We start from the raw sequence: 448,381 nt of genomic DNA, 5'->3' as shown, positions 1-448,381 counted from the left end.
TAATTAAACTTCAACAATCTGCCACGACAGTTGCATGCTCCAAGGGAAAGCCACATAGATTTGTTTCTGTGTTGCTACTGAACGATGGCTATCAGTGCAAGACAGCTCCAATATCACATGTGAATGAAATCAAACATTCAGCAGGGCATACTATCTTGTATCACAGCACTGTAAAGGACTCTTCAGTCCAGCTGGAAATTTAAAATTGTCTTCTGCTCAGAGAAAGCTGAAATATGTTTCTAAAGCCATATCAATAGATGGGATGGCTTACTCTGCTGGCTGCTCACCAACACTGAAGACTTTTCTCTCTCCAAGGTTAGTTTTCCATAAGTACAAAAACCAGGGACCAAGTAAGATACACCAGCCACTTCTATTCGCCTTGTAGAAAACACTTCTGGGGACTCCTTTTCTCCAGGTAATACTGATAATGCAGCAATTTCTTCCACTGTAACCTTCCTAAATGGTCCATGCAATGCAGAAATGGCTATCAAAGCTAAACTGGCCATTTTCCTGTAGCAATCTTCACTACCAGAATTTAAAAAAGAAAAAGCGCATAATTCTTAAGAGACCCATCCAAGAAATGTGATTAACAAACACTGAAAAAGTTCACCAGAATAAATAGTTTGTTTACAGGTGGCTATAATACCATACTTTACAATGAAAAGGTTAAATGTACAGGATGAGCTTTAAACTGTTATGAATTAGGTGTTGGAGGGTGGGTCAATCAAGGAGTTATTTTCTGACACATTGCTGTCTGCTCATTCACCACAGAGTTTACACTAAACCAGCTTTGCAGCCACAGATTTTAAAAAGAAGTTATTATTTGTACAGAATGGACCAAAATAATCAGTTCTGTAATCTTCCCTTACGGCATTTTTGAAGGAAGATGGAGTTAGTTTAACCACAAAGACATTTAAATGGCACCAAGCACTGTAAGTTTGTGCAGACAACCTAATATAATCATCAACCCAATGCTTTCAGTGAGCTCATACACTCAAAAGATTCCTCCTGCAGGTATTCTGAATACCACTTGCTCCCCTTAAACAGACTTTTTTTACCCCAAACTGCTACAATATTCCAAGTAGGAGTGCACTGAACTTCACACAGTTTTTCCACCAGCCTCTAATAATGGTGCATGTCTATCCAGAAGTCTTTTAACCATTTTATTCCCACCAGCACAAGGGACACAAGAAACATCTGTAGCAAACAAAATCTTAACATTCAGCTTTACTTAGCACGTAAAGAACTACTGCATGACCAAAAGCTGATATATCCAAAAACAAATCTAAAAGGATATATACAGATAACTCTTAATAAAAGGGGTTATTTGTAATTCACTTAAAGGAGCGTATTTGACTTTCCCTATAAGAATCGATTGGGCCTTTAAGAAATCCTGCAGCAAGAAGCCACCGAAGTGTTACGATGGCAGGTGATCACTATAGATGTTTTTTCTTCAGAAGGCTATCTAGCATGAGCCAGCATATCTCCAGAACCTCAAGACAGGAGCACAGTTCATTCACATACCTTTTGAATTTAAACTGACATTAAAAGAACATGAACTAACACAAACAAATGGCAAGATCTCCTCAGGAAACTTTAATTAGCTCAGGAAGAAACTGACCTTACATGGAACCAACACAAAGAAGTAAAAATTATCTCCCCAAGGTTCAACATCAGCTTAGAGCACCTTGACAAAAGCTATTTAAACTTAAACCTCACCTTACGTGGTATCTAAACAGAGGGACAGAAAGGAAGCTGTGGACAATTACGCCACCTCACTTTCAAGAGGACACCTGATTACAGCTTCTTCACACTAGACATTTAGCAACCCTTTTTAAAGCTGATAGGAAACAAAACCAACATTAATTATAAACCATGCAAGATGGAATAAGCTGAATACAATTTACACAAGTAATCTCAAAAAACCTCCTACATCTTAGTGAGAAATAAAACAAATTCATTTCAGAGTATATAAGGTCTTTCATGTTGCTAGCCAGATTTATATCGCTCTGGATTCTCCAAGGGAAAGAAAGAATAAATGATGAATTAAACCATCTTTTTTTAAACTGCTCATGGGAGCTCTGCAGAACAACCAGAGACTGAGCACCAGGGCTTTATGTGGAAACAGTGGCAGAAAAATGACCACTACTTTGACTTCTAGATAACAGGCAGTAAAACAAAATTTGATATCAAGGAAAGCATACTGAATTTCCATTTGGTTTACTTCAGGGTAAGAAGAAAAACATTCTTCTGATAAGAGGAACCTAATTATAAGCTTTCAGGAGAAATGTTAACTGACATACAGTGAGTTCTCCAAAGACAATAGCACATTTGTTTGTTTATAGTTTATCAGAGGACAGTAACTCATACATAAGTTTCCAGCACTAGTGGTTGAAATATTATCTAAACATGCCCATCTGTTCTGCAGTATTTAGAAGGTGGAAAGAACATTAGATTTGTCAGCTGGTCCAAGCTGTAAGACAGACACCTTGTATGTGACTTTCACAGGCAGCCTTTATACCTTAGCAAGTGCACGACATGTAGATCCACTTCAAGGCACTTTCCACTCTGCTTGAAATACCTTTGATACAAGAGGTCATTTTATCACATCTAAGAACGTTTGTCCATCAAAGTGCAAAGACTCATTACTGTTATTCAGAGGCTAATACATTAAATATTTTACTTAATAAAATCTTCCATTTGCTGTTCAAAAAGTTGAATTTTTGTCAAGTATTTCAGTGTTCTTGTACAAAGAAACTCTTGTACAAAGACTTGGAAGACTTCATTTAATCTTTTTTCAAAGTGTAAAATTGGTCAGTGATCTCTCTAGTCATTGCACGCACAGTGTAAGGTACTGTCCATATTTGCTGAAAACCTTAATTTAAGCAAGGCTACTAACTGGGTTATTTTTTTTCCGTCTTGCTTAAATTGCTGGATGAAGTGATACAGGAGCCTCAAGTATCAATTGAAAGCCCAAGACAAAAAAAAACCCAGACCTCTCAATTCCCACTTTATCAGAAATTATTTGTTATGTTCACAAATGTCTGTCTGAGAGAGAGGGTGGGGAACAGACACATAGAGGTAACATGAAGCAGATGTCCAGAAGCAAGCTATACATACCTGTGAGCAGAACACAAGTCACATTGGTAATACCAGCACAAAACAAACAGCATTTGACTGGTCTCAAGATTTCCATTTTGTCTTAAGTAATCAGTACTTGCACTCGATCTCTGTCTCTGCCAAAGCAAGAGTAAATACAGACTGTTCAAGTTATGATGTGCTGTAAGGTATGCGGCAGCTAAGCTGCTTTCTTCTCCTAGTTTCTTTTGCCATACAAAAAGTTGCATAGATAATAAAAGACAACTGAGACACTCAGTTCACTGGTTAAAGCTGAAAGTATGGAATAAACTGCCATTAAACTCCAGAGATTTAATGTTGATGATGCCCAAAGCAGATATTTTGTATTTCTAACCCTGCAGAGAGTACAAGAGTAGAGAGAGTAATACTTTGAAACCACAACAAATTAGGGGTTCTAACATGACCTATCAATCAAGAAAAAATGAACTTTAAACTAAACTGAAAAATTAATTTGAATTTTATTACGGTTGACACATTTTCTTTATTAAGGAGCTGAAAGAATGATAACTACTACAGAGAAATCTAAATATATTGTTCCCTAGGTAGAATTGTTACTGTCAGAAGATGGAACTTCTGCCAAAATGAATCCTTTAAAAATCTTTATGTATTAGAGGTCATTACCAGAAAAGCAGAGTACACATACAGCAGAGTATTTATTCGCTATAAGTTTATGTTAAAAACTGAAACCATTCTGTTTGTAAAAGCAGGCATTGAGAAAAATCTGAATGATAAGTTTAACACTGTGGCAACTTACTATTTTATAGCAAGGCATTTCACAAGCTGATTTGTATGTTCTGATGTTCTCTCTTCATTTGTCCAAAAAGGGAACAAGCCAAAGCTCCACAGTCCAAGCCATGTGCTTTAGCCATGAAACAACATGACACAAGGTTAGATCATCAGCTGACATAAATCACCATAATTTCATTAATTTCACTGACCATTAAAGACAAAAATGAAATATGGACTAGCAGTCTAACCCTACTCAAACGATCACCTATTTATTTTAGCTATGTATTTGAAAAAGAACAAACGTATTACCATGGAGTTGTAGTAGTTATCTGGAAGCAGTAATGTGGCTATTTTACGGAGTGTTCCTAATATGAATATATGTTTCTCCTCTGGGAAGAAAAGGACAGAAAACATTAAAAACAAATAGAAAATCACTACCCAAAAAAATCTGTGAACTAAACAAAATCACCCAGATTCCTTCGCAAATATACTTAGTTCTTCAACCATAAAAGGCTAACACATTAATTTTAAATATTTGTAGAAAACTTTAAATAAAACATGATCATTTGCTCTGACTCACTTTCTTTATAATATTCCCGTTCACTTTTACCTATCATACATATATGACTTGATCAATATATTCATATCATTTGCCTCCAGTGAGCTACAAAATGTCAGCCATACCAGTACTAACTGCTTTCAGGCAAGACTGATTGAACAAGAATGTATAACTTTTTATTAAAAGAGAGACAATCTTCTTTATTCAGCTCCTCTGTCTTCCAGGCTTTTGTTTCCATAACACAATGATTGATATATCAGTTTAAAAACTTGCTATTTACTTACAAAAATGAAGATTTAAGCTGGAAATACTGATTTTATACAGTAGAAAGTGAAAAGATGCAGTATTATGCTTATTTCTACCAGAGTTTAACCTGAACATCTAGATCTTGCAGTCAAGTCATACTGACGGAACTCTGAAGTTTCTTCAGATTTTTTTTTTTTCCCAGTTTGCTCATATGTGACACTACGAAATGGGGTTATGTTGGGGGTGGAAGGATCTCAACCTGTCAATTATCTCACCTTTCCTCCTTAGCTGATGTTCCTCCAGAAGCCTCTGATGCACACAACCATAGTATCTTTTGGCTGTAACTTTTCCATTTTTCCAGAGTCTTCTGCACTGACTAAACACTTCTGAGACTGCTGTGTTTATTTTTTAGAAGCTTCTTCTATGTAGATTTTTACCTGATCTTTGTGGGATGATCCAAGTGACTACCACTCAGGCATTAAACAACATGACTGGGGTCCGGCACATGTTTATTCTCTTACTCTTCCTTTAAGGGAAAAGGCCTATGCTGTTAAGTTTGGGATTAAAAAAAAATAAATAAACATAATGTCCTGGTTTTGTTAAAAACGAGTTTCTCTTTCAGTGAATTTTGCCTGTCAGCTAAAGCCTTCATATTAACTGCATTTTCCTGGAGAACCAGACACATGTTTTGGTAAACCTAGCAATGGAATGCAAACTTATTGATAAGCATGGATGGACATCTCGCGAGAGGGGCGACAAGAAACAAGTGACCAAGAAACTGACCAACTGTGTATAACATTCCATTCATGTGAATACTTCACATAAAAGTGGGAGATCACGAGGATCTCGTCCCTTTTTCCTTATGGCCGACATTAGGAGAGGACCTTGCTAGTCGTCCCTGCAAACTGAGGCCTAGTGAGAGACTGAATCCAGCTCCAATTGGCTGCAGAGTCCAGTCCAGGACTTTGGTTGCCAGCTCTGCAGTTGCTGAGACTTTCAAGATTGGTTTTGTATATTTTGTATTATTTTCTCTATTCTTATTAGTAGCATTAGTAAAACATTGTTAATTTTTCCAACTCTCTTCTCTCTGTCCTTCTTTCCCTCCTGATCACCTGTGGGAATGGGGGAGAGGGAGGGGCAAAAAGGGGGAAGTGGAGGGGAGAGGGGGTTAACAATACATCTGCCAGGGTTTTATTGTCGCCCCGCAATCTTAACCCTCGACACATAAAAATCACATATCAACACACAAATATCAGTATTTGTAATGGAGGAAGAATAGTCAAAGCAACACTCCTTACAATTCAGGCAGAGGCTGTTAAGACAACAATGGTCCTCAATTTTGGGCCAAGTTAATTGCAGCCCTTTAAGACTATGACAGTCTCTTTTTTCCACATGTACAACTAGTAATAGAACTGTTTAATAAATAGTTTGCCTAGGTAAACCTAGACTTTGAGGCTATATTTCTTTTCCCTGTACCACGAGACCTGATAAGAAACAGTTCTGGATCCAGCCAAGTAAATCAGACAGGATTCCTCCAATCTGTATGATTTTATCTGTAGCTCTAAAATCCCTTTTGCCTGGTCCCTCTACCAGATGTCTGGAAGGAAGTACAGGAACTGTTACAGTAGCATATAACCAAAAACATCATATAGGTGGAAGGGACATCTGAAGCACTTCTAGATCAAACAACCTGCTCAAACACATACAGATAGAGGAAGCTACATAGATGAATTTTTAATACCTGCTACTCTGGGCAACCTGCTGCAGTGTTGCAACACTCCTATGGTGTTTTTTTTTTTTTTCCCTTGTAGAGTCAGCATTTTCCATCTTCTAACTTGTGTCTGTTGCCCCTCATCCTTCCACTGTACAACTCAGAGATTCTAGCTTCATCCCTCTACATGTGGCCACCAGAGCGTTACAGAGAGCAGCACCACAGCCACCTACTCTTCTAAAGGCTGAATAAACACAGCTGGTTCTCTCAGACCCTCTGCATACACCACGTTGTCCACCCCTACAAGCTGTCTGCTGGACTCATTCCAATGTCTCTCTGGTACTGGGGAGCCCAAACTGGGTACAATGCTCCAGCAGCAGCCTCCGACGTGCCAGACACAGGGGAAAAATCACTTCCCTCAACCTGCTGGCTACATTCTTGTTCTTATTCTCAGCCCAGTATGACATCCTTCACCAAATAACTTCACCTTATGAAGGGAATACAGAACTTGATGACTATGCTGATTTTAAACCACTTTTGTTCTGCCAAAAAGAAAGAAAACCTGAATCAGAGCCAAGTGGTATCTCAGTATTAATCTCCTCTTGGTTATTAACTAAGTTTAGCATCATTCTACGGCTAACAGAAGTGTTAAAGGTCAGCAGCAGTATAATGCTGCTCTGAGACAAAAAGCTCACTAGATGCAGGATATAAATGTGCTTGCCGGTGACAGCACACTGATTTATGGGTGCTGAAAAATCAGTAATTTGAATAAAAGTTAGGTTCAGAACAGCAAACATTTATGCCCCCCCATGAAGGCTGTGTAGCAATAAGTGCAGTAAGGCAGCCATGGGAATGGATGATTGGGAATTTCCTGTGGAAGTAGCATTTTTATTTTCCACAGTAAGAACTCCCACTCAGCCACTATGACATTGTTTGGAATCTATAAAGTTTCCTGTACAGATGTTCCATGAACGCTGGAAGGAACTGCAGAAATGTTTGTGTGGCTAAACAGCACACAAACGCATTCTGTCAACAACATGAAATCACAATTAAAAAAATGTTTCAATATACTGATGAAGACACATGGCTTACCGGCCAGGAAGCAGTAAACTAACAACTGAATCTGGAGTCTACCACTAAATTGTTGTGGAAGCACCATTATGTCATTCCACTACGTGGACCTCTAGGTTCTTACCAGCTATTAGCTCCATTCACACATTTGACTACCACTGACCTCAAATCAATACAGGCTTTTTTTTTTTGGACAGCTGTTATGTTTTCATAGGCCTTCATAACTCTCACTTCCTTGGTCTCATAATGTGAAAAATATCTGGTGTTTTTACCATAAAGTACCTCCCACTGAAAAGAGACACAAATTTGCTGCTGTTGTAAATTGGAAGTATCAGTGAAGGACAAACAGTTAGTTCTCTTATCCTAGGAGGAATTTCACCACAGGAGGTTAAACAGTAACACCCATGCAAATCAGCGCAAATTGTAACAGCTGATAGGCTTTCCCACCTCGGACAACAGAATTTATTCTGTTAGAGTAATAGTGTTGCCTCAATATTTATAATTTCCATTATTTTTCAAATTATGGCAATAGGTAACATTTTATTTTTACTTTACGAAGGAGTTTATATACAACGGTAGCTCAGCAGTATGCTCGACTGTCCCAGTGAGTTACCACAGATTTGCTCACCCCATGGTAGTGCTGTTGGCTTCCCTGTCAGAGAGCAGCACACAGCTCTGGTACCTAACTCCATGAATGCTTAATAACACTGGGTGCAGGCTTTGGACTTCCCACAAGCACTGGTGAACTAAAGTGTATCCAGCAAATGACAAGAATGATTGCAGAGTTTGATTTGAGGAGCTGAGCAGCATAGTTATATTGAAAAATCTTTCTGAGATTCTGAGTAATAAGCCCTGGATAGTCCTGTTGCACGTAAGACAAAGAAATTGAGCCACTTTCAATGTACAGCTTCAAAACCTAAGGCTTGCACTCCCCTTGGTAGAAAACACTGTTTTTATTTTGTCAGTCTTTGATAAACCATGACACATTCAGTAACATAAGAACTTTATCTGGTATCATTACTATATATATCTGGGACTGTTTAGCATAGACTGGAACTTGGGAGCCTGGAGAAGGCTCAAGTTAGAAGGAGGGGCAGATCTTGTCAATGTATACACATACCTGAAGGGAGGCTGTAAAGAAGAGGGAGCCAGGCTCTTTTCAGTGGTGCCCAGTGCCAGGACCAGAGGCAACAGGTACAAACTGAAACACAGGAGGTTCCCTCTGAACATCAGGAAAACAAGTTTTCACTGTGAGGGTGACCAAGCACTAGCACAGGTTGCCCACAGAGATTGTGGACACTCCATCCTTGGACATGAATTCAAGAGCTGTCCTGGGCAACCAGCTGTACACAGCCCTGTAGGCACAGGGGGGTTGGACCAGATGATCTCCAGAGGTCCCTTCCCACCTCAGATGTTCTGTGATTCTCAAAACTGCCAGGTTCAGAGTGTTTTGATTACTGGCACAAAGTCCAGGTGGAAGTGAGTTACTAGGGGTATACCTGGGGGCTAATACTGGGTCTAATACTATTCAACCACCTCATTAGTGATCTGGATGATAGGACAGAGTGCATCCTTAGCAAGTTCACATATGACATAAAACCAGGAGTGGCGGCACCTCAACAGGCTCAAGAAAAAGGCAGAGAAGAAACCATGAAGTTCAATGAAGTCCTGCACCAAGGAAGAATAACTCCATGCATCATTATGCACTGGCAGCCAACCAGCTAGAACACAGCTTTGCAGAGAAGGACCTGGGATGGATGAGATAACAAGAGCCAACAAGATGCTGCAGCTCTATGGATAAGACCAGCACAGAGCAGAGGAAAAATGTAAGAAGAAAGAAGCAGCAAAAGAAAAGAAATAAGGAGCAGCAGAAAGAAACCCCTATACACCGACGCCAGCTGCCTGTGTCACCTATCACCTCACAAAATGGACTGGGAGTAACCCACAGCAGTAACAAGGGGAGTGAAGTCTTTAAATGTTTGTCTTCTTTCTCAATACCCACATCAGTAATTGTTTACGTTAATTGGCAATAAATTCTTCAACCTCAGTCTGTCTTGCCCATGACTGCTTTTTGACTTCTGCACAGCCATACACTACCAGCTCTCAAGCCTCCCCTTGACCATTCTCCTCATGTGCACACACACAGCACCTGCCCTCAGAGTCTCAGGAGTCTTACCCCACTGTTTCCTACAGACCATCAAAACTTGCCTTGAGCTGCTCACAAACAGCACCTGCATTCCAACAACTAACAAACCCACCAGAATTCTATTCTGCCAGCAGTGCCCCTGATACCAGAGACTAACCAAGTATACTAGACTCTCTAGTTGGAAAACCTTTTCTGCATGTTAAGTCCTTCTGTGTGGAATTCAATCTCAGGTTGTTACTCAAGTATGTAAAAGTTGCTTTCCTATCTGAGTCTTGTTTCACATGTGTGTTGCCACATCATCTGTTGCAGCCCATCTGGCATTTAGCTCTGCAGAGCTGGAGCAGAGCTATTGCTCCAGATTCTCTCTGCTACACTGTCCTGATCCTTCCTGTTCTCTCAGTCACCCACAAGCAAAAACAGAATCAGTAAGACAACATCAGCAAGCCACCAAAACCTAAATATACTTGCTCTGATTTTTACCTAGAATTTAGCTGTATTAACTGCAGCACTTCCACAACCCAAACCCTGCAGTTTCTGCTCAGTAAACTCAAACTAAATAAAACACAGCTGCTGTGTGATCTACCAGTATGTCACCTAACTGAACAATTCCCCTATCTAAAACAACTAGAGGAAAAAAAATTATGAAGCAACTTTACTATGAAAGCAATCATCAGCCTTCAGAATAAAGTACAAGGAATATATATATACATCAGGAAATCAATAATCTGATCTGTATCCATTAGAGACTATATAGGGGATAATGACAGAAATTCAGTCAAAGTGCTGTCTCAATGCTCAAAAACAGACTGGTTAGTTACAGTAGTAAGCTCAGGATAACCAAGGCAAGACAAAACCCCACCCAATTTCCTTTCTCATTTGGAGGTAAGAAGAGAGGTATAGTATCCTCTGTCTGGGTTTAGACATCTGGATGTCATCCCGGACAGCTGGCTCTGGATGGCCCTGTCTAGGCAGAGGGGATGGACCTGAGGTCCTCCAGAGGTCCCTTCCCACCTCAGCCATTCTGTGATTCTGTGTTCTTGCCTTTGTATAAACTCATAGTGATGACCCTGCTTTGCCATTTAAATCTTCAAAAATTCACAGACAGCAAGTTCAGGTTAAAAGTATTGGAACAGATACATTTTCTGTCGAGTACAGACACAGATTACTTTCTTGAAGAGACCAGCCCTCCTGGACTCCTTTGCCCTTTAGGACTGCCTCCCAAGAGACTCTGCCAACCAGCCTCCTGAACAGATCAAAGTCTGCCCTTCACAAGTCCAAAGTAGCAGTTCTGCTAACCACCCTTCTAACTTCTCCAAGAATAGAAAACTCAATCATTTCATGGTTACTGTGCCCAAGGCGACCTCAAACTGACACATTGCCCATGAGTCCTTCTCTATTTACAAACAACAGATCGAGCAGGGCATCTTCCCTAGTAGGCTCACTAAACAGCTCTATCAGGAGCTTGTCTTCCATGCACTGCAGGAGCCTCCTAGACTGCTTCCTCTCTAGAGGAGACTCACTCTCTAGTGAGTGCAGAGGAGGGTGACAAAGCTGGTGAGGGGTCTGGATCACAAGTCTGATGAGGAACAGCTGAGGGAACTGGGGCTGTTCAGCCTGGAGAAAAGGAGGCTGAGGGGAGACCTTATCGCTGTCTACAACTACCTGAAAGGAGGTTGTAGCATGGAGGGTGTTGGTCTCTTCTCCCAAGCAGCAAACAATAGGACAAGAGGAAATAGGCTAAAATTGTGGCAGGGTAGGTTTAGATTGGATATTAGGAAAAAATTATTCATGGAAAGGGTTGTCAGGCATTGGAACAGGCTGCCCAGGGAAGTGCTGGAGTCACCAAGCTTGTAGGTGTTTCAAAGGTGTTTAGATGAGGTTCTTAGGGACATGGCTTAGTGCTAGAGTTAGGTTATGGTTGGACTCGGTCCTGAGAGTCTCTTCCAAGCACAATGATTCTGTGAGTCTACATATACTTTTTCAGGGTCCTGAGGGCACCTACCAGCCTTGCCCCATCTCCCTGGGTCTTCCGCACCCTGCCCATGGTACAGGAGGCATTTCAGCTCCCTGGGGCTCCCTCCACCCCACCCGAAGGCCAGGATTCCTTGTGAGCCCCCTGGGCCCAGCAGCCCCTGCTCCAGCAATGCCACAGCCAGGCTGGCGTCCAGTTCCCCACAGCCCTGCCCAGCCATGAGCCCTGCTGAGCCAGGCCTCACTGATGTCCCAGCCCAGCCTTTGCCCAGTCCCATCATCACAGCACTGCCCAGCCATGTCTGACCCCTGTTCTCCTCCTCACCATGCCTGATGCTGACTCCCAGCTGCAGGCCCATGTCCCAGCCTGGCCTCATCACCATGGGCCTGCCTGGTGGCCACTGGACCCAACTGTAAACTCTCCCTCCATCACCTTCTGTATTTTTATTCCTATGCTATCAAAACACTAGTGATGCTGCCACTGAACTGTGTTTTTCACATGCGAGTCCATGTTTTCTTGAAAAGCAATCACTTCTTTTTATTCTGCCCTAAGTGATCTGCCTGTGCTTAACAGCACTTGTCCCCATCACAGCAATGAATGTAGAAACTGTTTAGGAGCCTGAAATAATGAACAACATGGAAAGACTCTTGAGTTAAAAGGTTAGTTACGTGATTGCTTTTCTCCCAGAGCTTTTTGCTTTGGAAGTAAGAATTCTTTTTCTTTGACACTTTTCTCCCAGCCTATTATTACATGAAGACTCTACTTTGCTGTTAACAATATTTCAACTCCTAGAAAACATGCTTTTTTTCCTTCATAATCATTGCTTTCTTCGCTACTCATGCATCTGCTAAAAACTGCAAGTTTCCCACTATAAAGATATAATTGTACCTTGTATTTATAAACAAAGGAAAATGTATTTGTCAAAAATACACTGTGCTACAGCTACCCTGTGTACTACTCAGCTCATCCTCTAGTTCTCGATTTTCAAGTACTTAATAAAAAAAGATAAAAATAAATCATACTAAAGAAAGAAACATACAACTTCTAAATCAGTACTTGTGTAATCTACCCAAACATAATTCTCTGAAGTCAGTAGGGACCAGTCACACAACCTGTCTTCCACTCACAGTGAGGTCAACAAGAGTGCTTTAAGTTAGATGTCTGTCATTCATACACCCATCACCATACATGTAAGTAATTTCCCAAGTAAATTAAATATTAAATATATTCTTAGTTAGCATCACTGAATTTTACACATTTAAGTGCTTAGAGTCACTGCCTTCAAGGCAGAAGAAATGACAATATATACCTTGTTAGAGGGTAATTGCAGAGTATTTATCACAGAATCACAGAATAAATAATTGGGTTTTTTTTTTAAGGCATTATCATGATAAATTTTTGCAGTCATCTTAGGGTTGCAGAGACAGGCAAATTCACTAAAAGAGAAACTTGGTTTTTTAACAAAACCAGGACAGATAGATACTCTTCAACCTCTCTGGGCAACCTGTGCCAGTCCTCAGTACAGAAGTTTTAATATGGTGGATAGCAGAATAATTATTCTGAGTATTTTTCCATCACTATACAGCCTTTTTTTTTTTTTCTTCTATTCTATCAACTGACTGCCAAACAGCACTTCTGATAATGGGGTTTTTTTTATGCTTATTGAATGATTTAAATATAACTTCCTTGTGTGCAAAAATGTCTGGAAAAAAAAAAAAAAAAGGCAAAAATTCAGAGATTCTAATGTGGCAGCAGAGAGTGAGAAAAAAGTAGCTCTGAAGCAGAAACAGTTGTCATGTTCACCAGCACAGTTCACAAAACTAAAAATATATGAGAACTATAAAAAAATGTTCATGAGGAACATTTGAGTAAAGCACAGAACAAGCTGAGTCATTTTGTGGAACTCAACTGAAGGAACAAGAGCTCATTGATATGCCACTGGAAAATATGTTTTAAATGTAGTCAATCCACTGCCAATATTGTAATATTGTTGTAGCAACTGTAATTAGGAGAGAATAACATTTAAGAGCATCTTAAGTACTAAAAACAAGTGAAGTGGTGATGATGCCTCTCTCTGGTCATTAGCTATCTATCAGATGCTGTTTGATCATATTTTTCATAGCTTGCAGACTGATTTACACTGTGTAGGAACTTAACCCACAACATTTTAGATATCAATCATTACAGCTCTCCAAAATGTATTTTAACATGATTTGATTTCCCAGTAGAGTTACAGACACATCCAGCGTATTTATAGATCTTCCAGTGCTGTCTAGTCTGGGAAATGAACTGTCTATTTTTAAAATGTGTTTGTTTTGGTTATATTTCTAAACTGATGACTGAAACATTTTAAATACCTAAATAACAAATAAGCATTTTTTGACATTTTCTCACAAAAAAAAACAACCGTTCTCTGAGTTGTGTATGAACACAAATTGATAGCACCAACAGCTGAAGAGCAAGTAAGAATAGATGTGCAGATAAGAGAACTGCCCAAATATCATTTGCCATATTCACTAGGGAACACTGATTTTTATCTGCAATCTTGATTAAGTCTCTAAGTCCACATTCTTTGTTACAGATAACAGTCAAATTTTCAACATAAATGCAAAATAAAAGCGTGAACGTACATCTTCTCTCATTTATTTTCTTTTTAACTAGCTAGGCCATAGAGTCCTTATCACATAAAGGAATGTAGGTGAGCCACAGTGTTCACAGCTCTGCCAGCTTTTACAGGTGTAATGGCTCTGGCCGGGATAGGGTTAATTTTCATCACAGCAGCCCGTATGGCTCAGTGTTTTACATTGGTGACCAAAATAGTGTTCAAATCAAACTGATGCTTTAGCGATTGCTGAGAAGTGCCTGCCCAGCATCAAGGCTTTCTCCATTCTCCCTGTCCCTCAGTGATTGGGCTGGTGGTGAGCAAAAGGCTGGGAGGGGACACAGCTGGAACAGCTGACCCCAGCTGAGCAAAGAGATATTCTATACCAGATAATATCACACTTGGCAATAAAACTGAGGGGGAGTTTTTCCAAAGTAGCCTTTGCTCAGGGACAGGCTGGGCATCAGTTCGTGTGGTGAGTGACTGCTTTGCATCACTTGTTTTCTTCTTTTTTCCACTCTTCACTTATTAAACTCTTTATCTCAACACAAGTCTTCATCTTGCCTTTGCCATTCAGATCTTCTCTCCCACCTAGCTGAGGATAAAAGTATGCAAACAACTGGAGGCAGAAGCTTGCCTGCCAACCAGGGTCAATCCACCACAGCAAGTTTCACAATATCTCATTTTATTTATTTTTTAATTGTCCAGTGTCATCTACTGATGGAAAAAATCCCAAATTGTACTTATATAGTTCAAGGCCATTCTTAAGTTTCAAAAACCCTGGAGATTTAGTTTCATATTGAGTTTCTTTCCCCAGCATTTCCATTTGCAGAGACCATTTCGCTAGTTCTTGATTGTTTAGATGTTATAGTATGTCATGCAACATTGACTTTTTAAGTCTGCTTTCAGTCTGAGCTGGAGAAATGAACTTCTTTTTCTATGATTTTTCAACTGCCCTGTGTTGCCTTGGGTTCAGAGAACATCTGGAGACTGATGCTCTGATCTGGGGCATTTATACAGTTTTATCTCTAACAGCAGCACCATTGATCTTAAAACCAATAAAGTCAATCAATCAGATACATAATTGGCAAACATTCAATCTTCAAGAAGGGCAACAGAGATGACCCCAGCAACTACAGGCCCATGAGTCTCACTTCTGTGCCTTGCAAAATTACGGAGAAGATTATTTGGGGAGTTATTTAAAAACACCATAAAGACAACACAGTCATTGGTCCCAGTCAGCATGGGTTTATGAGGGGAAAGTCTTGCTTAACAATCTTATTTCGTTCTACAACAAGGTCACCCACCCAGTTGACCAAGGGAAGCCAGACGATATGATCTTTTTGGATTTCAGTAAAGCCTTTGATACTGCCTCTCACAGTGTCCTCCTGGACAAGATGTCCAGCATACAGTTGCATACACACACAATGCAGTGGGTGGGCAATTGGCTGATGGGCTGGGTTCAAAAGGTTCTAGTAAATGGGGTTATGTTGGGCTGGTGACCAGTCACTAGTGGGGTTTCACAGGGATCAATCTTAGGGCCAGTGCTCTTCAATGTCTTCACAAATGAAGTGGATTCAGGACTTGAGGGAGCACTAAGTTTGCTGATAACGCAAAACTGGGAGGAGCTGTCAACACTCTGGAGGGAGAGAGAATTTGCAGAGATATCTGGATGAACGGGAGAACTGGGCAGTCACCAACTGCGCGAAGTTCAACAAGGGCAAGTGCCCAATTTTGGACCTGGGACACAGCAACCCTGGCTGTACATACACACTGGGGGACAAGATGCTGGAGAGCAGCTCTGTGGAGAGGGATCTGGGGGTTCTGGTCAACAGCAAGTTGAGCATGAGCCAACAGTGTGCCCTGGCAGCCAAGAGGGCAACCGCGTACTGGGGTGCATCCAGCACAGCATTGCTGGCCAGGCAAGGGAGGTGATTGTCCTGCTCTGCACTGGTGCGGCCTCACCTGGAGCACTGAGTGCAGTTCTGGGAGCCGCAGGATAAAAAAAGACAAAGCTACTGAAGTGTGTCCAGAAGAGGGCTATGAAGCTGGTAAAGGGTTTGGAGAGGAAGCCGTATGAGGAACAGCTAAAGTCACTTGGTTTGTTCAGCATGGAGGAGACTGAGCTACAGAGGAGGAGGGGCAGGCACTGATCTCTTCTCTGTGCCGGCCAATGAAAGAACCCAAGGGAACATCAGGAAGATGTGCCAGGGGAGGTTCAGGTTGGACATCAGGAAAAGGTTCTTCCCCCAGAGGGTGGTGGAGCACTGGAACAGGCTCCCTAGGGAGGTGTCACGGCCCCAAGCCTGACAGTGTTCAAAAAGAGAGTGGACAACATTCCCAGACACATGGTGTGAACTGTGGGATTGTCCTGTGCAGGGACAGGACTCGGACTTGATGATCCTTATGGGTCCCTTCCAACTCAGGGCATTCTATGAACCTATATGTTCAAAACAGTTAATTTACAGTAAGATATTTTTCTGTCTGTATATATCTTAGCCAGCTAATTGTGCTCTTATGCAAAGACACACCACAAATTCTGAAAGCATTCAAAAACATTTCAATGTACATTTTCCAGTACAGCATCTCAAGGAAAAAAAAAAAGTATTTACCTTGCAGAAAATCTAAAAAGTTTGAGGGCAAAGGGCTGGCAAGTATTGGACTCTCCATCACTAATAAAAAAGAAAATTGTATTCTCCAGTAGTTTTGGTTTTCCTATATTTCTATATTTTGTAAGCCTTTGATTAGTAAGGTTTGGGTCTTCCTGCTTAAACATTCAAGTAAGAGAAAAAAAGATGACTTATAAACACATGCTTTCTGAAAGTAATCTTTTGGTAAAGTAACTCATCAAGAAAGATAAAACCCTAAAGAAGGAAAACAAACTAATGAAAACAAGTAAGGCCAAACAGCCTATAACAAAACTCAGTTTTAGTAACTGTAGATGTTCACTATTGTCATGGAGGCACTCCAAAAAAACAATTTAGGCACGCAAGAAACTCCCAACAGACTTTTTTCTAACCAAGGCTGTTTAGCAGAAAAACAACTACAAACAGAGTTTATCCAAAATTACTCAGCACTCCAACATCATAAACCACAAGGTTCAGATACTGGTTTGGAATAAAATTACTACACAGGTGATTCAAATTCAGGGGGATCAGACCCCAAAACTCCTGAGGGATTACTCAAAATGCACATCTTCCCACTCTGTGTCAAAGTGAGGGCTTTCAAGGGCCCCCAGATCACTTACCAAGCCAGTAAGGTGCCTCAGTCACCCATGAATGCCCTCAAAATGGCCACTGTGAGGGCAACACACCTTCCCCACACAGCCCCTCCTGCCAAAACAACCAATTGTCCCAGCAGGCTCTATTTATACCCTGAGCGGTGGTCATTTATGGGCGTGGTCTATAAACAATCTCTCAACCAGGGCATCTCATTGGTCAAGGGCCCTGTCTGTCAACCAAGGGGTGTGTGCATGACCATAGTGGTCCTTCAGCCTAGAAGTTCCTGTTGCTGTTAGAGGAGGGTGTGGGGAGCTGTCTCTGGCACACCGATGTCTAATATGTTTTAATGATCTTTTTCAGCTTATACCCTTTAATTATTTCAAAGGCACCATCGAAAGAGAAAGAACATGGCAGACTAGCTCATTTTTGCATTCTTTTAAGTCAGTCTCCTCACTCTTGTTTACAAGAATAATAAAATTCACATTTCTTGGCCAAGGATGGCATTCTACTGTCTGTTTGAGCCTAAGTTTTTAACTTCTTTTTTTTTAACTACTTTTCTTAGTATTCTAAAATGAAGTCCTAGAAAATTATGAAACAATGCAGATTCATGTCTGACCAAATAGCCTATTCTTCTATGTGCTGAATTTCTAGCCACTAGCAGTAAAAGGAGAACGCAGGAGGTTTTATGCTTTTGGGAAAGGATGCTAACCAACTACTATGCTTATCTGTAAACACGGGGAACACAACGTATTCACAAAGTTCTTTGCTGACCACATTAAGAATTTTTTATTACCTTCACATCTTTATTCTGAGGCAAGGATTCATTCATCCCTTCACTAGTATTCACCCATTACATCAACAAAATAATCAGAGCTTATCCAGTAAGACAAAGCTCCAGGCTGTGCACCTACCAGCACTCGCGGACTCAGCTACTTCATAGCCATTACATGCATCTGTGACCACGATATGGTGTCACCTGAGGTCCTTATATAGATTTATCACTTCAGTACTACTTTCAATCCAACATCTCTTACCTCAAGTGAAAAGGGTTCAACTTTACATCACAAACCACAAAAATAACAGGCAGGCCTTGATTTGTCATGCAGTTTTAAGACACTGCTGACTTTCAGAACCAGCAACAGAAACCTACACTCCAGATGTCCAGAAAGGCATATACAGATGTATCTGTATAACTGGAAAGACAACTCCATCCAGGAGATAAAAATCATTCTTTCACACATAGCTGGTGTAGGAATGATTTGTGTTATAAATCCAATGGGAAGGGTCTCCCTCCTTGGAGGGGAAAAAAAAAAAAAAAAGCAAGCAGCTTCTGTGTATCATTTAGTACAAGGGCCCCCAAGTAAAATTCCTCACTTACCTCACTCTGAACCCGGAAGGGAATGGACTTAATAGTTCACTGCTGTAATTAAGGTTTTACATTTTTAGCTAGAGATGCTGTTTCATTGACCACAGAACAAAACAGATGAAAAAAGATCTGTGTGCCTAAAGAGAGAAGATGATTTACTTTTTTCCAGCCATATCAGTTATTCTAACCAAATACATTCTCTTTCTTTTGAGTCATTGCTTCATGATAACCTTGATAGTCATGGATGCAACGGTTACTAAGATTATGGCATCATGAGACTATGGCCTCACTCCTCTCCTGTCCTTGCTCCCAGCTCTACAAACATAGGATCTGCTTTGGTTTCATCTTGTTATTTTTCTGTTCTTTTGTTTTGCTCAATGTATCTCTTCCATATACAGAAACGATGATAAAAACAACACTGCCACCTCAACACATCCACCCCTAGATACTAATTTCTTTACTCACTTCAAATAGGAATGACTCAGAAAAAACTGTTTTTCTTCTGGAACATGTTCCATCCGTTCTACTTGTCCCGCCAATAATGATTAGGAGAATTATTTCCATCAATAGTCTGTAGCTTAAACTACGTGTATCAAACAATACATGTCCTACTTTCATATCTATTTTTATCTGATTTTCATTAGGACTTACATTAACTTATTTCTCCTTTAAAGATACAAATGCCACTTATTTCATGTCACTTGCGTAGTTACTGAGGAAAAGGAAAAAGAACTGAGTGTCGTACATAATTTACAATTTCTTTTGATTAATTATCTCATGTTGTCAGAACTGCTCATCTTTCATGTAAAAAGCTTGGGTACGTTGCGTGGTTCTGCTGGACTGACACTATATAAAAGCTACTGATCAATTATTCATACACAGATTAAAGTTAATTAAAACTGTAATCTTGGAACATCAGGAAAATATAAAATGACCAAGAATTATTAATATAAAAACCTTCAAAGAAGTTATAAAAGTCAAATTCTCAGCTACAAGCCTACTGTTACCTTTTTGTTCAAAAAAATCAAAGGGAAACTTATTTTCTGGGGTTTTTTATAAGGTCATTCATTCTTTTGCACTTTCAATTAATTCTGCCAAAGATTTCAGAGAATCTTGTTCCTATTAAAGGAGACTATTTCAGGGGAAAAATTGCAAATGTAGTTCACAGGATCGATTCACAGTTTTATGCTGACCTCAAGCCCTATGCAGTCCTCTCATGACTAAACAAGGCAGTCTGGAGCTAAACATTTCCTTCTCTGTTCATGGTGTTTAGGATCTGTAACATTTATCTCTTCAGTTCTGTCACCAACTTGGGAGGCGGGGGGAGAGGGAGAAAAAGCCTAGCATTGTGGAGCAACATCATTCTGTAATAAGAGCTCCAAAGAGTTGTCAGAGACTCCAGTCATGCCTTTCTCTATAAGTTTTGGCACTCACTTTGGTAAGGCTGAGGGTATAATTCAGGAAATCCAGGTAACGTGCAGCCAGTCTCTCACATGGCACCTTGTTTTCCACCAAGAGTCGATGGTCTGTTATGATCCCAGTAAGAAAGGCACTCAGACTCTGAAAGGTATAATTTAAAATTCTGTTTATTAGAGATAACACTATAATGAGAGAAAAGCAAAAGTAATCTTACGTCCCATTAGGTGCTGGGAACTCCGAGTGGTGTAGCATCAAATGAGCCTCTGATCCATGCGTGGCACGTCATGCAGACACCACCCGTAGAAGTTTGGCCATTTGAGCTATTATATGATTTTATTGCAAGAAAACAATTTCTATTTGTCATTTCTACTGTCAGATAGGAAGGATGTTGGCATGAGAACTTCTTGCTGTATTTTTAGATAACGGCAAGGCCACGCAGGTAGCTTGATCGCTGGTCCGCAGTGGTTGCTGCCTGCAGGTTCCCTGTTCACAGTGAGCTGGTGAAGTCCATCCCAAAGCCAAGGGACATGGGCAGCACAGCACCAGCCTGCAGGCAGAGCTCCAGGTGCAGCACAGTGCAGGTGAGCCCTGGGCCTGCTCAAGTTGACACTTTGTAGATCACTAACTCCCCAACGTACAATGGTCTTCTGGTCAGGATCACTACACACGTCCTTCAGTCTGTTTCCCCTAAAACGTTTGTGTGGCTGATGCTGTATTTTTTCCAAAGGGACAACGTAATTCTGAAAGGCATTTACTTTTTTCTCCAAAAGCCATCCTGAGGGCTCCCTCTCTCATGGCTACTGTACTTCTGCAAAAAGAGCACAGCTCTCTTCATGGAGCTCACACACAGCTACCAAAAATTCTGCTTCCACCATCCCTTCGCCTTTCATGTAACTGTAAACCATTAAATACATCATGCATGAATAAGCATTAAGTCAATTTAATTGCACAAACACACAGGTTGTTTTTTTCCACACCTTCTTGTTCAGTTGTATTCAGCGCTTATGCACCCTGTGGCTTTTTACTCATTTTCAGCCTTTCCATTCACTCCTTTCGCAAACATACTCCTTATTTCTTCCAGTCAGTTCTACTTGTATTCACCTCTGCTCATCCCAGCTGTGCAGAAAGAGGGGTTTGCATGCATGCACACTTCACGTGCTCACATCCCCTCTGTCTGAACACCCATCCTTCTTTACTTCTATGAGTATAGGCAAGACAAAATATAGAGAGTGAATATGACGTTGTATGAACATGTGTGTATCTATGTGCACGTGTGTGCTTTGGTGCATTATAATCCACAGGCACACACACATATACACATGCACTTGCCTGGGTCCTGGAGCAGAAGAGGCCACAAGCTCAGCGTGATGCAAAACCGCATCCCCATAGGGAGAGAAGGAAACAGAATTATTGTTCCACCTGCAAGCTGTGACATGTAGGATCTTTATCACTGCTGTTCTCAGGGCTGAACAGAGCTTAAATTCAAGGATACATTAAACCTTCTAACAGCATAATCAAAGTCTGAAAATAAGGAAGGCTGAAGTACTGTACCCAGAACTCCCTGTACTTGACCCCCAGGGAGGGTGAATTTGATGTCCTGCCCACACAAGTCGCTGTTTTCTCTACTAATATTCAAATTGTGGTGCACCAGAAGTAGCCATAGAGAATAAACACTGTTTACCTCTAAGCAGAGCACATATAAGCAACCAGGGCCATATTCCAGCTTTCCTTAAGCTGGACACTTAGTGCTGTCATGGTGCCTACTGTGGCATTTGCAGGCAGGAGACCAGCACCCAGGTTACACTGGCCACAGCACAAGGCAGCCACGTGTTGGTCAGTGCATGGACAGAAGTTGTCAGAAAGCCTAGGGTTAGGAACCTCTGGTAGGTATCTGTAGAAATGTTTCCATACCTGTTCTCACTGAAAGTAAACTTCAAGCCTAAGGTGTGGCAAATGAGGTATGGCATCTTCTGCCATGGGAGAGAAAAGTGAGAGGGGCACACAAAGATACCTGTCGTGTCTGTGACATGCCATTTTGGCTTAAAACTTTGTTTAGTTTCATTAGCTCATTAACTAAGTAATATTCAGAAAGTCAGTCTCTGTTAGGGAAGACAAATTTCACTCAATTAATACTCAGAATTAAAATAATTCAGTCACACAGGTATGCTGATTTTTTGGTGCATCTAGTGGATCCTTTTCATCACCACCACACTTCAAAGCCAATGTACTAGTGTCATAAGCGCTGGTAATTTAATCACTAATTAATGAAATACTGCAATCAGAAACCTAGCATACCAAGCCTTTGAGTCTAAATGAGAAATTATAATCAGATTTAAATAGTTCAGTTATTCAAGTTACTGCAACAGCCTTTGAATTCATACATTTTTTAATAGGATGAGAAAATCTGACTGTCAGAAATGCCACTGCCCAAGCACAAACCTATGCATACTGTAGGCACTTCTCAGTTGCCTAGTTCCATTTCAAGCCTTCAAACAGCTGTTGGGTTTGTTGTGATAATTCATCATCACTAATTTTCACAGTTTTTATTTCACTTTTTCCCCTCCCCCCCATATTACGGTAACAACACCTTTAGTATCATGGTTAATTTCTAAATCCAGCTTGCCTCCTCTTTTCCATAAATATACAGAACTTGTAGATGTGAAAACAGGAACCAAGTATAACAATAGATTCTGATGTTCAAAGACAAAGTTCACCTAAAATGACACTAAATATCATTAATTTCGCAGACTTGGTTCAGCAGGTTTTATTAATACCGTGAGAGATGCTGGGGACCAACCTCCTTATTCTTTCAGCCTGTCTGGGTGCTGTTTGAAGAAATCGGCAGGAAAATGCATCTGCCATTACTCTTGCTATGTAGTGCCCTCTTGTGGTTTTGTGTCAGAAAAGAAACCCGAAAAGAAATCCTTTGGAGTAAGAATATGCAGCCACTAGGTTGTTTTTCTAAGCCCTGTGAAGGCTCTGTACATGCTTGAAGTCGGTCACAGAAGTGGGTCCACAGGAATTCACACTTAGGCATATATGTAAGCGTTTACAGAACTGATCTCCAATTAAGCAGGAATAAATATATTAACACTTTGCACTGTGTTTACTTTAAATTCAAATTATAGCTCTTTATAACTTCAGGGAATACCTACTCATGTTTTTTACATCAAAATATCTCATAGATTGGAATTTGATAATTTCAGCTACAAAACTGTATCTTTGTATCCATTATAATTGAAAACCACTTTAATTAATGAAAGCCTTAAGCTACTTCAGAATCAAGACACATATTTTAAAAAGAAGCCAAAGTCTACAGAGGTCTTTAATAGGCATTTATAAGTAATGTAAATAATTCAGAACTCATGTAAATTTATGATACACATCTTTTTAGGACAAGAATGGTAAAACATGCAAATTTGACTAACAGAAGGAACGTTTTATACAAGCTGCAGAAAAGAGTCACTTCAATACAGCTGACACATTGAGCAAGACAGATCTGCAAATATTCTCAAAAAAGATTCCTTTTAGCATAAACACTGTTGTTCATCCCATTTGAAAATATGAGTTTCTCTACAATTCAGGGTGCTCCTGAAATTCACAAACTCTTGGCTTTTTTTTTAATCATTCAAGCTGGGTAACTAATTTATCTCTAGTTCGGAGATTTCATAGTTGACTGATTTTTTTTTAAAGGCAAAATCCAAAATCAGATGTAGTCAAAGGCATGCCACAGGAAGGGTCCTTCAGTCTATAAAGCATATGGCTAAAAGTCAGTGTCAATAACCACATTCAGCCCAGTCCAAAAAAATCCCACATTCCCTTCCAACTCCTTCCCCAATTAATTGATTTGCAACCAATTCTGAGAATCTCAAGGAAAAAGATCAGAAGTTCTTAATTAGCATGGTTCACTACAGAATGATGAAACAAGCCCTGCCACTGATCAAGTAACACAATACATATGTTGTTTCCACCATATTTTAAATCAAGGCTTCAGAATAGGGTAAATTCTTCTTTATTTGTCCCCTACCAAAAAAGTCTGCATCCCACAATGCTCTCACGAGGAGCAGATGGACATTTGACAGGAAAATCAAATGCTGACGGATGGATTTTAATGCATGTAGTCATCTCTGTTATCACTCAAATCAAGTGATCTCAACCAACAACTTCGACGAGAATAAAATCAGGCCTGTATGGAGACGAACAGTTCCACTGCAGACAGGACAAGGGATAAGACAGTTCAGAGTTCAGTGCTGTACTGAAACTGAAGATCCAGCCCACAGTCTGAGTTTGTTGCCAACATCTAGGGGCAGATTAAGGGTATGGATTGCTCCATGCCAGCAGCATATTCTTCCTACGTGCTGGAAAAAGCTCTACCAGAGCTTTTCTGCTACCCAGTTGAGTCTGTGCTCCTGTCCTCCGACTCCCAGGAACCAGAATTTGCAGGGCTTTTCCATGGCTTCATTTAGGATTTAGCTTTTGTGGGATTGCCTGTTTTTAAAAACACAATGGGGAACAGACGGATAGGATGACAATTTTGCATATCTGTGCAATATAATTCTTTATGGATCAAGCTGACAGACTTAAGTATTTCTAATTCACAAAAGTGCTTTTATACTTTTTATCAGCATCAGACACTGAAGCTAACTTTCAGAAGCAGCTAGAAGTAAATAGCTATAGATTTTAGAATGAGTAGAAGACAAATGCACTTCAGGGAATTTCAAATTCAACAGAAGTCTATTTGAGCTTTCAGTTCTTTTATCCAGGCATCCTTTAGAGCCAACTAGAAACACTACCGAATAAGTGCAGGAAAGTTTTCCCTCTCTGGTGATCCAATCAAACTGAGTAGGTCAGCTTTAGAAAGAAAAGTGTTCTTCTGTTTCCCTTTGAGACTCATACTTGTGCATTGATGTGATATTCTGGTTTGTGCCTACTCTTTTCTATTAGCACAAGAGGTCCCAGGCTCAAGAATACTGGTGTTTTTGTTTGATCTCCCTCACAGTAGTAAAATCAGAGCAAAACCAGGATTCAGCAAAAGAAAGAGTCCATAAAGAGCTTTACAGACTTGTGAATTCCAATGATTTCCATGGCAGTAGCAGAAAACAAAATCAGCCTCATTCAATGTCCTTCTATGGTGCATTGCTTCCTTCCTATGGTAGATGGCACTAGCAGCATCTATTATCAAGATTACCACTTTCCACCTAAAATGCTTGGTTTAGTTGTTTATAGCTTTGCCAATTATCAGTAGTTTGGCCTTAAATTTTGTTTCCAGGACAAGTATCATCTCAGCTTGAAATCTGAGGAGCAGAGGAGAGGGAATGAAAGGAACAGACTTCGATAAAAATAGTTCAGCTGGGTAGTCAGAATTGGCTGAGGCTGGTTTTGCCTGTGTTAGGGGGAAAACCAAAAAAGTTATCTTGTTTTGTTAAAAAATCTAATAATTTGTTCTTTGAAGTAGGGACTTGAACTTCAGGTAGAAAAAGGATGGGAAGAGGGGGAATGCCAGCCACTGTATCGAGAATGAGGCTTTTCATCCTTTTGAAAAATCCACACAAATTTGTAGATTTTAAGTTCACAAAGAACTTTGTGTATTAAGATCCTGCGCAGAAGCTGAGATCCTAGCAATATATTTTACCCTCCAGCCCATCTGTACCCAAGCATGCTTTAACCCCATCTGAGCAAAAGCATTTTGGGCATGGCGGTGGTTGGCTGCTGCAGGCTGGGTCTGGTCTTGGTTCAGGTGTGTGCACAGAGGCTGGGATACCTATGGCCTGTGTGCTTTCGGGAGCACCCATCCTGCAATCATGTTCTGCAGGCCAGGAACACACACATGTACACACACAGAGCAGGATCAGCATCCAGACATGCCCTCAGGGAGGGCTTTGAAGGAGGTATCTGAGAAAGGGGGGAAACCCAGAGGCAAAGGGAAGTGCAAAAAGAATACGAGATTATGGGATGACCTATCTGTGGGCAAGAGAAGAAACACGAATTCTGAGACCCAGAAGAGTCTGAAAGTGGGATTTAAACAAGCACATGTGCTGAGTGCAGAAGTATGTACACAAATCTCAGGAGATGCAGACAGTTGTCACTCAGCATTAGAGAGATAAAAAAAGACCATTTAGTCATCCAAATGTTTGCTGCTATAGTAGAGCACTGAACAAATAAAGGGCCTTATAACCCTTTTTTGATACATGGACAATGTCATCTTCATTCTTTCTCCAGTAGTACCCTGTTACTGACTAGCTAACATTTAATGTCAGGAAACTTTTCCTCTGCAGGAGAGGAGGGATTAGCAAGGTGCACTCACCTAAAGCCTGTGGGCAAAAATCAGAACAGAGTGCTATCAAGAAGAAAACCAGCATTTGCCATACTATTTGAGATGGGTGAGCTACCTAGGACAACTTAGTAACTTCTCTTAAGTTTAACACGGCACAAAGGTGAAGTGCCATGGTCAGAAACAATAGCTCTTTTCATTTAAATCACACAGCTGAAAAACTTTAACCCTTCTTTCCAAGTACATGCTACTTATCAATACTGCTCACACCAATTTTAAGAAAGTTCCCCTGCTTAGAAGCTGCTTTTCAAACACTGTAGTCACTAGTACTAATGAACTAATATTTCATTTTTTACAAGGAAAACTAGAGCATCTTCAGGAGAGGTTATATTAGTCACAGCGATCATGTAAATCTAACACATTCTTTATTTAATTTAAAAATGTTTATCATATTATGTCCTGCTGGCACATAAAAATGAATGGGGCTCCCCTTTTTAAAAAGCTGTTAATCATCTGTTTTAAAAGTAAGCAAGCCCTACATATTTGTCTGACAATGCTGCTCGGAGCAATGAGATATGCAGCCTTGCACCTTCCACTGAGGTGAAAATGTGGCAGGGTAAAAATTATTGTTCAAGTGGGTCAATGGCTCAATGTCTGGATGGACACTGCTAACAAGTGGTGTCCTTCAGGGGTTGTGCTGGGACCAGTACTGTTTAATATCTTCATCAATGACACAGACAGTGGGATCAAGTGCACCTTCAGCAAGTTTGTGGATGACACCAAACTGAGTGGTGCAGTTGACACACCTGAGGGATGGGATGCCATTCAGAGGGACCTGGACAAGCTCAAAAAGTGGGCCCATGTGAATCACATGAGGTTCAACAAGGCCAAATGCAAGGTCCTTCACCTGGGTTGGGGCAAGCCTCAGTGTCAATACAGGCTGGGGCATGAAGGATTGAGAACAGTCGTGCAGAGAAGGACTTCAGGGTACTGGTGGATGAAAGATTGGATGTGAGCCAGCAATGTGTGCTTGCAGCTCAGAAGGCCAACTGTATCTTGGACTGCATCAAGAACAGTGTGACCAGCAAGTCAAGAGGTGATTCTGCCCCTCTACTCTGCTCTGGTGAGAACCCACCTGGAGTCCTGCATCCAGCTCTGGGGTCCTCAGCACAGGAAAGACATGGACCTGTTGGAGAGGATCCAGAGGAGGCCACCAAGATGATCAGACGGCTGGAACACCTCTCCTATGAGGAAAGGCTGAGAGAGTGGAGGTTGTTCAGCCTGGAGAAGGCTCTGGGGAGACCTTGTTGCAGCCTTTCAGTACTTAAAAGGGGCCTATGAGAAAGATGGGGACAGACTTTTTAGCACAGCCTGTTGCACTAGGACAGGGGGTAATAATTTTAAACTCGAGGAGGGGACATTCAAACTAGACATGAAGAAGAAATTTTTTACAATGAGGGTGGTGAAACACTGGCCCAGGTTGCCCAGAGAGGTGGTAGATGCCTCATCCCTGGAGACGTTCAAGGCCAGGCTGGACAGGGCTCTGAGCAACCTGATCTAGTTGAAGATGTCCCTGCTCAGTGCAGGGGGTTTGGACTAGATGAGCTTTGAAGGTCCCTTCCAACCCAAACTACCCTATGATTCTATGAAGTGCCAGTAAATCAGCACCTATAAATTATAATCTGATAAGTGAACTGTATTCAAAGGGGATATTTCACAAAAGTGATGGAATGGTGATCAGAAGAGAGTGTGATGTTCCCAGGAGTTTTGAGAAAAGCAGGCTGTGACAAAAATCTTGAGAGTGCTTTGCATAGGTGAGAGCTCCAAGCAATTTGGAAAGTGACAACTAAAATATGGAAAACAGTGACTAAGCTGTTTTTTATGAAGAGAAACAAACAGGTGCATCAGAGAAATGAGGTCTGCAGATTTGCTGAGATTTTCTGTGTTGCTGATCCTCTATTTCATGCCAGAAGACAGCTCTGCTCTGCTCTGAAATGCTAACTGGGAAGTTCTTTAGCAGCATTGTTAAAGCAGATAAAAAAAAAAAAAAAAAAAAGGGTTCATACTGATGGCTTTTGAAAGTCAGGTAAAACCATCTAGGAAAGCTGCTGTCAGTTTCACAGAATCACACAATGATTGAGGTTGGAAGTGACCTCTGAAGGTCATCGGTTCCAGCCCCTCCACTAAAGAGCTGGTTACCCAGACATCTTTTAATATCTCCAAGGATGGAGACTCCACAGCCTCTCTGGGTAACCTGTGTCAGTGTTTGGTCACCCTCACAGTGAAAGAGCGTTTCCTGATGTTCAGAGGGAACCTCTTGTGTTTCAGTGTGTACCCATTGCCTCTGCTCCTGTCACTGGGCAGTCACTGAGAAGAGCTTGGCTCCATCCTCTTTGCACCTTCCTTTCCGGTATTTATATACATTGATAAGATCTTCTCTGAGCTTTCTCTGCTCCAGGCTGAACAGTCCCAGCTCTCTCAGCCTTTCCTCATAGGAGATACGATCCAGTCTCATTGTTGGATGTCTCTGTTGTGCTGGGGAGCCCAGACCTGGACACAGCACTTCAGTTGTGTGCTCACCAGTGTTGAGCAGAGGGGCAGGATCATCTCCCTTGACCTGCTGGCAACAGCACTGTAACATAGCCCAGGACACTAGCAGACTTCTCCGCTACAAGAACATATTGCTGGCTCACGGTCAACTTGGCATCCACCAGGAACCCAAGTCCTTTTCCTGCAGGTTATCTTTGGTTTCTCCCAGTAACACTTTTGCTATGCTCTCTATCTTTCACCAGCTCCTTTCCTTTTTCCTTTCCTTTCCTTTCCCCTTTCCTTTCCCCTTTCCTTTCCCCTTTCCTTTCCCCTTTCCTTTCCTGAGAGGCTTCTAAGAACTCCACGAATCTTCAGACAGAAAATTAACCATAGCTTGTCTGAGGAGACACGAGTTTTCAAAAGCTGATTTTTCAAATAACAGAATATTTAGATGAGTTTGGTTAACCTGAAGTTTAAGTTGTAAATGTAAATACAGTGGGAGAAATTTAAATGTGACCCAGCTCATAATTAAACAGCTGAAGATGTGAGTGATTTGAATTGGTAAGTTTAGTAGTGATCATAGTGGTAAAAACAGATGCTAGATCATTTAAAGACTGTTGTTTAATTATGCACACTTAAATTTTCCACACCCTGCTGTTCTTTTTTCTGTGCATCTGACATAAATCCTACTCAAAAGTACCATGCCAAATGTGCAGCTTTAGCTTTAGACAGGGTTTCCCGAGGGAGGAGAAAGCAGAGAAGCAGTAAGACAGGGTCCTGACTAGCTCCCCCTTGCTGATGCTGGGGCAGGGAAGTGGGGTACGCTCCCCAACACAGAGTCTGTCCCACTGGCCTGGATGCCCCTCTGTTGTTCTCCCCATCAGGGCCCAGAACAAGAGCAGAGTGTGAGGGCAGTGAGACCTGGAGCTAGTCCCAGGCCAACACCTCCATTACCTCTTGGCCCAAGAGAGCCCTCTGTCCCCCTGACTGCTGCTACAGCTTTGCTGTGAAGCAGCCTTCACCTCCAGCTTTGCCCAGCCATGTTCCATGTTATTCCTCTAAACCTATCTCAGCCATGCTGATCTGCACCCCTCAAGGACTGGGCGAATGGCAGCTACCCCATATGAGTATCACCAAATCACAGAGTGGTTGAGGTTGCTGAGTACAATAAGGCAGCCAATACTGTGTATTTTTTCCTAATGCTGATATTTTGTCTATAAATGTTGTCGATACTGGGGGGAAAAAAAGAAACAATATAAAATTTTAACTTTGTTGTTCAGCTTCAGCTGAGAGTTAGAAAAAAACATAAATATAATATTTATGTTCTTTTAACATTTGGAGCAGGGTGCTCAGGCAGAACCTAGTGAGATGGGGAAATTAAAATTAAAGAAGAGCGTGATGTACATTTGCACATATTCTGTGGGGATTTAGATACCAGTGATTCAGCACAGAGTGTGAATTTAAAAAGAGAACATTGCCCAAAACGTATAAATAAGTTTTTCTTACAAGGAGCATTGCAGTTTAGTACATACCCCAGCTTATATTGTATGCTCCAGGCGTTGAAGTCTACAAGGTCAATGATTCAGCTACACTGCCAGAAGTCTCCCTTGTGACAATCACCTTGTTCCCACATGGTTATGAAACAAGAGCATTGGCGGTCTGTCAGAAACCTGTTATGTTTTTTTCTCTCAATGTTTAGTTAAGTTACAGCTACAGGCAAGTGTGTGAATATCAGCCCTGGTGTGAATTCACAAAGAGGTTCAGCTGGAGCAGAACTGGCATGAACCTCCCAACAGTGTCTTACCAACATCCATCAGCCCAGGCCTGCAGTGACCTCTTCCAGTGCTGAGCTTCCTTTAAACCCAGTTTAGGCAGTGGTTTCAGTGATAGCCAAGGCTTGCAATGCTGACAGCTCTGTTGATGTGGCCAACTGAATCAAGATCACCAGCACATTTCACATAGTTCTCCAAACAGTAGGTAGATGCTTAAGTGTTGGTCATTATCTATCCAACCTGAAATGTGTTATTAACTGATGTTTATGTCCATAATGACTATTATTTGCATCTATATTATTACCTTATTAAGGACAGCTCAGGGAACTATTCCTAGCAAGATGTTCAGGCCTTGATATTTGTGGTTAAATTACTCCATAAACCAATTAAAACTCTGCAAACAGCAGGAAGAAATCCAAAGGGATTGCCTAAAAGCTAAAATTATTCTGTGAAGACTACTGTCTCCATGCTCCCTCAGTGTTCAGCAGTGAAAAATAAGTTTTCTTGGACACGGTTCAACACAAGACCAAATTTAGTCACCCTTCATCTCCCTCCAGAAGTGTCCCAGGGGAATTGTATTGTATTGGATAACTCTCTGATTTTGTTATTTCGCCAGGCCTCTCTGACAACTGCCATTTCAGTCTGACAGCCCAACATATCTGCACGGAAATGCAACAGCAAGAGTTAGAGAAGAAGATAACACCTATTTTGACATGACTGCCATATAAAAATAAATGAATAAATAAAAGATCTGATGTCTGGTTATGGTCGTATGATGTATATAACTATGTAAACCTAAGGTTTGGGTGGGGAACAAAGGAAAGGAGGAAGGAAAAGCACTGCCTGCCTGCACTCACTAATTCCACAATTACACTGCAGGCACTGTTGGGATCCCCTGTTGCAGAGACACACACCCACCCGCCTTAACTTTGTCACAGCTTACTGGTCTCAACTATTCCACTCTTTTCACTTATTCACAATAAACCTCTTATTAAACTTCAATAGCTTAGACATTACAATATGTTGACTCAAATAGTATAACAATATTCTACCAATAGAACTACTATTCTTAGACTATCATAGTTAATAGCATAGAAATTCCCATACATTTTGAGGAAAAAAAATTAGAAATTACCAATTTGAGATGTATGTAAAGAAATTGATCCATAAAAGGTTATTAATAAAATGCTTTACACTACTAAAGTGAAATGTGCTAATTAAACCTCTCAGTAGCTATTTCATAATTAGACTGTCTATTATTCATAGTATTGTGATTATGGTAAATATCTGAGACATATTCCCCAAGCCTTACAATATTTTAAAAAATATTATAAAACTCTATCTTTTTTTGTGCAAGTGCTTGTAGGTAAAGAAAATAAGCAACTTATAGAAAACAAAACGGATATACGGATTGCAAAACACAAGCGCTTCCTACATATAAGTGACAAAACTGTATGGAAACATCTATAAGAATGTGGTTAAACATTGGTTAAAACATAGGAGACCAGATCCTCATCCCACACACATCCACAGAAGTTGACCTGGATGGTATGCTAGCATGTCCTGATGATCCAGATCCAAGCCACACACACACATCCTAAGGCACTTTAAATGCTTCCCATGAAGGAACCTGAAGTGACATAGAATGAAAATAGGTCTTGCTGCAAACTAAACAGTGCAAGATATGTACATACACATCATACATTAGTCCTCCATGGAATGGAAGAATTTTTAGCTGTGGTCTGAGTGATTTTATTATAATGGCAGAGGTATTTACAGGAATATAAAATTGTTACATTCAGAGTATTGTCTTAAAATATTTCCATGATGCTTAGAATTCTTCCCATATATATCAGAGTTACGATATCCTGCACTTGTCTAACAACTGGAATGATAGTTTAATTGGTTCCTTATAGAGAAGGTTGCCTTCATATATAATTTGGGTTATAATTCACTGGAAGCAGCCTAAAGGAAATTTATCTGTTATTCTAATCACCATGAATACGTTCAGACAAAGCTTTCTTTCAGATCAAATTAATGATCCTATCTGGTAATATTCCATGCATTTCATCTAAACTTTCTAGACTACAGGGACTGCAAATTTGTAATGCCATTGCAAAGTTCTCCATGGCCATACCAGAATGGTACACTTTAGGCAACTTTTCCTTATTTGAGTACCTGCTTATCTTATTTACACAAGTGGATTCCTAGTATCTCTTATACACTGACTGCTTAATTTTTTCTTTCTGACAAGCATTCAGCAGATGACAAGATCTAGCTGTTTGTTAGCTTGTTCTCTTTGTCAGATCTGTTGAAATGATTAAACATCTTAGCAAACTATTTTTCGTCACTTTCAAAGCTGAATCCTGCTCCATGACTTTACATCAAAGACGATAAGGTTACAAAGGTGCCAATACATTAGTGACATCTGAAAAATCTCTTCTATTTCTACCTTTATCTGCTATTGTATTTCACATCTTCTCTGCAGATCTCTTACCTTCAGTGATAGTGCCATTTCTTCCGAATAAAAAGATTACATGCAACCAATTATAGAGAATAAACTGATGCTAAGAAACACTGTGGTGTTTCACCGTGGCAAAACAGTTGTTTCAAACAACTGATAGGCCCCGTTCCAGCATCGCTGATATTTCTTAAGTTAGAATTTCAAGACCCACGGTTTCTGTAAAATTCCTATTCAAGTAACCTGAATATCCTGTTTAGAGACTATATAATTATATTAAACGGTGTTTCCCATAAAAAGATAACACAAATGAATAGAGATTAACGCAACCACTCTTTGGCAAAGCTTTTTAAGAAGCTAGCAAAAATTAATTTGACAGATGAAAGATTAGACATAAGCTGGCAATGTACACTTGGAGCTCAGAAGGACAGTTCTATCTTGGGCTGAATCAGAAGGACTGTGACCAGCAGGTCAAGAGGTGATTCTGTCCTTCTGTTTCACTCTGGTGAGACCCCACCTGCAGTCCCACATCCAACTCTGGAGCCCTCAGCACAAGAAAGACATGGACCTGTTGGAGAGGGTCTAGAGGAGGCCACCAAGATGATCAGAGGGCTGAAGCACTTCTCCTGTGAGAACAGGCTGAGTGGGTTGGGGTTGTTCAGCCAGCAGAAGAGAAGGCTCTGGGGAGACGCTGTTGAGGCCTTTCAGTATTTAAATGGGGCCTATAAGAAAGATGGGGACAGACTTTTTAGCAGGGCCTATTGTGATAAGACAAGGGGTAATAGTTTTAAACTCAAGGAGGGGAGATTCAGGCTAGATGTGAGGAGGAAACTTTTTACAATGAGGGTGGTGAAACACTGGCCCAGGTTGCCCAGAGAGGTTGTAGATGCCCCATCCCTGGAGACATTCAAGGCCAGACTGGACAGGTCTCTGAGCAACCTGATCTAGTTGAAGATGTCCCTGCTCAGTGCAGGGGGTTTGGACTAGATGAGCTTTGAAGGTCCCTTTCAACCCAAACTATTCTATGATATCCATGCTCTATAAAAGCACCATGATGCTGCTCCCTCCTCAGCACACCCTCTTAGACTACTACAGCAGTTGACAATGTAGAAAAATTCCTTTTCCATGGAATTTGTCCAAGAGACTTATCCTGTTTCTAAATGCCAGACTCTATCTACATAACTAGTAGGTCACTGTGAATTTTAGTTTATGTAAACAAGTTGGCCAGAACATGCAGAACGTATCAGCATTCAGTCTGCCTGTTGCTAGACCAAGGGAATATACCAAGGGAGAGCTCATCCTGCTTTCATTTTCAATAGCCATCGTGATTTTCAAGTTTCATTTGAATACACGTGTTTATCCATTTGTGGCTCAGTTGAAAGAATAGCTATGTGGTAAGTAGAGAATAAAAAGCACCTAAAAGAGTCGCAGGCTAGAAGTATCAGTCAGTGGTGATCTTGTTTTTCCTACAGTGTTGCTCCTGGTCTGTCGTTAGACAGTCTTGAGAAAGAAGATGAACATGAAGTATATTGTCCAGCAGCAGCCTGAAGAGACTGTGGCTTAACTGACATAAACCTCTCCAATTTCCCCTTGCTAAAGAGGAGGGAATAATTTGTAGTTGATCTTTGCCTGTTATATATCCTTTCTACCACAAGTGTCAGGAAGATCTGGGGCTCTATTAATTCTCTAATTTCCTTCCCACACGGCTTCCTTGACACAAAAGCGCATTGACATCTGCCTACTCATCACAAGAGTCTTACTGACTGGCGTAAGTGTTAAAATGTAGTCTTAATCTAGGTAAACTTTTTAAGGGAAGTAAATGACATGGTATTTGCCAAATAGCTAGGATTAGAAGAGCTCATCAGTGCAGTAATACTGTATTTGTGGGAGTCTGTCACGACTTTGTCTCGCCACTATGCCAGGCTACCTTGCAACAAAACTAAAATGTATTCTTCAGGTCAATGCTACATCATGTTTTCACCTTGGAGCCTTTGAGCTCAAAGAAGAGTGAAACGATGACAGCAAATTTGAAAGGACTGCCAATCCGAAGGCTAGCAAGTACACAAGAAGGAGAAATCTGGGCTGCCTTAATAGCAGTGTAGCCAGTAGATTATTCCAGTCTGCTTGGCACTTGCTAGATGGCATCTAGAATACTGTGTCTCTTGTGAGGGCCCCAATCCAGGAGAGACATCAGTTAAACCAGTGAACATCCAATGAAGGGCCATCAAGATGCTTGGGGGCCAGAGCACTCCTGGGAGAAGAGGCTAAGAGATCAGGGCCTTTGGCCTGGAGAAGAGACATCTTTGGGGGAGACTGAATAATCCCCTGCCCATACCTATGAGATCACTGAAAAGACAGAGCCAGGCTAACACAGCAGTGCATGGTGGGAGCACAAGAAACAACAGGCACATTGAAGCAAGAGAAGTTCAGATGACACATAAAGAAAAACTTTTCACTTTGAGGACAGTGACAGTGAAAGAGGTTGCCCAGAGGGGAAGCACAGGATTTGTTCTTAGAGGTTTTCAAGATCTGACTGGATAAAACCATATATATGGCCCTTTTGAGCAGGAGGTTGGGTTAGAGAACTACTGAAATCTTCCCCAACCTATATTTTCCCATGATCCTATGCAATACTCTTTAGAGAAGGGAGATTAATCTAGTTGACTGTCCTGTGTGCACACTTACTCAGGATATTAATTTTTTGCTGCTAAACTCAATGTCATTTATCAGTTCCATTAGTGAGAGGTTTGGACACATTATCACAGCTACGACTACCATGATCACACTATTGAGATTTTAGTGTTCCTTAGACATACCACCACTAACCTAAATTAACTGTTTCAGCTAATAGTTCCATCCTGGCTCAAGTCTGTAACTCCCAGAGATGTCAGTGGGAAAAAAGTATTCTGAAAACATAAGGTTTGACATTCAAGATTGACACCAGACAGTAACTTTACATACAGTTATAGTGGGAATAGTTCAGATGACTCCACAGACAACTTTTTGCCCAACAAGTTTCTTAATTTATCCTGTAAATCCTTGCACAATTTATTGCTGTTTCATCTCACCCTCTTTGCTGTACTTGCTGTGTTATTTGCACAACAGGTCCCAGAAAACATCAATACCCATTGCACTAGCAACTGTATCAACAAATATTAAAATAAAGAAGTTTGAGGGAGGAAAAGAGTGGAAAATATTATCATTCATATATTGTTTCTTCACATTGTTTTCCATTACAAAGTATTATGTTGAAACCCACCCACCGTAAATAACTTCCTTGCATAAATGTTTATGGATCTGGATGAAGCCTGCAATTGAACAACCCCTCCTCCCCAATAAAACAGATTTAAGGCAGTTGAATTGCCAGTAATCACTGAGACGGGACAATAAAAGGTGACATTTTAAAAGCAGTAAGTCCTAACCTTTACTTGCTAAGATCAAAGGGTAATTTGAGTCACCGTACTTTCCAGTATACCTATTTCCCGAGTACATCGACAAAATTTTTTTAAACCTCAGATCTTCCCACTTGTTAAGTTTATAACAAAAAGCAAGGTGTGCATACCTGCAAAAAATCTGCATTTAACAATGCGTATCAATGCTATGATATTAAATTATGTTGGTATTACTTAATGACAGTGTACATTATTATATTAAATGTTAATTAAAATGCAGCCAGATAATTAAGAAAAGGTAATCTTCATCTCTGCTAATGATTAATCTTCCCTCAGCCTTAGGTAAGGATAGAAAAGAAAAATTATCCTGTCCTACTTATTTTGTGTTTAAATTACCACTCAGGTTGCCAGAGGATACTCTGAAAACAATTTGTTGCTTATTTCCTGCACTAAGTAATCCATCCTTCACAAGAATTTTGGACCACCAGCTAGAATGTGGCAAATTGACATGAGGAAAATTCAGGTGATTTTGTTTTTCAAGAGACTTTTGCTGAACAAAAAGATCTTTCGAGGAACAGGTAAGAACATGAAAAGAACTTAAGATGTAATATTATGGCCAAAAAGGCCAACAGCACCCTGGCTTGTATGAGGAATAGTGTGGCCAGCAGGACTATAGAAGTGATCGCCCCCCTGTACCCAGCACTGGCGAAGCCACACCTTGAATCCTGTGTTCAGTGTTGGGCCCCTCACTACAGGAAAGACATTGAGGTGCTGGAGAGAGTTCAGAGAAGGGCAACAAAGCTGGTGAGGGGCCTGGAGCACAAGTCTGATGAGGAGCAGCTGAGGGAACTGGGGCTGTTTAGCCTGGAGAAAAGGAGGCTGAGGGGAGACCTTATCGCTGTCTACAGCTACATGAAAGGAGGTTGTAGCATGGAGGGTGTTGGTCTCCCAAGTAGTAAGTGACAGAATAAGAGGAAATGGCCTCAAGTTGCACCAGGGGAGGTTCAGATTGGATATTACGATAAATTTCTTCACAGAAAGGGTTGTCAGGCATTGGAACAGGCTGCCCAGGGAAGTGGTGGAGTCAACATCCCTGGAGGTGTTTAAAAGACATATAGAAAAGGTTTTTAGGGATATGGTTTAGTTCTAGAGTTAGGTTATAGTTGGACTAAATGATCTTGAGGGTCTTTTCCAACCAAAACAATTCTATGATTCTATGAATATGAGGGAACTAAATGGGAGGGGAGATGAAAGAAAGTGAGAAACTGTTGTGTTGAGAGAACATAATCACCTGAGGGTGAGAGTTCAGGATGCAATTCGAAAAGGCAGTTAGGGTAACAGACGAACTCGAAATTAATCTGGAAAAACAAACAAACAAAACAAAACAAAACACCAAACTGAAAAACATACACACAAACACAAAAAAACCTGCAAAAACACCACTGCAAAGAGTGAGGAAGAAACAGAAGAAGATACAGATAACTAGAAAACTAGAAGACCTGGAAACTGATGGACAAGTAGAATGAATGAATAGACTCAGGGATGGGAAATTCTAACAGGATTCACCTCACTCTAAAAGGAGCATTGGCCATACCAAAGTGCCTCGGGAAGGTCCTACTTGCCTCCCTTTCTTTCTGGCAGCCCAATCTTTCAGTGAGGGAGCCAGTCTACTATGAGCTGATGCAGAAGTCTTCCAAAACTTTCACCCAGGCTGCTACAACAGCAGACTGCCTCAAGATACCACAAAGTCAGTGAAGAAGTTGGCAACTGGTTAATATATTTCATATTACCCCTACAAATAAATACAAAAGTATACATGCTTACTTGATCAATCATATAGGATATCATATATCATACCCACACCTTGTTTTAATGCCAAACAGATCCCAAAGACTGAAAGCAAGATGTGAGTGCATACATCAGATTCCATAAATACTTGTTTTATATACAAATACATATATGTACACCTATTTTTATCATGCCACGGTGCTGAACACTGACAAAAAATTAACTCCCCGATATTTTATAGCTTTTGTCATGCACAGTTTAAAGTTGCAAGAGCCTGGGTCAGCTGTAGGAGGTGCGAATGTGTTATTTCTGACACTAGATGGCAGGAGATTGAAGTAAATTCTTTCCAGTGGGTCAGAGTAGCCTTCTCAATAAATCAGTTTGAAAAACAAATGCCTGCTGCTTTGTAAATTGGGTAATAGAATCAAATTGAAAGATAAAGTAAAGATTCTGAAATTAAGCACAGCAGACTTTTATGTTTTTAAAGCTCAAATGTTTATTGGTGAATGACTGTTCAAATGCACACATATGATCTCAATAATTAGATGTAGTTCAGCATGGGTTAAAAAAATGGTGAAACTGATTCTACAAATTTGAAACCCCAGTGGAGTTTTCCCAGATGTGATTAGAAGCCGAAGGTGCATGTAGAAACTAAATTACATGTAAGAAAGTTGTGAGACCTCAAACCTCAGCGTCCATGTTTGTTAGAAAGAGATTGGGATGAAATCTAATGGGAAAGACTGACTATTCCACACCAAGTAAAGTCTTTTTGTATGTTCTACTAAAGTGCTACTTGGCACAGCTAAAGGAAGGAAGCTGAACTAGAGGGACTCAGGTTCCCATAGGCACTTTAGATATGTTCAGACCCACCCTTTTCTCCTCTCTGAAAGTTTATTCTTCACAGCGTCTGGCTTAAACTTTCACTAGTTTTGGACAGAAATCTTTGGTGTCATCAGTGCAAAGAGGGTCCTTAATGCGATTCTTACAAGTATCCCTTGTGATGTGTCACACACTGTCATGTTGTCTGAGGGTGACAGAAGTGCTACAAGAGCCTTCCTGCAGCACTAACAGGCCCTTTGGGCTGCAGGGAAATGCTCGCCCCTTACAGCAGCTCTTGCTTTAGCACTGGCCTTGCAAATAGTGCCCCCTCCAGCCCTTCAAGCCCATGAGGCTGATGTGCTGCAGGAAAGCTGGAGAATGAGAAATACCAGGTATGCCTTATGCATGGGGGATCTTTTTTTTTTTTTTAATTGGCTTATTTAAAAAAATTAATAATTCTTGATAGGATTTGCTCTGTCCATTTTTATGACTTCTCCAGAGATGTTGCTGTTGATGGCAATTGAACCTCAGGACAATCAGGAGAGGTGCCTCCTCACACATGTTTAATATAAACGAGATTGTAAGGAAGGCAATGTGACATTTTTACTGAGAATTTTTTATGGTCAGAGTAAGTAGTTCCTTGTCAGATGGCCAAAAAAGGCCCTGAAGCTTGGTCTGCATTTACCTATCTCATGCCACAAGTGATCTGCACTAGCTAGAAAGACAGAGTATGTCTCCCCAGCTATATGGTGCTACTCTGCAAAAACATCACAGTGAGCTGTGATGATACACAATCACACTGATTACTTGGGTTTAACAACTTTGATTGTAATTGAATTCTTGGAAGGACACAGGACCCCAAAAGACAGCCTCACTTTTGCATTCTTTATTTTGTCAGTATGAAACATGTTTTAGAGCAGTTACTAGCTGCATCCACCACACAACGCTATAGTTAAGATAATACAGAGCCAGTAAGACTAGCTGACACTTTTCATTTTTCAATAAGTGCTCTCTAAAAATGGTACAATTACACCTCTTTTCTAGACAGGGAAACTTAAGCTGAGGAATATGATGTAATTTATGCAGGATCATCAGAAGACTAGCAGCAAGGTCTAGTCAAAAAGTTAAGTCCCTCTGACTCCTGGCCCCAGATTCTAGCCACTGTCTCCCAACAGCATGGTAAATACCCATAAATAGGTTTTGGTTTCTTTTGACATCTAATAACTTTTGCTTTTGTATTGATATTTTATATGTACTGGGTGAGTGGGAGGTCAACTACCCCCTGGCAATGGTAACTGGAATAGTCCCAATTTCCTACTAAACCACCTCAGCTTATGATGATCCCTTCCACATTTAATGTGTGTCCTATCAAATACAAGGTATTTGTCTCAGATATTATGAAACATCCATCTACAAACAGGAAAAAATGGGTCATACTGAACTTAAATCACCCAAATGATTCTCTGTAACTCATTGCTCCTCTGCTTATTGCACTGGTTGAATTTGATTGTAAGTAAATGCTCTCCAGTAGTGACTTTACATTTACTTCTAAATTGCAAATGAAGTCCTATATCAAACTTACTTACATCTATGGAAACCCTGCTTGGATGGTTCCTATTAATTACCTTTTCCTAATAACCACCACTTTCTGTATTTATCTGTCAGCTAGTTCTTAAACGGTGAATTTGCACTTCATTGATATTGCATAGAGCTATTTTTTATTTGTGCTATTCAGAACACCAGGCAATATGGAATCATGTACTGTACTTCTCAGACGTCTAAATAAATTGCACCCATACAGCAATCAACCCAACTGCCAGAGGGTAGCTTATACTTTGTGAACAAATGCCAAGCATACTTGATTTAAATCTTATGATGCAGGTTTTTTTCACAAACCATACTGACTTCCACTCCAGCCCTCAGAATTTTTTTCTAAATGCACCCTGTATAAACCACTCCTCTGTCTTCTTTAGAATTTGTGTCAGACCAACAAGCTTATGCTTACCTGGATCAACCATTTTAGCTTTGTAATATGTAATGTGGAACAGCATTTGACTTTTCCAGAAACTTTTCATTTATAAAATCATCAGAGGCCAGGATACAGCTTCTCTCACCATCAGTAATTTTTTTGGCCCCTGTTAGCTGTTGTTCATGTTCCTCCTTGATTACTGCTGAAATTACTTCATGATTCTTGTGTGGTATAAGGATACCAGGTTGCTTCTTGCTTCTTTCCACGTACAGATTTTCCCGTTGACCACTTCTGCTATGTCTGCATTATTGTTAACAATTTTTCCATCAAGTAGTGGCTCTTTGCCACTGCTAAAATTTACACTGTGCACAATAGTTTTAAATCCTTTTGTTCTTAGTCTTCCCAAACACCAATGTCTTTCTGATGGCTTTAGGTCCTCTTATAATGCAAAATTTATGAAGTGTAGAAAATGTATATCCTTTGCTATGTATTTCTCATTTTTCTTATTGTGTATTGCTTTGTTGTTGTTGTTTAATTGCTACACCTATTTCAGTACTGAACCAGGATGGGCTTTTTGACAGTACTGTCCTGTTTCCTGGGAAATTTAATCGTGTCTTCAGGCCACAAAATAACTTATTCTCAAAGAACACTCAGTTCAATACAGTTTTTATTTCCATATATTAGAGTGGTATCTAGGAAATAACCCACCTTTTTCATTGAGCCTTTAACAAATCCCAACCAGTACACTTCCTGGGCTTTGTTAACATGTTGATCTGTAAGTATTTAAGATGCACAGTTCCTTCTTAATCAACTTTCAAACAGGTAACAGTGTATTTAATGTGAAAGATCTCACCCTTATATGCTTTTTACTCTCTCCGCCCTTGCTACCTGAGTTCAAAGCAGTTTGTCTGCAGCAGGCAAACTGGCCTTTTTGAAGTGTTACAGGCGAAGACTGTATTACAGCTGTTGTAGAGAGGGTTGTCGTCATTTATCTGTATTTCTGGCAGGTAACTGAGAATATTGACAGAATGTGCAACTGCTTCTAAACCACCCGATGGCATTTTGAACATCAAAGATGTGTGGAATGGAAGGAAACATCATGGCACTTCTCTTGCTCAGGAGGTTAAGAATATAGTCCAGTAGTGGAATAGCAAAACCTTCAGATAGCTGTGTGGCAATTTGCTCTTAAGTACTCACCTTCCCAGCTGTTAGAGAAAGCTCTAGATTGTCAGTCTGAATCCTTGGATTTAATCCAGAGAGAACTGTCTCTGAGCTAAGAGATTTTTGCTGTGGAAACAGTTTCCATGGTGAATAGATTGTCTAATTCTGACTATCAGATAGATCAACCAATATGACAAAATTTGATCAAAGTACATACCGATTTGTTTTCCATTTTCATGGAAACAACAGTATTCTCCACTGTAGTCACTTGTTTACCCCCAGTGATCACTGCACCACAGGAAGCAAAATGGGATTCTGCCCAATTACTTCCATATTAATGAAGACATTACTTGGATAGACTATCCCTGACAATTCACATGGATCTTCACAAATAAGCTTTGCACTAATAGAGGGCAGCAAAGTGTAATTCATTCCCAATGAAAAAGTCCCACAGTTCTTCTTAGTTGGTGTCTTAGAATAAGGAGAATTTTCACTTTATGGAACCCTGTTTCAAAAATGTTCATTGCTTACCTGGTATGTCAGGTCCATGTTGTGGGCAGGAAAGCAGGACAACAGCTGGGCTGGGAAAACAAACAAACAAATAAAAAATGACTAACTTTTAAAGTTTAGCAAGATAGTTGAACTGATAATTGAATAATCAAATTGTTAATCAAATCTGACTTGAGTTTTTTCACCTGGAGAACTTATCTACTGTACTTACTTAAGCTTCATGTATACCTGGTTTAAGTGCTATCATAAAGGATTTTCCCACTTCTTCAGTCACACAGAGATTGAAGAATGCTATGTGAAACACTTTTAACGGTATTGAGGAACAGCAGAGAAGGGCATCACTTACTGAGGTAGCAAGTTGCCATCCACTAACTGACTACTTAGAGGAGTGAAAGATGGTTTATCAGGCTCCTAAGGGGTAAAGGTATCTTCAACTCCGCTTGGCTGTCACTGCTCAGTGTCTTCATGTGTTTATGTTTGTGGACAGTAACACGGCAGCTGACCTTTATTTTTATTTTAAATACATTTCTTTCAGGTGTTTTTTTTCTTGCTCCTCCAGCAGTGAAGCAGCCTATCAAAAGACAAGTACATTTTTACATTTGCAGGGGGTGAGGAGGAGGCTGCCATTTGCTTATGCAGGAAAGTTTAATCAGTCCAAGTGAAAATAAAGTGGAAAAAACTCACACTCTTGTGTCCAGGCACTTGCTGTGATGCCTAAAATCACCATGTTTAAGAGAGCAATGAGTGATGAAGAATGCCTGCTACTCATTACCAAAGCTTAAGTACTTTATCTAATGAAGAAAAAAAGATACTGCTTCAGATCACATATTATAAGGTCTAGCTTAGACGTCACACTCAGATAACTCTCTGCATCAACAGCAAAGAGGAAAAGCTAAAATGTAATCTAAAATGTTCTTTAACTATATCCTGTGTCCTTCCTGCACTGTAACTCTGCCTGAAAGAGCATTAACAATGAGGGTGTCAGGTGAAAACAACTCTTGGTCTGCCCTAGAGGAAAATATTAACGAGCATCTTTAGCAATTTTTTCTTTCTTTCTATAAATTGTTTTAAATCCTTTCTCTTAGTAAAGAGTTAGAAACAGTTTTATAGGTTGTCCTTTAAAATTTTTGAAGGGATGGGCCACAACAGCAGATTCCTACAGATAACTTTTTAGGCATGTTCTAATCTTTCAGTTCACATTTCTGGATCCCACAACTTCCACCAGATGACTAAATGATGAAATTCTTATGATGAAATTCCTTCCTGCACCAAAATTACATAAAGTCAGCTCTTGTCAAGTCAGTGCAATATTTGTTAAATTAATTCAATGACTGTAAATTCAAGTTAATCAGAAATGCGAGGGTTTTGGTTCAGATTATTTTTTTGGCATGGTATTTTCATATTTATGATTATGCTGCAACTTCTGACACCCGAAAGCTTCTGCCACGTTGTCTCTTCTGCTTGTGTAACCACTCGCCTCTGATTTGAACTGCAAAGCTGTGCCTGTGTTCACTGCTTCAGTTACCAAGAGGGAGAAAACAAATATCAATTTAATGTCAGAGAGCAGCAAAAGCCGGCAGCTCCCGGGGCTGGGAGCATCAGGGGCTCCCTGGGGTGACAGGGCACTGCAGTGCAGCCCCGGCATCAGACAGCTCCCTGGGCATGAAGACAGGCCTAGGCCACGACATTGCCCCATGGGTGGGCCTGGCTTGGTAGGGCCCATGACTGGGCAGGGCTGTGGAGAACTGGAGACGGGCCCTGCTGTGGTGTCACTGGGGCAGGGGCTGGCATGGGGCCCTGGGCTGTGCGCAGTGTGGGGGAGCCAGGGGCAGGCAGGGCTGGTGGTGCCGGTGGGTCACTGACTCTTCTCTGTTTCACAATGGAAACCATTTCCTCTCATGGCAGAGCTTGTGCATCCAGAGTTTTTTTTAACAAGTTGATGACAAGACAGGTGGTGTTGTCTCCTTGTAATGCTGTCTGTTTGTAAGACACAAGGACGTTTGCTTTAACTATGCTTTTGGGGGCCTTCTTGTTTTCCTCCTTTGTTCTCTTTTCCAGCATATTTCACAGGATCTAGTCTTATTCCCTGTCTTTTTAACATTTCAGAACTGGAATGACAGAATCCTGTAATACCAGTATTTTTTACTATTCATGTTTTCCAGTCTTTTCAACATTTTTCAGTATTCAAGTTGCATTACATGCTATGTAATTATATACAGTTTCAAGCTATTGAGGCATCCAAATTTGAAGGAGGTCAATCAAACTATCATTCCAGGCACAGATGGTAAAATGACCTGATAATTATCAGGCTATGTTAAGGGCGAGAAAGGGAGGAGGAGGAAAGACACTTTCCGTGCCAGTGCAGCTGACAGATAAATTAACAACTCATTAGTTTCTGCTTCACCTCCAGTACCACATTCTGTGTAATGTTCCCTTTCCTCCCAGAAGATATAATGATAGTCCACTGCAGAATGTCTGCAGCTGGGAGTTGTTTGGGGAGTCACACATCACACCATTGCACTGAACTTACTCTTTCCAAAGCACCTTTTCCTTCTAAATATTTTCATATATGCACATATGGTAAATGCTAGATGATATAAATAAAACCTTAGCACCTGTCATCTTTTGTGTGCAGTAGCTGCTATAGAGCAGTTATAAAAATAGTTCACTGGTTCAGAAGTCACTTAGATTTCTCACAGTGTTTCAACATAAACATTGTTATCATTTTTCCTTTCTTCTCAACATTATAAAAAATCATTACTGGGTATCAAAAGATTGCAAGTAAAGTGTATTTTAAAACTAGATACTAAACATAATCTTTCATTGTTAATGTGCTGCTCACCTTAGAATGAAAGAAGTGAAACTGTATCTAAGCACGACTATGCTCAGACAAGTTTGGGAGTCTGGGAACTAGTATGTTTGCCTCTTAAATTAAAAATACAATCTAATCAAATTCACTAATGGTCTGTGCTCCAGTGGTTATTGTCAGGAGACTCAGATGCTAGATTTACAGCTACCAATGACTTGCTGTTTCACCTGGGGCAAATCATTCAGCCTTCCCATATCTTAGAGTCTCCATCTGCAAAACAGCTCAAAAATACCGGTTACGTGAAGTTGGAGGAAGGCTGACATCTTTAATGACTGCAGAGTACAGAAGTTCAGAGAGGGCTGGAGGAATGTGCAGTACAAGTTCAATGTATTACTAGACACAGATCTTTTGTACAGAAAATAAATACACATGATAGGAGGTGCAAGAAAATTTTAAATTGCCATCCTTATATTTCCCAGTGTGAAATTTGCACCAGGACAGAAAAGATGATAGACAAACTGCTTGCCTAATGGAAGGCTGATTTTTCACTCAAATTAAAATCCTTTAGGTTGAGATGTAGGAAATCTTTTTAATGTTGTTTCTCTAGGAGTGCTAGCAAGGGTAAAGAGACATCTGAGACAAGGTCTACATACAGTCACACTGCAATTTGTTTATGCAGTTATATACATCTCTCACTTAAGAAAAAAAAAGTTTGAGCAATGTCATGAGCAATCCCTTTTTTCAGAATTCTTGGACAAAAGTTTAAAACCAAGTGGCCACATGTGTCTTAAGGCAGAATCTGAAGACAGAACAAGCTTTTCTTCACAATGTTCCCTGCTGTGGATCCTTCAAAGAATTTTTTTCTCCTATGAGTAGTTTTAAGCAGAAATTCCATATGTATAAAGAAAACTATGAACACAAGTTTAGCAGCCTTTCTGAGACTAAAACCATGCTAAGAAACAGAATTAATCAGGTGCTGTAATACTGTCATCTGACGGTGTCTGTCAGCATGGTTTCTAAAGACTCCTGTGGGAGGTTGATGTGTTCATGGTTTGTCTGTTACACATCTAATTTCCTTTAGCTGCTTCTAAAGCACATCCATATTTAAATGTCTCTAATTCCTACAAAACAGAAAAAAAAAAAAAAAAACAAACAACTAACCTGTGTTCCTGCCCTTCCAATCCCTAACGTTCTGTGATTCTGTGATTCTATGAATAGTAGCAGAAGATGGAAATACTTTAAGTGAGAGAGTTTAATTCTTTCACTCTTTCACTCAATCAAATAATTTTTTAGCAGTTCAGTTCCATTGACACAAGTCCAAATAAAATGACTCAGTTAAAGTAATGCAGCATCCCCAAGTAGGCTGAAGACAGAGTGCCAAGCTTCTTAATTGCAAAACTCATCCCTTTTAAAGACACTTGTAACTCATTATATAATAGAAAGCTAATTACATCTGAATACCCTCAAAGGCAATGCTCACCCATGGTTTGTTGTTACAAAACTAGCTGATCATTCATTCTTTCCTGTGCTGCTATGTCTTTGGCCACAATGAAAGCAGCGTGATGGTGACACCCTCCTGAGCTTCAAGTTGCCAGCAGAGCCAGGAAGGACCACAGGGCTGTGTTAGCTGGCTGAGCAGGAGGAGGCTGAAGCAGCTTAAAGGAGATGGGAGTGGGGATGGAGAAGAATGTGCTCCTGTATGCAGGCAGCAATCCTACATTCAGGAGCACAGACACCTTAAGTGTCCTGCCTCTGCAGTGGTCTAGTATCCCAGCTAACTTCAGACTAACTCAGGTATTAACAGCAGCTTGTCCCTGACAATACAAAGCTCAGCACAACCAGAACAATCAGCTGTAGGAGTGGATAAATCCTCAGGCTATCAGCTCTTTGTTGCTACAGTAACACTCCTGACTTCTCAAAGTGGTTAAAGTTGACTCAGTCATGGCACTCATGCATGGATTGTATCGCTTTCCTGTTCTTTTAGACCCCAAATCTAATCTAGCACAGAATCAGCAGAATCACTTTTGCTGTCCTTTATCCCTCAAGGTCTCTGTGTCTGTTAAAAGAAATAAGGCCGGATCTTGAAAAGGACATTGCAGTCAAGTAATCACAATGTTGTTTAGCTAGTTATAGCACTATAAATGCCAGCATGAAAATGCTTCTTGCAATTTATTATTAGCTGATATGATTTAAACCAGAACAACATAAACCTTGTTTCAACTCCTGTTTCTGAACTGTTATGGCGCTAACAAATGTGCAGCAAAGATTGTTTATTCAGGCTAATGCAACCTTCTCATGAAGGTGAAAGTTGGGACCACTCAAAGGTGTAAGATGTGCTTATAAGAAACTATTTCTCTTTTTCCGCTCTTCCGTACAATTACAGGCTTCTCAATAAATGACATGTTCTCAAGTTCAGGTACCAAATGTAGGCTGCCTGCCCACTCAAGTGAAGTGTTTCATGTTTTCAAGCCATGTCGAATTGCCTGTTTCAGCAGCCTGTGCTCCTTGTAAAGTTTGGAATGCTGTGATAAATCCCCCATCTTGACTAATTAAGAGGGAAATCATTTCCCATTCTTGTCTGTCCTGTTCCTTCACAGAGTTTCATCATCTCCAAGACAAAGCCGCATACCAAAAACCTGGTATTGGGAATTCCTCTTTTCAACTCCAAGAAGTGGAGGAAAAGAAACTCCTACTTTATTCCTCCAAAATCCTTTGCTTATCTGGGTGCAATTTGTAGCCCCAGATTGTCTGGAAAGTAGGCTTAATACATATGTAACTCCCAGGCTTGACTACAGTGTTTTAATCCTTTCCTAGCTGCTAGCATGACAGAGTTCCAGCCCTCCCTCCAGTCTGCCCCATTGCCTACTATGATTTAAACACGGCTGCCCACTCACTCCCCTGCAGTGGGATGCAGGTGAGAATCAGAAGGGTAAAAGTGAGAAAACCCATGGGTTGAGATAAAGACAGTTTAATAAGTAGAGGAAAAAACACACACGCAAGCAAAGCAAGGGATTCATTCACTACTTCCCATCGGCAGGTGGGTGTTCAGCCATCTCCAGGGCAGCAGGACTCCATCATGTGTAGTGGTTGCTTGAGAAGACAAACACCAACACTCCAAACATCCCACCCTTCTTCTTTCCCCAATTTTATATGCTGAGCATGTCATCATATGATATGGAATATCCCTTTTGTCACTTGGGGTCAGCTGTCCCAGCTGTGTCCCCTCCCATCTTGTGCACCCCCAGCCTGCTCGCTGGTGGGGTGGTGTGAGAAACAGAAAAGGCTTTGATGCTATGTGAGCGCTGCTCAGTGGTAACTAAAACGTCCTTGTGTTATCAACACTGTTTCCAGGACAAATTCAAACCAGAGCCCCACACTAGCTATTGTGAAGAAAATTAATCCTACTCCAGCCCCAATCAGCACTACGTATTAACAAAGATAGCAATACCTTTCTTTGAGTGTTCCACATTGTTATTTTTCTTTACTATTTGGTTTCGGTGCTTGACCTCCATTTCTTTCTCATATCTTCTTGCATTTTACTTTGAAGGAACGTTGCAAAAAGGTGGGATTTTAGACTGAAATCTGGAGCCAAAGAAGCCCATAATAAAATTCTCCCTAACTCCAATGGAGCCAAGTTTTCCTCTTGAAAGCAAAAATTTTAGAATAGTAGCCAAACTATTTTGCAAACAGAAGCCAATAGTAAAATTCTCCCTAATTCCAATGGAGCCAGGTTTTCAACCTGAAAGCAAGTATTTTAGAATAATAGGCAAACTATATTTTGCAAACATTTCAATAAATTGGTGTATTACCTGATGCACTTCAAATGTAGCAAGGATACCTAGTAAGACCAGTGACCACAAATAGCATACGAAATAAAGCAGTGGGTTTTGTTCCAATATCATACTCATGCCCTCCAAAAGTCAGTTACTCAACATTGTGACAGCTGACTTTTAACCTTTGAAGTCACCTCTGAACATACAGTAGAGCTTCTATTAAATAGGTGTATGTAAACTTAAAGTGGCACTTATTACAAGACTGAAAACTTGAAGAAAAGGTTTTGAGTTTTGCCTGCAGAACATGGAAAGTGTTTTCAATATGAGATGTACAACATCTTATGCTGAATACACATCTGTGTATAGGCACACACACAAATTCAGCTCTGTGTAGCCTGACCAGAAATGAATTTGCGTTTTTAAGCAGGATATGTTATGGGGGAATGGGCAGCTCAAGGGAGAGAGCACCAGTAACCAAACAGAAGGGAATAATCCTGCCCTGGACCAAGTCTTTTCCATCCCCAGACTCTATCACACAACTACTATCAGATTTGGTGCCAGCACAGAAGAGACAAAGGAAAATGTTCACTTGCCTTTCAGCCACAGAATATGAAGTGTATGTGGTTTAATACAGTCCTTTTTCAAAAAATTCCCTCTGTCTCTGATACATTAGCAGGGATTTACAGTAGTTCTCACACATGGTCAAATGTCAGCTGGTTTTATTTGTCTACAGCCCACTCTTTGCTCTCAGAGAGGCTAAGAAACAGTCATTTTTTAAGCACTTTTTGCTCTTTTGTAATGAAAGTCAACATAGAAGTATCAAAGGGGCTACCAGTTTTTTTCAATATTGTCATTATTTTTTTACCTTCAACAAGTACTCCGTATGTTTTCTATAAACTACAATTATTTGCAACAAAATTCACTCCATTTTCTTTATGTTGGTCTTTCACCCTCACCAGTGTGGAAAAGAGACAGAAAATCCCCGGGTTAAAAAAAAAAAAAAAAAAAAACACTGAGATTTTATTTTATTTTATTTATTTCAATAGTAGCCTGTCTTCCCCTTTTGATTACTCAGGCCTGAGACTTTTGGCCAACCCTGGTAACTTGAAATCCCACTTTCTCCTTCTTTCGTGGTTCCTAACAGACCCGCCACCGCTGATGTTCTATGGCGGTGTATCTCTGCCCTCCCATCAGACTCTTTTGCCCAACCGGGAAAATCACGGCGCTAATCCCCGCTGATGCCCCTTACCGCGTGTTAACCGGCCCCTGGCCGGCTGCCTTCCCGCAGCACCTGCAGTCGAAGCCCACCCGCGGCACGCCAGTTCCCCACAGCCCCGACGGAGCCGCCGTGCCCGCGGGGGGCTGCTCGCTGCCGCCCGGCTCTTGCCAGCCCCCGCACCCCCCTCCCAGGGCCGGGCGGCGGCGGAGCCGCGCACCCCCCAGCCCTCCCCGGCGGGCGGGCGTCTCCCCGCCCCGTCCCATCCCCGTGCCCAGGAGCGGCGGGGCTTGCGGGCGACGTCCTTCCCAGACTTTCTCCCCTCGCCGCTGGCGACCGGCGACACCTCCGACCGCCCCGCTCCTCCCGGCCCCCGCCTCCGCGCCGGCTTTGTGTGCGCGGCAGCCGCCACCTGGGGCGGCGGTGGCTGCAGGGTCCCCACCATGCCTCTCCGCGGGCGCCCCGCCGGGCTCCTGCCCCTTTGTCTGCTCTGCCTCCAGGCTGCGCTGCCGCTCCGCGGCCACCGCGGCCGCTACGCCGGGTAAGTCCGCCCGCCGCCCCGCTCTGCCCGCAGCCGCGCTCCCTCCGCTCGTTTCCCCAGCGCCGCCAGCGAGAACCGCTCGTCTGTGCGTGTTCAGGCTTTTCTTCCCGCTCCTGAGCTGTTTGTTTGCTTCTTTCCATTCGCGCTCCGGCGCTTTCTTGCCATAGATGCTCTGAGTCTCTGATAGCAATAGGAGGGATGCTACACTGAGATAAAAAAAAAAAACAAAAACAAAAACAAAAACACAGCAAACTTTTAGTGTCCTTGTAGAAAGAGAAACTGCGACTATACAGGGGGGGAAAAAGTTTTAGAGGCTTCACCGTGCTCTGAAATGAATGAAGATTTGTATTTTCCTTTGTGAAACGTATTTAGTAGAACTTGATAGTGTTGGGTTTTTTTTAAAAAAGCTAGGCAATGTGCAATCTTACTGAATGCAAAAAAACCCAAACAGTAAGGGGACCTAATTAACCTTAACAGTAAGCAAACGAAAACTTTTACATGTATTTCAAACTAGGTGCTTTTTTCTTTCCTTTTTTTTTTTTTTCTGTTTGTTTCCCATTTAAAGTTAAAATGTGTGTTAGAAAGGGAGAGACTGAACTAGTAAAAGGTAAACTGTAGTATCGTTACTAGGCTTTGCCACTGAAGTGTGTGTTATTCTTGCCTAGTTTAGAGACTTCGTTTTTAGCAAGTATTTAACAATACAGTATCTGCAAAAGATTTATGGTGTAAATGAGAAATCAGCCAAAGGCAGGAGCATTAGAGATACCAGTAGCATCTTTTCACATGTAGTACAAAATTCATTTAAACTGACCAGCAAATTCTTCAGGATAAGCACACCTCCCTGTGGAAGGAGGAGCTCTATTATTCTTTTATTTTTTTAAAGTAGCCAAGCCAGGCATGTAAATTCTGCTACTAAAGTGAAGTTTAAAAAAACATTCCCTGAGCTTCAAGGATTTGGTAATGTGATATGAAGCTGTTCACCCCTTGGGTCACTATTACTGATAGAAAGTAGTTAAACAATTGACATCTGCTTCTCTGTCTCTGTTCAGGTCCTCGGGTCCCAGTATTGATCTGCAGTGTGAAACCAAACCATCCACCCCAGTCAGGAGCCCTCCTCGCAGTGCTAGAAAGAAACAGGACAGAAAACTAAACTGTCCTCCAAAACCAGGGTCCCGTCATAAGTTTTGTGCGGGAGCACTGTTCTCTCTGTCTGGAGCCCATTGCACAGTCGTGGTCTCAGTAAGACCCAATTTTTTAAAAATCAAGATTGTATTCAATTTGCTTCCAGATGACATTGAGATTAATAACAAATTCCCAGTATTGGTACATAACTTTTTCTGAATATTATTTACATAAGCTATCTAATAATCGGTGTATGAGATGTCAAAATACACATTTTAATATCCTCTAGGTTTAAGTAAGCTTGTCAATCTATAATCAAGTCCATTAAAATAGAAGAAAATGCATGCAGATTCAAGTATCATACCTCTGCTCGTTAATACAATTCACTGATTTTGTTAAAGTTTTAAAATAATTTTGTTGTTTGAGAATTTTTTGTGCCCTGGGTTGTGTGTGACCACATGACCTCTCCCTGTCGATCCTTGTCCTAGAAGCTCTTGTGTACAGTCTAGCCCAGAAAAATTAGTCTTCTCATCAGCTTCCAGAGTTTGGGCAAGCACAACAAAAATCACTAATCAGAAAAGGGGCTAGAGTTCATTTTAAAAACTCTTGGTCCATAGGCAATTGTGGTAGGGGGCCAAGATAGCTTTACAAGCCTTGCTGAAAATGTGGTCACATTTGTAACACAAACCAGAATGTGTACCACATGTGTAATGCAAACTGGAAAAATAACCTGATATTTTTCCCACTCTACTAATATTTTCCATTTCTGCTATTCTGGCATTATTTGTGTCAATAAAAGATGATGAAAAATGAGTTTGAAGCAGGATGAAGATTTCTTGAGAATTTCAAATATGTCTTGTCCCTTCTGAGGCATCTGTCATTAGCCCAGTGACCTGGGCAGGATCATTTAATTTCCTCTGTGTGTGCAATTGATTGGAAATTGTTGAGCAGGTATAGCTGTCACTATTGAACCCGGTCTTCACCCAGGGGGAAAATTTGTTTGTTAGGGACTTTTTTCAAGAAAGTCAGGAGGTGAATATAGTTTTCTGATGTTCATCATTGAAAGAGGTGTCCCAACCATCTGACTTCATTTTGTGCTAAAAAATGTGTCTCAGTCCTAGTTGTTTCTATCATGTCAGAAGCTGTATCATATAGGTGAAAGACATAAATATTGTTAGGGCAAAAGGATGAGAGGAAAAAAAAAAAAAGAACAAATAAAGCAATGTAAAACACTTCTTATAAACCCAGGCCAGCACTAGAAAGTACACAGCAATTGTAGCTCTTTAGCTGAGAACTCGGACCTAAGACAATTAATTGGCATTGCACATGTTTCTCAAAACTAACTTCTCCAAACTGCATTCAGAGCAGGGCAGGTATGCCGTATGGACACATCTTTAAGCATATCTGTTTCAGATATCTTTGGGAAGTCAACAGACAGTTGGGAAGCCTGAGCAAAGAGGCAGCAGCTCTCATGCCCACTGAGTTCTTGCAAAGACTGAGGCACAGGTATATTTGTCCTCTGCTGCCTCACACAACATGCAGGAGTTCAACCCACCTCTGTGCTCTTGTGCCTCCAGGAGCTCCAAAGGAGCTCAGAGCTACTGCCTTTGCCTCTAAAAGACACTGCTAATCAGCCACCTCACAGCAAACTCAAAACTATAGTCTCATACACACGTGTTTCCTTCTCCCATTTGTGTGCTCTGTCCAAAGGCTTGGGAGTTTGACAAGGGAAGAACACATGAGGGTCTGGAGAGAGTAGATATGATATATTCAGGAATATTTTCCAGGAAGCCATTACCAGAGGTTCAAACAGGGTCAACAAGGATAACCAAATATGTGGAACAAGTCAAGTGCCTGAAATGACCAAGTAAGCTAGGATTCTGGTCTCTAATAGAACCAATTTAGGGTGTACCATGTCTGCAAGCTTTGAGTGACATGGAGGTGGTGGGCAGAGATCAACTGCTCACTGTTTCTTCCAGTTACAATAAGTAGGAGGCATAAACTGAATCTAGTAGGAGCCAAGTTGGAAAGAAACTTCTTCACCCCACAGGTCTGAGAGATGTGGAAATCCTTGCTGAAGGATGTGAAATTTTTACAAGGATTCAGGGGGTCTTGACAGGTCCATTGGAGAGAGAGTTACTAAGGATGCTACTGAAATGACATCCAGCCCAAGAGGATCACTGAGTTGAAAGTAACTGTGGGTTGGGACAGTGCTTAGTGGTAATACCATATACTTTTGCCTTGTTACTCTTCCTCGGGTAGTTGTCTTTTGACAGATTGCCATTGTAGGGAGCTGGAGCAGATGGACTTTTTTGTGGGGTTTTTTTTGACCAAATGCAGCAGTCTTCCTGTTTTTAGGAATCCTTTGAAGAATGAGATGGCTTCCCATTAGCAGGTCAAGATTTCTTAGGACAAAAAGCATCTCTCTCATTTGTTCTTTAAAAATCACTACTAAGATCTTTTTACTCTAGCTCATCGACCTCCACCTGCACATTTTCTGTCCCACTCCCTGTTCTTCCAAAGCCTTTTCAGAAATGTGCTTCACCTCACTTCTGCTCTCACCTCAAATAATCAAATGCAGGCAAAGCCTGAAAAATCTTGGCCAGTTCTTCCCTAAGGTTTTTGCTGGAGGTTTTAGAGTTTTTGTAAAATATTTGATCAAGATGTTAACTCCTCCAAAATGTTATTCTTCTGTGGGTTGCAGTCCTGCAGATAATTGTCATTTGTCTTGGTCAGGTGAAGGCTAAAGTGCATTCTTACATTATCATGTAACAACCTTATAAAATGATCTGGGAGTGATGTTGAGGTGGATAACAAGGAAACTGAAAACAGTAAATAAATCTTCTGTAATCCTAGATATAATATGCTGCAACCACTGGGACATCACATCCTGAAAACTGCATAAACCAACTGTTCATGTAGATAAGCACAGATATCAAATCTGAGAGCATTCAGCGAATTTCAGGTATTTTAATGCCCATTAATATCCCTACATACCACAGCTAAGTGCCTGTGATCCCACAATACCTTACACACAATAGCTGAGAATTGTTCTGTGGCATGGAAAAAACACATGGGAGTGTGATGAAAAATAGTTGCTGAGGGAATTGAGAAGTGGAAAAGAACTCCTTCTGTGCTGTTCCTCTCTGCAGATTTTTTCCAAATGTTTTAATCAGGGACTACAAGATCTGCTTTGCTGTCTAAAAAATGTTCTTTCTCTCTGCTGCTTGGCTTTCCTTCCCCACCCCCAAGTCAAAGTAAAATGTCATACAACTGGCAAAAAAAAGCATTTGGAAGGCACACCACCAGTATTAGATCAAAGTCAATAATATTAATTCAGATGAAAACCATACTTAGTGCTTCTCTGGGTGGTGTCAGGAAGCTTCTAAAAGGTAAAGGGCTGTGAGCTCTCTAGCACAAACAATTTTAAGTATCCTCTTTTCGAATGTAATCAAAGCACTACTTGTTCCTGAAAAAAGCACAGATCAGTGAAATGGCACCACTATACCCTTTCTCATCCCAACACCGCAACTCTTAATTTTGTGTTTTCTCATCACCTGATACTCCCCCTGCACAATATGCTTTATGTTCTGCAAGAGGAAAAAACTATAACTGCCAAGTTTTTGTTCTTTTTCTCCTCTAAGTCCAGACATGTTAAATTTACCTTTTAAAATGTCTCTGCCCTCTTCATTATAAATGAGAAATAGTAAGTGTTTCAGTTGCTCTTTCTTTCCCTTTTTTAATTTAAAAGAAAAAAAAAACCACAACAAATTAGAACAAGAGTGCACATCCACATGGCACAGGCGAAGTGAATGGCAGGCGAGGATGTTCCCTGTTCATTATGGCTGTGTCTAAACGGATCTCCGGGTTCACGTCACCATGAGAACCTGGTCCCGCACGTGTCCACCTTGGGACCCCACTGGATGGTGTTGTGGTTCCTGTCTGGACTCTGCAGGTGGAAGAGAGGGGCAGAGAGCAGGGGGAGTAAGGAAAGACTTCAAAAAGCAGGACATGGGCAAAATCTGCACCCATAAATGGGAGCTCTGAGCTTTTCCTAGGTTTCCTATATTAGGTGCAATCTATGGTCTTCCAATAAGAATAATTCTTTGGGAAGTGCAAAACCAATTCCAGTACACATTTATGCTTTCTTTGTTTTTAAAAGTAGATATGTTACGAATGGGAAGGTAGCATGTTATTAAAGAAAATTCATGTTCAGGCTTGGTTTTGACTCCAACAGTTATGCTCTGAAAAAAAACCCAGGATACATTTAAGGTGTACTAAGACAAAGATACTTTAAAAAAAAATTATTCATATATCATATCCATCTAGACCCTCAGTCTAAAGCTTCCACTTCGAATCCACCGACTTTCACTGTTTCATGGAAATAAGTGGTCAAAGAAATACACTTTTCCCAGAGTATCTGGTACTAGTTGCAGTGAACTCCAAAGCTCCCACTTCCACACTACATCCACTTCTAGCTGCTGCTGCTGTTTCTTAAAATGATGTTCTCAACTCTGAATATTTTGTACAGGAGCTTAACAAGCACTTAACAGGGGACAAGATACTAGAGTAATTACATACGTACTTTCTCATATTAAAAACAATGGGAATCTAAACTATGTAATTCACACAAAAGACAGTAGAACTCACTTGTAGTTCAGAAGGAAAATCACAGTTCTGGAAGGAGCAAATTTGCAAAAGGGAAGCTAAAAATCTGTTTTTCTTGAATACATTGCTTATAATATGTAGAGATCTCTTAATTTCATACACTGCATGGGACTGTATCCCACACTGCGTAATACACAGAATCGCAAGGCCTCCTGAAATTCTATATCTGTAAAAATGTCATCCTTATGTCTGAAATGGCCTTACATGGTCAAAATGCCGTAGGAAACGTTCATTGCTTTATCCAGTTGAAGGTGAATGGCCGCCATTAATCATTTCTCTCTATCTCCAGGAGGTAAACTCTGTCATCTCTGTTTTGCAGAACTGTCCTTCACTTATATTTTCTCCTTGATTGTACCTCTGATTACATAACAGAAATTGTACTCCCTCTGCTATTGTAGGATGTCGTATTTAATGGGTGCACCATGTTCATGCAAAAAGTCGAGAAAGAGACAGATATTTTTATCATATATTTGGCATCTGTTCATTAGTCTCGCAAGCAAAACCTGCTGTGAGTGTGCATATAGCAGTATAAACTGAAAACAGGCAGTGTAGTTCACCATTGAGTATTTTTACTCTTCAAGCAGTATGATTTATTTTGTGGACAGGCAGGAGATAAGTAGAATTTTCCTGCAGTTTGACCCTCTACACAGAAAAAAAGTTAAAATAAACAGTATTGTTACTGTCCTCTGCCCAACTAGTTTACATATTCATGCTATAAATATTATTTTTCATGCAGAAAACAACCTTCAGTCGATCCTGTACTCTCCATTCTATTTACAATGATAAGCAGGTTTATTTGCAAAATGAGAACCAATAATTATAATTGTACATTAGACTGCTCTCTAAAAACCCGGCTGCAGGCAAGACTCCTTACAGAACTTAACAAGACTTTTGCTGGTCTCAGATTTGCAGGAACAGACCTACAGTCAGCAAACTTCTGGAGACAATTAAGCCCAATCCTATTCTCTTTCAGTAAATTTTGATTCTGATTTAAAGGCTTTGTTCTTATGGTTGAGTAGAAAGATGTGGTTCTGATTTGATACTGGTGTTACGGCAAAAGTGCATAGATTTTAAGGGTGCTACTTATTTATACCTCGATACATCAGATCAGAATCAGATGTTTAACAGACATAGATTGTAAGGAAGCTATCTGCAAAGAAAACCATAAAACTGCTTTTTGTGCAAGGCACCAAATAGTAGGTGGGCCAGAGTACTCTGAACTGAAAAGATATTTGGACCCACAAATGGATGGGGACAGTACATTCCGTTCTTTCTGATACTTTGCACCTTTTGAGCTAACCAAATGAGGAGGAAGGCCAAGGACCTCACTGCTTTGTTATGGAACTAGAAGCCAGGCATTGCACATCACCCAGGAGGACAAGGACACCTGTATCTTCTCAAATCAAAGCATTTTTTATTTTCTTTATGTTCTGCAGCTTAGTTAAGACCTCTGTGCAGGGGAGGCTATCAAAGCAGGTCTTTGAAAGTCCTGTTTGTAGATGGTTTATTACAGTAAGATTGTTCTAAGAAAAACTTACTGTTTGCTATACCACATATCGGGTACCTCAGGAGAGTAATGATACAGTTTGCAGCACCTCATGGTCAGCTCAGAGAAAAAGAGGCTTTTTAAATTTTAAATTTAGGTTTTTGTCTTGCATTTGTATAATGACTCATGATTACAGTATCCTATAGGTTCAGGAACCTCAGGTAAGCAGTATAAAGGGCAGCACAACTTAAATACAAAATAACATAACAACATAACAGCTGCTTAGGCCAGAAGACTAGAAACCTTTTTTTTTTTTTTTTTTTTTTTTTACGGACATGTATCGTATATGATAAAACTACATCCTGTAGATGGATTTTAAATGTGAATGTTTTGACAATTTTCATTTGTTTTCTCCCAAAGCACTGAAGGTATTAACTTAGTTGAAATAAATGAACAGGTTAATGCATTTAAGTCAGGCACTGGGTTATATGAGTATGGGATAGGACCTTGAAAGAAAGTCAAGCCTCAAGGACAGATGTGAGAAATGACTTTAGCAGGCCTGATGAAAAACTGGTGCACTCTTTGATTTACTCTGCCGTACACCTACCAAGATTACCACCAGATGCTACTCTAAGGCTGCAGGGCAGCGATGCAGCCAAACCCTGCTCACAGCCAGCTGCTGCCAGGGCAAGCAGTCGTGCTCCTGCTGCTCCAGATGTGCAGCCCCTGCTCAGGGACTGGCACTCCTCTGCCTACAGCGAGCCAATTTCAGGAGGAAAAAAAAGCACTTTTCTTTTTTCTAAACTAACTTTCAGCTTGCCAGCCTGTGATCAGGCTGCTGCAGCGCCTCTGCAGTGTTAGGGTTGGCACAGGGAAGGGGCAGGAATGGCTGTTTTATTGGTACCTGCCTGCGTACCTCAAGCCTCTCAGTCTCCCTGTGCCCATATGCACTGGAGATAGTTGTCTGAAACCAGTTAATTCCAGGTGTGAACTCCAAGGAGCACACTGTGGTTCTACCTCGGCAGAATTTGGCTTCGTGATCAATCATGACTGCCAGATTCCTCTCCAGACCAATGGCAATGAAGCAATCTCGAAAGAATGTTTCAGGCTCACAGAGAGAATAGTGGGATGCTTATTTTCCAAGAAGGACCTTCCTAAAAGTGCAAAAAAAGTTAACCTTGATACTAACCATCATCACATGTGGGCTTTTGAAACAAGGGGACTTCGTCCTTCCTAATGCCTGAAGAAGCTGTAAGTCCTTTGTGTAACAAACAAGTCTAACGTGATAGTCTCTACAGAACAATAATCTCTATATTTATTAAACAGGTTGATGTTAAGCAAACAATAACTTTATTTGTCAAGGAAGCAGGGAAGACATTTAAATAAGGATGTTATATTAAGAGCTGTGCCTTTTTTGTCACAGTGCGGTTTTAACAGGGAAATAAACCTTGGCTTCACTTGAACTGAATAGGACAAGAAGTCAAGAACATACTCTGCCTGACATTTGTACCAAATAACAAGACTCACCATTTAAGCACACTGCCAAGTCTGGGCTAATAAGCTGAGTGTCTCAGACGAATGTGCTCGTGTCTTTGCCAGCAGTACACAGTGTGAACATACCCTGTGGCACAAAGAGCTTGTCGTGTCTTTATCTTACTCCATTATCAACAGGCTGAATCCCAAATCCATCTGCCTATGGTAGTGACAATGCTTAAAAATATATATGGGGATTGTTAATAGAACATAACAGTGAAGTAATTTGCCTTCTTTGTGAAAAATGAAGTTGTTTCACCTTCAGTCTTCTTGGCATGGGCTATGCAATGTTTGAGCACATTTGGTGTATCATATATCTTAGGCGTCCCAGGCAAAGAAACGTCACCTGGTTGACATCATCAACCTCTGTCAGACACACACATGACAAAGGCACTGATCTACCCTTGGCGGATGGTTCTGAGCAGACATGGAGACAGAAACATGAGTATCATAGGCTCAGATTTGGTGAGGACGGAATGAGGGGCTTCAGCCTTTCCTCCCCTCTATGGTGTATGCTGTTTGTTGCATGTGGTAGTTACCTCTTTGAAGGGCTTACATCTATCCTCACCTGCCAAAAATGTGTATCAAATTAGGAAATAGGTGTCCAGTGAGTTCAAGTGCTTTTGCAGTTCAGAAGTATGTAAGCAGGTGTCACAGACCTGGAGTCTTCAGGACCATCCATCTCCGTTGCACCCAGGCCCCTCTCTTTCCTGTATGCTTAGTCCATAGCCAGTGGGTGGCATGCAGCCCACCAGCCTGTCTTTTTTCCTATGTTCATCGCTCTTTCCTTTGACCTACCATCTCTTCTTCATAAGATAACTGGCACGTTTTGGCCCAATGTTGAGTGATGGACAAAAAGGCACCCAAGAAATATAGAATCAGCACGTGCTGCCACAGCCTGACCAAAGCAGAGAATGATTTGCAATGATCAACACACATCACACACAAACAGATAGGGAAACAGCACAAAACAACAGAAAAATTAATTAGCTTAAGTGTCTGGGAGGTGATGGAAAAGCTAAGTAAAGCCAGTCTCCTACACAGTAAAGAGTCAGTATAGACTAGTGTTGTGGGTGAATTAAGCCTTATGTCTCCTTTTTATGAGGGGCAACCTCTCCAAATAGTATAAAAGCTCCACTGAGGAAAGGTGGGTGAAGGGGTCCAGGGACCAGAAAAACTTGATCTTTTGCTTCTGCTGAATTAAACTGTAAGAGAGAGAAGACCTGAAGATTTACCTTGTCAGGCCAGATCAGGCCTACCAATTTGCAGACAGTGAGACAGTGCCATGAATCAGTTCAGGCTTACAGAATTGTAGAGAACAAGGGATCCACACTATGCTCTGTGAAATCTGATCTTTCTGCATTGTTTTTCTTTAGTCCAGTGTCCATTATCTCTGCTGAAAAAATAGGCGTGAGCTTTTATGTATGGCAACTGCACTGGGGGTGGTCTTTGAATTAGAATGTATTTAGTCGCGGAGCCTGCAGCAAGTCACGCCGGCTGCAGGCTGCACAGTTATAATGGAAAAAACAAATAAGAAGCAAATAGGAGACAAGATGCATTCCCCAGCGTGGTTAGAAGACAAGAGTGTGAAAACTGGGAGGTCTTAAGAAACAGGTTTCTAATATTCAGGTGTATTTACTTTGAAGTGCCATAATTAACTGAGGGAAGCACCATACAACACTTCAAAAGTTTATTCTGCAGGTAGTGGGTCTATATCAGATTTCAGTTCTCATGTTAGAGCTAATGAAATACAGTCTTAATGATGGAGTAGCTGGCCAATTAAAATGCTAAATAATAATTCTGTTAAAACGTATCAAATGAACAGAACAAAAAAATGACTTTATGCAGGAGGAAAGTGGTGTGTTTAGCAACTAACAGTCCCTCTGCCCCACTGGAAAATGTTACTTTTTTCATGATAAAAAATAACACAAACTTCAAGCAAAACAAAGAAGGAATTCTTAAATCAGCTCTTGTATAGAGAATTTTGTTGCTTACAAGAATAAATAAATGGGCGGATTTAAGGTAATATTTTTTAAGTTATCAAATTGCATGTGGAGTATTTATTTTTAAACTGCATGGCTATAAAACACCAGATGCTGTACAATGAAGTAATGTCAGAAGAAGACCGGGATCTGTTGTCTATGAGGAACAGGCGGATGCTCGCTTTTAGCAGGGGCAACTTGCTCATAAAACAAGGAAGTTTGCTCTCAGTGCAAGGACACCAAACACTCTTCAGTGCATTCAAGACTTGTGTCCCCATTGCCTGTGGGGTTTCGTTGTTTTAAACTTAATTATTACTCATGTGAAACAGGGATGGAGGAGTTCAAAATTCAAGTTTATGATGGAAGAAGTAAGAGTTGTTTTAATGATAGGGATTAAGCGAAGGAAACGTTGCCTGTGGGGTGAGCATGGCAGCCAAAGCCAAGAGGCCTTTGCTGTTTTGGCTGCACGTTGTCTTGATGTATGGCTTAGGTCACTCCACTCTCTGTTTTACAAAATAAAAATGGAAGTACAATGAAAAGATAAATTTTTCATTTGAGATGGAAAAAAAACAAACCAAACCAAAACAAATTCTGATGTAAATGCAAAGTATCACATCATATATTACGTTGCCTCTTGCATAATTGAAGTTTTTGGCAGTTTATTCCTAGCCATGTAATATGCCAGCTTTATTTTCCATTAAACTTTATGTAAGGATAGCTGGGCACAAAAGAAATATAACAAGAAAGAAGCTACAGAAATATGGAGCTGACAGTTTAATCGTTTTGTACAGCTCTAAATTTGCAATTGCAAATGAAAATTAATTCACTTTATCAATTTATCTCTGTGTACAATGTAAAAAATACAATTTAAATTGTAAGTGCATAATTGCATAAAAGGCGATAAAGTGATTCTAGCTGGATTTTTTAAAAATTAACCACAAAAGTGAACACAGCTGTGTATGTAGGTTCTGATTTTCGTATTTAGTGGACATGTATTGGTGCTGACAATTTCCAAAAAAAACCTCTTCCATTTATAATTTTGCTAAAACCCATTCCTTCAGGTATATCAAAGTAGCTGTCCTCTTCTAGGACAAAATATAGAGCAAGGCCAAGGTTCAATATTGATCGCAGGTTTCAAAATTTGTTCACTCAAGATAAAAGAAGACAATACAAACATTCTGTATTTCTTCATGTGAAATTTAATCTTGCTCTGCTGGTCCATTTATCTACCAAAAACTCGGCAAAATTAAACAGACCAAACACATCTTTCTTTTCCCTCGCTCCGGCATTTTACCTTTAGGTGGGAAGCGAGTACATGAGAGGCTCTATCTGATAAAATCAATGTGTGCTACAGCAGCAGAAGCAGATTTTTAGTGAAAACGATGCTTGGGGGACATATCTTGGCAAGCAACAGCTCCCTGATGGAAATAGCATTTGGCATCAAAAGTTCTTTCACAGAAGGCCTCTGTAGATAGTTTCTCAGTTGTCGTTTTCAAAGGACTTTTCCTTTTGCTGGCTGTGCAGGTGCTGAGCTGAGATTACAGCCTGCTGTGTAAAAACCTGCCTCTCTGTTCTCACCCCCTGCGTCTGCTTCGTTGTCCTCATGTCTCGTTGTGATCGGCCTGCAGAAGCGTTCTGGGGAGGGACCGGCATTTTACCACTTGCTGGATCAGCAGATAACTCCAGTTCTTTGTTGTCATGTGTCTGCAGTATAACCAAGTAACAGTAGTTTCAGGTCTAATACAGTTCTTTTGGACAGTGGACCCAGCCAGTATGATAAATAGCAGTCTTATACTGGTGAAAATGAGCTTAACAATTTTTTATTAGTATGAACACATTCAATTTAGGGATTTGTTTTCAGTTGGACAGAAGGCAATAAATGCTGTATGAAATTGTTTATAACTATGGATGGAGATTATTTGTTTAAGGAGACAACAGCTCTCTGGCATTTCGTTTGTTTTTGTGAATTATGGTAGCAGGAAATGACCTAAATTGCATTCATGAAAAAAACTGATCGTTTTCATCAGTTATTAAGAGACAAAGCTCCATTTTTCAACGTGCCGAGTTGTTACGAGCAAGGCTGAGAAACAGCTGATACCCAAGTGCAAGACTCTACTGACAGACTATGAACTCAGTATCTTGTTCTTCTGTATCGCTTTGGACTTTCTTGGTTTATTTGCTTGCTGTTGGTAGTTTTCTGGATGTGAGAGTTGGAAAACGTAAAGAGTAAGTAAATTAAGAGACAAGCAAGCAGGAGGTTGTAAAAGATAGCTCCAGGAGACATTACCTACCCCATTCATTTGAGCCCAAGGTAACACATCCTGGATGAAGTTGATAGCAGTGTCCCTTTTCACTAAAAATTATATCTATGTTTTTATACATTCACAGAAATGTATGCATTGATGTTTCTGAAATGGGAAAGGCATCCATTATACCTCCAAACCTGTTAAGTCAAGGCAAAACACACAAAGGTAACTGCCTTCATAAAGAAAGTACAGATAGCATGATGTCATTCAGTAAGGTAGACTAAACAATCTGTCTTTTTAAGATAAAAACTATAAAACCTTTAGAAACATTTACTGTATCAGGTATCTGATGAAAATTACAGTAATAAATCTGAGATGTTTTAGAAACCATATTCCCAGGACAATTACAGAATGCCCCAGGCATTTGCTGTCTGCCTGCTGTTAGGCAGAACATGTTTGCACCATGTTTCCTAAATCCAGATTTTGCAGCAAGGAGTGTTTTCTTCTAACAGCACAGCAGTGAATTGTCTAAACATAATGAATGACAAAAAAAATCTCAAATTGAGATCTTGGTATTTCAGTGGCAAAGACATAATAGTTAAAGAAGATGTCTGCATTTGCGCTTTTTCTTGGTTTAGCAAGAAAGATTCCAGATTGATGTTTAACAAATAACCAGTGTGGTACATGCTTTTTAGCAACCAATAAAAAATGTAGGCATGTCTGAGGAAATCAGCTGTAGGTTGTTAGAACAGAGGCTATAACATCTGCTTGCTCCCAGAGATGCCACAGGGCTCCAGCTCTGAGCGTGGTACGTGGCGGATTAACGGGCTTTGCTGTGTCAGTGGCCGAGCTTTTCCAACAGCCCCTTCACCATCTTCTGCTCTTTCTCCCAGTAGAAGAGCCAAACTCATCACGTCACATTCAGCATGAATAGTCCAAGCCATAACTCAGCTATAAGCACATCTTGAACTTTAAAAACGCAGAGTTGCTGCTTTGCCAGTTAGAGTTTTGGGAGGGCAGCCAAGGTACTGCAGGGCAGTTTAGATGGAGTTACTGCAATTAAATCAGAATTCAGCCAGAAATGAATGCTTCTTAATTCAAGGGAAGAGTGATTACCAGGGAGTAAGTGAGGTTTTCACTAGTAGCAGTTCAGACCATTAAGCCTTCTTTTTTACCTGCGTGGAAACAAAAAGCTTAGCATCTAATAAGAGCTCTGCCTTTTTTCCTTAGCCGAGCTCCTCAAAATTATATTTTTTTTTTCTTGGTAAAATAAGGGGCTCCCAAACCCTAGTGTATTAATTGTCTGCTCAAATAATGTTTTTCAGGTCACACTTTTTCTTCAATCATAAAACTTAATTGTTCCTTTAAATTAAATGAATAACACTGCCACCTTATTATTGGACTTTTTAGTTACCTATTCAATTGCTGGAGAAAAATGCCAAGATCTCTTATGTATGCCAGTGACCATGGTACCTCACATCAGATTGTAAATTATGTTCTATGTTGTCCTTGTGGGATATCAATCACAGGACCCACAAGCAAAAAGTCAGTACAGTCTTCCAGGCGTGGGACATCTGGTTCTTTGGCAGCCTACACAGACTTTATATTGCCAGCTTTAAATTGGGCCTTTGAGTTTGCCACGTGCTTTAGCTAACGATGGGCTGTCTGGACTCCCATGTGTTCCTGGTCGCAGGACCTTTAACATTTAATGCTTTGGCTTATTCCCCTCCCTACTCTCTTCTGAGAGGATCTCCACACAGGTAGAACATCACACTCAGCCCTTGTTTTTAGGGCTTACAGCATTTCTCCTCTAAGCCTCTAAATATGCGTTTCTGGTTGGTTTTCTAAGGACTGGGACAAATTTACTGAACGACAAGAATTACAATCCCAAATATTCTTGTGCATCACCCAAACTTCTACACTTGCAGACATTCAAAAGAAGCGATTAGAAGATTTCCCAACCACAAGACCATGAATACATCCATTGATTTCTCAGAAACTTCGCAATTGCTTAATTTACTAAACTGAGTCTGAAGTTTAAATAATAGTTTCTATCTTGATGTTGGTCTTGATTCTCATAAATCTATTACTAGAGGAGGTCACCTGGAGGAATTGTGTTTGTCAGTTGGGAAAATGAGGTCTAGGATCAAACTGGGCATGTCATCTGAAACACAGATTGTAAATAGTCTCATTTATGTGTATCTTGATCTAAAGTATTCTGCAAAGAAACCCCCTACTGCTTTTAGAAGTAGATGGAAGCTGCTGTTAGGGAGAAAAAGAATATTTCTTGGATATTAAACCCGAATAAAAACATTAAATTGCTTAAAAGGAGGATCAGTTTCCAAATTTAGTGAGCTAGTAAACAGAGGAATTGAGATAGTGCATTCTTAATCCATTCCATTTGTGTATTGATTACAGCTTCCTAGAACTCTTGCTCCTACAGATGACACTTCAATGTGGATACAACATATCTGCTCTCCTGAATGGTCCAGGGCCATTGCATCGTCAGGCCTTGTGGAGCCATGGAGCCAGTTATATTCATACTGGTGTTAAGAATTACCTTTTTTTTTTTTCATTCACCTCAGATGATGCCATCAGGAATGTCTGGTAATCTGAAATGTCATGGAAAATGGGTCTCCACTGTGAACCTATATACTCAACACCAGCAGATGATGCCTTTGTTTTTCTGTAAGCATAATTCTTTACACTTCTCTGCACAAACTGTTTGAATACTCGAACTCAGCACTGACTGGGAAAGCAGAGAAGCGTGAGCCCCAGGGACTGCGGTTGGCACTTTGCTCTGGCTCTGTGCGCTATTTATCACAGGCAGCACTGACTTCTCCTGCACCCCAGAAAACCATTAAACACCAGTATGTTCTGCTGAGTGACAGTCAAGTATTTTCATACAAATGCCTTCTAACCTCTATAAACAGATGTTGTTCCCCTGTTGTATTCGCTATAAAGATGTTAAAACTCCTGTCTTTATGCCAGTGCCTCTGAATGCCCACCTCTTCATGTGCAGATTCCCATTTTCTACTTCTTCACGGCTCTTCCTGCTAAGCCCCATCACCAGCCTTTCCCCTCACAGCCTCTGTCTTCTTCAATACCTCCCTGCTCTTGGGATAATGACGCTCCCACTTCTCTTCCAATTTAGTGCTCCTTTAGAAATCACTACTGCCCTCTAACCTTAGACCAGTGATGGGCCACACAGCAAGTTCTAAATCTTTAAAAATCTGATAGTAAAATATATTTCCATATTACAAAGTATGCCATTAAACTGACTTAAAAACCATTAAAATAGTTTCACTTATAATATTGCTACCAAAGGGAGCATAAATAAAAGAGCTTGTGCTTCTTCCAGTGTTTTCACTGTGAGCAGCAGTGGGACAAGAGGAGTCAGCAGCTACTCTGCTCTTTAGAAGATGCCCAAAGGCAAGTTTTAAGTGTTGCTCGTTAAGTGTGAGCATTAAGGAGACTTAAAGCATCAGGAATCTCTTCACTTTCACATCCAAAGTGACAGCAAATGAGAAGCCGTGGATCGGGAGCATTTCTGTATTATACTGTATTTATCTGGTCATGCGTGAGAGCGCAGTCATTTACAACGGTCATAACACAGCACCAGGATACCACTTACTCCTGCGGCAAACTCTATCAAGCTCTAGCAGATTACCAGGCTTCCTGCGGACAAAGAGCACCCAAATATTCATCTACCCGGGGAATTAGGCATCTGCTCACTTTATCTACAGAACTGATCCTCTAAGATCTATCAAGTCACTTAGTAAAATCCATCACTTTTGGCTCAGACAAAGTACTTCCTAATTTAAGGCTGACATTTATGTTACTTGAAAATGGCTAAACATGAATACTGAGAAGAAGAAATAAGCTAAACGCGTCAGAATTAGTAGTTAAACTTTTACAGCACTTAATTTTCAAAGTTAGACTAGTGGCATGATATTCTAAAATCTATAAGAACAGAGAATTTATAGTTTTGCAGAAGACCTTTAGAAAACTATGTTCATATATAGCTGGATCATTAAAATATTTTATGGAGAAGTTTTGAAGAGGAGTGCTTCAGCTTCATTGGCACTTGCTTAAAACTGTAATATTTCACATGAGTATCTCGTGTAGGACTGAGAAAGCTTATTTTACACATTTAAGCATGTGCTGACTTTGATAGCATTCAGATCTCAAAACTTGTGTAACATAGTGCCCCTGTAGGCAGAAAACATCTGTCAAGCAGAGCTGGTAAAAACAAAAGTTACTCTGGGTGTTTCTTGATGAAATTGGCCTTCAACAGAACAGAAATGTCTGGGGGAGTTTTTCCAGGCTTTCACTGACCCCAAAAAAGAGACAGCATGGATGTTTAATATATTAAACAAAAAATCTTCTGAAAGGTAAATAGGTTAACTTCTTTCTTATTATTTCTCTGGAAATAACTAAATGTTCTGAGTAGTTATTGGCAAAACAGGATTTACCTCAATTATGATGGAAGTCTGAAGGTGTAACTTTGCTCACCAGAAAACAGGATGAGTTGTAGCTCATGTGTTAATGTCATGGGTTTTAGTGGGAAAAAAGTTTTCTGTAAGCAGTAGTGTAGAATATAGACCCTCAAAGACAGTAGTCTTCTGTGGGAAAAAATGCCCTCCAGTAGTTATAGTACTTTTGGTAAATTTAAAGTATGACTTGAGATGCTCTGATAAAAAAGATGATGACCTTCTGACCCATGCTATCATTGAAAGAATCTCCAAGCAAATTTATATTGCATATGTCTTCCAGAAGCACCTCAAGAAGTATTTAAGGAAACTAAAGTACTCGAGGTATTAAGGAAAGAGAAGGGAAAGTGTGCTGGACACCTCATAAGATCAGTACTGTGGTAGTTATTAATTTAGTACTTCTTTATACATTCAGTCATTCACTATGTGTTTCTTAATGTTCAAGGTTGTAGCTCTTGAACTAAGGTTGTACCTCAGAGCTTTATATTTACAAAAAGCAAATAGAAAAATTCACTGCCTTTCTCCTTTTTCTTTCACGTTTTTCAGCAGTTCCTTATTGTTGTGCGCTAAGTGCCTTACCCAGCTTCTGCTTGACATCATTTTGGTGTGAACGTTTCGATCTGCTTCTTCCTTGTATTGTCCGCTTTCACTGTGTCCTGTTGTGCAATTAAGTGGTACTAAAAACCTTGGAAACTTACTACTATAAACAGTCTAAATATTTTAAAATTTAATATTTATTAATTTTAATATTGATATTATATTGGTGCTATTTAGGATACTAATAAGATTTAATAACATCACCTTTGCTGTTCCTATAAAAAGATAATAAAAATCACGTGATGTGGAATTTATTTTCCTGTACAGCTTGCAAAGGTTTATCCTTACCAGAAAAGGATTTAGAAAAGACTAGCTTGACTTTTCACCGTTTTCACAAAATCAAAATGCTAAATGTGCTAGATGAGAGAAATGTGAACAATGAACATTTGCTTGGGCAAATGGGCAGATCTGAATAGCTTTACTGCAGCACTCACTACAAGCAGATTATGCCTGTATTAACAGACCGTGTAAAATACTTAATTGCCATGTTACGCACAGCTATATGGATCTGCTAGAACAGGCTAAAAGTAATTTGCATTAGTCCAACATTCATAGTATAACCTAATCATCACTACTTATCACTAATCTTGCTATAGCCTCTTTTATGAGGTTAGAAGGCTGTTACTCCATATTTCTTGCAGAGTGCGTTAGTGCGGATCATTCCCAATCCAGAGCCCCTTTCTGCCACAGAGGCACAGTCGGTGATAAGTTTCAAACTAAAACTGAACAGTGAAAACAAACAAACAAAAGTCTTTGAAATACACTTTGAAATACAGACTTTGAAAAGTCTGATGAAATTTAACAAGGGAAAGTGTAGAGTCCTGCATCTGGGCAGAAACAACCCCAGGTTCCAGTATAGGTTGGGAAATTACATATTAGAGAGCAGTGTAGGGGAAAGGGACCTGTGGGTCCTGGTGGACAACAGGATGACCATGAGCCAGCACTGTGCCCTTGTGGCCAGGAAGGCCAATGGCATCCTGGGGTGTATTACAAAGGGGGTGGTTAGTAGATCGAGAGAGGTTCTCCTTCCCCTCTACTCCGCCCTGGTGAGACCACATCTGGAATATTGTGTCCAGTTCTGGGCCCCTCAGTTCAAGAAGGACAGGGAACTGCTGGAGAGAGTCCAGCACAGGGCAACAATGATGATTAAGGGAGTGGAGCATCTCCCTTATGAAGAAAGGCTGGGGGAGCTGGGTCTCTTTAGTTTGGAGGAGACTGAGGGGTGACCTTATTAATGTTTATAAATATATAAAGAGTGAGTGCCACGAGAATGGAGCCAGGCTCTTGTCGGTGGCAAACAATGATAGGAAAAGGGGTAATGGGATCAAGCTGGAACACAAGAGGTTCCACTTAAATTTGAGAGAAAACTTCTCAGTGAGGGTAACAGAGCACTGGAACAGGCTGCCCAGGGAGGTTGTGGAGTCTCCTTCTCTGGAGACATTCAAAACCCGCCTGGACATGTTCCTGTGTGACCTCACCTAGGCATTCCTGCTCTGGCAGGGGGGTTGGACTAAATGGTCATTTGAGGTCCCTTCCAATCCCGAACATACTGTGATACTGTGATACACTGTACTGAGGATATTCCTGTGACATGGTGAACTCCCTTCACTACATCATTGAGACCAGGCACCTGAACAGGAGTTTTCACACACTGCCTGGCTCATATCCATGGTCTGGGCTGCTGAGTCCTTCTGTTGGATTTAAAATAGAAAAGTTTTAATTTTCTCTCCATGCAGAATGGGGAAGTTTCTAGAATCTCCCATCATTTCCTGCTCACCTGAAATTATCATTGTTGTTGAATGGTGTTTCAGGTGTACACTGTTATTCCAATGTGCTTCATCTCAGTGGACCTTGTGGTATCACGGGGAGGACCTTGGGGTTAGTGGCTTTATTGAATATTACATTCTAACTGGACAATCAACATTAAAAAAAAGGGTTAAAATGTTGCTGCAAGAGCTTCTGTTGTAGGGAGATTTATTTGCCCGTCTAGGGTAGGTATCTTTTAAATGACTACCAATAATGGACTTATGAATTTCAGGGCAATAAATGTCCTGCAATAAATATTTTGCCCTAACAACTGCACATCACAGATGTCAGCAGATGTGAAAACTCAAGACCAGATTCTGAGTTTATGCAAGCAGGTGTCACTCCATTGACTTGAACAGAACAATGTACTATATAGGAACGCCAACGAAAAAGAAAAGGACACCAAGTTCTTCTGGAATATAAATTAAGAAACAGTTTTCTTATTTAAATATGAAATATAAATCTTGCTTCTTACAGTCATAAACACAGATTGCCAAGAAATTATGTATCAGCCTCAAAATTCAGCTGTAATATTCAGGTGGCATTTATTCCTTGGTGAAGTATTTTACCTCACTTTGATTGGGTAAATGACCTCACCAAACACTGTTAATTGATTCATTGCCTATTAATCCTTATTTGTCATCCATATTTTAAAAATATACATTTATCTTTTGCTAATGAGGAACAGGAATAAAAGCCATTCTCAGCTGATTCAAGGCAGCACGTCAGAATGTGCAGAGTGCTTGGGTCAATATGCAAAGCTCAAAATAAAATGCTCAAAGCAATCATGTCCCTGGAATCAGAGAACAATCAAGTTTGGGTTCCTTAAATGGAGGAAAAGGGCAATAAAACAGCCCTAAGGTAAAGCCGCTAGAGGAAGAGAAGATAAAGTAGCTTAACTATATTGCCCTTGAGACTGTATTGGTTCTTCTGCAAGTATTACACTGTGTAGATGATGGAGAGAGGACTTCCAGAGGGTGATTCATATCTTTGTTGGTCTGAACAGTCTTGAGATAACCACCTCTCGTTATGGACTTTATAGTGTTGAGCGGCCTAGCACGATGTGGAATGGACCTGGGCCTGTAACACAGCTTAAGACAGCTATTCAAGAGGTGCTTTGTAGAGATACCGGCCGAAGGTCATTCTTTTTACAAAGTACCTCCTCTTAGCAGTTCAGATTCGGTTTTGTGGCTGGCCTGTTCATGAGACTGTCACGATACAACAAAATTGTTATGTCTATTCTCAGCACTCTGCTAGAAGCTGAGGGAGTGTTACCGTGCTGCTCAGGGAGGACCTAAGGAGTCAGTCTCATTTTCAATTTTACTGAAATTATGATAAGCTAGGTAGGTGCAGTTAAGCTAAACATTATCATTGTAACCACAGCCAGACTTACAATTTTTTTGCTTATAGAAATCTTAGTATGGCATCCTCTAAGGTCAGGATATTTGTAAACTAAGGGGTACAGAAATTTATGTAGGATTCCACACCATCTGGCCCAAACAACTATTAATACAATAAAGAAGTAAATCCCGCGATTTTACCTCCATAATTATGCAACATGTATCTTCAATATTCCCTTAAGTCAGAAGTGATTTTTTACGTAACTGACACAGCATTAATCTAGTGGAGAAAAAATATTTCTCAAGCAGCTTATGAAAATGGCAAAATATAATTGCCTTAATGGCTGGTGCAGCTGCCTTACAGGAGCTGTCTTCAGAGAATAAAAAATTTCATTTCGACTGAAATATTTATTTCAGTTTGATTTTGTTTTTTCAATTTGTATTCTGTATTTGGTGTGCTTTGGTTCTCTTCAGCACTGTACGTTGGATTTTTCAATGATATTACAGGAAGGCATGTCAGTTTTGTGTGAGATACTCAGGACCAGTTTGTGCCATGAAGAAAAAAAATAAAAGAATTAGCTTTAGAAAATCAAAGGAGAGTCAGATTGCGTATATGCATATCAACACTAAATTCAAAGATTTAGACGCATCAAATTATGCATAGCTATCTTGTTCGTATGTGTGACGGTGTTGTATGCTTCCTTCTCATTCCTTGCCTGCTGTTAAGTGAGACTGCAAACTCGTGAACCACTATAAACATGTTTAAATTTAGCTCCCTGAAGTCTTTTTTATCCAGACACGTTATTTAGGTATGTGCGGGAACCGTGACGTGTATTACAACATCTTTAGAACTTAAGACTGTCTTACAGAATCAGAGAACAGTTTGGGTTGGAAGGGACCTTCAAAGCTCATCTAGTCCAACCCCCTGCAATGAGCAGGGACATCTTCAATGAGATCAGGTTGCTAAGAACCCTGTCCAGCCTGGCCTTGAATGTCTCCTGGGATGGGGCATCTACCACCTCTCTTGGCAACCTGTGCCAGTGTTTATGTGCCTACACGGGACCTCTCACAAGAAAATACTGAATATGACTCGTAGGAATGCACAGCCCTGAGGAGTGTCTGCATTCATATCCTGAGCAGAGCTCTCTTGGGTCACTTTTCATTTTCTGAAAGGAGCCTGGCCAGGAAGCCCCGCTGTGCTAATTCTTCCCCACTGCTCACTCTGTGTTACTTATCATTTCGTTTGGGGTGCGTTTTTTAAGCTTTTACTTTTGCTACTGAAAAACAAAACATGCTGGATCCAGCTGAATGAACAATAAAATCTATGTCAGCCCATCTTAACAAGTTAACTGGCCAGCACACACATCAGTCCTACTCATTGCAATGTTGTGTGGGTAGTCTGCCCCCAAGAAACGTTGTGCCAGGCTGCAACTTAAATTTATGGCTATAAAAATGCACGAGAAGGGTTAATTGTAGTATCCCAGTGGGCTAGAGTAATGCAAATGCGCTGAGTCTTGCACAGCCATTATGAAGGGAGCGCCATGTCCACCAGTGTGAGCCTGGGTGGCCTCCACACCCCAGCTCCTACGTACAGCTGACCTTAGGCTTTCCATGGGTGCATCTGAATGGCCCTTACTGATACTTAAAACTGTTTTACTTTAAAAAACAAACAAACAAACAAGAACAACAAAAAACTCACTTTCCCCCTCCCCTAAAAAAAACCAATCAAACAAAATCCATTATGTTCAAAATGGAGGTTTTCAAGACAAAGGCACTTCTGCATGGCTATTGTGTGGATTTTCACAGCCTGTAAAATGAATAATGAAGAAGAAAACTTTCATGATGATGACATTAAACACACTTTTTGGCTGTTGTTTATTTAATCCACTGATACATACAAATACCTCTTAATGTTCAGACTCTACACACAAGTGTACTGTTAATTTTACTGGTGTGTAAGGTGACATATATATTTACATGCAGGCCCTAGATTTGGTTCCACTGGAACACCAACAAACGTTTCTTATCTTTATTCTTATCTAATCTTATTTATGCTTTTGACAAAATATGGCTAGCAGTTCTGCAGGCAGTGACCCCTCCAGCCGCCGCTGTGAACGGTGAGTGTGGCAGGGAGGACTCCCTGCCCACACCCAGGCCGGATGGCTGGTTCCTCCCTTTGGACAGATCATCACATAGCTCCTATGGTACGAGAAACAAATGACATGAGGTATAAAAGGATGTAAAACTCATATTTCCAAACAAAAAGGCTCAGGCAATGGGTTGCAGAGCCTGAAATTAGATCAAATGGATGCATAAACAAAAAGACTATATGCATCCATAAAGCTATGTGGAGCAGCTGGACAGGTGTTTTCTTGTTCGTGTGATAAAAGTGTTCCACCGTGGAAGGTTTCTAAACCTCATCTCTAAATTCATCGCCAGGGACAAGTGGTCTTCAAGAGGGGACATGCTGTGAGTCACAAAGTTTCTCTTTGTTGTACTACATCTAGCTCCAAAATGTTAAATGTTCACATTAAAAAAAAAAATCTGATTTTATCCAAAAATTATAAAAATGTTAACATTAAAATCTGTTATAGTTAGTAAAACAACATATCATGCTGCAGGCACATGTACACCTAATTTGCCATCCCAGGTAATTGGATTGATTTCAGGAAGGAAAGATGGTTCAGTAAATACACTGCAAATTGAAGTATATATGGTGCAGAATTGGAGCTGCACTTTTTAGTGTGCAATTCTTCAAAGCTCTAGATTTCTGTGACACAACTAATTAGAAACTGAAAATTTTTCATGAAAATTACTTCTCTCTCCTCCTGCATCACACATGTGACTTCCGTGTTCATAGAAAGTCTAAGTAAACATTTTTATTTTAATGTTTATTTCAAAATTAGTTTTGAAAGTTGAGTTAAAGAAAACCCATTACATAATGAAATGTCCAAAAACATTTCCAAATTTTTCAAATAATTTTATTGCACAAAACCTGACAATGCTAAATGGAAAGTGTATTTGGCGGGATTTGTGTATATTGGTTCCCCAACAACATAGGTTGCTCCTGGTGCACACACAGGCTCCCATTGGTGACGTGCACCTTGCGTCCTTTTGCAGGGAAACGATGGTTGAACACGTTGAGGTGCAGGCACTCGGGATTCAGCCTTAAGCCAAAACACATCCAGGTTGTGCCTTAAACTGGGAAATACTCCCAGGTATAGCTGTAGCTTTTGCAGGCAGTTCAACTCACTGCTTGGTCTGTTTGTCTCATCAGTCTCTTTATTCAAGGCAGTTGCTAAAGAGCAAAAATGACACTGTGTACCAGGGGTCACAGAGACCAACCATCTGGTGTTTTTACTTCAAAGACCCTTATCTTACATCTCTGTTTTATATATATTTAATTCACTCCTTTCCTGCAGTATCATTTTCAGCTGATGTGAAGATATTCTGCCACAGCGACTGTTTGGGGACAAATTTGCAAAGACTGTTTCACCTTGCTGTACGTGTGCAGGGTTTCGCCGTGCTGAGAGACTCCTCTCATTTGTTTTACTCAGAGGCATTCTACCTGGGCACAAAGTTTTACTGTGCCAGGTCAGCATTGTCACCTTGTTGGTGTCCCTGTGGGAAAAACAAGAGGGCTCCCTGTGAGGCTCAGTCATCTGTTGTTGTACAGTTTAGCAGTTTACATCATGTTCCTGGGCTTAGTGCTTGCAAATTTATGATTTCTTCTTTGAAATAACATACTGAGATAATGAACAGTTCAGCACCCAAGTCTCTATTACACTTATCTCAAACACAGGAGTAACTGATCATCCTGTCATGAAAAGGAAGAAACAGACAAACAAACAAAAGAAATGAAGAGGTAACTCCCTTGAAATCAATGCAATTACACGAGCATACTGCAGTAACACTGGCAAAAAGAGAAGCAGACTGAGGGTTTTCCTTACTACACTCAGTAAATTTGGTATTTTTCCCAGCTTTGTAATCTATGGATCCTGTCTTCCTGCAGAACTGTGGAGAGGCATGTCCTGTTTTTCCTTTATATGTATGGTGGCACTGAATGTGTGCTTTTGATGAATTAAAATACAAAATCACTCTGTGGAAGCAAATCGGGTAATAAGGCATTGCAGAATAGTTGGGGGAAATTTAGCGTGCTGCAGACATCTCAATGCAACAGTATGTCATGCCATCACCTTTTTTTTTTACTCCATAAATATTTTCATCCTTCTTGCTGTAACTTGCATAAATGAATAAATACATAGAAAACACTAATGATAAGTCCTAAATTAAAACTAAGCTCACCATCTTGACTTTTATTTTTAAAATATGTATGAGACGATTCCTCTGATCTTTTTTTTATATGCTTACAAACTCACACACTACCAGTTATTTGTGTTTCTTTGGCAAGTACAGTAATGAGTATAGAAATCCTCCTGCTAACGCTGAAAGCCTTTATACATTCATGAGAGCTTGAGGATCAAGATCTTAGATCGAGCTCAAGAGATTGCCTATCAGGAATATCCAAATACTTCCAGACCTTGTCCCATTCAGCAACAGGAATTGCTTTATGCTTTTATCCCTCATTCTATATGCCTGGAGTTATTATTACCCACAAAAATACAAATACAGTCTATCCCCAAATTATTTCTCAATTTATTTATTCCAGGAAGCTTCTAGGAATGTATTAGAAAAACTTGATGGCCTTAATAACTGAATTAAAAGAACTAGGATGAAATTCAATAGTTCAAATTTAGAGATCATACATAGAAGAATTTCTCCTACAATTGCAAATCCTTGGGTTGGATTAAGGAGGAAAAAAAAATAGCAATGTAGCATTCAGCCATAGCATGACTGTGGTCTCCAGTGTGTTAGGACCATAAAACTAAGATGGTAGGAGGGGAGACTTTTCAAAGGAGTGACAAAGTTTACACAGCACTTTTGATCTGTGTTCGAAAGCGGAAAAGCAGGAACAGGTACAGAGAAGTGTGTCTGTAAGAGAAAACAGCTTGAAGAAACCTGCTCCATTTCTTGGCGTGGTGCGTGTCTGAGTGTATATGGTTGTCTCTGTAAGATCAAGGGAACTGAGAACTGAATGGCAAATAAGACGTATGGACCTCTGGAGGTTTCATATCTTTCGAGGCTTAGAGATGATCTCTGACAGTGCTTGTGACACCATTGAATTCTATTGGGTAAAAGCACAATATTTCAAGACTTAAAAGAAGTTGTAGAATTTTGTTCTTTACCTTCTGTAGAATGTGTATTTACTGCTTTCCATCTGTGGTCCCTGTATTGCTCCCATTACTGTAGCCATCTGGAAGCTTAAAAGTCGTAAATGTATTTGTTGTCTCACTACTCCCACAGCTGGAACAGGCTGTCCAGGGCAGTGGTTCAGGCACCATCCTTGGAGGTATTTAAAAGACGTGGTTGTGGCACTTAGGGACATGGTTTAGTGGTGGAGTTGGCAGTGCTAGGTTAATGGTTGGACTTGATCTTAAGGGTCTTTTCCAACCTAAATTACTCTATTTTAAGTTTGAAAGATGCTATCAGCCCCATTTATAGGAGTGGGGAGCTGAGCCATGTTTACACTCCCAGCTAAGCACAGCTCTAAGCCTAAGCTTGTCCATCATGCTCTACAGGGAAGTATGGACTCAGCTACAGAGTCAGGCTGAATGCTTTGCTTTTACAAGCACCCACGCCTCAAGCACATCCACCAGGACAGAGCCCAGACTTAGGCTCTTGCTCAGGCTGTCGGAATGGATGGGGCAGAGAGGGACCAAACAAACCAGTCCACCACCAGATATCTCTAGCCAAATACAGTGTGTAGATTTTACAACTAAATGGCAGCCACCAATGAGGATATAAAGCCCATGGAGCTCAGTATAAGAAACCTTCTGCCAAGCCTGCACTTAACCTCGTTTGTAGATACCTGTGACGTTTTGCTCACAGTCTTAAAGGAAGTTGGAGCATAAAAAGTCTCATGTAGAACTCTATCACCAAAGCATACACACCTTCAGCCTTTTGTTCTTGATGCCTGAATTCTGTAACAACCCTCTTTCAGACTTGGTGTTTCTTTGATTTCACTGAGGTCAAGGGCAAATCTCCTGGACAGAATCCCGAGATACGTAACTTGGAAACTGTTGCTGCAATTGTCTGAAAACATACATGAATTTAGGATGAACTGAAGCAATTTTGAAGTTCAAAAAAGCTTCTGTGTGAACTTTTAGCATGGAGGAAGGTTGGGGCTGCCGGCAAATGCAGATTGTGGACTAGACCCTGGCCTAAGGTGAAGCTAACTGATCAGGACATGGATAAACTATGGGACGTGACATGAGAAATTGCTGGATATGATAATGTGAGAAGCTGGCAAAAATTTCAGATAGCACAGTGAAGGATGGCTGGATCCTGCGAAGGTGGAGGAGTTGTGTAAGAAATGGCTGAATTTTCCAGGTAATTGAAGGGGTGCAGTGGGGGCATTCTGCGGACAACAGTACCTAGGTAACCATATCAGTAATACCATGTGAGGCTGAGATTACCTATACATATTGAATTTGAGTACAGATGTAGCAGATCTGGGATCAATGAGGAAAGAATAATTAGTGGTGAATTGTTTATTTGAGAGGAGATGGGTGGAGGAAGCAAGGTACAAGCATAGTGAAAGGGATAGTCAAGAATGGGACAAGAGATAAAAATACATACAGCTGATGTAGTCAGGTCTGGCCAGGGGCACTGGCTGGGCAGCTCCGTGCTTGATCACCACAACTTAGTCAGAGCAGTAAGCCAAATTCCTTGGGTCAAAATGGGCACATCCCACATTTTTGCATACTTTAATCCTGCACAGGTAGCTCCAGGCCTCCTTTTCAACTGCTTTCCTTCTTTGGCCAGTTTGTTTCTCTTACACATGTGTTTGTCTTGTTACATCTTATTTTATTTTCTGCCTGGAGTAACTGCCTTCTTTCCCTGTTCTGTTGCATACAACTGGATGATGTTTGGTGACACAAGATGGTATCATTATCACACACACACTTTTTTTTTTCCTGAGACAGTGACATACACTGAAGCAACTGGTTCCCACATTCTGTGTGTGATCTAGATGACCATATAGGTAATGTTCGTGAGTCACTGGGGGCCAGCTTTGCTTGGAAAAGCGTTGTTCCTTAGTTGGAACTTAAACTGGAATTTCGGTAGACGTTGGTTGACCTTTCTGGACCATCTGTCTCCAGAATGGAGCTGTTTAAAGGATGAGTTCTAGTAATCTAGTATCAGTTTAGTCCCTAAAGTTTCCTGCATGGGTAAAGTAGGAAATCTTTTTTGTACTTAAAAAACATCTATCCAACTCAGATGTACTATGCCCGGAAATTAGTGGGCACCTTGCATATAAATTCACTTTTCAGATAAGTCATCTGTGCTATACTGATGAAAATCATGCAATAACATATTTTGCTTCCTCAGCATTTTTGCCTGCGTTACCAAGGCAAATCTTTTTCATTCACAATTATCAATAAGCTAGCTCTTCCTTATACCAGGAATAACATCAGTTTTCCTGTCTTAATAACTAAAAGGCAGAAACTATATATAATGCTATCTAGAAAATACAAGTGCTGTACTCTTCTGTTTGAGTCAGCATAAAACACCAAACCAAAAAAATAACCAAAACACCACATTTGAATATTTCCTGACATTTGAACTAGAAGAAGAATTTAGCAGAGAAAAGGGAATGAAGCAATCAATCTTTCATCACAAGTGATATCTGATGGCACACTGGGAATTGACAAGAGGCTTTCATGCTGCAGCATTTTTCAGATGTGTCTTTCAGTGTGTAACTAGTTCCCAAGACCTAATGAACCACTCAAGTGCAGCAGCTATGGCTGTTCTCAAGAACTATAATCCCTCCTCTACCATTAGGAATGGATGCTTCTAAGTGGGGATTTAGTTTCTTTCAGATTTTTCCTATAGGTATTTGATTTATAACATATCATTCCTCAAACTGTGTTTAAAATACTTATAAAGCCTTTGTAAACATACTTTCATTGAATTCCATGGAAGAGGAGAGAGCTGATTAAGGTTCACATTAGTCAGGAAAATAAAACAATAAGAAGGATTTTCCTGAAGGAAATGAGGAATTTACATAAATGCAGTTCGTGCATGTGACTTCAGCAGGGATGTTTCATGAGAGAGAACTACTGATTCCATCAGGAAAGAAGTTGTATATGTGCTGCAGAATGGTTTCATTGAATCCATCTGGTCTGTTCAGAGATGAGCTAAAATTATGAAGTAAATAGAAAAAAAGTAAATGAAAAGAGCCAAAGAAGTAAGCCCACTGGTTTTATTCCGCAGTGGAGGTAGGAATATCACCCTTCACAAGCCCAAGTAGCATATTCTGTGTTTCAAAAGCATCTGTGTAATTTTTCATGCTGTTCTTGAAAATATAAGGCAATAATGGAGGAAACAAAGATCATTGCATGCCAGTGCCAGCCAGCAGCTGGTCATCCACGTTGCTCAGAGACAAGGCTTTCCCTGGGGACACCAGTGGTCTGGCTTCTACTCTTTGCTCATCTGGTCAGTTCATTTCGTATAGCTTGTGTATTGCTCTTTGCAAAGGCTTTCAACTGTGTTTACACAAAATTCAAATAATCTCGCTAAATCCTAGCTTTAAATTCCATTAGCCAAGTTGCTAGTGGTAATTTGAAAGCTTGTCCTGGTTGATGTAAAGTTCTATATTCATTTCTACAAAATAGATCTCACCTTGCTGTTTGTTTAGAAATATATATATTTTTTTAAAAGGTTTAGAGCCATTATGGTTAGAAAAATAATCCTGCTTGTATAAACCAGCAGGGTGCTGACATATGTCTGCAGGCAAGACAATATGAATCAACTTTCCCTAGACATATACATGATGACTTGATTCTTCCTCCTCAAGAGCTAGACATGAGGGACAGCAGGGACCTCACTGGGGTGGTTCTAAGTGTTTGGGGTACAGTTGCCATTTATCAGCCACAGTAGTCTGTGACCTGGTAGATTTTGTTGTTGGCTCTTAACTACTGGATAGGCTGTTGGATTTCCACCCTAAATTCAATGGGTATGCATAGTGTTTAAGGTAATCGTTTGATTTCTTCAATGTGAAATGTAACTAGGAAAGCTGAAAAGCTAAACAATAACTTTAGGACTATGTTCTTTGACTGGTAGGTATCAGGAGTAAAGGCAGATTTGGTATCTGTGCTTTTCTGAAGAATATATAATGATTATCCACTGACTGGCTAGCCTACAGAAATATGTTAGCAGATAGTTCTCAAGAATTCAGTGTATTCCTGCATCTTGCATGCACAAAAAATAAAATTGCCTTGTCATAATGGCTTAACCGTCTTTTATAAAATAGTAACAGCACTAGGTATGCTAAACTGCTTGCTATGAGCTCTCTAGCAGCAGACCCAGCCACAGCTTGAGGCATTTCCCAACAATGTGTCAAGTGATCAATCTGTCACAGCACCCATATTTTCTTCTTCGAGGCAGGTCTTTTCATCACATTGGAAATGACAGAAGTGCTGAGCTAAGCCAAGGCAGTTTAGAGTGATGTGTATTAATTCAAGATTGTACCTAAGTGATGTCTGTTCCTTCATAATTCCATTTTAGCCACGTAACACATGCTTAGCTATTTATTTCATTACAGTCTGGTTTTCATATGTTGGTTGTCCTGATCCTTCCAGAAATGTCCAATGAATCTTTATTAGTTACTTCACCTTCACATGTCCTGGGCAATTGTCAGTTCTGTTTACTCGTTTTCTTCTTAATAGCAATTTAATATTCTGAAAGAAATGAGTAATGGAAAATAATGTCATTGTTGTATGTATGGTCAATTAAAAGCATTTATTTTCCGTTAAAAGATGCAGTAGTTGTAGTATTCTAGTACTCTAAGGGACTTACTCCTTTCTGTATAAGTTCCTATACAGGAGGTTAAACTTGGCTCAGAAGCATAGCAGTTTCCCCTAAAATTTTAGAGCTGCCAAATTATAACAAGAGTGGTTCAGAAATCTTTCTTGTGCATCGACCGTTTGTCAAGTAAGATCAACAGCAGCCGAGCAGAATGGACTGAGGTCCACATCTCTGGGTACATCAGTGTTACTGCAGCCATAACCTAGAGTCTAACTGGACCAAAAACTTTAAGGCCCTGAAGTTGTCGAAAGACTTAGGAGTTTTAAGGCTTAGAACCTGTCTGCAAGGAAAGCTCAGCAGGGGTGAGAACCAGAAGTGAAGAGCTTAGACAGAAGGATCAGAGGCTAACCAGAGGGAGCAGATGTTGACTGGAGAAAAAAGACTGAAGAATCAGGGAAGGGAAACTGGCTGCTAGAAAGAGGCAGAGTAAGCTATTTCAGAATTCAGTGTTTTTTAGTAGTACTGAACCCAACAACCAGTGTATTCTTCCGAACCACTTACTGACAATATTTAGTGCTTACCTATATATGCGTTAAGGATTCTTGCAACAAAGGCGAGTCCTACCAGAGCTGTAGCTGCAGTATACCAAAGGCTAGACTTGGTGCCTGCTTGCTGAGTATAAAAGCAGCTTTGAAGCCTTTCTGAAACAGTGAGGCCAGCAAATGCACCCTCAGCAGTGTTGCTTTTAGGTAGCCCAGTATCTTCTGAGTAGACTCAGAAGCTTCAGGAAAATAGGAGAGTTTTAAGGGACAGACTGCCCTCAATGCCAAGGGAAATTCTACTGCATAAAACTCCCAGATAATGAGGAAACTGGAGATAAAGAAATTTTTTTAAAGGAGATTCTGGCTAATGGGTGGAACTGTAGAAATAAAGATACGCATGATCTCCAAGGGCTCTTGGAAGAGAAGTAGTGATTATCAACACTAGCAATCCAAAAACTCATAATGTAGGAAAATGATGGAATTAGCCTTGGCCACACAAATTTATTTCAGCCCTCTTGCTTATGGACTGTGATGGTGATGTCTTAGTTATGCTATCACCCCCTATATTTTCTATGGTCTCCAACCTCCCATAGTTGGCTGGTGGTCACTGAATGGACAGCTCTTCAGTTTTTTGTTTTCCATTTCAAAGTTATGTCTGTTGAGATCTGCTAAAGGAAGTGCATAAAATGAGCTGCTATTAACTACTACCTTGTGAGCATGTGTGAACAGCGATTTACTTCACAAAATTTGTTAAAGCTTTAATAGGTAAAGTATAAGGCATATCCCTGATGTGAAGGTCATTTCTATTCTAAATTCAAGTCCTCTCTTTGATGCATGAAAACACTGGACTCTTCAAAGCCCATTAAATGGCTAAGCATGCAAAACCAGTGTATCTTACCTAATCTTGTCCTCAGAAACAGATTAGTTGTTCTGGGAAGAAAAAAAACCTGTTTTGATCTGAGGCAGATATTCAATATGGAAGATGTCAGCCTGAATGGCTTAAATTAGAAGGAATGAACAAAAGCATTTACATAGAAATGGAGGGTAAGGTGACACCCTAATCTGGAAAGGGCAAATCATTTCTATGAAAGTGTGTATTACAGGGACCAGGTTTAAAAGCAGAGCTCTAGTTTGCCCAACATTCTGCAGATGCTGAAAAAAGAGCACGAGTACAGTAGCTATCTGAACGTTGTTTATTGTTGCATTTTGCTGCTGCAAAGAGCCTTAAAGTGTCAATTCAATGTTCTGTTATTGGCAGTGATAAAGTCATACGAATTGTTCCTGAGAGTGAGAGGGAAACACACATCCTGAGGGCTGCATTTAACAGGCTTAAGGTGAGTTTGATTATTTTAATCTTCTTTTTCTGATCTTTGTTGAAGACTGTAGTGGGTTAACTGACATGCCTTTCATTTGGCACTTCAAGCTATTTTATACTCTGGAAAGCAGCCTTTGCCTATTAAATTCCTAATTTCCCAATAAAATAGTGCAGGATTTATATTCATTATGCCTGACAATTTTAACAAGAAACACTTATTGCCTTAAAATAATATACGTGCCATACTTGCAATTTGCTTTTTTTGCTCTTCTATTTCTTGCTAGCATACATAGTTGCATGCTTCATTATCTAGCCAATGGTTTTATTTAAAAGGTTGAGTTAATTTAAGATGTGGACACACACAGGAATCAGATAAAGGAGGTGGCTTCAGTTTGAGAATCTCCCTGTCAAAATAATTCTCCAGAGGCAGTTGAGAGAGCGTCTGCAAGACTCAATAGCAAGACAAATGGCCTTTTCCTGCAGATATAAGGGAAAAGCAGTGGTGCCACTGTAGCAGCACAGCCCTCTGCAGCATGCTGCTTTGCCAGCAGGGATGGTCTTTTCTCAGCAGGGTGGCCCATGACCTCAGAGGAGAATGGGGAGCACCCATAAGCCAGGCCTCTGGCATGGGAAGGACTGCACTACACACATGTGCTGGCCTCAGTCCCTGGGATGGAGACAGATGTCATTAGTAGTCTCCAAAACACGGCCTAACCAAAGCAGAACCAGGGAGGTACCAACTTCATCACCATGTTGAGTTTGTTCCAGGAGCTGAACGCAAGTCCCAGGCTGTGCTTCTTCACCTGTGTTAGCTCATACTCCACTTCAGCCTGGCGGGCAATGGTTGATTTCTCCCTGTACTTGCGGAGTTTGATGGGCAGCCTTGCAGGCAGCAGGAACAGAGGCTGAAGTTGTTTGGCCCAGTGAACTCAAGCCTTCGTTTGTGTGTGGCTGGAAAGAGCTGTATGGACATATACAAAGGAACATGGTGGTAACTTTGGCAGTCCCGTGTTATGACTCAGTTTTGGGTCACAGCAGAACACCAGTGGTACCACAGTGTTGGGAGCGTATGCAAAACCTCTGGGCTGCTCACTGCCCTCAGGTCCAGCAAATTCTTGGGCAGTCTGTGTGTTCCTCTGTCTTCCATGTTGAAACCTCATGTAAATTATTTTGGTCTCACTGATGCAAATAATGAAGATGCATCTAATTTTCTTATCCAATAGTTAACATCTGGATGCAAGTAAATAAAACTTCAGTCCCCATACCAGATCAAATGAAATAAAGATCTTAGAAGAGCTCTTACACCCTCCCGAAAAGCATTCCCTCTTTTAGTTATGATCAAGCTTTTTTGCTACCATTTTTTAAGAAAGTGGACAGAGCTACCTTAGATTCCTCAGCCCAGGAGAAGGCTCAATGCTGCAAATACTCCAGCAGTCAAGACGTTGGTGCCTTCCTAGCTTTAAGTAGGAAGGCTGAGGCTCTCTTCATCACCTCTTAACGATGTGTTCAGTTAGTTCTCCACTCAAGATCCTACCTGTTGTAAATCCCATTCTCAAGACATCCAACCTATGTACATGTTGCATGAGGAATTTCAGTGTTCAACAGAGGCTGTGTCTCAGTGCTATGTATTATAGAATTTTGTACTGTAATGCCCAGCTCTCCTAAAGAATATTGTGATATATTTGTTTCTGCAGTGCTTACTAAGGGCCTGACCCTCAACTGTGAATGTTACTGTAATACACCAAAAAGGATAATTGGTTTACTCCTAATTAGGAAAAAAATCTTACCATAAACCCAAGAAATACATGTGGAAGCTGGTTTTTGCATTAATTTCTTCCCCCTGGATGCAGGAACATAAAGAGAGAGCACATGTGTTTTTTCCTTTCTCCTCATATTGCAAACCCTGCAAAGCAAAAGGGTTACTCACCTTCCCGCAACTGTTTCTCATTACAGAGCTCCCTTAGGCTCCCAGAAAGAGATTCCTTCACCCAATTCCATCAAAGTGGGAGCAGCAGAAACTTAAATAAATAATTGCATGCTGTAGCTCTGAGAGTAGGATAATAAAATTTTGGCAAACTACATCGGAATCTGAGTAGTTAATTAGAAAGCGATTGATTTTGATGAGGTAGTAAGCAGAGAAGATTGAAGGAAAGGCTAAAAAAGAGAGGGAGTATTGACACCCAGTTTCATGAAAACAGGCTGGATTTGGCTGCGTTTCAGGTCATTTGGCTGCGTTTCAGGTCTTGGGGCTCTTCCATGTGCAGCTGCTTCAGTGCCCATCTACATGGGGTCAGACAGAAAGAGACACCTGGGGAGCTAACAAGTAATGGGTATGTTTAACATTAATTTCTCATTGTCTTCCCCCCGGCTCCTGCCCCCTACCTTCCCCCAAAAATCTCGAGTTATTCACTCATGACGAGGTGGATTGACAGCAGCACTTCTCAGAAGTGCCAGGTACTCACAATACCAACCACAGGCAGTAGCAGCTGCAAGTCACCAGCCCTTCCGAAGAACCATGTATTTAGAGTTGTGCAACGTTTTCAGTCTCTGTGTCAGTCTCTCCTGTCCTTCCCCTGAGCTCAGACTTCCAGAGTTGGAAACAAAGCCGACACTGGACTTAGATTTAATTTTTTAAATATGAGTCTCTAAGAAAAATGCTGATAATGTGCTTGGGAGAAAACTGAAGACAGTACTCCAAAAAAAACCCCACCAATAATGGAAAAAAATGCTGTGAACAAAGCCCAGCTATAGTCCTGCTGTTGTCTGAACACAGTATGCCTGACGAACAACAGAGGTATGAACAGCAAGGTCAACGGAGATACACAAATTGCTATAATTACAAGTAATGGGCTTTGGACTTTTACATTTTAGAGACAGAAAACCCAGAACTGGTTTAAGACGCATCTCCTTTGAATCCATTTTGGTTTGAGCAGTAAATTAATACCAACCTGTTATATTGCTCACATGTTCTGTTCCTGAAGGGAAAAATAGAGCCAGAACCAGGATCCTTTGAAGACACAACAGTTTTGTATCTACGTAACTGTCAAATAGCACCAGGTTTTTTGTTTGGGTTTTTTTTTTCCAATAAAGTATTTTTGGATTAACTTCAAGTAGTTGGTCTATTGAAGAATATTAGTGTTTTATTTACAGCCATTTCAGGAGTTCCACTGAACCTGAGTTATGACATGGCCTGGTAGTATTCTCCAGCATTGTCAGGTTTAGAAGAGCAAGAAAAGCCAGTGAAAATAAAAGTTACATTACTTTTTTGTTCTCAGAGTGAGAAGGATATGTGCACTTGGGTGTAAATTCAGACATATGTTTCTCTACCCTCTCAAGCTGGTCTATTATAGATGAGTTATATTTCAAAGGTACCAAACATTATCCTCCATAGTGATGTCAGGATTAGTCCCCCATTAGTCAACCTGAAGGATCACAGAAATTGGAGTGGAAAAGTCAAGTTTGGGGAGCACAGTTTGCCCCCAGCGTGATCCATGTTCAATGTTTTGAATAAATTCCCAGGAGAGTGCAAACACAGAGTAGATTCTGCACAAATGGATCATATTCTTGTTGCAGGATTTCCTCGCCTACCACAGACCATCTATTCTGGTGAGAGAAAGAGGAGACAATACCAGGCTCCCTCTTCACTGTGTCTGGTGCAGGGAGCTTTACTATAAACTCTTGGTGTTCTGTGTTTTTCCAGCCACTTCCTTCTGCCTTTAAGATCTAATCTCGTAATGCAGAGGCAATTAGCCTTTGCCTCTGGCGTATCTTTCATAATCCAAAGAATTAAAAGGAAAACTCATCTCTCTCCAGTTCAAATGAGCATATCCTTCTGAGGGCCTTTATCACAGAGAGGTCTGAGAAAATTATTCTGGTTGTCCTAATATAATACAAAGCAGCGTATTTCAGTGTCAAACAGAGAATAAAGCAAATGCAAAGATACCTCTTCTTATCTTCCACTGGTTTGGACAAAGGGAAAACAATCAGGAAGAAAATAAACAAGCACTAGAAAGAGTGGCAATGTGTCTTTTCACTCATTTTGTTTTATATACCTATTTCTTAATGACTGCCCTCATCACTGATTTTTCCTGAGTAGACTTCGTCATTTACAGTCTAGTGTAGGTGCTTTATTTCTGTGGCCTGCTCGACATTTAGGCGCATTATATTTCATGGGAATAATATAAAGTGATCCCACTGCTGACAGATTTGCTTAAGGAAAACCCATGCCAGATTACAATTTTTAAATGCCCCATGTAGGAAAGTGGTGGGAAGGTACCAATCTGTTACATCCTTCTGGAATTAAGCGAGCTGTTGTTTGCCTCACCTGATTTGGCAAAAAGAAAGAAGCTCCAGGGTAATGGGGAAAGAAGTGGGGAGAGCTTTGTCTTCTGCTGTGCTGAAGTCAGTGCCATAGAGATCAGCAGGTTGCAAGGTCCGTCCCTTTTGGGAAGGGGATGAGACACAAAAGGAGTCCTTTCTTGAAGGATCATCTTGGAATTGACTGTATGGCTTGATGTATTTGAAGTATCTTAGCATATGCCCCCAGTGATTACCATGGGCAGCAGTGGCAGCCTTGCCACAGAGTAAGTGCAAAACTCACAGAAGCTGGATGAATACCCAGGGGCTTTAGTCCACATGGAAACCTTTTGATCTCAAACAGGACTGCTCTGGTACCAATACCTGAGCTGTAAGGCTAACTCATACACATTTACAGAAGATGTAGTCCCTTCGGACTGCTTTAAACTTAGCATCTGGAGCTCCTTAGGAGGGATATTTGCTCCTTTTTTTTTTAAGAAAAAAAAAGCCCATATAATTCTTAGTGTAATAAACCCCTGAAACATGCATGAAGTGTATAGGCTCTGCTTCGATACAAATGCCATTGCCTATACTGAGTGAATAATGGATAATGAATGTTTCATTCCACACATTTAACTTTTGGTTCGTGAATTGCCCAAAGGCAAATCACATTAGTCATAATCACTTGCTGAGTAATTTCCACAAATTAGTTTTGGTCTGTAGCTCCATTGCCCAGAGTTCTTTGTTATTAATCATTGTTATAAATTGATTCCTTCATTGACTGGTTCAGTTAACTTGCAGGTGACAAAACATTGCTTTTTTCCCTGATGGTGTGAACATAGCATGTAGACCTGCACCGCCAGTAAAAATAGCCTTACAGATGACAATTTGTCTGCTGTGAGTTCTGTAAAGTTGCTTAAACTTGCATGTGTTCAACCAATAAACTCATGCACAGTAACCAAGCAAAAAGAAAGTTGATCGACCACCATCGCAGCCTGCAGAGCCACTGCCTCTGGCCACTGTTGTCCCTGCCAGGCAAAGCAGTGTTGATCACATTCCCTGACCCACCAGCCCCCACTCTAGGGCCATAGTGACACCATCTCTCCAGAGCGAGTTCTCAGAAAGCTCTTAGACTCCTGCACTGCCATGTCTGCAACTCTTTCTTAGGGCAATACATATCTGAGGTCGTAAGAAATGAGGCAGGCGGGGAACAGAGAGTCATGCTCTCTTTTGAGGCAGGAGGTGCCAGTTTCTGGTTTTCACTAAGTGACAAAGGCAGTGGCAGCTGGGAGGTGCCATCAGTATGTATACAGTCATATGGATCTCATCTCCAGCGTGTTTCTACATCACATTGCTTCCAGTTTTTCTGGAGAAGAACGATAAGAGCCTGGTAACTCTGCTTCCCACCAGCTGCCCCAGACCTTTGAACACCTTTTGCACAGTCCCTGTGCCAAAAACAACTGAAGCAGGTATGATGGTGAGTGTGACAGGGGTAAATGATGATGGAGCTCTTCCTCCAGCTTTCATGTAAGATGACAAATATGTTGCATAGCAATGCTAAGGAACATTTTCATATGGTTGTGATAGACGAAAATGCAGTAAACTCTTTAGCAGTTGAAGTACAAACTCGTGGAGTTCTTTATTTTTCTAGCTGTAAATCACTGTCACAGTTTCTGGATTGGCTGCTGCTCTAACACAATCGCAGGCACCGATCTTGTCTCAAATGTTCTGCTGCAGCCTTTTGCTCTTAAATATACTATCGCTTTTTATAGATACAGTACAAATCTATATTCCTGACCTAGTGTTTAAGACCAGAAATACCTTTTTGCAGGGTAACTGTTTTCACACTAATAATTTGCAAATGGTTACAGTAGTCAATACACAAAAGAGAATTATTTAGAAGGATAGCATCACAGTGACCCAAGTATTACAGAGCTGCCCACTCTTTGTACCCCAGCACTTCTCTTGTCCATCCATTGTACTTCTGCTTCATACGCCTCTCCAATGATTTTTTATTGTCTCCTGCTCTTTCTTGTTCAGGAGACAATTTGAGGAGCCTGTTGTTGATTTATGAGTCTTTTCAAGTTTTTAATTCTGTTGGACCTGACTGACACAAACAAATGTCGCATTCCCAAGCGCTTTGCAAAGAAACCAGGATTTGCTCAGGCCCTCATACCCAGCAGATGCTGTTTATCTGCCCTGGAATTTTCTTTTGTAAGCATTAGTTTTGAAGCACTACTTGATTTGAGCCTTGACTGATAATTTCTACTCCATCGGTGGTCTACAAGCCCTTTTATCATACACGGCTGACTGGTATCAGGCTGTTTGTATAGGCAGCAAAGAAGCTACTGCTCTGTGAGCATTCCTGGCATAATGGAGTTAGACCACTCATTCTTCAGTAGCTTTTTTTAAAAGAAATTCCTGGGCACAGCCAGGCACTTCTTTAACTTTGGGAGAAGCCAGACTTGGAGGCCTTGAAGCCACAATGCCAGTTGCCTTTTGTGTGTTTTCTAGCCTCTACAGCAGCTGCTTATCCGTTGTAATCCCTGAATTGATCCTGTCATTGCAGTTCAGGGAATCAGAAAAATATCTCATGGGGAAAAGGATCACTTGGCTATAAATCTGATAGTTTACAGCTCCATAGGCAAATGCTGAAAAGGGCTTCAGAGAACAAAAGCCCATCTGAAAAAGCAGTAAAAAAGCCTGTCGGCCCAAATGGAGCCATTCCTGCTTTGCAGAAGGAAATAATTAGTTCAGTGTCCAGGGCTGTGTACATTTTACTTTGCACACACAGCAAATATGTCTAAATAGCCAGATGCTTTAGTCATCGGTCCAGATTTCACCCTAACTCATAGTTAGGGTACCAGTCAGATGTGCATACAATATTTCAGATGCAGAGGGAACTTCAGGTGACAACAGAGGTTATTCATCAGTCTATCAGAATACATGTCTGTAAATCTCATGTCAGGCTCAGAAGAAAAATATTGTTCCAGGAAAATGTTAGTAGGAAGGTGCAAGATGAAACAGGAGAGCCCAGGTAATGAGTGTATCACTCTCATGAGACGCCGAAAGCCTGGACTTTCTGAGATGGAAGGAATCTGCTTCCTCTTTTTCTGGTGAGCAAGCCTGGATCCAGGCTCAGCAAAGCCATCAGCACAGCCCTATTGCTTCAGTGAAAGCAGGATCAGACCCAGGGCTTATTGTCCCGTTTCTCATGCAGTGCAGCAACAACTACAAAATGAACCAAGCCGTATTTAGTTTAATAAGAAACAAAATAGGGTTTTGGTTGAGTTTTTTTAATGAGTCGGTTAAAGACTGTTTCACATCTTTCACATATACTTAGCCCAGTGGCATCTGTACTTGTAAGAACGGATATTCAATTACCGTATAATTGTGTATGAGTTTTTCCTCAGTGACTCTCTTGAGGAATAGCCTATGAGTTCTTTTCTGCAGTGTAAAATTATACTAGTGGAAGTAGAGTGGCAAGACCATTACTGTGTTACAGTTCCACAAAGACCCGCAAAACTCAAAACTTCAAGCTGTGCATTGTTCACATTCTGTTCCTGCCAGTGTTATGGCTACTGCAATCCCATGAATCAATCCCAATTTATTGGCACAATTATTCTTACCATTCTCACTGAAAAGCAAATAAATACTGAAAAGATAGAGCCAATAAAATGTCTAGTGTGCTCAATCAGAAACTTAAATTACTTTGCACCAGCAACTAGGGCTACCTTGTTAGTCGTTTTAGAATGCACAGGGAGTCCCACATTTAATTTGCAGTCATGCTGTCAATTAAGTTCCTTCATTGACAGGAGCAAGTGAGGATGAAATCAGTCCTAATCCTGAAAATATTTGCAAGGGTGAGGACATTAGAGGTGAACAGCTATAATCATCCACCAGTGTCAGTGCCAACAGGAGTCTGTCTTCATTCATTCTTTGTGAATGTACCAAAAGAAGCCTAAAATGTCATCTTGTTGCACCTTATAGGTGTACATGTGAGGGCTGTTTGTGTATATACATATATGTAACTATGTTTCTCGCGTTTTATGTGATGAAGCCCTTGACAGTCAGACCGCTGACAACGTTATTGAGACTAGAGTGGTTTCCACATCTATTCCCTGTGTTCTCCTATCAGATTTCTAATTGAAAACATATCTAATGAGTTTCAACACTGCTTAGCTTGTTCACGTGTCTATACACACGCATGTGAATGTAAATGGAAAACCCATACAACCTGAGAGAGCCCATGACATGCTTCTAGAGCCCATGAGCAAAGAGCATGATGGCATGTATTACTGACTGTACATTCCCTTTTACAAGAGGCTCAAAAATGCCAAGCCAATTCAACTGATGGCATCATAAAATAATTATAGTTGGAACTTTACAGCTGACAACATTTCTCAAAGAAATCTTTTTGTAGTGATGTGAATGGCAAGGCTAGTTTTGGCACATGTATTGCTGTGTACAACTCACTAAGTATAAAAACAGAAATTGCAAGGTAAATAAAGCATATCAAAATTGCTGTCTTCATGGGGTATAACACAGATAAATCATAGAAGCAATTTTGTCCAGATACTAAGTGTAAAGTATGGCAGAATTATTCTAGCTGTTTTCAGTGACAAGCACGAGTCATGTCTTTTGATTGATACACGATCGCGGACTTGATGAAAGTGCTAAGCATCTTCCTTTCAGGCTAAATAGAAGAGGAAATTAAATACCCATTTATGAAAGGGTAGTGAGGAACAACTGGAGGCTACTGCTGAGCAAATGGCTTTTAATTACAAAGCATGAGCTGGGCTAAGCCTTATGGTCTGAAGAAGCTGAGGATTTCTTTCAGTGCCCTGAAGAAAGGAGTGTGGGATTTATGTAGCCATGAGTCTATTCCTGGGGAAAAGCAAGGAGACTTGTGTCCTCTTGGTCTCCCTTTCCACAGGCACAAAACAAGCTGGAGGAAAACCTGGAACTAGTGAAGAAAAAAACTCCCTGCTCTGGTTTCTGTCTTGGCAGGGCAACAGAGCTTTATGTACACCATTTGTGATATGTGGGATTACACCAAGGAAATGTTTGTCTTTTTGGAAAATTACTTGCATCATTTTTAATTTCAGAAGAAATTCTGAATTATCTTAGCTCAGCACCCAAATCTTTTAAAATTAATTGTCCCCTTGCCTTGTGTTTACTTTTCATCACCACGCTGACCAAAATCCAGAGACATGACTGATGAGTTCAGGGTTGGTGTAGTTTGGAAGGTGTCCAGGTAAGAGCTGATACATTTGTACTCTTCAGCTGACTTTAACACCTCAGTTTAAAAAGAAACTGCCTACAAGAAACAAAGAGTGTTGGCTTTCCTAAGCACAAGTGGAATCCCAGGGACTTCTATAGGATGAGTAAGGTTGAAAAAAAGAATGTGCGGTTAAAAAAGCATATTTACTGTGGAGTCATGATCAATTATGTCTTATATTTGCCTTGTTAAATAAAGCAATAATGTGTTTAAATCCTCTGGGAAAAGGGAGGTGTCTCTATACCATTTATTCTCATAGAAAGTGGGCCTGGATGTTCATGTTTCCAGTGAGATTCTGGGAAGGAGCATTTGCTGCGCAACTGCAGAGCCACCACTGTCCCCAAGAACAGGTACCTGGAGTCCCACCTGGGTGCAGTAGCCAGTGCCAAGTAATTGGTGTCCAGGTCCCAAGTCTGAGCCTGCTGAAAAATCCTTCCTAGGCTCTGCTTATTTTCCAGAGATTTAAAACATCCCAAGACACTTTAAAGGTAACCTGCGCCTGACAGGTAGGAAAGGATGTCAAAAGGAGACAGTTCTGCAAGGCCCAGTCAAAGGAAATGAGAATATTTACATTTGCAGACATACACTAAAACATATCTCCTTTCCTCTAGCCTCAAGATTGCAGGTGCGTTTTGAAGTTCAAATATTTGGCTGTGTGCTCAGGATGTTCTGTAAGATTTCTGCATCTGTTGGTTTTGGTAGCTAAATAATCCTCCCCCACCTAGCACATCCCACCACCCACACAGCAAATAAATGTCTTTTGGCACTGACAGGTACACTGTCCATAGAATACCTTATGTGTAATATGTGAGGATAACAACATCCCATCACAGATAGGAAGGAGAATAGGAGAACAATTGATATCACTACCACTCACTATCCAGCAGAGCCCAGCATGGAAATCCAGGGCATGCTTGCCATAGGAACGATGCTGAAAGAAGAGTGATGACTCCGACAGAGCCCTCAGTATCCATGAGAAATGCAATGATGAAGTCTCCTAAAGTTGACAGTGAGTAAAGGAAAGCTGGACTTGCTCAGTCCAAACATGCCTGCTCTGAAATCCATCTTCTGTTTGTCAGTTATCGTGCGCTGTCTCTGTGTCACGCCAAGGACAAACTGAAAGCTGCAATATAAATAAGATGTCTGTTGGATAAATGTGCTGCTTCTTATATGCTTTATAAAGTAAAATCAAGTCAGCAATTGAAGTGGTGCTTTGGAAAGCACAGGTAACATCTCCCAGATGAGTACCGAATGCTTTGTTTACATTGCAAAGGATAAGAAGCGGGAGTCAAATGAAACCAAACTACCCAAATAGGGAACTGAATTGAAGAGGAGTGATTCATACTCTAAAAATGGGATTTTTTTGTCTCACTTCCAGGACAATGCCAGCAGTGAAATATTGCATTTTTGCCAGAAGAGGATAGCAGTGTGCAATATACAGCTGATTTCATTAGTTAAAAGAAGATTACTTCTGCTTTTGATATTCCATTGAACCAGTATTGTGAGTGACAATTACAATACCTCCAAAATTAAAAAGCTCTGTTGATGTTGTAACCAATAGTGTGAATATTGGTTGGTTTATCCCCTCCACAATGATGGAGAAATTCAGCCAAAATAAATTATTATCAAGAATGAAGGCAATTATCAGATGTATCTCGGCTGTGATTTTTTTCATTTTTGTAGCTTTTATTTCCAGTTTTTCCTGCTTAGATAATGCAGTTGGCTAGGAGACACTTCATTTCTGTTGCCCTTAACTGGTGTATAGCAATTTGTTGTTATTTTTATAAAAATGTCTTAGGCTGAGTTGATTGATATGCTGTTAAACCAAGAGCAACAAATATACCCTCTGTGATGTGTACTTTTAGGGGTAAATCTTAAAAAGTCAAATACACATTTCTAATTGACCATATGTGAAATCAACTGTGTTGAATTAGAGGGGAATTTCAGTGGATGCCTGTAATTAATCAAAATATGAAAGACAGATAAACTAACAAACATAAGGTGTTAGTGCAGTGAGAGGATCTTTATTTATAAGCTGCATTTAGCACCATTTAATTCATGAGTTTGGTTTCTGCTGACCATCTGTCATAGCTGCTCTCGGCCTCACGAGCCTCCTGAACTTTGCCAGTCCTTGTGTTAGACTTCAAAAGATGCTGTGCCCACCCACCACCCTCACATGGAGCCACAGACAATATTTTGGCTGCATGAAACAAAGAGTGGTTTTGACAGGAGGAGAAGAGGCTGCCCCCGTGTTTTGGTTTTTCTCCATCCAAAGTAGCAGGCATTTAATTGGATTAACTGGACTAAAGTCACTGCTGCTTGAAGAGGTAGCATCAGGTTCAGCGTCAGATGCCGTCTTGGTAATCTGAATGTTCTTTCTCAAGGCCTCTCAAATGAGGTTCATAGCAAGACCAGGTGAAATGCATTAGATATTTCCAAAACAGTTTGTATGGCGTAGAAGAAGTCAGGAGCTTTTAAAATACAGATTATAAAAGCCTTCTTAGAAACCTGGACAGCAAGTAAGGCAAGGGACGCTCGTGAGCTGGATCCATGACTTTCATAGGTGCGGCCTGGCACAGCTGTTTCAAATAAACCTCAGAAGATGATTATAAATTATTAATTCTTTTAAAATTCTCTTTAAGAAATGTGGGGACATGGTAGTCCCCACCAATTCACCTCTTCGTATTCATCTCACAAACATATTTTTAAGGCCTGTACATTTTGACATGCATATTTGTCACATTGACACAGAGCTTGTTGCTGAGACTCCTTTCCATAGTCTCCTGTGACTATTCAGCAGCTCTGGGAAGAGGTTTCTTTGACTTGAGTTCTTGCCACTGTCCTCGCACTGTGTGAGGAAGAACTGTTCTTACCTCTGATGAACAGTATCTGCATCGGTTGTTGGTGTGGCTGAGGGGTACACCACCATTTTGCTACAGTGTGCAGGACACTGACCACCAAAACCTCGTTTGCAGAATTTCTTGCTTTCTTAAAAATTCATATTCTGGGCTAAAATTTCCAAGTGTATTTCGGTGGGCAAGAAGCATCCCTTAGGTGTGCTCAGATAGAGATAGCACATTAATAATTGTGCTATCATGTAGTAGCTGTTGTTTTTTACAAGACTGTAATCATTTTATCATCTTAATCCTGCTATTTTTTCATTTCATATAAAATTATTGGGTAGATCACAGCTTTCTTCAGAATATTGGTGACCTTCTCTTACCGAGCTCTGATCTCTTTATTATTAAGAATAAAACTTGAGTACACTTTGCAAACAACACTGGTGTATGCCACGCTTTCTACCTCTCTTTAGTGTTCAAAATACCTTTTGAAATAAAAAAGAGTCATGAACTCTGTTGGAGCTAATACACAGGGATGCATAGTAGTGTGGGGAGGTGCATGAAGGTGGAGGTAGCTTTTGTTCCAGGCTGTTTGAGACTGTCTAAGCATTCTTGAGACTGTGCTCTCTTCCTGTTGGCAGGTCTCCCATGAGAGCTGTGGTAAGCTGGACACAATCATTCCTCAAAATCTGCTCCATTAGCATAGATGTTGAGCTGGACCAGACAATACAGTTTTGTTGTCTGTACCATGCCTAGAGTGTTTGCCTACATAGCTTGAAGCGTGCCGTCTCCTGGATTTCCCCACCTACACTGAATGCATATGAATTACAGGTTGGTTCCTGCACTACAGGTGGACCTGTGGCAGCCCAGCAGCCCCTTCCACATCGTTGAAGGTATGGTCACCGACGTGCGAGTACCATGGAACGCGTCCCGAAGTCTGCTGCCCTACCTCCAGCAAGCAAACATCCCGTACACGTAAGCCTGTGCTTCCCTTTCTGTGCCTCGCTCCAGAGACTGGGCCTCCAAGGCAGGGCTGTGGCTACCACACCAAGTGCACTTGAAAATACGTTCCACATCATAGCAATTAGACTGGCAGACAGCGAGACATTGCCAGGAAAACAACCGTTTTAATGGGAGAACAGAAAATCTCCCACAGGCAGGCAGTTTTAATTAAATGTCCTCCTTTGGAGTCAAGCTGAAGTGTTTTCAATGTATATGAAATCACATCTGTTAAGAGAGGGATGGTAATTACTAATTCTACCGCCTGGTTTGCCTCTCTCTGTATTTAACAGGAGCTGGGTTTGTTTACAAGTGTGCTGCACACACAGAGACAAGCCTTCTGCGGGAATTATACAGGAATGTACAAGTTCTGTTTTATAACTCTCCGTTGTGACCCAGCACAAGTCATACAGAACAAATACATGCTCAGGATCACATATCATTTATAGCATTTCTTAAAAGCATTCAAGACAGTTTTGGAATATACTTCGTATTTATTGCTATGATCATACTAGACAGAGTAATGACCTTGTCATTAAAGCCTTTTCAGTGAGATGCTGACACATCTGAGTAATCAGCTGAGGAGTTATTTGAATTCTCAAACATTTGCTGAATAAAGCCCTATATGAAGCTATTTATACTTATTTCTCAGTGAGAAAAGAATGGCGCAACGCACATTTTATATTATATGTACTATTATCAGAATTCCATTTTTATAATAGCAATGGTCTCTTTGTAATTTGTCATTCTAAAAATACAAAACCAAACATTAGAAAATTAATTAAGCAGGCCTGGTAGCCAAATTTCAGAGCAACTTTCATGTCAGCTCTACACTGCTTCATTTTTTTTTGCATTTAGAAATTAGATGGGGATTTCTCTAATTGTTTTCCTGTGCTTATACAAAATAAAGTCCCCCTAATTACTATGCCCTGACAGTTGTACTCATGTCTGCTGCTGTTCCTGCTCACAGTAATCACCTTTAATGGAATGACAGAAGGTCACTTTATATGTGTTATAAATGCTCCCTGTAGCTGAAGACGTTTGCTTAGGTTGCAAGGCAGAGCATGCGAGGGCAAGAACTGCGAGAGCGAAGGGTCTCTGCAGTTTGCCTGAAACAGCGCGCTACAAATAGATGGACAACTCTTCATTCATTTTCCAAGGGAAAACGTCCTTTGGCACACAAGTCGTGTGTACCTAGAAGGAAACAGGGCAGCATTTTGTCAGCTCCAGAGCTCTTTTGCTCTCCTCTTCGCCTCCCTGCTGCATGTTTCGGACTTCTTGCCTGCTGGGTCCCAGCCATCAGAAGCAAAACCCTGCAAAGCTTCAGATGAGCGTGTGCTTGTTCTGACAAGGCCTGAGATCTGTGATTCCGCAAGAGCTGGCAGGATTCACAATTTTTCTTTTTTTTTTTTTAATTTTATATTTTGACACACTGTTTGCAAAGGGGTTACGTTGCTACATCCCTTTTGGAACCAGAAAATCTGAGGCAAACACCATGTGAAGCTTCAGCCTGAGGCAGTGACACTTACCTAAATTATGAAAAATTTCTAAAGACAGGAAGCATTAAGCGGGTCTAATAATGAACAGGGTGACCAGCCCTTGCCTGTAAGACAGGCTTATCTGTCCCAGTGTTTGACTTTATGACAAGAAGACAGTCATTAAAACAAGCCAGGCATCAGATAAACTCTTACCGCACCAAATTGCCTCAGTTTTATTAATAAGTTCTCTGGCAACAAAGCCACTTAGGTTGGATTCAGACCTGAGGCATTTAAGAGCCTTTGTATTATAAACACACAAAGTACACAGTCATTTAAGAGTAAAGAAAGATTATCAAATCTCATTTGGAGTACAGATGCATAAACAATCTGGAATTGTGAAATTAAATCTATTATTGTAGAAGTGAATAAACAGAGCTTGATCCTGGTAGGTACTTAGACTAATCAGAATTCAGCAAAGCAGGCAATTATTTTTTTAACATATTAGATGTCCTAATGACTTCAATAAAACCACTGGTTTAATCTAACTACAGGCTTAAATGCTTTATAGTGCTGGTCTTAGAGTGTATAGCACTTTGCAAGTCAAGACTATACGCCCTTAGTTTGCTTAATGAAAGTTGCTGATGTAGAACAATGTAATTCCTAATTATACAATTACTTCACTAATACATTTGGAGATGGGAATAACATTTACTTCGATATTAGATGTGGGTAGACCTAATATCTTTGAGGTATCTGTTGCACAGTTGAGCTGAGATCACAGTGAATGCAGTTTCTTTCCATCTTTTTCCAATCATTGCAGCTAAGGCTTATAAAACTTTAAAAGGTTGAATGTGACCATTGTTTTACAGGAATGATGAATTAGTGCTATGGTGATTACACATTGCCATGCTTTAGGAAAAGGTGGTGCACAAGGTTTACTCTCAGTTTTACAGTGGTGTTGTTACTGATGTCAGTGACGATATTCCCAGCTCCTGCCACTGTGTGATGGAAAGGATGGATGCTCCAGCTTCTTCAATATAGTTCTTTTTAGTTGTTTTCTATATTACATTTTTATAGTTGTGTCACTATTAGGTTTTGTCATAAAGGAGTAAAGTTTTCAGCTTACACCACTCTCTCTGCATTTTGCTCTTAATGTGGAGAAGCTCTTTCTTTTTATGCAAGCATATTTAGTTTTCACTTAGTATCATTTAATGTTTTTCCTGAGTTATTTTAAAATATCTGGCACAAAACTGTTACAGAATAGATAATGCAAACAACAAACCACACTTAAGATTTTTTCTTTGTTTGTTGTGTTTCAGATAAAAAGATAATGCCACCAAGTTCTTAATATTTTTGTTTTGCCTCTACAGCCTGTAGGTATACATAATGTCCCATGCCAGTAAAATAACTGGTGAGAGAAAGTATGTACATGTTCTTCTAAGCCTAAAAAGATTCTTATTTATGGTTTTGAAATCAATTTTTGAAGATTCTTAATTATGTAGTATAACAGGGTTATAAGACGAGCAAATGCTGCTCCATAAACAGATTTCTTCTTCACATTGGCTATGTTATTTACATAATTCTTTTTTATTTGCTTAATAAGCTCTTTGTGTTTTTTGAAGGCAGTGTTACATGTCAAAGCAGCTGGAGTATTTATTTGGCAGCATATATTCAAGTAAGCCTGAAGCACTCTATTGTCAAAATATAACAGATGAAGTAATGTCAGGATAGTTTAAATTCTGCTGTATTTCCTCTAACAGTGATTATTGTTCTGCTTATCCTCTGTGTTCTACTAGTTTTACAGTTACACCACTATCTTTTTTTCCACCTAGGATTCTCATATCAGACCTACAGAAAGCAATAGAAAACCAAACTGGACAGAGGCCATACAGGAATCGAAGGTCCCTCTCTGCGTATAACTACGAAGTGTATCACTCTCTGGAAGAAGTATGTGAAAATTCATATTATTCCTCTTATCTGCTACACCGTTGTTTTTAATAAGATTAAAATTGCATTCTCTCTACAAGTTATGGTTACCTGTTCATCTTCAAAAGTGTTTTAAGTGTTTCTTCTTCAAAAATAGGCACCTTCTTGAAAATATGTATATTTTTTTAATATTTATATTCAAGGTTTATCTTTACATTTAACAGTCTTGGACAACTTCTGAGTTTTGTTTTTAAAGTACGTGTTCAATGGAATAAGAGATTTCAGTGAGTGATTAGTCTGGTAGTTCAAGCATGACAACAAAAAGAAAAACTACAGGAAAATCCAAAAATATACAGAGGACTCAGAGCTGAGATTAACAAATGTGTTACAATTGCGTCCCATGAAATGCGAAGATTGAAGCAACAATTTTATTTCTGTATTTTCAGATCCAGGATTGGATGGATCATCTGAATAAAACTCATTCAGATCTAGTTCACATGTTCTCTGTTGGAGAATCCTATGAAGGGAGACCACTGTTTGTACTGAAGGTAAAGACGAAATAGTCATTAACCAGACTAAAGTCCGGAATCAGGGACAAACACTTTGTTACTTTTGTTAGTGCATGAACACTGGAGATGCAGGTTATCAATGTTTCCTGAGCACGAGTTGCTAAGATCTAAGTATCTCTCTGAATGTCATCTTTAATAAACAGAAACATTAAAAGCTGGAAAACTAAAAGCCAAGTCCTGTTTATTTGGCTTGGATATGCCTGGAGATAGATTTCAGGAGAAGTTCAATTACCAGGATTTGGATTTAAGGGAATTGGATTTTTTTTGTGTTTATAGACAAAATGGAAAGCAGTTATACTGGAGAGGGACCCCAGAGAACTGCGGAGCCCTTCTCAGCATGTGCCACATACGGTTCCTCTTTAGTTACTGACAAAGTTTCAGGGCTGTGCGCTCTCAACTCATTTTATTAGTATCACAAAGTACAGGGTGTCAGCAAGACGCAAAAAAAAAAATTACTTTCAATGTACTTCCTTTTCATCTGCTATTGCAGAGTTCTGAAAATTTGATTCTGCATCAGGCTATTCCTCTAGCATCATTTTTCTTTACCCAGCTCCATGTGATGTTTAATGATATCATTCCTCATAAACGAGGAATTGACAGATTCCACTTTTCTTGTAGTCTTTTTTCATAGATCAGCTTCATTATCTTGTCATACCTGCATATCATTATCTTGGCCATACCTTTGAAAACAATAAATTTGTGTTCCTTCCTATGGGGAAATTCAAAATGGCTTAGTGTTTCTAGTGTTCTATTATTTTGTCATTATTATGTCTCACTAATGTCATGAGATCTATTGTTATTTCTATGAATATTCATACGTCAAGTTAGGTAAAAGATCACGGCCGTACAAGAAAGCTGTGTGGATAGACTGTGGGATTCATGCAAGAGAGTGGATTGGCCCTGCCTTTTGCCAGTGGTTCGTGAAAGAAGTAAGTGTTTAATGATTTACAGTCATGCAGTTCCTTCTGTTCAGTGAACATTGCATTTTTGCTACAACCAATCTAACATATTATTAGTGAGAAAAATAACCAGCTGTTATACTGGTTTGTGTTTTTTTTTTTCGTTTGTAGAACACTTAAGTGCTTGATAAACAAAGCTAATAGCACCAGCCAGACACAGTTAGGCACAGGACAAAAATATGTGGACATCTATTGGCAGAGATATGAAGTAGGGTTTTATTCAAGACGGTCCAGGTAAATCACTGCCAGTGACTACTTCACATCAGTTCAGCAACACCTTTGCTTTAAGGACTGAGATTATGAAAGACATTTCTCTTTTGTGCAATGCCAACTAAAATCGTAGACAGATTTCATCTAAAATTATGGATTTCTTATTCTCTGAATATCAAGTGGTTCCCCCAATGTTTCTTTGATCCTATCTTATTGGATTCATGCTGCCTTTATCTTCAACATCTAGGGTCTAGCCTTACATATCCATTCATTTGCCACTTTTCAAATGATAGTGAAATCAAAGCAATTGGAATTTTGTTCTCCACTTATCCAGTACATATTTTTTTAATATCAGCACTTAATGTCTTCTGATTTCAGATTCATTTCAAATGCACAATAAATTTGCAGGTTTTTACGTTTCCCCTTAACCAAAAAACTTTCATTCAAGACAAGTTATTAGCTGCACAGTGGAGACTATTTTGCAATGCAATTTACAGAAGTCAAAGAAGGCTTCAAAAAAACCCTACAGATGTGCTTTGAGTATCTTGCATACCTTTTTTTTCTCAAAATAACTGATACAAAATCTTTGTTTGCAAGGTTCTTCCTATAAACACACAATTTTCTCACTTCTCTCCTACCCCATCACTGTAAAATTCTACAATGTGTTAATACCTCCTCTGATTTAAAGGATCTGCCTCTGGTTTTCTGGGATCTCTCCATTCAGCAGAATCATCCCATCCCTTTAAGTCACTTTTTGAGAGTAAACATCTACACTATCAACACCCTCACACATTAGCTGAGATTATCACATAGCCACACGTGAACTTTCCTCAGAAGTCACAGCAGCCTATGGGACAGGTACAGAATTGTATAGAAGAGGTGCAGCAGCGTATAGGGCAGGTGCAGAAATACTGAGGCCACTATGGTTTGGGTGAGCCTGTCAGCACAGCTGCTGATGCATGGGCAGGCTAAACCAGATCCAGGAGCTGATCTCCAAGGTACAGTGTAAAATGATGGTGTGTCTTCATATTATGACTTGTGATAGTGTAAAGGTGAACAAACTTGCAACTATTTCTGAGCAGCTTTCCTACCCAGGAGAAGAGGCTGCAGTGAGGAAGGAAGATGTTTGGGTCAAGCAGGCACTGGTGGGAAAGCTGATTGCTCAGGTACATCTTGCCTACAAAGGTTTTCTCATAAATATGGGAGACAGGTAAAAGTCACAAGGTTTTTCTGTAGAGCTTATGGCAAAATATATTCTGTGTATGTGTATATAAAAACCTCCTGGTTGTTATCTGAGATCCTCAAAGAGTAGCTTGCTAGTAAGACTGTTTTGCTAAGTGTGTAAAAGCATTTTCCTAGATTAAAAGAAGTTTCTGCAGAGCTCCTTGAGACTACACCACCTTTGTCTGCACATCTTGGTCATGCATTGTCTTTGTTCACAAATGACATACATTATCTTCTTTCCTTAGTGCAATATTTCAATCGAGCGTTAAAGCAAAAAGCATCAGGATAAGAATACAGTATTCTCATAGTCGCCATCATTATGCTAAAAATGGCTGGGAGAGGAGGAAACACAAGATTATTAGAGTGTGTGGTTTAGGATATTGCTTTTCTCATTAAATTAACTAGCCTTTTTTTCTAAGAACTCAGGGAAAACTGAAGGTCTCTCCATGCTTTAAACTCCGCAATTCTCTTTTGCTGGCAAACTCTTCCCTTCAGCACCTCTGCAGCCTGGCAGCCCACTTTCCATCCTCCCTGGCACTTATGGGTAGCTCTGAGAAAGCACTCAGCTTGGAAACAGATTTTTCCTGGCATGTATGTTGACTCTAAGGAATAGCATCACAAACCCATTGATTTAAGGCAAGCAAAAGGAAATGTTGGATTTATGTTATGTTAGCTACTTTTCCAGCAGGAACAATATATGTGCATCTCTTTACCGTGCAGGCAGCCTGAAATACTTTATTGAGCTTTCACTTCACCCTGCGATCTCTGTCACTTGCTTTTTATTGAAATACCTGTACTCTTGTGTACAACTAGCCTTTTCAAGTGATTTAGCTTAGAAAGCAACCTCTGTATGTGAATGTTGCTTAACATTCAAGCTCAAGACTGGGTGCTGCAAACTTGACCAGATATTCCCACCCAGCTTGGGAACCCTTCGGTATCTCACTTGCACCTCTGGAAACGGTGGCTTCTGGGTGCCAGCGGCTTTGCTGCGAGCCACGGGGGACACCACCGAGCAGCTGGCTGCTGCTCTGGCTTGCTGGGGTAGGGGCTCCCCGCTTTCTACAAAGCATCTGGAGTTATGCAGCTGAGACGGACCCGGCTCCCATCTATCTAGAAATGCAAAGTGAACAAAGGCAGATCAGACTTGGGAAGTGAGGATGTGAGACGAGAGTGTGGGAAGGCAAGAGGCTGCTTGCTCTGCAGGCTTGGTCTGTCTGTTGCAAATGCAATAGTCAGAGAAAAAGAACAGATAAACTAGATAAAATGGGAGAAAGGTAGAGAAGTGTAAGTTAAGGATTTAAAAGGGGAAGAGAATGCACAGGAAAGAGTTTTGCATTATGTGATAATGTATGATTGAAAGTACAAAACCAGCCTACTTACAATTTTGAAACAAACAAAAGGAGAGCAAAGACTATTGTTTGGTTTGGGGGGTTGGGGTTTTTGTATGGTTTTGGGGTTTTTGTTTTGTTTTGTTTTATTACAATCTACTCCAGTGTGATCTTTAGCCTTGGCTCTGTGTTCCATCGGTCTGGAGTTAATAACAACGTCACTGTTTCTGCAGAAGGCGCCTCTGAATGCCTGTAGTCTCTCAGCTAAAGATAATCAGCTGTTCTACCGGAGTTAGCAATACTGGTGGCCTCTGACAAACCCTACCTCAGGATCACTGAATTTCAACTCAAGAAAGGGGACACCCTGTGCACACAGAATCAGAGTTTTAGGTACCAGCTAACAAGCCACAGAGAAGTGTCGGCACCTGTTTTGTAGTGGAATACCAGCCAGGTGACAGTGGGGTCACACCAACTTCAAGCCTTACTCAGCTGGAAAGGGGTGGAAAAAGGGCTCTGACAGTAGAAAAATTAAGAGGCCTGTGGTGAAGTAGGGAAGCAAGAGGAACTCTAAAAGGAAACGGAACTGATTATGCATGGACAACTTCGAAGGGAAACTGCAATGACATGTGAATCTAATGTAAACCAGAATTTCTGTCCACAGCAAAAGATTTAGGGGGAAAAAAAAAGTTTTCTTAGCTTAGATTTTTATAAAGACTGCACGGGATCTAATGATACATTAAAAGGTGTTGGTAAATATTACAAACTGGAAAGAAAGGGACTTTATTATGTGTTATTATTTTGTAGAAAGCAATAGACTTCAGAAATAAAATATGTTTATCAGACCTAACATGTATTTATCTAAAATGAAATAGCTGTCATAGAAACAAAAAAGCAAAACCTATAGACTTCTTGCAAAAGTACAACTATGTATGTGTATTTGTTATATAAGAACATTTAACTCCTCTTCATTGGGTGTGCAATTGTGAGAGGAGAAGGAGAGTTCAGATATCAAATTATCCAGACCTCAAATTTAGGACTTTACCATTGTTTTAAAAATCTGAAATACGGTTCACAGGCTGCTATTCAAATTAACATCAAAACTAGACTCTGTTTCAGTTTTAGTGGAAGCAGATGAGGATTTCCATTGCATCTGGTTTGACTTTCTTCCCTCTAATAAATACTGCTATTTGATCCACGTCAATTATGTATAACCTTGAAATGTCATTCATTTTCAGAAAACAACACACAAGAGATGTGCCTTTAAGATGCACTATACTTTGTTTCCAGCGCAGGAATTTGTATTTCAAGAACGGAAAATTCAAGAAATGTAGTTAAAAACCTTTATGAAGCAAGCATTGATTGTACTTCTTGTTGACAAAATGTTCTAAGAATCCAATGCAACTGTAAGGGAAATGTCCATAAAGAAAAAGCACATCCCCCTAAGGGAGCAGCCTCATCGGGGCCTCACGTGAAGGTGCAGATAGCTTCATACTTTGGAAATGCAGTAACCTCCACCATCACCTTCTCTCCTACCCTCAAAAGTGGGCCTTTTTAGGAAAAAAGGAAAACTAGCATATGTTGACCAGTTTCAGTATATCTGCATCTCTAAAGTGAACTGTGGCACATGCTTCTGTAGACTCCGTAGGTTCCTATATTTTTCAAATGTTTAAATTTTGAGGACTTTCCTGAAAATAACTTAATTATTCTTTGAATGTGGGTCAGCTTACATTGCATTGCATTGCACATAGCAACTTTTCTTTAATGTGAGACTGTTGTGGATTTTTTCCTGGATGAGCAGTGCTACTGTCTACTTCTGGGACAGAACCCAGCCAGTATCTATGGTCTTTGCTGAACAAATGTTCAGAACTACTTCTGAGCTTTCTGGATTTGATAAAGGTGACTTGATAAGTCTGTTCAGGCGTTGACCTTGGTAGACTACCCATGAATGTTCCCCCCTATCCACAGTCCCACAGGGAAGGAGGGGAATATAGTATATACATATATATCTGTATAGTGGGGGAATCCAAATCCACAGCTCCAAAGCCCCTGCAGCACTGTGTCATCCCTTAAAGATGGGCTATAATAGCTGATTCATCTCAGAAGAATCCCAAATCTGAAAATAATTGCAGTATGCTCTGTATACTTCGATTTGTGATATGCATGGTCAAAAGTCCAAATTCTGACATGTGACTGTTCTGTGATCCCAGTTATGATGTGTTTGTGCTTCATCCTGCACCCAGGGAGCAGATAGGTAACCCCAGACAAAGAAGCTAAAGGCTGGGGCCAGATTTTTTTTAAAATGCTGACATTGGTATTGATTGGTGCCAAAACAAGGCCTGAAGCCCATCTTTTCACTCCATAATAATGAGCTAAGAGAGACACACAGACTGTCTAAGATGCAAAATGGCAACAGCTGCCCCCACTTTTCTAAGCTTGAGACTGATTTATGAGTCACCTTGTGGGTTGCACATGGGATGCGTACTGCCAGTTAGCCAGCCATTAGGCTTGTGGATCAGGCCCCAGAGACCAGTCTTTACCAGGAATTTTGCAGGGTTCAAGACCTCAGATTCTTCCTCAGGAATGCTTATGAAGTGCTTGTCTGTAAAGACAGGATACCTTAAATAACAGCACATACAGATGTACAGAACTGAATAAGAACTAAAGTGTAATCGGATGCAGGTCCATGCAGGAGACCCAGACAGCATCACTGTTAAAAAGGGTTGGCTCTTCTTCTGCGCTGTGCAGGCCATGTGGTGAGAAGGCCATAAAGCTATAAGTATTCCTACTTTAAGGTCTGCTGAAAGCCAGTGTAGCACTTATTCTGCAAAATTCCGTAGTCTGTGTCCTGATGGACAAAACATCTGCATTGTGCTACATCAACACTCAGAGCAGCACTCAGTCATTCATTCCAGTGCTGAAGTCCATCCACACTGTCAGGAAAACAGCTTCGCATTCTGGATCATTTCTGGGTCTTGCTGAGCTCCATCAAAACTGGCAAACCTTTAGGGGTCAGGAAATTTATTTCCCCTTGCTATCCATAACTACCAGAGCCTCAAAATTACTGTCTGATTATAGAATTCAGACATCAGTTTTTCACCCCCTTCAGAAATAGTCTGATTTGGGGGTGCGCAAGATAGTTATGTGAAACGACACACTAATGTTTGTTAAAGATTATACACTTGACCTGTCACTTGTCAACAGACTTAAGTCTTTTGAACAGGTACAGCTGAAATGCCACATTCCCACTACCCAAGATTCCAAACTAATATTCATTTGAAGCTCATTACACCTGCATTTAGTTATTCTTTGAGACAATGTAGATAGTTCACCCCTCACAATAGGCTTTCTGTTTTTTGGAGTTCTCCAGTAAGAAGTTTTGAACCATAGAGGAAAGAAAGGATGGTCCTGACTGCCTCACCCTGTGTGCCATACATTTGTGCCACTCCTGTTCCTAGGGACAGATATGCCACTGTTCTTAACATATCTTTGAGTGCTGGCTCTCAGAAACCTGAAGAGCTTTTGAAATAATTTGAAATATTCCAAAGTGAATCAGAGGCATGCAAGGCCAAAACAAATACGGTACCTGCAGCTTTTTCCTTTCACCCTTTAGCTGGATACATTCCTTTTTTCTGAGGCCCATTCCCTTCAGCCAAGGCTCTTCAGCTCATATTGGTTTGACTTGAATTTTTTTGTTGCTCTTTAAACCATCATGTCTTCTTGCTCTATGGAATCTTCCTATCTGGGTTTTCCTCCTGTTCATCAATTTTTAGTTCACCATTGTTTTAGGAAGGCCAGAAGCTTCTAATGGCTGTATATTGGCCCCCTGCAGCCTCCTTCACAGCTGCCAGCGAGGATGGCACCATGAAGACTGGGCTTTCTTCACCTTGAAGGACCAGTCACCTGGTGACAGATCTCTCCCCAAGCACTCCGCAGCTCTTTCAGTAAATGCAATACAATCATTGGAGCTTAAATTTTATTGTTTGCCAGACTCAGGTCTCCCCAGCCATCTTTTTAGTTGCCTAACCTCAGGAAAAAAATTTACTTATCTGAGTGCTCCCTATATATCCATTATGTGGAGGAAAAATCCATCTGTTTCATCCTGCAGCATCTGTATTTGAAACGTTCTGCCATACTTATCATTAGCTAATTCGTTCTTCTCTGTCAGGAGCTCCTGCCTGAAACGTTATTTGTTTTTTCTCCATCAGAGAGATCGCCTCTTCCAGCCTCTTCACTCCGTACTTCATTCATCAGCCTTTCAACAGCAGCAGGCACTGGTACAAATGCAGAATCTGTTGTATCCTCTTAATTTTTTTCATCCTCAAATGCTGTTCCTGCCAGTTCAAGTTTCTGTGCAGTAAACACACACGTGTGTATGTAGTTTCTGCTTCTACTCAACGTCTCCCCTTTGCTCCAGGGCCGGTCCAGTTCTGCGTGAGTTCGGTTATTTCCACAGCCATCTTACATCCCACTTCACTCTGAGCATCTGCATCTCCCCAGCACGTCCCTGCTACTGAAAACCAAGGTTACTGATGTGCACCACTTCTGAGGGAAGGAAAATAATGTAGCAGTGAACACTATCAACTTCCCAGAATAGGCTCTCAGTTGTGATGCCTTTTCTTTATTTTTTTTTAGTTGCTAAAATCTAAGCCAATGCCAAAAAGATGGAGTGCAGTACTGTGGTATCACCACAATGAGGCATGTGATGCATTGTTTTAAAAGCAGCTGTGGCAAACCATTTTTGTACTGTGCAGTATTTCTTTCTCCTTTGGTCCACGGTGGATTTTCCCAGGTTCTGTTCCACAGTGAGACAGTTTAGAGAAGGTCCTTTATTTTTCTGTGACATCTTCATAATGGAAAAAAAACAACAGTTAAAATGGTTTCCAGTTCTCCTCTTCCAAAAGCAACTAGTTACTGTATTATTTCTTATGTGCACTTTCAGCTTCTCAGCTGCATCCTCCTGCCTCCCATGATCTTAAGAAGTTAAAAATTACTTTCATTTTACTTGCAGTTATTCATTTTTCACAATGCGAATACATCTTCATAAAATAAAGGTAACCCTGCAGCTGTGTTGTGCCTGTAGTAAGAATTCTTCAAAGACACTTGCAAGTGCAAACGCTTAAAAGTATTAATCACTAACACATTCAAATGCTACTCTGCGAAAGTTTTTAGGGGGTTGAGTATGTTGTTCTTCAAGGCATGAAGAGAATTCACATTGTTGTTCCAACTTATTACTTGCCCTAGTTACTTGCCCTTGCTTTATATTTTAGCAATTCACTTCTGCATAATGATGCTGAATAATTAGGGCCTCAGTAAAGTTACTGATGTGCAGAAACACTACTGACCATGAGAAAGGACTGTGAAAAAAGGTTCTGTGTGTTGAACAATTTACTTGTTCCAGAAATCGAATTACGAGGAATTATTTGCATCTTCATTATTTAACTGTGTCTCAACAATTTAACGAAACAATTTATTTAAGCAAGCTCTGTTGGGTTGCCCTCAATGGGTACTAACCTGGCCCAACATAACTAGGACGTAAAATTCAAGAATTACATTTTTCTGTGGTAGATATCTCAGGGAGGGTCTCCACCAACTTGGTGGGCCTTAGTTTCATACAATTACTAGTAGAGAAATTTATGTTGCCCCTTTCAGAGTATTCACAGTGCTTCAGAATAACTCAGGCCTTTCTTTTGCCTGCTAGGCAGCCTTGACTTATTTGGGACCTATTAGGGTTTTTGTAACATACTGTTTCTCTAAGTGGAATCAAAAAGTTACGTCTCCTGTTTCCACTAAGATCTGTGTAACTCTATCCAGCTTCTTCCCCACAAGATCCTACATTTGCTTGGGTGGTCCCAGCCATGTGCAAGTTTCCTGGAACTGCTGTTTGCTTCTCTAACGTGTCAATCATGCCGTTGTCCCTCTGCTTCAGCATCTTCTCCATTTGCATCCTTAAATAGCAGCATAAGAAAACCTTTGGGGATCTTGCAGGTCCTTCTTTTCAGACTTTTCATGGGCTCTCTTCTGAGTCTTGCGGAGTGGTTGCAGAACACAGTCATCTTTTTCAGTGGTTTGTTTTGGGTTCCTCCTGTAGGATGTGCTCCCAAAGAAGAGGATTTTACCTGGTGGGAAAAAAAGGCTTCAGCCTTAAAAGTTTGACTCTTTGTTTTAAGACATTTTAGATACTCAGTTGTATCTTACATTTAATAATGGGTTTACCACTCTGCTTGTGATTTGAGTGCAAAAGCAGGACGCTAACAGTAAAAGGGAAAATGGAGATTAAAAGATGTATTGCTTCCAAGTACAGAGCCAGAGCTAACTACTAAATTGCCAAAAGGGTATAGTGGTGGTGAAGGCCTGAATGACAGATCACAGTGTTACCCTGCTAAAATGTAAGATATACAAACAACAGTAAAACATTCTCTGTTACCGTCAGAAAGGATGTTTCAACTGATATCTTAACAATTGCATGGAAGAGTTAGTCATGTTTTGTTGGAAGCAGTTTTATGTGATTTCTGGTAGAGCAGCAATGAAGTAAATTCCCCGTGCTAAAATAGTAACTGTTTAATTCAGTGTGATTGTTTAATTCAAAAACGGAAACAGCAAAAGCTGATTGTTACCTGAAATGTAATAATAATTAATTGTGGGACAGCAAATCGTTATTAAGCTTAACTGCAATTTTAGAGTTTCTCTCAGCCCTGTCTCCTTGCTTTGTCCTTCTCAGTCAATCTCTTTACTTTATAAAAAGCTCAGCTGCATCCTAAATCCATTTTAAACTCTTGCCTTTTATCGCCTTGGCAGTTTACAATATAGCTCTTTTGTTCACTTCAGCCCCCAAATTAAATTTACCATGGACCAGATCCTCAGCCGTCCTATGCTGGTGTAGCTCTCAACAACCACCCCTTTGCTGATCCAGATGATCAAGCCCTCTCGTATTAATCATTGGTCCTTTCCCCATCCCCCAGGCAGATTGCTTGCATGGTGTTGGCAGGGTTCCTGCATCATCTGTTCATTCACTAATAACACTATTCAGCATTTATTGGGGCAGTCTGGTGCTCTGCACACTCAGCAGCAAAGCTGCTATTGATTGCATGATGGGGAAGCAGAATCAAGCCGTATAAAGTCGCATTGCTTTGTATTCTGAGGCCTCTGGGCACACTACAATGCAGTTAATTCACTAATGGTTTATATTCATCTAGCTTGTGTCATAGTAAAGAGAAAATGTTTCAGCACTGCTGGAGGGGGGGGTGGTTCACGTGATCATCATTCGGAGGATTTCAGAGTCACGTCACCAAAGGCAAGTCATGGGTGATGCTCCAGTAAGGACACACCTTAGTAACTGCAGGGCACATTGCCAAAGACCTCCCTGATCAGGGAGGTAAGATTATACTGTCTGTGTTGCGTGATTACATATTTTCAAATTGCTAGATAAAAACAGCATGAAAGACAAAATACTTTCAGCAGAAAAAAATTAATATGATATCGCTTACAACACATTACACCATCTACACTTTTGCTTTCCATGAAGCAGAAAGCCACATCAAGTCCATTACATTTTAAATTAAATGGTACTCTAAAAGGGTAACCAAATTATTAAGATAAAACATATATGCTTTAAAAGCCACAATTGAATGGTTGACATATTTGGCTCTAAATCAACTTTAAGACTTAAAATTTTGAAGAGAATTACTGGGGACTATAATGCTTCCCAAAGTCTCTTCATGGCATTTTGTCAAAGACAGCAGTCATTAAAATAACAGAGTAGCTTTAAAAAATGAAGGGGTACTTGACATTTTGCAGTCCATGTGTTGTTTCGTTTTTTAAATGGTGGTGCTTTTACCTAAGAAGAAAAACATATTCTTCACTGGATTTAAAACATACTGAACATTAAAAATTATTAATTAAAGTATTTTCATTTTGTCACTTTTTGCAAATTTGGAAAGGTTCTGAAAAATTTGTAATGCTCATCCATGCAATTTCTAGGGAATGTATTAGCTTAATTTGATGAATTATCTGTAGTTATTTTAAGGAGATTATTTTTAAAATGTTTTAAAGAGTTTAATCTTATAGCATTGCACTTTATGATACAGTATATAGCACTACACTGTAACAAAATCAATAATTACAGATGTAACTGACAGCAGAAGAGTGGCATACATAAATACAGATACAAGCAAATATGGCAATCTCATTAGCACTGCTAAGTAAAAACCCACCACACAGACACAACTTGAGCTTAGTTGTTAATACTGTCTAAAAGGAGAAAAACATTAAAAAGTCAAGGAAGTGGTATGTGGTGCCTTTTTTCCTCCCCCGTCAAATTACTTCTCCCTCAAATAGGCATGAGAAAAATGTTCATTTTCCTCGACTCACATTTTGGAGCACGACTTGGTTCTGTTTCCACCGTAAGAACAGTCTTACAGATTCTGCATTCCTACTTACCAGACAGGCTCTCAGTCCTGTGAAGATTTAAGTGCAGGGCTAGCTTAATGCACAGAGTAGCCCTAGTTTCTTTAGTTGGTGTTTTCTACATATGGAACATCAATGAAACAGAACCCTTGTTTTCATGATCATTGTTTTTGAGCAACCATTGCGTTGTTTTGACAAAATTACTTTTTACTATAGCTGCAGTTCCCTAAATGCCCGTATTTTTATCCAGAAGTATTTGTAGCCTTGATACGGCTTCCTAATACAAGTACATTGAATTTAAATGCCATACCATTACAGCGAAGAATCTTTGGGGAATTTCTGGCACGTAGACCAGGGAACCTGTGACCTCTGCATTGGCTGGGGACTTTTTCCCAGGCAGCCCACAGCTCCACAAAGTTTCCCCTCAAAATCCCGCTGTCATCCTCTTCTACCCCGCGGTAGCTCTGTCTTCTTTCAGCATCTGTCCCAGCTACTGCCAGGGTCTCATTGTGTTCTGTGCGGTGCCTCCTTCACCCTCTCTTGCTCCCTCTCCTCTCGTCTTGTCAGGCTGAAAGAGAAGAGGAGCTCAGTGTGGAGTGGCACTGGGTGCCTCGGTGGCTTTGCACAGGGGTGACACGCTGCTTTGGATGCGCAGGTGAGGCTGAAGGACCTGCAGGTGCAGAGCTCTGCTGGGTGGGAAGCTGAGGCTGGGTGACGTGAAAGCACTACACAGCAGAGAGCTGGACAATGAACAGCCTAGGAAAAGTATTTAGAAATCTTAAAAAAAAAGTTCAAACTCCTCCATGAGTAAATTTAAGCCCCAGGTATGTCCGTTTTTATGGGGTTTTCATGCAGGTATTCCTCAAAAATTATCCATCAGCTTCTGTGGAAGCTTCAATAATCCAAACAGCTGCATGGTTAGGAGCACAGAAGTGTCGGATTCCCATACTTCACACTGTTCCCTGGCATTTGTCAACTGAAGAGCTTTTAGCTTAGTTTACTTCAGAACAAGCATTCCCCATTGTCCCCCAAACACATGTTCCTTCTTGGATCTGGAAGGCCAGGAATACTGCAGAGCAGAAGGCTGTAGTTGCAGCACCAGGAGGAGAGGAGCCAGGCTCGGGCACCCCTCCGAATCCAGCATCAGTGTGAAACGTATTCTGCCTGCCAGGTGACACACTTGATTTCTCACCTTACAGAATCAAGGCTTAAAACCTGAAGGATGCCCAGCTATGGCAAGGGGCAGGTTTTGCTACAGCATGTGGAGTCCAGGCTTCCCAAAACTGGTAAAGGAGCATCTGTGGCACCAGCAAACAGAACTGCTGAGGAGCCTCTGGTTTGCTGCGCTTTTCTAAGATGTAGAACGGAAAAAAAATACTTTCCCTACTTAGGCTTCCTCTACTAAACTTTATACTTGAGGTTCTCCAAAAGTAGAGGGTTTTTTAAATGATAAAGGAATATCCTGCCTGTATTGGTGACTGTGCGCATAGTAAATTACTTTGACTACAACAAAAGCTTACGTAATGTGAACCTTAAACACTTTGAGACACGCTCTGACCTCACCAAATCATCACCTGGTGGAAACAACAGCACTTGATTATCTTACAGGAGCTAAACGTGTTTCCTCAACTAAAAATCAATTCCACTGACTTTCAGTTCCTGTGTCAAGAAACACTTTTGTATGCATTTGCTGTTCTGTACTATGGGTTGTATTTTCTTGGCTATTGAAAGTAACTGAGAAGCAGAGAATAGGCTCTTTTGAACATCCTTTTCACACGTTCACGTGCTGCCTTTAATCACATTTGCAGGAGGATGTCGGCCTTTCAAGTACAGCTCTCAGGATGTCAGTGGTGCCAAAGGCCATGTGACTGTCTTAGCCTGTCACAATACTTCATAGGGAAATTATTTTTATTATGGAAACTACTTACTTTGGTTTTTCTGCTTTAGGCTCTTCAGACATACCAGACCGATCCTGCGATGAGAAAGATGCTAACTCAGCTGTATTTCTATATCATGCCTGTATTTAATGTGGATGGATATCATTTTAGCTGGACAAATGTAAGTAGTATCAGTAGTATTACTCAAAATATTGTTCAGACAGGGAAGATCAAATGGTGGCTACACCATTCAAAGATGACTTTCTGTATAAGCTGGTCCATCACTCAGTGGCAGGCAAAATGGAAGTAAATTAGTCCAGTTAAAATATAATACTGAATCTGTTTGCCAGCGTTGGTTTGTTATACGTACAAAAAGATTTTTGCCAAAATATAGTAATATTGCTGTTTAACTATTTTGTAACTTATGTTAGGATCGATTTTGGAGGAAAACAAGGTCAAAGAACACAAGGTTTCGGTGTCATGGTGTTGATGCTAATCGCAACTGGAAAGTGAAATGGTGTGGTAAGTGTGGAGATACTTTGGTCCACCAGTTCAGATTACCCTTGTATTTAATTATCCAACAGAGTAAGTAGGTTAGGTTGCATCCATCGTGAAGTATTCTCTTTTCTGTTTTTAAAGTTTAAGCTACTTTCCCGTAAAGCCACAGGCCGGGGCTCAAATCTTTAGCTTATAAAAGAGTAGCAGTCCTGAACTTTGGAAAAACACATCATCTCATGACAAGTAAAAAGTTTTCATGGAGAGTGTGGCAAAGTAAAAAAAAAAAGCACATACAGTAATTCTGTATTTCTGCAATCATGTAAAAAATTTGAAGCACAGTATTGAGCCTGGCCCGTCATATTTACAAATTTACTGGTCTACAGCTTTAGGAAACATTTCAAACTTCATTTTATTTAATTTGTCATTTCTTTGAAATGGCTGTAGCTTTGGAAATGTCAGACTTGCTTTGTTGGCCTCACAGAGAAATGTCTGATACTATTTTAAGGCCATTATTACTAGTGATTTGATAAAGAAAGAAGGTGCTTATAAATGCATGAAGATCCAATTTTAAACTCCCAGCACTTCTGTAAATACTTTCATAAAAATTGACCTCAGTTTTGCATAGAGAATGCAGCAGTAATGAAATACTACCAGGAGATTTGGAATGGGTCCACTGAAGAAGAAATGGTATTTTATTAAATGTTATAGAAATACTCACACAGGAGTAAGCTGCCGTGCCAGTTCTGGTGCAGCAGAAAGCAATAACACTTTGTTGTGAAATACGGCGATATATATCTCGTTCTTCTGATGACCTGTTTTCCAACCTTGAGCAACTTCCTTCGCCTCTCTGTGCAGCTGTTCTCTCCTCCAGCATTCGGCCACCTTCCTTATTTACCTGATAAACTTATAAAGACAGAAATTGTGTTTGCGTAGCGCTAGCGCAACAGCCCTCCCTTCAGCCCATCCCTCTTCCCCTGGAAGTCTCTAGATGTTCCCACAATACTCCGATGGCTGCAGCGGGAGTGAGCACTGTACAGTCTGGCTTGTGGCGACTGGGTTCTTTAAGGAGATTTTTGAGAACTGTAAGGATAAAAGAGCGTAAATAATCTGCCTAGGGTATATACCAATGAGGTGAGAGTGAACAGAAGCATACACTCAATGTATTACAGATTTGTGAAATATGCTTCCAGTTTTTCTGGACTCTAGTTGCAGTAAGGAGAGGACTGACACAGAAGAAGTTACAGAAAGCCTGTGTTAGTTGAGAATCCCTCCACTACAGAAGATGGTCCCAGGGCTGCTATCATGATCTTTAAGGCTATTTGATGCTGCAAAAATAATGTAAAAATGAACCAGAATCCTGCATCACTGTTAACATCTTGTACTTAAGAGAGTAAGTCACAACTGCAGGTATTTTGGGGACATACATTTATTGTTCAGAAGATAGCCACCAGCATGGTTGGAATGAACCGTTGTCTTACAAAGTCTTCAGAGCCATGTTATAGTTACCTCTCAGTGCAACACTATATAGTTACTCACAAAGTGCATTTTCTTTCTAGTCCTAATGAATCTTTCTTGGGTTCAAATTGCTCTGTCCTCCCTCTTTTTGCTCCCCAGCCACTGTATTAAAGCACAGTTTTCACTCAGTCCTGAAAATGTTTGCTTAGTTTTCAGTACAAAACATTTTTTCTAGGCTGAGTGAGACTATAACAAAACACATGCACATCGTGTGTTGTAATCCACTACTTGTTGCACTTCTCCCCTGCACTGAACATTAAAAGACAGGTCCCACCCTGAGTTTAAAAAATAAAAATTGATTCAAAGTTGCTCATCATCCCACCATGCACATGCTCACTGCATGCACACTGGACCCAAATTCCATCTGATTATTTTGCCAGAGAATAAAGAGCTCTTTCATTAACTGGGCTGACTGGTGTTCAGAAGATCCTCACCTGGCACCCCATATTCTCATTAATCTGACACTAAATGAAGCAGGGAAGAATGTGGATCATATCACACTTTGAGGCTTGTACAGTCATGGTGTGTTTAACATTTAATACCGCATATGCTTATAACAACCTTTTAATTCAGTTCAGTTGCACTTACAGTTTACAGACAAGGTTTGAACTTCACCATGGGGCTTCCAGGCAGGCATGTTGTGGCAGAATCCAGCCCCAGCAAAGCCACTAAATGTGAGCTGCAGGGTAAAGATAACGCAGCATCTGCTTTCCTCTTCCTTTCTAGTGTAGGACTTTGATGTAAGCTTTATGATGTTGCTTCTGTATTTTCTCTAGAGACCGAGAAAAGGGCCACATCACTGATTGTGGTAGATGTCGCTTTGCAGCGCGCCCTGTACCCAAAACAGCGCACAGAAATTGCACACAGCCCCAGGTGAATACTGACTGCAAGATCTCTGGGTCACAATGCTCCCTGCAATATATATTTAGGTGCAATAACTAGCACAACAGTTTAATGTTCATGAAATAAACTATTGGCAAGTTTAAAGCAAATAATGAGATACTTAGAACTGAATTATGTCCTAGGGCAACTGCAGTTCAAATGGGTTGGATCCAAAGCCCCCAAGACAGCAGCAGTGGGAGTTAAAATTCCCAGTGCATCCCAATTTCCAGTGCACCCCACTGCTCACTGAGAACAGTCCCACATATTGGCAGAAGAAATTACTGCAAGGAAGTCTGAGAATCATGCTCCAGCTCATCCATCCGCCCAGTCTGCGTTTTGTACCAAAGCATTAGTTTTATCAGCTTCTGCACACATATCCTTTGTACATTTGACCTCATGGTGGATGTTGGAGGGTACTTGTTCTCCTCCAGTATGCTATCAGGTAGGAAAATAAGGCAGCTGGGTGATATTTTGTGCAGTTCCATTTTTTTCTCATGACTGTATCTCAGAAATTTCACAGGAGTTGATACCCACTGTATCTTTTTTTTTTTTTCCTTCTGTGGTACTTTAAAACAACTTTCAGTATGAAAATTGGGGATATCCTTACATTATCCATGGAAACCCTCTCTTTTTGCTACCACCAAGCTTCACTTAAGGAAGAGCATTAACTGCAGCTGGGAGTTCAAATGGCTCACTACAATAGGCCAGACAGTTTAGAGAGTTTTTTCCTCATTGGAAGTCACTAAACTGAGTCATATTTTACCAGTGGGTCATTTTACCATTAGCTTGTAGGATTCTGTTGTGTGTTAACAGTGATGTCCAATTTTCATGATACAATAGACAACACTGTTACAGGAGATGAAGTATCCATAAAAAAAGCAAAGACTCCAGAGGCTCTATTAAATATCTGTGCTTTAGCTATATTGCCTGACAAGACATCGAGGCAGAGCGCTCTTGGGATTTGGATGATTTGGTGGCCATCTGTTCTGCAGGGAGGAGACCATCTGCCCTCTATGTAACCCTTCCATATCCACTGCAATCTAAGCACTAATACCTTTTGAAATCCTCACCTGTGGCCATTGCATGGTAGCCTCAATTTTTGTATTACAAATGAAGCTGCAGCATGAAATTCTTCCACTTTTTAATTCTGGGGGCATTAGGTTGATTGCATAACCCTGCTTTAATTCATATTATTATGCCTTCTGACACACTGCTCTTTTCTTATTATTTGAAGATGGCAGTACTTAATATACAAAGGAAAGCTAATAAAACACTGCTTTTGTAATTCCCTGATGACACCAGGGAATGTAGCAAACAAAGTATTATTATTCTGTGGGTCAGTGTAAAACATGTGGCATTTTGAAATCACAGTGGATAAAAGAGCAGAGGGAATTTGCATAAATATTGTTCTTTTTAGGCCCAGGCCCTAAGGTGTAAATGAGACAGTGGCTCAGATCCAGAATTGCTAAATGATCAAGAAGCCACTGCCACATCTCCTTTTTTGAGTTTCATCTTGCAGTGCCTCATGGGATATTACTTGCAGGCTACACTTCTACAACTTACTGCCACCTAAGCAGGTTGATGTGGTGAAAGATGTCCCCACAACTGAACCCCTGCCCTAAACTCGAAGGAAAAATAAGCCCTGTGCAAAGTGTGATGATTTCAGTTTTAGCTGTGTGATCATTCCACGTGGCTTGTCATTTTTTTCCATAAAGTTTGCAAGAGTAAAAGTAGGCAGAAGTCAGGAATAATTCTCATGTTTTAAATCAGCTTCTAAGATAATGCCCGTTGAGGTTATCTACTTACCATTATAACCATCACTGTAGTAGCTAGTAGGCTAATATGCTCCTAAAGGCTAGATTTGCCTTGGTAGTGACTGGTAAAAGAGGTATGGAATATATAGTAAAAGAGGTATGGTATGCAGAAAGCCAGGGAAGAAAATACAATGAAGTCAGACTTTTTCTGTTGGGTTAAAAATATGTCCTCCAGGGACAACTGCATGTAGCTGGCCAGTTGGCAATTTGGTGTATCTACCAGATGATCGACCAGATCACTGTACTGAGGTCCCACTGGCTCTTGCCCATCAGTCACAAGAAAGCAATTTGTTTGCTGCTTTCCACACTTCTGTGCGCAGGCCCACACAGGCTGAGCCGGAAGCTGACCCTGAGAAATTTTCCGTTATCGCTTGCCATCAACTTTCTCTTTCAATCTCTAGATGAAGGTGCTTCACTTCACCCGTGCGATGACACCTACTGTGGCCCCTTTCCTGAGTCTGAGCCTGAAGTAAAGGCTGTTGCTCATTTTCTCCGCAAACATCGGAAACAAATAAAAGCCTATTTGTCCTTCCACGCATATGCACAGATGCTGCTGTACCCTTACTCTTACAAGTACGCAACTATTCCAAACTTCAGCTGTGTGGTAAGTTCCTTAAAACTTGGGATAATATGCTTCCCTATATATTATTTTTTGGTACTTCTTGTTTTGAGAGGAGACTTGTTCCTTCAGTACTTTGCACATATTTAATATTGAGCGGTATTTATTCAGGATCCGCTTGCAATCTCATTTCTGGTTACATAACCTTCACTCAAAGTGAGTCAGCAGTAACTTGATTAAAATGGTATAATGCCTTCCATCCATCAGTCCCTTTAAATTACTTTATAGGATAAATCCCTGGATTTTAATTATAGTTATTATCATTTTATTCAATTAACTGTAATGGGAATTATGTAGTTAAGTCTTTGGGCATCTAGCTGAAATTCTGTCCCTTCAATGCTCAGAACTTAAACACAGAAGCACAAAGAAGATCGTCTTCCATTTTATGAACAAACTAAAATCAAAATGGTTTATCAATCAGAGGAGGAATATCATAGATTTCAACAAAAGTAAAGCTTCTATTGCTTTACTTGTCATCCTGCTCAGATACAGTGGTTTTACCCTTTTAAGACAAGTTGTTAATTAACATCAGGTGCTTTGGAGTTTTTGTCTATTAGAAGAATAAATTAATAAGAGCATTTTTTTTTATGCAAGCCTATTGATTTACAAATATGTACATTTAATATATTCCATGCTCATCCAAATGCAGGAGAACTATTCCCTCTGCTCACAGTTTGAAGTCTGTTTTTAGCCAGCCTCCTGTACATAAAACCCTCCCTGTGGCTTATTCTCTTAGGGAAATGAGTCTTAGGCTTCACTTTCTGTTTGCCCCTGCTCACAGACACACATTGCACCAACCAGTAGCAAGCCTCTTTCTTTCACCCTCAGTCCCTGGTAAAATTGTGTTGTCCATATATCTCCCATTTTGGCCTTGGAAGTTGCAGTGACACTTCACTTACTAGTTTAATCTAGTTTACTCCAAAAGGAGCTGAACTGCACCTTAGATTTTTCCTGTGCAGAATAAATGATGTTGTTAGACCTTGGAGCTTTACTGAAGTTTCACTCAGCTGCCCTCTCAGGGGCTGAGCAACCAGCACTCCACAGACTGAACTCTGTTTGTGCCTTTATTTCTCTTAAGACACTTAATTTCAGCAGGTACTAAAAGTTCTCCTGTCTGATGTCATTCTTGGGAAACAGAGAAAATTAGCAGTTACCTAAGCAGCCAGAAGAGCTACAAATATGAGACTTTTGAGGGCTGGCCACCCAGCCTTGCATTGACTGTGAATAAATCCGTGGGCTTTCTTTTTGTTCTAACTTCTCCACCCTCTTTTCGAGCACGGCAAAGGGAAGGAAGAGCTCCCCAAGTGAATTGGTGACTGCTATTTACCAAAACACATAGACTGGGAATCTCATTCCTTTGAAGACCAGCAGGTGTGAGTATATTTTTTTAAGAACAGACAAGACAGCAGAAGTTAAAGACATGGTGTTAGGAAGAATGAGCATCAGCTCTGCAAGAATATGACTGTTGGGCGTCTTGATGAAAATACCCAGAGTAACATCAGGCAACAGCAGGAAATTCACTGTAAGGAAAAGGAGTCTCTGAGAGTTTTCACACATGCTGGTAAATCTTCAGTACATGTTGTTCTTGTTGCTCAAGGGCTATTTCCATTCTGAGACAGGGAGTAACCTCCCCTGAGCACACACACTCAACCTTTCCATCCACAGCTTTTAGAACAAAGGAATCCAGTTTTTGATGAGTAGTAGGTGTTCCCCAGGTCTGTGAGACCTTGGATCAGGCTTCTCATCAGAGGGAGGGGAGCACAGACCTACAGGGACAAAGACAGACACTGTTTTAGACAATGGCTCTGGACAAATGGAAGCCAAATCCGAATTCCAAATATTTTGCCAGTATTTGGACTCCATATTTCTTTGTATTGCAGTGTGCCAAAAAGAACAGGGAGGTTGTAATAAGAAACTGAAGTAATTTCCTGTTATTTAGAAAGCTCGTTATGGGGATCATAGTGAAAATGAATGGAATATTGTTGCTTATTTATTTGTATTTTTTAATATTTGCCTATGGCCAAAGGCTCCATTCCCTGGTGGTTCTGAAATTAATAGTCTTTAATATTTGAAGTGTCTAAAATGGTGACTTAGGCTGAGGTTTCAGATTCTCCAGTTCTCTTGGAGAATTACAGTGAGCTGGAAGGCAGCAGATCTCTATTTCCTGCTGCTGATGGAACAAACTTTGTTGGTCTACACGGACTGTGTACAGTGGACAACTGCAGGACTCCACGTGCATAGCAGATAAATAACATTTATCAAATAACATTTGAGGCCACAATTAATCCTGAGCTTAAGAAAGGATGTTTCTGTCTGGGTCGTATCATTCTAGTGAGCTGTCAGTTACCATTTCGATTAAAGTGTTCAATTATTCAGAGTTGCTTTGAAACTGGAGAGCTGTGTACTGATCACAACATGCATATTCTGTTCTAATTTAGGCACAACTCTCTTATTAACACTCCTCTGAAATCTGTTCTTTTAAGATACTTAAAATGAAAGTGCACTTCTAGATTGAAAAAAACCCAGCAGAAACATTCATCCACCTCAAGAGTTCTAAATTTCACCTACTTTTCATACCTTTTCTTCCTGTACAGTAGTTTGCCTTAGTGTTTGCAATGAACTTACATGACACGACTGAGTTTGTTTATGTCTTTGTAAAAATCTGGTAATTCTATGTGAAGCTTTCTCCTTGAGGATGTTCGAAGACTGGTTGCCTGGATTTATTCAAGATCTTGACCTGCATGGTATGATGCAGTTGAGAACTGTCCCCTTCTTTGGGCATGTAACTGTGGAAGCCAGCAGCACCCCTCAGTGCTAAGAGCATTGAGCTTACAGTGCCCAGGGACACCTGCTTGCATGGTGGACGTGGACTTGGGTCACCCCCGGGCCTTCAGACAGTTGCTGCCTCTGCACAGAACCCAGTACTGTTGTGCTGGTTTCAAATGGGCATTACCAAACTATTTCTTCAGATATATTTCAACAGGGCTTGCTCCTGTTGTCTCATTGCTGTACAATGAGTAACGTGTGCATGGAAAGTCTCCTTCTTTGTGGCTACATTCTCATTTCCATGGTGTGTTTATTGGGGTGTTGCTTTCCACCCATTGCAGCTCCCTCAGCTGAGCCCTGCCTCCCACCCCCCGGTGTCAGGCCTGTTGTCAGGCTGTCCCAGCCCCACACCATAGCCCTGGAATAGTAAGCACAGCTGCTTGACGTATTTCTGTTGAGCATCTGAGCCTGGTGCTTGGGACTTCAGTGCAGGCACCTGACAACAGCCCTGGGCTGCAGCTGGAGCTCCCGCCTCCCCAGAGCCCTGTGGGTCTCCACTGGCCTTCGCTGCCCTCGTGGAGTACAACACCTCCAACCCCGTCATGGGTCTTGTGTGTCATGACTCATGGAAGTTGAGGCATCTATAAGAGGAGGAAGAGTCCTAAGTGATAGCTCTTCCCTCTTCCGCAGACATCCTCCCACCTCCTCATCTCTGGTGTTAGGGTGACTCAGAGGTTGCCCCTCTGCACCATCTGGCGACCACATCACAACCCAGCAGAAGTTCCTAGCAACACTGGCTGTAGCGATCCCTGCCCCCATACACTCTCTTCTGGAGGTGGCAAGAGGAAGAGAAGGGGCAAGCTGAAAATTCCAGTCTTGGGCACTATCATGGCTGTGCTGAGAAACAAACAAAAAATCGAGTTATGCCTAACAGATATTTAAAATGGAGTAAAAAATTGCTCTTCCATTTGCTAAGAGCAGTTCTTGGTGTAAAATAAACTCTCCAAAGCCCCACTTGCTGGCCAGTAAGTGAAAATGGTTGCAGTTTGATTTTGGTTTTTTCTGGAATGTCATTTTAAGGCAGTTTTCTCTGGTTTATCTATTTGGGCAGATGAAGACCCACAGTAGGGATGCCTGCATGGGTCAGACCAAGGATTAAGCCAGAATCCCAATTCCTGATAATGGCAAACAAGTGGAAAGTTAGGGAAGGTGTATAAACAGAAAGGCAAGTAAAGAGTAATTCTTCCCCACTGCATTTATCTAGTGCCTGATGAATAACAAGGTAAGGACCGAGTTCACAAAGAGTTGCATAAACTGAAACCTACAGCTCTTCAGTTCACAGAAAAACAGAACAAAACAAAACACCACCACAACCATAGCAGGTTTATCTTGTGGTTCAAAGTCTAGCAATTTGTAGCTCCAGTGGTGTTCATTTCTTGCTCTCCGGAATATGGCTCTCTGAATGGCTCTAGATATTATCAGCCTTCACTGTACCTTCTCCAAGATCCTTTTCTTCAGGATCATAATATTCCTTTTTCTTTTGAATACATGCATCTTTTCTCTGTGTTTGGATGTACTACCCATGTGTGACCCGTGGAATGTGCCATGGGCCAGGCCTTCTGTACCCAATTTCACAGGATCCCATGAACCTCCTCAACAGACTGCATCCATGTGTATGATAAAATGCAGGGGCTGATTTTCCTCGTACAGTACTAAAATAATATTTCTGCAAGAGTTCTCTAATCCTCCATCATCTGACCCCAGAGAAAGTCAGACCAGCAGTGAATACTCATCCATCTGTCCATTAGAGATTCAGGAGTGGAATTTGTATCCCTCCCTCTTCCCACTCTGCTTACTGAACCACTGTGGAGTGTCACCAAGAGATCATTTCTCCTTCATAAGCCCAGCAGAGATGAGGTTTAGTGGACTGGGCAATGCATCCACGGGTACTGGCAGAAGATTCATGCATGGCTTTTAAACTGTATAAAAACAAGATTATTTCATCTCGTGGTCTCACATGTTTCCTGAATTTGTTGTGTCACTAAATTGGAATTAAAAATACTTACTGGCTGATCATTCACAGTGCAGTGAGCTTTTTTATGCCATGAAAATATCAAATCAAGTTTTTCAGGGAATTAGAGAATTGCTAAAAAAAAAAAAAAAAAAAAGGCATTTATCCTTTAAAATAATTTTAATTAGCTGTCACAGACTCATGGAACAGAGCATTGTGCTAGAAGTCGATGATCCATAGCTGGTAGGTTCCAATCCCATTACAGTATTTAATTCAAAGTCTAATTTATGTATTTGTTTTCTCTCTCACACAGGAATTAGCAGCCTATAATGCTGTTAATGCTCTTCAGTCAGCATATGGTATAAGATACAGATATGGCCCTGCATCTACCACTTTGTGTAAGTTTTCCTTTGGCACAGGTTTGTGACTTTGACCTACCTATAGTAAGATGGAGACTACCCTTATTACAACAATGAGAACAAACACTGTTTAAAGTGAACTTTGTTCCTGTTGTGGATGGTGAGGAAGGCGGAAGATGAAGTTTTGTAACTGATTCAGTCAGTTGATTGCAGCAAGATTAACTCAATTGATGCAATAGAAGAGATTAAAATGCAATGCATTTGAGAGGTGAAATCCAGCAAATAACACATAAAACCAGATTTTTTTTAAAAGAAAGATAAAATCTTTAAAAGCATATCTTTATCAGATAATGCACTGCTAAGTGATAAAATATTTGGGAGGAAGTAATTCAAAGTAGGTTTCATTTTTCACCATTACTTCGCCTCTCCTCTGCAATTGCGATAGGTACAGCTACTCATAGATACCATTCTAAAATTTAGGATGATCTCTTTAAAAGCTAGGTTTCTAATGTCTTTCTGTCTAGATGATGATAAATGACAGCAAAAGTATCATTATCTGGACATCTTCCATTTTTTAGAGAGAGATTTAAAATACATTTTTCTCTATAACAAAATATCTTTGAAATATGCATTTTAAATATGTAACAACATTTGTCAGGCAACCCTCTGCGTAGACAGGTAGAGAAAAAGAAATTCAGTAGGCTTCAATGGGACACTTTTTTTAAAACTGAAACTATGAGGCCTGAATGTTCTCGGTAATTGTAGCAGACATCAAAGGAGTGCGAACCTTAAGTAAATAGCAAGATTTTTCACAAAACCCCCTGCATCTCTTCTGCTGTTGCTGTGTTTTGGTTAGAGCTCCTCTTTATAGTGGGCCTCCATCTCACAGCATGGTCGTCATCTTGTGCTCATTACAGTGCAGTCAGTTGCTGTGTCAAAGGACAAGCAGTGTGAATTAATTGCCAGAATTGCACAGAAGACAGCAGGCCACATGAGAGACAGATCTTTATATAAATATAAATGTCTTGGGTAATCAACATACAGAGATAACGAAAGCATAAGAAACACACTTCCTCGGGAAGGTTTGTTAATATTAGACACCACCTATGCAAATGCTCTCATGCTGTAAGGAAATGGTGAGAACACAAGACAGAAATGAAGAGAAAATAATTTTAAAAGCACTTGGAAAAGGAGAATGTAGATTGCCTTATCAACTTTCTCCCTTTTCTATGCAAAAGAATTGCCAAAACACCCAATTTAAACCTAGGAGCATGCAGAACTGTAGTCCAGCTGGGAGAACTTTGTGGAAGCAAATTCATAGACTGCACTGACCTCAGAACAAGAAGAGTTTGAGGTTTTATTCTAAACGTTCTCTTTCATAAAGTTTTGCTTTACACACAAAAAAAAAAGTCAGTTATTAATTCTTCTTTTTCTGTGAAAAGCAAAGGTCTAATCCCCTGGTGCTGAGCACCATTCACTGGGTGCCCACGCCCTTCTCTGAAGGGTGTTCAGGATCAGGGCAAGCAACAGCTGGAGTTGTATTCCCTAAGTTCTGCAGACAAAATGCCATGAGAACCCTCTAGTGCTTTCAACATGATCTGCATTGAACATTTTTAAAATTTTTCTCTGAATTCCCTCTTTCAGATGTGAGTTCTGGCAGCTCTATGGACTGGGCCTACAAAAATGGCATCCCCTACGCATTTGCATTTGAGCTGCGTGACACCGGCCATTTTGGATTTTTACTTCCCGAGACGCTCATCAAACCAACCTGCACAGAGACCATGCTTGCAGTTAAAAATATAACTCTTCATCTGCTGAAGAAATGTCATTGAGAGCTATTTCTAGGAGCTGGAAGCGAGCATTTTACTTCCAGTGCTGATGCCTTTCAGTGCGTCCAGTTGCCATTCTAAGCTTGGCCACCTCAAAATCATAGAAGCTAATTGAAAATATGGTATTGTTTCTACCAGATTTACTTGGTGGAAAATGGAAAAAATAGTTTAATATCTACTCTACAAAAGTGCATAAAGTTTATATACTAACTTGGTTACCAGATCAGTGTGAAATAGTCTGTTCTTTTTGCAATAAAGCTTTGATTCTGCAACTTGAGTGGGGCAGGTCCAGGTCCACATGCAGGTGTCTGAAATAAAATGCCACTTCCAGACAGTACCTGGCCTTACTCCCTTCCCTAACAGGAAGACTTCCCTTAGTAGAGTCTCTCAAACCAAGGGATAATGTTTACATTAATGTATATGTGTGACCCAACACAGGCCTGTACCTATAGCAGTTAATGGCATATAGTTGCAGCTGGCCATGCTGCAAGTGGCAATGTGGCTTCCTTCTGCATGTATACATACCTACATATATGCACTTTTGTGATTTTTTTTTTCATGTAATGCAAGAATTTGACCCAAGGTTTCCTTTAACCATTCAGAGAAACATATTTTCAAATGTATATCTTGGGGTGGACTCAAAAATCAACATATTGCCTTTGAAATTGTAACTTCCCTAGAGATGTTTAAGAAATATAATGAAATATTATTGAGATATACAGTATTCTGCTTTATGGAGAGACAAAGCAACTTGCCATGACTTGGAACTTAGAAGTCAGCAGTGGACTGGTGCATCTGGGTTCTGCTGTAGTTAGTGCCTGCCCGTTTCCACCAGCCGAGGATCTAGCCTTAAACCGTAATTAACTGTTGTTAACTGATGTTGTATTTATCAGTATTCTTGCAGCAAGTTCCATAGCTCTGTGGCTATGTGGCTGTTCTTCTTGGAAGTTGTATTTTTTGCATGTTTTAAAGGAATTAATAATAGATTCTTAAGTTAGATGGAGGTGAAAGCAGAAGCTTTACAGCTGAAATACAGTGAATAAGCACCATGTTTGAAAGAATAATAATGAAAGCACAGAGGGTTTTTTGTACTTTTAAAAGAGTATTTTTTGATCTTATTATAAGTGCAAAAGCATATATTTTACTTTATTATTTTTGAGTTTAATCTTATGCCATGTTAAATAAAATGTATTTGTTAATAAAATCATTGAAAGCTTTTGAAGTACTCTTCATATTTCGTTTAATTGTTAAAGCTTTAGTTCAAGGATTTGAAAATTTTACCTATCTGTAAAGCATTACTAACACTAAGGATGTGATATTTTAAAAAAATTACATCCTCTCTAAAGAAGTACTTGAACTTAGCAAATGGACAACCCTTTATGAGACTAGGGAGCACTGTATTTAATTAATACCATTGCCTTTCGCAGTCTTGAAAACAATCAGTGAGGAAAGTTGACAGAATTGCATTCTATTTGTTTAACATTTTGTTAATAAAAAGTATTTATTTTAAACAAACTTTCTGAAAGTTTGTTCAGATTTGATTAGTTCAGACTTGTTTGAGTAATGCAACTTTCTATTCTGTTTAAAAAAAAATCTAGGGGACAAAAGCTCTCAACTATCTATTCAGTAGTCATTTCCAATTGCTTATGACCATAATCATTAAATATTTTGAAGACAGCAATAACCACATTTTGCTATGCACAGATTCTTGACCAGTCTTGTTAGTGGTGTAAATTAAATATTAGCACCAATTGTTGTGAGTTATTCTGCATTTAGGTGACAAGCTTGAATCACTGCAAGGACATAAGAGACTGAAGTGAAGGACAGAAGGCATGAGAGATTGCTAATCAGCATGAGGCAAATTTACCTCTGGATTGCTACAGTACAAACCTTTCCAAATGTGGGCCAGGAGAATCCAGATTCAGATGCGATGGTGTGATTCCTGCTTATAGTCCAATAGTTTGTCGTAGGAAACATTACAGTTTTATCTTCCCACCGTCACATCTCCCCTGGTACTGAAAAGTATTTGAACTCTTGGAGCAAGAAAGAAAAAGCGAACGACAACAACAAAACACAACCCAGAAACAAACAAAACCACAAAAAAAAACAACCACACACACAAACAAACAAACCCAACCTCTTTTAGTTACCAAAAGGACCTAACATCGCAGATCTAGATGACCTCCTTGGACAGGAATAATTGCAAGCATTCTTACAGTTATCCAAGAAGCTTTGACATTTATAAGTACTTGACATCAAAGCTGCATCCTAGCACCTGGATGGACTCAGCCTGAATACTATGTGTTATGTGCAACTAAGAACTCTGAGCTGCTTTTTGAAGACCTATGAAGGGTAATTTAGTGCCCCATAGCTGAATACAAGTGTAAACAGTGTCTGAGCCCTTTAATCTCAGGGTCACTAAAGCTGATCAGAAAGACAGTCACTAGAAAAGAGCAAACTCTATTTCTCGAATTAAGAATTTGTAAGACAATTTAGCAGCAAGAGTGATTCTAAATAGAGTAGTTTACCCTAAGGAAAGAACTACTGGAAATCAGCTGCTTGGGTATGGAACAACAGCCTTTGTCACTTACGAATGTTACTTGTCTGAACAGCTCTTTTTTATCTCCGTAGTCACTTACTTCTCTTCTCTTTGTACTTCTCTTCAGCAGCCTTTATTGCCTACAGGACAGCAGAATCAATAACTGGTTTTGAGAAAAGTGAATTTATTTTATTATTGTAGATAATACTTATCATTCAACACAATAAAAAATACACTAACAGGAAAACACTGATTATTAACCCAGCAGTCAAAATCACATCTATAATGATTATGTGAAATCCAAGAGTTACACTTCCATTGACTATTGATAGAATAATTATAACCGCTTCCATAACTTTAAAAAGTGCTCAGGCAAGCTTTTGTGAATATCTGTTCTTTTTTTTTTTTTTGGTGTATAGCTTTTATGTTTTATAAACAAAACCTTGAGACTAATTAACATGAAGCAAAGAGGGCTATGCCTCTTCAAGTCACTCTTCTCAACAACAAAACAATAATCTCAAATTACCTTGAATCATAATCTGTAAATTGATAAAGACTGGCCTTTAAAGGTCAAAAAAGGTATTGAGTTTGGTTGCAAACCTTGAGGAAAAAGCACGGCTGATGGGTGAAAATCCCCATGCCTTTTACAGAACTTGCTTCAAAAAGGTCAATGTATTTGGTCACTCAGGTAATGCATAAAGCCTATGGAAAAACTACAACTATTTTTTGAAATTTCTGAAATTCGAATAGAAAGAGTCCAAACAACCTTGAACACCAACAGGCATTTACTTGGAAACATCCAGCGCCAGCCCACTTGCCTGTAAAGAACTACAACATGCAGATTGTGCTGCCTACTCCAGGACTGCACTGCATCCAACCCTTAAAGTAGGAAAACAAAGCATTATATTTCCTACCAAAAATAGGTTACTATTCAACTATTCTAGTTTATTCATGTTAAGCAATCCTTTCCCTTTTTATGTTTCTGTTCACTTCAATGGTACCACTCAACAAGATATTTGGTAGTGTGGGTAGAGTAATAAGTATTTTTGTAAGCCCTTTGACCTTTCCTTTGGGTTTGTTAACTGCTATATAATTTCCATAGTTCGCTATTATTAATATGTAGCAGTAACACTCATTGTTAAAAAATGTTAGTCTCACGCATAGTGATTTCATGGTTTAGACTTCTGTGCCTAAAAGCCATATGTTACCGTTGTCATTAAGTAGTTAAGCGATGGTAAAACACCAGAATAATGTCTTACATGTGTAGAGATACAACTATCCCTCTGCTGTAGAAAATGGAACAAGAAAACAGAAATTCAAATAAATTACAGAGAGACTTTTAAAATATAAATCCTGTGACATTAGTTATACTTATTTAAAAAAAAAAAACATTTTAAAATGCTTACCACACAAAATAGCTTCTGAGTTGCAAATCAAAAAACTTCTGTCCACTGAAAATGTAGACCATTTGGGATGCTTAATTTGTGCTCGATTCTCCTATGCATTCTGGATAAAAAATTAAGGCCCAAAGAGCTGTAATTGCATCCTCTTTCAGGGGTGCAGGAGGAGGGGAGGGTGGGGAGAGGGCTGGGTACATCCCAAAGCTTTCAAGCCATATCAGCACCATGAAGCCAGGAGAACTAATGCTACTGGTGGGTCTGTCTTGGATGAAGGTGAACCACTCTAGCATGGTTTTCCCAGTCTTTGGCTGAACGTGCCTGTTGCCCTAAGCACAATGCACGGGGCGAGCAGCTTATCAGAAATCCACAGCCTTGGGCTGCATGTGCTGCCAAAAGGTCCTGCTGTCAATATCTGCAAATTTTGGATAACCAGAGTCAACCCAGAGTAATGAGCTAACACATGGTTCTCCTTAGCAAATTATGTTTGGGGCAAGGACGTTGAGAACAAGTGAATCTTTCACCCCTGAAAGCTTGTCCTTGGCTGACAGGCAGGAGCGGTCAAGCAGAAAGTCTGGGCTCTCTCTGCTTGCAGATCCTGTCGAGCCGTTTCCTAAAAGACCGAGTCAAGCATGCCAGGGCTTGCCCTTGGATTTTGACATCAGGGAATACACTCATAAATAATAGATTCAAATGTTAATTAAAAAAAAACTACCACTGTCCCCAGCCATGCAGAAAGCGCACTTTGCCTGCAACAAAGAAAATCCATCCATCGCCATGAAGACATGGGGTAATAGATTTAATCTGTCCTGCCCGCTCTGAGACGCCAGTCACCTTAGCACTGCTTGGCAATATTGAAAAAGACGTGCAGCAGAACAGCCATAACAATGAAATATTTTAATCTATCCCCAGGCCTGTAGGAGCACATACTTTATCTCAAGTAATAGATAACCACTTCTGAAATAAATATTGTGGTACAACTGCAAGCAGGTGTTTTAGTCTTTTGTGCTGACTACTATTAATATGTGCCAGGCTATTCCTCTGCATACCAGGATGGCTTGAAATAATGAATCTTTTGTTTTTAAACCAGTTCTGAGCAGAACATCAAGTTAGGCCTGAAGACATACATATATACACAAAAGAGTCTGAGAAAGTTTCATTCTATAACAGAATTTTCAATTATCTTGAAAATAATGCATCTGTTAAAATCACAGCCAGTGTTTTCAAGTGGCTTATTGTTTTCAGCATGTCATAACTGAAAAAAAAACAGTATAGCGGCCTGAAAAGCTGAGTAGAAATGACTGATCTACTTACTGTTTCATTTCCCTTGTTTCATTTCACTTTGTTTCTAGATTGAAAAAATCTGGGTTGATAGGGCTGGATTGAAGCAGTGCAGTCAAAAAGCTGAGTGTAAAGGCTTCTTCTGTGCTTAATGAGCTAGAAATAGCTACTCTGAAAAAAAATAAAATGGCAACTTGTTATATTTTAAGTTCTTTATACAGACTAATTGCTTTACTTTGAATTAAATTATCACATTCACAGAACCTAGTATGGTTTAGAATGATGTATTGTTATTTTCCTGGGAGCTGGCCAGTTTTCTAAGGGTTAAATGAGTTAAATGTCTGCTAGTGTGGTAGGGTAACTGGAGCTGCTCTTCAGCCTTGTTAGCACAGCATCTGTCAAAAAGGCAGAATGTATTTGAGCTGTCGCTACCAGGATAAATTTGCTATATCATGCTGCATGCGTCTCCATTTCTTTTCCTCCATTTCAAAAAATAAGTGAATGTTGTCTGTCAGTGATGACTTTAGGCTATGAAAGAGCCTAATTTTTGGTGCTAAATTTAAATCATGAACCCCGTTAAAATGTGTGAACGTCCCCACATACCTAGGCAGACCCATTCACACACAAACAAGATGTCTGTCTGCACAACATGTACTGTGTGATGGTTTACATCATGGTGTAGCTGCAGTTCTTGGCAATCACAGAGCTGCTGATGGCAGGCAGCATGTCTTTGGCATCTTCTCTCTGCTTGCTGTAGCTATGAGCAACTTCAGCTGGTTTGGCCAGAACCCAAAAAGCCCCTGACACTATTTCACCAGTGCAACACTAGCAAGTCTCTTCCTGGGGTTGCTGCAGTGTATTTCACTGGACTGCACAGCACCTGCAAGCTTAGAGAGAGGGCAAGGCCCTTTGTGTGTTGCACTGTACAGAATTATTCACTATTGCAAATGCTTAGGACAGAGGCCTTAAGAATCATAGAATGTCCTGAGTTGGAAGGGACCCACAAGGATCATCAAGTCCAACTCCTGTCCCTGCATATGACAACCCCACAGTTAACACCATGTGTCTGAGGGCATTGTCCAGTCTCTTCTTGAACACTGTCAGGCTTGGGGCCGTGACATCTCCCTGGGGAGCCTGTTCCGGTGCTCCAGCACCCTCTGGGTGAAGAACCTTTTCCTAACGTCCAACCTAAACCTCCCCTGGCTCATCTTCCTGCTGTTTCCTCTGGTCCTAAAGAAGATGTTATGCCCTCAACTCCCAGTGCTGGCTGCATGCCAGAAAGCCTTCATTACCTTGTGGGTTATGAAGAAGGTCCTATACTGCTGCCCAGAGTGACCAAAGGGGTGTCTGAGGCTGCTCCTTTGAAGTCTGGTAGCACTAAGGAGAGCACCGGAGATCCTACAGGCTCACACCAGCTGCCACCAGGGTATTTGGACTGCTTCAGCCCATGAGTAGTTCTTCTAGACAAGAGTCACTTTCAGGAATACATTCGTAAAACAATAATTTTAGTGAAAAAAAACAAACAACAAACCCAACAAACAAACAAAACAAAACATTTTCTTCTACATTTTAAAGCTTTTCTATTAAAGCTATTGTGATTATTTTAATGAGGTTTCTTTTCTGAGAAGCAAGGTTTCTTTTCTGAGAAGCTGAAGTAGAAATAACATGAAGTTGCTGTCATGCTGAAGGCTCTTTAGGGAGTCGGTGGATGCAGTTCACTACATGTCAAACACACACCTACCAACACTGTGGATAATAAGTGCAACCTTCAGGAGATGTCTCAGCAGAGACCTCGCAGCAAACATATCTGAAGACCAAGCTGCTCTTCAGAGAGCAGATTTGATGTGGACTGGCTAATGAATGTAGGGAAGCTCATCTCCTCTTGAGCTGAGAGTAGGAACATCACATTTCCACAGCTGTCAGGACTGCACTTTTCAAAAAATGCATTAAAGGCTGTATCAGAGTTTTAACAGAGAAAGGAAGGTCCCCATTCACACAGAATCACAGAATCACAGAATCGACTGGGTTGGAAAAGACCTCAGAGATCATCGAGTCCAACCCTTGGTCCAACTCTAGTCCGTTTACTAGATCATGGCACTAAGTGCCATGTCCAATCTCAGTTTAAAAACCTCCAGGGACGGCGAGTCCACCACCTCCCTGGGCAGGCCATTCCAATGCCTGACCACTCTCTCTGTAAAGAATTTCTTTCTAATATCCAGCCTAAATTTCCCCTGGCAGAGTTTAAGCCCATGCCCCCTTGTCCTATTGCTAACTGCCTGGGAGAAGAGACCAATCCCCACCTGGCTATAACTTCCCTTCAGGTAGTTATAGAGTGATGAGGTCACCTCTAAGCCTCCTCTTCTCTAGACTAAACAACCCCAGCTCCCTCAGCCTCTCCCCATAGGTCTTATGTTCAAGTCCCTTCACCAGTCGTGTTGCTCTTCTCTGGACCCGCTCCAGCACTTCAATGTCTTTCCTGAACTGAGGGGCCCAGAACTGAACACAATACTCCAGGTGTGGTCTCACCAATGCAGAGTACAGGGGAAGGATCACTTCCCTTGTCCTGCTGGCCACGCTATTTTTGATACAGGACAGGATACCGTTGGCCTTCTTGGCCACCTGGGCACACTGTTGGCTCATGTTGAGCTTCCTGTCAATTAGTACCCCCAGGTCCCTTTCTGTCTGACTGCTCTCCAGCCACTCTGCACCCAGCCTGTAGCGCTGCAGGGGGTTGTTGTGACCAAAGTGCAGCACCCGGCATTTGGCCTTATTGAACTTCATCCCATTGGAATCAGCCCATTTTTCCAGTCTATCCAGATCCCTCTGCAGAGCCCTCCTGCCTTCCAGCAGGTCGACACTCCCTCCCAGCTTGGTGTCATCAGCAAATTTGCTGATGATGGTCTCAATTCACACTTCTCTGCACGGCACCAGGGGAAGGGCTCCTTCCCCGGTCTGCCTGGCTGCAGGTGTGCTGACATCCAGCCCACCAGAAACAGCGTTATTTAAAATTGCTGGAATCACCGTCTTGTCTTTCTTTTGCCTTTATGAGAATTTTCAACAATCCATCAGTGCTAAAGCCTGAATATGCGCAAGAATAACTCCTGTTTAGGTGTCTATTGAAGGACACGCAAAAAGCTGATTTCCTAAAAATTCCTTTTTGGATTCAGTGATTTCCATTCTTCTGAAAACTAACAGTTTCAGGGGGAGAAGGAGCAGAAATAATCCTGGAAGACAAATTATTTATGAAAAGTTTTATCCAAAACCATACTAAGTACATTATCTATCATCTTCATACTCTAATTCTGAACACACAGACAAAGGTGGAACATTCAGAGGATGTTTTCCATTTGTACTCGGTGTCAGGACTGAAAATAAAGACAAAGGACAGAAGTCCAGTAGAGGAAAAAGTCCAAATTAAATAGCAAGACTCTAGACCCCAAAAGCCGCAGAGATTACTTGGACTAGTATAAAAAGGCTTTTTTTTTCTTAAACCAGGAATAAAATCACTGGAGCACCAATACTTAAAGATGAAAGGAAATAATATTGAATTATGTTAATATGTTGAATAATTAGAGGGCTGTGGGGTCAAATGGCCTACTGGGAGAGTGACCAACTATCTGTGACTAAACAAACAGTTGGAAGAACAAAAGTTAGGAAAAAAATGGCAAATAAGCAGCGACTAATCATTTTAGATTGAATGACACTCTGTGGGAAGTATAAAAATATCTTCATCTCAAGTAAGTAAAGTAAGCAGGTACTACTGGGGTTATTGCTTAAAGTAACAAGCAGAGAAGACCAAAGGGACACTAAAATCAAGAGCATCATTTCTCCATTCATCTGATGGTGGTCAGAGCCCACAGTCAAGTTTCTCCTACCTAAAAAATTACCTGCCTTTGAGGTACTCTCATGCAACAATATTAAGTAATATTCAGGAATCCTGTGACATAATTAATTTTCAGTATACAATGATACTAGCAAAGAGGTAAAGGTGTCTAGTAATTCTTAATACCTTCCCTGGCAATTACACTATTTCCCACTCCATGCAAGTTGGCACCTTTATCTCCACCTCTCCAGCTATACATGTGGATAAAGCCTAACACAGCAAAATCAGATGGTACCTGCTATGTGAAGAAGCAGAGCACGGAATACAAAACAGAGATAGCAGAAGTCATTTGCGCTATATTTGGGTCATATTTCCAGAAGGGAACAGGTATACATGTATAAAGCACCATGTATCTGCTACAAAATACTGGAGAAAAAAGTTAAAGAGAGTTAAGATCAGCTTCCTCTATGCAAAGCTTCGCTTGTCATAAAATTAATCAAAATATTGATCCCATTGAATGGTAGAAGTGCACTTCTTCTTCCACTTTTCATGAGACATCCATCATGCCACACGATGATTTTTCTCTGTTCTTCTGCATTGCAGTACATTTTCATAAGTACACAGTTTTTCAAGTATATTGATACCACAGCTGGAAAGGATAAAGTTGCAGCACAACCAATGAACAGTACAAAATTAAAGACATGCAATAAATTCCAATCAAAATGCAGCACTGGAACCTAGGAGATGAGACTTTTATGGGAATGTTTCCAAGGAAGGCTCTCTTAGGCTTCACTAAATCTTGACAATGTGTATCTATTTAAACCACACTATACTCAAATTCACTGGAGTACAGAAGTCAAGGCTGCAAAGAAAGGAAAAACTATTGGATATGCATCATTTTACTTGCCATTCAATGTGGGAAATTATTTTTTAACAGCCAGAGTCAGTCTACTTGCCTAGGATACTCTTTTGTTGTTGTTGTTGTTAAAGGAATAATAAATAAATAAATAATAATCTTTAAACTCTGAAAATTTCTCTGTTATACAAAAGGCTATTACTTACCAAGGCTCACACACATTAATCACAAATGTGCTTTGCCTTAGGTGTTCCCTGACAATTCTATACATCACCATGAACAAGATCCAAACCTTTAACAGCCCGTTCATTCACTATTATTCAGTATATTGACTACAACTGCCAGTAATCCTACAGCCAAAAGTGTCACTTGAGATTTCTGAGATATCCCAGTTAAATCCTTTCATTCTTTCGTGGCTGGGAAAACCCGGCAGCCCTTGTACCTCCTCCTGGAGGACAGTAATGCAGGTGCTGAGGAACAAGGAGGTGTGAGAGTTACACGTTTACTGACACAGCCATCCACCACCTGTTCTTTTTGTTCTGTATTCATCCCCTGGGGTGACAGGCCACAGCTTTCACCTGCCTGGGAGGAGAATTTCACAGTTCTGCTTTGAAGGTAGGATTTTACAGAATCACAGAATGTTAGCGATTGGAAGGGACCTCAAAAGATCATCTAGTCCAATCTCCCTGCTGGAGCAGGAACACCCAGATGAGGTTACACAGGAATGTGTCCAGGCAGGTTTTGAATGTCTCCAGAGAAGGAGACTCCACAACCCCCCTGGGCATCCTGTTCCAGTGTTCTGTTACCCTCACTGAGAAGTTTATTTTCATATTTAAGTGGAACCTCCTGTGTTCCAGTTTGTACCCAATCCCCCTTGTCTTACCATTGGTTGTCATCGAGAAGAGCCTGGCTCCATCCTCGCGACACTCACCCTTTATATATTTGTAAACATTAATAAGGTCACCCCTTAGTCTCCTCCAGGCTAAAGAGACCCAGCTCCCTCAGCCTTTCTTCATAAGGGAGATGCTCCACTCCCTTAATCATCTTTGTTGCCCTGTGCTGGACTCTCTCCAGCAGTTCCCTGTCCTTCTGGAACTGAGGGGCCCAGAACTGGACACAATATTCCAGATGTGGTCTCACCAGGGCGGAGTAGAGGGGAAGGAGGACCTCTCTCAACCTACTAACCACCCCCCTTGTAATACACCCCAGGATGCCATTGGCCTTCCTGGCCACAAGGGCACAGTGCTGGCTCATGGTCATCCTGCTGTCCACCAGGACCCACAGGTCCCTTTCCCCTATGCTGCTCTCTAACAGGTCGTTCCCCAACTTATACTGGAACCTGGGGTTGTTCCTACCCAGATGCAGGACTCTACACTTTCCCTTGTTATATTTAATCAAAGTTTTCCCCACCCAACTCTCCAGCCTGTCCAGGTCCCTCTGGATGGCAGCACAGCCTTCTGGCATGTCAGCCACTCCTCCCAGCTTGGTGTCATCAGCAAACTTGCTGTTAGTACTCTCTGTTCCCTCATCCAAATCATTGATGAATATATTGAATAATATCGGCCCCAGTACTGACCCCTGAGGCACTCCACTAGATACTGGCCTCCAACTAGACTCTGCCCCATTGACCACCACTCTCCGGCTTCTTTCCTCATTTAACTCATCCAACTCCAGCTCTGTGAAAGCTACTCATCTAGACGAAATGGACTTTGGTTCCTTTGTAGTAAGCAAAGGAAAACAAAGGATGTAGAGGATGACAGGTCACATCTATCTTAGACTTGGTACCATCAGTACTGCATGAGCTATTCATTAGATGGTAAGTCTTTTTGCATATCAAGAGCCCAGATGACAGCTTAGACTAGGTGCCTAGCTTTTGTAACTGTTAAAATTAATGAAGACAAATTCCACCCTAGGATGAGACACATCCTTCAACTTCCAGCACATCAACCATACTTACATACCAGTTCTGGCTGAATTCAGACGCCTGAAGTTCTTCATCTCAAGGTTGCCCATGGCACATGAAACATTCAGGTCTTCTTAAAAAGAACAGTCTTGTTAAAAACAAATGTTATTTATTTTATCTGTAAATACTTGTCTTATAGAAAGTAATGTACACATAATCAGCAAACTGTCTACATATATTTTTGCCATGTAACTTCAACTATAATTCAGGCAGACCTAATTTCTTCAGCCACCGCAAGTAAAGCCCGGCATTTTTCAGGTGCTGTGGACCATGAACGCTTCTCTCCTTCCGTCTCTCTCATGTCTCTTTTAATCCCACCAGTTATTTTTGTTACTCTACATTCACATTTCTCTTCTTGTCCTTGCAGTTTGCGGGAGAGGCAGGCAAACATGTAGGAGCCCCATTAATAACAACTAGCTGTCTAACTTCAAGTTAGGTGCTTGATGCATTCTGTTTCTTCTTTTTTTCCTGCACAGATATTTTACTAGTTAAAAAAATGCTACTATACAGCATGCAGAAAATAGCAAAGACACACAACATACCAGTACATGAACAATCAGCGATGTAGAGTATTCAAAACCTATCCTAGAGCAGTTCCAACTCTGCCACTGAAAACAGCAAATTGCAGGGTTGGTGAGACCCTGTGGGTTTTCCCCCAGCAGCTGACCAGCTGCCAGCTGCATCCATAGGAGACACCCCTCTTGGCAGTCAGGCTCCTCTGTTAATTATCTCTTTTTCCTGCTTCTGGCAGGCGTCATAGGATATTTAAAGACTCCTAAGTCTGAAGTGCTCCCTGAATTTAAAGTGAAAATGTTATCTTAATTTTATAAGAATGTATAAGAACTTCATGTTCATGCAGATGATCAGTAATTGAGACTAGCAAATGAATATTCAAAGTAAGCTAGAGCCTCTTCAGCCTCCCACTGCAGAAACCAATCTTGTTCTTGCAAAAGCCAATACCTTCATTAGAAAGAAATCCGCTCTGAGCTTTTTACAGGCAAGAAAAACAAAAGCCAGTCATAGCTTCATGGTAAAACATTTATTGCAATTGTATGAGTGGATTAAATGCTTTCTAGCAAACGACATAGTAAAAACAACCTCAGAATTTATGCATAGAAATAGTGACTGCAGATTTCTGTGTTCTCTGAGTTTTTAAAATAAATTAATATTTGCAATTATTGCAACAACATTTAGGTTTGCAAATACACGAGAATGTTTTTTATTTCACACAGCAACGACATTTACCAAATGTGTACAAATGTGCAAAGTCTGGTTATAAGACATTGCTGTTGCCTCTTGGATTTTTAAAACAGAGCACAGTCAGCTTTCATAGAGGGCTCACACCTGCTTCAAAGGACACAACCTCATTCTTATATGGTACACTGTGAATTTAAAGCCAATTTGGATTTTATTCTTCTACCTTTGATCCAGCACTACAATGAAAGGAAGCGAAACCATTAATTTAAACCTCCACAAACCTGGGGAAAATTCTGGTGGGGTCTCACATTTTGAGACATGAATGCCTCAAATAACTATTTTAAAACGATGCAGAATTGTCTACCCTCCTTTATGTATTCTCCATGGACTATTATGCCTTAAGATTAAGGAAGCTATCTTGCAGGTGCTATACATGGTGCTGCACCAAAAGAGGCAGAAATTCCAGTTGCCCGTGCTGACTGTTCTGGTTTCTAAGTACCCAGATCCCTCAGATACCTCATCCATGTGAGAGAGTTTGCTGCCAGCACACTCAGTTTCAAAAACCCATAACATGTTGTTTTCTTCTTACCTCTGTGTTCATGCCATTTGCATGCAATAATATCCCACGTATTGTTTCTGTTCTAAAATGGTGGGCAAAGGAAAAGCAATGTGCTGACAAGAGTTTAATCCAAGAGAAGATAAAGAACAAACTAATGAATAGGAGTTGTTTCATGAGTATTTTAAGGGCAACACCTGCAGTGATCCAGAGGTGTGACCTCCACCCCATGCATATACAAGTAGACCAAATTGAGCTCCACTGCCATAACCTGCTATTAAATTCATGTAAGCTTTTATTGCAAAATGTATCTAGTCCCAGTGCTATCCAAGGAAGCATGTTTGGTCCAAGCACATATAAAACACTATAAAAATTGTTATTGTTGACTGTATATTGTTATGTATCCATGATAAGGGCCCTGCACAAAGCCTACTCTTTACAGATCCATTGTTTAAGCAAGGGTTGCAGTTCTGGAAAGCACAACTTACCTCAAATCACATTTGTCAGGAACCGAGAAGAGAAGCAGTCACAAAACTCAGCAGTGGCTCTATGGATTCGGAGGAACTTGACCGTGTAGACCGTATGTCTCATAAATTACGATAAATGAAATTTTCACCAGCCCAAAAGCATTTGTTCTGTTTGGACTTCTCAGCTACAAACAGTTATAAACTGCACCTCAACAGTCCCACCTGCAATATTTCCTCATAGCCACTGTCTTTACTCCCCTAGGTAGAGGTCTAAAACTATAAAGCTTTTAGCTAGAAAAAGCACACAACACACCCTTTGAGATATCGAAACTAAACACTCCAGGTCTGCCTGGATGTGAATCCAGACAGCAGCAGCTACAAATGTTATGAGAAACCATCCATCGTACATGTTGTGAACCAGTCAGTCCAGTTTTTAATGATCCAAATTGCACGTCAGCTCTGACACCCGACTTGAAACTAGAAATATCTTTGAAGTCTAATAAAAACTCTTATAGTTATCTCAAATGTCTCGTAAAGATATTTGAGTGAATACCTATCTAGTAAATACTTAGTGAGGTAATTGTGATACTAGGATGAATCACTCCAGTGCTTCTTTAATGTCTCTCTTCCAGGCAAGCATATCCATAACTCCCATTCAATTTTAGCTTTCTAGTTATTAATATTCAAAATTTTTCCTTCCTGCTATGAAGCCTACAGTTGATAACGTACATGCTGTAATATCAGTTATTGCATTTTTGACAGGAAATAACCTGCTGCAGTTGCTGGAGGAAACAATCAGGCAGATTCAAAGATCACTTCATAGCAGTTAAAAGTGGTTATTGCTCCAGTCTCATTGCTTCTAACCTTAATTCACATGACTTTTATGACCTCCCTGTCTAAGCTTTTCAACACAGACATTAAAATACCTGGAAACCATCCTTGTTATTCATTTGACTTACCCTACCCACAGATTAAAGAGATATTTTTCTCCAGCTGAATTCCATTCAACTTTTCTCAGTTCCTTTTCATTTTCAAACCTTCTTTTGTTATTATCAGCTTACTAAAAGAGATCTGCATAAACCTTTGAAAACACACAAGTTCTAAAATGATACGCTGAATTCACCTCAGATCAAGGGCAAGAGAGTCATTCAGCTTCTAAAAACTAGGTTAAAACTAGCACTTCATGCTCTCAATATATATCATATTTAATGCCTAATCTGTAAGACACCACAGCATGCATTTCGCTGGTCACGTCACATCAGTTACAAAAACCTGCAGGAGTCTGAAGCTAGGATATAAAGGTAGGAGAGTCATCATTTTCAGGGAATTTGTTACTCTTCTAATTTGTCACAAGTCAGAATATTCCCCTTTTGTAAACTGAAACTGGAGAGAAAGAATTCAGGATAACCATACACTATGGTAGTCCCTCCTATTACAAGTGTTTGGGCAGATAACTAACTAGCCAGGCTCACAACCACAGGGTAATCTAGGAAAACTGTAACAGTAGGGACAGCATCTCCCAGGAAAGAGGGCAATAATCTTGTGCCTCCCCCACTTCAATAGTTTCTCCTTAAAATCCAATAACAGTTCCTTAGCAATTTTATTAATATCTGCTGGAGGTGGCTAGGAGAAGCAATAAATCAGTGGATCTTACTGCTACCTTTGCCATACATCCTCCATATGTCTTCTTCAGCTGTGCAAGGCTCTCAGGAAATTGCCAGAACTTTGTATTTTTGGTACTCAGAGACAGAAATATTTGCCATTATGAAGGAGTCAAGATACTGGCTTGGATTTACCTTTGCACTTGCATAGCCTCGCATACAACAGGAACTGTATAGTTGGTTCCTGGTTCAGGGTGAAGATACGCTATTTATTTCTATGTTCCCCAAAAGAAACACTCTATCTTTTCTCAAACAGGGTATCTCAGAAAATTGCCTTCTCAGACAGTTATGGCTGCTACATCCATAATCGGGTCCTCCAGACTGAAAAATTACTGAAGAAACATTAAAAAACCCTATATAACTAATTTTTAACAATTATATTTCCTTCTGTCTTTAAGATGGATACTTCTATTTCTTCTTCATTCACAATATTAAAGAATAGTATGCTGAGGTGCCATGGAAGCTGGAAACCAAATTATTAATCTATTAGCAGGAGCAAAATGCTGAAGAAAGAACTTGGTATGCTAGAAAAAAATGTATTCCCTCAGAAAAAGTCCTAGCAAAAAGGGATCGCATACCAGCAAATGCACTGGTGTAACTTCCAGTGCACAAATGCAAGTTATGGCCAGGATCGTTTGATATCCTCCACAGTTTCCAGCCACAATTCAAAACTTTAATCCATCAACCACAAGAGGTGGGTTTTTTTTCTTCACTGTTATCTGACATTTGTTCTGCAACTGTCACAAATTGACAAATATCATACTTTAATAGGAGTCCGTATGCTCGCTTAACTGTAGTATGCAGACTGTATTTCAACACAAGAACCCGTACTTTTCAGCTTTAAGGAATAAATGTCACCTTGCAAGAGCCTCCTCAAAGTGATGGATGTTTATTTTGTTATTGGTCACTCCAGAGTGTCATATGCTTTTGTACAAACATTTGGAAGCAACCTAGGAATTACCAATTGATTAATATTCCCTGTGCTAATAAACATTTGCTTTTTGTTCTTTCAGTGCAGCAGTGGATATACTGCAGCCTGTTTTAACCTCTTAAAATACTCTTCAAACAAACTATGAACCCTTTATTTCAGTTCCTGAATTTATATAAAAAGCCCCTCCTCTTAAAAATATTAAAGTACATTTACAGTGAGTGTACCTCTTGCAGTTTGGTTGACAGATTGGGATCCTTTGCATAATGGATACAGTATTTTGAATTATGCTTCATTTATTTTTAAAAGGGTGGCAGGCCTAGGACTCCACAAAGGAACACAGGAAAGTTCCTTCTTTGTACCTCAGTATTACATGACCAAGCACCACCAGCAGACCTGTCAAATCTTATGCATTCATTAAGAGACTCAGAAACTTCTCTATGAAGGTGCCTGCAATTGCAGAACAGAATCTCAGTTTCTCTCCTGTTCCAGGTTCCCATCTGCCAGATCCATCTGGACCTTGTTCCATCACACACTGATTATCTGCATCTGGTACATAAAAACAGAAGGGGAGTGAATTCGAAGTACCATACCGCAGCTAGAGAAGGCACCAACAAGTGAGCCACCACATTTAAAGGATCATATACACTGGCACTTAACACACTCATCCCCATCTATCCTATATACAGGGTCACATAACAGAGACTGGGCTGAGTGGTCTCTTGCACAATGGAAATACTGAAGAAAATGTATATCAAACCCAGTAGTTTAAACAATACTTAAAATTGTCATAATCTGGTACTGTTGCTAAAAAAATGCATGCCTGCTCTCTTCTTGCCTGTTTTCTTGTTCCTGCCTTTGTGTTATCCCCTCCCTTGAGCTAACACAAGCATTTGTGAGGTTGCCTGATGTATCAGGATATGGAATGTATCTGGATTAAAAATCCTCTGTTTCTTGTTAGGTCAATTTCTACCTAATTAAATTGTGAATATAATTCAGCATATAATTCACATGACAATGCAAATGCTTATGCTGACCAAGGATGCAGGAAACATATAGGTAGTAGCAGGAAGAAGGATTGCTTATTTTAAAGGCAGTTCTGTTTTATTCTAGCTTGAAGTGATCACAATCTAACCATTACTGTGCTGTTTCAAAGCTCACCAAGATGACTGAAGAAGACACTGCCCTCATGGTCCTCCTCATCACCTTCCCCACTCCCTTTCTTGTGAAGGAATTACTGAGTATTCAGGTAAGCCTGATCAATTCACTGATCTCACTGAAAACTGACGTTCTTGTAAGGCTGATTTTTGGCTGGACCACTGAATTGACTCACTGCCCAGCTGCAAAGCAGCACCAACACAAGAAAGGGGGTGAAAGCTCACAGAGGTGCAAGAGTCCTTTTCCACATCTTCAGGACTTCACCAGCAACCAAACAGGGGTCTCTGCAGCTACAATTACAGTCCTTGGGTCAGCCATTGACTGATGCAAATTATCATGAAAGCAGAAATCTGTGTGTTGAAACTAATCCAGTACAGCCATTGGAATCATTGTACCTAACAAGCATTTGGAATTCTTTGCAAAACACTGCTTTTGTATGGTACCATCTGTTCCCCAGGGCTCAGTATTGGGGCCAGTTCTGTTTAATCTCTTTATCAACGACAGGATGAGGGAACCAAGTGCACCCTCAGTAAGTTTGCAGATGACACCAAGTTGGGTGGGAGGGTTGATCTGCTGGAGGATAGGAAGGCCATACAGAGAGGGATCTGAACAGGCTGGATTAATGAGCTGAGGCTCATGGGTGTTGATTGACAAACAGCTGAACAAGAGTCAGCAGTGTGCCCAGGTGGCCCAAAAGGCCAACAGCATCCTGGCTTGTACCAGGAATAGTCTGGCCAGCATGACTAGAGAAGTGATTGTCTTGCTGTACCCAGCACTGGTGAGGCCCCACCTCGAATCCTGTGTTCAGTTTTGGGCCCCTCACTACAGGAAAGACATTGAGGTGCTGCAGAGAGTTCAGAGAAGGGCAACAAAGCTGGTGAGGGGTCTGGAGCACAAGTCTGATGAGGAGCAGCTGAGGGAACTGGGGCTGTTTAGCCTGGAAAAAAGGAGGCTGAGGGGAGACCTTATCGCAGTCTACAGCTACCTGAAAGGAGGCTGGAGCATGGAGGGTGTTGGTCTCTTTTCCCAAGTAACAGGTGATAGGACAAGGGGAAATGGCCTCAAGTTACGCCAGGGGAGGTTTAGATTGGATTTTAGGGAAAATTTATTAATGGAAAGGCTTACCAAGCATTGGGACAGGCTGCCCAGGGAAGTGGTTGAGTCACCATCCCTGGAGGTGTTTAAAAGACATGTAGATGAGGCTTTTAGGGACATGGTTTAGTGCCAGAGTTAGGTTAATGGTTGGACTCCATGACCTTAAATGCCTTTTCCAACCTAAATGATTCCATGATTCTACCTTTAGTTAGGAACCCATGTAAGACAGAAATATTCTAAATGTTCACCCCTTCTTTCTTGTGAGTTTTCTTATTCTCCTTTCCATAGAAGCCTAGCTTTTAAAGTAACCAGCAAAGAGCTAAGCATGTTCCCTATGGTCTGTAGTCTCTGAAGCAAAAGCTACCCTCAAAATGCTTCCTCAATTCCATAAATTCTTCATAATTGACCAAACATTATTTTAATATATGGCTTCCCTAGTAAATAAAGCTGACATAACACCTGGCTCTACTCAAAGCACTGGGACCCAGCGCAGAAGCTGACAGCCATTCATATCTTGGCCCTAATGGAGGGCACTGGACTGTCTGTTCATCTCCAATGCTTATATCATTGATTTCCAGCCTTATTGGCTCAGGTCTTGGAGGGAAACTGGAGGTCAACCTGCTGGACAAATGATTTACAGTAAGATCTTCCCATGCCATTTCAGAAGCAGTCCTTCAGTAACATACAGGCTCCACACTCTTGCGGGGTTTAAGCATGGCTTGCCGTGTGACAAATACGTATATGTAGAGAACCAGCTGTGCCAAGCTATAAACTTGGTGAGCTGGTGAACTGAGCAGCAGTTGTTTGAACCTGAGAACAGAAATTGAAGATTCAAACCATATGAAAAGAAAAGGCAAAACAAGAAGTTTAATCTATTCACATCAGAGCAGGAATGAAAGACAAGGAACCAAGTGTCTTTTTGACAGGTCTTTTCCTCCAGTAGCTTCAGTAATTCTACGTGTAAAATCATCTTGTGTACAGCATATGAAAACAGACATTAATATGAACAAAACAGATAACTGCAGTTCTCAATGCTCTTTACATACAGATACCCATTGTCTTCATGATGTTGCAATTGCAAGTCTATTTCTGCCAAATGGACTGTGAAAATCAATAGCAAACTCCATTTGCTAAATAACACTTGCAAGCTCTGACTTGGCTAAGGATATTTGGACTCGGGTGGTTTGTGCAAAACTACCAGCAAGAACTCCGTGGATATTCTTACTCTTGCCATGTGGTCACTGGCAGGCAGTTTTGAAAAACTGAAGTCTTTTTGACATCAGAATTTCTGGACTTGGACCTGTGTATTAAAAAAAAAAATGAGATTAAATCAACAGGTGAAAAGTTTTTCCCTACATAAATTACTAAAAATAATTAAATTACGCTTAGTAATTGTGCTGCTGAAGATGCAGTCTTTTGAATAAACCAACCCAACCTGAATACAGTCATTAAAAAAAAGCCTGTGTATTTTTTTTTCAAAAATCAATTGGCTTCGTGATGACTTTTAACTCTCTCCCAAAGCTGTCATAAGGTGAAGATCAGGTGTACCCCCTTGATATTTTCAGTAATCAGTTGGGTTACAAAATACTAGGTGGGTTCTAACTAATGGTGACTAGAAAATGCCCCTGGTTTCCAGGACTACCTCTGCTTTCTGCACAGTGATGCTGTAGCCCTGTCCCACGCTGCCTGAAAGGTACATCTAGAAATTCAGAACTTTCCAGATTAATTTTTAATTAACATTTTCTGTTTAAAGCAAAAATATTCTAAACCAGACCCGGCTTTGGTTAGTGTCAGAGTATATTTTAAATACTGGTGTGCCACCTCTGAGCGCTAAGACTTGCTCTATCTTGTTTTCGCTACTTACCAGTAAGCTGGAGTGATGACCAAGAGCTTTTCTTGCCCCAGAACCCAATCTTGAGGAAATTGCCCCATAAGAACACAAGAGAAAAAAAAACCCAAACAAAAAACCCACCAACCAACCAAACCACCAAAAAAACAACACAAATTTGTAGCAACAAAATAACAAACCACACAAGTCACTTTTTAGTTGTAAGTGAAGGTGCCTTTTTTATTTTTTAATGCTTTGTACTCCGAGTGCACGCACGATGGGGAAGAAGTTTGGGATAACTGTATTTGAAGGGCAGAGGATGAAGGCGCCGGGGAAAAGGCGCCCGAGCAGCAAGGGCACCGTGAACCCGCTAAGGGGACCCGTCCCTCACGTCCCGGGCAGGGCCAGCACTGCCCAGGGCAGGCGGCTGCCGCAGCCGCGCCGGACGCCCCTCCCGGGAGGCGCTGAACCCGTGTCGGGGAGAGGCGGGGACGGGGCTAAGGGAGTGCCGGCGGGGCGGGCACCGCGCTGCCCGGGAAGGGCCATGGGGAGCCCGGTCACGTCCCGCACCCTAACGCGCTCCTTCCGCGCTCGCTCCTCCCGTGGGGCAGAGCCCCGGGGGCTTCTTGTCAGGGGAGGCCGCGGCCGGGGAAGGGACAGCAGCTGCTCCACAAAGGAACCTCTGCCTCCCACGAGCTCCCCCTCAGGGACAGGTGGCGCTTCCCGGAGCAGCCTTCCTCCCCCTCCTCGTGCTGGTGGCCCGGAAGGGAAGCCCTGCCCCTCCTTCTCCTTAGCCAGCTCTCAGGTGGCAGCGGCCATCTCCGTACCTCCCTCCCCGCTGCCCCCCGCCGGGCTGCTCCACCTGTAGCGCGCCCGCGGGGCGGGCAGAAGGCGACCGCCCCCCCGCGCCCGCCCGGCCGGGGCACGGCCGCCGCTTCCTCCCGCTCCGCAGCCGTGCGGCCGCAGCCTTGACGTCGTTTCCTTCCAACATGGCGAGGGCAGGTTGTTGCTGCAGCCGCTGCCACCGCCGCTACTGCTGCCGCCGCTGCTAATGGAGGCGGGCGCGGGCCGGGGACGGCTCAGGGACTGAGCGCGTCGCGGGCGCCGTCCGCGTACACACGCAGCGGGGCGGGGGGTGTCGGAGAAGGAAGGAGAAGGCTTCGTCCTCCCTCAGCCGCGGGGGTTGGCTGTCGCCGCCGCCTGGGCCCATCCCAGCCTCCTCTCGCGGGGAGCCTGCGAGCGGGCGTCGGGACGCCGCGGCCCTCCCTCTGTCCCTCCGCGGGAGCCCTTCCCCCGCGCCTGCCTCGGCTCGGCCCCGTGGCCTCGCCGCCTGCCCCGGGTCCTCGCAGCCCTCCCGCGGCGGGAGCGGCCGGTGCCCCGCTCTCCCTTCCCCACCCCACCCCTCCTCCTCCTCTCCCGGCTTGATTGCGCTCATGTATGAAGGGAAGAAGACGAAAAACATGTTCCTGACCCGGGCCCTGGAGAAGATCCTGGCCGACAAGGAGGTGAAGAAGGCGCATCACTCCCAGCTGCGCAAAGCCTGCGAGGTGGCCTTAGGTGAGGCGCAGCCCGGGGTGGGAAGCGGGGGCCGCGGCGCGCTCCGGGGCTCCCTTTCCCTATTGCCTGGTGAGCGTTCGTGCCGCGGGGCGGGAGGGGGAAGGGAGAGAGGCGCTTCGGGGCTTCTCTGGGGAAAAGAAGCGGAGGGGGCTGTCCGGAGGGGAAGGGCCGGGGGAGGTGGGGCTGCAGGCTGTGCCGTGGCAGAGGTTTTGGGATGGAGTGGAGGATCTGTTGAGTTGTATGAGACTCGGGGTCGGGGCGCAGAGGGGCCGAGGCCTGTTGTCGCCTGATGGGTTGAGGGGAGAGCTTTGCCCCCGGCCAAGAGCGGCCCCTCCGCGCACTGCCCTGGCTGACAGGGGCGGTGAGGGCGCTGCGGCGCCCGGCGGGCTCTCCTCCTCCCCGCTCGCAGGATGAATAGGCAGAGAGACGGAGGCACCGAGCTGAGCTGACCTGGAAGCAGACGGCCGGCGGGGAGGGAGCAGGTGACAGGCAGCGGTGAGGGAGGAGGGAGGGGCGGGGGTGGCGGAAAGCGAGAGACAATGACACCGGGCCCCGTCTGGAGCTGGTGGCCCTTTGGAGTCGGGACGCTGTCCTGTAGGGAGGAAGTATAGAGAGGGAGAGGATGGTCCGGGGGATGTGCCAGGGAGAGCTTTATGCGTGTGGAGAAACAGCCTATGGGGAAGGGGGCTCCCTCTGTGCGTGGCAGAGTCGGTGCAGCCACAGAAGGTGCGGGAATGTTTCCCAGTTTCGGGCTGAGGAGCGGGGTCTGGTTTTAGTGCAGCTGTGTCAACACCACCTCGTCTAGAAGCCTGATGGAAGTACCGGGGCTGGACAGTGCAAAACATCCGTACACATGCAATAACAGGCGGCATAAAAGGAGAGCTTGGGCTTTAAAATTCTGGCGTGATAGGTACAAACAGGGTTTGAACCTCTGTGGCAAGACATTGACGTATTTACTGAGAGACTTCTGGAGAAGGGCCTGCTTTATTTAAATAATACATAAATGGATTATGGCCCTCCCATTCTTGTGTAATTGTTTCTGAGTTTGGAGATAATTATCTTGATTTTGTACAGTAATATTGTCAGTTTAAACGGATTTTTCTGAAGAGATAATATTAAACTGAAACTTGCTTGTTTTAAAAATGAATATAGGTGATTTCAAGCTGCTCTTTCATCATTCTGTTAATTTGTCTTTTATAATGCTTTTCATTTTTTCTTAAATAGAACAATTCTCTTACTGTTTTCTTTGTCTGTGAAAGGCCCTGTCAAATGAAGGGGGATAAATGGTAGTAGTTCAACTATGTATTTCTTAATAATTGAAATAGATTGGAAAGAGTTTTTTCTTACATTTCTCATTTATCAGTGGAATTATTAATAAGAATCCTATGACTTAGGCAGATGGGATTAAGCTGGTAACCCGTTGGCCTTTCCATTGACTTTAGACTGCGTGTTCAAGTTAGAAATAAAAGAGAGAAATGTTTTCTTATTATTAAACTGAATTTATATCCAGCCTGTGTGTCATCCATAGAATTACACACTGGTGTTAGTCTTGTGTTTCTGCTGTACTTTATTTCCGTAGCTTGATCTGTCTTTAGTATCATCCAGCTCCCTCCAAGCATGACTCCATTGTGTTCCACAGATTATAAGGCGAGCTCTCTACACTGTACAGTCTGCATCTTTTATCTTGTAAACTGATTTGTGCAAGGAGGCCCGCAAGCACACATCCTCATGTGTTCTGTGCTACAGCTTCATGGAAACCTTTTCCTGTGGATCCGATCGCGTGGTTGGGGCTTAAATAAGAAAACGATGCGGTGTAAAAGCCAGTGAAGCAGGAAAAGAGAAATATAAAATTGTGTGCATTAGCTGATGTATATAGAAGGGCTTTATGAACTTGAAATATATCAGATGTGATGTTAATTACCATAAAATCTTACTGAAATAAATTTTTTTAGATTGCGGCACAATGAAATACAGTTGGCGATTGTAAATGTAGTATGGTCCATTGTCTGGTTTTGTGTGTGATAGACTCCTAATTCAAAAGTGGCAATATGTAACTCTTGAATAGAGTAGTGCTCATGTCTGACTATAGAAAGCTTTTCGGGGAAACATGAATATCCTCCTTATTTCACATGTGAGCCAACTGGGTGTTTAAGCTGAGCTGTGATTTTCATAGTAAAATTGGAAATGGGGTTTATGTATGGTGCTCTCTCCATCTAGCTCTTCTTCATCTGTTGGAGAATACTCTTCAAGTGGTTGTTTCTTTGCCATCTTAGGCAAGGGGTACATACTTCTTATTCCTGAGAAACAGATTTATTTTAGAGAGCAACAACATTAGTTATAAAACATTAGTAAAATAGTAATTTAGAATTAAGTTCAAGTTAGAGCTAACTCTGGCAAAGTCTAAAGTTTTATTGGAATTTTAAAAAAATGGTTGTTAAATGGTAGCTTTTACAAGTCATGACAGTAATTACATATCCTCAGGTCTCCATCATGTTTTCTTCAGTCTGAACATTAATTGATTAGTCTTCAGTGAAATTAATACAACACTCGGCCATTAAGATCTTTTTTTCCCAACTTCATTACTATATGATGCTTACTATGTAAAATGCTTACTATATAAAATATTCTGACTAGTATTTGTTACTAATCCAGACTCTCTTTTTTTGTTTGTTTTTTCTAAGTCGAGTATTTACATTGTTTTACATTTTTATACACAACCAGCCACTATTGAAGCATTTCAGAAACAAGCAAGCAATAACCAGAAATATGGTATTTTTGTACAATAGGCAAACAAAACTCTAGTTTTTAGACTGCAGTTAACCAGCAGTATTTTAAGAGTGTTTAAGAATATCCCTTTTCTCATTTTTAATCTCTGTATATTTTCTTACAAACCTGTGGTATTGCATTTCATTAAGATTATACTTCATCTATTTTTGATTTGTGAGTTGTGAGGGAGAAAAAATGCAGAGCATTTCTGGTATATGTTACTGTGGCAGTCTGACCTCTGAACAGGTGTTAAGATGAGGTCACTCTAGTATGACCATTTTTCTGGGATATTCAAAGATAAAAAAGCAAAATATGAATTAAATAATGCAACTCGAATTACAGATATTCTTTGGTGTTTAACAGGAACAAAAAAAAGCCTGATAGTCACATGCCGTATCTAATGATTCACCAGGTTGTGTCTGGATTAATACAGAATAGTTGACTCTAAGTTTAATGTATTTTTTCATGTAATGTCCTTTTGGAAAGACATTCTTCATATGTAAAATATGTAACTTTTTTCTCTACTCTAGTCACCTAATGAAATACAGCTAATTTAGAACTTCGTGTCATTTACTTGCATAGCAGCTACTCTTAATCTGTGTAAGGAGTGAGTTTATCTTTAAAATTGTCTACTGCAGAGAGCACAAGGCAGCAAGCTGACAGAAGGATTAGATTTAGAGGTTCCCTTCCCAGTCAGTTCCCTGCACTGCTGTTTCTGTATCGCTTTTCAACCATATTACAGTCTAGGAAACTTTACGATAAACATACTGCATTATGCATAGTCCACAAAAGGTCTTGGGGGAAAAAATATTCGTCTAAATGTAAAGTCTTTAATAGACTGAACAAAAACTGTCAGTGCTTTGTGTTAAAATCTGGGATTTGTCTGCCTGGACTGGTGGTTTATAGAAGGGCCAAGCTGAGCAAATCAGAAGTCCCTGCTTGAATAAAGGCTGCTTAATTCCACTGCAAGTCAGGAGTCAAGCAACACTTGTGTAAAACTCCAGACCACAAATAATGCAAAATGATACGGATGTGTACCTGGTATGTACTTTATAAAGAGAAGTGTGCATGTGCTGCTTGGAATTCTGAAAGTACCAACTGAAGAGGTTTGAAACTTGTTTCTGAAAGGTTCTTCAGTGATCCTTGGATTGATTAGTCTGTCATGCAAAGATCCTGCTGGATGATGTAGGTCGCGTGAAACGTGAAAGTAACAGCTCCATTCAGATTGTGCTGCCATTACATGCATACATAGGATAGTGAAGGAGCAGGGTATAATTAAGCACTGAATCTTATTTTTTCTCAAAACAGGTAGTGTTTGGAGTAGAACTCACCCCAGAGATGGGAAGATTCATCTGTATTTTTACCTATGCATGTGTGTAAATGGCCTGGGAAAGTCTCAACCTGCATGCATTTTTCTTTCTTTCTACCCTTCCTAGTTTCATTTTCTCATTTCCTTTGCATATATAGATAATCGTGTGATATTTTTAGAATCAGCTAGGTTAACAATCAATACAGAAATGCGCGTACATGTTGCAAACGCTGGCTGCATTGAAAAAACCTTCCTAAACCTAGAGTAAACTGTTAAAAATCCATTTTGAAGACCACTATCGTGTTACTCCTATGGAATTAATTTTACTGTACAAGTGTTGGATGAGCTAAATTCATGTTTGTATTTTTGGATAATGCGGTTCTCAGTAGACTGTCTTCCATCTTTCATCAAAATTAATTGTCCTTTTTTAGAAGCCAAACCCCAGAATTTTTAGTGTCTTTTCTGTGCTGAATACAAAGAGATTGGTATTGTGCCATTGTCTGTTGTCTGCATGTGCTATAGGCATTTATTTTCACAATATACAAGTCACCGTTGTCTGTACAGTATTTATTTTCTGGTTTTAATTGTTCTTCTGAAACATGTATTTTAAAGTAAGCAAGCAGGATAAATGGTGATTTTTTATTTGCTATTACAAACCAAGATTTATTAAAACAGAAAAACCAAAAACAAACAAAAAAACCAAGCTGAAGGTTGCAGCAGCATTTCCCTCCTTTTTGCTCGCTTTGCTGAACTTTGACTTTACCTAGCAGGGTTTCAGTGCGGTTAAGATCTCATCTTGTTTTGCAAAGATCATAGAATCATTTTGGTTGGAAGAGACCCTCAGGATCATCAAGTCCAACCATGAAGATGTAAAACTTGACTTGATAACAGTAAGGTTTGGTTGGGCCTTTGAACTGCTTTCCAGGTTGCCTTCTGCATTGGAGATAAGAAGTGTCATTTATGTCAAATTTATGGGGCTAATTTAAGAGAAGTTGTGTATAGTAGGAATTTTTATTGTTTAAATGTAATAAGTTATTTGCTGCATAGAATGGCAACATTGATGAGCTTTAATATCCTTTGAGAAAGGGGGTGGTTGGCAGGGTGCACATCTAAACACTTTTATAGAAAAGTGTGTAGTATTTAGGTTTGAAAAATGTTAATGGAGAATGGGTATCAAATATTTGCTTTTTGTCTTGATAGGAGAAAAAAAAAACTTTTTTTTTTCAGGTGGAACTTTGACTTTATCTTGAAACATGTCCTTACTCAAAGCTTTACATATTTTGAAAGTTTTAACATTGATTTTCAGTATTTTAAAAAATCTAATCTTGAAAGACTTCAAGACATCTTCGTGACACAAGGCAGCTTTTAAATACCTTTGTTCTGCTGTGTATGCTAGAGCACTAATTGTTAGGCTGAAGCTTAAAACGAGAAGTTGTTGCCTTGTGACCAGAGTGCATTTATGTCTTATAATGAAATATCTTTACTGTTTTGTGGGGTTTTGTTCTAGTTGATCATTTTCTCTACCCTCTTCCAGTTATTGTTCCTCTCATTGTTATCTTTTTCTCTCTTCTTATCTCTAGTTAGCCATTGTTTCATTTTTTTCAGGATAACAACAGTACCCATTCTTAAGCATTTTCTTCATATGCAATTGAAAATAAATTGGCTTGGCCATTGACGTCAGATGTACATTCCAGACCTTCTCTAGAGTCTTTCAGAGAATAATAGATATTGAGCTAGCATGTTGGTAATATGTTGATAAATATGCTAACTTGTTTAGTTGTCAGGGAGAATTATCACATGGGTGTTTACAGAGAAGGAAGCATCAGCCAGTGGTGGTCTAGTCATTCTCTCTGCCCTGTTGTTGGCAAAACTCCTAGCTGAAATCATGGACTCACAAAGCCTTCTTTGGTGGCATCTACCTGTCAGTTTTGGGCTTTTTGTTGGTGTGGATATTTTTATCAAGTTGCTGATTAGTTACTACTTCAAAGCCAACAGAGGCTGCCAGGAGCCTGGGAAGCAAGACCAGCAAACTTGCATGTGCCTCTCATTCGGTTTTGTGACAGGCAGCGGTAGCTCAGTGACTCAAATAAGCAGGGGGAAGGGAGTTTCATGTTTTCTGCGTCAAGCCAGAGAGCTTTCCTGTGTGATGTGTAAATTGGTGGTTTGACAGGAGAAAATATTTTTTGCAAAGGAAAGACAGCTACGGCCAGTGGAGCATCAGAGGCTGAAGTGACTTGGGAAACAACTCTGCAGATATGGAGGGAGATATCGAGGAAATAGAACTGAGTAAGAAGCTTGATAGTTTGTATCTGTTAGAGAAAGCAGAACTGTAGTGTGCAAGTCTGAAAGCCAAAAGTATTGTGATTTAACTGTGCTAGTCAGATTGATACAGACCAGGAAATATTCTGTGTGTAGTTTGCAGTTATCACTGTGTCCTTTTGATGACTAACTAGTAGAAGAAACTATAGGTTACTGTTAGGCAAACCAAACCTTTAAGAAAAATCACACGCTTACAAAAAGTCTCCAAACACCAGGGAAAACATAAAATACTTCTGTGGAATTTTACAGAAAGACAGTATTGTACAAGGGCAATTGAACAAATGGTAGCTGGTGTGTTTTGTTTTTGTGAAAAAGACCTAGTGTCAGAATTTAAGAAAAACCTACCCGCCCCCCCCCCAAAAAAAAAACCAACAGGTTATATATTATATAGATATCTTAATGGAATGTAGGGAAGCATTAAATAAAAACATCTGTTTTAAGGGAAAAGGTAGATGATACTTGTTATATGGTACTCTTAGGACTTGTCAGGCCTGTTTTTAGCAGCTTTTACATTTATACTCAAAATGGGAAGGTAGATGATACTTGTTATATGGTACTTCCCATTTTGAGTATAAATGTAAAAGCTGCTAAAAATAGGCCTGACAAGTCCTAAGAGTTTGAAATACGTGGCAGTACTCCCTTATTGATTTCTAATCAGTCTTAGGACACTGAGAAAATTCCAAACAACTGGAAGACATCAGCTACTGTGCCAACATTGTTACAAGGATGAATGGGATGACATAGTGTATTGACTAAATGTTGATCCAAGGCAAGGTAGTGGAGTAGCTGGTACATGATGTGGGGACAAAAGTGCTAGTCAGCAAGGATTTGAGAAAGATTTATTTATTTATTTATTAAAGCAAGCCCTCTACCAGTTTCAGGTTTTGGGATAGATTGTAAGGCATTTTCCCAACATTTTAGTCTCTTGTAACTCCTGTGTTCTTCAGTTCTTAATTTTACACAATTGGAAGCAAAAACTGCCAAACAGGTAGGAAAGGCTTGATAAAATTTCATTTGAACTGATGAATATTGAGGGTTTTTTTTTCCCTGTTTTTCATGTTGCTTCTTTCTACTGTATCCATGGTCTTAGCTTTTGTGTATTCTTGGTGTTGCAGATTTTGCTTGTCTTTCCTTGGTGTCGCGGAGACGGACAAAGAGCATAGACCAAGTTCTTTTAAGATGAAAGTAATAGATGCCATTTAATTCTACAAGTGCATTTTTATACGATTCTACCAGTTCATGTGTCTTTTCACTATTGGTTACAAGTTACAGCACTAACATCTCACTGGTTAATTTTTCTGTCATCCATGTTATTCTTCTATCCCCTTCTCTCTCACGGGTACATCTCTCCTTCCTTTACTCCCATCCTTCTCAAGGGTAAATCTTAATATCTCAAGGCTGATCTCTACTCTCATATTTTCTGTCAAGGATTCCACAGACCCGCTGCAGTTTCCCACACCTTGGGGGTTTCTGGATTTGATTTTGTTTGGTGTTTTTCTTTAACTTGAAGTTTTACAGTTTACTTTTCAGTGTGGACATATGAGTATTATGGATGGTGAAATTTTAGTTGGGAAACGGGAGCTTCTAAAAGAACTTGAAGTCTTGAGGAATATGAGGTCTTAATATGATGCTGAAGTCAGGAGCAGCTTTGAAGCTTGGGTAGGGAATGTGGAGGTTATACTAACTGTGTAACTGATGCAACATTCAGAGTAATGTTATCCCTGGTTTCAGCAGTGTGTGGGTTTTATTATCAGTGAGATATGCTTGAAGAGCCATATGAATTAGAGAATGAAAAATATAGCACAAGAATCCGTATTAAGTCTCTTGTTTTTGTTTAGACGCAGCTACGAAAATGGTGAGTTGGTTTTATTCTCTGATGTTGCAGATCTTTGTATCATTCATTCTTTTCCAAAACTGTGCTGTAATACAAGCAGAAGTTGTTTCAAATATGTCTTATATCTGGCTGTGCTTTTCAGGAGTTTGTGAAAGGCAGTTACACTGGATGCTTTTTCTTAAAATGCAAAAAGGATGATTCTATTTTGTAAATTCCTTTCTCTTAAATAAAAAAGTCACATTTGATTTTATGGGAATTGTAAATGAAACTGTGTTTGCACTTTAAAACATTATACCAAGAATCTTGTGTACATAGCGTGTTGTGGAAGTGCTGTTTGTGTGTGTGTGAAACTCAAAAATGACAAATAGAGCTTTGATTTTGAGGGGAATTTCACTTCTTCTGCCTTGATCACCTGTCTGTTTTTGTTTTTGTGTGTCCTTTCCCTCTTCAGAAATGATGAATCTCAAAAACTTCCTGAAGTGAGTGATCATTGCTGCATTCTGATGGTGTTTATTCTCTGAAGGAGTTATGTGTAGCTTTTCTTTAAGCTGTGATCAAATGCAGTTATGCTTTTGAAGGATTCCAAAGCAGTAGTGCATTTGGTTGTGATGTTTGATTTGATTCCCAAAATATCTGTTCTTTTAGTCTTTTTTTTTTCCCTCCTATTGTTATTGTTTGTTTTTTTACCTTGAACAAAGAACAATTTTTCAGTAGCATCTCAGCATTTCTATTTTAAATTAAAAAGACTAACCCAAGCCTGAAAAGCAGATGTACACTTGACCAATGTCGTGTATGGTAGCCCCTGTCTAATTTGATAAACTCACACAGCTGCCTGTTTTTACCAGCTCACATTCTGTTTTTTGCAGGTATGTTGTTCTTGTTCTGTTGTAGTATTATTTAATTTTTCTGCTAAACAGGTTTCGTTCTAATGGCATTATCTAACCAGTGTTTTTGTCATGCTAGGTTGTTTTTTTGTCCTTTTTATTTTAGAGTTGTATATACACTCTGACAGCTTAACTAAATTTTATCAAAACCAGGAGAGTCTTTTAGTAAGACATCTAGAGCATGATTGCTGATCGCCTTTTTTTATTATTGTGGATTTTGGTTTGGAATGTTTTATTAACTTCTGTTTTTTCCCTCTTAAAATTTCTGGTACTCTATGTATCTTGTATGCTAATGTGGTATGAGATTACATGGTTGTTGATGTTATGCTATTTAATACTTGTTTTTGTTCAAATGGGTAATGTCTGCTGCCCAGTGCTCTTCAATCTTTTAAATTTCATTTATTTCTTGTGTCAGGAAAATAATTAAGGTATTTTTAAGATAATTGAGAATACCCTTAAGATAAGTGGGTTTATTCACACCCTCTTTTCTGTCTGCTCAGAAACACAGAGGGATACAAGTTTAAAAAAGACGACCTATTACTAATACAAATTCTGCACTCACTATCTGTAGCGCTTGCTGTTCTAGTAATCTTAACAGGTCTTGTAATGTTATTCCTTCTTTTCACTTAGAAATAAAAGTATAGTTAGGTTTGTAAATATTTAATGTCAAGAGATGTTAGTCAGTGCCGGATACAGGTGTGTTTTATGGCTTTCTGTTTTTACTTGACTTAAATGTGGGACTCTTGAGTGTCAATATGCGTTGCATTTGGTTGTCAGGAATATTTGATGACCAGCATACTTCAGCATTGTAATGTGCAGCTTTGCAGTTTGAGAGAAACTCAGGGGAAGATATTTTTAGACTTTCAAATTGAGATTGAAATGTTGGAGTTTGTTAAAGGTGTTAAATACTATTTTATTATACAGGACTCATCTGTCCACTTGAATAGTATGAGGTACACTTGCAAAGCTTCCAATATGTAAATTAAATATAAGTAGCATGGCACTGGTTTGATAGATATATTTTTTTTTAATTATTATTTTTTTCTGGCTTCCTATCATACTTTAATTTTAAAACTGTGCTACTAATTAACATAGATGCTCTTTCAAATGCAGATGTTTTGTGCAAAGGTGTGGTTCTGTTGCATGTAAAACTAACGCCCTGTGCATGCCTGGCAAGCAACCTTGCAGGTTGTCGCGGTGTGTGTAAAGCTCTGCGTGGTGGTATTGCATGGACTGCAGCAGCTGGCATAAAATCACAGGGGTTTTTTCTGCAACTCAGGAAAGCCGGAAAATGCGGAGTCTTAACTCAGCTTGCTTCATTTGGTTAATGGACTGTGATGTCTGCAAGAATGCTGTTCTGGATCTTGTGCAGTGGATGAGAAAGTGGATGGGAATAAATTAACCTCTGTTTTCATTATCCTGAAATGGAAATAGAGCTTTATAACTGCAGTAAGTAAAATTGCTAGAATAGGACAGCTGTATTTGCATAAAAGTTTGAAAGCTGGATAAAGACTGCCTAAGTGCCTGAGAAGTATGATTAAAATTTTCATCACCTGCAGTGAAATGAGACACTTGGATGTTTTCTCTTTGTGATTTAAGACATGACACTTTATTTTCTGTGATTATGTGTGCATAATTATGCATATAAATAGATCTCAAATGCTTAGAAATTTTGCTATAAAGAGAAATAGTTTTCTCCTGTGAAATTGTCTAACACTGTGGGGAAAATCAGCTGATGGTTAGCGATGTTTGGAAGAGCCTTAGTTATGTCTTAGATGCAGAAAGAAAGAGAAGCGGAGATAAGTTTGACCTCCATCCCCAAATCTTAAGCTCAAGACAAAATTCTGCGTTCATATTATTAACATTGCCTCATACATTGAAGGTAAAGCAGCACTTGGGCCATTCTTTCCTGGTCGCCTCCTTTTCACATGAAAGCAGAAGCTGCTGTGTGTCTGCTTTGTTGCGCTCCAGGCCTTTCAATGATGAACTTGAGGCAGGTGACATGGCACTAAGACTTTTCTTACCTCCACCCTTTGGGTGATCGGTTCATTTACACTTTGGCGTAGGAGTTCACTTTAATAACATTCCCACCCTCCCCTCCAGATCAAAAATCTCCCTCTCCCATGCCCACAACTGCTCTCCGTAACTCAGAGGATGGGCTGGGTCAGGGTGAAACACCCTCACAAGGAGAGGAACATTTTAAAATGTCTGTTTTAAAGAACAATAAAGTTTAATTTTGAGGACCTTTTCAAGCAAAGTTAGAGACTCTTCTGCTATTTATTGCCAATGTCTTTAAAATGTAAGGGAAATGTGCAACTTCATAGGTTTATTTTTGTATACAGATTGTACCTGTGGCAGTACATACACTAACTCTTAACTTACATAAAAGATTTCTGACTCTGACCTCTGTAGTGGTAGATATGGCCAATTTTATATACCAATGACTTAAATAAATTATAATTTTAAAAAGCCTTGAATAGCACAGATAAGGTGTGTTAGATGTAATCAAATAGATTCCTGATGGGCATTAGCTGGTGGTGGAAGATGGAAGAGTTATACACTTGCTTCTGAAATATGAAGAAACTTACAGTATTTTAATAACAGTTAGAAAGACCAAGTATCTTTTTGTAGCAGAGGTGGTTGTGAAAGTTTTTTGACTGTTGTAATTTATAACAAAGTTTATTTAATCACAAACAAAAATGTCCTAAAATGGTCTTAACGAACAAATAGGAGGGGCACAGTTTCAGTGCAGTACAAAGTGTGATTACTGTTGAATAAAAATTGTGTATATGTGTATCTATATAAATCATTTGTCCAGTCAGTGCAAGTAAACTTTTTCATAATAGTTTATTATGAACTTGAGGATCCAGTAAATACTGAACTGAATACCTTAATTATCTTGTTCTCCGCAGCTTTGGTAAGCAATGGTAAAAGAAGCACTTCCTTAAAACACAATGTGCAGCAAAGGTGGAGTTAACAATATTGTGTAGTGGTGACCTTTCTAAGTAGTCTTTTCGCTGATCAGTATCTGAGAAAAGAAAGAGTAGTTGTTTTATGAGTGGTTGTCTTAATTTAACCAATCTGAACTTTCAAAAATATTTCTTTTGGATGTAAATAAAAGATAGAAGATGGAAAAGAGTTTTTGTTGTATTAGTAACCTAGTGCATGTGTGCTGTACTGAAGGCAGCCACACTGGAGCTTTCACAGTACTGTAATGCTCATATTCTTTCTTCTTGTGTTCATTCACATATCTTAGTCTGAGCTGCTTCCTGTATCAGAATCTAAGGAAGAAATCAGGACTTTAATAACAGTGTGATCATCTTGAAAACTTCATTTGAAAGATCTTACATCAGGACTTCTGATGTAAAGTTTGAGCTTTCTATTCCAAATACAAATTATAGTTTGAGTGAAAATTACAAAGCTGATATGGTTGTAACCTTTTGGGGAGGGCATAGCACAGACATAAAAATAAACTTAAGCTCATACGTTTTTGTTATCCAGTATTTGTTTTTTTCTCTGTCAAATGTGGCTCGATGAATTTTATAGACAATCATTAAATTGTAGTCTTCTGGCTATCTGGCTATCTTCTGGTTTGTATCTGGAAAAGATTATTATTTTCTGTGATTCAGAGCTATGGCAAGAGGGAAGTGGCATAATGCTTTTCTAATGAGAAGGTTACCAGTAGTATAATTCATCTATAGACTTACATGTGACCTTTGAAGCTTTAGTGCTTGAAATGGGTAAGAGTCTTGCAGTGTCATGTGTTCTGCTTCTTGTTTTTTCATCCCTACTTGCAAATTGCTTTTGCAGTTACTGTAGTGAGTGGGCTACTTAAAGGGAATATGTTTGGTTTTTTTGCCATTTCTCAAGGTATCATGAACTCATAAGGATCTTGTATTTAAGTCTGAAATAAAGCTTAGTATTTTTAACTTCTAAATTGTCTTTTAAACTGCCCATTTTCAAAAGGACAAAAATAATTGCAGTCAGATATCTACAGCCAAAATGGAGGTTAAAAATAAAATGTAGATTTTCCCATATTACAAAGGGATCTTTTAATTTGATTCCAGTTGTTCTTAGAACTTCATATTGTGTGAGGGCTTGTTGTCCTCAGCTGCATCTAGTCTTTGACAATTCATGGGATTGATTGCTTAACAAAAAGGTATACGAAACCTTCTCCTAGACATCAAAAATTATGAAGCAAATGATTGCCTCTGCCATCAGGATGATAATGAAAAAGCATGAAGTTCCCTTTTTGCAGGAGGTGGGAGGGGTTACCACAAACATTGTTCAATCAGTTTTAACTCTGGATTGTATTTAAGGAAGAAAAAAAAAGATTCTAGCAGTCAAAGTAACCACCTACTTTGAGATAAATATGCTCACACGCCTGGCTTAGAATAAGCACCATTACATGCCAGAATTTATTTTATTCTGTGAGTCTGTATGTGTATGTGTATGACACCTATTTAATATGCTGTATGCTTGTGTTCATGGAGAGAATATTAGAGGTGTAGCTTTTTCTTATCTTGAATAAACTGTGAAATTTGAATTACATCAATCTATGTAATAATAGTTTGTCACAATTGGTTATGCTTTAAAAAGTATGGTATATGGATGCATCATCATTGCTATGCATGTGTGCTTACTCCTGAAAAAAAAACTTCTAAGAAAAAATAAGAAAGTTTGAAGGGTCACGTTACATGACAAATTATTACTGAAGAGGTGGACTGTGCAAAAAGTGGATGTGTAGCTTTCGTTCACACAACCAAATGGTATGGAAGCAAGACTGAGAAATATAGTGATGGTCTTGTTCTGTGGCAGCGGCCTGTCCTTGCCAGGATGAATATAAAACATTAGTAAAACATTCATTTCAGTCTTCACTTGTCACCAACCAAGCAAATGAGCAAGTAGAATGTAGTAGAAAATAACAGGGTCTCAATAAATAGTCTCATCAGTAGGTAACTATGTCAAAACCAAATGGATCCTTGCTTATAGATGAATGCCGGAAGTCTTTACACATGGTCAGCTGAAGTATCAGTGGTTTTAAAATGAGAATGCTGTTTTAACAAGCCAGGAATGAGGAGGGATAATGTGTGGAAAAGTCTTAATTCCACAGCATTAATTAGGTAGGTATGGATGTTTAATTTGCTGTGCTATACAGAAAGCTTAGTCATGTTAGGTAAATAAATCAACTGCATTGACAGCTAACATGCAATTAAGATGTACTGAGCAGCTCTTGAGTCCTTCTCAAGCACTACCCAGGAGTTGGCTTAAGATGTAGCAATTGAAGAGCTGGTCTGTAATAGTGAGCGTTCTCATTATTCCATGCTCAAACATATGCTCAAATTCAGCTTCATAGTAGTCATGAAAAAGACTCATTAAAGCACATTTTTTTTTTCAAAAGGAGTAATACAGGATTGAGGACACTTTGAAGGGAACAAAATGCTTAGACCTAATGTGGTGATTCTTTGTCACATGTCTTATCAGTTAGAGTAAGTGTTTACCAGCTATCGATATAACCTTATGAAAACCCTGTGATAAAGTTGGTATGAACAAATAGCAAAGAAGAGAACACACCCATATCTGTATGGCTTGTAGATGATAATGGTATCACAGAAGCATTAGGGGAATATAATGGTTTTTTTGGTCTCCTTTAACACTTTTATTTGCCTTGTTGTTATCTATGGAAGCGGAGGAAATTTCCTATAGTAGAACTACAAGGAATGAGTCAGGAAAAAAAAAATCCTGATTTGAAGTTTAAACCAGAGTCCATATTAACTCATAAGAATTAGGAGTTTTTAAAGGGTCTCTAATCTGAAATTGCTGAACTGCTTAACAGAGCATGTAATATTAAAATGTTATTGTCTGCTAACAAAGTAATGGGAGGTACTAAATGTGTGAGTAGTGTTGGTCTTTGTTTTTGTTTTGGTGTTTTGGGTTTTTTTTTTGTTTCATTTTGTTTAGTAGTTTTGTTTTTATTTTAATTTTATTTTTTCAAAAGTGCCAAGGCTATAAGGGATGGAGAAACCTTGAGAACTTCAGAGTGGCAAGTCTGATCTGTAGCAAATAATAGAGCTGGTAGAGAACAGAATGGATGCAAGTGCCGTGGTGAGGAAGAATCGGTGCAGGCTTTGCAGAGGGGAAGCTTACCATTACAAATCCGTAAGGCAAAGTCGATGAGTGTGTAGATAGGTGTATAGTGATATAGTTTTATAGTAAACCTCAACCAGGTTGCTCATCCAAGGCTCCTGAGGGTACTGAGCTTTCAAGGAGTACATGTTCTGCTTTCCCAACCAAGAGTTATTTCAGTTCTGTAAAGGTTCATGGTGGTCTGGAGTGAATTGTGAGGTGACAAAGGCTGACAAAAGAAAATATTTCAAAGAGTGAAAACAACCTATCAAAGCCCACAGTTGTGATATACTGGCCCACTTCTTGACAAATGGCAGAAGTTGAGTGTTGATAAAGGCTTCTATCCATCAAGGGGGGAAGAATTGGAGTTACAGTTAATGATTCCATCAAAATATTGATTCCTTTGTCAAAAAGAAAAGTATGAAAACAATAGAGGAAAAAAATGAAGCTCTTGCACCACTTCAGAAAGACACCATGTATTTCATGTGTAGTTCTGCTCTCTGCTGCCTCCGAAAGAAACTGTGGGCTTTGAAAGAGATGCATGGGAAGTAAACAATAATGATTGAAAGCATGGAATGTCTTCCAGAAAATATCAAGCAGACTATGCTTTCTGCTCCCTGGAGGGGAAAAAATGAGGAAGATTAATGTAAAGGAAGTTGGTGAGATTTTAAGTGGCATACACATGAAGAAAGAATAATGGATTGTAATTTCTCAAAATGCAGATCTGTAGATCTTGTAAAGACCTCAGTTTATTTAATTAAAGCAAAAAAAAAAAAAAAATCCTGCAGCTTGTAATCATATTGATTCCAAAAGTTTAAATGGTTTAAAAGTGATTAAATGCAAATTTAGCAAGGGTTGTCAAACCAGCAGGAAGAGTCTTTCTGTAGGAAGAGTGTAAGCCACAGATGGCTTGATGCTGGTAGGAGGGGACTATTGCAGCATTCTTGCCCTGCTTTTATAATCTGCATTTACTTAAGCATATGCTGTTGGCCACTTGTGGAAGCAAAATACAGGCTACATATCAAGGGTTTAAGAAAAAACTGTCTGTCTTGTATCTTTTTGTGCAATACAGTCTGGTGGTTTTAGGTGTGATTTCTGGGTTTGTTCCCCAGTTCTCAAATGAAATTTATTTAAAAATCTGGGATAGGGCTGCTTTGTTTCTGCTTGCATCTTTGGACACTGATCTGCTTATGTATTTCATGAAACATTCATTGTCTGTCAAGCTTGATTAGTTGCTTTTGTTCTTTCTGTTTGAAATTTATTTTCGTTTAGTTCCATTATGTCTACAGTCTGTGGTGAAACAGCTTTTGAGCTGGCTAGTGCAAAAGTTCAGAAATGTTTATGCTAAATTATTTGGTTTTTATTTTATGTATTAAAATGCATGTTTAACTAAAAAGGAGAAAGAAATTTGTTTTCTTAAGTAAATGAACTACAGCTACCGCATGCAAATCCCTGTCTTGTGACATGAAATGATGATGCAAATACTGGTTTTCTGGGAATGGCATAATGAACTGAAGATACACTAATTCTGGAATCAAACTTTGCATGTAGGTGTAAAAAGCTGTGTTGTATCTGAAGTAGGAAGAACAGAATGCTTGTATAACACAAGGAGAGTTCAAGTGCTGAAAAATGTGCTGCAGCCTGATTTTCTAAGTAATGTTTGCTTAGGCCTTAAAAATTTGATTCATAGCTAACCCAAATACTTAAGTGAAAATATAGTCTTTTTTCTTTGTTTGGATGTCTGTAAAAGTTTACGTAAATACAGTGCTTTATGTTTACAACTGTAATACTTGTTGTTAAAATATGAGAATATTGGTGTTGAGGAAAAATTGAAGAAACTGGCTTTGCAACTTAAATTCATGGTATCCGTCACTTGTTCTTCTTTTACTAGGTTGTTGATTATGTCATTGGAGCATAAATTCTTGAAGCGGGACTCAGAGTAATATACTTAAGGTTAAAGGTCTTCATATATATCACATCTCTTATATTCCACTGGTTATATTGATCATCTCTCTGCCGGCTTGGGGGATGCTTGGGCAAGTCCTGAAGCACCTCCTGGCTGAGCCACTGCGCCGTGTCCTCTGCTGCTGGTGGCGTTCACCACTGGCACACACGAGAGGTCAGGCAGCACATGTGAAAACGCACAGGGTGAAACATCTCACACATCAAACCAAATCCTACCTCGAATGTGACATCATCTGTTTCTAGATGTCTTGAATGTTTGGGAGGGTTTTTCAGTTGTCAGTGCAAACAATTGAAAATGTTAAATAAATTTTAAAAGAGGCAGACTCTACCACTCATCTCGGTGGCCTGTTCATTTTTTACGTATTACAACAGGTAGTAAATAGGCAACAGCACATCAGACTGTGCAGAAATTTCTCTCTTGCAGGGATGGATATGGTGGAAGAATCCAGCAATTACACTGCAGGGGGATGAGATAATTTTTTACTATCAGGTCTTTGTTTTTTTTGTTGGGTCAGGCTGCTCATGTTTGCCTGCTTTGAACTTAAAGGTCAGACCTAAAGATGATCTTCAGAAAGAAGCTCATTGTGTCCTTTCACATGAGTTACAAATGGCAGGATTTTGTTCTGGATATATTTAATTTCAGATATGCTTTTTCAGACAGATGGAAATGATTTGATTGAAAATGCTTTCCCTGTTTCAAAGATAATTTTGTGTCTGCAAAATTTGTTTCTGCTACTGTCATCTTTGGCAGAAACTTATACTTTTCCAAGCAGAGTGTGATGGATGTGCTTGAGTTTCTGATCTTAAAAATGAGGGAAAGTAACCTAGTCTGTTTAAGGGAGGGAGAAGGCCCAACTTGACATGAAGAGGCACAATGCGTGTTCCACAAGCTTGCCTTCTTTGTGAGAAATCATACTACACTTTTTTCATATCTGATAATTTTCACCAGAAATACACAATCAAGTCTTTTATTTGCCTGTATTAATGAGCTTCGATTTTAACTTTTCAAAATAAGAAAGAATAATCTATGTTGTGTTTGAGTAGGTAAGAGTACTTCTTGTGAAACGTTTATCAGGATGTCTGAAACCAGTGGTAGAGGCTGGAAGTGTATTTGTGTTCTGACTGTTGTTTCGGTCATGACCTGTCTTCTGATTCAAACTATTAGTGAAATGCTTGTGGTTCTTTCCTGTGTTCTGCTCAGTTAAAACTTCTTCTTCAAGTTAGATTAGATCTAGGGAGTAAAAATCACATTATATATGGAGATGTTCTGTGTGTGCACATAGATATGTATAAAAAAATCAACATTTTTGGGATACATAGTCCTATATTTCTGCTTTCTACTATGAATCTGAAATAGCTATATTACATTCAGTCCTCAAAGGGAGAAATATAAAGACCTAGATCCAAGTTAATTTCTTGAATGTTGCAGTAGAGGAACTGAGGCTGCTTTTGACTTCTCTCAGTTTCAGAGGACAATATATCAAGCTGCTGTAGCCAATTAAGAGTGATTGATGATTCATCATCTGTAGAACTAAGCAAACACATTTCACAATCTTAAATAACAGATCTACTGGTTTCCTTGTGGCTTTGAGGAAGTGTAAACCCACCATACTTGGAGAGTGTCTGCAGTCCTGCTCTTATGTGCAGTAGCAGCTGCAGTTCTGCTGGCTGAAGCAAATATTCACTCAAATGAACTAGTGACTGATTGAGAAAATTGATAGAGAACTGGATGGATTGAGTCTCTCCTCAGTATATCCTATTGAGAACTTATGTCTGTCCTGATTTTTTGCTTTGTTTTCTTTTTGGTGGATATGCTGATAAGCTAATGTGTCCCATCAGTTGAATCAGGTAAACAATATGGGGGGAGGGAGAAGTCCAGTTATCTTGCTCAAACTATTCTAGAGAAACCAGAGGAGTAATGTATTATTCCAAACCATAAAACTTTGTCATCCCTCAAGGCTTACCTTCCCCCCATCCCTTAAATTTGAAACCTAATTCAATTAGTAGATTCCTAACTCTTTCTAGTGAAGTTACAGGAATTTCATGCACATAGAGTGCTTTGTAATGTTGAATTGCAATGACAAAGGGGATGAAAATATAAAGTCTCACTTCTATAAAGAATTATGATGATTATAATCCCTATATCCTGGAATTTGTAATTGGCAATTAGTTTCTTTTAACTTGTTTTGGGTTACTTAGATGGCAGTCATGATTCTTGGCAAGAATATTTGGAAACTCTGTTAGTGAAGCAGAAAAGCTCAGGGTTTTTTTGAAACCAAAGACTTGCAATGCTTTTCTTAGTCCAACATGTTGGTATTTTCATGAGAGACAGCTGGTAACAACCTTTTTATACACTGGTCTGTATATACCGTTGCATTCCATAGGTAAAATTGTTTTTTTTCCTGTAAATTACGGTTATTCTGATCTGAGTAATTGTAGTATATCCTTTGATTAGATTCTTCTAGGGGATCTGTCTTAATTTTGTTGTTTCTCTTCAGTGTTTTGTCCTCCCGTATTCTTTACTAAAGAAATAAATAAATGACCTGCCTCGACACACATTTTCATGTTTCCATGTTGAATTTAATTTTCTGTTCTTTCTGTGATTTCAGTCTGTTGTAATTAACACCCCATATTTCTCCAGCAGTAGCAGTAATCCTGGCTAAAGCATTTGTTTTCTTCCTTATCCTACCCTTGGCCATGTGGTAAAACTAGCTAAAAGAACTGATCCATATTTTTTAAAAGATCTTTTAAGCTTTAAGTTAAAAACGTCAGCTTTTACTTTCATAATCCAGTGGTAAGGTCCCTCTGCAAATTTATAGCAGATACGTCCAGACAGTTGTACTGGTGTAGTATAGATGGATGATGCAGGAAGGAGGAAAGGGATGTTCAGTAGCAAAAATATTTGTGCCATTTAACTCCTAGAATAACTATGAGTTTTTCTTGGTGGGTAGTCTTTCTTTGTTCTGTGTAGTAGTTGACTCTCCTGTCTGCATAAGATATATATGCTGCTTACTTTCTTTAAGCAGCACAAAATGCAAAAAGAAATAAATATATCTGAGTCGTTAGTTTATGCTGTTTTCAAAATGTTGTGCTACCTGACTCTTTATTTGGATAACTGTTGCTGGGGTTGTAGCCTCTAGAATCAGGATTTACACAAGTCACAAGAATTTTGAGATGAGAAAGAAGGGTCAAAAACACTATACACATTGTGAATATGAAAAATAATATACAGCTGCAGGCTTCCCCCCTTCACCTGATAAAGAAATGTTGTCCTTGCTAAACTTTAGTACAAAAAAATACTAATGCTAATGAAACATAGTGGGTAAACTTCATATAGTTTTGCAGTATATTTATTCCAGTGCACCTGTGGGCATCCCCTGGAATGGGTAGTTCTGTTCCAGCTCTTCTTTCCTGAAGTATGTGACAACATGAGATGTGGCAACTCATGAAATTCTGCAGTGAGTTGAAATGGCTCACTGACCCAATGAAAATGGAGATTATCAAGCTATTGAAAGTTTGTGCCTTGGCAGTGATTGTGTAAGGGGTGTGCAAATAAATACAAAGAGATACATGAAATTGGAGGAACCACCTTTTTCAGTGATCACCCTCAGTTGGGTTGGATTAAAGCATGTTGGAAAACTGTACTTCTAGGCAAGATCCTTTCTATCACGTGGTTACGTGACTATGTATTTGACAAGTAACCAAGTTCCTTGTATACTAATGCACCTTTTCAGCAACTTGTGCCACGAGTTTTGAGCGTGAAACCAATATATGGTGGTAGGGGGAGGAGGTATCTAAAAAGGCTGGAACAAGGTATTTGAAAGGTATGCCCTGCTTGATAAAAATAAACAGATGTGACTATCCTCTTCTTGTAACTGTGTTTAAACATGTAAATAAAAAGTCTATTTCCATTCTCTGATTTTGATCTAAGCATAAGAAATTTCTTTTAAAGGGTGAAAACACAAGTTTGGATACTGCTGGGAGTTTGCTGTACATTTAATAATGGGTGGAGACCCATGTAATATTGAGGGGAAGCAGAAGGTTTTACTGCTGCAGAAAATGAGCTTTTCAGCCACATATTAAAATATAAATGCTACTAATAATGACTACAGTTCAGTTGTCCTTGGCAATGTGTGGCCTAAGTGTGTGTCAGCTCTTCTTCAGTAAAGCAACTTGACAGTAGTCTCAACTTGGCTGAGCAAGTATAAAGTTTATTACAGAAAATATGGTTGTAACAACCCATTCGATTGAATTATTCTGAATTAATTTTAAGCAGAGTGAGGCCGCTAGAGTAGTTTCTTCTTTTGAGTGGATTTGCCAGGGATTCTCAATTTGAAAATAACACAGCTAATGAGCTGAACGAGCAGGCAGTGAGGCTGGCTGAGTGGAGACAGTTTGTACATTCAAGTTTCTGAATTTCTGCAGCTCAGTTTCAGAGCTGCATATTCACAAATAATACTACATTGTGAGCAGGGGTGGGGAGAAACTGTAGCGCTCTATGAATCACTGTCAATAAAGAAAATTAAGAGTGAGAATATTGCTCCACAGATAAAAAGCCCAGTAAGGACCATCAGACATATAGTTATTGGCTTTTGAATTGCAGATATAAAAGCAGAGAAATACTTCAATAGCATGTACTGCAAAGCTTTAGCAAATCAGAAAATATTGGATGGGAAGTAACAACATATAATGTTCCTTGCCTATATTAGCACTATCTTCAGAGGATTAGTGTCATCTAAACTGGAAGCACCTCTCCTGTACAAAGTCTGTGTTTGTGGCTTGTTCGTTGGTTGGTTTGGTTTTTTACTTTGTGTGTATGTACACACAAATACTTCTGTTGGCTTCAAAGGTTACTAGTCTGTGTTTTTCTAAGCTAAGGAAACATGACTTAGTGTTTCAGTTGATTAGAGGGTTTCAGCATTTTGCAGAGCGCAATGAGGAGGATCTACACAGAATTTCATCAAGAGTTGTCAGATTTAAAATGTAACTTCTGTTTGTCTGGAACACTTCTTAAATAGCGTGACTAATCTGTGCTTGCTTAGTTGTTTCTTCAATACCTGTAAATGTGAACTTGGAGCATCATAATACATTGGAATGGAAAGCAAGTGAAAGTGTTCTTAAGGTTATTTTGTTTGTCTGTACAAGATTTATTTGCTATTATGTAAATGCTGTGTGAAGACCATAGCAATGACTTTCTTATATCTGCGTGGAGTTTTGCTCTTTTTTTTTGTCTGTGCCATAGCTGTGTGATCTTGCAGGTAGAGGAAACTAAGTCGAATGAAAGGTTAATTGACCCCAGCAAATAATAGCAGTTGTAAGAACAAATGTGTAAACAAACTATAACTGAGGGTCTATGCTAGAATCTGGACTCGGGAATTTTGAGGGGAAAGACGTGTGTTGTTGTTGGGAATATAGCTGATTAAAGTTGTTTTCAAATAAGTACTGAATTTCTAGTTTTTTATTATTTACAGTCTTGCTAACTTTATCTTACAGTTTTAAGTTGACAAGCACCTTTAGTCTGCTGGGTCACAGAGGACTTCTGTATACCTTGTACTGTTAATGATGAAAAATTTGGGGGTTTTAATGCATTTATTGCCATAGTGTTTTGTATGATACTGGAGACAGTCAGTAGAATACTTGGATGGAAGGCAGCAAGCCAAATCAATTCAAGCAAAACCTTTAATGTTCTAATAGGATTTCACTTTCTTTTCCAAATGTAGATATTGATATAATTTAAATTCCTCTTCAATGCGTGTTCCTTGGATCTCATCCACCTGCTTTGACTCAAAAGAATGGAATTAAAATTGCTTTCTCTCACAGTCTTCTACGGCATAAGTAATGTAAGCTCTAAACATTGACTTGTTTCCTTGGAATACTACATCCTATGCTACTTAGGCTGGTTCTACCTTCTGATTATCCAGGATTGTTGAAATTATTTAAAAGGCCCCTGCTCACTATCTTGAAATGTATTTATTTATTTTTTTTTTTAGTTGTACTATGTTCATGATTTTTAGTTACCTCCATACATTTTTGACATTAAGTAGAGCTCTGGAAAATGCAGATTTTATTTTTTTAATACTAAGTGGAAGAGTAGCTTCTTCTGGCATATACATTTTGTGTGTAATTTTTATAAGGTAATTCTTTTTTTTTCCAGTGAAAATTCAGGATGTTTTCTGTTCCAATAGTCTTACTTTCTATTAGGTAAATAAATTTTAAGATGTTTATACTGACCATTAGTCTTCAGATGCGCAGATACTCAGAGTTGAGACATGCATATGCCTCTCTGACAGGCAATGCCAGTTGTTTGGAATACAGTATTCTAGAAATATAATACTCTTGAGTTTTAGTACAATTCTGATGTGAGAATAGAATAATATAATATGAGATCTGTTTTAGGTGCTTTTAAGCATGTGAGGTTTTTTTTCCTAGCATCATGCGTGTAATGAACTTGTAAAATATTTTTCCCTTTTAGGGTAAATAGTTTGCCCTTTTCCCAATAGCAAGTTCCATAAGAATTCTTTTTCATGTAATATAATGTGTGACCTGATGTTGAGTTGAAACAGTAGAACTTAGCTCTGTGTACCATTCCTGAAGGTAACCCTGGAGTTATCCCATACTTGATGAGAAGGTTATCCTTTACTTCTGCCCAAGTATAAATGTAGAATATTTACACATTACATGATATTACAGCATATTTAGATAAGCAGAAGAAAATACTGCCTGAAGATAACCTAGAGGAGAGGGTCTCTTTCACATGTAGGGGGATGTTGGCGTGGAAGCCAAGGGAATAAACAGGCATGAACAAGTTTAAAGTGGGAATTAGACATACCCTTCAGTGTAGTGAAGGTTTAAATCATCCTTTCAATCAGATTAGTGGGGCAAACAGTGAATTAGTTCTAACTTGGGGTTTGATCCACGTTAGAGACCAGTTAAGACAGTATCGCCCACAGCACCTGCTGAACTACTTGGCCAATTTTGACCTTGCTGTTTGGGAGTTCTGTTGTCGTTAACAGAGACAATTGTTAATTCTATAGTCTCAAATGAGATTAGCTGGTTATAAATGTTAAAGGGAGAAAAAGAAAACTAGGAAGTAGCTTGTTTTTTTTAATGCTAGAAACTATGAGTAGTTTGAAGAGAGCAAGGAAAAACGTTCAAATGACATGCTGAAATAGTGAAGTTTGAGAGGTGAGAATGGAATTATGGGCACCTGTTGTGGTGGTTTACCTGTGGCTGACAGCGAAGCAAGTGGCTATGAGGGTAAAAGTGCAAGAACACTGGGTCAAGACAAAGACAGGTTAATAAGGAAAAAAAAAAAGGGGGTATTGGGTGTTAGGGAAGGGCGACAACAAAGGAAATACAAAACAAAGAAACACAAGTGATGCAAAAAAAAGCTCACCACCAGGCAACCCATGCCCAGCCATTCCTTAATCAACAGCAAGAAAACTCCCCCTTTCTAAGTTTTTATTGCTAAGCATGATGTCCTACGGTGTGGAATATCCCTTCGGTCGCTTGGGGTCAGCTGCCCCAACTGTGTCCTCTCCCAGCCCCTTGTCTACCCCCAGATCGCTTGCTGTTGGGGAGTGTGAGGAGCAGAAAAGGCTCTGATGCTGTGTGAGACTGCTCAGCAGTAACTAAAATATATCTAAAATATACACTCTCTTCGGCACAAACCTAAACCACAGTAACATACAAGCTACTATGAAGAAAATCAACTCTGTCCCAATTGAAACCAGTACACTCATATAAAAAATATCTTTACCATTGTAAAATTAGAAAATAATACATCTCTTTGAGCTCTATCTTCTGTGTGCAAAAGCCACATATATTTCCATTTACTCTGTGATAGAACTGTATAAACAGGAGGGATTTATTTTTTTATTTCTGCCGCGCTTTATTTAAGGGTACTAAATATATCCCAGTTAGTTACATTTTAGGTTACATCATCCTTTCAGTACCATAGAATAATCCGAGCTATTTTCCATAGTAGTTTTGTGATTACATGCTAGGTATTATATCATAGAGGAAGACTCTGCAAGCTGTAGTCTTTTTCTACAGTCTTCTTCCCCGTTCCAGCTTCTTACATCCTCTGTTACTCTTCCTCCCAAATTGAATCGTAATGCTGAGATGAAAAGCTTTTCCAGCTCTTGGATCCTCTCCTTTGTGGTTTTGGGTGTGTGTTTAGGAAGGCAGCGTATGTTTTCTCAAGCCTGGCTGCTTCTCCCTTTTTTAACTAATCTTTAGTTTTGCGGGGATTACTCTTTTCCGTTTAAAATAATGTATCAGTGAGTGTTTTGGCTCATCGTCTTTAACAGATTCTTTATCCAGCATGAGAATTGTTAGTTACCTTTATTATAATCTGATTTTTTGCTGATAATGCTTCTTGAATTTTTACCTGCTTTCTGCTGGATGTGGTTGTGACATGACCATGAAATTGTAATGTGACTAACTTGTGTTTTGGCGGGGAGAGCAGAGGGAGCGATCAGTGACTGAAATTAGCTTTTCTCTATTATAAAGGGTAAAAGTAAAGTTTAAGTCTGCTGTCTACCTCATTTGTAGTAATCATATACTATCGTGCTTATCTGCAATTTAAAATATTTTAGTCTTCTAAAATAATTTATTTCAGCCACTGTAAGAACCTTTCTTTTTATTTAACAAAGGTTATAAACCCCATACTTTCACATTAATAGACTGATGCAGTGCTGCTTGAAATGGTAGTAACATTTCATTAGATTGACCCTTGTATAAGCTCTTCCCTTTTAATTGTAGTGTACTTCCTTTAATTACAAACATTTCCATTTTCTGATGTGAACTGTTGTGACCTATTCTTGTAGTATTTTAAGAAAGAGTAGTGATAGTTTGTTAGAATATCAGTAGCTCATTGAGGCCTCTGAGCAGCTCTGATTGGATTTGTTTATTACTTTGGTAATCTTTGCAAGTACTGTCACAGTTTACAAAGCAGAGAATAAATTCAGAGATAATCTCACAGAGCATCAAGATGACTCCTGACTGAATTAGATATATTGTTTTAGTTCAGGAGTAAAATGAGTTAGTGCAAAGCAAAACCACTGTTTCTAATCTTTTTCTTGAATGCTATTGCATGTTTGTCTGTTTGCCAGGGACTGTCCTTGTTCATGCAGCTGAAGAAATTTGTTTAAGCATACAGCTTAACCACTGTCTTGGAACCTGTAAAGTTGACCAAGGTGTCCGAACACTCACTTGCTGTCACGTCTGCTTTAAGTAGTGCTGGAAGAGTATTTGCACTTGGAACATGTGATTTACTGGAAAAATAGTTGTTCATGGTGAAAGGGAGGGGGTGGGGAGCTGAGAACTGGCTAACTTGTACTTCCTTCAGCAATTTTCACAATAATTCAATGCTCACAACTGTTTCTGTTCTAAACAATGTACAGATTCCACTATAATTTGCACGTTCCCTTGTAGGGAGTAGTTAGCCTCAGGTGACTGGTGTTCCAGTGGCGTAGTTCTGGCTGAGAAGGGCAACCAGAATTGGACACGAAGTGGAGCTTTGTATTCTGTTGGTTTACTTACAGCAATAGTCTGAAATAATTATCTTTCCAGATTTGTTTGTTTTGTTTTGTTTTTTCCCCAGCCAAAGTATAAAATAACTTCTAACTGCACAAATCTTTGTGTTGTCAATAGAGTAGTTGACTCCTGTTCCTAAGTGATCTTAAGTAAAACTGTTAAATAAGCCATTGTGTTTGTTTCAGGTTATTAAAATGTGATAAAACTGTAAACTGAAATTAATGTTTGAACAATTGACATTGTTTTATCTTGTAGTAAAATATCATCTTTCTTCATATTAAATACCATAAAGTGGGTTATGACCTTGAATTATAATTTAAATATAAACCAGTAGAAATTTTTATTAGCATGACTTAAGTTCAGATATTATAACTAAGTGGTTTCTAAGTTTGTGTGTTAATCATTTTAAACAAGAACTTCATATATGTAACAAAGAGGATTTAAAGGAGTCACACAAGCTAATTCAAATTCAGTAAGACACGATTTCTACTTTTGTATAGTGTGTCTGTCTGTCTCTCACCTTTCTGACACTATTCTCACACCTTGCATCATTTTACAGGCAAAATTTGTTAATATTTCATTGCTTTTATTAGTGGAATTACTATCTGAGCAGAGATTTAGGACTCCCTTAGTTTCTGTAGTATACTGTGTTTCATTCTGTGTTCAAAGTAGTTGGGTAGTGGGTGAGAATCTGCTCGGTTTTGTTGCTTTAGTTGGAAGCTTTGACCTCAGAAGCCATTCTGCAATTGTATGTGTCGGTTGGTGTTGTTTGTTGGGCAGACTTGAGGGCATCTCAGGGAGGAGAGTTGTGTATGAATGCTAAGGGCGTGAATGCTAAGTTGGGAGGTAAAATAGTCAAAGACATGAAGATGCTGGAAGGGAGAAAGAGAGTTTATTCTCCTTGCTATTGGTCAGCAATTTGTCTTCAAGTGAGTACATGGATCAAGCATCATAGGAAGGCACACCTTCCTGAAACACTGCTAACTGTAAGACTTGTTGTTGTTGTTGCTGTTACTTACTGAGGAATATTCAATATCTGGAATATGGAATTATTTTCATGTTTTGACTAGTACTGGGTAACACAGGTGTGAACCGCTTCTAGGCTAGCTGTTTCTCGGATGAACTACTGACCTGCTAAACTGGGTTTTACTGGGCATAAACAGGAGCATCAGTTGTATCAGAAACAGGACTTTGATTTTAGATTGATGTGCACTCCTAATGTTCACTTCTCTTGATGTTGAGCAAGTCTATTAGTAAGCATACTTGATACTAGTGATTTCTGATAAAATATCAAACTTAGGAACCTGTGCTATGTAAGTGAATCAGTATTACTGTGTAAAAAGGTAAATGAGGGATAGGACACAGACAGAGTGTACTTTTGCTGCATTGGAGCTTAGTTAGAAATATTAAATTCTTTTTTTTTTTTTTTTCTTTTTTTTGGTCAGAATCAATCCATTCCAGTAGTTTAAAGTTTAGATACAAAAATCAAAGTAAAGTGTTGGTTTTGGTTGATTGTGGTTTTGATGTAGTTTGGATTTCCTGACATGATTTCTTAAAACGTGTATATATTCATATTGATCCTGTACATTTTATTTCAAGGATGTATTCCTACAATATTGGAAATCCTAGTCTTTATGGACTTTCTTATGATTTGACTGTGCTATTTAGCTAAAGACTGCAGACAAAAGCACTCTTGAAACTGAAGATTTTTCCTAAATCTAGTTTGTAATTTAGGATCACTTTTTAAATGTATTGTAAAAAGTTACTTAGAAGGTCTTGTCATCAACATTAAGCTATTAGTCTTTCTGGTTTAATATATTTTAAAATAGCATGAAATAGAGGCACTACAGGCTTTTTTTTCCTCCCCTCTGGTCATTACTGTGGTGTCTGTTTAAAAGCAAAGTTAATTCTTAGTCATCAAGGTTTCATGTAACAGTCAGCAATAGTGGATTCTTTATTGTTTTTCTGTATAACCCAGATGTAACAGGCAGTATATCCTTTATTGATAGATTCATAGTTTTAATAATATTTGTGTTTTCCTTGTTATTTCCATGTACATGAGCTGTGAAAAGGGCTTGCCACTGTCTTGGCAGAAACATTCTACAGATCTGATGTTTAGCTGGTGGCCTGATTTCAACTTGGACAGAGTTTATTTTCTTTCAAGTAGCTGTTATAGGGCTGTGTTTTGAATTTAGGATGAGAAGAATGTTGATAATACACTGATGTTTTGGCTTTTGCTTGGTCGTCAAGGACTTTTCAGGTTCCCATGCTCTGTCAGGGCACAAGAAGCTGGGATGGAGCAAAGCCAGGAGCGCTGACCCAGACTGGCCAAAGGGCTGTTCCTTGTCATGGGACGCCATGCTCAGAACATCAGCTGGATTTGGTTGGGGGGCAAATTCTACTGCTTGGGAACAGATGGGCCATTGGTGTCACAGGTGGTGAGCAACTGCATTGTGAACCACTTGTTCTGTATATTATTACTATTGTTGTTGTTATTATTATTATTATTATCTCTTTTCTGTCCTGTTAAACTGTTATATCAACCCACAAGTTGGTTTTTTGCACCTTTCGGTTATCTCCTCAGTCCCACTCAGGGATTGGGAAGTGAGCAAGTGGCCGTGTGGTCCTAGTTGCCGTCTGGGATTAAACCACAACAGCTGGGATGACTGGATGCAAATATAAATATTAAATTTTGAATGTAGATTTCCAAAGTGATTTTGATACAGGTTGCAGCTGAAGGGTGAAAGTTTTTATGAAACTGCTTATAAACATGTATTTTTTGTTTTAAACTAATCCTGATTTCAAATGTTTGCCTAAATAGTTTTGCTTTCCAATCATTTCAGTTATTTAATGTTATATTTGTGGTTATGATACCATTTCCGTAACTATGCCTTTGTTTCATTTTACAGAGGAAATAAAGGCTGAAACAGAAAAGCAAAGGTATGTTGTAGTTCATCATATTGAGCAATAGTGCTTTTAACTACTTAAAATGTGTACCAAGCTTTTTCTGCATTGGGAGTATGGGCTCTCTCTGAAAAGCGTTTTCAATGTATTTTGTAAGGTGGGTGGTATCTGGAAATGAGCTAAACGTGCTCCTTCTCTGACTGGCTATTACAGTGCAAGGCATAGGGCCTGGGAGTATAGGCAGAAGGTAGGTTAGAGGGAGTGGGCTGATATTTTTTGGCCAGGGAGGGTAGGAATGAGGATCAGGATTAGAAAAGGTCTTTCTAGGTGGCACAGAAAATATTCGTGGAGGGGCCTTAGCTTAAAAGGCTCTCTGGGTGGGTTCAGAGGAGGGGAAGAGCCAGGAAGGCAAATAAAATACTTGAACCGTGAGTGAGCAAGAGGAGGAGGTTGGGGTGAGGAAGTGGGAATGGGTAGAGAAAACAAGTGCAATTTGAAAAGATAGTGTCTGGAAAGGACCTTGTTGGGGAATAGGTGTACATTTTTGGAAGCAGTTCCTCTGCAAGTGAAGGTAGAAGCCATAATTGACATTCAGCACTCTTCCACTATCAACAAGTACGTTTTTGAGTATTGGTAAACTGTGGAATTCATTATCAGTATTGAATTACACATTCCACAGGATCTTCTTCCTCAGTTAGCATACGTTGCTAGCCATGAGTCAGGGCTGTGTGGTGAAGACTGTTTATACCACTTGTTGAAAGAATCGCATCAATGGTGAAACTGATGATCAAAGTGTTCTTGTGGCTTAAGCAAATGAGTGCTGGTTGGAGATCTGTGTTCTGCCCTGTAACTGAATTTTTGGTTTAGGCAAATCATTTAAAGCACAGCCATCAAAACTGGCTGCTAATGATTTCTGCTTCATCTCCTGGGTATGAGTTGAAATCTACAAGTTTTGGGTTGGAAAATTTAAACACTTCTACCTGGAAGGGAAGCCAGTGGGAACTTTGTTTCCAAAGATGTAAAAGAAAATTTAATATCAAATATGCTGATCAATTTAGTCTTGTGGCTTACCAAGTTTGGCAGTTAAAAAATAGATGCATCTGACTGAGTCACTGTGCTTCAGTTTCCACCAACAAAATAAAATCAGTACCATCAGCTCATAGTAAGGTTGTAAAAGTGAATTTAATGATTGTATAGTGTTCAGAAAACTTTGCACCAAGCACCACGAGACAAGTCTCAGGCAGAAAGTAATAACGTGGTTTTATAACAGGTTTTACTTAGAGTAGTATAAATAAAGCAGAAGTCCACATTGTGAAGCATCATAAGAAAAAGATATTTAATGTTACATGTTCAGTAAGGGATATTTATTCTAGGCACTGAATAAGGAAAAGTAATATCTGATCCTGTAGTTAAATACCATGATAAAACTAATGAAAACTGTGAATTATGATGATTTATACAAGTAGGGTTCACCCATTTCTGATCTTTGGGTGCTTAAATTCTGCCCTATGAGTACCTGAAGCTGTGATTTTTGGGGGTATAATGAGTATGTCTTGCCTGCCTATGTACATTTTCTAAATAGATTTTGCTTTCTTCAGTGCTGTCTTTATTTTTAAAGTAGCCTTTTGCTGCTGTTAAGGCATTGCTGGACTTGGAAACGGTGAATGGATTTGCCCTATTCTTACTGTAAAATCATATTTTTTAGATGCAGTACAAAATACTGGTTTTTTTCCAGGCTTTATAATTGAGAAACCCCTTAGTTATGAAATTATTTTCAGCTTTTTATTTCTGTGATTGAGGTATGAATATCATGACAAGGGACTTTTAATGATAATTCTTTAAATTTTTCAAGACCCTATTCAAGGAAATTGATCTCACAGTGAACCTGGAGTGCACTGAAAAATAGATCATTTCTACCTCCCAGAAATTTTGCACGGAAGACGGCTTTTTAAAACAAACAAACAAACAAACCAACAACAACAACAAAACCCAACAAGACCAAAACCAGAACTGGTGTTCGGTAACGAGGTGGAGGGAAATGGAATAGAAAAGGAAAGGCTGATTTGTGTAACACTTACCTAGCAAATGCTTCCAAAATAGTTTTTGAAATTAATGGTTTGATACATACCTTCACCTGTTTCTATGGCTGATATATAAGTATCAGCATACTTAATAGTTTTCATGCTTGGTAGATCAAAGCTTTGTTAGAGACAGTTTCTGGTTCCACAGTCTGCTGGAAAAAACAAAACAGCTCAAGTAATTTCTTCACTGACATTAAGAAGATCTTTTTGGCTGCTCTTCTCTCCTCTTGTTGCTATCCCCTTCCATCATCAGCAAGGTGATGAGCTTATTGAATTATCTTTTTGGAGACAAATGGAGCATCATCTTCTATATTTATTATTTGAGGCATTTTTTAAATAGCTTTCAATTAAGAGAAGCTTCAGGCTTCTGCAGTGGCTTGCTGTGATATGGGTTCTTCATTTTTGTAATCACATCATGGACTGCTCGTTACTGAAAAATCCTGATTTTATTTCAAGAGTGGTTTTTTTAAACTTAATTTTAATGGTTTCAATAGACATAATCACTAGATGAAGAACAATCTTGTCATAAGATATAAAGAAGAGATACCACCCTTCCATTCCTCAGAGAAAAGCTTTTGTAGGAATTTCAGAGCAGTTTAAGAACGTAGAAAATCGTGTACTTCCTCTGCAACTTATCTGATTTGGGCTTTATCCAAAAGAGCTCTGTTTTTAGCATAACAATATTGAGCGATAAGATTATGCATCCAACAGAAAAACCTTTGCTCTTCTTCAGGAAAAAAGAATATGTATTGGTAAATCCTTAAACCTCCGAAAGGGAAGTTATTTAGGGCAAAGTAGAATCTTAACACTAATTATTCACTATTAATACTTAGAGTTCAGGTCTTCTTAAGCAGCCTAGACAAAGAGGACTGTTTTAATGTGGTACCAAACATCTGAAGGAGTATCCAGCATGCTTCTTGAAAAGCTGAAATTCATGATGTATCATACTGATTTGTTTAAGGCTCTCTCCGTGGTCCATGGGGTTGCATTCAGTCTTTGGATTTATAGTAAACTCTTAGCAGTTCATTGTTGTACTTCAGCAACCTGAAAAATATATATTTTCTACTATCTACATTCCTTGAAGCATCTGATTTAACTTGCAACAAAAGTTTGGATTTGAAAGTAGTTGTTCTGTAAAGGTCTATTCAAATTACTGCAAGAATTTTTGATTCTTCACTACAGAATATCAAGTAAAGCTTTTTCTTTTAATACCACCTATCAAGTCCCTGTAAGATGGTGTAGTTTACCTTTTATGTAAAGACATGTATATGTGCATAACAAAGGTCAAGAATGATTTATGTAAAGGTGATGAGGTATTCTGTGAAATGAAAAATCTGACCTTCTTGCCTCAAGTCAAAGGCAAACTGCATTGATACACACAAATTAGTGAAAAATCACCCATTTTTAATTGTCCTTTTTAGCTGAGCATTGTTGAGTATGCCCTTTCTAAAGGCACCATAAGCAATAAGACTTCAACAGCAAATAATTTTCTCAAATTTTGTACCATTAGTTGTTTGAGATACGTTGCACAAGTGAGATACATTGGTAAGCACTCAACTCTTAGATGCCGTGGTGTCATCTGAAGCACAGATAGACCAAAGTTTTGGGGTTTTTTTAGACTGATTTTTGTTTGTTTGTTTTTCCCTGAGTATGTCCAGGATTGACGTTCTGATATGATTTGATCTCCAGAACAGCTATACATTCTCTAAAGTACTGAATCAAAGTCATGTCATAATACAGTAGTTAGGTAGTTTTTAACTTCCGGGGTCATTAAAATTTTTGGCAAGTTGTATTTTTGTCTGTTCTAGTATAATAGTGACAGAGTAGACTTCTCTGTTTAGTGTGCAGTGGGTCAATTTACCTGGTCCATAAACGAAACAGGTGAAGTAGAAAAGCTGTTTATACAACGATATTGCTGTGGTGTTAACTTCATAGAAGTTACTGTTTCCTAGTGTTAATTTTCTTGATATTTTATTTCATTCGTAAACGTTGCAGTGGTGAGAACTATTTGCATGATCACTTACAACAATCTAATGCGATCATTCTGTTTAGTCCCCCTCATGGAGAAGCAAGGCCTGGTTCAAGCACTCTTCCACCTGTGAAATCAAAGACAAGCTTCATTGAAGCGGACAAATACTTCCTCCCATTTGAGTTGGCATGCCAGTCAAAGTGCCCCAGGATTGTCAGCACATCTCTAGATTGTTTACAGGTCTGTATGAAGACTAGCTTTAACTGACAGCTATAAAATTCTGTTGGTTTGGAGGGGAAGTGCAGTTCTATGCAACAAATAATGCCATTGTTTTTCTATTATTTTACTTCATTGCACACACAATCAAATTTAAATATATTTCTCACAAAAGGTGAATGCATGTCTTATTTATTGTGCAGTGCATTATGTGTTTATTTGTGTATGTATGTATTGGCACAATTACATGTTTGAATCAGTTTTATAATGGTAGTGTACAACTACCTATTTTCATGTGCATATCTATGTGTTGAACCAACAGAGCAGGTGTAGCATTATCAAATTGATTTTATGCTTTTTGTGATTGCAGTAAAATATTTTTCCATTTGAGATGTCTGGTCTCTCTAAACTCATAGGCTCCTGTAATGTTTTCAAAACAAATTCTACAGTGTGAAGTTTAGCCATTTGCTACTCCGTGTGTTTTTTAAGTAGGTGGGCCATGCAGATTTACAAATATTGTAATGTCTGAAGTGTTTGGAAGAGGATTTTATTAATTTTGTAATAAATTCCATTTCAAAATATTGAAGATGTAGAGAGAGAAAAGGATAATAGAACACTTGAAAACAGAAGAATATCCAGTGGCTTAAACAGAAACCAGTTGCAGCTGGTTTATCTGGTGTATTAAAAACAATTCTGTGTTGACTACATATGAAGACTTGTGTGATGTGAATTAATTTCTAGAATCCTGTTTGTTTTAAAACATTGTTAACTGATGAACAAAAGCATTAACGTTAAGCTTGCTGACAAACCTTGTATTGCAGTTGCTGAGTGAAAATTGAATAAATCTGGAAGACATTTTTTAAAATCCTTGATGTTTTATGAGTCTTGGGGTAAAATGTACTGTTTTAATTATTCTGTGCAAGCTAGAGCTAGCAAGTGAATTTATTTATTATAACAAGAAGCTGAGTTATTTTTAAGTTCTTATTTATGTGATTTTTTTTTTTCTTCCTCTTCTTCAGAAACTTATAGCATATGGGCACTTGACAGGGAATGCTCCAGACAGCACAGCTCCAGGCAAAAAATTAATTGATAGAATTATTGAGACAATATGTGGCTGTTTTCAAGGCCCTCAAACAGACGAAGGGGTTCAACTACAAATAATAAAGGTAATATGATTAATACTTACAGTATTTATAGTGGTGACAGCAGGAAGACATTTATGGCCCCTGAGTTCAAAAGCAGAAGTGTTTAATTTGTAAATGTGATGGTAATTTTAAAACATTTTCTTAATCCTATTTGTTTGAGATGGAAACTCCTTATCTTACTTTCCCCACTCTCTCCCATTGCATTTTGGGTGAATTTGTGGTTGTGACCTGAAGTTTTGTGCACAGACCCATGGGTTAAAATTTCATTCACAGCAGACCAGTGAAGCTCTCTAATTGCAAGGAATTACTATGATATAATCCTGCACTCCCAGTGGGGAAGATGGTAATTAAGCAGCAGATTTTTAAATCCGTTTTGGAATTATGTTATGAAACGCAATTAGACCTGGCAGTCAGGCGTTACCATGGCAGCTTTGTGCTGCTCTCTCATGGACTTTCGCTTGAAGGAGATCTAGGGTTTCTTTCCATAGCTTATGTAAACATTGCATGTGGAGTTTGTACAAATAAGTGTTTCTGGGGAACCTTAGCAGTTTTTGTTATTTCACCCATTAATTATGGGCATTTATTACAGGAAATTATTATGCCAACTGGTAGAAGTTAGCCACCTAGTGGAAATACCATACCCTACTCATGTAACAGTAGTCTTTGAATGGTTGTGATGATGAGCAGTGCTGACAAATCCAATTAAAGTTAGTTATGAGGAATGAAGTGTTTGTTACTTTGTATTCCTGTGTATATGTGTCCTGAGGTGTTGACATATCTTGCAGATTGCGTTTATTTGTTTTACTGCAAAGAAGGTAATTTGTTCTCCTGCTCCTTTTCATAGCTCAGATCTTCATTCTTCTTGACACTGCACTTCTCCAGCAGATAGATGTTACAAATGTTGGTTTTATGCTGCTGTTGTCTAGATTTGTTGTTTTGCCCAAGCATTTTAAGACATTTTTTTATCTTGCAAAATAAGTTTTTGTTGATGTAAAATTTCATTGGCTGAAACTATTATATCTCCCTCTCGCTGTAATAGCTTCTCTCTGAATGCTTTCTTATTCCTGTCCTCCCTGCCAGAAGGGGTTTATCTGTGAGCTGGTATTTCTTCTGACCAAGAAAATAGTTGAGAAAGTAAATTCTTCAACAATTGTAATAGGTATTAAGTATGTTAATTTGTTTAGTGCCTTCATTTTCTAACTGTTCAGACTTGGCTAATTGCCACGTTGGAATGTCTGAGAAAGTGGAGGGTACTGTTCTGGCTATGATTTCATGTTGTCCAGTATGTTGGACACTATAAAAGCATCAAAACCAGAAATAACCTTAGCAAAGACCAGACCTTTTGATTTCCTTTGGGAGAGTAATGAAACTACCAAGTCAGTTGTATTCCCTTAGGCTTCATAACTCCTCAGTTCTGGGCTGCGTGTGGACGCCGCTTTTCCGGTATGATTTGAAGGGTGGATCATGTGTCTTTTTAGACTCTTCTGTGGTCCTGGCGATTACTATGTTCTCTGAAGAATTTTAATTCTATCAGGGAAACAGAAGGCAGAGCACCTGGGTCTCCTGCTTTCTGTGCTGGTATTCCCAGGCTAATATTCAGAACATGAGCAGTGCTCCTGCAGGGCAGCCACATCACCAGCACCACAGGAAAATGTGAGTGTCACTCAGACACCTTCCTCCCTGGAGGGCTGTCTGGGCTCTGCGTGCAGAGTGGCCAGCCCTGCAGTACTGTGCTGCCCTTGAGTAAGAGTTAGCATGTGGTGCTGTTTACTGGTTACTCTATAGATGGCTTTCCAGTGGTGGATGGAGTCATCTTCAGCAGGTTCCCAACAACCAGAGTTGCTTAGTCATTCTGAAAATACCTTTCTTCTGACTACCAAGGAAACAATCTTGTTGCGTCTGAGGAGTGTTGTTTGTCTCAATTTAAGTGTCTAAGCTTAGAGACATGTCTGCAGTTTAACTTTTCTGCCCCCATTTCTGCTTGCATGTTCTCATCTCTGTAATCCCCTCGTTCTTCATCTGCAGACTCCATGACAAACCAGACTGGGAAACTCCCTTTCCCCCTTTCCTCTCCCCCTCCTTGTAGTTCAGTTTGATTTGATGTAGTTTTGATGGGAAGCCATGCAAATTCTTGTTCAGTTGTTACGCTGGGGATTGCTGGGGCAGAAAAAAACCTGATGTAATTAGGCTACTGCTGCCTTTGAGAATTGTTTATTCAAATTATGTTTGAAACAGCCTCCCTTGCTTGAGCCGTTTTGCCTTCAGACTTGCTCAGCTTAGGGCTGCTAGGGCACTTGGGGTGTGGGGGCGTGTGTGCAAACTTCCTGTTGACAGCTGCAGAAGTTTTAGTTGAAGTTCTGTTTACATTTCTGTCTGGCCTTTTTGTTCCTGAAGAATTACAATTATGGCAAAAATTGTGTTAGTTTTTTTTTTTAATCCATAAAGAAAGAATAGGGATGAGGAAGAAGTGTGGGACATGAGATCAACTGTTCGTCCTCATCTGTTTTGTCTTTCCTTGGTCTGCTGTATCGTATTTGTTATTACCTAGATACTTTTACAGCTTAACTTGCTCATGTTTGGCAAAGAAAAATTTTTGTGTGCGCTTGATAGCTGTAGTTTGAAAGGTCGAATGTTATTTTAGCAACTGCTTTCTGAGTTTTCTGTGTGCCTTAAGGTCAACTCCTGTATGGGTCTTTTCACAACTAGTCACACTGTAGGTATAACTGGTGTCCATGGAGGAAGGGAAGTTGAATCAAACATTGCTTGCACAAGTTGCCTTTTGAAACTAACTAAAAATACTGGATGACTCATTGTTGGACAACAGAATAGGAGGACTAAAAGCTAACAAATTCTGAGGAATAAGGAGAATTATGATAGGTTTGAAAGAATTTTAACAAAATCTATGTGAAACAGATTCCAAATTGAGAAGGCCCTTAAAAAAATTCTCCAGATCCATATCCTGTTGTGTTTCAGTAGTGTGGAATGCTATCTGAGTGACTTAATAATCTACAATATCATGTAGTAGTGTACTTATTTTTTCCTATAAAAAGATCATAGAAAGATTAATTCTTCCTGCTGAAATTAAAAGGAGCTGTGGATTATGGAATTCTTTGAAATGGGATCATTATGGAATGATTTATCAAGATAATGATGCAGGAGGTTTTATTTCTGTTTCTTTGTATTGTGGGGCTTTCATCTTGGTTAATGGTTAGGATTGGTTACTTAACCAGAAAATGCTGTCCTGTCAGCTTGCAATTTTATTTTTTAGAGAAGAGTTACATTTGCAGAGTTGACTGTGAGATACTTCTGTTTTGCAAAATATGTATCTGTTTAGTTCCATATTGGATTCTAGTTCATTTTGAACACCTAACTTTCTGATGATAAAACTAATTAAAACTTTATATACTTGTATAATTCACATTCTGTATATTATCCTCCAGAGGAGAAACTGGAACATAGTTCTTTCTGCAGTCTCTACAGTCATAATCCTTCACTGTGTTACAGGGCTAGTAACTGACCACATGCTTGTGAATATGGATTATTTTTTCTCAAAATTTATGTTAAGTAGGAAAAAATACTAGTTTTATTCACATACTGTTAATTAATGATCTGTTATTACTGAAATGTGCTGCAGATTCTAGGAAATGACACCATTAATTTAAATCACTGTCTTGACTGTGAAAGCTCGCTGGAAGGAAATACTGTATTTTTCTATTTTTCATACCCTTCCAGTGTATTTCCATAGGTCTTCAAAGCTGGTGAACTAAATTAGGTAAAGATAAGTCTTTTAAAGCTATGACAAATGTGTAACATAAATGGCTGAATAATTTGGAAAAGGTAAAAAGCAAGAGATAATCTTATCACTTGCTCACAAAGAAAATGTTACTTGGAAAACTATATAACTGCACTCTGTAAGATTTTATCTTTTAGTGTCACTCATACAGAAAAATTATGTATCTAGGAAGGTTATTTGATATACCAGTTGCTCTATGGTTTAAAGACTTTAGTCTCCTGCATTTTTCCAATAGTCAGTCCATATTAACACATTATTTCGTGACAAGTTAATGTTTGGACTTCAAGGTGACTTCTAAAAAAAATTATTATAAAAAACAACCCTATAGCCCTTCTCAAAGAAAACAGAAAGATGTGGTTCCAGTAGCTAATGCACTAGAGAGAGGAGTTGGGGCCGCTGTGTTTTATGTGCTGTCTCAAGTTCTCAAGAGCTCCAAACAAGTGAATTATGAGTATTTTGCCCAAAGGAAACCTGTGCTGATCAGATGACGGCTATACTGTGTCATAAATCTTCCAAAGGTAAGATGATCAGAGCTGTCTGAGAGGAAGAAAAGAATGACCCTGAGTTGAAAACCAGGCTTCCTAGCAAGTCTGTGTGTAGTTGCATCTGCCTCTTCTGCATTCTTAAATTATTCTGGTAGTTACTTTCTTTCACTGTAAACATTTTGTTCTTGTAGAATATTCAGTGTGAGACAAACGGAAAGTTTACAGGTACAGATAGGCACTGAATATTTTTAGTAGAGAATTGATGTTAATTTAATTTAGTTTTTAAACTAGATTCATTTTGCCTCACAAATTGCAGCGCTTCCTGTACTGTTCTAATACACTCACTTTACTTCATAGGGAATTCAGTGAAGAGGCAAACATGCCTCTGGCTAAATGAAAAAGTACTACGGGTGTCATGCAAAGATATGATAATCAGTAACTCAAGAAATTATCCTGAAAAATTTTCTCCTTTCCCATCAAATGGTTGTTTATAAAAATTAATAAGTTTTATATATAGTATCTAGGTAGAGGCAGAGAACAATAGGGTCCTTCTCAAATACAGAATAATAGATGGGAAGGATGGGAAGGAAAGCATAAGGAAACAACCTCCCAGTCAGGATGATAGCCAGTAGTTTCAGGACAAGGAAAGTTCGATGGCTGTTAGTACTTTTGCAGGCTTTGTGACAAAAAAAGCTTTTGTGGAAGGACCTGAAGTATAACGAACGAACGCTAATGATTTTTTTACAAATATTTCCTTGTGCCTAAGGGGAGGAATACAGTAAAGCAGACTTTTTTTATCATCTCTCCATAGCTCACACAGGAGATACCGGATGAAAACAGATGAGCTAAGTGTGAGCAGAAGGGAACTTGGCTGCAAAAAGCCTTGAGCAGCAGATCTTTACCATGATAGGAAAGAGCAACCTAATGCTGTGACTCCATAGTCGGTAGAGCCACTGCAGCATCTTGCTGTTGTGACCTCTGCAGAGGCGCTTGCTGCTCTCCAGGCTTTGCTCCCAGATCTTGTCCTGCCACATCCTTTGTCCTGAATCAACTAAAATCACTTTGAAAACAGACAAAATACCCCAAACCAAACACTGTGGCTTTTTTGTTGTGTCTTGTTTTTAATTGTGTGAATGTGTTGCCCTCAAAATAGCACAGGTGGCTTCATGCCACAGAATGCAAAGTAAGCAGTAAGAGTTGCAAAGTAAGCAGTAAAAGTGTACAGCTGAGGGGAAGGCAGAGCTCAAGGACGTGCATTGCCGTGTACCTTTTTGGGATTTTGTGTCATCCTGCATGACTGGGGACTGTTGCTGAGGTGGTTGTGTTCTACTCATCTGATTCCCCTCTGTTCCTCCTTGCATTGGACCCAGTAGCCATTTGGCCACAGAGGTAATTTTGGGGAGTAATCTGAAAAAAAAAATTGATAAAGGGAAGGATTAGTTTTTTAATCTCTGGGTTGACAAGGGTTTGGAGGAGCAGGACTGCTGCTCCTGATCATAACCTGTGGTTTCTCAGGGTTAGCTGTCACACCAGTTGTGGTAATGATGTATTCTTTTATGATACAGAATAAGATGTGACATGGTTTAGGGCATGCTGTCAGATTGAGCCTTAAATGGAAGCTGCCAAGAGGGAGGGATGTTGTCAGAAAGTGATTGCAAAATACTTCCTGTCTCATGTTCATTCTTATTTCTGCTAGATTGTGATAGAAGAGGAAGAGAAGAGGCATTGAGACATGAAGTGGGCATGACTAATAGCCTGAGGATGGCTCTAAATTGGAAGGAATATGAAAGATCTTAACAAAAGATCAAAGTTAAAATGCTTATCATTTTATAAGCATGTATTGTACTCATTAGGGTTCATTGTCTCTAGTGCCTGAGAAGGAAAGAATCCCATAGAAGTGACTGTCAGGACCTCTGTAGCCAAGTTTGACTCTTTAATAGTTAGGTATCTTCAAGGAGATCCCTTGCTGGAAAGACAGATTTCTCAGTCTGCAGAGAAGATGCAGTTATTCAGTGAATTTGGATTAATATGTTAAGGAGGTATGTCTGTCTGTGTGTGTGTGTTTGTTAACATTTCTTCACCTCCACATCCCCTTATCAAGTGGTGTGAAAAGAGCCGAGCTTTAGTAGTCATAACGAGCATACTGAAGAAACTTAGGAAGTTCAGGCTCTTAAGCCAATTAAAACAAAAGAGCACAGAATCCATCTGTAGCCTTGTCACCTTTTTATGCTAACAGACATTGTCTTCTATTATTGAAAGTTGGGGAAAAAAAACCCAAAACCCGAAGACTTTACTGAACTGAGATGGAAATGAAAATTGGACTTTCAGATATCAAATTCTTAATCACACAAATTAACCAGGGAGACGGAAAGTAACACAGAGGAGTAACTTGATGAATGACTTAGCTAGAACAAAAGAGATGAAGACTTGATTCCCCTGCCCCTTTCCATTAGTGTTCTAAATGCTACGCAGCAAGAGACCTTATCTTTCCAAGTGAGAAATTGTAGGTGATTCTTAAACTGGTGTATTTAAGTGTGTGTGTCTCAGTGTTACATTTTGGAATTGAGTGAAAGAAATCCTGTACTGGGCTGAAACAGTAGTGCTTTGGAAAAAAATAGCTGTCTGTTTATGTCTGGGCTCCGATTGTTTGTTTTGTGTTCAAGAGTTACTGATTGTATTTTTTCAAACTAGTGTAGACAAGGTTCTCCAAGGTTAATTCTGTTACAGAATTATTAGTGAAAGATTAAGGGAGCTTTCTGGTTTGGCGTTTCATGACTTCATGACACAGAAAACTTGAAAAAGTAGAATACTAAAATATGTACAGGTGTGCAGCCTTTCCAGCTGGATCAGAGTGTGCAGAATCTAATCCCTGGGAGTTACCTGCCTTCAGGGTGATAGTGTTTGCTCCTGAAATGTGTAGGAAAGAGTTGGAGAAGTCAGCAGAGTTGTATTGGTATAAGTAGCTTTGGGGATAAGTGTTGGAGTGTGAGAGTAATGTGGTATAGGGGATGTAGGTATGTTACTTAATCAGAAGGGATGTGCAGCTCTAATGGGGTTCAGGGTGCTTTAACTCAGTATCTGCAGATCTCCCCCCCTCCCTCCCCGCACCCCGGAATTCCTAGCAGTAAGGTAGAGGTGGAAATGTACAACACTTAATGAAAGACAAGTGAAAATATGACACACAAAATTGTATGTGTGGACCACTGTAGAAGGCGTTTGCATTAAGGGGACAGGTGATGAATGGTTCAGATATGTGTCTGATGAGCAGCTGAGGGAACTGGGGCTGTTTAGCCTGGAGAAAAGGAGGCTGAGGGGAGACCTTACCGCTGTCTACAGCTACATGAAAGGAGATTGTAGCATGGAGGGTGTTGGTCTCTTCTCCCAAGTAACAAGTGATAGGACAAGGGGAAATGGCCTCAAGTTGTGCCTGGGGAGGTTTAGATTGGATATTAGGAAAAAATTCTTCACAGAAAGGGTTGTCAGGTGTTGGAACAGGCTGCCCAGGGAAGTGGTGAAGTTGCCATCCCTGAACGTGTTTAAAAGGTGTTTAGATGAGGTTCTTAGGGGCATGGTTTAGTGCTAGATCAAGGTTACGGTTGAACTCAATGATCCTGACCGTCTCTTCCAACGGAAATGATTCTATGTATGTCCTAGATATGTTTTTAAAAACACTGAGTATAACTGTATGTATGATGTCCTGGTATAGCTGCAAGAGTACATGGGGAAACTTAATTAAACTGCAGTTCAAGATAATGTACTTAGTTATATTTTTAAAGTAATCCTATTTTGATATTTATTCATTTACAAACTATTTGACAAGAAAAGTTTTGACTGGAAAATATGTATGTGTTTATTTATTTTAGGCTTTGCTCACTGCAGTAACATCTCAACACATAGAAATCCACGAAGGAACAGTGCTACAGGCTGTGAGAACATGTTACAATATCTATCTAGCAAGCAAAAATCTCATAAATCAAACCACAGCCAAGGCCACTCTAACACAAATGCTGAATGTCATTTTTGCACGTATGGAAAATCAAGCAGTGAGTATCTCAGTATCTTTATATAGAAACTAGCTCTTAACAGCAAAACAGCTTGCAAGACTTTTGTCATTATTATTAAAGCTTTTTGACTTTCCTAACTTATGTACTTTGGAAAAAAAGAAAAAAGAATGAACCTGGTATCTTACATTGTTCTTTTTGTGTTTTACAGTCTGAAATAGATGTGAAATGTGTTTGGAAGGATGGGGACGGTGTACAGGATTTAAACTTCTCATAGTGATCTTCTATATTTAATGGATGTATTCAACTTCAATTTCTATTGTCAGGCTGTTAAGAGGTGCTGCGCTGCCTATGTACGAGTACATCTGGAGTCACATGAGTGTTAGTGAAATGCTCTAGTATAGTGATGGTTAACACTGCAGAACTAATCCGTGAATAAAACAAAACAAAACGAAACAAAGGAAAAACCCAAACCCAACACACCTTTCCAGTCATGCAATCGTTTACACTTTTTAACATTTGAATGTGTAGTAGTCACTAACAGATATGTGTATGTCACTGAAATTGCAGTTGTGTGTTGTCAGCAGGGACCCCAGCATATGCCCTGTGCCTTCCACTGCTGATAATAAAGATCAACACAGCAAAGTAATTTGCCTAATTCTTATTAAAAAAAAGTAGAAAGGCAGATGCCCAGACTAGAGAACTAGTGGAATTCCTAGCTACTTCTGAAAGAAATTTAAAATAAATTCTGCTGTATTAATACAAACTATTCAGTTTTTCTTCAAGAATATGTAGTATTTACTTTCATCTTGGAAGCAACTGCATATTGGTACATGATACCATCGCAGTCAAAGATTTATGAGACATCTTATTTATGATAAATCATAGCAAAAGTCATGCAGTGAATGTTGTTGAGAAATCTGTGCAGTTGTTGTCCTTTTAAGCGTCTTACTACAGAAGAGGATTATTATTATTTTACAATTGAAATCTTCATTTTTACCAGACTGTAACTCTAGTCTTTATGCAAGTTGAAAAGTAGTTCTGCTTGTTTTGCACACTCAGGGCAGTTATTTTAATATGATAACTGGCAAATACTAGAAGGTGTTATCTGAGCTGTAATTTGAAAGGTAATATCTGCTTGGATATCTATAGCACCCCAAAAGATGCAGCATAGAAAGCTTTAAGTGGAAGAGTAAAGAATTGAGATCATAGTAGTCAAAATAACAATATGAAAAGTTACAAAACTTTTGATAAAAGGTGGGCTCTTCAGGGACAGAAAGCCAGTTTGTAGAGCATCACCTCAAAGGACACCCTGCTTTGGTTTGACTTTAATGACTGTTGTCTTAATCCCTTAGACAAATTACAGAAATTCCTCCCTTATGGGGGAAGATTCCAGATCAAGGAACCATGACACTAAAGTAGTCTTCGTCTTACAGTTTTAAGTATGATGATTTCTTCCTGAGGATTTGTCTTCTGTAGAGTTTTGGAAGTGCTGCTCTTTTCATTTGTAACTCTTGGTTTGGGGTTTTTTTGGTTTTTTCCCTGGAATTTTTTTAGTCTTTCCCTTAATAGCATGTGCTTGTAGGATAACAGAAGATACATAAGTTCTCCAATGTATTTCACTTTGTGAGAGCTTTCAAAAAAGAAAAAAAACCTGCCTTCATGTTTCTCCATACAGTCCTTGTATATTGTCACATCTACAGGCTGAAATTCCTTATAGGGTAGGCAGGCTGGTCCTATACTACATGTAGTTTAGTCATCCCTCTTTCTCAGTGAAGGTAGAGTTAAGTCTAATGTGTGTAGTTGGGAAGCAACCCTCTTGCAAAGGTTTATCCCATGATATTTAAATTATTTATAATAATACAAAGGATACATTTTCTTAAATTGTTAGAGCTTTATGAAGGCTCTGTTTAAGCAGAGACATTAGAGGGTTCATGTTTATAAAATTATGTATAAAATATGTATACAGCTCATTGTTTTATTTTGATAGTGAAATTCTTGTGTGATTGCAATGTTTTTGTAGCTTCAGGAAGCCAAACAGATGGAAAAGGAAAGACACAGACAGCAACACCACTTACAGCAGTCTCCAGTAAGCCATCATGAGCCTGAATCACCTCAGTTGAGACATATTCCAGCGCAGACTGATCAGCTGTCCAAAGAGCATGAGAGAGAGCTTGACCACAGCACGAATGATGTGGACAAGAACCTTCAAGAAGATATAGAGGCAGAAAACGGTTCTGATATTTCTAGTGCTGAAAATGAACAGACAGAAGCCGACCAAGCCACGGCAGCAGAAAGTAATCAGTGTGTATTTCTGTTTCATGGAGGGAGGGAAAAGGTCTGTTAAAAGAAATGCTTGAGGATTGTCTTTTTTTCCACCTCTCCCAAATCGGGAGTCAGGCATATATTTTCAAATAGTTGACTAATGCAAAATGCCTGTTGTCCTTGTTACCACTGTTAAATTCTATCAGGAGTATCCTTTGGCCCTACACACTGCCATGGTCACTGTAGCAAAGATTCCTCTTTGCACCTGTGTAATATTGTGAAAGTTTTGGGGAATAAAATCTCAAAACCAGTAAGTTTTCAGTTTTTAATGTACATGAAAATAGAAAATTGATGTTTTTTGTTGGCATAGGCCTGTTGATTACCATTTACAGGTTGTATGCTGGAATACTTATGTTCTGTGAATACCGTTTGCAAAGCATCGAAACAGAGCTTTTTTAATGTATACTCTCCTATTAATAGATTTATAATTGATTTTTTAAATACTAAATGCAAGTGAAATATCTTATTCATTTCTTCATTTCTTATTAATGTTTGTTTGGGTTTGTTTTTCTCTTTAAAGATCTTTCTAAAGCTGATGGAGAAACATATGATGGTGAAACCAATGAGTGTGAAGAGAAGGCACAAGAAATTGTAGAAAGTATTGTGCAGGAAATGGTGAACATAGTAGTTGGAGGTATTATATTAATATCTGTCTAGTCAATAGAGACCAGTCCGAATCTTGACATTAAGAATTATTTTAACACTTCTGAATATTTAACTAAAATGACATGTAAATAGCACTCAACATGCTGAAGAAAACAGTTTCAGTTGTCTGACCTTAGCTGTGCATTATTTACCAGTAAAATGAACAAGATTTCATACATTAATTTACACTCTGTATCGGAGACTAATGTTCTTTTAAAAATACAAGTTCTTGTTTATTTTTTTCTTCTGTTTTGATTCCACAAACTCTTCACAAATGGGCCTGTGGCTGTAGTAGCAGTGTAGCACTATATTTTCAGTTTGTTGGAAAGTGTATGTCAAATCAGGGACGTTTTCTTCCCACTGCTTCTTGGAAACTTGGTAAAATGGTTCACGTGGCAATGTCAAGTTGGAAGTCATTTTTTCAGTGTAATTTTCATTAGTGGGAATTAAGAGTATTTGGATTTTTTTGTAGTTATGTAATGCCGTGTAAATTCTGCCTTAAGCAGCTCCTTATGATACTTTGCTTATGATTGTTTTAGTATGTAAATGTTGTATTAAAAGGCTCTTTTTAATTTGCATTCTTGTATAACATTTGTTTATAATTCTTCTTTTCTGATAGATGTGGAAGGGACTGCTGAAAGTGCAGGTGGTGATGGCACAATTGTAACATTAGAAGATGGCAGTGACAGTGAAAACATTCAGGCAAATGGAATTCCAGGGACTCCAATTTCTGTTGCTTATACACCATCTTTACCTGATGACAGATTATCTGTCTCTTCCAACGATACTCAGGTACAGGTAGTTATAAATTAGGAAATACTGGAAAAAGTAATAGATTTTAATTGTTGTCCAACACTTGTGCAGAGTGTTTAATATAATTCCATAAAATAAGTTACTCAGATGCATTTCAGCTATTGTGTTCTAGCCATTATTCTGTTTCAATGCACTATTTAAATTAAATTTTTGTCAAGTAAATTTTGCATGTGCTGCCTTTTTTTATCCTAGTATTTTTAGCTGCCCGATAGAGTACACTGTTCCAGGATTCGAGAAGCCTGTTCCGTTGTTTTTTGAAGTGCCCCTGTGAAACTATAAAACTAGCATTCAGTACACATTGTGAAGAATATAGCCAATTATAGACATACCTGTATAATTCCAGTGTGCTCTTTTCAAATTAAAAATAGAAATTTCAAGCCTGTAGCATGACCTTACTGCAGTGGTTTCAGATTAAAAGTTTTATGTCTGAGAGGACTGTATTTTCATTAACTAAAAAGATGTGAAAATACTCCTCTGTAACAAATACCAGCATGTATGCAGTATCAGCTGACAGAGTGTATCTGCTATCAAAGTGTACTGTATAATCAGATTTGGGAATAGTAGATTTTAAGCTTAAAAAATTTACAGTCACGTGTGCTATAGAAAAGAAAAGATTAACATTAAACAAGTTGCTTATATAAGGAACAATAATACATAATTGCAAGAACATAGTAACAGGGGTGATTATTGTACTTTAGAAATTTTACCAAATCTTGGCACAGATACGTAACTCCTCGCATTCTATTAAAATGTCTAGGTGGCTTTTTTAAAAAAAAAAAATAGTTATCTACAGAAAATATCTGAGGGGAATTCATTGCATGTTACCTTACTTAAACTTGACCTACCTAATTTCACAATAGTCTTTAATTAGTTCTGACTTTTTAATGATCTGGCAATTTTTATGTGTAAGTTTGTTCATTTTCATTTGGTTTAGTCCTGAGATCATAAAGCTATGGTGAATTGGTTATATTTGTATAATGTCTTAACTTCTTGTTGCTAGGAGGTGGGGATTTCCCTACACACCCTGCTAATGCAAAATGGAATACTGAAATATGTTAACTTCTTTAGGAATCTGGAAATTCTTCAGGACCTACCCCTGGTGCTAAGTTTTCCCACATTTTACAAAAGGATGCCTTCCTTGTATTCAGGTCACTGTGTAAACTCTCCATGAAGCCTCTGTCAGATGGACCTCCAGATCCAAAGTAAGTAGAATTTACAGCTCTTATAATTAATCTTCTCTATTTGAAAATAAAAATAAATCATTTAAATATTTTTGAGAGTCCTCAGTTATTCGGAAAAAATAATTATATGGTAAAAAGAACCTAGAAGCTTTGAAAAGCTACTTTTAATGTTTTAATGCCTCTTTTGTGTGTTAGATGAAAGCAACTCTTGCTACCCATCTACTTGTTTAGAAGCTTCTTAGGAACACCTACGCTTTCTGTAAGTGCATCATGTAGTTCCTAGTTGCTCTTTATATCAATTTTCAGAAGGGTTTGTAAAGAGAGTCTTCAGGTATTTTTGGTCTTGGAAAATGTTGCTCTGCTTTTAAGTAATACCTGGGTTTGTAACCATCGTTGTTTATGCCCCACAATTTCTTACATCTCTTGCATATTGGGTATCCAGTACACATACCCAACTCCATCTTAATACGAGCTCCTCACTTTGAGCTGATAACTGTGTTTCATTCTTTTGCTCAGGGTGAACACTTTTGACGGGCTCCTTAATCAAAACACAAATGTTTTGAAAACAGTCTTTATTTGGGTGTTTTTGAAATCTTGTCCTCTGGCTGAAGAGATTGTGTTTTCAATTTGGTTTAGAGAACTGTTTGTTGTAAATCAAAAAATATTTTCCTTTATGGATGTGTGCCAGTATTGAGTGTTGGCAATGAACTTTGCCTTTTGGATCTTGGCTAGAATTTATATTCTTTTTTTTTTTTGCACATTAGGAGCAATTGGTGATCATTTTCAAGAGGAATGCTTTTTTGTTCCTCAGATAGTAAAACTGTAGTGTGACCTCTGGTGACCATCAAAGGTCCAGTATTCTTCAAAATAAAACAAGCTTTACTGTTTCAAGGTCTAACTTTTTAAGCAGGTAACTTAAAGACAGTTTAATTTAATCACTGCTATGTGTTGTGGATTTACTAAGCTGAAAAACTGTATGATTTAGTAGAAAGGGTTTTGAAGGGTTAGTCTAGAACCATTTTCAAATTGTTATCTAGTGACGCACTATGGGAAGTCAAGACATCCAAGAATGAAGACTGAAGCATGAAGTTTTTCTTCACTGTTTTTCAGAATTTGTCTTCCAGGAAATACCACAAAAATCCCGTGGTTTTAGTCAGTTCTCTGAGACTAAGACTGTCCAGTTATTAAAATGGATTAACTCTCTGGAAGAGCAGCAGTAGCTATTGAGGCACTTGGAGCATATCTGAATCTGTGGAGTCCTTGATGGTCATATTAGAACTGATTAAGCTCTTCATGTAGAACAAATTGGAGGAAATGGCATTTAGGGCAACAAGAATTAGCTGCAAAGGCGTTCGAAGACATCCTGTGTTTGGAGAAGTGCCTAGAATTCATCAGTGATTCTGAGGCATTAATGGCTTTTTGAACTATTACAAACATGCTGTAATTGGAAGAGAAGGCGTAGGATATCTACAGCATTTTAAAAAAAGGGCTTAGCTGCCTCTAAGAAACATCTTGCCAGTGAAGGTGTCTATGAAGTCTTTAATGAAAATATTTTTAAATTGTAAGTAGCTGGACATGGAGCTTTAGCCTAAAATCACAAGACTGGGAGATGAGATCAAGGTTGTACTTCTTACCTGGAATGTGCTTTTTATGTGCTTTTTACCTGGAATGAAATAAGATGGGGGAGAAATGTCTTGAAGGTTTACTTATTAGATATTAGTCCTTAAATTTGTTTTAAGTTGAGTGGGCTTCACACATCATACAGAATTGGTAAGGCCAGCAAGTTAGGACTTCAGTTCTGAGCTGACACTTGCTGGAAGTAGGCAATATTGAATATTTTATTTATAATTGAACTTAATATTTAAGTTCTTATGTTTCATATCAAAGTATGTTCATGTGCTGTTTACACACTTGATAGAACATGCAAAAATCAAGCCTTTTGCATCAAAGGGGAGTCTTAGGTTAGGTTCTGTGAGGTTGTGCTGTCCCCAGAGCCAGACATCTTCTTGAAGAACTACAGAGTTTGGAGTGTTTACTTTGACTTTCAGCACATTAGGAGGCATGGGAGGAACATGTTCCTCACCCAACTTGGCTGATTACGTTTTGCTTCTCAAAAGTGTCATCAGACTAAAAGTCTGAGTTTGGGATTATATTCTATGAGTTCGAAATGGTTGCAGATTGACACCCCCCCATCCCACTTTGTTTCCAGTGTGCAGAAATCATTGAGTTTATTTGCAGCATACTTGTTATTCACTTGCATTTTTGTTTTGAGCTAGATTGGAATGACTTTTTTAAATTAAGGTTGTATTTTCGCGATATACAGCAAATATCCAGCTATTGTGTGTGTCACATGTTGGCTTGAAGCGCCCCTTACCCTCTCTGGGCTGTACTGTATGAGAACCTTCCTGTTGTTCCTTATGTTTCATAAGTGTCTTCTGTCAGTGGGTGGTTGTTCAGTGAAAGCTGTGGACAGTCTTGTTGGGAAAGCCATTTGTCTCTGTACCTGCTCTTCAGAAGAGCTTTGGGCTTTTTTGAGGTGATCCGAGGTGGGAAGGAGCATCAGGAGACTAGGAAAGAATGCTTTCGCCCAGAATGATATTTAAATTGCATGGTATTTTCATAGATGCAGATTTCCTATAAACTTGGGGATGTGTGTGGTTTGGGGTTTTTTGACAACACTAAAGGTGCCTGACTTTGCTATTGCCATGTTTAAAATAGGCGTGTTATATATCTTAGCTACTCTTGGAGTGGGATGGGACCAATGACTGATAAACAATATAAAATACTGTATTTGAGAAAATATTTCAGTGTTGGGAGGAACCAGCTCAGGCAGAGAAGCTGTTGTCTTCATCGTCCTTCAGCTCTTTTTGGGTGCTGGTGGAAATGCAGGAGGAGGAATTTCCACCTTTTAGTAGTTGGGGTTCTGTAGATATGGTGGATATTTTAGATAGGATCTTCCAAAAATCCTTTAAAAGGAAATAGTGCTCCCTTCATCCTCTGACTGAGCATTGCCCACTGTTGCTGCTGTTCTGTGATGCTGTGCTGCTGAGACTGTGGCTAAACAGTAATGGAGAAAAACAGTAACTGGGGAAGGTTATTCTTGTCCACCTTCTTGACTGATGAGTGACCACTTCATCAAAAAACATCGAGATAATTTTGTGATTCTTTCCACAGCAGGTTGTGTCAAATTTTAGTTGATTTCATTAACATTCCACATACAAAATCATTGTGGTGTGTTGACTTTAGAAGAGACTTTTCTTTTTTATGAAGTACACTGGAATGATCTGTTGTATTTCTTTTTTATTCTAGATCTCATGAACTGCGATCAAAGATCCTTTCATTGCAGTTGCTTCTGTCCATTCTGCAAAATGCAGGACCTGTCTTCAGGACAAATGAGATGTTTATTAATGCTATTAAGCAGTACCTTTGTGTTGCATTGTCAAAAAATGGAGTCTCATCAGTTCCAGAAGTTTTTGAACTTTCACTTTCAATATTTCTTACCCTCCTCTCAAACTTCAAGACTCATCTAAAGATGCAGATTGAGGTACATACATGAATTTCTAAGGGGTGGAGGAGTGTCAAGTGAACATTTGTTTATATTTGTGAGTAGCTTGGTCTTGTTTAGGGAAATTAGTTTTCTTTTCTGAATCTCAGCTTTTGCATAAGACTTGCCAGATCTCCTTGTGCACAGAAGCTCTTTTTCACCCAGTGGCAATGAACTTGCTGCTATTTCATTTGAAGGGAGTTTCAAGAGCATTGTTGCACGCATTTCCTTTGGAATACTTACCAATTAGCTAAAATTTGCTCTGTAACATCAGGAGTAATATGACAGTTGTGGTAGTGCTGTTTGTTGAAGTGGAAAGTGATGGGAAAACTTTTTTAGGGGTGTTTAAAAAAGATACCATCATATTTTAACTAGAACATGCAATGAAATACCTAATAAAGAAGTAAGCCATTTCATCATTTAATAATAGATATTAACATAAACTAAGAAATTTTACAGTGTAAAAGGTGCTTTGAATTACTCTGTGATTGAGATGAATTTTTACAATGATAACTTACTATGCTCATACTCTCTATTGCTACTTGAGTTAGTTTTCTTAAGAGTTTCCTGGTTTTTGTGGTACGGTATTATCGCAGAATGATGCTCAAACTCAGAAATTAGTAGATTTGTGGATAAGCTCGGTCAACTACTGTTCAATAATACGTTTAGGAGGTTTTAGTTCTGCAGTACATAGTACAAATCAAGAAAATGGGTACACTTACGAAAAGGCTAGTCAAGATATGATTTTGCAAGGGAATTTTAGGATAGAAATTAGTGACTTGAAATGCATTTTGGATTTTCTTTGAGGTCACTTGAACAGATTTCTTTCTCTAGGGGAATCCCAACTATTTGATTATTGTAGCCACCTCCCTTTGTATATCAGGGCCTACATCAGTATATGGTTCTGAACAGGATAATCTTAATTTCCTCAGTTCTCAACAGGTGTATGCATGATTTAACTGCTTAGGCCATGTGTAGCAATAAATACATATTATTAGCGATAAGAGTTATCCATATCCTGACAGACATTGTGAATTTTCTCACTGCATGGATATACGTCATAGGGGAAAGCAAGATGTATAATATCTAGAGCCTTTGTTCTTTACTTCTAATTGTTATGCCATTTGGTATGAGCAACTTATTGGAAAGATTGTCTCCATTTGAACCACATGGGTACTCTCTTGTGCATCCCATGTGTAAAACATCTTAACTCCATGGTGAATAAAGTAGTAGTGTGCCAGTGTGTTCCTGCTGTTCATTTTGATAATTTTATGTTTTGGGGAGTTTACGTGAATACTGAGACCCACAGATTGCCCCATAAGTGTGGACATTAAGTATGTGAGAAGATGCTGGGAAGTGTTGAAAATGTTGCTCCTGTAAGGACCTTGCATTCAGGGATTTCTTCATCTCTGGGATGTCATTGCATAAGTTGATATGTTGTGGCATTTTTGGAGGAAGAACCTCCTTTTACCAGTACCATGTCAGGAGGGTATTGTATTCTGATCACTTTCCAGGTTACTTTGGTGCCTTTTGGGGAAGAAACAATAGGATTTCCAGTATTTCTTTGAGTATAGCGTGGAAAGCAATACATGTTTGTTGATTGCCTTGAGAAGATGATGTACTTTGAAGACAAACTGTGTGTGTCCAACCAGACTGTGGTGCATGTGCAGTGCTCAGCACATCAGACGGATGGGGCCGACCCGCCTGCTGCCTAGAATGTGTTGGACTCACTGGGTGCTCACAGAGCTTACAAGTCAGCGTGTAGGTGGTAAATGCATCACGGTTGAACTTCCCTGACAGAAATTTGATGAGCTTCCATCACTGCCATCCTTTCCTCAAATTCCAGACAGAAAATGAAAACTGGAGAGGTTGCCCTACACTATTGTAGCAGCTTCTAGAATATGCTAAATTAGGACCATCGCCACATAGCAGGGCTGCATTTCCTCCTCACACATATGAAAGCCAGAAGCTTGATGCTGCCAAAGTATCCATCTATTACAAAGTACAGGGGACAGCAGTTTCTAGAAACTTTCTCTTTTTTATGGTTGTGAGCTAAGAAATCCTCTTCTTTCAGCTGCTGATCCTAAAGGTTACTCAGAAGATGTGGGTAGGCAAGTAGACAACTTCACATCGCGTTTGTGTCTTGGAGCTGTAAGGAGAGCCATATGCTCTGATTTATAATATGAAAAATCTATATATTTTGGGATTGAGGCTGCATTCTTCATCTGTGTAAGAATTTTTTGGGCATATTTTAAAATAATAGTTTCAGATTCTGTGGAAAGTGGCCTTCCCTTGGTCCTCAGACTTAAATATTCAGCTAGCACTACCCTCTGACAGTTAAAATATTTTGAGTTGTACCTTAATTGTCTTTTAACTGTATTTCTAAATAGATCAATCAGTATATTTGTAGGAAGTCAAGTCCTAGTTATCGGGAGATTTGGGTTGTCATGTATCTATAATTATATTACCACCCTTTCATAGCTGTGAATAAGCTGTCTTAAAACACTTATTTTTAGCTGAGCAAACTAAACAATGAGGTTTTTTTCTGTTTTACTTTTCCAGTACACTAGGAATAAAGTCTCAACTCTGTTACATGAATTGCAATAAGTCACATAGTGATAAACAGAGTTTTTAAATATCTGAAATGTAAATAGTCAATACGGTTTCGAGAAGCTGTTCATTCCAAGATATGCTTGTCCAAAGTTGACACCGGAAGCAAAAAGTGAGCTCTGTCTCAGAAGTGTAGAGATCTAAAGTGTTTTTGTAGTATGCAGACCTTCCAGATAACTTCCTTTCTAGCTTAGATTTGGGTTTAATTTTTGTACGTGAAACTTTTTCCTCTGCCCCATCCGTGACTTTTTAAAAGTTCCCTACCAGAAAAAAAAAAAAATCTGATTCCAGAGCATATATAACATTACTGTCATTCAGTAAAAAAAATGAGAAAACAGCAAATATCACAGAATCACAGAATCGACTGGGTCGGAAAAGACCTCAGAGATCATCGAGTCCAACCCTTGGTCCAACTCTAGTCTGTTTACTAGATCATGGCACTAAGTGCCATGTCCAATCTCAGTTTAAAAACCTCCAGGGACGGCGAGTCCACCACCTCCCTGGGCAGGCCATTCCAATGCCTGACCACTCTCTCTGTAAAGAATTTCTTTCTAATATCCAGCCTAAATTTCCCCTGGCAGAGTTTAAGCCCATGCCCCCTTGTCCTATTGCTAACTGCCTGGGAGAAGAGACCAATCCCCACCTGGCTATAACTTCCCTTCAGGTAGTTATAGAGAGTGATGAGGTCACCTCTAAGCCTCCTCTTCTCCAGACTAAACAACCCCAGCTCCCTTAGCCTCTCCCCATAGGTCTTATGTTCAAGTCCCTTCACCAGTCGTGTTGCTCTTCTCTGGACCCGCTCCAGCACTTCAATGTCTTTCCTGAACTGAGGGGCCCAGAACTGAACACAATACTCCAGGTGTGGTCTCACCAATGCAGAGTACAGGGGAAGGATCACTTCCCTTGTCCTGCTGGCCACGCTATTTTTGATACAGGACAGGATACCGTTGGCCTTCTTGGCCACCTGGGCACACTGTTGGCTCATGTTGAGCTTCCTGTCAATTAGTACCCCCAGGTCCCTTTCTGTCTGACTGCTCTCCAGCCACTCTGCGCCCAGCCTGTAGCGCTGCAGGGGGTTGTTGTGACCAAAGTATGTAACTAAGGATTGCTTATAACAGGACTTTTATTAAAATTTTATGTCTTCCTCTGTTTGGAGTAGGTAAAGTTGTGGCTAAAATCAGTCTAGTACTCTTGAGTATATTTAAGCACTTGAGAATCTTTGATCTGTCATGTGTTGAAGTCCTTATGTTTTGTAGAGATGCTTTCCTTATTAAGAACAGTAACTGGGATTGTGCTGTGTGCCCCTCTCTGAAGCGGCTAATAAAATGGAAATATCGTTAGCACATTTTCCGTGAGGAAATAGCTTGCCATCAAAGCTGGTTCAGGTCAATGTTGCTGGTTTTCCCCGAATATGCGAGTTAAAGTGAAATTAGCCTTATGCTCTACCTGGCTAATAGCGTAAAATCACTGTGGTATGAGGGAATATCTAATGTTAAAAACAAGGGCAGTTAGATGTTTGAATGTTTGTGTGCTGCTGTCAGAGAAGAGGAGCTTGACAGCCTGGGACTATTGGCACCATTCCAGAAAAAGCAGGTGTTTTTGGATTTGGTAGCCACAAGTGTCTGTGGAGCAGTGAGCTCTGAGCAGTGCAGAGTGGTGATGTCACGCTGTGTGGGATGGTGATGTCACACCACGTAGCAGGTCACATTTTGAGTTCACATGCTCTTGCAGCAATTGCTGCTGCTTAGGAAGAAGTGGGAAAAGGCTGCCCTGGCTGCTAAGCGTGCTCCGCTGAAATAGTCAGCCTTTAATAGAAATGGATCGGATGAGGAAATCATTGAGAGGGGATACAACAGCCTCTGTTCCAAACAAAAGCATCTGTACTGCAGCAGTTTCAGGGAAAACTAATATCTCTTTTAGGGAAGAGTGGCTTGCCTGACAATGGACCTGCTGCATTTTTTATGCCATGCCTGACCAATATCCACCTTCCAGTAATTTTATACCGTAGAGTGATTGTTTTGGGTCAAGATGTTTCTCTTCTAATGAAGGTCAGATACTTTTCATTTGCCTAAGTGCCTATGGCAGTTACGCCATAATGATAATTGTCTCATAGAGAAATATTTTGTGGTGAGGTATTATCTCCCCTTTCAGAATCCCAGATGGTTTTGAACTCTAACAGCAGCTTAGACTTTTTGTTAGGCTAAATTGTCATTCAGGATTTCACATCATTCCCAGTTCTTCTGGTTTTGAGTGACTGGAATATAAAACAAAATTTTGCAGCTAGACAGAACTCCAGAAGCACGTAATAATTCAGATTCCTAACGTGAATGTATCAAGCATAAGCTTTGTTTCCTTATGCCCTCTGTATTTGTGTTTTTTCTTGTCTCCTGTACCTCTGAAGTGCTGCTTTCAGAATTATGTATGTCAAAATATTGGCCATCAACATTAGTGACTGTGTTTGTAATAGATTTTATTTTCCCCCCTTCTTCCTGGAATATTTGTTAGGTTTTCTTCAAAGAAATTTTCCTGTATATCTTGGAAACTTCTACTAGCTCGTTTGATCATAAATGGATGGTTATCCAAACGCTGACAAGGATATGTGCAGGTATTAAGGACCATATGTTTCTAGTTTTTACATTTTTATGCTAAATAACGGAATTCTACTTGCCTTGCATTGAATGGTCTAGTTTTTTTTTCCAAGTTTGACAATGTCACTTTGTTTATAGATGCCCAGAGCGTAGTGGACATATACGTGAACTATGATTGTGATTTAAATGCAGCAAATATATTTGAAAGACTCGTTAATGACCTATCAAAGATTGCTCAAGGAAGGGGTAGCCAAGAACTTGGCATGTCCAATGTTCAGGTAAAAGTTCTACCCAACTTTATGAAGCTTCATGTTTCTTGGCATGATATGTTAAGACTAGACTCTCAATTTCTCTAATGTATTCCTCTTTAAATCTTTTCTAGGAATTAAGTTTGAGAAAAAAAGGACTGGAATGCTTAGTATCTATCTTGAAGTGCATGGTGGAGTGGAGTAAGGATCAATATGTAAATCCCAATTCTCAAACAACACTTGGTAAGATATGAGCCATTGCTTTTGGCTTCAGTAAAGAGGTGCTGCAGGAATTCAGTGCGTTTTTCCAGTGTTTTGGTACTGTCAGTGTCCAGATTGGAAAAACCTCCTGCATGAAAAAAAGAGAATAAACTTTTTTTTTTTCCTCTTTGGTAGAAATATTGATAAGTTTGGATTGGTGTTATTTGAACAAGTTATCAAAGTTGTCTTTTCTTAATTGTTTGAATTCCTGTAAGGCTACTACACTAAAAGTTACTAAATCCTGTTATTTTCTGTATTTCTTTTTTTAAAAGGATCACAAAACTCACTTTAAAGCTCCCTTAATTTCATCAAATTTCATATTGATTAAAGTACTACTGAAGCAAGCTGAACGGAGAGCATTTTTAAATTTTATTAATATATAGCTATAGAACTTCCAGTGTTGTAACCTGTGAAGAAAAGAAATCATTGCTTGTTTTAATCTTGTTTCCATCTGACCTGAGATGAAAAGAGCTAAGGTTATGCCAGAATTTTCAGGTTAAGCACTCAAAGTTGGTAGGTGAAGTAATAACCTTTTTAGAGGTGGTTAGCATGGCTGTCTTGTGAACTGAGAGCACCAGCTCCTTGGCCTGGCTGATCATGAACACTTTCAGATACTTTATTTCCAAAACCTAGAATTAGAGTGATTCACTTCAGGTCAAAGCAAACACCAGACTTGAAAATGAAAGGAAAGATCTGTAATTTGGTTTCTGAGTTTTCTACATTCTTTTCTGAATGCCTACAAATTATAGTTGTAACTTAAGATTTAGATTTCAGGTGTGTGATTAACTGAAAGAATCCTCCTTGATGTGTTGTAGTTTCGGGGCTTTTTGTTATTTTCCCAACCAAAACAAAAGCAGAATATTTATATAAAAGTAAATAGATAATTGATGATAACCCTAGTAAGTTTTAGAAGCTTTCAGAGAGGATTTGAAGAATAACCTGTGATTTTAATTTCTTTCCACTGTATGTATTTTGTATGTATGTAACCCTTTCCAAATTTATAGGCCAAGAAAAACCAACAGAACAGGACAGCAATGAAACCAAACACCCTGAGACAATTAACAGATATGGAAGCTTAAATTCCTTGGATTCTACTGCTTCGTCAGGAATTGGCAGTTACAGCACACAGATGTCTGGCACTGACAACCCAGAGCAGTTTGAGGTCCTAAAGCAACAAAAGGAAATAATAGAACAAGGAATTGACTTGTGAGTGCCTTTTTCTCACCCATGGGAGGGTGGATTCTTTTGGAGCTATGAAGATTCCTGGGTTTTTCTTCCTTCTCCTCATAGATACTCATCTTGTGTTAGGAAAAAAACTCTGGATGTAACAGCACTTCCTCTGGTGAAAGAGTGCTGAATGGTGTCCCCTTTGGAGCCTGTCAACAGTGTTTTGTGTTAACCTAATTCCTCACAGCTAGAAGATGAGTACTCTGAATGTTTGTTCTTTTTTTTCCAGACCTGCTTGTCTGAAAATAAGATTTTTATATTTGGATAAAAAGAACATTGAACTCATGTGATCAGTTGAATATGACCTGTTTTAGTTTACACATTACTGATGAAGGTGCCTATATGCTTAAGCTGGTGCTTTCTTTGGATTTATTAACTTGTCATATTTAGAACTGGAGGATAGTATAATTTCTCAGTGCAGTCTGACATGAATCTTCTGGGTGATTTCAGCCTTGTCGCTTTACCTCCTCAGTGAGGTCACTTTATGTAAAAGTAAGTTTTCTGTAGTGTAGTTCTCAGACCCCAAACAAACATGTCTTAGTCCTTTAGCGTTTCAGTTTCTTTCAGTTACCTGGCCCCCTGTCTCGTACATTACTGTTTTTACAGGCAACTCATGGATTTCTTGATTGTTTCATAGAGATTAAAATGAAAAGCCACGAAGCATAATTGTTTCTTTCCAAGCCAAGACTTCGCTATTTCTGTGGAATATTTTTTTCTTCAAAAGTTCCAGAGTAGATGATAGTGTTTAGCTCTCCTTACTGGGAGCTGCTTACATGCCAAGCTGGCAGTGATGTAGCAAAGAAAAAGAGGCGGCTGTTTACAGGGGGGGGAAATATAAAATCATCCAACAATGAAGGGAATAGCTCATTCCTGTCTAGTGCATAGTTTGATAAAGGAAAAGTGTTTAATACATAGATTTTCAGTATCTCATACAAAATTATTGAATCTTTTTTACTTAAGGGGGTAAGGTCTTGTGCATGAATAAAAGGGTTAACTCTTACTCAGTCCATCTTGATCTTGATTGTACAGATTCAATAAGAAACCAAAGAGGGGAATTCAGTACCTGCAAGAACAAGGAATGCTTGGCACTACCCCTGAAGACATTGCTCAGTTCTTGCATCAAGAGGAAAGATTAGATTCAGTAAGAAAATTGTTTTCCTGGTGGTTGTTTTTGCTCATGCTGATGTTTTTGTACCAATTGCAAATCATATGGTATTTTAAAGTTTTAAAGTGTATGACTTTGCAGTTCAGTAAAGTGTAAGAAAAAGACTGACCTACGTGAGCTGACTCAAGACTTGCACCTAGTTGCTATTACAACTCTGAGCAACTTACTAAACTGTATTTACTTCAGCCCAATACGGTACTATCAAAAGTAACTGTCCTTCAGAGACTGCTAAAAAATAGCGTGGTGGAACAACGTGAAAAGCATTTTTTGCTGTATCCCAAAGGAAAGCTATTTTATCTGAATTAGTTATTTGATCTTATTTTATTTACAGCTAGCAGCTATTGCAATATCTGGCTGCGGAGGGTGGGAATTTCAGTTTACTGTGTTGTGTTGGCAGTGATCAACTGGATGTATTTGAGTACCAGCTATTTATATTTGAGCATCACTTGAATCTGTTTGAGGTCTGTACTCTAGTGGAAATAAAGTTGAGTTTAGCAAGGTTTTCATTCCTGCAGTAAAATTCTTAACTAGAAAAACCAATACAGCAGAGAACAATCGGTCGTTGGTAATATTAACTTTGTCTTGTGCACATGTGGAATTCATGTAATAGAAAAAAATGGTATGTGAGAAAAACCAAAGGGAGGAAAGTAGGCAGGTATCAGCATGTAAGAGAGCATTATGAATATATTGCCAAAATACTTTGCTCTAGAGAGTAGAGAAGAAGCAGAATATGTCATACTTAACTACGTACAAGCCTCTGTTTTTGTGAGACATATGGTCAATATGACTGTTGTTCTTATTTGCCATTTTTTTTCATTGTAAATACACTAGTTTCTCTTTTCTATTCTTATTTTAGACTCAGGTTGGGGAGTTCCTGGGAGACAATGATAAATTTAACAAAGAGGTCATGTATGCATATGTAGACCAACACGACTTTTCAGGAAAGGATTTTGTTTCAGCTCTGCGCATGTTTCTAGAGGGATTTCGTCTTCCAGGAGAGGCTCAAAAAATTGATCGCCTCATGGAGAAATTTGCTGCTAGATATTTAGAATGTAACCAAGGGTAAGCCATGCTCTTATCTTCAGAAATTTGGAAAGCTGAATAATAAGTCAAAAATGTTCAATTGTATGTATGTTAAATTTGCTGTTCTTTTTCTCCTTTTCCAATACAGGCAAACTCTTTTTGCTAGTGCAGATACTGCATACGTCTTAGCTTACTCAATTATCATGTTGACAACAGATCTTCACAGTCCACAGGTATGTTGCTAGAAAAATAATTTTACACAATTCATAGACATCCATCTTTCAGGCTTTGTGACAATCTAGTTGTAAAAGCTTGGTGTTCAATTTAACATCTATATGTGTGTAAGAAATAGGATGGATTAAGTTTGTGCATCTTTTAAGTAAGAGTGTTGTGTTTTATAGGTGTTGAGATTTTTAAGTTGCTTTGGTTAGACCTTTCTGTAAGGTCTAACTTCACTGCTCTGTGCTGAACAGGAATCGTGTGGATTTGCTTTCATATTGAGGCACTCACAGTAGTGATCAAATCTACAGTCAAAGCCAGAATTTGTGTAATTACTTAACTGTTGACATTAACACAGATCTGCTCCTGATTTTAGTCTGTTTGAAAAAAATGGTGCAGTATTATTTTGATAAATACAGCTCACTTCTGCTGTGCAAAATATTCAAAGTTGCAGTCATGAGCTGTCATCATTTATTCAAGCAAAATTTGGGAAGAGTATTGAATTCTTATGAGATCATATAATTATGTTTAAAATAGCTTGGTGTGTATGACAAGATAAAACACTTTTTTTTGGTAATGTTATATCTAATTCACATGCAGATCCTACTGAATGTTTATGACTGTTGTAATGTCCACATGGCCTTGCGTTGTTTTGTAGATTTGACAATGTAGTCTTGCATACGCTGGATACTTTAAAATGTTTTCTGAATCAGCAGGTTTGACCTTGATGGTATTTGTTCTTGAGTTTGTCTGCTTTTAGAGGCGACATTGTCACTGCTATGAACTTGCCTCATTTGTTGATATGAATGACTTCTTTCTCGGTTTCAGGTTAAGAATAAAATGACAAAAGAACAGTATATTAAAATGAATAGAGGTATCAATGATAGTAAAGATCTCCCCGAAGAATATTTGTCTGCTATATATAATGAAATAGCTGGAAAGAAGATTTCAATGAAAGAAACAAAGGAATTAACAATACCCACAAAATCCAGTAAACAAAGTAAGTAGTTGCAGTGTTAGCTTTTGACAGAGTGTTGGCTCTTCAGTTTCATGACACTATCTCCATTTTAAAATGAGAGGTAAATCAAGTGAGCACCACTTAGTTAACTCAAAACGAGTCCCAACTTCTAATTTTGTATCGTTTTCCTTTTAACATAAAGGCATGATACTACCTTCAAACCTGTGTTAAATGCAACTGCTTATTTTCACTTCCCTTTGCATGTGGATTCTTGGTGTTCGGTGCATTGGCCATGGAGAGCACAGGTTTTGCCTTTGAACAGCAATACAGGGGAATGCATTTGAGAGCTTTGGGAAGTACCAGTGTTGCTGTGAGGCATGGTGCAAAACACACAGTACTTGTGCCTTCTATTTCAAAGGCTAACCATTGTGTTTTCCTGCAATAACCAGTCTGTCATCTTCAAAAATTTTGCATAGTTTTGTTTGTAGAGTCCCAATATATGCACTTATAAAATTAATTATCTTCTCTGAAGTACCAGAAAATCTTTTCTGTATTTTGCATAATGTGAAGATTCAGAGGTTATACATTCTAGGTTTTCTACAGAGAACATGTAGAGAGACGTGAGTTTTTCCCAGCAGAGTCAAAATTGCATGCTTTTAAATCCTATGCGAGCCGTATGAACAGATTACAGGAAATTTGCATCTGCAAAAAAGTCTCCCTCTTTTTTTTTTTTTTTTTTTCAATATTCATTCAAGTAACATGATGTTTTTATTGTAATTTTAAAGAAGCTGCTTATTACATTCTACTTGGGCTTCACTTTCTTGATGAGATGGAGGTTCCATTACTGAAATGAAAAGTTAATTAATGTAGTTCTCCCTCAGAAAAAGGATGTCCACTTATTTTTGTTGTTATTTTCTGTGCTGATGGATTGCTATGAAATTTCTGTTCACTTTAAATTTAGCTTAGTGGATGTGATAGTTATGCTGTCAGTTGAGGTGATGGAGGAGAAATGTTTGTTGTACAAATCCAAGAATTTTCTAGAGGCTTAAAGTGAGGTTACATTTCATATCTAAGCTTACCTTAAGTTAAATTTTATCTGTATTCTAAAAGAAATGGTGTGGTAATTTCAGAAAGTAAAGACATTACAAAAAATACATCGGAGTATGGCACTAAATGAAAAAATTGAAATTGTATTAATGAAGACACTTCTGCTAAAGATGCACAAATGAGAGGAAAAAATGTGTTTGTTTACAGGTGTTGCTAGTGAAAAGCAGAGAAGACTCCTATATAATTTGGAAATGGAACAAATGGCTAAAACAGCTAAAGCTCTTATGGAGGCGGTGAGCCATGTTCAGGCACCTTTTACTAGTGCAACGCACCTGGAGCATGTGAGACCCATGTTTAAGGTGAGTGACGTGTTTTGGTGTTTACCTAGAATATCACTTAGCTCTTGATGCAAAATACTGACTGACAGGATTTGTTGAAAATACTAAAGATTCATGTCTGCTATGTTTTGATCATTTTTTAAGTTACTTAACTTGCCACAGGAAAGAAGGGATTTTGAGCCTTTTACTCCAGTTTCATTTACCCTGAGATACAAGAAGTTTCTATGCTGATAGAAGCAGCATCATGATACAATGCAGCAGTTATGAGAAGTGTGTTGAGGGAACAAAAGTATAAAGAGTAGTAAAAAACTTGAAATGATAGGATTTTTATTTTAGATATAGAGCTATAGTCAAAACAACAGATTTATAAAAGTGACAAGTGACTAATGCCAGTTCATTGTTTGAGTCCCTCCTGCTGCTTCTAAGGGAGATGACTTCATTGCAGTTTGGAGGCGCAATTATCAGAATAAACTTCTGTCTGATGTCTGTTGCAAATGTGTCAGAGGGACTAGGACTGTCATCTAGTTTTGGAGGAGGTAACTGGACCATCATTCTGTATGTTCTCATTTGCTGCCCTTGTGCAAGCAGTGGTGCTTGTGCTTTTGTGATCTGCTCCAGGCAGGTGAAGTCTCAGGCCACTACCATAACAATCAACAAAGTGTTCGCTGGAGTCTTGTGCTGTGAGGTAAAGTTGAGCTCCAAGCCCAGGTTCAAGAATTATAGAATCATTTAGGGTGGAAAAGACCCTTAAGATCACTGAGTCCAACCATTAGTGTAACACTGCAAAGTCCACTGCTAAACCGTGTCCCTGAGCACTACATCTACACATCTTTTAAACATCTCCATGGATGGTGATTGAACCACTTCCCTGGGCAGCCTGTTCCAATGCCTGACAACCCTTTCTGTGAATAAATTTTTCTTAATATCCAAGCTGAACCTCCCCTGGTGCAACTTGAGGCCATTTCCTCTTGTCCTGTTAGTTGCTACTTGGGAGAAGAGAACAACACCCTCCCCTCTCCTTTTCTCCAGGCTGAACAGCCCCAGTTCCCTCAGCTGCTCCTCATCAGACTTGTGCTCCAGGCCCCTCACCAGCTTCACTGCCCTTCTCTGAACTCTCTGCAGCACCTCAGTGTCTTTCCTGTAGTGAGGGGCCCAAAACTGAACACAGGATTCAATCTGGGGCCTCACCAGTGCTGGGTACTGTGGCACAATCACTTCTGTAGTCCTGCTGGACACACTGTTTCTGATACAAGCCAGAATGTTGTTGGCCTTCTTGGCCACCTGGGCACACTGAGGATCTAGCTGTTAGATTGCTGTCCATGAGTAAAACCTCTGAGTTCTTTATCGCCCTATTAATAAAAGTTGGTTAGTGCTCTGTTGGTACAGAGTAACATTTAATGAAGCTCTTGTTTGATATCTGCTTTCAGGGTGCCATTTAATAGATTTCTTTGAATTCTCTGAGGCTGAAATGAAATAACTTGCATGCAGACATCTGTAAAATTAATATAATTTTTTTCCTCAAAATACCAGCCCTATTACTCTGATACATTCCTAGCCTTTAGTATCTGAAAAGTACATTTGCAAAATCCATTTTCAAAGGAGCAATATATGGAGCGACAGGGTACCTTAAACATCTTTTGTGAAGGTGCTAAGAATTAGAAGTCCTCTTGCTTAAGGATGTGAATAAACTAACTAAAGTAATGAGGACGATGTGATGTATTGAACAGAGAACTATGAAATTTAAATATTTCACTTTTTTATTTAGATTTTTAAATTTTTATTTCATTAAAACTTAATAAACTTCTGGGTATCTCTTTCACCCATTGATGCTGGTGTAAAATTTATCACTATAACTATATTTACAGATAGATTTGCTAAATGATTAAAACAGAACAAAAATTCATATACCCCCCTAAGCAGCACAAAACTGATTGTCTACCTTAGAGGTTTTATTTTCACTTTTAGTGACAAACCTGTTTATTATAAATAACAGCATTAATCTAGTTATAAAGCATACTGTGCAGTTGTCTAGATAGTCCTTAAGAAAGTATTTCAGTTGTGTGATTTTTAAGATTAGTTTTGGTTTCAATAGGAATGAAAAATTAGAAAAAGCATGGTGAAAGAAGAAACGTACACTTCTGGAACATAGAATCATTTGGGTTGGAAGGGACCTTTAAAGGTCATGCAATAGGGAATTAAGTCCTGGATCTATGAATTAACCTGATGCCTTTAATACTCTCACAGAGTTATCATTTGGTGTGTGCAAGTGTTAAACTCTTTTCTGAGATAGCGCTTTTGGAATTGCTGGCTTAAATGGAACCAAAGCTCTGTGGTGCATCATTTTATTATGAAATTAGGCGTGAAATCTATTGCTCCCTGCTGTGCGCGCGTTGACTGTATTTCGTAGGGGGTGACTTCAGGTAAAATTATTTCTAAAATCGGTCTGGGTGCCCTGAGGTTTCCTCTCCATAACCACATGCAGTTACAGCAGGATCCTCTGCATTTTCTGTTTGGTTTTTCTGCCTGTGGGGGACAGACCTTTGACCACAAGAGCAGGACCATGTGTGTTACACTCTGTCCCCCTTAAGGCAATAGGAATGGGAAACATTGACAGTGGCTTAGATACAAAAAGATGGAGGGCCAAGGGCAATAAAATGAAGAGCAGAGACATCAAGAAGAGGGGCCTGTCCTGTCTCTTATTGTTGTGGTCTTATCATAACTTTAATGGAATTAATATAAATTGCTGCCCTATTTTATCCTACCCTTTTGTTTTCTGTCTGGTATTATCAGGACAAATGTCTCATTTAAGTACATAGTTTTCATCATAGAGGAATCTGTCATAACCACATTGGTTCTTGCAATAACTATTGACTCTATCTGTCTCTCACTCTGCAAAGATAAAGGTTATCCTGGGAATACCGAAACTCCAATAGACATCTAAATGACATGGTTTGGGGGTTTGTTTTATCTGAAGATAGCTGGATGTGTGGGTTTGTTTTTTTCCAGCTATCCATAGATGGTTGTGTGTGATGTTTTCTGAGAAAGAGAGAGGGTGCTTCTGAGGGAAGCATCAATCTGCATTACCTCTATGCTATTCTATGTCTCGTCTATTTTATTCCATTTCCTTTTTGCCAAAGAACAACTTGAAGGTTAATTAAGTGAGTCAAGGACGAAATTTACGCTCTAGCAAGATGCTGAAACTATAACATTCCCTTCAAATACTAACAGTTGGTGATGTAACTTTTATTTTGCATACATTCCAGTTGGCATGGACACCTTTTCTTGCTGCATTCAGCGTTGGTCTGCAGGACTGTGATGACACCGAGGTTGCCTCGCTTTGTTTGGAGGGTATACGATGTGCAATCAGGATTGCTTGCATTTTCAACATTCAGGTAAAAAAAAAACCAAGATTGAGACAATACTTTGATTTGGGTACGAGCAAAATGTTAGTGGGATTCTAAGAGTCCTTGTTGCTGAGGCTGTGCACTGCAGTACCTACCTGCCTGCTTCTGCAATTACTACTTCATCTGGTATGTGACAAAGTGTTTTAGATGAAGCGACCTTTATTTTTCTTGATGCTTTGTGGTAAGTGCTGCCATGCCCATGTACTGAAGTTTTGTTTCCCTGCAAGTTGACTACTTGTATTTCAAAGTTCGTTCTTTCTTCATTACAAAGCTCTTTAGCGTTGTTTTGATGTTTCATAAAATGAGTCTTTCTATCCTGTTTCATAAGTAGAACTAATATATCTGAACTGTGTTTCAAATATTGTTCTCAATTTCAGAGAGATTATACTAATCTGAGACGTCTATAATTGGATACTGTTCTAACAGTTATGGCACTGGAAATGTCATTCCTGATGTAATGCATGAATGTATCTTGCATTAAGCACAATGCCAAGAATTCCAGGCTCTCTGGCTCCAGAGGATAATTCTGATTAAGCTTTGGTGCTATTTTTTGCCTTTTTTGTTTCCATTTAAAAATCATCAATAGTGAATGTACTATTATGTTATTGTAGACTATTAGTTAATACATGGAGTACTAGTCTGCCATAAGTCAGTGACAGCTGAAGAGAGAGGCCAGAAGAATTCATATGTTTGACGCTGCATTATTTCATGTCTACATAGTAAATGTTTAAAAAAAAAAAAAAAAAAAAGAAAAAACCACCACCTTGTAAAACTAACTTTAAGTAAAAACTGATGAACTATGATATAACAGTGAATGCTTTGCTTCCCTCTCCCATTGCACTTGTATTTAGCGAATTAGATAGCTTTTTATGACTAACATGAAAAGGTGCGTTGGGGCCTCTGATACAGCTGCTTTTGAAAGCTCCATTGAGATCATGGTGGGTTTCCTTCCTCTGTCTTTCTACTTCATTTTTCTTCTCCCCTCCCTGAACAGACTTAAAAATTTGATTAACAAATCTTCCCTGGAGCCTGCAGCTGCTCAATGAAATTCACATTCCTGGGTGGGTTTTTTTGTTGTTCCTAAGCTGCAAAAGTGGAACAGGTAGGAATATCAGTTTGGGGAGCTGCAGAGGGTAGGTAGCTCCCAGCCCTGCAATGGTCTGCCTTGGGTGGGAGGGCAAGGACATGTTTGCTCGAAGATATTCGTGCTCCCAAGAATGTACCAGAATCAGTTGTCCCCTTCCATGGGCAAGGGACAATCTTGATTGAGTGGAGGTATTTCAAAAACAACACTTCTTATTTGCTGCAGTTTAAAAACTTTTTTGTGTGTATTTTCAATAGACGTTTGTTCATGGCTTCCTATGGGAATTCTGTTTTGCTGATATCATTAAAACCAATACTGATGTGTTGATGATTTCAGTGCATTACAGGATGTTTCCATTGCACAAGGTTCTGATGAGATGGCAGCCTTGTCTGACTTCGTTTGCCAGATAGCTCTGGTGGTTCAAAGGTGACTGGCAAATCTGCACTTGAGTTGACTTTTCTGTTGGAAGCAGATTTTTCCCTCTTGCACTGAAATGATGCTGGCAATTTTTTTTATTTAATTGAATAAACATACAGAAGATTGGCGTCTAAGAACATTTAGCATTTGTTTACACACTTTGAGAGATAATGGAGGGAGCTGGGGGCTTTTAGTTTTAAGAAAATTCTCAAAGTACGCAATGTAGTTTAAACTATACATGTGCACCTCTAAGATATCAATTAGATATTCTGGTTTTCATTATTTATGCTTTTTATCTTAGACTGTCACATAGTCTGACTTTTGTCTCTAAACATCTGGGACAAGATATGCATGAAAAAGTTGTACCTAGTTTGCTTATATCATCTCTTTTTACTTTCTCATTGGTGGACATAATGTTTAGCTGTTTTTCTCCTGCTTTGATGGCTTATAAAAAGGGACAGGGGGAGAACGTATGGAGCAGAGAGGGAATGTAGGACTGAAAACATTTTCCTTTTACAGAAGATACACAGTTTGTAGACTCTAAGCTTTTTCCTTAGTACTCTTTCCATGAAACTTCCATTTTTCTGTGCTTATCCCTCATTTGCTGTACCTTTGGCAGCGTACCCTGGAGGAGTGGTTGGGTTTGAACACAGCAGCCATCCTGTGTGGCTCTGTGAGACTCCGTCCCTTCTGTCATTCCCCACTGTTGTGGCGTTCATGTTTTCTCTATGAAACAGCTGTTCTTACAGGGATTTAAAAAAATATTTTATATTTGGTTATATGATATGCTCAATGATTTTATTTCAAAACAGTCTTAAATATCCAAACATTTAAATACATTTCATAGTTGTCATTTGTTTATCTGATGTACAGCTAGTTCACTTTATGGCCTTTGGATCTTACATAACAGGAGAGTAAAATGCATTTGTGAGCTCCCCTTCTCACCATTGCAATCAGTTCATAGGAGACCTGAGGATTTTTCTTTGGTGTTTATGCACAAAAATTGGGTACCTACATGTGGAACATTCTCTTTTGTGAGATTTATTTCATCTGCCTAGATTATAGGTCACTTGCCATTTACCCACCCATGACAGTCTCACTCCACAAGCTTCTGAGGTGCTCCAAACTGTGTACATTGAATCAAATACATTTTGAGCAGTTTTGTGGCATTGGCAAAACATGCTTTTTGGATGTGTTATTTAGATTCTGTTGAGAGTAAAAAAAAAATTCTACAAATTGAATCTGCAGCATTTTCAGAGTAGGTCCGGGTGTAGTACAAGAATAATAAAAGCTTGGCTAGGAAGCCGTGTTTCTGCTGAAAGAGTATCCTGTTTCCCCCAAGAAGCACTCCCAAAAATGCGAAGTAGACCAAACCCAGAAACCTAACAGCAACCTATGTGTTCTGTGCTGTCAGACATGACACTTCATGGTCCTGAATAGAGGGAGCTTGATTTTGTCCTACAGCTTACTACAGAAAAACATGAGATATTTTCACTATGTAGAATGCTCTAGGAATTCAGTCCCAGGAAGAGAAAGGTGAATGATGTAGTCGCTGAAATCACATAGATTGTACTAAGAACAAGAAACTGAGAAAATACGAGAGTTTTTTGACCTTTTTTTTTCTTTTTTGGTAGCTTGAAAGAGATGCCTACGTCCAAGCATTAGCAAGATTTACGTTACTTACAGTGAGTTCTGGTATTACTGAAATGAAGCAGAAGAATATCGACACCATTAAAACTCTCATCACGGTGGCTCATACAGATGGGAACTATTTAGGAAATTCGTGGCATGAGGTATAAAAGTCATTTGCTCTTAAACTGTAAGAAAGCGCAGGTACTGATTTTGAACACAGTAGTGTTTATGCAGAAAGAGTATTTTTAAAATAAGTTACACGTATATACTTTTGTACATATATTATGTAGAATTGCACATTATGCAGCCAGTTAAAGTAGCAAAACATGTCCACGTGAGAAATAAAATTGTGAGATTAATCCAACAGTATTTAAATTAGTATTTGTTTTAGACAGAAGAACAGAAATATTTGTCTGACCTTGAGTGTTTAGAATCCTTTTCTCCTAAAGATCTGCCTAAATATTTGTATTTATTTATTTTTTTACTATTTCAAACTGGATTTTGTTGATAAACAACTTCTTCATTCTCTGGAATAGATTCTGAAATGCATCAGTCAACTTGAACTGGCACAGTTAATAGGAACTGGAGTAAAACCTCGCTACATCTCAGGGACAGTGCGTGGCAGGGAAGGTTCTTTTACTGGAACAAAAGATCAGGCACCTGATGAATTTGTGGGGCTTGGACTGGGTAAGTAATGCAGATACGAAGTCTTTTCATTTAACTGGCTTTGTTCAGACACATATTAAAATTTGTCCTTTGTTTTCATTATTGTTGATTATGAGGTTTGGAGAGGAGACCGTAAAGTAGTCCTTGTAAAACTGTTTTAGGCTTTCAATAGACCTATTCCTATTTCTGGAATATTTGTTTTGCTCTGTTAAGCATTATTGCTAAAATAGGAGAGTGGGAAAGGTAAGCAAAAGATACATCCTTCATTTCTATTAAAGTAAGAATGGATTGCCCATGACATGGCCAGATCTAATGCTATTGCAACGTTAGTGCACCAACTGTTTTACCAAACAGGCAAGTTAGTATGTGTAGGGTAAGCATCCTGTTATGAAACTTTGTGAGAATGCAGAGTATTAAACCACGTGGGAGATTAGTTTAAATTCTGAAGTTCTCTTTTCTTCTCTTTTGGTTACTTTGGTACTCAATAAGTGCTTTTTTTTAGGTTGGTCTGAGAGCCAAAATTTACTTCATAAATGAGATCTTGTTTCCTGTTCTCCTAGAAATACATACCTGTCGTATCATAAATTATCTTTAAAAGATTTTTTTTTTCAGCAGGAACACAGTTAAATACATATGGTTGTAGGGTTTATAGGAAACTATGGGAGCATCAAATAAGTATTTATAACTCAATTTGAGTGTTAGAAAGTTTCTGGTTTAGTGTGATGCTTGGTATATCCTGCATTTTGAACAACTTCACTTACAGCTTTGTTTCACCTCAAGTTTTCATGAGACTTAGAGATTTTTATTAAGCAGTAATGTTTATTTTACTAGTTTTCCTGATATTTGTGCTCAGCTAGTCCTAATCGTCTGGCTTTGTATTCTCCTCATACAGCTCATCTTATTCTGCAGTCAGTCCTTTTCTTTCCACTGTGCTCTCGCTCACCTTGCCAGGAGTTGCTGAAGGGAAACCTTATTCCTGGAAACGAATGCGTCTGCCAATGTCTCATATACTGAGCTTCTTCCTGCCTTTCTAATATGCATCCTCCAGTTCAGTGTTCCCTGATGACCTCTCCGGCTTTGCTATTTCCAAATGCTGGCAGTTTCTCTACCCTGAAGTGACTGGCCTTTAAAGTCCTAATAGCTCAAGAATGTAAACTGTAGTCCAGCGTCTCTAAATCATACTTGCTAGTCATTAGTGTATATCCAACTCATAAAGATTTTTTTTCCCCTCTGTTAACTACATTTCCAAGGAAAATACTGTATGGCCAAATGCATTAAATGTTTCTCTCTGAATTGAATTTCTGGAATGCTTTTTACAGTGCACATATGGAAACTTAAAGATTTTTTTTTTTTTAATAATAATAATACCACTTCAGTCTTATGGGAAAATACCTAACTCAAAGGAGTTTCGTTTTTCATACACTATGGGGTTGTTAGAACATAGTAAATTTCTCAACTGTTTCAGTTTTTCGCTCCATGAATCTTATGTTGTAAATATTTTAATTTTCTTTCTGTGATTACTCTGAAGTATCTTTTGGAACTGTGGCTTTCTAGAAGTCTTCCTATAAACTTACATTCCTGCGAAGAACAGGATACATATGCTGATACATAGAGACACATATTTAACAGGAAAATACTTGTTTAATTGAGTGAATTTAAGTGAAGCTGCAGTTGGGTGACACACAAACTTCATGCAGACGTGCATAAGCAGCAGCATTCACTCTTCTTGCTGAAGTAGTGTGTATGTTTAAAATAAAAAATCCTTTTCACATCTACTGCCCGAACCAGGATTCAGGTGTGCGCTCTTCAGGTGTCTACATTTGAATGTCTTCAGCACTTTTGCATTATCTTCCTGCTGTGGCACTTTTTTTTCACTTGAAAATTCAAGGCATCACAGGCACTTCTGTTGTAAAAGAAATTAGCATCTATTCCTTTGCTTCTTTGTAAGAATGTGGGCTTACTTGGAGCTGTAACTGTGAAGTTCAGCTTTCTTCTACTCTAGTTTCTATGCACATAGTCAGAAGACAAAACCTACTGCTGTGTGTAGGTCATAGCCAAAGCGCATTTCTTAGCTAACCAGAAATCTCCTTTGGTCAATAGGAATCTGAGGGATCAGTTTGTTCATACAGGTGACTCTGTGTTTCATTGTAAAATATCTCATAACTGTTAAGAGTATAAATCCACCAAGTCTTCCAGCATTTATTACAATCCTACAGCAGTAAGGAATTCTCATGCAAACTGGCAGGGTTGGGCAGGGCTACCTGACTTCTTGGAACTGGCCCTTCAAATTCACCTCACCAAGCTTCAGGTTTATTGATCCTGGCAGCTTGTGTGCTGAGAAGTTTTGATCAAACCCAGCAGTATAACAGGTTGCTGAAATACCAGTGTAAGGCTGTGTATGTATGGACAGAAAGGTTACTCCATAAATGCCCGAGAAAAATCCTTCAGATGCATCAGTTTACATTTGACAGCCGGTCACCTGCAGCTGCCTGTGAGTGCGGAGCACAGCGTGACTTGGGCAGGCTTCGGCAAGCAGTCTGAAACATGAGAAATGTTCCTCTGCGAAGCTCAGAGAATAAAACTGCTGGCCTCTGAGTCTCGTGTTCTCCACTGTGTTTCTGATAGGCTGCCTAAGAAAAAAAACCCTAAATACAGGTTAGGTGGAATTACACGGAATGATTGCAAGATTCCTGCTCTTTTTTTTTTGAACAGGGTGAGGGGTTAGCATAGAGATTGCTGCAAATTTCAGAGATTTGCTCACTGTGAAGTTCTTAAAATGAGCTTTCTCAGGTGTGGACTACAGTTTCTAGCTTCCAAAACAAATATTGCTGGTTTTATTTAAAGATTTTTTTCTTATTGTTGTTATGTGGTAATTTTGTTGTACTTGAGATGTAGCTTTAGGATGGAGTTTTGATGAGAACTCTTCTCTGTGAATGATTAAGAAGAAAACCTGTCAGGATGGATATACTCATTCACTGCTAATTAAGTATGAAAATTCTCCTTTGTGTGGTGGTGTCTGTCATATGTTGTGTATTTTTCAGTAGCAGAATTACCAAAGGTCCATTCAAATATGGAGAGGAAAAGCTGCATTTTGTGCTTTTGCATTGTTTCACTTTTATCTGTTCATAGAGGTGTTCCAAATGTGGACAATTTTCTGCAACTAATACAGTTTATAGAATGATAGAGAATCTAGAGAATCAAAACTTAGATGAACATGCAACTGTTCACTGTGGTGTCCAGGTCATGCAAAGAAAATTAATAATGTACCTCTCTTTTTTTGTGAATTAAAAATATATTTAATTATACTGGTAGTGGCATGACTTCTCTTCCTCTTTCTTCCCAGCCCTTTCTGTGTTATCTCTTACCCATTTTTTAAATTTTGTTCACTTGTAGTTGGTGGAAACGTGGATTGGAAGCAGATAGCAAGTATACAGGAATCCATTGGTGAAACTAGCTCCCAAAGCGTTGTCGTTGCTGTAGACAGGTATTGTATTATATTTGCTGTTGCCACCTCAAGCTTTTTAAACAATGTTTGAATACCATGTGCTAATAATAGGACTTCTGTTTGTAAAAACTAGATAAATACTACCACATTAAAGGGCTTATTGGTTTGTGGGTTTTTTCCTTTTTTTACAAAGCGTAAGTATTTTTGCCAGACAGAACAGAATGAAGATTAGGCAAGAAGCCTTTTTACTGATACAAAATTATTATAGGACTGTTACAGAGTGAAGACTGCTGTACTGTCCAGTGAATTTGGATTTGCGCTATGTAACATATAGCAAATCTCATTTTGCCTTAGTACAGACCTTTTTTCCCATAAATGTGATTACTGACCCCCGCTTTCCTCTAGGTTATGTAGATGTTGTCTGAAATTACCAAAACTACTATTCCAGTCTTCCTTTCTATGAATCTTATTTATCCTAACTGGATTTCACCAGGCATAATACATATCATAAACATTCCCTGGTTATATTGTACGGATCAGATGGGAGTGTTAATGCATCTTGCTCTCTCACTGTACAAGAAATCAGAAAACATCATTTTCTTAATGGTTTTCAAAATTGACAATCTCAAAGTGGAATCATTCCCGAAGTTCACAAGCATTTCTGGGATTGAATGTAGGCAGCAAGATCAATGTCAGTTCAATGAAAGTTGTCTTGCAGTAAAATCACATCAAGCGAACGGGAGGCTTAATGTCAAACACATACTAGCTCTTTAGTTTTGCAGCATTTCTCCCCACTCCATAATGGGAAGTGTTTCAAGTATCTATTTGTCACAGCAGATAGGAATTCTGCACTCTGGAGAAGTTTTGCTTCTGTATTTGGAGCAGGGCTGAATAGTTCATAAAATACTGACATCGTTCATCAGTCGCTGTCAATGAACGGATAGTGTTAGAAACAATGCTCACCTCCCACTCTCCACACTTGCTTCTGGGAATTATTTTTAAATAATAGAAGTCATTTAAATATTACTGATTTGATTTTTAAAGTTCAGTATTTTTCCACATTTACTAATTGTTTTTTTTAATAAATAAATGTAGTTGGGATATCTATCTATATATTTTTTAATATTGAATACGTATTTAATAGATGCTTTCTTAAGAAATTTTAATGATGTCTTAAACTGCACTTTACAGAATATTTACTGGATCTACAAGGTTGGATGGAAATGCTATTGGTAGGTTTTATCTTCCCCCCCGCACTTCTCATCCCCGTAAAATACAAAGCAACTTGGTCTTAAACCTTGGAAAAATACTGCATTAAATTCTGTGGTCATTTAACAGTGGATTTCGTTCGCTGGCTTTGTGCTGTATCTATGGATGAACTGCTCTCTGCTACCCACCCTCGAATGTTTAGTCTGCAGAAGATTGTAGAGATTTCTTACTACAACATGGGTCGGATAAGGCTACAGTGGTCTAGAATCTGGGAAGTTATTGGAGATCATTTTAATAAGGTATCCCTGTTAATGATTATACATCATACTCCTTTTGAATTATCAATACAAATAAATTTTACTTAGAGATTTGTTGGAAAAGCATGTGCTCATCTGGATTAGAGAGGGTTTTTTCTGTACTTCTGTATAAGTAGCTTAAAGCAAAAACATATTGTAAACGTGGAAAGGCCTGCAAGAAGGCTGAGGCACACAATATAATAAATGGAAAAGTAGGAGTATACTTGAAGTTATTTATCATGAGCTAGGTCTAGAACTGTCTGTGTTTAGTTATGTGTTGTAATTTTGGGGAGTGTTTCATGAAGCTTGGGGTAAGAGATTGTCTGCTGTTCAAGTCTAAATTGACTATTTATCAGGTGAATGTTTGACATGCATTTTTAATATGACTTGTTGAAGACTTTCTAGACAACTTGCTTATTTTTATAAAGTTTTTAATACTAGGATAGATAATGTAGAAAACAGCTGGAATTGCTTAGGGATTATTGAATTGCATTAACAATGTGGTTTATGGAATTGGCTACTGTTCAGTTTTGTTAATTTTCTAGTACTGCTTAGTTCTCCATTATCAAATCTAAAGGCAGCTTGGTCTGAATCCGTAAGAATTCTGATGCAAGCTTACTGTGCATTTCTGTTCTGCGTTACCAGGTTGGCTGCAATCCCAATGAAGATGTAGCTATTTTTGCAGTGGACTCATTAAGGCAATTATCAATGAAGTTCTTAGAAAAAGGAGAACTTGCTAATTTCCGATTCCAGAAGGACTTCCTAAGACCGTTTGAACATATCATGAAGAGAAACAGGTAATAATATGGAATTAGCCAAATCACCTGGGATCGTAAGCACCAACTTTTGCAGTTAATGTTTCAGATCGCTTTTGTAAAATCAGTTGCTGGAGAACTATACTATTCTAATTTATTATGTCATTTAGTTTAAACAATTATTGTTTATTATCTTAATTTAGGTCTCCTACTATCCGAGACATGGTTGTACGGTGTATTGCACAGATGGTAAATTCCCAGGCTGCTAATATTCGTTCTGGCTGGAAAAACATATTCTCAGTATTTCATCTGGCAGCCTCAGATCAGGATGAAAGTATAGTGGAACTTGCGTTCCAGACAACAGGACACATTGTCAGTGAGTATTGGTGATGTTCAGACATCATGAAAGGTCTATGTGACTCCAGAGAATGAGCAGCTTTGTTTATCTGTTGGCTCTACAGCCTGCACAGTAAAGTCCACCTGATGCTTTAGAACTAAATGCATGGTCACTTTAATGTTGTTTGCTTATCTTTTTCCTTGTTTCTGAATTGTACTTATCTATGGTCCTGTTTAGGAAAAAGTGCTGAGCTAGCTGACACTATGATTTCCACCCCCCAATTCCCATTCTAATCTAGATCCCAGGCTTTAAGTGCCAAAAGGGATCTCTTTATTCTGTCTCAGCCTCCACAAGTTCCTGAAACTTTTTCAACATTGATGAAGAATGATATATTTTTTTTTTTTTTCCCCCTCAAAAGTCATTATTTAAAATCAAGGCAACAGGACCGTATTGCCGAGGGAAGTCCTTTTGAGGATGTAACTGTGCTTTATATAGCCCTCCTAAGCTCTCGACACACAGACCTGTTGCTGTGTTCTTGCTTAACTGTTGAGTTTCCCTCCTTTGGACTAGATGCTACCTTGATTTTAGACACTTATTTACTGTTAAAACAGAGTGCCCTCTAGGTGATTTTTTTTTTTTTTTGAGCATTCATTTTTTAGTTTTTATTACTACTCAAGCATTTGACAGCACCAATCAATGAGCCAGTCTCTCATGACTTCTGTTACAATCAGTTCAAATTAGAATTAATGGATTTTAAAGTATGACACTTTTTTTCTTTCTTCTGTTCACACTTTTCTCCCAGCAATTGTGTTTGAAAAACACTTCCCAGCAACCATAGATTCTTTCCAGGATGCAGTAAAGTGCTTATCTGAATTTGCCTGCAATGCAGCATTTCCAGATACCAGTATGGAAGCGATCCGCCTCATTCGCCACTGTGCAAAATACGTATCTGATAGACCTCAGGTACAGTCTGTATTAACTAAGTGATAAGTGCTTTAACCAACAAGGCTTTTATAAAGAAAAAAATTACGCTAACCTTATTGGCTTCCTTTCTAGTTTCAGAGATGAGAAATGTACTTTATTCAGAAGCAATAGGAGTGTAAAATGCCACGGGCTTTGAAAGTATCAGTGATATATTTTCTCCCTTTATTCCCCCTGCCTATCCCCATCCACCCCGTTCAACTGGTAGCTACCTTTCCTGGCAGCTGCTGGAAATCAGCATATCTCAGGATCTGCTCTCTGCTGAGAAGTGTTGTGAAAAATGGGTAATACTTGATATCCTCAAAATATTACGGAGATCCTCGCTTTCAGTGCTGTCTCTATAAATTGTAAAGAGTAAGAAACTCAGACCGAACTGCAAGCAAAACCTGATGCTTGGATGTATCATGTAATTTATTTTTTTAGTTTAGTTTTCATAATATACTAAGCATTAATTAGAAAAACACTTGACCTTCTCAGTATTATTGTTGTTATTATTTTGATTGCCAACTCACCTGAGGTATCAGGGTATAATACTGGTACAGCAGAGGTTGTTATTTATAGTCCAGAATGTGTTTTGAAGAATCTAACTCTTACGGCTCTGTATAACCCTGTGTTTTCTTCTAAAGGCGTTCAAGGAATACACAAGTGATGACATGAATGTAGCTCCTGAAGACAGAGTGTGGGTCCGAGGATGGTTCCCAATTCTGTTTGAATTGTCCTGTATCATCAATAGATGCAAATTAGATGTAAGAACCAGGTAACAATGAGTATTTGTAATTCAAATTTTAAAAGGCTTTATTTTACACTTTTAAAATAGAAACAACTCTCTTAGTAAACATAACCATCATAAAATGACTTACGTATTTAATTTAGGTGCTATCTCTGCAGGAACATGAGATTCTTTAAAAACACATTTTAAATAGGTGCTGGAATGCAGAAATTAGATTTCTGCCTGTTTAGGATGAATAGCCATGAAATCACAAAGATAGGAACTATTTAAATAGTTCCTTTGAAAATAAATAAAAGCTTAAGTAAATTAAAATACAGTGACTGTTTTTCTTTTATTATAGAACCTGTAAACTATTTAAAACAGCTCAGCTCAGTCATATGGAGTGGAGGCATTTTATGCGTAGAACACAGTAAAATTACTGTAAAAGTCGACTTTTAACTTTCCTAACATGGAACAAGCAAGCATTGTTTTAACATGGAAGGTCAGCTCTAAATGGTCAATATTCATTAAAGCCCCCCACTTTTATTTTCGTTTAAATAAGGTATTGCATTGGATTAATATTCAGTGGATTAATATTCAGTGGCAATACTGATGTTCTCTATTCATTAGTAAATATAAATGTATGATATTTGATTCCATGATGGATGCTTCTGTTACTTATTCCATTTTAGTGATTTGTCATAGTTGACCTGGGTATGTTACATTTTTGCTCAGTTTAAACAAATGTAAAATGCTCTATGCAATGATTAGGATTTGTTTCAGTAGACTCCAACTGCAACATTCTGTTGAAATCTCTTTTTGCTTTTAATTAAAACTCGTGACCCCAGTCCTGCCTTCTTGTGTCTTACCCATCATACTTACCTTGGGGATTTTAAAACTGGTTTTATACCATGATTCATTAACTGGTTGAGGGTTACAGAAACAGTTGGAAAAACAACGCTGTACTTTCATTTCATGTAAAACCTGCTTATTTTCCTTGATTATGGCTTTTCACTTATGAAGTGTATCCTGTAAAGTGTATTTTGTTGCAGGTCTGATGCTAAATATGAGAGGTTGTATACAAGTGATTTTAAATTTACACATATACTTGTGAGCTGTGCATCTGGGTTCCCTTTATAGCTGGTGAAGATTGATACTCATTTCCAGACCTCTCTATTTCTTGCCTGGAAATACCTGTTCCTTTAATTTTGCGACCCTTTGTGAAGAAGTTGTTTTCCTATTTTAATTCTAAATTACCACAGTTCTCAAAAGTATTTTCTGGCTATTGCCTGTGATTTTCAAAGTCCTTTTAAAAGAAGCTGATTTTTGATGTATTTTTGGTGTACTGGCGTGACTGATCCGTATCAGATCGATATATAACATTCTTAATAGTATTTGAGTTTGTTATGGCTGTTGCACCTGGAGATATTTGGTCTAGTGCATTTCTTTTTGTAACTCTTAATATATGTTGGTTGTTCTTCATTTCAGGGGCTTAACAGTAATGTTTGAAATAATGAAGACATATGGCCATACTTACGAAAAACACTGGTGGCAGGATTTGTTTCGGATTGTCTTCAGGATTTTTGACAACATGAAATTGCCAGAACAGCAGACTGAGGTGAAAAAAAGTGGGGCAAGATCTATATTTACAGTAGAAAACCTGATTAATAATATCGCTTATCAGGGAATGTTAGACGAACCTCAACACTTCAGTGGTTGACCTGTGATTCTTGTAGCCGTATTTTGTTTTATTAGTGTTCTGTTGGACCTATTGTCACTCTTCTCATTTATTTTAAACTGTGTGTGTAAAAGGCCTAGTCGTTTACAGTATAGACAGTAGAAGAATAACATATAGTGCAACATATGTGGGGCTTGTAAGAAGAGCTGGAGCGTTTACAGGTGATGTCTGGAATCTGAGCCGCACATCATTTCGTGGCAGCGTGCTCCATGGAATGAGGCTTGTAATCAGCAGTGAAGTCACACTTAGAAGAAATAATTTCTGCTAGTTCAAAACGTTTTGATGACTAGGGGAAAAAAGAAATCGTAATTAATTAAACAAATAAATGACAAGCACTAACTAACAAGCAACCAACCAACCCCAAAAAACAGCACTGTGCTTTCACTGCACCTTTTTGACCAGTCAAACAGGTTTTGACCTCCCAAACCAAGATGAGGAACTGTCCTGACAAAGAAGTGTAACAGAAATGGACTTATTAATGTAAATTGCATATAAATGATTAATAGTATAAGTTTGATCAAAATTGTCAACTGTTTGGGAGGTTCTGACTATTTGTAGAAGGACGCAGCTCACTTGCTAAACTTGTATCCCCTGGAAAATATTTAGAAGAAAAATAGAACACTTAGCTTGGCATTAAACTATTGAGCTCAGGTTAGACACCGAGTTAAGTGTCAAACTCAGTATGTCACGATGCTTGTCAGTCCAATAATCTGCTCTCCGGGCAGCCTTAAACTAAGTTGTGACCTTTTTCTTTCCCTCCTCCTAGAAAGCTGAATGGATGACAACTACTTGCAACCATGCACTTTATGCAATATGTGATGTATTCACACAGTATTTAGAAGTACTTAGTGATGTTCTTTTGGATGATATATTTGCACAGCTGTACTGGTGTGTGCAACAAGGTAGGACTGTACCAAATTATGTTAAACAATGTTAACATTTTACTATGCTGAATGTGAATAAACAGATGCCCTGTTTGTCTTTTCCAGACAATGAACAACTGGCACGGTCTGGCACAAACTGTTTGGAGAATGTTGTAATCCTAAATGGTGAAAAGTTTACCCTAGAAATCTGGGATAAAACTTGTACTTGTATGCTGGATATTTTCAAAACTACAATCCCTCATGCGTAAGATGACTGTTAATACGTATACTTTGTAAAATAGTTTAGCTAGATGACTTCTGATTTGAAGCTCTTAGATATCTGATAGGTGGGGTGAACAAAAAGCTGTTACGTGTGGACTAAAGAGAAGCAGACTTTCTTGGAACATAATGATAGATTATGTGCCAGATACACTACTTTTGTTTTGTAAATGATAAACAGTTAAAAACTTGAAAATACCATATGTTATTTTTTTTAAAAAAAGTGACCTGATTAGATTTTTAAATGTTGGATTTTTTGAGAAGTACTATCTGATTTTTTGGTCCTTTTCTTTCTTTAAGAGAAGAATGCTGTTCATAGGCAAACTTTGCAATTTGTAATTACATTTGAAGCTTTTTCCACAAAATACTAAAATACTGCAACAGTCTTGCAGATTTAGGTCTCTGTGGTTGATGGTGAACGTGCATCATAGTTTCTATGAATCCTAATCTTCTCATGAAAATTATCTTGCATATTTGGTAGCTGCCTTTCCCTTCATGTTATAACTCTGTGTGAAGTTTCTTGGAACAAGGCTGGGTTATTCCGAGTAGGATGTTATTCACTTACATCATAGAGCAGAATAACAAGAAGTCATGACCAGCATTATATCAAAGATGAGGTTTTTCTTCCGTACCAACAGTGAGGTGAAACGCTGCTTGTTTTCAAATCTTGTAGTCTTAATGTTAAACTTAATGTTGAATTGTTGTATTATTACTTGTCCTATATCTGTCGTCTAGTTTGTAGGATTTACTTCTGGGTGTCACCTAGTTCAGGCCTCAAGAAAACATCAGTCTTTCTTTCTTTTGAGAGTTCTGTATCAGCACTGTAAGAGAGCTTCATTCATGCTTAAAGGATAAGTTTATCCATATGTCACTATCTCACCTGCTTTTCTGTGTGAGTAGGTATGAAGTAATTGCATCTAAAAATCATGCTAAAGTAAAGCTGAAACATCTGGGACCTAGCAAGATTTTTTTTTTGTTTGCACTTGGTAACTGTTCTGGTTTCCACATAGAATCAAAATTTAGGTTTCTGAGTATTCTTTCAGTTGAATATTAGAAATCCTTCTAGAGCAGCATTTTGAATATCTTAATCTTTAGACACATTCAAAATATTCTTATTGCCTTTAGCTATATCTGGTTTGAAGTATATGCATTATTCCCTTTGATGTTTTATGGCATTCTGCTTTTCAAATGGGTTATTTTTCTTAGGAGGGTACCTGACTCCTTCCATAGATTTCCGTTCTTTATTTCCCATCTCCTTTTTTAATCTTCCTATGCCTTCTTTGAGAACTTAATTATGTTATTCCTCCTTATATTTCTGGGAGGTTCCCAGCTTTTGCAGGGTGAGGTTAATCTTACTGGGATTTTCTACATGAGTAATCCCTTGAGGGTATGTAATCATTCTCCTGTCCCATGGTGAAGGTACCACCTGCTCTTTTCCAAACAGTTGTTGGGGGACACAAAACTGCTCAAAACAGTCTTTTCACTTTGACCATATTTGATTAAAACAGAAGCTTTTTGGATGGGTAAGAAAAAACTATGATAACAATATGCAAGTATTTGTTTGTGTTTTTAATGGAGACATTCTACCTTTTTTTATTTTCTTCTTCTCCATCTGAGCCCTAGGAGGATACATCTTCTTCCTTCTGTACGCCTTCTTATTTTTTTTCCTCTCTTTATGGGACCTGGTTCTTTTTCTGTGACTCTGGGTCTGGCTGCCATTTCATATCTGTATTGTTTTTTCCTCTGTCAGCCTTATTTTTGCGGTGGAGCTTTTCCTGCACTCCCAGCCTTTCTATTTATTTTGACAGCACAGCTTTAATACCCAGCTTGCTGTGGAGGCTGCCCCGCTACTTAGAGAAGTTGGCAAATGCCCCTTTTACCTTTGCTTTCCCACGTTGGAAGTAACAGAGTAGTTATCATTGAAATGAGATAAATTGCACAGTGGTATACATGCAGGTTTTATGGGCAAATGCTTTATTGCTAGTTGTCTGGAACTAGTCAGATGCTATGAATCTCTGGAGTGTAAAGTATCTTCTGGCAGAGGTTTTTATTAATCTGATCAGGTAGGATCACGTCTGTTCTCTTTTAGCATTCATATAAAACATCTTCCAGGTACTGGGTAACTTACTTCTTCAATTTAAGAGTTGCAGCATTGGCTGCAGGAGTTCTTATTTGCAGTACTGGCTTCTGCTGGTTCTTGGCAAGTCACCTTTTTGCAAAGAGAGGTGATCATATTACTTCCTTGTTTGGAAAATTAGTACTACAATATTTAGTCAGCTACCAAATTTAGCAAGAATCACTTACTAGATAAGCCCAACCTGTACTCCTGTCAAGCTTCCATAAAATCATGGAGGTGTTAATAGCTGAAGCTACTAACACAGAATCACGTAGAATGGCTGAGGTGAGAAGGGACCTCTGGAGGTCATTCCATCCGATAGCCCCTACTCAAGCAAGGCCACCCAGAGCAGTTTCCCCAGGACCGTGTCCTGTTTTTTTTAATATCTCCAAGGGTGGAAACTCCACAGCCCCCCTGGGCAACCTGTGCAGTGCTTGGTCACTCTCACAGTGAAAAATTGTTTCTTGATGTTCAGAGTGAACCTCTTGTGTTTCAGTTTGTGCCCATTGCCCCTCATCCTGGCACTGGGCACCACTGAAAAGAGCCTGTCTCCCTCTTCTTTTCACTTCTCCTTCAGGTATTTATATAAACTTACGAGGTCCTTCTGACCCTTCTCTGCTCCAGGCTGAACAGTCCCAGCTGTCGCAGCCTTTCCTCAAAGGGGAGGTGCTCCAGTCCCATAATGGTCTTTGTGGCTTTTTGCTGGACTCTCTGATCCATCCATGGACACAGTGCTGAGCAGAGGGGCAGGATCACCTCATGTAGCCCAGGGTACCGTTCTGTTTCTTTGCAGCAGGAGTTCAGCTGTTCAGCTGCTTTTCAGTCCATCTCACTGTTTGCTCATCCAGGCCACACATTTAATAATTTGATTCTTCTTTTTATTTAATTTGTGGGCTGTTTATATTTTATTTAATTTAAATTTTCTGAAGCTTCATGAGAGCAAATCTTGGCTCACTGAGATAGCCAGGGTGAATGCCCTCTTGTCCTTGGGAAATTCAAGAATTAGAATCAGTTCCTTGCACAAATTAGGGTGATCTGGCCTCTACTGGCTCGATAATGGCTCATTATTCCAATGCCTCCTTTGGCAGATGGAAGTTTACGACTTTATAGCCCAAATTAAATTACAGTGTATTTAGCAACCTCTAATCCAGAATAATCTACAGTTTGTGTCCTGGTAGCTTTCAAAAATGGGTTCTCTGATTTACTTTATTTGTTGTCTCATTATATGCCTCAAGATTTCATCTTTTCTTATCTCCAGTTTGTCTTTTGAGTTACATGGTCTTCAGTTGTCTGGAGATCAGTGACATGTTAATTTAGGATCCTTAACACAGTGGTAAAGATCTCATATGCAGATACAAATGTCCATCAGGAGTTGCCTCACACAGATTGAGGCTAAATATTTGAGATCTTAACCACAACAAATAACTTTCATCTTACTTTATAGCAATAGATTTGATAGAACAAGAAACTCTGGGACCACTTAATCCAATTTCCCTCCATTCTTGTCAGCCATAGCCAACCTCAGTAAGATACAGTTAATGTAAAAGTTCTTCAGTGCTTAAGGTGAAGATCCTCAGGACAGCAGCGTGCTAGAGGAAAACAGCAGGGAAGGGATCGGGAGAATTGTCAGTGCCTTGGTGCCTCGTAACAGCCATGACTCCTTGGTGAAAGTGTTGAATTCAAGGTGGAAATAGAACTACAATTGTGGAACATACCCCAAACGGAGAATGCAGAACATCTCCAGACGTTCATGCTGATTTGTCCTGGGGTGGATTCATTCCTTACTCCAGGTAAAGCTTGAGGCAGTGTGAGAGAGCAAGGCCCACTAATGGCACCAGAGCGCTGCCTAAACCAAATCCAGTATTTCTGCCAAAAATCAGTCCACCGCCACATAATCCAGCTGTCTGTCCAAACAATTGGCACAAACGTTCAAGTTCAAAAAACGCAATACTTAAATTTTTTAGTATGTGTGAAAGAATAAAATATACACTTTAAACTGAAATTAGTTAGTTAATTTATGGAAGTATCTACATCCGACTCTTCCGTTAATTTAAGTTGAAATAAACAAAAAACCTACCATGTTAAAGTGGCCTTTAAGAATATCAGTTCTAATTAGTATTTCAAACTTCCTAAATTGCGTGCCGGTTTTGTGTTTTCAAGGCTGCTGACTTGGCGACCAGTCGGTGGGGAGCTTTGCTCTGGATCTCCCTCTGATGCAAAAGAAAAACTGGTAAGCTCCTGAAATGAAAAAAAAATATGATAAAACCTGCAAGAGTGTGGTACAATTGTGTTGTGATGTAGAGTAAATTAAAAGTATACTCAATTTAAAACCGTTTTTGTTTACTTGGAAAAGTGTTTTTTCCAGATAAAGTGCTATTTAATGCCAAAAGATGGCAAGGAACTGAGAAAGATAAGTATGTACTTGTTGGCAGCAAAGTTGGCTTCCAGAAGTTGGCAGTTAGCTGTTGTCTCTGTATGTTTTAGGTAGTGTCCTGTGTCTGGCAGGTCTCTGTAGTACTACACTGTTTTCTGATTTGGAGTGTGGGTTTTGTTCCATTTTGCTCAATATTCTCTTCAATATATTTAGTATTATGAGAAAATGCTGGAGGTGGAAAGGCTGCCAGGTAGATTGACTTTTTATTCCTTCAGATTTTCTCTGGTAACAAGAGCTTAGTCATCAGTGCTTAAAACAGAAGATTTGTATAACCATTGGATTTCTTAGAACTGATTGAATAAACTGATGTAAAATTTGGATTTACCTACAAGTGGCAACCCCGTAGCTACTTTACTACTGAAGAGAATTAGTTTGGCTTTGGACATTCTCACAAGATTGCTACGTGAAGTTCTTCATAGATTAATGAAGCATTTGACAACAATTGTTCAAGGATATGGTCCCAGATGAGTTCTACTAAGAGCGACCAACTCTCTTTATTTATCTTTATGGAGTGTTACTATAATTTCCTTGCAACAGGGTGTAAAAGTTTGTGATGTCCAGTTGTCATTATACAGGTATTTTACATCCTTGTGACTGGATGTGCTTGTTGCTGTATCTTGGCTCATTTGTAGTGGTTTGATGTACAAAACATTTGGTCTAAACGCTGGCTACATTTTTGATCCATTTATGTCAAATATAACAGCATGAAAAAACAGAGATTCTATTAAATGTCTTAGTCATGAATAACTTGAAAGATCTTTTCTCTTTGAAATAGTTTAACATGAATGTTTTAAAAAATCCTTTTTGTCCTCAGTGTAAAAAGACATTTTACAGCTTCAAAATTAACAGAACTTGTATAATAAGTAGTGTTACAGGAATTATATTTTGGATCCTTTCTTTTGGTAGGACAGAATTTAGACACTTTTGACCTAATTTTTCTTCTGGTGGTAGAAACACAATGAAGCCTTCTCCTGTCTATAGACATAATATCTATCAAAAGGACGTTTCTACTTCACAGAGATTAAAAGCTTGGTTATTTACTGAAATGAGAAGTTGATATGTTCTTTATAGGGACTGTATGTGTAGATTTAAATATTGCTCACACCACAGTGCAGGGAATTAATGTGTATTCTCCAGTGGCACTTATGGAACAAAAGCCGATAGAAATGCTGGGTTATTGAAGGGGACAGTAACCACTATATGTAACTGCATTGCTGGTAATGATAATGTATTTTGGTTTTAATTGCATTCATTGCATATCCCTCTTTCCGTGAATGCTTTCTGCAAAGAAAACCCTTGATTTTAATACTTTATATTAAACTGATCAAGAAGAAAAGTATTTATTAAAAAATAAACCAAAACAAAAAGCCAACAGTTCATCCCAGGAGGTGTTTAAAAGTTGTGTAGTCAAGGTTCTTAGAGCCGTGGTTTAGTGCTAGATTGAGGTTGTGATTGGACTTTATCATCTTAAGGGTCTCTTCCAACCGCAGTGATTCTGTGATTCTGTATCTTCCAAAGTTACTGAGTTCTAGCTCAGAAGATAACACAATACAACATGGAGAATCTGAACATGTTGCAAAAGTCTGCTGAAGCAGCTCTCTGGCAAAAGGATTTTTAATTAGAGCATTTTCTCGATACACATATATTCTCCTCCTTCATCATTTTGCTGTGGTAAATTCCTGTAGCACCAATAAATGCTGTTAATAGTAGGAGCTTACAATGCAGAACATTCAAGGGAGTAAAGGTAAGTGAAGGTTAAAGTTTGAGAATACCTCATATTGTTTGGATTTGTCATTTAAGAGCTGTGTCTTCATATTTTTCACTTGTTATAAAAGGAATACAAATTCTCACAGAAGCTGTTGGAGGTTTTTCTTGTCGATCTAGATGGATACTGCATTTCCCAGGATGGGAACCTTGCAGCAAACCTCACACACTTCGTCTGCTAAGAGTCAAAACTAAGTGTTGGCTGACATACTGAACACTTGGATGGCAGACAAAAAAACAGTGTGCAGAATACTACTCATTGACTTCGCTGTGTAATTGAGTATTTGTTGCTTCTTTAATTTTCAGTTCTTAGTAGCTCATCTTCTTAGTGCATCTTTCTTGAATGCTAATAGCAAATATGACCGAAGTGAATGAAATAGTGCAGTGTGGCACAGCAGATGTCTGAAGCTGTGAGGAGCACAACACTATTGACGATTAGCTCGCAGAAATTTTCTGTAGGTTAATGGGGTTTTTTTGGCTTTCTTTTCAGGATACAATCTCACAGAAGTCAGTAGATATTCATGATTCTGTTCAGCCGAGATCTTCAGATGGGCGTCCGTATCAGCCCAGCGCAGGGCCCACCGCAGGTGAAGAAATGAGTAAAACCAGGCCGACAGCAAGTGCGTGTTTTGTACTGATTCGACATTTTCTATCTGTTCATGGTAGTATTTAGCAGATGTTTGATATCTTTAGTTATAACCTCAGCTATAACTTTAGAAACATGATGTGGAGAAAATTACATTGACTAATTTTTTGTCTTTATGTCCTATGACAGAATTCTGTTGGATTCTTGTGAGTCCACATTTTTGACCTGTGCTTTAAAAATCTAGAGTTCAGCTGCTGACTTGCAAAATATTAAAACTAGTACTCTCCTTATAATGCTATGCAAATGAGTCGTTTTTTTACATAAGAGCAAGGTGCTTTCTGTGCAAAATGCAACAGAAGCAATAGCTAAAAAAAAAGGCGCTTATTTAGACTGATTTGAAGAGAGTATATAAAACTATAAAACCCTTAAGATACTTGTGCAAAGTTACGTGTTGGCGCTTAAAATGCTCATGCCTGCTGGCGTTAGAATTTGCCACAAGCACAAAAAAGCAGCAGTGATAGTGGTGCTGTCCCGAGCCACCTCTGGCTCTTGCCATTGCGATGGTGCCAACAACAAGGTCACCAATTTGGGGTATTTTTAGGTAACACTGAAAATTTGTCCAGTACATGGCAGGTGACTTGAAAGTTAGGAAATAACTTTTTTAAAACCTGCCAGTTAACACGGTGATCAGTCCTGGCTTTAGATGAGTAATTCACGTGGTGCATTCTAGGTATGGTTTATTAATGTGCTTGAAGTTAAGCTGTTGTTCAACTTACGCCCAAAACAACTCAAAAAAGAAAGTATTGCAGTGCTTTAGTTAACAAGCAATTTTCTTTTTCTTTTCTTTAAAGAGTTTCCAGAACAGAAGTTATTTGCTGCTCTTTTGATCAAGTGCGTTGTACAACTGGAACTCATTCAGACTATCGACAATATTGTGTTCTTCCCAGCAACTAGCAAAAAGGAGGATGCAGAGAATCTAGCAGCAGCACAAGTAAGTACAACTGATCAGGACCTCTCTTTTTAACAGCTTTTTCTCTAGTGGATAACATTTTCATAAACTCCTGTGACTTCTTCTAATTTACAATTTTTGGAAGCACTTGAGAACTTCCAGCAGACTGTTGGGATCTTTTACATCTTGCACTAAATTGTGTTTGCTGTGCTGGAGCAGCACCCTGTGGAGATGAAAACATGAGTAGTTCAAAGGCATTTATGTAACTGGGATTTGGATACAACTTCTAGTACAGTTTTAAGTGTAAATACAAATGCAGATGAGAACAGGGTAGGATTGATTTATCACAGGAGCTTGCTGAAGGCAATTATGCATTTTTACTTGAAATCCCTTTTTTTCTTTTTTAATAGAGAGATGCAGTAGACTTCGATGTCCATGTGGATACACAAGATCAAGGGATGTACCGTTTTCTAACATCACAGCAGCTTTTCAAACTTCTCGATTGTCTGCTAGAATCTCACAGATTTGCTAAAGCATTTAATTCAAACAATGAACAAAGAACTGCTCTCTGGAAAGCAGGTGAGTCAGTCACCTTGGAGAAATGTGTTGCGAGAATTTGTTAGTGTGCTTTGAACTGACCCAAAAATAGGTCAGAAGTACTTTGATGCTGAATGGAGAATTGAATATCAGGCTGTAACTTTATAACCCTAGAATCCCTAAGGGGAGGAGAGACATCTGTGTGGGTGCGAATATCTTTTTGATTTCCTAAAACGTTAAGGTTTCGCAGGGCTGTGGCTGCCGAGCTGATCCCTGACTGGAAGTGCGAGTCCCGTGCTTGGAAGCTGCCAGCACAAAACCCCAAAACTCGCTTAGTGGTTTCACCTACCACTATATAAGTGAAATATATGAAATTTTCTGTAATAGATGGAAAATGAACCGTCTGTAGTGCTGTGTTTAATCGTTTTTTTGCACGTAAGTTAGCTGTATTAGTATTTTGAATGGTGAACACACACTGTGAATATGTGGCAAGCTGGTTTGAGCATTGGTGTTTGGTTACAAAGAACCACTTCTGCTTGAGTGAGGTAGTGTTAATATTTATGGCTGTGCTTTTTGCTAGTACAGACCTCCACTAGCAAACTGAGTTTAGTTATACAATAACAGCTTTGGAAACAGTAGTATTGTACATATTTTTATCAAAAACAAGCAATAAAACAGTATACGCTGTAGATATCTGATTGAGACAAAATGGTCCATTGTTCAGGTGGTTAGAATGCACTGTTATCATACACCCAGCTTTTACTTCTACCTGGAAGCTTAGATATAAAAACAGGTGCCAAACCCTATTCTGGTGTATATACATAGGTTAATTTTTAGCAGTACTCTGTTGTACTGAATGTCGTGAGCAATGAAGCACATAAGGTGGTTCTTCTGAATGTCCACATGCAGAAGACACTTAGAATGAAAAGCGGGGGGCTGTAAAGAAAAGGTCAGCTGGAACAAAAATCTGAATGGCTGCTTGGAATTTCTCTAGGTTTCAAAGGGAAATCAAAGCCCAATCTTCTGAAACAGGAGACCAGTAGTCTCGCCTGTGGGTTGCGCATTCTCTTCCGCATGTACATGGACGAAAGCCGAACCAGCGCCTGGGAGGAAGTCCAGCACAGGCTGCTGAAGTAAGGTCCACGTAGCTGAACCTCTCGGTGTGATTTCTGATAGACCTCCTCTGTTCGCACTAAACTTCCCAGTGCTAGCACAGCATGGCGGGGGTCACAGCTAACAGTAAAGAGTTGTTATGTTGTGTGGAGAGTGCTGGGTCTCCCGCTACTAATGCTGCCTCTGCCTTTTGTTCTCATTACATGTTTTGCAGGAGAGAACAAAAGTTTTGTCTCACCTTTTTTTCTGTAGCATGTGGGTAGGTGGGGGATTGTTATAGCTCCTCTTGAAATGCAACTATCACCTAAACCCTGCTTTTTTCTTTCAGTAACCCCAGATATTATAGGGAAGTGATGCTGTTTGTGCTCATCTGCACCGATGGGCCCTGGGCTTGTGGAGCCTACGGGCACACAGAAGCTTTTGGTTTTTTGCTTATTCTTTACTGTGAATACTAAGGTTCACCTACATTTTTTTAGTTTACAAAGTTGTTCAAGCAAGTGTTGGAATAACAGCGGGTTTAAAACCATGGCAGTAACACAGTGAAAATATTGTAAGGTTTATAGACCAAGAAGCAGAGCTGAAAACTACCCTGGTTACATTGGCATGACATTAATTTTTAAAGTCTATATATCATTTTGTCACATGCCTTTTAATACCTCTCAAAGAGCACTTGATACACTTCAAATACGTGCACAAAAGCACAATCGTGTTTTTTCAGCATATTTAATTACAGAAGTCCCAGGATTTGGGGTTTGAGCTGAACAAAGCCACTGCTTCCTATCACTAATGAAGCTCACAGTAGGTTTCGTAAAAGGATGCTGTTCTACGCCGGTATAGTTGCAAAGCTGAAACTCCCTCTCTGCAGTAGGGTTCAAAATAGAATGTTAGTTCCTAGCTTTTGTGGTTTTTCTCTCCAGTGTCTGCAGTGAGGCTCTGAGTTATTTCCTCACTCTCACATCAGAAAGTCACCGGGAAGCCTGGACTAATCTATTGCTCTTGTTTTTGACTAAAGTCCTGAAGATAAGTGACGAGAGGGTAAGTAACTGGAATGGTATTTAAGACAATGTTTCCAGGTAAGAAATAGTTGCAGACCGGTTCTTCACACACAGTTACATACTTGACTTTAAAAGCTCCTGCTGCTCAGCAGACACTCTTTGTTGAGGAAATATGTGTTAAAACTGACAGTAGTAATGCAAAATGAGGGTGCAGTGAGTGATAAAAGAAAATGTGTCTGAGAAAATTTAAAATATGCTAAAATCCATGAGAAGCATGTGTTAAGCTGCTTTTACTTCTCTCCTGCTGAGGAAGAGGATGAGTGGCTGATATTTTAGTCAGAGAAATAGCTCCTGTTTCTGCTTTCAGTGCTACATGAACATCACCTTGACCTTCTGCAAAGCAATTCTCCAGTAAATAAATCCATATCTAGATCTCCCTCTACTTCTAACATAATTTGGCTGAAATATTAAGTGAAATGGGCCAACCACAACAAAAAAATTAACTTAAAAGAGAAAAATTCTTCATCCTGGATAACAGGTATCAGTGAGGATCTGTGTGTAGGGAGTGAGCATCTGTCTGGGTCCATCCCAGCTGCCTCAGCCTTTTCCAGCACTGCCAGCTTTAGTTCTGCAGGTGTTTCTGCGTGTCCCTTCGTGGCTTTCTCACCTGGGCTGGGGAGAGCATTTAAAATTCTTCATTTGCAAGGTGCTTTTTGAGGTGTGTCGATGCATAATAGAGCAATTTCTTCTGTGTGTTTCCTCCTCAGTTCAAGGCTCATGCCTCCTTCTACTATCCTCTGTTGTGTGAAATTATGCAGTTTGACCTCATTCCTGAACTTCGAGCTGTTCTACGAAGGTTTTTCCTGCGGATCGGTGTGGTTTTCCAGATATCCCAACCGCCAGAACAAGAGTCTGGAATAAGCAAGCAGTAGCAGATGGTGACCGAGTGTTGCTCTGTTCAAAAGTTTCAGTTCCTCAGCTAAATTAAAGGACCAGGTAGCTGAGCCACTCTCTGGATTTCCATAAAAGTGGTTTGTGTGCACGGCAGCGTGTAGCCAAGGGTTAACGGTACAGATGCTCACAGCTGTAATTAAGGCTCGCGACACTGCGGCCCCTTTCTTTCCGGGTGGATTCTCTCCGCGGGTTTCTCTCCGCGGCCCGTGCCGAGCACAGCGCCAGTTCTTAGCACAGGGCTCTGGTCAGCACGGGCCGCGCTCCTCCCCTGTCCTCGGCAGCAGAGCAGCCACAGGCGCTTGTGGCGGGTGTGGAAGTCAAATGTGCCCAAAGAACTATGTGTGTAAAGGTTTGAGCTTCTGCAAGGTGTACAACTCAGGAGAGGTGTATTTTGAAGGATAAGATGTTTATAGTGAAAAGCAAATGGAGATATTGTTCATGGTAAAAGATATTTAGCAACTATGTCTGATATTCTAAGATTTTTGCACACTCAGGCTGTCTGAGACATTGGTAATCATCCTTCTGTGAAAAATGTACAGAGATGCAGGTCTGTAATATAAACTCTTTAACACTATACAGTTCTTCCTGAATTGTTTTATTTCTGTATTATTGATTTGCTGAAAACCCATAACACTTCCTTGTTTACCAAATGCACTAGAAGTTTGGGTTTATTTTTTTGGGTTCTGGGTTTTTTTTTTCCTTTTTTTCTTTGTTTTTTTTTTTGGTTTCGTTGTAGCCCATAAGTTAGTGTTGCTGACTTTTGTCAAGAACAGAGGTAGAAATATCACGACTGACATAACTACCTGTAATATACTTGGTTTAGGGCTTTTAAATATAATGAGCCATTGAAATGATGATTCTTCAAGGACTGGAACTTGAATCACTGCGAACAAGTCTAGGTTGTGTCTGCTGTCACATGTTTTTTGTTTGATGTAGATTTCACTCTTATGTACAGAATTTAATGTTGAATATATTAAAGTAACAAATCTGGCATGGTTTGGGGCTGGTTAAATTTATTGGAAATGTATTCATACTGTGAATTGTGCTCTGATGGATAAAAGACAAGATTGTCAAGCATTCTGTATTACAATGGATGTAGAAATTTTTTTCAGATGGACAAAATGTATATGGTACAGATATGTAAAGTTTTCTATGTAAAAAAAATTCTGTACAACTTTCTGTACAATATTTGGTTCTCATCTGGCATATTCTAATCAGGTTATAGGTCAATAAAGTTTTTGAACTCTTTCATCAGTGCAATCAAAACCCGTCTAATCCACAGCTACTTGTTGTACGGTTTCCTTGGACTCTCCTGCAAACCCCAGCGCTCGGGGCAGAGGGGTTGGTGCCTTTGGCTTGACTGGGGTGGGTCTTCCCACTCTTGGGCAAATACAGGTTGAAAAAGAGCGTTAAGTTTTAAAGGAAAAAAAAAAGGTGGGAAGAGTAGAACTGCCTGTAGGTGAACTAGTCAAACGAAGCCTGTAGTGCTGCCCAAATAGAAACTCGGATACTGTGTTTTGCTTTCTGGGAATCAAAATACTAACACGGAAGAGACTGGAGTAAGGGTGGATGGGAGGGGAAGGCTGGGAGGACAGTTGCTCTGGCTGCTGACTCAGAATACATCAGCCGGCTCAGCCGTGTCCGCGTCTTTGCTTTTGTCAGGAAAAGTGGAGTTGGATTGTTCCCCAGTTCTCACCATTTGCAGAGAAGAGGGAGGACTGAGAAAGTGACGATGGAGCCTGATCTTGCAGAGGAATCAATCGGCCGGTAGCTGTTCTCAGCAGGCTCCAAAAATAAGCGTGAGCAGTTCAATTAAATGAAATAAGCTATGAAAAAGCCAGGGAAGGGAATTAAAAGGCATGACCTGAGACTAGGAGGCCTCATAATGTTAATTGGGGTGGAGCAAAACCAAATTGCATTTATCAAAGTCAGGAGGGGGATAATTGAGGTTATTTTGATTAATTGCAGTTGTAGAGCCTTTCTTCTTGGGCTGCATTTCATTTTTTCAGCTTGTTGTGTGATGTTTAAATTTTAAACCACTGTACTAGGCCAGGCCTGAGGTCTTTCTTGCCTGTTAGTGACCAGTAATAATTCTTAGGGTAAGTATAACATGTCATATCCCTGTTGCTGTCATCCTCTCCCCCGTGCCTGTGACAAACTGTTCATGGTACCATTATCGAGGTGTTCCCCATACTGTTTATCCAGAGCCTCGTTTAACAGCTGTGTATGTGTCTGTTGTCCACACGTCTGATTCCTTTTTGAATGTCTGTTCATGATGCAGTGTTCAGGGGCAGTGAGTGCAATAGATGATCTAACAAGTTTGGGGGTTTGGATTTGGGGTTTTTTTGCTCTAAACCTTACAGCTTTATTGTTCTCTTCCGTGATGCCAGACCTGCCCTAGCTGTGCTTCGGGTGTTGTTTTCAACCTGCAGTTCTCTAAACGCTCACATCCACACTGATGATCAGAAACGTGGGGTTGGGGACAGGAAACAGGTTCTATACTTTAGTCATGTCAGCTTGGAGCTGAGGACTGTGGACTGCGGCTGTGTTTATTTTGCAGATGAGACTGTCATGGTAAAAGAACAAAATCAGGGAGGCAGGTAGCAAAGAACCACCAACAACTGAACTTTGGATATGCAGAGGAAGCTGAAGGAAAGATTTGGAAAGGCTGGAAGGACCAAGAGTATCTTAAAGAGGGGCCTGGATGCCAAAGGGAGGAAGCCCTATGGAAGAGGGTAATTCACTCTGCTAAATGCTGTTCACCAGTGATGTTAAAATAAGGTCAGTGGTTTCAGGTCCCTGCAGAGGTGAAGGAAGCAGCTTAAAGGGGGGCAGGGGCAGAAGGGGCTGTGCAGTGTCCTAGGCTTGCCCTGGAGGAGATGGCTGCCAGCCTGCCATGCTCAGTGACAGCTACAAAAATTCTTGCAATTAAATGAGTCTGGCTTTTTAGGATAACACTGAGTATCTGCCTCTCTTGGGAAGTAAAACCTTGATTAAAGCTAAGGGAATAAAGAAAAGTTAAACCAGGTAGGGCATTAGATGAGGGGAAAAAAAGAAGGCAAGTTCTGCATCTAGCCTGGGGTTAGCACAGTGAATGTATCACAAAGTTCAACTCCTGAAGCAACTGAAAAAGTTACCGGGCATTAAAAACAAGGAGGCCGGCAGGTGTAGTATGAAATACAGAAGGTGAGCTTCAGCATGAGAGGCTCCATGGTTGGGTGATAGCTGTGTTATAAAACATTTTCACCTTAGCTGCTTAAAGTTTGGGATTCCTGTATCTGGGAATTTCAGACTGGAGCAGCCCGGAGGGCTGTAGCACCTGGGGCTCGGATTGCATCACAATCCCTGTGTTACCTTCTGGCTGTTGCTGTCACAGCAAACTGCTGAACATGGAGAAGCCTCTTGGCTCATGAGCCAGACAACCACAGCAAGAATTAGTCTGAGGTGGCGCTTCCCCTGGGAGGGAACGTTCCAAACACATAAAGCGCAACACCAAGTTGAAGTTCCTCTCCCTCAGCCAGCGCCTCTTACGCTGGCTGCCAGGGTAGACAGAAGCTTGAAGGAGGCACTTCGGTAATAAATAAAGACATTTTTTACAAACTGTTTCTGTTTCCTTGTTTGTTTTTTCCTGCTGGTCAAAGCTTCAGCTTGTGGGTGGGAATTCCTGACCAAGGGGGAAGTCTCATCTCATCCTTACCCTTGTTCCGCTTCAGTGTCTCAGTTCACTGAACTAAAACCTCACTTGCAGCTCCAGGTCCTCCTTGCTAAAGCTCTGTGCTTGTATTCAGCAACTTCTCCGTGTATTTTTCCTGTTTATTGGAATGTAAGCCAAAGCAAATGATAAATTAAGAAAATTTAAGTCCTGCTTTTACATGTTTAGTAGCAAAATAATTTATTAACTCTTTAATCAGAACCATAAATTAAATATATGCAACTATATATGTATTTCCAGCACACAACAGGTTAGGGAACATAAGAGACATTGCTAATAGTCATTTTTCCATGAAACTGCTGAGCTTTCCATGCAGGATAGCACTTACCACTGTGTGAAATGCAAGTGCCCTCCTCCAAGTCATTTACTCTTTTGGTAAAAGCTTAAAATGCACCTCTGCTGTTGGGTTACTCTGTTTCCAGACAGTTTTGGAGTTTGACTATAAACAAAGCTAAAAATTAATTTTGATTTAATATCAAATACACACACACACACACTCGTTGTTGTGGTAAGTCCAGCTCTGAGGCTGAAACTTGTATAAAAAGTGCAAAAAATGCGCAGGTGTTGCTCCCACTGGCCACATCCCTGCTCTACATTTCCATGACACTGCAGCTTCTGTTATCTCCTTATTGCTACTGCAAATGCACGCAGTATGTACAGGGAAGCGCAGGATCCCCTGACAGACCCTGCAAAGTGCGGTAGTGCTGCGCGGCGCCGCCTGTCAGCCGTGGGCGGTGGAGAGGCCCTGCCAGCCCAGCGGGATTTCGGGTGAGAGCTTTGCTGGGCTTGGCTGATCAGCCATGAGCCTGCGCAGCGTCTCAGCCGATCCCGGCCGCAGCCAGGGCTCTGTTGCAACCGTGTCCACGGAGCTGGGACGTCTGCCCTGGTGAGGTGGAACGTGCTTCAGGAGATCATCCGCTGCTCCCAGGGAAAGAGAATCGCCTGAGGGAGACAGAGAGCAACACAGGGGTGTGAAACAGGACAAAAGCTTTTCACAGCTTAGCACAACATTTTGTTGTATTGAACATTTTTCACGTTCTGGGGAACTGGGCCCATCTCAAGGCAAAAGCTAAACACTCCAAGTCTTTGATGTCTGAGGCCAGCAGCTCCTCCTCCTGCAGATCAACAAGGGGGTGACAATTCTGGATGGGCTCAGCAGAAGGCTCTTGCTTTCCCAAAGCCTCCAGCTACAGGGAGAAGTCAAATTTGTCAGTGCATGTATGCATAGCAACCACATTTAAAAATAAGGCCATTAAATTTCACTGTTACAGCTAAACACTCCAGTAGAGACAGTCTCGCACTCAGGAAGAATTATTTTAGTGCCGGTGAAGACTGCAAACGCAAACAAGCCTGGACATCACCACAGTCCAGCACAGCTCATAACCTCAGAGCAGTGTCACGCGGAAATGCATGCTGGGTCAGTTGTCACCTTCTAGCGACAAAACAAACTACACCCGTTACAAAAACAAACAAGCAAAGAAAACCAACCACCCCAGCCAGCCTTGCCTTTGAACTCGGGGTTGTAGTCACTCTGAGCTCTACTATTCCTTGTTTCAATTCAGTCAGCAATCGTACCTACCTAACACCTTTAACAGGTAGTTTTAAGTGTGGATTATGAAACAACATGAATTTTTATTGTATATAAAAATATAAAAGGATATAAGTGTATAATTTCTCTGCACTGTTCATTTTTCAGATTTGTAACATTTAATTTTTACATGTATAAAATAAAAAATAGTGCAAAACCCCCACGCCTATAGCAACTGAAAACAGTAGTTTTCTTCTTTAAAGCTGAGTCAAGTAAATGAGGAGGTTCTGGGTTGTTGGACTTTTTTAAGCTGGGCTGAAAAATGCTTGGAGACTCTGCATTGGGAAAAAAATCACAACATTTTTTCAGAAACATACTAATTCCAGGAAAAAGTAACAGATTTATATATTCTTTAGTGATTAAATATGTCACTTAAGCAATTCATAAATGTCATGTAAGTGTTTGGATGACCTTTCCAAAGTTCAGGTTTTTATTTTGCACAAAAATGATGATTATTTAAAATTTGATTTTAAAACAAAGTTTCTCTGAAGTTCTCATTATAACTCGGAAGCCAATGGTCTCAGCGTGGGTGTGAGAACCCGAGGCCCACAGAGGCAGCAGCCTGGTCTGCAGACGGGAAGGGCAGGACAGAAACCACATAATCCCACAGCCATCAGGAGCAAAGGCTCGGGTTTTGTGCCTAAGGCGGGATGCAGGTTCTAAAACAAAATGCCAAACACTTTTTGTTCCAAAACAGAACTTGGCCCTGAATCCACACGTTCTGTCACATCTCAGACATCTGATCATCCTCCAAGCTTTCTCAGTCTGGTTAAAACAGAACCTCGCTGTAACACTTGGAAAAGCAAGCAGAGCTCTCCCTCTCTCTCAGGCCCGTCACCTCTGCGTGACACTGGGTGTAAAGCTGGGTTTAAAGCTGGCAGAGGGAACCTCTTTGTCTCCTAAATCCTGGGTCAGATGAACTCGCCCATGGGCTGGAACCCACTGTTTTTACATACATAAGTTACGGTGGGATTAACAACAGGACACAGCGGGAAAAATAATACCTAAAGAAAATTCATTTTCTCTTTGCCACCTTTTCAAGAGATTTAGAAACAATAAAAATAAGGTAATGGATTTGTTTTGAGACAAACTGTGGGCTTTAAGGCCAGAAGCCTGCATTTCCACAAGTTCAACTATTGCTGCCTTCAAAGATGAAGCCATTTGGCCTGCCAGCAATCAGAGGGAAGAACAACTCTTGTGTCAGGGATAAGATCACAGTGCTCATCACCATATCAGGCTCATTCCATCCTGCTTTTAGAAAGCACAACAGATGGGCTACAGTACAAAGCTTGCTTCAGCGTGGATTTCAACACTTTGGATCCTCCATTAAAAACTGTTCTTAATTGGGGCACATGTAAAGAATTTTCTTTGGAGTTGCCACTGATAATTCACTGCTCGTATCATAAAATCATAGAATACTTTGGGTTGGAAGGCACCTTCAAAGCTCATCTAGTCCAACTCCCCTGCAATAAGCAGGGACATCTTCAACTGGATCAGGTTGCTCAGAGCCCCATCCAGCCTGGCCTTGAACGTCTCCAGGGATGGGACATCTACCACCTCTCTGGGCAACCTGGGCCAGTGTTTCACCACCCTCATCGTGAAAAATTTCTTCCTCATGTCTGGTCTGAACTCCACTCTTTTAGTTTAAAACCATCACCCCTTGTCCTGTCGTAACAGCCTCTTCTAGAAAGTCTGTCCCCATCTTTCTTATAGGCCCCTGTTAAGTACAGAAAGGCCACAATAATGTCTCCCTAGAGCCTTCTGTTCCGCAGCTGCAGGCTGGGGATAAGCAGACCTCTTTCCTTCACATGAAATACTGATTGAGAAAGTGAGTGGTGTCTGGACTCCTGCTAAACACTGACTGCTCCACCCCAAACGCTAATCTCAGTACACCCCAAACACAGCCCGCAGCACATCCTGCCCCCAGATGAGAACAAAGTCCTGCAGCATAACGGCTAAAAAGTCTCAAGCAATTTAGGCAACTTCTCTTACATACAGCGGAGTTTCAGCCACATACCTGATGTGCTCAAAGCTGTGAGAATTCTCTTCTGTACCTGAGCCTGCTCTTGTTTACACGGTTAGGAACATGCACACATTGCCTGCTGGAGAAAGGAGCTGCTGGCTTGCAGAGACTTAATTGCCTGAAGTAGTCACCAAGTCTACGTTGATGGGAATGCTTTGGATGGTTGTAAACAGAGGAGGAGGCCTGGCTCCAGTATGCACTAATTTTCCAATTAAGAAAACAATTCTAGGGTGGCCCTAGGATTCCCACATGAGTCCCATAAACTGCTGTGAACAGAGGCTCCTTACTGTGCCAACAGGATCAGCTCTTAATGTTTATCAAAGCTGGTAAATGGCCAACTCCCGGTCATTTAAAGAGAAGATAAGCAGTTCCCTAGTTATATATTTGACAGAACGGTTTTCTTGCCACAGTGTCTCTGAGGGTGGAGGAGAAATAACAGCCCAAGCTGTTAGGAAAGCAAGAGGATGCCACAGGGCTCCTATCAAACTCCTCAGGAAAAGGAATAAAAACACAGCTACTGAGGGATGATTGATGGTGCCCATGTATTCCAAAGAAAAAGTTACATACAGACGTAAATATATACGTCTACACACACACACACATAAAAATTAGATCTATCTAATGGCCAAAGCTCTGGAGACCATGACAAACACAAGGCAAACAAAGTTAAAAGTGTAGTTCACATGACATGAGGTGAAATTATAAAAGGTGAGATAGAACAAGGGCAGACAAGTAGAAGTAGTTCACATGGCAAAAATGTCTGGATGGAGTAAAATCAGTAAAGCATTAGTTTAGATCAGGTAACTACTCCTGCATTTACACAGTCCTAAAACTACATTCAGCCCTTTGAAAGCAACCATGAGGCTGCCGTGGCCACCAGTGAAAATGAGTTTGACACCCCTGGTTTAGAAAAGAAAGGAATATGAATGGGGATTTTTTTAGTGACTTAAAAATCACAGTGAGGCAGTTAAAACAAAGAAGAAAAAAAAGATGAAGTGCTGGTAAGAGCACCCACGGCAGCAGAATCAGAAAAACTGTCAGCATGTGTACTCTACGTTTATAAAAAGGATCCTGATACCGTTATTGCCTAGACAGCAAGGCAATAGCATCCTAAAAAAAGGGAGATTTCAGGCTCATATGAAAGAATGAATAGCACAAAGTATTCAACTGGGTCATAATCCCTCTGAGAAATTAAAGGCCATTAATGGTTGCCGTAACTGGTACCTCATACACAGTGTATCTACATCAGTCAGCCTGTGGAGATGCTCTGAGATAACTCCCAGAGTTTGATGCATTATATGGTCACAAGATGTACAACATAAATTCAAGTGCATATATCGTGAAAGAGGTATCAATATCAGCCTCAAATACTGAATGATCATTTACGTTAACAAAACAGTAGAAAATCCAAATTAACTAGAAACTGATTTACTTCTTTATACACCATCTTCTGGCATATCTTCATGCCAGCTGGACCAGACATCTGGCTCTCAGGAATGCCAATCAGCTCACACCACATCACCATTATCCACTCAGGAGTTCCATTTCTTGCCACTAACCCTGCAGCTGTGCAGCTGGATATCCACATCTCCCTGCCAGCGGTGACACGTCGCAGGGTTAGAAGTGGTACAGACAGGACAAGCACGAGTGGCTGATCAGACAGGAATTAGAGCATCTTTTCCTGTTATCCTCCTCTAAACTTACTCTAAAAACTTGCGCTGAAGTTTGCTGAGGAACCTCCTGCACTAGCTACAGAGCTCTGTAAATAACTCCTATGTTTGAGCCAGCTGCTCACTGTTCAACTACAAGCAGTCTATTAATATTTGTTCCTTTAATTATTGTAATTACGTTGTATTCACCACACCATCTCTGCTACACAGAGCATACCTGAGTCAGCAGATTTCGGCTGGAGCTCAGTCAGCCTGTGCAATCGTTCTTCATTCTTGCCTTTCAGCTGATCGACATCCAGGCTGAAGCTGGAGTGCAAAGAGAAGCTGTCGGGCTGCAGCGGCGGTGTCTGGCCCGGTGGAACATCCTCCTGCAGAAAACCCTCCAGTTAAACAGCATCCTTTTTAAAAGGGCAAATAGCTACATAAGCTGTAAATGTACACTCTCAGTCTCCATGTGATCTAGCCACTAAGGTACCACAGGAACTGTCTGGTGTTAGATCTGTGGCCTACCTTCATATTTAAGCCAATCCAGTTATCATACGTACAGCGCACTCCAAAGCTTTCTGCCTCATTCGTCTCCTCTCCCTTGCAGAAGGTGGAAGCTGTGGTGAAAAATCAACTTCTCTTAAGGCAGGAAACGTTTCCCCATTAGCACCTGGAAAAACAGGAGAAACCATTTGCAAAGGAATCAAAACACTAGACCCTGCTCAAACCTGTTAATGTTTTAAAATGAGCCGATACACTGTCCTTGATTTAATCACGGGAAGCAAAGGAATGTATTCATTAGGACATCTTGCATGGTCAGTAATAATCCCGATGCAGATAGAACAAGGTACCACAACAGCAGCAAGGGATGAACTTCAAGCAAAAGCAAAGCATATCTTGAGATATTCTCAATATCTTGAGATCTCTCTTACATAGAGGATACGACATCTCACATCCTGCAAATCCTTCCTTCACCATATCTTGTTTATTCCTAGACCTTTAAAGGAAATGAGTACTCAAAATAGTATCTGTGCTTGAAAGAGAGAATCTAGGCAAATCGGAGGCATAAGAAGATGAAATCATGTAATAAATTATGTGAGTAAATATGCTACATGGAATATATGTCACATGGAATGATAATGTTACATGGAATATAACATAATCAATGCCTTAATCACATACCCTTAGTCATATTTTAGCCTTTTCATGTAAGAAAATATTAGAATCTGTTAATACAAAAATAAATCACTAAATACATTGTTTATCATACCTCTATCATGTTACAGTTGAGGGAGTTTAATGTATTTCTATAATAGAAATGACCCTTAAGGTGATGTCTTTGCTTCACACTTGTTTTGTCTGTTTCCCTTGCCTTTGCTAATTCTGAAAACAACTTAAAATAAAACTGTTTCAAACAGATCATTATTTTTTCTCTCCAGGAGCAGTAACTTGGGGGCTGGTTCATGGTTCTGCCGCTGCTGGGCGGGAACAGCGGGCTCTGGGTTCCAGTTCAGCTCCCTCCAAAGATGGAGCCTCCCAGATACAGAAAAGACTCCACCACTATGAAATCCATTACAACCAGTTACTGTTTGCCACCTTTTGGAAAGGCTCCTTAGTCCAGTATGACACATTAAGTTAAATATATATATATATACAAAAATGTGTGTAAACATACCTACAAACACATACAAACACAGAGTGCTGAATAATTCTGCAGCATTTGTCTGAAATGACAGACTGTGAGATGCAACATAAACCACAACCGTGGAAAGAATAAGTTTTTCATTTCCTAGCAATCTGAAAATAAATTTGAATTTTATATTGTTCACAAGTTTCAAAGATCTCCACAGGAAACTTTAAAAGTAAGAGTTAAAGAATTCTTTTGGTTGAAAACTGAAATGTTTAGGTTTGACAAATAAATTAAATTGATATCAAGGAAGTTCAGATAAACAGGTATTTTTAAAAAATTCTTCCATATTACCAGTTGTTTTTTCCCTAGAAATAAAATTTGTATTGCACTGTCCCAGCTCCACCAAAGGCACTCACGCTCTTATCTCAAATGTTTCAAGTAAAAAAATCAAAGCATAATTTTGAAATGGTATACGGCTAACAAGCCACTTATCATAATTCCAATCACAAGACCAGTTGAACTTTATTATATTCAAAACAGTGCTGTTACTCAGAGCACTAAAAAATTGTTTAATCATGTGAATTTATCACAACAAAGTCCAAGCTAAAGAAGAATTTATTCGCACCTTTAGTGTAAGATGCCACCCGCTCCTTTTAAGCATTGATCACTCAGATCCCGCTACGCAGATGCGCTTTCAAATCACTGCATTAACACTAACAAACTCTGGGGTTCCAAGTGAGGCAAAGAAAATGAAAAATAAATTAATAAACCTCTTTATTCCTAAGTGTCTCAGATTTCTGAGCCCCAGGAGATAAATTCGTTTGTAATGTTAACATCTATTAAAAAATTGAGTTACATTTTAAACCCACATCAAAAAAAAAAGGTAGTCTTATGCTCTTCTTAGCAAATGAAAAATGTTGTGAAAATATACCACAAGCATTTCACAAAAGAGTCTCAGGCAGTGTGAGCAGCACAATTCACAGAGACGGCAGCCTGCAGATAATGAGTTCTTATTTTTCATTTCAGGGATGGAAGTCACCAGATTCATATTCAGAATTTTAATAGCTATTTATAAAGTCCAAATACTGCAAAAGGTAACAATGTTATAGTTGGTGCCTACAGCTCATATTGGGGAATATGCTTTTCATCACAGTCATAAATGAACTGGGGAAAAAAAGAAAAAGAAAAAAAAGGGGGGTTGAATACAATCATAAACTCACTCCATTACTTCATTGAGCAGCAAGAATCAGCTGGATGGGGAGAAGACAAGAGGAGAGAGGACTATAAATGTCATGAACCTTGTGAAAGTGTTGAATAAAACCACGGAGCACCCCATTACACAGGAGGCAGCTTCAGAGCAGATGACAGGAGACGGTTCACAGAAGGGGTAGTGTGGAAATCCGTCCACACAATACTGCTGATGGTAAACAACTAGAGGGATACAAAAATGCTGATTCTGATTCCTGAAAGACAAGCTGTTAGAGACCCAGCGTAGAGACACTTACTAAATGCAAACCGCAGCTTGTGAGCCAGGAAGCCCCCGAGCTGGAAGCCGCTGGAGGCTGGGAGAGCCCTGGCAGTGCCGCTCCACGCTGTGCTGCTCCTCATCCTCTGCCTTGTGTGCCTGTTCTGGTGACTATTAGACACAGGGGTTTTGGCCAGATTGTAGTCTGATGGACTCTCGTTAAACATCCTTTCATTATTTGGGCAGTATATAAGCAATAGTGTTTTCTAATGTGAGGAAGAATGTATTGCAGACTACAGAGGATACCGAACTATAGAATCATTTTGGTTAGAAGAGACCCTCAAGACCATCGAGTCCAACCATTAGCCTAACTCTGGCACTGAACGGTGTCCCTGAGAACCTGATCTATACATCTTTAAGCACCTCCAGGGACGGTGACTCCACGACTTCCCTGGGCAACCGTTCCAATGTCTGACAACCTTTTCCATGAAGAATTTTTTCCTGATATCCAATCTGAACCTCCCCTGGCGCCACTTGAGGCCATTTCCTCTCATCCTATCACTTGCTACTTGGGAGAAGAGACCAACCCCCTCCATGCTGCAATCTCCTTTCAGGTAGCTGTAGACAGCGATAAGGTCTCCCCTCAGCCTCCTTTTCTCCAGGCTGAACAGCCCCAGTTCCCTCAGCTGCTCCTCATCAGACTTGTGCTCCAGGCCCCTCACCAGCCTCATTGCCCTTCTCTGAACTGTCTCCAGCACCCGATTCAAATGCACTGAACAGCCTGAAAGGCCCATTCCGTGCCTTCCCCTGCCTGGTTCTACCCTGTGCTGCGGGACTTGCATGGTAACAGAATCAGCTCGAATACATTTCCAATTCTGCTTTTGAATAAAGCAAGAGATAACAATCATCAGTACACAGAAACACATCTAGTTTCATTAAAAAGCACTTGCAGGAATCTACTGCATCTCCCCTACAGAGAAGAATAAAACCTTGTAAGATTATTTCCCATAGATGACTGAAGAGATTTTCAAGGCACTGCAATGCCTACTAATGGAAAATCAATGCGGACAGGCCTGAGCTGGTTGGGTTTTTAAAAAAAAAAAGAAGCGTTAAAGTAAGTTCTGACCTTATTATTTCTAGTGACTGGAAACAAAACACATCTGAAACAGCACTTTACATCCATGCATATAAAGGTTGAATAAAGGGACAAAAGACAATAAGATATACAGTGCTCTATGTAAAAATCTTAAGAAAACTAAAAATCATCTGCTTCACGTGATTAAGAAGTGATAATGTTTACAAGTACAAAGTTGCAAGTTATGTGAAATGAAGGAATGTGTGAACAGCAGAAAAGTGAGTAATTGCGAATGAATCACTATTTTATACCTATATTATCATACTTAAAAATCAAGCATGCTTGTAAAACAAATCAAAAGTTCAATGAATTGCTGGCTCTTAACACCTTTACATTTCACAGTGGACAGCTCATAACTGTAAGCTGTGATTGCTAATAATTATTTTGTTTGCTGCAGAACAACAAAAGAGCATTGGACATTCTACCACTGCAACGCATTTGATGAACAAATATTTGCTTTTCCTTATCTAAAGCTGGCAAGATGTCAAAAAAGGTTCCTTGACAAGGCCAACATCCCCACCAGAGCACAAAGTGCACAGAAAGATGCCTTCTCATGGAAAACGTGAAGTGATGTAAGGCGAGTATTGCAGTACAATTCCATAAAAGATTTGCATTTTCATTTGGAGCCATAATTTTCTAACACTTTAAAACAATCCCTATAGTTATACCCACTGCAACTTTTAAAACAGCAATAATCATTTTAGAGACATATCATTAGATTCAATGACATGCTTGTACACTCATAATGTGGTTAAAGGGAGGAATAAACTCACCAATAAAAGCGCTATCCGACTCCAACAGTGAATTTTTCAAGAATTCATTAGATGCATTCCTGAACTACAAAAATGAAGCAGAAAACATGCAAATTCAGATGCCTCAATGTCTTTCTGGGGCCAAATCATAATTAAAGTAAATTAATTGCCAGACTTCTGCAAAGCAAACAGCAGCTCTACAGTTTTCTTTGCTATTCTTGATGACTATAAAAAACCCCACATTTTAAAATACTTCATGTTTTCTTTAAGCATTAGCGTTTGCTGGGTTTTACTTTCCTGTAGTAACCCCATTTGATGAAATTGCCTTCACATAGCAACTGTTGTGGCAAAGTAATATAATAAACAAGAACTGTTTTATTCTTACCAGTCTCATGGTTTGTGGGTTACCGCCAGAAGCAGAATCATCTTGATCAACAAGAACCACACAGACAACGGACAAAAATTAACATAAAACCAGTTAATTGTAAAACATATCAAAGTTTGATCAGCATATTATTACAAAAAAGTAAGACTACTACACATTACCACTTTAAAATTACACACTTTTAAAATGAATAATTTAAAAATATTTGCGTGCAATGTTAATTCCAGTTCCTTTATGTCAATTTAAGTAGAATCAGAGAAATCAAACAGAATTCAGCAGTGTATTATTTTAAGAACACTGAGCATGAGCAAGCCTTTCTTAAGGCTGGATTCACCAATCTCTTCAGAAGTGCAAACATACTTTTCACAGTAGAACTATATTGTTCATCACTAATAAAAATCAGCCGCTTTCCCTCTTGTTCATAACCTGATTTATTACCCCACAAAAAGGAAGCATAACTATTTTTGTGGCTACTGAAAACCAGTTTTTTTTTAAGAAGGTAAAAATCACACTTCATTAAATGCTCAAATCGCACTAAATTGTGCTGAATTCTGAAAAGTTCTCTATATTGCAACAGTCAGAACTACTTTTGTGCTACGTTTACAACAATAGTGTAAACACTCATTATAGAAAGGTCACGTCCAAGTGTTGACTGATTAATGTGAAAAGCAGCAGTTTGCGGGAAGGCAGCATGGTTTAAGCCATCAAAGCAACACATTAGGGCACACTTTCTTTCATTTACCCTCTTACGTTTCGTTTGTTGATACCCCAAGATTTTTATTATTTGACTTAACGCATCCTAAACAAGATCCAGTCACACAGGTAGCAAGACTTTTTTTTACATTATATATTCTACACACAGCTGGAACATGGTACTGAGAAAACACACCAGATCTAACTTCAGATGACAAAGCACTTAAACAGAACCTGCTTTCCAAAGCATAACCAAGAACCTGAAGTCGATGGCCTTCTAACTATGATAAAGATTGTCCTCTCTTCCCTAGCATAGGCATTTTGGTTTTCTTGCCATCATCTTCACATATTAAATTTTATATGTCACATATTTTCCTTATATTAAAAACATTTGTGATTAAAAAAGAGTGGAAGCTAATGGTATTCAACATCCCAGTAACTGCAGGTGCTAAACTGCAATATTTAAACTCCATCTAAACTCCAAATCTAGGACACAAAAAAACCCAATACTGGCAAGAAAGCTCTCTAATTTACCAATTTCTGTTTCAACCTGGTATGATCCAAGTAGAACAAACCAATACTGTATCAAATTTCAAAACTTTGAGAGCTAAAAATAAGTGATATCTTCCATAGTTAGGGATCACCTGAGTCCTGTATTTTCTGACCCCCCCTTTAGTTTTCACCATTATTTTCAGTGGTCTGTCAAGAGCTAGACAAAGGGAGTCAGGAGTCTCATTAACACATAGATAAGCTAAACATGACAACTGTTTTGTATTTAAAACCCACGGATACTCAAAAAATATTTATTCTATATTCCAAAGACCTGTTTGCCAGGAACAGGCATGTTTGTGCAGCAGTACTTATATCAACAGAACTCCAGACTAATGATGTTCTCCCCTAAGCGGGATGTCTCACCAGCCAGACTGACTGGCACGAAGGATGCGGTGTCAAAACAAACTCTTGCCAGGTGAAATCAGTTCTCTTGGCTCCTGTCAGGGTGCAACAATCCCAGCAGGAGGCTGCAGAAAGCCCCAAGCGTCAATGTAGGCTCAACACGCTGAGCACAGCGCAGCTGCAGCTTTCAAAGAGGTTGAGAGGTTCAACTAGACAGTGATCACTTCACAGAGGAAAGTACTTGTCTATGGGTAAAAACCACCACCCCTGGAGAGTACTGAGAACCATTCTGAATGTTAATCTAATAGGACCCCACGCACACTGGAAATGCAAAGAAGCAGAACTGAAGTCACTCTCTTATTTGGTTAAAGTCTTCTTCAAATAAAATACTTAGTAAGTTTTTATTTATTGCATTTCTGCCTAGCAAAAGTCTTTAGCATGTAGGTGACCTTCTGTCTAGCATCAAAAAGCACAGCACATGGGCTGTCACTCCTCCTGGACAGACAACCAGTCCATTCCCAACACACTACTCCAGTCAAGCAGAGGCCAGCGCTGCAGCACATGGAACCTGCTCCTGTGCCTTTCGCCTTTCCCTCCTATCCCCCAAAATAACAGTCACCCAGAACGCTGCAAAAGACTGCCTTATTTATAGGGACATAGCAAGCATTTAAATAATTCGGGATATTTTAAAAAATCATTAATTTCTCATGTTATAGTTCCCTTAATAGTTCACATAGTTGTCTTTTACATAAAGACAAAAAAAAAATATATTAGAGGGTAAACAGTATATAAAGCATGTAAGGTAAAGAACACTTATATACAGGCAGGCCTTTGCCACTACAGTCTATAATATGACGTTTCACCCACAATACAAAAATACATATAGCTTTAATTCATCTTGCTTTCTGCCTTTAAATCAGACAATAAAACCACTCATCTATCTTCTGTGAGAGAAAGACGATGAAGCTGTCTCTGAGGAAAATAAACTGGAAACAGAGATGTACATGGCAACTAATTCTCTTGCTCAGTACACAGTGATAGACTATAAAGTTAAATGATGTTGTAAAACAGTAGAAGAGAGAAAGAGAGACGAAAAGCTGCAAGGATCCTCTATAAGCACCAGTGGAAAAGAACTTTAAAAATCAGTTGCTTATCTACCAACTAATCTAAATTGTCAAAGGAAATGCCTCATTAGGTTGTCACCATGTAAGCCTGCATTATACATTAAGCATTGGCATATATCTAAAATGACTGCTTATCCTTAAAATCAATGAAAAAAGGCAAATTTGCTTTCTAGCTGGTGGAGGCTCCTCTCCAGACAACATTAAATTAAAGCCTTCTCAGACTGGCCTATTGAAAAATATTCTAGTGGCGGAAAACTGAACCCAAAACCAAACCCCACACAGATCTTAGCTGAAGACAGTGAATTATTTTTCACCATTTCAGTCAATCTCACAAGGAAGACAACCCTATACATTCAATTTAGACATGAAATGGTATTTAGGAAATTGTAATTAACACAGAAGGTGGTACAGATATGCTTACTGCCAACTGCAATGTTAGGTATCCATAAGCAATGCCGTACACATGGCTTGATGACCAGCACATTGATCCAGGATGGAGTAGGAATCATCTTCAGCACTCACCAGGTTACCAAACAAAACACTCTACAAGTATAATAACTCTCACCCTTCTCATCTTGGTATCAATTTTGTTTATCTTACTCATGTACGTGTCTATTAACATGTAATGCAAACAAGCTTCAAAGCACAACCAGTGATAAGAAGAGGCATCCACTTTTCCTAAAGCACCATGGAAAGGTGTCACTATTTTCCTTTCCTGTGTATTTGGGTTTTTCAAAATTTCACCTCATCTCTAAGGTTAAAAAGGTCTAAGGAGCAATCTGAAGTTGTGCTGAGTGTCTGTGGCAAGGGAGGCTGCAGGGATGGCTGTTGTGAGAATCACAGAACCATTTGAGTCGGAAGGGACTTTCAAAGGTCATCTAGTCCAACCCCCCCTGCAATGAGCAGGGACATCTTCAACTAGATCAGGTTGCTCAGAGCCTTGTCCAGCCTGGCGTGGAATGTCTCCAGGGATGGAGCATCTACCACCTCTCTGGGCCACCTATGGGCTGCCCTGTGCTGGACAGATCTGGTACCACAACTGACCCACCGCAGGACACAGCTGAGCCCATCAGACTAACTTGTGGTGCCTCTGTGAAAACGTATTTAAGAAAGGGCAAAACAAAGTACAGCAGTGAGGACAGAAGTGTGAGAAATTGTCCTGTAGACACTGAGGTCAGAGAAGACAGAGGGGAAGGAGGAGCTCCAGGTGCTGAAGCAGTTTCCCCTGCAGCCCTGGAGGAGCCCATCATGGAGCAGATGGAATAGTGGAAAACGACAGGAGCAGCAAAGAGAAACTGCTGTGTCCTGACGGTAATTCCCCCCTATCCTGGCCTGACATCGCCCATCGCTTCACCGAAGGGACTGAGCATAACCTGGGCTGGTATCAAGGAAGGGGAGCAGGGGTGTTGGCAGAAAAAGAATGAAGCTGGGCATGGGAAATGGGGTAGAAAAGGTGTGGTTTAGATGTTTGTTGTTTGTTTCTCACTACTCAAAATCAGTAATTATTTATTTAAATTGATAATAATGAGGTTAATTTTCCCCAAGTCAAGTCTGTTTTGCCCACAGCAGCAATAGGTAAGCAATCTCCATGTCTGTACCTTGGCCAACAAGCTTTACTGCTGTTTCCCCAACATTTTCCCCCATTCTCACCAAGGAGCATGAGTGAGGGGGTGTGAGTAGAGGATCAGCTGGGTGGGAGTCTGCCTGCGAGCCCAGGCTAAGCCCCCACACAAATAAAGTTCCCTCCTCTTCAAAAGTTTCATTAGGCCAGGCTGAATTACAGTGACAAACACTTCTCTGAGAAATTTGTATCTTGCACTCAAAACTGAGCTCATGTGTATAGCTGCATCTGCAGCTTTTGGCAAGGCTGAAGCAACTCTCATGATACTTTTAAATAACATCTAAAATAACTCAAGATACTGCTCTTTCATCACTGTTCATAAAAGATATCTGAATGAACGTCACATTTGGAGTTAAGTGCAGCATAAAATCATTACATTTGTTTTTCACTGCTTCTGCAATACACAGCAAAAATAGTGTGCTATGTTAAGATGTTGATGTTTCACTATATTAGCATGATCTCTATCAGGCAATACAAGCAACATTTCATTCTAGAACCTCAAGCTAGTGATGATATCCTACATGTGGTTTCTAAAGCAAAGCCTGTTTATGGATACAGATTTCCGAAACTTTGAAATAGTCAGCTCAAGACTATGGAAATAAAATAAATTGAATCCATTACAGGAGATCAAGGTGAAGACACAATAGCTGCAATTTAACTAGTTCACAGTTTCACAGTCATCAACTTCCTCAGTGAGAACCAAAGAAATGCCACGAGGAACTTACCTGCTAACACTTCTATCACAAATCAGCTGAAGATTTTTACTGCTCTGTAGTTTTCTTTAAGAAACAGTAACCAAACTACTTTTCTCTTCCATTTGTCTCAAGTATGAAGAACTCGTTAAGTTACTTTCAGGGAACCAAAGGGAAACAGTCCCAGTAATTTACAAAAAAAAAAAAATTAAAAAAAAACAAACCAAACCAATTTTTTTTATGCTTTGCCTTATGACAGAATTTCAGCATTTTGGTGTTTTACTATTTTGTACTGCAGTGCTGACACTGAACTTGAAAGAAGTAAAACTGGAGTTGGTGTTTTTAACTCTTATCAAATAGAAAAACAAACAAACAAAAATCATTTCAATTATCTCAGACCATTCATTCCTTACCTTCTGTTTCCCTCCTCATTCTCATTCTGTCAAGTTTCTTCTGCTGCTCCCTCAACAGTGCCTGCTGTTGAATCTCTAGGGTCTGGTCATCTTTTGGAGGATCAGGATACATGTGCCTCACGCCCATACGCGTTTCAGAATCTACAGCAAAGATATGAAATTTAAATTTTTCCCTAAACTAACATTTCTGAAAAACATTTTTGAAGAACCAGCTACACACACAAAGTCATTAAAAAAAATCGCAACAATGGCCAAGAGGATGAGCCACTTTAGCAATGATTATACAGTTTTCTATATTAAAAAAATACATTTTCTGGAAAGGAGAAACAGAAACAGATACAGAATCATATTTTGTTGGTGGGTAAGAAAATCAAATTCACTGTGCTTTCAGTAACATCATAATATCAAATGGAAAATGAAGTTTAAGAAGCAAGGACTGGAAGCTACAGAAGTCCTCTGAGTGATAACTCAGCATTACAATTGTGTCCACTTGTAGAAATGGCCACACAGAGACACAGACACACATACATAATGTTGTCCACAGAATATGGTGTGTGTGGGTAACAGCTGTGAAGAGGCTGAGTCTTACTTTTAAGTCCCAGGTGGTGTGGAAGATGGAGGAAAAGATGTTTCACTGCCTTTATTCATGAATAACAATAAGATCTACCTGCCTTTGTATTTAAGTTCATTAAAGTCCCAAATATTCTGTATATTGACGGGATCTTGTGCCTCCTTTGATGAGGGTCGCCTTACTGGAGCCTGCATGCGAAGCCTGGCCATCTCAAATATGTCCTTTGGATTTTTCTCTCTCCTCACTCTTGAGAAGTTTGTAAAACAAGCAGAATATAATTTAACACTGTAATATTAATGAGTTGGATGGAAACACAAATACTGATAAAGGTCACATCTTTTATCCTTAAATAAAGCTATCAAAGCAGGAAAATAAATTTGAAAGTCATGACACTGCATATTGTGTTATAAAAAGGGATAACCTACTTAAAATTAAAAAAACCTCATACTTTATGGAGTGGAACTAAGACTGATGATCCGATGAGACTTTTCCAACTAATTGGTATGATTAACTAATACATTTTGGAAGTAAACCAATTTCTTTTAAGTAAAAAGGACATGAATTTCAATAAGAAAGTACTACCACAGCACTATGCTATTCATAAGCATATTCATCAGCAGTAGCACGGCAGTTTACAGGCACAAATTATGCCCTAGGAAAAAAGGTAATGAGATAAAATTCTGCCTTAGGCATCTGTTTCGGACCACTGTCCAAGACAGAGTATTGCAACTTCCAACCTTATCAGTTCAGTCTCTTACACTAAACGTTAGTAAGGTTCTTGGAAAAAACCCCATACACATAAGAAAAAATGAAGAAAATTTTATGTACAAGTTCTATCTTTATATTTTCATTTCACTTATGTATATTTGCCAACTAATACTGGCTACTAATACACATTGAGTTCCTGTGCAAAATCTAACTTTTAAAACGTAAGATTAAATTCTTACCGGGTAATGGGTATATCATCATCACTGGCCACATTTAGCAACTGTTCTTGCAGTCGCTTCTCTTCACTACGAAGCTGTTTTCTCATCTCTGATAATTCATTTATCACATTCTTTCTTTCCTCTGGAATTTAACACAAATAATTTTAAAATAAAGAGCGTCAGAGACACTTCTCTGCCTCGCTTATAAATCTAAATTGGAAAAAAGAAAAGAGAGACGACTAATTGTTAATTAAAACCAGGATTATACAATCACAAGAATCGCAGCATTTCATACACTAGATATTAGGCCAGAGTTGTATTTTGAGACAGCACAAGGACCAGATCCCTTGAACAGCAGAAAGCATCCAAGCTTCAATGGAAATGTTTTGCCGTATTTAAAAAAGGAAAAGCTATGAAATACCAGCACTGCTAGTAAATAGCCTTATTTTGCAATTAGCCAATCTACACAGTCCTGGGAGTCCCAGAGGCAGATGACAGGAATCAAGGTGGTATCAGCAGGCACACAACCTCATTTCTTTTTCCTGACTCAAAAGTAGGATATCTGTCTGCTCAGTGCAGACTCTTAAGTGTTCAGGAGTTCTAACTTCAACACTTATTTTTGGTATGTGCTTGTGTTGACTTTTTAGACCTACTTTGGGTCTAAGCTGGTTTTTCTGTGGTGAGGACAGCATTCCTTCACAAGTTAAAACAGTTTTGTAAATTCCTTATTTTCCAAATAACACAATAATAATTTGCTATTTTACTGACTTTTAGTCTGAGTCCAGAACCTAGCAGGCAAGCAAGTTTTACTAGCTTAAATCTTCAAACACCAGATTTAATGCATATGTCTTCATTTCTGCCATAGCAGCTGGTCATGAGACCAAAAAAAGAAGAAAAATTACTGCTTTCCAGCCACATATTGCCAAGATAACTAACATATCAAGAGCAGAATAGACCCTCCCAGCATGTCTGAGTTTTAAAACCACCAGTGAAAGCTAAGAGGAATGAGCAGAGGATCAGACAGATTAACAAAGGCAAGTAGAATTTAAGAGTTAGGACTGCAATGCTTTACACATTGTTGGTCCAACCCATTACTCAGCCAATGCAAAACTCTCCCATTCTGCAATGTTCTGGTCACAGTGGTCACCGCTGTCCTGACTGAAAGATTGGCACTTCCCATGTGGACTCTTCCATTATGAGAGTTTTTACAAAAGTATTTCCTGATGAAGACTCATAAGAAATGCATTTTTGTTTTGTATTAATACTTCAGGCATACCATTCTAATCCACTGATAATATTAAGGCAGAGAGAATGCTCACATAGAAATGCAAACTTTATAAGACATTCCTTCGCAGGCAAGAAAGAGAACTGTAATTGAGAATGATTTCGTTGTAACACAAAGTGAGCTTGCAATAAAGACAACACCTACCGAATGCACGCAACTGATTTCTTCTAGCAGGGACCGGAGGAGAGGGAACCCTCGGTCGTGGAGGATCCTAGTGGTCATAACAAATAGGAAATGTTTATATGTCAAAGGAAGAAAATGTAGCAGACATAAGTACATTTTATTTCCTTATTTTATGTTCCATTTAAATTAACTACCAATACTACTGGAAGACAGAATAGTAACCTTACAGGTTGTTAATGCCTGAGGTTATTTTAAATCTGATCTTTAAATGCGTAATCCAAATTACTATTCTAACTATCATGCACTATTCAGAGATCTAGACAAAGCTACACCAAGTACTGCAAAGATACAGAAATAAACTGACCTTCCTCCAGATCATTCTTAACATTTAGGGAAAGCAATAGGTTTAAATACGGTTTAAAGTTCTACTGGACGTTTTCTGAAACTGCGCTATGAAGTATTTTGCTGAATTATCCTTTTCATGTTACATTCATTTTTTAAATTTTTAGCCCAGTTCATACAGATAGCTGGTAAAAAAAATATTTCAAATAAAAAGTCAGAAGTGTAGCCTGAGATTCAAATACCATCAACAATTATTTCATCTACTTTCCACAGGAGATATTTATTTCTTTTAAAAAATCACCCCAGGGAATATTAAATCAAGTGAAAGAAATGAGTGGTCTTGGGGCCACCACTGTAACTCATTCATGATGCAAAGAAGAAAAAGAAGTGTGTTAGGAGTTATAATCTTTTTGTACCTTCAAAAAAATAAAACAATGACGTCTGTAGGTAGGAATCAACATGAAACTTCATGTCTGATTTAAGTTCTTCTCTGAGTGCACACAATGAGTTTCTAGATTAGATGTAAACTTTCTTATCTTAAACCTTGAGATCGCTTACCCTCGGTAAACTGAGTCTACGTGCAAAACTGAGGTGCTCATCTCTACAGAAAACGTGCATGCGGGGAAAAAAAATTAAAATGACACACCCCCAAAAATGTCTTCAATACTTTGAATAAAACTGAACATTAAATTTCAGAGCCACAAGACTGGCTCGCATAAAGAGTGTCTGCAAGTATTCATGGTATTCTAGTAATAAACGGGCAAACATTAAAAACCAGGTAGGATTTCATACACTGCACTGTTTTAAATAAATCAGTAAATGTTGACTATAAAAATCATACCTGTGCATAATAAGATATATGGCTCTCAGCAGAGGGATTCCTTTCTTCTTTTCTTATTGATTTGTTCTGAAGAGCAGGAACGATGGGAGACGGCTGCCTTGAAAACTGCAAGGAGGAAAGCAAGACTGAAACTACATTCCTGGAGATTCTGAATAAAGCAGTATTTTGCGCAGGAAGAGTTTAGCTACTATTTTTCATTTGACAGAAAAAATGCCTTTTATGTCTTAATTTAATTATTTTTGTATTTCATTTGTTTTCAACTCTTAATCACATAAAATTATTGCAAAAATTATTTCATTTGATTTTATTTTCTACCTACCATAATTTTAATACTTATTTTCTACAATGTAGTTTTTAGAATCTATGGTTACGTTACATAGCTTTTTTTCCTCTAGATGCTTCCATTGTATCTGTCCATTTTAGAGAAATGACATGGAAAATTTCTAGAAGGGGAACAGTTCTGTAATTTACTTAGATTTTGGCCATCAGAATTCTATGTGATGGACTTCTTACACTATCCAGGTCCAATGAAAATCATTAAATTACAAAGAACATCATTGTTAAATAGGAACAGACCTGCAGTCCTCTAAATTATATAACTTTACTTGTATTTGGACCTCAGGAAAAGCAAGCCACGGTACTTCACAGCAGATATGAAAATCAACTATTGAGTGCAGCTTGCTCTCATTTATCTTGTTTTTACTATTTTTTAATGCAAATTTGATCAGCAAGGTAAGTTTTCGCTGAAGTATGTCTGATTTTTCAACCAGCTGTTCTCTGTGTGGGGGAGAAGTATACTGCAGATTGATAAACTAAGGAGAACAACACTGAAGGTAGAGGTCTAAGAAATCATGCCATTTCTTTAAAATTCAGTTATTCTTAAAAGTTAGGAAGCAGTACTTGTATCTTAGAAAGTCACTGAAACATACCATCTTTTCCTCTTCCATCTTTTCTTTCTCAAAATACTGTCGAAGTTGTTCATCTTGCTTTTCTTCTTTTTCTTTTCTTCTTTTTTCTGCCTCTTTTTGCCTCTCTTCATCTAATCGAATTATTTCTTTATTTTTCAGTCTTCGCTGTAACATAAACATTATTAGTACATAAAAAAGACTCAGCATTATTAAAGTTTAGCTTTGTTTTTCTTTGAGACGTTAAAATTACACATCAAAGTGATTAGGATGAAATGAAAAGCATATCTCATTAGGCTGACTTCAAATATTCCAATTAAAAACTATGCCATGCAAATATTAAACATCTGCAGTACTGGCTCTGCTAAAATCATTTAACAGAATTCCCAATAACTTCAGTAAACACCATTTTGTGACCCCAAATCTGCTGCCAGTTAAGGCAAAACTGTAGGAGTCATTTCCAAAAATTCAGATTCAAACAAAACATACTGCACTCCTGCACCACAGTGAAAAGCATCATTCAGTCCCAATTTTAGTCTCGTGTCTGAGAAAGGTGCCAACACCAGTTAGCTTCATAATCTATACTAGACCAGCTCTAGCATCCAGAAGACAAGACTCACCCAACTAACTTACAGAATCACAGAACAGTCTGGGTTGGAGGGGACCTTCAAAGGTCATCCAGTCTAACCCCCCTGCCATGAGCAGAGACAACTAGATCAGGTTGCTCAGAGCCCCGTCCAGTCTGGCCTTGAATGTCTCCAGGGATGGGGCATCTACCACCTCTCTGAGCAACCTGGGCCAGTGTTTCAACACCTGCATTGTAAAAAATTTCTTCTTCATCTCCCTACCTTTAGTTTAAAACCATTACCCCTTGTCCTGTCATAACAGGTGCTGCTAAAAAGTCTGTCCCCATTCTTCTTATAAGCCCCTTTTAAGTACTGAAGGGCTGCAACAAGGTCTCCCCAGAGCCTTCTCCAGGCTGAACAACCCCTACTCTCTCAGTCTGTCCTCACAGGAGAAGTGTTCCAGCCCTCTGATCATTTTTGTGGCATCCTCTGGCCCCTCTCCAACAGGTCCATGTCTTTCCTGTACTGAGGACCCCAGAGCTGGACACAAGACTCCAGGTGGAGTCTCAGCAGAGTGGAACAGAGGGACAGAATCACCTCTCTTGACCTGCTGGCCATGCTGCTTTTGATACAGCCCAGGATACAATTGGCCTTGTGGGCTGCAAGTGCACATTGCCAGCTCATGTCCAGTCTTTCATCCTCCAGTACCCTGAAGTCCTTCTCCACAGCGCTGCTCCCAAATGCTTCAGCCCCCAGCCTGCATTGATATCAGAGGTTGCACCAACCCAGGTGCAGGACTTTGCATTTGGCCTTGCTGAACCTCATAAGGATTGCACAGGCCTACTTCTCAAGCTTGCTAGAATCTAAACTAAGTGCTGTCATAGAAATCCTGAACTCCTACATCCTGAACTGATCTTTCATAATCTCACAGGGTACTGAAACATTTTTCCATCTCTGATGGCGTTGAGTCCTTTTCCTACGACTATTCATGAGACTCTGGATTATGCAAATTCATTCAGTTTTCCAAACATGATAAATAAAGCTTTTGGCTTTGAATTAAATCACAAGTTTGCCTCCATGAAAAGTATTCACTAGATTTGCTTGGCACTCTTCCAAAACAAGCAACATTCCTATCTATATATACTGGCCAATTCAAAGAAAAGGCTTTAAGAAATCTTCCTGCTCAGCTACATTCAGAATACAAATAATGCCATGAGAGCTAGACTTAAAAGGCTGAAAAAAAAGACTCTCTTTTTTTTTAATTCACCTATTTGAGAATGCTTGTTATTGGCCTCACAAACATTTCCTTTAGAAAGGAGAGCACCACTGTAAATTATAAAACCATACAATTTTTCTTAGAAGAATTAACAGTACTTCAAGTTGGCAGTATACCATAAACAGTGAAAAGAATGTACTACTTAATACTGTCAATTTTCTACCTCTCCTCTGGCTAACATAGAGCCATTTATAAAACAAAGACCAATTCACAGGACACTTCTCAGCTTACCTTCTTAACCTAGAAGACAAATATTACAAAATGCTAGTTAGTTTAGGATGAAAAAAGTCAAGGCATCAAAATACCACACCTCCTCCTCTTTCTTTCTTCTCTCTTCTTGCTCATCTTCATACGCTTTTTTAATTCTCATCCTCTGCTCAGCTAGTCGTTTTTCTTCTCTTTCTTCTTCCATTCTAAGTTTTTCTCGCTCTGCTTCTTCCCTGCGTCTCTTTTCTTCAATCTAGAAAATAAAGCAAAGTATTCAACTGTCAATAGCCATCATTAGTCTGATAAACAACATTTACCATTGTGACCTTCTACGGACGTTTGCAGTACCTACTTAGGCAATCGAAGATTACATGTGAAACTGAAATAACTCCAGGCCCAGACTTATATTTGAGCCTCAGAATTCCTTTAAAATGAGATGATATTTTACTATTTCTTTTTGGCTGCTCTTTACTGAATCAGCCTCCGCTGAGAACACTAATTCTAAATTCTACTAATAAAACCTGAATATTTCCTAAAGCTTGCTCTACTCCGGATGTGCTGGAATAACACTTTTCTTCACCAATTAAATAATGGAAGATGAGAAACCAAAAGAAAAAAGACATGGCAATTATATTTTTCCTTTCCAAAATTACACTGTTTTTAGAAACAGCACTGACTTACTAAAGCCAAAAGTCTGCCCATTCTTTATTCTTTTTGGCAGCACTATACATGGAAAAAGCCTTGATCTTTTCTTTTTAAGAGATCCACATCAAACTACTGCAGACGTGTACTCTTTTAATTACCTAGGACTTCATGAAATCACAGAATGATTTGGGTTGGAAGGAACCTTAAAGATCATCTAGTTCCAAGACCCTGCCATGGGCAGGGACACCTTCTATTAGACCAGGTTGCTCAAAGCCCCATCCAACCTGTCCCTGAACACTTCCAGGGATGGGCCATCCACAACTTTCTCTGGGCAACCTGTTCCAGTGCCTCACCACCCTCATGGTGAAGAATTTCTTCCTTTTATCTAATCTAAACTTACGCTCTTTCAGTTTAAAGCCTTTACCCCTTGTCCTATCACTACATGCCCATGTAAAAAGTCCCTCTCCAGCTTTCTTGTAGGTCTCTTTTAGGTACTGGAAGGCCGCAATAAGGTCTCCCCAGAGCTTTCTCCAGGCTGAACAATCCCAACTTTCTAAGCCTTTCTTCATCTGATAATCTTCGTGGCCCTCCTCTAGACTCACTCCAACAGGTCCATGTCCTTCTTATGCTGGAGGCCCCAGAGCTGAACACAATACTTCAGGACAGGTGTCATAAGAGCAGAGTAGAGGGGAATAACCTCTCTCATACCTGCTGGTCATGCTTCTTGTGAGGCAGCCCAGGATAGATACGGTTGGCTTTCTGGGCTGCAAGTGCTCATTGCCAGCTCAAGTTTAGCTTCTCATCAACCAACACCCCGAACTCCCCCTCCTCAGGGCTGCTCTCAATCCATTCTCTGCCCAGGCCCTATTTGCGCTTGGGATTGCCCCAACCCATGCGCAGGACCTTGTTGAACATCATGAGGTTCACACAGGACAATCTCTCAAGCCTGTCAAGGTCCCTCTGGATGGCATCCCTTCCCTCCAGCATGTCAACCACACCATACAGCCTGGTGTTGTCAGCAAACTTGCTGAGGATGCACTCCATCCCACTGTCCATGTCGCCAAAAATATTAGAGAGTGCCGGGCCCAATACTGACCCCTAAGGAATGTCACTCATCACTGGTCTCCACTTAGACATCAAGCCTTTGACCACAACTATTTGAGTGCAACCATCCAGACAATTCCTTATCTACCAAGTGGTCAATCTACAAAATCTATGTCTCTCCAATTTAGAGACAAGGATGTTGTGCAGGACAGTGTCAAATGTTTTGCACAAGTCCAGGTAGATAATGTCAGTTGCTCTTCCTTTATCCGCCTCGTTGCAGAAAGCCACCAGTTTGCCCTTAGTGAAGCCATGTTGGCTGTCACTAATAATTTCCTTATTTTCCATGTGCCTTAGCACAGCTTCCAGTAGGATCTGCTCCATGGTCTTGCCAGCACAGAGGTGAGACTGAACGGCCTCTAGTTCCCCAGGTCTTCCTTTTTTCCGTTTTTAAAAATGAGGGTTGTGTTTCCCCTCTCCCAGTCAGTGGGAATTTTGCTGGACTGCCACAACTTCTCAGATGTGACAGATAGTGGTGTAGCAACCTCATCTGCCATTTCCCTCAGGACCAGTGGATGCATCTCATCAGGCCCCACAGACTTGGGTACCTTCAGGTTCCTTAGATAGTCTGAAAGCTGATCTGCTCCTACAATGGGTGGTTCTTCATTGTTCCAGTCCCTGCCTTTACCTTCTGTGACTTGGGCAGCATGGCTAGAGCGCTTGCCAGTGAAGACTGAGACAAAAAAGTTGTTGAGTACCCCAGCCTTCTCCATATGCTGGGTAACCACGTTTTTCATTTCCTTCTGGAGACGGCCCATATTTTCCCTAGTCTTCCTTTTATCACCAACATACCTATAAAAGCTTTTCTTGTTGCCCTTGACATCCTTAGCCAGATTTAATTCTACTGCAGCTTTAGCCATCCTAACCTGATCCCTGGCTGCTCAGATTTCTTGGCCACAAGGACACTTTGCTGGCTCATAGTCAGCCTGTTGCCTACCAGGACTTCCAGGCTGGTGCCTGGGGTTGCTCCTCCCCAGGTGCAGCACCTTGTGATTTTTGTGATGTAAGATTATATGCAAGGTATTATGGACAGAAGACAGAAACTGGCAGAACAATTTTATATACCCATCAATAAATAACTACATTACTATTACCTTACTGATCACCATTTCATTCTGACAAGCGTGCATTTGTACCATGTAGCATTCCAAAGGCAAACATCTTTGTTTCTTTACAAATTTATGTATACAAACTTGTACTGTATGCCCACTTTGAGAGCTCAGTACTCTATTTAGAGAGCTGTACTCAGGAAAAAAAGAAGACAGAATCTAGATTAATAAAGCCAGCTATTAATAGCATCACTTTTACATGCATTTCTTATGTAAGGCAAAAATCTGAGACTCAAAAGTATATAGTCCTCCGTAAACATCCCATGTACAGAATGGGCTATGACTGGATAAGGTCTTTGGTCAGCAGTGCTGATTTGCTTTTACTGTAATCACTCTTTTTTAAAATGTATTTAACAAGATGATAACTGGTGTGTACATTCACCTGTAGACGAAGGAAGTTCTTGTATGACTCCTGTCGCTTGAGATGCTGTGGAGATGGTGGTTCACCAAACACATTACCTCGAGCAAAAGGAGAGGTCTGTGCAAATGTAAAACCTAAGGGGGAGAGGGGAAACCAATAAAATTACAGATAAAAATCAAAGCAAATTCAAGACAGCAAGCCAGAGTGAAGAAGCAGGAATGAGACACTTGTTTCAAAAGCTAGTTATGACAGCCATAATTCAAGGCTATAGCTGGAAACAATAGCTGTGATTAAAAGTTCTTACAATGTCTGCCTAGAATACTGTCAGGTTCTAACTGGTCAATGATCAATGTCCAAGCCAGCTGCCTTGTAAAAGTAATATATTCTACTGTCCAATCTACCATTTAATATCTAAAAATGTTACCTGTAAGTTAATTAGAAGAGCAAAGCTTTTACATCTCATAATTGTACTGCTTTCAATTACTCTGACTTAGCACACACAGTTCTGTTCCTTAGGTTTATTCACTCCTTAAGAACAAAACACCCTAACAGAACAAATGTTTAAGTAAAATAGCAATGGATGCTACAAAAACCAAAGCCCCAAACTGGTAAATAAAATTCTAAGCAGTCAGAAAATTTAATTCTGCCAGTATAAGGTGCCTTCCACACTATGAAGTTCAATGTGTCAGGTCTCTTTCAGCTCAAGAACTTCTTCCCCTGTACTGGAAGCGACACCAATGGGGAGAGGTTACGAAGTTTTTCTCAGCCCTGAGTCATGAAGGCATCATAACCACACAGTCCCAAAAGCTCCACAAAGGAGGATTAACTCAGATATCACACCGGACAGATTTGCAGAACAGGATCACTATAAAAAGTAGAGCAGAAAGGAAGGAAGTGCAGGAAGAGTGAGTTGTGTTCACTTTTCACCTGACACAACACATTCATTCGTACCATGTCTGCTTCAAAGGACTGTGCAAGGATGTGCAAGAGCCACAGCTCCACTGAGCTGAGATGAAACAGCTGCAGCTGTTCACATGTTTCTGCTTTACTCTTCCCTATTTAGTGATGTACCACGCAGGCCAGATGAAAGCAGAAATAAAACACACACCTATTCCCATAGAAATGCACATGCTTACTGCTACAGCCTGGCTCTAAGAGCATGTGCATGCAAACCAAGGAGTACACATAGAGGTTAGAATTATTTCTCCTGACAAGGAATCACTGTCTGAATCCTTCTAAAGTATAACTGAATTTATATGTGGCTCTTGCAGAATGGATTTACTTCACTTGGGATATATTCCATGCAGAAAGTCAGAATAAAGTTTACATACCATCTAAAAGGCATGAACACAAGACAGACATGTTACTATGGAATGTATCAAGGAACAAACTTACTGTTTACCAGCTACTAATCTGCAAATTCCTCTTTAAGTGGATGGTGTAAAAAACAAAACTAAACAAACAATCCCCCCCTCCCAACACCAAAACCTACACAAAGCCACTTTACTGCCTAGATAATCAACTGAAAGGTGCAAGACTATGAAATTCCCATTGCTGATCTGTACCTCCTTTGGATCCCAAAACAAGTGACCTAAGCAGGGGGCTCTTTGCTCTTCTGCATTATTACTTTATCAACTTCGCCTGTTTCACTTCTTACTATATGGTTAAATATACAGTGCACTGGGGAGAAAGAGCAAGAGGGAGAACAGAGGGAACAAAAAATCCTCATTCTGCGGCCAGAGGTCAGGACACTGAATTGCAATCTTAGGAAGTAGATCCATGCCACAAATACCATGGAATTCTTTATACAGAAGTATAACAGTTCAGACAGGAGAAAGAAAAGCAGCATCTAAGGTGACTTGAGGAGACCATCACCAATCCTGACCCAAGTACCGCAGTTCTCTCATTTGAATGTCTCACAAAACATAAGAAGAATTAAAAAGATGCACTAGTTTTTAAATAGAAAAATAAACCAAAATCTCTAAAACCTGGAGGCAGTGCACAGGGCTGCATGTGTACCCAATTTACCTGTAATTTTTGAGAACTTGTTAGCCTAGTTCCTGTATCAATTTCAACTTAACCTATAACGTCACACATCTGCAGACCCTCCACCTGTTCTATTTCATCTTCTCTCCTACTACATTCTTATATTTTACCGTATCATTTAAAACAAACGTGTACAAAGATTTGATTATATAACACGGAACCTAGAAAACTAATGTAGCGATCCTGACTGTTCAATGCTAAAACAATTATTATCTATCATAACTGACAAGGCAGAGAAGAAAATACATGATCAATTCACACAGTGACAGCAATGAAGAAGTTTGGGAAAGAAGCGTAATACCGATTTCGCAGGTAGAGAGCACTAACACTGTCACAGGACTACAAGAAAGGAGTAAAGGAACTAGAGAATTTTGATCACTAAGACCTAAAAATAGAGCTGTAATATGGTATTCTTAAAAACCTGCTATTTTATTTGTAGATGCTTCTGTGTTCTCAGGTCTCGGGGAGGCCAAACTTAGGTCAACAGACACAATAGCCCTTTTATCTTCATATAGTCTTGCCACTGGTTTATGAAATGCATCTTCATTTTGCTTGTGCATCATATTCAAGTCCGCTAAAGGAAAGGGGAAATAACTGTTTATAATGTTTTGTTCTCACAAAAGGCATGTTCACCATAGATTCTCAAAAATACAGGTATTTTTGAGAAGATTCCACTTTTTCTGGGCGTACCAACTATGGGAGCAAAATCTTTAAGTAAATAGAAGAATTTAGAAGCTATAGGTAAAATACTAGTCATCAGGAATTCACTGATTAAAAGATTTTTTTTGTTGGTTTTCTTTTGCCAGGAATGATTCTTCACAACAAACCTCCCCTTCTCTCCCACACAAAATGCTATGAAATGGAAAGATTAAGAGCTCAAAGAAAAAAAAAATACTGACAAGTCTGCATTAACAAGTATGTACTTAGAAACTACCCCTTCTTTTATTCCCTTAAAACTGCAAAATACTTTTGAGTTTAGTATTAGCATTTTAAGTACTGAATCTCAATTTGATTGCTATTAAGGGAGATAACAACAATGAACCATTAAAGTGTATTTTGGTCTTCCTGTCTTAAGTAATAATGCAGGTGCAGATTTCTGCATGTAAGTAAAACGTCATCCAGCATTTTCACCAGTTTATATGGTGCCTCTCAATTACCATAAAAATCCTGATCAAAGATGTTAATCTCAGCTCATTTTGAAGTGTTCACCACAGTACACCTAGAAGGCCAGTTTCAAAACAAAAAAGTACTACACAGTTTTCAGATTATTTTTAAATAGTGTTCCTTATAATTATGAATTACTGTTGTCATTAAAGCACACAGACTCCAAGAAGTTTAAATTATATCCCTCTCACAGAGGATAAAAGGACAAGTCACACTGCATAAGAGAGACATGGTAGAAACAGCATGTTATGTTTCACGACATCTGACTCATAGCTTATCTATAATTCTGCTAAACTATGGTGGGAAAAATAACTTTACACATGTAACTTGAGAAAACAGGCTAAGAAACTTCTTTCTCTTGGTTTCTCATTTATAGACAGTGATGAGCTTCTCAGGTGGTATATACAGAGCTCAGGCTAATGTAAGTGACCTACACTTTCCTCTGGCCCACTCCAGTCACCATGATAAAGCTCACTACAGTCCCATCTTGTATAATACAGCACTCAAAAAAACATAAATCTTAAAAAACATTACTGCTGTCTGACTGCTATTTATACAGCCATTTACTAGCAGTTTTACTTGGAGAAATTTAAATATTCAACTTAGCTTTATATCTTTATTTAAACATACTTCCATTTTCCATGTCACAAGTAGAGCTTTCTAAGCCTAGAAATTATTTTTAAAAATAAAAACAATTTAAAAACCTGATCTTGGAAAATATTTAAATAAAAGTCTTCACAACAGACTTTAGCATATTTGTATTGCAGCTGATTTTAACAGCTTTTTTTTTTCTCCTTCTCCTGTTTACTATTGCATTTTGAATTCATTTATAGTTGACATATCCTCTATTTCCCATTTGTTCAACTTGTACATTTTGAACAGTTCTACTGAAATAAAAATAATTACTTACTTAAATATTCCTAAAGTGCATCTGCTTGAAACAAGTACTTCTATTTGTCAATAAAGGGCTACCAATGTAGCTGTAACACATCTGAATAACAAGGAGTAACATATCTGGATGGAGCCTTTACATGAGCAAGAAAACACCAATCTTAAAAGACAACCCATAATTTTGGCAAACATACTTATCAGATTTCCTTTGGCATCTCTGAGAGGAGCTCCACCACCTCCTTTTCCCCAGGGGTTGTAATTCCTCATTTCTGCTTCTAACTTGGCTTCATAACGTTCCTTCTCCTCCCTCTCTTGCCTGCGTCGTTCCTCTCGTTCTCTTATCTAAAGCCAAACAAACCAGTCAGTTGCATAAAAACAACACATTAAGTCTAATTTTAATTGAAAAGTTAATGAAGCAAGCTGAACGCTATCATTACCCATTCCCCCATCCATATCAAGTAAATAACAAACATTTCACTGCCTATACTGCTGACAGTGCGCTGAATACTGCTGTCAAAATGTGCACGTCCAGTTGTGCATGATCACAGAAAAACATGCAAGTACACATAATGAGACATCCAACTTCCAGAAAATGTTCACATCTGGCACCTGCAGTAGACCAAAACTCCTGTATCCTTGGATCTTTGATACAGAAGTTAATACTGCTTGAAAATTAAACAGACAGAATTCTGCGCTACTACTGTACACCTGGTATACTTTGTTTAATCAAAACTTAGACTAGAGACGACATGAGATAAAGCAAGACTCCTAGCAATAAATACCTTAATAGAATGCTACACAGTTCTATAACCATTCACAAAACAGTTTTCTGCAGTAATACAATGATGTATGCAAATAACACAAATTGTTCATATGGTTTGTTCTTCCTTTTCTTCAAAATCAGGTTAAATTTACATAACTAAGTCTCCTAATAACTTAATGTAGCATTTATAAAGAGAAGAGCTGTTAAAAAATATCATCTTCTATCCAAAGCTTTTAAAACATCAGCTACTATTTATGTAACTCGAATATATTAATGTATTTTTCTTCAGTTGTTTCTTCTGTGCATTAGATAAACATTTCCCTTTATCAAGTAGTCAGACAACTGCATAAGAGATACAGATCAACACAAAGACCCAACCAGCCCTGTCAAGTGTTTACAAAAATGGCCGGTCAGGTTTGCCTGTAGGAAAACAAAAGCAGGATACATTCTGTTCACTTTCAGCCATCAGCAGCACAACTTTGAAACGTGCTACATTTATTAGACTTTTATTTCAAATTGTGCAGTCTCTCATATGGCAGAATAAAATTTACTTCTTAGGACTATAGTGAAAAAATGCCTTTGGAGAAGCCTAAGTGCAACATCAGACACTATTCCTCAATGCTTATTTTATTCTTAATTTGGCCTTGATTGGCAGCCTCACCATTATCCCTATGCGCCATCATAATTAAAACTAAAATATTTTTATAGGAATTATTCACCTCCACTGAAGAAATACATGAAGACAAATAAAACAAGAAAGCGTTAGTGCCACTGAACTGCGTTCTAGCAAAATCTGTTCTGAAATAACATGTCCTAGCATGGTCAAATACATTTTATAAATATAAACTCCCACAAGGTCCAGCAGTGAAAGGCCACTAAAATGAGTAGAGGACTAGGACATCTACTGCAACACATCAGACTCAAGCAATTTGTCTAATCTATCAAACAGGAAGCTTAAAAAAAAATAGGACACCATCCACAAACATGAGGCAAGCTTTTGAATTAGGATCCAAATCATCATGAAGAACTTACAGAAATTAGTGTGTGCCTAGTATTAGAGCACTAATGCTCAAAAGCACTCTTTCCATTGGAATATCAGAGCAATACAACTCATTGCTTTTAAAATGTAGGTTCTTATAAGTATAATTTATATAAATCTCCATGCCTGCAACTAATCTGCTTGCTGTCAGTGTTAACATTGTCTCTACCTCTGACCAAAAAAAAAAAAATATGGAAGAGTTTGCTGTCCACCTGACGAGCTAAAATAATTAAAGGAGGATCAGAGGAATGGGAGGAAGGAAGTGATAAAGGGAGGCAGAGTTAAGAAAGCTTTTACTTTTAAACTAAACAAAGATGTTTGAAAGAGTGCTACAGTTACTACTATTATAACTTAAAAATTCAGAGAAGAAAGCAACAGAAGCTTTATCACTCAGTACCTGCTGTTGTAATTCTTTTTGATAAGATAATGTTGCTTCTTTGGAAGGTTTTCTGTTTTCTTCAGAAAATACTGCTGTGCTTCTTTGTCTGTCTGCTGTATTCCTCTGTCCAATGTTACTTCTGAATTAGAAAACCACACATAAAAACAAAATATCAAAGAGTCCAGAAGGGTGGCAGTTTAAAAAAACCCCACAACCCTGCCTGATATATTTAAGAGCTGTTGTTTTCCACAGCCTGGCAGTTTATAATCTCAAACATTTTCATAAACCCACATAAAACCAGAAGTTCAATGAATTATTTTTAGCAAGATATTCTTAATTAGAATCTTGAAGAGTTGTCTTTAACTCAATTTATTTCAAAGGTATATCTGTCGTCAGCAAAATACTCCAAACATAAAAAGCATATCAATACAGATGACTACTAACAAAGATTATGAATACAGACAATACTTACACAGATTGCTCTACTGGTGCCTGATCTAAAGGAGGGTCCTGATTAGGTGTGGGCTGCACTCCCATCATACCTGTACCATCTACAGAGTTAAAAAAAAAATGCTATTCTAAATTTTGAATGCTCAAAAATAAACAGAGCTCACTGACCAAACTCCGTGACTGCAGAATTACAAACAAGACTCTAAACTTCTGTAACAGTCTCAGCTACTCCTTAATGCCGCCCCTCATACAAGAAACACAATGCCAAGGTATAAATTTACTTCTTGAATTCAACTAAATCCCTTTAAAACAACAAATGTTTCATTAGCATACTGCACAATGAACTAACAAAAAGAAATAACTCATTTAATATAACTCTTGTCCTCATGCTTTCCAAACTTGTCCTCTACTGTGAGGAGAATCCCATGGTCTCCTGCAGAACTACAGAGCATTTGGCATCTGCATTTTCACACTGAAATACAACCTGCAGCGTCCTGACACAGCAGGGCTTGAACTTACTGTGCACACTGCTGCTTGTGTTCAAGACAGTGAGAGACGCATCTCTCAAACAAGCTTTTATACCATCTCTCATACATGAATTTTAAATATTAGGTTTTTTAATACCCTAAACTGCAAACCAATTGACCCTAGAGGTTATATCAACAGAATAGTAAAAACAAACAAGCAGCAAAACAAACACACAAAAAAAAACCCACACCAAACAACCCCCCAAATAACCCCAAAACTTCTGTGAGTTAAAACTTTGGTCTGAAAATAAGTTTGCAAAGAAAAAGTAAAAAAGGTGCCTGGACCTTTAAAACCAAAATAAAATTATATTTTATATATATATATATATGTGTGTATATATATATATATTTCTCAAACCATAAACTATTACGTTTCAAGACAGGGAGATGTTTACACTGGAGAAAAAACCAAAAACTTTTGCTCTTAAATCTCTATCATTTCTGAAATTATCCAATGGACACAAATATCATTCAAATTAATCAGTAAAAGACTTATTATTTTTCTCCTTTATTTTAACTTTTCCATGAAGATAGCACAGCAACTTTTAAAATGTATTTCTAGTTTTTCCTCTAAAAATGAAAAGGAAAAAAAAGAAACACCACATAATCCAGTCCCTCCCCACACACATCACAGTTGTTTCACTTGTGAAATTTTCAAAAAGCAGTCAAAGGGTAGATAAAACAGGAGTTCTTAAAATAAAAAGTTTGATTACTTCATACAGTTCCTTTAAAAATATTTAAAATTACATCTGAAATTGTAGTGACACCTAAACCTGCAATCAATTATAATATGATTTAGGCAATTTTAGAAAATTAGTTTTGATAATCAAAATATTAAAGAAATTATCGAGGAGTAGCAATGGCTAAGTAGCTGAGACTAGAGCCTGTTGAAGTGATGAAAAAGATTCCTGGAAGCTGTAGCCCCTTTTGTAACTGGAGAAAACAACTTAAACCAAAACCAGTATTGAAAAGAAGTCTACTTTTCATTTAATACACATCTAAGAAATGGGTTGAAGTTGTTGTTACTAGTTCTATATCATTCATCATTTAACTAGACAAGAAGCAGTCATCTGAATCACCCCCACAACCAAACCACCTAAAATCATCAACTCACAATATGCAAGATTGGGATCCAAAGGATTCCTAGCCCCATAAAAGTAATATGCATCATCGTAAGGCGTTCTGTAGTTGTCTGTCAAAACTGGTGGTAGAGGTGGTGGCATCGGTACAACCCTTAAAGAAAAAAGGAACACAACTTCTTGTTTTGTTAGAATAATAGAATCATTTCAGTTGGAAGAGATACTTGGGATCATCAAATTGAACCATAACCCAACTCTAGCACTAAACCATGTCCCTGATAACCTTGTCTAAACGCCTTTTAAACACCTCCAGGGATGGTGACTCCACCACTTCCCTGAGCAGCCTGTTCCAATGCCTGACAACCCTTTCCATGAAGAATTTTTTTCCTAATATCCAATCTGAACCTCCCCTGGTGCAACTTGAAGCCATTTCCTCTTGTCCTATCACTTGCTACTTGGGAGAAGAGACCAACACCCTCCATGCTACAACCTGCTTACAGGTAGTTGTACAACTGAAAAGACAAGGAAGAGAGAGAAAGAATTAATTAACTATGGGAAAATTCTAGACTTAGCTCAGCCCAAGACCTCTTATCAGTACCATGCAGGAACAAGATACAATAAGCCTCAGTAGGGAATTAAACTTCCCTTAGGGAGTAGTGCACGAACGCACATTATTACAGAGATCTGAAGAGCATAAAACAAGCACACCTTCTTTAACTGGTTAATGATACAAGCCAAGGATTAGTCTCTGGTCAAAGGGCAAGTGGCACAGCACAGCTTCAGCCACATGCCTGAAGCTACTTCTCTCTCCCTAGACAGTTTAGTGTCGGTCTCAGGGTCTAGTGGAAGCTGTCCTTGCCTTCACTGTACTCCTGAGCTTAGGCCTGGGAGATTGCTTAACTGACAGGGGCCACACTTACACCACACCAGCCTCCTAACAATATGGACACTGCCGGGCAGGTGCCATCACAACATGGTTCCATATACAGCACAACCCTTATTCTACACAAACATCCATTAAAATAGAGGTGTCTTCACAGATAATCCAGCCTCCCCAGATTTTTCAAAATCAACTCTGAAGAAACAGACATTAAAAGTTTATTTCAGTGCGAAGCAGTTTAGTTTTCTGGTACTCATCAAAATATTATTTCTACCTCCATTAGTTCCTTGGAAAAGGATCCACAGCACCAGTGACCTCAGCACTAGTAACGTGCTTGCCAACAATCTTAATATGCAAAATGAACACAATGGTGAAGCACCTGGGAGCTGCTATTTCACCAAGAGTGCTGGACAGTCCCCTGTGAAAGTCTTCGTTCAGTGGAGAGGCCGAAGGGACAGGCACTGGAGTTTGGAAAGCCACCCTAGGCCTTTCAGGTGGTACTTTCTCTTCAGAAGCTCCCACTGTCACACCAAACTGCTTCAATCTATTTGGCTGAAGGGAGAACAAAGAAAGGGAGGGGGGAACAAACCAAAACAGTTACCTTGTTATTACTAAGAAATATTCCAAACCTCTACTATTTAAGTTGCATTAAACACTTCTCTGGGGCTGAACTAGCTCTTCAGATTTCTAGTAAACTGCATTTTTTTTCTTCCAAGGAATTACTGGAAATCTAATACTACCAGGAAATCTAGCATCTTTACCACAGATTTATAAAAACCAACCTCTATGGCAGGTTTCAGGAAGCATATGGTTCTAGCTATAGTCCAGAAAAAAATAAGTCTTTCCACAGTTGTCTGTAGTACAGGTTATCTACAGCTGCCAGTTTCCTACACAGACTTATATTATGCATGGGAAAAGTTTCTGAAATCCCTCCCACCTCAAGATTATAATAGCTCATTAACAGTAAAACCTAAAAAACAAACACATACTGAGACTATTTCCAATAAACATTTCCGTGCAATACCATTATTTTATTTTTTAAGTTCCTTTGATTTTATTACATTTTGCAACCAGAATTAGAAAATCTGGGGGGTTTTTCTTTTTAAAATAAAAGTATCAAATGTTTATTGACAACTGGCAGCCCCAGCAGAAAGTCAAGGCAACATGCACATAATGCAAAGGCATGCAAGTTTCAGAACTATACTGTCGTGCCCAGAAAAGCCCTTACACCAGCTGCTATATATATTTTGTGATTGTTTAAATGAGTCAGAACAACGTAACACCAGAAAAAAAATCCATACATTGTATAAGTACAATGGATTTTGTTTCTGAATTTACCAGTCCTAACATTCTAGTGCTTCAATTAACATGCATTCAGACAAAACTAATACCAGCATACAGCTAAATATTAAATATCTAACAGCAAACCATATACCCTACAATATAGAAGTATTTCAGCAAAATATTAAATGTTTACCTCCTCATCACTTCGCTGCAAGACAGTATATACAAGGCAGTTAGTACTCACCAATCATGAACTACAGGATTAAAATTCTGAATATCTACTAGACATTAATGTTTTTAATAACATCAAATTTCAGATTTCTAGATGTGAATACAAAATTAGAAAATAGGTATGAGCTACAGTAACTAAAAATTATAAAGCTGTCTATAGATTTTTTTTTAACTTCTCTTTTCAAATCCGGCGTCTGGAGCAGGAAAACATTTAAAACAGCCTTTCTAACTAACAAGTTTAATGTGAACAGCTCTCAAAGTGCCCCAGATTTCAGCTCTGTAGCTAATTTCAGATGTTACTATGGCACTCTGTTTGTCCTGGGGATTGTTTTCTTTTAAACAAGCAGTATATATGGCAGTCTACATTTACAGATCCTTAATCAAGTGCTGCTATTTAACCAACCTGTAATTAGTCAAGAAATCCACCTAATTAGAATCTTTCCCTGAGAGGCAATTTAAAGCTAACGGTGACTGATACTTAATGAATGTAGCAATTCAACTTAATTGAAGGCTTTCGGATAAATTAATGGGTTTAAACCATCCACATATGCCCTGGACTTGCTCTGGATATAATTTTTTTCCTACAACAGGCACTTTCCAGTCTCTGACTGAGATGCACACGGTATATAGAGTGCAACAGCACAGCATGCTTCTGCCTAGTCAGTTTTGATTAGACAAAACTGTTCTACAGCGACTTACAGCCTGCTGTGCCAAAAGAGCCAGCATCGTCTTGCTCAGTTTTCCCTCTTTCCCTGCCTGGGTCCCAGCTCTACACTCCATCCCTCCCCCTTTCACCACCTGAACCAACCGACCTCTCTAAGTCAACTCAAGCAGCAAAAAAAGGTCCAGATAACCAGGTAACCAGGCTGAATCAGTCTGCAAAAGGGATCACGCAAGCCCCACAGATACTTTAGGCAGGGAGGGCAGGAATATGAAACCAGACCATTCGTCAGTGTTCTCCCTCCGCATTCAGAAGTAACAATTTTGATTCAGCTTCATTGTTTATCTATGTCTCCTGCCTCACATGCTGACTAATATTTCCAGAAAATAACAGCTCCTTCCACCTCTGCTGAGCTCTCCAGAAATGGCACAAGTTTCTTTCTGTGTTGTAGCTTCCCTCCAAAACCAGCACCATTGATAATTTAAACTGGTAACCAGTTAAATTAATATCCAGTTTATTCTTGCTTGAGAAAGTTACCCAGCCTGCACCTCCAGCAGCACATCTCTGCTGCACCCAAGATGTAAAACTAAACATTGCTACAATGAGATCCACTGGGTTGCCAAACAACTGGATTTACTTTTTTAATCGAAAAAGAGCAAAAACTTTCTACAGCGTACTTCACATTCCAAAAGAAAGGTTACTAATGTGTACATGTACGGGCTACCACTGGACACTAAGTATTTTTGCCGTGATATCCACAGCTTGTACAAAATTTCCACTTGGCCACAGCAAAAGAAAATGGTTGACAACTTTGGTGAAAATATTTTCCTCTAAAGCTGAAAGCATGTTTAATGAGTTACATCCTTACTATGCTTGACTTCAATTTTGTGCTAATGCTCTATTAGGAAAAAAACACAACAGTTATCATTCTATGAAAGCCCTATGGAGTTTTGAGATTGAGCAACCATAGTGTACATGTAATAACAAAAAAGTCCACACAGGTGAAAAAAAATCCAAGTTTCTTTACCTTCTTTTCTGGGTCTTGAGCTCCAGAAGCAGCAACTGAGAGCTCAAGTTCCTTCTCACTGTTTTGAAAAATAAATAAAATCAGAAATCAGAAAATCAGAAAAATAAATATAATCAGAAAGCAGTAACAACTATATTAATTCTTTAAAAGCACAGGCATCACAACCCCATAGTTAAAATAACTCTGAAAATATAGGATAACAAAGGACATTATTCCACTTGATTTCTTCTGGAATCAGGGAAGAAGGATACTGTATATTATTTGCAAATACACGGAACTCTCAAGAAGTATCTGGCTATCATCTATTCCACCTAATAAAAATCCAACTACCATAAAAGCACAAACCACCACATTGCTTTTTACTACAACCTTTCGGGACATTTCTTAAAAACAGATCTTTAGTCATGCTACAGCAAGAATTTTATAATAAACATATTGACATGAATTATTCAAAAGTAGAGGAATAAGTACTACATTGTAATTTCAGGGTGCAGGCTTGTTCAGCATATACAATTTTTCATCACACAGAAACTGTCAATAGTAACTTATTTTTCATTCCTTATCCCTTTGCTAATATCACTGTGTGTTTTTATGTATCTGTGCTATTATTGAACAGGAGCTACTAGTAGATAAGCAAGAAATTCTTGTTTTATTATTCGGCATAAGGCAGATGGTCACGTGCTTTGAAAGTTAAAGGTTACATACCCAAACTGGAAGGCAAAACAAGATTAATTTTCAACTTTGCAAAGTAATTAGACACTCCTCTACCAGCAAAAAAGACAACTTCATTTAGAGCTTCTTTACAGTGAAGGAACTAAAAATCTTCTTTTTTAGATGAAAAAAACACCCTATTTTTTCCTTTATTCCACTGAAAGCTGATTAATTTGTTTATTAAAAACTAAAGCTCTCATACCAATGAGTTTAATTGGATGCAATATTACCGAGCCAGCTGGAATTCCTTAGTTATGAAAATTATTCTTCCCACATTGAATTAATGAAATTCATTTAAGTTTCAGCCATTATATTTTAAAAATATAGTAACTTTCCATTACCGTCTCTTATTTCGCTGTTGCTCAGCCATCTGTTCTATTAGTTCTTGCCTGTATTTCTCTTTCTTCCTCTGGAGAAGTTCTCGGTCCTGATCACCTAATGGCAATGACCACACATTTGCATAAATGCTCCTTTAAATACTGGACAAAAACATTGCATTTCAGTCAATTTAAAACATGTAACAAAGCATACTACCTGGGAATGTGCATAAGAACATTGGATGTTTACTGACTAAAAAAAAAAAAAATAAAGCTAGTTTTAATATGCAGTTTCTTTGGAATCTGATGATCAAAACTACTAAAATTTTCATTATTATTTTCCTAGTTTGCCTGGAAGCTACAAATTTCAAAGCTATGTGATATAATAGCAATTTTAAAAAGTTACTTCTTTTTTTTTCTCCCCTAATGCTCAACTAAGGAAGACACACTATGGCACTCCAAAATTATAGGGCACTGCTCTGGAAAAAAATGGAAGTTAAAACTAAAGAGAGTCAAACCCACAGGAAGGAAAGCAAATTGTTCCACTTTTAGGATGGCTCCCAGGACTACTAAGAATTAACAAAGTATTGTTAGATTTGTATATGTAATAACATCTCACATGGATTTTACAGAACTCAAAAAACTTCCAATGTGTGGTAGTTCCCCACAATACACGTGGAGTCTTCTATTCTTTTTAAAACAAAAAAAAAAAACACATCGTCACCACTTTCTATATAGTATGACTATCAGACACAAGGACTCCTAACATATTTCCATACACAAAATCATTGTGGAACTCCAGTGAAGTAGACCTGAACAATAAACTGAAGGAAGAGGCAAGGAAACAACAAAACCAAAACCCACCACAAACATGATGCATGACTGACTGAATTTTTTATTCAGTTATTGTGCCAGGATGGTAAAGTGGTCAAAGTGTGCAAGAGAACCTCACAGTTTGTGATTGTGGGGGAGTCTGAAATCACTTTCCGAAAATTTCAAATTTTAATTGACTTAATCCTTATGTAACATAGTTAACAATATTCTCCTAGCCAGGACTGCTAGGAATACTAATTCACAACTTTGTGTATTCCAGTTACTACAAATGAGATGACTGACCAGATCAGAGTGACTGACCATTGCAACACCACTCTTTAAAAAGTTCCAAAAAATTGACCTGCCACACATAACACTGAAGATCAAGTAAGCTCAAATGTAAAAATAAATTAAGTTATTCTGACAACTGTTAGTCAATTTTTCCGCAATTCAAACCTAGCTCACCTTCAAAGGCACCCATGTGAAGAACTACTACAGTTCTCCTATTCTTGCCTTATCATTTTCTGAATTTAGCTAGGAATGCTATATTCTCAAAAGTATTTTTCTCTACTATACTCAATAATAATGCTCCCTGCTAAATTTTATGGCTACATTTAAGCACTAAGATTATCAGAAACATTTGTTTTTCACAAGGTTGTGAACATTACTGTTTCCCATATTTCTGCAACTAAAATTCAATACCAGTTTGTGTCTTTAACAATAATTAATAATTCTCCTATACTTCATTTCATTTTAAAAAATTAACAACATATCTGGACCTTAAACTGTTAATGAAGTCTAAGAAGAAACTCAGCCTCTTCAAAATTAATTAGAAAGCCCTGTTACATTAAGGAGGAAAAGGAACTTTCGTTTTTCTCAACGTAAATAATATTTATTTACTAGTCCTGGGGACAATTAGCACAAAGAAAGCTAATTTTTCTAGTTTTTAATTATTCCCAAAGAAAAATAAAATATGCAAAGAAAGGTTAACTCGGTGTCATTAGTCAGGTTTTTCATACATACCAAGAACGAGGCCTGTTGCACACGGTGTTTCAGCTGCAGACTTGACCTGTTCATTAGCTGAAGAACTAATTTGTACCTGATTTCTGGCAAAGACACAAAAAAAAGCAAATGTGAAAATCAAACTTGAGAATTTACTTGCAGTCTGTGTGAAACATGATAGATGCACTTACATCACTATGTGATACATTTATGACAAACAGTTTTCCTAAAATCCAAAGAAATACCACAAGCAAGAGAGGAAACGGCCTGGCAAAAAGGCGTTTCTCAAGTTCTCGTTTGCCTGCGTGTGTGAAACCGTCAGAAACGTGGACTCAGTTGAGCACTTCAACAATGCTGACAGACTGAGTGGTGCCAGTCAAGAGTTTATGGGCTTTACAAGTGTTCTGCTTCTGCCTCGTCCACTTAGGTCACTTCAGGACTTGAAAAACCAAGACAAGTGGAAAAAACGCATTTTAAAACTACTATCAAAAAAAGGATTCCATGTTATTCTAACAATTAGAAGACTTTGGTTGGAGAACACATGATCTATTGTTTCAAAAAGAAAACTGGCATGCAAGCTTCAATAGCTGTTCTGAAAGGAAACATATTTTTCGTGTTCTATTATATCCTAGCTGCAGGAAAAACTATCTGCCATTTCAGACAACACATTAGGGATTTTAATGAAATATTTTCCTTTCGCCATGATTTTGCAGTGCAATTATCAGAAAAACAGACTGTATACCACACCTAGAATTTCCAGCTCTTGAGCTCTGCTGCACACGTGGTCTCTCCTTTAATTCATCTTCATAATCTGCAGGAAGATCTCTTATTATTCCATCCAAATAGGGCCTTAAAGAAATAGAAAATATTCAGCTATGTTTGCCCAAAAACGTCAAATCTGAAATGGAAGGTCCAGCAGTTTTGTGCAAATGGATCCTCAGCCTGATTGCACACTGTTCTGAAAATATCACACAAAATTTCTAGAAATAATTCACTTTGCTAGCATTGTCAAGACAGCTCTCTGTCTGGAGTCTGAATTCCCAAGTCTGCCTTCATGCAACCTTTATCTGTTGGGCCTGGTTAAGAATTTTCAGAGCTGAAGAGCATTCAGCATGCACACTGCACTAATTGAAACAGATCTTGCTGCTCTTAATCCCCAGCAGCCAACAATGTCTACAACAGATTTCAGCACACAGCTGTTGCGCAAGTCTGGTGAAATAGTCAACTGAGATATGAAAAGCTTCTTCAGTGACAACCTATCCTTCACTATGCACCTGATACCATTTAAAAGAGGTGACTTTTGATCAAGGTAAAGGACAGGTAACATGGTGAATACAAAAGTTCAGGACCTAAATTCTGAATTATCTTACATGCGAAGTGAAGTAGTGTAATTCAAACTTCAAATAAAGCCAAAGATGCCAAAATTTGTATGGACACAAGGAAGCTTTTCCTGAAAAGGTCTGGGGTAGTTGAATTTACAGGCTTTTCTTGCCTTGCAAATTAACTACTCTCTAATGAGGACTTCAAGTTACCTTGATAAAATAAGGCAAGAATAAGTATTCAATGAAAAATAAAGTACCCAACAGATGCTAAGAAAGTTATATATTTTCCAAGCTGGACAGAACCATAGATTTCCTATTAAGCAAACAAACAAACAAAAACCTAGCTAAACAGTAAAAAACCTCATAATCTTATTCTTTTATTTAAAAAGATCCAAAGCTCTGCTCATCTCTGTAATTTAAATAAAAGCCAGTAATCAAAGGCAAAAGGATGCAAGCAGATTATTAAACATTGGTTTGGCATCTTAGCAACCCACAAGAACAACAAGAAAGAACAACATCCATCCTCTTGGCACAACATGATCTTTTTTCATGATCAAGATCATCTTTTTGACAATGATCAATCTGCTGCTTACAAGGCTGGTCACATAAGACCAAAACACGGGCAGGTCAGAGAAAGCGTTGTCCATAGAGCAATGAGAGGGTGCGGGGAGGGAGCAAAGAAACAAACCTCGGGATTCAAGACGCAACCTTTTTTGTAAAAAGCAGCAAGTTTAGGATGGCAGGGCGAGCCATGCGGGCCCAATGCCATCAAGAAGCTCTTGTATCATGTTTATAGGGCAGAACTGGCTGCTGGGGATGGACTAAAGCATTTCGCTCATCAGAACCAGAGCATTTTGCACATCCTCTCGCTCTCCTGTCACCATTTCTGTTTGTTGCAACGTGCCACAGTCCTTGTGCCTCTGTCAAAACAGAAACCTTTCTGAAAGGTCCCGTTACAAACACCTGCCTCTCCAAATCAATAAAGCCCATTTAAAAACATAAAACGTTTAGTACAGCAAATAAAAATATTACTCCTTATGAATTTAGTTTCTGTCATGAATCAAATGTGTTCTGGGAAAACCAACTTTGCCTGAAATATATAAAAAACAAAAAGCTAACTCTTCAAAAGCAGAGCCATCAGTAATGAATAGAGGCATTTCTCCTTGAAGAGAGACTGATATGGTAAAGAACAAAAAAAATACTGGATTGCAACTCACATTTAATTTTTTTAAAATTAATTTTCAATTAAAAAAATCGGCAAAGTAGAAATTACACACACCAAAAAAACCCAAACCATAATTTCATGTACAACTTTCAGTTCAGGCAATTCAGGTGATGGTTCAGCAACTTCTTTTAAGAAGATGCACCAATAAGAAAGATAACACTATTGTCTGTACTTTATTTTAAAAGAAAACTGGAACTAAAACTGTTTCAGAGACCTCTCCAAATAAGCAATGAATTGCCTATGATATACTGGTCACAGATGTTTATACAAGCACCATCGATGTTTTCTGGAATAACTAAGAATCAGCATATTTCTATTCAACATGATACAGTCTACTATTGATTCAAACATCATCCTTGCTAATATTCTACATATCTAATTCTGTATATATTCTTTGAGAAACAAAAATAAACCGCTGAACTTTATCAAATGGTCATATTTGACTTTGTGCCAATTGCATTACATAGTGGCAAACAGCTACCTAGTAAAAAGAGAACCTTAATCCTTCTAGGTGTTAATTATCATAGAGGATTAACGTTGCCATTAGTCTCAAAAATATGGACATTTTGATTATCTTTGTTAGACACCAAGTCAAGCTCCTAATATTTTTCTTTCTGAAAAGCTGTAGGATGAGAAGACTCTACCCTAAACTCCCCTTTGCTCACTTCTATTAATATTACGCTACAGGATGGAACAAAATTTGTTATTTGCATGCTCTTCTTTGAATCTCATTCAGCAGGAAATGGGCAATCTTGTTCCTGCTATCTATTTAACCACTGTTTCCATTTCCTAGTCCTTTTCAGAAACATTGCATGAATAAATACATGGTTTTAGAACCACATCTGAACATACAATCTGAAACTCTGAAATAACCCATTTATTTAGTCTGTATCTCCCAAATACTTCCAGGCATTTCATTTTCTCCACAGCTACTTAATTCCCCTACAATTTTTTTTTAAAAGGCTGAGAAAGAATACCAACAGTTATTTTTGTAGAGAAGTTATTCTAACTCTGTTGGCATTTGAAACTGGAAAAGGAACATGACTTCATTCAATTTAGAAAATGTTTTTGCAGTAGAAGAGCATTTTGGGATTTGTTTTTGCTCATTATTAATTTGCAGTACTATCCAGAAAATTATCCCTGCAAACAATGACTCAAAAGATCATTTAACCAGTCCGCCAGCAACTAACAACAAAACATGATTGTAATATTTAACACTGTTGAGAGTGATACAATTTGCCTTCTGTTTTTTCTAAAAGTGCTAATTCTAGGAGAAAAAAAAAAAAAAATTGTTTTGCTTAAAAAGGGAAAGACTCTGGTGTTTCCTTCACTGAAGCAACTGCAGTAAAATAATTCTGGCAACAGGCTTCACACAAAGACCAAACAAACAAACAACAACAACCCCCCACACACACACAAAAATACACACCAAAAAATGTACCTACAATACTCGGGTTCCCAAGATCTGTAGTTGAACAAATGAACACTCTTCAAGCACCTTTTAAAAATTTATTTACAAGAAACTTTACTGCTTCATTCCACTTGAATGTAGCTGTATAAAACACATCTGTTTAAAGTTTGGTACTACTTCACACCACAACCCATCTGTTTTTGAAAGCAACCGGTTCTTGCAATGGAACACGAGCAGATGACCAGATTGCCAAAGCCTGAATGATTGAGATGGTTATGCTTTTTGTTTCTTTGTTTTTTCCGTTTAAATGAGGGAGCTAGAAGAGAAAGATTAACGATTTATGCCAAAGTAACTAACCTGGTTTATCAGTTAACACAGTAAAGGCTATTTAATAATTAACTGTACATATATCAGTTTTCCTCCTGAATGATTTGTCTAAACCACTTTTTGTTTGGTTTGGGTTTTCTTAAATTTTTATTCAAATTGTGTAGTGATTACTGAGATGAGCACCTACTAACACCATCAGGATTTGGTTCAACTATACATGTGTTTAAAGTCTGCCATTTAGCAAGACAAAGATTATTTTTTAAAATATATTTTTACATTTTTAACACATAGTGGCATGTACCAAAAATTGAAGTTCAAATCAATTTTGGAATCTAAACTAAAAATTGACTTGCTATAAGTATTACAGGTTAAGAAAATACATTGCAATCTTGGGTTCCCAGAGCAGGGCTTTGCTCTCAAATACAACATGCTTTCCAGCAACCTACTTTTCATGAAAAAATAATTGCGGTGTTCTTTTTCTGGGGTAATTTCTCTAGTATCCTTGCTTTGCCATAATATATAAAACGCTCCCTTAACATATGATGTGTAGTCTTAGGTACTGGTCCATCTTTATAATATTTCTTCTAAAAATTATTGCAAAGTTCCTTTTTATAGTAAGTGCAAAAATCCTGCTCTCATATGTGTATCCTGTCTAATTTTCAATGAGCAAACCATAGGTGTCAGTCAACAAGCACTACAGAAATAAAGGAGAAAACAGAATTAAGAATACCTTTCAGCATAAAAAACCCGGGGAGTTTTTCTGTCATAAGTGCTTTCACATCTAAATCTAGGGTCCATTTCTTCACTTATCTCAGGATCATAGTCCATTCTGTAGTATCTTCTACCAAAATCACGATCCTCATCAAATCTGTGATGCTTCCTCACAGGAATGACAGATTGGCTAGCAAATCCACGATATCTTCGACTGGGAACATCTAAATCTTCATCAAGTCTTTTACTGAACAGTCGACTTCTTAATTCAACCTCATCACCTAACCTATGATACCTGTCTTCCTCCAGCCATCTCTTATTTAGCAGCTCTTCATAACCTTCTGTAGAAGTAAAGGCATCCTTCTTGGGAGGTTCTGCACCTGTATTACAGGGCTGTACTTCTGTTTGTAGTTCTGGCTGGGGCCTGGCAACAGCAATAGGGTTTTTATTCCTGTCCATCCTATTCTGTTTAATGGGAAAAAAAAAAAAAAAAAAGTATTAAAAAATCTGAATATAAACAAATCACATTGAGCAAAACTTGATAATGCATTTCTTCAAACGATCCCTAAACAGATACTGGAGAAAAGGTAGCAGGTGAGCACGAAAAATACTTCAAGGAAGGCTTCAAAGCTAGGGATTTTTTTTTTTTCTTGAGGAAAAAAGAAAGCACTCTTTCTCTTACATAATGTTTTTCAGAAGAATGGCTATCAATCCTGAACAGGCCTTTTACAAACTCCAATTTGACCTTCAGATTCAGAGGTGCAAAGAATCAAAAAACACTCTGAACTTTACACCTCATCAAGAGACTTGGTATCTTTATTCTAACCAGATTCAGGCAAGTCTGTAATACTACTTGGCTTTGAGCACCACACTTTAACCTGACCATTTCTTAATCTATTTCTTTGTTCCCCAGGAGATGTCTCTACAAGAAAGGACAGCTTAGTGGATAAAAGAACAACCCTATGACACACTGGACCACTGTTCAATACACAGTTCTACCAAACAACATGTTTTCTGGATAAATCCTGTAGTATTTCTGTGCACTAATCTCTCACATGTGGAATAAAGACAACAGCAACTCATAATTTACAAAATGTAATGAAAAATAAAGATGCAAATGACACCAAAGTGGGAAGTGGGATCAATATACTAGAGGGTATGACTGCCACTCAGAAGGGGTTTAACAAACTGGAGAAACATGCTGACAAAAAGCTCATGGAGATCAACAAAGGGAAATGCAGAATTCTGCATCTGAGACAGAATAATACCATAAAATAATAATAACATAAAAGTTCAATAGGATGACAAACAAAGAAGAAATAAAAAAACCTTGGCTCCTTAAATAGAATTGATTAGGAAAGTCAGCTGAGGAAACATAAATGCCTATAAAACTCTAAAGATTTTTCTATGTGTTTAGATTCAGTTTCATAAACATAAGCTGCATTTTTGCCATGTAATTCCTAGGGATCACTGCTGTGCTGCACTCCAATCCTTGAAGAAGCCAATAAGAATCAGATATTGAATTCCAACATCTAAAGGATGCCTGAATACTGCCTTATAGCTGTCTTCATAGATTAAAATAGTTTTCAACTACATTACACTCCAGTGCACTTGCAGGAAAAGATCTTCTTTCTCACAAGAAAACAGCCTTTCTGAAGACAGACAAGAAACAATCTTCTAGACAGAACTTAAAAATACATGGGTATTTGCACTTGCTGACTGCTGTAAGAAAGACAATAAACTTCCAGTTGTGAGTACAAATACAAGTCCCTTCATATAATAACCTAGCTTTCACAGTACGGTACTCTTAAGAATTTCCACATCACGAAAAGTGGAAGGCCTTTTTAAATCAAACTCGCATGAGATGAGAGTTCCAAATTACTGCAGTTCATCACTGAAGTAAAGCAGCTCTGCTTACACAGAGCCAAGGCCTTTTCTGCTCCTCACACTGCTCCACTAGCAAGAAGTCTAGGGGTGCACAAGGAACTGGGAAGGGACGTAGTTGGGACAGCTGACCCCAACTAACCAAAGGGATATTCCACACCATATGACATCATGCTCAGCAATAAAAGTTGGGGGAAGAAGGAAGCAGGGGAGGTTCAGGTTTGTGGTGTTTGTCTTCCTAAGCAACCCTTACTTGTGATGGAGCCCAGCTCTCCTGCAGATGGCTGAACACCTGCCTGCTCATGGGAAGCAGTGAATTAATTCCTCATTTTGGTTTGTTTGTGTGCATGGCTTTTGCTTTACCAATTAAACTCCTCATCCTACCATGGAGGGGAAGTGAGTGAGCGGCTGGGTGGTGCTTAGCTGCCTAGAGCCACACAGATCAAAGGGCACAGCTCAGAATCTAACTGCAATTATACATGTCTCTAGCTCATTTTCAGTACTAAAGACTTTTTTTTTTTTAGTTCACAATTGCACAGCACCATACACTGGATAGCTAGCACTGAGGAAAAAGCAGCTACAAATAAAAGTGAAGGAGCACTGTGTGGAGCTCAACATTTTGTCCAAAGAGTCAGCTTTTTTGGCCACCACTTTTATCACCGAGAACAATCCAGGGACTTGATTAAGACACATAGAAGAATGAATGCAGCTTTCTACCAGACAGACACGGCTGAAGAAGGAATCGAGAACTGTACTGTATGACTCACAACCAGGACTTGCTAGATATATTAATAAAACTATGGCCTAATTAAACAAAATGCTTTGCTTATTTTGTCTTGCTTTGTATGTCTTCATCAATGATAAAACTATTGACAACACCATTTATATTCATATTTGTATCAGCTTCAGTAAAACTGTATTACCTCTGTGTTTTTCTTCCCTAATTTCCTCAGCCTTTCGTTCCATTCTTCTTTATCCCTGAGGTATTGATTGTACTCCTTGTTTCTTTCAAGCCGTAGTTTCTCCTAAAACAGGCATTGAAAAGGGCATAAAAAACCTGCATTTTTGAGGAGTGGCTTTTAACTTCATAAAACTGCAGTATTAAATTAATATATGTGAGCTGTGTGTTTGCACCCTCCTTCTTTGCAATGTATAAACAAGGCTTAAATTCTTTGAGGTTTTGGTTCATTCTTAAACATAGTACTTTTTCTTAATCTGAAATCTGTAAGTAGAAGTCAGCTTCTCGGGCATAAAGTCTAGTCCCCAGTAACACTAATGGATATCAAGTTCATTCTTAAAACCAGCTAGGTTTCCTCCTGCTGAAACTATTGAAAATTGTTCCAAAGATTCACTCCTTTGACAATTACAAATCGCCTTCTAATTTCCAATCTGAAGGTATTTATAGATGACCTTTTAACATTTTATGTGTGTGTGTTAAGGTTAGTTGTGACATGCCCCACTCACAATAAAAATAGGACAACAAATACATGTATATACAAGCTGTGTCAGTTGTAGCCTAGGATATTAACTTCAACTGTCAAATTCGAATGAGCAGTTAAACTGACTGCAAAAAGGGTCAGAAGTACAATGAATGCAAGAAAAACTAAAAATCCATTATCTATCCACCTTGTCCTAGCTACTTTTCCAAAGTGACATTTATAACCAGCTCGCTCAGGTCTGTACATCAACAGCCTAATCATATAATAAGAAAAACAAAAATCTCCAGGTAAAGCAAACTCTAATTTGCATTATTTCCTGATATTATTACTTTAGACTTAGAGCTTGGGGCATCTCTTATACGACCTCATTCCAACCATCATATAAATGAAAAAGATTTATATTACAATATTACGAATCATGCTCTTCACTGCAGTGCTTTCCAATAAAAAAACCAAAAGGTATTAAAAAAATCTGCACAACATATATACATTTACTTTCCCATGAATAAATTTCAAACAAAAATAATTTATACATCAATCACCACGGAAATACCAGCTTAGTGATAGTTTTGCAAATGAGACCAATGCTCCCTAAAACTTATTTTTTTAGTAAAATTTGTGTCTACAGGTTTTATGACAGTGACAACATAAAACCTGCAGATATCTATGAAAACTGCCTGAGGGGTATTTTCCAAAGCTGAAGAACTAACCCTGTCTTTAACAGGTGGCAAAACACAGCGGAAAATTCAATATGTTGTGTGACTGCACATTTTACCTAATAGAGGAAACCAAAATGCAAATGTTAACCTCTAATAATTATCTTTTTAGAGGCTAACCATTTAGCAGGACACAGTGTGACATCTTCTGGTAGCTTTTAGGTTCTACAACAGCAAAAAATAAATGAGTAAAAGGGATTCAGCATACTTGTACAGAAAATGTCAACAAAAACTGAGCTACTATGATATAAAACCATCAATGATCAGACATGCTCCCAGTCCAGATATGTCTTTAATTTCCACAGAATTAGTCAAAGATACTTTACCCTTCAGTGTTTCAGCACAAATACTCACAAGTGCTAACACTAAGTTGATGAGAACTTGAACATAAACTCAGCACAAATGCTGCCACTGAGGAGGATCCTCTCCCCTTCCTGGGCATTTCATTCTTTCTGCCTCCCTTTTTTTTAACACTAGTATAATTTGGAGTTTGGGGCTTTTTTTTAATAACAGCAATTTTCACTTATTGAAATTCTCACCTGTCTCCTCATATGGCCAAACATTATTGCCAGCACAAGAGAGGCAGAAAGTTTAAGTAAGCACAGCAAGGGCAAGACCAACACATTCCACAGCAGAAGTCTTGCTCCAGATTACAGTGACAACATAGTCCCAAACACAGAGCAACAATGTAACTCCAAAGCAAAAAAAAAGAAAACAAACAACCCAAACAAACAAAAAAACAACAAAACAAACAATGACAAACCAAACCAAACAACCACAGAAACAAAAAAACAACCCTAAGAGTGCAACAGTATAGTCCTCCTCCAGCAACAGTTTCTCACATCTCTGCTTGGGTTTGACCAATCCTACCAACCAGTGGTGTTCGTTGAGTCAGAAAAAATATTTGCAAAATTACAGTGTTTCTGCTGCTTCAACTTCTTGGATCAATTTAGAAACAAACAGAATCACAGAATGTTAAGGATTGGAAGGGACCTCAAAAGATCATCTAGCCCAATCCCCCTGCAGGAGCAGGAACACCCAGATGAGGTTACACAGGAAGGTGTCCAGGCAGGTTTTGAATGTCTCCAGAGAAGGAGACTCCACAACCCCCCTGGGCAGCCTGTTCCAGTGCTCTGTCACACTCACTGAGAAGAAGTATCTTCTCATATTTAAACAGAATCTCCTGTGTTCCAGTTGGTACTCATTGCCCCTTGTCCTATCATTGGTTGTCACCAAGAAGAGCCTGGCTCCATCCTCGTGTCACTCACCCTTTATATATTTGTAAACATTCATAAGGTCACCCCTCAGTCTCCTCCAAGCTAAAGAGACCCAGTTCCCTCAGCCTTTCCTCATAAGGGAGATGCTCCACTCCCTTAATCATCTTTGTGGCTCTGCACTGGACTCTCTCCAGCAGTTCCCTGTCCTTCTGGAACCGAGGGGCCCAGAACTGGACAGAAGACAGGAACTGAGAATATAAAGCTGACAGCCTGAGGGCAGGAGGAGATGCAATCCCTGTACGGCTAATTCAGGCTTTCATAGAATCATACTATGCATCAGAGAAATGGATCAGAGGTTAAGAAAATCCATATATGCACGTTGCATCTTCATATTCTAACTTCCATGAACCTCCAACAGCAGAACCCAATAGGGGCTGGTACCTATCTCCAACACAGGAAAGCAAGACCACAAAATGCTAAGAGACCTCAGTGAGATCAAAGGGGCTAAACACAGAGAGACAATGTGTTCTTTCAAAAAACACATTAGTATCTGTACTCTCAAAGGAACTTGAGAAGACTCCTGTATTAACAGCAGGCAATACATGAAATACCAGATAAGCTTTTATTCAAACTCCTGGATTCATCCAGTCAAACAAAAAAATATCACATGATGATAAGCAGGTAGGTTAAATGTACACAAAGACTTCAAATCAAATTGTGTGCAGCAGAAAGCAAACTTTCTTTAGTTCTGATAAGAACTTCAGTGATAAGAATATCACTGTAAAAACAACTACAAGCAAATATTCTTAAAAGTACCCCCAGGCTGCAGTAAGAAGAGTAATAAATTAGAAAAGTATACCTAATAATAAGAAAAACAGTGTTCCTTATTAGATCAGTATTTATTGCTGAACAAAACCCAAGCACAACCAGTAGAGCTTTTGAACACACCAAGTGCCCTGCGGGTGTGAAAGAGAAGAAGTAAACCTCAAACTACCATCAGTATAGAATTACACATCTAATTGTCTACAAATTAAGAGTACAGGTAACCTAGAATTAAAAATTTTAAAACAACAACAAAATATAAATATTTTATTTTCTGAAAATGATTCTAATGACCACCTCTAAAAATGTTCCTTTTTAAAGATTGGGGGAAAACAAAAACAAAACCAAACCAAAACGAAACCCCAGACAAATAAACAAAAAACCTTAAGCGGAAATAATTTTGCCACAACAGGATAATTTTCAAGTTACACATCACTTACTTAATTTCCAGATATTTACCTTGGCAGACCTTCGCTCATCAATAGGAAGAGATAATCCCTGAGTATATGGATCTACTTCACCAGTAGTCAGATAATTTTTCTACATTTAAAACAAAAAAAAACAACATTCAATATGTTTTAAAATATCAAATCTTACTTCCTAAATAGTTGCTAGGAATTCTATTTTCTGAAATAAATCTGATCAATGTAATGAAATAGACCAAAGACAACCTTCACATTTTGAAAATGTAGATGTTCTTGGAACACGCAAATGAAGTGAAGTCAAGGAATGCACAAAGTACAGGTCTTTGTCATGCTTTAAAAGCTTGAGTTTTAAAGTGTTAATCACTTCTTCCCTGTTACACTGTTTCAAGAATTACATAATTTAGTCTCTGCATACATTAAAAAAATGTGCTTTTTTATTCAAAACAACCCCACCACCCACCATTACTCAATTATCCTGTAAGCAAGAAGCACAGCACAAGCATCTGTACAAGCACAAGAGGCATTTCCCAACACACTACCTCATGATGAAAAACTGTTTTTTCTAACTACAGAAAACTTACGTCTACCTCTCATTTTAACAAACGGAACTCATGCTCACACTAGCACAGTCACCACTCTGCATCTCAACACTATGTTTTCTACAATAGCAGTCCCTGGACTTTTCAGGATAATGACCCATCACCAAATCTTGTCATTCCTTATGGATCATCAGTCACTTTCAGAACAAAACTTTCAATTGAGACCATGGTGGTGTTGCTCCATGTATTAATAGCTCCCTGGGTTGCAGGTCGGGAACTGGGCCACACAGCAAGTCAAAGTACCAGCCTTTCAAACCAAACACCAGTGCTGGAACAGACCCTTGGCTTCCAGGCCTAGTGGTTTCTTCATACATCACTCATTTACTAAGAGCATCCCCTGGCCATTTTCAGTCAATCAACTATGTTTTATAAATCAAATTATCTTTAATAAAAGATCACCTATTTGTGTGGCACAGGCTGATGAGGGGAATGTGTTAGATAGACTATTTCACCAGCACTGTTTCCCTCCATAATCTGTGTTGTAATGTAGCTTAAGAGCTTAGAGGCATGTCAACAGATAAGAGCTCTACCTGTTGCAGTACAAAACCACATCATTATGAATTATATTTCACAACTACATGTTAAAAGATTTAAGGAATTTCATAACCACGCAAATATTCAGGTACTGAGACAACTAGATTAATACGGAGAACTAAGTTGTTATTTTTTTTAAATAAATTGTAATCCTCATTCTTACATAATTCTTTTCACTTTATGAACACATCTCTGATCTTCAAAAGGGATTTGCTAAAAATCAGAAGCCAATAAGGAAATTGCATATTCTACATAAGTGAGACTAAATAAGTTATTAATAAAAATATTATCACTATGAGAGCTGCTAAAAGTTGCATTCTCTCTTTATGAAGGGAAAATAGAGATTGTTGTCCTATCCCTTCCTCAGGCTTCACAAGCTTAATATAGCTAACACGTATTGCATTTAAAAAACCAACAACAATAAAACCCACCATGTAAACCTAACTTTGTAAAACTGAATTTCAATTGATAGTAAAACACAAGAAATTAATGTAAAAATACACATTATTTGGGTACTTTTCTGAGAATTATGAAACATGAACACTATTCTAATTTTGAAAATAATCTGAAGTTTAAGATTAAACAAGAAGCAACAATTATATAAGCATTATTTTGGTCAGAGGTTAAGCAGCCAGTTCATTCTACTGTTGCTATTGTTATTCAGGAATTCTAGTGCATGCTAATATAGTTAATTTGTATTATATGCATGTTATTCAAAGCCCCCCCAAAACCAGAATGTTGTGTTTCTACTGCGTTACCTCCTGGCCTGTTACTGAAGTTGTTTAATTTGAACAATCTGGATGGACAGTGTTAAATTTGAAAATTATATATACATGACAGTATAATGATAAAAATAATTTTAAATTACTGTAATTGTACAAAGCTTGCAAAGATGTGCCTCTGGTATTCTTTTTTTCTCAAAATACTTGTAGGCTTCCATTCTGGCCACTAGGTGCTAAATAACTGGCTCTACTGCTTTCCTATGCACCACTGATGAGATTTCACAGCGGTAGGGAAGAAAAAAGCCCTGACTCTCGTTCTGATGACTTATTATAATATTTCAGAGTTTACTATCTTATTCCAGCTTTCTAAAATGTGTGTATCAAGAATAAAAAAACTGAACTCATAACATCTATGTCACTGATAAGCCTTTAAGCGAATGCCTACTGAAAAACTTCCGTGAAGTCAGCGTTAGGCAGCAACAACAGCAATTGCAAAGAAAAAATAAAAGGAATCAACAAGTGCCCTTATTAATAGAAAATAATAAATACAAGTAATCATTTTGCACAAACCAAACAATGCTGTTAATCACAACTAATCACTACAGCATGCACAAACACACAAAGCACAAAAAATAGTAATGATTTGTTTTAATTCAAAGAGCACAAAGCTTTCAAACAAAGCAAAAAGCAACTAATTTGAAGGAAAAAAAAAAAAAAAAAGGTATCGCAGGCACCCTACCTTTCTTTTTGCCTGTGAAATACCCTAAAAGTCAGGGAAAAGATACTATTCAAAATGAGCCTTTCATTCAAAAATATTTGACTTGACAAAAGAGACTTGTTTTCTTAAAGTCTATCCATTCTTTCATTTTAAGAAATAAAGAAACTGATAATTAGCATTTTGAGACAACACAAATTATTTGGTTCCTGATTTTTTTTTTTCCATTTGACTAAGAAGGGATACAGAATATTCCCAAGATTATGACATTTCATACCTATAATTTCAATTTAACATTTAGTGTGACATTTAATAAATCACACTAAGCAGCACATTAAAGGTAGTTTCTATTTCTGAAGTTGAAAAGAAACTGTCAAATAGAGTCACAATAATTATAGATATATTTTTACCTGAATTACGGACCATAGAATACATAAGTATTTAAGGAAGTAACAGACTGTGTTTTAAATTGAGAAGAAAATAAGAAAGAATCAGAGTCAAACAAACAAAACTATTCAGAGTAAAATGTACCAAGTAACATGTAGTCTCATGGCAATTAAATCTGTAGAAGCAGAAAACCCTTCCCAGTGATGACATTTTGAAATTAGTTTTACTTGAATCTTCAAAATCAGCCATTGCTCATAGTAAATGCCTTCTTATAAAGATTTTCTGCAGATTTGATTAATTCTCATTCAATTAAAATGAGAGTAATTTTAAAAGACTCACTAAACTCAGGCAACCAGACAAGAAGCTTTACCTGAGAAAGATATCGCCTATAATCTTGTCGAAGTTCCTCTTTGAGTTTATGTTTTTTTCGTTCATATTCTTCTCCAAGGGGTAAACTCAAGCCATAGTCACCTGAAAGTTTAACGTCATTAAATATTATTATCGTTCCACTATTTTGTATCAAGACAAAGCACATCCTTCAAAAGCTACATCTGGATGCTTATTAGACATCAGTAACAAAAAAAAATGCAACCAGTAATTACAAAACAGCTGAAATTAAAAACACCTTCTCTATATGAGTAGTTGAGTTGAAAGCATTCTAGAAAAAAACAAGGAGGCTAGTTTTCCTCTAGTCCTTGTGCTTTTTCTCCCCACTAGAAAAAAAAAAAGGAACAAAAACTGATTTTATTTTGATAGTTTGATGAACACATACAAGGTTCTTTTTTACTATTTATTTTGTCAATGTATGTTTCAAACGAAATCTCCTTTGACAAGTTAGTTTCTAAATTACTCTGATATTTTAAGTTGGGCTTATCACACAACAGAAAACGTACTTTACACTAGAAAGCAACAAGCTATTTACTCAGCACAAAGCATGTGAAAAATGTTGGCTTCCACACTAGAAGGAACCTGACCATATTGTAATAATTATTATTTTTTTCCTTCCACCTCAGTGTTTATAATTATCGTAGGCCCAAAACACACATTAAGTACTTTTCCAAGATTACTGTCAGGTCTCATAACAGCTGTACTGGTAAAATGTAATGCTATGCAAATTGTTTGTTGTTCCCCAAATACATATTAAAGTACATTATAAGAAATATTCTCCAGCCCAGAAGCCCAGCTCTGCAGCCATTTTCACCACTCTCCATAGAAAGCTAATGAATTCCACAAAACCACACAACAAGCGACATACATTGCAGCTGTTTGGGGTTTTTTTATTTCCTATTGTTTCTCTGAAAGCATCTCATCTTGTGGTCTATATAAAATGAGTAGCATGGAGTAAGAGGGCAGAGGGAGGTTTACAAGATTTACTCTTATATCAGCCCCGATTTATTGCATGGCAATTTGTTTGACTCCTGTATTTTAAATGTTTAGGGCATCTATTGGTGTCCATACAGTAAAAATGACATTCTATAAATGCTGAAAAAGGTTAACTTGGGAATCACTCTGATCCTGAAACAGATACACTCAGCTGAAACTATCTCAAGCCAAGCCAGTTAAGTCAGAATGTGTCCCCACGAGACAAAACAAGAGTCAGGCAGCTGTTCTGCAGAACCAAAGGACCTAATACCTGATTAAATATGTCATACGCTATTTTGAAACAGCTTGCAGAGCTCAACTACTAACAAAAATCTGCATGGGAGGTTCTTCTCCAACTTGAAAGTTACTTTTCTCCTAATTCGCACTCAAGGTAAGTGTGAGTTCCATTAAAAAATACTGTATCACTTCAACCCTCAAAAAACAGGTAAGTGTAAAGAGGAATAGAATACAGAAGAGGAAATAGTTTTTGCAGCTACTTGTTCTTGCCTTTCATTTCCACACAAAATTATTTCTGGATTAACTATAGGGAACAAGGAAAAAAACAAAAGCAACTAACACATCAGAGTGAAGATTCGTTCAATAATTTCACAGGAGCCAGTAAAATTCAGTACAGAAAAAAACAACAAAAACAAAACAAAACAAAAAAATGACTACACAAAACAACAACAACAGTGAGAATCATATAATCATTTTGGTTGGAAGAGACCCTCAAGATCTTCGAGTCCAACCATAACCTAACTCTGGTACTAAACCATGCCCCTAAGAACCTCTTCTATATGTCTTGTAAACACCTTCAGGGATGGTGACTCGACCACTTCCCTGGACAAACCTCCTTTCAGGTAGCTGTAGACTGCGATAAGACAGCCTCCTTTTCTCCAGGCTAAACAGCCCCAGTTCCCTCAGCTGCTCCTCATCAGACTTGTGATCCAGACCCCTCACCAGCTTTGTCTCCCTCCCCTGAACTCTCTCCAGCACCTCAGTGTCTTTCCTGTAGTGAGGGGCCCAAAACTGGACACAGGATTTGAGGTGGGGCCTCACCAGTGCTGGGTACAGCAAGACAATCACTGCCCAGGTCCTGCTGGCCACACTATTCCCGATACAAGCCAGGATGCTGTTGGCCTTTTTGGCCACCTGGGCACACTGCTGGCTAATGTTCAGCTTGGTTGTCAATCAACACCCCCTCCCTGTCTGCCAGGCAGCTTTCCAGGCACTCTTCCCTGAGCCTGTAGCGCTGCCTGGGGTTGTTACAACCCGAGTGCAGGACCAGGCACTTGGCCTTGTTGAACCTCATACAATTGGCCTCAGCCCAATGATCAGCCAGTCCATACACCTTTCTAGAGCCTAAATCAAGTGCTTTCATTCAAATACATAAAGTATTCAAACAAAAGAGGGATTAATTTCATTACAGAAGACCTCTTTTTGGCCACCAGAAAGCACTGAGAGAACAATTACAGGCAGTGATATCAAAAATACTTCAAAACTACCTACTTCAAAAACTTGCTTTAGGAGAGCCTAGCAGGGCAAAAATACTCCAGTTAACATAGATTCATGCTATTTTTGTCTGAATTCTTTTGTTGGAACAAGAGATACACTCTTTTTCATTGGTTTTCTATTCTGTATTTGCTGTATTTATTTGACAATTCACATTCTTAATCACACACAATCACATTGTAAAAATGCATTTAAAATCTTAACCTTTTACTAAGAAGAAAATTATAAAAATTTGCTTGCATTTAATATGTTGAGAAATAACTGTAACTTCATTCAGCCTGGTCCTCAACACTGCTGCTAGAACTATAGAATATACTGAGCAGCTAACAAGGAACAAGTCCCTGTCTGACTTAATCCAAAGGAAATTACATTGCTTTAGAGCAGAACCAGCCAAATGTGTCAGTGCCCAAATTATTCTTATAGAAATACCTATTTGTCACTTTTCACTTAAAGCCACCTGAATGGCCCCATCTGCGACACTTCATTATATGTGTATTACTATATTTGGGTGTCAACAATAAGTCCAAATTATAATAATACATAATGAAATGTGCTATTATAGCTGTCCAATGAGAGATAAAATTATTTTTACATTAAAATAGCATAACTGTTAGGTAGTAGTCAGTCAAAGCCATTGGGATACTACCATGGACTGTATTATGTGTTTCCAGTTAAACAAAGAAACATCAACACCAGGACGAACCTGCTGATCAAAGTGCCAAAAATGGAAGGTAGACACTTATTCAAGTGCTGTCCTCTAACCAAGTTTATCTATTATGACTTCTGGCAGCAAGCAATGTTGTAATCAACATCAAATATCTATTGACATATCTTCTTTAAAGTAAAAGGACAGCTTTTACTCCCACTGAAAGCTGCAGAATTACTAGAGAATTACAGTAAGCACAGTATGAAAACCAATGAGGTACAAAACCGAAGTGCCTACACATTAAAAGAGTTACCTACTGACAAGAAATAGGATACGGAAAAGCTCTAACGCTGTCAAGACAAACCTAAGTTACACAAGTGTAACTATGGAAAAACAGCAGTGCCGACAGAGAGGAGATCATAAGACAAGTAAGGAAAGCTGGCACATTACATTCTGCTCCACCCAAATACAACAGGAAAGGACAGATAATCTATCATGGACTGGCAAACTGCTTTTTCGTTTGGTTTTTATTTTTGTTTTGTTTTAAATTGAGCTACTTTTACAAGAAGAAAAATAAAGTGGTTGGCATATTTTCCTTACTAACAAAAGCATAACTACAAAAAAGAATTCCACACAATCCCAAAATATTTAGAAAACTTAAGAATTCGTATGCACTTGAATTATAATTACCTTCTTATAATTAAAAATCCAAACCAGTAATTCCCTTCCAAAAATTCTCTAAGGTAATTAAATGCTACTTAAATCTCGAAGACATATAAGCAAATATACTGTACCTGAAGGATAGTTCTGTTGACTATTTGGAGGTATATTTTCTTTAGACATGGAGATTAACATTTTGCTAGTCTCAGAAAGCTTCTCTGATTCCTTTTTCTGAAAATAAAACAAAATGTTTTGCTCCATCACAAAGCAAAAGAAATATCACATAAAAGAACAACATTATTAACATAATTATTATATTAGCACTGGACAACAGAGAGATTGAAGGTGATGCTGGATTAACACATTAAGCAGGTTACACATTTCACTAATACTACCAAAAGTAGTACTCCTCTACAACACAGGAATTATTAGTTCAATATATTCAATATATTCCATGTCATAAACAAGAATATCCATCGTCAACATATTTCATGTTATAAAGCATGTCATAATCCACAACTGTTTCATAGTTTACACATATCATCTCTGGGTTTTTTATGTGAGCTGATTTGAGGTACTGCACCCGGCTTCAAACTATGGAAGAATTATGGGGTATTACAGGGCAGGTTCAAACACACATGTTCCCTGCAACCATCCTTTACACCATACAGCTTAGGACTTTTTCAAACTATAGGCTGGAAAAATTCTCCTTCTCTTTAGACTTGCTCTGAGCAGAGGAGGCAAAACTAAATAAAGCTCGACTCCTCACAGCTCCCTAAGAATTAAATTTCTGGAGTGAATTAATAAAACTTTCCAGATATAATCATTGTAACTAGGTAAAAATACTTATATATTACCAAATATTATAATTGCTTGTTAAAAGTTTAAGCTGTTTGGGACTTCGTAAGTCAAACATCAGACAAATCAAACCTCCTTTTTTTCACTGAGGATTTTTTTTAGTTACCACATTACTTAGCTAGTTTGAATTATTTAGATAGAGCTTCTTGCCAGGTACTGGCACTATTAAACAACTTAATGAAGATCTGCAAATTATAAAAACTTTATAGCTTCTGAATTAGGTAATAAAATTTCTAATAGGAAAACTGCGATAAGAACAGGTTTTGTTTCATTGATTAGATTACTTAATTAGTCTTTTATATTTCTTAGTTTCCCTAACAGCAATTTTGAGGATATTTACACCTTCTATCCCCATCCTAACACTCTGGAGTGGGAAGAGAACAGATCCCTGCTAAGCAGCTTCCCTAGGGAGTGGGTAAGGAACAATAATAAGAGCATAGTAAAAGCAAGCTTAAATCAAGACCCTAGCAACATAAATGTTTAAATTCAGGAAACCTATTAAATACTCTTACCTTTATTTCCATGTAAGGTGGATCATTTTCAAGTTCTGCCTTATCTTGTGCCAACTTGGCCTTCTGATCTTCAATAAATTTGTCTAAATCATCCGCCATAATTTCTAAGGTTATAGAAAAGACACAGAACATTTCCTCTACATCAGAACCTCAAAGCTCAATTGCAGTTGCTTAAGACAGTAGTTTAGTAATATTCAAGTTTCTCTCTCAGAACTACAAGCCTTAAGATGTTTGCTGACTCAGGAAACCCACTTATGGAGGACATTAGTTGATGTTTCGCCATAGAGAAAATGCAAAGATTCCAGATCATAAAACTGAAGATATTTCTCTAATCTTTTTTTCTGACTTGGTTAAAGTGTTTTAGGGTTGGGGGCATTTTAGCTGGAACTATACCAATGGCCCTTCACTACACACTAACACAAGCTATTGTTAGTGAATTATAATATAAAAATTGGACAACAGAAAAAAAAAAAAATGGAATAAAGGAATAATAAAGTACAAAAAGTGTAAAATATACATATAGTCTGAAAAGACCAAATCATACAATCAATTGTGTACTTAACTTACTACCACAAGAAATCTTAAAAAAACATCAAATGTATTCAAAGAAAAAAAAAAAAAAACAAACAGAACACCAACCCCATAAAACACAAAAATACATGCATAGTGTTTTTGGAATATATTTCAGTGTATCATTATCTCCTGTACCAATAAAATAGCAGAGGCAGTAAGAACAGCTACAATTCTGCAATATTTGTTGATATCAGGCAGCCCTGAGTTACAATCAGACATGCCACTCATCTGTAAGAAAACAGCAGATTATGTCTCTTCCATTAGTTGTGCATCTTGCATATTTAACTGAAAGCCCTTCAGAGCAGAAATTTTATCATCTTATTCATGCCATTTACTGTATATTGCTTCTCCTAGACAACCTCAGAGTAAAAATTAAAGTGGATCAAATTCATTACAGTGGAACTGTACAGAAGTTAAGGCACACACTCAGACTTTGAATATTCTTTGTTCACACAGTCTTACCGAAAATAAAAATATTGCAAAGCTGCATAGTAAGTAACCATGGAAAGAAGAAAGAGGAAAATAAAAAGAACAGCTGCATACAAGCCTACTCATCCTCATCTCCGCTCAGCGCCTTTACCAACTTCACTGGAGAAGTTTTGCAAAACCAAGCATACGGATAAAAAAAGCCTCCATATGTTATGTTCCACGCTTAAAGAAAGCATGAAATGGAGAAGAAAATTATGACCCTCAAACGCTACCCACACAACTTAAGCAATGGGATTGCTCGTGCAGGTTCCTAGATAATCCCATCACATCCAGTATCTAAGCTCAGGCTGTACAGCAGTTTTGTGGAGGCTAATTCACTGTCTTTCAAAAGCCCACAGATTGTATGAAGCAAACAACAGGCCAATGATAAAAGTATATTACAAACCATTTTCAGGAAGAGCATCAAGAATTAAAAAAAAAAAAAAAAAAGTCATCAAAGACCAGCAGAATAAAATACTACAGGGGTAAACAAAAATTAATGTGTCCAGAGAGATTGTGATAAACGCTTACTAGAAGTAAGATGAAGAGAAAAAAATCAAAATTCCACCAGATGTATTCAAGTAATTGCATGCTAACTTAATTTAAGGAATATATATACTTGATGTATTCCTTAGAATGTTTTCCTTTAAACTGTTTCTCTTACATTAATGCCATAGTTGGATTCCTAATATAAAATTATAATATAGTTTAAAAGGAGGCAGAACTAGGACAACCTATTTACAACTCCTAGTGGTAATACAGGACAATCAACTCCAAAAATAAACTCCCCCATCTGATTTGCCCTAAATCTTTAATCTCATTAGTTTTGCACACTGATAAAAGATAAAAGAAATCTAAAAGAGGCTAAGTTTCCAGGCACTGATAAATTTTATTTAGCCTATTAGGTTACATAAGAATAATGAAAAAAATGTTCTGAATGGATGAAACAACTTGTCATGCTAAAGAATTTAAAAGTTGGCTGCAGGGCCACCAAGAGCAAAATGACCACACGCAGAAGGAGGCACTGTGAGAAGTCTTCCCAAAAGCTTCTAACATCTGCATTTCTTACCTCTATTTACAATAACATTTATAAACTCTAGAACTGTTTCCAAATCACTGTATTGAAATGGTACCAGACCCATTCTGGGAGAGGATACAAGTGAAGGAATATTCGCAGTATTTTTTCTATCTAGCACAAGGAACACAATTAATATTCTAGCATTTTGCACTCCTATCATATTTCTCAAAAAAGCAACATAATAATTTAAAAAACAAAGACAAAGTTACAGTTGAACTACACAGGCAATTCAATTGGTGTGAAGAAAGCTCATAACTCCAAGCCTTGGAGAACACTAAAACCACTAATACTAGAGTACTGTTGATTCAGCATACCTTTAATACAGATAAATAGCCAGGAAATGTGGCAAAATGCCCCTCAGAAAAAAGCTAGATATTTTATGTCTTACACCCTTCTGCTTGAGTTGATCTGCTTAAAATATGCAAGGGTACAAACTTTATAAGATAAGCAAAAAAAGGTATATTACATTGAAAGAATGAAAAAACAAAAGTTACATATCCTAGGCAAAGGATATGTAAAAAAATTTAAATGTAAGGCATACACAAATATCTTCCTGAATATTAACCAATTTTATCATCTACTGTATCAAGTAAAGAGATAGTGACTAATTACAACAAAAATAAAGAAACAATACATTTATATCTAAAAAGAGTGCTACTGCAGCCCCCAGTTAAGCAGCGAACTCTCTCGGAGGTGACAGCACTAAACTCACAGCAAACCATTAACTTCAGACTGGCTTCACATTACTGCATAAACGTACCCAGGTAAAGCCTGCCACTCTAAAACCACTTCAATTCAAAATAAAATAATCTATTTTCAGTTTAGCAACGTGTCTGAATGCATTTTGTGCATTTCTAGAACCTTGCAATTATTACATTTACTAAGTGACAGATTCAAAACTAAGCTTGGAGACATGGCGCCATGGGCACATGCACAGAGCAAAAGGGCAAGTCAGGATGTGCTGTAAACATCTGAAAACCCAAGGATAAACCATAAGCCCCCAAAATTACAAGGTGCAACACCATATTTTTCATGTTTGTTTGTTTTAACACAATATTATGTAAATACTATTAAAAAAAATGTTTTGTAGCATAGATCTATCAGCTCTCCCTTTAGCTCTTCTATCTTTAAATCTTGGAAGTATTTGCATTCCCAAAACACTATATTATTCAAAGTGAAATTGCATTAAACATACTGCTACCATATACCAAACTACTGCCTGAAAGCATCCCATAAAATATATTTAACAGGTTCTCACTTTTGAGAAGACTTTAGTGTTTTATAACCTTTTTTTCTTTTGAACTGGGAGTTTGCACAAAAGCAACTCTGAGTAATTAGAGTCAGCCAGGCAGACTACAACTTAACCAAATTCACCAGGCAATAGAAAGGATATAGATATTCAACACAATAAGTAAAGTTTGAACATTATCTTTTTATTAGATCTATACTCGAATTGATTTAATAATGCACGTCTCTGTATTCAAGATATTCAAAACACCTATTTGCATGTGTTGTAGTGTGTGTACTATATTTGCATATTGTGTATCACCCAAAGGAACACTTACTGCATTCCTTTTTATTCTTTCCCTCCTATTTGCTCAAGAAAACAGAGCACAAAATTTAAAGTCAGCACATGTTAAGTAGACTGATTTCATCTATTCTGTGTTACAATAACACTAAAATGGCACCAGAGAAACTGGCAAAATGGCAATTCACATTCATATAAACTGCAGCAGGAGTGGCAAGGATGGAAGTGCTTTAAAAAAAGCAACTATATGAATATTAGGAAACACGTCTTAACAGAAGGGGTTGTCAGGCACTGGAACAGGCTACCCAGGGAGGTGGTTGAGTCACTATCCCTGAAGGTGTTGAAAAAATGTGTAGATGAGTCTCTTGGGACCATGGTTTAGTGCCCAAGTTCGGTTATGGTTGGACTCAATGATCTTAAAAGTCTCTTCCAACCAAAATGATTCTGTTTCATAACTGTACTTACAGATTATATGGTCCCATAATTGCGTCACTAAGAAATATTTTTCAAAGTTTCACTCAAACTTCCTAAGGTCTTGTAACAGCTGCTTCCCTGTCCCTTTGAATGGCATTTAGAATAAGCTCATGCTGCCAGAGATGTATCTCCTGTACCTTTCACCTTACTTTCTTTTCAATTCTTTCCTGAAAAAGCACAATACATTCCAGGGCCTGGATATTCACAATCGATAAACTCTGACTAAAACTACCAGACTGTGAGGACAATTAACCCTCAGAACAACCAACGAGTCTGGGGAATCACTTCCCCTCGCCATGTGGGTGTATTTACTCTTCCAGAACACAGACTGACCCAAACCCGCGTTAATGTCGGAAAACTTTCAGGTCCAGGAGATCGAGTCCATTTCTCCAAGCGTGACAGCCCGGGGAAGCGCCTCTCCCTGAGCTCCGGCCGGGCCTCCCACCCTCCCTCAAGGGCAGCATTTCTCCGCCGGCCCCGGAAGCACCGACCCCCTCGGGCCAGGTGTGAGGAGCCGGCGGCCGCGGGCCCGCCGGGGAGGCGACACTCGGGACTCGGCCCCTTTAAGGAACACGGCGCCGTTGTCAGGCAACGGCCGCACAACAAACAGCTCCCACCGGAAGGCCTGGCAGAGCCCTGCTGCCCCCCACCCTCCCGGGGATACCCAGTGACCCGCCACCGTGGCCCGAGTCCCGGCCGCCGCCCCCCAACCCGCTGCCCGCGCCGCCCCCCGCCCCCGTCCCGTCCCGCCCGCCGCAGGGGAGAACGGGAGCACGTCCAGGGCTGGGAAGCGGACGGGCGTTCGGGCCCCGCGCGGCGGACCGGACCGGGCTGGGCGGAGCGGGGTCCCGGGCTCCATCCCTACCACACCGCTCACCGGCGCCGGCGGCCGCTGCTCGCTCCGCGTCCCGCGCGCGTTACCGCCTCCCCGGAAACCGGCGGGCGGCGCCGAGCAGCGCCCCCTGCTGCTCTGGAGGGGGGCGGGACGCGATACGGCCCGTAGCCGCCCGTGACTCGCCACCTCCCCGGGCGGGGGCAGCGCCGGGCTCGCACTAGCGCGGCTTCAACCAGCGGCAGCGAGCGGGAAGGCAGGCGGCGGCAGCAGCAGTCTCCCCTCAGCCGGGGCCTTCGCGGGCCGCTGGCTGTGAAACACTGCTTGGCTGGCCGAGCGGCGCGGAGGGAGAAGGCACCGCGGCCCGCGAACGGCTCTGCCGGGCCGCCGCATGCTGTGCCCGGAGCGGCCCCGCTAGGACCCGCAGGCTCCAGCAGCCGCTGCACGGACCCGGCCGGGACACAGAGCCCAGCGCTCCCGCTGGGGGGCGCAGCGCTGCGCGCCCCGCGCCTGCGCGGACTGTACCACCTTTCCCCGCGCCCCCCGCCGCTGTTGGTTCCGCCGGCGACTCGGTGAGGCGGGCCAGGGCCCGGCCCGGGGCGGCGGGGGGCGATGGCGGCGGCGGGGAGCGGCCCCTCCGGGAGCGGGATGGCGCAGAAGACTTGGGAGTTGGCCAACAACATGCAGGAGGCGCAGAGTATCGACGAGATCTACAAGTACGACCGCAAACAGCAGCAGGAGATCCTGGCGGCCAAGCCCTGGACCAAAGAGTGAGTGTGCGAACCGGGCCGGGCGGGCGGCGAGGGCCGGGTGGCGGGGCCAGCCCTGACGGCCTGCTCGGCCTCTCTCTTGCAGCCATCATTACTTCAAGTACTGCAAGATCTCTGCGCTGGCGCTGCTGAAGATGGTGATGCACGCCAGGTCCGGAGGCAACCTGGAGGTGATGGGGCTGATGTTGGGCAAGGTGGACGGGGAAACCATGATCATCATGGACAGCTTCGCCCTGCCCGTGGAGGGCACCGAGACTCGCGTCAACGCTCAGGCGGCCGCCTACGAGTACATGGCTGCCTACATTGAAAACGCGAAGCAGGTAAGGGGAGGTGGCAGGGAGTGTTTCTCTCCCCGCGGTGAGGAGGCTGCGGATCTGGTAATCGCACAGGAACATGCTGTGGGGCTTGCAGGTTTTCCTGCGGCCCCTCCTCCCGCTGTGGGAAACTGGCTGTCCAGTTTCTTTTCAAACGTGGCTAAGAGGACTTGTGTCAGCAGCGAGGAACACAGGCTCCTTTAAACATTCTCATGTATATATTTCGATGTTTTACAGGAGGTCGTAAAGTACTGGGTTCTCCTTTATAAACATTTTCATTGCTCAGGAAGTGTTTTTGTGGCTGCAGCTAATGGCTTGTGGATGGAACAAGGGCTGAGCGTGTTTCTAAAATTACTGATAGAATACACATTTCCAAAATCAGTATGCAAAACTAAATATAAAATCTGTATGCGTTAAAGATACTATTTGTAGATAAGAAATATGACACTTATTCTTCTTGCTTTTTGAAGGCTTACTGCATAGTCATGCTGCTGTTTTTCATAAAAATAAAGATAAAACATTTGCAAAGAAAATGCCCATGAAGGAATAAGTTTCAGTGCCACTTAATTATTCATATTTGTAATCTGGAAATTCAGATGAACTGACTCAAATGTCTGTTTCCCCCTCTTTGTCACCTTTTATTCAGAGATCCGTGTCATATTAAGCCCAACTATGCAGTAGAATTCTCATATGCAGAAGAATAACACAAATATGAATCTGCTGTGTGGCTGATGTAGAAACTAGCATGGCACATCAGAGCACCTGCTGACGTGCTGCTTTCAATACAGGGCAATCCTACACTATGTGTAAGCATTGAATTAACTCTAACTCTCAAAGCTCAAGTAGTTTTGAGGCCCAGCTTACTCTTTGATTTTTCTTTAATCCTTTAAGTATTTTACACCCACCCAAATTAGAGGCCACTTACTTATTCACTGGAGATAAAAAAGAGCTCTATTTGGGTTATTTTGGAGAGGGGTACTTGTATTCACAGCCTTATATACAGATGGAGACATTTAAATAGATGTGAATTAGGTGGGATCATAACATCAGAAAAGAATAAACATAATCTAGAAGTAGGTATATTCTGAGACTTTTTAATAATACACCTCTGTTTATTATAAAATTTAGAAATAATTTATTTAATGTAGTTCCTTTTATCTGGATAGGAGTACTCATATGATAGGTGATGTTTTTTCTAGTTGTTTATATTGTACAGTTTTGTCTATAGTTGGTTTCACAATTTTGAAATGGAACTTGTTTGCAAATATAATAGCTCAGCTTTACTGGTGCTCTGGCAGAATTTGCATGCTGGCGATTCCACATTTGATTTTGGCAAACAGTTGTTCCTGGATTAACTTTTTGTAATATTAGATTGCAAGTTGATATATACCCCTGCTTAAGTGCTTTACAGATGCCAACATTACACTTTTTTGCTTCTTCATGGGCAGGATCTGGTGTTAATACAGTCAAAAAGTGTTATTTGACTTTGAAATACAACACATGTTCTTTAGTGTTTGGTTGGTCTCTCTGTCTCTATTATGGGAGTTTTAAAGAAAATAAAAATATTATTCACCAATTAAAAAATAAAGTAAGTGTTCCATTCAGTAGGCAGTTTGTGTGTTCTGTCTCGTCTTGTAATTTTTCTGATTTAACCTTCCTGGCATATTCGGTATTCAGCAAAACCAAGCAGGTGATGAATCCAAACACACAACTCACAGTTAAGAGCTGGCATATAGAGTTCTACCAGCATTACTGAACTCAGTACGGAGCAGCCAGTAAGCAATTCCTGAGAGAGGATAACAAAATTAGGTGCAATGGTGTGCATCCTCCTGTGTTTTTTGTTAATTTTGTTGGTTTTTCTTCCAGTATTTATGGAGATAGCCCAGGGATATTATTGGGAAACTCTTATTTTGAGTTTTTCTGATCGTAAAAATCTAAAAATATAAAATTATCTTTTGGCTTTCACAGCATGCACTGATAATAAATTCTGTCACTTCTTGTGTTCAAAAACTTGCCTCTCTGAAGTTATTTTTTAGACTTGCTTATAATCTCTTGATATGTCTCTGAGATGTGTTACTGTACTAAATAATTTTCTACTGACATACCATACATTAAGTGAGATTATATATGCTTATGTCATATCCACACTAAGGTGCTGAAGAGTCCCAGCTTAGGTACCATCTCACCACATGGAATCTCCTCTGCACTTCACCTGTCATTGACGAAGGAGCTTCTGGCTCCTTGAAGTTCTTAGTTCTGTGGTAGTAGCTGCAACAGAGAATGCTAGTACTACAGATTGCATGATTTCTAGAAAATAGTTTAGCAAAATGTTTAGTATTTTGTTTAGTATTAACAAGTTAGCATTGCAGGCTGTGGTATTTTTTTATCCTCTTGCAATGTTGTAGTAATGCTGGAAAGCCCAATAGAGGGCAGCTGATACTTTGAGAACAGAGATTAACACTTGGTTTGTTTTCTTCTGCTGCTGGTAGGTTGGTCGTCTAGAAAATGCAATTGGGTGGTATCACAGTCACCCTGGCTATGGCTGCTGGCTTTCTGGGATCGACGTCAGTACCCAGATGCTTAATCAGCAATTTCAAGAACCTTTTGTAGCAGTGGTTGTAAGTACTCTTGGTCGTTGATAAAACCGCATAGCAAATGATGTTGGGAGGACAAGGGGAAATTTTTTCATTTCTGTCTGTTAACATTATACTAGTGTGTATTTTGCATGATGGAAGTGTTAGATCCAAATTTTAAATTGGTATTGCTCCTTTTGCTTTGCTGGCCACATAGTGGTTGAACCAGTAGTATTGCTTACTGAGGCCATTTTCACTACATTGTTCCAGGTGTGAATAGCTCTGTACAAATCCATTCATTGCTCTTAAAGTTCTGCTTGGTACTTTTGCAAAAATTTGTTTTGAGCAATCTGTATTCAATATTTTGCAATAGAAGAAAAATCTGTTTCTTTTGTTCTCATTGTTGCTTCTGTTGAAACAGAGCAAAGCGTGTTCACAGACTTCTGTTACTTTGCATCTAAATGCCTTTTAAATTAAATCAATGGCACAGTACAAGGAAAAATACACTAGAAAATCTGTCTTTGAAGAAAAAAATCTGAGGAAATTCTGTGGGCCCTTCAGGGTCTACTTGGCTTCAAATCACATCTGAAATCGAAAGTAAACCTTATTTTAGGTACTACTTGTATAACTATTGCTACTGAAGGAAATAAAATAAAAAAGACTGAAATTACCCAAAAAGAAGGAATATACCTATGATGGTAGAACTGCATCAGGAAAGGAGAAATCACCATTAAGAAGTATTTCCACCATGTGAGCTCTGTCTTATGACACAATTTCACAGAACACTTTCCTTGGGGCTACATTTTTTTCCCCAATTATTTTTAAAATTGAACAGAGCATTAGTAAATATGTTAGCAAGGAGATTCCTTCATCAGTTTCCTGTATTTTCCATCAAAATACATCAGATCACATAATACTATTTCTTACTTCTAGTAGCTATAAGATTAAAATACTTTTTTTTTTTTTTTTTAATTAAGGTTTATTGTAGCTCTGAAGTGCAATTTCTTTAAAGTATTTGGCAAATGAGGAAAATGAGTTTGAAAAAATGGTCCATAGAAGGCTATTGTTATTCCCATGTTTTTAGAGAGTCTTATACCAACAGACGCTAACCAAGAAAGTACTGTTTATGACAAACCTAATACAATTTGCACTAATAATGTTTCTGAAATAAAACTATTGTAATAATTTATAAAATGCATATAACAAGCATTACCCATATTTCTACAGATTGATCCAACAAGAACAATATCTGCAGGAAAAGTAAATCTTGGAGCATTTAGGACATATCCTAAGGTAAATAGTTAAAATTATCTAGTGTGTGATCACTAGATTGTCTTTACATTAATAGATTGGTTCTAAAGATTACTGCAGTTTGATCATCTGACAGTTCGATCTGTTGTGCTGTATTGTATGTCACTGTTCATTCTAAAAGAAGGACATGCTGATATGCTGGTTATTGTGTGTCTTTGGATATTGATTATGTTTACAAAGGTTGACTGCTAGTTTGTTTTTCATAGATTTTTAGCAGTGTTAAATCAAACAGACTGTCTAGATAGTGGAGCTGTCCTAAAATTAAATAGCTGGATGTAGCTGTTTTTTAATGGATATAGTTGTTGATAGCATTTATCAAAATATATTTATGTTAATTCTTCTCTATAATTTTTCAGAATTAAAATGTTAATAGTGTGGTTTATATGTTGTAATCTGCTTTTCATTCTTTCTTTGATATAAGAAATTATATAATTGTATCTTAGCATCTTGTTTGAAAAATCTCAACTATGACCACTAGTTTGCTTCCAGCATGCTTTTCGATAGACCTGCAAATGTAATGACTGCTAACGAACCCACATGTAAATCTCAGATCCAAGAAAATTCAACATTTCAGGCTACCAAGGGAAATTTCATTTTCCTTAGGAATTTTTGTCAAGTGCTTTCAAAGAGCTTAAACATTTTAGAAAGTCTCAAAATTACTGTGTCATCTTTGCCCTTTGAATTTTTAGGGCTATAAACCTCCAGATGAAGGTCCCTCTGAATACCAGACTATTCCACTTAATAAAATAGAAGACTTTGGTGTACATTGTAAACAGTAAGTAACATAAAAACTACTAACTCTAGCACAAATTCCCAGGTTTTGTGTTTAGGTTAGTGATTCAGTGCAGAAAAGTGCATTTCTCGGGGTGTTTCAAATCTTGAAGTTCTTTGTTGATTCAGCGCTGTTGGTTTGGTGTAAAGGTTTTACTGTCATTTATCTGGAGATATTTTCTGTTATGAATATTAAGATGAAGATGGTTAAAAGCTTTTGCACTTGATTCCTCAATGCCTTTAAGTAGTGGTGCTTTCTTAGGGCAGGGGGGAAAGGGTCAGATGTAGATTTAGCAGCAGGGCTAATTGAATTAGAGGTGATACATGCAAAACTGCAGTCATCTGTAAGTAACAACTACAGTATTGAAGATCCCAACCATGGAATGGGGCATCGTTGCATTGCACACGAAGTTGTTAAGAGAATAATTTAAAAAAACTTTCAATCTCATTAAATAGAACACAGCAGTATGTGTGGGTTTTAGGTATGCCTGTATGAAAGCTATATGTTAAATACTTACTGAAAATCTTTTTAGAGTTGGAACTGGAGGTAACTTTATTGTTCAGTGCTTTGAAGCTATTTGCCATTCATAAGGATTTTTTGAGATGCATGTACTTCGGGTGTCACAGCCGTACGACATATTTAGATGGAAGCTTATTTTGTTTGCATGTTTTTTTTAAAAGGTATTATGCTTTAGAAGTCTCATACTTTAAATCATCTTTGGATCGTAAATTGCTTGAGCTTCTGTGGAACAAGTACTGGGTCAACACTCTCAGTTCTTCTAGTTTGCTTACTGTAAGTACCATAATATGCTATCATGTGCATATAGTAATTCATTCGTGCTGAAAGCCAGACCCTCTACTGTAAAATGCTTATTGGAACACTGATAGATACAGATCCCACATTAAGGATTTATTTGTCAGATTAAACAGTAGGGGAAGATTTTCCTAATCATTACCAAAATGTTCCTTATATCTGCTCTTTAAAAGTAGAAGGTAGGGAAAACTTATACTTAATTTTACAGAGTTCTCTATATACTTAGATTTTTGTCTTAAACACCTCTTAGCCTTATATATCTTTACAGCACTGTGATCAGTAGTGTGCCTTAAAATAACAGTATTGATTAAGTAAACGCTTAAAAAACCTGATAGAACTGTTAAAATGACGTTGCAACAGAAATACTGCAGGTAGACCTTCAGTGTAACAGCTTGACATCAAAACCTGTTTTGTGCAAAAGCCAATTTTATACCTTTTCTCTTAGTCAAAATCAACTGACTTTTACTCTTTCATAACTTAGGGCATGGGTGTAAAGTAACAATGAGTACCCATTTTAGCCTTTAGGTATTTGTCAGATGGTCAGCTTCTCTCAGCAACTCATGTGCCACTCATGTTCTGTATCACTTCAATTGCAGATACAGGTTAAAATGTGCAGTACTACAGTCTTAAAGGCTTTCTCAGATTGTTTATTTTGTGTATAAAGGCTTGAGTTTATAGCTTCGCATTCCGTATGTTTATTGCCGTCTTTCTCTTAAGAATGCTGACTACACCACTGGCCAAGTCTTTGATTTGTCTGAAAAATTAGAACAGTCAGAAGCTCAGCTTGGAAGGGGCAGTTTCATGCTGGGTTTAGAGACTCATGATAAGAAATCAGAAGACAAACTTGCAAAAGCAACAAGAGACAGGTAAGATAAGACATACTTGTGTTCTTCCCTTTAAAAGGTGTTACTTTGTTTTAAACTTTTGTCATACCTTTAATTGTAACCTAACAATTAAATTGTAACCTACCAAGATTACAGATAAGAAGGATTAGATTATAGATAGGAATGAGAGACTCCACTAGTTATTTTTGAGAGTTTAAGAATATCTTGCCTTTATTAAACCTACAGTGGCTTTTCAATCCTTGTTTCTGGGATAAATTCAACTCTAGTACATTTATTAAACAAAAAATCCCTGTTAAATTCCACAGCAAATAAAAAAAAAGATGTTTCACAGTAAGAAGTGGTGGGTGTACCTGCAAATATAATATGGTCTTTTTAAATAGAATCAGCTTTACTCTTGTGCCAGTGTCTTCTGTGCATTTGTTTCCTTGTTATGAAAAGTTAACAGCTAGAGAAACATGATCGAGTTGGGGGGGTTGACTTTATAGAAGTTGATACCCATTTAGACTATTGTAGTTGCAGAATACATTTGCCGTGGAGTTAAGCCTGTTCCTAACTCAACAAGAGCGAGGTTGAGTGATATCTCCCAGGTCCTGTAGTGAAGCAGTTACAATAGCAATGCTTTAAAGACATGAGAAGGATGGAGTTGCTGACAAGTTTGATTTTGATTCCTGTTTGGTGTCGTGTAATACTGACTGCATTTTATGTTCACATTACTCTCACTTACAGTTACTCTAAGAAATAATTCAGTCTTTGGTCATCCTACTATATTATTTCTTGCAGTGTTCCTAGAGATGTTCCTTTTCTGTTTTCATTTAGTCATCATTAGTAGTTAGTTTATAAATTGTTAGACTGGAGGGGATTGTGGTTATCATCAGTTCTACTTTCCTGTGTAACAGACGCTACTGCAGTTCCCAAAATGGATTGTAACACTAATACGGATGCATGTTCTTCAACTAATCATCTTTCCTAAGGATAGAGAAAGGAAAGTAGAAGATTTGTGCAGACGCTAGGACAATTTATTCAGTGACACCTAAATTACTTTCAAGAAATAAGGTTGCAAAGTTTGCTAAGGGATTATTTGGTGTACCTGTTTTAGGAAAAACAATGCTGTAAGACAGTAGCATAAAGGTGCTTACACTTGGCTATATGATATCTTCTCTTACTCTAAGAGCCATCTTCTAAGAGTTCATATGCAATAGCCAAGCTCTGCTCCAAGTCAGCTTCCTTTGCCTCCGATTCCTTTCTCTATGTAGTAGTAATTTGTCCCTATTCTCCATGCCTTCAGGGCTGATGGAGATCTTGCATTTGTATGTTCTCTTTGAGACATTTCTTATTTGTTAGTTTGACACTACACCCCCATAAGCCAGGCACACTTGGATCAGTAGGAATCCTCTCAGCTGTTTGGGGCTTTTACATATGTTACCTATTTTGGCTAACAACTGTCTAGCTCTAGAAACTCTTTCTTTAATGTTCTCTGTTTCTCAGAGGAGCTGTGGTTACTGTGTACCACTGGCCTGGGGTTGGGCAAAGGACACGAGGTAGAGAACAGTGAGAGTCTTCAGGTATTGGTAACAACTGGTAGCTCCATTCCCTCTGGAATTGGGGTTTTTTTTGGTTCACGTAACCAGAGAGCTCACTTTTTATTGTTAATGTAAGATGTCCTGAATTGCCAGACAAATAAGTTTTCTGGAATTGGACTTTATGTGTATAGTGCTCCTCAGCTTTTAAGCAACAAAAAGCTATTGGCAACAATGGCTAAATTGCTGTGTTTGACTTTTCCTTTCTGGACAGTTTTTAAGATTCATGGGGTTATGGGCACCCTGAACTTCCAAAACAGCTGAATATCTTCAAATAAAATGACAGTTCAGTTCACTGTTGGGCCAACATTGAATTTATGCTTGTTTTTCAGCTGCAAGACCACCATAGAAGCTATACATGGATTGATGTCTCAAGTTATTAAGGATAAACTTTTTAATCAAATTAATATAGCTTGAAGTGCATCACAGCTGATATGCATCTCCAAAACAGAAAAAGTCATGGTTTCTTTCGCTTGGACTTGCTCAATTTGGGAAATGAAGCTGGAGTGGAAAATTATTCATTTAATTTGTAGTACTTTAATATTTCCCACCTGTCTGACCAGTTTTAAAGAACAAAATGTCCTGAAATGTAGTGCAACTTTTTGTTCTTTGTCATAAAACACAACCAGTTTGGAGAATTGTTCCAAAAAACAAATGTGACTTCCTTAATTTTGGTCTTAGGTATTTCTCTCTATTATCCAACTGCAATAAAACAAATTTGAAAGCGAGTGTTTTGGAGCTTTATTTTTTTGGCAAACATTAATCTCCTCATACTCTTTTTCTTATTGTTCTGTAGAAAAATTTTGTCCACTCAGGTAACCTATGCAGCATAAGAAGTTTTACTCAGATTTTCATTTCTGTGTTTAATTTTTAGAATTGAAATCCCCTTTGCTTGTCTTTTAACAAGTTATTAAATCTAATGGAGCCTTTCCTGATTTACTTTTACTGGCCTAGCCAGAAATGGTTTCTTCTCACAGTGGTGAAATAATTAATGCATGATACAACAGTATTGTTCTGGTAGCTTCATACTTATGATGGATGTTTCATATTTCTGAGTAGCCAACTACCAGTTCCACAGTGAAACTAATAATATGATTATATGCCGTTATTTTCCTCCTGTTCACCTTCTGTTGCTTGTCATAGTCACATCTTGCATGCAGAGGGACAAAATGAAAAATTATTATCTCTGAAAATACACAGTAGGCTAATTTAGGACCAGAGATACTAAACTGCATTAATCATAATTGCTGGCTTACAACATGGTGCTGCTGCAGGGCAGATCTAAGTTTGTTTTGGAGGCTTTCATGCTGCATTTCAATAATGCAAGATGTTTGGATTTCTCTTAAGGTTTTTATCCTTAATCCTGAGTTTCCTGGGGTTTTTGGAATGTTTACTTTTGGGATAATTTATAACATGCTTTATACAGTATGCCTTTACACTTTATACCTTGAAGTAACTGATATTCCTTTTCAACTTTAATTCTGCCTTGATGTGGGTTTTGTTTTTGTTTTGGTCTGGAAATTTTAATAGCCATTACTCATTTGGGGCTTTTCATCCAAATGGATTTCAATGTATTTGAAGCCAAGATGCAAGTTATACAATGGAAACTTATCATTCAGCTGGAAAATGCAGATACTCTGAAGCAGAAATTCATCAAGAGTTTTAAAGCAGCAGCATCCAACAGTATAGGAAAAATACATTTGATTTGAACTAGTAAAGTTGTGATAATTATCAGATGTGCAGTTTGATAGAGAACAATTTTAGGCAGATGTAGGACTTGTGCATGCACAGTTCATTTATCTTGCATATACCTGTCGTGTATCTATCTGATATATAGAGATATGTATAAATGAAAATAAGCACTATAAATGAAAATAAGTAACTAATGGAAATAGAAACACCTCAAGTTTATATGTATATGGTATATGTATATGGTATATGTATCTGAGGTAGAAATACCTCCAGATCTCACATTTTATATGTAGCCAAGACACTTGAAGTACTGAACTTTTGCTTTTAAGTCCAATGTAAACACCTAGATTACCTAGTCAGTAGATACATTCTTAACTAATCTGTGAAATGTAACATCTTTATTCTGGCTGCATTTGCTTTAGCAATGTCTATGGATAGTATTTAACAAAACTCTAAAAAGCTAAACTAGGTGATGAGGCTATTAGGGCCATCTTTTTTTTTCTAAATAATTGTGCATCCAGCAGCCCCCAGTTGTACCACTAAGCGCTCAGATTTTCAAAAACTCAGCACTTACTCAGAGGGAAATGGAAGTTACTAGATGTTAAGACTTTCCCTAAGTCTCTTACATAGATGTTTACCAGAGACTAAGCCTTTCTGAAGGATTACCCCTAATTGGGAGTTTCAAGCAATAATTTCAATACACTGAAGAAAACTAAATTTTAGAAAATGTTTTGGTCCCCAAAACTGCCACTGTTAGCCACCAGTATCTGGATTTTGTTACCAACTCTGTAATCTTTACTCTTACAAGCAATCTTTGTATGAACAACCTCACTGAAGTCAAGAAATATTTTTGCTTTAGAAAAAGCTAATAAAAAGACTAACCTTAACCTTTTGCTTTTGAGCAGAGGCTGAGGTTCTTCAGTAATCCCTTACCTGACATTCACACCAGGCCAGAAGAAATATTCCTTGAGCTTTTCATAAATTATCTTTGATTCTCGTACTGGAATTATAGGCAGCTGTGAGCTGGCTACCACAGCTCTGTTCACCGTCTATCTTTGATATTCCCTGGAAAACTTCCCTCACCTCACACTGTCTCTGTCCAGACCCTATTCTACAAGGGACTCTTATTTTCCTTGCCTTTGGAGGCAGTTTGTGCACAAGAGCTCAGACTAAGTAGAAAGAGCTCTTTTTAATTTGCTATTTAGTAAATGAAGCATAATTTTCTTGCATTTCTATCACTTGTGCCTTTATAAAGCCTCGACTGCGTCTGGGTTTGGATATTTTGTTTTGACCATTAACTTGTCTAGTGTTTCATGAAACTTCAGCGCAACAGGCTGTTCCTGCAGATAAAGTAGCTTTACAAGGTGTAAGGTTGCCTTGAGCTTGGGTAGTGGATCGTTCCTGCAAAGTGCAGAGCATGGCCCCCAGGTATACAGTGTTTCTGTATTACTTCTCGATTCATTATGAACTGTAAGGTCAGTTGATTATTTAATGTTGATTATTAAAAATGTCAGAATCCAAGTTGTAAAGCTAATTACTGACATGTTCCTATTTTGTTCTTAAGGTTAAAAATATACTAAATATAATTAAACACTATTTTACTTATTTTCTCCACTTTGCTAAATTTTGGAGGGTTTTTTAATCTTAGGTTCGTGTTTTAAAATAAGCTTAGTATGTTACTTTCTCTTTGACAAATGTGCTATTTATTTTATCTATTTGCTGCACCCCAAAAAGTCCAAATCAGAAATGGACTCTCATTATGCTACTAACCTATAATAAACATCATAGGTTTATTTACCATATTTAAAGTATTTCAAAGTACTTATTGAAATCCCAATATAAAAGGTTTTCTATATCATAAACTAGGTTAAGATAAAACGATAAAAACGAACACTTTGAAAAGTATAAAACCAGACAAAATTTAAATACTACAGAGTTGAGCTAGCATCATTTTAAGGGTGCAAGTCCCTAAGATGTGAAAATTTTTAGAATATGGGGTGATAATACGTAAGATTAATTGCATACATGTAACTTTTTTTTCTTGTGTCAAGTCTTGAAGAACTGGCATCAGAGAGTCTCCAGTTAGTTGAAGGATTATTCTGGTAAAAACAATTACGCTAAGCCTTTAAGGAATTAATGAAGTATCTTGTTCCTCAGGGTGTATTTTTTTATGAGCTGTAGTTTTACTTTTCAGAACCTAAGAATAATATCCACAAGGAAATATGTAATTTGGGAAGGTTAATTTTGACCCTCAGATGAAACTTCTAACATAGGAAATATTTGCTGTGACATTTGGTTTGTTTTTAATTATGAAAAACTGCTTCATACAGGGCTTTCTGAAAACTACAGTATTCTGGGAAGTAGCATGGTCCAGTGGATAGGTCACAGGACTGCATCTCGGGAGACCTGAGTTCTCTTCCTGGCTTTTCACAAACCAGGAGTGCAGAAGCTTTAGCAAGGCATTTTTGCCAGAGCTAGTGCCTGTTTTCCTCTATGAAATAATAAGATTGATCTTTGGCCTTTTAAAAATACAGATGAGAAAGGATATGTATTAGCATTTTTATGCCCTAAAGGTCATCGCTACATCTCCAGTTTGTCAGACATTACCACCTTAAACAACAATTTTTAATAATGCTGCTAGTGAAGAATGCTTACTCTTTTGTGTAGTCTGCCTGTTTACATCATCCCAGATAGGAAATGCCCAAGCCCTTTGAGGAGATTATAAATGAATTAGTTTAGGAACTCTTCATTTTCAGCTGAAACATGCATTCAACTCCTATGTAATTTGTCCATCATTTCCTGTGTGAATTTCTGTTTGGCTTAGACCCAATTACCTTGGGGCTTGTGTATAACTGCAGTGGCACTACTTTATTATAAAAGGAAATTAATTTATGTGCCTGCTTCTAATGACATGCAATCTTTAGTAATTACAACCATCTGAACTTTCTTCTTCAGCTGAAGACACATTGCATTTGCTTACGATGTCATTTGAGGTTGGAATTAAGCTTATTTTTTTCAGTCTGAATTCCATGAAGCTGGAGATAGATCTGGAGAAACCCAGAGTTACTAATATGGCAGATATTCTTCCACCTCAAACAAGGTGTATGTATTCTCTATGGTGATACAAACTCCAAACTAGCTCCTCGTTATACCAAGTTTTTGTTGCATGTCTTCCTTTTCCTCTTTAAATATTCTTACGACAACTAGGTAGAATTCTGAAAGTGGCAAAAATGGATAACACAAACATCATCCAGGGACAAATAACATGTAAATAACATCTTACATGTATTTAAGAACAAAGAATGGCTGTGTGAATACTCAGATTTGCTCTCCGTACAGTATTTGACAAAATAATGCTGAGATACTAGTACATTCTCTGACTTTCTGAATAATAGCAGCATATAATAGTTTTTATTTTCTCTTCTTGGTTCATCCGTCAAAGTTCATTACAATATTTGGAAAGCTGTTCTTTTCTCTATGATGAAAATTGTAGAAGTGTGTTTTGAATTATTTGTTATCACTCATATTTGGAGACAATCTTGCATTTCCCAAATCAACACTGTAGTCTCTGCTGGAGGTAAGATACAGTGATTGTTAAAAAAATGTTATAAACACTATAAAGATAAAATGTTTGTTCTAACAAACAGATAGCTTTCTAATCACTTTTACTTCCAGGCTCTAACAGATTTTAATGCTGAGAGATGGAGAAAAACTATTTCACCGTTTTGGCATCTGTCAATAATATTAATGATTATAACCGCTTGTACTAATAACAGACCTTAAAGTTTTGTAATAATAATTATCCATATTGGGCTTCAGGTGTTGTCTGGTATTGGACATATTTTAACTTGATTTTAGTTGTATTTGAAGCATGTTATCTATCTCAATCACATTAGTGGTTTTCTGTCTCAGCTCCAGTTTTGCTAAGGCTTGCACAGCTCTATTGGTATCAACAGTCAGTATGAGCAAGTGTCAATGCAGTGAGAGAAGCAGCAATGAGGTATAACCAGTGAAACAGCAATAGCACAAGACACAAACTGTGCGTGGTCAGCAAGGAGAAGGCAGCACTGCAGGGACAGAACTCCAGCACTTCTCCAGCACAGGGAAAAATAGTAGCTTAGCTTTGAATGCGTCTTCTGTTACTCGTGCGTGCATGAGGTCCTGCTCAAATCAAGAGTTGTTGTGATGCAACAGAACAAGTCCAAGAACTTGAAACGCTGCTTGCAAAGTTAGGGCTTTACATAATTATTCCAGGTACCTATGTCACCTAAACCAGTTCCAGGATAAAAATATAAACATGTAGAGTTCTGGTGCTATACACCTATTTCAGAGTAAGTTTGACATGTGGACAAAACTGAGGAAACTACATAATTATTATTCATGAGCAGCAAAAATACCGATGCCCTGTCTTCTGCACTATCTTATTCCCTGTTGACTGTAACCAAAAAGTTAGTGGGTCACAGTTGGTGCTGCCCTCCCCACATCTGTAACAGCCCCTCTGTGCTGCACCAGCTCCCCTGTCTGCCTGCAGGGCTGTGGTTGAGTGAAGGCTGCCACATTTCTGATGGAGACAGGTTACTGTTGAGCTCACACTTTGGCCCCTCCCTTAAATGCGGATGCTAGGCTGGGCATCTTTTTTTCTAAGCAGCTGTTGAATTTTGTTTAAAAAAGTAGAATTTACTGACATCTTATGCCTGTCCCCTTTGTCAGTTTTGGTCAGAGTTGGCTTGATGGGTTTAAAAGTTACTGGGAAGTATATGCAGACATCAAGGGTGGATAAGCACTATGTCCTTAAGAAACGGGGCTGACAACATCAGACTTAATGGATGATAGCGTGATTTTTCAGACAAAGGCGTTTCAATACAGCTCTCTGCAAGTTTATTGAAATTTAAAAAAGCTGTTTCAGACATATATTATGCATTAAAAAGACTACATAGAAGCAACTATGCTGAGTCTCTTTTATGTAGCTGTCTAGCCACAAAAGAAGAAGGCAAGAGACACTCAGGAAAAAGCTTGACTGAATCCAAAGTTTGAAACCTGACCCTGAAAAAGTTTGTCAGAAATTGTTAGGCTTGAATTTTGAATTTAATGTTTTACAAATAGAAGTGTGCGTATCTTCTAAGGATATTTGTCATATTTGTTATGACACACTCCATATATAGAATCCATATACGCAGAAATAGCTCTATGCAAAATGCATGATAGTGTTTAGGCAAGGGAGACTCTTAAGGTGTTTTATGTCCTTAGAAGTAAATTTCAGTTCAATGTTCCAATCTGGAACTGTAAGAAATATAGCCATCAATGATTTTACACAGGTATTTCCAAAAGCTTTTTTGAAGACAAGGACTTCTTGTACTCAGCCAAATTACTGCCATCCTGGAGAGTACACAGATGATTGTTTAATACTCTGTGCCACCAGATGAGAATCCTATTTCAAATCTTAATGAATAAATACTCTCTCTGAAACTTCCCATAGCTTTTTCTGCCTTTAAATCAAATTACTAACAGACAGCCCCAGACACCTGCAAGATCTACAGACATGAGGGAGAACAAACTAAGTCCAAAATTAACTTTCAGAATATTAACACAGTTTTTTTACAGAAACATTTCCCAGAACAAGCAGCTCCAGGGCATGCTCAGTTTGGATTCTACCACAGAAATAAGGCCATCTTATGATCTTTCATATCCTCAGAGAGAAGGATATAGGAAATTTGAGGTAGGAGGGATGGGACTCTTTATACCTTGTCTATGTTTCTAACAAAGGTCAAAGTGGAACATGCTTACTTGTAACAACATTTCGTGTCATTTTTCCAATAAGAAAAATAAAGTCCTAATCTTGGTTTCACTGGAAGCAATGTATTTTGTCAGCAAGCACATAACAAGTATAAAGTTTTGTTGACTTGTTATTCATATGTTTAATTGTTAGAATCACAGAATGGCCAAGGTGGGAAGGGACCTCTGGAGGTCATCTGGTCCAACATACCCACTCACACAGGGCCTCCTAGAGCCAGTTGCCCAGGACCATGTACAGTTGGCTTTTGAATATATTCAAGGACAGAGACTCCACAGCCTCTCTGGGCAACATGTGCCAGGTCACCCTCACAGTGGAAAAGTGTTTCCTGATGTTCAGAGGTAACCTCCCATGTTTCAGTGTGTGTCCATTGCCTCTGCTCCTGTCACTGGGCACCACTGAAAAGAGCCTGGCTCAGTCCTCTTTGCACCCCCCCGTCAGGTATTTATATGCATTGATGAGATCCCTCTGAGCCTTCTCTGCTTCAGGCTGAACAGTCCCAACTCTCTTAGCCTCTCCTCAAAAGAAAGAAGCTCCAGTCCCTTTATCATCTTAATGGCTTTTAGCTGAAGTCTCTCTAGTATATCCATGTCTCTCTCATACTGGAGATCCCAGAACCGGACACAGTACTTCGTGTGTGGCCTCACCAGTGCTGAATAAAGGGGCAGGATCACCTCCTTCCACAACTGGCAGTACCCCTCTAGTGCAGCCCAGGGTACCACTCACCTTCTTTGCAGCAGGGACACACTGATGGCTCATGTCCAACCCAGTCTCCACCAGGACCCCCAGGACCTTCTCTGCAGAGCTGCTTTCCAGCTGGTCAGTCCCCAGCCTGTGCTGGTGCCTGGGGTTGTTCCACCCCAGGGGCAGGACTTTGCACTTCCCCTTGTTGAACTCAGGAATCCCACCGGCCCATTTCTCCAGCCTGTCAAGGTGCCTCTGGATGGCAGCACAACCCCCTGGTGTATCAGCCTCTCCTCACAGTTTTGTGGCATCAGTAATAAATTCATTTTAAAAGGCACCAAATGGGTTGATAAATTAAAACAAAATAAAACCATACCACACACGACTAACCCCAAACTGGAATAATGTTTCAACATAGGAAAAATTATTAAACATTTGCTAACCTTTCTTATACAACATTACTGTTAAATACAGTATCAACTGAATTTATTAAACTATTAACACTTCTAATTTAAGCATGTGGGACATAAACCATATCATTTTGGTTGCCAGTAATTCATGCTCACAAAAATGCCTAGCATGCAGGAAGAAGGGGTAACACCAAATGGAAAACCTTCAAGCAAATAAAATTTATGAACACATAGCATTATTAAGATATTTAAAAGGCAATGACCTCTTCTTAAGGGAGATGTTGTTCAAAGTCAGTTTCCATCGGCAGGTTTCAAAGTTTTCTTCCAGGAAACTCCCCTGTTGCATTTCCTCTTCTCCAGACTCCTGAGGTGGGCTGACAGGCCCCAGCTCGCCCGGGGAGCACCCACACTGCCATCCGTGCCTGTGCCCCTGGCCTGTGCCACAGTGACACTGTTTTGCCTCAGCGGCATAGCCAGGCCCATGCTGCGGGCTAAAAAGCAACACCCGGTCCACAACGCCTGCTCATGCCTGGGGACACACCAGGGGTCTGGCAAGGGGAAGCACAGCCACCAGCGAGCCCAAGCAGCGCCTGTCGAGGGTGACAGAGCTGGTGAGGGGCCTGGAGCACAAGTCTGATGAGGAGCGGCTGAGGGAACTGGGGCTGTTCAGCCTGGAGAAAAGGAGGCTGAGGGGAGACCTTATCACTCTCTACAGCTACCTGAAAAGAGATTGCAGCATTGAGAGTGCTGGTCTCTTCTCCCAAGAAGCAAGTGATAGGACAAGAGGAAATGGCCTCAAGTTGTGCCAAGGGTGGTTTAGATTGGATACTGCGAAAAAATTATTAACGGAAACAGTTGTCAGGCATTGGAACAGGCCGACCAGGGAAGTGGTTGAGTCACCACCCCTGGAGGTGTTTAAAGGATGTATAGACAAGGTTCTTACGGACATGGTTTAGTACTAGAGTCCGACTCGATGATCCTAAGCGTCTCTTTCCACCGAAACCATTCTACGACTCTCCGACTCCCCACACGGCGCCTCAGGCCACCGAACAACCCCCCCCGCCCCGCGTGCCCTCCGCGATGCCGCGCGCTGGCCGCAGCTGCGCACGCGCAGTCCCCGCCTGTGCTCTCTCCTCAACGCTGATTGGCTGGGAACGGCCGTGCGCCGCGGCCGACGGTGGGACGTTGTTCCTGGCTGGCTGCTGGCGTGCGGTTGCCGTGGCAACCAGGGGCGGTGGAAGCGTCCCGGGAGGTGAGGGGAGAGCGGCGCCGGGCCGGACCGGACCGAACCGGGACCCTTCCTTTCGGGGCTGGGCGTTCGGGGCGCATCCTGCCTCTTACCTGTCCCGCGTCGTTTACGGGCAGGGACCTCAAAGCCGCCTTCCCATGGGCTGTGCTTGGGGGCGGTGGGTCCCGGGCGTCCTCAGGCCGCCTGCTGTGTGCGCTGGGGCGAGGGGCCGGGGCCGGGCCGGGGCCTAGAGGGTGAAATGACAGGGCTCTGGGAGCCGGGCATGGAGGGAGACCTGCCGCAGGGACAGCCCCACAGCTGGCAGAACGGCTTCTCTGCTGCTACTGCTTCTTTGGGAAGAAGGTCTAAGAAGGGACTGCGAAAGGTATTTTTAATTAAAAAGCAGGAAAAAAACACACTTCTCAGTTAAAACAAACAAACAAACAAACGCACACACACAAAACCCACATGGATAAGGGGAACTACCGAGTTTCAGCCTTGCTTAGTATGTAAGGAAGTTTCTTCTGACTTCACAGTTTCAATCTTTGCTTTCCCTCGGTTTCTGACAAATGTAGGACAAGGAGGAATCTCTGTGCTTTGGTTGAGCGTGAGTTTTAGGATTGAGATGCTTTTTGCTGTCTCCTCCATTTTTTTGATACATTGATGTGGGGGTATTATGTGTTGGCTGAAATACCTAATGTACATTCTATTATGTACAGGCAACCTCTTTATTTTGAGTTGTTGTTATATTTGTTAGGGTATTTTTATCCCCACATCCAGTTCAAACGATGTGTCTTGCCTTCTTCCCTCCTCTCTCCTTCCATTCTCCAGTTCATAAGCTCATTTGGGAACAATGGCCAGAATTTAAAAAAAGAAAAAAAAAAAGTTGGTATGGTTGTAAAAGCCTCTACAATATGTGTAAAACTCACAGTTTTTGACTGTATGCAACAAATGTACATGCAGTTGTGTGCGGGATAAAAGGGCTGTGCACACTTACAAAGAGTACTGTAGCTTTCTGCCACTTTTCATGGCCTGTAAAACCTGCTACAGAGAGTGATGTATTTTCTAAATTATAATTAAGCTATGAGCTGATATTAGTTATTTATTTATGTGTATTAATTACTTCTGCTGTGGACCACTGTCCTCATATTTCTATATGGAAAAGATGAAGACTGGGTCCAACCTCCTTAAGCACGCTGAAAAAAAAATCAAATATTAAAATGTATTCTAAATGTTACTTAATACACTAAAAATTTGAAAAAACGGCAGCAAGAAAGGGATAAGTTTTTATAAGCAGCAAAGACTATACATAAATGTGTGGCTAAGCAAAAAGGGAACTGTTGGGGAAACATCAGATCTGAAATATGCATGTCAGCTTTGTTGAAAACCTAGGGTACAAGCAGTATGATATTTTGATATTTTCCTTTCTGTTTTTAAGGTGTTTTATTAAACTACTTAAAAGAGCATGTGGAATACACTATTAAAAGAAGCAGTAGAGCAGTTTGACCTATTACAGAATTATGGTTCGACTAACAAAGGACCTAATTGCTAAGAGTGTCAGTCACAAGAATCGCAATGAAGAGGACTTTGGACAGTATCTGCGGAAAATAACTCATCTGAATTTATCAGATAAAAATATAGACACAATTGTAAGATTTGTTTGTCTTTATTCCTTTTAACCTGGCTACTCAGTTGTTTTGTAGTTACTCTTATGATTAATTGTTTATAGTTGGAGAGACAAGCTAGCAAAGCCAAGTTTCTGTTTTATAACAGCTATAGTATGTTTTAACATTTACATTGATTTGCAAGTAAGCATTAATAATACATCTGTTTGCAAAACTGCTTCAGCATTCACTGCTGTGTGGAACACTGCTTGTATGTAAAAATGCTTAAATGGATTTTAAATGTGTGGCATTTGAAATGTGAAAATCTTTCAGCTGTAACTTTTCATATAAAACATCAGGTAACTGTAACTCCAACAGTCTGCAGAGTTTCTTACTATTGACCTGATATTTTTTCTTCATGTGGCAAAAATCTTGTTGAAGCATTTTGCTTACCTGAAACTGTGGAAATATATATAATCTGTGTAGCGGACAAGAAGGATATTATCAGTACACCACTATTTTTGTAATTAATTAAAATAGAAAACCCATGTAAGCAATTACACAAGACAGATGAAGTGTTGAAGTGAAATATTTTTTGCAGTATTTCACAGAACTATTCTAAAAATCTGCAGCTCTAAAAAAAACTCAAAACAATTTGCTATTTTGATTATTTCGTACAGTTGCTACATTGTAAAGGATCTTTCAGGAATTCACCAGAATGGAAATGACAACTTTGCTTGCTTACCTCTTTCACCACTTAATAAAGAGAATATTTCAAATTAATCATTTAGATCTGACACTTTTCCTATAGAATGGAGCCAGGCTGTTGCCATTGAATCAGTACCTGCAGGGCTTTGACAGCAGCGCTCTAGCCCTGTTGAAATCCAGCTATAGTGATCTTGGGGACCTCAGGTCTGAAGTTTAAAACCAAAGTTAACAGTTTCAGCAGCAGTTTGGTGTTTTATTTAAAGACTAGTGTTTATTGATGTGTTTATTCCACGCAAACTGTGGAACAGAAAATGAGGATGTAATTTTGCAGATCAGATTTTTGTGTTAAAGGAAGCAGTAATTATATTACATACTATTAAGTGCAACGCTTATTTTATTCTCATTAATGCAAATTTTTTTGTAGTCTTGGGAATTTTACAAAAAGTTGTTAACTCCAAGCACAATCTTTTCAATCTATCTGTGATTTATTCCTTAGATTTCACAGGAAGTCTGAGAAAGGAAAGGGGAATTCAGGAACAGGATATAAGCCAAGTGAGGTTAACAAATTTGGACTGGTATAGTGGCTTTTTCACATTAGTCAGGTTAAAATCTACTTTTTTTTTTTTTTAATTGCTCCCTGGGGCTTATTCATATAAGAAATAATCCACGACCTTTTCATTTCCAAAGGCTAAACCTGCAAACTTAACCTAGTCCTCCTTCCTTTGAGTTTAATAATAGGAAATTTATACAGGTTTCAATAAGACCTGAGTAACTTCAAATCCCCTCAAGATACTGAGCACATTTTGAAATTGCTAAACCCTGAACAACAGAATTGTTGTTCGTGGTGGATTTCTGCTTTAAAAGTGTGATTTCAGTCAAGAAGATTAAATAGCTTGTTCTATGTGAACGCATCCGTGCAAGCAAACGGGTTTATTCAGCCCAGTCCTAGGAATGTGCACAGCCGTAGCGAGTCACTAATTTGATCAGTCCATTTGATTAGCACTGGTTCGTCAGATGCCATAGAGAAGTTTTACCGAAACCCTCATGAGAATATGTGTCCTTTTAGTTATTTAAGAGAAACACATTCAAAGAAATTTGACATTTGAGTGGAATCTCAGACTTGGAAGTGTATTAAAAATCACTGAACTGCAAGTTTTTGTATAAATCAGGATTCCTTTACCGAGAACTAGTTCCATTACATCACTGAGGTTTGATGGAGATGACTACACTAATACTTGTGATTTTCTGAAATCCACGTGATCAAGACAGGGAAGGGAATGAAGTCACGCAGGATCTGATGTACCTACTGGTGATGGCTGTAGTCCTCAGCTTCAGTGTGGCAGAATAGTAACAACAGATTTCAGTCTTAAATTTGATTATTACTGACACTAACTCAGCTTTTCTAAGAAAAACAGTTGTGAAAAGTTTTTGTTAAAGGCAAAAATGTATAAATCATGCAGCAGAACTTAAATTAAAAACAATCAACAGCTTCCAGAAGGAGCCAATGAGTTAAATCTATGTAGCATTAATTTGTTATTGTTTATTTCAGGGTCACCTCTCTTTGTGTAAAAATCTTCGAGTTCTGTATTTATATGATAATCAAATCCGTCAAATCCAGAACTTGGACTTTGCTTCAAATATAACACACCTTTACCTTCAGAACAATCGTATTTCATGTATAGAAAATCTCTCATTGCTGAAAAACCTTGAAAAACTGTAAGTTTGAAATTATGTATTTGTTTCACTAAAAGAATAATTATTACACTAAGAAATTTTTAAAAATATGTAGCCATTAAGGTCCTCTCAGCTCTTAAATTGTACTTTTCAAATAAAAGTAATTGCTTATGATTTTTTAATGAAGCATTCTATGATATAAATAATGACTTATCATCTCAACATACTTATTTGCATTTAAATTATTTTTGGCCATTTAATAATAATAATAATAAATATAACTGCTACAAAAATCTTGGAACTGTTAGCTGTATGTTCTACTCACATGCTAGGTTATTTTTTCTATTATAATTTCTAGGTATTATTCAATAATACTTAATACTTTTTAAAATATCTTGAGTCCTTGTGCTTGCTCTTACTTTCAAAGGATATTTAATCTATTTTGTGTTCTATACTGCAGGTATTTGGGGGGCAACTCCATCACTGTAGTGGAGGGTTTGGATAAAATAGAAAAAATAAGGGAGCTACATATTGAAAATCAACATCTCCCTCTTGGTGAAAAGCTTCTATTTGATCCAAGATCTCTTAGGTCCCTGGCAGTAAGTACATTTTGAGAATTTCCATGAGCCGTTAATCAGTAGATCAGTATTTTTAAGTTAAGTTATTAGGGCTTGATCACTGCATGTTTTCCTTTTCTGCCGATTGGTGGCATTCTTTCCAATCTACCAAGGGACTCCCGTTCCAATTCTCATATAAGCGCAGAGTCCAGCAGGTTCTACTTCATTTACTTTTCTGCGAAGGATGGAAATGAGGATAAAGAGAGAAAGGAAGTAAGGAAATGTGTGGATGCCCTATACCAACAGAATGTGAATAAGCTAAAAAAGGGGTAGGAATTCATCACTGTTAGTTATCTTAGTCTACTTAGTTTGTAGTGAATTCATTTCTTAGTATTTCTCTGATTTGATTGTTACATTAGTTTATTTACTGCCTTTTGTATTTCTCTAGAGAATGCAATGGCAACAGAAAAGAAAAATATGCCAACAGCATTTTTTCTGGATCTTAAGAACAAAATCCAAAGCATTCAGTTTTAGTTCTGCAAGATTTCTATGTTGTGATATGTCAAGATTTCAGGAAAACCAGCATTTGAAATTTTCTTCCAATATGTTAGTTGTTCAGCGAACATCCAATGTATTGTTGAAGTGGTTAAATAAATAGACTTTATTTACTAATGGATGTAGTTCTATACTAAAAAAAAGAAATAATCTTGCTTTGTCTCCCAAAGTGTAGTCGGGGCTTGAGGAGCTTTTCTTGTGAAGCTACAGAACTCACTGAAAAGCAAGTTCTTTTGTTCATGTGTATATCATAAACATTTGACCCAGCTCTAATTACTTCTGGTTTGAGATTATTACCTAATACATTAGGAAAATGTATTGCCATTTTCCTTTAAAAGAAATGAGCCATTCCTGTGAGAGCATTTTTACTTTCTTCTTTCTGTATTAGATAAATTATGAAAGTAGAGGGAGATCAAATAACTATGTTATTCCCAGGATGATAACTCGTGTTCTTCAGTGTTTTTCAGTATCCTGGCCTAGAGTCACTAGCATTTTGTTCTTTGTGGCTTTTATTTAAGGTGTTTTGGTGTGGGTTTGGTTTGGTTTGGTTTGATTTTGTAAGAAATCCTTTGCATTATTGACCATGTAACATCTTTGTGGAAGCTACATGTAAAACATTCTATTTTTACCCTTTGGATGCTAAGTGTTTGATCCCTCTTCAAGACATCACTTCTTACTTCATCTTCTGTGTCTCGCTCTTAATGCTGTCATAGAGGAAAGAGCCAAAAAGATGGGACCATATAGCTCCCTGTGTGCCACAAGCAAATGTTTTGATGATCACATCATCATTAATCTTTTGATTGAGGAGATTAAGTTTATGCTCTGTGTGTACCAGGATGATACTAGTCATTTCTGCCTGCAATGCTGGTCTCTGTCAGGTTTTAGAAGGGGGTTAGATGTCCTGCATACACCACTGAAATAGGCGTTTTCTAACTAATGCTAATTGCCATATCTGGTATGGCACTGGATTAGGTGTCCTTTTTCATCTTCTAGAGATATAAGCTTCTTGGTCCTTTTACGTGAAACGACATTAAGTATTTCCTGAGATAAACACCTGAAACTTATTTACTTTTTATCTAGACTGTAAGGATCTTTCTAAGCAGTGTCTTTTACAAATGGCAAAGTTCATTATATGTCTCACTAGGGTTTCAAAGAAGCGTCAAGGAATACAGGCATGTATAGCAAGAGGTTTGTAGGATCAAACCAGAAAGAAGAACAGCGTAGTGCAGCTGTCAAATGGGACTACGGGGTATCAGATATGGATTTCAGCTCAAGGCAGGTCAGATGTAACCTTGGAAAACGCAGTCAGTTTCTGTGGCTGATTCACACTTCAAATGTAGAGTTAGTGGCACTTGCAGAACTCTCTAAGGCATTTGAACACATTTAGAGAAAAACAACAATTCTGTATTCCCTGCAGCGCTACAGGCTGGGCGCAGAGTGGCTGGAGAGCAGTCAGACAGAAAGGGACCTGGGGGTACTAATTGACAGGAAGCTCAACATGAGCCAACAGTGTGCCCAGGTGGCCAAGAAGGCCAACGGTATCCTGTACTGTATCAAAAACAGCGTGGTCAGCAGGACAAGGGAAGTGATCCTTCCCCTGTACTCTGCATTGGTGAGGCCACACCTGGAGTATTGTGTTCAGTTCTGGGCCCCTCAGTTAAGGAAAGACATTGAAGTGCTGGAGCGGGTCCAGAGAAGAGCAACACGACTGGTGAAGGGACTTGAACATAAGACCTATGAGGAGAGGCTGAGGGAGCTGGGGTTGTTTAGTCTAGAGAAGAGGAGGCTTAGAGGTGACCTCATCACTCTCTATAACTACCTGAAGGGAAGTTATAGCCAGGTGGGGATTGGTCTCTTCTCCCAGGCAGTTAGCAATAGGACAAGGGGGCATGGGCTTAAACTCTGCCAGGGGAAATTTAGGCTGGATATTAGAAAGAAATTCTTTACAGAGAGAGTGGTCAGGCATTGGAATGGCTGCCCAGGGAGGTGGTGGACTCGCTGTCCCTGGAGGTTTTTAAACTGAGATTGGACATGGCACTTAGTGCCATGATCTAGTAAACGGACTAGAGTTAGCCCAAGGGTTGGACTCGATGATCTCTGAGGTCTTTTCCAACCCAGTCGATTCTGTGATTCTGTGATTTACTAAGAATTACTGAAATAGTTAAGAAATTATCTTTGGTTTTACTTCAAAACCAAAATAAACAGCATTTTAGGACAAGATGGAAAGCCAACATAAAACAACATATGAGGTACATGGTAGTTGTATTTGCATGATTCTGCTTCACATGCTTGTTCTTCCTTTAAGAGAATTTTCTGTAAGAATTTACAACTTGACTCATTCATTGCACAAAAAAAAACCAACAAAACTTTTTCTGCTTTTCTTCCTCCAGAAATCTTTGTCTGTATTGAATATCAGCAATAACAACATTGATGAATTAGAAGAACTGGCAGTTTTGGAAAATCTTTCTTATCTTATAGCAGTTGACAATCAACTTCAACATATGAAGGTATCAGAATAAATATTTGTTCTAGTAGTATGGGTGATAAGAAATTAGTCAATTCATCTTTATCACTAAATAGATGAGTAAAACAAAACTTTACTTCTACAGTTACTGAACCTCTGACTTTCCACGCATGCTGTCTTTTCTCATCCAAAAATCATCTTGAGATTAAAAATGGAGAACCATTTATCTAGTACGTCTAAATGTCCTTTAATCCTATGTAAAGTGGCAGTTGTGCATACATCTGTTAACTGAGTAGTAAATGCACGGAAGTTATAACTACAACATAATATGTTCAATATGTAAAATTAGTGTGTATGTTTTGGCCATCCGAGTGACTATCAGTGGCTTAATTTACAAAGGTGACATAGCCATTGTTTTTTAACTCTCAACATTTTACCACATTACAGTTTTTAGTTCTCTATTTTAACGTTAAAAAAAAAAAGCTGCTTCTTGGATATCAGATCATCTGGCTGATTTTGCTGCCGTTATAATATCAAAATAACTGTGACTAGTGTTGCTGGAGTAGCATAACAAGTATTCATCATGAAAGTATATATTGAATTTCATAATTTTCTGCTAAGGACAGACATCTTCATAGGCAAGAACTCTAATTTCCACAGTAAAAAAATAAAATAAAAATAAAATAAACTTTAAAATAAATTTTAAAATGAAATAAACGTGGCTTTGCTTTTCCTTTTGCAGTAGTGAATGTAGTTCACACAGAATGTTCTAGATTTACAATTTCTGGCTTCTCAAAAGGAACAGTATTGGCCTTGTCACTTCTCATTATTTTTATAAGTTATGATGTCTTCTACTTCTTGACATAAGGAGCAGTTAAAAAAATCATTTTAGTGTCATGCTAGGAACAGATTATCAAATTTATGTTGAACAGTATGCTGACACCATTACTGCACAGTGAAGGCATGGAACAAACTTTATATATTACTTAATAAGCACTGTTTCTATTTAATGTAAACCATAGGCGTTAGTGTTCTGCTTAAAAAAAAAAATCTATATTTCTGTTAATAAATACTAAAATTAATTGGCTTCAATCATAATCCAAATCACCAAAGCAAAGCCTTGATTAAAATACACTCTTTCATTACTGGTTTGCAGATACATTCCTTTTCCTTAGAAAAGGTAACTTTCTCTGGTTAGTAATTATTAAAATAACTATTCTTATTAATTCTAAGAACACTTAATACCTTATTTTAAATTTGGCTGTTCATTTACTAATGAGGAGATTCTAGTCTTTTGTGTGCATAACCTATCAATTATCTAGGTCAATATACTTTATTTGGACTCTTGTTTTTTATTTTTTAATATTAAAAAATCTTGAATGATGCATTTTTTACTAGACAATTATTAGTGTATTGTATTTCACCCTGTGTTTCTGTCTGGCAGTTGTGATTGAATTAATATCAAAATACAATTCATGTTGGCTTTTGCTGGGTAATTAAAACCATATTGACTGTGTTGGTTACATCAAAATAGCGGTAAGCTTTTTTAAATAGGTAGTCTCTCCAAAGCTTCTCTTTTGAAAAGGGTTCATTTTCTAAATAAAACTTGTTACAGTGATTATTTTTAATTGTCTTTTTTCTTTCTTGTAAATACAAAATACTTCAGTTGCGATGATCTAAAAAGAAGATTGTCTTAGCCAAATAATTAATTATTTTTAAGAATGGGGATGCCAGTTCAGAGACAGCGTTTTCAATGTCTCAGAGGAAAAAACAGTATCTTCTGAAACACAATAAGGAGAGGACAAAAATACCGCATTATTCAGTAACTGTGTATATATTATCTAATAATGATTAAATGTCGTTATTTCATCATCAAGAAGACCAGAGTTAATATTTACCCAAATCAATTAGATATTTAGATTTCCCTGTTACATGGTCACAGCTTTTGAAGAAGTATGTGGTTAGCATTTGAGTTTCCTGCTGCTGCTGCTGTCAGTTACACTTGCATCAAGCTCTGGTAAATTCTGAAAGGGACTGTCCTGTGTGTTTTCAAAACAATCTCCAGGTTTGGAAAATAAGAAACAGATAGGGTGTTTCTATTCGTATCTTTGCTGACCTGTAAAACTGATTACCAAAATTGAATGCGTCTAACATATTGTGTGATGCAGCTGGATATCCAACTTCCCAGCTACAATTACTGTGTTTTAGAGATTACATTTTAGTAGGCTTTACTTATTGCTAATATAAATTCTTATTTTAATAATGAAAAAAAAGAAACAAAACTGTTGAAAAAGCAGTGAACCATGTAAATTATTGAAAAAAAAGTCAGGTTTTGCTCTGTTTAAGAAGCGTTAACTTACAGTAGACATCTGGCAGAATAATCTCATGCATCCACTAACCGTTTAAAAAAAATAGCCGACAGAAAGTTTGAGTATGTTTCAGATTTTTTACAACCCTGAATTTCATGATTCCTTGGCTAACATGATTCTGCAACTGTGATAGCTGAAAGGCTTTTAAGGGATATACAGATGTACTACATATATATACATATATATATATACATATATAATTGCCTCTGCTAAGTGAACTTGTTACACGCAGCAAAGGCTCTTTCATTCCTACACCAGCTGCTTCCATTCTTCTCCCTCTTGCCCCTCTGTTTTCAAAACTCTGATGTGTACCTCTTTTTCATGCCACGTACCTCTTTTTCTATGTCCCCTGTTTTCCCATTCCTGCTTCCCCATCACTGCCATCCAGAACATCCCCAGGAATGTCTGGCCTTGATCAGAGACTGTGGTGCTGCTGCACAACAGAGAAGTGTTGGAGAGCTCTGTACCCAGTTGGGCTTCACCCGCTGGGAAGAGAAGCTGTAGAGAAGCAGGGCTGGTCACCACCAGTGAGCTGTGTAGGAGAGGTAGATGGCAGCAGGAATAATATGGAATCTTTACAAAAAACTGAAACGTGAAAGGCACAAGAAATGCGTGAAGTACAATCTTCTCATGCAGGCTTTTCTCACTTTTGTATAATTAGTATAATTCTTTTATAACTAAACATTTATCTCGATTTTTCCCAGTGTTATGAAAACCCATATTCGCTTTTCAACAATGCCACGTTGATTTTGGCATAGTTGCAAATTAGGGCTAGTAAATTGAAGAACTTAAGGTTCTGGATAATTTGCTGCATTGTTAGCATAATTAACAGACATCAAGGCAAATGACCTTGTTTCACATGACCAAAGTTTATATAACACAGTCTGAACAGTAGACAGAACAAAATTAAGTAATTTTTCCCACTTCATGCAAAACAACTTACTATGACTAGCTACCACACATAAAAAGCATGTCGTAGGTCTGTTATCAAGAACATAATTGATTTTAATAGGATTTGCTTTTCTTTGTTTTCTGTTGCTTGCTACTTCATTTATTTACCGTTTTGAGCTTCTGATTGACTTTAGTCAGGTTCACAAGGACTTCTAGGCAGTTTATTAAGGTTGGAATACTAAAACTATTTTTAAAAAATACTGTGCCTCTTAAAAAAAACCCAAACACAACAACAACAAACGACACAACTATTCCTGTTTACAAAAAGCCAGGATATTGTTTGTTCATTAATGACCTTCATTTTGCGAAGATTATGACTTGTGTATTTGGATAGATCGAGAAAATATAGCTAGAAATACCTACAAAAAATCTGTATTTCCTAAGTATTTTAATTTATTCAACCTCTGCCCAGTATTGATTATGACAAGAGGATATCACGAAAGATGAATTCATTCACTTCAGAATTGAGTCAGGAACAAGAGAAAAAGTATAGATTTTCTCAAACAGATTATGACAGGTAGTCAAAGCTGTGACAAATTGCTGTCTGTAGATGTAGTTAGGGCAGTTGGACTAGACGTTTCCAATAAAAACTGGAGCATACTGGTCAAATACCAATTCTTAAATGGCCATCGTTAATTGGTAAGAACGTTCTTCCCAGTGCTACAGCTGCCTACTAAGGCACTTGCCCTTCCCCACTCCCCACCCCGATGGAATATAATTTGCTCGTCAGTATTTTGCAGCAGACCTCAAAGTGATAGCATGACATGATCATTTATCAAACGGAGACTGCCCAGAAGAGTGTCTGGTCCCCTTAGTACAGCTTATTGAAAGGCTGGGAAGTGAAAGCACTTTATTAGAGACAGGAAGGCAATGAACAACCAGAGCGTATCGAAAGGGTAATCATATTTCAGCACAGGATTAGTGTGCTCTTAGATAAACATACACTGGAGTAAGCATGTTCTGGGTCATTTATCAAGTAAGTAACAGCCAGCAAAAATCTACAGCACTCTTTGTATACATTCATCAATGTTAAACTATATACATTTTATTTCAGTAACAGACAATTTTTTGTTGCAAAACTATTACTTGAAAAAATTATTTCTACTGAAATCTAGAACACGTTCAAATTAAATGACAATGCCTGAATGGTTAAGTAAGAATAAATAAATACACTTGCTAAATGCTATTTCTTTTCTAATGAGCCTGACCTGAAACATTTTCCCCTAAATTGTTGTGTTTGTGATTAAATGTTAGCACCTAAGCTGTGGGGGTTATCATATTGCTATTCTGAGACATGCCGATGAAGCTTTGCTGTGTGACATTCTGAGATTTCTGCATGTGGACTGGTCCTCAGAGTTTCTTGTGTTGTTTTATCAGTCTTGCTTCTCACAGTACCAGACTTTTACTCTCTATTTTTCTAAAAAGATGTTATCATCACTGGATAACAATAGATGATAGTTGATATCACCATCATCATCAATAAAAAATGATATGGTTTGGAGGTGTGAGGCAGCGCTGCCACTTCCACATGACTTTTTAAAACATGTATTATATAACCCATAGAATATTCCCAGGAGGATTTTCTATCAAAGGTGCAGAGCCTGGAAAACCAGAATTCTACCTGCTTGTGTTACCCAGTTGATTTTCTAAATTTGAAGCAGCTAAGAGGTATCTACATCACTAGATGCTTTATTATTGTCATAAACTACAAAATTCTACAGACTTTGCAGGTTAGAATCCATCACATCATGATTAGTAGATCTTTTCCAAATTATTACAACTGTAGAACATAAATTCTCCTCTTGTATTCATACAAATTGCTTTGAAACCTACCTTAAGTTTTTCACACATATAAGGAAGCCTATCAAGAATGAGAGTTAAATGAAATTTTGAAAAAAAGTATTTCAGAAAGTAGGGTATCTGAGTGTAAAGGACCAATCTGCTAAGCTTTGCATCCTTTTAACTTGAATTTATTGTACTTAAAAGACAGAAGAAGTTTTATCCAGGTCATACTGCCCTTGGGTAACCTGACAAAAAAAACAGATGAAGAAAGGTGTATTTAAAAAATTTCACTATTTGGGCCAATACTATAACTGACCACCCACAGTTCTCTAAGGGGGGGATTACTGTTTCTCCTGTAAAATACAGTTACATATATATAAAGAGAGAGGCAGTCTACTGTGATTTGCACAATTTTTAGCTTTTTTTTTAGTGTGGTCTTTCTCTGTAAAGTACTGATTCTTCCACAATTTTTTCAAAATCTATTCAGACACTGATATTCTAAGGGCTCTGTGAGACCGTGGGGATGCATTAGCAGACATTACATATCACACAAAGTTTTTGGCTGGTAATTCCTCAGCTTTAGGTTCTTATAAGTGGGATTGTAGTGGTGATATTCTATAGCTGGCATTACTGCGTCCTTAAAAATGCAGAGTTTTCCAACTACATCACCATTTCTTCTGTGCAATTATCATATATTCAGGGAATGCCATACACCACTCTGTTTGAAAATGCACATTCTTAATGTGCGTATTAATACATGAATAGTCTCATTGAAGTTATTTCTGTGTGCAGGATGTGGGCCTGGCTGAACAAATCACGTTACTGTTGAATTTTACTCTGGAGAAGGAAAAATAATCACAATGTTCTGTTCTTGTATCAATTGCAGGATTTGGAGGTTGCATTAAAGAAATGGACGAAGCTACGCAGAATGGATCTCACAGGAAACCCCATCTGCCACAAACCGAAGTACAGGGACAGGATTGTAGTACAGTCACAAACTTTAGGTAAAAATAAACCAAACAGCCAGCCCCCAAAACCCACCCGTCACCCTCACAGTTTTAAAAAATAACTGATAGGTTAACCATTCTTGAATTGCACTATGTATGTAAACACAACTACTGCCATAGGTATTTATGTCAAATAATATGTTTTTAATTTATGTAAAGATAATGTAGCTAAAACTGCTTATGAATCAACTACACATACTCTGTTGCTTATCTTTTGCTATTAATAGTTGTAATTATTTGTTTTATAATAGCTGATTGGTGAGGCTGCTATAAGACAAGACCTTATTGTGTTCACATTCCAGATGTTGTGAAACTGATTTTCACATTTAAGTTCAGTCTACTATTCCCCTATCAGCCTGTAGTATTTAGATGTTTCAGTTGTACAGTTACAGTTGCACGGGTCATACCTTACCGTATTTGGAATTTGTTATATAACATTTGTCCTTAAAAGCAGTTTACACTTATGTTGTGAATGTATTTGTTAATCTTAACCTTACTGTGATGCAGTTTAAATTATTATTTTGAGATTATTTTAACATAGAAGGAAGGAACTTATTCTTCTATATCTAAGTATTCATACTGTAGAAAGAAGTAAAAAATATCTGATCGTTTTTCACTTTTTTGGATAAAGATGGCAATTATCTTAAAAGTTGTAATTACAGAACTTGTCTTCAGTTTTTCTGAGAGTATAAAATGTTGGCCATTAAAAAGAAAGAAAAAGCCTGTCTGCACAATGAAAATAACAGTGCCTTACACAGTTCTAACGCAACCTAAATTTGTGGCCAAATGAGGTATTTCATTTGGTCTGGCTCAGAAATGCAGATGCAACCAAGGAAACCCAGAGCAGAAGCTTTATGGCACCTGAGAAAAGTTAACCTTAAAGAGCCAAATCTGTCTGTCTGTCTGTCTGTCTTCATGATCAGTAGGATTCTTTGATTGGTAAGACATGCGGTCTCTCTCTCTTAACCTGAATTTCTGCACCTATATATATCTTGTGTAAGGGTATAGTTTTTCTTCAAAACATTCCATAAGGTGCTGCATGTTAACTGTATGTGAGATACATGTATTTCCATTGAAAGTTATAAAAATAATAGATGCTTTCTTTTGTAATTAAGATGTGTCAACTCACTCTTGCTTCTTGAATGTGAACATCAAGCTGTATTGAGGGTGTTATTTTTAACAAAAGACTAGAAAGAGAAAAAAATATTTGAGGAGAGCAAATACAGAACCAGCAGACATTATATACAGATTTGTAGAGCCTTTTAGTTAACTTGGGGTATCACAGAGAGTGTTCTCTTCTCTTTGACAGAATCCCTCGATGGGAAAGAAATTAAAGAAATGGAAAGACGGTTCCTAATGAACTGGAAAGCCTCCAAAGCTGCCAGGAAACAACACAAAGAAAGAATGACAAATGAACATGCAGCCTATCTACATTTTTGTAAGCAAACTAATCAATTACTTCATGCTTATTTGCAATACTATAGAAACAATAAAATAGCAGCTAACAGTAAATATATGAGGAATGAGACTTGTGCTAGTGGTGAGATCAAAACACAGGAGGAGAAATTGAACTTTCCCATATAATTTTTAAGTTTAACACTAGTTCATGAGCTGCTTTTTTTCTCCCATTCTAATCTCCCAGAATTATGGAAAGGAGTAACTAATACATTTGGAATGTTTGTAAATATTCATTATTATTTTCCGTATTAAAAAAAATAAAGTGTTGGGCACTCTAGAATAAATATGCATGAAATACATCAGACTTTTAAAATCTATTTGTTGATGCTTATTTGACCTATGTAAATTCCTAGTCCTTTTAAAGGCCTTCACAAGATCCATGTCTAGCAGAAGTAAAAGTCTTAAACTTGGAAAGAAAAAAAAAGTCTTGAAGGAAAAAAAAAGCCTTAAAACCAAAAGAAAAGGCAACAGGTTCTTGAAAGCAGGAAAACAAATTAGTTTCGAAATTCAAGTACAACCCAAAGTAAACTTTGAGGTTTTTAAAGATGGATGGGGTGGGGGTTGTTGTTGTAGAGTTGACTGCAGGTTAAGACATAAGTGACTTGACAGCATGTCTTGTCATCTTGCAGAATTTGGAAATGGACATTAGCCTTCAAATTACTCAAAATAGTTTGAATAACCATATCTATGAAATCAAATAAAATTGGTGGCAGTTCCGCTGTTGTTTTCAGAACATAAACCGCGATATATAATATGGGGGAGAGAGCATGTTCTTTATAGCCATGCTGTCTCAAATTATTAATTCATGACATCTCGTGAAGATCAGTTATTTTTAAAGACAAGAAGTGAAAAGCGCTCGGCCCATGAAGTTCAGCCCCAGTAATGTTGCAGTCTGCTCAATGTTTGGAAGCCATGTACGAATGGCAATGATTCTGAAAGTAATATTCTGTCATCTGAGTAACTACTGAGACAAGGAGGTGCTATGAAATTGAATTTACTCCCTTTCAAATAACTCTACCTGAATATGAATACAAGCTTTAATATTCACCTTCATCAGTGTTTGCAGCACTTCCCATATTTTCATACAAAGTTTTCCATTCTCAATTATCAAATTTGAGGCATTTTACCTTAAGGCTTATTACACTGTTCTTATAGATAACAGTATAAATATCTTGTTATAGATATATTGGAACCTGTGATCAATCATACTGAATATTAAAATAGATATGGTTTGACTTGGGATATTGAATTAATCCTTCTTTGTTTTCTTCAGCTGTCTCTGAAACATCTTATCCTCGACTTCCCTTTCACCACAGTCCCTCTGTGAAAGAAAAAACAAATGTTTTAGTTTTGTCTGAGATGCCCAAAGTTAAAAGAAAACCTCTGCCTAGACTCCTGGGGAAAAAAAATCAGATGACAACTCAGGTATGTTCTTCAGACATCTTCCTCTTAGTTCTCTTAGTTATTGCTTTTACAGCTCTTACTCAATCAGTTGGAAAACAAGTACATGAAGGTACAATTTCATCTAAAATCAGTTCCAGGTTGTTTTAACCATGTTATATTTGTTTGAAAGGCAGGATAATAGATTTCAGTTTCTGGTTATAAATCAGTAGACTCACTAACAGTAATAAGTTTACTCCAGTGTTACTAGTTTCTGCCATATGCATTTGACTGTAATCTTCCACAAAGGTAAGACAACATAGAGATTAATTCTTGGAAATACAGTTACTGTCAACAACATTGGTGAAGATTGAACCCATACACGTAGTAACATGCAGAAGGAGAAACAATCACTTTTCATCTTATAGTTTACTCCTAATAGACACATTCTGGTGAATTGCATACTTGAGTAGCATTTTCCTGCAGCATCAGCTCAAGATCATCAAGATAATCAAAAAAGAAGATCTCAGGTGTGTGCCTTACAGACGTATAGGCGTTAGATGAATTTAAACAATTCAGAGTTTAGCATATGTATTTCTCACTCACATAAACAGCCTTGTGAACTCTAATGCAACTGTTTGTGGCAATAAAAACTGCTTATAGTGATTTGCAGTTTGGAACCTATAGTTTTTCCAGTTTTACGCATAGTAACAGTTTAATTCAATATCTGGGACCTAATATCATTTCTTCCACATTTTTAATGCTACTTTTAGCCTCATTGGCCGACAAAAAAAATCATCATTTATGCAATGCTGTAGAGAAAATAAATAAATGTAGGTATTCTTTTGTAACTAAATTACTATATTTTGTAACTAAATTACAGTAAAATTAGAATTTATTAGTATGTTTGAAAATTTAACAAAATTACATTTAATACTATTTTGTTCTTGACAACTTACTACTCTCTAGTCCATCCGTTTTGTTCCTACTTATTATTTGTTCGTTCTGACTAGAAATAGCTGCCTTTGCCTTGAGAAGGGAAAAAGAATTACAAATCAGAGAGCTCCTCTCTTCAAAAGTATTATTTTTGTTCTTCATATGACAATGGATATATTCTGGCCTAAAAAGAAACTGAGCTCATTGTGTGTGTGCCCATTCTTGATTTTTTGTCTTGCTGCAAGATGCAGGATCAATGCACTAGTTATCACAAAATAGTACTACTATGCGGTTATTTTCCAGTGAATAGTCCAGGCTTGTGAAATTTAGAGGGGTACAGCCCAATACTCATGCCATAAAAACATGCGTTTTTTTCTTTTAATTCCATTGTAAAATGAGTTTACCCCCATGCTCAGCATTCTGCCAGCCTGCTTTTCATCTTTATTAGTATTCTGTCTTTTGGGACCGGCTGAACAAAACTACGCTTTTCATTTACCATTCCCCTTAGTTCTAAAAAAGGATGGACCATGTGTGTACAGCAACTCCCAAAAAGTTATTTTCCTCAGTGTTAAGAACTTCTGCTATCTCCTTGGAGATAAAGCATTCCAATTCTACTTTACCATGTTAAAAAGCTGTCCAATTGTTAAGCTGCTTTCCTTGACAAAAATTTTCCCAGTATTAAGAAGCCAGAGCACAATCCTGGCCCTGTTGAAATCCCTTTCGACCCTAGAAAGGCAAGATCGCATCTTCCACACTTGATTGGAATAAAATGTCTATATTTATCTTAATTTGTATTAGCAAATTAAACAATTTGAGTGATTTTTATTTGTTTGTTTTTACTATTAGTCTAGAAGATTTTACTCTGGCTCACATAAAGGGTAGAATAAAATACAATCAGATGACTTGCATTTAATATTTAAAACAAAATTTTAAGCAGGGCTTCTATCTTGGATGCTGAAGGTTGCCGTATGTTACCATTTCATATGTAATCACTGAACCTGAGACATGTTCTAATCTTGTTACTAGTTGAATTCCATGGAAATCAAAGATTCTTGGGAATTAGTTAAAGGTTTGTGAATTCTTTAAAATGTTTTCGGGTTTTTTTTGGTTTGGTTTGGTTTGGTTTTACATTTGTTTTATTTGCTGTTTTTTTGTTGTTGGTGGTTTGGTTTGGTTTTTTTTAACTCAAAATCCATAAATATGAATTCTCAGAGTATATGCAGATATGAAAAGATGACAAATCACAGTATTCTCTTGCCAGATCCAGTAGCCAGGGATACGCATAAATGTGCCCACATGTAAGGCAAGGAAATTTTGTCAAACTGAACAAATACCTGCATTGTTTAATTTAAATTCAGTGTCAGACCAAAGAAATTAGTGAAGTTTAAACCTATCCCCTGTGTTAGTCAAATAAGTTATTCCAACAGATGTTTCCTCTTTCCCTCTACATGCTGGTGAAGTCTGACCTTGGCAACTGAAAAACAGGCATTAAATACCTTTTTAACTTACATTTAAGATCCACTGAGGATTACATACAGCTTGAGCAATGAAAAAAGCCAGTTATTACTAGATTACTGAAATATGTGATTAATCTTTCTTTTTTGATGATATAAAAAACAATAGCAATTTTATATTGGATTTTAAGTTAGTTTTGAACATTTAAAGAGAATTATGGATATTGGCAGGAAGTAATTAAAAGAAAACAAATCACTTAACCATTTTAAAGACACCTAATACCTTCCAATGGGATACACTATTATTAATTTTCCCTAAGTAGAGAAGTTGTTGAAATGTTGATGTTGTAAACTTAACCTGTAACCAGCAGTTTCTGCCCACATTTCCTTAATTATGGAATTAAATATCCTAGCAGGTATTCATAGCAATACCACAGCAATTCAGAATTTGGTGGGAAAATCACCTTTTGGCTCTCCGGTGTATGTTATGTGATTAGCAATAAGGTAATATCTTTAAATTATATAGTCAGCATATAATAAGTACACTGGATTGTGTCAGCTATTCATAAGTCACTCCCACAGCCACCATGCACAGCCTGGATAGTCCAAGTTCAAGGTCAAAGGGAAGGACCATGCAGAGAGCAATATTAGTTCTCCCTCTTCTTAGCTCTTTGGCAGGTGCTCCTAGCAACATTGCATTTATCTATTTAAATATTTGTAAATGCCTTGAACTGAGGTGATTTATGTGGTCTGAAATCTATACAGAGTAATGTGTATTTGATAACAGGTAAGAAAGTACACGTTCTGCGTGTATACTGGGCTTTTGTTTATAGACTCTACCTGGCATTATAATAAACAGAATTATTAAGGCCTGTTATATGACAGTTGTTTGGGGAGGGCTGATACTGAGATTATAATGATTCTATAACCAAAATTCCTATTTTTCTTAAATGCCCCATTAAAAATAGTGCAAGGTGTAAGTTAATTTAATGCCATATTATTTCTTTACATGTGTGGGTATGAAGCAGTGCATGGAACTGCCTGTGCTACAGCTATAAAAGCCACACAATCCAAAAGTTCTGAGATTGGTGCAGAAAGGGAAAAAATAGCCAAAAAGAGTCCGTGTTCAAGATATGCCCATTGTTCTTTCAGGATAAGGATTCAGATGTGTGATCTGTTAATATGGACAAGTATGTGATCATAATTCAGAGTGTAACTAATAAAAACAAGGGGATCAGAAAGTCTCTTCCTTGTTTTTCTTATGATTTTTTATCTCAGTGCATTATGCAAAGCAGGTGTCCTGACTAACAGAGCTCTGAGTGGAATCAATTAATATGTGAACCTGCTTATTTACAGTCACTAAGTCGTAAATGTTCTATATTGTGACTGTAACAAATAAATTTTACCTTGCTGGGAAAAAACAACCAACCAAACCAACAGTGACTTTTTACTTTGTCTTGTGGCCTTGAAGGATTCTAGGAGTTCACTGCTAAAAAGAAATGTATTTGAACCTTACCTCTTCCATCAAATAACTCTGTAACCAGACACTGCAGAAATGACTGACTACATCTTTCTGTTCTCTTGATTCGGAGCAGACTTAATTGCTGCATCCAAACCAAGATGAACCAGAGCCAGCTGTGAAATGATCTGTGTAATAGACTAATACTTTAATTCAAAAAGAGATTTGGAGCAACAGGATCTTCCTTTCTTGGAGATTTAATATATTAGACTGTCACAGTAATCACTAATTACATGTCCAGTAAAGTTGGGTACAATCAGTTACATGTAGTTTGTAGAAAAATGGTTTGGAATAAAAGACGGAGTCTTATCTGATTTCATTTATACAAGAAAATGTTTTGATTATTGCTAAGGTTTTGTTTCTTATAGAACTTGAAAACTATTGGTATTTGATATAAATTTACGTGGAAAAAATTATTAACTGTAACCATTTTTGTGTGTGGAAATAGTTGATCAGCTTTGTAGTAAGTATAATACCCCAATAGATGGTGTCAATTCAGATTAGTCTGGCCCCAGGTTTGGCACTGGGAAGAAAAGGGCTTTCACTGCATCAGTCGATATCCTCACAATAGGTAAAGACCTTTTGTTTTTCTGTCTGTATCTTTTGATAACACAGATTACAAATTTTGTAGAAATGTTGTGTGGCCCTGGGAAGCGATAATGAAGACGGGAGCAATGGGGGCCTTGGTGTGGGTCTGACATGAAGATCTCACCTGTCTTCTCTGATCTCTCTGATGCAGGCTGATGAGGAATCTGAAGTTACGGCAGAAGTAAGTTGAATTCTAAAAGCCAGAAGTTACAGGATGTGAAGATTTGGCTATTATTAGATTTTTTTCCCCCTCAAAGCTAACAAAGAAAGGTACCGACATCTCTTTGGATATCTGTGTTTTTGTAATCTCAAAACCAGACAGAATGAAGGATGTTGCACTTAACACCACCTTTAAGAGCATTCAGAAAAACACAATAACTGCCTCTTTATTTAGAAGCAAAGCTTTATATTAAAAGCATGTAAAAACAACGGCATGTGGTAGGCTTAACTGGTTGCCTATTTCTTGAGCTTCCTCAAGAAAGGAGCTGGTTTTAACCTGCGTCTAGTTTGTGACCTGACTACCTGAGTAGCAGCTTCGTTCCATATATTATACTCTTAGCAATTATGCAGAGGCGTTCTTACAGTCTTTTACTTCAAGAAGAAAGGTGCTATTAGCTCATGATTTTTGAGATCTGTAGTCCTAAAAAATAATTTCCATCATTTAGATTTTTCCAGGTTCTGGTGAATAATGGGGAATGGTTAGGAAAGAAGGCACAAGAAGATTCATGATATCTGTGCTAATTAATTTGGGATTACACATTAATTTTACTCCAAATTCTGCTTTAAGTAACCAGGACTTCGGTTTGGCTGCTTTGCACTAGTTTGAGTAATTAAATGAACACTCAAGACTTCAGATATAGGGAAATTCCAAACATACACATAAGGAAAGAAAAATCCCAGAATGTAAATTGCCCCCGGAATAAAACCTTTCTTGATGGAGTTTGTGTGAACATCAGCTCAGCATCTTATGTTTGAGACCCTCTCTGAGATAAGGAATTTTTCCTGAGTAAGGAAATGAGGACCTGTTTTTTTTGCATGCAATGTTTTGTATATTTTGATATGGTTTATATTTTATTGCCCTTTGATAAAAATTCAAATAAATCATCAGTGATATTCAGGTTGAGGAAGACAGAAGAGCATAAAAAGTTGCTTCTTGTTTAGACAATTCCCAGAGAAGAATGTCAATACTTTTGGTGAACGTGTTTGACATAGCAGCTCCTGGATTCCTGACTCAGTGCTGTGCATTAGGAAGGCACCTCCTGATTTTTATAGCACGGTGTTTTCTGAGGAAGCCTTTCCACACTTACCCTTCCCTCTGCTTTGCACACACCCACTTAAAGCCGTTTAACAGATCTTTAGCATTTCTCAGTGTTTGTTATGCCAGTAAAGCCAGTAAAGCATTAGTTACTTTTCATAGGTTCTGAATATTTCCAGCTTTAACACTTTAGTTTATTGTGCATTACATAAAATATTTCAGACCCAAATTAAGTATTCCCTGTATGGCATTTCACACAGATTCCTGCAAACAAGCAACTCACGTCTAGCTAAAGCAAACCCCCTGTGTTCCACTGGTGAAACAGCAAAGTGGGTTTCAGTCTCTCTGGCTCTGATCTCCCTCTCGCTTTTCCTGTTCTGTAATAGTTTGACTGCATTCCAGCCGTATACATGTATGTTGGGTCCCTTTTTTTGGCCTGTTCTAACCCCCTGCATTTTAAGCCTGCACTTCCCCTTGAGTGCAATAATCCACGCTGTCTTTTGATGCAGAAACATTCACACTTGGCAGCTCCAGCAGGGCCAGTTCGCCTCCCACTGCACTCGCCCACGCTGGCCGCAACACCCGCACTGCTCACGTGGCTGCTGGCGACAGGAAACCAGCCAGATCTCCTGGGGTTCTCATCCTGCACCCTGTTTTCCCTTCTCTTCTCCTAGCGTGAGAGCGGCTCAGCTCACCTTCCAAACTGGACACCTTTCTTATGATCTAGAATGGAACAGTTCTGAAGTATTTCCTTAAATGTCTCTGGGTGTGAAATGGAATTATGGTGGGATCTCAGTATCCAAGTCTTTTAAAAGACTTAAGTCTTCTTAAGTAATGTAAGACTGGCTTAGTATTAAGCTCCAAAACTTATGCGCACACACACACATTAGAATGGAGCCCTTCTGATGTGTATTTTAGATATATTTTAAAAGTAACTATCACTGAGAGACATGGACATCTGCTTCTTGGTTGTAGTTGGGGGAATGGAATATTAAGCTCACTTAAGCTTCCTCTTTGCAACTTGCCGCTGCAAATTTTGTTGCTTAAAAAAAACCCAACACATTTATTTTAAAATATTTGGATTTATGACTCTGGATGCTAATATCTAGAGGGGAGGACAATTAAAAAGGGGGGTTAGGGAGCATATTTTAACCTTTTTTATTGTTTTAGGGTTATTAAGGAAAATGTTCATCAAAAGACTGTGATTTAAAAAGGAGTTTTGATTAAGACAACATTTTTGGAAGCTAAACTACTTTGAGCAGCAAATTTGAAAGGAGAGGTGAAATCAAAAATGTTCATCCTATTTTCCAATGTTAACATCTTTCTTACAGCATACTGGTGAGGCACTGATGTGTCCTAGTAGTCCAGTTTTAAGAAGCAGCTACCTTTAATAATTTAGAAAATACCAAAAAAAATTTGCTACATTGTAGTGTGATGTATTTGACATAACTGCAGAAAATGCTGTGGTCCTACAGTACACTAACAACATGGCATTTGAAGCAGGGAAAAAGTATTTGGTAATTTTCAAAATACTGATTTGGAATTAGAATGCACTCCCAGTAGGAAATGTTGAATTTTCCCCGTGAAGCAGCCACTCTGAATTTCAACCTATTTTGACTCTCCCGTGGTTTTGTCTTGTCTTTGATTTGCTCGCAAGCTACAGCTGGAGCCAGTGGGACCTGGCCAGGTACATCCCGTGTACCAAAGCCTAGTGTATGGCTTTGCACCATAACCATGTCACTCAGACGAGTGACATTTCTGCTCGTCCATCACCAGTACCGACATCCACACGCCACTTTACCAGCAGACAAACCTACTCGTTAAATCCATATACAGAAATGAACAAATTGGAAAGAAACACCGTGAATGTTCATGCTGAATTGTAGCTGTAAAACCAGAAAATAATTTGACATGAAGGGAGCAGAGTGTACCTGGAAAAGCATCACTCTGTTTCTTACCTAAATCACGCTGGAAATCTGGCTCTTCTGCGACTCTGGTGTTTCTCAGATTTGAAATATACTGTGAAAGGTAAGGCAAGAAAGCAATTCTCAGACGTTTATCTGGGAAAGAAGAAACAGCTGCAGCTGCTTGTTACAGTTTTAGACTTAAATAGTGGGTTGATACAAGAAAAAAATCACTGGATCTCTCTAGAGGAGTAAAAGCCTTATGATGGGAGAAAGTCATGATGGGGCAAAGAGCAACTTTACCTTCATCACTGTTTGGTTTTGGGTTTTTTTAACGTATCTAAAGCACCTCTTCTTTGGTATCAGTGTGAGCAGCCAGGGTGGTCTCTCCAAACCCTGCTCACAGATCTCACTATGCAATCTCTCTCACCACACTCTGCAGCAAGCTGTATTTGGAGTTGTCCTTTCCAACTGCTTCTGCTGAATTTCCTGCACTGAGGCTGAACACACTGTGTGTACAACGGGAAAGTCAAAAACCAGATCATTTTGTGTAATTAATTACATTAGAGCAGAGAAGAGCACAGAAATCGTGACCTGCCAACCTAGGGTGGCTGGGAAGTCTTGGGCAATTAGGACACCTACCGTGAAGTCCTCTGACCATCACTGACCCATGTTAACCATATTAACATTGCTGAGGGTTCCACAGTGCAGTTAAAAGCCCTTTTGGAGTGGACGGTGCTTGGGCAGTCCTAGGACACCTCCCTGGGACGTGGGCAGCTGATCCCCAGACCTGCGTGCTAGGCCCAGCCAGCGCACACCCGGCAGTCACAGAACCAGAGCCCAGGGGAGCCGGGGCGGGCAGGTGAGTGTCCCCGCGGAGCCTGCGCTCGGTTCTGCCACATCATCCCACAGTGTCAGCCAGGGTGCTCACGGTGAGAGCTAAAGGATGTGTTCGAGAGCTGCTTGTCTGAGCCCCAGAGGCCGGCTGAGTGGATTTCAAAGGGGTTGCAGAAAGGTTTCGGCAGCACTCACTCGTGCTGCAGGCAGAGCTGGAAGCGTCGGGGCTGATGCGTGGGCCGGGACGAGGCTGGCTCAGCAGGGCTGCTTGGACGGGCCTCCACCAACCTCCCGGGAGCCGCAGACGCTGTTCTTCTGGGCACCGGGAGGCTGAAGGACGAGCCGTGGTGGACGTGAAGCCCATAATCACGGCCTTGTAAATACCGACGGAGTAGCATTTGTCAGGTAACTCCGGGTGGCAGAAGGGAAGCACCTACGGAGACAGCCAGCCCCAGGCAAAGGTAAATGTTGAGCCACAGCGTGGGGTTCAGTAATTAAATTAATCTCTCTCAGGACAACCCCATGGCATCCCTCGCCGCCCAGCCCTCTCCGCCCTGGTGGGGGCAGCTCCGCGGCTTGCGGGTCCCGTCCCGAGGGCAGGAAGAGCCCCGGCGGGGCGGTGGGGGCTGTTGGGGCCGGGCAGGGGCTGCTGGGCAGGGGCTGCTGCCCGCGGGCAGCGCCTGCTCGTTCCCTTTAGTGATGGTTGTGAAATACTCGAGCCGGAGCGTTTTGCTCGGACGGGCTCGGCCCCTTCGTGCCGCCCCGAGGGGAAGCGGCTGCGGCGGCCGCTGAGCGAGTCGGGGCCGGGCAGCGGCGGGGTGGGACCCCGCGGGAGGGACTCGGGCCCCACCGGGGGGTCTGCAGGCAAGTGTCCGGCTGCCTGTGCGTCGCCACGGCCGCCCCCGCGGGTCCTCACCAGGTGCGTCCCGCCTGCCCCTAAATCGTCCCTTCCCGGGACTTCCAGTGACCGGTAAAGATTAAGTCCTTAATTTTCTTGGCTGCAAACCCGGTAACGAATCGCTCAGACTTTGTTATTCTACTGCTCCCGAGGCTTGATTTATTGTGTCTCCGTTATCGCACAATCGTTGAAAATGTTTTTCTGGGCTAATTCTATACTCCCGGTATTTATTTTGACTGTCCCTTCTCATTAACGTTATTAATTTTTAATCGCTCCCCGTTCACTTTTAAATCAAAATCACTGCTCTGCCCGCCCGGTCGTGCCTCATACCCCCGTATTTCCACCCCGCGTTTGGACCCACGCGTGTGGGTCGGTCCCCACGGGAGACGCCCGGGCAGCCACGACCCGCTGTCCCTCTCCCGGGAGACGCCCCCCCAGCCACGGGAACCTCCGGGGCCCAGAGCGGCGACCACGGAGCGGGGAGAAAGGACCCGCTTCTAACATCTCCTCCGCTCCCAGCCCAGCGATTGAATTACTCTCCTCCAGCAAAACCCGTCACTTTATCCTAAGAAAAACAGCGTGTACGGGGCGAGCGGCAGCGCGGCGGGTTCCCTGCGCCCGGCCCCCCGGTGCGGCGGGGACCGCACGGACCCGGGGGCGCCCCGCGGGCTCTGCCGGTGCCGCTCGGGGGGGAGGCGGGCGGGAGCGTGAGGCGATGCCGCCCCCCGACAGCTCCGTGATTAATGACCCGCCCGTCCAGGAAGGGGCGGTCACTGCCGCCCGGGCTGGCGGGGAGAGCCCAGCGGGCAGGTGCGACCCGACCGTGCCGCACCCACCGGCCGCCTCGACTTATAAGCGGCGCCGCGGGGCCGGACGCGCCGGGACGGGACGGGCAGAGCCGCTCCGGGCCGGAACGGTGAGTTCATCCCCGGGCCGGAACGGTGAGTTCATCCCCGGGCCGGGGACCACGGGGCCCATCTGGTCGCGTCGTTGGGTGACCCCAGGGCGGCGGGGATCCGGGTTCACCCTGCGGGGCTGCGGGACGGGCGCAGCAGCCGCGGTCGCGCATCCCTGTGCGGGCGGCGGGGTGAGCGCCGGTGCTGCCTTCACACACGCAAGTTCTCTTTCACTGCCCGAGCGAAAGTATTTTCGTCAACGATTAGCGCAGTTACACAAAGGGTAAGGTCTTTTTAAAAACGAAGCAAGATAATCGAGATTCGCTGTTTTTTTTTCCACCTAAGGAACGACTGAAAAGGCTGCGAACGAGTTTTTCAAAGTTCTCACCTATATCTTTTCAGTTCGTGTGCTCTGCTCTGGCGTTTTCGATCTTTTCCGCGTCCGTGTGGGCAGGCTGCCTTCATCGGCGTTTCATTCACACGGATACAAGACTAAAATAAGTGTTGCACTGTTTTCTTTGGTAAACTAATTCGATTTCAAACCTATTTTGTATTTGTAATGTCATGTAAAGACACGAATGCATCTGCCTGCATCAGAAATACCGCAGTAGAAACGCTTTAGAAATAATAGAAATACTTTGACTGAATTTCACAGCCCCGTTTCCAGGTCTCTCCATGTGCCGGGCAGCAAGTGGGTGTTTGCAAAAATTGTCACCATGATCTTAAAAAACAAAACCAAACAAAACACTAAGCAAACAAACAAAACCTCTTTCTTGAAAAACATTGAAGGAGATGACACAAAAACCGACTGTTTGCGCAGAGGCAGTTTATTTACTTTAATTTTCAGCAACACTTTGTTGAATTCAGAGGGAAATCTCTTATTTCCACAACTGAAATTTTGCCTTTTGCCTCCGTAGGCTCAGGATTTAATCTGATGTAGATGTGAAGCTCCTAAAGCCGAAACTTCTACTTCAAGGTGCGCCCAAGGAAATGAGGTTTTGGGGTACGTGCATTTCTATGTAGTGTATGTGATGCAAAGTCATTTTGGTGCTAAATTGTGTTACACATGAACACGGCAAAATCCAAACTGCATGTAAAGCAGCTTCGAACCTGTGTTTCAGTAGATGAGCAAGTATTTATACTGACCAGTCTGCCCGCGTCCTTGTGTAATTCGGGCTTTTACAGTAATCTTCCTCACGGGATTTTTATGTGATGTCAAATAAAAAATCCTGCTGGTAAATGCAAAATAGTAGAGACTCTTCTGCCAGTTGTCGTGATTGTCCTGACTCTGCAGTAGCAATAGAGATTATTTTTTGTCCCACTAAAATGTATCCAGATCTGACTGTGCCTTAACAAAGTGAGAAAATACCAAGAAAAAAAGCACATGGGACCCTTTTTTATTTTAACTTAAAGGAAATAGCCAATTTAAGGACTGTTTTTCAACCCTCACTCTAGACAGGCTTATGCAGACTTAAGGTGAATTTTATATTGGTCATAAATATTACAATAAAAGAAGAATAATGATATTTTTTTCCTTTGCTTTACAGCTATAACACACACAGAGTATTTCACAAATAATTTCAGTCTAAACCATACTAATATTTAAGAGAACATTACCTGAGAAAACTCGTTGAGCCATTAATCAGCAAATTGATCACAATAAAGTTCCCAAAATAAAAATGTCTTCTAAATACCATCAAATTAGAGCATTGCAAAAAGGATTGTTTAGAAATTTTTCCTCTTCACTGCCATAAATCTTTGACTTAGTTCATTGCCTTTTTTTTCCATTATCAGCCACAATTACACAGGGGCTCCAGTGGGACTTCAGCCTGTGGTTGAAATGCTTTGCAAAATAAGGCCTAATTTTTGTAAATGTAGATCTTCAGTCCTTCGCAAGCATCGATTTCATTTAAAATTCTTAAATTACATTGTATTTTAATGCAATTAAAAGTTGTGATGACTTGTCCTTGCCCTTGTTGTGCAGCTGGGCCATCACAGGAACAGCAGCTCCCGACCCAAAGCCGGGATCTGTCTGAGACACCCGCAGGGGCGGCCTGACTGGGGACCACAGGATCAGGTACCGTCCCGGCCAAGATGTGCTGCGCTTCGGGGAGTATTGATGGAATTGCATTTGGCTGTGGGACTGAATGAATTCTAGGCTGTGAGTTTTATTACAGGCAGAGCTGTCTGACCGTCTTCTCTGGGAGGTGGGGAAAGGCCTTGTGGTTATCGTTTTCAGCTTTGCTCAAAAGTTTTTGGCTGTTGCTCTCAAAGGGTTCTCTTACCCCTCCCTACCCCTCAATGGCCAAAATCCAGTTTACAAGATGCTTCTTTCATTTGAAAATACAGAAACTACAGGATAAGCACATAAATTCCTGAGTAGCGTTAGGGGCAGGAGGACAGAAGTCAGTTCCTGATCCTTTAAATTTGCAGACTAAGCTTCTCCCTTCATAACCTCAGCACTGAGCTCTGTGGCTCCATTCGCCACTGCATCTGAAATCATATTTTTGTTTCTGTAATCCATGGAGCAATGATCACTTAAAAGACCAGCAATAAAATGATGGCATGTAAACAGAAAATACATACACAATCCCACATCCCAAATTACACAAATAATAAGTTTTAAAAATTGCATCTAAACTAGTTTTTGGTTGGTTGTCACTGGAAACTGCTGTGGCAGTGCTGCTCAGTGTTGCCGGTTGGGTTTTCTCAGAAAAGATGTGTAGCCTCATCTAAGTGTTCCTGCCCCGGCAGGGCGATTGGACTAGATGATCTTTTGAGGTCCCTTGCAATCCCCGACACTCTGTGATTCTGTGATCTTTGGGCTACAAGTGATTCAAAGGAATTGCTTTGCATAATACTGTCCCCAAAAAATTAAATCTTTGTGAAGAGCTTAACTTCTGTTTCTGCACCTCTGTGTGAAATCAGATTTATAAGCAGCAAGCATAAAAGCAGCTCCCACAGCGGCATGCTGGCCTCTCTGGGCACGGGCAGCACTTGCACTTCTGATAATCTTAGTTTTTAGAAAGCGATGGGTTTGGCCCAACGCGGCGGCTGCTTTTAGATGTGCTCTTGTTGGTTGCAGAGGAAGTCACCCATGGACTGTGGACACTTAGCCGAGAGCAGCCAGGAGATCTCCAGCCCAGGCGCGGAGCCTGATCCCCCGCCACCTTCTGCTGCCGGCGGCAGCTCCTGCTCGCCCTCGGTGCCCGGGCCGCGGGCTGGGGCCGCCCCGGGCCGACCCGCCGCCGCCAACGCCGCCCGCGAGCGCAGCCGGGTCCAAACCCTGCGCCATGCCTTCCTCCAGCTGCAGAAGACTCTGCCCTCCGTGCCACCCGACACCAAGCTCTCCAAGCTGGATGTGCTTCTCCTGGCCACCACATACATCGCGCACCTCACTCGCAGCCTTCAGGATGAGGAAGAATCGCCGGGAGAGGGCTTGGGGACCCTCCGAGGGGATGGATACCTCCACCCTGTCAAGGTAGGGGAGCCGAGGAGTGGCTGCCACCCCCTCTCAGTGAGTAAGTAAACAGGTGATACAGATACTTAGATGAAACCAGTGATTTCAAGCTTATTTACCTTGCCAGAGTTAAAACATGAAAAGACTGCCTAGACTGACCATTGCATCTGCGTGCCAGGGGCCTGACAGAAATGTCCTGGAACTTTATCCCTCCAGCTTCAGGGATTTGCACAAAAATATCAAATATAGCGTAGGTCCGAAGCTAGAGGGACTTGGTCCCTGGGAAGTGAAGGCAGAGGGCAGCACTGGAGGAGCACCAGCACCTCATCAGTCCCCCACCAAACCCATCAAACAGCTGCAGGGATCTCAGAGGTGACGGGCTGTCCCACAGCAGTGACACCAGCCCCGCCAGGGCCTGCTTTGGCTCTCCTGCCGAGGCAGCCGAGGTATGAAAGGTGACATTAATTACTGGCCAGGTGTTAATTCCTTCTATGAAAGTGCTTTTCTGAAGCATTTATTTTGTCTAGTTGGCACAGGCTGTCATTGCTCTTCCCTTCATCAAAAATTCACGGGGACGTGGAAGGGGAACTGCTCCTGGAGAGCACCTGGGGCTGGAAACCGGTTTCAGATGCATTGCCCATTCTCTGACAGGAATCTTAAATACCACGGGGTATTTTCTTTGGCTCTGGTCACAGGGACTGAGTTAGAGCACTGGAGTGGCTTTTTTGTTTTTTTTCTTTTAAAGACTGCTGAATTCAGAATGATTTAATTAAGATTAATTTGTGAAGTAATCTCTAATTCATATAAAGTGACTAATTCACAGAGAGTTTCTTGTTCACAGTGTTGGTTGCTGTAGAAAGCGTGATGGGAACGTAGCTTCTGAGGCCATTTAAATGATTAGCAGGCTCATTAAGAAAGCAAAACCTATACATCAATTAGAAGATGGCTATAATTTAAGAAAAAAAAATACTGTGATGTATTTCCAAATAAGTTTGAAGTAGCTTCCGTTAGTTCCCTTGGTCAGAGTGAAAGGACACAGGTCTCGTAAGGTACTTTTTATCAGCTGCCAGCTATTACGGGCAGAAAAATACTTTTAAATAGTTATTACAGCAGTTAAATGATCCAGATGCACATATTTCCCAGGCTACTGGAATACAGCAAGAGTGGACTCATCTAGCAATTATTTTTTATAATCTTATTTATGTGCCATTTACCTGTGTTTGGTTTTGTAACGATTCTACAGGTCTAACCAATCTTTCAAATATTCCTGGTAGTAAATTAGTATTTTAGTTGGCACTAGAACAAAAGTGTCACAGACAACTCAAAGTATGTGCTTCAAAAAATCCCCCAAAGTGCAGGATATGAGACAGCCAGTGCAGATAAGGACTTTAATGACACTCATATATCAAGCATAGTAAATAAAAATAGTGAGGAAAGTAAAATATCCACGCACAGTTGTCTGTACACTGAACAAAAAAAATGGTTAGTGACTTTAAACTCAGATGTTTAATTGGTGACAAATTCAGAACATCGTGCTTGAAATAAAAATACTGAATGAGAGCATATGGTCTTTCCAGGTGAGAATATGCTGCTGCTTTATGTCTTTAAACAGAAGAGCTGAGATTTAACTGTAGTATTAAGCTCCTTTAGATTTTAGAGCTCTCTTTCATTACCCAGCCTGTTCCCAAAAGTGTCTTAACCCTGTATTACTTAGGAACAACATGCTGGCTGCATCTCAGGTATTTTTGCATCCGACATGTTTGACAAGTTGTCTTTTCAAATATCCACCTTTCTAATAATGAACTTAGCGTGTCACACTGGAGCTGAACGCTTCCTCCCAGGAGAAGCTGCCGTCACCCTTACTTACCCAGTGCATAACTTGCTTGGGTTAAGGAACTTGAGCTATAAGAATGAATATTTAACACCAATATAGCTGATTATTCCAATAATCAGTTAATGGAAAGATGAGTTGTCTCATCTGAGGTGGTTGGAGCTGACAAAGGAGTTGTCAGTGCTGAGGACCGCCAAGGAGCAGTTACACTAAATTCCCTCAAATGGAGCCTTTACCAGAGAAAATACCCGGTCTGGCATTCCCCTACCCAGCTTCTAATGACATTTTCCAAGAAATGACAAAACGGGAGCTTTCTGGTGATAGTTCCCTATATTCTCATATTGTGACTCCATGGGCACTTAGAGCTGTGCCAAGAGCCGCGTTCAGGCTGGAGCAATGCCAGGTGTCTCAGCGCTGTGCTTGTCTTTTCTCTTGCAGAAGTGGCCAATGCGTTCCAGGTTGTACATTGGAGCTACGGGACAGTTTTTGACTCACTCGGCACAAGGAGACAGCGCAAACCAAGGAGAAACATCGACAGCTTCGCAAATTTAATCTCCCTTCTCAATTATTAAAAGAAAAAGAAAGTTATTTATTACACCGTATATATATTTAAGTTAAAAAATAATATCTACAGACATACTGTAATTCCTGAAATACTGTTTGTAGAAGAGAAGGAGTTTATTCTTAAATGTAATTAATACCTCATTAAGTTAATGTGATGTATGGTTGGTTTCTGTCATTGAGGACACTGCTGGGATCTGCCCTGGGAGAGGAGGAGAAGGGGACTGTGGCGGGTGCCGCCAGGACAGTCACAGGATGTCACCGTGTCACCATGGGACCCGCCCTGGGAGAGCGGGGACAGGGAGCAGGTTGCAGCTCCTCCTGCCCGTGACCTCACACGTGCGCTGTTGCTCCTGAGAAGGCAGCTCTGTGTTCACCTCAAGTCAAAACGCGCTGAAATCCGTGCTGGGTGCCACAGACACGACCTGCTCCGGGCATTACACGTGGCTTATATCGATCCGTGCGGTTGTGTTGCATGTTATAGGGTTGGAAGTGTGTTCAGTATCGAGTTGTTTGTCTTGTCTTTTAGACGGGTTCTTGCCTTGAAGCAAATGAGCCCAAAGAGTTGGCTTGTTCATGGCACATTTTCCACTTAAATATCTTCTATATTTAGGCAAGAAAAGACAAAACTAAATGCACGAATACCATCTAATGTATCTGTTCTGTAAAACACCGTACTTCTTACATAGTGTGTTGTTGCTGAGGTAAACATTTTATTAAATATTATTTGGTGGACATTTTATCTTTACTGATTTGCAAAACCTGTACCAGTTTCTTATTGTACAGGACTGATAGTTTCTAATAGTACAATTCTGCATTTATAGTAACATCTTTCTGAAGACTTCTTCGCAATTTATATTTTTAAGTTGCATTTGGCAGAAAAGGAAAACGCAAATACTAGCAAGGAAAACCTTTCTAAAAAGAAAAATACTGCTCTCATTCTTGAGTCAAACTTGCGATGTCTTTCAGAGGCACTGAGCACATCACTGGCAGTTGAGTGTCCAGTGTCACAGAAAATCGGGCCTCCTGTATATGAAAATATGTACATATATGAAAACTAGCAGAGACATTAACAAAGAGCTGGAGAAACCACCCACGATATGTGACAGTTGTAAAGTATGATAAAATCTGCAACCCAAATCCAGCCCCTGCAGCATTCTGAGCTTTCAATAAGATTATTCTTTTAAAAACTAACATACTTTACATATTTTAAAATGTCATTTTCTTTTTAAACTCTTTAAGGCCTATATTTCTTATTTACAATTACAAGCGGTTTCTTAAAAGATGAGCATTACATAGGCAGAGCACCATTCAGTCACACAAGCTACTGTATTTTGTTATAAAATACAAAAGGAGAGTTTTGTGCAGACAAGAATCTGCTCTTGGATAGATAAGAGCTTTTTAAAGATCCGTAATCACTTTCCATAGTAGTAAAATGTGACTTAGCACAATCTCTTATTATTGGGACGGCTATTTGTATTTAGAGGTAGTAGTGAGGAGATGCAAAGGAGTTGTACAGGTGGTGACAGTTCAGCAGGATGAGGAGTGACAGACCAGTGAGGGTTTCCAGGGGTACGTGGCTGCATGAGGTGAAGGTGTGAGGTTACACTTGGATGAAATGCCAAGTAGCAGCAGAGAAGCACAAAGAATTCAGACTGGTTCTGTACGTAACTAAGGGTGAAATCACAGCCAGGAGTCAATGCCAACATCAGGCTGCTGCTGTGGAGCAGCGGCCTGATAGTAAAAACAAAACCCGTACGAAATGGCGTGGGGAAAACAAGCACTTACCTAGCACTTTACCTGGCACTTCACACGCTCTTAAAGAATATACCTGGTAGCGACAGAATACAAGAAAGAAAAAAAGACCCCGCCCCAGTTTAAAGGCTTCTTCAATTAAACGTAATTGAAAAGTTCTGCCCACTTATTCATGAAGGAAGCATGAAAACCTGATAGGAATAAGGGGTAGAAACATGGAAAGTCATGAATGGATGGCTTGGAGAAGACATCTCTACTCTGACTTCTACTACAACAAAGGTGGAGTATCTACCATGCTCAGAAAACAGCCAGAGAGATGGAGCAGCAAACACAGGAGCTACTTTATAGCCGCAACGTTTGTGTAAATTGTGGCCACACACATTGCAGTGCAAAGACCTCAACAGCATTTTATAGACTTATTAAACACCAGTAGGAATATGCAGAATTACAACAGCAGGTTTAACTTGCGAACACCTCATACTTATTATGAGTTTGCTTTTATTTTTTTTGCATCAGCTGCAAATTTTTACACCTTTTCTTCCAGTGCCAAGAAAAACCCATTTCTGACCAGTGCAAGAGCTCCTGTCCTCCAGAGGTTTACACCAGGATCAAAACTGATCCTCTGAACCTGTTTGCTTCAAACCTGATGTTTGGATCAAACATTACCTTTCTTAGGAATAGTTTGTGTCCTTGTATACTGAAATGTAACAGTCTGGCATTCAGCACTGGAAATACACATGTGTTTAGGAATATAATTCTACGATGCTCACACCCTGCTACCAAAAGGAACCAGTTTTCATGGAGCAACTTAAAAGATCTTGGCAGACCTGAGTTATTGTCATCAGCTTTTCTTTCAGAGATGGGACCGATAAACTCCACGCAGCCCTATGCAAATAACCTGCCCATGCAAAAGCAGCTCATACAGATGTTTTTTTCCTCATATGCACAGCTGTAGCTACAATACCGTGCCCCCCGGCCATATATTGCTTTAACATATACCCTGCCAATCACTCCTTTTCCCCTTAGAGACCTTTAGGACAACACAGTCATTGTGCCCGTGTAAATGACAACACCGAAAAGGTGATTTTTCCATGGCTTTGACGTCTGAAAGACCCAGTATTCCGTGAGAAAGGAAGCACTTTAAGGTTGAAAACGCTGAGTTTCATTACAAATACTGTTGTACAGAGAACACAACAAAAACAAAGCGAGCGTCCTTCCTCATCAGATATTCCACTCCTAACGCACCTGGGGCAAACTCTTCCATGTTTCAGCCAAACCCGCACCCGCCGGCCGGGGCGGCAGTGCTCAGCTTCGCGGCTCCTCCGCCCGCAGCCCGGGCAGTGCCCCAGCGAGCCGCTGCGGGGCTCCCGCTGCCCGAATCCCCGGGGAAGCGCCGTTTCAGCGGCTGTCACGGGTACGAACGGCCCAGGCCGCCCTGCAGGGCTCCCGGCCGGGCACAAGCGCCGCTGCGGCAGCCCGGGGCTGCAGGACACAACCGTGGCGGGCTGGCGACCAACCCCCCAGCGGCTGCCGCGGCTCCGGACACAGCCCCGCCTCCCGCGGGCCCGCCTCGCGTGCGCGCACGCATGCAGCCACGCCCAAGGTCACCACAGGCACCGCCCCGCCGGAAAGCGCCGCGGTGCTGCGCGCTTTCCCCGCCCCTGGCGCGCGGCCTATTTAACGGGAACCCGCCGGACGGCCGCTCTCTCTGCGTGCCCCGCGGCGCTGAGGAGCCGGGTGTGGCTGCAGCAGCGCGGCCGCGCCGGTACCGAGCGGGTTCTGGGGGGAAGGGTATGGGGACGCTGTGTGTGTGGGAGCCCCTCCCGTGAAGGCGAGAAGCGCCCGGGCGCCTCCGGCAGCATCTGTCGGGGCTGGGTCATTGTGTGCGCGGTGCCGTGTGGCTGGCCCGGTAGCTGCGCGGCTTCTGAGCGGCCTGTGAGCGGTTCCGTGCGTGCCTCGGCCTCCGATAGCGGCGCGGTAGCTTAGGCCGCTGAGTGTGACCTTGCTGCAGCGGAGCGGCTATCGCTGCCCGGGGGGCGCCGGAAGCGGCCGAACCACCCAGGCGCTGACTTGCTGCTGCCGCCTTAGCGTCGGCAGTCCCAGCACATGCTCGTCTGAACAGTAGCGGGGTTTATAACTTTTCGGAGGGATTAGAAACGTTCTGAACCCTTTAATGTAGGAAATACAATTCTGACAATTCGAAACAATAAAGCATAATCTTCAGAATTGAAGGATGGGCTGCTAGCACTGTTTTCCCAATCAGCGTAACCCATCGTTTGAAAGATGAGCGACTGTCACACAGTTGTAACTCTGTCCTGGGTTTGGTTGCTGCAGCAGTGCACTAACCACTCCATGTAGTCTGGGTGCCAGAGGTGACTAATTTCAGCTAATGCTTACTAGCACACAGGCTTCCCAGGCATGTCTGTATGTCTTGTGAGGCTAAAATAAGTTAATTAGTATGTGCCACTCCACTAGTGACCTGTACTTGTTACTTTGGATTATCTCTTGGTTCATCAAGTATTCAAAGGGATGACAGGTTGGGCATCCAGAGAGACTTGGTTTTGCTGATAAATCATCTTCATTGGCAAATGCGTGTCTTAAGTCCAAAGATAAATTAGCATTTTTTTCCTTTGGGGAATTTGGCAAGCTTGGTAGGGTGACCCTTACCATGCCCTTTTTGTGTTGTAGGCACAGATCCAAAGTGGTGAGTCTGGCAGGGACAGGGCCCCAGGGCTTTCAGCCATCCCTGTGGTAATGCTCTCCTTGCCAGGGCCATAGTGCGGGTGCTGACCTTAATTCAACTGACAGCAAAAACATGCAAGTTCCCAAGAACATGGCACATGAGCTAGGGTTAAAGGCTGTACCCTGGTGGGGTACACCCACATCCCCTGCCCCCCAGTGATGGCTGCTCGTTAGGAGCAGCCTAATAGCTCTGCAATCAGTCTTCATACTGGAGTTTGTTCTTGGTAAAATGGTTGTGCCTCTGTTTGACAGTGATCTCAGCTGATGCTGTCTGTAGTTTGCTCCACAGGTAATGATAAAACCAGCAATGAGGTTGCCCAGTAGGTTGGTATTTGTTTGACTGGTTTACTTTCTTCAAGGAAATGCTGATGTTTGCTGCTAGTGGCTCAGCAGCAGAATTCTCTGAATCTGACATTTTATCTCATCTTTGTTTTAGGCAGCAAGTGAAGAGATGAGTTCATTACTGTCTGTGGGAATCTCCAGTCTGGACTCTGCCATACTGTCACCTTGCAAGCAGAAAGGTGTCACATGAATTCTGGAGCTACAGAAGTAATTATTTCTTACTGTACTCAAAAACATTGAGGAAAGCCTCCTGAAATCTAGATCTGGATCTCTGAAGCTGTTTAATGGCATGTAAATTATCTTATGGATGGAACAAGGACGAATATGGTTGTTTGCCTGTAGGGTTAAAAGGTTGAAATTCTAACAAAAGGTATTATGACAGCTAAAAACCCCTAAGACTTGCTCCCTAGAACAAAGCAGATATAATCTCAGAATCCCAAAGGAGTCAGGAGAGAGGTGTGTAGTAGTATCAGAGAATCTAGTTGGGGAGAGAAATGAGATTCCTGCTTTGAAGAGTTAACAGATGCTAGTTGGAAGTGAGAGTGAAGAACAGTGTGTTCAGTTGCCATCCCTACTAGCATTTAAACACATTGGTGTGCTGGAATGTATTCCAAAGGGCAAGGTGACCATGGCAGTGAACTTTACCTCTAGAGAGATAATTGCTATCTGCGGATTGAATGTAACAACAAGGGGCCTGTGTTTTTGAGCCCAGAGAAAGCTGCTTTTTTTTTTTCTTCTTGCTCCTGGCTATTCTGGATCTGTTCTGCGCATAACAGTTAAACCCAAGGTTTTATGTTGATTTATTGAAGTGCATCTCTTGAGACAAACTTAACAAATCCCCTTTGATTAAAATCTGGAAAAAATTGCACCAGTCTTATCACAGGTAGAAACCTGTTTGCTGGCATAATGATGATGACTCTTTGCCGTTTACCCAACTGAATTCTGTGATGAGCAATGTTGTATCTGAAGTGCCAGTAATTAGTAGGATTTTTCCAGTTTGATTTGCTACCATCATTTCTGATCTATTTATTCTTTTAAAGGTGCTATGACTTCAGATGACCTTGTCTGCAGTCTTCAAGTCTTGTGTATGCACACACAGATTTCATCCACTCCTAGAAGTATGAGTGTTTAAGAAGGTAAGTTTTATCACTGTGATACTACAGTATTCAGGCTCCAGTAAGCTTCACTGGTAGCTGGTGGCTTTTGCTGCTGTCTCAAGCTGTGCCGCATTACATCAGCTGGACTGCTGACTGGCTGTGCTGTCCTTTACATGTGGTGCTGCTACTAGTCTTTAATTTGTGCTTAAAACATCATGGCAGAAGCTGGGGAGAGGCAAGGATCAAAAGTTGTGCTAATTCTGCCTTTTTTTTTTAAGGATATACATTCCTTAATATGGCTTGTCAAAAGTAGCGATTTGTAAAGGAATTCTATTTAAGTCTATCCTAGAAGTAATTTTGCTGGCATAATGATGATGATATCTTTGCCGTTTACCCATCTGACTGTTTTTTGATGTGTACCTTTTAATCTGAAATGCCAGTTAAGTTAATAACTTAGTATAAGATTGATTAAGCATACAGAAAACTTACTTTGATTTTTGTTTGTTTGTTTGTTTGTTTGTTTTTAGCTTGAAAACAGTCTGAAATGTGGAGTTCTAATGCACTTGGAAATGCTTTCGTGGCCCTTCTTGCTCCTCAGAAATACTGCTTGAATCAATAGTAAGGCAGAAGAGTAGCTGTTAAGTGAAATGTGTGAATAAGTCTTGAATGAAGTTCAGGTGAGAGTGTTACTCCAGAAAGGGAAATGACTTTGTGGACACTCTTAGAACTTGGTATGAATATTTAAAGGTACTGAATAAATTGAACAAAATCTAATAAATCGATGGTCAAAACATGTAGTAAACTTGTGTTTTCTTGTCTAAATGAGAGTGTTTACAATGTTAGTGGTGGCAGTCCCAAGGCAATATGTGTACAGAAATCCAAGATTGATTCAATTTCCAGTGACTGTAGGGTTTTTGCATCTTTGTGAGCAGTAGCACCGTGATCCTGCTGGATGACATCCTGGGTAGGAGGCACACCAAGCCTCCCATGTTCAGCTTGTCCAGATTTGACAGGAAGCCTGTATAATTTTTATGCTGCTTTTTTTTTTTAAATGCAGATATCTTAGATATAAAACTTGCTCAGTGTTATGTCTGCTGCCATATTTTTACTAGGAGGATAAAATACAGGGAAGTCCATAGTTGGAGAAGCATGATGTGTCTCAGACACCTCATCTTCTACACACCACTCTTTACACTTGTTTTTGCAGTGAGGTAAAGTCAAACTTACTGAGCTGTCTACCTATCAAGTAATCTTTTTTTTCTTTTTTCACTTTACTGCAGGGTTCTACTATCCCTTGTAGACTATGTAAAGTAACGTGGAAAAACTATGTGGGTTTTTTGTTGGTTGTGGTATGTGGTTCTTTTGGTATGTTGTAGTGTTTTTCGTTTGTTTTTTTTTTTTTCTCTCTGGATTGCAGGGCTACACTAGAAACCTGGTCTAATATTATGTTGCTGTGATGTAAAACTGAGAACATTAAACAGTATGGTGGTACTTTTATACCTTCTAAAATTTATAGAACATGAGTCATAATTTAAGAAAGTTGGCTTACACTGGAACGTTTTAATGTACTTAAAACTATTTATCCCTCTTTGGGTGACACATTTTAAAAGAACAAGAAGAAAAACTACAGAGAGTTCATGTAGTTGAAATGAAACACTAGAAATTAAACTCCTGGTTTAATTGTTAGTTGTAGTCTTATTAAAAACCTTGCTTTACTCCTGTAACTCAACAGTGGTAGCCAGGAAGTTCAGGTTGTGGCTTTATTCTGAAAGCCTTGGATGAAGACATCACTCCTGACTTCAAACAGCACTGTCACAAAACTTGTAATTGAATCCTGTCAGCTATGCTTTATTCCTTAGCAAAATAGTACTGAACTGTCTTATAAAAATAATAAAACCCTTATTAGTTGTGTATTTCTAATTGCAGTCTCTCAAAAAGCTGAAGTAGAAGCTTCAGGCATTACTTACTGAGTGGAGTTTTTACTCTTCATTAGGGTTAATGTGAATTCCTGGGCCATAGGCAGCAATAAACTTCAGCAGCTGCTGGTGACACTGCATGAGGTAACTATCTCTCTGTTGCAAGGAGTTTTCATCACTGAGGTCAAATGGAAATACAGGATTTGGTGCAATGCATAATGCAGACTTGCCTAAGCAAAGACCAAAAAAAAAAACAAAAAAAACAATCAAGATTTTTGCCGAAAGACTTCATAATCTTGCCAGGACTTTGAAGGAAAAGCATCTGTGACACAGATTGAAATTGTAACATATAAGATAGCTTTACTAAGTGTTAACATGATAATTCTTGACTCACTGCTGAATTTGTGTACACATGTGACTGTGATGCGAGATAAACAACAAAAAAATCCTCAACCTTTGTCTTCTGTTTTCTCAGGGAGGGTAATCTGTCTTCAGTTTAACCTGGGCCTGAAATAAGCCAGCATAAAGGATGGAGGTGCAGTGTGGGCCTGCGGCTTAACCATGTACATCACTGAGGCTCTCTGCCTTCTCTTCCACTGTCTTCCACAGTGGAAATTCTGGACTTTCATTTGAAATGACAATTATTTCAAACAATTGATAAAACCTGTCAAATAGACAAAGTATCAACACTGTTACCAAGACTAAAGACTGAGTTACGTTATTTACCATGTTTTAGGGTAAGAGATGATTCGAGTAACAAGATGGCAATCAATGCATCTTCCTCAAGTACTTTGTTTCTCAAACTTAGTTTAGTGTGAGCCTTAGACAGTGAAATCCTAAAAGATGAATACAAGCATATCAGAAATAAACAGTGCACCCATGAATGCCTGTTTAAAATACTTTTGTAAAGTGGAAGTTAACACTTGAGTGCTTGTTTCTATACTTAAGCTGTGTAAACGTCCCACAAATACTGTGCACTTGTACTTGTCACTAACAAAGTATGTATTATTGTGTGACTTTCTTGCGCTGTGAAAGTTGTAGAACTTGGCATATTAGCTAAAGACTTTTTTTTTTTACTTGGCATATTAGCTAAAGACTTTTTTTTTACTTGCACAACACAAAGCTGTGATAATTTAGGTGTCTTTTCTGTTTTTCTAGATAGCTTCAGCAGTGATAATTGTTTCTTAAATCACTGGGGTTTGCCTGGCAAAGTTCTTTACTTTTTTTTTTTAAACATCAACATATAAATTAAACAGTATTCATAAATGGTAAATAAGATTATGCTTGAGATTTTCAAAACTTAAATGTCTTGTCCAAATTTTTATTTAACAAGCTCTTGAGCAGGTTAGGAGAATTTCTATTTGCAACATAAATGTGTTTACTTTAAAAAGTAGGACATACAGAATTTTTAGTGCAGATGCTGATAATGTTGATCCACGAAGAGAATCTCTTCTCAGTCTGCGACTTGCAAGATAGTAGCCCTGAATGAGGTTTTCTGCTTCTGAGCTCAGTTCAACGTGAAGATTCCTAGCAAACAAAATAAACTAGAGAGAGGGTATACATTTTAAATACTTAACTGGAAAAAAAAAAATACATTTTTCACACATTTTAACATACTAATGCCACAGTAATAAGAGTTTGGACAACAAATTCTACCAGTAGTTTTTAAAGAGACAGCTGTCACTATTCAGTTATGCATAAGGATAGATTTCAGATACTAAACAGAATCACCCATTAATTATACTAGAGATACTGACAGTTTGTTTAGAATGGAATGTTAACTTTTACTACTGATTATAAATTTGTCAAAAGTAGGTATTGGAGACCTGTTCTCACATGAATGTTAGCCTATGCTTTTCAGAAACAATATTGAACTGAATTTATGAAGTTGGCTCTTTTAAAGAACTGAAGCTAATGTATCAATGATCCTATTAGCACTAGTGGGAGTATGGGGGAGGGCAACGGGTAGGAAGTGAGTATTAACAGATTTAAAAATAAGCAATGTGAATGTGTGAAGAGAACTTTCTGATTCCAGCAATAGTATGAAATTCCCAAGTATAATGCATTTCTAAATGCTTGGGCAGTATCTGTTACCTCCTCAAAATCCTGCATTCGGAACTGCTGTGAGACTTTGTACAGCATGGCTTCAGGATTGATAGCTTTTTTCAAGATATGATGCACAAGAGGAGAAGATAGTTGACACGAAGGAAACTCATTGTATATCAGAAGCCCAAAAACATCTAGAAGATTAGGTGGAATCAAACTCACATCCTAAAGAAAAGATCCAGAGAAAGAAAATCATTATTTCAACTTTTTGACTTGTAGAAACGTTGCAATTTTTTCAATCTGAAATGTTCAATATCCATATATACTGAGTCCTGAAAGACAAATTACCTATAATAAATGCAGTAAAATTTTGTTTCAATAGTAGTTGTCAAAAGCTATTCTGAATAATAAATGATACCTACTTCTGGGAAAGCTAGCTCATTTTAGAAGATACCTGATTTAAAGTCACTTAAGTTGTGACTTTTTGGGAAGTACTAACAAAATTGATTGTTTTCATTATTTTGTATGTTGAAATAACTATAAACACAAATAACTGCTATAGTACCGTTACTGTCATAACAAGGCATGTGCTTTACCATCTGTCCAATTAAAAAGTTTTCCTTTTGTATATGTTTCTTTGAGGAAGAATCCACATCTACAAAAGACCAAAAATTGGTTTGAACTGAAATAGTGACTTGTTGGTCAGCCTCTTCTCCGTACTTCTTTCCAGGAATGAATACTGTTGTCATTCTGCTTTCCAGCACTAGGATAGGACAAAATAAGTCAATTCTGTAATTGGTGTAGTTTAACTATAATTTCTAGTCCCATACACGCCATCTGAAACCAGTTGCTATCATGTATTTAATAGAATTGTCAGCATCAATGGATCTCTGCAGTGGAGCCTGTGTAGTAGTATATGTAAGCTTATAGGACCTTGGCTTTTCTGTCCTTTTCTTACACAGACACATTAAAAATAGTGTTATAGATTTTCACAGCATTTGAGGGCCATGAGCTGGGGAATAAACGTAGCCATGAGTTTATATGTTGGTTTTGTTCTGTCCCCTCATTTGTTAGCATGTGTGAGATTACCGGACTGTAGGAGTTCAAGTTTATCCTTTTTGTATGAAGATAAGTCTCCTATGTAACAGACACCACCCTTAGCCAGGACAGCACTGCAAGCTTGGATACTGGCACTTCCAGTTCCGTGTTTATCTTTGGACACAGAAGGAAAAATGTCACTAGAAGGTGGGTGTCGTATGCCACGAGGCAGAAGACATAAGCTGTAATTCAGAAGCCTAGGGGATTAAATAATTTTCAGTCATAATTGTTAAATTATTCAGTTTTTCAAAACAATACTACACTTAATACTGTATAATGGTATTTATATATATTAATACTCACTTAGAAACAACAACAACAAACCTTAACATAAAACTAGTGTCAAAACAAAACATTTAACTTTGAATACAAAGGTAGAAGTCCAAGTATTCTGTCCAAAAGCCACCAATCAGACTGTATTTCTTATGGATTTAACATATGAGGCAATTTGTGGTTTGTAACAGAAGTAACTCCTAGAAAGTCAAAGAAGTCGCATAATTTAACTCCATATTATTAACTCCTATTCCTATTATAGAGAAACTTTTCCAGTGATTTACAAGGGTACAGGATTTGCAATCCTGGCCATTTGGGAAAAATGAAAGGGCTGGGAATGTGCAAGCTCTGCCTGCCTGGTTTACCCTCCCGCTCCCTCTCAAATTCTTTTGGAGCAAGCAGGTATAGAAATTTCTTTTTCATCCCCTGTACTATGTTTCTTGGCACAAAGAGGTTGCAAATTGTCTGTCTGGTTCCACAATCAAAGGCTCCTAATGGTTTTTAAATGTCAGGGCATAATTTATCCTGCTATTAATAACTGAGATAAAATTATTGATTAATGAGAATAAATAGGCTATCATACCAATATAAATATGATGTAGGAAATGCCTATTTTGACAGGTTGCTGACAAATACTACGTGCACATGCAAGACAGTACAAATGACAGTACTGACCAAGATTTACAGTGTGCAACTGTTTTAATATTAAGCAGATGTTTTGATTCTCAAAACACTCTGAGTTCCTATGACTTCTCTTATGAAATCTTTCCCAACCTGGGGGAAAAAAAAAACCCAGCCCACATTATTTTCAACTTTGAACTAATTTCTACAGCTCTATTTTGAAATGGTTAAGAAAATATTTTTCCCCAACTAAAAAATACCAACGAATTTGTTGAAGAACTGTCAAATGGAAATAAAATTCATGCCACTTTCAAATATATTTTTCAAAAATAAAAAGAGAATCCCTGTTTTCAGTTGGGGAAGGATAAAGGAATTTTGTTCAAATTAAAAGCTGAGCATATTATAATTTTTTGCAGTATATGCAAAAATGTGTTAACAGCTTATAATTATGTGACATGGTAAATACATAAGATGCAGAAATACAGAAAAACATTTTTCTAAAGGTAGCAACAGCCCGATTTGTTACCTACATGTAAAGATGCATGTGACTTTTGATACTTTATCAGTATAGTTTTTATTAAAAAGAGTGACATAAATGTATATATTTACACACCACTTATTAACCAAAAATGCCATTGTTAATAGGTGGGAAGTGGTGATGAAAAAGCTCAAGATTTGAAAAGTAGAGCCATTTGCTTTTATTATATCATCACCAGCTTCTGGGACAGTCTTCAGTTTTAGAAGAATGTTTTGTTTGATCTCTGCTAAACAGGGCTAGTGTTAAAATCTTATTGAGAACATTAAGAGGGTGTTAACGGGCTTTATTATTAGTGAAGCTGTGACCCAGATTTACCACTTGAAATAAATAAGTGTATTTGGGTATTTTTACTAAGTTGGAGCCCTGCATATTCTTTTAAAATACAGTCTCTTTAACCTTTCATGTAAGGCCAATCCTATTATCTTTAAAAATACTCATGTTTTTAATTCTAATTTACGTGAAGAATAAGGAATCTTTACCTATCAATTACTAGTGTGTCGCTTGTCACAATCAACAGATCCAGATAATTTGCATTTTCTTTTTCACATGTCTGTACTAGGCTCAGCAATATAGTGAGTTTGAGAGTATTGCAAGTGCCTGGTGGGACAACTTGAGAAGCAAAGATATTGGCAAGGATGGCGGTAAACTTCCAGCATGAGCTTGATGTCAGTGAGAGCAGATACTTAAAATTGTCACCGACAAAAGGAGGACCTAAATATAACAAAGTACAGGTTAACAAACACTTCACATGAGAGCTATGCAGATACATTAGAATAAGTCATCATTCTAGTCTTGACACAAAACTTACAAAGAACAAAAGTTTATGTACTGAGCACAAATTCAGAATGTAAACATCTGACACTATTAATTTTACTAAAAAGGTAGCAGCATGTCCTGCTAAAACTGATGGAATAAGAAAGGAATAACAAACTGAAATATCACGTTCATTTAATGTATCATTTCAAAGTACCTTCCAAAGGATAGGAAAAGTTGGAAACAGAAGTTGAAGAACTGAAGGAAAGAATGATGTAGCTTTTCAATGCATGGAAATGGGGCAAAAGGTGATCTTCTCGAAGAACAGTAAGCACACATTTCAGACTGCAAGGGAAGTGGTTGTGTAATGTGGACCTCTAGGTCACAGAAAACTGTACCACTTCTCATGATTTTGTTCTAGAAGGTTTCCCAACTTTTAAAGTCAATTTTTAATGAAACTCTTTTACCATTTGGTTTACAGAGCTGTACACTATTGACTTCTATACATGTTGTAGCTTGTAAGCCATTTTGCACACAAGCTGGAATTCCTATAATCTTGTAGTGGTTTCCTATCTTCATTTTATTGACCAGTTCATCTAGAAATTTGGAAAAAAAAAAAAAAAAAGAGGGTGCTGATGAGAGGAATCTGAAGATGTGTTAGGGTGTAAAGACAGCTTTAGAGATATGGTCAGAAAACTTAAAATTGAACCATTCAGAATGTTATTATTTAATTGCAGAAAACAACAGTTGGGTGCCAGGTTCACTATAATGGACTAGAATAAAATGATGCATACAATTCTAATTAGTTAGTGCAAAAGGTAAGGAAGACACAGTGGGTGAGGAAAGGCAGATTCCTGATTAAAAGATAAAAAAGGATAACACAGTTCTGCATTGACAAGAAAATGAATAGTTGTTTGCAAGTATGCATTCCTACTCCGAAACTTGTGGTTACACCACTATTAGTTACTGTCCTATAAAATGTCAAAGAAGAAAAACCACAATAAAAAGGAAATCCAGTAGCTTTGTGAACATTTGTATTTCTGTGCATCTTTAAAAAACCATCGCATTTATTTTTTGAAAATGAGAGTTAGGTCCAACCAAATACAAGTCTCAGCTCTGAGACCCTGTCCAATCTCATCAATCACTGAAGCCAGTGGAAATTCAATGCATGCAAAACTCACAATATCTGACCCACAGATTGTGTTTTATAAAAATACATGCACAGCATCAGTTTTTAAGTGTATCTCACGATCCTGGAGCTATTTAGTTTTCCAGAAATGGACAATATAATTCCATAGACTTTTGGAATAATGTTGGTTTGGGAGTTTGGTTGTTGTTTTACGAGAACTAATGGAAGTATGTTGGCGAGTTGTGATTCTAGTTGGATATTCTCATTAGAAATCATGTAACGATTGCAGTGGTAAGTAGTGGTAGTAGAAGCCAAAAGTCCTGATGGAATGCAGAAAACACCTGGACTGAGGGTGTTAAAACACATGCAGTTAGTACAAAACAGTATGGACAAAGGAAGTAGAAAGCAGAAAAAAAACCCCATCTACAGTTAGTATGTGATACTGTGAAACTGGTCAAGAGATTTTATTTATATGAAGGTACAGAAGTGAACATAACAGTTTTGCCATGTGTACTCTTCAATCACCTGTGTATACTGTTTAACTATCTATCTAATTTTATGTATTTTCACCCCTAATTTTATTGAAGAACTGCAATATGAGTTATTACTTTCACTTTATCCAGATAAATGGACCTATAAGGAAAATGCAAGTGAATATTACAGTTCAATTCTAAAATATTTTTTGACAAATCTCCAAAATTCAGCTTACCTCTCAAGAAAACTGTAAATGTCTGAATCATAAAATGTGATTTATCGTCGGAATATCCTTTCAAAGCATTAAGAACTTTTGCATCAACCATTTCAACTATTTGTTTATCTTTCAAAGTAAAGACAAATAAAAGGTTAGTTCTTTTGAAAACAGTACAGCTTTTATTTTTTTGTCTTCTTTTAAATGACTGGTACATTTTGGAGCTTTTTCCACTTAACCATCTTGTTTACTTATTATGTAACACAAGTAGGAAAGTAACAGATCTAAAAATAAAACTACATAGATCCTACCACCAAGTACTCTATATTTCATGTCTTCCTGCAGTGGTGAAGAACACAAGCTACACACAAAATCATTCCTCACTGTGGCAGATTCTGTAGCTCCAGGCAGATGCACTCTTATATAGCTAAACCCTAAAAAGAAAAAAAAACTGTCAAGGAGGAAACGCCTTTCATTTTAAATTTCCCTTTATGAAGAGACTAAAATACTGGACAGTGAAATTCCAAATTTATCATGCATTTCTTCGTATGAGCGCCTGTTGGCATACTGTGGTTCCACTGAAACGATCTGAATAATTTATTCCAGGTTGACCACAGGATGGCAGAATTTCCCTCGGCACCCCCCCAAGCGGCACAGCTCGGCCTTTCCGAGCGGGAACGAGCGGCTGCCGCTGGTGCCTGGCGGGCAAATGACAGGGGAGACGGATACTCATTATTAGAGGTATGTGCCTTCAGAAAGACATCATTATGATTTATTCTGCAGTCGCTAAGTTTGGGATTTCACTTCTCTTTTGTAATTTTATGGTCTCTTACAGGAAGAAGCAAATGAAACAGCCTTAAAAGTACTTAAGGCCTAATACTGCAACAATACAAGCAGTTCAGTAATATTAATATTACTCAAATAAGTGGTTCCACAGAATTCATCTCCCCATTAAAGCAAACCTGTTCTATGCTAGATGCTTTTGCCAGTCACGTAAGCATACTGGTCTGTAATATTTCTCTATAAACAGAAACACAGTTTCCAAGGGAAAGAAATACTACTTTATGTTTTTTCTTTCAGAAAATTTAATTATATTTGCAACGTATCTTTTCTCTTATGAACTATCTTCAGCATTAGGAAAATGGAGTGCTGGCACAGCTATGCTTCCAAAACCTTTAATAACGCTGAGCCACTGGCAGGGCCTACTTTCCATTAATAAAAATCATCCTGTGCTCATTACAAAAACGTCTGCATAATAAGACTGCATAGAAATGCCTTTTCCATGCTAGGTTTTTAATTTCTGTAAATTATCAAGTTTATTAAAAAACTTTTGAAATAGTACTGAGTTTTTTTTTATTACCTTCAGAAAATGGACAGGTTTCCTCAGTACAAAGAAATCTTGCTCCTTGTGTATATTTTGTTACTGTTCCCATTGCAGTTGCTATTCCTTCAGACATATAAAATCTTTGAGATGTGTAATTAAAGGGAAATGCAGAAAGACTGAAGACATAACTTGGTAAAGGTGGCAAATGTGTTGGTTTCAGCAGTATACTAACCTAACAAGAGATACAATTATATTAATACTGTAAAAAAACTTTATTTAAAACTGCTTTACTTACAATGATTAGAAATTAGCTACTAGAAAAAAATTAGAAACACATGAGGTGTAATTCAGTTTCACATTAATTATCTCAAAATTCTTGCAGTATGGTTGGGTGACATTTCCAGCTACTTGTAATTACAAATAATACTACAACCAGAGGGAAAATGAAAACTGAAAAGTTAATACAAAAGTATTATTTTTTGACACTTCACTATACTCAAATGATTTAAGATCTAAATGGAGAACAGTGCAGACTCACCTGAGCTTCTGTCTGCAATTGTTCAATTAATGATAATGTCTTAATAGCTATGAAACATACCTGTGATTGAAAAAGAACTTCATTTTAGAAAGGAAAATCTAGTTCAGGTATAGATTATGTACTTTTGTCTGCTCTTGTCTATATATACATACTTACTGACTGAAAAATCTGTGCAGCTTGTATAGGATTATGAAGAATGTAGTTTCCAAGAACTGCATCTAACTCAGTAATATCAGAAGGATTTATTGAAATAATGAAACGATAAACAGCATAACTCTGTTTTGAGTCTGTAGAAAAAGTATGTTTAATAAAAACAACAGAGGTTTGTGTAACATTATGTATCAATTTAACAGAATATGTATTGAGTAATACCATTATATTTTTTGCAGTCGTGCACGAATTTCTGAAGGCCACCACTTCTGTCAAGGTAAACAAGGGAAATTTCCCTCATTTTCTGTATTTCATGATGCATTCTCCAAGAAAGATCTTCGCATTCTTTATCAAAATGTTGGAATAAACTGTGAAGAAACAACATTAGAACTGGCCATGCAACAATAATAATGAAGGTATGCATTAAACAAGCCATAAAAATGAAAATAAATAGTCTCTTTTTCAAACTTTGCGATTCTTTAAGGATTTTTAAACTACCACAATTCAGTGGAAAGTTCTTTCTAATGGCTGAAGCATACTACATTCCCAAAGTAAATTCCTGAATGATGCTCTAGTCCTTTCTTTTCTCAGTTAATTATTTTGCTGCCCAATTCCCTAACCCATGAAATTAAAGCCTGCAGTTAATTTAACCTCTCCTGTGTATTTTATAGGTATAATAAGCCTACTGAAAGTAAGATTTAAATGTCTGCCTTATTTGAGAAGCCTGTCATAGCTGTGAAGTTTGAAACTGGGCAACATCTTTTCCCTTTTTAAAATCTGATTCCCTGCTCTGCTGTTACCACCTTTAGCACCCACTTAAGGTGTCAATCTTCCAAACACTTATTTCCAGCATATACACAGAAAAATCAGTTCTCAAAGACAAAACCTTCACAACAGTTTTGGTTTGGAGGCTGACCACGCTCTTCAGTGCTGTTTTCATTGTGTACTACCCACATCTCTACATATTTTTTCAAGTAAAATCTCATACCGTGAAGCAGTACTTGCTGAATTTAGAAGGAGAATCACACTACAGCCGAAATACGGTATTTTGTATATACGTATCTGGTTTACTGTCTTAGAGATTTTCTTCTACAAAGTGTCCTTTGTCCTCTCTGTAGATGACCAAAATTAAACACCACTTAAATCTTCAAAAGTAGATTTTGCTGCCTGGTAAAGGACAAGACACAGAATTATTGGGCTGATGGGGATGCAAAGCTCATAGCATCTGAAGGATGTCCTGTGGGAGTTCACAGAACTGCCTTCATCCAAGAGAGGAGTAATTGGATACCAGTGCAACCTGAGTGTGGCAGCAGTGTAAATCCTGTCCTCTGAGAACTGCATGCTCTGGGCTGGTAGATGTGTTTAGTGGCCTGAAGTATCAAATTTTAAGAACAAGTTGAAAGATAATTTATAGTAGAGACTTGTTTTTTTCTCAGGATTTTCTTTAGGATTACTCCTACACGACTACTGCCCTTGAAACCTTCAGCAAGAAGGGATTAAAGAAGCGCGCGCACACACACGCACACACACACACACACACACACACAGATCCACTGTATTTCCCCAGACCCTGTGTTCTCCTGGCTAGAAGGACACCAGACAGGACTAGGAAGGACTAAGCGATGGCCCAGGTCATTCTGCACTAACCACTGTCATCTCCTAACCTTCACAAAATAAAGTCTCACCAGTCCCACAGCCTGAACGTGGGGTGACCACGTTCATCCGTTCCCCCACAGCCGGGTAACCCCCCTCAGCTGCACTTCAGTGTGTGCCAGGGCACGATGCGCAAAGCCTCCCCCCCGGCTTCAGGCTCCTGCCATCAGCACACCTTCCTCACAAACCCCACCGGCGCTCTCCCCAGAACATTCCCCAGGCTTCCTACGCGCCCCTCTTCAGCACCGCGGTGTCGGCAACAACGGGCACTGAGGGCGACACCACAGCGGGGAGAGGGGACATAAAGCTTTCCCCCTCGACATTTAGGAGGCGGCAACGAGGGGCCCGACGACCGCAGGACGGAGCTGCCGGTACCGCTCCCGCACCCCTCAGGCGGCAGCCGTTGGCGCGCTCGGGGACAGCCGTTAGCCCGCGCGGCGCGGGCGGGAAATGCTCCCGCTCCGCCCGGCAGCCGCAGCCCTCACGGACACCGCCACCGGTGCCGAAACGGCTCCTCTCCCCGCCCCTCACCCACCGCTGCACAAGCGCACCCGCCCCATTGAACATACAGTCCCTGTGGAGGGCGCTGCCTTCTCTTTCTTGCGGGCAGAGGCTTAGGCACGTCACTAGAAAAGGGACATGTACTGACAGGGGAGCAAGTACTGATACACAACGTCTTTATAAAACCCTTCTCTCCCTTTCATTAATCAATATTGCGTATTTAACTGTTGCCTTCAGCATGCCAGCCATTTGTAAACTTACCGCTTAGGACAGCGCCTCTGAACAATTTTTCTGTTGTATTTCAGTTCGTATTTTTACAACTGCCATGCCCTTCTGCCCCGTTCCTTTGCTTCCACAGCTCCAGGAGAGAAGGCTGCTGCTCACAGGGTTCAGCTGCACCTCTGAAGGGGAGGAACAATCCCCTTTCACCAGGGTCAGGCAAACCCCCCTGCATTAGTCACAAAAAGACAATTTTTACCTCCTTTTATTACATATCTACCAAAACAGGAAAGGAATACCACAGGTGTTTCCTGTGTAGGTTCTTCCACAGTCTCCTACCACAACTGGTGCTTCAGATTTCACTTTTCAGATTAGCATCAGGTGAAGGGGCTACTCTACATGGTAGAGCAGCATCATCTTACTTTGACAACCAGCATCATGAAATGCAGAATAAGAGCACTAGATGCAAAAGTGTTGTGAGGCTTCATTGCCTGATGTTGCACACAGAGTCTGTTATCTTTACAAGTCCTGATCTGACCCAGGCATTTCACAACATGAACTTACAGCAGAAGGAAAAAAGCGAACAGAAGTATTGCAAGTGTGATACGTTTAACACATTCACATTTCACCAAAAAGGCAGAGCCTGCTGAAAGAAAAAGCTTAATAAGCAATTATTAAGGTGCTCTCCCAGAAATAACTTCAACTACCATTGCCATATTTTTTTTGTATTAGGAAAAAAACAAACAAACAAACACAAAAGCCACCAAATTTCTGAGCAAAAAAAGGCCAAAACCCAAACCCCTTCACCCAGTCAGGCAGCTAGGTATAGATATCTTTGAAATACAAGACAAACTAAAACGGGTGCTAGCTCCCACAGCAACAACTTCACAAGTATCCCTCCTCCTCCCCATCTCCCTACAGTAATGTACCTCCTCCTGGGAGAAGCAGAAAGCAGCTTGAGTATGTGTTTCCTTGCCATAAAGAACAGGTAGTTACATTAGCCCACATTTCAGACCTACAGAGTAAAAATGCAGTATAAGAATGGATACTTGCTATCTTACAATCATTTGGAAGCAACAGCCTCACTTTTTTTTTTACTTTTTTTTCAATTGATTGTAACTGCAAGCACAAGATGCATGTAGTTGTTGCACCGCATTTCAGAGCAGCAATACGGAAAATGAGCACCAAGGCACCACTCTGCTCCCACAAACTATACAGTTCCTTCCTACCTTACGTGCCAATGGCAATTCTTACTTCTTTTACCCAGCCACTACTTCCAACACCCCCTGTAGCAACTGCTCTGCTCCACTTAAGCACTATGCAGGAGACAGTGGTATAGAAGGTATTTCCTGAGATAAGCAAGGAATCCTGTTTTAGTTTCCACTTGTCTAATGTTTCACTATTGACACAAGATAAATTTGAGAAGAATTATGATTTGATAAACTTTTCCCCAATATTCCCAGTTTGTAAGTGATATATCTTAGCTAGTTCTTATTTTGTCAAAGGTGAGATGATTTTGATATTAGATATTGAAATTTATCTAACATTTAACTCTGGCTACTCCTCAGTGTCTTATCAGACCTCTCACAAATCAAGGCATTTAGCTGAATGTATTTATGAACAAAAAACACAGAACATTTTTGAAGTAACAGACAAAAATAAGTTGTTATTTACAAGTAATATATATATATAATAAAACTATTACCATGATAGGCTTTTATACACTGTAACTGCAGTCAATTTTTGCATTGTTTAAAAAAATTTCCTTAAACAGAAATTGTTCAGAATTATCAGTTTGTCCATACATGTGTATGTTACCAGAAATACAACAGCTTTTCACATTTTTTAAATTATCAGCAAAACTTAATATTTTTTTTCCCCTCCCCCCTAATATCAAGAGCAGATTTAAAAATGGTGCAAACTGGAACACAAAGACAAGTAGCTAAGAATACCAAAAGACAATCAATTTGGAACATTAGTGTTTCAAAGTATAAATCTGTGAGAAAAATCCCTAATATTTGGCATGATCCCCTCACCACCCACCTCCAAAAGGTCAAAGCAAGATAGCCTTTTAAAGTAACAGTAATTATTGCATGTTATATCTTTGGACAAGCAGTGTTTTAACCGAGTACATTTTAAATGTGGCTGAAATATAGACTTATTTATCTCACGGAGGAAAGAAAAGTAGAACACATGATCAGTAATGTTATCAAATCAATCCAGTTAATTTGTTCCATTCCAGTTTTGAGTAATGTCCCACACCTCAGATAATCCTGCTGAGTGAATGCATATGCTTCAGCAAGCGCAAGAGCAACAACCCAGTTTTACGTGACCAACTTCTCGTTCTGTAGAAGTCCTTTAAGAATCTTCGTCTTAACTTATATTAACCCCTCATTTAAGTGCTGATAGGTAAATTAACATACATTTCAAACTGATACAACAGGGAGAACATTTACCTTTTTAAACCAGGATATACAAAAGACAATTTGCATAGTTACAATTCAAGCACAAAGTCACTGTAAATAGGTACAAAAGCATTTATAAATTTTACTAAATTTGCTGCTGTTTGTGCCAGCCAAATCTTAGATAGGTAAGAATGTAAACTTGAAGGGACTGAGGAGAACAGTCAGTGTTTTTGCTTAAAAAATATGTAGATAATGCTTCTTAAAGGTTTTAAAAAAATATTTTCTGCAGCAGGAACAAACAGTTCAAACCCCAAAGAAAGCCATTCAAAATGCCCAAATTCTTCCTATACAGCAGAGAAAGTTTGTTCATAGGTTTCAAACCTACATACAAAACGAGGCACTAGTTTACACTATTTTGGAATGTGTCCATAACTCTAACATTTCAGATTACCCCAAGTCTTCCAAAACACTGTTGGCTTCTAACTTCCTAGGAAAACATATCTTCACAAGGTGGTGCATAAGAAAATCCAACAAATGCATCATCTGCCTCTAGGACACTGGCATTAACAATGTTGTAATCAGAAGAAACGCAAACTGAGTATGGGACCATTTCTTCTGTAAACACTGCATCAAAATTCCCAATATCATCTGGTCCAACCTAGAAAACAAACATCAATCAGTTGTTATATTAATACTGTGTTTTAAACTTGTGCTTGTCCTTTAGATTTAAAATTTAACTCTTGAGTCTATCTACTTCACATTGTTCCTTCCTATTTAAGTGTAGCAAATTTAAAGAAACACATTACAGCATCCCTTAAAACAGTTATTAAAAGCTTGTTTCTTTTAGGCTGGAGGTTCAGCCAAAGCCTACACACCTTTATGATCTGACAAATCTAAGAAGTATCTCTTAAATGCCTGCTAGGGAGATGCAGAAACTACAACCCCTCCTGCTGCAAGAAAAACAAACCACCAAAAACACAACCAAAAAAACAACCCCCAAAACCACCAAAAAAACCATCACCAAAACCCATGTCAACAAACACCACCCAATTATCTTTCTCTCTTGTCCATCAATAATACTTTGTTAAATTTTACAGTGGTACTGTTATGATGGATCACCTTCCCAGTAACACACTAAGAACTAAAGCACAGTAATATTAGGTCACAGAAGGGGAGACATGACAGCTGAGGCTTCTTCACCGAACATAGACTCAACAAAAGGTGATGCTCTGAAGTGACTTCAGGAAGGACTCCCTCCTTACCACCCCACCACATCCTGAGCTTTTTGGACAAGCAGTCACAGGTTGACATAGTTTAAACTGATGGGAGAACAGAGAAAAGCTGCAACTAAGGCTTAAAAACTACAAAAAAAGCAGGAAACCAGCAATGTGGAAAGTCTTCAAATAAGGAGGCCATCTGTATTTTCTTCTTTGGTCTTCTGACCCCACAAAAATTGATAGTACTTTGAGAGGAATATGCAGAGGAAACAGTGATTTGTCAAACGGAGTTTTAAGTAAGAAAAGGCAGCATCACTGCTCAGAAGTTTGACTGTTCAAAAGGCCAGTCAGCACTGGGAGGTTCCCATTCTTCACCATCCTGAAACAAACATTCTTAGTGAACAGGTAAGCCCTCAACAGCAGGAATTTGGCGGGTATGAACTGAAACAGCACCAGGCACCTACCACATTAGGATTAAATGGTGGTGGAATCTTCTTCTGAAGAAGATCAGTCCAGCTGAGAGATTCAAAAAATGGGTGCTTTTGAATTTCAAGCTGCAGTACAGAATAAAGATTTTATATATTTCAGAAATCCATCCTATGCATTACAGTAAATACTACTTCAGACTGCATGCACATAAGGAAGTCCTTCATCAGTTTATTTATTCACAGTTTACTTTGCAATAAAAGCTGTAGTTGGTAAAAACAGCAAATAAAATTTGTTAGCCTGCCTCTACAAACTGGTTTCCTTTTAAGATCATATTTTCTCCTTTCAAGCCTTAAAATCGACCACCTTGAAGTCTACCACAGAGCAAGATTGTTTTCTGTTAGTATCTCTGCTCGTGCCTTAAAGTTTTGTTAGTTTTGGTAAAGTAGATAATTATCTGAGAAGCAGCTGCTTTTACTTTCTCACATCACCTTACTGCAAACAAAGATTTTGTTGTTACACTGCATAAACATTTGCCATGATTTCGAGGCTAAAAAAAAGAGCTGTTATTTGCACGGTACTAGTGTTTTTCTTTATCTGAAGACTGGTTTTCATGTAGTTAAAATGTCATTACCAGAAAACAGCTTTTTCTTTTGATTATTTCCCAGTTTCCCTATGAATAGTGAACCCTACTTTAGTACAGCTTAGTCACTACTACACCAGGAATTGTGTTTCCTTTACTGGAAGGTGCAGCAGCAACCAAACTCAAAATATTAATATCCCACAACAATCACCTCTCTCCTACCCCCAAAAACTTTCATGGATTAATCACACTGGTGTCTTAAACCAAGAAATAAAAGGAGGAACACAGAGATTGCTGTGTTATGTCTGTCTCTATCTCCAACTATTAAACCTGTGCTGTGCACATAAATTTGATGTCTCTTTAAATGAAGTAGGACTTGATAAATTAGGGTATTACATACAAAATCTTCCCTTGCTCCAAGCCTGCTTTGCCGATCTTTCTCCAAAAGTTCTTCCAGAATAGACCAGGCTGTAAGACTGATTCCTGGGCGCAAAACTAAGGGCTTATGAAGAATATTCTCATACATCTCAGCAACATCACGGCAGTAAAAAGGTGGCTAAAAAAACCAGAAGTTATACATGAATTTGAAGCTACATGCAACTTTTTTTTTCATGTGTATTGAACACTAAGTAATTCTATAAGCACTACAAACTACAGTGAAATCTACCTCTTCTTACACACTGCTAACATGTAATTCCATCATCACCATTGCCAGATCTTTACACTTTGACAGCTTCCCTATTAACCTCCTCCTAACATGTTCTCACACTCCTAAGTAGCCACAGATGCCATCCAGCTTCAAAGCTCCCTTTGAATTTGGCTGAAAAGAACATGAGAGTGGAAAACCAAATCTGTCTCCCTATTCAAGGTCTTACAGAAGGAGGAAAAAGCTCAAGAAAACTAAGGGAACAGATTGTTACTGGAATGAATACATATGACTAGAAGCAGAATAGCAACATTTTTTGTTTGCTTGTTTTAATGCTGCATTAGGAAGTGGAAAAGTTAGGAAACCTATGTAAAAAAAAGTATTTTAATTCTATTTATTCCAGTATTTGGCAAAATTTCATTTCTAAGTTGGGTTTTTTGGAGGAGTATTATCACTGTTGATTCAGTCCACTCTCACATTCCCTCAAAGTGATGGCTGCTTGTCTACATCTGAGTTGATGTCCAGCAATTCACTGGAAAGCAAAACTTTAGACATCAAGAGGCAATGCAAAATCCAGAAAACAGGTGTTACGTTAAGACAAATTGTTCATCCACTTAACTGAAGCATCTCAACATTTTTCAAAAGTTAGCATCTTTAACAACACTCTTGCACATAAAGGTGGAGGAGGTGGAGGAGGTGGGGGAGCAACCCCTGTCCCCCACATATTAAGTACCTACCAGCCCATAAAGCATTTCATAAAGAACTGCACCAAGGCACCACCAGTCTACTGTGTTGTCATAGGGCTGCTTTTTAATGACTTCCGGTGCAAGATACTAAAAAAAAAAAAAAAAAAATTTAGAGAATTAGGCTAGCAAGAATAAAACACAGTTTTTAGTCACACCACAGTAAACACCTTCAAGAAAAGTTGCTTCATAGCAATTTTAAGACTGTTAAGCGTTTATCTTGGCCTCCGACAAACCTGGCAAATATTAATCACCATTTGGTTATTTATCAAGTAGGACAGCTGTTTTCCCAGCTGAAACAATACTTCCCACACACTACTGTTTTGCCAAACTCCTTTGCCACCTCTATTATGAAACTTCTGCATTTCAGACAGGTTGCTGCACTGTTGCAGAGACAACATCCCTCAGCAAGCTGGCTACCAGCCATGCCTATTCTGCCATCCTCAGCCTGTATGCTTCCCAGTCAGTACAGAAAAACGAAAGAAGACCTTAATTCTGCTTCAGACTTATTATTGAGAAATTGTAGGACCTATATTAAGTTCCACTGTAAATCTTGAAGAGGGCATGAGTTGTGAGTTGCTCAAGATTCTTGTCAAATAGGTGTCCCTTGACTGATTTGTGGTAAACATCTGATACCAAACACTGAATGACAATGCTAACTGGGTTCCATCTACCTTGCAAGAAATCTGCTCCACATCTCAGAACTTACTAACACTACAGACACTACATAATACGATACTGGTCTTTGTGAATATGTGAATTCTATTCTGTGTCAATATTGGATCATCATCATCTCGGTCCTCATCTACAGCGCACATGGCTTCTAACCTCTCAAAACAAGAGAATGCTCACTTCTATCATTCCAGTATCCAAATTCTGAAACTGATTTTACAAATAGATGATAGCATTATCTGACAAGGCACAGACTGAAACTCACAGTTTAATTACATCAGTATTTCTCAAACTTTCTGTATGTGTGAGGGCGCTGTAGCTCTTTTGTCTATGGATGACCCTGCAAAAGCATGAAAAATAGTTAAAGTACTCAAAGAACTCAACTACTTAAGCTTCTTCTAACCTTTCACAACCTCCTTTGAGCTTTTTAGGAGCTGGTACTCAACAAGTCGTTCGAACTCAGTGTTTAGAAACAGTGATAAGAGCATTACACTTTTAGCAAGATTATGAAAGACTTGAATCTAAATCTTGGATTAGAAAGGCTAATACACAACTGCTATGTTTAGTCTTGATATTTTCAAGAACTCTCATGAAGCAATGGCATTAGCATCCTCTTATGTTGCAATTCATGTGAGTCCAAGGTAAGTGTGAAGACTAATCCTCTGAACACAAGAAAAAAAACACAGAGCTTTTCTCAAACAGATCCAGAGTTACCAGTGTTCTATACACTCACATTTACTACTCAGCTTTGTGGACTCCTACTACAATCATAAGGAGGATAAGTTGTCGCCTGCCTTTTTTTGACTTCCAGTGTTTCAGCTAATACTACTCCCTCATCCTTCACTGCCTTAAAAGGCCTTTTCTGTAATTTAAAGTATGTTAATCAAATTATCAAAGCCACTAATCCTGGCATTTAAGAGGATCCCTCATATATGTTCAAGACTTCCAGATTCTGAGTTTTCCAGCCTAGTTTTCTTAGTAAAAAGAGACAACAGAGTTGAATAAACTCAGTCAGCAAGTTCGGTTTCACACATATGCAAAATTTACTCAAGAGTCACAGATAGTAAGTCCTTATGAACTTACTAAAAATCAGTAGCAGGATATGGTAAGTAGATTCATATTGGCAGATCTGTTGCAGCTGTTACACTAGCTGTGTCTAGCTAGCAGTTTGGAGACATGAGGAACAGAATGTTTGAAGAGAGTTGTAAAATAGGAGGAAGAGATGAGTTAGGGAGTTGTGGGTAGTAAGAAAGAGACATGGCATATTAGTAAAAAGAATAAAGAACAGATCTGCAGGAAGCTTATCTGTGGTTTGGTTTCATGGAAGAGCTTTGTTGAAAGAATGCAAATCTCCAACAGTACAAAATGGAATATTTGATCTTCCAGTTACACAAATACTAATAATAGTCATTAATCACTAGTCAAAAACGATGGAAGTTGTTAACATACTTCTGGTGTCCCACAAAAAGTTGCAGTGGTATCAGAACTTGCAATCCCTTCTTTACAAAGTCCGAAGTCGGTCAACACAACATGACCCTGTTTAAGAGAGAGTGGTATTTTAAAAACAGAACATGCTAAACATGTGGATACACATAAGTGTAAATTTTTTGAGAGAATATAGGAAATCAAGAATAATGCCGCACACTTACTAGTGAATCTAGGAGAATGTTCTCTGGCTTTAAATCCCTGTATTTAAAATAAAAAAATAATCACATTACTTCAAAACAGCAGTCACTAATGCAACAGTTTCAGAGGCAAGGGCTTCTATTCTTCAGCTGAAAGCTGAATATTATGTTAAAATTTCCCATAAGATGATTTAATGTAGTGGCTTGTATTCAGTAATCTGTCCTATTTTTAACCTCTGAAGAACAAGAATACACTTCAGAAACTTACCTGTACACTATATTTATGGAGTGTAAGTAGCCCAATGCACTGGCTATTTCAGCAGCATAAAATCTGGCTCTGTGCTCAGGAAAGGAACGCTCTCTTTGTAAGTGAAAGAACAGCTGTAAATATGCAAACAGTATAATAAATAAGAACATTGCACACAAAAAAAATCAGGTTGGTAACATGTAAGTTTAACAGTAAGAAGTAATTTTATTTAGCTGTCCACTTAAAAGAAACCCCAACAAAACAAAAAAATCACAATGATGTAAACCAAAATAAAATTGTTTTTGCTGCATGACTTTGTCATTCCTTTACTTTCTTCCTTTCTTCTCTTTTGTAGCTCAGAAATGGATAGGTATTTCAAACACTAACTAACAAACCTGTGAATATAGGTTAGCAAGACTAAATAATGCAAAATAGCCTAACAGAATATAACCTGGTGTGTCACACAAGTAATCTTCCACTTCTGTATGTGCTTGTATTCAAAGTTTTGTATATAAGTATTTATATAATTGTGTTCCGAAATCATCTAGACAGATGACCTTGGGAGATGTATATTTTCCAAGTTGATGCACAAATTTTCTCAACTGCTGCTGTCTGGCTTCAAATAGTTTGAGCAGATACAGAAGTGTAGCCAAGGATTAAATCATAAACATACAGATGAAACTACACTTCCCATTCAACTTCCAAAAAAAATTTTAAAAAACCCAGATTTTTTCTGTTTTCCACATACAAAATTTGGGAAAAAAATAAAAAGTCATCAGAGCTTACCAAGTGCTTCATTCAGATTTGAAAGCTGTTTTGAACTGTATTTTAGTTTGCCTGGGATAATGACAAACAAAATTGTGTCCAGGAACTGAGAGCAGAGCAAACCAGGAATTTGCTCATACCTTTTAAGTATCTAGTGTCTAGTACACTAGACAAGAGAAAGGCCTATCTAATCCCAACTCTGACACTTAAAAAGGTCAGGACACCAGCTCTAGCTGCATCATAAATACTGACAGTAAGCCATATGAATTTGACCTAGTGCATACCCCACTTCACATCTCATCCTAGTTTATTCAGCATACTTTACACTTTTCTATGTATACGCAGCTGCAGTGACACAATAGGAAGGCGTGAGATATGCCAAAACAAACCACTACTCCTCCTGTGCTTTTTCAGCTACCAGAGTTTTATCATCTACAACAGGATCCTGTCTCACCCTTCTTTCCTGTTCTGCTTTCAGCACCTCTAAGACCTTCTGAAATGTGTACATTTTACACCAATAAATTACCAAATTGAAAACACAGCAAGTGACATGACATACAGCTCTTCTTTAAAACATGTATGTTGGATATTGGATAGTTCCTTTCATACAAAAAATTTTCACTACACTGCTTCAATCACAATTCATTTCTAAGATAGGTCCATGTATTATTAGTCTACAAGACCCTTGATTTTCCACAAAATCTTTTGAATGAATGGAAGCAACATTTATACCTTCTTATGTGTACTGGCTATTCAATCAGTTTATACATTTATTTCTTGAGCACTCCTGGAAGTACTGTGTACTTCAAAAAGCAGCAGGTCCCTAGCTGAAGACAAACTGCTCCAGAAGTATATTTAAACATCTACAGACTTTCTCCCTCTCTTTCTCAAGTTTTCCCTCAAGTTACTTAATGGCTTCTCAGATAGCATCACTTCAAGGCAAAGAATCCTGACGATATGGCTATTTAGCAATTAGTAATTAAACTACATGAAGCTACAGAATAATCCCACGACTGCCAGTAGTATCAATGTAGTAAATTCAGTTGACGGTTTCCTTTCTTCCTTCTGCTTTTGAAGTACTAGCATATCAGCTAATGCAGATGCAAGCGGAAAAGACAGTCTGACATGGTGAAAAATGTCAGCAATTCAATTTGTAATAAAGGTACATTTATGTAACTGTATAATAAAAGTTTGTATCTGACAACCATGTATTTGGGATTAAAGTTGTCGATAAGAAGAGGAACAGAGTCTGTATAGCTATAGAAGTCAGTAGTTAAACAGCAGATAACAAGAGGATTTTCAAAACTGGGAGAATACTGACCACAGCCCATAATAGAGATAACTTCATTCCTCCCACTTAGAATTAGCAAACTAGAGGGACTGAAATCCAAACACAACCACCACATACCTCTCCTCCATTAACAAAATCCAGGACAAAGTAAAGCTTTTCCGTTGTTTGGAACGAGTAACGTAATCCAACCAAAAATGGATGTTTCACATTTTTCAAAAGCACATTACGTTCAGCCATAATATGTTTTTGCTGTAAGGAAGTAAAAGATCAATAAGTAAACAGCAATTATTTTGTAATTGAGGGGAAAGGGAAGGGAAGTGGGTGGAGAAAGAATATTTCTCTTCACCTCTTTCCTATTAAGAACAATTTTTTTCTGCAGCACTTTGACAGCATAGTATTTCCCATCCAGTTTTCGTTTTGCAAGAAGAACCTGTGAAATTCAAAATAAATGAAGAAATGTGATTGTTGCAGTTCACATTCTATTAGTAATATTTTCATAATCTCACCATAACTGGAAAGTATTCATCTCCTTCTTTGCAGTTAAGTTTCTCTGATTTTAATATAGTCCATTAGCAATATAGTCACCAATAGAGTGAGTTTACAGTTCAGTAAAATCTGTCATGATAGTGACATCATTAAAGTCTGAGTTATAACATTCATTTTCCAGGACCTGCTGAATCTCTATCAAGATCAATTTCAGCTGGTTCTCTAATGTTTAAAGATAATTTAATGGAAAACAAAAACTTGAAAAACAATGTGAAAACAAAAATTTCAAGAGGGATTCTCTGTTGCACCTTTGTAGAATATCAACATTTAAGTAACTTTTCAATAGGCTGTAGCTCATGCTGCTCCACAGCATTAAGGGTTTGACAAAACAGTCTGTGCCAACAAAGGGAAATGCACAATTTGTCCTCCAGCTGCTGCATAAGCACAGGGTACCTCCCTTCCTCCCTGGGGGAAACAGAGGATCCCTATGGCTTGTAACAAGAAAGGGAAACACTCACTTTTATTATTCCCAACAAGTGACTGATGGAGCCAACAATTGCCACACCAGGGAAAAAATGGCAGGACTATAACGAAGCAGCAAGTTCCAAGGATCCAGTATGACAGTTTTTATTCCATCCCAGACTAAGACCACTTCCAAAACCTCTGGCCAAGTCTAACCACCAGTCACAGTGCACAAGACACCAGCTACCATCCTTGCACTGTGGTAAGACAGGGTGATAAGCAAGCTTACCTTGCCAAAGCTGCCTTTCCCAATAACTTTCAGGAAATCAAAGTCTGTTGGTTTAGCACTGAAAGATATTTAGGAAGGAGACAGGTCACCTGGGTAGAAATGACAAGCTTTACAGGTATACAGCAGTCTAGTGTAGCACTTGAGTTGTAATGCGAGAAAAACCGTCTGTATAGCATCCTCCTTCATTCTACCCAACACCTGGACTTCTGCAGACCTTCCCTCCGAGATGGTAATTCCCCTTCATTTTGCAATTCCATTTTCCTCCAGAGAAAGTGTTCAAGTTACATCCTTTGAGCTTATTTTATTTTGTAAGTTTAAGATGTTAAGGGGGAGCAAGACCACTCTTTTATTCTCCATGGTCTAGTTTCTTATAATTTTTAAGTCTCCAATTCCCCAGGACTTTTCCTGGAGCTTATTTCTCAGAGGGCCAAATGGATTCTCAATCTTACAGGAGGGAAGGAAGGACTGTTTGTTATCCATTCTCCTTTTGCTTATCCCATCCTTCCCTCCATCTATTCCCCTCTCACTTTAAATTACAACACAAGGATGGAGGCCCTAGCACCTTCCTCTTGTGTGTACATATGAACTCGCTCTCAGTTTTTCCACTTCCCACATTACCTCTCCTTTCAGTTATTTCCCAGGATTCCCTCATTTTTTCCTAAATACAATGCAGAGATATTTTTGTCAGCAAAACTATTATCCATGTTTTCAAATTCCAAAACAACAGTTACATCACCATACACCTCTCTATTCATTGCCCCTGAAGGGAAGTACTCTTGAATTTCATTTCTTACTGCAATCTATTAAGCATTTCCTCCTGTTAGCCCAGAACAAATCTGTGACGAAAGCAAAACCAAAATAGCTGTCATCTCATAAATGAGAAAAGCACAGATTCACACAGAACTGAGAACAGAAACTCTACAGAAGACACCAAATAGAAAAGCAAGTTATGACTGCAGTAACTAGCTTCGGAGTGTCAACAAGATACGCTGCTCCTTCGCCATGCATTAAACCTGACTTGTTTTCAGAAACTGCTCATATTCTTTAGAGTTGTGTGACCACTCCCAAGACAGAGAGGTCATCTTTGCTGTAAGATCCTTAAGGAAAGGAATAGCAGACTAACGAAATCCAAAGGTGAAAAGGAAAAAGTATTTTAGAAGTGGTTGTTTATGTAGCACAGGATTCTATGTTTTGCTTCCTCCCGAGCAGTGCAAATCAACAAATAAAGGCATATATCCAAATAACTTTTCATATTATTAATAATTATGCTCAGTCTAATTTGACAGGTTTTAAAATCAATCTTAATACAATTTAATGAATTACATTTCAATTAAATTTAATTGATACCTACTGAGGATTTCCAGATGGTCCCAAATTGATATTCTGTGAGGTAGAGTTTAACTGTTGGGAGAAACAAAGAGGTTTATTTTTAGTGGGTTTATTTATTTAATTCTCTCTTACATTTCAACCAATATTAGTTCCAAAATACTCTACTAATTTGCTCAATCTGTAACTTCACATTTGTTACAGAGATCTAACATCCATACTGGGAACTTTCTAAGTTGAAATAGCTGTCTATCATCACCTTGTCACAAATTATTTCTATATACATCATATTAAAGGATGAAGGTAATAAAATAATTGTGTCCAGACACAGAGGACAAGATTAGGAAGAAAAATTTAAGCTTGTTTCAACAAACAACTTGCTCCTCATCCAGAACTTTTCTGTATTTGCTCTAGGAATGTATTTTCTATCTCTTATTCTAAATTTTCCAAGATCTTACCAATAAAATAATTTTAAACCCACACTGTTTATGCAAGAATAATTAATGAAAGACTGTGCTTTAAAAAGAAGAAAAAACCAAAAGTGAACATTCTCCCCACCCCAAGAAAAACATTACCAACCTTTTCTACCCTGATATTAAAGGTTAACTAACCCAGTTCCAGGAATGGCATGAATCTTACCAGTACACACCCAGACAGAATTTTTAAATTACAGGGAGAGGAGGAAGGCACTGCCATTTATGTAATTTTCTCCATTTTGTTTTTGATTAAAGAAAAAAATATATATAGTATTTGTACCCTCATTGTGGCTTTGGACTTTATTAGAGAATAATAAACTGCATTTAAACACAAGTTACCTGCGGACAGGCAAGCAGGCATCACAAAACCAGTACTCTTACACAATCCCTGACAGCAGCGCAGGATGCTGCTATTCACTAATAAGAGCCATTCACGCAATAGCACTGAACAGTTTTTAAAAAGCTACTATTGAAGTTTTAAGATTTTTCTTTTCTTGAGGGCTTATTTTTGTTCCTTATTCTCCAGCTTCATCACTTACTGTAACTATGAGAAGCTGAATTTGATATCAAAAAGTATGCTTCAGGTCACTAAGCATCTTTGAAATGACACTTTGAGAAAACTCTCAATCTGCTGTGGATCACACAAACCAAAATGACAACTCATATCTTTGACAGGGTCTGAATAAGAACAGAAGTACTAAGATTACATTTGTATATCCAGAAGTAAGCCACAGAGAAAGCAAGCTTAAATATGGCACTTCTGCCTTCCTAGAAGTACTCCTTTTTTCAAACAGCACTGTTTCTGAAGGGTGTAAATTAATTTTCAGAGAATACATCTAGCTATGTAGTGAGTGGCTTGTGTGACAAAAGAGACTTGAGACCTCACACAGTGCTATATGTAAAATGAAATCAAACCCATCTTTGTTCCTGAGTGACTTTTAGAAAGACTGCATTTTCTCCTCCAAATTATATTTCTCTGCCTGTTTAAAAAAAACCAAACCCAAACAATGAAACAACACACAAGCAACAAAAAGACAAACATTCAATCTGCCCTGCTCCTTGCCAGATGTTCTTAGCAAGAGCCTTTGAAGAGACTGCAAAAACTGTGACAGCTAAGCTATGACTAAAGCTGTATTTCTTTAACCCATACAGCAAGCGGGGAAGAAGCAAGACAAAGCTAGTGATCACTTTTACCCTCTCTGCAGTTCCACGTATGACAGAAAAATATCTTACAGCCCACAGTGGCACACATTTGCTTAAAATAACATGGAGGGGATTTATTGCAAAACCAACCAGTAATTTCAGTAAATAGCATACCTATGATTGCCCTCAAGCAGCTAAAATTTAGAAAACTCTACTACTTCTTTTTCATTACCTTCCGACCACTCCTTTCATCTTCATCTTCAGATGGATCCGACTGGTGTTTTGGGTTATCCATCTGAAGAAATGCTCTGACATCTGGGCTAAAAACACAGTTAACTTCATTAGCACAGCAATAATCTGCATGATTTTCAGCCATAACCACAGGAAGCATAGGATTAAACAGCAGCCTACAGAGGTGCTACTCATCATGAAGTTTTATATTTAAATTCTGGTAATTAAGGACTGTGTACATGCCTTTATAGCAACATAATTCAACTGCTGAATGTGTTACATAGAGTACATAAAATTATCCACTTGCAAAAACCTGACATGTCAAAATATATATACATGAAGACTTCATAAGGAAACACTCTGCAGAACTGCATTAAAAGGTAATTATTAGAAGAAGATATGAGTTTTAACTGGCTAGCAACCACCGGGAAAACAATTTTCTTTCAAAAAAATGAAGAATTTAAAGCCACTTTTACATTTCCAAATTAATGAAATAGTCCAACACAATACAGAATTAAATACGTAGCCCGTATCCCAAAGAGAGACACATGTTCCAAGAGGTACGTGGCAGTAACATTCCTATCCCCATTTGCTTTAAAGCAGAAGACGGTGATTTTGTATTCAGAGTGCATTCTAGCTGGGCACTGACAAGACAATGCCAGGAATTCTTCCAGTGAGCTACAGCACACAAATGCTACCCTTCAGGAACCAGCAAGAGAGACTACAAGCTTCCCACAGTACCTAAGCAGGTGCATTTTAACTTCAGCATTGGTTTCTAGCTCTGTCTTGGTGGGGGCTGGGGGAAGACTGGGAGAAAAGAGAGAAGAGAGGGGAATTCTGAGAAGCTGCTCCAGGAAGCAAGGCTAACCAATTCTAAGTTAAAAAGAATGTAATGCCTTTCTCAACCACAGTACAGTGAGGGAGTAAAGAATAAATAACACAAGTGAGGCAAAACTAATTCCTAAGCAAATGGGTATCACATATAGCCTGTATACCACTTGAAGAGATGATTTGAATCTTTCAAATTCCTTCAGTTCACTAAAAGGCAACCTGCTTATCAAGGAAAAAAAATCTTACCTAAATTTCTGAGATAAAGTTATTTGCAAAGGTCTCAGGGCAGTCATTGATTGGAAACTCTGCATGAGCCTTTCAGTACAGGAAAAGCACTAGCTTACTATGCAGCTGCTCTTTTAACCCTAGTATATATAAACCAGAGTAATTTTATATCAGAAGTAGATATACATGCTTTGCTATTTACAAGCCACTTCACCCTCAACACTTCTCTAAAGTTAGGATCAGAAGAGATGAGCTGTTTCTGACATTGCTCCAGCTCCTGTATTTCATACTAGCTTTGCCGAACCTAATTCCTGTGCCATACTACCTAAGGCTCCCAGTCTCCATCGCTTACCTTCTATATTCCTAAACCCTATTTGAAATCTGCTTCAGTGACCATCAGCCCTTCAGGTTTAGAATACAGCAAAAAGACTGGTCATACAACTTCCTACCATCATTTCAGTTTAATTCTTCCCATCTTATGTGAACTCTAAATTCTGATCTGCTTCAGAGTCTGTCTTGTATCCTGAGTCTCAAGAAGACAAAAAATCACTATGGTTTGAATATTATAGTAATGTTGGCTCATGATGCAACAATTTAAGTTCGAGAATCTCTGGATATGATAACATCAAGAATAAAAAGTTATGGTTAATGCTTTTCACTAGACAGAATAATGAAACCAGACCTTAATTACCTTTCAGCATTAACTATTCTGGACAACTGACTGATTAAATAGAGCATGTTGTAATACATCTCAGACAGTTACTATAGTAACTTTGTCCATGACTGAATTCACAGCAGGGAAACAAACACAACAACAACAAAACAAACAACAATCCTCAACAAAACAAAACAAAAAACAAAATAAAACTCAAACCAACAAAAAAAACCCAATCCCAAACAAAAAAAAAACTCCGTTCACAGTAAAAGGCTGCTGTATGGTTGCAGGGTATTCAACAATCTCCACAATACATGGCAGCCAGAAGCGTAAGTGATCAATGTTACATTGTTCACATTTGTAATTTTAAAAGCACTGCAAAGAATTAGTAACTAAAAATAAAAAGGTTAATGTAGCAATTTCTTAGGCAAGATTGAAGCATGTTATGCAAAATGCTATGTAGCAGTAGGACTTCTATGCTGTATTAGCTCACATGCATTAAGGTATTTTAAAATACACTGAAACTATTCCTAAAATACCTTCAAAATATCAAATTAGAAGGATCAAGAAAAGAGTTTAAAAAAGGATGCTCAACACCGTCATCTTTAGAATCATAGAATCATTTTGGTTGGAAGAGACCCTCAAAATCATTGAGTCCAACCATTAACCTAATTCTGGCACTAAACCATGTCCCTAAGAACCTAATCTACATGTCTTTTGAAGATCTCCAGGGATTGTGACTCAAACACTTACCTGGTCGGCCTGTTCCAATGCCTGACAACCCTTGCTGTGAAGAAATTTTTCTTAATATCCAATCTAAACCTCCCCAGGCACAACTTGAGGCCATTTCCCCTTGTCCTATCACTTGTTACTTGGGAAAAGAGACCAACACCCTCCATGCTACAACCTCCTTTCAGGTAGCTGTAGACAGCAATAAGGTCCCCCCTCAGCCTCCTTTTCTCCAGGCTGAACAGCCCCAGTTCCCTCAGCAGCTCCTCATCAGACTTGTGCTCCAGACCCCTCACCAGCTTCACTGCCCTTCTCTGAACTCTCCCCAGCAGCTCAATGTCTTTTCTGTAGTGAGGGGCCCAAAACTGAACACAGGATTTGAAGTTGGGCCTCACCAGTGCTGAGTACAGTGAGAGAATCACTTCTCTAGTCCTGCTGGTCACACTGTTTCTGATACAAGCCAGGATGCTGTTGGCCTTTTTGGTCACCTGGGCTCACGGCTGACTCACGCTCTTACAGAAAGCAGAGGCTCAAAAAGCCATCAGGTACAGTAAGATTTTAAAAGATCATAACTAATGTAATGCAAGGTTTGCTTTCCCTGACACAAACTGCGATATGTTACAATCCAGGGGTTTCATATTCATTTTTATATTCATCCCACTTCAAAACCAGAAAAATCTAGTCACTCTTTCTTCAAGGGAACAAATGCAGAACCCCACTTCTCACTTAAAGAACTGATAACTCATTTCCCCATAGAGGTTGCAGGGTATTGTCATCCTCAAGTTCTTCAAGTGTTATGCAAATGTTCTCATTTTCATTAAGCAGCTACTTTGGACTATCTAAAAATAACTACATCTTTAATGCATCCTCTATTATACATTTGGATTCAAACAGATTTTCTTTGTACATGTTCTGATAGACAATTAAATGTGTTACTTTTTCAGTGAAGACCTACGTTTGAGGGGGCGAGCAGTCCAATTTGAGTAGTTGCTCAGTGATTTAGGGAGCCTCACAGTGCTCACAAGTAGCCAACTTCCAGCTACTACTCAGGCAGCAAGGGGAATGCATTATCAAACTTCTGTCCCTTCTGACATTTTTTTTGCAACATCCACATTTTACCTGTGAGAACAAATTCTCTATCAAATACAGTTAACTGAGTAAATGCACCTGGAAATCAGTCCATTTAACTCCCAGCTGGGTCTAAGCCACTGATCCATCTCACCCCTATTCCACCTGACAGCAGGAAAATCTTTATCAACCGTTATAGGGTCTCTCTAATCACCCTAATGCACTTCAGGTTTTTGTTTGGTTTGTTTTTGAGCAGAAAGGTTTGGCTTTGATACAATATTCAATAAACATGTCAGGCTCAAGAACAAAGAAGAACACAATGCTGCATGTTTCAGAGAATAATGTAAACATTACCATCTTTGGACACACAAGTCTGACATTTCTGCTTTTCACCTTAGATGTTCAGGTGCCTTCCCTTGCAGAAATGAGGATATCATTATGAACCATCCTTAAGCTTTCGTGAAACCGTTTTCCTAGGTAGGACTTAAAAATATGACATCTTGATACTGGTTTTAATGCTTAAAAGATGTAATGGAAGGTGGCCTTCCTTAAAGTTCTGTGAGAATGCATAACCCCCAAAGTCTTCCTTGTATATTACTAGCTTTACAGAAGTTATTTTACCTAATATCAAATTTAATTAGCACATTAAAGCAAAATGGTCTAAGAAAGCAAAGATGTGAACTACCTGTGAAGACTCAGCCACCACACATTCCTTGAGTAGTTTCTAGCAGATTTTTCAAAAACAACACACCAAAACAAAGTCATAACATTTTCACATTTCTTCACTAATAAAATTAATTGGCACACAGAAAAGGTGACAGGTTTTGTAATTATTAATATGACTTGTTGCAACAGAGCACTGCAAAAAGTAAAAGTTCACTCCAGAAAAACAAAGTACCTTGCAGTAATTAAAAGAAAAACAACACAGAAATTACTTTAAAATTAAATGCTTTTGCACTGAACTGTGAACTAAAGGCTTGCCTTTTCTCCTACATAAATCACTGTTACATAAAGGCTGGGGAATAGGAGAACAGCACAAGACAAACTTCAGTCTCTATTTTGTTTTTATTGTAGAGCTATGTCTAATAAACTTTATTTAAAACACTTTCGACAGCACCAAAACACCTGAAGACCTGTTTCTTAATAGTATTTTAAGTTAGTTTTGATGGATCAGACAGGCTAAGTGCCTTGTTAAAGAACATGGATTCAGCTACAGATGCATTTCAGCGTAAAACCATTTTAAAAGCTCACAAAAATCTAAAAGACAAGTGGATTTGAGGTTTGCCTTTTTTTTAGCACACACTTTTGTGATGTGCATAAAAAGGTACTATTTCACCTTTTGAAAACAAGTACAGTATGTTTTGAGACACAATATTTGGTACTTGGACACACCGACAATCACGTAGGGGAGGAGATTGTGCTACATACCACCAGTGTCCTTTCCTAATGTAACAAAACAGATTAGCTTTCAATAATTATTTAAAATGCTTTCTGTTCTTTCCCTCAGAAGAAGCTGACTATGACCACAAACCTCACATATTTGTTCTGGTGGAAAACTCTTTCACTGTAAATACTTTGTTTCAAAATTTTTTCCACTTATAATAAGGAAGTACATATAAAATGCTCTTTTTTTTTTCCAAAAAAGGAAGGAAGTACATATTTCAAGTTAATAGGACATTAAATAGTTCATTGGTTGGGGAAAAGAAAAAATCTGACTACATTCTGCAGCAACATTCTGTTAGACTTTTTTTTTCCTGTGGGAAATGGGCAGTTTCACAGGTTGTACAGATAGGCTAAGTAAACAAAGCATACATATTAAAGACATTTACTCAACACTAAAACAAAACACAGAGCTTTACCATTTCACTAGTTCAAGCAACATAGAAAACCGCATGGATTTAGTTTAAACTGATTAGATATAGATTTAAACTGGAAGAAACATGCCGTTTACTTGCCCAAATTAGTTCACACACAGAAGCACTATCCTCCAGATTTAACTGGAGCTGACTCTAGCACATCATCTCTCATTCATCACTGTCCCACCGGTGAGGTTAACACACCCACATTTCTTTTGCTGGAAGAGTTTATGTGCAAATTTAGTCACTTGCTTTAGGCAGGTCAGCTTGGTTATCCCAAACCACCTAGGCAAGCTCATTAAGCTACTTGGTTCAAGTTCATACATGAACTGCTCTAACCAAAGGATGCAGGCAGTGACTGACTCCCAGCAATGTCGTAGCAAGTGATAGCAGAGTCCGCAAACACTAAAGCTATCAACAAAACAAACACCTGCCTTACAGCAACAGAGTTCACACTGGAATCTGCACCCTTTCAACTAAGATCAGTTAACTGCCTGCAAGTTTATTTGTAGATCAATTTTCAGAAAACAAAAGTATTTTTATACTGTTCATCTGTAGATTTTTCCTGAATGAATGAACAGTCATATTGAAGTTTATTTATTATACTTAAGGGCACTGAACAGGTATAACACATTTTCTGGTTAAAAGTACTTAATTTGAATTTTTTTATTTGACATCTCATGTCTTTTAAATAGTCCTTATAAAACAGAAATGAAGCTACTTACTGGTTGCATAGCTCTGGCTGTCTAACTAAGTTTTGAATGAATTCATTCAGTCCTGCTCTTCTCTGCTTAATAAAGTCTAGGAAAAAAAAAAAAAAGAAGAGGTAGATTTATTAGAATGATCAGACATCCTGCAAAAAAGACTTATTTTCCAATTTAGTTTTCTTTTTTTAAGACTTAAACAGCAGTTAAAAAGAGATTGGTTTATGACTGGTGCAGAATAGGATTGGTTTTACATATGAAAATCACAAGTTTAAAACATTCAGGTGAGGTAAGAGAACAATTTTCAGTTTCTTCTGCAACACTACTTGAACATGTAGAAAGCCAGGTGGATTAAAAGTGCACCGAAGGGCTTCAAGAACAGTGTGCAACCACCATGAGCTAACCTGCGCAGCCTTCGTTACATGGGTGAGCCCTTCAGGACTCGATTCTACTCAAAAAAAAACCAAAGCCACAGGCAAAACTTGATATCAGTTGCACAAGTTTTTACATGAACAGTCCCACCAAGCAGCATTATTTCTGTAATACAGGTATGGCAGCATACAAGTTGCTCAATTCATCCAGCCAGGAGGCACTTGGATGTAACCATTAAAGATAACTAAGTAAAGTGCTTTTGTTTCTATTTTGAACACCATCTCCAATTAAACAAACAAAAAAATCCTCAGAATCTCCACATTCATCCAAAGTTTAAAACACATAACTTTTTTTTTCAGCAATATGGAATGACACACAAGGGGGTTGAAATAGAAAGAGAGCTCTAACACAACTAGTATACAACAGAGTAATATTGTCTTTCACTACTTGTATCAACAATAATTTGTATGGAAAAAGAAAATTTAACTTGTTTATTAACTTTCGAGGTACTCCAATTTCACAAGACTCTGTCGCATATAGATTACTGACAACTATTAAAATTTAAAAATTGAATTTCAAATAAAATCTGTATTTCAAATATTAAGAAAAATGCTCATATTGTTTCACAGATATAATACCTCAACACTTCTTAGGGTATTTAATAACCCCAAATTACTGACATCAAACAGGAAAGTAAATTTGCATGAAGATGCTACAGGAGTCACCAACATCAGCAGTTTCAGTGCAGAAGATGTACAATGCCATCAGCCACTCAAAGCCTACAGAGCTGTCCACATTGTTGAGGATAAAACACCTGCATCACGTCAGCTCAAACGTATTCTGTGACTTTCTAGTTCTGTATTTTGACTGGTTTTTATGATCTCCCTCTGTCCCTTTTTTTGAAGTTAAAACAAGATTAATTTTGAAGTTACCTAAGTGACAATAAAAATGGAGCATTTAATGACAATTTAGGTTATGAAAGTATTTTTGGTAGATTTTGGGAAAAGGGATATCTAAGTTTCACTCTGCTGCACCTACGACTCCAATGCAATAGTACAATACTGCATACCTAAGCATGGATTGACAGAAGTAAAATATCTTTTCAACATCTGTAAAATAAGCTACTTATTTCAGAAGCCAGCAGAAACATTACAAAGCTTCAATAAATCACTGTTAAGATACAGAATTATTAAATGAACATCATGGCTCCATCTCCACCTTGCCCCCCAGCAAGAAACATCTTGAGAACTACTGTTTCTCATGCTTCAAGGATTTCAGCATAGTTTGTAGAAATTTAAAACAAGTCTGAGAACATCCTTTTACATATGTAGTTTCAATAAAGTTTTAGGGGGTTTTTGTTTGTTTTTAGTTTGGGTCTTTTTCTTCCACATTTAAATTCCAGTTTCCTAAATTTGCCTCCAAGAAATCCATTGGTACATTTGGTTGTACAGCAGATCAGCTCTGAAAACCCCAAGGTCCTCGAAAACAAAAGAAACTAAATGAAACAAGAAGTCCCTATAGACACAACACATTTAGAATTTTTGGCAATCATTTACATCTTCACCAGAAGAGGACATCAGTGCTCAGACACCTGCATTTGATAATTTTAATAAAAAAAATAAAAGGGAGCTTCACATCAGGATCCAGATGATTAACAGTAGCTGCCAAAAATTAATATTTGAAAGAACTTTAAAAACCACCAAAATGACATGTCCCAAGAGTTCAACATCTTTGGATTCACTTGTTCTTCAGCAAAGGAGAAAAATGACATGCTGGAAACAGGTGCAGGAGGAGGTGAAACTACACAGAGTCTGATCACATCAGCAAGCCTGGGGAGGGTGAGAGGTGCCCAGTGACCATCAGAAAAACCCTGAAGTAAAAAGGGCCTGAATGGAGGGTACAAACACACAGAGCAAAGGCCTTGCCTCCTCATTTGCTTTTTTATTTATTCATTGGTGGTGCCACCTAGGTTGATTCAATACACGTTTCCATTAGTATTTTGATGTGGGCAGAGCAAGCTTAACTGGGACCCATCACTGCTAACTGGATCACATCATGTTCACATCAGACAGGCTTCTGTAAGTGGAACAACAGGAAGAGGTTCAGTTTCATCTAAACTGCAGAAGGAAGCACACTTAGATACAGAGAGTTCAAAAGTCATTGAAGATAAATCCTGTAGTTTCATTTTTCAGAGAGGAAAAAAAAAAAAAAATCACACAAAGGAAGTTTAAATTTTACTAGGCATACATTCAGAAGAGTCTGGGTTTTGGCTTTTGCTTTTATAGAAGGCAAATCACACCTGACAGTTGAAAATCTCTCACAATCCTGAGCACAGGAGGGTTGGAAGAAGCTACAGCCTTCAGCAGAAGAGAGGCCCTGGGCCACTAAGCGGTACTTTGTTCACAATCCCAAGGTAGAATACCTACCTACGCCAGCTCCTGCTCTTGACTGAAGCATGACTAAACTTGGGTTTAGTCATTGTTTTGAGAACTGGTGTAAAACTCATCTAAGATAGCTTCTTGTAGGCTGGAATAGATCAATTTTCATATAAAGAGACTGACAAAGTGAGTAATAAGATGATAACTTACCGGGATCAAAATTATCTCCAAATATTCTTTTAGCTGGAATCTTCATGTTCATGGTGGGAAATTGCTTCTTTAGCTGAAAACAAAACACATACAATTAGATTGTGCTTAGACAAAGTGCCTAGAAATAACTGCATTTTGTTTGTGTTCTGACTAACAGTTGGAACATCTGATTCTTAGTAATTCTGTTCCTCTCTGCCATCTTCTCTAATCATACAATTGGGGAAAAAAACAAACCCCAAACAACCTGTACTCAGCTTGTTTGCACCAGTCATGCTCTTTTAAATTCAAAGGCCATCTCACTTTAGAAAGCTATGGACTATTACAGCTGTCTTCTGCAATACTGCCAAAACAGTTTCCCACTTGTGCTAGATTAAAAAAGTAGGCTAGAATTTCAATGATGGTTTTATTTTCCTGTTTACTTTCCTGCTCTATCAATTCTCTGTCTCTTTTGGGTTTGTTGTTTTCTTGTTTGCTTGCACAGGGCTGAGGTTTAAGATGGGCTGGGGATACAGGCCTCTGGGTTTTGCCCAAACATTCTTAAAGCTTTAGAAACCACAGGTGGTCTACCCCTAAGTCAAAATTGTAAATGGATGAAAAGCCTACTTCATGATGCTGCATTTGATAATTTGATTATATTTAACACTTGATAAACTGACCAGAGGATTGTATACAATAGCACTGAATTTATTAAAAAAAAAAAAAGAGACACAAGCCAATCCATGATAACATTTGCTTCATCTTCAAGCGCTCCAGAAGAACAACCCTACTCTCATCCTCTTTAAGACAGCAGTTTTCTAATACAGTAGCTGGCAATTCTTCTTTCCTTAAAAACATCAGTATCTCTTCTAGCTGGCAGCACAAGTTCTTTCTAGTGTACTATGCTATACAAATTACACTGAATAGAAACTGTACTAAAAGTCCTCTGGGTTATGCTTCCCCAGGACCTCCACCCCTACATGCATTAGAAAAAACAGTGCTGAACAAACCACAGAGCAACGTGAAACTGAATGGCAAGAGACAGTGGCAAGGGAACAGCATTGCCAACATGCACTCTGCAGGTATGGAAAAAGGGACACTGTTTCCGCATCACTTGCAAGTCTATCCCAAGAGGCAGGCAATCATAGCATGGTGTATCCAACAGCTCCAAGCTCATTGCGTGCACATGCATACCACTGCCACATACAGAATCACACAGAATCACAGAATCGACTGGGTTGGAAAAGACCTCAGAGATCATCGAGTCCAACCCTTGGTCCAGCTCTAGTCCGTTTACTAGATCATGGCACTAAGTGCCATGTCCAATCTCAGTTTAAAAACCTCCAGGGACGGCGAGTCCACCACCTCCCTGGGCAGGCCATTCCAATGCCTGACCACTCTCTCTGTAAAGAATTTCTTTCTAATATCCAGCCTAAATTTCCCCTGGCAGAGTTTAAGCCCATGCCCCCTTGTCCTATTGCTAACTGCCTGGGAGAAGAGACCAATCCCCACCTGGCTATAACTTCCCTTCAGGTAGTTATAGAGAGTGATGAGGTCACCTCTAAGCCTCCTCTTCTCTAGACTAAACAACCCCAGCTCCCTCAGCCTCTCCCCATAGGTCTTATGTTCAAGTCCCTTCACCAGTCGTGTTGCTCTTCTCTGGACCCGCTCCAGCACTTCAATAAACCCGTGTTCGGTGAGCCAGAGGGAGAAAAGCCTGACTGCTTCTCATAGAGGCAATGGAAGGGAAACAGAGGCAGAGGAAAGCAGCTGGCAATCTTTTCTTATGTGGATCATAGAGGAATTATTTCTTCTTTTGTTAAAGCAGAAATTGTGGGCTCTAAACACAAAGAACTGGAGAAGGGTACGACATGGACACATAACAGACCGCACCACTGAGCAAGTATTTGCACCACTTGCCCACTATGTAAAAGGGGAAAAGTCGTCTTCTAGTTAAAAAAAAAAAAAACCAAAACAATAAATCCGTACTTATTTGCTGAAGAGGCCTATTTTATATGGACCACTGCCACAAAATTTGGCTATGAAACTGCAGGTAGGAATTGCCATGACTGACTTATCAATACATTTATATTAAGAAACAAGGGTCTGTTCACTGCTTTCAATACTTCAAAGTAAACTACTGTTTTTAAGAGAAATTTATCTATGTTGATGTTTTAAGTTTTGCAGTGATTTTTACCATAATGAACAAATGCAAATTTCAGATGTTTTGGCAACCAGTAAATGGGAAGTTTCTCTCATTACACTACGACCCCAAGCAACGATTAAAAAACCAAAAGTTTCAGGTAAGTGGATTTTGAGTTTGAAATACAAACAAACCCAAGTTTAAAAAAAGAAACACCCTCTAATTCTCTTTAATCAGGCTCTGATGGTTATTGAATGTTGATTCAAACTCCTCAATAAGGGAATTAACTGAAACCGTACCACTGCAAACAAGTGTTACTCTGTGTGCTATTCTGGCATGATTCCACAGCTTGCATTTTTGCTTACCGTGTTGTAGAGTTTATCAAACTCTGCATACCGTCTGAAGACAAACCATTCATTTCTGCCAACTGAGACCAACACTTTGTAAACCTGCAGTAACAAAGATGAAGTTATTGCCAACAGTAAAGTTTAACAAAACCTCACAGGTTTAATCCTGTGGTGGAAATAAGGACAGGTTGTTAAATGTATTATGTAAATGTACTTTGTTGACCTATATATTTGTTACAGCCACACAGACATCAACACAAATCATTTAAAGAAAATTTAGAAGAGTGCAGTATTTGACAGAAATAGTATTTGCTTACCTGGTGTAAAAAAAAACCCAACAAACCAACAACAACAAAAAACAACCAACACCACACTTATTTAATGGAGTTTCATAAATTAGTTCATATCTAACAAGAACACCTGGCCACCAGACATTATAGCAGTCCATAAATATTTGCTATGAAGTTTGTTAGCAATTTGATAAGCTGTAATAAAGACTAATATTAAGGAAGTAAAGCATTTAAACACTGATTATTTTCTTCACCAAAACATAAAGAGAAAGCACATATGGAAGGCAGTTACAAAGATAACTGTTTCTTGCAACATCTTGAATACATATTATAGTCAGGATCCTGGCAGATGGCCTGGGACTTAAACACAATTGTTTGGGGGCGGGAAACTGTTGCTATGGCTGAAAGACAGCGCAGGTTACATAATACATAGCATTGGGATCAAGGCAGGCGTAGCTGGAACCTGCTGCACAGTTCTGGCCATTCAGATCCCATGGCAGCAGTGGACTCCAGCAACTAGACAGCCTGTCAATCCCAGCCTTCATAAATCTGGTTGACAGACAAGTGTTCAGCAGGCTTCTCCTCTTTTATGCAACTAGCTGACCTCCCTTCTCCACCTTCTTGTACTTCCAGAGGGAGCCCAGATATTCCTGCAGGGGAGAGGATGGACACAGCAAGGGAACAAGCACAGAAGGCTGCTAATTCCTGATGTAGGAAACTGGACCAATACCCAGTCTCTCTTCTGTCTTACAATAGCATCTTACCTCTCTAATTCCATCTGTGGAAGCAGCAGCCACCACCATCAGTTCCTTAGCCTGGCACTTGCATTCATGCTATTTTAACTGCTCAGATAAGCTGCTCTCAGTCTTCCCTGGGAAACACAAGAGGCTGGATAGAAGTGTCTAGCAGGACGCTGGTGAGACTCTAATTAGAAATCTAGGCTTCCCTTATACTGCTAAACCTAGCTACATACCTTCTATAGCCTCCCTAGACTGTAAAGAGGGAAAGCTTCAGCTGCAAAGACTCATGTACTGTCCTCCTGAGCTAGGTATCTTATACCAGCAACCAAGTCCTGCAAATAATGCTCGAACACAAAAGCTATTCCTGGAAAACATCTCCTCTCCTCACAACTACATGGCAGATCAATGCCAACAAGCCTCAGAAGTAAGCCATGGACAACTTCTTAAATTAGCAGACTGCAAAGTGCACAGGAGAGCATAACTTAGGATACAAGATGATATTCACCTCCTTGGCAACCTCAAAATTAGAAGAGTTATGTTCTTGGAAAAGCTAGGTGTAGAAAAATGACACAGTCAACATTTTCTACCTCAGAGAACATAAAAAAAATTATATGAGGTCATCTAGTTCACACCATCACTGAAGTTCCTGCATGCCCAACAAAGCAGAAACTGCAAGTTCAACAGTTAGAGAAGCACTGTGAGAACACAGTAAGAACACATACGATATCTACAAAGAATCTGGTAGAACTCCAAAATGTAACATATCTTTGGGCTGTATTACTACTCTCAGCTCCAGCTATGTAATGATTTAGAGAAATGTGCAATGCCTGTTTCTAGAAAGGCAGGAGGGAAGAATTAGATATTAATTAGATAATGACCTTTTCAAATCTAATTACTCCTGAATCAAAACTAGTCTTAGAAAACTGCTAAAACATAGATAAAAAACAGAATTCCTGAAAACATCACCATCACAATTATTACCATAAAGTATCTTCCCAGATACAGATAGGATAGGGTCTAGCTATTTCTGGATGCAATAGGATGTCTTCTCAAAAGAAGTAAATGAAATTTAATAGGCTTCAACTGTTTTGATAGCTCATGCTTCTGGATTAAACACGCAATTTGCATTAAACAAAGATAAGTAAAAAGGTAGGCTGGTCTCCAATTTCAAGAAAGGAAGCCTTGAGAAAGTAAGGAAACTATTTACTAAGTGTCAACAAAATTAAAAAAAAAAACAATTCCACAATTTCCACAGGTCTGGGGATTAGTATTATACGTCACAGGTCTAAGCCAAAGTTTCCAGATTTAATCAAACAGCACCCTTGAAAGAGATTTCTTAATAAGCCTGTATATGATGGGGGTGTGAAGGGAAATGAGAACAGGTCAGAAGAGAAAAATCAAGCCTCAGACATCAAACAGCATAGGGATAAAAGCAAGAAACCCAAAACAAAGCTATTTTGGCAAAACAAGCAAAAGAATAGCCCACTATGCAGCAAGGAGAGAGTGGCAATTAATATAGCCTAGATATGGTCCAAAATGATCAAGTGTTTTGCTCTTTTTATGAAGAACATGAATGCTGCATCTTCAGGAAAAGGCAGGACAGTCAACTACAGTGGATATACATAGAGGCTGGTTACCACAAATTAAGTGGAAGTAAAAAAGCTTCCCTGTCAGAACACCTGAAAAATTCAAACATGAAATTATTTGTCATGAAAAAAATACTGGTGGTAAATATATCAAATGTACACAGTATCTAACAAAACCAAAACAAATATTCAATAAAAGGTTATGAAAATGCTCAGTAGGAATGCAGAGATCATTTCCAAAGACAAAACTGAAAAGCTGGACTCATTACCAGAATGAGGACTGCACAAAGACATGATTATTTTTAAAAATGCTTCATTGGGGCAAGTGTGAGAGAAAAAGAGAGCTAATAAAATCTAAGTTGTACATACTTGTCTTGTTTCCATGCCAGCATTAAGTGAGCCACTGTGAGATTTGAGCTGGAATTCATCATTTCTATTCAGACCATTAAGATTCTAGAATATTCTCAGAAGCAGTAGTGATACATACTGCAAGCAACAGTAAGGTGAAGATTACACAAAATAGTCACCTGAAGTCCTTCCCAGCCTTTATCACTTTAACCTTTCCTTTCACCCTAATGTTCTAACTGCAGTCTACAGAAACAGCAGTAACATTGCCATCAGAAACAGCTATGCCTAACACAAATTTGTTAATAACTGTTTCTCCCTGCACCTCTCTCACTCCCCTCCAAAAGCAGTACTAATGGGCTCTAGTCATTACAATGCAGCTACGAAAGAGCATACACAGTAAAAGCACTAACAGACACACAAGCCAGAATTCACAGTTCCTACCATCAAGTATAGTATGACCCTCACTGCTGTTATCAGATCCTAAAATATACGCAATAATACTCAAGAGCTTGGTTGTGAAGAGTAGTTCTTGTCAAGCTGCTAATTATTCCCTTCTGCAGAAAGCAGAAGCTGCCAAGACAAAGTGCACCTCCATGGAGTGCAAGCTGGATTGGATCCCTTCCTCTCCCAACTCAATCCTCAGCTTCTGAAGTTTCCTACTCTTGCTTGTACAGCTTTCTAAAGGGCATATCCAAAGAAAGTACCTTCAGGTTACTATGGTAGTCACACAGATCTTTATGTAAGATGACAACACTAGTATGTACCACAAATGTACCACACCGGCACATTTTAACAACAGGACTGGAAACACTGAGATGATAGAACAAATCTGTTTTACTCAGGTTTAGACTTTCATGAAGTTTTTCCTGCTCATTTGAGTTTCACATGCATGCAGCAGTTTTAAGTAAAGTTCTCATTAGCTTGCTTCCTTTACCAGCACACTCCCTCCTCAAATTACATCTTGATATACTTGTAGAATCAAACAACATTATTCATCTCTGAGGAAGAGAGGTGAAGAGGAGAGATATATAACTCAAAGTAAATCTTTGTTTTGTTGTATTCTTCAGACAGCAATTCAGTTCAAGGATGTTTACATTCCACATCTGAAGAATGACTAATTCACTCAAGGAAAAAAAAGCTTAGAGGAAATTGCACAAGAGCAATGAAATAGTTCGAGCTTTTTAAAGGAAGTATTATGATGCTGTCTTTAAAACCTACCATACATATAAGCAAAACAAAAAAATCCATGCCACACAACTTGATTTTTCAATATGCAATTCAAGAGTTTCTCCACAGAACGGGAAGACTTTACTTCCAAAAAACAAGTCAAATTGGAAGGCCAAAAAAGGAAGAGGGAGAGAAATGACAAGGAGTGGAAATGGGAACAGAATAAGAAAAAAACACATAGGCATTAGAATCAGAAAACAGGACAGAAGACAAAAAAATGTCTTTAAAAACTTTGATGGTTTATATTTTTGTTTCTTTTACACAAAAATTTATAGAAGTCTAATAGGATATCTATGAATAAACTGGACACTTCACCAAAACAACCATCAAAACCAAAGCCACACTTTACTCCTTTACAAAACAAATGTTTTCACAAAAAAATCATGTAGGATGCCAGCTGCTAATGTGATTTGGTACCAAAATGTTATCCCTACATTCGGACAGTTAGGTATTTTATATGAGAAAATGCTGCTATTTGGGGATAAAAATACCACAAATTTGTAAAGCCAAATTGTTTTTTCAGAAGTAAATGGTTCAACATGTAAAACATTCACAACTTCTAACACTGGACTATGGCCAGTACTGTGAACAGATTTCCATAAACCTGTTGAAAATAATACAAGTTTACTAGTTAAAAAAAAAAAAAAGTAGCACTTCTAGGCACTAATAGCCTATGCACTTGCTTACAGTGCTTACACCTTACATACTTACAGTAAACCGTTTTTTCTTCTCTCTGTGTTCATCAGAGCTGGGAATGCTAACACTTGGGCAGCTTTCTTTGAGATCCATTGTATGTGGTTTTTTGACAAATTTGTTACAGGACCCTGCTTCAGGTGTTGCAATCAGAAGATATCTTCAACAGTATTGATCCAAGATACGCAGCTTCTCTTGAGAAAATGTAAATTCCATCCCGTAAGCTTAAAATGAACATAAAAGGAAAATTAAGTATGGGCAATATTTAACTCACTGTGCTAAAACCTACGTGATAAAAACTGTTCCTGGCTGAAAATGCACTTAATGTGCATATATACAGCCATAATAATTATTACTTAGCAAACCATTTCATGCTTGTGCTCCTTTTTGTTTCACTGAAATCACTCGCATTCTCTAAGTACACAAGTGCACTCAAAAGAAAAAACAAAGTTGCACAGACATACTGGAAACAGATTTGGGCCCACTACAGACAATATGTTGAAAGAAAAAAGATAGAACGCAGAGAAATAATTAAAGATGACAACCTGGTATGAGACATCTGATAAAAGCCACTAACATGTACATTCAGAACAGTTTATTTCAAAACCAACATTTTTCAACTGCATGAGTCTTTACCAGAGGGCATTTCAGATTTGTCAGAACATGCTGAGCATATTATCACATCAGAGATAAAAGATGACATGAGAAAAAAAAAATTTGTGTGAATTTTAGAAAGGGACACAGGTAGCATCATGTGTCTGTTGGAATATTTACCTTCTCTTCCCCCATATTTGACACACTTTGTGTTTAGCAGAACAGTAAGGTTGTGCATTCCCTTCAGTAGAACAGCTAGATTCCCAGCAGAACTTGAGAAGAGCACAAGGCAAGAGAGAGTATAAAGCCACCAAAAGGCAGAAAACTTATTATTAAGTACATGCCCCTTCCCTCCCTAAAGGACAGTATTCTCCACATGTGCCTTGAGCACAAGCAAATTGTTGACTGGACACCACTGCAAACAACAGGAACTTCAGCACTGCCTAAGAGCAGCTGAAATTAATGCTACACAGCTACAACCCTCTGTTCATGCCTGCACGGCCATTTGAAGTGTTTTAGTGAATGCAGCTCAGCTTTTAGAACACTATATGTCTGACCAACTTACAAACATGAGAAAAATCTTTTAGAAAGTAGAGACCTGAGTTCTTTTCAAAACAGCAAGAGGAAAAAGGAATACTCAGTTCAACATTTAACTCCCTATTTTCTTAAAACAAGGAAGTATAAAAGTGAAGTCTATATTTCATTTTACAAATTTCCAAAAAGCAAAAACTAATCCAATGCAATTCTGCTATTAGAGAGACACCCATATTTATGTTGGCAAGAAGGCCAAAGCCCCTGGAATCCTGTGCAAAGATTTGTTCTTGATAGCTGACTAGTCTCAGTCAGTCAGTTGACTATGTTTTTTGTTCTCAAAAGCCAGATCATCTCTCTGGTTCAAACTTCATGTTATTAATCCTCCTGTAGCCATTTAAAATCATGTAATTTTCAAAGATCTATCTGGTGACCTCAAATAAAAAGGAGTGGTTGAAATCACTGTAATCACAGCTAAGTGACAGATCACCCATACTGCAACATACTCAGATAATTATTTTCAGTTACATCTGCATTTACCTTAGTTTGATTGTTCCCTACTGCACTGATTAGGTAATTACAGGGTTCAGCAGGATTAAGCTCCCCCCCGCCTTTATTTTACTACAACACAGCTCATCCAAGCCAGTTACACAGACTTTGAGTTTCAAATCAGTTTCTTTTCCTTTGGCAAGCCACTGTTAAAAGCTTTATTACAACAAGGCACAGTTCCCGTATTCCACAATTTTATAATGGCCTAGGATTAAAACTGTTCTTCAACCACATACCAAAATTAAGCTCTAAAGGTTAACTGTGCTCTTCTCCATCATAAGAGGTCCACTAAAATAGTCAATAGGCACCACTTTCAGTAAGTGTTTCACTAAGCTTAGACTTTACTAAGCACTTATGTCAATCTTTAGCCACTTCAGGTCCAGCACCAGGAAATGAGCACAAGTCCCTGTGTTTATCTGTCTTCCTGCTCATCACAGAAAAACAAATAAAGCTTTAAAATGGATTAGGTGTTCACTGACTAATATCACTCACTGCCTCTCTCATAAACTGACGTTCATTACAAAGGTTCATAACATACTTGCTGTCATTCTCACAATATAGCCTGTACTTCTCTCATCCCTTTCACTTTTTATCCTTGCTGTCCTAGTTTTAAATACCAGTACAGAAGCAGTACAGATTAAAAGCTGTAGCCCAAAGAATATCACTTGGAAGACTGAGCTTTACTCCAGATCTAAAGGTGAAAAATCTACAGAAAACAAAAGAAGGAAATGTCACCCAGATTAATTCAGGAAGAGTTTATTCATCATACTGGGGAAAAGAAGAATAAATCATCTGAGAAGCAGAAACTGCAAGGTTCAGATTTCTTCCTTCAAGCGGCCTAGAAGATCACTAGCTGTGATTATTTTCTTTCTCTGAGGCATGTCCTCCGAATTGTGCGGGTCACTAATACTAAGCTGAACTGCCAAACTCGGAAGAAATGCATTTTCAGTTTGCCACTAAGCTCTAGAGGATCAGAGCTTTCTTTCAATTTCTATTTGCCAAGAGCTTATCAGCTCTTGAGAGCTTCTTACATCTGGTTTGTAGGCTTGACTGTAGAAATAGGGATAGATTTGCCTTAATCTTTGCCATGCTGTTGTTTAGGAACTCAGCTGTAGTTTCAGTAGCAGGTAAAACTACTAATGCTGTGGTAACTACATGAAGCAATAACAGAGAGCAAACAGTAGAAATGTATTTTCATGTACAGCTTCAAAAGTGAGAACTGCAGTGTCTTGAGTGTTTCCAGATATGAGTTAATTCAACAGACACTGTCAGCTGAGAACTCTTTGTCTCTGGCTATAGCTTTTCCTGTAACTAAGAACAAGTATCCCATAGCCTCAACTTTGTTAACTGGCAGAAAGGAAAAGAACTTCAGAAAACTGGACAGCAAAATAAATCCCCTTAAAATCATACTTGGGCACTAGTGAAAGAGCATGTAGATAATGTAAGACAGGCTGACACTGAGACTAGTGCTACCCAGAAACAGCTAGAACTCTTAAGTTGCTACAGTATCTAAGCCTGGAACAGAAGGCACACCTGCATCAGAAGAGAACAGAAATCAGGCATCTTTCTGGCAAAGTTTCAACCCTACCAACAGCCACACTGTGCACTCTCTTCACAGTGGCTGTCAAAAAGCAAGCAGTATTTTCACAGTTTCCTGCAGGAAGCCACAACAATGTCAAATTTCAGGCCGACCTTTGGCTCTGGTGAAGTAAGAGCATGGCAATAACTCTTTGAGTAATACAAGTGAAGTGGAGTCAAGAACAGTCAAAAAACCCAAAAAAAAGACAGTCTACCTGCAAGCACACTTGAAGAATCACCAGGATCCATACTCACTCATTGGAACAGAACAGGCGTTTCCCTATGCACTAATCACCTGCCTAGAAAGACTTACTCCAGGACTGAGTCACCAGTAAAACCAGCTGCTGAAAATCCCACCTGAACATGATTCTAATTATGGAAGCAACCTACATATTCAGAAACAAAAAGGAAGATGCAGGACACAGTCCTATTATTTGCTATAAACATTATTTCCTCTTACTCTAGAGAAAGTATCATCTTTGGCATACTTTCCAACACTTCCTCTGTCCTCCCCACAAATATCCTGATAATGACTCAACATATCACTGGATATTACACAATCTTTCTGAAAGCCCCGAAAGTCAACTTTTTCTCAACCACTGTATGATGAAACGGAGAGTCCCACTCTCTTCTTACCAGACAAGCAGCTGACACAGGGGAAATGGGAGACAAGATGTTCGGAATCCAGTGCAACAGAAATACAGGATGAGGAGAGCCAGAGACCGCAGAAATCACGTGCTTCAGAGTCAACGCAAAACACAGATTGCTAATCTGCGAGGAGAGACTGATGGCCAGAAGCTGTTGAGTAACTAAGCTGTGAAGAAAACAGGTTTCACACAGGCCATCCTTTTGAATACCACATACATATGATTTTTAATACAAGAACACTAAACACCAGCATAGACCTCTAGAAATAATACAGCTGAAATGAGAGCACTAACCAAAATACTCTGGCCAATCCTTGGCTTATCTCTATACCACTTCTAACCACAATTTGAGAGGAGAATTGAGAATTCAGCTATTTGTATAAAGGAAAAAGCCTGCTCCCTGTTGATAGATCCACCCACTACATTGCATTTTTTAAAATCTCTAGTAGCACCACTATGGAAAGCAAACAACTACTCTGCGGTAATGTGGACGAAGTCTAATTCATCTGATTCTTTCTACTTGTAGAAAAATATAGCAGGTAAAGTGCAAATGCAGTCAAGGCAAAGAAATAACTAACTCCTCTTTTTTTTTTTGTCTCTATCAAATTCACTTTGGAGAGGTCAGGCAAACATTTACTTCCCACGATTCCACTGCACCCAAGAACATCCCTTCTGCCCCACCTCCCAAAATAAGCTCCACTAAATTACTCCAACTGGCATATAACAAGATTCATGGTTTGGACTGGATCTATTTGTATTTATGTTCTCTGCATGACAGAATACAGGTTCTTTGCTGTGGTAAGCATACCCCAAGTAATAAAATCGGTCTAAAGAACAAATACCGCCAATAAAATGCAGTTGCCTTTTAATCCTGAACACAGGTCCATAATAATTTCATCTTCAGCTTGTGTCCATAGTATCCAAAAAGGTCACTACATGCCTCAGATGCTAAAACTTACACAAACAGCACAGTACATAAAAGAAAAATAAATAAATAAATAAATAAATAAATAAAAATCAATCAAGCTTGCATTGCACTTGCTACCTGTATTTCCTACACACCTGGTCCCATTTCAGTTAAACGTAGATTCTTAAGGACAGCACAGATCAAAATTTCTAGCAACAGCGCTGTGAGCTACTTTCAAAAGGTCTTAACAGACACTGATACCAGCCACTTGTAACATAGTCAATTCTACATAAGAGGGCAGTCAGGCTTCAGTAAACACAAAGCGCACAGTCCCAGCTTCATTTTGCCCCTCTTAATCAAGATTAAGCAAGAGGGCCCCTCATTTCTATTCCAGATATACTGCCCATTTTTTTACATTATTTTAAAACAAAAGTCACCAACTGTTCTCCCTCTGTTTTACTACATAAACACAGGAGAATTCTTATCTGTTTAAAATTTATGTTATTGCTAATGCATCAACCATGGAGAAAATTACTAGATTTTATGTACTATAGCTGGCAAAAGGGTAAAATCCATACAATGGAATATATCTGGATTTTAAAATAATTCAACATGTAAGTCCAAGCAACACTTCATAATCCAGAAAACACACATTTGAAGTCTGTGCTCTGAAGAATTTGTGTCTGCCTAAGAACCATAAAGCTGTTGGGTAATGTAAAGGCCACAACCTAAATAGTGGAATATAAAATGCAAGTAAGATAAAGAGCCTTTAACAATATCCAAATTGTATGCCCAATTCACCACTACTTGATTCCTCATGCTACAGTAGTGCAACAACAGCTAGTACTTTACATCTGTTCTTCAAGGATACTTTACAAATTCCTGCAGGTAAGAGCATACACTGACCTCTCACATATTTCAGTGTTGCACAGAGAATAAGGTGTTTCAATTCTGTAAGAATTCAGAGAACAGTTGTTTATACATGTATAACAGAATTTGGTGCAATAGTGTCAGATGTGGTGAGGCTGTAATTTACAATCAAAGGTGGGAATTAAGATTGGAAAGCAATTCAACACAATTCATCATCATCACGTAACCACTAGTGACTACTTCTTCAACTTCAAAATTGTCAAAACAATTTAACAAAACTGTTAAAACAACCGGTACTTCTCACCAACATGTGCAAGTTAAACATGCTGTATTTCTGACCTAAACGAGTATCTCAAAATATCTTTTAGAAATAGGTCTATTTTCTAGATTTATTAAAAATACCATGCATGAACACTACCTTAACAATATTAACAGTGAACTTTCCAAAATGCTTTCCAACAGCTAGTAACATTTTTTCCTGAAATCTAAAGTATATTACAGCCTTCAGGAAAACGCTCCTCCATACACACCTTTCTTTTTTATCATTAACTCATATTACGGTCATTGAAGGCTAAAAAAATAAAACAATCAGAGCTATATTTAGACATTCATTCTGCATGAATCTATAAACACACTTAATATATGTGTGAAAGAAGTTATAAAGAAACCTCAGCTACAAGAATACAGCAGCAAGTGATATTCACAGTCATCTTCAGTGCCAAGTAATTGGAAGAACCACAACGGTATTCAAGTGACATTACTGTGTTGAAATGAAGTACCGGCACAGAAATGTATCTGAAGTTTAAAGGGGAATAAGAAATGAAAATTCCATACTGCAAAATTACTGCATGTCTAGAAGAAAAACAGTTACACCTTTAAGAGTTGCTAGAGGAGAAAAATCCACATAAATATTAAAAAAAAAAAAAAGACGAGCTGTCAGAACAGCTTTAGCATTAACGCAACTACCTTTTAATTAACCTCCACAAAACTAAATTCCTCAAGGGTACCTGAATCCCTGCAAGACAGCATTGCCTAAAAAGCTTTAGTTTTTCAGGACAAGCCCTCAGTGCTATTCCCCCTCCGGTCCGCTGCGCTCTTCCGAACCCCCGGCTGCAAACACCAGGAGCCCGAGCGAGACCGGTGCGGATCCGCCCTCAGGCGCGGCCCCTCGCCCACCGCCGGACCCGCACCCACCCACCGCGACAGCGACAACGGCAGCCCCGCTCCCTTCCCGCAGCTCGGGGACGAACCCGAGCCGCTCCCCCCGCCCGGACAGCGATTTCTCGGCACCCTGATTTCTATGAAGTTGCACGTTTCCCACATTCCCGGTCCGCTGCCGCCGCCGCCGCCGCCGCTCCCCCGCGCGGCCGCGTCCCGCCCGGCAGCGCGCCGCGGCTCTCACCGCGGGGAGGAGGCCGAGCGGCGCCGCGGGAAGGGCGCCCGGCAGCGCCCGCGCCTCACGGCAGCGCCCGGCGCCAACGGCCGCGCACGCGGCCCCCCCACCCCCCGCCGCCGCGTCCCTCCGCCCACCCGCCCACGCACCCCGCACGTGCGCCCGCCGCTCCGCAGGGGGCAGGAGAGCGGAGCGCGAGCCGCGTTAACCCCCGTTCGCCCCCTCCCGGGGAGGGCGCGCGCGGGGCCCGGCCGCGGGTGGCGTGCGGGGCTGAGCGGGCCGGGCCGCTCCGGCCCACCCACGGACGCGGCCAGCGCCCGGCCGCCCTCACGGCGCCAGGCTGCGGCCCGGGCGTGGCGCGGTGCGGCCCAGGCTGCCCGCCCGCCAGCCAGCGCTGCCTGGGGGCCCTCTGCGGGGCCCACGCTCCGGCTTGCCCCGGGCTGCAGGCCCGCGCCGGGAGGCGAGCTGTACCCCCCACCCTATTTAGCCCCCTCCCCCGGGGGTGCTCCCACCTCCCCACAGAAAATCCGCGGTGAAGCTGCCACTCTGGTAAAAATAATAATTAAAAATATAATTTTGCATAAGAGAGGTTTCAGTTTAACTCTTCAGTGCACTTAGGGTGTCTGCGATCCACGGGGAAGCCTGTCATTAAGCCAACCAGCTGCTGCAATGAGAGCTTCCCCCCTTCTGTACATGCAGAAGGAATGATGCAGAAAACTGAGATAGACTTGTATCTATTCAGGGGACTATATCTGCACCCGCTGAAATTAGAGGGTAAGTTTCAATATCCCAGTTAAAATCCAACTAGACCTCTTAAAGCGTAACGTGGTAAGTTTTTCCTGAGCAGATGGAAGCCAGAAACAGTTCCAAAAATACAAATTCCAGAAAAAAAAAAAAAAAAAAAAAGCTTTTTCAATGGCAGTATCACTTCTGCTTTATTTTGTTAACTAGATGTAGAAGTGCAGGGCAGGCAGGAGTTACCATAGATTGAGTTCAACAGAACAAACCACAACAGCCATGAAGTTACAACCCTTGTGTTTCTTGAGGATCTGCTGTGGTCTCTAAACGTGTGTGTTCATCATCCACACAAGGCTTGAGAGGCAAAGAATATCTAATGCAAATGGTTAACGCTGAGGGTGGGGTAAAAGCTGATGCCATTTTAGCTTCCCCCATATAAATATTAACACCTGAAATTATTCTCTGGTTTTCAACTGCAGTGTAAAGAATGAGCAAGTGTGAAAACACTGTGGGCCATTCCACTGTCTTAACTGATGTAACACCACAGTGCCCCAAAACCCCGCAGGCTTTCAGGAAATTGATTTTGGAGAAGCCCCATGTTCCGGGAGCGTGTCTTTACACGACTTGTGTTTGGGCCTGACGAGACATGACGATGCTCGCTTCCTCAGTCACAGGTATTGGCAAGTATCTGTCAAGCGGTGATCCTAGAGATCCTGTTCCTGCTGATGGAGGATTCCTGCATCGTGCTACACTCATGTGTCAGACACTGACACTCATCCAAGCGCTCTCCAAAAACCAGAGAAGCAGCCTGGCGTTACTTAAAAGAGGTCAGTGTTCGGATTAGGGTGTTGCAACTGTGTACACACAAGCTACAAGTCAATTGGATCACAAGCTTCCGCTTTAGAGTCCACGCAGGAAGAAATTAGGAATTTTCCCATCCCTTCCTGATTCTGGAGTTTCGTATTTCTGGGTAGGCACTGCACAATCCAGAGATTCCGCATGGTAGCAACAGCCTTCTCTGGCATGTTCAGATCAGAGAAGGTATTTGGCTTACATTCACAGAGAGGTTTTAAGGAAACTTTGTTAGCACTTCTTGTGAACCCCAGAGCAGAACGCTTTTGAACTTCAGTCAGTTAGAATAACATGGGCAAATAATTTAATCATGTAATCTGTATTCAAGAGTTAATTTACTTTACAGTTGTTTATCAGTGTTCACCTTCTGTCTGGTTGATAGTTTTAGTTAATCATTCACTTGTCAGCAAATCAGTTGAGCGGAGCCACTAGACTCATTTACAGTGAGTAGAAGGGCCTCAACCCAGGAAAGCTGAGATGACCCAGGCCTACAAATAATTTAGCTTTGTCTACCTGGACACACAGTCTAACCCCTAAACCTTTGACTAAAAAGTGGCTATTTGTCCATCCTCACCGTTAAAGACTCCCTGAAAACTGGGCTGTCAAATGCTTAATTTTATGCTGTTCCTCTCACTATTCTGGAGCTGTATTCAATCTTAAGTAACTAGAGAGCAGCAACATGGAGAGCAGCACAATCCTTAAATTAATTCCACAGCATGTTAATCTGCCTGCATACTATGCAAAACACTGTTAAAGTTCTAAAATTTAAATAAATCTTAATTTACAGATTTGCTCAATGAGCTTTTAAAGGCTAATATTCTAATGTCAATGTGCATACCTGGTGGTTAACTGCGTAGCACACACAGAAACACACACAACTCAACTTGCCTTTTAAGTAAAGTTAAAGGTCAGCATTTGTTCTGACATTTTTGTCCCTGGGAACTCCCCTGCATTCCCCATTTATGTTTCCTGGGCAAGTAATACACACAAAGAATCTTGCTTCCACTGTTTTGCAGTACTTTTTCTAAAGAATGTTACAAATCCGTGTACTGCGCTGTCATCCCAACTATTTGGTATTTGCTAAGGAATACTGAGTGGTGGGGGTGGAAAAGAAGAAAAAAGGGTAGAGAAATGAAGGACCCATTTCAACCCATTGCAAATACAAGAGGTCACAGAAATGCAGGGTACCTTTTAAGATGTTTCTCCAAGCCAGTATGAGCAGAAAGCAATAATGTGAGCTGTTAGGTTCTGTTTTGACTGAAAATGTCCTTAAATTAGTATGAAAACCTTGTCCCTGACAAAAGATCAAGTATCTAATTTTGCAAGATCAAGAGAACTCTACAAACAAAAAATACAGCATAAAAAACATTGTAAGACAAAGACAAGCATGAATTCAGGTGACTTGTTTAAACATAGCCAGGAGCTTTGCTAGTGAACACTGTTCTGTATGTGTATTCTGTGATACCTCAGTATATATTCAAATATTCACATAACAAGCATGGCCCAAACCTCTTGACAAGCATAATCCAATGTTTTTAGTTACTGCTAAACCATGGTGGGTCAATTGAGAGACACCTGGAAATAATTACCTTGCTGTCAGCCTCAAACACCAACACCACAGCTTTCCGTTTTAGTTCCTGCATCTTCGAGTATCTTAGCCTATTAACACCAAGCTTTCTATCCTACTCCTCATGCTCAGGAACAACACAAACTCCTTGCCCCAGAAAGGACTATTAATAGTGTCATCAGGTTTGTGCACTGAGATGAGATGGTGTTTCGAATCTAAAACTCTTCTGTGGTAGTAACTCGCATAACCTACAACTCCAGTTAATCCCAATGCATGTCTGTTTATAATAAAACCCTCCAAAAGGCATTAATGTGACACTGCAATATATATGAAGTGATCTTTTAAATAATTATTGTTAGCCTTTAGCCTATAAAGCCCTAAATTTAGACTTCGCTCAGGAAACAACTGAAGGCCATTGTAGTTAACTTTGCAGGTGCCAATTGTTTTAATCGAAGAACCTGACTCCAAGCGGGTTGTATCCACCTACACAGCACTGAGCAGCCTGAGGAGATCACCATTTGGAAAGATGCAATAGATGGGCCTTGGAATGATGCAGACACAGTAACTCCGGGCAAATACCGTCTAACACCTGGGATTCTGGCAGCCACAAAGACCCCATCAAAAGTAAGAAGACAAATATGCACCCACCCTTTTCAATCAATTACTCTCACCCTGCTTCCTAGCCTCTCATTTGGAGGCTAATTAATCCATGTTCATACCCCACTGTCCGCTTAGGAACAGGACTTGGAAGAGGATTGGGAATGGTCCGGTTGGGACCAGGCGTTCAGCACTGCAAAGTGTCACACCCACGAGTCATGTACTGGAGAAAACAGTCTTCTGGTAGACTCCTTGGACACATAAGATTACCAGAAAACACAGGCTACCAAGGACAAAATCAAGTAAGAGAAGGCCTGCGCTGGGAAAGTGATCTAGCTGAAAGCCTGAGAGTTAAAACTGTGGAAGAAACACCAGCTGGACAAGATTTAAACCTCACAGTGCACGTGCAAGCAACAGTGTCACCAGGTAACTGTTCTTTACCAAAGCTGGTTTTGTAACACTTAATCCATGTATGCATATTAATAGCTTTCATTTAACTCATTTTCATAGTTGCATGCCTGTGCTTATTAGACAAGTCTGAATAATGGTTCAGTTTTACATGAGCTGCGTGGGGGAATTTTTTTCTTTTCCCTACTTTGTTTTTATACACTAGATCAACTACAAAATGTCTTCGGATTACAGAGACGGTCTTTCAGTTTGAAGGAATGAAAGGAATACTTAAAAGACCAATTTGCTGCGTACATATACTTCAACCCCTTCTCACAAACCAACCATCTGACCCACTCGAAACTACCACAAGTCACCTAAGCAAGTACGACTGAAAGATTCGGTATTATCTCTTGGCAAAGCCAAAGAATTTGGCAAGTAAGAGGGGGCCTTCCACCCCTGTACAACATGCACAGTGAACTGACAGTTTTCCAGTACTCCAGACACAAAGAAGACAATCCATGTATTACAAGAAGAATGTCCTGGAGCACAGAGGCTGTGAAGATAAAAACCAGGATATGCAACACTACACGGCCTCACACTTGGTATAGCAAACAACACGAACCAAAATCATGGAAAACTATAGAAAAACTGTAATAAATTGTGTCATTTCACAAACATCACAGAGCAGGAGTAACAAGAACCAGAAGAATGACAGCAGCACCACATCAAAGAAATTCTTCACAGAAGCAAAGAAGAAAACTGGTTTAAATCAATTCAAGCATATACTTAAGATGAACACTAGTACACAAACAAGAATTGTGCCAGAAGCAGCAGTGCCACACAGAATTAAGGAAAAATTGATAAAGCTGGAAGATTAATAAGGTGAGTTTATCCCTACCTAGAGGAACTTGTATGCCAAGTATGTTGTTGCATATCTTGGAAATGAAGATTCCCTGCCAGTGCTCTTCAGAGCAATTATGCTTTTTGTTAAAAATACATTAAGCTTTCAGTCTATTCAGCAATGCATTTACATGCTGAGATGATGAAGCCAACAGCTGAGTTTCTCTGGGCATAAATAACTGTAATAAACAGCAAGTACTCTCAGTCACATGGAAAAGTCCCACTAAAGAGTGTGCCCAGTGGCACACCCAGTCTTAAGTGTGCTGATATTTACACTGGTCAATGCTACAGCACATAGATCTGGTCCTTCTTAGAAGCAGTATCTGAACTCTGAACATTCAGCAGACCTATTTGGGACTTCTTAACATCTAGAGTCTGAGCTGAATGCTAACTCTTACTTGTCTGCTGGGTATCAAGAGCTCCAAAGCAAATGCAAACAATTCAGGTTCTGTCCTGGCAGAAGAGAGGAGGTATCTCTGGAGAAAATTAAATGTATAGCAAGTTTTGCAGACTCCACCTCAGTCCAAGCATAGCCCTCGTTCCTCACACAGTACCAGATACTTTACCAAGGGATAACTCCCCTTCCTCTCACAAAGGCCACTTTCACATCCTAGATTTTACTCCACTTCAAAGAATTTTCATTCCCTGAGATGCAGGGATCACTATATTCTGAGCTGCTTTCTTACAAACCAGGGATTTCTGCCTGTAGTTCTTATACTTCACGTTTGGTTCCATCACATACGATCTTTTATAATGAGAAGGAACCTGTTTCAAGCAACGACTATGAACAAACTATGGACCAGGCAACCACCTCATTATGGGGAAGTACCTGATGCATAAAGATCTGGAGGTACCAAACGGAGCATGGTGGTGGTGGGGAGGAAAGCTGAGCAATTCATTCCAGTAGCAATGCTATGTATACCTCAGACGTGGCACAGACATCCCTCATCAGCTTGATACCAATGTATAATCAACACCATAACCAGCTTTGCATTTTAACTAAATACATGAGTATTAGAGAACACACACACATGCAAACCAATTTACTGCCACAAGCATTAGACAGGCTTTTAAAAGATGGAAAACAAATTGAAAACATGAAAACAAGGCCATGAGTTACCCTTTTTTCCTTTAAGAGTTCTGCCTGTTTACATTTTGTGATTACTTGAAGCCTCTGCATATTTTCATAAATGTATTTAGGAAAAATAATTCATTTTGTATAACACTATGTTGTAACTAACAACCCCTGGGTAATTTGATATAGGCAAGTAATTTTTGGTAGAAACTGCGTAAATGCATGATGGAATTTCAAGATAAAAAAGCAGTATCAGGCAGTGAAATATCATATCTGCATTTTCAATATATGCATCTCTGTTTTCCTCACTTCATCCTCCTCAAGTTCTCTATTTCCCTCATGCATACACCAAAATGTATTATTATTGCCATATGAGTCATTTTGGGATACTTTTTCAAGTTAGGTCAAGTTGAACAACGTATTTTGTCATCAAGCAAACAATGTAAGCTTAGTTTCTAAAAACTACTCATCACATAAGACATTTGAAGTGAACACTCTGACCCGAACCCTGCTGTTCACATCCTGCTCACCTGTCAGTGCAATGGCTGGAGGAGATGTCACCAAACTATGGCCACGTCGGTAGGAGAGGCACCACTAACTGAGGGCATGTGCCCTCACACCAGTATCCATTGCCCACTGGGCCCAGGTCTCTTTTTGCCTTGCACCTGCCCTCACTCACTGCAAGTGTGCAGTCTGGAGCCGGTACCCCAGTGACATCTCTGCAAATGAGTTCAGCTACCAGAACCAGAATAATAAATAGCAGGAATGATAAACTCCTGATAGCGTAGTTTACCTTAGTTTTCAGTTATCTTAGAGACACACAGAATAGATACTGCCTCAAGCTACCTCCGCTTGCTTACCATGGGAGCACGGAATATCTACATGAGTTCCAAGAATATGAGGGAAAAGAAGTTCATTAGATGTGACTTATCACCGAGTCCTACAAGGCTGAATACATTACAACAAAAGGACAAAGGTAACTGGCTGCTTTATGGATATATAGCAACATATGAGCTTGACGTCAAATATGGTATATGGCTTACTGGTATATGCTAACATGGTCTGGGACTAGTTTCAGCTGATGTGCATACAAGGCAGTAATAAACTACTGCACTGTTAAACACTGTGAAGCTGAAGTTATCCAATACAGCTCATAAAGTAGAAGTTGCTAAAAACCTCTCAACTGATAGCACTGTAAGACCTGCATTTTGCTCTTAACAAAGACTCTTTGGAATTCATTTTATAAATACAGTTCTGTAAAATGGGTCAAGTATCTGAGTTTGCAGGAGATCTGAGCAGTTTGTGCAGGAAGCCATACCGAAGCTAAGTATAAAAGAAAAAAAAGCTTTCTAAGTAGTAATTCTGTATGGATGTTTCTTAATTCAGTCTCCTGAATCCCAGCTACAGCACGTTCTACTAGAATTTCAAACAGAGGCTGGGGGAGTGAACAAACATGCTTTGGTAAACAAGTGCTCTGGCACATAGTGATATGTAGGTGGGGTCTACCCAGAATGTCAAGAGTTCTTCCTCAAATTATAGAGATGAGCAAGAACACAAACACCATATTTGCATTTTCAGGCTATTTACTGGTATTCTATTAAAATGAAGCTAAACAAGAGCATTGCGGGGGGAGTGTCTCCTCACAAAAGATTCACAGCCTTCTTCCAAAATATCAGCATTTTAGAGGCAGCCTAAAATCTACAGAATAGACCAGATTTGTGTTTGCTCTTCAATTAATACTCCTAACAAACTGCTTATGTCAAAAGACACATGCAGTCCACTAGAGCACTGTTACACACCAACATGGAGTAGAAAAAGGCAGCAACAATTAAAAAACTCCACTACCACAGCAAGAAGCTGAATCTCATAACTCAAAAAGGACAGAAATTTATGCAAGATATTCTAAGAGTTGTTTATTTGCTGTCCTTACTGTGTTCACTTGTTTGCCAAGCTGTTTCCTCGTGCTTCCCAGATGCCCAACCTATTCCCGACCCACAGAGAAGATGTATTTCTACCAAATACAGAGCCTGGTTTTTGTTCTCCAAGCACAAATGCTGTCATTGTTAGTCCTGGGAGCTGTGGGTCAGGGTTTTAAGGTGTTACATGGGTCTGAACTATTAAGCGAATTTCAACAACAGATTTATATGAAGATACATCCTGTCCTCTTAGACCAGGTAAAACCAATACAACACAGCATGTCCAAGAACAAGCAGGGACAGAGGACAAATGTTCAACTTTTGAAGTCTACTAAACTAATTTTTTCTTTAACATAACTTTCTTTTTGTAATATGGCAATCTAGCAGAAGCCAGTTAATGGAATATTGTAAATTTGAGTATGAAGCATATGCAGCAATTAAATGAATCCCTGTAATCTCAGTATTAACTCAAGACCAATGTTCCATTATACAATTTTTAAAAGGAACATGGCAGTATTTAATCTTTCAGGTCAGCAAATTTTTGATGTTAGCTATTATGATGTTGGGTGATAAGGACCACAGGAAACAAAGACACATATTGCAAGTCACAGCATGGAACATGAATACTAAGTAGAAGAAGTTATCACAAAATTCTATCTATTGACATTTAGCTTTGATGTACACACCATAATTTTAAAGGGACAATAGGAACCAGATTATTTAAAAGACATGGTACTTTCTTGCAGTCATTGTTCAAATTAGTCAAATGTTTCATACAAAAATGTTCCTGCACACAAATCCAAGCTACTCTGTTTTCCTTCTATAAGGCATGAGATCAAGAATAAGTCTTATTCCAACTCCAACAATGCTGTACAAATTAAAGTAATTTTGTAGATGACAGTGCAATTTTAAGCTTGCATAAGAACACAAAAGAGCAAAATGCCAAAGTTTTCTAATTACACGGCAATCTCTTTTCTCAACCCAATTCATTAAATGTTTTTACAAATCTTCAAACTAAGCAAAGAAAAAATTTTGTTCTAGAAAGCAGATAAAGAATTTTGCAAAGCCCTAAGAACTCAAGATGTTAGACATCTCATGAACTGAAGCACTCGATAAATACATCGTTACTGCATTGGTAGTGAAATAGCTGAGCAGAACCTGTACAATGTTCAGGAAACTACCAATAATTAACTGCTGTTTGGATGCAATTGCGACAGTGATGAGGATACACAAACTGGAAAGTGCACCACACTCTGGATGGTAATACGAGTGGTGTTTGAGGAAGGTGCTAATGTCTCAGATTAACTGATGAAAATTTCACTTCAGTCTGAAGCAGATGTCATGCAAGCGCTCAAAAACCTCCCTGTGCCGCACTAGCTCCATTCCCTTCGGGTTCGGGATGAGTCACTAGAAGGCTTCTACACCAAATTGCTTCCGATTCAAATGTACCTTTCATTTATATAAAAAGTGTTGCAGTAACAGCCCTTCAAAATACACACTTCAGAAATAATGTTTCATAGTTCACCTTTATGTAACCGCAGTTCTCCCAAGCCTACACTGCTCATTTTTTCCCTTTGTTTGCCACCAATCTGTGGCACCCACCCACAGCTGTTAGCAAACCAGAACCCCAGGGAAGGGTCACCTCCCCTACAGAGCCCCAGGTGGGGGGCAGATGTCCAGCCAAGGGGTCCTCACCATGTACCTCCGCTAAAATAAAGTCAGGGTAATTATGGTATTTTCATTCCTTCACCCGTCTGCTTCCACTGATTGATTCAGAAGGGGCTTCAAAATCAGAAAATACAAGCTGTCTTTTATTTCCCACTCTTATGACAACAATGCCTAATTTGGAGAAGAGAAACGCAGAAGTACTGAGGACAAAAACATTTTTTACTTTAATCCTTTTAAAGACAGAGCAAGCACAATGGCTGTTTATACTGCTGAGTCCTGGCTCCACTGTTCCTACATGCGTAATTGCTCAATAAAGCTTTAAATATACATTTTATTGCACTAACTGTGAACTTGCACGGTTAAACTAGTACTACATATAAAAATCTGGTTTATGGGAAGGATGCTTCCAGTCACGCAAGCCAGAACAGCTTAACACTTCTATGGGATCACGGAGTGACAGTACAGTTTCTGTCAGCTAACAAAAGGATCAGAGGTCGAGGGAGACAAAAAGAGAACAAATAAAATGTTAAGGTAACACTGAAAAGAAAGATGTTTTGAACATTTGACATAAATGCAAGCTTGAAAGCATTGATATGATGGGCAGGTACAGAGTCCAACTATACCTGTGTGGATGCTAGAATTATGGAAGTATGAAAATGGGAAGTTGTGACGATTAGTTATTTAATTTACATAGGATAATAGGAAGTCTGGTTTTATTGCATGTCCAGGGAAGTTGAGAGCAGAGCCCATGACTTCTTGTAGTGCCTGGGGAAGAGAGAGGAAAACATGCAGCACTCCCACTCCTTTACTTTATAACCACTGCCCCCCACCCGAAAGATATTTTCTTTTGTAAGAGAAAAAAATTAAAAATCTATATACACACATGCATATATTGGGGGTTCCAAGTTTACTAAGAAGGAAAGTAAATCAGACAGAAACAAAAAGTTATTTCAGAGAATACTTGTCAATATCTTCTGAACACATAAACGGTGGGATTTGTGTCTTACACTTTAAAAGAAAGTTTTTGAATCCTGCTGGATAATCTGCCCAGACCTGAAAAGTTAAGCATTCATTTTACTGTAGAGCCTTAAAAAGAAAACAGGTCTGACACTAGTCTGTGATTATTTCTGTAGTGTATTGGCACAGAGTATAACACAACTTTGGAAGGAAGTCACATTAAAGAAACAAACAAAATCTCATGTATTGGCTAAGGAGAAAAAAATAATTAAGGTCTGAATCCAAGTAAATAGATTAAGGCGTATTTTCTTTCCAGTAGCAGCATTTTCTCACGTAAGCCTATTCAGCTTCTTCTGAACAGTACAATTAAGGCCTGCTACATTGTAAAACACTAAACCAACAATAAAAAGTGCCTGCAACGCAGACTCAAACATTCAAACAAGGCACACTGGAAGTTTTTTCAGTGGAATGAGGAAGAGATCCTGAGTGTTCCAAACTCCCACTACATCTTATTCATTATCCCACAGCGGAGGGAGATTCCTTGCAAAGGACAGGGGAAAAAAAAAAGCCAAGTAGCCTGCTTCCTACTTTCTTCTCAAAGCACCCCAGCCCTGGTTCTCCAGCACCTCATAACACTGATTGCTCATCTGTGCAGAGCAACAGCAGAACCCGCAGTTTACATGTGGATGTTCACCAACCCTGGCAAGATCAGAACTCCCCAGGAGTACCTGGCTACATGTGTCTATATGCTCAGTGAATTAGTTAGCTAAAACTAATCTCTAATTAGGAATGGGATAGGAAGGGCTGCCAATAAATTAACATCAAAATCCCTGTAAGTCTTATTGGGCTGGAGATATTAGTGCAAATGGGAGAAAAGGAGACAGAAGCCTACAAACCCATTTTGTGATCAGGACAAATGGAAAAAAGCCTTCCCTACTTAATTGTTGTATTAAGCCCTAAATAGTGTTTTATTTTGGGCACCTTCTTCACCAGCACAGATGTAAGTTTGCAGGCAATTAAGCACACTCTGCAAACAGTAATAATAAATAAGAGGCAACTGAGAAAACTCCTTCCCATTCTTCCATTGTAGCATCCTTCTCATTCACCTTCACTGGGAGGATAATGCCTGCCTACCACGTTAGGTCCTGCCTCCCCACCTCCCCGTGCTCTGTAAGGTGGCCTCACCGGAGGAAACCCCCAGGGTTTCAGCCCTCTGGAGGTGCAGCTCTGCGCACAACCTGCCTCTCCCTGCTCCCTCCACACCCAGATGCCACTATTAGCCGCTCTGTTCAGCATCCTTGTCACGCTGCAGCTGTGGCGTGTCTTATCTCACCACCTAGGAATAAAAGCTGGAACAGAGCCCTTTGGAAAAAGAGGTCATCTTCATTACTTTTGTGCGAGACGTCCAGCATAACGTGGGCTTGATGCAGCTTTGAGTGCCTGCTGGTTGCTAATGACCAAGACAACTACATAAATTTGTACATACGGATATGTATTGCTACACACACCCCTCTTACCATGCACAACCGACTACATAATAATCCTTAAAATTTTCAAAATCTTTCTGTTCCTAGCTCTTAAAACCATGGTCAGGACAACCAGAACTCTTCTGTTGAACAAGCATCAACACTAAGCTTTTAGGACCATTACTGTGGCAATGGTGAACGTGCAAAGGCTTGGTTCTCTCGTGGGACTGGAGAGCAAAAACAGTAAGGGGAGGCATTTTACAGTTAATTGCCTAGGTCACTGAAGTCACACAACTGTTTATTATAACAAAGTGAGTTTGTTAAAAGTTTTGCATTTTATTGCTGGAACAAGCAGTGGAAATATATCTTGGGCCTAAATCCACGGTTGGAAGAGCTTGGGTCCAGCATCTGGGCTTTGCGCAGTATATCAACAACTTGTGAAACAAAATCTGGTTTCTGCGGATCTGAAATGGGGACACACAGTAACTGTAAATTTGAAAGCATGCTCCTCTCTTTTTAAATTGATGTTTCCCCATTGTGGTAGATCCACTGGCACGGAGCACATGACAGACAATAATAATTATAGAACTATAATGTAAATTTAAAAAATGGCTAGCAACAAAAAAAAAATCTTTATTATCAATATGTTTATAGCTTAAGAGCAAGAAAAACTTCACTACCCTAGTCAACACAGAGAAATTCTGCTGAGAGATGACATCCAGAAGGCTGTCATGTTTAGGACATCAGTCTTCACCAAGAGAGTCAAATGCAAGCAGTGATTAACATAAATAATAGCAGTGACAGATAAGATTTCAGGGAAAGAGAAGAAAGAGAGAAAGAATGTGAATGAAAGTGTGCTCACAATTGAAAAAAACAAAAAACAAACAAGTAAACAAAGCAACAAAAAACAATAGGTAAGAATATTAGAGACCAAATGAGTCAGTTTAACTTCACATTCCTGGGGAAAACAATTCAGAACAAAGTAATTAGCAGCACCTGCAAGATAATCTTAACTAGTAGCCAAAAGAGATTTATTAAATCCCATGGCTAACTTCCTTTGACAAGCAGAAGAGAAACCACAGGTGTCACATCTTCCCTTCTGCAAGGCTTTGAAACTGCCTTGAGATACTTCAACAATCAGACTACAGATGTAAGAAGCACAAATATTAGTTCAGGGTGCGAGAAACAAAGGTTAATATAGCATCATCAGGATAGAGTCGTGATCTGGAAGGACGGAGTGAAATGTAGCAGCTTATGTACGAGATACTGCCCGCAGGCAGGAAACATCAAATACAGAAATACAGGATAAGAAACAACAAGGCAGCAGACCACAGCATGTCACAAGAAACAAATATCATGCTGTTGTGAGAAAGACACACATTGCTATAAGATATAAAATTTTAAAAGTGTTGGAGTGCAAAGCTTGAGCATAATCTACTGAACTAAAAAAAAATTGTGTTACTTTACTCTGTGTCTGAATTCCTGGCAAAGATGTGGATCTACCTGAGAGGGTCTAGGGAACAGTAAGGAGAATGCAAAGTAGTCTAGAAAACGTGACTTATAGGGAAGTGGAATGGACAAGCTAGTGGTTAGTACAGGCAAAAAACAAACAAAACAACACTAAAGCAATAGCTGTTGCATTGGAAGATTACTACAAAGAGAAGGGAATTGTCTCTTCAGTCAGCTATGGAGAGGACAAGTCCTAATGAGCTTAAAATGAGCACAGGAAAAGTCGAGGATAAACACTGGAGCATTATTTATTTAAAAATAAATAATGGAAGGGTAGTGAAGCACGGGAAGAGATTCCACTGGGAAACAGCTTTAAGAAGAGCCGAGGCAAACACTTCTAAGAGACCGACTGTACCTTTGGGGCAGAGACAGTTAAATGACCTCTAGAGACTGAGACCTTACAGCTGGGAGCAACGTCCTAGGAGAGAGATGGTGGCAAACTAGAAGTGAGGGGAAGGAAAAGTAGCTTGAAAGCACACAGAGGAGAAGCACTGAGGGAAGTGAAGTGACAGGCAGGAAACTGAGGAAAAGAAAGGTGAAAAATGAGACTGCCATTTGCAGGGAGAGCCGGCGCAGAGGTGTGTTACACACTCACGAGCAACTTGTAGGCGCTCCTGCCCAACATCTTCAGCTCTGCATTCATCTGAAAGGAATCCAGCTCGTGTTCCCCAAGATCACCCAGCAAAGCGAACCAAAATGTGGTGAGTGGGATGCAGGGTCCTGGACTGAATGGACATGGTAACACAGGCACACCCTCAGCCAAAGCAGAGGAACCCAGGGCCCAGCCCCGGCATCCACCAGACAGCAAACCAGAACAACACTGCTTGTCTCAGCTGTTACAATACATAGATCTAAATACTCCACAGACACAAGCATCACTGGAGCGACTGCATTAAGTGTCTGACTGTTTCAAGACAGCATATTGACCATTTTAACTGACATCTGATGTGACATATGGACATCTTTGGTAGGTCTGTAAATAAACTGTTGCAAAGTATCACGATGTTTTCATTTAACAACTGCATTTGCTTTAAAATACCATTACTAATAATCTGGCTTTTTTATTTTTCTTTTTTCTTTAAATGAGGACCTACGTCTAGGGGCTTTCTGACTCATACAAATTAGAATAGCAGAACCAAAACAAAAGGCCAAGCACCCAACCCATCAATCTTTTCCAGCCACCGAGTCCCAGAGCAGTGACCAAGACAAAGACCGTTCCAGTTTCTCATTGCCAGTTCCTAATTTCTTATCAACATATTTTCATTTCATGATGCAACTTTTTTTCCCTAAGAAGGGTCACATGGTGATCATGTCTGTGCATATACCTGTCTTTGAAAACCCGCTGTTTAGATTCTGAGCTGCAAGAGCATCCTCTGTTCCTTATGAGACCATCACTCTGTAGCTTCTGAAATATTTGGCCCCTACAGATTCCTTGTCAAGGACTGTTGTGTTTCTTACTCTGTGCACATCATGCATCCAGCATGGTTCCCTGAATAATTATCCGGGCTTTGATGATAAAATTTCTTTCAGGTCACTTCAAGTGATGCTCCTACATAAAACAGCAAACAGATTTTTGCACAGGTTGACAAGTTTACAGTTACATTTCTGAGAAAAACCCTGTAAGTGTTATGCCATTCCTCCTCCTATTTTAATTCTTTGTAAACAAACACACACGAAATATGGGGGGGGGGGGGGAAACGACCTCAACTAATATCAACAAAAATTTACATGTTTGCATAGAAATTCTAGATACCTTTTAATACATGACAGAAGCTACAGAATTTGGGTTTTATTCCCAGATAATTAAACGATGGGGAAAATGGCAGAGGGCATCAAACATAAGAATATCTTAACTGATGATCCTGGCCAGCTCACAGTGCAAAGCTATGTTTGTAAGACAGGCATTATTTACACATTCTGGTGAATTACTCTTCAAGTGTAACATTTTAAGACAGTTTGAGAATTTCTAATAGTCGCTGTCAATTCACATAAAATGTGATTAAACCCCCAGGTGCTATGGCCAAAACCAAATGAATCATAAATTTGAAGTTCATTTGAATCGTTGAGGTTAGATCACGCTTGTAGTTTAAACTCACATTGCTTTGGGTGTATAAATCAACATCCAAGCAGCAAAATTTACTTTTAATTGGCTTAGATGGCAGACCAACTCTTTCCTTTTCAGTCTGCCTTCTGATATTAAACGTGTAAAAAACTACTGTAAATATTTTCTCTCTCACCCCTTCTTCCCAAGGTTTTTTACAAACAAGTGAGGTATTGTTTAGCTGCTATGCACTATACTCCACACATCCCAAACCAAAACAGAAAAAAGCACGTGTTCAGATTGCTACGGAGCACTCATGGTATTACAGATTTTTTTATCACACACCACAGAATAATTCTGCATACCTTAAAAAAACCCAAACAAACAGAGTAGTGCAACTTACAGCATCTTTTTAGCTTTGCTTTTCATTATCTGAATAAGGAGAGAAAAGTAGGCTTGTAAACTTCGGCAAGTGAACCTAGAAAGATTTGCTCAGCGGTCTCCCAGTCTCTGGTCAACAGTTCTGTGCTGTTCAAAGCCCAAGTACAAGTGCGTCGCTGTTCTCTCATTTAAATGTAGAATAATTCTAGGATTCATGGCAATGCCAGCTTAAACTTAGCTCTAAAGAAACCCTTTGTTTTCATATAAATCAGTGCCTGGTTTTAGATAATTATATAAAGAATCCTATTCATCCGCCACATAACATACTAGTTAACATGAAAAGAGCACCAAAGAGGCAGCCAACCTCCACAAAATTCTGAAGAAAAGTGAAGTTAAACCAATCTATCTGGCATATGCCTTTAGAGTTACATATAATGTGTGTGGACACATACACAAGATGTAAAACCTCACTGGAAACAGCAGTTTGCTCTTGATATAAACACTTTACACTAAGACATCTGAAAATTTCAGAGCACACTGGCCACGCTGTCTTTCCAGAGCAATGTGTTTGCTCAGGTTTTCTGTGACTGCTGCAAGTACCACGGGGTTTATAAGGGACAAAACCAAGGGATGGTTTTGTGGTCCCCTGACAGAGAAAGCCCATATGTTTTCCATCAGGGCTCTGAACACAGAAGGATGGCAGAAAAGAGACAAAACAATTCCAAAGACAATAGATACTCTTTTACCAAGGGCTGATTTGGGAGGGCTGGGGGTGAACTATAGATGTTTTAATATTAAAACGCCGCTTAAGTATTTCCGTGATAGTCTGGAAATCCAGAACCCCTTGTAAGAGCAATTGATCAAGCTGAATTACTTACTTACAAGACATTTACTGTGAGTACCAGGAGATTAGATTAACACCATTAGATGTATTACTTAAATTAAACACTTGAATGAAACCGGGGTGGGGGGGGCATCAGAAGGCAAATTGGATTCTAGGCTGTCAGTATCTACTGACTCCCTTCTGTTTCACTTCTTAACTCTCATAAAACAGTGCTATGTACTCTTCAATGCTGCATGCTCTTTTTACTTACCTTTTATGAAAACATAGCTTTTTTTTTTTCTATAATATAATCAAGTTGTGCCATTACTACTGCAGCAAGGAAGCAGAAGTCCCTTAGTTCTTTGATGCAGTTGTCTTCAGGCATTTGACAGTCTGGGCACTTTTGCCTGGTAGCTTTTATTTCTGGACTGTTCTAAGTTTTCCCCGTTCTGCAGTTTTTGACAGCATTCCAAACTCAGAGACTTAATGCGTCTTGCTTTTACAAGGTATGGTTAAATCCCATCCACAGGAGCACAAAAGTTACTTTTTCTTTAGTTGCCTCCTATCCATATTCCATGCTCTTCCCAACGTTAAAGCAAAACACATACCATAAACTGGAAATTCCACAGCACTCAAGTAAAAACATTCATTTTGTGAATGCTCAGTCCTTACTTATTTACTAAACTTAGTATAAGACAGATTTTAGGGCTTGATAGTGATCCCGGTTTATAAATAACTAAGATGCCAAAACAAAAAAAGAGAGTCTAAACCTAAACTAGCATAATCTAAATACATGGTTGTCCTGTCAGAGTCCTGTGGACTGAGCACACTCGCATTTAAATACGTTTGACACTCCTGCACTTACGCAGGAGTTACACTGTCCACGGAAGAGGCCAGAAGATGAATGGCCAAGGGCTGCAGCGACCAGGTTCATTCAGCCTTGAGAAGAGGATGCTTCACGGGGACCCAACTGCAGCCTTTGAGAAGTTTACCCAGAATACAGACTCTTCGCTGTGGTGCACTGCATGAGAAAGGAAGTTATTGTGTTGATAACTGACCACCAGGACAGGTTGCCCAGAGAGGCTGTGGAGCCTCTGTCTTTGGAGGTCTTCATAACCCAGCTCAACAGAGCCCTGAGCAACCTGGTCTGAACCAGGGTTAACCCTGTTTTGAGCAGTAGGTCGCACTCAACACCTCCCAAGGTTCCTCCTAACCCGAACTGCAAGATTTAAAGGCATTTAGCCCTAAGCAGCACTCACCCTGTCAGTGTATCGTCCTGGCTGAATCCAGAAATGTCACTGTAATGCAATGTTACAGGCAACATCGCAGGACAATAATCCTCAAAAGTCTCCCAAACAAAATTTCTCATTAAAATATCAATTAGAGCAAAGATTAATGGTGCAAAGCCCTGAAATATCCATCAAGATAGTTTCTGAAAAATAAGAACTGTGTTTCCAACCAGTGCCTTATTTTAACAGCAAACAGAAAAGCTATGACACCTCAAAAATTGACCCACAGTTTGCATATATTTAGATATCAGATTTTGTATTCCCTATTAATTAGATTAATGTAATTACTTTTGAGTGACTTCAATTCCACAGTTGTTCAATAAACACTCAAATATGAGCTATAACTCCACAGGACACTGCAAACCTCTTCTGATGCACCTGCTACGTTAGCATTGAGTTCAGAACCAGAGGCTAAGCTTTCCTTGGTCTGTTGCCTGTTCCAAAATATTTTGCAATTAACAATACAATGAAGAAGTTTAAATAGTTTAGTTTCACCAGTTATTTCACAACAGCGAAGAAGAGACAGAGAAGCGCTGTTGAAGGAAAATTTGCTGCAAGAGCTAGAAGAGATGGCAGCAGCAAAGCAGCACGTTGGTGCCTTGGAAGCTGCTGGAAACTTGTTGGTCGTGCTTCTCAGTGGAGGCAAAGGATCAGAAGCTGGTACCCCTTTGGTTTACTCCAAGAGAAACATAAGGGTCTGTAAAGTTATGCAACTTCTGCAGTGGCAGTATTTTGAAACAGTTATTTGGCAAGGCACTTAGATCTAGCAGCTTGCCAGTCGCCCTCAGAGTTTCAAACGACTGCCAAAAAATGTGATATCTCTTTGAATACAGGAGCTTTCAAATAAATTTAGACACCAATCTTGCTTATCCACCTTCCCCCCTGCAACCAGGTGCTTTCCTGCTCTAGAACAAAGAAACACTGTAGTGGCAAAGCAAAGCTTTACAAATATTAGGGAATGAGGAACTTCTCTCTCCTTGTCAGATGATGCTCACGGGGTGTCTGAAAGGACCAAGTTAAAAGATCACGTGAAGACACAACCTTACTTCTTCCTTTGCTAAAGGCTGGGAAGGTGACTCTTAACACCGAGCTGGGTGAGGGAATGGAGTCACAGGTCACAGACACCCCAACCCATGGACTGGATCGGTTATAGCAAGAACTGAACCGCTGTGTAACACAAAACTGCCAGGCTGGCACCCACCGCTACACAGATACAACATGACAGAGAAGTGGCCCAGGGTGGAGATTTCTGCACTGGAAATGGGGGTTTCTGGTAGGAAATACTGGGTGCTTTCCCCAGCTCAGCTTCAGGGCTTAAACTCCTACGCCAGGACTACAAACAGGTGTCACCACCTACTACAGACATCAGAACCCATTCTTCTCTTGGACCCAGTTTTCTCGTAGAGCAACTAGCGAAGTGTTGCTCCTCTCTTGAAACACAGAGGATGTCACGGAAATTCTGATAACAGCCTAATCATCAGCGACCAAGCACTAGATCCCAGCCCTCCTCCCAGGGGAACACACAAAGTGCTGCAACAGAGTCAGGTTCCTGCTGGCGCTGCCTCACGTCAGCCTTGGGCAACCTGCTGCATCTTCCAGGAGATGGCCCAGGTGAGACACAGGGGGAGAAGTAGGACATACCACTCACTTCAGCCAGTGCAACCACCACAGAGGTGGGGGAAGGTGTGGGCTCGAACCCCTTGGGCACGGGGACCAGAAGCCCGGGTTTCAACTCCAAGAACACAGTCTGCTCTTCAGACAAGTCCCACCACCACCAGGTCTCAGGGAAAGGTGAGCAGTGGCTCCTCTTCTGGCCATGTTTTAAAAAACAAGCCCATTACAACTGCATTTCGGGACACTACCAGTGTGTGTTTACAGTGTGCTTGCCAGGTGTCCCAGATTCTTGATCTCCTAAGGGCTTTAATGCTCAACTACAGCAGCTCTAGATAAGGCGCTTAAGAACTTTCTGCATAAAGAGGGAGATCCAACGTGTGTAAGACACTTTCAGAGTCAGGCAGACACTCTGTTAGGTGGTTTGGAAGACTTAGGGGGATAAATTCTGTTTGGGAATTAGGACCTGATTAACACATTTTTAAATGTTCTCGCAGTATGCTCAAGCCCTTCAGTTCTACTTTGGAAAGCTTAAGTGTTTGCTTAGCAGGTTATTTTAGCATATGGATACTAGTTAAACTAGAACAAAATGAATCCTTCAATATAAACACTCAAAGTGCTAACTTCAAATAAAAACAACATATTGCTTTACTATAGCTCAGTCTATATAAATACATAGATTACTTATGCTAGCTTCTAGTTCCTCGGTCTACAGTAGAAAAAGGAATTCATGGCAGTGTAAGGCTTCAGTGACTTAGGAACATCCAACAATCAAGTCACAAAAACAACCAGTAGTGACTTTCCTATTGGGAAGTGCCCATTCCTTGAAAATAACTTTTTCTAAATGACAAACTAGACAGCCATAAATAAATATTCATTTACAACTACAAATATGTGCAATCTGATCTCAATTTACATGCAGAAATCCTGGGCACTTGTGTACAAAATGGCTTTAGCCATAGGACAAAAATGCCCTCGTACTTGCATGCAAATTATAAAACTGAAACCATCTGGAAAATGATCTGGGATAACCCAGGGGAGAGCTGCTTGTGTGAATGTGGCTAAAGGATCACAGCTTATTAGAAGCTTATCCTGTATGGATGGGATGGAAAATAAGATGTGGCATACCCTCTTATAAAGTGATGATTAACATGAACCTGCAATTAGCATGCATGGCATTATAAAATGACAGGTGATTTCCATCATAAATCCTAGATCCCAGGAGAGACAAGAGTTGCTTTGCATTTATTGTTATTTGCTAATAACCGTGACATTTGATTTAATATACTTTATTTTTGGCTCTCAGCGCAGCCTTCTGAAATATCTTGTTGCAGGGTCAAGTCAGCTTTGGAGGCTTGCAGCTACTCCAGCTAGCTGAAATAATTCTGCATATTAAAAACCAGCAATAACTATTTTAAACACATGCCATTACAGTAAAATTATCCACCTACTTGTGCACTGACTTTAAACAAGTAAAAAAGTGAACAGACTAGTAATTTTAAACTGCCCACATCTTAAAAGTTGAACTACTAGCTCCCTGCAATACATTATAAGTAGACTGGGCCAGGAGCCGCCCATCTAATGCCCCCTGTAGGTTCTTTGAACCTCTGTTCAACGAGACTTGAACATCCAGCTTTGTCAGGCTTCTTAGAAAGCTGCCTGTCCTGAGAGAATGAAAATGCAGAGAGCAATAATAAAAAGCAACAGCTCCTATCAGTTGTGGATTATCAGAGTGAAGATCCCCTCAGAACAATGTAACCAATGAATTACGAGTCTTGCAGCACTCTGATACAGCCCAGGTATACATCAGTCTGCATAACTCTCCTTGCCCCCAGGAAATGTTTAATGCTCTTTTAAGATAACAATAGGTACTGAATTTATTAGATTAGCATGCAAGAAATTAAATGCAAGGGCTGTCAGCATCTATTTTGAGTGTCCAATATAAATTTCAATGCTATTGCAACACTCAGAGCATGTAACAAAGAGGCTGTAGCACTTACTAGAGAGAAGTACAGAGACTGCAAACTGTTCTTTTCCTGCCAACAAGCGTGTATTCCTGCTCTTCATACACTCCCCAAAATTAAAGGAAAGAGCCTGGCAGAATTCAGACCAAAAAAAGCTCTGCAGGAGAACATAAGTCTCAGCAAGGGGAAGCCAAGGAGTGCTGACCGATGCTCATGAAAGAACTGAGCCCAAGACGTTCTACAAATACAAAATCACGCAGGTGAATGGTGTGGGATACTCCTTCGAGCTCCACCAGTCCTCCCCCTAGCGCAAATCCTCCAAGTTTGCATCAAAATTTTATCTTTTCTATAAGAGATCTGTCCAGAAAGTACACTTCCCAAGTCCCTCCGCATGCAAGGAGAAAACAATTAGTTTAATTTTCTCCCTGCCTGCAATCGTCTCTCATATTTAAGGTGTTTAAAGGGGTAAAGAGGCAATTCCAGCCCTTGCCTCTCCGGCACAGAGAGCAATAGAGACCGCAGACCTGAACTGTGTTCACCTCTGTGAGGCACAAAGCAAAGTGAACCAGGGTCTCAGAAAAAGGGCTCTTTCAACTGCTCTAAATGTAAATGCCAAGCTATTTCTTACCTCTGAAATGTCTGCTTCCAGCTTGGCATCACTGTCTGTATGGAATTAAGTAGTGGAACTGAAATGGAGTTTGGTGGTGTCCGTAGTTGTAACCCAGAAATCAAACCCTCCCAAACACAGCCAGCTCTGCAAAATGTAACATAATATGCAAAACTACACATACAGTAACACATAAAAATATGAGGGCAGGAGTACTAGCAGGAGCAAGTAGCACTGCTAGAGAAGGGTGGGAATAAAAAAAAGGGAATGTGAAATGCAGAATGACTTTGCAACTTATTTGCAAATAAGGCATCTAAAAATGTACCAGCTGGGAGGAAAAAAAAAAAAAAAAAGGCAGAAGTTTCTCCATGTTTGCTTGCAGCACTTTGCCCCCGTCTGCAACTGGATCCTTGAGCCGCACGCCCACGCGGGTCCGCGTTTTCCTGCGAGAACAGTTTCGGTTCGACCCCCCCCGCCCCACACTAAACACGCTCCACAGAAACGACTGGGGAGATCGTAAAAGCACGCACACATTTCGGGCTGCAACAGCAGGGTGGCAAACCGGTCTCTGTCCCGCGTCCCGGCCCCCCACGGCCCGTGATCCCCCATGGCTCCGGACTCTTTAAAACGCTCGAGTCGCTGCCACCGGCACCCGCACCCCGCGTACCTGCCTCCCTCCCGCCGGCCGGGGTGGGCCGGGGGGTGTCTGTCTGTTTGTCCGTCTGTCCGCCGGCGCTGGCTTCTTCCTGCTACCTCAGCCGCGCTCCTCCCGCCGCAGCCCGGCCCAAGGGGCTCGCCCCCGCCGCGCCGCAGGGCCCGGGCGGCCACACGCCACCGCTGTCGGTGTCGCTGTCGCAGCCGCCCGCGCCGACCAGCGCCCCCCAGGCGGAGCGAGCGGCGCCCGGCGCGGGGTCAGGCGGGGACTCGCGGCCGCAGCCCCGGCCCCCGCCCCGGCCCCCGTCCGCTCCGCCCAGGCCCGGCCCCGGCCCGCTGCCGCGCGGCCCCGGGTGCCCGAGGGAGAGGCACGGACAGAGCTGCGCCTGCTGCCCGGCAGAGCCGGCGGCTGCCGGCAACCAGCGGGACGTGGGATTCAAGGCCGGATTACCGGGCTCCTCCGGTTAAACCGGTGGATAATCCAGGACGGCGGGGTCTTGCCGCAGCCGGCACACAGCGGGCAGCACACGCTGCGCCGCGGGAGCGGGTGTCGGGAGGTGCCGGAGCCCCGGAGCAGCGCCCGCGGCGCTTGCTATGGCCCTTCGCACGGACACTGCGCGGGTTATTCCCCGCCAGGTAGATTAGGCGCACCCCGTGTAACACCGGAGCGCTCCGCCAGCTGCGAAGCTGTGACGCCCTGGCACGGAAAGCGGAGATGGGTTTTCGATGCCGGGATTTCATTCATCTGGCCAGCAGAAATAATTAATCAGGCTGGGTGGAGGAAAGACATCGGAGGCATTAGCTAGGGTGCATAAACACCCTCTCCTTTATGTCTTCTAGGCATTATTTTGCCTTTTTTTCTTGAACAGTCACTTTCAGTGCTCATTTCGCATGGCAGGATGTGGTAAAAATAGAGTTATCAGTCTCCCAGGCAACATTTTTTGTCTCTTTTCTGGCTGCTTCTTCTGTGCTTCCTGCCACACTTTATTCTCCACCTATATACCACAGGATGCTGCACAGAAATGCCCACCCACCCTTAATTTGCACACTCCTGCTTCAAAAAACTTCTGTGTATCAGATTAATAGTTCTGAGAATGGCCATCTATGCGTGGCACACCTAAGAAGATGGTATCAGCTTGGAGGCTTCACAAAACAGGCAGAATCTCAGGAAGGCCTCAGAGCTGGGACGCAAAGTGGAAGAGGTTGTTCCAAGCACAGATGGGGCACGGGTGGAATTTCTGAGGCAAAAAAGAGGAAGGCAAGAGACTACTGAAAAAGGCAACAGCTCTTGCATCCTGGAATGCAAGGAAGAAAACAGAGACTATAATATGGGCAAAAGTGAGTCCTGCACAGAGCTTAACCTGATTGTCTGATACAGTTAATCTGATGTCCTACTGTATCTTAAAAGAATGATCACTACATTACAGCATCCCTTCAATACAGTTTGAATAGTTCCTTCCCTGCTTCTAATTTAGCAAAGGAGTGAGATGAAAAGGCACATCTAAAAGCCACGTCTTTGAGGAAAGATAGGAGTAAGCAGTTCTTGCCAAGATGGTATGATTTAATGCAATCTTCCTCTTTTGCTCACTCCATTTATGGATTTTGCTGACACATTTTTTAGTAGGAATGCTGGTTTAACCCATTATTATATCTTTCACCCATGCACCTAAGTAGTTATTCCCCTGTACCCAGCACTGGTGAGGCCCCACCTCAAATCCTGTGTTCAGTTTTGGGCCCCTCACCACAAGAAAGACATTGAGGTGCTGGAGAGAGTTCAGAGAAGGGCAGTGAAGCTGGTGAGGGGCCTGGAGCACAAGTCTGATGAGGAGCAGCTGAGGGAACTGGGGCTGTTTAGCCAGGAGAAAAGGAGGCTGAGCGGAGACCTTATCGATGTCTACAGCTACATGAAAGGAGGTTGTAGCATGGAGGGTGTTTGTCTCTTCTCCCAAGTAGCAAGTGATAGGACAAGAGGAAATGGCCTCAATTTGCACCAGGGGAGGTTCAGATTGGATATTAGGAAAAAATTCTTCACAGAAAGGGTTGTCAGTCATTGAAACAGGCTGCCCGGGGAAGTGGCTGAGTCCCATCCTTGGAGGTGTTTAAAAGACACATAGATGAGGCTCTTAGGGACATAATTTAGTGCTAGAGTTAGGTTGATGGTTGGATTCAATGATCTTGAGGGTCTCTTCCAACCAAAATGATTCTATGATTTATTCCCTTGCTAGCACATGGTTGGGGGGGATCTAACTAGCCTGAGCGTGTACTGCCAGGTCTGCTGAACAGACAGTCCTAGGTGAAAGATCACCTTATATAATGTCCTGCTCTCTAGTTAAAAACTTCCTTAACTTCTTTACTTCCACTTGTCCTCAGTCTGTCTCTATTTCTTTTCTGCCTGCTTTGGCTCATAGCCAATAGTGCTAGAACGCTCGCTACCATTCTACATCAGCTAACAACCGTTTGTCTTTGCAATTTTCTCCCTAAAGTTCAGCCTGCACAATTACAGAGTTCTTGATGTGGGAGGAGGCAGAAGTAGGATATATGGAGGCAGAGTTGCTATGGGGAAAGAAGTGCAAAGGGAAGAAAGGTGGAGACATGCAAATAGGTGTAGCAATAAAGAAAATGGGAGAAGGAATAGCAAAAAGACAGAAGTAATTGCGACCTCGCAAAAGGTGTTTCCCCCCTTTGTTTGGTCTCTCGCAATAAGGTGGAGAATACATAATCTCTACAACTACTCAGTTACTGCACAAAGGGTTTACTCTGACCTCAGTCTGCGCACCAGACTGCTGATACTGATAGGAGTTTTGTTATGCTTTAAAAGCACTATGTCATCATCTCTTTTCCCCCATTTTC

General features: G+C 39.4%; 8 protein-coding genes, 4 long non-coding RNA genes and 2 other non-coding genes across 48 annotated transcripts; 8 read left to right on the top strand and 6 right to left on the bottom strand.

Annotated features, from left to right (window-relative positions):
• Window positions 1-1,622: 1,622 nt before the first annotated feature.
• LOC135578850 (uncharacterized) lies at window positions 1,623-4,270 on the bottom strand. Its single transcript, XR_010470996.1, has 4 exons — window positions 4,177-4,270; window positions 3,893-3,997; window positions 3,121-3,236; window positions 1,623-2,581 (listed from the first exon to the last, which is right to left on the bottom strand). It is a non-coding gene; the product is annotated as an uncharacterized LOC135578850 (long non-coding RNA).
• Window positions 4,271-50,930: 46,660 nt separating this feature from the next.
• On the top strand, window positions 50,931-129,389 carry CPA6 (carboxypeptidase A6). Of its 3 annotated transcripts, XM_065053724.1 has the most exons (11): window positions 50,931-51,191; window positions 84,135-84,210; window positions 97,459-97,583; window positions 100,918-101,032; window positions 101,458-101,559; window positions 102,405-102,509; window positions 115,652-115,762; window positions 116,013-116,103; window positions 120,692-120,894; window positions 126,000-126,084; window positions 127,690-129,096. In XM_065053724.1, the coding sequence occupies exons 1-11, from the start codon at window positions 51,094-51,096 to the stop codon at window positions 127,875-127,877; spliced, it is 1,299 nt and encodes a 432-aa protein (XP_064909796.1). In that variant the 5' UTR covers window positions 50,931-51,093; the 3' UTR covers window positions 127,878-129,096. The 3 variants fall into 3 exon arrangements, with proteins under 3 accessions (XP_064909796.1, XP_064909795.1, XP_021139789.1); XM_065053723.1 differs by lacking the exon at window positions 84,135-84,210 and having other exon boundaries at window positions 50,942-51,191; window positions 97,440-97,583; XM_021284114.2 differs by lacking the exon at window positions 50,931-51,191 and having other exon boundaries at window positions 97,440-97,583; window positions 127,690-129,389.
• Window positions 125,855-142,310, bottom strand: LOC110357008 (uncharacterized). Its single transcript, XR_002410420.2, has 8 exons — window positions 141,975-142,310; window positions 139,732-139,803; window positions 134,384-134,565; window positions 133,125-133,262; window positions 131,820-131,919; window positions 130,466-130,553; window positions 129,765-129,889; window positions 125,855-126,974 (listed from the first exon to the last, which is right to left on the bottom strand). It is a non-coding gene; the product is annotated as an uncharacterized LOC110357008 (long non-coding RNA).
• Window positions 142,311-149,143: 6,833 nt separating this feature from the next.
• Window positions 149,144-244,238, top strand: ARFGEF1 (ADP ribosylation factor guanine nucleotide exchange factor 1). Of its 2 annotated transcripts, none has more exons than XM_065053692.1 (39): window positions 149,144-150,249; window positions 179,833-179,863; window positions 183,961-184,117; window positions 185,113-185,259; window positions 193,380-193,559; window positions 195,541-195,814; window positions 196,363-196,476; window positions 197,107-197,279; window positions 198,369-198,502; window positions 201,791-202,025; window positions 207,141-207,240; window positions 207,362-207,501; window positions 207,606-207,714; window positions 208,737-208,938; window positions 209,989-210,100; window positions 210,981-211,186; window positions 211,296-211,380; window positions 212,195-212,366; window positions 213,579-213,730; window positions 216,973-217,101; window positions 220,249-220,407; window positions 220,783-220,933; window positions 224,306-224,396; window positions 225,549-225,589; window positions 225,696-225,865; window positions 226,508-226,659; window positions 226,821-226,993; window positions 227,757-227,917; window positions 228,562-228,692; window positions 230,133-230,262; window positions 231,149-231,284; window positions 231,372-231,510; window positions 235,801-235,870; window positions 238,329-238,458; window positions 239,276-239,415; window positions 239,784-239,952; window positions 240,905-241,043; window positions 241,941-242,058; window positions 242,786-244,238. In XM_065053692.1, the coding sequence occupies exons 1-39, from the start codon at window positions 150,057-150,059 to the stop codon at window positions 242,948-242,950; spliced, it is 5,610 nt and encodes a 1,869-aa protein (XP_064909764.1). In that variant the 5' UTR covers window positions 149,144-150,056; the 3' UTR covers window positions 242,951-244,238. The 2 variants fall into 2 exon arrangements, with proteins under 2 accessions (XP_064909764.1, XP_064909765.1); XM_065053693.1 differs by having other exon boundaries at window positions 149,145-150,180.
• A 2,600-nt stretch (window positions 244,239-246,838) lies between these two features.
• On the bottom strand, window positions 246,839-313,478 carry CSPP1 (centrosome and spindle pole associated protein 1). Of its 8 annotated transcripts, none has more exons than XM_065053694.1 (32): window positions 313,281-313,478; window positions 308,283-308,386; window positions 307,047-307,143; window positions 303,103-303,203; window positions 302,370-302,393; window positions 299,810-299,890; window positions 296,080-296,181; window positions 293,292-293,737; window positions 289,024-289,125; window positions 288,298-288,380; window positions 286,486-286,579; window positions 285,434-285,491; window positions 283,708-283,722; window positions 282,610-282,782; window positions 281,386-281,504; window positions 279,767-279,845; window positions 279,313-279,433; window positions 277,308-277,455; window positions 275,480-275,632; window positions 273,034-273,146; window positions 269,900-270,049; window positions 267,772-267,915; window positions 266,843-266,947; window positions 265,681-265,747; window positions 264,273-264,393; window positions 263,426-263,571; window positions 262,755-262,895; window positions 257,318-257,358; window positions 256,954-257,017; window positions 252,511-252,620; window positions 252,183-252,333; window positions 246,839-247,626 (listed from the first exon to the last, which is right to left on the bottom strand). In XM_065053694.1, exons 2-32 carry the CDS (start codon window positions 308,379-308,381, stop codon window positions 247,406-247,408), a joined length of 3,669 nt encoding a protein of 1,222 aa, XP_064909766.1. In that variant the 5' UTR covers window positions 308,382-308,386; window positions 313,281-313,478; the 3' UTR covers window positions 246,839-247,405. The 8 variants fall into 8 exon arrangements, with proteins under 8 accessions (XP_064909766.1, XP_064909767.1, XP_064909768.1 ...); XM_065053695.1 differs by lacking the exon at window positions 313,281-313,478 and adding an exon at window positions 312,737-313,233; XM_065053696.1 differs by lacking the exon at window positions 313,281-313,478 and adding an exon at window positions 312,743-313,233.
• A 296-nt stretch (window positions 313,479-313,774) lies between these two features.
• COPS5 (COP9 signalosome subunit 5) lies at window positions 313,775-322,938 on the top strand. The gene is made up of 8 exons (XM_065053716.1): window positions 313,775-314,005; window positions 314,091-314,325; window positions 316,809-316,937; window positions 318,120-318,185; window positions 318,893-318,978; window positions 319,656-319,767; window positions 320,506-320,654; window positions 322,543-322,938. The coding sequence occupies exons 1-8, from the start codon at window positions 313,848-313,850 to the stop codon at window positions 322,625-322,627; spliced, it is 1,020 nt and encodes a 339-aa protein (XP_064909788.1). The 5' UTR covers window positions 313,775-313,847; the 3' UTR covers window positions 322,628-322,938.
• Window positions 322,939-327,272: 4,334 nt separating this feature from the next.
• On the bottom strand, window positions 327,273-332,110 carry LOC135578650 (uncharacterized). Its single transcript, XR_010470607.1, has 2 exons — window positions 331,735-332,110; window positions 327,273-331,615 (listed from the first exon to the last, which is right to left on the bottom strand). It is a non-coding gene; the product is annotated as an uncharacterized LOC135578650 (long non-coding RNA).
• On the top strand, window positions 331,917-354,152 carry PPP1R42 (protein phosphatase 1 regulatory subunit 42). 2 transcript variants are annotated; one of them, XM_021292980.2, is made up of 9 exons: window positions 331,917-332,039; window positions 333,454-333,664; window positions 335,877-336,043; window positions 336,462-336,600; window positions 339,504-339,620; window positions 345,566-345,683; window positions 346,996-347,124; window positions 348,418-348,569; window positions 353,173-354,152. In XM_021292980.2, exons 2-9 carry the CDS (start codon window positions 333,536-333,538, stop codon window positions 353,209-353,211), a joined length of 990 nt encoding a protein of 329 aa, XP_021148655.1. In that variant the 5' UTR covers window positions 331,917-332,039; window positions 333,454-333,535; the 3' UTR covers window positions 353,212-354,152. The 2 variants fall into 2 exon arrangements, with proteins under 2 accessions (XP_021148655.1, XP_021148656.1); XM_021292981.2 differs by having other exon boundaries at window positions 332,002-332,400.
• Window positions 354,153-357,054: 2,902 nt separating this feature from the next.
• On the top strand, window positions 357,055-365,424 carry TCF24 (transcription factor 24). Of its 7 annotated transcripts, none has more exons than XM_065053722.1 (5): window positions 357,055-357,478; window positions 359,729-359,787; window positions 360,796-360,888; window positions 361,897-362,292; window positions 364,541-365,418. In XM_065053722.1, the coding sequence occupies exons 4-5, from the start codon at window positions 361,909-361,911 to the stop codon at window positions 364,652-364,654; spliced, it is 498 nt and encodes a 165-aa protein (XP_064909794.1). In that variant the 5' UTR covers window positions 357,055-357,478; window positions 359,729-359,787; window positions 360,796-360,888; window positions 361,897-361,908; the 3' UTR covers window positions 364,655-365,418. The 7 variants fall into 7 exon arrangements, with proteins under 7 accessions (XP_064909794.1, XP_064909791.1, XP_064909792.1 ...); XM_065053719.1 differs by having other exon boundaries at window positions 357,056-357,478; window positions 359,729-359,814; window positions 364,541-365,417; XM_065053720.1 differs by lacking the exon at window positions 357,055-357,478 and adding an exon at window positions 357,485-358,831 and having other exon boundaries at window positions 359,729-359,814; window positions 360,796-360,972; window positions 364,541-365,424.
• Window positions 365,425-368,044: 2,620 nt separating this feature from the next.
• LOC102094178 (uncharacterized) lies at window positions 368,045-385,126 on the top strand. 3 transcript variants are annotated; one of them, XR_010470606.1, is made up of 6 exons: window positions 368,045-368,183; window positions 369,597-369,709; window positions 370,543-370,638; window positions 371,127-372,659; window positions 380,268-380,402; window positions 381,913-385,126. It is a non-coding gene; the product is annotated as an uncharacterized LOC102094178 (long non-coding RNA). The 3 variants fall into 3 exon arrangements; XR_010470605.1 differs by having other exon boundaries at window positions 372,991-380,402; XR_010470604.1 differs by having other exon boundaries at window positions 371,127-380,402.
• On the top strand, window positions 370,400-370,478 carry LOC135578915 (small nucleolar RNA SNORD87). Its single transcript, XR_010471023.1, has one exon. It is a non-coding gene; the product is annotated as a small nucleolar RNA SNORD87 (small nucleolar RNA).
• Window positions 370,959-371,040, top strand: LOC135578914 (small nucleolar RNA SNORD87). The gene has a single exon (XR_010471022.1). It is a non-coding gene; the product is annotated as a small nucleolar RNA SNORD87 (small nucleolar RNA).
• Window positions 371,108-382,109, bottom strand: MCMDC2 (minichromosome maintenance domain containing 2). 8 transcript variants are annotated; one of them, XM_005506465.4, is made up of 14 exons: window positions 381,896-382,029; window positions 381,680-381,810; window positions 381,524-381,583; window positions 381,022-381,217; window positions 379,973-380,095; window positions 379,683-379,790; window positions 378,312-378,440; window positions 377,571-377,802; window positions 375,651-375,856; window positions 375,158-375,324; window positions 374,610-374,786; window positions 373,917-374,059; window positions 373,242-373,351; window positions 371,108-372,745 (listed from the first exon to the last, which is right to left on the bottom strand). In XM_005506465.4, exons 1-14 carry the CDS (start codon window positions 381,993-381,995, stop codon window positions 372,579-372,581), a joined length of 2,049 nt encoding a protein of 682 aa, XP_005506522.2. In that variant the 5' UTR covers window positions 381,996-382,029; the 3' UTR covers window positions 371,108-372,578. The 8 variants fall into 8 exon arrangements, with proteins under 8 accessions (XP_005506522.2, XP_064909775.1, XP_021148595.2 ...); XM_065053703.1 differs by lacking the exon at window positions 373,242-373,351 and having other exon boundaries at window positions 381,896-382,109; XM_021292920.2 differs by lacking the exon at window positions 378,312-378,440 and having other exon boundaries at window positions 381,896-382,109.
• Window positions 385,127-385,692: 566 nt separating the features above from the next.
• Window positions 385,693-445,781, bottom strand: SGK3 (serum/glucocorticoid regulated kinase family member 3). 9 transcript variants are annotated; one of them, XM_065053711.1, is made up of 18 exons: window positions 422,536-422,587; window positions 419,346-419,493; window positions 415,476-415,681; window positions 410,592-410,675; window positions 408,108-408,180; window positions 405,169-405,244; window positions 399,081-399,168; window positions 397,255-397,304; window positions 395,904-395,961; window positions 395,013-395,096; window positions 394,784-394,915; window positions 392,632-392,744; window positions 392,388-392,424; window positions 392,188-392,274; window positions 390,061-390,156; window positions 389,078-389,233; window positions 388,133-388,222; window positions 385,693-387,109 (listed from the first exon to the last, which is right to left on the bottom strand). In XM_065053711.1, the coding sequence occupies exons 3-18, from the start codon at window positions 415,551-415,553 to the stop codon at window positions 386,939-386,941; spliced, it is 1,473 nt and encodes a 490-aa protein (XP_064909783.1). In that variant the 5' UTR covers window positions 415,554-415,681; window positions 419,346-419,493; window positions 422,536-422,587; the 3' UTR covers window positions 385,693-386,938. The 9 variants fall into 9 exon arrangements, with proteins under 9 accessions (XP_064909783.1, XP_064909780.1, XP_064909779.1 ...); XM_065053708.1 differs by lacking the exon at window positions 422,536-422,587 and adding an exon at window positions 420,199-421,145 and having other exon boundaries at window positions 419,346-419,523; XM_065053707.1 differs by lacking the exon at window positions 422,536-422,587 and adding an exon at window positions 420,219-421,145 and having other exon boundaries at window positions 419,346-419,523.
• Between the last annotated feature and the right edge of the window lie 2,600 nt (window positions 445,782-448,381).

The sequence above is a fragment of the Columba livia genome, chromosome 2, assembly GCF_036013475.1.
Source record: "Columba livia isolate bColLiv1 breed racing homer chromosome 2, bColLiv1.pat.W.v2, whole genome shotgun sequence".
Taxonomy (NCBI): Eukaryota; Metazoa; Chordata; class Aves; order Columbiformes; family Columbidae; genus Columba; species Columba livia.
The sequence above is the reverse complement of the archived record's forward strand: the minus strand, read 5'-3'. Positions and strand labels throughout refer to the sequence as shown.

Coding starts and splice junctions, on each gene's coding strand:
- TCF24 (XM_065053720.1), top strand. CDS start 361,909: ATGGACTGTGGACACTTAGCCGAGAGCAGCCAGGAGATCTCCAGCCCA. Junction 362,293..364,540: donor GATACCTCCACCCTGTCAAG/GTAGGGGAGCCG, acceptor TTTCTCTTGCAG/AAGTGGCCAATGCGTTCCAG.
- ARFGEF1 (XM_065053692.1), top strand. CDS start 150,057: ATGTATGAAGGGAAGAAGACGAAAAACATGTTCCTGACCCGGGCCCTG. Junction 185,260..193,379: donor TTCAACTACAAATAATAAAG/GTAATATGATTA, acceptor TATTTATTTTAG/GCTTTGCTCACTGCAGTAAC. Junction 197,280..198,368: donor TCTCTTCCAACGATACTCAG/GTACAGGTAGTT, acceptor TAACTTCTTTAG/GAATCTGGAAATTCTTCAGG.
- CSPP1 (XM_065053694.1), bottom strand. CDS start 308,381: ATGGCGGATGATTTAGACAAATTTATTGAAGATCAGAAGGCCAAGTTG. Junction 270,050..273,033: donor AGAACTTCCTTCGTCTACAG/GTGAATGTACAC, acceptor TTTATTTTCTAG/ATTGAAGAAAAGAGACGCAG. Junction 252,334..252,510: donor AGAAAGCTTTGGAGTGCGCT/GTACGTATGATA, acceptor GGTTTTCTGCAG/GAGGATGTTCCACCGGGCCA.
- MCMDC2 (XM_005506465.4), bottom strand. CDS start 381,995: ATGCATCATGAAATACAGAAAATGAGGGAAATTTCCCTTGTTTACCTT. Junction 378,441..379,682: donor ATTTACAGTTTTCTTGAGAG/GTAAGCTGAATT, acceptor CCAAATTTCTAG/ATGAACTGGTCAATAAAATG. Junction 372,746..373,241: donor ATCTCTTACCCTAAAACATG/GTAAATAACGTA, acceptor GTCTTTGCTTAG/GCAAGTCTGCATTATGCATT.
- SGK3 (XM_065053709.1), bottom strand. CDS start 415,553: ATGGATCTCAAAGAAAGCTGCCCAAGTGTTAGCATTCCCAGCTCTGAT. Junction 408,181..410,591: donor TTGATAAACTCTACAACACG/GTAAGCAAAAAT, acceptor TTTTGTTTTCAG/CTAAAGAAGCAATTTCCCAC. Junction 387,110..388,132: donor CACCATTTAATCCTAATGTG/GTAGGTGCCTGG, acceptor TTTGTTTTCTAG/GTTGGACCAGATGATATTGG.
- COPS5 (XM_065053716.1), top strand. CDS start 313,848: ATGGCGGCGGCGGGGAGCGGCCCCTCCGGGAGCGGGATGGCGCAGAAG. Junction 319,768..320,505: donor GTTCTTCTAGTTTGCTTACT/GTAAGTACCATA, acceptor CTTTCTCTTAAG/AATGCTGACTACACCACTGG. Junction 320,655..322,542: donor GCAAAAGCAACAAGAGACAG/GTAAGATAAGAC, acceptor CTTGTTTTTCAG/CTGCAAGACCACCATAGAAG.
- CPA6 (XM_065053724.1), top strand. CDS start 51,094: ATGCCTCTCCGCGGGCGCCCCGCCGGGCTCCTGCCCCTTTGTCTGCTC. Junction 51,192..84,134: donor CACCGCGGCCGCTACGCCGG/GTAAGTCCGCCC, acceptor TGTTATTGGCAG/TGATAAAGTCATACGAATTG. Junction 101,033..101,457: donor TGTATCACTCTCTGGAAGAA/GTATGTGAAAAT, acceptor CTGTATTTTCAG/ATCCAGGATTGGATGGATCA.
- PPP1R42 (XM_021292980.2), top strand. CDS start 333,536: ATGGTTCGACTAACAAAGGACCTAATTGCTAAGAGTGTCAGTCACAAG. Junction 336,601..339,503: donor GATCTCTTAGGTCCCTGGCA/GTAAGTACATTT, acceptor TTCTTCCTCCAG/AAATCTTTGTCTGTATTGAA. Junction 339,621..345,565: donor ATCAACTTCAACATATGAAG/GTATCAGAATAA, acceptor TATCAATTGCAG/GATTTGGAGGTTGCATTAAA.